At 46.0% G+C, this 545,000-nt stretch overlaps 23 protein-coding genes, 4 long non-coding RNA genes and 1 pseudogene across 56 annotated transcripts in view; 14 read left to right on the top strand and 14 right to left on the bottom strand.

Annotated features, from left to right (window-relative positions):
• Nucleotides 1-441: 441 nt before the first annotated feature.
• grm7 (glutamate metabotropic receptor 7) lies at nt 442-74,869 on the bottom strand. Of its 5 annotated transcripts, XM_029834052.1 has the most exons (11): nt 54,868-56,480; nt 34,197-34,413; nt 27,425-27,560; nt 26,858-27,012; nt 23,511-23,648; nt 21,857-22,057; nt 16,127-16,266; nt 11,110-12,045; nt 4,940-5,192; nt 4,651-4,711; nt 442-551 (listed from the first exon to the last, which is right to left on the bottom strand). In XM_029834052.1, exons 1-10 carry the CDS (start codon nt 55,369-55,371, stop codon nt 4,698-4,700), a joined length of 2,694 nt encoding a protein of 897 aa, XP_029689912.1. In that variant the 5' UTR covers nt 55,372-56,480; the 3' UTR covers nt 442-551; nt 4,651-4,697. The 5 variants fall into 5 exon arrangements, with proteins under 5 accessions (XP_029689912.1, XP_029689914.1, XP_029689913.1 ...); XM_029834054.1 differs by lacking the exons at nt 4,651-4,711; nt 54,868-56,480 and adding an exon at nt 74,735-74,869 and having other exon boundaries at nt 461-551; XM_029834053.1 differs by lacking the exons at nt 4,651-4,711; nt 54,868-56,480 and adding an exon at nt 74,186-74,311 and having other exon boundaries at nt 461-551.
• A 6,192-nt stretch (nt 74,870-81,061) lies between these two features.
• Nucleotides 81,062-82,441, top strand: LOC101073126 (amphoterin-induced protein 3-like). The gene has a single exon (XM_003963372.2). The coding sequence runs from the start codon at nt 81,062-81,064 to the stop codon at nt 82,439-82,441; it is 1,380 nt and encodes a 459-aa protein (XP_003963421.2).
• A 4,298-nt stretch (nt 82,442-86,739) lies between these two features.
• Nucleotides 86,740-96,856, bottom strand: tasorb (transcription activation suppressor b). Of its 3 annotated transcripts, XM_011602506.2 has the most exons (24): nt 96,444-96,856; nt 95,426-95,571; nt 95,252-95,344; nt 95,095-95,167; nt 94,876-94,967; nt 94,654-94,788; nt 94,433-94,557; nt 94,303-94,334; nt 93,964-94,069; nt 93,676-93,779; nt 93,476-93,585; nt 92,915-92,987; nt 92,726-92,800; nt 91,694-92,503; nt 91,207-91,499; nt 91,010-91,112; nt 90,058-90,914; nt 89,670-89,792; nt 89,402-89,561; nt 89,211-89,319; nt 88,945-89,123; nt 88,628-88,762; nt 88,164-88,439; nt 86,740-88,064 (listed from the first exon to the last, which is right to left on the bottom strand). In XM_011602506.2, the coding sequence occupies exons 1-24, from the start codon at nt 96,724-96,726 to the stop codon at nt 87,205-87,207; spliced, it is 5,352 nt and encodes a 1,783-aa protein (XP_011600808.2). In that variant the 5' UTR covers nt 96,727-96,856; the 3' UTR covers nt 86,740-87,204. The 3 variants fall into 3 exon arrangements, with proteins under 3 accessions (XP_011600808.2, XP_011600806.2, XP_011600807.2); XM_011602504.2 differs by having other exon boundaries at nt 86,740-88,439; nt 96,444-96,855; XM_011602505.2 differs by having other exon boundaries at nt 86,740-88,436; nt 96,444-96,855.
• Nucleotides 96,857-97,073: 217 nt separating this feature from the next.
• asb14b (ankyrin repeat and SOCS box containing 14b) lies at nt 97,074-100,155 on the bottom strand. The gene is made up of 10 exons (XM_011602545.2): nt 99,990-100,155; nt 99,646-99,770; nt 99,531-99,583; nt 99,327-99,458; nt 99,103-99,261; nt 98,790-99,035; nt 98,539-98,707; nt 97,910-98,444; nt 97,683-97,836; nt 97,074-97,601 (listed from the first exon to the last, which is right to left on the bottom strand). The coding sequence occupies exons 2-10, from the start codon at nt 99,768-99,770 to the stop codon at nt 97,435-97,437; spliced, it is 1,740 nt and encodes a 579-aa protein (XP_011600847.2). The 5' UTR covers nt 99,990-100,155; the 3' UTR covers nt 97,074-97,434.
• Nucleotides 100,156-100,315: 160 nt separating this feature from the next.
• dnah12 (dynein, axonemal, heavy chain 12) lies at nt 100,316-120,790 on the bottom strand. Its single transcript, XM_029833097.1, has 73 exons — nt 120,679-120,790; nt 120,508-120,595; nt 120,393-120,419; nt 120,118-120,307; nt 119,972-120,041; nt 119,607-119,765; nt 119,333-119,528; nt 119,054-119,242; nt 118,801-118,954; nt 118,627-118,718; nt 118,375-118,553; nt 118,140-118,275; nt 117,935-118,060; nt 117,643-117,777; nt 117,303-117,496; nt 116,981-117,224; nt 116,720-116,905; nt 116,443-116,643; nt 116,161-116,355; nt 115,954-116,075; nt 115,736-115,871; nt 115,503-115,649; nt 115,283-115,402; nt 114,919-115,075; nt 114,681-114,853; nt 114,441-114,593; nt 114,117-114,356; nt 113,731-113,976; nt 113,524-113,643; nt 113,320-113,429; nt 113,032-113,215; nt 112,793-112,933; nt 112,553-112,636; nt 112,002-112,190; nt 111,792-111,911; nt 111,494-111,682; nt 111,260-111,411; nt 111,012-111,150; nt 110,630-110,796; nt 110,281-110,536; nt 109,873-110,169; nt 109,593-109,771; nt 109,326-109,518; nt 109,069-109,230; nt 108,806-109,000; nt 108,292-108,425; nt 108,043-108,205; nt 107,871-107,951; nt 107,619-107,795; nt 107,386-107,517; nt 107,182-107,271; nt 106,908-107,048; nt 106,573-106,814; nt 106,352-106,499; nt 106,125-106,270; nt 105,823-106,037; nt 105,552-105,744; nt 105,264-105,456; nt 104,793-104,965; nt 104,314-104,454; nt 103,871-104,029; nt 103,469-103,764; nt 103,100-103,353; nt 102,861-103,001; nt 102,618-102,755; nt 102,240-102,473; nt 101,960-102,148; nt 101,758-101,861; nt 101,462-101,666; nt 101,085-101,222; nt 100,902-100,993; nt 100,746-100,813; nt 100,316-100,652 (listed from the first exon to the last, which is right to left on the bottom strand). Exons 1-73 carry the CDS (start codon nt 120,684-120,686, stop codon nt 100,459-100,461), a joined length of 11,721 nt encoding a protein of 3,906 aa, XP_029688957.1. The 5' UTR covers nt 120,687-120,790; the 3' UTR covers nt 100,316-100,458.
• Nucleotides 120,791-121,077: 287 nt separating this feature from the next.
• On the top strand, nt 121,078-123,876 carry LOC115249105 (WD repeat and SOCS box-containing protein 1 pseudogene; annotated as a pseudogene).
• Nucleotides 123,877-124,737: 861 nt separating this feature from the next.
• On the top strand, nt 124,738-126,887 carry LOC101065962 (glucose-induced degradation protein 8-A homolog). The gene is made up of 5 exons (XM_003963341.3): nt 124,738-124,839; nt 125,134-125,260; nt 125,334-125,530; nt 125,630-125,827; nt 125,936-126,887. Exons 2-5 carry the CDS (start codon nt 125,143-125,145, stop codon nt 126,107-126,109), a joined length of 687 nt encoding a protein of 228 aa, XP_003963390.1. The 5' UTR covers nt 124,738-124,839; nt 125,134-125,142; the 3' UTR covers nt 126,110-126,887.
• A 1,233-nt stretch (nt 126,888-128,120) lies between these two features.
• slc17a9b (solute carrier family 17 member 9b) lies at nt 128,121-135,212 on the top strand. The gene is made up of 13 exons (XM_003963340.3): nt 128,121-128,588; nt 129,006-129,203; nt 129,280-129,419; nt 129,925-130,024; nt 130,272-130,402; nt 130,708-130,804; nt 131,309-131,405; nt 132,143-132,230; nt 132,390-132,424; nt 132,529-132,644; nt 132,846-132,901; nt 132,979-133,008; nt 133,317-135,212. Exons 1-13 carry the CDS (start codon nt 128,455-128,457, stop codon nt 133,493-133,495), a joined length of 1,401 nt encoding a protein of 466 aa, XP_003963389.1. The 5' UTR covers nt 128,121-128,454; the 3' UTR covers nt 133,496-135,212.
• Nucleotides 135,213-154,454: 19,242 nt separating this feature from the next.
• Nucleotides 154,455-156,179, bottom strand: bhlhe23 (basic helix-loop-helix family, member e23). The gene has a single exon (XM_003963339.3). The coding sequence runs from the start codon at nt 156,054-156,056 to the stop codon at nt 155,145-155,147; it is 912 nt and encodes a 303-aa protein (XP_003963388.2). The 5' UTR covers nt 156,057-156,179; the 3' UTR covers nt 154,455-155,144.
• A 32,231-nt stretch (nt 156,180-188,410) lies between these two features.
• LOC115249041 (uncharacterized) lies at nt 188,411-193,204 on the top strand. Its single transcript, XR_003887746.1, has 2 exons — nt 188,411-189,190; nt 192,648-193,204. It is a non-coding gene; the product is annotated as an uncharacterized lncRNA (long non-coding RNA).
• A 552-nt stretch (nt 193,205-193,756) lies between these two features.
• On the bottom strand, nt 193,757-199,680 carry LOC101072019 (YTH domain-containing family protein 1-like). The gene is made up of 6 exons (XM_029833107.1): nt 199,267-199,680; nt 198,421-198,445; nt 198,097-198,176; nt 196,241-197,896; nt 196,100-196,144; nt 193,757-195,917 (listed from the first exon to the last, which is right to left on the bottom strand). Exons 1-6 carry the CDS (start codon nt 199,291-199,293, stop codon nt 195,891-195,893), a joined length of 1,860 nt encoding a protein of 619 aa, XP_029688967.1. The 5' UTR covers nt 199,294-199,680; the 3' UTR covers nt 193,757-195,890.
• A 55-nt stretch (nt 199,681-199,735) lies between these two features.
• birc7 (baculoviral IAP repeat containing 7) lies at nt 199,736-203,787 on the top strand. Its single transcript, XM_011602502.2, has 8 exons — nt 199,736-199,977; nt 200,704-201,436; nt 202,171-202,270; nt 202,349-202,430; nt 202,516-202,561; nt 203,028-203,237; nt 203,387-203,449; nt 203,536-203,787. The coding sequence occupies exons 2-8, from the start codon at nt 200,896-200,898 to the stop codon at nt 203,733-203,735; spliced, it is 1,242 nt and encodes a 413-aa protein (XP_011600804.2). The 5' UTR covers nt 199,736-199,977; nt 200,704-200,895; the 3' UTR covers nt 203,736-203,787.
• Nucleotides 203,788-203,829: 42 nt separating this feature from the next.
• On the bottom strand, nt 203,830-229,635 carry nkain4 (sodium/potassium transporting ATPase interacting 4). 2 transcript variants are annotated; one of them, XM_003963366.3, is made up of 7 exons: nt 229,346-229,635; nt 221,188-221,325; nt 220,217-220,297; nt 217,163-217,363; nt 210,819-210,879; nt 206,337-206,421; nt 203,830-205,690 (listed from the first exon to the last, which is right to left on the bottom strand). In XM_003963366.3, exons 1-7 carry the CDS (start codon nt 229,397-229,399, stop codon nt 205,681-205,683), a joined length of 630 nt encoding a protein of 209 aa, XP_003963415.2. In that variant the 5' UTR covers nt 229,400-229,635; the 3' UTR covers nt 203,830-205,680. The 2 variants fall into 2 exon arrangements, with proteins under 2 accessions (XP_003963415.2, XP_011600805.1); XM_011602503.2 differs by lacking the exon at nt 206,337-206,421 and having other exon boundaries at nt 229,346-229,634.
• Nucleotides 229,636-232,896: 3,261 nt separating this feature from the next.
• LOC101071340 (uncharacterized) lies at nt 232,897-260,115 on the top strand. 2 transcript variants are annotated; one of them, XM_011602499.2, is made up of 9 exons: nt 232,897-233,457; nt 248,816-249,026; nt 250,372-250,426; nt 250,970-251,057; nt 251,132-251,508; nt 252,125-252,274; nt 252,638-252,799; nt 254,595-254,729; nt 256,939-260,115. In XM_011602499.2, the coding sequence occupies exons 2-9, from the start codon at nt 248,896-248,898 to the stop codon at nt 257,437-257,439; spliced, it is 1,599 nt and encodes a 532-aa protein (XP_011600801.2). In that variant the 5' UTR covers nt 232,897-233,457; nt 248,816-248,895; the 3' UTR covers nt 257,440-260,115. The 2 variants fall into 2 exon arrangements, with proteins under 2 accessions (XP_011600801.2, XP_029689036.1); XM_029833176.1 differs by lacking the exon at nt 232,897-233,457 and adding an exon at nt 241,716-241,734.
• Nucleotides 260,116-260,883: 768 nt separating this feature from the next.
• slc2a4rg (SLC2A4 regulator) lies at nt 260,884-284,491 on the top strand. 2 transcript variants are annotated; one of them, XM_011602495.2, is made up of 9 exons: nt 260,884-261,361; nt 262,399-262,634; nt 273,526-273,626; nt 274,526-274,764; nt 276,436-276,536; nt 277,439-277,712; nt 278,787-278,897; nt 279,281-279,408; nt 279,659-284,491. In XM_011602495.2, exons 1-9 carry the CDS (start codon nt 261,101-261,103, stop codon nt 279,768-279,770), a joined length of 1,563 nt encoding a protein of 520 aa, XP_011600797.1. In that variant the 5' UTR covers nt 260,884-261,100; the 3' UTR covers nt 279,771-284,491. The 2 variants fall into 2 exon arrangements, with proteins under 2 accessions (XP_011600797.1, XP_029689037.1); XM_029833177.1 differs by having other exon boundaries at nt 261,224-261,365.
• A 134-nt stretch (nt 284,492-284,625) lies between these two features.
• Nucleotides 284,626-337,807, bottom strand: zbtb46 (zinc finger and BTB domain containing 46). Of its 5 annotated transcripts, none has more exons than XM_029833169.1 (8): nt 337,056-337,377; nt 320,004-320,224; nt 318,531-319,467; nt 299,537-299,818; nt 294,905-295,257; nt 293,051-293,090; nt 288,930-289,105; nt 284,626-288,803 (listed from the first exon to the last, which is right to left on the bottom strand). In XM_029833169.1, the coding sequence occupies exons 2-8, from the start codon at nt 320,187-320,189 to the stop codon at nt 288,393-288,395; spliced, it is 2,385 nt and encodes a 794-aa protein (XP_029689029.1). In that variant the 5' UTR covers nt 320,190-320,224; nt 337,056-337,377; the 3' UTR covers nt 284,626-288,392. The 5 variants fall into 5 exon arrangements, 4 of the variants coding, with proteins under 4 accessions (XP_029689029.1, XP_011600800.1, XP_029689027.1 ...); XR_003887753.1 differs by lacking the exons at nt 284,626-288,803; nt 288,930-289,105 and adding exons at nt 292,314-292,403; nt 294,313-294,523 and having other exon boundaries at nt 337,056-337,383; XM_029833167.1 differs by lacking the exons at nt 284,626-288,803; nt 288,930-289,105 and adding an exon at nt 289,113-292,403 and having other exon boundaries at nt 337,056-337,807.
• Nucleotides 337,808-346,114: 8,307 nt separating this feature from the next.
• Nucleotides 346,115-351,033, bottom strand: LOC105416270 (uncharacterized). The gene is made up of 3 exons (XR_003887760.1): nt 350,400-351,033; nt 350,099-350,324; nt 346,115-349,523 (listed from the first exon to the last, which is right to left on the bottom strand). It is a non-coding gene; the product is annotated as an uncharacterized lncRNA (long non-coding RNA).
• Nucleotides 351,034-351,127: 94 nt separating this feature from the next.
• Nucleotides 351,128-362,568, bottom strand: uckl1b (uridine-cytidine kinase 1-like 1b). Of its 3 annotated transcripts, none has more exons than XM_003963338.3 (15): nt 362,452-362,568; nt 358,155-358,345; nt 357,701-357,807; nt 356,751-356,921; nt 356,393-356,464; nt 356,016-356,205; nt 355,863-355,924; nt 355,291-355,307; nt 353,556-353,654; nt 353,376-353,469; nt 353,087-353,149; nt 352,880-353,002; nt 352,640-352,747; nt 352,403-352,559; nt 351,128-352,327 (listed from the first exon to the last, which is right to left on the bottom strand). In XM_003963338.3, exons 1-15 carry the CDS (start codon nt 362,523-362,525, stop codon nt 352,248-352,250), a joined length of 1,608 nt encoding a protein of 535 aa, XP_003963387.2. In that variant the 5' UTR covers nt 362,526-362,568; the 3' UTR covers nt 351,128-352,247. The 3 variants fall into 3 exon arrangements, with proteins under 3 accessions (XP_003963387.2, XP_011600795.1, XP_011600796.1); XM_011602493.2 differs by lacking the exon at nt 355,291-355,307 and adding an exon at nt 354,279-354,298; XM_011602494.2 differs by lacking the exons at nt 355,291-355,307; nt 362,452-362,568 and adding exons at nt 354,279-354,298; nt 360,081-361,698.
• Nucleotides 362,569-363,048: 480 nt separating this feature from the next.
• znf512b (zinc finger protein 512B) lies at nt 363,049-381,607 on the bottom strand. 6 transcript variants are annotated; one of them, XM_029833170.1, is made up of 18 exons: nt 381,470-381,607; nt 380,729-381,323; nt 379,317-379,441; nt 373,486-373,565; nt 373,226-373,354; nt 372,943-373,130; nt 372,575-372,873; nt 372,405-372,476; nt 371,637-371,738; nt 371,300-371,427; nt 370,314-370,406; nt 368,980-369,078; nt 368,189-368,431; nt 367,487-367,822; nt 367,289-367,390; nt 367,070-367,132; nt 366,827-366,925; nt 363,049-366,657 (listed from the first exon to the last, which is right to left on the bottom strand). In XM_029833170.1, exons 3-18 carry the CDS (start codon nt 379,438-379,440, stop codon nt 366,325-366,327), a joined length of 2,490 nt encoding a protein of 829 aa, XP_029689030.1. In that variant the 5' UTR covers nt 379,441; nt 380,729-381,323; nt 381,470-381,607; the 3' UTR covers nt 363,049-366,324. The 6 variants fall into 6 exon arrangements, with proteins under 6 accessions (XP_029689030.1, XP_029689032.1, XP_029689035.1 ...); XM_029833172.1 differs by having other exon boundaries at nt 371,646-371,738; XM_029833175.1 differs by having other exon boundaries at nt 372,575-372,849.
• Nucleotides 370,313-385,080, top strand: LOC115249046 (uncharacterized). 6 transcript variants are annotated; one of them, XR_003887756.1, is made up of 4 exons: nt 370,313-370,437; nt 378,179-378,242; nt 382,987-383,115; nt 384,943-385,080. It is a non-coding gene; the product is annotated as an uncharacterized lncRNA (long non-coding RNA). The 6 variants fall into 6 exon arrangements; XR_003887758.1 differs by lacking the exon at nt 370,313-370,437 and adding an exon at nt 377,953-378,051; XR_003887757.1 differs by lacking the exons at nt 370,313-370,437; nt 378,179-378,242 and adding exons at nt 381,667-381,884; nt 382,435-382,472.
• On the bottom strand, nt 384,221-414,174 carry samd10b (sterile alpha motif domain containing 10b). Of its 4 annotated transcripts, none has more exons than XM_029833180.1 (6): nt 413,940-414,171; nt 413,341-413,409; nt 399,488-399,672; nt 393,250-393,418; nt 389,276-389,416; nt 384,221-385,560 (listed from the first exon to the last, which is right to left on the bottom strand). In XM_029833180.1, exons 1-6 carry the CDS (start codon nt 413,950-413,952, stop codon nt 385,538-385,540), a joined length of 600 nt encoding a protein of 199 aa, XP_029689040.1. In that variant the 5' UTR covers nt 413,953-414,171; the 3' UTR covers nt 384,221-385,537. The 4 variants fall into 4 exon arrangements, with proteins under 4 accessions (XP_029689040.1, XP_029689038.1, XP_029689039.1 ...); XM_029833178.1 differs by lacking the exon at nt 384,221-385,560 and adding an exon at nt 386,732-389,030 and having other exon boundaries at nt 413,940-414,174; XM_029833179.1 differs by lacking the exons at nt 384,221-385,560; nt 413,341-413,409 and adding exons at nt 386,732-389,030; nt 403,611-403,731 and having other exon boundaries at nt 413,940-414,174.
• Nucleotides 414,175-421,118: 6,944 nt separating this feature from the next.
• prpf6 (PRP6 pre-mRNA processing factor 6 homolog (S. cerevisiae)) lies at nt 421,119-429,223 on the top strand. Its single transcript, XM_003963337.3, has 21 exons — nt 421,119-421,357; nt 421,609-421,771; nt 421,873-421,991; nt 422,098-422,176; nt 422,272-422,448; nt 422,791-422,919; nt 423,008-423,102; nt 423,198-423,354; nt 423,457-423,619; nt 424,678-424,796; nt 425,028-425,246; nt 425,628-425,750; nt 425,881-426,002; nt 426,116-426,254; nt 426,383-426,502; nt 427,542-427,718; nt 427,792-427,925; nt 428,104-428,195; nt 428,327-428,441; nt 428,541-428,667; nt 428,822-429,223. The coding sequence occupies exons 1-21, from the start codon at nt 421,170-421,172 to the stop codon at nt 428,972-428,974; spliced, it is 2,910 nt and encodes a 969-aa protein (XP_003963386.2). The 5' UTR covers nt 421,119-421,169; the 3' UTR covers nt 428,975-429,223.
• A 2,843-nt stretch (nt 429,224-432,066) lies between these two features.
• Nucleotides 432,067-434,163, top strand: aar2 (AAR2 splicing factor). The gene is made up of 3 exons (XM_003963336.3): nt 432,067-433,206; nt 433,304-433,533; nt 433,740-434,163. Exons 1-3 carry the CDS (start codon nt 432,438-432,440, stop codon nt 433,905-433,907), a joined length of 1,167 nt encoding a protein of 388 aa, XP_003963385.2. The 5' UTR covers nt 432,067-432,437; the 3' UTR covers nt 433,908-434,163.
• A 38,594-nt stretch (nt 434,164-472,757) lies between these two features.
• emilin3b (elastin microfibril interfacer 3b) lies at nt 472,758-485,956 on the top strand. Its single transcript, XM_003963360.3, has 6 exons — nt 472,758-473,451; nt 481,695-481,817; nt 482,629-482,927; nt 483,093-483,418; nt 483,502-483,852; nt 483,981-485,956. The coding sequence occupies exons 1-6, from the start codon at nt 473,267-473,269 to the stop codon at nt 485,106-485,108; spliced, it is 2,412 nt and encodes an 803-aa protein (XP_003963409.2). The 5' UTR covers nt 472,758-473,266; the 3' UTR covers nt 485,109-485,956.
• On the bottom strand, nt 479,461-483,201 carry LOC115249196 (uncharacterized). Its single transcript, XR_003887911.1, has 4 exons — nt 483,074-483,201; nt 482,740-482,924; nt 482,593-482,640; nt 479,461-480,612 (listed from the first exon to the last, which is right to left on the bottom strand). It is a non-coding gene; the product is annotated as an uncharacterized lncRNA (long non-coding RNA).
• A 3,809-nt stretch (nt 485,957-489,765) lies between the features above and the next one.
• On the bottom strand, nt 489,766-512,817 carry b4galt5 (UDP-Gal:betaGlcNAc beta 1,4- galactosyltransferase, polypeptide 5). Of its 2 annotated transcripts, none has more exons than XM_011602485.2 (9): nt 512,257-512,817; nt 497,241-497,336; nt 496,880-496,993; nt 496,283-496,410; nt 495,384-495,500; nt 495,053-495,240; nt 494,759-494,881; nt 494,115-494,216; nt 489,766-493,521 (listed from the first exon to the last, which is right to left on the bottom strand). In XM_011602485.2, exons 1-9 carry the CDS (start codon nt 512,363-512,365, stop codon nt 493,374-493,376), a joined length of 1,125 nt encoding a protein of 374 aa, XP_011600787.1. In that variant the 5' UTR covers nt 512,366-512,817; the 3' UTR covers nt 489,766-493,373. The 2 variants fall into 2 exon arrangements, with proteins under 2 accessions (XP_011600787.1, XP_003963384.2); XM_003963335.3 differs by having other exon boundaries at nt 497,217-497,336; nt 512,257-512,816.
• A 386-nt stretch (nt 512,818-513,203) lies between these two features.
• On the top strand, nt 513,204-523,485 carry slc9a8 (solute carrier family 9 member 8). Its single transcript, XM_003963334.3, has 16 exons — nt 513,204-513,575; nt 513,812-513,993; nt 514,877-514,957; nt 515,491-515,549; nt 519,314-519,397; nt 519,631-519,732; nt 519,840-519,874; nt 519,944-520,087; nt 521,074-521,215; nt 521,298-521,403; nt 521,484-521,600; nt 521,683-521,765; nt 521,844-521,955; nt 522,052-522,272; nt 522,568-522,714; nt 522,783-523,485. Exons 1-16 carry the CDS (start codon nt 513,283-513,285, stop codon nt 522,894-522,896), a joined length of 2,022 nt encoding a protein of 673 aa, XP_003963383.1. The 5' UTR covers nt 513,204-513,282; the 3' UTR covers nt 522,897-523,485.
• Nucleotides 523,486-543,039: 19,554 nt separating this feature from the next.
• The window catches only part of opn7b (opsin 7, group member b), a 24,259-nt gene continuing 22,298 nt past the window's right edge, over nt 543,040-545,000 (top strand). Inside the window, exon 1 of the mRNA XM_003963359.2 lies at nt 543,040-543,302. The gene's annotated coding sequence lies outside the window, so the exon portion shown is untranslated. The remainder of the gene's footprint in view (nt 543,303-545,000) is intronic.

The following is a 545,000-nucleotide window of genomic DNA, read 5'->3' as shown; positions in this document are numbered from 1 at the left end:
TCTGTGTGTGGCAGAGATCGAGTTAATTAAATCAACTGCGAGAAAAAGAGGCACAGAAGAAACTCACTTAAAAACAATACAGAAGAGAAACTCAGATGATGGAACCCCACGAGAATATGGCTTCAATGGCATTCAAATGGAAACATCGGAAAAGCACATCCGCTGTCCTCTGCTTTTTTAATTTTGTTTCTTTATTTTTTGCCGGACCTCCTCCTCCAGAGTGACCCCGTTGTCGTGAGGGGGGGGGGGGGGGGGCACGAGACGGGTTCAACACAAACCTCCAGTTTTGCCCATGATGCCGGAACAGCCGGGCTGGACTCTGTCGGGACTCGTGCCCGGATAATGGTCGCGGTCCCGGAGTGCATAGGAAACTGCAGGTGGTGCTGGGATGCTCACGACCCCCCCCCCCCCCCCCCCCCCCCCCCAACCCCCTCCCCCCCTCCCCACCATTTCCTTTTTCTTTTTTTTGCCCCAGCAAATCTCGACAGGCTTCCGAGAGGATCAGATCCTGAGGTTGTTGTAGCTCACGTATGTTTTCTTGGTTGCTTGACCTGAGCGGAGACAAAGCAGAGGAACGTTTAGGTTGCGAGGGAACAAAGCAGAGGGAGCATCTCTTATCCGCTCCCGTAAAAACAAACCAAAAAAAGCATCAAAAAAACAAAAACGGGCCTCCGACTGAGCTGTGGATTCTTATCACCAGCTGTGCGCAATCACTAGCAATACCCTCCCCTCTAATGTTTCATTTTGATTCTCAAAGCCCAAGTGGAAAGACTTGGTTCCTATTTTCAGATGCTAACTAGTGTTGGAGGAAAAACACACAAACACCATGCAAGTGAGCACTGAGCAAATGCTAGGGCACGCAATGTGATCCCAGTCTGGATTGCCATGGAAACATATCAGAATGTGGCTGAATGCCTAGGTGCCTCTGCGCGCGCGTGCGTGCGCACGCTGCCATATCTGTGTGCATCCTGCTATATCTGTTGTTAAAATAACTCATTTGAGAATCAGACCTGCTGACTGGAGGTGATCCGAGGTCTTCCCGGTTCAGGGCGAGACGGCTCAGCGGAATTAAATCCCGTGTTCGGGTAATTCCGCAGTAAAAGGTCAAAGGATTTTTGAAAGAATGTGTTTCCGATCGTCCTCCGAGTGGACGGAGTTTAGGGGGGAACCGGCAAACGGGGACGCATCCCTGGTTTCCTGTCTTTACACCGTTTTTATTTTTTTTTAACCGAAGAAATTCCTATAAATTCTAATTTTACTGCTTTAGCGTTGCCATGGAGACCAACTCCCATGGGTTACGCAATTAAAGTCGCACCATCTCTTTACAGCATTGTGTAGTCTTGGCCTGCCTGTGAGATGAATAAAACATTGGTAAATATTCAACAGATCCTTCCTGTAACCAGAAATAGATCCGTCTCGTTTTTTAGCGCGATGCCACGCGTGTATCTGTCACACGGAGACATCCACCTTGCTTCCCTAATTTCTCTTGTTTTGTTCTTCCCACCGTTTCTTCCCACGGCACTCGCTGTTCCTGACGGCATATTGAGCTGAAAAGCGCGATTTTAACTGCGCGGTGCGGTCGATCTGAATGGGAGACAAATAGGAAACAGAAGCATTTCAGCACCTCTGATTTGCAAGTGAAATGCTCCCGTCTCTTGGATGCAGAACCAGGAAGATTTTACATCCTATCAACACCCTGGTAAACGCGCAGGACTGCTAATGTTCTATAAATCACACCTCGCCATTTCATCCACAGCTGATGGGCCCTGAACTGGAAGTATTTGGCGCTCTGATGGTTACTGGAATTGATGGGCAGTCTCCAGGGACGGCTGAGGAACAGTTCAGGTTTTCGAGGTGGTCATGCACATAAAATCGCCATTAATAAATGTCACTTCTCCCGCTGCCGAAAAAAGAAGGGCAAGAGTGAGATGGGGTGTGCAGCGAGGGGTGGCGAGGCGAGGAGGCATCCGTGTAAGAGAGACAGAAGGTGAGAGATGCGGCGAGCAGATGACGCGGTGCACTTTTGGGAGGGCCTCGCGGACGCCACGTGGCTCGCTCGGGGACTTTTAAATGCGCTACCGTGACAGATGTTAAGGTTTCATCCCTCAGCGCGGCGCGCCTGCTCAATGAGCCACATGTGCGATTGGCAAGGATCCTGGCGTCCCAACTCCCGACACACTTACATCACCTCTCTTATTCAGAGGGACGTGATGTGCGCACGCAGTCGGATTCGCGCTCTCAAGGCAAGCGGGTGCGACGACAGTTTGGCGGTTTGGAGAAGTTCCCGGGAAAATCTCGCGGGCCTAATTCGGAGCGGGGCTGAAGGTCTGGGGCACCTGTGGCTGCTGTGTGATTAGAGGCGCTGCAGGAGACGAGGCCTTCGCAAGCCTGCGATGTGTGATTTGCATGCTCAGTCAATCATCTCCGTCTTCATCCCGACAAGCTAGGGAGGGGATTCCAGCTTCCATGACAACACGGATCTAAAAACACCCCTGGTGTCGGCGTTTCTCACCTCCAGCATGCACCAAGGCGCCTAGCTATACGTAGGCAGGCGTCCCTGCTTGGTATTATCTCTGCTAACAGGATCACGCTCACTGTTTGGGATGAAGGGTGGTATGAGTAATACCCAGCTGCAGAGACAGATTATCTCCTACCATTCCAATGACAAAGCTCTGCTTCAAATCTCCTCAATGAGGAAGACCCGCATTTTCCTCCGTGCTCTCTGCGGCGCTCCTGGGTTAAAGGTCCAACAATTTATCAGGGAACAAGATCCCCGGCTCCAGTTTATGGCACACTTTCTACTCAAAAAAGTCTTCCAATTAAACCGGCAGAACGGGCCTTTCTTGTTCGGGGAAAGAAAGGTGATGTAGGCGAGCAGAAAAACATCATTTTCGGGGGAGAGGTACGATTGAAACCAACAGAAGAAGCAGAAATGCACTGATTGTGTAACTCCAGTCTCGCCGCGGTCCTTACAACACAGGCTTGGCGCAGCTTTATTAAAAGGAGACTCCATTCACGCCATTACATTATCAGCCTCCACACACTAAAGTTCCCTCACAATGTGGTCATTAGCAGCGACCATGTCTCCGAGACTGCGGCCAGCTTCATTATCATTAAACCTTCATAGTTATATTGAGGTGGATGATATGAGCGCTCATGATTTGATAGTATCACATGGCCACAGAGCCACTTCTACACTAATGTTTGCAGCAGATGCTGTTGTCTTAGGAATTATTTCAACCCTGCAGCTAATTTTTTACCCATTTTTCTTTGTTGGCTAGCAGTAGCTGGTCTTTGTTACTGTTAATAGCGGTGATGTTGCTTACAGTGCAGTATTGTGGGAGAGGAGCCTTACGAAGGCATCAATTAATCCAGTACTTAGGAGCTGCGGTGCCAGTTGGAAAACTGGGAGGCAAAAGTTCATTTCACATTCAATATGTGTCCAAATCTACCTTTGCCGGGGGGCAGCAGCCGAGTCCTGCTGTGCAGGGGGCGTCCCTGTGCTCGTGGTGCGCAGCGGGACGTGCCTATCAGCCGCGCACAAGCCCGTTCATTAAATCACGGGTGTGCATTCTCTGGAACACGCAACGACCAATCAGAGTGCACTGTCATTACCTGTGAGGACAGGTGGGCCCACTTTACGCTACACTAATGGAAAACGCTCTGCATTTGTCCAACAATTACAGAAACATTGGGTGTGTTTCCACATCTGAGAGCGCCTCCTCTCCGATATGAATACAGCAAATAAGTAAATGATGGGTTTTAGACACGTAATCCAAAAGGGGAGGAAAGGAATTGTATCTGTATCTGTTCCCATGTCTAAAGTTGATTTACTTCTGATTAAAACATGTCCACAGGAGGTGTCAGTAATCGAATCGTTTTGTTCGAGGAAACAGCAAAAGGAAGCGCGCGCGTCTCAGCCACCAGCACCATGAGCAGGCTGGATTTGGGGCCGTGCTCAGATCAGGCCCAACTGCTCTGAGATGCAAATGGTTTTAACACCACTGCGCCGGGTACAGGATGCAGTGGCAAACCACCTGCTGTCACTCCGGGTCATCCCGCACGCACAGCACGTGCAGGCGGACTTGCTATCTTGCAGTCATGGCAACCGGGCTTCGCCACAGTATCACCATTCGAAAGGGCGACTGAAACATTTCAACCGCGTTCGTTGCTAAAGTGTATTTATATGTTGGCACTTCCAGTGAAACCTCGTCTCCCGGCGCAGCGGCTCACGGGAGCCGTTGCTCCGGGAGGACTGTAAATATTAAATGAGCGGCTCGTTTCTGAGGCAGCAGCGGTTGATCTGACCGCAGAAACGTGACGGACAGCCGGTCCGGCCACAGTTTTCAATCACAGCGGGGAAATCGCGCGGCAATCTGCCCTCGGGCGGCAGCGATGAGGAGAGCTTAGTTGCACCACAGCAGGTCTGGGAGCCTCCTGGTTGCTGAAGTTGCAGCAGTTTCATTAGAAATATTTGATATGCCAGTGTTCGTAAACGAACCGATGGGAGTTGCAGCTTAACGGCAGCAGCTGTTGCAGTTTTGTGTTTTTTCCCTCCTCGATGCGACTAACAAGCTCGCTGTCATCCCGTCCAAAAAATCAGCAGCAGGCAGCTAAAACAACCAAACTCATTCACGGGCGTCATCTCACCTTTATGTCGCCTTTATCACAGTCATCATTTTGACCCACTGTGGCCCTCAACTTGACTCAACTGCACACAGATGATTCATTTTAGCCATGAGTCACCAAGCAGACAGAGAATGGACTGTTTTACACATCGTTGTTGAATTGAGGGCTTTTACGCAGTAGCTTAAATGTCATCTATATGTTATCTATGGTATCTATAAAATGCGGTCCAGTCTTGTCAAATGAGCTAGGTTCATGAGTTCCTGATCCCATGTGACTCAGAGACTTGAGATTGTCCAGCGGGGGTACTTACTCATGGGGTCGGCAGCGGGGTTCTCACACAGCTCCGTCTTTGCCTCTCCGTTGGGCCGCTCGCTGGGCTTCTGGGACAGACGCGATGACATTGTGGCAGCCGTGACCACGGCCTTGAAGCTCCGCTTCCTCTTCTGCACGTTCATCTCCGGGTGGAAGATAATGATGTACACCTTCGGCATGTAGAGCATGCCAAGCGCGACCGAGGCACTGAGGTTCATGGAGATGGTCAGGGTGGTCGTCTGAATGTACATCTGGAAAAGAGGGAAGCAGCAAAGCGGCTGTTAGGAACGTGTGAAATAGCGGCAGAAGAATGTGACGCACGTTCCAGGAGATCTGAACTTTGCGAGGGTGAGACCAGCAGCAGCATTGGAACTCTTATCTGGAGGACGGAGGGATGCGGCGGCTTTGATGGTTAAACATCTGTGGCCAATTACAGAATCAGACTGAAGCCAGAGAAGAGGCTAAACCTAATAATAACCATCGGCTGATAACAAAAACTGAGCATTCAGCAGAAAAGTTCCTCGTCTGTCCCCTTTAATCCCGGATCTGTTCAGATTATGTTTGTTTCAAACACTAAAATAACCCCAAACCGCCTGATAACAATGCTCTAATGCTGTCAGATATGAAGCTATAGCTCGTACAGTATTTTTGCTGCTGTGGGGAAAGAGCAGCCATCCGCAGTAACACAATCTAGCAGCATTTATTAAAGCCTGACCTGCAGCTATTCAGTCAAGTAAGAGATGGCTGCAGCGTATTATTGACAGCAGCAGTTTTCTTCGTGACTCGTCCTCACGTGGCCTTCGTCGTACCGGTCCGTCTGCTCGGACCCTCAACTTGATTGATGTCAAAGTCAGGATCTGTGCACGACACGCCGCCCTCACACGCACTTTCTCTCAGTGCTCGGATCAGAATAAAGCCTGCGAAAACGCTGGTGAGCAAAGTAAAACAAAGCAGTGCACTGGCGGACACGTGCAGCTCTGCACACGCTGGGGTTCAGCCGCTTTAAGCCCCGTGTGCCCGGCTCCTTCATCAGATTGTCCTTTTTCGTTTCCCCCTTCAACATCGGCGCACTTCCTTAAGCACTTCCTCCACGATACTCCTTTGCAGCGGTTGCGTAACATGTTCTGTTATCAGAGCCATAATGAGCGCCTTGCATAACATCAGTATTTAGGTTGACATGAATGTTCTATTTGATGCAACTCCATTTAAAGGAGCAGGGTTCTCTAAAGGGTAGTCGGTAATAACACCCCTCTTGCTTCACTTGAAGATCGTAGTGCTAGGAGAGGTTTCAAGGGGAGAGCGGCAAAAGCCTCTTTGCTAATCCAGTGCGCAGCGCAACATCAGATGTCACAGGGACCCGGTGCAGTCAACCACTAGTGATGAAGATAGGGCAGGGATATGACTGTAAACATGGCAGCTACCAGGGTCTACGTACGAAGCAGAAACCTACTCTCTGATTTAGTCAGCCAGCAAATGTCACTATTTGCATATCTTTTGTGGGGTAAATAGCATAACTAATGCTAATGCCTTTAAACAATATTTTTCATATCATTCCCCTCGTGCTTTTTTCCCTCCAAGCCTCTCTTCACCAGCGATGCTTGATATTATGAACATGCCAACGCGCTCCTTTGGCTCTCTCCTCCCCCCTTGTTTCTCCATGGACCAGCATCACAGGAAGTGATCTAGCCGGTGCAGCATGCATTAATAAAGGTATAAATATCACAATGCTCTGTGTCACTCTGTGAAGCTGGGGGGGGAGTTGAGAGGGAAGGATGCAATTGTAGTCCTCCTGAGCCGTGCATTAGCAGCGCCGCTGATGAGACGCCAGTGCTGACCGATTAATGCATTTGTGCAGAGCAGACATGGCACCAGATATAATCACCAGAGAATCTCAGCTCAGCGCTGCGTTTCCATGTTTGCTGGTTGTCAACCCGTCTGGTATCCATAGCAACGGAAGAGAGTTTAGCGTGAGCAACTAAGCACGGTTGGAATAGGCTTTTAATGAGATTCTGATGCCATAGACGCTCCAATACTGACCCTATCACAACTGATTTATTGACCGTGCAGGAGAGTTGATTCAGGCGAACAATGAGGTGCTTACTCATACTCGTCTCACACACACACACACACACACACACACACACACACACACACACACACACACACACACACACACACACACACACACAGCCCAAAAAACTTCATGGACTCATGTTGACTTCAAGACATGCTAATATAGAGACGTGCACACACACACACACACACACAGACAGAGCACACACACATAGAACCCCCAAAACAAATCCTTTTCTGTCTCTGTCTAATCGGCAGAAACAGAGACACAAGCTTGACCCAAATTCGTGGCCCTTCTTACAACCGTTCGAACGTTTGTCTTGTCACAGAACATTCATAATTGATTTCTGTTGCTTTAATATAAATAAATACATGAAGTCATTTCCCCCAACTGCTTGGCAACTCTCTATTTATAGCCTCGAATATTTAATGATTTATTAACCTCCTCATCAGGAATCAAACGCTCACACTTGGATTCCACATCAGCGACGAGCCGAACGCCAACGTTCAGCCAGGACCAACAACAACATTTTACATTTAAGGCAGAAAATCTGTGGAGGGTAATTCTCATAATGATGCCGACTGTGGTGGTATACTTACCACGAGGGCATCATCGGTACGGGGAAGTTCTGAATGAGTGAACCCGAGCTGGTAAGTGACAAGTGCGATGCTCTCTGCTGTATAATACAAGGCCTTCAATAATGGATCCAGAGGCTTCGGTCTCCTCTAAACTACCTGGATGTCTTTCCTGTTTTGGGTGGCCTACTTTCTCGCCTCAGCCTGTGCCACGAATAACTCTGTCTGGCTTTGTGCTGCAAAGCTCGATTCCAATTCAGAGGCTTCATTCCCTTCCTTTCATTCCGACTTTGCACAGGAAATCCCCATTACTGGGCTTCGGGATTGGTTAGTGGCGAGGTTGTGACACACACCGCCGGCCCCAGCAAGGCATTTGGAGTTAATCTGATGGATCCGCCTTTGACGGTTCCTTGTTAAAATATAGAACATTAGTGTTTACGGCGACGTGTTTGTTGATCTAGCCGTGGCCCACATTTATCAACCAAACTGAAAACCAGCACAGACGTGGCGCGGGGATTCTAGGAATGACATATTTCCAAATTTAGCTCGCTAAAAGCGTATCGTCTGTCTCAACTCTAGAGGATTCGGAACCCCGTGAGGAGGAGCACTCAGGCAGAAAGTCATTTCTGTTATTTGTGGAAAAAAAAAAAAACTAAAGCAATCAAAAGCAAATATTTAGGGAGGAATAATAAAGTTTTGCTCTTCCTGAGGAAAGAAAACAACCTTAAACTCAGGTCCAGGTTGAGAGTGCAATAACACTTGTTCCAAACACAATTACGTCACCTCCTGACTGCTACTGGATATGTCAAGTTTATATTACAACATATCAACCCTGTTATTTATTCCAAATTGTAGGAGAACAAATGTGTTCATATTGCAGCTGCATGTCTGCCAGGATGAGGTGACATAACAAAAATCTATTTCCTCCCACATACAGGGACAGCACATATAAAGGATGTTCTCTGCAGAGGTAGCACCCTCACACAGGCTTTCTGCATCGTTACTGTGGCATGTTTTTAACGGAAAAAAGATGTTGAGATGGGAACGATGTGATCATGTCACTCAGATGAACCAAACGGCTGCTCTAATTTGCATACATGCTCAATTGAAGGTGAATTGCGGCTCCTGGCTGACTGTTGTTTGCTTGGAACAATGCAAATCACGTATTTGTACATAAAGGACGTCCTCCCTAATAGCTGCTTCTTTGGAGATTAGTTATCAAATCCAAATCAAAGCATTTTCTTTCGAAGCAGCCTATTAGGCCTTTAAAGACGTCTGCTACTGACGGGTGAGAGAATTTCTCAGATTAGGAGAAAAAAAAGAGGCATCTTTAAAGGTGTCGAGGTGGCGTCACGCTCCGGAGTTGTGCAGAATGACGGGAAGATTAGAAGTTGCAATTTCTGTTTTATCTAGCAAAAGCTGAGGCGGCAGTGTCGTTAGTGGATGTTAATAATAGTTGGCAGGGCCGTCGCTCTCCTCAGGAGGGCTCGTGGGTACAAGAGACATGTCACAAGAGCGTAAGTGGTTTGCAGACATGTTGTGACGAATGCTTGGTCTCACGACAGCAGAGGCTCTTTTAATAGGCGGCCGCTCCGCTTTATATCATCCTGTAAACACGCTTCCTGATCAGATTCTTCAGTGTCCGTATCTGATCACGCTCTGTTGTTTGTTTTTGCTGTGACTTGTCGACCCCGGGGTTTGTTTTAAAAGCCGAGCCCAGGGACGGATGAATTTCGATGCTGTTGACGCTCTCGGTAATTAACTGGAGAGTGCCGACTAGTTGACAGAGTACATACAGGTGCACGGGAGGCGAGGCGGCGCGCCGTGATCTTCTGTTCCCATTTTCGCATGGTTTCATCCAGCTTGAACGGGCAAACGGGGGGAGGGGGGAGAAGTCACAGGTGTGGAAAAACAAAGAGGCTTCGGTAGCATAAATGTTTCTGCATTATGACGATTCCACTCAGCTTCATCTTACCTTCCCGCTAATTCTGTGTCATCTCAAGGTTTCGTGGGCGCAGATGTGAATAATAGGAGCGGGTTAATAAAAACTAGCCTCAGAGGCAGCTCGGCAGCCGCTTTACTGAGACCGCAGCACGTGGAAATGAAGTATATCATATTGAAATCACAGGAACCTGCAATTATTTTGAAAAGGTTAAAATAGTTGTCACAACTGTGCTGTTGCGCAGGGATGGTAATTTACACATTGTAAATCACCGCAAAAACACATTGTCAGTCAAACGAAATGCTGGAAAAGGGCTCGTTTGGAGGACACGGAGAGATGCATATTGAATAAAGACCAACATTCTGAAAGGACAAGCTTCACCCCGCCTAAAACACAGCGCTGAAAGACAGCGTGGCATCAAAACACGGAAAAGCTCTTCTCACCGGATGGGAGTAACACCTCTGTAACCACAGACTCTTACACCGGGAGGCTGTGGTTTCCGCTTCAGGTGGCTGTTAGACGCCGGCTGCTGCCAGGAAAGTGTTAACTGCATAAAGGCGAAAGATAAACACATTACTGCCTCACTAGTCGCGGTGAGGAGCATAATGAACTCCTAATCACTGGTGAGGGTGTAATTCATCTATGAAATCAGCAGCAAATTGAGATGAGGGAAATCGGTTTCTGATCCATCTCACGCCGTAGCCGAGCAGGAAGGATATTGAACGGTGTGCCTCTCAAAAGGTTAGGAGTAACACTTTCCTGTCAGCATCGATATTGTGTCAGCGAAAAACTTCCCCTCCTCTTCGTCTCCAACACGCCGTCTGCCAAGCGGCGCGCGGGGGCTCATAAGTCGAACAGATGAACGCATCAGTATTCTGCCCAGCACCGGCTAGATAAGCAATGACTAGTATATCAGGTCAAAATGTCAGATTCTCAATCAACTCCAGTAGCGCCAGTGTCAAATGCTTTGTTGAGAAGAGTGCAGATGTCCACGGACGGAATGTGTTGAATCAAACTTCCATTTCCACCCCCGACGCTCCATACCGTTCCCTTCATTTCTCCCTCCGCCTTCTCTGGTCCCTCATCCTCGTCATTCTTAACCTACTACTTGTCTCTTGAGAATAATGCCGTATAGAATCTGTAGAGTGCAATGCTTAAGAGCTACACAATGGTAGCATCTGGAGCTTCTGGCATCCAGCATCCCTATCAGTCCACAAGCATTATAGACATTTTGGTGCTTAACATCAAACCTGCCTCTGCTTTCATGTGTCTGCTTCAGTCTTTCCTGTGCGAGGTGGTCCTGGTGTGGGTTTCCACGTATATATGTGTGGCTATGAATTCAGAAGAACCTGTACAGCTTTAGTGAGTTTGTTCGCGTGTGTGTTGACAGTGCGCCTCTTTTGTGCTGTTTGTGTTTTCATTTCCAGCTTCCACAAATATGCAAGTGCGCATGTGTTTGGACAAGATAAAAAGAGGGCAGAAAGACTGAAAGGGAAATGGGTGACAGGAGGGAGAGAGACACAAAGAGGCGAGTGGTGACACACAGAAAGAGGGGAAGAGGAAGAGGGACGGCTCACCTTCTCTGCCGACTGCGCCGTGCCAAAGAAAATGGGAATGAAGGCCAGCCAAACGATGCAAGTGGTGTACATGGTGAAGCCGATGGGCTTGGCCTCGTTGAAGTCTTCCGGCACGTCCCTCGTCTTGATGGCGTAGATGGTGCACGTCACCATCAACAGGATGCTGTAGCCCAGCGAGCAGATGATCTGCAGGTCTGTGATGTCGCACTTCAGCACGCCGCGGGCCAGCATGGGATTGATGGTTTTCTGCTCGTCATAGTCCACGATGGTGTTGGGAGGGTCCACGGCGAACCACACCAGCACGCCCAGCAGCTGCACGCAGATAAGACTGGAAGTGATGGCGATCTGGGAGGTGGGGCTGATGAAGCGCGGCGCCGTCACCGTCTGCTTGCCCTGCTCAAATATTCGATAGATGCGGTTGGTCTTGGTGAGCAGCGCGGCGTAGCTGATGCACATGCCCAGGCCCAGGAAGATCCGCCTGAAGGCGCACACGGCCACGTCGGGTTTGGCAATCATCAGGAAGGTAATGATGTAGCACAAAAAGATGCCGGTCAGCAGCACGTAGCTCAGCTCCCGGCCCGACGCCCGCACGATGGGCGTGTCGTTGTAGCGCACGAAGGTCGCCATGACGAAGATGGTGGCGATGATGCCGAGCATGGCCAGGAAGACGGGGATGATGGCCCAGGGGGAGTGCCACTCCAGTTTGACGATGGGGATGTGCTGGCAGGCGGTTCTGTTGGGGTTGGGCCTCATGTCGTAGGCACAGAGTCTGCAGGAGGTCTCGTCGTACTGGTACTGATAACCATCACAGAGCTCACAGTGCCAGCAGCAAGGCATGCCCTTCACCCTCTTCTTCCTCTCTCCTGTTTTGCAGGGCAGACTGCACACAGAGATCGGCACCTCCTGCTCCCCATTAGGCCACTGAAGCTCCTCCAGCTGGGGGAGAAATGACAAATGGCACAAGAGGAGAGACTGAATATGACAAATGTTCCAACACAATAATACGCTGAGGAAGAGCGTCCTCCGAGGCTACGGAGGCAGCCACCAGAGTCCAGCTTTGATCGCCTTTTTTCACCTTTTACAAAACTAAATCCGTCTTCGCCTTTCGCATCTTTAGCTACAAACTAACTTTAGTTGCTGGGATCCATACGCCGTTTTCAGGCTTGGTCAGTTCTCTTAGGCTTTCTTTTCTTTTTTTTTTTTTTTTAAGCAGCCAACAACTTTGAAAACAACAATTTCTTACATAAAAAAAAAATAAAACATCGGCCCAGTCCAGCTTTGCCCGCAGGCTCGTGCGTAGATCAAGTGATTCATGTTTCCCGAGTACAACAATCACCAGTCATTTATCCCGGCTGACATAAACTCACATTCTTCTCAAACGCAAAGTTCAGCGCAATAAGAGGTTAAAGCTATAAGAATAAATCTAATATAGCCCCCCATTCAACATATTTCTTTCCAATTTCTTGCAGGGATTACCTTCTTAATACACTTGAGAGTAATTGAAATCGCCATGGCAACAGAGTGTACCTTTGTTCAGCGAAAAAGAAAAAAAGTGAAATGCAAAAGACATTATGTTTTAATACAGGAGCCAGTGAGGTATGAAATAAGAAGGAATGGTAGTTGGGAGAGTAAAATTACCACTTTTAAAGTTGCAAAGCTGCTTCTATTTATGACCTTGTTATTGGAGCGAAGGCTTCCATATGCAGATGTGCTGCGGAACCAGGAAAAGACCAAACAGGATTGAACCCGGAGGCGTTTTTTGCGGTTGAAGCGCAAACTACGATCTAAGACATAAGTCAGCTTTGAATGGGCTGTGAAGAAATTGAATATTTTAACAGCCTTAGATATTTCGATAGGGCTTCAAAAAAGATGAGGCTAATATACTTGGAGCTGAACTTTTGATTTATTATGAACGCGCCCTGATCCGCAGCTGAGAAAACAGCAGCTACTTCAGATATGTCATGCTGTTGGCAGCGCGGCTGTGCGGCAACATCTGGAACAGTCGCCACAATACGTCAAAGAAAGAAACAAAGTGGGATTTCTCATTTCCTGAGACGGCAGCTTTAAAAGGCGATTTGAGGTGATGTATAGAGTCTGAGCTCCTCCATTAGCGTCTGAAAACCCAAATAAAGGACAAAGAGTCGATGCGCTGATATTTATACTTGTGCTTTATTCTTTGATCGCGCCGAGCTTCAAAGACCTCATTGAAGTCGTACATTTTTGAGGATGCTCGCCATTTTCCTACGTGACCTTGGCTGCACTTTCCTCTTGATTCCAAACGCAGCACCTGACTGAACTCCAGATACTTCCTTTGATGTGTGTCCATCAGAAGGACACTGAGGGAGTCCTCCTAAGAGTGCTGGAAGCTGGTGGAGGCAACACCGAAGGCTTCCTGTCAGAGCCTTTATTGTCTTAACGACCACGTCACATCGCCTTGGAAAGACCACATGAAACTGCAGCGCTGGTTGCCAGGTGATGTCACAGCCGTCGCCATGCTCCGCAGAACGGTTTGACTCATGTTTAAGTCTCACTTTTCGCACAGATTAAACAAAGCAGGATCGACGGCCGTAATTGCAGAGGAGTTTTGTTAGGCAAGCTGAGAGTTTTACGGCTGTTGCTCCATATTTGGCGCCCGGGTGTGAAAGCGGCGTTCATGTTTTCATCAGGGCCCCCAAAACGGCTGCTTCTCCCTTTAATTTCCGCGCTGCGAGATTTAATTTAAGATTCTATGGCAGCCAACATTAGCTGCGCGGAAATGCTTAAAGATGAAAACACTTCAGGCCGTTATGGCTCCCAGATATCAGCCAATGATCCGCAGCGATGCGCGTCCCTCCCAGAGCGCGCTGATGGTTAGGGAGCCTGACTGCACGCCGCAGTGACAATCATCTGAAGCACAACATCAGCGAAACCGAAAAAGGTCCGTTTCAGACATGGATGTCGCAGCGTGGAACAATCCTAAAGTGTGTATGTGTGACGTGTACGTGGTCAACACACTCCCGCTCTCAGTGGGAGTGTGTTGGTGCCGGGGATGCAGGATCTGACGCTGGCGTCTCTTCGGCCCGTCCTGATGTCGGAGCTGTAGCGAGCGAGGCCACCTGAGCACGCCGCGACCGTGGCAGCCGCGCCACGAGTGCGGCCGAAAGACCCAGAAAGCGGCGCTTCATCCAGATGTGACAACTGCTCATGTTCACAGACGCGGAGGTGTAGCTCTGCAGCGCTACGGTGCGTCTGAGGCGCGCGCACGCGTGTGTGCATGTGTGTGTGTGTGTGTGTGTGTGCGCACCTGTTTGACAAATGTGTTGTTTCTGCACTGTCTGGATATATTATCAGCTGCCATTTATCTGAGGGCATGAAGGTGCCATTTGTTATTTGAACAATGAACGGTGCTCTCTGGAAAACCTCCCGATTACAAACAGCCTGCAAACCGTAATGAGACCAACAGCTCTGTTGCCATGGAGATGGCAGGCAAGTTGATTTTTTTTTCTCTTCAAACAGCAGCGAATGCAATAGTTTTCATTTAAATTGTTTGCTTTTGTTGTTCTTTTTAAAATATATGATATATGTATATATTTTACAATTAATTTAAGCCTCTGTGAGCTGGAACGGCAACGCATCCAATTTCTTTATGATTACAAAGCGCTCTGGGACGAACATCCGAGGTTAACCTTCAAATTAAACTGCTCTTTATGCGTTACTGAGCAAATAGCTATTGCACTGGAACCTAATTGGACGGCCACAGCTTTTGGTTCGTAATCACAGTTACAGATAAACAACGGCGAGAGGCGAATCTCCACGCGTGGAGTCGATTGGAGGGGAGCCGTTATGCAAATGTCCACTCATCTGTATGGAAAAGTTATTGTTCCCTTTACGGAAACATATACGCACCTCGGCAACGGCCCCGTCCCATCATGTCGCACGAGCAATTTCAACTCACGTGTTGGCCCCCGGAAATTAAGTCACTTTCTTTATTGTCCGCATGAATCAAGCGAGCTCATTCTTGTGCTGTGACAGTGAGATCTATGGCTACAAACCAGCGCCCCCCCACCCCCCGAGTCCACCCCCCCAAAATAAAGCAGGCCAGCAGCTGACTCCATCTCGCTGAACTGTATTTATGGCGGCTGTGGTTGTTTAAAGCTTGTACCGTCTGAAATGAAAAATGTCTTATCAGCGTTGGACACAGAGGGTCTCCAGGAAACGTTGAAATAAATCACATTTTCCAACATTTTCCTCGTTGAATATTTTCTTTCCCGCGAAGAATCCAGAGCTCTCGTAGATATATCCTCACCCCCCCCCCCCACCTTTAACCGTATCTGACAAAGTGTGATAAATACATCAAGACTTGTATCATCTGCAGAAAATGAATCTGCAGGAAATCTTCAGGGCGCCGGAGCCGTGCACTTAGGTGTCAGTAGGCAACAACATTAGCATCAAGCGAAGCTTTCCACTCTAAAATACTGCAGCTTTGTGTCCTCCTTCCCACCGTCAGTGCATTAAGCTTTAATATTGTGCTATATCGGATGAATTCTGTGCTGTTTTTGCACCGATTTGGGGTCACGAAGGCGCCACTCGAGATTTCACTGTAATTTTCACATCTTCTGTCGTCAGTGGGAATTTCTTCTCATTCTTCGGTGTTACTTTTATCCTCTTTTCAAGTTTGTGTTTTGATGAATGGCTGAACCTTCCAAAGGATCCCTGCTGGCTCTGTCTGCGCAATTTATCTTAATAAATCCAGTTTTGAGCTTACTTCCTCCTGGACTCACATTAGGATGCAACGCGTCCACCGACTGCGCGCCAGCCATTTTCCCAACAATTTTAAACGTTTACTTTCCATGTGACTCTTCCTCCTGCTGCTCTGCAGATTTGTTTTTGCAACTTAAAAAACGGAGCGGTTGTTACGATAGTAAAACAAGTCAGCTCACTTTGCATTTGAAATCGAACGGATGCTTTTGTCCCAGTTTTTACCGGCGCGATACGACACATTTTGTTGCAGAGGAAAAACATTCTGCCGCCGTCGTACCTTAAGGTGGAGAGTCTCCACCCACTGTCCCACCACCTTATACTCCGGAGTGGAGGTGTTGGTCATCTGGAACTGGAACAGGTCGTAGCGTCCGGGAGCGTCGCCGTTTTTGTTGAACAGGACGGAGGTTCCGGCGCTGCCTGCAGGGGGGGGGAGAGGGAACATGGGGGGGAACGTGTGAGACACCAGCTTCACAAGGTTTGACATGATTCCTGACAGGGAAACATCACCCTTTAACCCCTTAGCCTCCAACTGCGCGGTGGCCTAAATGTGCCGCGGCGTAAAGCCGCCAAGCACGGTGACCTACATCTGACACCTTAATGGCACAGGAACAGGCTCCCCGCTGACCAACACGGCACCTCCACTGCATCAGTGGCGCTCCGCAAAGGCCACTCTGTCTGCAACGTCAGCCACGGCGACGCTATTAATGGTGATTTCAGACGTGTGCTCGGTTCCTAAATAAAGCGCGGCGGTCGCAGAGTTGACACCAACAGGGGAGAGGAGACGCGGGTCAGCCAAACGCATCATATGCCTCCCATCTGCTCTGGCTGTGCAGCAGCCTGACTGAAGCAGAGCCCCCCAAGATATCCCTAATTAAGTCAGAGAGGAGCACGGACACCTGAAACATTATGCAGGAAGGGAGCAGTTGTTGAAATATGCATTTGTGGGGGCTTTCAAGACTCCTTTGTGGATATATGTTATACACGTGCACTCAATTATGCAAACCTCAGAGCTGCAGGAGGGGGCGCACATGCACTCATACAGATGTCAGTCACAGGCAGGTCTCCATCGCCGCCGCGGCTGAAGAACAGAATTAATGAGAAAGGAATGTTTGCAGCCTCTCTTATAGATGATACCTGCATTGTTAACGAGGTAATTTATTTTCCCACCGACAGGCGAAAGTGACAAAGCTGCTGCATTTTACATGATTCTTCACCTTGGTGGTGAATAAAGTATAGCTGCACGAGCGGAGGTACCATTTTTGAATCGGGACGGGGGGGGCGGCTGATGACAGTTGGTGTGGGAACTCAGCACCTCGCCGACTTTGGCCATGGAAATCGAAGGGAAGGAGCGAGGAACACGTGTCCGAACCCGCTTTGAGGAACACGTCTGTTGTATGTGGCGCAGACAGGCGAGCCTTCTGAGGGGGAGGCCACCGCCCCCCCCTTTACGTTCCAGCAGAGGGAAACTCTGTTCTTCTTTCTTCCTCCCTAAGGATGCCCGCCAATGACGAACGTTCCCGAGCAGAAGAATCCTGTCGAAGGTGGAGGATTCCAGGGAGGGGAAAGAAAATACCCAGGACCGATTCTTTTCTCTCTTTTATTCCTCATTTGAAGAGGCTGTTTTTGGCTTCCACCGAACGAGAGCTAAAAACAACAGCGCCCGTAATCCACATACACGGTTGAGATCAAGAACGGGGCATCCGTGTTGCGAGGTAGCCGTGATGGAGCGGTAGGGGCGATCAGGGAAGCTAGCTTTAAAGCCAAATTACAACTGGGGGTCGGGAAGGGGGGGTCAGCCACCGCTCCATCACTTTGGCTTCAGCCAAACATCCTTGTTGATGTAGCTTATAAAGATGTACAGACGTTGACAGGGTAGCGACTTGTGTGAGCAGCAGCTGTGACGAGGTGGTGGTGTTGGTGTGTGTGTGTGTGTGTGTGTGTGTGTGTGGGGGGGGGGGCATGTCTGCACGCCTCAGTAAAAACATACACAAGTAAACAAACAGAGTTATTCCATCACGGTGCAATGAGTGATTACGCACTTCAGCGTTGGAGCAAATAATAAGGTGTCGTTTTCTTTGCCGGACTAATAAAAACATCAGGAATCTCATTTACGCCCCCCCCCCCCCCCCACCCACCCCTTCCCCCCAAAAAAGTCCAAGGGGATCTTTTGAAGGAAACAAAACGGCCGGTGTACGATCCTCAGCGGGAGCGATGTCGGCCATGAAAGATTCATGCCTTTGCATGTGGCTGCGAACATGACAAAAGTGCACGGCTGCCGTGCCGTGACGAGCGTCGTGGGCAGACTCGGGATCCACCGCTGCGTTCCTCTCGCATCATTATTCTCTCCCCTTTTTTCTCACATTTGTTTCTTTATTTCGGTCTCTCTCGGTCTCCAGCTCGGAGGCCGAGGCGCAGAGGGGAGCTCGACACTCCTTCCCTCTCAAACGAACATTAGCAGAGGCGCATACACAGGATCATGTTTTTTGGCTCCGGTGGAAATGCAATAAGGGGCAGCAGATATGCCGAACCACCCCACAACAACATTTGCCTGCCAGTAAAAAGACGTAGGAATATAAAAGCAAGAGTTAGAGGACATAAAGGCAGCAGGGATCTGATTTTTGGCTCAGGTGAAATTCGTCTCTTTCTTTACTAAATTACTAAAATATAAGACGGAGCTCAATCGGATTGAGATTGGACTGCGGGCTCCTGATATGGTGCCAGTCTGCACTTACGTAAAGGAATCAACGCTCAGACAAGTGTTTATAGTCTTTCCTTATTTTAAGCTGAATTCTGAGGGCCACACTGCATTGCAGGTGTAACAGAAACAGGTGTTTAGGATGCTAGTTTTGTCAAAATGGCATTTTTGAGGTTCCTTTTCCGTTAAAACCTTCATATCTAATATTTTCTGACATTAAAATAAAAGAGCTCCATAAAGGCGCACGCTCAGACACGTCCCCATTAAAGTGATAAAATCACGTCCTTGGTGGAAATGTCACAAGTGGTCGTCATTAGCCGCGTCTTTGATTTTCCTCACGGGTCAGACAAACGTCATCATCAAAGCAAAATAACAAAAATGAAAGAGCAACGTGGCTAATGAAGTCATGTGACCAGACACTTCACCTTCTCCTAATGGAGAAGCTTTTCAGAAACATTTCAACAACCAGTCGTTCAGAAGAGTCACACACTGAATCACACACTGAATCACACACACAACGAATCACACACTGAATCACACACTGAATCACACACAGACACACACATCCTTGTACTTCTATCCTTGTGAGGACACTATGCATTACCCAGTTCCTCTCTCTGCACTAACCATGAACTTAAAACCACATCATAAACCTCAAGCAGTCCTTTGAAGTTATTGGGACTAGTCAAAATGTCCCCCCAATGTCCCCAAAAACATGTCCTCAATTTACTGGAATGCTTATTTTGGTAGTCAATATGTAGCCAGTACCAGAAGGCACACACACACACACACACACACACACAGGCACACACTCACGTACGCACGCACGCACGCACGCACGCATGCACGATTGATATAATTTCTCTTTAAAAAATGAAACAAAAAAAATCTCATTTGGCTTTTCCGCTCTTACTTTCAACATTAAATGTAATAAGAATCTATCTTTACCTTGATCAAAGGATTTTACGACGTTCCTGTGAAAATTATGGGCTACGTTTGGAAAATTAAGGGCAAAATTAGGACGTGTATTTAACACCTGGAGCGTAATTTGTGACTGACCAATTAATCAACCAGCCAGCTAAAAAAATACAAAACGATGTAATTATTTTATTAGCAGCTGGTAGAAGCAGAGATACTGCCGATGTACCCTTGAGCAAGGTACTGACCCCTCAAATACTCATAGCACCTGTCTGGAGAAGCCTTCTCACTCTGTTTCATCGCCGTAATACACGACTTCATTTATTTGTTCAAAAAGCTTCGTGTTTTTTTTTATAAAAGAAAAAAGCAGCAGTTGTCTAAAAGAACTGAATTTGCCTTTGATGTAATAATGACATAAATCTCCCCCTTCTATAGATGATAAAGGAGGGTCAAATTTGCATATTTAAAGATCAGTTTGGAAAAAGAATGGAACTGACAGAAGTGATAACACAAAAAGTTCAACGACCCAGTGATTCTGTAGCTGGTTAAATTTGAGTTGAACAATGACCTTTAATGCACACAAAGCCCGATGATTAAAACCTTTTGTATCAAGAAAATTGGATACATAATTAATCGCTTGCATCTGGCAGGTCGGTGGTATCTGTCCCACAACATTTACCGGAACAGCTATGGGCAGTCAGACGAGTAAATGACGAGCAGCTATTCTTTAAGTGAATCTCGGTGTTTACATGAATAAATAAACACTCCGGTACATGCTTACGTGTTTTAAACAAAAGGGAGATTAAGTATTAATTGGTGAGGTTAAATGATGATCCAATTTTTTTTATGCTAGGCTAAGCTTATTATTTTTGCTGAATGCAGCTAGAAAATTAGCAAACATGCATGCAGTTGGTATTACCTATGATAAATATAAAGAGGACGTCATCATTCCCAACACCGCCTTTACATTAAGTCAGAAATGAAACAAGGATCTGTGTAGGAGCAGCTTTTGATAGATGGAGACGCTCTAAGTCCAGAAGAATTTGAAGATCCAACGCTGATGTTCCTAGTTTTCTCCTGGACGGTTACGTTTCAGCTAAGTTTGGGTAAATTGATCGTAATTAATATAGGCATGGACGTGTAATATATCCTCTACAGTGGAATAAAGTCATGCATGTTCATTCAGAGTTCACGAGTGCACATATAGGTGGTAATAAATTGTTTGAGAGAGAAAAGAAGCGACGACTCTTCATTGCAAACATTAGCGATGCATTATCAAAGCCCCTTCTCTGGCATAATGCTGTAGCGATGCTGTGGATACATTTCCAATATCCGCCCGGCCATTATGGCAATATGGAACCTAAGTGAGACAGTAAATCAGTCAAATGCAGATGTTCTTGCTCGATCCAGCATCCTAACTAGCAACCTCTACTGTGGGGGGAGGCGGAGGGACACAACACTCCACAATGTTTTGAATGGGATTGCAGTACCAGCTGTGGCCACATGTGCTGAGGAAACTCTGAGTGAAGAAATTAAATCCTCTAATAATGTCGAGGAAGGAAACATCTGGATCCAAACCGAGTTGCAGTGTCCTGAAATGATCAGTGATCGGGGCGGCTCTGATGGAGCCGTGGGGGCTTTTCCTCAGTTTGGGGACTGTAAACGCTCCGTCGCCTCCATCTTTGAAGCCCGGGCAAAAGAATTTCCAGAAGTAATTGCTTGGTTGACCTCGGTGCTCTGGCTGAGGCGTGACGTGGTTGAGGTTCTCACAGGTATGGCGGCGCCACGTCAAGGCTGAAACCAGATTTTCTTTTATCGGATCAGACGATGTGCCGCCGCCACTGTGGCTGCTGATGTGATTATTTATCAAGTCAAACAGAATTACAGTCACCTGAACAGGCAGGAACGACTCTGAGGCGGGAAAACCTTCAGCCAAATATGAAGTTCGAATAGATAAAAGCTAATTTTAACAACTGATCTGTTTATCCTAAAGTTTCTCACAACAGGATGGCAGTAAAAACCAGATCGATGGGACCATTATGGCCTTCCAAAAGGTCATTTTGTCTGGATAAAATGATGCCGCTCTCTGAGTTTATGCAGGTTCAGTAGATTTATCGGCATCAAATTTCGTAAATCTCATCAGATTCTGAATGGAGGTGAAGTTATTTTGATCTATGGGCGGATACATTGAAGACACGACTATTATTTCATCTGTTATTCTTTTGCGATGGTCTCTTGTTTCCACTCTATGGGGGAAAAAACACCATTTTTCAGTTGTTTTGACTTGACATTTTAAGACACTCTGAGCTACAATCGCGTTTTGGCCACCAAATCAACAACATAAAACATCTTAATGAACCGATCGACCAGATCAGGACGAGCAGTTTGGCTCACCGTTGAAGCTGGTGTTGCGGATGTACTTCAGCAGCGTCTTTCCCTCCGCGGACTCCATCCGTGGGCAAACGCCAGGATAATCGGGGCACAGGTCCTTGTGCATATTGTGCAAGGCATGGGCCATGGCGTACACCGCGTCAATCACAAACTGCACTTTCCCTTCCTGCTCGTACTTGGAGTCAATTCCGATGCGCTCCTGGCCTGAGGGAAGAAACGAGAAAAAAGGGGACTTGGAGCCAAACACATCATTACCCAGCAGAGATTACAGCATCTCGGAGCTGCCCGTTACCTCCAGCCTCCATTTTACTCAGCACATTTAGATTTTTCTGCAGGAACAGAGGTGAAAATGTGTATTCAAGCTGAGTTTATCACCAACGTAGCACATCAAGAACTTTAAAGAGGCATGAAACAGTCCACACCTGAAGCCCTCAAAGATCATCCGTATTATAGTGACATGCTCTTCAGGAGTATCCAGATGGAGCTCATTTATGTCCTCTCCACAGCGCGTTGCCCTTTAGCTACGACTAGCTCACGACACTGTCGCGCCCCTCGCATGCATAATGTCGCAGTTTTGTTTTTGGCTGCAAATCGAATCATCCGGCGAGTGAAACCCGCACCTCGAAGAATGAAAATTATAACAACGAAAATACCGGCGGTGTCGGAAATAACAATAATTATGAGCGTCATTCTCGTGATTATGATGTTAATGGGAAAAAAACCAACAAAAAACTCCCAGTAAACACTGAAGCGTCGCAAAGAAAGTAACAGGAAATATTGGAGAAGATTCCGAGAGGGAATGTTTGCGCTCGGCTGTTTGGGAGCAGCTGCTAACACGACACGTTCAGGGAGGCGGGAGACTTGTTCGACCTGAAGGAGGTCAAGCGCAGGCCTTGACTCTCCTGCCGCTACCGCACATTTCAGCCCACACGTAACCTTTCCCGAGCACAATGGAGATGCATGGAGCGCGAGACGCATGCAAGCTGCATTTATCCCTCATAAATATCAGCTCGGCCGGACATTGGATGAACGGGAGACGCGGAGACAGTTTCTCCGGCTCGCTCCGCTCCACGTCAGCGGGGACGCTCATCTTCGGTCTTCTGCCAACTCCAGATTGTAATGAAATCAAATCCTTCGGCTAACAGCAGTTTGCGTGGCGCCGCCATCGCTCTCATCGCACATGCGAGCGAGATTAATGCGGCCGCCCCGCATCGTGGGCGTCGCCCTCGTAGATAATAAATGCGGCGCGACGCTTGTCACCGTTGGCAGGGAGTTTAGGTAATAACAGCATGCATCACCGTTGGGAACGATACTGCCATTACTGCCACCACAGAGAATGAGCGCGTGAACGGTATTTATCCTGCCCACCCTCATTCCCCCCCATTATTTCTGCTCTGGGAGAAGGTTCCGCGCGCTTCGCTCAGACTGAGTCGGAGCTGTGTCGCGGTCACGCTGTGACTCGGGCAAGTCATGAAATAATAAACTTTCCCCGTCCTCCTCCCGCTGGTGGTAGCTGCCAGAGCCACGTCTCGCCAGAAGAGGACTCCGACCACAACGTGAGTAAAAGGTCAACCTCACGGAGGCTGATTAAATATGTGAATCTTCCATTCGTGTAATAGCCCCGAGCCTGAGCCTCCCTGGTGTCGGCCTGCTCTACCTGTGCACTTGCGGCTGGTGTCTTCTCTCTTGGAGGAGCTGAGAAGCCTGCAGTCGAAGTTTTCCTCCCAGAACTCGGCAAACCACACGTTCCTCCGATTGTTCTCCAGCGTGAGCCCGGTGAAGTATTCATCAAAGCCTGGGGAACAGAAGGGGAGAGGAAATGGGAGAGCGGCTCACTTCCGCACCAATTATCAACCTGGAGGAAATGAGGCAGAACTGGTGCATCGGGGGCAATGGTGGCGCCGGCACCAGCGCCGGCTGCTCGGCGAAAACACACCGGCAAGCACTATTTCCTCAAAAGTTGAGCAAAGTGGTTCTTCTTCCTCTCGTTCCCCATAGAACTTTAATCACTTCTTTCATCTAGGAAATTACATAAATTAAGAAACAGGATGTATAATAAATAACGTCAGGAGCGTAAGTGGTGCTGCCGCTGAGGCGCCTCAGGCTGCAGCAGCAGGTCAGAGAGGTGAAGCTAAAAAAGGCTCCTTCTGCCCTTCATCATCCATCGCAGTCCAGACAGAGCGACGGCTTCGGCAGAGCTTCCACACGACTCCGCTGCACTTGCTGCACTGATGCTAATTGGCTCTCTTGTTTGTGCAGCTTAACCACCTGCTGGGGATGAAAGAAACCGGCACATTCGCCCTCTTGCGATTGTTTCGGGCTTTTTTGGTTTGAGAAACGTGTTCTGTCTGGGGAATCATTTGGATTTTTCCCATCTCTCAGTCTCTGTCTGCGTCTCCGCACTCTCCTCGTAGTCGGTCGTGGGTAGGTGATGAAGTCTAATCAGAGCTGAATGATTCAGCCAATTTTACTTTCCCAGAGACGCTGGTGATTCATTGTGGATTAATACGCTCCTTGTTGTCTCCAGAGTATTCCGTTTTTCTTTGCTAAATGTTCCCTAATTAAAGGAACCTTCATAAACCTCAGACTTTCAAATTTCCTCAATTGTGATGATGAGTGGTTATTAGCATTACGACATTAGACGGCACATGCTGACAATATTCAATTTCTCTGGGGAATTTATAAATGCCATTCTGCTGAATGCCGTATAATTTCCTCATTCGCTTCCTTCCCCTGGCAGGAGGATTCATCTGAACCGAGGAGAGAGAAGGAAAAAAAAAAAAACTCAACACCTAGGCACTTAGCTGGTAATGACAACTGTTTGGTCGGTAACGTTGAAAAAAAAGAAATCGACAAATTATCAAAAGGAGAATAAAGCTCGGCGTGTGACGAAACTCTTACTAGCCGTTGTGAAGGCTGAGCTAAAATGGATGAAAATATGAAGCTGCGGTGACGGCGAGAGTTTGACGGTTTCCAGATGCTTCTGCGGGAGTCGGGCTTTCATCACGACGCGTTCAAGGTCAACCCTCCCCCCCCCCCCAACCAGGAGCAGCGTTGTAAGTCATCCAGCAAAATGAAGACCGCTCGAGTAGAAACAGATCAGGCAGATGAAAGTGGGGGGAGGAGCTACCTGGTATTCACAAAATATGACTTAATTGATCCAGGCTGACAGTCGGCTCATCAGGGGATGTGGAAAACGGTCAAGGCCGAGGCGTTTTCCAGGAAAGTCTGGCGTGCTGGGGCGTGCACGTTATGATTCAGGTTTAGTGAATCAGAGCAACAGGAGAGAAATGGCGGCGAAGAACGTGACCTGACCTATAAGCAGCTTTCATTGTTGCAGACAGTGGCAATGGCGGGAATGCACACGTTGGTTTATTAGCAATCACATATTCCAGAGGATGAACTCTTGGCCGGTGCCGGTACGACCTCAGACTGGGCCGCTATTTTAAATCTCTGCCTCGTGTCATTGACCTCATAATGTCGAGGCTCCCGTCTGTGCGAGGCTCCCATCTCCAACGTGGTCTTATTGCCTCCCCGTCTCCTCTCCCACTTCCAGACTATCTCTTCCCTCGCGCGAGCCGTCCGGCAATTTCTTGCGTGCGCCCTCATTTTTGCAAGACTTTTCCTTGCGTCAATTCAGTTTTGTATTAAAGCTCAGAATGTCCCCCCAGTGTCGGCTTCAACATTTGGGAGCAGTTCTGGAATATTATTCTTCAGCTAAAGGCCCATCCTCCCTTTATTGAATATCTTCAAATCACTCTCTTTAGTTACATTTTGTCTTAGCTATAATACTGTCCATAGTTTTATTTGAAAATTAAAACAGGGATATTCTGAATTAAGACTTGGGTGCCCCTTGGATACCGGGGTTGCTTTCAGACTGGGGAAAATGGTGATAGCCAAGTATTTTACACATTTACAATTTATAAGTAGTTGGAAAATGCCTCACCGCTAGTGAAGAACATTATGGTATTGGGGCCATCGAGGACAGACGCTACTAGGCCTGTTTTTCAAAGGGGCCACTTTGTGTTTTGAAGGAGATGTTTGGTGCAAAGTGCCATTTTTCAGGCAAAGACCACTTTCATGATGTGGCAGATGAAGCAGAATCCATTAAACCTCTGAGACATGGAAGCTACTGTATGTTAGCACCTTCCAAAATCTCCACCATAACTACAAACTACGCCAGGGAACATCCATTGAATGGTGACTATAATAGGATAGCTTTTCTCACTCTCTCTGCTTGAAGGATTGGTAGATAAAACCATCAGATGAAGAAGAAAGGCCATTCCGAGTCTAGGAGTGTTAAGCTACACATCAATGGAATGGCAGGGAATGTCAAAGCGTAGCTAATAGCTGCTAGCACTATTTAGCACTGATTTGGAGAGAGCCTGGAGATGAAGTGTGTGATGCTGTGACTAAACCGTAAGAGAGGAAATCGCAGCACCAAGATCTGGTAGGCAACAATCTTTTGCTGAGTACATCTGAGCACTGACACTTTTATTTAAAACACAATAGGATTTTTGCATCATTTTAGATGTGCCCTATGTAATAAAATCCCAGGTTTACAGTAAACATTTGCCGGTCCTCAGCCTTTGCGACTAATGTCTAAATGATGGACTCGCAGCTAATGTGTAAATGATGACCTCGTTAACGGCGCGCTGCATCAAAAGGGCCGTTGGATCCCTGGTTGCTACTGCACACATTAAAGCTGGAAAGGAGAGAAAAGACTCAAACAAAACACGGTTAAAAATTAATTAAAGTCATTTCTAGTAGAGCTAGCATCGGCTAAACTTTCAGTCAAAACCAGGATATCCGTTCAGTGACCCCCAGAAGTCATGTAGAATTCATGTTCAGTAGTCCGTAGAGGAAAGAAGGTATGCGAGTGTGACTGTGTGTGTGTGTGTGTGTGTGTGTGTGTGTGTGTGCACGACTGTGTGTGTGTGTGTGTGTGTGTGTGTGTGTGTGTGTGTGTGTGTGTGTGTGTGCACGACTGTGTGTGCAGCCTACCTTCGATGGAGGAGCGTTTGGGCAGTATAGTGATGGCTCCAACTGCTACGTCCTCGAACTGGTGGATGGCGCTGCTCTTGGCCCCCCAGCTGTCAGAACCAATCCACAGGAAATTGCCCACCTGATTGGCCCTTTTGGTAGCATTGAGAACTTCCCTGCAATGACAATTGTTGTCACGTTTTTTAAAAAGCGCCAGCGCTGCCATCGCATATCTAATAATGGAAAAAAGCAGAGGCAGCTTTATGGAAATGCTACGATGGAAAAAATCAATCGTCGCCATTATTGTGTGTTTAAAGGTTAAAAAGAGTTTCAGCAGAAAATTAAGCTCTTATTTACTCATTTGGATTTTACAGACCCCCCCATCAAAAATAAATAAAACAGCACCTCTGCTGCGCTGTTGTTATCCATATTCCCTCTCCTGCTTGGAGGTGTATTTATATTTGTTTTTGTCAGAGGTGTGTTTGTCTAGCATGCTTGGCGGATCTGTGCCTCAAGCATGACTCCAGGAGCCGCAGCTCCGTGATTAAAACCCCAAACGTGGCGCCCCATCAACGCCGCACCCCTCACCGTATGTCTTCCTCGTTGGCGAAGATGATGACTGCCCGCGAGTAGTGTGTTTCCAGCAGCTGTTGGATCGCTTTGTCGTAATCCTCCAGCTTGGGGTTGTGGGGAATTTTCAAAGACTGGGCGATGCAGATCCCACCTTTTTTTTTTAATAGGGAGAAAAGAAAGAAACGATCAGGCCTCTGGGACGACCGCAGCCTTTCACTCATTCCCACACAAACAAGCAGACAAACACAAAAGCCTCGGGTCAAAATAGCTGTTTCCCGCTCCCGCGAAGAGACGAGAACACCATCCCGAGACTTTGATGACGCTGTCACGTGTGCGCTACATACATTTACATGTCTGCGAAAATCTGCGCGCCCTCCGTCTGAGCCCCGGGATCGCTCCGCGGAGACATTGGGAACGCAATCCTGGAAATTCAATGATGCAATTTGACGCCAAGGGAGAGATTTCTACTTTATGGATCAGAGGGAAAATCTGACGGCTTGCCATCGACTTTTTACTTAAAGTCATCGGACGTGGAGGGAATCAGCTAGCAGAGGTGCTAATCGCAAACTGGCTGGATGTTATTACTCATAATGAATCACTCAGACAGATCGCCGCCGCTGCGTTCGTACAGAATGAGAGGCGCTGATTGCTCCTGCGCTTTGATTAATAGATATCTGGCATAGCGCGTTGCTACGGTTGGCGTCGAGATGCTGTTTTCTTTGGGATCGCGTTGAACAGCTCATTAGAGGGGAGAAAACTTCTATCGGCAGAGTTCGTCTTCACTGCCGCGCGGTGATTACGGGTCTGGGGGGGCGAGCTCACCTTTGAGTCAATCTGGATAAACACAGGAGATGATCACCTGTGTGATATAACGGCATAACGACCGCGGGCCCAGGCTGGGGGCAGCAACCGGCTTCTCCAGTCAACAGCAAAGCTTTACCCAACCCAATTAAAATTTCTCCCACTCAGGCAATTTAATAGCCTACCCAATAACCTTTCAGTTGTAGTTTCCCTGAGTAGATGGAGGAATGGAAAGAATCTCTCTAATTGCCATCCTCCTCAGGCTCATTACTTTGATAAAAACAGCTTTTAGCTAGCAGATCTTCTCCAGTCACAGATCGCTGTGGCGTTTGTGACGGCACAACAAGGCAAAATGACAACCCGAACATCCTCGTAACTGTAGGTTGTGCTTCAAACAGCAGCAGGAGGAATGAGGTTCTCTTTCCCCCTTTTTCTGAGCAAGAACATGTTTTGGGCGCGTAAGCAGAAGCCTGGGATGGCGGCTGTTGGCTCGTCCCTGGAAATGGACTGAACATAAAGCGCGGAAATCCCGGAAATGGCTGGAAATAGCACTCGTTAAACCCCTTCTGGTACCCTGTTAAAATGAAACATGCTTGCCCTCATTTGTGCATCGAGCAGCTCTCCAAATCACGGCGACCGCTTTCAACCAGAAGTCTGACACAGTTCCAGGTTTCTGTTTTAGAAACGCTCGCGCCAATATAATGTCGGATTCCACCTTATTAGGAGCAATTTCTGTTTTCATGCATTGCGCCAAGCATGATTACCGGCTGGAATAATAATAAAAAAAACAGGAGACAACAAGACAAAAGATGATTAAACTTTCATGAAACTGCATAATGAAAAAAAAAAACCCCGCAGGCTTGTATGAAGAGTTAAAGTGCTATAAGCCTTTTGAACAGTGATATATTATAGGTCAGAAGACTGGGTGATACAGACAGAGACCACAGGAGCCACTGATGAAGATAAGAAGCATTTGGAGCACATCCCCTCTTCAAAGAGGTAGAGAGAGAGAGCGAGTGAGAGAGAAAGAGAGAGAATGAGAGAGAGAGAGAGCAGCGGAGCCGAACATGCTGGGAGCTTAAGAACGCTCTGCAGGCCCAGGACTGACGGTTGAATTATTGAATGCCTGCAGAATGCCTCATCTGTCAGTCAGTCCACTGGTCAGATGGCAGGTATGATGGAAAGGTAAGCATCGTATCAGCACCGCGGTGCCGCGGGCCGGACCGCCTTCAGCTGTCACTGGAAGGCATTCGGAGAACTTAAAAGAGTCCTCGGCTCAAACAAGGGGTTTAAAGAACAACCACGTGTCTTGGCTCGAGACGTGTCCTGAGAGACAGATGAGCGTCGGTTTCTGGGGGGATGAGGTGTTTCATTCCAACGCGCTCCAGATATAGCCAGGAAATGGGATTGCATACTGATGCTGTCCTGGGTTAGGCTGCTCTAGAACTGCAGCCAGAAATGCCATCAGTTCTGCTTGTTACTGATATTTTCTGGAGCCAGCGAGCTAATATGAAGCAGGGTCGCACCTTCCAATGATCCAGCTACTAAATAACCTGCTGTGATTTCAGATGTGGGGAAAAGAGTGTGTATATTATCAATTTTTTGGTATATTTACGGTTGAATTCTTTAGCATTTCTTACATTTTTTGTTAATATCAGATGTGGCGAAGCGACACGCAGCATCTCGATTAGCTGACGATGTTCTAATGAAATGCATCCATCATGAAAGGAGGTTCAGGTAGAAATACTGTTTCAATTATACGGCATTCCCCATCAGATACACATTTTGCATCCTTTCATATATGGAATGTTGTGGGGGTTGTAATTATTTTTTGCCTGGAAGGATAATTGGTGTACTTTATTGCTGGTTTGGATCTGAAGCAGATGATGAAATCAGTTTGAAATTAGAATGCAAAACAAAATTAACAAAATTATCTCTGTGTTACACTTCAGTCGGCTGTTGTATCAACTAAACTTGTTTAAAATTCTTCAACACAGTTGCACTTTAGATGGAAAGGTGGCTGCTTAATTGTCCTCCCCTGTTTTGATATTATGATCAAACATAACGTATTTGCACTTCCTGATCCACTTACAGTAATGTAATATTTCTATGCTTAATGATGAGGTGGTGACCCCGAGAGTGTTCGTTCTCCTCCTTCACCTTTCACGCCTCTGCTCCGCTGTGATGAATATACCTGAGACTGTTTGAATGATCGCGATGGCCAAATTCATGCAGCTCTTGGAAGTTTTCTCCCCATCTGTCTGAGCTATAGGTCGTGTGATGCTTTAACTGCCTCAATTATTCATCCTCCCTGCCCTTGGTCTGGAAAATCCACTCCAGGCCTGGAACCCAGTGTTGCTTAGTGAAATACAAATTCCTTTAAATTACAGACTCTAGATGGATTCGACCTCTCCCCTCCCTTCACCCGGCAACGCAGCACTCCCCCATATCTGAACCTCCGGGGGATCCATAATGCTGCAATTACATTTATCACCTCGACATTCTCAATGCAGATGTGCTTCCTCCAGAGGCTGACACACGGGAGCCCATCAAAAGCGCCTGACATGCCGTTAACTTTGCTATTCTACCTCTGAGCGCCCTTCCGTATCCATTTCACTGCTGGTTGGGGACCTGGCAATGTCACTGGGACATGCAAAAGTGTGGCGGCCTACTTTAGCAAGTCTGCAGGTGCAGCAGGCTTTCTACCCAGTCCTCTCCCAGCCCTCTCCCCAGTCCTCTCCCAGTCCTCTCCCAGTCCTCTCCCCAGTCCTCTCCAAGTCCTCTCCTCAGTCCTCTCCCCAGTCCTCTCCCCAGTCCTCTCCCAGTCCTCTCCAAGTCCTCTCCCCAGTCCTCTCCCCAATCCTCTCCCCAGTCCTCTCCCAGTCCACTCCCCAGTCCTCTCCCCAGTCCTCTCCCCAGTCCTCTCCCAGTCCTCTCCCAGTCCTCTCCCAGTCCTCTCCCCAGTCCTCCCAGTCCTCCCAGTCCTCTCCCCAGTCCTCTCCCCAGTCCTCTCCCCAGTCCTCTCCCCAGTCCTCTCTCCAGTCCTCTCCCCAGTCCTCTCCCAGTCCTCTCTCCAGTCCTCTCCCCAGTCCTCTCCCAGTCCTCTCCCCAGTCCTCTCCCCAGTCCTCTCTCCAGTCCACTCCCCAGTCCTCTCCCCAGTCCACTCCCCAGTCCTCTCCCCAGTCCTCTCCCCAGTCCACTCCCCAGTCCTCTCTCCCAGTCCTCTCCCCAGTCCTCTCTCCAGTCCTCTCCCCAGTCCTCTCCCCAGTCCTCTACCCAGTCCTCTCTCCAGTCCTCTCCCCAGTCCTCTCCCAGTCCACTCCCCAGTCCTCTCTCCAGTCCTCTCTCCAGTCCTCTCCCCAGTCCACTCCCCAGTCCTCTCTCCAGTCCACTCCCCAATCCTCTCTCCAGTCCTCTCCCCAGTCCTCTCCCCAGTCCTCTCTCCAGTCCTCTCCCCAGTCCTCTCCCCAGTCCTCTCTCCAGTCCTCTACCCAGTCCTCTCTCCAGTCCTCTCCCCAGTCCTCTCCCAGTCCACTCCCCAGTCCTCTCTCCAGTCCTCTCTCCAGTCCTCTCCCCAGTCCACTCCCCAGTCCTCTCTCCAGTCCACTCCCCAGTCCTCTCTCCAGTCCTCTCCCCAGTCCTCTCCCCAGTCCTCTCTCCAGTCCTCTCCCATGCTAAACCAGTGCTACTGTATTCTCTTGCTAGCATCTCTCACTCTCACACAGCCAGACGGGATCTAAGAATACAGCGTGCTGGCAAGCTGCAGCAATCAATTCCACAATGATACATTGTGGGAGGTTTTCCTCAAATGCAAGTGTTTTTATTTCATCAAATGGGAAAGCTGAACTCCGCCGCGCTGGACCAGATCCAGACAGACAGAGAAACACAAACGAGATTAGTCTCTGCCAGTTCTACAGCAGCCAGGATGGAGGTGCACAACTGCAAGGTGCCTAAAACAGGGAGGAAGGGGGAAGGAGGGGGTGGGGGGGGGGGGGGACCACAGCAGCAGAAAAATAAAAAAAGGCAGAGATCAATACGGGCTGACCATCACTCCGGTTTCAGCTGGGAGTAATGGGCAGCCATATTGCATTAGTCCTGGATGGCTCTCCTTGAAGTGGTGAGGCCAGAATCCTTCTAATGCATTTGACATTTCAGTGCAACCAAACAGCAGCAGGAAACCAAAAAGTCTGGGGGCCTTGAGGATCTTTGCTGCTGCTGCTGCTGCAGTTAAGCAATTCCCTGAAAATGTGCTTTTATTTAATGTGCTCACGATTCACATGGAGGAGCTCCTTATACCGACAGGGATATTTCCATCTTATTCCATCCCAGCAGCTCCTGGAGCAGAAATGCTGCCTTTGAATGAAAGCTTTGATTATTGTTTAGCTATTACATAATTAATGTGTTTACTAAAGATAAGATGCTATTTGAATTCCCATGTGTATGGGAATACAAAACCTTCTAAAAGGGGGTTGCAGAGAGATGAGTCAACAACAGTCTCATAATTCCGGATCTCCAGTCTGGCTGGTCAAGAGGCGAAAGAGAATCAACATGTTTTTTCATGGTGTGGGATGATTTTTTCATTCCAAGAGCCTTAAAAAAACAACTCATGAAGATAATTATTCATGTATTTAATTTAGCTTTAATTAAAAAAGTTTTTGGAGAAATTAAAGAATAAATGAAGAAGCTTGTTTCTCACCTTTTGTTTTAACCAGATAAAAAAAGGAAAATTGAAAAGAAGCGCTTTTATTGTTACTATTATTGTTGCAATTGATCCTTTTCCTCCATTGTCGCTGAGAATCGTGGCTGCGTGACCACACTGGACGCAAATGAACACGGATGAAACATTCATGCCTTATTCTCGTCGGTGCCTGTGGGATATTATTAGCATTTCCTCATTTCCAAGGTTTTCACACATTATTCCACCACGAGGAACACAGATCGCTCCCTACAGGTTTACAGGAAACGGATCGGAATCCGAGTTTGGGTCAAAATGCCCGCCCCTGTGTTTCAGCTGTGGAATGGAGGACCGCGGGGGCTAGTCCAGGCTAATGCTTCTTCCAGCATAGGAAGGAAAAAATATGTGAAATTGATGGTCAAGGATTGGTCCAAAGCCACCGGCCTTTGTAGGAAATTGTCTTCGGCGGTGCAGGAGTGTGTTTCTACAAAACCAGCCTCTGAAAACTGCTCTCAAGCACTTTTCCACAGACGGGGCACGCTGACGGCCGCGGCCGTCGACCTGCCCGTGCTCGGCTGATTGCATCACAGCACAAGAAGCAAGTAAATGAAGAGCACGTCGCTCCCTCATGGGCAAATCACATTGTTTGATCCTCATTGTGACCCAACCCAAGCCTGAATGTGAGCTTCCCAGCGTGGCTCTTTGAGCTGAAGGCTTGATTGTGACTTCAAGCAACAAAAGGCGGATGTTACCTTAAAGGAACCAACAAATAACACTGATTTTTCAGACCGCGGGAGACCTTTACTCCCCCTCCAACTGCACCAAATATTTACAAACCCACTCCTGGTCTAGTGCTGGAATAACAAGCGCTCGGGTCTGAGCCGGCTGACCGCAGAGCTGACTGACTGGCTGTCCTTTTCACCAGCGCGAATGTGAAGGCCGACGTTGCCACAGAAGGCAGAAGGAACCAAGCGTGCGTCTGCGATCAGCAGGCCGCATGCAGCAAAAAAGAAGAGCTGATTACAATTTAACACAGTGACATCCCATAAATGCAAGCTGCACTCACTATTGTGAGGCACATCCTCCCTCTAAGCCATTTCCCAACATTTCTGGGATTCATAAACTCGCTAGGGGAGCAAGAAGTTGCTGAGCGGATCAATAATTCAGTCACCCGAAACAGGTTTCCAGGATGTACTGCAAATGCAAAAGCTGTCTCCCTCTAGTGAGGAGCGCAGCAGCAATCACACAGAGGGAGGCGAGGAAAATAAACGGGGACGCTTAAATTGCAACTCATTATTAATCCTTCTTACCTGCTTCTTTAGAGAGCTGCGTGAAGGCCTCCACTCCCTTCTCGCCATAGCTGCCCTCGGAGGCGATGGTGGAGACGTAAGTCCAGCCCAGGGCCCGGATGATGTCCACCATGGCCTGGGCCTGGAAGGAGTCAGGAGGAACCACCCGCGAGAAGAAATCGTAGCGCTGGTCGTCGCTCAGCTCCGGGGCTGTCGAGGCATAGCTGATCTGTGGAATCTTGGAGAGAAGAAGACAAGTTGGGGATTACCAGAGAGCCGGGATGCATTAACTCTGGAGTTGGTCTCATCTGTGCGCGGAATCGTAAGTGACGGCTCGTTCTGGGTACGCAGATCCGTCAGAAATCACTTCCTGTTAACGGCGGAGGACTGAGCTTCTGACCCGAGGCTGACACACACGGGTGACAGTATTGTTCAAAGCCTCCAGGCTTAAGGGGGGAAAAGTCATTCAGCAAATCTGTTTATTTACTTTCTCGCTCTAAAGTTAGCAACACTAATTTCTGCTGCTGGCAAAGACGTGGCTCATAACATGATGATTTTTTTATTTTTATTTTGTCCTTGCAAATTGTCAATTTTACACATGAATAAACAAGATGTGAAATCCACGTTTAGAGCGCTGTGCTCGGGAGGGGCCGCAGGCCCGTCTTTAACCTTTGACCTTTGACCTGGTCTGTCACATGTAGTATACTCCTGCTGGCTGGAAACTTAGAATGAACGCACTGACATGAGAGTGGTGTCGAGGTTTCAGCTCGCCACAGAAGCCTGAAGGCCAATAACCTTCCGTTGTGGACTAGTTTACTTTACAAATGTGTCCAGTGGAATTTGAGCAGATGTGAGTGAGATGAATGACAGACGTTCAACTCTCCAAATTCTGATCGTGAAGAGTTTAAGTGGTTTTAAAACCCCCGACGACCTTCCAGGGTTCCATTAAGCTGTCCTCAAGTGGCCAATTCAGATTTCTAATATTTGAGAACTATTTTAAAGACAGAAGAACTACATCTGCATAATTAGGTGACATAAGAATTAGCAAGGTTACTGTCCCAGTTTTCCAATGAATGAATGACCTGAATGACATTACTGGTGAAAAATGCGTCAACAGACACTTAAATAAGATAAAAAGCATCGTAACCACACTTAGCACTGCAAGTTAACGACCTGCCGCAGGTAAATGATCTTAACAACACCCCATTTTAATTGAACTCCTCAGGAAAATGCAAAGTGTTCACTCTTCCTGGTGTGGAGGAGGGTCCCTACTAGCTCACGGATGCTCTCCTTGCCCCCAAAGATGGGAAAGAGCTCCAGGTTACAGCCTCAATTTGCGCTCTGATAATGTAAACTGAACTTTTCTGCACCAGGAGGTGTGGATTTGGGATTTGGGAATCTATAAGTGGACAATTGTCACACAGGAATAGCCTCATTATTGCACCCCAGAACTGGACCGATTTTAAAGTTATTGGGAATTATCCCTGCCAGCCTCCGCTGGTGCATTACTTATAGGATTCAGGCTAAAATCATGTCAGAAAGTAAAAGGAATTGCAGAGTTTTGCATTATTGATGACACTGTGGCCTGACTAAAAGCTGTTATTACGCGTTTTCCACTCAGTTGTTGCTTTTACAGTCCTTTTATTTTATCAGTCATTGCAAACAAAAGAGGGTCGAAACATCTCGCTAACCAGGTGAACCGAGCCTGCAGTGGCGGTGGGGAGTTGTATGAACTTCCAACTTGACTCCACTTCAGTCACTGCTGTGCACGCCGGCTGCATTCTGAAGAGTTTTTCTTGGTTTTTGCACAAAAACAATCCGTTTTTCTCACGTCAGCCCTCCAGACCGGTGCTGGTTCACGAGACTATGAGCCAAGCTAAACTCCACGGTGCTGGACTGACCTTTGTCAAACTGGATCTGCAAGAATGCTACTTCTGTTAAAAACAAACAGACTGGCTCTTCCAGTCAGTCCTCCGGGAGGGAAAGGGTGGACACAGATTAATGCGGGCCAATGATCCTTCTGCACAACAGGTGAAATATGGGCGCAATAACCTCCCCGTTGACTCCTCGCTGACGATGCTGAATAAGAGTGAAGCAATGTTTCGGCTCGCATATGAAGATTCATCCTTCATCCTCGTGCGCGGCGCTGTTGCCTCCGCGGGTGAACAGACGTGGCAAATTTCAATAAACATTCACGCAGTATTCCCAAAACGATTTGGGGAAAACACGCCGACCAGGATGAAACTAATTAGCTCCAGCTGTGGCGGGAAATTCCCTGGAAAGGAGCGATCTTTATTCCCAGTTATTGTCTGCACCATTCCGAGCGCCGGTGCAAACGTTCCGCTGGTCAATCCCACACAGATGACGCAAACGCCGGCTCGCTGCTGAAATCAACCTGCTGCCAAACCAACATTTGTCAGGATGTCTCACAATTGATCAAAATCCCCCCAAAAAAACCTGAGTTTGAGCTCAACTTTATTATTTTTTTTCGCCGTCTAATCTGGAAGGTGTGTGACTGCCATCCATTCCTGTTAGAGAGTTGCAGAGGATCCAGACACGGGAATGAGGACACGTCGGCTGTGTGACGGGACCGCTCCGACTCACACGATGAGTTATGGCCATGACCCACAATTCAGAGGGAGTCGGCCGCACGGAGCTGCAAAACCGAGGAGCAGAGGAAGAGGAGGGCAGGCTGAAAGCCTCCCCTCGCGTTAAATACCTCTAGAAATACAAAATAAAAATGACATTAAACGATACAAATAAGCAGAAAATCTTTGGTGTGTATCCTCAGCCGAGCACGCTGTTACAATCTCGCAATTTCCATCAGCAGGCAGCTGCCTGAATGGAGTGTACTGGGTCAAAGAGGGAATAAAGCAGCGTAATGGAAAAAAGCAACCAAAATTGCATTTGAAAAGAGGCTCTTTTCCCCCAAAAAAGTGAAGCAGTTATGCTGAACATTTTACAGGCGACGCATCTCTGCAGAGCCGGAGTTGTGAAAATATGAAGTCAAAGGGTGCTACATTTGTCGGATCACGCGCCGCCGCCGTCCCAGCTGGGACGGTGAGCTGCCGGAATATTTCGTCTCTCTCGATCTCGACGCTTCGGGGAGAGATTGAAGATGTGATGTCGTGTAGCAGACGTTCACCCTGTTGGTACGATCCCCGCTCCCCTCGAGTCTGCACCTCATCACGGGTACAATCTCCAACGTCTTCAGCCGGGGCGGCTTTTAATTACCACTTTGACCTCGAGGAAAAAGGGGGGAGGGCTCCATCTTGATTGATAAAAATGCAAAGGTGTGGGAATGAAACCAGCTGACGTTCTGACAGGAGGAGCTGCTAAAATCGTCCGGATTACAACCCCACGCTCCGGTGGGTCCCCCTTGGGCGGCTAACGGGCTACGAGTGACATAAAAGGTGAGTGATTAAAGATCTTTCATAAAACCTTTGATGTTTTTTTCCTCACTAACTTATACAACTTCCGTCCTCCACTTGGGTCAAGTGATGCCCTTGATTCCCCAATTTTCCCACTAAACCATCGCAGAAAGTGTAGATTTATTTAGCAAAGCTGCTTGGAGAGCGTTATTTATGAGAAGATTCCAATCCTTTGAGAATGTTTACAGCGTATATTATTTCCCCACTGGGCAGGTGAAATCGCACCTCTCGCTCCATTGGTTGCGGGGGCAGTAACGCCCCGAATTGCCGCCGAGTACATCGACCATGAACCAATGAGGAGCTGCTCCCTTCAAGCCGAGGCAGCGATGTCCACGACGGCCCCGTCCAGTACCACAATTACACAACACTGATGTCTGGCACCTGTCAGCCGCCGTGTAGATCAAACTGGCGACCGCTGAGGGTAATCGCCCGGCCTGCGCTTGAATGTATCTGTGCTGACAGGATCGATGGAGGGAAAACACGGGGGTCTGTTATAGGGGACGCTGCTTTATTGATTAACCGCTGCCAAGTGCGGAGGTGGCCTTGAATAAAAATCTGTAGCCCGAAAAGGGTTTCAAAAAAATTTGGAGGAATTTGAGGGTTCGGGTGCTGTAGCTGGGGGAAGGAGGGAGTCTGCTTAATGATATTAAATGAGATTTTTCATCCCCGTTTTGGAAAAAAAAGAGGTTATGTAAAGGTTGGGCACATTCGCAGCAGGCTACCATGCTAGGTGAAGTTAATTAGCATGCTCTGGCCTTTCCATTGAATTTTATTTTTTTCCCCGTGCCGTGGCCAATGAGCACCTCAGACAGCTCTGGAGAAAGGTGAGAGACTGTGAGGTTTTTCCCCGTCAACCTCGGCTAATATAAGGGTGACACCTCAGAGTAGCTGGGGGCAACATTTGCAGATGCGCTGCTGTGCTCCTCCGATCTCTGTCTCCCAAAGGCTCCGAGCATAAAAGAAATATTAGCAGAAAAATAAGCAACATATGGCACAACATGACTCTCAGTCGGGCTAATAGCAGCCATCTTCCCCTGCAATCTGAAAAGGAGAAGGCGTGCATATAGGAAGCGGCTGGCTGCGTGCGCAGACTGCTGAGTGCGGCAGTCAGCGGGTTCCGGAACACAACAACAAACACAGCATTTTCCCCCACAAAGGCAGAGCTGAAACCATCAGCACCAATTAGACAAAGAGAACAAGAGAGCCGCGGGTTTGCTACATTAATCCAAGAGCAACGCCCGGGACCGTGGCGGCGGCCGAGAGCGCCAAGCGCTTCCCACGGACGTGTTGCTGTGGGCCGAGGGTGCCCGGGCCGCTCCGCTGCAGCAACCCCCAGCGCCTCTATTTGCTGCATGGTTGCCTTCTAAGTATAGCTTGACATCAGTCGGCTCCGCTCGGCACTCCGCAACAATTTCCAGCCGAAATGGCAGCGGGTTCTGACAGACCGCGGCTCCAGCCCCTCGCTGCTCGTGGCCGTCCGCCAGCGCGCCGGTTGCCAAGTGCAATGACGTGCACACGCACCAGAAAACTCACTCAAATGTAAGATCTCGCAAACCGGCCGGCGGGCCGCTCTGAAAGCGCCCCATCCGGGACGGAGTAAACATTTCCACATAAAAAAGATTTACGTGCGGCGCCGCCGTCTGGCATCGTAAAGCGGGAGGAGTCGATATTCTATAATCCAAATAATACACTTTGATACGAGGCCTGTAAAGACATTGAGGAGTTATCATGTCGTACATCTTCCTCATTAAATCAAGGCGCCGCGGCGCCGACGCCAGCGGTCGCCGCTCGCTGCCATTTGTTAGCAGGGCAGAAGTAACAACTGTGTCCATACACGCAACCCGGGGCCGGGCTTTAGCAATCTCCCCTCGCCAGAGCATGGCGGTGCCAGCACTGCCAAGCGGGCAGAGGGGAAGGGGGCGGGGGCGCGCGAGGAGCGGCGGTGGGGGGGAGAGTGACAGCTTTCCCTCCTTTTCTCTGTCGCTCTCTTCCCGGCCATCTGTGTCTCTCGCTCCCGCTCTTCTTTTGTGAACGCCATTTCCTCGCTATGCCCTCAGACAACCTGTGACTTTCATCCCAGCGTCCTCCTTCCCCGCCTCTCCGCGTGTTTGGGTCCCATCGGAGAGGCCGGCCAGTCTCATCTTCCTGTTTGCCTCTCCCCCCATCATTGTCATCCGTCTGTCGGCGGACACGCCCACCCAGATGATCAGCAGACACTTCCTGCCCACAGCGGTCCTCCGACTGCCAATTTCCTCCCAAGTAGAGACAATCTGCCCTCGGTCGCTTGCTCTCTTACTACCCAAATGTCCCCTGAGTTGTCCTGGCACTCTTATTTTTCTGCCCAGTTTAGCCCCCTCTTTATTATTTTTAGCGGTACATTACATATAACTCATTATCGGGCATTTCCAGCTGCCACAAATGTGCAAGATGCTCATAACCTTTATCTGCCGTGGTTGTAAAATTAAAGGCTAATTATGAACAGGGTTTTTCCTGAGGACAATAAGACAACAGCAGTCGACTATAAATACTGTAAATCTGTTTATCACGAGCGCTCCAGCAGCGCAGAAATGACGTTATTCTACTGTAGGTTTGACTCTGCTTTAAAGAAAAACTGAATTTGTTTGATTGATGTAGATTTTATTAGTAGGAAGGGGAGAAGCTGGGACGTTTCCCACTATGTCAGTGGTTCTAATGTTTATTTACATGTTTTTTTAGAGGTTTTTAAAAAAAAGTACAACTAACTAAAACATTTGACTATGACGGGTGGGCTCCATTCTGATATCAAAAGAAATTAAAACACTCTTTTTGGTAATAATATTGAAATTTTATTTCTGACAAGTGGCGTTAAAAAAACAAAAACTGATGTTTAGGAAACTTAAAGCAGCTTATTAGCAAACGTTGACGTGTGCAACAAACACCCCCCCACCTTTAGCTGGTCAGGAACAAATAGGTTGTATTTATTTTTTACTAAATTCAAGCCCTTGAATCTCAGATTTGTAAGAGAGTGCTGATTCACTCCTGTGGCTTTGAGGATCCTTAACAGGTCCACACTTCTCCTGCCTCTCACTAATCCCGTGTATTCCTCCCGCGGTTTGCGTTCTCCTTTAATTTCCAAGGTTTTCCTCTTACTTCTGGAACTCCGACACTTCCAGAGTTGCCCACACAGCCGAGCTAACCTTTGTGCAAAGTCGGGCTTTTATTATCCTTCATCTAACACGACCTTCCACCATCTCCTTTCCACCCACTTCTCTCCCTCCCAGCAGGTTCCCTGGCCCCCCTTCCGTCTCTCGTTCCCTCCACGCGTGTCCCCTGGGCCGCTCCGGCTCTCTGTGCCGGGTCTGAGCACTCGCATGGCCGCCCTGCCAGAGTGTATTTTAAGACAACCGACACATTCCTCCATGGCTACAGAAGCTCGCTATGAGTCACAAATCAGATATTTGACCAAGAGAGCCACACAGCAGAGTGGAGCCGGAGCGTGGGAGGAATGTGTGGATCGCTCACAAAAGGGAACCTGACCGACCCCCCCATCTTTCCATCTGGTAAACAGACTGCTATTTCATCTCCACCGCTATTTCAAAGAAATAATTGTTTCCTGACAACAAATATTATAGCTGTGGAGGACTCGTTGGATAAGTGACAGAGGAGAGGAGTAGGTTGCAAATGCTAAGCTAAGCTAAAACCCTTGATTTTAATCTGAGAGTCGGGCTTTAGCCCTGCTGCCAGAGATGGTTTTTGCAGATACAGTTTCTCTTTAAAGACAGTTTTTTTTGTCCCCCCCCCCACCCCTCCGGTTTCACACAAAGCGAGGTCAGGCGGAGAGCGCTGTAGCCTGGGTGCAGGAGAGCCTCCGTCACCGAGGCCGTGCCAGCGTGACGGAGACAAAAACAGGCGAATTAGGAGCAGAAACGCAGTCTGCAGGTTTATGACTAAGTGTTTTCAAATGAATTCCCTTTTATCCACATTGTCTCCCATCACAGATGGCCGCATCGATTCCTCCCCACTCTCAATCGGAGCGGACGCATCTCTGTTTTCCTCCCGTTCACCCCCCCCCCCCGCACGCTAACTTTGTTTCTTCGCCGAGAGGAATGCGAACTATCAATAAAACAGCCGGCGCTGGGCCCCGTTTTGCCCGGAGTCAGAGAAGAAACGAGAGCGTTCATTCATGAGAGACACCGACATAAACGCGCTCTGCTGCCGAGCCGTTGCCGTGCAGAACATCTCCTCGTCTCTCCGGCGTGTTCTTCACCAAAGAGTGACTTTCTCCTGACCTACACCTGCAGCGTTCAGGATCTGACACATGCAACGCTGGTTGCGCACCTGCAGAAGGCTGAGCTGCATGCCAATGATCCTCCGTGCTGTCCACATCCCTCCCGCCCCGGCGCTCCCTTCAGACTCAATAGAGCACCATCGCTGGGTCTATTTCTCCCCTAATGGCGCAGACAAAGCAGGCGAGCCCCCACAATCTTATCTATCTTCTGCCTCTGCTCCTCACAAAGAATTCTTTAGCAGGGCCACGTAATTAGGTGCTGATCACAGCGCTCCCAAATATCTCAGATATTCCTTCTGTGAGCTCCTGCCCGACGCCGCTGCGCTTGAAATATTGTGTATATGCTCAGAAGGGTTTTAAGAGGCAGTTTTCCGCTCGCCGGGTATTGCCTGTAGCGTCGCCTTGAACGTTTCCCGGAGTGGAGATCACGGTATGTTATCAGCAGCACCTGCATTCACACGCGGAATCTGGTGTCACGCATGGATTCGTCTGAGCCACAAACGAGCAGGAGTCGGCAGAATGTCGGCGTTCGTTCGCCGCCGCGCGTTTTGTTTGGCGTACTTTGATCCGAGCATCCGTGATTCAACGTGTTCCACTGCGGGCGTTTGGGAGTCGAAGCAGAGGGAAAGTGAGGAGTTATCGGCCCAAACTGCATCATTCGGAGACGGTCGTGCTCGCAAGCCAGGGCTTTCAAAACGTTGGCATGACAACAGAGATATTTTCTAATCAATTAAAAAGTCATAGAAAAGCAGAGGCATTCAGAGGAAACGTAATTAAAATGAAACAGGGGAGGGGGAAGCAAATGGCGGAGGGAATGCGCTCGCTAAAACACCGCTGTGATCAAACAGGGAACAATTTCTTTATAAGGCGAGGAGCTAATATGAGCGATCGGGTAGACAACATCAAACGGGTATCAGGCAAATAAAGGCCCCTTCAAGTCATGTTTTGTGGAAGCCTCATGCGGGGCCTCACATTCGCTGTCTAACCTGAAGCGTTTGATTAAAACTCATTTGTGGAAGTGCACAGTTAGTGTGGGAGCCTCGCTTCAGGGCAAACAAGCCCCCTCGGTCTCTGATGGGAACAACAGTCCTCCCTGGTCCAGACAGCTGAGCCTGAGCTGCCCTGTTTAAGATCGTCTAATTATATCTTTATTATTTTCTATGATTACCTATCATTACATGGCCCTGCCAGGGATTTATTTATTGACCTCCAACCCCAGATATTAATTAGGCTCTGATAACAATTAAGAGGGCTTGGATGTAGGGGGGGGGGGGGGGGGGGGGGGGGGGGAGGTGTTGATTGTAGTCAGCCATATTCTGACACTGATTATGATGATTATGATGCTTGAAGCCAGAACACAGAGCTTTCTATAAATATAGGAAGCAATTTGTTAGCTTGCTTTTTTCGTTTTCATGCTAGCATCATTTTCTTAAATTGTGACAATTGATAAAACACATAAAAGCAGGAAGAATCAACAAGCAGCTTCCAGGTATAATTCAGAGCCATCCTCCGATTAAACATTTATTACAATATCTGCAACGCTTTATAAATGACCTAATGGCTGGTTTGGTGCAGCTCTGCTGGGGGGGCTAATGCCCAGACCTGCTCATATCTGCCCATGTCACCGCGTGAGCGTTGCTGGTGTGTTGGTCGATGCTCAAATGGCTTCCGAGGCTTCATTTGAAGGCAGCGTTTGTCCCCTTCGCGTCAGCCTCTCGGCACATCTCATCTCAGCGAGCCGGGCCTCGTTGCTGCACATTTAAATAATATATTTTCATCTTTTATGAGTTGGGTAAATCTGTCACAGGGAGTGTGGAGGCTACACCACCTCCCGCTAAACTCCGCAAACAGCATGCTAGCAGAAAAATCCCGCACCGTGGAAACGTCTTTGTTTTACGGCAAACACGACAAGCGGATTTCCCCTAAACACCGAGCTCTCCTCTTCAGCTCTGTGTCTGTTCTCTCTGCACCCTTCCTCCGTCCCCCACTGCGATGAAAGATATCTCGTGTCCAGCCATAACCTTGACGCCCGTGGACTCTCTGTTCTGCTTGGCTGCTGCTACAGTGCAGCGCTGATTCCATCTGACCTGGCAGTCCTCTCAGCAGCACGCTGGCCGGAACAATGGACGATTGTCCAATGAGAAACCACAGGCCGCTTCCCAGTGACATCCCAAATAACCTGCCAAAGGCGGAAGAGCCGGACGCTCCTTCGGATAGAGCCCCGCACTCGCCTTCTCGCTAAGATCAGGATTCATCAGAGCAAACGTCTTGACTAATGGGCCGGGGAGATTTATGTGGAATGTGTTTTTGCGACAGGCGGGTTTCAACAAAGTGTCAGGAGGCGGCTCGCTGACACGCTTCTCAGAGCCCGACTCAGAGACACGCAGCAGACGACAGATCAGACAATTACGCCCCGACAAGAGAATCAGCCCAAACAAGCGCGGGGCCCACGTGAGAACAAGGGACGTGTCATCGGCTGCTGCCCAAAACGCACATCTTGATTTTCAATAAGACGGACGCCGCGCGCGGTTCTGTAAACAGAACGCTCGGCTCAAGGAAAGGCACCGAAATAGACGCGGAATTCTACGTAAGGCACAAACGCCAGACTGAGTAACCTTTAGGGTGGAAATAGGCAGCTAGAGAGGGAAGCTAACGTTACGGCAGCATTAGCGGAGCTAAAATGGAGAGTGAATATCGTCTAAGTAGCCAAAACGTTTAAATAACGGCTGCAGTGTTGAACGAAAACAGCCCTTACGGATCTGCAGGGGGCGCCGTCTCGTGCGACGATCCTTCATCTCCTGAGCGCTTAAATCCAACTTTAGCAAAGTTTTTGGTTCAGTTTCAGTATTCAGACGCCGCTTGTCTGAGACTGGTGGAACAGTCGCCGCTAATGAAACGATAATGGAATCTTAAGTGTGCTTTAAGGTCAGTCGGCTTTTCTCCGACCTGCTCGTCTCCAGCCATGTTTTCCTTCGCAACACATCATTTATCTTTGCTTTGTTTTGCTTTTTGGTGACGCTGTGTTGTTGTTGCCGTCTCCGCCTGTGCTGTCCTGACGTCTCCACTTGTCTCTGCCAACCACATTGACACAGACGTGCAGAGAAGAGCAGATTTTCAGTGTGGTTGTGGTTTTTATCAGGTGTTCCTCTTAACATATTAACACTAATTAGCGAATTCAACCCAAACAGAAGGGAAATAACTCTCAAAGGGTGTATTTGTGCGTTTCCTCCATAGATGTTCCACACAAATGCATAAAACCCTCAGATTGTTTTATTTCCGGAGCTCTTCAGCGTGAGCTTTTGGAATATTTACTGATGAATGCCACTTTTCTTATTGCCTCCAACCTCCGGACGACGCGCTCCTGACAGTTCCTGCATAATCTGCTGATAAACCACATGCTATTGATCCCACAGGCCGCCGTTCCAGCCACACGCCAGCGCCCTTATGCTGAGGGAGCGGCGTAGACGGTCAGAGATTGCTCTTTTGAAGCAGTCAATTGTATTTTAAGCAACCCCATTTAGAAGGAAAGAGCTCTCCCAACGTGCAAAATGCCAATAATGATTGAGGTCTCCCTTCAAATCGATGGGACCGACACACGCCGGCCGCTTAAACTCCCATAGAATTAGCATGTGGAAACAGTTCCCCCGCCCGCTGATGTTTTATGGCGCAGTCAGGTTTGAGAAGCGGGCAGAGCAGACCTGCCCCACAAACAAACAAACAAGCGCTCGTGTCCAAGCACAAACAAAATGGGAATTAATTTAATAAGAGGGAAAATGTGTTTGAGCAGAACGACCCAAGGCCTGTTGTGTTCTCTCATAATTATTCCTCCTGTAATGAGAGTGTGCTTATTGTTATTCTGCTCCACCAGCAAGCAGCTGCTTTATTAAGGAAGAAGCAACCGTGCGCACATACGTGATGTAACGCACATGCACAGAAGCATGTTTGAGTTCACGTGTGACGGGGGGGGGGGCTCATCTCTGTTTCTGATCGACTGCCAGGCAGAAACGACCCAGAAACACCACTAATTATCTGTTGTGCGTCTATTTCAAGGTGCCCACATGAAACGGCGTTTCTCCATCGTTAGCGCAGCACGTCCGGACACATTTGATATGTTAAGTAGGTAATTAAACGTCGAGGCTCGTTCTTTTGTTGCGGAACTACAAGGTTTTCGTTTTGTTGCTGATCTTTATCGTGGTGCTTCTGATGCACGTGGCCCCCTCGCCTCTGTCGCCGTGCAACGGCTTCCAATTCAATTTCGGCCTCCGCCCCAAACGATCAACGAGGGCGGCGCCACCAGGGGCGAGAAGATCGCCGCGCTGCAGAGGAGCGACCACTGCGCTTCCTCTCCTCCCGCTCGCGTCCCCGGTTGGCGTGTGGCGAGCCCGTTCCTGCAGCGCTTCGCTGGCGTGCCTGTCTGCATCATGCAGACGCCTCGTGCCACCGGCCTCCAGGGACGAGAAGGACGCCATGTGAGCTCGGCTCCTCCCCTTTAGCTCTGACAGCATGCCGTATAAAGGTGACTGTCGCCCACGCACGGCGGTTACCGCCCCAAACTGCGTGTGGCGGAGACGCTCAAATCGTGCACGTCCCCTTTAACTTGCACAAGAAGGTGTTGTTTATTAGTCCGTCGCTTTCGTGGCTCCGGGGACGGCCCGTGGCATCGTGTCAGACTGCCGCCACTTTCAAGGCAATGTGCAACGAAACGCGTTAGCAACAACAACAATAGGCTCATTCATCGCCGTCATTAATTGGTATTCATGTACGAAAATGCTCCGTGTAGCTCTTGGGGGGAAGATTTGATGAAATCTGAAACTTCCTCAGAAAGAGCGGTGGCGCTGATGATGGCGGAATACGTTGTCACCAGGGAAGCGTTGCCGGGAACATGCTAATATTCGGATGTGAACATTTAGCTCCGACTGCCGCCTCGGAGAACGACTGGAATCGCCGTTATGGTGATTGACACGCAGAGTGTATTGGCCACTGAGCTATGAGGGTTAATACAGCGACATCAGTTGACACATGGTGAGTGTTGCAACATCCCAGCCGCTCATACTGTCCACCTATGCTAGCTTTAGCATCACAGTTTGCAACAAGGCAGCGGGTTTTTGGACGATTCATTGAAATCCCCAGTTGTTACATGCTAGCAAAGCTGTGCTGGCAGCTTTGATAGAGATGATGAGAACAGCGGGCGTTTCAAGTCTTGGGTTTCAAATGTCTGCTGTCTGTAGTCAAAGATCTTTTGTGTCATTGAGAAAAGCGCGAGCATTTTCCCCCATTTTGTACGAGCTCCTGTCACACCTACGCAGCTATTCATGTGTGCAAAAGAAAAGGAAAATGCTGAACACGTGACCACTGAGTCAACATTCTAACCTCTCGGAGTTTTGAAGCTCGTAGTTGTATTTTGACCCCACTCATTCGTTTTAACGAATGAGTGGGGTCAAAGCAAGTCATGATATTTTTGTTTTTCAACATCTTTTTCTTGGAGTCGTTTCAGTCAAGGCCAGATAAGAGGGGGCTGTGCCGTCAGCCTTGTTCCTTAATCTCAGCTCAAGGTTTCTCCCTCAGTATTGAAATGAAACAGCTCCAGAACATGAGAGGATGGAAATGTGCACGTGGGATCCTAAAACGGTGGCCCTGAAACTGCCGCCTCCAGCACTGCAAGAGCTTAATGCTTCAACCTTTGTGAAGGGAGCGCTTCCTGGCGTCCTCCCTCAGCAGAACGGTGAGTTCTGGCTGTGATGCACAGACTTGGAGTTGACTAGAGATCCTCTTGAAGATGGATGAGTCCAACAAACCGGTGAATTTCGCCGGCACGAGCAAAAACTGAGCAGTGGATTACATCCTCCAAGACATGGAGTCAAGCTAACAAGGAGTCAAGCTAACAAGGAGTCAAGCTAACAAGAGCAACGAAATCACCTCATCTCAGGATTTCTTTAAATTCCACACATATGGCGCTGTCTAATTCAGCCTCCTCACTTAAGCATTGTCCTCGCTATTGTCCCGGAGTCTTATGTTCTGCTCAGTGCACAGGCTTATTTGCTGCTTTGCTATTTGCCTTATAGGCTTCCATGGAAGGCAGCGCGCTCCCACGGCACGACCACGCTGCCAAATATAACTTTAATCAAATCTGCAGCGCTGGAGACCCAACAGAAACAGGGATGTAATCCTAAAAACAATGGCGCGCCCACAGAAATATGATATTAATATGAAATGCGATGCGAAGCGGTAGAGGACGGCGACGCGGTGAGGTCGGCTGTTTAACCACGAGGACGTACAGTAATTGAATATGTCACATCCATTGAGACTCCAGGACCGTGTGCACCTGTGGGCACGACCAAACATTATTTCTGCATGAGTACAAGCTACCTGCACATCTATTGTTAGCGTTTAGCCTGAACACTGCCGTGCTGCTCTTTCAGAATGGCTGTTGACTGTCAGTTCCATCAGTTTCCCACAAGTCTTTTCTTTTTGTTCCTACAGTTCGGGGGTCGAGCTTCGGCGAAGTCCTGCCCGTGTCTTCATATGTGCTGCTTGGAAATCTCATTTTAGGAGACCTCAGAGGATGTTTGTGACATTATAAGTTGGTCGGCTCATCTCAATAGCCGGCATAGTCAAGTGTACCGTAACAAAGCCTCCGGTGCATCAACGCTGGGAAGGGAGGGCGGGAAAAAGGTATCCGTGATGCTAATGAGCAGGAAGAGGTGCCATCTTGTGGATTCTTTTGTGGTAATTATATATTTTGCTAGTCTGACAGCGATTAGCAGCCCTTCTGAATGTTTTTATGCATGTGCTGAGGGGATTTTTGAAAATGCAACACCTTTTATGTGGTGAGAGGGAATTGTCCCAGACGCCCGGATCCACCGGATTAGACTTAAGTGCTATATAATTTCAAGGGTGACGTGACATTTCATGGGGAGAAACAAACACGCCCAGCTGGAGAGGAACCACAACCCCGGCCCCTCCTGGAAGATCCAGACGCTTTCACAGCCTCGTAGCAACTCGCATAACTAATTTAGCAGGATTTGATGAGCTGGGAAGGAAGACGTCTGCGTGGTACAAAGGAATCCTTTTTAAAAGCGACGTTTTCTCGCCGAGTTTGAGAAAACAAGGGGCAACGTTAGCCGCAAAGTGACGACTTTTTTGCTTTTGTTATTTGGAGTCGCCGCGGTCGGTCCAGAACGTTGCGGGGATCAGCGGCCGCCCGAGCCAAACCACGCACAATGAGCCCGGCGATAATGCCCTCCGGCTCACGCCGGAGCAACGGAGACGTTTCCTTTTGGCGGGATGAGTGAGAGGCCGAGCAGCAGCCAGCCGAGACCTCCTCATGCCTCTCCACTCATCCCCGTAAGAGGATCGGACATAATGGGGTTTCCTCTGCTCGGGCCCCTTCTGCTCACAGATCTACAGGAGAACTTTCAGCAAAGTCTCTGAGTGCTGCTCTCGCCACATTATACAGTCACGTCCACCATCAGTGTTGAAAGAACCCCGGTGCGAGCTGGAAGTGAGCACAGCTAAGCATTTAAGCAGGTCCCCCCCACCCCCGTCTGGGATGTCAGGTCCAATCTTTAGCTTTGTGATTCCATCAGCGACGACGCCTCATTCCCAACTCTATCAGCTTTAAGAAATATGAGAAGGCCTGAGAGACCGCCGTCTTTCCATTGAAAAACTCTTCCTCCACACTGTGATGCTGCTGAATAATGAAGCCCCCCCCCACACTCCCCCACCACCCCACCACACATGGCCAGGACATTAATATTGCGCAAGAGTTTGAATATGGCCGCGACTGTGCAACCTTGTGTCAGCAGCCGTGACAACCCGTGAGAATTTTACCCTCCATATTAATATTTTTTTGGGGGGGGGGGTTATTCCTGCACCCTCGAGCGCCATGGCGCCACTTCCCTCGAGGACTTTAGATGTTAAAGCGCATTAAAAGCCTCTTCTGCTCTTTGTCTGCTGCCTGGAATGGAAGGTGTCACTCCAACGTTTGGAATGTTTACCTACGTAATGGCTGTTTTTTTTCCTAATAAAATCTGTTTAAAAACAACAACAATAAAATAACTTGTTAAAAACACATCATGTAAACTCGGCGACTGCATAAATATTCCCGTCTTTAGTGGCCGCCCTAATTTAAGAGAGGTCAAGCAAGACGGTGCGAGGACTCTTCCAATTAGTCAAATGGAGATTACGTGAGTTCAGTGAAGGCGTCACGGCTGTAGAGTTAAGACGGGTGTATGTAGAACTGCTTCATTAGGATGTCTTACAAAGCGGTTCTGAGCAAAGCTGGAGATGATAAAATATATATATAAATATATGTGCGGGTGGCTGAATATCTCCTGATGTTGGGTTATTTATGAGCCGGTAGGAATGTGTCAGATGTCTGCATGGGGAGCGCCGCTCCACAAACCCGGTGAAGGAGGACACGCGACGCCCCTGACTACTCTGTAGGTGTGAAACTCCTCAGCAGCTGAGATGAGACAGACTCTGTGGGCAGCTGCTGTCGCCCAGACACCAGAAATAGAGTGACAGCTGCCATTTAAGGCAGCTCACGCTCCTTCTCGTCTAAAGACATTTGGGAGACTCTTTCTTCAAATGGATTCATTTGGCTCTTCTTTATTTACTTTTACACAATCGAGTTCGGCCTCGAACACAAACGGGCCGGTGACGTGTCGACGTCGTGCAGTTTCAGGAGGGAGAAGAGGGAACAACTGCAGTGGCCAGATGTAGAGACGTGACTGAGACCTGTCTAATTAAACCCAGCGATGCCATTAAGTACTAAACTACATCTGCTCACATTGTTTCAAACGTTGATGTCGGCAATACTTCAAACTCTTTATTGCATTCAGACATTTTTCAAACAAGCATATTCTCTCTCTCTCTCTCTCTCTCTATATATATATATATCTATAGATATAGATATAAAGCAGATTGAATGGGGGCCGAGGGGATGATACTTTGCACAGGATCTGTATTTACTTTTGCAGTTATGAGTTTTCCTTTGTTCTAGTTCATATCTCATGATAGTTTGCTCTCCAACCCTGATCCCAGTTCAAATAAAAAAGCCATTTTTTATGCTTTCATCCAACCCTCCTGCACTCACCTGTCAGATTCATTTGGATGCATTTACCACCATCTGCACTGCTTATAAAGATTCTAATTCTTGATGGAACATATCAGCTTTAATGGCATTAACTGACCTCTCCTGGAGTGTTTATCGAACGTTAATAAATGTAAAAGAAGAGAGGCACAAGAGGAGCCCTGCAGAGTTAAAAAAGGCAGCGTAAAGTAACTCATATAGATGTAATATTCCCCGATCTATCAACTGCTATTCTTAGCCAGTTAGCCCCTTTAACACACAGTTACAGCTTGTAGCCATAGCAGCCTTTTCCTGTCCTACTTGCCTTCCTCTACAGCACGTGACTATATCTGTACATCTGGACAGATGAACCCTCTCTCCCTCCCTTTTATCAACTGATATCATCTAAAACGTGTCAACTTATCACCCTTTAATGTTTGAGGAATCAAGCTGCAGACGCAGATGAGGGAAAACAAAGCAAACCGCCGCCGCTGGTTAACTAGCGCGGCGTGCACGTAGCATCGGCCCGTCTTAAGAAGCAGCTGGAAGAGCACAAGATCCACTGACATGGAACTGCACAACCTTGGCTGAGCAAGACAGCGCAAACCCACCGGAACGCTGGTGAGGAGACGGGATTTATTTATTTAGGATGCGAGGGTTGTTTGTTTTATGCAACGGGTCGATTTCTTTGGTCCATAACTGTGAGAAAAGAGGAATACATTTAGATAAGAATCTACGTGACCCCCCTCAATCCTTTGTGCTGCCAGTAGTGAATGCTGCACTCGTGTGTGAGGAGAATCCGTGCACTAATGGAAGACGCGAGCGCTCTCCAAAAGAGAGCCGGAATGCTGCATTTGTCTGCTCTGAACACACCGTGTTGAAGACTGAACAATTCCAACCCAGGAAGGAAGTTTAGCCCGCATCAACACACGGCGCAAAGTCAGCGTTTCCATGCCGACTAGAAGCCTTTTCTTTGAAGATATTTTGCACATTTGTGCTCTGATTGACACCATATTAGCAGATTAGACACTGGAGATGACCCAGATTGATGTGATAACTATTAAGAGATCACTATTAGAACAACTGGTGACTCACATGGTCACCGGTCCAACCAGGCCCACGAGGGCTGTGATCCATCATGGGTCTCCATCATAGCGGGTGAAAACAGACGTCCTGGTAGGTCTGGATGGCACCCACACCCCCAACCCAAACCTAAAGATGGCGGCAGGCGGTCCATTTAAAGCTAAACATCCGTCGCCAGGACGCCTCTTGTGGCAGAAACAACCGACGTTCATCACTAATATTCTGCTCTGTAGCATGAGTAAGTTGAACTTGTTAATTGTCAGCAGCGGCGGAGGAAGTGGAATTTGTTTGTCATCCATATTTCAGATGATTGCTTTAAGTTATAATGTACTGAGGGGGGGTCTCTGTGTCACAGTCTGAATAAGAGCCAATTAGCAAATGATGGAGAGAAAATGTAGCAGCCAAAGGCACTGGAGTGGATCATAAAATATCAATGAGACACTGGCGTGTTCCCGTCTCCAACAATGGTAATAAGGCTCTGGTGCATACGCAGATGTTTACATCTATTCATATGTCCCACACTTGGCATGAATGCAGGCATGGGGTGTGACTAATTGACCTGTGCATCCACATTCATCAATGTACAAATGGCAGCCTTGGTTAGGAAAACATAATTAACCTCTGTCAGCTTGTGTCACTTTCACAGCTCACGCGGACGCACACGTGCACGCAAACACAGACAGCTCCTCGGCGCCCGTCCTCACCATCGCCCGGCCGTACCGATCGCACCGCGAGCCTTCAAATCAATCACGGTGATGATTCTGTGAGGGGGGAAAGAAAAAAAAGGGAAAAAAAGCAGAGATAAAAAAGCCAATGGGAGCCTGCGAGGGCTGGAAGAGCCGAGGACGTCAGTGCCTCACTCAGACGGGGAGTGTTTCCCCAGACAGCAGGACAAGATGGAGTTCACCATGCCGGAGTTTCAATCTTTGGGGAGAAAAAAACACATATGGCAGGTGGAACAGGGAGAATGCAGCCGTATTCTCTGATCTAAATGTCATCTTCTGAAGAATCAATTTCATGATTCATTTAAGAGGGCGAGACTCACAAGTGGGCAAAGTTGCTCAGTCCTGAAAATGACTTTGAGCCTGATCTGAGAGCGGGATCTCTTGGATCGTTCGGATCTTTTGGATCGTTTTCCCCCTCCCTGAAGGGTGTCAATGTCGTTGCTCTCCGTCAAATCTCAAAACCTTTGGCTAATTGATTATTTTTCCCCTCCGATGTCCTCGTTGCTTCTCATTTTCAACACAGCGTGAAAGGCAGTAAAATAAAAACATCTTAGCAGCAAATGGGCCTCGCCATGGCAACGGTATTGATCAACCCTCCCGAGGCCTCAGAAAAATCCATCCCTCATGTCAATTTCCCTGCATTAACAGTTCAGCAGCTCCTCGCGCCACGTATAGACAGCCGTGATATTTAGCATCTGGTGATCAAATCCACAATCACTATTTAGCTTCCCTGATGATCCATTTATCGCCGGGCGACCCGATGATATCGGCCGAGAACAGAGGCAAGAAGCGGGCCGGCGCCGGCAGAGGTCATCACCTGCAGCTTTAAACTGTGAAGATCTGCCTTCAAACGAGACGGCAAAATTGTTGGCGTTGCTTCCGGAGTGAGCGTGTGAGGCGGACGCGCTCTCAGGAATCATCGCTGATGGATAATAATTTAGGAAAACCGCTGCCAGTCCGTCTTTAGGCGCCGCAGAAGGTAATGAGTGTAAATGGGCCGGGCCCTCACTCCGAGCGTGTATTGATTATTCAGCATCAGGTGGTCTTACACTTAATTTATCTTTGTTTGTCAGAAGTGCTAAACTCACCGCGGGCGCCGAGGGAACGGCGTCGGACTTGATTTGTGGATTTGAACGCGATCGTTAGAATCCTCTATGCCGTTGAGCTGCTACCTGCTCCCAGGCTACCTGCGGCGTCCCCAACGCCGCCATCAGCGCGAAGGGAAAGAAATGTATGGGAATGGACGCGCTAAAGCGCCTATTTGGTATTCAGAGTAATTAGGTGTTTTGCTATGAAGATGTGTTTTAAATAATTAATCCGGCGTGTTGGTGCCCCCGCTGCGCTCCTCGTTCCACTGCAGCACAGAGTGGGTCAGCCCTCTCGTTTGACTCTGATGCAACAGGATCGGGAGACGAATTCCACCACAAACTCGCTCGGCTCGGAATTAACGACACGTTTTCTCTCCGTTTAGCCGCAGCCTTCGAGCTCAATTAGGGTGCCAAAGTTCTGCTTCCTGGCGCTGCAAGAAAACACGCCATCTTAAGCGTTAATCCGGCATTTTAAGGTTAGGGAGTGGGGGGGGGGGGGACCAATCCTTTCAATTGAAAATAAATAAATAATGGCAGCAGATGCCCACGGTCCTTTCCTACAAGAGGCTCATACAATCATGTGTAATCTCCTGGAGCCGGCCTGTTCATCTCAGGAGGAGGCTGCTGAGTTGGGGTGTGATTGTGTCAGGATGGCGGTGCCCACTCATCCTGGCCGGAGACAGGAACAGACGGGAGCTGTTCTCTCAGCACCACCGGGGACCAGCAACAGCACATTCGCTCTCTGAGAGGGTGTAATGGAACAGAACGCGCGCGCGGGGGGGCACGCACGGGGCGCGCGCGCACACACGCGCTACATCTAGCTGTTGACTGATTGACAGAATGAAATGAAGACATCAATGCACGATAAATCCCCGTGTTCTCCGGACTGTCCTTCAGAAGGGTTAAGTGGATGCGTTTTAGCGTGTGGGCAGAAGCGAAGTGCATGACTTGGACTTTGCATTTTACAAACACACGAAGGAGCTATTTTCAAACCACAAAACTGTTGCGCACGCTCAAAGACTTGCCTGGAAGAGGCGTAGGATGTTGGCAACCATGATCGATACTGAACTTGCCGAGGCTCCGATGACTCCCACCACTTTTTCGGGCTTGAGAAACACCGGTGGCTCCCCGTTCGTGCAGCGCACGTCGGAGGTGTCCTTCGTGATGAGGGCTTGCACGAACGTCAAAGACTGCTCCAGCGCGTAGGTATCCCTCGAACAAGTGTCCAACAGCCGGGCGCCCAACGTGATGTTGGGTAAGAGTTGCTCGTCCTGGTTTATCTGATCCAACGCGTACATCATGGCTTCAAGCCGCTGGATGCCGTTCTCCTTTTTAAGGTCCCCGCACGGTGCGCCGTCGGTGCCTCTGGAGTGCACCGGGAAAAGTCCACCGAGGGTCAAATGCCCCTCAGTCCGTATTGAATGAGGCGCATACGTCTCCTGAGGCAGCGCGAAATCTATCACAGTCCTCATGATCCAAAACATTCTCCATAAGCAGCTCAGCTTCACGCACGGACCGAGACGAGCCATGATTAACTTTTTTTTTTTGTATTATTATAAGGATGAAGAGTGTAATCCGGAAATAAACGCAAGCAGAAAGAGAGAGAAGTTTGTTAGAAAGAGCCCATTCTTCTCACCAGGCAGGATTCAACAAGCAGGGCTGGAGAAGCGAGACGCAGTCGATGGCTGAGGCGAGCTGCGCCCATCGCTCTGCTGCCGGGACCGAGTGCTGCAGCTTGTTGAATGGCGATTCGGTTCCCTCGCAACGGGAGGCTACATCCACAAGTTCCGAAATACGAGCAATAGAACCTCGACGCGCGTACATAAACTTGCCTAATTCGGTGCGGCAGGCTAAATCCAGAGCGCGAGTGCAAAGCCGATGAATCCGCTGTCGAGATCTGGCATATCTTCACAAACCCTGCGCCGCAATTGTGCCACATAAAACGTCACGATTTCAAAGAAGAAACGGACCCTCAAGATCAAGTGAATGTGTTAGAAACCCGCAGAAGTCGGGGGCATTCTTCTCGACCAGCCAAACTCCGAAGAGCGCAGCGATGGTTCGTTCGGATGTGGCGTCTGTCTCCCAAGGGTGCACATCTCACCAGTCCCCTGAAGAAAGAAAGGAGAAAGGGCGCAAACAAAACGACCAAGACGAGCTAAAAAAATGTGCGTCAGTCGGGCAGAGGACTGACGGGGGGGGGGGGTAAATGCAGCTAATTAAAGCTCCCGGTCTCTCCGAGGCTCCGCAACCGGTCGCATCATGCAAAATGAATGAGTCACAATGAGGGATTCGCTGCGCGCCGAGTTTTCAGCCCCCTTTTTCTTTGTGAGACGTCATTCAGCAGGCTTGGGTGTGAAAAAAAAGAGAGAGCCACCAGTTCACGGCGAGATTTTCAGGAAGTTGTCGTTCAGCAGCTTCAGACGGGAGGAGATGGACAGGTAAACATGACGAGCGGAAAGCGCGTCCGCGTTCTAATTGTTCCAGTGCTCCTCGGCGCATTCATAATCTCCGCCTCTCTCTGCCCCCCCTTCCTACTTTATCCCCCTCAAACCCGCTAAAGTGTCTCTTCTCCTTTGATGTTGACGGCGGCAGCCATGCAGCAGCGCAGATTCGTGACATGATGGAGAACACGCCAGAGCTGCGGGTGCGGGGAGCTTTGCCCGCCCGCCCGGCTGGAAAGTGTCTTTCCTGAAATACTTTTGGATGCATTAATGATGCGCCTTTAAAAAGGGAGGGGGGGGGGGGGGGGGGGGGGGGGTGAAGGGAAGAGCGGGGGGAGACACGTTTGGAGGGGTCCAGACTGGTCTCCCAGGCAACCCTTCTTCAGAAAAAGCGATACCGATTCCCCGTTACACACAAACCCACGCACGCACGCACTCCGCATGCTGGCGCGTCGTGCGCGCAGGGCAGAGATAGTGAGCATTAGCCACACCTTGCAGAAACAGCATCCCTCACGTGTTCCTAACAAAACACTGTCATCACCAAACTATGTAATTGCACAGATGGCGCTTTTGGAGAAGCGTCAAATTCTGATCATTAGCTTTGGTGGGAATCTTTGCATTAGCCAGGGACCTGCTAGGCAATTTGTGCCATTAATTAAAGATGTGACTTGTGGATGCGATTCACAAAATTACTTTACAAAAGCTCTCTGTGTTCTTGCTGTGGTTTACGACGTTTAAAAAAAGGTGCTAAGTGAGCACTCTGCAGAGATCTGTTGATACATAATTCATACCTATAAGCCACCATTTTCACGCTGACCACATCCGCACCTGCCAGCGCACATCCAGCGTCTCCTGAGGTGGCGCTTGTTGGTTGGAAAAAATAGATACGTACAGCAGCGCTTGGAAACAGCAATCAGATTAGGGGATAAATCAGTTAAGTTGCTCGATCACTGCGTGAAAATCAGCCTCTCGGAGTGGCTTTATCCCGCCAACGATTATGGTGCAGAGAGTCCCAGTTTATGAACATGTTCGTTCCGTTCGTTTCTGTTCAATTAAAAGATTAGAAAAGGCGATGTAGCTCTAATTGAAACATGTCCTATTGACATTATAGGCTTGGGTGGACAAATTTGTAATTAATTAAGTTGGATGGAGATTAATTCAAGCCTAATCCTGCCACGTAGTGTATTTATCTCCATTAGCTGCACTGAGCGTGCGCACACCCTCCAACGGGACGGACTTGTCCGTCTCCGTGGTGTAGAGGGGCCAGAATTCTTGAGATGCACCAGAAATACATTTAAGGACACAGTGTGGGAACTGGCGGGAGAGAACTGAAGAATGTGAGAGGGGAGGGAGGCAGATGGCGAGAACACGCAGCTCCCAGCAGGCAGGCCTGGAGGATGCGGCAACAGGGCCCACAAATGACACCCTGCGAGACCGGTGTCGTCGTGAACGACACTAATTCCAGCGCTCGGACTCTGCAGCGAGGGCCAGACTCCCACTTACACTGTCAAACCAAAAGGTTACTTTTGAAAAATGGGGCCCACATCGTGATTTAATTCACTGACTAACCCCAGGACGAGGGGCTTTCGCCCCCCTGGGAGAGGATGTGATTTAGACTGAGATTACACTTCAGTTCGGATCTTCCCTCTTTCCCCGTCCTCACTCTCACGCACGCGCGCGCCCACGCACTCGTGCACAGATCGGTTTCCTTCCTGATTCATCATTGGTTGATTTGGAAGGAGGCGGCGGAGGAAAGCGAGCGCGTCCCGAACACGACCGCTACAAACGCATACAGTAGCAGGACGGACTCCACATGCCAGAGGTGCGCCGCATTTCACTGCATCTAACTTGATAAATGGCGCGCTCCTCTGTGAGACCTATAGCTTTTGTTTCGGTCATCAATAACCTGTCTGCTCAATGCAGTCTCCTTTAAGTCAATTACAGCCGTGGCCCCGTGCACTCTTTTGGAGAATGACAAATCAAGGAACAATAAAAAGCCAACCTTTAGGACAAGAGGCAATGAGGTTTCCTCCCGGGACGACACTAAACACAATGGGATACGTCTGTCAAATTAATTAACCCGGAAACCTTTTTAATTCCAGCCATCGAATGGAAGGGACCGTCTGATCCACGGGAACGGAACAACTCGGGAGTGGGAGGTAATTGCACGTCGGGGTGATTTGTTGGACGGCGTGCAGGCCGCCAGTCTGTTTGGACTCGCAGATTTCTGCGAGGGGTGAGGTGTTAATGCCAGATCAATGCAGGTCCAGTGTTAGATTAGCAACACGAAGGTCACGGGCTGCAGCCCCCCCCCACTTCGCCTCATTCTGTGCCATCTGCTTTGGAATAATAAAATCTGATGATCTACACCTTTCCTCAACCCTGCGAGCAGAATCGTTGCCTCCGAGGAGGAGGGGGGGGGGCATATTGTTATTCTGCAAGCACACTGTAAAAGATGACAATTTCGTACTTCTTTTCGCTGTTTACGCCGAAGACAAAGCAGGTGCTCTGCTGCCAAGACGATAGACTCTCCACGCTCTCAATTATGATTGTAATCCATCTGTCATAGCTGCTCACTTCTAATTATGTTCCTGTAAAGACGCTGCTGTGAGCGCAGCATCCATGCACACTCTGAAATGCGACGGACAGATAATGCAGAGGTGACCACAGGAATACAAAACAGCAGTGAGCAGGCTTCTCTTTTTTAATCAAAGCTGGAGGTGGAGGGGAATTCGCTGCACGTTGTCGGGCCACAACATGTGCCTGCCACCATTGTTTCTCATTTTTAAAGTTGAGGCCAGAGCGCTCGGGCCTAATTCAGAGCAAGCCTGCAGGTGATAATGATCAGAGGAACCTTCCATGGCAGTAACAAGCTGACAGGTGCTGACCCGCCACCTGCACGGGGTCGGAAGCTTCCACAGACCCCATTAGAGGGTGGCGGCATCATTGTTTTGATGTCTAACCCCACAGTTCGCCAGACCTGTGATGCAGCTGCAGTGGTTAGCCTGGAGAACCGGCGCCCCAAATTTGATTGTGATAGCAAATGCCTCTCTAGCTAATTAGTCAAGCTTCTGTGCTGCGAGTATTTATCAGCCCAGAGAAGAAAGAAGCCGAGATTTAAATTTAAAAAAAAGCCTATCAGCAACCAGGATTAATTTTTCTATGGCAAAAATGGCTCAGCTGATAACGTGTCAACGTGAGTGGCTGCAGAGTGCGGCTGGGAAACAAAACAGAAATTAACAGCGTCGTAGCCGCCGCGTACTGAGCTAAAACATGCCGATTCATTGCTGCGCCATCCTGTGCGTCGGCGCGCTTGTACTCAAGGGCAGGGTCGACTGGGATGCTAGAACGGATTGCCAGACACACGTGTGGGGGTAATTAAGAAGCAGATGATAAATGGAAGAAGGTTTGCAATCTTTCATCTGTAATGGATAATGTCAGCAGTTACTGTATAAGATGAAGAGCCGACTGGTGACTTCACCGTGTCGCTAAACTTTCTGTCGTTACTCGCAGACATTAGGCATCAGTCAATATGACAACTCGTCCTTTGTTTGTTATTGTCTGCCTTTGCTTTCACGCATGCAAACATGCAGGTTTAGCATCCTCTAAACATGCGCGGCGCGCTGCTGTACGCTCCGGTAGCACTGCACAAATCCACTTTATTCCCAGCCTTCTCCATGCTTTGTTTAATTCATGAGTGTGACATCTGGCATGTCCCAGAACTGTAACAGAACCAGTGTTTGCAATCGCAACGGCAGCCATCTTTATTCGAGTGATTCCATCCTGTTGATAATGATCTTCTGCTGTTTTGGGGAATGAGAAATGGCGCTAACACAGCTACAAATTACACCGCGGGCCTCGTCGGGCTGCAGGCCCAGTGAAACGTGAACAGGCGCGGCGTTTTTGGGGTGGCCTCATCGGGTCTGGATTTCGAATCGTTTCGCGATCAATCGCTCAGGACGGAGGCTGAGAAACAGTTTCATTAGGGAGAGGAACGCCGTTTAGCTTGGTCGGATTTTAGCAGGGAATGCAAAACAAGAAGTACACAAGCTCAGCAAGGACACAGTTGGATATACCTCAATTATTTACATCGCATCTGGAGCTGCACATACCATAAAGTCGAAGAGAATTTTTCAAATGTATCCTTAACATATGTAATATAAAACGGTTCGAGGCAGAAATCTGCATCTGATTATTTGTTTGGCCTCCTGAAACGATCTCGTCCCTGCGAGGTTGCCAAGCAATTAGCTGAGACTCCTACGGTGCTCTGGCAGCTTTTTATTTTTTTAATTTTTTTTTTTATGAACAGTCCTTGATTTACTCAAAATTAGCTGCAGAGAAACATAAAACTGATAACTGCATTAGTCCCACATCTTCTGACTTCTGAACTTTTGTCTTGTGCTCTATAGAGAACTGGCGAGCATCATTCCCACAGAGCGACGGTGAAAGATTAAAAAATGTGCTGGAATTTCTGTGGATGCAGCTGTTTTGATCCCAGATTACCATTTTTATTCTACAGAGGCTTTTTTTCGAGGGGGGGGGGATTGATTTCTGTCTCAGTATAAAGCATTTGTGCTCAGGTAAGGCTGCGGTTTTACATTTATTACGGCTCCGCAGGCCTCACGAGGCTGCGATATTAAGCGTCAAACATCAGAATATTCCAGTGGACCTGTTTAAGGCAGATTAAGCCCGATAATGAGGAAGGCAACCCTGAGACTCGCGCCGTCTTAACCCCGTCGTCTCTGAGCCTGAATTTGCGCTCTGGCATTTGATCAGATGCCGCCGCTCTAACTTCCCCTCTGACACATGGTTGCACCGCACCAGCCGCCACGCCGCCCTCGTTTCACTGCGGCACAAATTAGCACGCTCATTTTTTCTTTCATTCATTCATTCATTTTTTTTTTTACCCACTTGAGCTAAAATATGGCGAGGAGGAAAGTGTGCGTCTGGATTACAGCTCCTTGAATTAAGTTCAGTGCTGTTTGTGTTGCAAATAACATATTTTCTTCATCTTATGCAGCTCATTACCATATGGAGCTGCTAACGGAGGACTGCAGTGGAGGGCAGGCCTATACTTATTTTAGATAAGAGCGGTCTTTAGCAGAGGTTGAAAAGCAGTTGGCAGTGCGCACTCACGCACGCACACACACGAACACACACCCAAACACACACACGCTCGCACGCGCGTGGATTTTCAACAAGAATTTCCTTAGCCTGACTGCTCGCTACAGTGCAAATCATCATCCACATGAGTTCATCTCACTCACTCATTAGGTAAATTAACCCCGTAACAAATTACAGCGCGTAGCTCTCACGTGGAAACGGAACAATAATTCACTACCTTTACTTAGAAAAGCCATCCACTCGAGTCGACACTTATTCCCCCTATACCGCTCGTCGCCTCCCGTAGCTGGAGGCTGTACTCCGTTAAAATCTGTTTGGGTTTAACTGCTCCCCGTTTTGCCGTGTGTGGAAGCATCCAGTCTGACAGTAATCCCCTGGGTTTATCTGTTCATGCCTCCGTGGTCCACCGTGGCCCTCCTGTCTCCCTTTGAACTCCCTGTGGCCCGGCGGTCCCACAAGAGCGCCGTGGCTGGAGCTGCAAGGCCAAAAACTGCTGCACCATCAGGGGCCTTTACCCACCCCCCGACCCCCTCCGACCCCACCGCAGCTGATCTCACTCGTGTTTAGCACGAGTTGAGGTGAGGAAATGCGTTCGTACACCTCGGGTTTGCAGCGGTCACGGCGCGTTTTGGACGCTCCGGTGGAACCAGCGTGCCCCGCGCCTCCTGCTGATGAGGAGAGAGCAACGGCGCTCACGTGTTGACGGAGTTTGGAGACAGGAGTGATGGCGCGCTGCCCCATTTAATGTGTGCCCAGCAGTGTCGAGGGACAGCGAGTCCTGCGGAAACAGGGCCGCCGCACAATCCAGCCCAGGCTGAATGGAACTCCTTATGGCTGCTCGGGGATTGAATAAAGCCCCGTTCATTTGCAACATATCACATTCTGTTACATGGTTTCCAGCAAGTCCTCGTTTTTCATCCATGGAGCTGGCAATGGGTGTTTTATACCGCTGCCATTTCCGCTCTCTTTAAGCTCCTCCATGGTGTGCGCCCCCCCCCCCCCCCCCCACCCCGTCCTCCTCCTCAGAATTTCTCCCTTTCCCCCTCTCAAGATGAAAATCAAATCTATGAATCAAAGGCAAAGGGAGAAAGACACGGGGAAGTGAAGGGCATTTAAATCCCTTCGCATTTCCCAAAGCTTCAGGAGTAAAATAAACGGGGAAATTAAAAGGTAGCTCAAAAATGGCTGCCTTTCCTCTTTTCTGGAGAACGGAGCCAGATGTGTTTGCCAGCACATCTGGGTGTTTTATAGCGCGCGCCGCTCCTTCTAAAGCGCTCCCTTCATTTCCCTTCATCATTGGAAAAGAAGGGAGGGAAGAGAAGTGGTCTGAGGAGATGACCCCCCCTCCACACACACACACACACACACACACACGCACACACACACAGGATTGTGCAGCATCACTGGCAGCTATATTGGGGTCAAACACATTGGACGATAATTGGATTGTTGCTATTAAAGTGTTTTGTTTTCCCCCCATAAATCGCCAACGTTATGCCTTCGTGTTTGAGCCGAATTAACGTGGTCGGGAGACAAAGAGAGGCACCTGATGACACCGGAGACGTGGTCGCGCCCCCCGCTTTCGCTCGGTGTGAACTCTCCACCGCGTGAAGAACCCCCCCCGAACACAACGGGAATCTTTCCAAACGCTGCCACACACTTATCAACGTCAGCTATACTGCGGAACGGCACAAACACGCCGGCGGAGGCTCAGCGCATAAACATAAATCCCGAGCTGTGGCGAACCATCTCTCCTAGAAAATGCTTTCTTTTCTTTAAAGAAAAGGGCTTTGATGGATATACTGTCTGCAGACCAACAGCGTGTGAAATTTCATTACGATCCGCACGGTCATTGAGAGATTTCGGCCTGGACCAAAGTTTTGCCGTGACAGACTGGCTGACTTATGCCGCCATCTCCAGAGGCCCAACTGGAAGTCCGGTTGCATTTCTATTAAAGATTCTGGATGCTGTGAGTCCAGACGGCTGTAACTTATTTCCTGTCACACAGGCAATTATTGCAGTGGACTGAGGAAAGTGGCTGAATGACACACTCACACCCCCACTTTTCAAATCATCTGGGCTTTGTCTTTAGTGGGGGACGGTACAGTGGCTATTCACGCCCCGGTCAAACAGCACAGCAGCAGCCACAGATTTTTAGCAGCCATTAGCCGGGACGTAAGCGCGACAGCTCGGTGGAACGCCGGATTTTTTCCCTTCAGTTGATTCTGCAGTTATGAAGTGCTGAAGAACAACAGGGCCTGTCTGATGCATCCGGAAACTGCTGAAAAACCACACGGCTGAGTTGGAGAGACTGAAAAACAGATTATTATTATCAATATGAAAGGCTTCCGGTGCAGAACCATCACTGGTGCTGCGAGCACAAAATCTAAAAGAAATCTTTTTTTGCCGTCTGGCACAGGAGGAAACATGAAAAAAGGCGACTCATTTGGCCGTCTTATGCCACGAGCGTTGGAAAAAAGGAATCCGATAAAATAAACGGCTCACTCTGGAGTTTACAGATAGCAACGACAGGCTAAACCTTTACACGTGTCGTACCTCTGGTGAATGAATTACATTGATGATATTGATCAACACCCTGCAGACCTATTGAAATACGTCTAAAGCGGCGCCGATATTGACCATTAATTTCAGACGTTTCTTAATTAAAGAGGAGCCGCAAAAGACAAATAGATTTACAGCGTGCCTCTCTTGGATCAATATTTTCCTTTATTGAGAGAGTTGATGTGTGAATAAGAAATCTGAAACTCAAACATAATCGCGCCGGAATGACTGTTGTCTGAAAAATGATACGCCCGCTTCTTTTCTTCAAGAGGCCTCGACGCAATAAATCGTACGCAGACTCAAACCGAAGCGATAAATCACGGCACTCTGAGGCGAAGGCAGCGGCGAAAGGCTTGCTTTCTTTTTAAGTGGAGGCTTACAATTGAACCTCCGGCGCTGGAGTCCATAAATCGCAGCATCAATTATTTACCTAAATCTGTTTTAATGTGCCAAAAGAAACCCCGGCGGACGGGCTAATGCAAAGAGCAGGAAATGAGGAGAGCGGCTAAAATGGCCAGTGTGGCCAGAGCTGGGTCCCTTTTATGTTGGAGCCAGTCTCCAGCACAGGAAGAGTCCAAGACGAGCCCATTCTGTCAGAGCGGAGCCATCAGCCACCACATTAGCAGCTAAATAATAGAGGCTTGCGTTCAGTTGAGGATGGGAATACGTGGCAGATTGAGCCTCGGAGACATAAGTGATGACGCCCAAATGGACGCAGCGGCGCACACAGGAGACTTCAGGGTCAGCCAAGCAACAGCAGCCTCTGTTTGCTCTCTCAGGATGCTTTTAGATTGCATGTGTGTCCAAGTTCAGCAGGTGATAGAAGCGATTGTGAAAGAGCGGCGGATGTAAACTGCAGACCATTAGAAGAAGACCTCGGCAATCACCACACGGCTGCAGGGCTGTGGGTATATCATGATCACAGGCTGAGAACAAAAGCAAATAGAAAATCGCTCCCTCCAGGGTCAGTCATTTTCTCCACAGTTCATTCCGCAGTAAATGTTCTTCGGTGTTTCATTAATGGGTTCACGACGCTGCCCCAGTTCGCACAATGCAAAACACCCCCCCCCCCCCCCCCGTCAGAGATGATGGCGGTTCTGAGCAGGAATCAGGTAAACACCATTATGTTAGTTCTGAAATCCATTTGCAGGCTACAGAAACACACAGCAGATTAAGGGGGGGAGGGGGGGGGGGAAGTTCCTGCAGGAAGTTAAACATACTTATCTCATTTTTCACTTCAGCAGAAGCTGAGCGGAAGTTGAGGGGTGATGAAATTTGCCTCGCTTACCCTATTTATTGTTCAATTATTCATCGTGTTTTCAGTGGGAAGAAAAGCTCGCCGATACCAGAGCGAGCCTTAATTTCCAAAAGGCGGCGGCTGCACCGCTCCCCATCTGTTTACATGATGTAAAACCAGCAACTGGTTATTGACTTTCACACATGAGGACGCTGATGGGGCAAAAACCCAGAGAGTCAGCCGGTTCACGCCGTCCCGGCTCGCTCACTCGGTGGGCTTTATTTCCAGACAGTGATCAGCTCGGAGATGCACTCAGATATCCGAGGCAGAAGAGGAGGGGAGGCAAACACCGAAGCCGTCTTATTAGTGCTTAACTCTCCTTCAGAAGGCTTCAGATTGACGGGGGGGGGGGGGGGGGGGGTGTCTCGGTGCAGGCTTTGCCATAAACAGTGGCAGTGATAAATATCTGCTGTCACTTCCAACATGACTCACTTGTCTGAGTCTCAGCTTTACTGCGCACAGAAGAGGCTGCAGCAGGGCAGCCACACACTGCCGCTAAATCTTTATCAGATTACAGATAATAGATGCACTCTGTAAAATAGCTCGTATTACCGGAGACCAACTGGAAGTGGAGCGCGGCCGGGTTCCAAACACTGAATAATGAGTGGAGGGTGTGTGTGTGTGCGTGTGTAGTGTAAAAGCACTGATACAGGTAAAAAGCCACATAAGCTCACATCATTCTTTGAATGAATGTCCCATTAATGTCATTTTATGCAGGCTTGAGTGCCCCCCCCACCCCCCCTTCCCCCACTTCTCATCTTCAAAGAGGCCACTCCAGACCAGCACCAGTCAGCTGGGTCCTCTGTGAGTCACAGGAGCCGTTCTCTCTCTTTTCACAAGGACGGAGGAGGACGGTGCGCCGCCGAGGGGCCCCAGTGATTCAAAAAAAGAGTTAGAATTTAATTTTTATTTTTAAAAAAAGGCGAATAATAATGAAGGTACGGCGACAAATGTACAAGGACTCGTGCTTGTAAGAGACAGATTGCCCCGGATTATGCTAATGTTACTATGTGTCTAAAAATCTGGGCTATTAGGGAATTATTAGCGCTGTCGGTCACGGCGGGCACGTCACGTCAGCATTACAGCGCCCAAACATGCGCGATCAGGCCCGTCAGCCTCCGCACGACAGCGTGACATCCGCGGCTAATTAGATTTCCTGAAATCCTGCGACACCAGGACCAGCCGGGCCGACGCCGGAACGCGAGTCAATCAGGAGATTGCGTAATTTCACGGTGACACCCTGATGTATCTCCCACCGGGTGGCGGCGGGGATTATCCGGCTACCTGTGCCGGCACCTGTCATCCCAGATGACTGCTCCCTCCCTTTCTCCCCAATTCTGGAGCCGATTTAACCACATTTAAGCGCTGCAGCAGTCGGTTCGGTGCGGCCCAGTATGCGGCCACGGCCACTATCCACCACCGCGGATCTGTTGCGTTGCACATGCGTGAAGCTTCCCTCCTCCTGTCACAACACTCAAACCAGAGGTATTTATGACTCTAAACACCCGTGGGGAAAATTGTGGGTTATTATGTGATTCTGTGATTGCTCAGTGAAAAACTGTCCAGGTTGTTTTTCTTTGTAGACACACACATACGTGGCTAAAGGCACAAATGAGAAGAGTTTTGTGAATAAAGTTTCTATTAATGCGGCAGAATAAACAACTTCTGCTGAGTTATCAGCTCAATAAATACAGAACGACTGCACATTTGCTTTGCACTGCTGCTTTGATCCGGAGTTTTATGACAAACAATTCACCATGACCGACCGTTTACGCTTGTTTCTAAAAATCCCAGCGATGTTTGGTAAAGGGGGGTAACAAATGGAAGAACACGGCACCGAGTTTGTAGCTTGGCTCCCTTTTAAATGAACTGGCACAACCCTCAGAGGGACAATTTACAATATACAGTATAATCCACAATTAACTCCAACCCCCTCAACAACAGTGTGGATGTAGCTACTTACAACAGCGGATATTTAACTGCTGCGTGACCTATAAAGCGAGGCACCTGTGGATGCGTTCAGTATTAATGACTCGTCCCCTTTTCAATTAATCATCAAGTCTGTGGATGGAGGATCTCTTCTAAAAGGTGAGGACAGATTAGAAAGAAAACCTGCCAGAAAGTCAAGCCATTGGCCTTTGTCTCAGAAACCCAGTTCCACACAAGATTACTTTCTCCTTTTTGGAAAACCTTTAATTAAAGTAATTAGACTCTAATTAAATCATGTTTACTTGCAGAAATAAGCATGATTAATCATACCCCTCCCCCCCTTCGCTGCTTGACAGCTAAAGTTTACCTGAGTAATCCGGCCTGACTCCTACACATGAATGTCAGACACATACAGTTGCAGCCTTTAAGAAATCCTCTGTGTGTGTGTGTGTGTGTGTGTGTGTGTGTGTGTGTGTTTTATACCCCCTACCTCTCTGCATGCCAACATTCACTCTTATGTTTACACTATTCACAAGAATCAAGTAGCAACCAAGTGTTATAGTCCAACATCTTTTTTTTTCTTATTAGCAAGTAAGCTAACGTGAGCACAATCGCATTAGCATTGTTGAAAACTCATTCAAAAAAAAGGGGGGGGGGGAAGCATCTGCTATTTCTGTAGTCTCAAGGGTCTAGTTAATTTTAGAAAGATAATCTGCTGCAATATGCTAAGGGATTAAGACATTAAAAGTCCAGGCAGGGGAAGATGATAAAGCTGCTAGTGGTACACAGCGAGGAGCATCCGCCGCTGCTCGGGAATAGAGGAGCGTGTTGCCTATCATGTTAATCAGCATGCAGATCGAGAAAAACAAACATCAGTCCTTCAATGGCATGCCTGTGTAATTTCCCGCTGCCCTTCTGCCTGTGAGTCACGACTGAAGATCGTGATGACGGCGGTTCATCGTTGGCCGTTAGCGCTGTCACCCATGGCGACGTTGCGATGCTCTCTCAAGAGATTACCTGCAGGAGAGGAGCGCCACACCGGAGCAAAAGGAAGCGCTTTCGCTGCTTTAATCAATCGCATTTGCATATGCAGGATGAAACTAATCCCCAATGGAGGGAGGTTCTCCACCTGAGCCCCCCCCCCCCCCCCCCTTTTTTTTGTGTCCTTTTCAAGCGAGCCCTCTTATTAAATGATCCCCTGAGGATGCTCACCTCAGCGGAGCGAACAAAGCATGCCGTCACACCGTGGGCAGAGGGAGGGGATCTGCGAGAAGGTCTGCACTCAGGATGACAGTGTTCAGAGAATAGAGACCAAGAATAGGCTGCGGTGAAGAGAGGGTGTGTGTGTGTGTGTGGGGGGGGGGGTTAAGTGCAGAGCAATGAAGCTACATTGCTTGTTTGCATCAGCAGCAGCAGGTTCTAGGTGAATAACAATGTGCACATTTGCAGCCATCAAGTTGAAAGTGTGCTGGAGCTCAGGAGGCCTGGCTTTGTGGGCCGAGGCCAAGGACTTTAAACACCCAGCTGGGGGTTCCTCCGCTCTTTCTGGGTTAGAACGCACCTCAAACCATGGAAGACACAAAGATACGACCGCTGTGCCGCACCCGAAGCAACCCACGGATGTTTGTGTCGCGTTAGAGGGATGCTGAGCAGGAAAAACAAAAGATCACTTCAGGCCACCTTGGTGGGAACAACCTCCCTCCCCCCAGATCTCCTTTTTGGAGCAAGAGTAGGGGTTTTACCCCCCATCCCCCTTGATTCTTCAAACATCTCTGCAAAGATCCTCCAACAGGGTGTGTTTTGACCAGCCGGCGGTGGCCCTCCGCCTCTCTGCACGCTTATTTCTTTATGATAATCCATACCTCAGGGTGCTGTTTGGCTGGCTTTCCTGGCCGTGGCGTTCAAAAATCTCCCCCAATTTACGGGCTGTCGAATGGATTACAGACTCATTATCAACAGCGCAGGGCGGCTACGGAGGCCCCCGTTTGACTGCACCACGTTTCCACTGTGTCAGCCGAACAACAAACCCTGTGGTGGACGCTGTGCGTGTAAGCCTTTCTGTGTGTGTGTGTGTGTGTGCGTGTGTGTGTGTGTAGTGCTGATCTGGTTTCGAACGGCACCATATTGCAAAAGTTGGAGCAAAATGATTAGCCACTGAGTTACACACAGGCTTAAACTGGAAGACCATGGCTGGAAGACCTCAAACACCCAGCAGCAGCGTATTTACCAGGCGTCTTGAAAAAAGCTACTTCTACTTTTCTACTTGTTTTTCTGCTCTATTTTGCTTCTTTTCCCAGCTCTGACTGAGATCCACCAAGGCTGCAGAGTGATTTTTCTGGTGTGTTTTTGGTGGAATAACACCCTGAAGTTCAGCTCTCAGATGGATCTTTTGCATAGCGGACTATTTACAATCCACAGGCATTAAAAATGTACCTGTAAAGGTGACAGAAGGGGGAAAAGCCCACAGTGTTATTCTGCTCCACAGCATCGGCCAGAGTCTGTCTGAATCTGATTGATGATCCATTTTCTGTGCCCCGGGGCCACAGTAATGGAGGGTCCTGGGATCTACACAGGCTGCACAGAGACAGATGGGACCTTGCCTGCTCTGACCTTGCTGAGCAGATATTTCTCACAGGCCTTGTCTCTGCCTCATCATTAAAGTTGCCACGGCTATTAACATTGAGGGGATACTTCAGAGGTGCTGTTTACTCAGACAGCGCGCAACTGGGCCGCCACCAACCGCCACGGAGGGCTAACGAGACAGGAAGGGATCAGGGAGAGCAGGAACTGTCACAGGTGAATGGGGCTCAAGAGGAACCTGAGGGAGGGAGGGATGGAGGAGGGAGGGAGGGAGGGATGCATGGATGGATGGATGGATGGATGGACGAGGGAGGGATGGATGGATGGATGGATGGATGAGGGAGGGAGGGATGGATGGATGAGGGAGGGAGGGAGGGGAGGAGGGAGGGAGGGATGCATGGATGGATGGATGGACGAGGGAGGGAGGGATGGATGGATGAATGGATGAGGGAGGGAGGGATAGGATGGATGAGGGAGGGAGGGAGGGAGGGAGGGATGCATGGATGGAGGGATGGATGGAAGGATGGATGGGGGGAGGGATGGATGGATGGATGGATGGATGGGGGAGGGAGGGAGGGATGGATGGATGGGGGATGATGGATGGATGGATGGATGGATAGATCAATGGATGGGGGAGGGATGGATGGATGGATGGATGGATGGATGGATGGATAGGGGGATGGATGGATGGATGGATGGATGGATAGGGGGGAGGGAGGGATGGATGGATGGATGGATGGATCAATGGATGGGGGAGGGATGGATGGATGGATAGGGGGGGAGGGAGGGATGGATGGATGGATAGATGGGGGGAGGGAGGGATGGATGGATGGATGGATAGGGAGGGATGGATGGATGGATAGGGAGGGAGGGATGGATGGATGGATGATCTTATTATTTTCTGGTTTGGTTTCTCCTTCCTGCCACGGCAACATTTACACTTCCTTGTTTTGTTCTCTCTTGTTTCATTAAATCACTATCTATCTATCTATCTATCTATCTATCTATCTATCTATCTATCTATCTATCTATCTATCTATCTATCTATCTATCTATCTATCCCTTTTCTTCCCTCTGGTTGCTCTTCCTCACATGATTGGACAGTGGTGGCGTCGGGTCGCTGGTGATTACTAAGAACCGGTTCTGTTCTGATTGCATGTTTGATTTGGGGCTCATCAGCGATACTGTAAACATCCGCTCCATTTTTGCATACCAACCAGTAAGTTAGTGCTTTTTAATAAAGAAACGATGAGTGAGGGACCACAGACACATTTAATAATAAGCTCTTTTTCCCTTTTCTATGAAGCACAGCGACTCACAGCTGAGCATTTGCTCCGCTGCTGCTATTTTACAGAGTTTTAAACGTGCTTTAATGGATTTATGTTCAGTCCAGATCAATCTGTAATGTAAAGACCACAGATGTGAACAGCAGCCTATTGTGATGTTCAGGGCTGTATATTGGGTCTCTGTCCTGACATTGAGGCAAACATATGCTGTATTGAGTTACAGCTGATATAAAATCAACCTTCTCTATTGATGTCGTGCTACTTTAAAAGCATTTGGATGTCATTATGAAGTAATTGCTAGAAATCTAATGGCTTTGTCATGAAAAATGCATCCCTGCAGTGAGACGACGCTCCTCTATGCACTTGTGAGAGGTTGTGAGTCTGAAATCCTGCAACGGTTGATGGAATATGGAATCTTTTAATAGCGTCACTGCTGGATTTTTCTATTCTAAAATGGAACTTTAAACTCAAGAGATCGTTTGACAGAATTTACACACTTTGTAATCAACTCAAAGAACACTAAAGACCTTAAATCAAGTCTAAAAAGTTAGGCACCCCATCACCAGGTCTCTATGGTAACCACAGCTGATACCTGCTGCCTAGTGTTTCCATGGTAACAATCAGTGACCAGTGGCATTAAAATGACAAAATAAGAGGAAGAGAGATGATTTCTGGTTGGTGGAGCCATGACTGATTCTCAACCTGTCCAGGAAAAAACTGATGCGTTTGTCAAATGTCAGATCAGCGAGACACAATTTTGTGCTTGACTGGCTCCAAAAAAACAGAAAAACTAATCACACAATTATCTTCATTAACAAAAGAATCACCAGCATTTCAACAGCAGCATCTTTGGTTCAGGTCCATGTTCTCGTGAGCTGTGATCCTGACAGTGTTTTACATTTCTGATCCGTCCCACGAGCTCGACCGGCTGCAACTAAAGTAGAACCTTCACCCATCCGGCATTTCATGTTCCATTAATTCCACTTAAGATAGCGAAGATCCCCCAACAGCTGGGTGGAACCAATAAACGGAGGCACAGACCCGAAGGCCAGAGGAACCAGCTCCAGACCTCCGGCGCTCTGTCACTTATGTGTGTTTTCCCAGCCCGCGTGGTCCCATTTAGCCACATTCATCACGGTTTGCCACTAATACGACAGTGCTACATCTTCAACCAGATGGTTTATCATGATTTCACGAGGCCAAGTCTGTGGTTTTGAGCCACAGGATATATCCGCTGACATTAGAAATGGATTGCAATATCAGAATCAGACCAGAAAATATGGTCTGAGAGGCAGGTCACCAACAGCCATCCAGCGAGATAGAGATAAGGAAATAATCAAAACGGAGCAGTGAAGGCCAACTTGAGCCGGAATGTTCTTGCAGACGGGCTCCCTCTTGCATTCCTTGGTTCTCCGCCTCTATTATTTTATCAAAACGAACCAAGAAGACGTCTCCCCAAGACGTCTTCATTTTTTATTAACTTCCTGCTACTTTACTGCTCACAAAATAAGGAGGCGGGGGGGGGGGGGGGGTTGGGGGGCTGCAAGCCTGAAAATCCTTATCTCCAGTTTGTTATCTCTCATTAACATCGACCTCTGATGATTGTTGGCACTTTGTGGGAGGGGGGCAGTGGGGGTGGCAGCCTATTGAAAGAGCAAGGTAATTTCGGTCTTGATAATCAAGAAAGGCTGTAAATCCCCCCAAGTGCCACGCGGTACGCACGTCGCAGCAGCACACAGGGGGTGGCTATCGCGATGTAATCAGTCAAACAGGCGCCCGCCCGCAGTCCCTCCCCAGGTAGCCCAGCCCCCCATATCTGACGGGCATGTCATCCGTTTTGGGACGCGAGCAATAAGAGGAGCCTCCTCGTAGCCACATGCAGGAAACGCGGTGCTGCGGCAGGTGCGGCAGAACCACACCCGCTGCATTCAATATCTGACAGCTGCAACCTTATTGAGCTGTTGATAATGATATTTGCCCAGCTTAATGTTTGCCCTCTGCAGGCTGCCATCAGTCTCCCTCAGTCCTGTCCCCGGCCTATCGTCCCTCGTCCCCGCCTTTCCTTCCCCGTCTGCATCTTCACTTCCAAACACAGACATGACCCACGGCTGCTTCGCTGCTCTCAGATCCAGAGCTGCCACATCTTTTATTCCCCCCTTTCTGGTGTTTTTAAGTAGCATTAGCATCTGCGTTAGTCAATAATCAATGAGGAGCTCAGCAGGTGGCGCTCCGCTCATAGACTTTTCCACTGTGGCTCCATTAGAGGGATTCGGCATCGCTTTCAAAGTCACTTCGCTAAAAGAATCCGCATGTGATGGAGACTCATCATCACAGAAACAATTTTCCTCGTCGCACCCCCCCCGTCGTTTATAGTAAAGTAGGATGTCAATACATGCTATATGTTCCCAGCGTCCCCTTAACATGAAGGTGTAATGAGCCAATTTGCCCACAGGGAACATGAAATATTCATCTAATGCGTTCTAATGGAGTTCTGCAGACTTCACAGAGAGACGGAGGCGCTGCAGCCGAAGCCCCATCTTCAGGAACAGCCGCCGCCGCCGCCGCCGCCTGCCGCTGCTCCTGCCGCGGCAGTCGGCTTTAACAGGAGACATTTTGTCAGTTCCTATCGAGGCAGGAAGAACTCTTCACCTGCACGTATTTTCAGCGGGATGCATCAGAGGTAATTGACAGGGCTAACTTATTGTGATTAATAATCAAGTTGAAGATCTGTTATTACGGCCCACATTCAGCTGCACTCATTAAACTGATTTTCATGAATGCAGCGACTCAGACTGCTAAGTAGGACAGTGGAAGGTCAACGTAATCATTATAGAATTTAGCAGGGGAATAATTATAAAATGGTCTAATAAGGCTGATTGCTGGTGATTGGTGTGACAGTGACACCTCCGCATCTCCGTGGAATTTCATTGTGAAAAGTCTGACGGAGCTTGAAAGCAACACGCGAATGGCTCTCACCCCTTTTTTTTTTACAGTTTTTAGCTCATTAAAGGACATTTTAGAGAGAAATAAAGGATTTTTGTTTTTACTTTAGTTATGTTATGGAAGAAATCAGCAAGCAGCATTTTTTAGTTAGCTAAAGCTGACTTTTCTCTGACTTTCTCACCTTTATCTTGAGGAATCTGTCCTGAGCAGATATTTGCAGCGCTCGCCCCGGTAGCTGAAGGATGGGAGGACGTCTTCCGCCTCTGCAGCTCGAAGCCAACCCGACACACATAAAACTCTTTAGACGCAGTTTCAAACCTTATTTGCATGTGTCGTACACAAAGAGTAAATCTAAAATAGCTTCATCAATTTAAAAAGAAACCGTTTCCCCCCCCAACGTCTTTGAAGAAGAGGACAAAGTTTGGAATGCTTCCAGGAGACCAACTCTCCATTTTGCGAGCTTCAGCACTCAATGGCTTCATGATTAAAGCCAGTCTATTTTATTGATTGAAAGGGAAGGGGAGAAACCCCAGAACCTTTCTCCTCTGCTCCTCCATCTGTGAAAGCAGTGGAAAAGCCTCCCTTGACCATGTCTAAGCAATTACGTGAGAGCGGGCCTCTCCTGTTGCACCCAGTAACTTCGGCCATGCTCCGGTACCTCATCTCATCAGCTGGGAAAGTATTTGTGCTTGTAGCCGCGGAGAAGGCGGCCGCGGCTAAATTGAGTTACCTGGTCAGAGATGGTTTTATTTTCCACCGATGGCCCCGGAGATGCTTGATGGAACTGCTAACTGCTCATCACACGTGGCGTCCCCCGAGTGTCTGTCTCAGCAGAGAGGACGGACGCAGAGAAAGCGATGTGGACGGCTGTCCGCGGGATCCATCACACCGTTTTAGACTGCGGGTGTCACAGAGACGCTGTAAACATTCCCTCAAAAATAAATAAATAAATACAAATTACCTTCGGTGACACCACATCGGCCATCTTTCTTCGCTTCAGTCCTTACAGCAGCCCAGCAAAGCACAAGGACAGGCACAAATATAATCAGGGATTCCTGATGATGTATGGACGACAGACACCCCAAGATATAAGAAAATGATTAATTTTATGGCTGTGATTTATTTAAAGGCCAGACGCTGTGAGCATCAGTCTTTATTTATAAGAACATAATGGATTTTATAAGATATGTCAATCCTGCACATGTGATCTGAAAGGGAGGGGAAAGTGTTAACTCTGCCTCTGTCTGTCTCTGCTGATAACCAGGGGGCATGACAGGAAATGTGAAGAGGTGTATAAAAGTGATGCGGGTAGATAAGGTTGGAGAGGATAAAGCAAAGTAAAGAAAGAAAGAGAGCGGGAGAGAATAGGAGCAGATGAGAGGGCTAAAAGGCATCGCAGAAATGGGGAAAAGAAGAAAGATAAAAGGGGAACACTTAAAGCAACAGACAGTCTGCCACCTCGCAGGCGCACAATTTACTGTGTTCTGGCCCATAATGTTTTATAGCACAATCAGTGATGGCACAGTAGTCAGTTGTGATCTCATTTCACAACTCATATCCCTCAGTAATGTGAACACAAAGGCAAAGGCAGAGCCATTAGCAGCGTCCAGCGCTCCTGCACCGCCACTCATGCATAATTGGCTTGCATGGAAGGAAGCGAGGGAGGGTAAACAGCCAGCAATCATATTAACTCCTGCAAGTCATAATTGAAATCCGTTAACAATCAACGGGCCGATGATCGAGGTGGTTCTGGAGAACCCGGGGAATGTTCATAACCTGAGCCGACTCTTGTGCGTGCGGCGCCGAGGCGCAGGTCTGCATTATGATCTGGGGGTTATGCTTGATTTCTGTCCTCACGCTCAAGCAGAGAAGCAGCGGCATATCGTCTGCCCCGAGCCGATGTTGTTTCCATCTAACAAGGAGCTTCAGTCCCAGCTAAGCACATTGGATCAGAATAATAGAAAGAGTTGACAGCACAAAGCCAAGGTTTTGTTGAACAGACAAAGAATAATTTTTAAAATCTGGACTATTAGAGAACATTTCGTATTTGGATGGAAGATTTTCATGAGTAATTAAATGAGAACCAAGTTTCCTGTCATAGAAAGAAATCAGAAAATAATAATAATAATAATAATAATAATAATAATAATACGATATATACGATAAGATTGTGTGTCACAATACTTGTGATTAATCACAATACTTGTGATTAATCTTGTTGTTTTTTATGCCCAATGACATTTGAGAACACATCATTTGCATCATCTGATTCATGTTTCCATCACCTGCAGGAGTCAGCAAAAGCTGTCATTCATTTATTTTTGACATCAGAATAAGCTTTTTTTAGTGCTTAGTCGATAGCGTCAAGGGAAATTTTGAAATGTGATGCTTTAGTCAGCAGTCTGTCTGTCTGTCTGTCTGTCTGTCAATAGATTATTTAATGCCAATATTACAATACAGAAAACACGTTGCCCACAGCACAGCTGGAGTCACTGAAAAAAGGCAGCGTTTTTTTTTTAAAGCTAATGCTAATTGGCGCCATCTAAAACATGTCATGGAACGATATTTAATTTAAAAATCACACGACAGGAATTTTCCCAGGTTTGTTCGACTCCACGTGGGATGATGAGGGAGATGTGAATCTCCAAAATCAGGGAACAATATAGTTCAGGCTGAGTTGAAGGTTCCAGTTGTGACGCGCGCAGCCACTAGATGGAGCTCTCGTCTCTCCACACCTGCAGCTCAGCAGATCCACCAGTGGTTTCATCAGAAGAAAAGATTTACATCATCAACATGTCAGGTTAAAACTTCTATTGCAACGGGGTCGGGACGGGTTAAATATGACATGCACTGTCATATTAAGAATACATAAGCACACCAAGCTGTCGAGGAGCACCTCGAGACGCGCCAACAACCTTCCTCTGTCGGGAGCTCCTTTTCAACAAAGAGCTCCACCAGACTGCAAATGCAGCAGATGCATCAGAATAAAGGAGGAAAACTGGACCCGCTGTCAGAATCTTTATTCAGGCCCAGACTTTTGAGGGCCTGGCTGTCAGCCATGCAAGCAAAAAGCCATTAAAAGGCAGAATAAACACCGGGTTGTGCTTAATTGTCAGCCTGAAGATATGGAATCCCTTCAGCTATTCAATTTCCCGCGCCGTTTTAATTAAATAATATGATTCATTTGGACGGCCTGTTTCTCTCCTGTCACTTTTGTCAAGTATTCAGTCATTAAAACAGTCGACATTGTTTATTTCCCCCATCAATCTACAGTAGCTTTCAAGTCGCATTATACGCTGTGTTATTAGAGGAGGATCTACTGGAGCAGGCTGTTATTAACCAAAAAGAGTTCAAGATTTAACCCCTCGCGGACCAGACATTGTTAAAAATGTCCTCTTTTTATTTTTTTCAGAGAATGAAAGTACTTTAGACGGAATCTTCACAGCTTAAAAGCTTCTCAAGGGCGAGATAAGAGGGAACGTCTCCCTGTATCCGTTTCCTTTGGGGCTTTTTCCTCCTTTCTCTCCTTTGCAGCAGATGGTAAACTGAAAATCTCTCTCTGCCAGAGGAGGCGTTTGCCAGGGTCGGGGTTTAAGCCCAGAGGTCCTCGCCGGACCTGGCTGATTTGACAGGACTGTTACACATGCACAAGACTAATCAAATACGCAGCAGAGATGGAGGGCTGGATTAGCAAAGCAGCTTGAAACAAAGAGACTGATGAGATCGGGGGTTTGACAGAGGAGCAGGACGAGCTGCCTGACAACAGAGATGCCGAGCCAGAGATAAAAAGGCAAAGGTGTTGATAATGACATTCCAGAGGACCACGTCTCGATGAACCTCGCGATTATCGTCATATAATGAGAGACGTTTGTCAGGAAAAGGCAACAATAATGGTGCGATGCTGAATGCCAGCAGGTCTGCAGGCACAAGTGAATTATTATTTTCGCCTTGTTTACCTGCTCATGTTCTGATTGAATCGGTGTCTCGGGATGACAAATGGTTGCACTTGAAAATGACGAGTCATCTACGGAAAGGTCAATACTGAAAAAGGTGGAAAGCACTGAAACGGGCAGGTCGAGGCAGCAACCAGGGAACGGATCCATTTGATTAACTAGAGGAAACATCTCTCATCTTACTTGCAGGCGTTTAGCTCTAAACAAAGGGGGCACTGGCATCATGTTGTTAAGATAACACGCCTTATTTAAATGTGCCATATGCTCCGAATCCTCCGATCGTACCAGGGAATCATTGCAGCTTATGCAGATGAGGATGATGCTTTATGGGGTTCCTGTGATCCATTTATAACTGTAAACGACGCACGTGACGGTAGCAAGCATTTGTTACATAACACCCTAAAACAATCTGTGCAACATAAATATGTCAAGATATTCTGGCAAACGTTTTTTTTCTTATTATTTTTCATGAGGGCAAGGGTTTAATATCCAAGAAAATTAGATCAATCACTCGGAGGCCATTGGAGCAAAGATGTAATTCAAGCTCTGTTTACAAGTAAGCGCCTGGTTAGAATTCTGTTCCTGACATATCTTAAACCAATATGTGGGTGTTTGTATCTTTCACATGATGAGTAGCCTCGGGATGAGATTGTGTGCCATGCCGCGGCGCCAAAGCATTTGCATGTTAACAAAAAGGCGTCCAAGAATCTTGTCTTCCTCTCGTTAAAATCCCCCAAACGCTGAAAGTGATCGCAGTTGAGCTGCGCACCTCACCGACCGCCTTCAGGTTTCTGCACCCTACAATGGAATTTGCACCTTTTTGAGAAGCGAAGCCGCCCAGCCAACGCGGACCCAGAATAGGCGTTGTGCTCTGCAGCGTCTGTGGAAGTCACTCAGAGCCCCCGCCACTCGTGGAGAGCGGTCTGATGGCTGGGGGCGTCGCCGTGTGGAGGCGGCTGCTGGCAGTTACGCCGACGTAATTCGCTGTGACAGAAATCTGAGCTGTCAGGACCAGCAAGACCAAACGGCGTGGACAGCACATATGCAGTCAAACGCACAGCCGAGGGGAAGGAGGGATGTCAGCGATGGCGAGGGGGGGGGGGGGGGGGGGGGGTGCGTCAGCATGCGCGGAGGGCACAGGGACAACAACATCTGTCCAGTCACAACAATGACCATTTAAGGCAGCTGTGCCAGCGAGACATCGAGAGGGAAATATTTCCATACTTGTGAAACCCGAGCTGCTCAATCAGCAGAAGGCTGCAGTCGCGCTGCACAATTGTCACAATCGTGAGACAATCTGACACAAACGTGAACACCGACTCCAGCGCAGAGCCACAGGAGCCAGGAAAGGAAGCTCGGAAATCGGGCTGCCGAAGACGGGCCGCCGGGTGCAAGGACGTCTCCACAAATTCACCATCTGGGACGGATGCAGAGGAGGAAGCAGCGGGGAAGAGGGCAGAGCCATTCAGACACAGGTGGAGGACATTGGACACAAACGCACAAGACAAAGCCCATTCAAAGGCCAGGTCAGGGTTCACCGACCTCCCTAAAGTGGGTGGAAATATGAAGTGGGGAGCATCCTGGAAAAGACTCATATCCCAAAAAGAGGCGACAGTATAAAAGCTCAAAAAGCTCCTTGAGATTCCAAAAGCTGGGTGATACCTGTTTTTCTTTATTTCCCAGAGAAATCCCAGCAGCTTCAAAAACGCCGCGAATCACAGGGGATTTGGAAGCTGCTTCAGTCGGTACAACACCGACTGAAGTGGGAGCAGGAAGAATGAAATAAACATTAAGGAATGAAATATGTAAACATATTGATAAGCACTAATGCATGATGCATGCAACATCAGATGGAGGAACGTACGCGTTCCACATTAACCGCCTGTCAGGAATGTTCCTGCGCGGGTCATGAAATGAACTACATTTAATGTGCTTGTTTCTCTTTTGAACCCTAATGTTTACCTATTTTAAGCTGCATAATGGAAGCCCAGAGTCTGACCCAGGGCCCAGCAACAGTGGCAGGAAACACTTCCCTTTAACAGGAAGAAACCTGGAGCAGGAAAAGAGACAGATGGAACACGAAACACACCAGGAGAACCTGAGCAAGGAGACAAACCCACCAAAAATAAAAAAATAAAGACAAAAAAACACAAGCTGCCTGGCTAAAAGGCACTTCTGGGATTATGGGGGAAAGGTTATCTGATAATACATGTAATATTGATGAGGACGTTTGTTTGGTAAGCAATATGGCTAAAGCTTTCATAGCATGTGATAATAATAGAATGCAGCGAGAAAACTGATACTGGGTATTGATGAAAGGGGGGGAAAGAAAGATGGGGAGCAGGAAGGGCACCCACCAGCATCATTACTTAATGATGAGGGAGGGAGACACGAGGCTGGTCTCTAAATGACACATCGGAGGAGGAGGGGATTGTGGGGGATTAAGGGAGCTCTGTGCCGTTTGTTATATGCTGCAAAGCACTGCAGGATGTTTGCTGAGTGACAGTCTCATTTGAGGAGAGGAGAAAGAGAGAGACCCAAACCTGGCTGGAGAGGAGACCTCCTGGGGCAGATCTCGGTGGAAGATAGGCATTAGTCTGAAGGGACGGAACTTTCAAGGTGGGGGAAAAAAAGGAAGAGGAAAGTTGGGAGCTTTGCGGAGACACTGAGAAATGAACTGTGGATTTGGGTTCTGGGAGCTCTTCTTCACTTATACGGGAGAACGGGATTAACCGAGTGAGGAGAATCAAGCGTCTTGGAGCGGCGGGATGTTTTCTCCCCCTTGAACCTCATCCAGGTTTAGCAACCAGCAGCAGGAAATCTGGAATCGATTTGTGACGGCTGTCACCAGCACACCAGGTACGGACCCTGACGGAATGACTTTTAAGGTGAATTATCTCTTTATTCATCTAAAGTTCCCTTTTTGGTGTCATTCGTCCTTTACATTTAAACTCAAATTAGAAAGTACAAATCAAGTGTCAAACGTAATTTAGCTTTCCTTTCTTCTTTTATTTGCTTTGATCTGTTGTTCTTGTCGTCTCCGGATTATCTGCCCAGGACAGCTGGACTGATTGGAAACCTTAAAGGATCTGACATCTGGAATCATGACCCGTGAGCGACATCTGAGCTCAGTCCTGGCGCTGCTCTGCCTCCTCCCGGGCACCGAGCTGACCTGTCCCTCCATGTGTCTGTGCGTGTCCGACGCCGTCAGCTGCAGCTCCAGCGGGCTGTCCAAGCCGCCGCGCCTCCTGCCCCCCTACTCCGTCACCCTTGACCTCAGCCACAACCAACTGTCCGGGCTGCGTCAGGGCAGCTTCGCCAAGCTTCCCAGGCTGGAAAACCTCAGGATGGCCCATAATATGCTCAGCTCTTTGGAATATGGGGTCTTTGACAACGTCTCCAGCATCCGGATTCTGGACTTGTCCTCGAACAAGCTCCAAGTGGTGGAGCAGCACTACTTCCAGGGGCTGTGGAGGCTGGAGGAACTGATCCTTTTCAACAATAAGATCACGCGGGTGGAGGCGGGCACCCTGATTGGCCTCAGCAGCTTGAAAAAGGCCTACTTCAGCCTCAACCAGCTCACACACTTCCCTTTCTTCTCCATCCAAGACCACAGCCATCCCTTTCTCACCATGCTGGACCTCTCATCCAACCGTATGACTCGGCTGCCGTGGGAGGACGTGAAGGCTTTGCCAGGTCTGGTGCAGCGGGGGCTCTTCCTCCACAACAATTCGCTCATCTGTGACTGCTCCATGTACAGCGTGTTCTGGCACTGGGGTCTGAGGGGTTACGACTCCCTGAAGGACTTTTCGGACGAGCACACCTGTAGCATCTCTGGGGAGCCTCGGTCGTCCATCCGCTTTCTGCGACAAAACCGCTTCTTTTCCAATTGCACGGTGGAAAAAGCGGTCTCAGAACCGGTGACCGTGCTCTTCTCAAACGTGCTGGTTCCAGAGGGGGAAACGGTGCGTCTCGACTGCCAAACGTCCTTGACTGGCAAAGACCTTTCGTTCACGTGGTTCTCGCCCGGCAGGGGGTACGTAACCCAGAGCATTTTAAATGACACGCTAATTAGCCTGTTTGCTAATGGGACTTTGGAGATTCTGGCAGCCAAGGTCAATGACACAGGTCCGTACGTGTGCACCGCTCTGGATATTAAACAAGGGCTGAATGCAACCCGCGAGGTGAATGTGACTGTGGTGCTGCCCACGGCGGAGTCCTTCAACACGGGCTACACCACGCTGCTCGGCTGCGTGGTGACCATGGTCGTCATCCTCGTGTACCTCTATCTGACCCCGTGCCGATGCAGCTGCTGCAAACAACCCAAACCGGTCATCCCCATCGTGACCTACGACCCCAGCACCCTCACCTCTGTTTTCTGCCCCTCCCCGAGAGACCCGCACAAACTCCATGTCGACAAACACGTGGCGTTCGTGGATCCGATGGCAAGCGAAGTTGGAACACAGTGGATCCCCGAGAGTTGACCGTGAATACTTTCCCTTATCGAGGAGCAGACAAAAGGCTCTCTGGGCAATGGAGACACCTCAGTCAGGAAATAGCAGGAATGGGGACATCTACGCAACAAAACAGAGCACCACGTCTCCCTCCAGCTGAAAGGCCTCTTCAACCTCACCGACATTCCCTTTTATGATTCCGTCCTCCATCTTAAGGTTTGCTAGCAATGAAATTTGGGGTTGGTTTGTAGACCTTGTGCTCTGGCATTTTTAAATAACAGCAGAGCAGGCATCAAAAGACACCACAAAAACCTGTCAGTTCTTTTAAGCTACCTTTTTAATTTGCTGTTTCCGTGGAAGAGCGAACTCTTCCCACATCGACAGACGGAGAAGAGCTTTCGATACAGAAAACCCTTCATGTGAGGTATTTAACGAGGATTAAAGGCACCGGAAAACTGCTGTATGTGACAAACCCTCAGGAAGAACCCCAGCATGCCTCCCATTTGAGTTTAGATGCGACATATTTAGCCCGACAGCCGCATCGCCGCACCAGCCCAAGATGAATTTAATATACGGCTCGTTACCGTAAATGTAGAGCAGATAAATCTCTATCCATCTACCGAAGCCTCAAAGATTCAGCCGCTTCAGACGCAGCGCTTGTGCTGCGGATACAGTTCAGAAAGCAATTCCAGCAAATCCGTTATGGTCACATGAAAAACAAGAGGGACTTAAGGTACAGTGGCCAGATCGATCGGCGCTTTTGTGTGGATCTCGCGGCTTTAGGCGAACGCTGGAAACTCTTATCTGACACGAAACAGAGGTGCATCCTGCAGTGATCCATCATACAAATACAAATCTCACCTACCTGTTGCATTAATCTGCCGCCCTGCAATAATGGCTCGTTATCTACGCTCCCGGTTATCGGGCAAAAAACTGAACTCCAGCCATGGGGAGTGTCAACACAGGGACCGGGAGGGAAAAAAGAAACGGCAAACAGTTGGACGACCCTTCAGCGGCGACATCCCTCGAATCAACCCGGCACTTTGAACGCCGCCACAACAAGAACCACAGCAGCAGAACGCTTCTGACACGAAGCCCGACACTTTGCAGAGGCTTGTTTTGTTGTTTTCTAATGTGTTTTTAGCCTAACGCGCCTCAAATGACAGAGTCACACACAGCCGGCACTCGCACGATAGATGTTGGATGGCGGTGGGCGCGGATCGCCCCGGGAAAAAGACAGAAAGGAAACAAGATGTCGATGGCGCCAAAGACTAAAGGCAGCACATGGGTGCTGGAGGATGAAGGGGTATTTAAAATGTGTTGAGTCAAGCAGAACCCTCAGAGGAAGCAAATCAATTCCTTTAAATCCGCGCATCCATAATGTTGCGAGACTGTAGTTTAATCTCAACACAAACACTTGGAGGGAACAAGGATTGCACTGATATCGACTGGGATTAGGTGTAATCCTGCGTATAATGTCAAAGAGAAGTTGTCAGTATAAGCGCGCATCTTACAAAGAACAGCATGTTGTTAGAGGAGGGAACTTTGATTACTTCCAAATCCTTAATTAAAATAATAAAAGAGCCCCCCCTCCCCAGGCCAGTGGTGCTGTCAATGTATAGGGCAAAAAGTAAAGGCGAAGAAATCTAAAATCAATCAGCAAAAAGGCTTGAAAGTGTTATAGAATCATCACTTCAAACTCTCGAGGATTAAGTTGAAAAAGAAAAGAAACGATCTCCCGACCGCGGGGGCGCTGCGCCGCCCCGTTCAATCACCACGCCGCCGAATCGTGACATTTAGCAAATTCAAAAGCACTTTCAAAATCCCGGACGCGGATTGCGTAACGAGCCCACATGGAACCCGCACGACTCCGAGTGCAGAACGCAGCGTGACGGGCCGAGGTCGGGTCGGAGCAGATTAGTTCTGGGATAAAAACCAGGTGCTTTGTCAATCCCAGTATTTTTTAATCCCTCTAATCTGGTTCTGCTCCCTGACACAGAGGCCACCGCTGGGTTAGGATTTATTGTTTCGGATATGATAAGCAGGCAGGTCGGAACAAAAGAGGACACGATGTGAGGGCTTTCTAATTTCACACAAGGTCCACAGGTGACCCCCTCCCTCCCATTATGCAAGCACACGCTGATTTTTCGGGAATAAAGCCGAGTGCAAGCGAAGCTGGAGAGAGTGGATTTAGTATCCCGGAGCCATTTGGGCACCTGGGATTTCATTTTAAACTTATGAGAGCAAATACTCCACTGGTAATGGAAGGGGGGCGTGCACACACACACACACACACACACACAGACACACACACACCATCAATGATGGTTTGCCAGAAACATTTCTGACAAATGGAAACACGTCTGTAATGCAATATATTAAATTAAACACGGACGCCTCCATACTCCATTTTGTAGCTTCATGTATTACCAGCTCCATAATTACAATTGAAACTAACATCTGAACCCGGGTGCAAATGATTCGTAGCTGCTCGCACAGATCACCCGCATTTAAAGAGAAGCCCCTGGGTGATTTTTAAGGCTCCGCCAGGCTGCAGTTGGAGCGTGCGCTTCCCTTTTCACGTGCATTGTTTTCCCCAGTTCAGCTCGTCTCTGAGGGATTCCAAATCATCTTATTCCAGAATGTAATTACAGCAAAAGGAGGCTTTTTCTGTCAACGCAGGTCATTACCGAACTGTCAAAGCGATCATCCGCCTGCAGACGAGGCGCCCAGCTGTGGCAGATGCATGCGCACCTCTCATAAGGCTGCAGCTCACAATCCCAGCCCAGTGTCGCCAAAGCCACAACAGCCCTTATTTCATTCTAATTTGACTCTCCACTGGGAATATCAGCGGCCGCTCCATCACCGAGTCTTGTTTTTTGCTTTCAGAGATAGGCTGGTCTCTCTCTCTCTCACACACACACACACACACACACACACAACTGAAATGAATGTGGACTGCAGCAACCAGACAACAGGCTGTTCATCATACCTGCACGTTGTAAATGAATCCAGGCTTTGTTGTCTGCTCACTGGATCCTGGCCCAATGGGCAACATTAACTGCTACACGTTAAAAACAGTATAAATCAAGTTTGATGTTTCCTTGTGCTATGATTTCTCTTCCCATGGCGACCTGTTGCCGTTTTGGTGTCCTCTTTGTTGATTTAATGTCATTTGTGTCCTCTTGAGCTGAACCCATCATGTCTCTGTTTCACCATTTGTCCATTAAAAGATGAACTCTGATGAAAAGCACGTCTGTGAATGGCAGCACACGGGCCTGAAACATCTCATCATGTCAGCGACGCGGCAGCCAGACCGAGCTAGTTCAGAGTGAAAATGCCCGCATGGCAACCATATCAATTATTCCTGGGTTATGAATTGTGAGTCGCTCCCTCGGCTTTTCCCTCTTAGCATCCCCATGAATCTCACACTGGTTGTTTGGACTGAGACGTTTCCAGTGATTACACACAGGCATGCGTGTTCTCATCAAGGCCAACCCCCCCCCCCCTCTTCAATTTGATTCAAGTGCCACACTCAGGACACAAACTCAATGCCTCCAATTCTATGGCTGATAACTGCAGTGACACCTCATTATTCAAAATCTCGCTCAAATAATAGCAGCAGTTAAATCTGCTTTGAGCATTAAAAATGAAAATGTTCATTCTCCAGGAAAATTGTTTCTCGACATATATTTTATGAGCTCATCTTATTCATTTACTTTCGACGTGTGGGTGGTCACGCTTCCGAAGATGATTGATGGAGCAGCAGATCGGAGTTCTCACCTAAATGACGGCCTCGTTTTTAATCGTTGTCCTACAATACTTTGGATAAAAAGTTCTGAGAGGGAATAGAGATTATGCATTTGGAAACATTAAAAAGCTTAATCTGAAATCTGAGATGTCATCAGGAAATATTTTTTATCAACAAAATATTTTTTAAATTTAGATGAATATTGTTGTTCGGATCATTCTGTACCACCTTAGATGCCACTAATTTAAGTCCCCAGTTGTACTGGAAATCTCCCAGTTTGTTTTAATGGAAACAGCGCCCTCTGGCGTTTCCCCAGGACAGAGCTGATGATGACTAAAACAGCCTCTTACCTTCTCCTTGTGATCAAGCGGTGCGATGGGTGGGTGGGTGGGTGGGTGGGGAGCTTGAGCGCCCAGCACGGGGCCTTTTCGTGTGACTGTTCACCCTGCTTCAACAGAATTTCTGTCAAAAAAGTAAAGAAAGGCAGAACTTTACATCTCAGGCTTGCTCCAAACATGACAGAAATTTGTTCTTGTGGGTCTTGAGTTAAAGGAAGGTAAACACATGGGTTTTGTTTTTAAAGCCTTTGTTTGACATGATCATCAAACTGAAATGTTTTATTTCAATAGAATTTAGGACAAATATGTAAAATAAAATAAAAAAAACACCAAAAGTGACATTTTCACTGATTTCTTAAAAAATACCAGCCTTTCCCCTTGTTCACAAACCATTTAATTCGTAGGCAAACAGAAGCAATTGTGATAGAATCCAAGAAAGTGAAGGCCATACACGTTTCCTGGCAAATATAAATATAGTGGTTTGAGAGGGGTCTCAAATAGCTCACATGTAAAGAGTGTACGTAACAGTTCACACGTCAGCAGGACACTCGGCACTGCCTTTATTAAGTACATTTTTATTCAATGTAGAAAACTCAGATCTGTATTTACTGATTTAGTTCAATGCTTTTGACAAACAAATATATACATTCTGCCAGCTCATTAAGTCTCTGGTGTATGGCATTGCGTTGCCCCACATCGATTGTCTATTCAGGAGCATAGTTGTGAGAATATGAATAGTAATTCTGCGGTTGGCCTCTGCCTCCTGGGTAACCCCAAGAACAGGGCCCGCTTCCGTTCCCTCCCCCCCGATCGTGTCCTCTTCCCGGCCGAGGCCAAATTCCTAACGGGAGGAGTCCCCTCCCTCGAAAGTTACCAGGACCCATGCCGCCACGCAGGGGACCGTGATTCATCTGTCCAGGGATGCCTCCTGTAGTGCTGAAACCCATGCCACTCATGGGATGTGGAGGCATTTTAGGTCTGACGAGTGAGCCCCCCCTGCTGGCCACTGCAGGGACTGCTACGGTAGCTCCAAGGGTGTCAGTGCAATCCATGTGAGTCCTCGCCACTTGACTAGATGGAGTGTTACCTCTAATGGGCTCTCCAGTTGTGGGGAGTGTATTTGGGTCAACTGGGCCAGATGCGACCACACCCTGGTTGCTGGCAGTCTCACAGGTAGTGGTCCCTGACGCCCCCCACGTACCCTCCCCAGGTCCACAGGGTGTCCTTTCCTGCTTTACGGGAAGTGCACTCACTTTTTTAATAATTCCAGCCTTAAAACCTGGCTGGGCTGAGTCATTCTGGTCTGCATAGGGCAGGGAAGCATTGTGAGGGGACGTCCCAGCAGCCCCGGCTCCTCCGGTGTCTGAGCCATAGACGTGACCCTGCAGCATGAGGTGAGGAGGAGGAGGCGGTTTGACCTCCAAGGGCAGGGAAGCCAGGTTGACTAGAGGTCCTGCTTTAGCTATCACAGATGCGGTTGGGACTGGGGCAGGTGCAGTGATTGGTCGGTGGTATTCCTGTTCATGTGAGCTGTTGCAGGGTGAGGAAGGGTATGCAGGAGAGGCTGGAAAGCCAGAAGAGCCAGTGTAAGATGACCACGAAGCTGAAGGATACAAGAAGCTTTGGTGGGGATTTACAGAAAAACCACCCGGCGATAAGCTACCGATGTCCGTAGAGCCAATTCCAAGCTGGTTGGTGGCTTTAAACTGGGAGATGGCCGTTTTGAGAGCGTTTAAATCAGACAGTGTTGGCGCCGTCTCGGGGGTGGTCTGCTTATCTGGGAGGGGAGGACGAAACTGGTCCACGTCCGGTGGAGGTGGCAGCGGAGACTTCCCCTCATCACCTTTCTCCTTCTGCTCCAAGGGGTCTGATTTGGTGGGCCCCTCGCCGTCATCAGAGTCTAATGACATGTCCTCTTCTACACACTCATCATTTACTACTGGGACAGCCAGACAAAGCAAAGGAGGAAAAGAGAGACACAAACGCAGTTTATCAAACAAATTGTGCAGTTCTGTGGGCTGTATTGAGATGTACCTGATGAGATAATAATGCAGAGCAGAAGAAAAATTGCATCAAATCTAATTGTTTTGCTGTTTTTCCCGTGTTCCTGCTGTGGACGTTACTCACCAGTAGAGGGCGGTGTGGGAAGCTCATTCTGATTGATGGACCCAATTAGACTGTGAAAGCCACTCATGACGTCATCAATGCTGCCGATCACAATTCCATTTCTGGAGTATTGAAGGAACATTTCAAACGGCCTCTCTAAGAAAAAAACATAAAAAAAACTCAGAACAAGGAAACATTTGGGGGAAAAGATTCAAAAGAACAATATCTGGACCCACGGTCTTGCCGTAGATTGTCACTGTTCTTTCATTTATGATGTAGTTTTAACATTTTTGCCTTTAGGGTTTTTTGGTCAAATCGGCAGGATTTAATGTCAGTACCTGTGAGGAAAATAAGGTGCCGCTGCTGCGTGTGCTGAGCCTGGAGCTTGATTAGGCATTCCAGATCTGGAGCCTGTCGCGATTGGGTGTCACATTCGTGATAAGGGAGGAACTCTACGAGGTGCTTCTTCTGGTAGGCTGTGAGGAGGTTGAGCAGTCCCATGGCGTTGGTGTTTAACCTTCAAGTGAATCGCAGAAAAGATGCGATTTAGTGTTGATGCGCAGATGATGATAATCAGGCCGAGTAAACCTTCCAAAGTTCTAACCTTCCCAATTCCTTCAGCTTCTTCTGGGACTTGCAGTGCACCTTCCAGTGCCAGGGGTGTTCAGGGGTGCTCTGCTCCTCCAGGAATTTCAGCAGCCCCTGCAAACGTTCTGGACAGAACAAGCGGCACAATTTGAGTATCAACGATTATATTTCCATAAAGGTGCCTCTTTTAAATGAGGTTCAACATACCCTGTGTTATGAGATCAGGATTCAGGACAAACTCATCCGACACGATGAAGCCTCCAGACACAAAAAGCTCGTTGTACGTGTGGTTTTTGACGTCGTCCAGACTGTCAACTCCAGCAAAGCTCACCGAAGGCAACTTCTTCAAAGACACCAGAGCTGGGATCTGCAGGATGACATTCCTTTTAGACGGAGAAATTTCTTATACAGGTTTTGTTGGATACTCCAGGGATCTGATGGTATAATTTAAGGGCAATAAAAAGGGTCCCATTACCTTGTGCACGTGCGCAGCGATGTCCTCATTCCTAATGATGATTAGAAGCTTGTCCAAACTGCTGCTGTTCTCTAGAAACGTCTGCGGGCTGCACTCACTGTTGCCAAGACTTTTCAAGTACTCCTTTGTGACAAACCGGAAAGAGGTAATTGTTAGCGACAGACAGCTGAGGGTGTCCTTTTGTCTCAGTGGCTCGCTGCTGACTGACGGATACAGAGATGAGGAATACATAATGACACAAAGAGTGTGTGCAGCTTTGCACATTCCCAGCGCAGAGCCACGTTTTTCCACTTGCGCCTGGACGCAAGTACAACTTCAGAAAACCTCTGGAGGGAGAATTTTTGCTCCTTAAATGTGAAATGAAAAGGAAGAACGTGGAGACTCTTACCTTGATATCCTTACAGACGTCGCTCTCCTCCCATTCGTCCCCAGAGTAGATGTAGAACTTGACTGTGTTCTTGGTTACATCCTTAAAGATCTCCACCAGGCTGCTGAAAACCTCAGGCTTCAACTGACCGATGAGGCTGCCGGCCAGCAGACCGGAGCCGCTTCCCGAAGCGCTACACGAGTTTTGGCTTTTGGATTCTGAAATGTCTGGATGGACTTGAGAGGGCGAGTAGATCTCTCCCCCCGACTCTGCTGGAGGGGCTTCAGTTTTAGCCTTTGTGGATTTGGTTTCTTTAACAGGAGCCATCTTCCCACTGTGAGAGCAGGAGGCGCTCTTTGATACCAGCAGCTCTGGTTTTGCTTTAGAAGACTGATTTGGAGTGGATGGCGGCGTTGCCAGACTAGACGCTGTCAGCGGAGGACCCGGGGAGGTGACGCCGCTGGAGGTCGACAAGGGCGGGATTAACCTGTCCATCTTCTCACAGAGTGTTTTGACGTGGCCGTGACAGGGAACGGGGGAGACGTACGGGACAACAAACCCGGAGAAGCAGCTGTTGGGCAACCAGCCGTGGCGGGGAGTCAATCGATGAGGGAGCTGCGATGCATAGCTAATGTGGTGAGTCTGCATGATGTTTTTGATATCAGAGGTAAGACTGTACACTTCCTGGTTGAGAATGGTGTCCAAACTGATGGAGGGCCTGGAGGGAACATCCTCTATGGTTGCTAATGTGGATGGGGCAGCCACCTTTTTCACTTCCACGCCTGCAGGCATTTTTGGCTCTGGGTGCCCGTCAGATGCTGTCAGGACCTCAGGCGCCGGCGCCGGTTCTGACTTTGACTCTAGCTCATGTGCTCTCTCTGTGTGTGAAAACACAAAGGAAAACTGTCACAGTAATATCAAGTACTAAAAGCAGACATCCATGTATAATCGTATGATGGATGGTTGTAAATACCTTCATTTGCGGGGGTCACCCGGGGTGGGTCTTTGGAAGCGTGCTCAGGATGCTGTGGGGAGCCTGGACTAAAAGGACTCCCAGGACTACAGTCCATGTCCTCCTAAAAGACAAGAACAGGGTTTAGTTTGCAGGTCTGCTAGACAGTTTCTATAATAGTAGAGCAGTAACCCTACGAGCACACAGGTTTATCTCACCTCAGTGTAGTTCGTTTGTGATACAAGCTCCTTTTGTTGCTTAAGATCTGGTTCAGAGTCCAACACCGAACCGGCTGAGGGCTTGTTCGTCTGGACAGGGAATGAGCCCTGAGAAACAGCTTTTTTCAGGGTGGTTAGGAGGATTTTGAGAAGGTGCTGAGTCTCGTTGACCGCTGTGGAGCCGTCGTTCCCGTGAGCCCTCAGGTCAGTGTCATAGATGCCCATGCTTTCCATCACAGCCGTCAGACTGTCCTTCTGTCCAACGTCCTCACCCAAATCATCTGCCTGTAGCCCTGGCAGGACACGCAAAGCCGATTAGACGCATCTACAACATTGGCAAATTAGCCAAAAAAGGCAAATACTACATTCATTTAAAGGAAAGAAAATTGTTGCTCTGGTATATAAGAATATACATATACAGCAATAAAGGTGGCGACAGAAGATGGATCGGATCATTGAGAAGCACAGCGTTAAGAGTTCTGCCCACCTCTACTGGATTCTCCGTTGCAAAGTGGATCTAGGCGTTTGTGTTTGTTGGCGCCGCCCTTCTCATCGCCTTCGTACTTCCTCTTTAGAATGTTTGTGTCCCAGGCTCCGTCCTCACCCCTGTCCTTCCCAGGGTCCTTCACGAGCGCTTTCTTATGTTGCTGGATCAACTTGAGCAACTGTTTCATCTTGTCTTTGTCGTACTCGTTCTGGGACAGACGCAGCTTGGGAGGGGGCTGAGGCTGGGACTCTGTTTGAAACTGGGCCCCGTTAGATTGAGGCAACCTGGGCCTTTGTTTGCTGTTGTCCGGGGGCGTCTTCTCCTGGGTCGGTTTTTCCTGCTGCGGCCTCTCCTGGAGGACCCTGTCTGGGAGTCTGTCTCCCCTGTCCGAGCCCCCCCAGTCAGAAACGGGGCTGTATTCCACCGGTGCTGGAGCAGGCGTCGGTGCAGGCACTGGGTTCCTTAGTCTCTCTATGTTCTCCTTGACCTTGTTCAGAGGTAAAATGTAACTGGCAGGGTTGTGGATGTAAGCACGCAACACGGAATCCATGTTGAACTTGGGCCTCGGAATCTGGAGCGGGGAGGTCCTGTCGTCCATGGTATATTTGTAGTCTGGAAGAATGAAAGGCCGCACTGTGCCGGAGTCCATACGAGTTAGGTAATCGGTGGACTGGCGTTCCACCCCAGAACTCAAGTCCTTCCCCGGGTTGGTACGCAACTTGAACAAGGCGTAGTGCAGAGCAGGGAAGAAGGGCTCCATGGAGGTCAGGACAGAAGGCTGGGGCTCCGCTGACTCACTCAGTCTTGATGCTACGACGCAGGACGTAAAGAAAAGAAAAGGAAGGTGTCATTTCAACAAAACGGCGCTTCTGTCCCCACAACAAAGACTTACTGTTATAACTAAATACATAATAATAGAAATCATGTCCCCGTACACTTTGCTTTTATAAGGAAACTGGAATGATTGGATCCAATCCCCAAACAGAGATGGAACCAGTCAGAAAGTGATGATGGACAGCGAATGATACTTACAGTACTTAACAACCATCCTTGACTCCTGGAAGATGAATAATGCTTGCAGGCTCTTCTCCAAACGCCCCCACCTCTCTACAAAACAAACAGCAACTTTTTTATATTTTACTTTCAAAAGGCTGAACTTCACCCAGGGGAGCGGGTAGGTGTTCAGCCGGCAAGAGAAAATTAGGAAAAGCTCTGCACTACCTTTGGATTCAACCATCTGAGTTGAGGACAGCAGGAAGAGAAAGCCTCTGTCGTACAGGGACTTCACGAGCACCTAAAGGAGGAGCAGGGGCTGAGGTTAGCAACGCCACAAAGCTGCGTCCAAAAACCCACTGCAGGACACGTCCATATTTATCAGCTGACAAGTCAGCTAATGCAATTTTATAGGTAGCGAGCTAAAACAGGAATAGATGAAGACAGACGTATATCTTTCTTCTACCTGCTTATAGAACTTCACTAATAATTGACTCAGTCGGGGATGTAGGTGAAAAGTCAATGCATATTTAACAGATAAAGCCGGATGCAAATCAAATACAATGAACAAGGGGACCGTTTTCAAATGTGAAAAAACAGAAATGAGATAACACAGCTCATGCCATTTTTGAAAAATGTGACAAGATGCCTCAAGTATCATTGAATATTAACAGAGCTGGATAGAACTCTACAGCTAATCCAGCTTCTGTCGGCGATTCATTAAAGCCTTGGCGTTCCATTGGTTTGCAGCTGGTATCTAAAAACAAAATCAGCTACATGATAGCTCACCATCCGATCCCTCTCCAGCTTGTTGACCAGCGCCGCCAGGCTGCCACTGGTCGGTTTGCCCTTCCCATCCACCACCTCAAACAGGCTGCAGGACATTCCGCATTTCATCACTGCAGCAGAACACAGCCAGGTTGGAATACAAATCAGTCGTAAAACAGCATTTTCAGGTGGAGCTGCTTCCAAAGCTGTTCCGGACCGACCTTCCCGTGATGCGCTGTATGTGTCCCAGGAAAAAAGCACCGAGGGGATCTTCCGCTTCACCTGCTCCAGCTGCATGCCCTGAGTCACCTCCAGCTTCTCAGGTCTGCCGGGAAGCACAAGGATGTTTAAGCACAGAATTCCACACACCTATTCTTCCTCTGACCCCAAAATGCTTCTCGTGGTGAACCTCGGCGTGTGTTGGCAACATCAGGCAGGGGGAAAGTGTAAAAGCGCGGAGGAAGTTTCCAGGTATCCAGATACAGACAAGAGAGAATGAGTTTACTCACAGTTTGAAAGGAAGGTAGGGGCGCGCGGAAGATCGTAAACAGATCGGGAACAACTCCTGGCCCTTGTTCACAAGTGGCCCGCTCCACACGGTGTAGCAGCTCTTCCCTGCAAATCCATCAACAGCTTCTTTCAAAGTCTGAGCCCAGCTGAGATCATGTGCAGTCTTGTGCAAGTAGCTACCAGCGAGTACGCTAATTAAAGTGCTGCCAATTGATTTTTGTTTTCACCTCCTGGGATAACGTGACCTTTACACATATTAGAGTTCTACAGACGGAGCATAAATCCTAATCAACACCCGTCCGCTATTGATCCAATATAGTGGAAAGTCTGTTCTTTACCTCTGCTTGCTTCAGAGGGAAGCGTGTTAAACCTGTTGGGGAAAAGAAAAAGAAAAAGCAACGCTGACACATCTGGCACACCTGCGAAGGACCCGTTGCTGAATGTCTGAACTCCGTGATGTGACTCTACCTGTGCGCCGTCATGGGAGCCGCTGCAGATTCCTTCCCCTTATACTGAAAGGAAACCACGGCGTAGGGACACAAGTGCCTCGGCCGGGCCTTGATCTCGTCAAAGGCAAACTCAAAAAAATATTGCTACGGAGACAGAGAGAGGACACATCCCGCCTGAGTAAACAACAACCAAACAGGAAGACTTTGATGACGGGGAAATGAGAGGGTGCCGGCGTCTACCTGCGTGAGCTCAAACGCTCTGTAGGACAGCGGAGAGGTGACCCTGTTGGCACTTTTGGACACGTGACTGTCAAACTTGGGTGAAGGTTCGATGGCGTTCTTAGGCATGTTCTCGTGGATGTGTTTGACGCGGCCCTGAGAAGCAGAAGAGCGATGAGCCGGATGCTCGAGGCGCGTTACTGTTCAGGCTGGATGACAAGCTAACACAGAACCTAGCCTCACCCTCATAACTTTAAAAACAATCATGTCTCCGTATGAGCCCACTTCAAAGGGATTGATTTGTAACAGATCGGAATATTTAGAGAGGTAAACACCTGCAAAAACAAAAAAAATAAAGTGAGCCAAAGACAAAGAACTTCATGGTTGGACTCCATCATTCCAGAAAGGTCCAAGAGTTCAGTCAGCGTTCACAGCAGACCCACCAAGCAGGTTTCAACTCACCCACTGACGGATTCCCTAATGTCGTTATCCTAGAATGTCCAACGGCCAGACCCTTTTCACAGATCCACTGGAGCTGCAGACGCCAGAGGAGAAACAAACCTTTAGAATCTCGCACGACAAAGCTGCAACAAATGGATCCCACAGTCTGGATCAGTACCTTGGATTTGTCAGGGTAGAGAAAGCAAAAGGACTCCGAGAGTTCTTGTTCGGTTCGCCCCTCCTGCTTCATCTCCCGTCGCTTCTCAATGAACTGACAGAGGAGTTCCACAGCAAGTGAGACACAACAATCAGGAGCTCGACAACACAAACAGCAGAACTCTGAGGACCCAACCTCCTTCTCCAGGAGCTCGTTGCGGATGAGCCTGGCCTTGCAGTAGGTGAAGGTCCCTCGTGACGATGAGTCCAAGTAGCACGAAGACACAATCTTCACCAGGTCCTCAAACTCCCGACTGTCAGGGGGCAAAAAGTTATACAGTCCTGGAAAGGAAACAGGGGAGGATCAGAAGCCGGTCTCCAGCAGAGGTCCGTGCCTTAAAAGCATCCCGCCACGAGGAAACTCAAGTCGCTGATAAATGTGTTTGGAATTTCACGACGAAAACTGAATGCATCACCAATGGGCTGCAGCTGTCTGGATTAGGTTTACATTAACGTCCATCCACACATCCAAAAGTTCCACCCTGCCTGCATCATCAGCCTCAATCTGCAGCGCTACCATTGACAAACATCCTCCAAAAGGAGGATGAAAGCATAACAATGCCCGCGGAGCAACGTTTCAACGGCTTAAGGTGCTGAAGCGGTCTTTAAAAAGTCCCACGAACTTCAGGAAACTTTACACAAGCTTTGGGAAACATGCTGAACAAGATCAGCAAGGGTGACGTGCAGGCAGAGCTACTCGGATTCTTTTAATGGGTGAAAACAGTGCAGGCAGGCAGACTGGAGGGGTGACACCTGCCCTTCATTGAGGTCAATCGGACCCCACAAGCCAGCAAACCAGTCATGACAGCAGCACCATTACATTACAATCTAACAGTGTTTCCACTGACAGGTGAAGAACCCCAAACACTGGAATTTAAAATGACCAGTGCACACAGGCTCCAGGCTCCAGGCACCTGGACTGGAGCTGTTAGCTGCCTCCCTACCAAACACTGGCTCACAGCCGGGCTGTGTGTCTGCTCCCTCCCGCAGAATCCAGCAGGACCACCGGGCTGCCAAAGAGCCTCATGTGTATCAATCTACACGTCCAATGTCAGGAAATCATCTGCTAAACTGGCGAGAAAACTCGGGAAACTAGCAGGCTAGCAAGATGCAGCAGCACAATTATAAAAGACAGGCAGGCGACATGGCAGGACCTTTCCGCTCCCTCGTCTTCCTCGGGATTTGAAAGCTCGGTCTCTGGCCTGGCAGGAGAGACCCACTAACAGTCCGGGGGTCCACCTGCACGCTCCGGCGCCGCTCAGTGCCTTCTTGTTCGGGCATTACACCGTCTCCACATCCAGGCTGATCGCCATTTTGGTTGGCTGTGGCTGAGGTGGCGATGAAATTCCTCGGAGGTTCGCCACCCTCCGGCTGGAGATCGTCCGTCTCTGTGCATTCCGAGTGCTTCTTCCCCACCGCGCTGGGATTGTGGGCCATTTTCGGACGCCGCGCACGTAGTACGGGTGATGTAGCTGGAACGATTACGGCGGCGCTTCACACACACACTCCACTCCTCACCCAGCCTCCGCCATTGTGAAAATGACGTACGCGTTCTTCTCCACTACTGCAAAACGCTGCCGTCACTATGTTTACATGCAAGAAAATCCGCGCCCCCTAACGGCCGATTGGGGCACTGCACACGCTCGCTTTCAGGCTGCTGTCAAACCTGATGAAACGTATTTAATCTGATCTAACAGATTTAATTTGTGTCGCTCAAACTATTTCGAAAGTTCTTTTGTAAAAAAAAAAAAAATTAAACAACTACTTCAGTCTGTGACGTCACACAATTTAATTTCATTGTCATCAAAGTATATCTCATTGTCCAAAATGTGAATGATCTATTTTTCATACATGCAAACGATGTGAATGTTTCAAAGGAAGCCAACATATCCCTTAAAAGCCCCATTTACAGTTTTTATAATAATAATGACGATGATACGGACACATAAATAGAGAACGCGAAAGACATTGTTTTCTTGAAATAACTAAATTAGCCACCAGATGGCGACAGAGTGACTGAGCTCAGGGATGGGATAATAGGATAATAAAGCAAAATCAAAATCAAAGGATTTAAATAGATAACAATCTTTTATTTAAATTGCCGCATTATCGGGAAAAAAAACAGCAAGTTTATCATCAACCTTTTCACATGCTGCCACGGCTGTAGATATCATACTCCTTGAAGCGTAGGTAATCTTTGAGACTGGCAGGTAGAGGAAGGAAGCTGATGAAAACTGGAGCTTTCAAGCGCAACTGACTGAGACGCTCCCTTATCCGCAGCCGACAAAGGTGTTTCAGGCTCCGTGCATTTCCTGGGGTTGAATAAGGTGCTGGTTTTGACATACAGAAGGGGATGACTGCAGTTTTCCCTGACTGTACAAAACATGACTTACTTTGAATTTCACAGATCTCCAGCCACTGTTTCTGGTCTTCCAAGGTCTCCTTGAGTTTTGTGCAAAAGCAGACGTGGTCGGTGTAGTCAAGCATGATGCGCACCACCTGTGCTGATAAATGTGTGAGCCAGGACACTGTTATCACCTCGCAGAACTAGGAGGAAATAAAGAATAAAATGTTAAAGGTTGGTAAGAGGTTTGTTCCACTCAGATTAGCTTGGACTCACCACCATGTCTTTTATAATGGAGGTCATCCAAGGAGCATAGTCATGGGAGTTGTTACCATATGGACAGTCAAAGCAACGCTTCACGTCATATCCGTGGTTAAGGATCATCCGTAACATGACCTCATCCTTTAAGGCGTACTGCAACGCTGAGGGGAAATGGGTGGCGTTGACCCGAGAGTAGTAGTTCACATTTGCACCAGACTTGAGCAGCGTGTTGATCAGTTCATAGTTGCCCTGTCTGAGAGCCACCTGCAAACAGTTGATGGGATCCTGGTTCACCATGGCTCCGGCCTCCAGCAGCAGGCGGCTGCACTGCAGGTCGTTGTTGGCCACGGCGAAAAAGAGCGCGGACCTGCGCTCGTCATCGTAGTTACGGCGCACCCTCTGGTGAAGCATGAAGTTTGGATCGTAGCCGGCTTTTAGCAGCGCCTCCACGCAATGGGCATGCCCTCCAGCGGCAGCAGAATGGAGCGGACTCATCCCACTTTCCTTGACAGCACTGAGCTGGGTGACTGGGATGAGCTGCTCCAAAGCCCTGTCAGAAAGAAATCCTCATTTACCAACACACCACCTTGCTTCCAGTCACACACACGTGTAGAGAAGGTTGAACTTCATGACATAGTTCTCACAGTATGTGGCCATGATAGGCCGCCCGGTGAATGGGCAGGTGCCCGCTGTAAATAGGGAGGTTGGGGTCTGCTCCATGGACCAGCAGCAGGGAGATTACATCCGGGTTTCCGGCTTCCGCTGCGTCAAACAAGACCGAGCCCGACTCCGACTCGGCCTCCACATGGGCCCCTTAAAATGAACAGATAACTTCCTGTGCAGTAGTGCTGGAGGCAGATATGTCTTGAATCCACACTGAACGTCTCTCTCGCACCTTTCTCTAGCAGGGCCTCCACTATGATCAGATGTCCGTTCTGTGCTGCCAGAGCCAGAGGAGTCTTCTTTTTGCTGTCACGTGCATTTGGGTCAGCGCCAGACTCCAAGAGCAAGTAGACGAAGTTCTCCAGGCCTAAAAATGCAGACTCGTGCAACGCTGTCCGGCTCAGTGGTCCTGTCTGGTTTACGTTGGCTCTATAGCGAAGCAACAGTGTGGCCAAGTCGTACTGATCATTCAGAATAGCTGCCAATAGAAACAAAGAATTTTAGATTGAGCGAGCTTCTCGGGGCGCAGTCAGGTGGGGCCGTACCTGCCACTAACGGCGAATCCTGCTCGTCATTCTGAAGATCTGGACTGGAGCCGTTCTGTAATAAAAACGTAGCGTTCTCTCGGAGCCCTCGAACCACAGCCAGAAAAAGGGGCGTCTCGCCGTTCAGAGTGCGACACTGGGCTGCACCTGGGGGTGAGGCTGCGAACCCAAGACAGATGTTAGGACCTTACGGGATCAGCCATGGCAGATGTGTTCCGAATAACCTGAGAAGATCATCTCGAGGATCTTTTTATCCTCTTGCACCGCAGCTTCGTGCAGCGGGATCCATCCGCGCTCATCCACTCTGGAATAGCTCTCTGGCTGCATCGCCAGTCTGTCCAGAGCCTTTTGATCACCTGAAAATCATGAAGATTATCTCGCACTGCAGGCGGTAACCTGCCGAACCTGATGAAGCTGTGTGAGTTTACCCTCTTGGATGGCTCTGAAAATCTCATCCGGGTCCTCGTTGGGCTTGAGATCACTGTTGATATTAGAATAGTTTATGAAATCAAAGGTTTGCACACCATTATTTAAAGTTTTTACCTTGGACTCAGTTTCTTGAGCTTTCTGTACTGGATTAGACTTTGTTCGATTATATACTGTGTAGCCTCATCTTCATCAAAGTCATCCTCTGAGTGACAATAGTCATCCTCGGCCTCGGCCTGCATCTGTAAGGTCAGTGGAGGTCAAATCAGGAGGGAATCTGGGAATTCAGTCATGGGGTAAACTAGACCGTTAAAATGTGGGACTCAGCAGTAGCGTGCACCACTAGCCTTGAATGGAAAGTGTAAACATGCAGTTATAGATGCCAAAATTAGGTTTCCAAATCAATGACAAACTTTTTTTTAAATAAGTGAAACGTTTTTTAACTGATATGGAAAACGTACCTAGCCGATCCTGTGAGCATGGATCTAGGAGGTAACTGAGGTTTCTTTCCCAACAATTCCCCTCCAGCTGCCGGTCTCTGAGGTGATTAGAGTTGTTGTTGATCTTCAGGACAAATGAAGTGCTTTCTACACTTTCTACAGCGGCAAATCCAGTAGGTTCCTCAGCACCAGCACATACTGCAGCTATTTATACCACTGAAACTATATTTACCAGGTCACGAGATCTCTGTAGCCAACAACTTGACCCACTGAGCACTGCAACATGTGTGTATTTGCATTTGAAATTACTCTGAAATTAATGTTTTTCGACTATATAATGCAGGGAGGCTGACAAAATGTTCAAATTTATTAATTAAACTCTACTCAGGAGAGGAGCAAGTCTGATACATAAAGTTTGGTAACACAAAGGTGAATACAAACTATAACACACAGGAAAGCAAAACATGTAAACAGTGAGATTTAAAGTGGATCAGTCATCAAGCTGACAGAGCAGGGCGACTCCACGCTTGATCCAGTGCTGAGGTCGCAACTTTGTGGGCAACATAATGGGAATGACAAAGTTGGTGGCGTGCCCCGTGGTGGACAAGGTCCCCTTTCTCTCACTGGTCTTATAGAGGGGACAGTTATAGAGTTTCTGAGATGGAACGATGTCCTTCTTTAGACCTGCAAGTAGAAAAATGAGCATAAAAACATTTAAAGAAGTGAAAGAGCTACATTTCTGATATGAAATATTACCAAAGCCTAAAACACACTTACTAGGTTTTATCCAGATGATAGGCACCACGTCAAAAAGGACCTTCGGCTGCTGCTCATTCAGCACACCACTGGCAGGGAGACAGGTAAAGGTTCTATAAAATCTTACTTTACGGAGAAGAATATCAAGAAATTATGTTTAAAAAGATCAACATCTACCCCTTTTTGTCCCATCTGGCTCCATCCAGAAACAATCCATAAACATAGACACCATCTTCAGGAGCTGTGTCTGATTTGAAAATGGGAAGAACCTAAAAGATAAGAGCATAAAACACACATTAGTAAACGTTTAGACTTGTGAGATGTCTGAGATGGATCCCAAAACTTTGCTTGTCTTTTGACCTCAAATTGAAAGCCTAGAGTGTCAATTGGGATCTGGTACTTCCTGGCATAGTTCTGCATGGCCCCAGTCAAGAAGGCTTGAGTGAAGAAGAAACCAGACATCCAGAACATGCTGGGTTTACTGGATTCATACCAGTCCTTTAGAAACAGATCAGAAAATGAATGAATATTTATTTATATATAGTATGCAATAAAGGGCAGTGCTAGACACAATGCAGTGACAAATTAACATATAACTTTTGTGAGATGCTATCTAGAAAGAGGCTAGCCACCCATCCGATGTCTACTGTACGTTTCAATTCAGTTTTAGCACACAATGTCTGGTCTACGCACTCTTTTTCAAATAGACACTCATAATCCTTATTTGGTAGTCTTACCTGTAAAAACCTGAGTCTTGCCAACAAGTCTGTGATATAGCTGCCCAAAGGTTTGAGGCTGGGATAAGAACATTTGGCCCATTTCTCTGGGATCTTCCCCACAGCCAAACTGCCTGCAACTGCCTCCAGTTCTGCATCCATGACTACCAAACCTTTGATGGCCTTCAGCAAGTTCAGTAGATTAACACGAATTGTGCCACACAGCCTGAGACGCAGCAAAAACGGTATTCAGCAGAGGAAGCGGGTGCTGGAAGGACACGTGTTTGAATGTTCTGAACTGTGTTGCTTCTCCCTACGTGTTGTAGCGTTGCATCTCCTGCACAAGGACGGTGTTCATGCTCTCTTCATAGCGAACCGGAAACTTCAGGAGAGCTGCTTCAGTGTCGAAATTAGGAGGAAGCTGTGGGGAAAATATCAACAAATACAATGTGTATACACCTCATAACGGAGTCAGGCAGAATATCTCTGGGAATAAAGGGCATTCTGATTAGTTCCTACCTTGGTTTTGATGTCGTTCGCTATGTCGTACAGTGTATTGTCACTGCCAGAGCTCGCCCCCCCTTTAGCGCCCCCGCCCTGGGTGAGCAACAATGAATCAAACAGCAGCTTTGTCTGTTGGAGATCTTTCGAAATGTCGACATTTTCATGCATCCCAAACACCTCTGGATGCTGGTCAACTGGAAGTTCCTAGAAAATAAAGCACATTTTCTCAAATGGAAGTCAATATTTCGAACAGGAAAAACACTTGTGGACAGTATTTATGCTTTAGATAATTTACCTTAATATATTCAATATAGTCCTCATAGCTGGATTTTGGTGGGGCACAGTATTTGCCACTGGGGGAAAAAGAGTAGTGCGGTATCTCAATGATCTCCTTATTGTAGAAATCAGCCAAGATGGTCAACAGGAGCCGCCTGTCCCAGTCGTCCGTCACACGGCCACCATAGTTACATTCTCCAGTTAGGTAAGTTATGGCCTCAAATGGAATTTCTTCATATTCATTTATGAATAACTAAAGAGGAAACCATTTTACATGCACTTCAGTTTCATGGAATATAGAAGCAAGTTGCGTTATCATGCACAAAATAATCCAAACTTGTGTGTCTGGGATTGTTTTTGCTCTTGTGTAAATGTAAAAATCTACTTTCATCCTTACCTGAAGTTGCCGGATGCTGATGTGTAGATCCGAATCATTGAAGCCATACGGGATATTCCAGCCCAGTGATCCATACTTCTTCCTCTCTTGGACAAGGGCATGGAAGAAGCATAGTCCAAACAGCAGCTTCTCCCAAATCTAGCAGAAAAATCCAGCAATCAGTCCGCATCTTTGACTTGACAGAAGTGGAAAGTACATTGTGAAAATTTCCACTGTAGAGTCTCTAGATTTCATAGCACGTACCAGCTCTTTACTGGGGCAATTATTGAAAAAGTCTAAATCCGACAAAGGATCAGACACATAAGACTGCAGCACATTGAGGCGGAGACCAGTTGGAGGTTCGTTTGTCATTTTTACTCCATTCTGAAGGATTGTAACAGGAAACTGATATGGGGGAAAAGAATTTAGTTAATTCATTGATATAACCAGGATAGTGGTCGATTGTCCATGCACACATGCGATGGACAGATTTGATGTTCTACCTTCGGAGACGGGTAACTTGTGAGCCAAAGGCGGAAGTCTGGGTGGCATGTCTCTGGACTGAGGTCCTCACAGATTTTTTCAAGGGTGGTCATCCAAGAAACAGCGAGGTGACAGTTCTGTAAACACACCCATGTCCCGTTCTGCATGGCTGCACATATCATTTTGAAAGCAATGGGTCCTTGACCCTGGCCCAGAGAAATGGACTGGAAACTGCCACTACTCATCTCTTTGTCACTGGCAAATTTAAGCAAACCTGTGGAGGAGCAAGAGTCTTGTTGCATTATCTTACATTAGCCATTTAGTTAGATTTTAAAGATTTATGTTTTAAAGCTTGGACATCCAATCGCCCCACACTGGAGGAGACTTACTAGCCATGGGATCGGCTCCGGGAGACAGCACAAAAACAAGTGGGATGGTGGAATTGGAGTCCATGTAGCTCTTATTCAGGTCAAAGGCAGGCGGCTGGACAAACTTCTTCCCCAGTTTGCTATTTACAAATTTAGCTACAGACGATTCCATTTTGTCTGGCCTGAGACAACGAAGAATGATCATCTTCTGCAGCTCACTGAGCTGTTCGCACCACGGACTGGGCAGTGGACAGTTGCTTGGATCTTTGCTCTCGAAAACTGCCTTAAAGTCTTTTGAGTTTTTTATGAAAGCTTCCCTGTGGAATAAATCACACTTGGATTCAGTTCCTTAAGTCAAAACGAAAATGTAACTCACGAAAAGGGAAAAGTGCTCATTGATCTATGGTTCCTAGTGATTCTTACTTTATTCCTCTCAAACCAGGCAGCCCACTTGCTCTACAGATCTCATCCCAGCTCTTGTCCTGCAGCCAACTGGGATGAGGGTTGGCAGTGGTGTTCTGCAGGCCCACTCCTCCAGTCAGTAAGAACATCAACTCACTGTATTCTATCTCCTTTTTTGCTCTGAATGGAAGAAGACCAAATTGGATTTACAATAAGACCTATGATGTGATTACGTAAAGAAATTATTAAATAGATTAGTAAAATAGTATTTTTATTGTGTACAACTGAGGAAATAACGTGAACAGAGTGTATATTTGCGCCATTGCTGTCTTAATTTATCAACCACTTAGAGGCTTCCTAATGTGCCATTTAGGTCAGATAAGCATAATTTCCATAGAGACCTCACACATTTCAAGCATTTGTATTGAAGAGACCCATTTAAAACTGCTCTTGTTTGTACTTACAGGAGTAAATTGCAGCTGAGCAGAAAGGAAAAGAGGAGTTTGTCCTTCTCAAAGAGCGATCGACAGATGTTACAGTACAGGTTGTAAGTGAAGCGATCAGTCAGGTATCGTAGTCTCCTCTCCAGAATCTTGGACTTCATACTAATGGAAAAAGACAACACATTATATATGAACATATGAATAAATATTATGAAAGTAAAATTCTTAAGAAAGTATAATCTGCATGGATGATACTCAGTTAACTCTGATATCAGGATAAAACAAACTTTCTAAACCAGTGGAGTTTGACAATAATCCTGCAACTTTAAAAATAAATGTAATCTATTGATGATGAATTCAGTCTAAATTTGATAATGACACATAAACCTGGTATGACATCAAAGCTTATGTTAGTGAAATATAATACCTGGTGAGGAATCAGTCATGACAGATTTTATCACCATATTTTTTATCTTTTTGAGTACATAACCCTGACTCACCTGTCTTGAATGGAGCTAATGTACAGGTTAACAAACCAGGCGAGAGAGTACTGGTACATGGGGTCTATGTTGGCCAGATCAGCGATGGTGAAGAACAGCGTAGCTGAGTGATTGGCAATAGGCCGGTAACCTTCTCTTGACTCTGCAATCTTGATCTCTGTGATCTCGGCAATCTGGAAAATAGACAGTAGGTTGGTAGATCACTCATTTATTCCATTAGAATTCAGATCTTGTTTTCTATAGTTGAATTATTAAAAATGCTTGGTATGGTGCCATTGCACATTCTTTGAATGTTTGTGGTTTAATTTCAATATTTAATGATTTCTTAAATTATTTAAAAGCATAAAAGTCTAAAAACAAAAAAAGGCTGTCATTGTTTTCAGGCAATGACTGAAGCACAAATAACAGTTGTGTCTTTAATGTCTGTAAATGTAAAATGCCCTCGAGAGGCATTTCTTTTTTTGCCCACACCTGCTGCTTCTTTGTGATATCAATCGACATGATCTTTGCAGAATCTAGAATCTGAACGGCACTCTCATCCTCAAGGATGTTTCCCTCTGATGACTGCAGGGTCTCCAAGATCTGGTCTTCGATTTCTTTAAGCTGCCTTTTATTGGCAGCTGACTGCAGGATTAAAGCGTTTCTCTCCTCCTCCAGTTCTGGCCTGTTGAGTAGAGACGTCAGACATGCTCATGATATTCAAAGATGTGAAGGCTTTCAATACTACTACTCTACCAATGTAAACATCATGTGTCCTACCTCTCTTTGGCAACTACGATCCCCAGCAGCTGATCCTCCAGGCCCTCTGGGGTGATCATGAAATTGAGCAGGGACACCTTGGTTGCCAGTTCTGGGAGGTAATGCGGGTTCCTCAGCTTCGTGGTAATGTAGAAACGGAAAAGGGCGGAGTACTCAATCACGCTCTCCCCTAGTCTGATGCAATCCATACCACCTAGGCCAAAACAATATATGAAATTACAATATTTCAAACAGACTCAACAGACTTTTAGTGGCCAGTTGATTACAGCACCTTGTTTGAAGACTTGCTTGAGCAGCAGAGGTTCCAGTGATGGGTCCAGTTCCTCCCCTACGTTTTCCAGAAGCAATGGTGTTCCAAACTGAATACAGTTTTCCAAAGTCCTCATGTAGTCTTTGTCAGATAGCTTGATCACACTCAGGTTGTTGTCTTTCTCTGAATTCTTCACCCACTTGTTGGCTTGACCCTGAGGGTCAATCATTAATGGCCTGTGAGATGCAGAAAGACATCAAATGAATTGAATGATGGCAGTTTTCTTGGCAATTAACAGAAATATCTGTTGAATGAAAACTCACCATCTGCGTGAATTACTGACGATCACAGCATTGTCGATGGAGAACGCATCGCTAGGAAGGCCCGCGATATTCCAAGCCCTAATCTTAATGGGGTCTCCCAAGGTTTTACTGAGCGAGAAGTCATCTGAAGATGGAATTTTCTTTGACTGTATAGAAAAATGAATCAACAACAGCTTTTTTTCTGTACATTCACAAACAGTTGCAATGTTAGAAATGAGGCCTGGTACCTGGCAGAGTGCAGTCCATGACTTGACACAGTCCTGTCTGAATCCTGCTGTGAAAGCCCCCAAGTAGGCAATGACGCCAGCGGAGATGAGGACATCTCCCGTCAAGTTGTCATATGTGCTCTGGAGATCTTCAGCCGCCTGAGCCCATCTAAATAACTCAATTTTTTTAGGACACCTGCATTCTCAGTTGTAGGAAATGTATTTGCCTGTCTGACACTGACCTGGTCTTTTCTCCACCAAGACCACCAATGAGCTTTTCGGCTCTTTCCAGCTTCTTAGCACACAGATCCACCTGGAATTCAAGCTGGGCCTTCTCAGCTGTTTTCTCCTGAAAGGTTTTCTCAAGTGCAGCCAACCGATCCTCAACCTCCTTTAGCTCAGCTCGCTTCTGTTCCAGCAAGGCCATGGTGGAAGCAAGAGACTCTTGGGCCTCAGCGAGGTTTGCTTTCTTAGGAGCTACAGCCTAAAGCCAGAAAGCGAGATTGGTATTTTAAAAAAATGCATCTCAGGTTAAAAAATGTAAAGAAATAATGGATAGATTGGATAAGCCCTGTACCTTTGCCACCCTGTCATAGACCTCCATGGCTTTGATCCACTTGCACAGTCCCTCTGCTGCAGAAGAGGCTTTAGCCACTTTATTTGGGTCAAAGTCAGCATTAGTTATATAAGTATCACGGATTTTTTGCATCACTGGAACCTGTGAAGTAGGATTAAATTTAGTCATTACTAAATGTAATTGAATGCACTAACACTCTTTGAAGTTGCCAACGTGCAAAATTTTAAGCGGCAATACATTGGGGGCCAGCCCAATATTTTCTTTAAAAACTCACAGGAATATTGTCCTTGTCATATTCCTTTAGGTCTTTTAGGAAGTTCATATCACCCAACAGTTTTTTGCTCGGTCCCCAATAATCCTGAACCTACATATGGAAAAAAGGAATTTTTGTTGAGGGCAATATACAATTTTTTTCTAAATGACCTTTGAAACAATTTCAATGGAATGAATAGAAACCGCAGATAATGGTCAGTCAAACCTTTTTTCCAGATCCACCCGGGTCTACCACCATATCTGGCTTTATCCCCTTCATCACACACACTGCTGACATTACCAGCTTGACCACCGAGGGAGGATTTTTCATTGACTTCACAATCGTGACATCAGAGGGCTGACATGAAACAGAAAAAGACAACCAAGTTTTATCTGATTTGGTCTGATGAGCAAATCCTGGCACATCGATGCACTTCAGTTGGCTGACATTTGTTTCACCTTCAGAGTGTTCAAAGCTGAGAGTGCCGCCTCCAGGGCGGGGATGGCTTCGGCCAGCTCACTTTCACACTCATCTTTTAGAGCCTGAGCTTCTGTGGCTTTTATAGTTGCTGCTTCCTCATCAACACGAACAACTTTACTTTTGGCTTCTACCTCCACAGACTCCACCTCAATCACCTGAACGGTGTCACATAAAACAAAAATAGTAGGTGATTAATGCTGCTGACTGTCGATCAAAGACATTATATTCACCTTCATCATGTTGGTGTTCTCTATTTTGGCCTGTTCAAGTTTGGGCTGCAGGTCTACGAGTTCCTTCTTCATCTCACCAACCTTTAAAGGACCATTGTAAAAACATTAGTGCATCACAGGAAAATTAAAGGTGGAATCCTCTTATGCCGACATTGTGCATTGTCGCAAGTACCTGAGCTTCAGCAAAGGCAAGTTTTTCCAGCCCACTGATATACCTCTGCTTTGCATTCATGACAGTATCTCGCTTTTGAGTCAATAAAAGACGGAACGCTGCAATTAACTCCAGATAAGATGTAGGTGTGACATAATTATGGCGCCCTAGCTCCGACAGGAATCTGCAGTTTAAAAAAGATTGAATAAAATCCAATGTTTGTTGTAAATGAGTAAGTTCAATTTCAGTGTAAATGTGAACCTATCCAACCTCTCTGAGAGGGTCTTTGCAGAGGTATGGAATAACTGGCAGATGGGTATAACCTCCTTCCTCTCATTTTCACTCATCTCCAGGGTCTCCAAGAAAGTCTCGGCTACTCGCTCAAGAGCCTCTTCTGGCCATGGCTGAAAGAAAGGGAGGAAAGATTCAATGAGACTGAGGTTAGACAAAAACCCTGTCCTTTAAGTGCTTTAGCAGGTGTATTCCAAAACAGGATCAGGAGACACTCCACAAGTGTTTGGTGACCAAGAAAATAGGTCTTCAGGAATTGTTCAGACTTTCCCGTGGTTTGAGCAGAAGATGAGGGAGGGTCAGAAACAGAAAAGATACTGAAGCAGGATGATAAAGCCCATTTTGGTGTAATCACAAAATTCCCAAACCCCAACAGATGTATCGAAGAAGTGTATTGATCATCCCTGGTTCTCCCTTTACCTTCATTAAATTTCATCTCTGGACGAGAGAGAAACACAGAGGATTTCAATATTCCGTATACACAAACACCTACCTGAAACCAATCAATGGTACAGCAGTTAATAAGAGATGGAAACTGGCGCAGGCGGTTTCGAAAGGCATCTCCAATAGGACTGAAGGCCACCACAATGTGAAGGTTCTCTCTGCAGCGTGTCACAAAGAATGCAAAGAGAGCCAAAGGACTCAACTCCAAATTCTTGTTTCCACCTTGGGCAATGGGACATATCGTCTGAGGGAGAGAGATATAAAGTAAATCAGTGTTCCACTCTGTTCATCATGCCAGATGCTGGGTTTTACCTCCATGATCTCTTGCTTCTCATCCATGGCAAACAGATTGGGCACCTCTCCTGTGTTCAGGATGCTGTCGACGTCTTCTAGAAAAGCTTCATCTTTGATCTGAGTATCAGTCAGCAGGAACACTGTCTTCTGACCTTTCACACCAGCATTTTTCAGAAGCATCTTTTGAGTTAAAAAAAAAAGAGCAAAAAAATTGTTACCGACATCGGCCATATGAAAACGATTCAAATGATTTTTTCCTAAATTTTGTTGGCGACCTTTAAGTCATCTCTCCACTCAGTCATGCCATAGCTCTTAGATATTTCAGGCTGGAACAGGGTCATGTGAGCCATGGATGTAGCCAGGCGGGTGATAGACTGACGTCCACTGCCGCCCACTCCTACCAACAGGGCACTGCCTCCAGGCTGCTTCAGGACACGACTGATGCGTGACAGATGCTCTAGGACATATCTGTGCGGTGCAATTTTTCAGACTTTACATATCAGAAAATAAAAGTTTTAGGATTTTGTGGTGAAGTTGTTTACCGGAAAATCACAAGGTTCATGTGATTCTTGTTCATCTGGTTGTATTCTACAAGACAATCCCTCACAACTTGAGAGAAGGTTTCCACTGAAGGAACCTCCGCGTATAAGCGCTCGTCATCCTCCAGATCAGGGGTCATATAGTCACCAAAGAGAAGACAGTTCAAGTCCTCCTCCACCAGCTGTAAAGTCATGACATGAAATAAAAGTTGTTGTTGTGTCCATGTTGTTGAGTGAAGCACACAGTAATGAGTGTTTCTTATTATGTATCACATTCACTTACTTTACTGCCTTTTTTCAGGTGATCAAATACTTTCTCAAAAGACTCTTTGAAGTGGGTTTTAAGGATGTCTTTCATGAGCTGGTAGAGCCACGCTCGATCTGTGTCATCTACAAGGCGATCGTAGTAGACACGGTAGACCTCGTGGACAAACAGGCGGATCATATTGTGTTTGTTCTGCACAGATTCCTTCTTCACCAGCAGGCAGCCCTGGATAACGCGTGAAAAGTCCCGCAGGTTGAAGGTGTAGTGGGACTTGGCCGGAGTTGGAAGCAGATTCAGCATGGCTTTCTTATACACCTTCAGGGAAACAAAGACTTCAATGATTAGTGAGGAAAATACAATATTTGACATTTGTGTGTATGAGACCAATCTGATCATGTGATAGCAATACTTTATTTAGTCACTTACTTCCATTGTTGCGGTCACAATTTGATTTCCAACATTGAAATATTCATTTGAGAATTCATTGTTTTTCAGGTAAAATGAAACTATGCTGGAGAAGATTCGAACCATGGTGTCATCACTGAAGGCATTAATGCTGAAAATGTTAAAGTGTCTCAGGAAACGGGATGTGACCGAATTCCTTCCTCCACCAGGGAGGCCCATAGCTGAGATGAGCTGGAGGTCAATGAGATGGATTGTGGTGGTGTCGATTAGGTCATACCTGAGAGAGCAGATGGAAAGTTAATGATAAAACACCTCAGATTCTCACTATTTGTGTGGAGTCCTTCTGGTATCTTTCACAGATGGATCATACCAGTTTCCATGATCCATATACTGTCTGAGGAGCTCCACGGGAGGCTGCGCCCCAAAAGTCTCCAGTGCAGGCATGTTCAAGTCATCTACAAAGATGACACACTTCTTTCCCATGGGAGGTCCAAACACCCCTTTCCTTCTCTTGTCTAATCTGGACATGATAATATTCTACGAAATCCAACAAACAGAAAAGAAGTTATTTCAAATCAAAATAAAACATATTTTGTGTCTTAGTCTTTTAGTCTGTCTTCTTAAATCTTTTTGCTTGGAGAAACGGGTGCAGCACAGTCACAGCATCATGTTGGACCAAAGACCAAATTTCAGTGGGGGTTGCAAAGATGCTTGAGAGCACATTAGTTCATGCAGACTACTCGTTTCCTGACCTGAGTCTGGTTAGCGCTGGTGCGGGCTGAAAAATTCATGAAGAATGGCAGATAGGAATTTTTGTCTAGATTATTCATCAACTTCTCCTTCACATAGACAGATTTTCCAGTCCCAGTGGGTCCAACAAACAGAAGAGGCCTGGGAAGAAAAATTATAAAACTATAAATTATAAATTATATAACTACTATATAATTATATAACTACAAAAGTATGAGGCTGTTAACTTCTGGAATTCTGGAATACTGACACTCCATTGTTGACGTGAATATCCATGAGGAAGTTGTAGCGGACTGTGTCTATGGTGGGTACAATGATGTCTTGAATTTTGGTGTTTTTGTCCCCCAGCACAACAGACTTGATGGACTCATTCCAATGAACCCAGCAGCCTTTTCCTTTAAACTGTGGAAAAGGAAACAGTAGGATTTGCTTAAAAGAAAAACTGACTTTTTCAAACTTTTTCAGTCTTAGAATCACACAATACCTGATAGTAATAGTCATACACCAGGCCTTCTTGGTTCATGGGGCAATCCCATGTCCCCACACTGGCAGGGATAGGATGCTCCTTTGATTTTCCTGAGACAGTCTCCCTGAAAAATTCGCTGAACTTTTCTCTGCTTTCTGAGTCACAGCTGCCCCCCGCAGACCACACCAAGGAGAAGGAAAACGCCGCCTGTGTAAAGTGCAGTTAAATGACCACGAGAGTGGGAAGATGAGAATCTTCTGTTGAAAATAAATGCTTAGTGTGTAATTTATAGTGATTAATGAAATAGTCCTTCTACCTTGATCCACGTGTGAAGGTTCTCATCAGCAGGATTTGTATTTAACTGTTCAGAAAGCAGCATTGAAAATAATCGGCACAACGACACCACATTGTTGCTGTTGCTTGTAGGAACAACCTCCTAGAAACAATGATCCAGAGTGACAAAAATATAAAGAATGTCTATTTTTTGCTTTTTTAAAGGGTTTGTTGTTGAACTGGGGTCACGTACTCTGCAATGTCTGCGCAGCGTTTTGAAAGCAGGTGGTATAAGCCAGTGGAAGAGTTCTAGTATCAGAGAGCTGTTTTCCTCACTCTGCAGAGTTTCAGGGAGAGTGTTTATCCAGGAGATTACTAATGGTTCCCACCCCAACTGAGACGGTTCCATGAAGATCATCCCACACCGACTGACTGTAGCAGGCTGCAGTTGGAGAAAGAGCAGGTTATTGAACAAAACAAGAGTATGTATTATCCCTCCAGTATTATCCCTCAGTGCCTGTATGCTGCTGCTGAAGCCTCCCGTAGCAGATTACGCAAGCGCAAACATCGAATCATGGGCTAAAATACAGACGTTGCACCTTCACGTTCACATAATTCGGAATAACCAACTGATCATTTCTTTGGTCTGTGAATCAAGAAATTTGCAAGGCGACTGTCTCGCCAAAGGTAAATGGCCTAAACTATTCACTGGTAAACTATATCAATTATCTGACATTTGGTAAATGATGATTCTGAGACAAGGTAATCAAATATGCAAAAAAAAACAATTGAATTCTTCCTCACAGAGGCCTGAGACAGATCCATTGCTTCAAAGATGAGACTCATCTGATTGGACATCTGGATGATTTCACCGCTCATCAAGCACAACTGTGAAAAGATTACAAAGAGGCTGAAAGCTTAAAGTTATCTTTTATAAATGCTGTTATCTCATTGGGAGGCAACATCATATTCTCACAAACACCACTCTCAATCAAAATATGTAGACATGTAATACGTTTGATTATCATTTGATATATTACTGACTTTTTTATTGTCATCCAACACAGTATTCATGCTTTCAATCCATAATGTATCAATGGGACCATCAAACACCACCCATTTTCGATCTGGAGTTTCAGCTGATGCAAACTCCCGAAACGTGTTTGCCACAATGCCGTCAGTCCACTAATGAAGAGTAAGGAAAGAAGAAAAGGGGCAACGTGAGGAGAAAGGAAAAGCCCATTCGATAATATCACAAACAATATGAACCCCGGCTCCTTTACCTTATGGGAAAATGGATCAAACTGGCCAAAGAGCTGTCCCATTGTAATAGACTTTGGGTTCAATGTCATGAAAATGACCTTCTCTTTGTCAGTGTGTCCTCTCTTATTCATGAGCGTCATTGTTTCAGCAAGAACATGTAGCACTTTTGTCTTCCCTGCAAAAGGCTCTCCTACCAGCATGAACCTGGTGCAGACAAAAGTACACCATAATGTTGAAAATGCTCATTCACTGAAACAGTTGTTTAAAAAATTGTCAACGTAATTAAAAAAAAAACTAAGGCAACATACCCATGCCTCACAATCATCATCTCGTATGTTTGGATCATTTTGTTTAAGAAAAACTCTGTTGGCTGAACATTGTGAATTTTGCAGCATTCGACAGCAGCTTCTAAAAACAACTGCAAAGGAAAAAACATGACAAGGTGTAAAACATACATATTTTATGTTTACCGAATCATTTAATAAATAATTCATTCTGTGGATATGTCTTACCACATAGTCGGCTTCAGGAAGGGAGACTCCTGGGAACAGATCACTGGTGATTCCATTGAACAGCGGAATGTCATGAGACAAAAACTTGGGTTCATTTACATCCTTTATAGAGCGCAATAGCTGGATAAAACAATATTTAACGTGAGACACTGCAATAAGATATATGGGCATAAGTATTCAGTTAGAATGTCATTTTAGCACACGTACCAATATGTCTTCATTCTCATCTGGAAACGTGAGCTTGAGATTTCCAGCAGCCACCAGTACGGCTTTGACAGCCCTCATGCCATAATCATAATGGAACTGGGACGAGAGCTGCTCAGAACACAGCCTGTAGGTCATCACAATCTTTACTGACAGCGGCTTGGCATTGAGGAAGCCAAAGGAGTACAAAGAAATCTCAGCAATCAGGGCGTAGTTAGGCACCATCATGGCGACTGTTCGAAACAACACCTGCGGCATGAAATGACAGAAAAGATCAGTGCAGATATTAAATAGGATAACACGACATCCTGTCACTTCTTGTGAGGTAAAGAAAAAAGATCTCGAAAGATTGTCAAAAGAATGAATTGTGCAAATCCTGACTAACACACCTTCAGGTTATCTGGAAGCTCTGATCGTCCTGCGTATCCGGGGTTCATCGTAATAGACACAAAGCAGTTGGGATTGAGTTTGAGCATCGTGCCTTCAAAATCAAAATACTCCATCTTCCGCTTGACGGCCGTCTGGATGCAGAGAACCTGCTGGGCCACTACAGACAACACCTCTAACTCGATGCGGTTGAACTCATCAAAACAGGCCCAAGCACCAGATGAAGCCAGACCTTTAAAAAACTGAGATATTTGAGCAAAGTATGTGTTAAAATGATATTATTACTCTACCCTTGGGAACAAAAAACCAAGAAATGTTGTTTTTACTTTGCCCATGGCAAGATAATCTAGTCCATCGGAGCAGTTGAAGACCACACACTGCACAGCCAGAGCCTTAGCGAGATCTTTGGTGGTTTCTGTCTTTCCTGTTCCAGCTGGACCCTCGGGTGCACCACCCAAACTCAGGAAGAAAGCTCCAATCTAAAACAGGCCGATATTTAGAATACATTCAACTGTTGTGCATACCAACAAAAAAGTGCAAATGTAATAAAGTTGGCATATTTGTACCAGAGTTCTGTAGCATCTGTCGGTCAGTGGTGTGATCACCAGGCGAGGTGAGTTCCCCAGGTACTCGTATGCATACTTGACATCACAGTTGATTATGCGAACGCGGACATTTTCGTTGGTCCAGTAGTACCGAAGCTGAGCTAGCCACTGAAAGTCCATTTCCTTTGACACACCTGTTACAGAGCTCACGTTAGACTACATGCTGTCTGTCATATCTGGAGTTCTAGCTTAGGCGCACCTTTGTCAATTAGCTCCATGACAACATCTCTGGCATGGACATCGATTGTGACCAGTGCTCCCAAAGAGATGCGAGTCTGTTTGGATAGTTTTCCTCTCACCATCTCCACTATATCATTGAGCTGTTCCTGTAGTTTCTGGTAGTAATTTTTTAAACCCTACAGAGAAATTTAGAGAAAGTTAGCTAAAGGAAAGGAGAAAATAATCATTTCACTATATCAGCAGTAAGAAATGCCAGGAAAATATCATAATATATTGATAAGCGCTATCAGAGTAGACCAAATAACCCTCTCAGGGTCAGAAAATTAACTCTATTATTTAGTTTAATCATCATAGTCTTTAAGAATATTTATAGATCATCATACTGGAGTCCCGTCTCTGATGGCTTCATGGACTTCCAAGGTCCAGAAAATCTGAGAGGAGCAAAGGACCACCTGTCCAGGCCACTCCTTCACCCACTGGTTCCTCTGTGTTTCACCATAGGCCTGCACACAGTATAATCACAATGTTCTGGAAGAGAATTCCCGAAAACCTTTATGGTATGTAAAACAAAAAGCCCAGCACTATAGGGAACAGTGCACTCACCACTGTGGAACGAGCAACTTCGTCTCTGACGCTACGAAGCATGATATCTTCCACCTGCAGCAGCCACTTCTCCACGGCTCCTTTGGCCTCAGATGTGGAGATGTTCTGGATCAACTGGACTCGCTCCCCCTCACTACTATACATGGCCTGCATAACAACAGTGAATGTTAATTTGGAGATGTTTTTTTGGCTGTGGCAGAATGTAAAAGTTATGACATTAGCTATAAACTTGCTTGGATATCCAAATTCGGTAGGAAGTCCAGCTTGGAAATACCCTCAAAACACTTTTTCAGGTGGGGCTGAACTCGCAGTGGGTCCTTGGTTTCAGAAAGAATCTCAAGCATTTCATCATTGGACAAGAAAAAGAACCTGGCGGGTGCAATCAAGGACAAGATGATATCAAAAACAAGTGATTATGCCGAAAGATGCATTCAGGAGCAGAAAATGTTACCGTGGAAAATAGAGACGTTTCTTTTCTAGATATTCATTCAATCCCTTCATGATGGTCTCTAAATGGTGGTTGGAATCTTGTAGCTTCGCGAGCAAACCGGGCAGAGAAGTGGCTTGCAGAATCTACAAGTTCAGCCAAAACCTGTAGTTAACATAAAATAATCCTCCAAATAATCGTTCATAATACTGTTCACCTCTGAATACATACCCGTGGGTCCTTGACACAGTGTCTCATGATCTCTTTCCAGTTTTTATCCACAATTTGAAAAAGGCGTCCTTCTTCTGGAATCTGTTTCATGATGTCTTCAGAAGAGAAGATGGGCTCCAGGTAAAGCCACTGTGACTGCACCATTTGCCATTCATCTATGGTTTCCTGAATGTGGAAAAGGCGCTCCTCCCAGTTCTGAAGTCACATGAAAAAAGCACATTTTATTTAAATAAAGGGGTGAAACACACCTTTGGTATTCAAACACTGAAATCTGAAGTAAACCTTGACGTCTGCTTCAAAGGGTTTGATTAACGGTGAACCCCTCATAGTTTGATTCTTTACAATCTGGTCATCCAGTAATGTCTGAATCTCATCCAAACCAAAAAGGATTGATACTCCTGAATCACCAATAGGCTGATGTTGGAAAGCGACATCATCCCAAACAAGTTTCATGGTTTGAAAAGCCTTCTCCAGGGAAAACTCCTGTTGTTACAAATAAAAGGCGCATTAGAGGTCAGGTTATGTATTAAAACGAAAGCTTTTTTTAACGATTACTTACTTTACTAGCAACAGAGCTGATTGAGTCAAACTGTTCAAGGTAGGGAGCCAGGTTTCGTTTGAGGACTTTACGTAACGTGGTGCTGGAGTCAGGTGTGAGGTCGAATCCTACTAGCTCAGACATCTGCTCCCAGTGTCGCGATCTGATTCCAGGATTACACAAGATGGAAACTAATGGGATGTGATCCTGTGGAGATAGACACATTCCGTTACATTCAATACATAATCAGATGCAAAACTAAATAACATCTTAAATACAGACCTTAAATTCTTTGACCCAGGCTATTACAGTGAGGCACAAGTGTATGGTGGGACTTTCTTGGGCCTTTGGATCAGCCTCAGTAGACTGTTGCTTTGCATCCTTGACTAATTTTTCCATTTCCAGTGCAGCTTTCTTTTCTCTCTGTTGGAAAAACTTCAGCATATTGAAGATCTCCCTCAAGAATTCATCGACTTTTACTCCCATGCTCTCGCCATCCAAATCCAGAAAGGAGCCATCCATCCACCTATTGACAGTGCATAGTAAAAGTTGTTATGGAAAAAGTGTGCACATTCACCCAGCAAGCATCGAACCGAAACCGCACCTGCTCTCTGTATGCTGCCAGTTTAGTATAAAAGCAAACAGTTTGTGGTAGATATCAGTGCTGTTTCTAATGACATTGACTTCCGGGTAAGCGGTTTGGTCCAGATTGTAGAAGTCCTCTTCTCTGTTAACAAAGACGATCTCTTGCTCACAATCCTGGAGAAGCTTCTGAACTGCCTTCACATCAGCTAAATACTGCCAGAAAATATTGAGAAATGTACAATTACAACCTTAGGTTGCAACAATATTCAAAATAAAACCTATGGACCTTAAAGGAGACGAGTAATTCTAATGACAACACAAGACCTCCAACGCATTTAAAAGAAGAAGCAAGGCCATACCTGCTGCACCATGTCCAGTTCAGAGAAAAACGGGAACTCTGTAATCCTGCGCAGCACCTTTTCCAGCTGCACCCTTAACCTTCCTCTTTTGGCTAGCAGCTCATCCATCTCTTTCTCCTTGGCTGTCTCAATAACCTGGTAAAAACACAGATGTTGGCAATCTTTTTTTCCCTTGGCAGCTATCTTCCCTTGTGGGGTCCCTGGGGATCCCAGCTGCATACCAGTGTACCCAGCCTGGCAGTCTGTATGGAATAAACAATAGAAAATGTTGCAGAGGGTTAGCGAGCTATACCTCATCGCAGAACTCAAAGACGCTGAGGATTTTCTCTGGCCATATAAAAACTTTTGCATTAAGCTCCATTTCATCCCTCTCAAAAGTGTGGACTTCACAGAGATAGAAGAGTCTACAGTAGACCTCCTGTCAAAACACAGAGTGGATGTGATGAACAATCAATCAGTGTAAGACAGAGCTGGAGACGCCGGTGTCATAGCGTTACCTGTATTTTTTCCTTCAGCTCTGGGATACCCTGTGTCTTTGTATAGTTAATGTAATCGATGAGCTCAATGATGTCATTTGTGTTTTCTAGGGGTTTTAGAGCAGTGTCCCTGATGGTTTCAAAATCGACGCAGATCCTTTTAAACGGCAGGAAAAAAAGATCACAGAAAATCGGTCAACTGTAGTTAGTTAAGGAAACAATTTCTTTTAGAAAATATTTCACAACTGTTACTAACTGTAAGGTTTGTTGTTGGTGGGAGGTGATCACCATCTCCAGAAGTTTTTCAGCATAGTTTTTGGCTTTCTTCGCCAGCCCCTGTTTCAGCTCTTCGCAGTCCAGATGGATCATTGTGAAATAGGCTTTTGCTGGGAGGCTGAGAATCTCCTTTGACAGAGCCTGGAACTCCTGCACTTTCTTAAAAATGCAATAATTGTGAGAATACACAGGCAGTCAACAGAAAACCGGGAGCATTAAGCACGTTTGTTACCTCAGTGTACTCTTCAAAAGAGTGCTCCTCGTTGATGAACAGTTCCACCTGAGCCTGTGCGGTTCCATCTACTAGCCAGGAATATTTGTCAACTGTAAAATAAACATAAAAGCAGAGCATGAATGGACTTTGGAGATTTGGGTGATAACTATTTATTGACTATTGAAAAATTACCATAGTTTTGGAAATGTTGTGCAGGTTCCTCCAAATTCTTGCACACTGTTCTTTTCACAATTTTGTGGGCCCACGCGAGCACATGATCAGCCAGCTTGACGTCCACATATGAGGGAGACTCTTGAGCCAGCCACGGGAAGACCACTTGTACTTTCTGACAATACATTCATCAAAATAATAGAGAAACTTAGGCCAAGACCTGACTTTTTGCATTCATCTTAGATAAACGTACAGTGCGTGTGAAATGTTTCACCTGCAGTGTGTTTGTCATGATAGCAAGAATCTCAATAACGGTTGCTTCCAGATCTTGTGTAGTGGGATATATTTCCATCTTTTCATCATCAAATGTTAAAGACATACGGAATATGGGCAAACGCTGGGAGTTGCTGGAGTCAAACAGGATTGCGAACTCCTCTACACTTCTCTGAAGCAGGAATTTCAACTTGGAAGAGAAGATAAAAGACCATTATCCCTTATCCCTGCTCAGCCGGATTATTTTGGAAATCCCCACATGTGGTCAGCATGATCTCACCTGATTGGAGATGAGCGTGGATGCACTTCTAAAGAAGGAGTCCAGCTTTTTCTCTTTAACCCTGCTCAGTGTCTCTTCACTTCTGAATAAGTGGATGATTTGGGGAAACCAGGTAGTCATGACATGATCTTCTGTCCTTTTACAGTCTGCAGCAATCTTTTCCTGTAGGCTCTTACAATCCACAGGTCCGGAGCTCCTTCACCACAACGTTTGAATCGTGCGTCACCATTTCACGCTCATCGCGTCGACATTCACAGTATTTTTTTCTACTTACCAACATACTGAAAGATCAGTCAGGAGTAGCGATGAAAAGGTCTGGTAGCCAAGATCCAAGACGATTTGCAGTGCTGGATCAAGCGGGTGCAAATTTGCTTTTATCATCTTGTGGTTTCTGGCAAAACTGTCACTCCAAATTTTGGGTGGATGAAGAAATCTGCCAAATATGTTAAAACAGTCCTCATGAATACATATTTACCCACCATTTCTTACTGCGTACTAAGTTGGTGAAGGTAAATATGAATTCTGATCATTTCGGGAGAGTTCTGTCACCTTACTCTAATACACCCTTTATTACCATCACAATGTAATAACACCCAAATCCCAGAGAACTCTGGCCTGGCCACTGAAGTGGATACTCACGTTGGTTCTGTAAGAATTTGTTTTTCAGAGACGTCTTTCTCATCCTCTGGATTTATTAGTTTTGTGTCAACTGTTCAGGAAATGACATAATGAGCTTCACTTGGAGGTTACATACGTGTAAGTCTAAAAACACACGTCCAAAATACCTGTGTGCTTCACAATGACCTCCTGGAATTCAGCGGCGACCTTTTCGTAGAGCTCCTGCAGTAACTGACTCGCATCAGAGCCCTTTTTCAGCTTAGCTGGGATGAGAGAGTCGATGGAGTCCAGCCACTGCTGCTGGATTGGAGCAGATGTGCGGTCTTCTACACACTGCTTCATGAACGCGTAGTTCATCTAAAAATGGCACCAAAATCAATCCGGGATGCCAAACCAGAAGGCATTTTGTTTTTGTTTTGTCACTAAAGGTCGGGACACTCACCTTGCGCTTCCGTCTCTCACTACACATCTGTAAAGTTAACACATGACAGATTGTGTATTTATTGTGCAATATTTGAACCTTAAACTATCCATGATTAGACACATAATTGTCCTACAGAAGATGGAAACGCTGGCTCTGGAGAGCGACGGTGTGATCGCATCATTTCTCTGCTCTGTCTTTCAGCCTCTGTTGCACTTGAAACCCTAAAAAAGAACAAATAACAGGCTGTGGTGTATTTATTTGCATCTACCAATAATGGAACTTAAAAACAAACCAGAAGACATACAGAGACATCTTGAGGTGCTGCCTTTGCGCATTTTTTCTCGAGTGATTCTGGAGCTTCTGATAAAGCTTTAGGTGCTTTTCTAGAACTTCTTTAGATGCAGATATTTCTTCCAGTTCAGCTTCCTCGCTTTTAATCGGAGGCAGGACGGGGAACCTCGAAATTCCCTGAGCATTTTTGGGGATTGCCATTTTTCCAATGTAGACCTGGAAAACAGGATTCAAGTTCAAACTTTTTAAGTCGAAATTAGTCGAAATTAACTCGTGTTTTTCGAAATCTTTTACCTGCTTCGTTTGTCGCTGTGGCCTCTCTCCTTTAGTTCGCTGCTGTTGGCCTGAAAATATACGTGTTGAATTACGCGAATTAGTGTCCGAAACCCTGAGCCGAAACTTTACTGTTACCATGGAAACAGTAAACAGGAAGAGAACGTCGGCACGTCCCAACTCTGGCCAATCCAATCCTACTGTGTCTTTTGTGGAAAAAGACACAGTAGACTCTGGGGGTATTAACTGAGTACTGAGAATATTTTTTAAAGACCAGAAACATCCCACAAACATCCCACAAACATCCCACAAACATCCCACAAACATCCCATAGACCCAATAACAAACCCACCCAGGTCGACCTGTCGACATGAGCAGTAAATATGTAGCGTTTTTTCACCGAGATGTCTGCACGTTAATCTGGCTTTAAAAAAAATCGTGATTTTATCTATACTTTTATTTTATTTTTTGTAAAATGGTGCATTGCTGTTCCCTTAATTTTTCGGTGTTATTTTCCTTGTTTTGTCTTCCCCCGCTGCTCGTACCTGCCTTTCGGGGACAAATGAGGTTGTTTTGAGTGAATTGAGATAAACTCCGCACGGCGAGTCTTTCTGCCTATAATTTACCTTGTGTTTTATTCCGAATCAGCGAACTGGGGGTGCTGTTACGTCGATACAAGTGCTATGAATGTCAGTTCTAAAAAACAATGTAACGTAATTGTAATAAATTGCTGTTTTCAATCAAAGCTCCTTTGATCTGTAATCACTGAAAGATTAATGGACAACAGATACTGCAGCTATTTACCACTGAAATGATACCAGGCATTTTGGAGTATACAATGCATACCTACATGAAAAGAACTATCTCATTGAGATTTTTGTGCGGTGCAGGAAGTAGGTGTTGGTGAAGAAAACAAACTACAGGAAGGAATTTAGAATTTATTCAGCGTGCATTTATTGAGAAGGGTAAAATGGACAAAATTCAAGATTGATTTAAAACTCAAACTTTTAGGAAAGGACAAAAACATTCAAACTGCGTTCTGTTATTGACAGGATCAAAGGAAATATTCAAGTAAAACATCCTTTTATATTATGCCCATAAAGATAACTAGATGTACTTTATTCTTTGGCCTCTTTATTGGTCCTTTGGTCATTTCTTTGCATTGCTTTAAAGTTTAGCCCATGGTTGTTACAGCTTGTAACCTTGGAGGGCTTGGCCTTCGATTGTTCGGTCCCTGAAAAAAAGAGCTGCTGCATTTGGAGTTTGGACAGGACCAGCTGGTGGTGGGGACCAGACTGAACATCAGGATCTGAGATGTTTACACTGGAACATTGTTGCTGAATCTGAGAGACCACCGAGGTCGTACGATATCAAACCTTTGCTGCAGATGGCAGCCTGATGCTGGTCTCTGCCTCCACCGATAAAAACCAGCACGTGTGGGACCACAAATATGGTAAAAGTAAGATGGTGAAACAGCTGCAGGGGCATTAGAACAAGGTCTCCAGCAGTGCCTTCTCCCCTGACTCCTCTGTTCTTTGCTCCGTCAGTGCCAGTAAAGCAGTCCTGCTCTGGAACATGGATAGGTACACGCTGATCCCAAAGCTGAAGGGGCACCACAACAACATGGTGTCCTGTGAGTTTTGACCAGACGGCGTGCTGTTGGCCACAGCCTCCTCTGATACCAGAATCATCGTATGGGACCACCAAAAGGGCAGAGTTGGTACACACTGCGGACACAAATCAAGACCCCAAAAGCAGACACACACAACTTGCTGAGTTAAACAACAAAGTGGCAAAGTATGAGACGTGGACGAGGCTTTTAAAACGGAAGGCAGGTGTGGGCGATTGGCTGGAGTTGAGTTCCAGGTGTGTGTAGATCATCCGAAGGGGGAGAGTCAGGAAGGAAGCCTAGAAATAAACAGACAGGGAAACACAGACAGGAAACAGACAGAGAGGGGGAGAGGCCGATGGCCACAAGACTGCTAGCATTGCTGATGACCACCTGGTTTGGTTCTGGAGCATCAAGAAACGGGCTCAGGCCATTGCCTCTCTGCCTAATGGCCTCTCTGTGCCTTCTCTACAGAAAATGTCCTTATGGCTGGGACTTGTGACGGTAGCGTGCACTTCTGGGAGTGTCCTCCTAGCATTGCCAGCTTACAGCACTTGTGCCGCCTGGCCCACTGCCGAATAAACACACAACAGGTGGAGGCTCTGCCCCTTCCCATGCTGCTGCTCGAATGTCTGACATAGGGTCATCTGAACCCACACAGGCACCACCCTCCGCTCAACAGCTGACCCACCATCACAGCAGAGTGCAGCCACACTAATGGATCCTGTGTTTGTTGTTTTTAATGGAAATTTTTCATTGACAAATATTGCCAGATAGGAGGAAAGGCTTCATCAGATTCCTATGTTCTGTCATTTTTCTGGGGTGCCTTGTTGTTTGTCTCAGACTCAAGTGTTCAGCTCCTTTGTCGGTTGCTCCGCCTCTGTCAGAAGCAGCAGAGCCTGACCTTCACGGAGGTCAGACTCCATGTCCTTCTTGAACTAACTGATGGTCTGCAGATTTGGTTTTATCTTTAGCCAAGATTGTTTGGATCCTCCAAAACCGGCGCAGCTCGGGTGTGTCCCACCTATGAGCTGAGCCAAAAACAAAGACAGAGTGTGGCTTCTCTTCCAGCTTGTCCACCACCTTCAATCCTTCATCTTTACCATTGACTTGCACTTCCTGCCAGGAGCTTAACTGTGGCATTTGTCGTCACTGCTGTTTTTTTTTAGCAGGTGATATAAAGGGAAGAGATGAAGGGGAGGTTCAGGGATTCAGATTTTTGAAGGTCAATATCTGAATCAATTACATACACAAATTTGATGTCATTTTCACAGTGAGCTAACATGTTAGCTAGCTGCAGCGGTGCAAAAGATCCTGAACCAATAAACGTGGCTGTTGATAATCTTCTGCTTATCAATTCTCCAAAATAAAAAAAAAGTTGTTTTTATGTGATGTTTCATAGGGATTTGTAAGGGATTGGTTCGTGGTTATGTGCTTACAGATGATGTCACACATAAGGACTGTCTTGGCAATACTATTGTCAAAATGTATTTTTGTTTTTTACTATTATCGATTGAAAAATACAGCACCAGATAGATGTTCACTTTAAGTCAGTCTGGCAGATCTGATACAGCACACCCAACTCGGGGCATTAATCTTCATCACCCTGCAGGCGTTCTATTTTAAAAATTATGACTTAGATTTTTTGATTTATGACCTGCTGTGAATTTAAATACATAATTTACCGAAAATTTGTGATATTTAACTGTCCTACAGAAAATAGAAACTGGCTCTGTAGGCTGGCTGTGTGGTGGTCTCTGCTCTTTCAAAGCCCTGAAAATTTTTAATTACATGGGCTGTGATTAATTTAGTTTATTGTTGAAAATCGGTGCTTGCCGTGGTTTACATGTACCTTATACAAATTATTTTATTAACTTTTTACAGTTATTTCTTTTAATGATCTTTTACCTTCTTTTGTAATCGAGACGTGCCATCTCTCTTTTTTAATTGGCTTAAATCATTAACATTAAATTACTTAAATTAGTGCCTGAAACCCCTGGACAAAACTAAACAGGAAGTGGAAGAAAGTGTCCCCTGACCAATCAAATTAAGATGTTTGTATTACAATTCTATACTTGCATTAATGAAGAATTGATTAAATGTATATTTTAAACATAACGTACAGCGACAATAACATGTCTACTTCTTAAATAAACTTGAAATATTTTTCATGTACACTAGGGGGCAGTAGTACTGTACTGGGTAGTTTACGGTACCGGAAATCAGCTCCAGTGTCGAAGAAAACTCCTAGCCGCTAGCTGCTAGCTTTGGCAGTAGCGACAAAATTTAAAGGTACTTTGCATTAAATAGTTTAAAAGAGTCACATAAAATCGTACTCGCATGTGGACAGAAGGCTTCTAATCATATTCGAAATTCATGTGTATGCGATAAGTGTGCAGAAAGGCTGCAGATGTCAATGTTTTTATTTCTATTGACCACAGTAAGGCTACAATGTTTTGGATTTCATTGAAGGCCTGAACGATTGCTAATCAGTGTCGTAAGAATAAACGTTGTCAACAGGATTTTAGCTTGCCTTTCTCTAAGTAGATCTGATTACTGACACGAAAATCATCCTCTGCTGCTTAGGTTATAATAATGAGTTATTCCGAGAAACCGGAGGACGTGACGAGAGAAGAATGGATGGACAAAGTCAACAATGTGCACATTCAGCGAGCTGATATGAACCGACTCATCATGAATTACCTCGTCACAGGTGATGTATCCGTTAATGCACCAATATCTGAAAGTGATCCGATCTTGATTGCGTGACACTGCTTGTGTAACAGAGGGCTTCAAAGAGGCAGCAGAGAAATTCAGGGTAGAGTCCGGAATCGAGCCTAGTGTGGACTTGGATTCCCTGGATGAAAGAATTAAGATCCGAGAGATGATCTTGAAAGGCCAGATTCAGGATGCCATTGCCCTGATCAACAGTCTGCACCCAGAACTGTTGGATACAAACCGCTACCTCTATTTCCACCTGCAGGTAAGAAGCCCTTAGTTTTCAGGTATCTGTAGTTTAAACGTCCGCTGGAAATATCACATGTGTTAAATTAGTTCCTTAATTTTGTATTTGCACTTGCAGCAGCAGCATCTCATTGAGCTGATTCGCTTGAGGGAGACAGAAGCTGCCCTTGAATTTGCACAGTCTCAGTTAGCAGAGCAAGGCGAGGAGAGCCGAGAATGTCTGACTGAAATGGAGAGGACCCTGGCCCTGCTGGCGTTTGACAATCCTGAAGAGTCGCCTTTCGGGGATCTGCTCAATATGATGCAGAGACAAAAGGTAGAGTCAACACATAATCAGTAAAACTTTTACAACCATCTGAAGTTTCATTTTCCATTCTAATAAATCATTTTCATGCACATGTTTGTTTGTCCCTCAATATTTCAGGTGTGGAGTGAAGTGAATCAGTGTGTACTAGACTATGAAAACAGAGAATCTACGCCTAAGCTGGCCAAACTCCTTAAACTGCTTCTGTGGGTTCAAAATGAACTGGACCAAAAGAAAGTGAAGTATCCCAAGATGACAGACCTCAGCAAAGGAACTATTGATGAGCCAAAATAAGGACCAGAGCGGGGGGAAAAACACCACTTCGTTATAAAACAGACACATTTCCTTTAGCTATTTATACAATGTATTTAGTTCTCTCTCTCTCTCTCTTTTTTTTAAAAAAAGGTTTATATTTCAATAATTTACTTTGCATAAACTGGATTCTGAACATGAACAACTATGGAAATGTTGCTGCATATATTAGCTTACCTTGTCATTTACATATTTGTTTATGTAAAACTGGTTATCTGATTTTCCTGTCTGTTGGCAGGGAAAGGTTTATGCACAGGAGACTGTGAATAAAGCCTAAATTAGGCTTCAGCATGTGAGAAAATTAGGGAAATAGGTTTAGTTGACATCCCTGTCTCAAATATACATATTTCATACATAAAAACACAAAGAAATGCTAGATTTTTTTGCCTAGTTTTCTGTGTAACGGGAGTAGTTTTTGGGATGTTCTTAACTGTGAGTAAGTTAAATGTACATTATTATTATTATTTCAAATAAGTTTATTTTTTAAATATTGCTAATATTTGAACTATAATACATCATAGGTAAATGAAGTGAAAGGCTCCTTAAATCCTAAAAACTGACTGCACGCTGAAAGACCTCAGTTTGATACAGCTATATAACATCACCATTTTATTAAAAAGATGTGAAAGAATATTTCTGTGTTTACTAGCGCTGTACACAGATGCATTTACAGATTTACATTATTCACCTGTAGGGCATCATTGACAAATTGGTGCTTTGTTGCTGAGATATACCAATAAAAGTGAGTTTTTAGAACGTGAAAATTGTAACAAAAGGCTTTGCTGATTTTTATTGATTATTGTTAAGGTAGAAAACCTGTCTAAATAGCAGTGGCACTATATTTTTCCTACCTCTCCTCGCTTGTAGCTGCACCACAGCTGTGCTTATCCTAGCGTGACAGGTTTCATGCTTCACCATCTTGATAAGTTTCCGCTAGTTTCTGGCTCTTTGGAGCAACAACAAAGAGTAAATAAACGGAGAGGTGCTGCTAGGAGACGGCACGCCATTCCTAGGTAGGACGAGTCAGTCGTGGGAGATTAGCATGGCCCCTGTGCAAGGAAAGGCCAAAGCGTTGAAAATGACTGTTGTCTGGGGAGATGATGAAAGAGATGTGAGCCATTTGTGATAAAAGGAGAATATTACAACGGTACTAGGGGGCCCAAAGTGTGCCAAGAAAATATCCCCCCAACACCATTATACCAGCAGCAGCCTGAACTGTTGACACAAGGCAGGATGGATCCAGGCTTTCATGGTCTTTATGCCAAATTCTGACGCGACCATCTGAATGCTGCAGCTTAAATCAAGACCAGGCAACACTATTCCAATCTTCTACTGTCCAATTTCGCGTGTGAGTTTCCTGTTCTTAGCCGACAGGAGTGACCCCCGGTGTGGCCTTCTGCTGCTCTAGATGGTATTGTGCATTCCTGGGGTGTATGGAGTGGCTTTTTGAGTTACGGTTTCCTTTCTCTCATCTTGAACCAGTCTGCCCATCTCACCTCCCACACCACATCACTTAACCCCCCCCCCCCCCCTCTTCCCCCATTCTGACGCCCAGTTTATAGGCGCCTAAATAAATTGAGCTGATAATTTGTGCCAACAAGCAATTGAACTGAACCAAAAAGTGATGTGTGTAGAACCCAACATCTGAGATATCCCAATTAAAATCATTAAAACGTTCATGCATCCAGGTTTAAAAAAAAATATTTGCTTCACGGAGAGTTAAGGTCACGGTGCTTACTTTAAATTGATAAAAACAATAAGATAAAATCCGAAGTGGGGGTTGCATCTGTCTGAAAGTGCGGCCCCCACCCAGGACAGCAGCTCCTGCGTCCACCTTCCCCCAGACACAAGGACAGGTGAGGAGACAAGTCCCCTGTGTTGGGGAGCAGCAGCGCGCCTATATTAGCCAGATGATCATATCTATACGATCGGACCCTGAAGGAAGGGAAAGGCTGCTGCGCTCACAAATCACTTCCTGATTAACCCTACCGATCACGCGCAGAACTGCGTCGTCGTCAGCAGGAGGAGACTGGAGGGGGGGAAAACTGACACGTGGATCCCTCCTCGGGCATCAGGAAAAACAAGCCCCAGCCTCGGTGCCTGGTCTCCGGCCGCACATCTCCTCAGCCCCGCGTTACAGGACATGACTCTCGTCGGGACCCCCCTCGTAAGCTGAGCCCGCAGCCACTTTAGGAGGGTCGAGGCGTTTTTGGACCGCCCGGGTTTTTACTTTTGGAACTGATCGCCCAGAAAAAGAATAAAAAGAGAGAGAAAACGAAAGTCAGCGATCCGATTGAGGGGAGGAGGCTGCTGTTAGCTCGCGTTGAATGGCAGTCACTCAAAAATATGGCAAGATCCATAGTCCAGATTTGGTCTGTCACAAGGAAATCCATCCGTCGGACAAGATCGCGGCCGCGGGATCCTACAAGAAGCGGGCTGAAAGCAGCGCCTACTGGTCCAGGTAAGGGTCTTGGTCGGGTCGGCGGGGATGCAAATGCCCCCGGGATGTCTGTGGAGGTCGGAAAGTGTGTCCACTTTTAAAAAGCGATGGCGTCTAAGCCTATTCTTAAACAGGATGTCCTTTTTGGCAGCATACGGATCTTATCTGATGCTAAAACGAGAGTGTGCCGTGGTGTGTCAAGAGAAAACCAACTTTTAAAACCGCCTGACTCATGCGTGAGAATGTCAGCTGTGGCATAATTCATCGGCTATTGCAGGATATTTTATTTATTTATGGGTTTTTTCTAAATTTCTTATATCACCCAAAAGCCCCCACAGCCGTCCCATTGGTGGAGTCAGCCTCCCTCCCAGTCCAAAGTTCAGACACTTTTTTTTCAAACGTTGCTAAAGTTAAGTCCACTGCTCTTTGCCTCCACAGGCCACTGGCAAGGGTGTGGACGGTGGTGCTCTTGCTGGGGACATGCCTCCTCTATTGTGCACGTGTGGCGATGCCCATCTGTGCCGTCAGCCTGGCGGAAAAGTTCAGTTGGAGCAAGAAAGAGTCTGGAATGGTGCTGGGCAGCTTCTTCTGGGGCTACTGCTTCACCCAAGTGTTCGGGGGCTACGTCAGCGACAGGTAAGAAACAAAAGAGCCACTGTTACTTCACGTAATGCTTGCCAGTCATTCAAATGAGAGGTTTGTGGACCCACAGGGTTGGAGGCGAGAAGGTCCTCCTGCTTTCTGCCGCCGCCTGGGGCTCCCTGACGGCCTTCACCCCCATCCTGGCCCACATCTGCTCCCAGCCGATCTTCTCAATGACCCTTTCCCGCTTCCTCATGGGCTTGTTGCAAGGTGAATGAATGTGCCCGCGTTAGAGAAGGTCGGGAAATCAGGAAGTGGACAGGTTTTTCTACTGGATAATGTTAAGCAGATACAGTCGGTAAACATGGGCCTATAAAAAAAAGTCAAACGTATTAAAGGTATGAGGAAGTTCAGCAGCATTCTACCCTGAAGAAATAATAGACGTGGTCTTCAGGGTAGAATGCTGAGCAGCATCGATACCTTCTGCATTCGGTACAAATATTTTCTTCTTCCTCTTCCACCTCGAAGCTTTACCACAGCTGTCCTTATTCTAGCCGTGACCCTTTGCCATCTCAATCAGGGGCCGCTGGTGTCTGGACTGCTCAGTAAAAAACCCCATAATAGTGACGTCATTGTGGCGTAGGTGCTTGTAGTCACCTGGTTTCCTCTTCTTGCACTGTACTGTTTTTTCCTGTTCTCCACACGAATCACGCTCCTATTCTCTGTTATTTCTTCGGAAACATCAGCTGATTACTCCTAATGTCCTGATTTTTAGGAGTCCATTACCCCTCGCTGGCGAGTCTGTGCTCTCAGAAGGTGGTGGAAAGTGAGCGAGGCTTCCTCATGAGCACCGTGAGTAGTGGCTCCTACCTGGGGTGAGTCCGTTGTTCAATAAATGGCCATTTGTGGGAACGGGCTAAGTGCTTGTTGTAGAAAATGACCGTCGTCTGGAGCATAAGAGAGATGTGCTTACCGTCTTCCGTGAATCATTTGGGATTCTCAGTGATGATAAATGCAGATGTATGGGCCATTTTCCTTACATTTGCTTGATATTTGATTGCTTTCTGGTGGTAAATCAGGCCATTTCTCTATTGTTTTGACCGCAATGGCAATATTTTTCAGCACTCTGGTCATCGGGGGCGCTGGATCCCTCATGCTGGAGCTGTACGGCTGGGAGAGCGTCTTCTACATATCAGGAATCCTGGCAGTACTTTGGGCCTACTGCATGTGGAAATGCATGCTCAAGGGACAGGGTAATTGTAGCAACATGACTGTCAGGCTGGTAGAACTTGTCTGGGCTTGTGCATCATTTTGACACCTTGCGAAGGTTTGATTGTTCCACTGGGAACAACATCGTTTGCTTGATGGCTGAACATCTGTCAGAACTCAGGTCTAGTATCTGCCCTCACCTGTGCACCACCTAGCATTTAATACGCACACCTATTTTGTGGGAGGCAAAGTCAGCCCTGTCTGTGCACGCTCTTATCTTCCAGCTGCTTTCCTGTACGGTTAGTCGCCACCCTCGTATGCCCACGTCTTTGTTAATCTCTGTTTTCAGGGCCGATCATCACACTGGAGTCACTGGGAAGCGGAGGATCCCAATCCAAACTGTCCAAAAGGCACTGGTTGCGTCTCCTTAAACAGCCTGCTGTCTGGTGAGATCACCTTATTGAAAGTTGCTTATGGGCAAAATGGTTTGTTTGTTCTTATATTCCCCCTCCAGGTTACAGCTTTTCCTAACTGTACTTCTGGATTCTTAGTTTTATGAGGTTGTTTTATAACCAGGGTAATGCCATTCAGGGATAGCTAATAACCTAGCCCTCTGAGATTTCTAAAAGTGGAACAAATTGGACATTTATGGAGAATAAATTCCAGATAGACACAAGTGAGTTCTGTCCTTAAGGCAGAATAAAAGCTGTGTTTACCTGTTTACACAGCAGCAGCGCTAGTAACCGTTTTCACAACTGAAAACAGGAATATTGCCAGTAGCGATGGGTAGGATAATGTAAGCGAAAACATGCTAATTCTCAGTACAAATAGGATCCACATAAGTGCACGTATCCCAGCATTTTCTACCAGCTCATGTGTTAATAATCATACGCGACGGTGTGCTTTGTTAAACTGTGTTTTTGTTGGTTTGTTTCCTTGTCCATCTTCAGTGCTGTGATTATTACACATCTTTGCTCAGCGAGCACCTTCTTCACTCTATTGTCATGGCTGCCGACATTCTTTAGGGACACATTCCCAGACTCCAAGGTAACCAGACGTCTCTGTTCACCCTGCATTTATGTCATCCATTAGATGTGTCATCAACATAAAATGTATTAAAGATATCAGATAAATCTTGGTAATGTGCACGTGCATAGTGCTGTGTGAACATTGACGAGGAGCTGACAGGTTTGTACTTTTTGGCATGTCGACCCTCTGTTGTGACCCACTTCTCTGTACTTATTCTTTGCACCACCTACATTAAACTGAACAAGTATGAGGGCGATGCAGTGAATCAGACATTCCACTGCACTGTGGATCCCTAAACCCCCCCAAACTGAAATGACACCACCTGGGATGTATGGAAGCACGCACGGGCTTGAAAATAGGGTTAGTCAAAATTAGGCAGCGCTTTGTAACAGTCCAAACACCACAACAGGGAGGGTTCAGTCATTTTAGACGCAATAGAAATGCTTTTTATATTTACCATCTTTGTCATTTTAAATTCCCACTTGTTTGCTTTTTAACTTTTGGGTGTGCCCTCTAGTGAGCTCATGTTTAACTTTTCAGTGCTCTCCAACATTCTGAACTGACAACAGTTGCTGAAATGAGGATAAAACAGCTCTATGCTCAAAATGCTGCCGTTAACATGCTAGCTACTCATCCACTCTAGCTGAAATAGTCTAACAGAAGTAGAAAGGCCACCTGTTGAGCGAGACATGACCCGACTGTTTCTGCTCGCTGTTATTCACAGCCTGCTCAGTGATGTTGTGTTCTCCCTCCAGGGTTGGATATTCAATGTGATCCCCTGGTTGGTGGCCATACCTTCGTCCCTCTTCAGTGGGTGTCTATCGGACCACCTCATCAGCCAAGGTTGGTTACCCAAGGAGGGATGAGCAAAACACATTTGTTTCCCTTCAGTTTCACCTTAAGAGCACAAAAAAAGAATCGAAAGCTGACCCAAAATTGCGAGAGCCTCTTGGGATTGAGTCTATCTTGTATTGAAAGCTACATATTCTCTGGTCTCCACAGGCTACGACACCACGTCCGTGAGGAAGTTAATGCAGGTAATGAGTTTGATGAGCTAATATAGACCGAGTCGTCTCCCGTCTCATTATGCCCACTTTGCATGTCTGCATCCAATCTGATTGTCGTTTTATGTGTGTGCTAGTTTTTCTCCATGGGTGTGTGCAGTGTGTTCACCCTCCTGCTCTGTGGTCAAACCACCTTCCCCTGGGCTGTTGCGTTTGTGTCCTCCACCATGGGCCTCGCCACCTTCAGTCACAGGTACTGGCACAGAGTAGAGACGTCTTTATCAAGGTCTTTTCCCCCCATCTGATCCGATTTACTGTCTGAAGCGAAAACTAGTGCTCGTATCATGTGATTTTTTTTTTTTACACCTCGCCAACCACATTCTCTTTCATTAATAATAGGTCCGTATGAATCGTTGTTTAATTAATTGATTTCTCCGTTCATTTTTTTCCACAGTGGGGTGTCTGTTAATGTTCAGGATCTGGCTCCCTCGTGCGCTGGAGCTTTATTTGGTGAGCTAAATCAAACGTGGGTAATTTTCATTGGCTTGAACCGTCTGTTTTTACATCTGTCTGCATTTCTCTGGCAGGCATCATGAACACTTGTGGAGCGTTCTCAGGTGAGCCCCTCGTCTGTATAATTTCACTCCAAACTGTTTTGCCAATCCGCGATCTTGTTCTCCAAATTCAGGCTGCTTAGCGTGAGTATTTCCTGTCAGTCAGGCTCAGCTTTGCTCCACATTTTACATCAAGGGAGCGTAACCGAGCTGAACTGGTGTCAGACAAAAACGCAGAGGGAAAGATGATTGATGTTCCCGGGAGGAGCGCCCTGTCTCCGTAGAAACAAATATTTCATAGCAGATCCTGGGTCTCGCTTTGTTGCGAACGCTAGCAAAACGCATCACAGCCACTTTGTCTCCCTCTGCAGGGGTCCTCATGGTGTATTTCTCGGGGTATCTCATCGAGACCACAGGCTCGTGGGCGACTGTGTTTGCCCTCATCACAACGGTCAACCTGCTGGGCCTCTGCACCTTCCTGGCCTTTGCTGAGGCCCGCCGGGTCGACATTGACACGAGTAAAGACCGCCACCCCAACATCCACATCTAAGCCGTCGCTTTTGCAAAACTGGAGCACAACTTCCAAGGAAGACATGACCCCCCCCCCCCCCCCACACACACACACACACACACACACACACACACACCCGGACTACTGGTATTTTGGAGAACATCAGCGTAAAAGACTCGGGTTTGCTTGCACGGAGGAAGCCCTTGAGCGGTTGTAAATAACGGCAACGGGGGGAAAAAGCAGGAGTCAGAGTGTTGGCTCGCGCGAGGAGCGATTCATGAGAATTTTCATCCCGGGCGTCAGCAGACGTGTGTAGGAGCCTCGTGTCAGACTTGACGCCTGCGGAAATGCAGGAGGTGGCGCGAGAACGTGGCGGGTGTCACGGACGGAGTCCAGCCTGGCGCATCTGCAGCCTTTCATTAGCGCTCCCCACTCACCCACCATCCACTGAGTGACACCTCATTAGTGAACTATTAATTGCCTGGCGAGTACTCTAACTTTGTGAATGATTACCTGATGTACTGTAGTCCTCCCCTCCGCCGATACGGGCTCACTTCTTTGTTACTGAGAGTTTTCTACCTGGAGCACAAGGCTTCGCTGGATGTTGTTTTTGTCCACAGAACAAGTTGCTTTGCACAGACAGACCAAAACTGAGTTTTCTTTCTGTGTGATGACATGGAAAAGAAATACCTCTGTTAATTATTCTAATCATGTATATTTATTTGGCTTTTGTAAAAGAACCTCTGTGTATGAATTAGTTGGAATTAAATGTGTGTGTACACACACACGCGCGTATATTTTAGATTCAATGATCACAGCTATGATCCCAAGACTTCAGTCCTCTCGGAGCACTTTCCTGCCGGTAGGGAGGGGTTAGATGAGCGGAACGCCACGCTGTTGCCTTACTGTAAACAAGACGAGCTGATTTTCCAGCTTTTCAGAGTGACTGTTGACTCCGTGATATTTAAGAAACTGTCTAATGGTGCTCGAGTGGCATTGAGACGCGCACAGCATGAGGTTGCTGAGCGATTCTGTAGCATTCATTAGTTTTCTGGACTGACTGATCATTCTAGTCTATGCATTTAGTTTGTGCCTGATGAAGCGGCAGGAGGACCCCAAAATGCTCACTGTGACCCCACCGTGTTATTTATTTATCATTGTCCAGTCGTCCTTTTAGGCTTCTCTGACAGCTTTGTGTCTTCTCTGTCATTCAGTGATATTTCAGGAAGACGTGGGGGGTCTATTAGAAATGTGTTGTTAACGCTCTACTTTTGGTTGAGGGGTGTCTGCGTATAGAAAGTGATATATATGAAATGATTGATGGAGTGTTCAGTGTTTCAAAAATACAGGCTTAAGAAGGTAAGAACTTGGCTCTTGTGTTTAAAGAGAGAGCTATATTTTTCCCCACATTGGTTTGTTCTTTGAAATTCCACGTCAGCTGAAATCAATGTAAAGAGTATTCTATGGTGTATCTGTCAGTTGGATTTGGAAACCACCTGTATGTTTTGTTTCATAAAAATGCATTTGCACACCCGTCTTTGCAGATGTGTCATTTGCAGCTGCCTTCATCACATCTGTTTTACACGCTATCAAAGCAATTACCATTTATTTTTTTAACCATTTATCACAGTCTCCGGAAAACTGTTGATAACGTAAACATATGACAAACATGTAGCGCTGCCACACCCTTAAGATCCGGTACTTTGTATTTACATACATATATTAATCTGGAATAAAACTATATTTTTCCCTCATATTGCATGTATTTTCTCTTTAGTGCCACAGAGAGGCAGCACAGTATCACTATTGGAGCCCACACATGGCTCCTAGACCACAACTGAGGTGAAAGTTTTACTGCCATTCCTTTGTTCTTATTGTTGATATTATCCATCATCAAGCTAGTCCAGACAGATGTGTGAGCCACCTAAAGATCCAATCTATGCTCCCCTAAAACCAGCTTCTTCATAAATCTAAAAAGCCAAGCTAATCCAGAAATTCAGTTTATAGTGAACTTTTCTGCTGGCTTTTGTCAGCTGGTCTGCAGGAAGTTGGAAACAAAAGAATCCACATCTTTTATTCTGACAAGGTCTCATCGAGCAAACTCTGCCACGTGAGGCTGAAAATGTTTGTCCTTGTAAGAAAAACCTTGCGTCATTTTAAAAACAACACCAAATGTGGTTGAAGGTCCCAGCTAGTCGACGGGCCCGCATTTATCTGTAGGTGGTGTGATTTACATCACAGGAAACAAACAGGTGTGTGAGTAGAGAAACTAGTGCTCACATTTCACGGCTGTCACGTCTGACTCTAACAGCTCACGGATCAAATGGGTCCCGGTGTTGATATGTCCCGTTCGGACCAGCAGCTCACATCAGGGCCTGGTTCTTGAGCCTGGGCCTGCAAGGACGTATGCGATGGCACCATATGGCAGAATGCTGTGTGCCATGTTGGTGTGCTGGCACTGCCCACGTGCTAGCGTCCAGACGCTAGTCAACTCAGCCCACTCCCTTTCTCATGGGACCGAGTGGCTCGGGTTGCCATGGAGATTTGTGGCTGCTGTGTGCCGATGAAAAGAAAGGAGGGGGGGGGGGTCACAGGCAATTGAAAGTAACAAGTCTGATAGAAGTCAGCAGAGTTGGCAGTAAATTTGGTTTTTGATGTGCAGTTCATATCAGGCAGTCGAAAGGTGGTCGGTCACTTATTGGAGTGCTCTCGCTGTCTCAAAATGGTGTTGTAAAAAGCAGACATAATCATGATGAGTGGCCCACTATTTAATTAGCAGAGATGAAACATTGCAAGGGGTGTGTGTGTGTGCGGAGGAAAATGGGAGATAGACCCTCCCCCAACTTGTAGACTAGTCAGAATAACCCAGTAAAGGCAGGCCCCACCAGTGAGCCAGAGATACATGTAAATGGAATAGCCCCATTAATTAGTAATTAACATCAAGTTAATGACATTTCACTGTGTCGCCATCTCATCCCATGTCCTTCCTCTGTGGTGGAGGGGGCCTGTCTCCCTAGTTCTTCATCTGAATGCTAATTAGCGCTAAGCAAAACTTCCATATATGATACAGAGGCCTAGTTTTAAGAACGGTCATTGTGTAGCGAGGATTAATCACATTGTAGTAGTAGATCAGGAGGCTTTAAAAGTCTGTCGCTCCTCAGAGGGCTGTGATAGCCGGGGCCATTGACAGGTTTTATGTGCTAATTGCATTGCGCCTGTTAGCCTAATGTTGGGTTATCCCTCGTGACTTGAAACTACTTTTAAACATTCTTTTTTTAAAAACTACATGCAAGAAGTGTTTCAGCAGCCCTAGTTCTTATTTTCAGCATCAATTAACGAGGGAAATGGTCTAAACCAGGTGATTTTTTTCACCATAGCAGCTGTGCTGTGATTGTTATGTTGTTTGAGACTCCAAGAGAACATGGCAGCATTACTGGATTGAAGGACAGCCCTCAAATTAAGGGAATCCTTTACACTGTTGGTTATTGCCGTCCTTACCTCTTCCTCTCTCGTCTCTGGTTTTTGATGTATTCTTGTCCTTTATTTCCCAGCTCATTGTTTCGACGCTCTTCCGATACATCTGATCCCTTGAACGGGATCCCCCACTTCCCAAGCGTGTCCCGCATCAGCACAGCCGCACACATGCAAACCCAAATATGTTGATTTCTGTCAATTAATCCCCATCAGCTGTTTTTCCTGACAGACATATGGCCTGTGCTTCAGCTAAAGAGCAAATGAAGCTACCACCATTTTAATGGAACCCTGAGGGACGAGACCCACACCTGCACAATAATACAAATACATAACATTAAACCATGCTCAGTCCACTGGCCAGATGAGGACTCCTGTGTGTGTGTGTGTGTGTGTGTGTGTGTGTGTGTGTGTGTGTGTGTGTGTGTGTGTGTGTGTGTGTGTGTGTGTGTGTGTGAGTGTGAGTGTGAGTGTGAGTGTGAGTGAGAGAAATCAGTCAAGTTTAAGTTGTGTAGAATATTTCTCTGCAGTGTTTGTTTATGGGGGGGCTAGTTTGTGTTTTTGTGTGTGTTTAAGGCAGAAAAACACAGATCCAAATGTGCTCCATCATTTCACGCCATCTCTAGCCTGCAGTCAGGCTGGGAGTGCAGAGCTTCCTTCTCGCGTTTCTTCCAAACCAACGGTTACGAAGTTCACAGATCCTTCAACACAAATAGTCTCCAATAACAAATGTTTAGAAAAGTATTTTTAGAAGACAATATGGTGCTCCGCCTTCAGCAATGAGCATCGAATTATTTCCATGACTGGAAAGTGAAAGAAAATCATCATCATTTGTGCACAATTTCTTTTTTTTCCCATTTTGGGTCAAATGTAAGTCACACAAACGTGAAGCATTAAATGAGAATATGAACAGAAATGCATCATTCTGAGGTGGGGTTGTTTAAAAACTATAAAGAAATTCAGTTCATGCACGAAACTGCATCCACCCGTGCTGTCCAGAGTCATGAACCAGCCTCACACACACACACACACACACACACACACGAAAAAAGGAATAATCGTACAACCTGCAATAATAATAATAATACCCATACTGCCGTGGTTGGAGAGAGATAAATGGTTAAGTACTTCATAATAATTAGTTAATATATGTCTGCAGCATTCTGTTTGTGCATGCACACAATGAGGTTAAATACCCCCACCCCCACCTCTCACAGTACCCCCTCCACTCATCTGCTCCTGCCTCCCCCTAGCTTCACGCCGCTTTACATCTCTAACGCCACTAGATCTCCCCTTTTTTCCCCGGCTTGCTCTTTACTAAAGTTTGGCTGTCAATCAGTAGTGGCCTCGGGCAACAGGCACTGATGAAAAGACCCCTGAGACAAGGAGACCCAAATTAGATTTCAATAAGGATGTTGAATATTCATATCAGGGAAACATCTAAAGGTAAACGCTTTTTGATCTCCGTGCACAAATATCACTTGTGTGCATTCCCAGGTCCTGGCACTGCTGTTTCTGCAGTGTTTTCTCCCCCAGCCTGGTCCAGCCTCGGCCTCAGCTCTGCCTCACTCCTCGGGGGCTGCAATGGAATAATAATGATGGCATCTACAAAGGAGAGACAGAGCCATAATGAATGTTTATACTAAAGGGACTCAATAGAAAGGGCATCCGTACTAAGTATTCAGTAATTAGTATTTAGCAGAGGTTGATCGCTGAGTGCACACATTTAAACACATACAGACGTGCACGTATCCAGGGCAGAGTCGCTGAGGCGGAACCATCTACTGTGTAAAGTTTAGAGGGGGGAAGCTCCCTTGACAGTAGCAGTCAAAACACACTTTCGCTGCCCCTGTCAACATGTTCCCTTTATTTTTATAATTGACCACACACATTTTTCAACAAAATGCCGATTGATTGCGCCGCGTTGATTTTTCATATTTAAACATGTTTATCTTGCGCTGCTCATCACCTCTGCATTATCAAAACTTGCGCTGCACTTCTCCTAACCTCGCAATTAAAAATGTCCTTTTCTCTCTTACCTTGACGTGCTTTTGCTTTTGACTCTTTTTTTTCTTTAAAGGACTACAATCCTCTCAGCAGCCAGAGGAAATAGCTATCACTTCCATCTAAGTGGCAATGGAAATGTGCAGGGATGACAATGGGAAAGCTTTGGTTTGAAGGGTGGGACTGCCCGAGGCGCTTTTCCCTTCGAGATTTGCTTATACTTCACTCATGAACGCTGCGTAGAACGAAGCAGGTCCTAGAATGAGACCGAAGGACGGGCACACCATCCACCCTTGACGCTAGAAGAGACCATCCAGCTAATAACCCTCATCAGCTTCGATCATGCGTCAAGAGTGTCCGGAATTGTCCCGATCAAGCGACTCTTGTGCGTGATGCGGGGAGACAAGCCAACGACATCCTTCCACCAATCAAAAGAAGGAGATTCTTATCTTACATTACACTTTTCTCTCTCTCTCTCTCTCTCTCTCTCCATTTCTCTCACTTTGTGTTCCTCTCATCCCACCACCACCGCCGCCGCCACCCCTTCCTTACAACATGATGGTCAATCTATTGCCAGGCAATCTGCTCTGTGATGTTGTTCACACCTCCGTCAAGCCAAAAAGGAAAAAAAAGAAAATCTTAGACATGATATGATGACTTACCCAGGTGGTATGTTTCACTGCTCTCTTGGTCTTATGGGTGAGGGCAGCCAACCAAGTGTGTGTGTGTGTGTGTGGGTGTGTCTGCCTCCAGTATATGAGAGTGTGTTCACCCCAGGCCCTGTTCCACAGTGCTGTGATGCCGAGTGTCACCCTGCTCTGGTCTGAGCCCTGCAGCCAGAGAAACCAGCTGTGAAACTGACAGGTTTGTCTTCCGCACTCACCTACACACTCTCCTCCCTTGCAGACACACACACACAAACAAACGCATGCAAACGCACACACATAATGAGATACGCACGCAGACGCACGGTTTCATGGCCTGAGGTTTAAGTACACATGAACACACAACCTACCCCCCCCCCCCCCCCCCCACCCGGCTCCAACATCCACACATATCCAGAGACCATCACACAAGCTGCAGGCAGTCTCGCTCATGCCAGCAACAAACAGTGCAAAAAAGGAATACACTTACAGAGCCCCCATACAGGATGGCTGCTCATAACAGGAACACATTTTTACAATTTGAAAAAAAAAGTCCCTTTTTTGTAAAAATGTTCCTCTTAATTTAAGCAGCAGATAGAACCAGCCTGCTTTCAAACAATGATCTCTTACTGTAGGTAAATACAATTATTGTTATAAAAAGAATGCGCAAATCTCGCAGTTTACGTGCGCAGGTTTACACGCGCATGTGCGTGTGCATGTAGGTCAGTAAGGACGCGGAACAATGCCGCAAGCAGCTGAACTTGGTCAATCCAGGAAAAGCTGATGAGGTACCCTCAGGAGCCTTTTATGTCATCTTCCCCCACACCTAACGGACACCTAGGAAACACACAAACCCTCTCTGCCCCCCCCCCCCCCCCCCCCCCCCCCCCACACACACACACACACGTGGACTTTGACTCGCAGTAGTGAAGGATGCCATGTGTATCCAGGTGTCTGGCTTCGCCGCAGCACCCTTCAGATGTCACAACCGCGGAAATCAATGTTCCAAGTAGAAAGTCTGCGGGCAGCATGTGTGTCTTAATCACGCCACATTTGTGCACGTGTGTGTATGTGCACGCGGGTGTTCCGGCGCATCTGTGCACACGTGTGCATGTGCATCGCTTATTCCTAGAGGGTGGGGGTGAGAGGAAAAAAAAGTGAGAAAACAGCAAAACAAGTTAAGAGACAATGAAGAAAGCAACACTGGCACCTGTTTCCACTGGTGTGGCGGACAAAATAAATCCCTGCTCAGATGCTGCACCGCCGTGCACAGTATTTCAGGGTAAAGGCGCACGCGCTATCACCTTTATCTCCGCTTCTAACCTTCCATACACACACTTTCTTCCAAACACGTATGAGCCGGTTTTTTGGGCTCAGTTATGTGGCCAGATGTCCAAGTTGACATAGCGCTTTAGGCGTTTGACTGGATGAAACAGTGCATTGGCTGCTGGTAAAGAGGGATTAAAACAGGGCCTGCGGCACTTGTGTTATATTGAAAACATCCAGGCCTGCTTTGTATGAAGATTTGCATACATTGCGGTCCGTGCGGTGATGGCCCATCTGCCAAAGTGTATTGTCCCCCGGACAACAAAGTGCATTAAATATTTCACATCTCCATCTACTGGGACATAGGTACACCAAAATGAGTGGCGAGCGAGACTAGCAGAGGGCCATGGAGGAAAAGGGATGGGCAAAAAGAAAGGAAAAAAGACCAAAAAGGAACGAGGAGATTGGCATGGCTGTGAGTTTGAACTGCTCCCAAATGCGCCTCAGTTAGAGCCACAGTAAATAACACTATTGTGGGCCAGGATCCGGGAAAAAAGAGCAGAATCTAAATATAATATGTTATAAATCTGAACCAGGGTTGGGAACGGGCAGGTTAAATGTCCGATAAGTTTGCATTTAATCACAGTTAACTTTCAAGATGTTCACCTCTGTTTTCAAAAAAATGCATATATTCTGAACTGGAGATACTTTGTCACCCAGGAAACGATTTATTCCATCGTGTGGCGTCAAATCGACTCGGAAAGCTCTTGTGAAACTCTGCAGTCGGCAGCGGCGTTATAGACCGTCCAGCAGGAGTTATCACCCCTCTGGCCTAAACTCTCTTTATTGTATTAATGTCATAACTCAGGCTTTCTGTGACGTTTAATGGCACTGTAAAATTAGATAATTACTGTAATATATATGTGTACTCATGCCCATCTCCGAGGTCAGAAACATAAAAATTAATAAGGACCAAGTACGAACAGGGGGGCAGTGTGAGGAGATTAAATGGAAGCGCGTGTGCGTGAGTGAGTCTGAAGTGACAAAGATGGCCAAAGTTAGTCTTACTAAAACAAAGCGACCACAGTCCAGCTTTCCTTTACCCGTCCAACATTCGTTCGTTTCCTCTCAAAAGTCATGCACCTTTTCTTTTCTTTCTCTCTCTCTCTTTTTTTTACTTTTCCCTCCCACCTCGTCTTTCATTTCTACCAAAACACACGTCAAAGAGAAACACGCTCAGGGCAGTGGATGGTGGATGCAACAGTAAGGTGATTTAACGTCGGGACGGTTTGTGTGTAGGCTGGACAGCCTGGTGCAGCCTCCGTCTTCACAACCCGCATACACCGAGCCATGCACACATTTACGCATACGCACAGGCGGGCACACACACACACACACACACACACATTGACACCAAATATCTGAAAAAACAGCCAAGATGGACGTGAGGAACATGTTGCCTGCACGGGGGAGGATTTTGGAAAGAAGAATGTGGTCAATCTGTTTGTTTCGCTGTCACATCCAAGAAGAGTGATAATTTCATTTTCTTTCATTATCTTCTCTCTTTTATTGTACCCCTAATGTCAGATTCTGAAAGCTGCTGAGGTTGATGTTTAGGGGAAAGAGCACACCGGACGTTCCATTTTTATTTATATGCAACAAAATGTCAATTGTTTGGTTTCTTGCTTCCACATGGCGACACATTAAGATGGCAAACAAAGATATATGGACCGATATTACCCACAATTATGCAACCTCTTAACTCATAGAAGGTTACAGTTGACAAGCCCATGAAAAAAAAAAAAACAGCAACCACTAAACGGTAAAACAGACACACATTAACCCCCATTTAATCAGGATTACAGGGAACAACCGAGTATTATTTAACACACATCTCAGTGCCTGACAGCAGTGGGGAAATATGGGACACAAAAACACAAATCCAGCACAATCAATCTAATGGTGTGCATTAGTTAACTGCCAAATGTTGGGCTTTTTATGGCGGGATCACCCGTCCCTTGAAAAGATAAATACGGTGCGCAGATCCCAGTAATTACAGCAATCCCCTTACAGCGCACGGAGACCGTCCTCAGTCATCCGTCTCCCTGGAGTACCGACGCCCCGTAGATTAAGTCATTTAGGACAGTTTTAGGGCATCGGGGTGATGACGGGGGCACTCGGTGATACTGAGACGAGGCGACAAAACACCAGCGTTTTGTCTTCTGTAGTTATTTGGGGTCCATTTTGTGTTTTTTAGGCCTCATTCACAAGTGCTGTCTTTAAAAGGCACAATAGAAACAACCCAACCCCTCACTCTAACCCGACCCCCCCGTCACCGTGTTTCTATATCACTGTACCGAAGCGTGAGTGTTTAAGAGGGAACCGTGGGGATCTCAGCGAGGAATTCAGGGCGATTGATGTCCAGAGGGTGGCTGAGGAGCACTAACTCCCTCTGCCCTCTGACTGCCTTTAAAACTCTCATTACTTTAAGTGTGCAAAAGTTTCGGCTCTCCTCACCCTTCGAGCCACCCGGAGAGGCAAACAGCCAACCCCCCCCCTCCCCCCCAACCCCCAGTTACCTTTCACAGGGAAACCGTGCAAGGAGGTAGATCTGCATGTCTGCGAGTAAAAATACACTTTGACATGTTGGTTTTTTTTGCACACATTAGTCTTTCTTCTTTACTCTGTTTTCCTTGCAGGCTGCAGGGCTGAGTGAGGTCTGAAATATGAGCAGTAAACATTTGTGCGGACAGATGTGGATTAATGTTCATCTTTTCTTCAAGCCACTGATTAAATCAGATTTACTGCCGACATTTTTTTTTTCTCCCATTAGATTACAGACTCATAGAAATAAAGGCAGATATATAAAGGAAACCCAAAGGGGAAAAGGAACAAAGGAAGGAGCGGACTGGTTATGTTTGTTATGAAGAACCTGCCAGAAGAACCAGACAGCGAAGTGGAAGCAAGCAGAAAAAAAGAGAAAAGCGTTGGATGGAAAGGGAATTGTCAGATGCTCCTCATTCCTGTTGTGGGTTGGTGAAGTGAAGGAGAAATTTGAGTCACGGAGTCGGATTCAGAAATGTCAACAGATTGAGTCAGAGCAGAGCTGGGACCGTCTGGAAGGAGAGAGTATCAACACTGACGGAGGGCCATGCAGGATTTTGGGACCGTTGCTGGGCTAATGGCAAAATTACTGGACATTTTGCGTGTGTGTGTGGATGTGTGTGTGTGTGTGTGTGCGTGCGTGTGTGTGTGTACATGTTGCATGGGGGAGGATGTAGGATTGGCTTAGTCTGTTGTCTATAATGAGTGGTTAATGTTAGTGAGGGAAAAAAATGAATACGGTCACCATCTGCTCAATCTAAGTGTGTGTACAGTACGTGCGCACGGATAACAATCACACACACGCACACACACACGCACACAGACACACACGCGGTGTGCTCTTAGAGGGGGATTTGGAAATATGGAGTGCAAGAAGAGGGAAGAAAAAGTGAGTGAAGACGGGTAAGAAAAGTATTACAAAATCTGAAATTGTAGAAGAAAAAAACAGGATACACACTGACATTTAATAGATGTTTTTAGAATGGATGCAGCAGAGAGAATTAGATGGTAAAAATATATCAGGTTTGGCACCATTGTAAGTCAACATTAGCAAGCAAGTTTGTCCAGTATTAAAATAGCGCTGATCACATCTTTTTAAAACAATTAGTCATTCCATGACTATGTTGTATATTTAATAACCAAGGAGCTTTTAAAGGGTTGGAAAAGCTGACACGATGTTCTAGATAGGACATTATCATTTACTGTTGCTGTCACAACCCAAACCTCTGTGCTGATGTCTATAGATTACAATTTAAATACACAATTACAGTATTTGAAGCTTCATGTGGGATTACAAGTGTTGCAGGCACAGAATCATCCTGGCTGTGCTCAGGCAGGAGTGTTTCCACCTCTCCTCAGTGACGACATGCAACAAATGCATGTGTGCGTCTGTGAATACATACAATTTGTAAATACACACATAGTTTTTGTCCATCTTGGGACGACAGCGACGCGAAGCACTAATAAAGCATTTGTGCTACATCTCTGAACACTGGCTTGATAAGTAAATACAGCCTACATCTGTAATCCTCATGTCTTTATGCACTCTGTAGCTCTCTCTCTCTCACACACACACACACATACACATACACACACGCCCGCACACACTCACACACACATGCACACACAGCCAGGTTGTGATTAAATTCTATGATCCGTCTCTAAATCTTTGCAATTTTCATTTTATGCAGCTTTAATATGGATCATAGTTGCTCTCAGAGAGCCCCCCCCCCACCCCATCTCCTAATCTGGAGCAATCTGAGCTGAGCCGGGCTGGGCCAACATCTGACACTAAGCCAACCTGTCACACTTACCCAGCCAACAATTCAGCTTCAAAGCGTGCGTGAAGCTGCGCAGCCCCCACAAAGTCATGAAATCCAGCACCTGCACTTTCAACTGGGAAGTTTGTCAAATAAAAAGGGGACCGGGGGCGGGGGTGGGGTATTTGGGGGGCACTGTGGCAGTAAATACTGCATGTGTAAATATATCTGCATCTGATCATGATCTGATGGGCCTGGATGAGTGTTAAAGGACCCGCAGGGAGGGGCTGAAGCTGTATATCACACGCTGTGGTCACAGAGCTGCAGTGTATTTGGGGGGGGCATATCAGACACACACACATGCACATACAGCAGATTTTCACATGATTCATGACATGACCCTGTTTTTAGAGGGGTCCCCTAAGAGGATTAAGTAATTAAGTGTACACTGTAAAAAGAAAAAATGTTTCTTTATGTTATAGTATTTACAGATCCAGGAAAATCCCAACCACAGTTCATATCAGACAGGAAAATATATATACAAATTTTCTTATTTTCTATGGGTTCCTATATGCAGACAAGAACAGAGAGGTGAATTCGCACACTGGTGTCTGCTTTCCCCTCAAACTGTCACCTTACGATGCATTAATGAGTAATCAGATAAAGTGCTGGGTCAAGAGCGGGCACCCTGCTGGGACTCATGTAAATAACACTGCTGCTAATGGAGGACAGCCACACATACTAATGCTCTCTCTCTCTCTCTCTCTCTCTCTCTCTCTGTCTGCCGCTCTTTCTTTACAGAAATATAAATAAACTAAGCTCTGATGGATATTTGATCGGGTGACTGAGATTGTTCTCTCGTGCCATGTGTGAACATTTTTGAGTGAGAGTGAGAATCAGAAGGGAAAGTCGCCCCCACCTCCTCGGCTTTAATCCTCCCAAAGGCAGACGGCGCAACCAGTAAGATGTTAGAAAGCCCTCGTGCGCAGATTTACAGGCCGTGCTTTCCCCGCTGACACATCAGAGATCATTTGAATAAACAGAATTATTGTTTTCTTCAGTAAATGACACGTTTTCTTCAAACACGGCCATTATATTATTGTGTTCAGTCTATGATACTTGGACAGCTAATCAGATGCAGAAAACAGGCTTTTGAACCATTTGACGCGCATGTGCCACTTAGAATTAAACAAAGCTTGTTAAATATTTCTGTCACTGATAGAATATGGAACACCAGAGGTTACTGACTAAACTCAACATCTTTTTTTATTATTGACCCTATGTTGAATTAATGGTAGTGACGAGAATCTTATGAAATGACCATTACATTTTCATTGATCATAAACGTCTCCCTGGTGCTGCTGATGTGGTCAACAGGTTCTGAGCTGTTGGGAAGTGGACGAGTGCAGGTCCACCTCAGTGAACAGCATTCAATCACACAATAACCTCCCTCTTTTAAAATCCTCTTAAGCAGGCTGTATTACATATCTGTCAAACAAAGAAAACTCAATCAGAACAATCAAGCGAGCCAGGCCGAGCCCGCCCCACCAGCTTGTCTGATCCCATTGACGTGATTAAAATGAAAATGGAGCCAGGACATTACCAGAAATCCCATGTTTGCCTTATAAGGAAGATCAGAAGCCTCTGACTGCGTGTCTGTGTGTGTGTGTGTGTGTGTGTGTGTGTGTGTGTGTGTGTGTGTGTGTGTGTGTGTGTGTGTGTGTGAAGGAGGGAGGGGTTAATATAAATGTGTTCCATGTAATTCCCTGGCTTGTGTAACAAAACACTGTGTTTTCTATTGTTTGAAATATTAATAGAAGAGAGATTATGATAGACGAGATGGGATTGGGTATTATTGTAATAATAATAATGATAATGATAATGATAATGATAATGATAATGATAATGATAATAATAATAATAATAATAATGACAATAATAATAATAATAATAATAATAATAATAATAATAATAATAATAATAATATGGTCATTGTTGTTATTATTATCATCATTCAGGATTTTAATTCCTCCAAAATTAATAAATTAATTAGTTTATGAAACCCACGTTCATGTTTTGTCTTGTTTTTACACAGAACAGAACCACCATCATGTCGTAGTAAAACTTTTAAACTGGAGCACATGTTTAATTTGGCAGTTAATTATACCTGGAATTATCTTTGTATTTAATTTCATACAATACACTTTTTGACACTTATTTTTTCACATTTTGTGCATAAACAGGATTTCATAATTCACCCACTCCGCCCACTGCGCAACAAAAACTCTCAGGCCTCAGAGTCCATCATATAGCTGTTTTAGGAGTAATTGACGACCCTGTGTGTGTGTGTGTGTGTGTGTGTGTGTGTGTGTGTGTGTGTGTGTGTGTGTGTGTGTGTGTGTGTGTGTGTGTGCGTCTCCTGGGCGGATAAGAGGCAAGCTTCACATTATTGTTGCTCCAGTTCACTTCCTGGGATAATCCTTAACACAACAGAGAGGACGGCAGGTGCCCAGGACCAACAGGGGTACAGTATGGGACTCCATTAACAAACATACACATCACACACACACAAAATCACCCATTCATAAATAATATCAGCGTGACCCTCTCTTCACCCTTCTCCCTGCCTCATCTCCACTCTTCTGTCGTTCTTTCCTGTCTTTACCTCCCCTACCCGGCTCTTAGAGAAACATATTGCGTCCCTGCTGCCTGAGCTGATGAGGGTGTCATCCATCTGTGGCCACCAAAGTCATCAGCCACCTTAACGGCGCTGTCTAATTAAACTGGAAAATGACAAACATGTAGACGCAAACATGGGCCGGGGGGACGCTAATGGGCCGCTGTAGCAGGAGACTGATGGACGGCCGTCCTCTGTCCATCCTCTCAGTTGATCAACCTTGACATTGGACCTGGGGGGGACACCTTTTGGACCCCTGAGATAACACCGGAAGGTCAACAGAAATAACAGAGGGCGTGCGTCCGATAACCTGCTGCTTAATTGATTCATTAATTAAGAACAATATTGCCTTTTTAATGAGGTGATGTTTTCATTATGAAGTCGGTTCTTTCCAGATTTTCTGAGTCGTCAAATGAAAACAACAGGAAACAAACAAGAGGTGTTTTTTTTTCTCTGTCCAAAAACAATTGGACAACAATAACCGTCTCTGGGGATCATATTGGGGGTCATTATCCTCTTACTTGCATTATATGAAAAGGAATAACAAGGTAAAGCTGTAGCTTAGCTTAAACAGTGCGACATTAACTATAGTGATGCAGCTCTTTGTTGCTGCATTAAAAAGGATGAGAGAAGGACGCACAGATTTGCTGCACAGCGTTTCGGCAGGAAATCATCCGCTCGTCCATCACGTTGTCCTGAAGGAACCTCCCGCTGTACAAAAAAAGAAGAGAAAGAGGCTCAAATCCATTTCTATATTAGTCTGGAAATGTTAGGATATTTCAGAGGAATTATCCCCCCACACACAACAGAATAAAACCCCTCTTATTCCCACTAATCCTTCAAAGACTGCGATATTACCTGATAGGATGTTGTACAGTGTGAATACTATCAACAAAACATGCCGGAAATAATGTAAGCAGGTCCCCACTGTGCAGATTAGAGCGAGCGCGCCTCTCTCCTAAATTTATCTCTCTCCTGGAATGTAACGCCTCGGTTCTTTTTTCGACTCCATTTCTCTCGTTGGTTTTCCAATCCTGTGGTTCCAGTGTGAATTGTCAGCTAAAAGCCGCTCCGCAGAGACTAAACAAACTACGCAGGACCGTTGTTAATAAATAGAAATAGAAATATAGATTAACATGTAGTCTTTTACCTACACTGTGAGAGTCGCGACACTGTTGCACAGGTAATTCAAGGTATATAGGTAAGTATAAACCCCTTCTAAACTACTGCAGTCTGGCACACAAACATACACAACTGGTTTGGTTTTGGCTTCTTTGGGTTTGTTGTACTGTTATGAAAAAGAAACATGGCTGTACATTACTCCAGCAATCACTGGAAACTGAGAATCAGAATTAAAAGATTCCAAACAAACCCCAATTTGCTGACTTCTTCGGCCGAGGAGGCAAACACCATAGTGGGCGATGATATTCTTTCTCCCAAAACTATAATGGAAGTGGAATCTTGCTCTGAAACATGCGCAGGTGGGGCTTTGTGGATTGCCATAGGGCACTTCTAGTTGACAGCAGGATCACGCAGACACCTCCGGTAAACTTCTGAGCCGCACTATTGTGGAATATTCACATTCGGTATTCAAAATTAGTGCTGAGCTGCTATTAAAAATGTGGTATTGATTAAAAGGCTGAGGTAAATGTTTATAAAGAACACACACACACACACACACACACACACACACACACACACACACACACACAGGGCTGAAAAACAACAATAAAAAAACTCAACAGTACAATCACAATGCAACAAAGCCTCATTCCACGCAATGCTCTGTGCTCAGACTGTCTGTGTTAGTAATTGGGTCCATGAGAGAGGAAAATCCTGCAGACTCAAAGCCCCTCAAGTCCGGCTCTTTCCTGAACTCTACATATTGAACAGTGGAGTCAGGGGGCTAAAGAGATTATCACAATGGGATAAAGAAGATGTAAGAGCCTTTGTAGCCTCGGCGTGATGTGGTGCACGGCGAAAGTTGTCAACGACCGTCTCCCAAGCTCTTAAACTGCTTGAGGATAAAAGCTCTGTTTACAAGCACTGGAGAAAAAAAAGATGTGAAATGAGAAGGAACAAAACAACTCAATCAAATGACAAATACAGATGCTTGAAGCTCTGTAGGTTAACACACTTGGAGGACATAAATAAAAGGTTAGGAACTCTTTGTTGCACCTTGGTCATTTAGCGTTGAATCACTCTGTGTGTGTGTGTGTGTGTGTGTGTGTGTGTGTGTGTGTGTGTGTGTGTGTGTGTGTGTGTGTGTGTGTGTGTGTGCTGACTGAGGCAGCGAAATGACATGAAGAGTTATTTAGGCTGTAATGAAGCTGCTTAATGAAATCAGTGCCCTTGAAAGTTCTTCATCAATTTTTGCTCCCCTGCTCACTTGCTAGCGCTCGCACCGTTCCTGACTGTCAGCTAATCCACGTGCACGGCACAATATTAATTAAACACAACGTTTCCTGGAGTACTTAAGTGAAGCGCTATCATTGATAATGAGCAGGTTTAAAGGAGTCACATCCCTCCAAAATTACTTTTTAAACCGGCCTTATTAAGCAGAAAATGAGGCCCAAATCAGCCTACAAGCTCCTCATTAAAAGCCACTGATCCTTGGCAAAGCGCATGTTCCAGTGGTTTTAATTAGGCAGGAGCGAGATCGCCGGTGACAGGAAGTGCCATTAATCTTGTCTTTTTTTCTTACAGAGGCGATTGCAGATTGTTGCAACCTCAAATTCCACAACAGAATTTTAGAAAACTCAAAATTGTTGTCGCCACCTGCAGAAATCCTGTCACAGCTGGTTGCTAAATGCCTCCTCCTCGCGCACTAAGAAAAATAAAAAATTACAAGTGACTTCATTTTGTCTGTGTGTTTATGAGTTGTCCCTCGCCACAGAGGATGGTCCCAGCCCTGCCTGTCACACCTTCTTTGCTTGGAGGATTATGGATGGCCAATTACATCGCTTTTGTCATTAATTAATGAGGATAACGAGCTCCCCCTGCTCCCCATGAAACCATGGTGCTCCACAGCAACTCAGCTGGTACTGAGGAGAGATAGAGGGGTGCCTGTTTCTGTGTGTGTATGTGTGTGTGTGTAGAATGGAGATACAGATACACAGAATGAGGGAAAGAGGTTATGGTGTTTACAAAAGCCTGGACACGAGGGTGATGGTTGAACCCCGGGGCTTTGTATGTACAATTGTTTATTGAGTTGTGTTTGTGTGTCTGTGTGTGTGTGTGTATGTGTATGTGTTGCTCACCACCAGTTCTGTATCTGTTGGGCCATTACAGAGATTAGGCTGAGGATCAGTAACGGATGCCCCCGAATGTCAGCTCGCGTCCTCTGTCAAGAGGAAAAGAGTGATGAGAAAGTGTTGCAGGAAAGAAGGAGGGAGGAAGAAGATCTGTGGATGAAGGAGTGAGGAAGAAACACCCAGGCCTCACTCAATGGAATTTTCATTTTGAACCATGTTAATGACCATCAACTCCAAAACAGATGAGACCACTGATTCAGACCAAAATAAACTATCACCTTTCAATGTTTTGACCTCTGACCTCTTGACTGGCGACATGGCAACCAGGTCACGTGACAACTAAACTGCAACGTAACTTTAGGTGTGGTCTTCACCAAACGTTATCACATTTAATTTGGCCTCTCACATCTCCTTACATGCACCTACTAAACAATTATGGCTGCATTCATCAGCCCACCAGAGGAGGAAAGCTCCAGCTGCCAGCCAGGGGAGCGACTGCTCCCGAGTCCAGGTGGATTTTTGGCAACATTTTAACGGTGAGGAAGGAGAGTTTTGACACAAGACGCCTCTACGTGACCCCTACGATGACCCCTACGGCATCAGGGTCAACAGTAGCTCAGGCTGTCTCTGTCCACTGCTGCCTGTCCCTCCTCTGTCTCCGCCCCCTCCCGCCGGGCTCAGTCTGGCCACGCCCAGTGTCAGGTGCCTCGTGGCAATAGGCAAAACGCTTTGCCCCTCCGCCATGTTTCGAGGGATTGTGGCCACGCGCGGACGCAAACGGGGAGACGCATAAACACAGACGTCCCCTCCGCACCTCCTTTAGACGTCTGATTAGCAAACGAGGGACCAAAGCCCGTCCTGCTGCACTTGCAGCGATGTCGCCCCGAATCACATGGCTCCTCAGAACCAACTGACTCACCCGCTCATCGCTTCCGACAAGGTGGGGCTGGGAGGGACAACAGAGTGTGATGTCATGGAGCAGGGAGCCTGCGTGTGTGTGTGTGTGTGTGCGTGTGTGTGTGTGTGACAGTGTGCCTGGTTCAAAACTACAGACACCTGCACCTCCCTCTACATCTTAAGCTCTCTTTCTGATCCAACGGACTTGAATTTATGGCGCGTGTCGCATCATAATCACCCATTTGACTTCCCCAAACTGCCTCAACAGCATCTGGGAGCAAATTTCTAAACACAAGTCTAAAAACACACATTCACAAACCAGCCTTTGGTCCCCCGAAGAAGCATAATTAGTGTTGAAGTGTGTTCATTTTCCTTCAAGGCCCTGGTTGTGAGCACAGTCTGTATGTGTGTGTGCATGTGTGTGTGTTTGAGAGAGAGAAAGAGAGAGAGAGATGAAGTGCCACAATGCGCATCAGACACATGAACTAGCACATAGAAAGAACTTAATTAGAGAAAACAGCGCTGTCAGAAGCATTAGGCTGAGGAACGCACTTAAGGGCATATGGTTTTAGTACTATACCATCGGGTTGGAGAAAAGCACACAAACATACCTCAAAGCTGCGAGCCATGCTAATGAAATCATTCCCCTCCGATCCCGCTGAGAGCAAACACAAATGTTTGCAGACATCACACAGTCTGTCCGCACTCCTGCGCCACATCGTGCTGCCGTGCGAGCGGCCGCGCGCCGACCGTAGGGCCCTTTGTGCGAGTACAGGCAATGTCAACAAAGATGGACCGCAGCGCTGGTATGAAGAGCATTAAAAGATAAAATAGATCCTCTGTGAAATGAGCGACGCTCCACCTTTGTTCCCGGCAAAAACACACTTTAGTTGAACCGAAGCCGGCGTATGTCCATAACAACACGGGAGTGGTTGGCGTTAAAAGCTGCCTTTTCTTTTAATTTGCCGGACATTCTTGAAACAGCCAGGTGAATATTTAATGATTTTGGATGCCTGAAGCACAGACTCTACTCAGGGGGGATTAGGAACTGAGCTGTGGCGTCTGGAAAATGAACAATTGTGTCACGTTTTCATTTCTTCATTTGTTTCTTCCCAAATAAAATTCAGGTTGTTTTTTTTTTTTGCTGGGCATCACAAACAAAACAAACCCAGACTGTAAACCAGCCAAAACACGAATGCAGCTACGTAGAATTTGTGCATCCAGGTTATTCTTCCCCTCTTCCAGCAGGTCAAACGTCTCTGTTGGGCCACTGTGGCGTGTTGCACATCCCAAACTGACAGAAAGATCCACTGTGAAGACGACCGGTCATCTTCGTTGGTACCAGCTGTGGAGTAAAAGATCAGGAAACACATCCAATTAAATCAAAACTCACTCTTAATGCATAGCTGACACGCCAAAAGCACTCGGAGGCCATTAAGATAATAAGGTGACACAACAAATGCAGACCAGAGCAGGTCGACATCAAAAGCCCGTAAGGAAGGAAAGTGACCACCCAAGTGTCCCTGCAAAAAGACGGGCTTCTCATTTGAGACAATTAGGCGGTGTGAGGCTGATGGAGCGCAGGGGCCGCGCTCCTCACATCAGCCACGTTTGTCACATTTCATCCCAGCCGCTCCGGATGTCTCTTGGGGTCTCTGACGAGACGCGTGTCATCAGAGGGCCAATTTAAGATGCCACGGGTGGCCCGTTGTTGTGACACGCAGTTAAATAGGAACACACAGGCTGGTTCAGTCTGAATGAGACTGGAGCTGAGTGGCTGCTCTCATGTGTGCCTCCATTCCTGATCACCGCAGGTCTGGGGGAAAAAACAACATTTTTTGGGTGATTGTTGGGGAATAATAATCAAATCCACCACTTATGGGTTCATTTATAGTTTCACTTTACACCTGGAAAATTAAAAGTAATTGTCATTAATCTACATTTGACAGTACAGATGAAGTGTTGCAGGTAAGAGGATCACAAATGTGAAATTACAGGTAGCATCCACGTAAATGAATGTCTCACTTGTTTTATAATATGAAAATGTTTTTTTCCCCCCTTTTTCATCCAGTCACATTTAAAAAAAAATAAAAATAAAAACTGCCGCTGCAACGTTCAGGGGGTGAAGTCGAGCATGGAGACAGGAGTTGGAATCGTGTTAATAGCTGTCCAGAGTGGAAGAGGCCACCAAGAAAGGCTGCAATCACCCAAATACCCCCGGACAGGTCCTGGATGCCCCGGGCGGATCTCGCGTCCTTCCCCTGAGCGCCGTCGACCCCGCTGCGCGCCGCACAGGCCCCACCAGCCCCCCGTGAGTCCGTTTCACTCCAAACCCACGGACCTGTGAGGGCTTATTACAGAATTATTTAGTAAATAACACATTTTGGATTAAAACAAATGACATGAAGCAGGCCGTTTCCAAGCATAGATATGTGTTTTAATTATAAAGACATATAAACAATATATGAAATCCATGTTGCAACACAACCAAAACGCTTGCTCACGCGGATATAAGCATTTGCAGAACGGCGTAGGATGATTTCCTCTCTCTGTGTCTCTTTTTTTTTTTAACCACAATTGTACAATACAATCATGTCAGCATGTGCAAAAACTCTACAAGTTAATGCAAAAACACAAACTTGGCGACCCGCTCAGTCATCGCTCCCCGACAGCGCGTCAGTGCGAGGAAATCCTTTCAGAAATATTGAATTGATTTAATTAAAAAGAAGATGCAGAAGAAGAAGAAGAAGACGTGTCAGGGCGCTTTTCTTGGTATTTCCACCTTTCGTTTTGTCCAATGTTGCATAGATTACAAACATGAATTAAACGGTAAAATGTGCCCAAATTAAAAATAAAAATAAAAACCCAGAATTAAACGTGACAAAGTGATCTTAAAGGCCTAAACACTTTCTTTTCTATGTAGCGTTGCTTAAATCTTAATGAAACATTGCAATATAATGACTTAACCTTACTTTAAGAGTTTATGCAGCAGACTAGACTCGTTTTAATTTTCCACGGATTGATTTAAAAAATATCTAGAGTGGGAGAGAGACCGACGGAGGCGCAGAGATACGAGATAAAAGTTCAGGAGAGAACGGAGGTGGAACAGAATCAAGGCTTGTCGTTGCAGTGTTTGAAGAGGGTCGACGGTGTCCCGGAATAAGTCGTGCACTTCTCGGCGCAGGTGGAAAGTGCGGAGCCCGAGAACGGGTAGACGGCGGCTTGTCCAAAGGGCGCCAGGGCGGTGGGGATGGGTGAGGTTATGTTCTGTCCCTGGTTCAGATACGCCACCAGCCGCCTCATCTCTTCCAGGGCTTGAGCCTGCATGAGGATGTAGTTCTTGGCCAGGAGGAGAGTGGCGATTTTGGAGAGTTTTCTCACCGAGGGGCTGTGGGCATATGGGATAACTGCGCGCAGGCCGTCCAGCGCGTCGTTCAGGTCGTGCATCCTCCTCCTCTCCCGGGCATTGATGCTGAGCCGCAGGGAGCGCTGCTCCTTGGACTTCTTGGCGAGTCCCCCTCCGGGCTTGTCGTCCCCAAACGAGGAGCCTCGCTTCCTGGAGTCCAGCGAGTCGAAGCCGTCCTCGTCGTCGCTGGTGTGTTCCCCGCCGCTCTCGTTGGACTTTGCGGTCTGTCCGGAGTGAAAGTCGGTGGCCGGCGTGAGCGGGAAGCGGCCGGGGCTTCCGGTCCCATGGCCAGGGCCGAAGCCGAAGGCTGATTGGCCGTAGCGCTGCGTCAGGTCGAGGAGCGTGTCGTTGCTGATGGACTTGAGCAGGTTCTCTTCGCTGGCGTTCATCTTTCTCTTCCAGAGCAGATTCCGTCCAGGAACACTTTCCTTTCTTCCCACTATCGTGTCTCTTCTTGGGGGCAACTGTATTCTGTACTCACGCAGTCCTCTCAATGACTTTTCTTGCACTTTCTCTCTTCCCTCGCTGCGTTTCCTCTGAGGCTGAGAGTCTGTGGCTGAGCTCCTACATGCGTTCAGCAGCTCTGTGCTCTGCGCGCGCCCCCTCGCCGCGCGCATGTAGCCCACGTTCAGCAACACTTGTCTAATTGTGAGATCGGAGCTCGTGGCGATCGCTCCCCTCGCGAGCGTTCCTCGTGCCCTCCCTCGCCTTGGGCAGATTTGGACGAGCGCTCAGCCCCGCGCGCGAGTTAGTATGGGGGCACGAGGCCCGCGGGGATTACCCGGGCGTCCAATCAGGGAGGCGCTTTCATTAAACCAGGAAGGGAGAGTGTCCGCCCCGGGTTCCAAACGCGGCCGGATAATTGCGGCTCCGGTGGACGCGCAGCCGTTACGACCACTTTAAACCGTTTAAACGAAATAAAGGACAATAACGTGATTTTTGTGGTCCAGCGCAAATGTCTCAGGGAATAACGAAAAACCACTGGTGTGACCAAAGGGTTGGAGAAAACGAGCGTTCACCTGCGTGTGTAGGGGTCAGTCAAACAACAGAAGAGACGTGGACATGAGATATGAAGTTTCTTCTTTGTTGTCATGATTTATTTGTATTCCAAATTTAAAAACAAACAAACAAACCCAACAATCAAACAGTATTCACACTATGTGTGCTATTCACAATTCAGGGTGCATCTAAGTGACCTGACAGAATCGGTCCCAGTTTGAAACCCAAACATTTGGTGTCCTTGAGCGGGTTGATTCGCCAGTAGAGTGCTCACTGAATTATAAAGAGGTGCAATAAAATTGAGATTGTACTTCTTTCTTTAATTAAGATCCACCGATAGATATAGCACGTTTGATTGAATAAAAAAAAGCAAAAATCCAGTAAATAGTCTTCATGATTAAATAAAACATGAAATCTAACGTCAGCAGAAATGAATCAAGCATCAGTTAAACGGTCCCCTGATTCATTAAAACGCGTATCCAGAATGTCTAAATCCAGACTGGAGGCAGGGCTGCCTCCCAGTGGTTAGAATGGGACATTGCAGCCGGGAGAGCCCTCGGGTGACCCCACAACAACTTCCGGTGCGAGCGTAGGCGCTACTGCCCTCTTGTGGCCAGTCTCGATATTTTTCTTTTATCGTCTAAACGTAACTGCAGTTTAATATTTGTTTATTTTTTTCCCCCAGTATTTCATTCATATAGCAAATTTTAGGTCAGTGATTAATTCTGTACATATATAAATGATTCAAATGTCTATAAGCGTGTGAAACAAATGTTTTACTGTTTTGCATAATTCATATTTGTGCTCATCGCAAGATGAATTTTAAAAAGTATTTAAATATAATAAATAGAAGTGAATAAATACTAAGGTACAATGAAGTTTACGATTAATAGCAGTGACGTTAACATTTTATTTTGAAAGTATGGTGCAATTAAATTTTATAGACAAACTGTGGGATCGCGGGGAAGAACCGGACCCACACCAGGAAGCAGAGGTTCCTGGGTGGTACCTGGACAAAATTGTGTTTGTGTACGTGAGCCTTGCACGGTAATTGCACTTTTATTGTTACCTGGATTCCTTTTGATTATTTACAATGTTTAAGAGTGTTTTATTTACAATGTTTGAGGTCTCTTCTACCAGCGTAGTTGCAAACTTGGATTTAATTATGGATTTTGAGTGTCCACTATATTTGCAAAGGTCCAGAATCCATTCACATGAATAACATCTTAGCAAGTTTGATTCTACACGGTTATTTAATCTGATTTTTTTTTTTTTGGGGGGGGGGGGGGGGCACCTTTATTTATATGAACTCGAATGCTAAATAAAGTTGAAATGACTGCAGATGTCTGACACGATAACGTCCCCAACACAAGTGCCTAACTATTGATTGAATTAGTAATTTAACAGCTTCCCCATAGTCTGACGTCCACCAGTAGTTAGTTCACAATCTGACCACCAGGTGGCAGAAAAGACCAACTAACAAACACCGCGCAATGGAAAGAACTGCATGTGCAAAAGGCAGCCGATGAAATCGCTTTTTACCTTAAATGCTCGTACACCAGGTCAATTTCAGTCATTTGCAAACTTTTAAAACAAGTTGTGATTAATAAAAAACAATACAAGAGAAAAACCTCGTTATCTGCACAATTTCTACAAGCTGATTCCTTGTTCGAATGTGGATGCAACGTTGGCTTTTATTTCCGTCCTCTCAGAGACGATAAAATCCCCTAGTGGTCACTCTGAGGCGTTGCACAGAGCCGTCTCCTCTTCCTCAGCAGCGACGAAGGCGTCTGATTCACAGTGAAAGGAAGAAAAACACCGAAGTGTCAACACATCAACTAATTATATATTATGCTTTTAAAGCCAGTGCTGCAGCTCCACGTCGCCATGGCAACTGCAGACTTAGCTGCCATACAATGGTGGAACACCACATTTGGCTCCAGCTCCGCGTGTGTTTGCAGTGACAGATGAGGACCACCGCGGGGCAGGAAAGTATTTTCATTTTGCAGTGAACATGGTGGTTTATTGTCACATATGAAAGGAGCAACATAAATATGCACAACTGTGCGTGTGCAGGCAGCCGTCATGTGTGTGCTGCATCAAACGCGTTCCCCCTGCCGTTTGATTTGTCCTCCATGCAGGAGAATAAGTGTGTTTTTGTGAGTGCGACGTAAATGATTCGTTGTTGACTTGTGTTGATCTTTAAAGTTGTGATTTACTGCTGGTGTGGTGCACATCGAAACCCAGCAGGTTCCTCACATGAGGGTTTTCTCTCCAGGCAGGCTGCCTCTCATCTCCTAATTTTCACTGTCTGACTTTGAGCTCCTTTTCTCACACAGATTCTCTCTCTCTCTCTCTCTCTCTCTCTCTCTCTCTCTCTCTCTCTCTCTCTCTCTCTCTCTCTCTCTCTCTCTCTCTCTCTCTCTCTCTCTCCTCTCTCTCTCTCTCTCTCTCTCTCTCTCTCTCTCTCTCTCCTCTCTCTCTCTCTCTCTCTCTCTCTCTCTCTCTCTCTCTCCCTCCCTCTCACACACACACACACACACATGCGCCAACATCAAAGTGGTGCTCTGAGTAAAGATGGAACAGGCTCCTTTGATCTCTCCCTGCCGGCTCTGATTAATGTGTGGATTTACAGTGCAGACCTACAGGGACCTGGCAGCCATGACACCCTTCTGCTGCACCGGAATCTAGTTTTCTTCCCCACCAATCACGGCTTTTTGATTTCACATCGCTCCAATCACGGCGCCTTAATCGTCGGCGCTCGGCAAAGGAGAAAACAAATCCGCGCGAGTCTCCAGAATTCCAAAGCGTGTTCCGTATCTTCTGAGCAGAGGCGGAAAGATGCAGATGGGAGCGATAGATGTATAATTGGCAGCCATTTGCACGGGTGGGCGCAGTGTTGGTGTTCGGTTGGAGGCTCGCTGGTGACAGCAGAGCAAGTGTTGGAGAAATGTAGACTCCACCATCGCAGGAAGTGTTCGCCAGCGTTGCAGCAGCTACATTGTGCATTGCTGACTGCATCCACACTTCATCCCCGGCCCAGCCAATAATACGCAAACAAGGGCCCCAGAATCCCCTCTGCCTTTGCTCTTTTTACCCCAAACGTCCTCCTCCCTGCGCAGCTCTTACCCTCCGTTCTGCCTCCCCGCGCTGCGGCGTGTTGCGGATTTTTCGCAGGGCGGAGGTACGGTGGAGGAGGGCGGGGTACCATGAATAATTGGTAAAGATATTTTTACTCTGACCCACTTTGGAGTCCCTTTCGCGCCCCTCTTAAAGGTGCTGCAGAGCTGCACAGTTTCAAATCAACAGAACCGGTTTTAAAAAAAGAGTTCTAACTGAAAACCCGGGTCAGGGAGCGGCCGCCATGTGGTGTGTCCAGTTGTTTGAGAAAATCTTTGACGGGGCTCGTGAGCGTTGGGAGCGTTGGGAGCGTTCACCTTCTGAACCCTCACACAGGACGGGTGCGAGAGCGTGAGGAGAATGGTGTTACTTAAAGGCTCTTGTGCCTCCATTTTGATTAGCACAGTTAGCTTAGCAACATCACAGCCGAGGTCAAAAGAGAAATTGGCCCAAAATGGACGCTGGTTAATTTCGCCCACGAACTAATTTCTTCATCATTTCCCCCCCGGACTAATACACAGCAGGTAAATTAGTGCCCGCACTGTGTGTTTATGATGGGTTTCAGCGCATCTCCATTAGGTTGATTTACACTTTCTGGGGGTTTTGGTGGACACGCTGAACTCAAAGCTGAAGGAAATCCTTCACACTTCAGCGCCAGGTGAGATGGGTTTCATTCCCGCTTTAGCAACTCATTACTAGTCCAGGGGAAATGGATGAAACTCACGTGCACGGGCGTTAGCTCGCCTTTCTGTGAGCAGAAACGACCCCACAGACGACCCCCAATGCTCCATCCTCCGGCATCTCTGGTTGCGCGAAAGTTTTCTTCAGCGTGGCCGCTCGTCTAAATATAAGTCAACAGGAGTTAGCGGCGCAGCTCCTCCACACTCTCCATCACACACTCATTGATTTCCTCCTGCATCGTATCGTTGCTTCTTCACTCCTCTATAAGTGTGGGCGGGAAAATCGGAGCCATTGAAAAGACCCTTTCCTGCCTCCGGACACCACCACGGTATCCCGTCCCGCTCTTTAGCCGAAAAGGAGTCGTGACCTTGAGACAATCACAATAAATCACAGCAGGTTTGATCTCAGATGGCTTCAGACGCCCCTAAAGGACTCCCCCCCCCCCCCCCCCCCCCCCCCCCCCCCCCCCCCCCTTATGGGAAGAATGGAGGAAGTGGAACTCTCTGTTGTTGTTTACGTAAATAAGACTTGGCTAATTATTCCTGTGAAGTCCGCGCCGTGCATTTATTCACAAGCATGTGGAATTTTCAGCGAAAGGAACGCTGTCATGTGGGATCCATTATGGATCTGTGACTCACTGAGCATCTCCGGGCTCGGATTTGATGCATTCTCTTTGAGCGGCGCTCTCATCGAAGGCAGCCGCACTGAAAAAGGTTTTATTTTTAATGCAACAACTCGCCGAAGTCGGGCAGCCGCCTCTGCCCCCGAAGGGTTTTTAAAAATACAGAGGACGCTATAAGACAATTTAAAAATTTCATGCAAATTAAAATTTCCGAGAGACGGTGGGAAGACGCCACGGAGACGAGCTCCTTTCAGCGGCTCCGTCTTACTTTCTCCTCTTCTGAGTTGTCTCCTCTGCCTTTGTAATGATTTCCTGACATTTTTTGTGTGTGTGCGTGTGTGTTTCGGGGGCTTTAAATATAGATAACACAATGCCAAAAACACAAAAGAAAAGGCTTTGAATGCTGTGCGCTCTGCTACAAATTAAGAGAGATCTGAAAGGTCCAATTTCCAGCCCACTGCTTCTGTTATCTTGCTTTGCTTATCCTTTTCTCTTCCACAGCTCTGCTGTATTTCTGCCGGCTTTTGTGTCTTTGTGCAATAATTTCTCCCTCTGCCTCCATTTTCCATGCTTCACCCCCCACCCCCCCCACCACCAGCACCCACCCCCACCCCCACCTCCACGCTCCTGCCCATATATCACAATGTGAGAAGTCACCCGTTTTTGCTTCTTTTTTTCTTTTCCTTCCTTCCAGGGTTTTTACAGACAGGAAGTCCATATTTAATGAAGTGACTCTCTTGTTAAAATGCTTTTAAGTGCTCCTGTTCAAGGCTCCGGGCTGGAGCGAGCAGGTGGGGGGGGGGACTCGCTCTTTTATTTATTCATTGGGCGGTTCAGTGCCTCTTCCTCACTCAGGCTTCTGTGAGGAAGAGGGAGAGGATTAGAGCGATGAATCCCCCCCCACCCCCCCTCCCCAGCGCACGCACATGCACCCCCCCGCCACTCTTCTCGCTCGCTGGCCGTGTTCCCTCCCTCAGGGGACACCCCTGCGTCAGTCCACATTAACATCCATCAGAGTGTGGTGCTCTATGGGGACGGGCCCCCGTCCCACTGAGGGGAACACGCATGGACACGTGCACGCACACGTAAACCCAACTGTCCTGAGTCGCGTCGGTACTTTTCCACGGAGCGAGTCCGAACCGCGCGGGGCGGCCCCCCCCCGTGACTCCAAATGCACGGCTGCACACGCGTCTGCACGGAGTGCGTAAATAAGAAGTAATGATCATTTGGGAAAATCCGGGGCAGAACTTCCCGTTTCGAAAGGGGTCGTGACCCTGCCAACGCCTCCGGGACACCGGAACGCCACCGCGCCCCCACCTCAGCCGCACGAGGGCCCTTTTCATCTCCCGCACGTGTCACACCCGCTCCCCTCATTTTAAACGCCGGCAAGTTGTCAGACCTGAAATCATCCGTCAGCCTGGTGTTCCTGTCACCGCCTCAGACTCGGCTTTGTTTAGACACCGTATTCACATTAAACTCCTTTCCGGAAAACCCGCCGTCATCCTAGTCGCACGCGTGTCAATCGGCCCCACTTGATCAGCGGGCGAAGTTGGAAAAGGCATCTGAAGGCTGCCGGGAAACAGACGAGGGGGAAAGTTTTCTCGGCGTGGAGGCTGAGCCGGTGCGCCGCGCCGATTTCCCTTTTTCTCTTTGTGTGAAGTTTTTTCCGGGTTGTCTGCTCCCTCGTTATCGCTCTTTGCTGGCAGGATGGGAGGGGATGAGGATGAGAGAGGCATATCATTAACCAAGAGTGTTTCTACAACAAAGCACAGACTCTATCAAATCCCACTCGTTCCCACACAGCAGTGTCAGACTAATCATTCTCCTGCTTTGTGAAAAAAGGGCCTCATTTGTTGAAGGCACACATCTTCTTTTCCGTCTCCAGCGGACTTAACACACGCGCACACACACACGCACACACACAGGGATGTTCTTTTCATATTTGCCTGCCTCACATCTCTGACAGATTTGAGATTCTGACGCTAAATTTGGATCACGGGCTGTTTGCAATGACATGGCGGTGCGTTCGTGTGCAGGAGGAGGGCCTCCCTCAAATCAGGAGGACTGCAGATTCTTCAAAAAAAAAAATCTCCCTGCTCCAGATTCCAAGTTAGAAATCTGCTAATCTGTTAGCTTGTGTCAGCACAAGCACTTGCATGACAGACAACCCCCCCCCTCTACCTGTAAGCCTTCAGAAGATCCTTAACCTCAACTCCTTCCACGTGCGCACGTCCTTCGTTTCCCCGCGTCAGAGCTTTCCCTCCTTCTCTCATCTCGGAGTCTAGCATCAATCCCAAAAAGGCAAATCCATTTTTCCGGACCCGCTCGGCTCGCACAAACTTATAATTGGATTCTACCCATTATTATAAAAGCTTCCTTCATCTTCATCATTCGATCTCGTATTACTGGCTACACACAAACTGACCCCATTTCACGTTGGGTAAAATAAAAAAGACGGAGACGCAGAGAGGACAGTCGTCCCATTAGCACCAGCGTGGAAAAGTGTTTTATTGTAACGGAGATGAAGGTTGCGCCTTTAACGAGTTGGGAATTAATTAGCGCTGTAATGAAAGTGTGCACATGTGGCTGGTAAGTGTGCGGTCAGTGACTTTCCTCCTCAATGCTTTCCACTCGGTTGCCTTTATTCTCCTTTCTTTTGCCCCCCATTTACCCTCCCACCAGCTGCTGCATTCAGGTTACCCTCGTTTAAGTTGGTCTTGGATGGAAATGACGGTTTTGACCCTGTTTGCACGTATGCTTAAATACGCTTCCCCTGCCAAAAGCCATGGAGTAATTGCTGAAGATCGCCGGAGAACCAACCAGGAGTGGTGAGGATCGGGACTCTGATCATGTGACCCTCATCTTCTTGACCAAGTTTGTACCAAACTACATATTAGTGTGTGAATCAGTCCACAAGCCCAAAAATGGAAAAGAAAATTGATTTAGCAAGGTTGAATGTTTTGATGGAAAGTGCAGGAAAGAGTGCGGCTTCGCTCTGCGATGTGGGCTAACTTGCATTTGCATGCTGGGGGACAAACAGATTGATGCCAAATGATGACAGAACGCGGGAGAAAAAGAAAGGAACGAGCAGAAAATCAATCTACAACAGCGGAGAAGGAGACAGACGGCGAGAGCGAGAGCACCAGATGCTGCGTGGGAGGGTTATTTAATTGATGATATCACACCTCTCTTTCCCTTTTCTCTCCCTCTCCTTCTCCTTTCTTCCTGTCCCTCTAACGAGCGCGCACGTTAGCACTTGTGCGCAAACCATATTTGCCCTGTCACCTCCTTCCCCTTGCACGACAAGCCCGCCCAGGCCTCCCTGTGCTCCCCCAGGAGGCCTCGTTCTCGTGTGCACCAACGCGGCCCGGCTCCCAACGCGGCCCGGCTCCCAACGCGGCCCGGCTCCCAAACAGTGCGAGGTCGTGCACCTACGATTACGGGCACGTTTGCAAATGAACGCAGCAACGCTGCAACAGAGGAAATGAGCTTTTCTCCGCTCGTGCGGGTCCAGCAACATCGATTCCTAAAGGGCAAACCCCTCCGCGGCTCCCTGTTACACACGTCCTCGTTTGGCTTCCGTCGTGCACGCGGGGGTAGAAATTGTTCCACGAGCTTCCTGCGACAGCCCCAGAAAATAAGTCCCATTAATTAGTGTCTCATTTGTAAATGCAAATGAGCTTAATTAAAAAATAGACTCTCCTTTTGTGGGCTTCAAAGGGAGACAGTGAGCCCTAATCAGGAGGTTTGTTCAGCTGTGCCACTAATGAGACATATTTGGCCTAACGAGGGAGTGATGCCCTAATTTGTTTATGGTAATGATATGAAACAGCACTCGTCCTTTCGGTGCATCTCGAGAAGGGATCAGTCACGCACACCTCCGTGTGATGCACCTTCAGGGTTCTGAGGAGGTGGTGCGGCCAATCGCTCCGCTAGCTTAATCTCCAAAAGGATCTGAAAGAGGAAATCGGGGTGACGGTTGAGTGTCGGGACATTTTGGGGCGCCTTTGGTCCCTCGTAAAGGTTGACATTTGGACAAATAAGCAGAGTTGATGAGACAGAAGCAGTTTAGCACGCGTGCAGACCTCGTTGTACCTTCTGATTGCTTTTTCAGATCACAGGAAGTTATGTTGTTGTTGTTTGCTCTATTTTTTTTTTTTTTTTTTAATCCAGAATGTGCAAACAGAGAGGTGACAGACAATCAAACTACAGAGATGTGCGTCAAACCAGTTTCATCAATGATGATCAGGGTGAAATTACAGGACAACACGTCAGATTTCGGGCAGAACATAATGGAACGCAACCACCGGGTCTGGATGACGGATGAGTGTTTTCACAGCGTCTGCCTCTCGTGGTGCATCTCCCACACACGATGGAAAGAGGTTATGTAGGTGTGGACGTGCAGCCTGGAGTCGGACCCGTGCTGGACCGGTTTAGAGACAGCTCCGACGGGCTCCAGCGTCCACTGGGACAACTGGCGGATTAATGGCACGATACAGAGGTGAGCCTGGAATGATGGTGCTTTTCGGCGCTCCCTTTAAAATGATGATGCTGCTCTGATCCGCTGTGAACTCAGAAGCTTTTTCAAGCAACCGCTGTATCTTCCGGAGGCTAGAAACAAGTCCTTTTATTTGACGAACCATTATCTGGCCTTTTAAGCCTGCTGTACACGTCTTAAAGGCCTTTGAGTATCCAGTGGACCAGCCAGCACCCAAAAAGCTCTCAGGGACTTTTTAAGCGGTGCTGGGGTAGCAAATGTGGACTGTCTGTCTGGTCGCTCCAGTTTCTGCTGTATGTCTGTAGTCAGGGGCGCTAAAAACATCAGGTTAATGAAGCTTCTATCTTTCTCAGGTTTTGTCTCTTCCTCACAAAGTGATCAAGGTCAACATCAGTTACTGTATGCCGAGATGAGGATTACAACACCATGGCAACTGTTGCTATAACAGCATCAACACGATGGCCCTCGCCCTCCGTATCACCGCCTAATGGATGAAATGAACCCAGCCAAGTGTCGCACCACACTCCGCCTGCTCCGATGGCTATTTCCACCTGCTGATGTGGGAGGAAATGTGCGCAGCTGCAACACGTAGCTAAAGCCGCCTTCTTGAGACGTGAAGGGGGGGGGGGGGGGGGGCTACAGCCGGAGATAATGTGGAAACGACGCCTTTATTTCACTTGAAAAGAAACGTACAGCAGGACACAGAGATGGCGCGACCATGAAGTGAAAGAGTCTGCTGTGGACCCGGCAGGGTCTCGCCCCGTGGCGCAGGGGCACCAAACTGTGGTTGTAGGTGTGGGGGGAGACTTCCCGACGTTTCCCGTGTATATTTCCTTTTGAAAAAAACACCTGACAGCAGTAGCTGGCTCACCATTAGCAAATGCCTCCAACATCAGGTATGTTTGTCTGACCTTCCAAAGGCTCCGTCTGGCATTCCGAAAACTACAGAAGGAAAACTTTCCTCTCTTAGGAGAGAGGCCACCTTTACCTCAGCATAAAAACTCAGGATGGGGCCAATCCAAAACAGTATCTTCATGGGCGTCTGCAGACAGATATCCGCGTCCGATCCCATTAATCATAATAATTTGAAACAAAAACACGCAGTCAGGTGGAAGAAAGACAACTTCAGGTGTTGGGATCAGGTCAGAAGTGAAGGAAGCGTTAGGAAACACCCTCCACAGACGAAGCCACCAGTTCCAGAGGTAAACAGAAGCCAAAAACCTCATTAGGCTTCAGTCTCCTGCTGCTTCCTCACCAGGGTTTCTGGGAAAATATATCCATAATCTCCTCCTAATATTGCTGTCCACCTGTTTATTTTCCAGCAGTACAGCGCTGGTGTGTGTGACGAACTGCATTCAAAGCTGTGCGCTCTGCTCTCCGAAACACCTCCGATCGGGGGCCCGTGCACGCGCCTTCCAGTGTGTTCTGTTCACCGTTGACTGAGTCTGAAGCCCAGATGAGATGGCAGCACGGCTGGCCCTCACTGATAACTCAGCGCAGGCAGAACTCCCCGCTTCTGTTGAGCGCCCGCACGTGCACGCGCATACATGTTAATTAATCCCAAATTGGAGGGGAAATTGAAAGAAAACCCCGTTTCTACTTTTAATTGGACTGACTGCTGTCCAACCTTAAAGAGAAAACAAGCTCAATCATTCTCCTCCATCTTGTTGGCTGTTGAATTATTGATAGTTGGAGTAAATTGCTCTAGAAAATGTAATGGGGGGGGGGGCTGGAGGGTGTTTGAATGTTGGGGATAAACTTTGATTCTTCCTCTGTGTGAACGCTGTGTGTGGATTCTTGTCACAAAGTGAGGAGGCGGTTTGAGTTACTCCGTGGTGACTGTAGAGGATCTGGATGTGCCAGACTGGCCAGCTGGTAGCTTGTTGTCCAAGTACACAATGATCATGGCAAAAAAGAAGCGAGGTATACAAAACAAATGACACTGATGCTTCAGCCGCATCGTTCCGGTTACTCCTAATGTTCTAAACTTCTCTTTCTTTCACTGAAAGCACTGCTGAGATCGAAATTGCAGCTTTATTTGACGTTTGTCCCTTTTCCACCAACATTCCCAGGACTTTATTTGATTCAAAGCTTCTCTGGGGGGACGAGGCAGCCGACGGGCCTGGTGGGCCTCCTCATTCTTAAATGTTCCTTAAGTTTCTGTGACGTTTCGTGGATTTCTTTTGGGTTTGTGTTTATTTATTGCCACCACCTGTTCTCCCATAGACGCGCTTGTTTCGTGGCACCGTCTCGCTGTCCTGCTGAATGTCAAATACCATCGACATGGACGTCCTTTTCCGTCCTCTCCTGTGGCTTCTCTTCCACAAGGAATCAAGCTTGTGGTTCACTTTTTTACTGGACAAGAAGTTAATGGAAAGTCAGTTTTGCCTCATCAGGGGGGAAGTTCCTAAAAGGCGTTGCTTGCATGGGCAGCGTGGAAACCAGCTAAACCGGGCTAAACTGGGAGACCTTGAAATATTCCCCCCATCAATTAATCTCCATTCAGTGACACGCTGCTGCTTTACATGGCCAGCCATTCAGCCTCCTCTGGCTGCCGTAATTGTTCCAGTTAATTGCTTCTCAAGTCTCTTTGATTACAAGGTCAGCTCTGAATGGCTGGTGTACATGTTTCAAAGTTCATTCTCCCTCCCAGAACCCCCCCCCCCCCCATCACTCCCCAACCCTAAAACACTGGTCACTAGTCACAGCAGATCTCCGTATACTTTTTCGCTCCCTGATCTTGCATCCAAGGTCAGCCGCTGAAAAAGTGTTTTCATCATGGTCTATTCATCACCCAGACACATGTATAGAATGAACTATTCATTTATGAGCATTATACATTTTAAGTGAATGCGTCTGTACGTAACCTGTTAAGAAAAAAAGCAAATAAATGAATCCGGAGAATTATAGACCGTTATTTCTGCACATGATTATTTTTCAGATGTTATTATAGGATGAACACGAATGTGAAGAACGTTCTAACACTCTCAGTTAGATATCATTTATAACATTAAATCCAAATACACAACAAAACGGAGACTTAATATGTATTGCCAATCTAGACAAAACTATTTTAGGGTCAACTGATTTAGTTATGAGGTTAATAATTAATCAGGGGGGCTAAATAAATAATTAAACACATAAATATTTTAGCCTTAGCGAGCCTGCTATTGCTGACGGTGAAGAAAAGCTGCTCCGTAGAAAGCAGGACCAAGTAGAAATAATAATAACAAAAATAGTGTGTGTTTGTGTGTGTGTGTGTGTGTGTGTGTGTGTGTGCCACTTTCTACTCTCCCTCCGCAGCTCACATGGAGGCGACAGAGTCCCTCTCATTACTAAGCAGCACAGCCCCCCAAACAAAGGCTAAGGGCTGACAGCCGCGCGTGTTCAGTCCCGATAACTAGCGTGGTCTCCCTTCTGAATTAGCAGGCAAGATGGGCCTTGACGGGCACAATCGCGGAACAGGTACACGGAAAGGCATTCAAACCTAAACATGAAACATTTATCCTCCGCCCACACAAGCTCAGAACGGAACTGGCAGCGATCGTGAGAGATTACCGTGCTGGGCGCATCGTCTGCACCGGCTCCTCCTCACCGGAGGAGAGCAGGAGCAGCTAAATGCTAACGGTGGTTGAAGCGGCACCGAATGGGCAGAGCGGCATTATTTCTGCTCTACTTGAACGTTGCATTTTCTCTCCTCTGGACTTCCTCCTGTTTCACACCTGGCTGGTTAAATGTGCCACTGGGGCTGAGGATGTCTGCTGAGGAGGGGGTTGGGGGCAGTGGCGAGGTATAGCGCACGCGTACGCACCCTGCAGTGTACCGCCTGACCCTTCTTTCATCTTCAACATTGTATTTATATGGAAAACCCCTGCGACTTCTGGCTCTATTCCATTATGGTATATTTAAGATGAGTAGTCAGTAGCTACTCATCACTATAACTAAATTGCTGTGGTAAAAACCAGCCCTAAGAAACGCTCCCTCCTGCGGTGACTAATGGTGACAATCTTCCCGTCTCTCAGTCACACACTGTCGCAACGCCTTGTTTGTCTCGCCGCCGCATTTCTTCGATGGTACATCGCTTTGCGCTGTGATTGGGTTCATGTTTAGATTGATGCCACAGCAGCAGGGAGTAAAATGAGGGTTTTCACCCCCCCACACACACACACACAATCCATGATAGTTGACTCCAGATGTGTGTGTGGTTAACATGGAAGAATTTGCCCCTTTTTGCTTGAATTCAAAAGGCACACGGACACAGGTGGCGTGACCTGGTTTATTAAATCGCCCCAGGTTTGGGGGGGGGGGGGGGGGGGGGGGGGGTTACACGTGTTATACTAATTATGAGGCAGGAGGGAAACCAGGGGAAGAAAATATGAAAGAGGCAGCGCGGAGGAGAAACGTTAGGAGAGGCAGAGTGCAGGAACGCCTAAATCTGCACGTTATCATGGATGACTGATGGCACTCTCGCTCTGAAAGTCGGGCCTCTAATTGAGCTGAACTGCCAATCACCACTTGGCAGTTCAGTTCAGCAGGCACACGTGCGCCCATGCATGTGTTTGTTTGCAGAGTTCACATTCCCCGGGTAAATAAACACACACACAGGCGCCTCTGCCTTTGACGATCCGATTCAGATCATTATTTTCTTGTTCTACAGTAATTAGCCTGGTGTTGAAATTGAGAACAGGATCAATTAACAAAGCCAACGGGTCACCGATGAACTAACTATCAATAGTCTCCAGGAAAAACATGTTGTTATTGTGGGTTCTGAACGGTATTTTCCTGTCTTTCGGGGTATTATTAGAATGTTCCTCTAAATGCCAGCTCTCTCCTGCTTTTTCCAAAAGTGGAAACTTCACACTGATTCAATACGGGTCAAAACTGATATCATAAAACTCAGAGACAGTAAAAATCTGGGTCCGGGACAGAATTACATGTTGTGTTCTAGTTTAGCCTACCCATAATGCCCTCGACCTCCGTGCATCGGGGATATTTCCAGTTGACTATCTTGGTGCACATGCAGAGATTTTTAACCTGTACCACCTCCCTCTATCGGGCCAGACTCAGCACTCATACTTGAGTAATATCAGTGACTCCCACCTCCCCATCATCCTTTATTACCCCCCCTTCCCCCCCTTTCCCCTCTCTCATGAATAAACATCTCTTACATTCACTCAGTGCTGGCATGAAATGGCCACACAGCCCCTGGCACACGCAGGAGTGATGCCGCAATCATTATTCCACTGCAGTGGTCCCACACAAGCATATTTCACCAATCATGTGGTTCTCTCTCCTGGCTTTTGTTTGGGTGACTTAAACAAATGATGTGGCAGCCAGGAGGGCTGCTGTACCACGGCTCCCTCTGTTAACACAGCAACCGTTGACATGGACACAGCACAATTTGCATAGGAGCTCGATTGAGTGGTGCAGGCAATTCCGAAAGGGTTCGGAATATTTCCCCTCTCTGTCGGATGAGTGGGGGTGCGTCCTATTTTCCTAATTCCCTTTATCCTCTTCTCCAATCTGTCTGCCAGCTCATCTTCATCTTCCCTCTGGAGTGCAGCAGTGAATCCAAAGTGAAGAAAGACGCACATATGCTAGTAGCGCTGAGCAACAGAGATAAAGGAGATCCACCAAGACGGCAGCGGCGACCGGTGACCAGCAGTTTTAGATGACTGTGACGTATCGTGCGCACCAAAAGAAGAACGTTGACTCAAATTTAATCCATTCAATATCATATTCTTATGTCTTCCATTGCAAAACGCCCAAATGTTAGCATATAGCTGCGAAAAACCTTGCTCCCGGAGACGTCGCTTTGAGCCAGACCGAGTCCAGATGAGACGCTTCGGTTAGAGGGGTTCGGTTTCTGTGCGGTTCTGGGCGAACCCTCCAAGTCGCAGGCTGCTAGCTCGTGTCCACCGCTCTCCTGCCTCTTTATCGTGAGGCTAATGTGTGTTTTTAGATGAACCTGTCAACCTATCGTTCCTGCGGAATGTGAAATGTGGAAGGAAAAAGCTCTGAACTCGGAGCTCTCGCTTCGTGCACACCCTCCACTGAGGGTCAAATAAGCTGTCAGGGAAGTATTGTGCATGCATGACTAGGATGTTATAATAGTCTTTAATTAAATACATAACTAGATTGATGACTGTTTCGAAACGATTCCAGCAGCAATTATTGGTGCATTTCAGAATAATGGCCTTTCTAGGAACGCTGGCAGTGATGAGCGTGAATAAAATGAGCGGGGCGTTTAATAAAGTCTGACATTTTAAGAAGAGAAGATGGAAAATGTTGTCCCGATCAGGGCAATAATACATTCAACAAGGATGGTCGAGGAAGAGGAGAACGCTCATGATAACGCTCCTGCCTGTTGCCCCCCCCCCCCTTTGCTGCTGTTAATTTCTGAAAATAGAACGTGGAGAGAAGTTAATCAAGAGCCAGGAAGACCGCTGCTCACTTCTTTTATGTGCCTATCTTCCTCCACATTTCTACGCTCTCTATCTGTTTCATTTGCCTTATCGCACCCGTCTTTAATCGCTGCACATCAATGTTCCCGATGCATCTGAGAGATCTATTTGTGCTCCTCGCCGCTACATGAAAAAGTTTGAAAGCCTAAAATTACTTCTGGCCGACTTTCAGCCATCTTGTTTGTGAGAAAGCAGCTTTTGGGAGCACAAAACAGCCCCATTCACTGTATCCCAAATTTCTTTTCTTTTTTTTTTTGCGTTCTGACTCTGGCCCCCATGTCGAGTGGGGCACGCGACTCCTCAACGGTCGCCTCCATTGTGAGGGGGCGCAGGGGTCGTCTCCATGACGACGGATCAGTGGGGATTTTTGGTGGCCAAGGTCGCGAAGCAAGGACAAGGCGTGAGTGATTGCAGCCACCCAGACAGGAAATCGAAGAGGACTACTATGATGGGGGATGGGGGGGGGGGGCAATTTTCAGAAGCCAAATTACTTCTGGGATGGAGGGGAGAAAAATATCACAGTAATAACAGCACCAGGGAAGAGCGGCGCGAAGGAGCAGGAGGTGATGGAGAAGCAGTGGGGATGCACCGAGGACGTCTCGCAAAAAAAAAAAAAAAAGCCAGTCAGCAAATCCGTCAGACTCCAAACCGTTTCTGGATCCACGTTCAGAGAATCAGACTCCTTATTACAGCTAATTTTAAAATCTGCAGCATCCCCCAGAGTCTGGCTGTGAAATTCTAAGTGGTTTGTCAAGCTTGGTTTATTCCTGACACCAGTGCCGGCTGTGGCTAGAAAATATTGATTGGATTGTGCAACATGTTCCGCTGCAGCCCACTGATTTCTGTTTCTCTCCTCGAGCCGCTGCTCCTCCTGTGTTCTCCGGCTGTGCCGCAGCGTCGGTGTGTGGAGCTGCAACAAATCAGTAATATTTAATAAGAAAAGACAAGTCAAATACATCAGGACAAATTAAAGCCTGCTGCCCCGTCCCCAGCCTGCTCAGGGCTTCCCCGGTGCATCTTTTCCCCACCCAGCCTACTTTCTGTGTGTGTGTGTGTGTGTGTGGGTGTGTGTGTGTGTGTGTGTGTGTGCAGACTGAGAGCACTGAATCATTCAGTCCACTGTGCCACCGTGTCCACTGCCTCATTGCACCTAATTAAGCCCTCTTTTGTTTCCCAACAATTAACATTGTAATTAAAACTACCAATTCTTCTTTTTCGCCTGGATGTGACAATTCAATGAAAATAACATGACTGGAAAAAAGAGTGTGCAGGAATTCAGGTAACCAATGGCTACATTACTCACCCACAGACAGGTGGTAAATATGGATTTTTACTGTCCATATAATAAAATAAACCCCTAATTTCTCATGTATGCACAGACTTGCTAACGCAGCTCTTCTCCTGGTCTGAATGGCGTGCATGTTCTTTCTGTGTGGGCATGCGTGCTAACGTGCGCGGTATTTGTAAGCCACCGTTGAGTCGTTAACAGAAGCAGGCAGGGATTCACCCGCTGATAATCCCACGCTAATCGTCTAATCCTCCATCGCTCAGGTGAACAGACGAGAAAAGAGCGCACAACATAAAGCCAGACAGCGTATAACAAGGCACACACACACACACACACACACACAGGCAGTGTGTAGTTATGTATATACTTCCGTACAGATGATTAAGTGAAACAGTCACTCCTCTCTACCTTTGCCAGACTCTCGCCTCTCATCAGGCCAATGTACATTCACCAAAAATATACACCCTATCCTCTTGTTTCCATGGCAACTGGCCATAGAGCTGGATATATGAGGCAGCAGGCAAAGTCACTGGAGTGAGAGGCGGAATGGTCTGTCACCTCAGTCTCCCCGGGGAAACAACGCATAATACTGTACTACTACACTCTGGTTCTCCTTCGCGTGCGACATTCAGATTTATGAAGATTTCTGAGTCTCTCTCTCTTTCCTACACACACACACACACACACACTGGAGCTGGAGCTCCGCTCAGACAGGCCCCAGAAACTCGCTGCCCCTGCTCGCTGCTGCTTCTGCTGCTGACACAGGCCGAGCCGTCCTTGGGCGCAGCGAAGGATTAGAGCAGCAAACGCACCACGACCTGAATATTAATCCACCCCAACCGTTCTGCTGCTTCCGACTAGTTACTTAACGTGTGTTAGCGTTTGTAAATGTTTTAAGTGTGCGTGTGTGTGTGTATCGGGGGGGTTATAGGGGCTGATTGTGTGAAGAAGCAGCAGCCACCCTGGCACGTGTCGCACAGTCTGATGACCTCATTCATCCCCAGCAACCCCAAAATCCCTCTGCCGCCTCCCTGCACCAACAAACAGACCTCCACCCCCCCCCCACCCTCCCCACACACACTCCCACCGCCTTCCTGAAGCTCAGCTGGTTGCCCGAGGGGGAGGGGTTAACGGGGAGGATGGATGGATGGATGGGGGATGGATGGCAGCAGATCCAGAAATTAGCTCTACAGTACATGCTAACTCTAAGACTCTCTACGACTCGGATTGCTCAGACCTTTAAGCGTAGCTCAGATTTGGAACTGGCTACAGTACATACTTGAATTCAGACTATCCACACATCCGCACGCACCTTTCACATAGTCAAATATTGTCTGCCAATGGGAAAAATGCTCCTTTTACAAAAAATACCCACGCGTTGATTTAAATTTCCCCTCAGTTGGAGCAGCTGAGAACTAAAACCAAAAGTGGCTGGTGGAGGATGCAGAGGCCTCTGTGTGAAGGCTGTGCTCGTGTGTGTGTGTGTGTGTGTGTGTGTGGGTGGGGGTGCTTGAAGCGTGTGCCTTCGTGGCTGTTAGATATGGTAATAGTGAGCATCGGTTTAAACATGCGCCTCGCGTCAGGGGAGACGTCCCGGCTGTTACATCAGCTCGCGCCCGCCAGATAAGGCCCCCAAATCTTTTGTGTCTCTGGTGTCTGTGATTCAGCAGACGCGGCACCTTGCTTCGTAACCCCCCCATGTTGTTGGCGACCTTTCACCTTAACCAAACCTTGACCCCAGCATAAGGCAACTGATTTATACAACAAAGACAGACGACGCAGCGGAGCCTGAAGCTAGCGTTAAACTCTGACCTCTGACCCCCCCCACCGGTCCCGACGCAAACTCTATCTGAAGCCACACACGCGTGCACATTCAATCAGCAGCGAAGCAGGAGGAACGCTATGCTCATCCATCAAAGCAACAGAAAGCCAATATCATCAGGGACCATGCATATGCAGCCAGAGCAGTTATTATGATGTCTATTGTTATGCTTAATGTCGACCGGTTTCATTTGCACACGGTAAATGGGCTGAAATAATGCACTTAAAATGTGATGTGCAGCTTTTTTCAAAACATCTATGTTGGGTTAAGACGGTTTTTGTTCACATAATTTGGCAAATGTTAAGTTGATTATAAGGAATTGTGTGAAAATGATCAATTCAGAGCCACGGTTTTCAGTGCAGCTTTGGAAAAGTCCCGATTTATGTCGGAAAATGCAGTTAAACCAAATAACAAAAGCAAAATTTATATGGCTTAAATAAACACACATTCTTTTTGGTTTTCTGATGAACCCACGGCCAAAAATAAACATTTTAGGTGCCTTTGGACGGTAATACGGATGTAGCTGCACCGACAATGGTTTTTAAGCATTAATCATTAACAATTTACAAAACTTTAAGGGTAATTTTGCCCCGTCATGGCTGTTGAGTGCATATGCTGTGTGGGTGTGTTTCTTTCTCTGAGTCACGAGAAGTAAACGTGTCACCCTTGCACCACCCCAGATGGCATGGTCTCCTCTGTGAGAGTGTGTGTGTGTGTGTGTGTGTGTGTGTGTGTGTGTGTGTGTGTGTGTGTGCGTGTGTGTGAGAGAGCGAGAGAGAGAGAGAGAGAGAAACACCTCCTTTCTCTGTGGTGCATTGTGTCAGCTGCAACCAAACGCTGCCTGCCTGCCTATTGTGTTATTTTATTCTTCGGTGTTAAGTTTTTTGCCTTTGAAGGTAGCGGCAGGAAGGACACGCAGGCAGCCTGTAAATCATCCATCATGTGTAATTCAGGGTCTGAGCGATAACAGAAAACGACCCACTCGGGGAGCTGCTGCAGCTTCATGTGCATCAACTGCGCTGATGTTGTCTGATCCTTTTGTTGCACTTGATATTTATTAGGCTCTCCTATCTGGGCTTGTAGGACTGACTTCACAAGAGGGTTGACATTTTCAGATCATCTTTCAATGAGGCGAGAGGGAGACGGAGGCAGATGGAGCATGGCCGGGATGTGAACCACCTCCTCTATGGCCAAATGACAACATTTCTGTAATGTGGGAGTCTTTCTATGACTCTGTCTTCTAGAATTCACGAGGACCCGTTCTATGATTTACATGTTTAAGCCCCCCCCGCCCCCGTGACACAGAGCTCTGCAGAACTCTTCGGTACCACCGAGGGCTGACGACAAACGGCTGAGAAATACTGATTTGACACATGTCACCGGTGTTTTGTAAATACGCCGAGTATTTTCCTCCCACAGTATCGGAAAATAGCTGCCTCCTGTCGCAGTGCCGCCACCGTGACAAATTCTTCAAAGTGTCTCCTCCTCGCCGGGAGAGTCGGAAATACTTTCAGACTTGATCAATTCTGTAATGTTGATGAGCGAATCGTTGTTTTACCAAATGAGTGGCGGTGGTTAGATGAGCAGGCGCCTGACCGTTCCCGCCCTTTTCCGCATGCAGTCTCCGGCTCTGGATTCCTCATGCCGTGCTGTTCCCGCTGCTGCTCGGGGAGGCAGAGGTGAGCCTGAGGTGGGGGTAGCGGGGTGGGTGACAGGGCAGCACCCGTGCCCAGACAGACACGGCCTCTCTGGGGCAGAAGCTAAGAAGGGTGCCTGTTGTGTGCTCTTGTAATAAACAACTTGGCAATCGAACTGTTTTTTTCCTCTTAATTTTCTATGTTTTTTCCTCCTTATTAGCCAAACCTTTACAATATAATCCCATCCGCTTCACTGTTACTTCTTTTAGAGCTGTGAACACCACAACTCCACGCGGCTACATTAACCATATATCATTAGCAAGTAGCTTCGTTACAATTAGCAGCTCAAGAAGTAGGATTAGGATTGCCCTCTGGTGGGGGGTTGTTGTAAAGCAGTAAGCTCCGCCCAGATACATTTGACTGTGTTTGCTTTTCAGTTCATATCAAATGAGTTATCTGTTCCGTGAATGCAGGGCCAAACGTAACGCCTGATGGCTCTGATGTGGGTATGAAACCATCTGTGTACACGGTGTATCCACTGCACACACTCAACAAAAGGTCACAGGGCAAAATAAGGCGGTAAGTGACTGCTGGAGATGTTTGCGCAGAGGGTAAGATGAGGTGTCGGCAGTCAGCTGCAAACGAGACACTTTCGAGGAAAGAAGAGATGGATGGAGCGCTGCGGGGTCCTGGCATCGCCTCCCTGTAATGATATTACTGTAGGAAGAACAAGTGACAATGAGCGACACCATCATTAACCTCTGACTGAGCTATAAATCAACAGCCGTTCACAGGAATTAGACCAGTTCCCCTCAGTCCACTTCCAAAGGCCTTTTCTTGGACTGTGCACTGTTAAAAATTAGGCCCCCTCGCAGAGATATACATACATTTCTTTATGCTTTACAGGCAGTTACCTAGGTTAAAGAGTGATATTTCTCAGATTTGCCCTCTGTGTTTCATACATTTTTCCATCGCGGTGACTCATTACAGAGAGCGTTTGATTCCAGGCGCCCAAGGAAATTAATGTTAATGTTGAAGGGATGAAAAAAAGATGACTCGGGTTGTACATTTTCATTCCAAACCACAGCAACCCCTGAGAATAATTTGATGTCAGTCTGAAAGCACAGACCAACACCTTTTCCTTAGTGGCCAGCAAAAAGTGACTTTAACCAGAAATAACACCGAGCGGAATGCTTGACTTTAGCCCAAATATGATGGATTCTCTTCCCGATATGATCCCTGCCCTCGTGTGAACACGCGCCGGCAATATTTAGTCATTTAATCTCCCATTATCATTGAAGCATTGTTATTATTGTGAAAGTGGGCTGTTCTTGTTGGGCGGGTGCAGGGGAGGGAAGGGGGGGTGGCGGCAGAGGGAGAGGGAGAGGGGTGGACAGCTGCTGGCTCTCCGCGGTCATCTGCAGGAAAGGGTACATATTGCACGTCACCGGGATAGGTAACAGATATGGCAGTATGTCCCTGCCATCTGTCACCAGAGCTTCACACTTCCACAAAGACAAAAGGAGAGCAGGGCGACCAGCCTGCCATTGTCCTGAAGGCTTCTGGGTAAATGTATGTCCTCTTATCATCGTGCGGCACGGTTAGCAGCGGCATTGTTCGCAGCGGACCCACAGGCGCATCCAAAAATTTACATTTTAGCATCGAGCTAAACAATAACCGTTCCATTCTCTCCGAAAATCCAGTTTTATGCACGCGCACACAATAGTGCAAAATGTCAGGTTGATTCCTTGTTCTCGTTCGCCGGCTTCCATCCGTCTGGGGCGGCGTCCTGCGAGCTTAACGGACGAATTTCGATTTTCCATTATGGAATTTTTATAACAAAGATTATCTGTCCCAGCAATCCAAACATCATTTAACATCATTTTAAAGCAGAGCCAGAACCTCTGTTTTCATTCAGAAATCACCCTCCCATCTGCCACAATAATCATCCCTAATCCTCCAAAGCACTGCAGACCCTCGAAGAATGCAATCTATTCCTTTATCTCTCCCTCTTTCAAGACAAAGAAGGTCAATGATCTGTCGAACGCAGATAAAGAAGGATGGGCATGTCTTGAAACATTTCACCTACAGTGAGCAGTTTATTACACAAACAGGCTTTATTTTTTTATTTTTTTAAATGTATATGTGCATCGCGGCCCGGTGTTAAGCATATTCCAGTGTGTGTCTGTTTTATAGACAAGGGGACTGCACCTTGTTCCTTTTTTGGACATCATCACAGAGCAGCATATGAGATTATTCCAGCTAATCCCTGTGTAATCTCTGTGTTCGCTGTGGGAGCTTCCTTCAGCACTAATGTCCAGTCAGCTCTTAATGCTGTAATACAGAGCGGAGAGAAGCAAAAAGGATGGATGTAAGCGGGATTTGGGACAAAATGACTGTGGGATTTTGTGATTTGACGTTTAGAACTCTTGAACTCTTCACTCTTATAAAACTCTCGGCAACTTTCAGAGAATCAGCTCGACTTGATTTGATTGTCTGAACCAGAGCAACTACAGGTCGACATTAATAATAAGATGATGTATGAATATATTTTAAATCAGATTAATAAAACCCCATATTATCTCATATGTGTTCAACACGTCATATGAGATATTCCAATTAAAAGACTGCGCAGACATGATTTGATCCACTCACATGACTTTCCAAACATGTTAATCCATTACTGTAGGTCACCACTAGAGGGAGTTTGGGGGATTTGGCTTCACTTTCAGGCAGCTACATTCCAAATGCTTTTCAAAATGACTCTTTTATGCTCATCGGGGACCAACAAGGCATTTTGGATTCCAAGAACCTGAAGAGTGAAGCTGAGCAGCGCTGCCTGGACAAAACATTGTGAAGGTCACAGTGAGGATCTGAAATGCCCACCTGCAGTGTCCATTCCTCCATGTTTCCAACTTTCTAATCAGACATATTGGTGCTCACACCCCATTTGACACGAAGACCCGAGCGTAGCTCCAAACTGCCAACTGGCAGCCTCTCAGAAAACCTATTTTAATTACCATAAGTACCTTGGCGTATTTCTCCTCATCCAATTCTTTAATGGATAATGCATGTTCCATCTCACAGCGAGGCCTCTCCTCTTTAGTGCTGTTGTTTTAGAGGGTTTACTTGGTGTGTGTTCTGAGTCCTTGCATGTGTGGCAGTGCCTGCACCACTTTGTCTTGGTGTATGTGATTCGCTGTAAAAGACACCAGTAATTATCCCTGATGCATCTCTGACCCGGTGGCTGCACTGTTTTGGGAACGTCGATGGAGACGGAGTTCAAAGCACGGCCAGTAATTGTCGAGGCGGTCTGTGCTGACATTACATGAATGGGAGCGTTATCGATAAACCGCCCCGAAACGTACAATCAAAGCTGGAGATCGGGCCCGAGTCAGGTCTGACTTTATTCTGAAGCAGAAGGGAAGAGACCTCAGGTGAAGGAGAGTGGTGAGAGAGAAGAAGAGCGAGCGAGGGCAGCGCAAAATCGCTAAAAAAAGGCAAAGTGGTGCACGAAGTCGGACTTTAACTGATGATTCTGAGTGCTTCTCTCTGTGCACGTATGTTGGGCGGACAGATATTTTTAAACAAATACAGGATCACGCTGGGCAAGCCATTCACTGCCACCTCTCTTTTAACCAGACTGCCTCCGGAACAGGCAGCAAAAACAAAAAAAACCTTCATTTCTGCTGCAGGACAAAAAGGTTATCTGGGTCGGGATGAAGGAAATAAGTGAAACGCTCACGCTTTGTGAGACACACATGACAGACGGTTCAAGTGGTTACGAAGCACCACCACACAATGGACGCGATTTGACTTGTCAAAGCACTTAAAGCAATATTGAAACGGTTAACGGTGCTACTCGGGGTCCCTGGAGTAGCCGAGCAGCCAGAGACGCCAGCAGGCACAAAATCCAGGTTGGGAATATGAACCAAGATGAACGAAATAGAAAGATGAAAAGTAAATGTGGCAGCTCTACCAGGACATTCCTCATCTCGGAGTTTCTCTCTGCAGCGGCTGCCCATCTAACCTCTGATCGGGTGTGTGTAAACATGCTAAATCCAACCACAGAAATCATGATGCACCGCTTTGTAGCATGCTACTGCCCCACAAAGACAATACATGAGTAATTTAAAGTAATCTAATTTCCATGTCGTCCCCACCATAAATTCTGTAGGACAGTTCTATTATTGAAGAATGAATACATTTTTTATGGCTTCCTAATTTATCACTTTTCTTGTAAGTAGTGTAGGTCTCACTTACTGACATTAATTAGCAAGACGGGCTAAATTCGCCATTTAAAGCACGTCATTCTTAATTATTATTTCCGGGAATGTTTGAAATGTATGGAGCACATGACAACAAGAATAATTCAATTGAAGATAAAACACTTGCAAGGAATGAGCTGCGGGATTACTGGTGCGCTTTGGACTGCAGTAAAAGTATATTAGAGAAATTCCAAAGCGTACACAGCCTGTTTATAAACTGGCTGTATGTGTATGGATGTGAGGATGTCCAGTGTCTCTGATTAGTATGCATGGACCATGAGGCTACACTGACAGTGGGGCCTCTGAGAGCAGCAGCACCATGAATTCTTTAGCAAGAGTGTGCATGTACCCTTGCTCTCATCACGCTTGAGAGGGCGAGTCCAGTCAAAAAGAGACAAGGAGACACACACACATACACACGCACACACACACACAAACTCTAACTCTAGCCTGAACTTATGTTTACTTCCTGGAACCCTTCCGGACCATCACTGCTCAGCACATGATTTGTTCCCATCCTCATGACCCCTCGTGCCATTTCGAATTTCCAATCGCTAATTTTAACGGGTTGACGCGCGGATCAGTACCCCTCCGTGCACGCGCGGCACAATATTGACGTGAACACGCGTCACCGCTCATACAGAACTGTTTTACAGCCATAACCTACAGCGTAATTCATGTTCACATCTTTATTTATAGATAAGGTGGTGGGGTCCCGCTAAGTGTGTCAGACCCAACATTTGCAGAAATAGAAAACACACACACGCAGACACACACACAAACCCACACACCAAACACACACACATGCTCAAACCCCTGTCCCCCTGTTCTACATGCAGTCCCAGCCTGTATTTAACCTTCTTATCAGCATGCTACGTGCACGCCACACATTTACTTCTGAGTTACAGACGAGGAGTCAAACATTGCCTCTGCTGTATCTGCATGAAACACGCGCGCACACGCACACACACACACACCACATTCACACACGGTAATACAGACAAGCACAAAAAAATCTGAGGGAATTTTCAATCTCTTCTTCTCCTTTTCTCTCTCTGTCTGCCTGTGGAGAACACTGGCAGGAATCAGGGAGAAGAGAAGGGTTGCTAGGCGACGGGTTGTGGTTGCCATGGTAAATTTAAGTGGAACAGCTGGTCCAATCAGCATAAAGTGCGGGCAGGCGGGGGCAGAGTTAAGGAGGCTCATGCCAACACAGACAGATAGGAAGGAGAGGCTGCTGAGGCATGCAGGATGGGAGGATGGAGAGGAGAGAGGGAGAGAAGGAGAGAGGGAGAGGAGAGAGGGAGGAGAGGACAGAGAGAGGGGAAAGAGGAGGGATAGAGAAGAGGAGGGTGGAGGGCAGGTAAAGAGACATAAACGTGAGAGGAGGACACAAGAAAAGGTCATAAAGGCACAAAATTACCGGACTGTCAGATAAACAGAATCAAAGCAAAACGGTGACATTGATGATCCGTGAGTTCAGCAGGAATTATGAGCACTCAATGAAAAGCAAGTGTGTGAAGCTCTGCATCTGTCCACCTGCAGAGCCCTCCCAGATATACCTGAAGGAAGGGCATCTTCTGCACGCTGCCGCCCTGTCATGCAGCCTCAGCCTGGAACTCCACAACAACAATGCAGACACGATGTCAGCTAGATGCAGCTAATGACAGCGCGGTGATAAGATGGTGATAATGATAATGGGCTGGGAGAACGTGTGAGGTTGGGGATTTTGCAGCCCCATCATCAGTCGGGTTTAATGGGGCATTTAAATGTCTCAGATGTGTTGTTTTGTTTCTTTTTTTCGGGGGGGGGGGGGGCGTTGAGTGTTAAAGTTTCACTCAAGTAAAATCAACAGCTTTGAGGAATTGTAGGGTGATGACAAGAGGCGTAACATTTTTGACCCAATGCATCTATTATTATTATTGTTGTTGTTATTAATAACAATACCATGGTTGTTATTATCTTTATTGTTATTATTGCTGTACGGCACGGTCAGTTGTGGGGCCCACTTTGCTGCCAGCGTGAGTAGGTTGGTGCTCTTCTAAATGTGAGGACACACGTTCTTCTGTGTATATATGATAATCCCATAATGAAGTTACACCAGCGATGCAAAAACACACTGTCTCATAACTCATTTATAGTTTGTACAGATCTAAAGACTTCAACACACACACACACACACAGACACACACACACACTGAGGGACGTATGCGTCTTCTTCAAGGTGGACACGCTCCTGGGGCGTCTCGCATGATCAAGCACAAGGGGAGTGAAATGGACTCAGGCTGCTACTGCTGTAACCAGTAATGGCAGCCATGCATCAAGCACGACATTATGTTTTTGGTCTAGTCCTCTTTCCTCCGTACGAATGTGCTGATTTACTTAATTCAAAGAATTTAAAGTCAGCTGGCATGAAGAAGAAGAAGAAGAAGAAGAAGAAGAAGAAGAAGAATCTCTATTTGCTGTGTTACAGGCAGGCACCAGGGATGCACAGAGCTCGTCAGGCTCACAAGAAGTCCATTCACACAAAGCTCTTTGAGTCACACCTTCCTCCTGTCACTCACACAAAGCATGCTGGGAGGCATGGTTTCCAGGGCAACCAAGAGGCACCTTTCCTTGACAACGGTTCAAGATGCAGAGATGGAGGACATTAGCTTGCACCTCAGGTGTGGCAATAATGGTGCCTATAGCGCTGCGGCAGAACGAAGCAGCCAAGGGGGGAAAAATAAAGAATTTTCTAAAAGGCGCAACATTTTTTTATTTTCAAAAGTGCTCAAATGTGAAACTAACCCTCCGGTTTGATGGAGGCTCTACTGAGGGTTAAAACAGCGCCGTGGGCATTAAAGTGATAAATGGACTAAGCTGCTTCACACTTATAGTGTGAATTGAAATTTCACACAGATATCCTCTCAAAAGACCCCCCCACACTGTACTAAATATGCTATAACACACTCCTGAATCCCCCCCCAGTCTCCCAAGTAAATCTTCAAAAGGAGCCCTCAATCTGCTCAACACAGTTTGCAGACTGTGTGCACGCACACATGTGGTCACGGCGGCGGTGCACGTGCGCAAAGACCCTCGGCACACAGATCAGTGCCAGGAAAGCTTTGACTTTGTGCCGCTGTGATATTTCCAGTGAAGGCCGGAACCATGAAATTCCTGTAAAAGGACGCGGAGGAAGCGATGGAAGCGGCGCGCACGAGGAAAAGGCGCTGGATGCACGGAACAGGACACAGTGGCTCTGACGATTCGAGGGGGGAAACACGCACAGGTGAAGAGAAAAGAAGTGAGACCGAGAAAGAAACCGTGTGTGTGTGTGTGTGTGTGTGTGTGTGTGTGTGTGTGTGTGTGTGTGTGTGTGTGTGTGTGTGTGTGTGTGTGTGTGTGTGTGTGTGTGTGGGTGTTAGCTAGGATAAGGAGATAGTGCCTGGAGAATTGAGTGCAGTTAGTAATGTTTCCCCTTCGGCTGAGGCATTAACAAGCCTATAATGGACCCTCTTAAACTCCCGACTAGGATCTCCTCCAAAACTAACTGATTTAGAGTGGCCAGGGCCCCTGTGGGCAGTGGCCAAGTCCCCCTCCGTCCCTCCCCAGCAAAGCCACAGCCAGCCCCGGTGGCAGGCAGCACAGACACACATTGTGTTTGCCCACTGAACCACAAGCGATAGCCGTTTATAACACAATAAAACACCATGAGGAGGCATTAATTGGATATAATAGCCAGGGAATGATTTAGATGATTTAACACCTTTTTTCTGAGATGAGTATATAAAAGAGTGGGAAAAGGAAGAGGGGAATAAAAGGAACTTCCACGACATTTCCAAATGTTAGCTTGATGTTCACAGTGGATGTAAACACACACACACACACACACACACACACACACACACACACACACACACTGCATGTTGCAATCCACCTTAGAATGGATCAAATATCTGACGTCTCATCCATTTTTAGCGCATCTCCAGTTTTAAATTTCAAAACTGTCTTACATTCTGTCTTTCTGAAGCTAATTCTTCAGCAGGATTCAGTCAAGGCGAAACCCAATAATCACTTTATTTGCTGCATAACCAGTTCTCAGGTTAGGTCCGTCTTTCTTGTTATTTAGGGCCGATAACAAACCGCAACTGATGCTGATACAAATAGGAAGTGACAGGCTAGCTGGAGAAAAAAGAACACACCCGCATAGCATGTTTATCGCCCCATCAAAGTTTAGCTGGCGGTTCTTTATTGACAACAAGATGACCCGGAAATAACTCCTGATACTCGGGGTAAATAATTTTCCAGGATCCGCATGCTCACACTTCAAGGTATTCTGTCGCCTTATCTTCCTTCCTGTCTCTCTCGCCTCTCTTGTCTCTCCGCCGGGCGCTGAGCTGGAAGGGAGCAGGGCCCTGCACATATGTGCATAATTGGCACTTTACTGTCATATCAAATTCATATCAGCGCAGGGTCTCGGGCAGCAAAGAACAATGAGGGCCAGACAAAAGCGTGGCTCCGTGATAACCACGGCACAAGCCGGTCAATAAAACCAATCATCTCTAATCTTCTTATGGGGTCTAAACAGTTCCCTCACATCCTACACACACGCCGCCTGCACCAGTAGGTCCCATTTAACAGCGGGAAGGAAAATGGCGTCTCCAGCCTGAGCGACCTGCACGAGCTCGCCGACCTCGTCAGCTGTGTGGTTGTTTCTGTTGGACGCGAACCAACATCTTGAAGGAAAGCCTGTTTCTAGAAGCTGTTTAATAAATACCAGTCTCAAACCAGCCTCGCGTCGGTGGAAATTTTAACATCCTTAGTTTTTAAAATCCACTCACACCTTTTCTATAGGCTGCCTGCTCGCCGTGGTTAAATAAAATAAAAGCTTTAACGCTCTGGGATCAAAGCTGCAGACACGCAGACGTGTAGAACCAGACACCGAAGGTTAGTTCTTTTACCTTCCACTAAGAACCATTTTTATTTGAATCAGTTCGTCTCGAACGTAGATTAAAAACCCGCAGACAGAAACACTCTGAGCAGCCCGTCCTCGCCGCCATCAGCCCGTCAGAGGGGTCTCTCCAGCTGTATGCAAAACCTGTCTGACGCTCCAACGCCCAAAACCTCTCGATGGGGTCCACCCAACCAGGGGGGGGGGGGAATGGGGGAGGGAGGTGGTAAAGGTCACAGAGGTGAGGCTACATACATACGGAACAGGGACGTTCAAACCTCACAATCCATTAATATGAAAATGTACTAAACATTTTGTCTGAGGGGGGAGGGCACCCGGTTGGATAAATACCATGAATGAAAACTCAATGTAAAGTAGACAATGCTAACGTGGCGTATCTGTACGCGGAAATGTCAACATTTCACAAATAACGACTCCTGATTCTTTCTCCGTCTCTCAAAACTGTGTGTGTGTGTGTGTGTGTGTGTGTGTGTGTGTGTGTGTGTGCACCTTTGTTGAAGTTACAAGGTGCCTTCAGTTGAGCATGAACCCTCAGCGATACTGATCAGAGGTCAAACATGCACCACGGGCGACATGTCTAAAATTCACCTCTGCCGCAGTGTCACCTCTACTCTCTGTCCTGGTGTAATTAAAAAACGGAACTTGCCGGGTGTTACACTCATTAGGATGTGACCGGCTATTACAACAGTGGTTGGCGATGACTGCCTGTGCTGCAGGAGCACTTTCAGGTTAATGGTTGCGCGCAGGAATGAGAACCAGCACAGAAGCGTCCGACTCAGTGTTTCACGTCAGTCTGGGCAGCTCGGCCACAAACCGAACGTTATCGGTAGCAACATGCTAATCCGAGGCTTCGCACAGAAGACGAGCACATGCAGGAACGATCTGTGTTTGGTCTGATCTGTGTTCCTGCCAGCGGTGTCGCAATCAGATCAATGCAAACAGCTCATGACATTTATCAGACGAGAGCGGAGGACCTGCACATTAGCACCGAGGCTGGTCAAGCCGCTCCGACTTATTGATACAGAGTCCTCAAAGAAAAGGACGAACATAATTCACTCATCTATAAAACGTCCAAATGAGGACTTGCTGTGCGTGTGTGCGCGCGTGCATGTACATGTGTGTGTTTTGGTGCAGAAGTCATTGTTCTGAGACATTATAAGAGTTCTCCCCTCAACAAGTCTGCACCATAGTTTTTTCTGGTTGTGGGATGATCAACGCTGACATCCTCGATTTTAGGTCATTTGGCTTTTGTGCGGTCAAACTGCGGCTGACAGCGTCGCCCTCGGCGCACGCCAACGATTCCTGGACATGTTAAACCTCCGCTGCATTGCATTTATGTGTCGGTGATCATATATTTCGAAATGATCAGCACGGATCATCGAAGGTTGCTTGTTGAATATTTAACCCCTGAAATAATCAAAACATGACTGATGCAACACTAAAATACATGTATATAGATTTTTCTTTTTAAATAAAATTAATGGCATTTTTATTCATAAAAACACAATTTGCTGTTATTTTTAAAAATTCACAAAAACATCAAGGCCTATTTATCAAGGTAATAAATAGGTTAGAAGGTGGGGATTTTTCAGTGATTTTGTATATTTATTAATATTTATTGTGAAACCTCAGAATATGGTCTGAGTGTCCAAAGTAAAGTTCTTCTCTCTGCCTCGCTGTGTGTGAGCAGCTCCTGCTTTATCTGTGCTACTGTTTGTTATATCTGGCCATATATTACCATTTCTCCTTGGAGGGGCCCCTTGCATTCAAATCAGTGACCGGCTGCCTGATCGTGGAGGACAGCTTACTAGGCCCCTTGAATTGTTCACTGGGAACAATGGATTCCTTTGTCAATGTGTTTCTCTTTCTCTCTGCTGACAATACTGGAGGGTCCTTCTGGCTCTTTGCACTTAAGAAATGTTTGCAAAATTACACCTCTTAATATGCTTCTCACAACAAGTATAAAAGTGTGGGTTGTTTTATTTCAAAAACCGGTTCATGTAAGGAAGAAGGACGTTGTGGAGTATATATGCTGTACTATATGTAGGTCTGCATCTATATTTATATATATATGCCATTATAATTTGTAATTTTGTTTTATTATCTGCATAACGGGTTTATGGTGCGGAGCTGCCTACTGGGCCACAGCGCTGACCTCTTGCCTCCTCCTGATGAATGCAGATGCCCAGCTGTGCCTGTTCGGGCCTTCAACAACATTTCAGAAATCTGTATGATTTCCCTGGGAAAGTTAACAGTCTGCACTGGAGCAGGTCCCCATTATTACTATTATTATTATTATTATTATTATTATTATTATTTTATTATTATTTTATTATTATAATAGGTGTTGTTGTTATTATTATTATTATTATTATTATTTTCTGGGGTAGGCATTGCATGTTCTGCCCAACCTTTTGCCCAAGAAAATAAAAAGTTTAACACAAATTTCCTCCACTGTATTTTTATAAATATTAAAAAGATTTATATACTAACCTCTATATTTATTTTAAGTTGACAATTTCATTCAAACACTTTAAAATAATTGATTTTTCAGCATTAAGTCCGCGCCATCTCGTAACCTGGATTTCATTTATTTTGATTTTTTTTATTTCAATTTAATAAAACCAAATAACATCTAAGGTCTGAGGTCCGACTCAAGGGGAAGGAACCGAGACGGGACGTTTTAAGACTTTATTTCCAGTATTTCTGCAAACTTCCCTTATTCGCTGAAGTCACAGCTGCAGCATTTTTCCTGGCGGAAAGAGTCAGCAGCTCCACCAAAGTTCACCTGCTGCTAAGAGCCCACATGAGCAGGCGGAGAGAAAATAGAACAGCACATCTGTTCCAAGCCGCGTCTGTCTTCCACCGTGGCACCGTGGCACCGTGGCACGCTCCTTAACGTAATTCAAATGCGCAAGAATAGTTTCCCAGCGTACCTCAAAAGTCCAGGGGCCGCAGCTCGCACAACTGGGGCCGACTCTCCTCTCTCTTTTGTTGGGGCTATTGTGGGGGCCTACATGTTGGGATTGGGGGTGTAATGAGGGGGCTGCGACCCCCCGATGGGGGTGCATTTGCCGTCCAAAGACCGTTAGACACTGGCTGAATGAATGGGGGCCTGGATGTCATTGTAATGCACAGGGACAACTCCCCCTTCATTCAGCCTCAGATGTGGAGGCCGCTCAGCTCTGCACGCCGAGAGACGAGGAGAAAAGACGACTGCAATTCACTCCACAATCCGGCTCCTTCTTCCTGCTCCGGGGACGGATATGGAGGCTATTTTCGTCAGTGTTTGCAGCACACGCGCCGTGTGAAGGCCTGCGCGGCCACAAAATGGAGAGGAGACGCAGCCGGAGCCGCGCTGCGGCGCATAAGTGGAGAGGATACCGGCAACTGTGAGAGTAAGGCACTGAACAAAGGACGCAGAGTTCATGCGAGCGTGGATTTGTCGATGTAGGCTGCACTGGAGGACGCTTCTCCTGTAGGCTAGCAGGTGGCCGCTGTGCGGGCTGGGTTATTGCATTTCTCTCGTTTTGGGGCAACGGGGAACCAGCGCGCCTAACAAATGGCTCGCTATTAGGCAATTGGCTTGCATTCATGTAAATGCGGGCAGGTCGTTTTGAGATGTAGATTGAAGCGGAGGTAGGGGCGCGACAATGGGCATGTCTGTTAAAACAGTTAATAATTGCATTTGTGTGAAATAAAGGGCGCATTTGCGAATGTAAAGGCGCAGTTATGGAGAGCAAAGAGAGGCATCATAAACTGCGGTGACGGTCCCTCCTCTTCATCTCTTTGTTCAGCCAACAGGCAAACACGAGATTCAGGAGGCAGAAACGTTTGAGGAATTCAGGACTCTCTTGTTCCGGGACAGTGATCAACGTGTTCCTTCTGTAATTCCCGATCTCTTCTGTCATGCGTTTTAGATGCATTTGGCACATCTGGTTATACAGTAGTTTCATTTAGAAAAGACAGGCTTCAAACCGGAGGCCCATATTTGGGTTTTGTTGCATTTAAGAGGATATTTGGACGTTAGAATAATGTATTTTGTCATGCACCATTTTTCTAAGACTCAGTGCCATTTGAGCCGCGGCGGTGGAAGCCATGAGGGGGAAACATGGCAGTTTCATAAGAACGTTTGCACAGTTTCACAGGAGGAGCATGCAGGTCAGGACACGAATGCAGAGTCGACAAACATCCCATAGAGACACGGAGGCCACATCACACTCGCATAATACAGGAGGTACAATTCACAAGCGTGAGTGAACAAACGTGCACACGAGCCCAAACGTGGGCCTGACCTTCTGTGCAATTTCTCTCAGGCGCTGCATGAGATATATGCCGACACGTGTAATGATACCGGAAGAGTGCTGTGGTTTTATTGCAGGCACGGAATCACAGGTCAGAGACGAATAAAAACGTTTGTGTGCAGCAGAGAGTGGTGCAGAGATTTGGATGCTGGACTCACAGGAAAATTCAATAAACGGGATTTATTGGGCTTATTAGCTGATAACAGCAACAAAAACAGCCATCAACCTGGAAAGGGTGCGACCGTCTTGGCCTGTAAGCTGTTTCTAAATTTGAAAATCTCCTGGCGACACATGGAAACAGTGTGTGTGTGTGTGTGTGTGTGTGTGTGTGCGTGTGTGTGTGTGCGCGTGTGTGTGTGACCTGGAAGTGCGTTTCTGCCCATCCACCTCTTAATGACAGCGGTCGGGCTATGCACCTGCTGAAACGGAGCCTTCAAGGTGTTGGTGCTCTCAAGCCCCCGCGCCGCGGCCATGTTACCCAGACTGCCGCGTGCAGGCTGCGGGCCTGCCGCCGTAATCGTCTCCAACCGCTCTCTGTAAACATAAAGAGAAGTCTGGCCCGGTGCACGCACGCATGACACGCTGCACAAAGTCAGGCCGGTGGTTTCAAGGACATTCGGGGCTGATGAGGATTTGGTTTTAATGGGGGAGGTGAGGGGAGGGGAGGGGGGCGGCGGCTTGGGCCTCGGGCCATGACGTCATTGCGCGCCCATGTAATCCTCTTGCGCTGAAGCCCAATCAGCAGAGACTCGCAATTGTCTAGGATGGGAAGAGAGGGGCGCTCTAATCCGGGAGACAGTGGCTCACACAGCCCGAAGAGAGAGAGGGAGAAGGAGAGGGAGAGGGGGGGGGGGCGTGTATCCAGGACCGGACAGTGCCTGAAATGGGTCAGATTAAAAGACGTGAGTCAAAAAGGACCGGCTGACTCTTGGCGCTGAGAGGACCTTTTTCTGAAGACGGCGAAAACCAGCTCGAACCCCCCCAGAAACGGCAGCCACCCCCCCCCCCCCCCCCCTCCCGCAGCAGGAGCTGCGGGGAAGCGCCAAAGCTGCGGCGCGTAAAGAGCGACCATTTTCCCAGATAGACTGTAGCCTCGTGTAAAAGTAGAAAAAAAAACAGCACGAGAGGGAGAGTGGACGCACAGCGCGTTTTTTTTTTAATATCCCGGTTTCGCTGATCGTGGACCAGTCGGGGAAACTGCATTCAAGCCAAGTTGAATGGAGAATACCGCGCACTCGCAGTGGGATATACGACTCCGAACAGCCCTGTGACCAGCTGCCCTCGCCGAATTCTCCTGGTTTCCCACTTTTGTCTTTGTGCTTTTTGGGGTCAGACTCGGGTAAATCGAGCGAAGGACAAAGCGAGAGCCAGAGCCGCCTCAGCTGTCATTGTGTGCGAGGTAACGTGCCAGGGGATGCGCACACACCGCAAGCGCACCGATATTTTAAACGCTGCCTTCCACTAACGCGCTCTTAATTTTTGCCTCACATCCTTCGGTAGCGCGCTGCTTGTTGGTGAGTTTTAACGCGTCGCTGTGCTGCAGTCATATCAATATTGGCGTGGAAGAACGTGGCCGCGCGTATTATTGCTGCTGTAGCCATAAATCGGCTTTGAGTCCTTGTGCGTGCGTGCGTGCACGCCAGTGTGAGGCGGTGGGGTGGGGGTGGGGGGGGGGGGGGGGGGATCCGCTTTACATTTGTGCGTGTGTGTGCCTGAGAGAGAGAGGTTGTGTGCGTGAGCGCGCGCACGGAAACGGGAGTTGCTCTGAAATCGCGGTCATGCGGCGCCGCGTCCTCTCCGGCGGCGGCAGATGCTGGCGGGGGGGACTGGAGGCTGAGGAGGCGACTTCTTCATGGGTTGTCACTCTGCGTGTTCACAGCGGACCTTGATTTAATGTCCATACAATTAAGGCACGCGGTGAATGCCAAGAGAGGAATCTGCGCACCACCGTCAGTCCACCTCCTCACCAGGCCGCGGACGCTCGCCCAGTTTGACCTTTCCTGTTCCAGATACGGGCCCCGGCAGCAGGATGGAGCTGCCTCGCCGCTGCTGTCGCGCCACGGGCGAAGGAGTTTTGGGAGTGCGCACGCGCGGGGACAGAAACGCACGCCTGCGTGCGCGAGAGGTTCGACCAGGTGGGCGCAATGCGCACTTCGGCAGATTTCTGGCACTTGAAATAAGGCGAAGGCCTCCGGAAGATCACGCGTATGTGGTTCGATTCAGCATTTGTCCAAAAATGGCCGACAACGGAGCAAACAGGATCAACGGCCTACTTTTAGATTCAGGAATCAAAATGATCGCGAGCACATATATATTTAGAGTCTACATAAACCCCTTAGATTTTAAACCTTGACTCGGCAACAGTGGGGTTGTTTTAAGCAGCGTTGACCCGATTTACCACCACGAACCAGACGTGAAATATCGCCAATTAATGTCGATTTTCTTTCTTTATCTTTTATTTTTGTTTTGCTTCCAGTGCAGGTACAATAAACAATGAACGGTCGATCACCTGGGCGCTAAACATCGCGCTGGTCTACATCTTTTTCTTTAGGAACGCGGAATTTATCACTGGATGAACCGATTCACTCCCCTTCGGGTCGCTCGATTGCGAATTGCGTTGCAAGAAAAAGTAGGACCAGAAAGTGCGGAGCACCACACCTTCAGTGTGTGGCTGAGTGCTGAGGCCTGCAGCGGAGGAGGCTGCGGGGTTTGGAGAGAATGGCTCAACGTATAGACATGTAAGTGATCAGATGCCACCTACAGGCGCCCATCTGGCAGCGCACGGTGGAACAGAGCCACAGCACAGAAGGCTGGATTAAATAATCCCAACGTTCAGACAACACAGGTGTTCCTCCTCCATCAGGTGACAACGTCGTGGCTAATAACCTAAAGCCAGCCGAGGTGAGGTATGAATGACAGGTGAGCCTGGATCACACCTTTAGCTGGAGCTAAACTGTGTTTGCTGACACGGGCGATGCGAGCGGGACACCTGGGTTCATTACATTTATGTGATGTTTTATCGGGTCTTCTGGGACGATTTTGTGTATTTTATGCTCCATTTGTGACTGCATGCTCTGTAATGTGACAATAAAAGCGGCACTGTGCACATTTCTGCTCCTCTGACTGTGATTATTCTGAACATTTCACCATGAAAAAGCTGCAGAACTGCCTGATAAGTGTGACTGAAGCAGCAGGCCGGCACCTTTGGGACTACATCAAATCAGCTTTTGTTCACCAGGGTTAAAGGCGTTATTTTGCTGCCAGTTGTCACGTAAAGAGCAGCGACTTGACATATTTTTAGATGAGACGGAGGAGAAATCAGCACCATGGAGAGCTCCTTTCCAGAAACCAATCGAACAGTCCTGACGTGTGGAACAAATTCTAAAGGAAACAAAACAGCATCTAACGGAGCGTAAAGTGGAAAATCCCGGATTATCAAAAGAAAATGAAGGAAATCTTCAAATATGTCACTGTCGGGTTAGTCCGACTTCACGTTGGGAGCTCAAATTTCAGCTTTTAAAGCAAAAAATCAAATCCTCCAAGTCGCTCTAATTCAGGAATTTTAAAGAAAGCCAGGGAAGGGGAAACCAATCACGGAGCTCAGAAGGCCGACAGACGACTGTTGCTGACAGAGAACACAAGAGATGATGACAAACGCCGTTTCTGAATGGACAGTTTATTAAGGCTTGATTTCTTCAATAAAGAAAAACCAAGATAACTTTTTTTCTTCTTAAACAATTTCGCCCACGTCTAGATCAATATTTAATATACCGTTCATACTTTTGAAGTGGATACACAGAATTTAATGGCTAACCTGACATCCCTCTGCTGCCACACACACACACCTGACGGTTGTCGGCGACGTGCACGTGAGCCCGATTCACCCTCTCTGAGGCTGCGAGTCCAGTCCACAGCAGCTTTTCTGAGCCCTCACGCTCCCCCTGACTCTGCTCTGGTTGGATGTGGCGCTGCTGGAGGCTAACATGAGAAGGCAGTATTGCTAAGCTAAAGCTAAAGCTGGCTACTGATCGGTGCAGGTTGAGGAGATGGGGAAAAAGGATGATGTCAAAGGTCAACTCTCTTGAATACATGGAATTACACTCGTGCTTTCATCAAACGCTAATAAACGAGATCATTTTGTGTCAAATATCAGAGCCAATAATAAAAGAAAGCTTGAGAACTCGGGTCTGAAGGTTTGAGTGACTTTGACAGACAACAATGAGTCAGCGTTCCGTCCTGCATCGCAGCAACGCAACAAAACATCGATGACACGTTCCAATAACTCACACGCACTCACTGAGCCAGCAGGGGGACGCCGCCGTTTAACGGACTGTTACCGTCACTCCCGCCCTGGCTAACGGTCGCTCCTCTCAGGAGACCGCCGTGAGCTTTCCATGCACGGCTGCGTGAGATTTATCATTTAAAACCGATATTTTCCCACCACTTTCACCGCGTTCGAAAGAACGTTACTGTCCCACGGTCGACGGCTAGAACAAACTAACTCTGCAACAACCAAAAAAACAGACAGAAACCACGTTTCATTCTCATTTTTTCTTACGTGATAGTAAATCAGTTACATTAATTTTTTTAGGTTATACATTTGTTTTTGTTTTTTTTAGGCTTTCTCCATGAATATATAGGCTCCTACGTTAAAGCTTAGCATTATGACAAATATGATAGACTCAGCGAAACCAATTTTAAGGAGGAAAAAATAGCACATGATTAAGACGGAATTATGGTGGACGCGTGTGAATCCGCCCCAGCGTGTGGGACGGAAATGCAAAAGCAACGACTCAATTCTTGTGGTGGTTACATTGTTATAAAACAATTTAAAACGGTGGATGTGACAGTTCTCTCAGACTGGGTTGTGGACACGAGCAGAATCTCCTGATGACACATACAAAAGACTCCTTGGAGACGAATAATAAAGGAAACGAGGCAGAGGGGTGTGCAGGATGTCAATAGTACAATTTCTGACTTAGCAGTGAGTGTTCTGGTTGTAGAGGAAATGTTTTTTGTTTTCTTTCCCAGAGGCCTTTGCTATTCCTCCTCAGAAATGTCGAGCACTGTGTGACTTCACACGATTCCCTGAATTCGCCAGCAGTATCACTGTTTGAGCAGTCACTGATAATTAGAAAAAAAACAAAACATTAAGGCTCCAGAAAACAGGATTCTGAAATGAAAATTGTCAGTAGTAAGCCAAAAAATAGAGATTTCGTCGATCTGAATGAAAAATAGATAAACCATTGAAGTTTTCTTATCGCACAGTCCCGTTGCCTTTGGGATCATCCAACCCTGTTGGCACAGTTTCACCTCTGACGCGTGGCAAGGTCGCCCCCTACAGGACAAACAGGGGCAGGACACAGCCGGTCCTGATTGTACTGGAATATAAAGTGGCAGATTTTCTTTTTTTAAACAACATGGTGCAGTCAAACCCTGATTTAATTGGAGGGGGGTGGGGGGGGGGGCTGAGGGCGGGAGAGATAAATCAGTCTGGTGAGAGAAGAGTATGAAATGGAAGGAGAAGGGGGGGAAACATAATCTAAAAATATGAACTAAATAGTGAGGTGGCGGTCACACGTTACATCTTGATATCCCTGCACGGAAAAGGTGGGCGGTACATGTTGGTGGGGGGGGGGGGCGAAAAAATGCAGTTTCAAAAATGGCAGAGATTCTCCGAGATTAAATAGGGGGGGAAAAAAATTGAAGGGGCTTTGTTGCATTTTCTTAATCTTCTGTCTCTTAAATCAAAAGTCCTAGTGTAACTGTTGATCAAGCCGCGGATAGACGTCTTCTACTGTTTATTCCTGGTTTGGCGCTCCTGTTTGGAAGAAGAAGAAGAACGTGAGGTATCCAATAAATCAATGTGACACATCTATTACATCCATCTATGCTCAAATAAATGCTATTTTGGTGCACGTTTGCAGCCCGTCGATCAGCAGATTGATTGTGAGTGAAGAAGAAGAAAAAGAAGAAGAAGAAGTAAACATCGGAGGTCTTTACCTGATCCAACCGAGAGCGGTTCTGTATCTGAGCAGGTTCAAATGTCTGTCAGAGGGCAGAAAAAGGAGACAGAAACCATCACTCTTACAAACAGGCTGAGCAGTAAGGTCACATGGTGTGTGTGTGGGGGGGGGGGCGTACCTTGCGCACCTCCTCCTCCTCCTCCTGCCTCTTCTCGTAATGGGAGAAGTCGTCAAAGATGGAGGTGGTGTGTTTGTAGGTGGCGATGATCTTCAGCACCTGCTTGGCCTTCTCCAGGGGGACCTCCTGGGTGTCGCGGGAGTTGGTCACCGGCTTGTTGTCGTTGTTCTCCAGGCGGATGTGGCGCAGCTGGCTGTTGGGCACGTCCTTGACGAACAACCAGTCCACGTCGAACTTGCCCTTCCACTTGTCCTGCGCCCACACGCCGGCGCTGGTGCCGTAGTCCACCGGCGAGCGCATCTCGGCCACGCCGCAGAAGTGGCCGCTGCCGTTGACGCTGAACAGCAGGTAGACGGGGCCTTTGGCGTTCATGGCCCGGTAGGCCGAGTCCAGCCGCTTGTTGCCGTGCTCCGTGCTGCACCAGATGGAGTACTTGATGGAGCGGTGGATGTCGTCCTCCGAGTAGCTCTTGATGATGAAGACGCGGCCGTTCTTCAGGTTCCAGTCGAAGTCCTTGGGGTTGTAGCTGTGGGAGGCACGCAGCTTGTCCAGGACCGGGTGGGACTCCGCCCCCGGGCCCTGGCTGATGGAGCTCGGGGGGCCGCCGTTGCCGCTGATCAGACCCATGGTGCAGTTGCAGTCCTGGCCGGGGCCGCCCTGCCCGTAGCCCTGGTTGCGGTTGCGTGGCGCGATCCAGCGTGTCTGGGGCTGCGGGGGCTGGCCGTGGTTCTGGTAGGGCTGAGGCGGTGGCTGATGGTGCTGGTGGTGCTGGTGGTGGGGGGGCTGTAAGGCCATGGGTTGCATTTGGGGCTGGACCAGAGACTGCGGAGGCGGGGGCTGCATGTGTCCCTGCTGCATGGGACCCTGAGGCGGCAATCCGTGGGGCAGGCCGAGCGGCGGCGGCTGCTGCTGCAGGGGGGACGGCGCCACCTTCGTGACCGGGCCCTTGTCCCAGGTACCAATGTTCATGTTGTGTTTGATGGGGGGCGGGGGCAGCGCGCCGCCCAGACTCCCGGGCATTCCCGGTTTCACCTTGGTTTTCAGCTGCTGGGGCTTCGCCGGCTTACTGGCGATGGCGGCCCAGGAGGTGGGTTTTGGGGGGGGCATCCCGATGGGCGTGGCTCCATTTCCCGCGGTCGGTACCGCCGGTCCGCCGATCACCGAGCCCACGGCCTTCACGCCCGACCCCTGGCCGGCGACGTCCCCTCCGATCTTTAACCCCACCATGCCCTGCTCCAGGCTGTTCATGCCGGGGGCCTTATTGAGGGTCTCGCTGTGGAAACCCGTCTGACCATCAGGCACCAGGGTGCCCCCCAGGGAGCTGGGGGGGTAGCTGTAGCTGCCGCCGTAGGCTGAACTCTGAGTCTGCTGGCCCTGGGAGCCGCTCGTGCCCCAAGCGGAGAAGGCAGGGTTTTCAGGGAAAAAGTTAAACCTGTGGGGGTAGATGCTGCTCCCCAGCCCCCCCGGCTGGCCAAACACAGTGTCTGGCATAAAGTGATGGTCACCGTTACTCAAGGGTCCGTAGGGCGTCAAGTAGGGGATGGGTGGGTCGCCGCCTGTGGACCAGGGAGCTTCACTGAGGGGGTACGGGAATCCAATAGAGGGGGCGTAGTAGCTGGACAGGTAGGGGTCGGTGATGGACTGGTAACTGTTGTTCTGGACGAGAGGCAACAGCCACAATGTTAGAACTCAACTTTAAACTCAAATGGCCTCAAATTTAGATGTCACGGCCGCGGTCCGGAGCAGCGCGGCGGCGGGTTTCAGGGGCCAAGAGCGCGGCTCGATCGGCTAAACCCCCGCCCCCCCCAAAAGGCAACAAAGAAAAGCACAACAGTCCGAAGGGTTGTGGTCTGTACCTGAGTTGATTGACCACTGAGGTATGGCTCGAAGTCGCTGTCGTGGACCGTCTCCTTCTGATGTAGCGAACCATTTTGCACTGCAACACACCAGAACCATGACAATGTGGGTCCGATAACGGTTAGAAATGACCTCACAAACCTGACCGCCCCGTCAACAAACAACACAAACGCGTGTCCGTGCGCGGGGGGGGGGGGGGGGGGGGGGGGGGGGGGCTTTAATATGAAAAAAGATGGGATTTATTTGCAAAAGATAAGCACAGAAAGAAATAGATCTGCAAACAGATAGTGGCGATTATGTGGGGCGGTGGTGCAACAGCTCACCTTTAGATGCTTGTCCCTTTGATCGCTGCATGGATGGATGGTCATGGGAAGGGGGGAAACACACGATTATTTAGGCAGAACCAAGATGAGATTGCACACACACACACACACTTTTTCCCAAACTGTATCAGCAGCCTCTGATGTCACCAGAGTGTTGCACAAAAGCTGAAGCTTCAGTCTACTTCCTGAAGCCAGACAATGCAAACCTTCATCTTTCCCTATAAATGAGGCTGTTTACAGCTGCAGGAACACGCCGATTTCGGTTCATTTGATACCGGGCGCGTTGGTGTGTAACTTGAGGTGGATGGAAACACTTCACCCTCCTTACAAAATCACGCACAACTTGGTTAGCCAAACACAAAACCTCCCTTACAGGAGCTGTAAAAATGCAGGATTGTTTAGCCTGTTTGAAATCTTAACATAGTTGGCAGCAAGGAGCAGACCATAATGGTACAAGTACAGACACTCTGGCGACATCTGTAACACCTTAAGTTCAGATTTATCGACTAAGTTGCGTTAGCTCGAACCGTTTAGCTTCAGGCTGCGTTTACAATCTATGATTTTTTGCTGCTACGCTGCTTTTACCCAGACGTGGCCGCAATGTACATTTGTACATTTGCGTCTGACAACACGATCCTAACAGTCAAGCAGACATTTTAATCGCAGCTTTGACGCTCAGCAACAATAATGTACAGCTTAACGGAGCGAAGCTAACCAGCTAACTACACGTCTCGTCCACTGGTAGCTGACTGGTTAGCTAGCAGCTCCGAGGAATAGCCGTAGCCCCCTTCCATCGTTAGTTAGCAGGCAGCTAGCTCGCAGGCGAGGAACATCGGGCTGTCCTACCTGAGGTTCAATGCTTGTGGCAGACATAATTCATTAAGCAAGTCCCTGGATTCTCACAGAGCCTGAGCTTGTTGCTGGATTTCAAGCCCCGTGATTTGGAGAGCAATGCGGCTCAGTTACAGTTAGCTAATTGGCTAGTGGTTCCACTGAGCGTGTTGCAGCGCAGGCTCAGCTGTGTATTTTCCGCTGTGTGCACGTCTCCCAACTTCCACACTTCAAGTCTGTCGCCTCGGATATTACGCCCGAAGAAGCTTCACGTCCCGGCAGAGGTTCGCGACGTGCGTTACAAGTCTCAGACCTTGTGAATCTTAAATATGCTAAGCCCCCGCTGCCTCTGAGGTTTGCTTTTTTTAATTCCAGGGAGAGAGCGCTCCTCTGATACGTTAAAGCCCAGAACACTTCCCCAATGGCTGCTCCATCCGGGCTTTGACACGCCGCTGCACTTCCCGTCGCTGCCCTCCGGGTGGCTGCAGTTGGCCGCTAATTGGTGAAGAACTTTACGCCGACGTTTCGGGTTTAATTGCGAAGCTCTTCGCGAGGGTCGACGCGACACTTCCAGCTTTAAAAAGGCGACTCACGTGGATCTACGATGGGGGTGAATCCCGACCAGAATCTGCCCTTACGTGGTTGTTAATGGTGCCATTCTCTGCCCTCTGCGGGGGTAAACAACACCGGGAGGGGGGGCAATCAGCAGACCTTTCGTGTGTGTAGGTGTGTTTAAGTATTATTTTTCTTTATAGTCCGTGAGGGAGGGTAGTAAAAATCAATATTGTTGGTATTGGGCTGCCGTCTGTGTTGATCCAGACTTCTGCAAATGTCATTTCTGACAGCTGCGTGTGGTCTTGTGTGACCTCCAAACCCGCACAGTCTTGATATTTGGTCCCATTTCACCAAATTATACTGGACTGGTTGGATTCTGAGGTTGTAGTTACACTGGTTCACCGCGGGGGGCGCAGTCGCCGTCTGAATGGAACAGAACATATAATGTTGATTTAATAACCTTAATTATATTACAATAATAATTGTGCACGGTAGCAATTCATGTTGAACAAAAACAAGGATTTTGAAATAGCCCTTTAAAATGGTGAAATGCAGAAGATCGATTAAAGTTAAGGAGGAAAATGTACAGTTAAAATTGCTAAATGTAAAGTAAAGTGGGAAAATATTCTTACTTTTAGAGTTGACAGTCACAACTACCCCATGTATGGAGCCTTTTTTATGTTTTAAAAACTGTCAAAACAAACACGTCAGACTAATGTGTTCAGTTAAATGCTAAATTTCAGACTTCTGTTCCCTAAATATCTGTTGGAATTCATCAAGTCTACCAGGCAAACAACCATAGAGGTCTTATTTTAAACTTATTTATTCTCTAAACTCATTAATAGGTGTGTCAGTGAACCCATCTCGCAAGCTTAACTAACTTTCTTTTTACTCAAGAGGTGGAGCAACACAGACATTCAGGCTTTCATTCATGCAAGGATCAATGAGCAAACATTCTGGCATTTGGTGGCTTTTCTGGAAAGCCGTCTCCTCTAGGCCGCTGCACAGGCCCCCGCACCTGATCACATTATTTCAGCGGGTGTGCTGCGCTCACCTTTAGTGCGCTCTCCACTATGGACCGCGAAAGGGATGAGTGCCACAGGACGAGAAGAGCGAGGGAAGCCCACGTGCCGCAGAATGACGGATGAGGAGAGCGCAGTGCTTTACATGCTCGAGGAGCCTCGGATGAGGAGGGAAGGAGACAGAATCCGAACGTTCCAGGAATGGCCGGCAGATGCTGCGGTGGCGCCTGCAGACCTGGCCAGAGCCGGCTTCTTCTTCCTGGGCCCCGGGGATGCTGTGCAGTGTTTCTGCTGTGGGGGGATTTTAAGGTGCTGGATGCAGGGGGACACCCCGGGGGACGAGCACAGGAGGCATTTCCCCACATGCTGCTTTGTTCTCGGCAAAGCCGTGGGAAATATTCCACTCCAGGCCGGGTTCTCGGACTCCGTGGACGGCCAGTTGTTGAGTCAGCTCCAGAGGATGACCATGGATGACCAGGGCACGGTAGGACAGGCGGTCTACCCAGAGATGGAGGCCGAGGATTCCCGGCTCACCACTTTCCACAACTGGCCCACAGAGGCCTCGGTCCAGCCCGACGTTCTAGCGAGGGCAGGATTTTTCTACACAGGTGCTGGTTGTTCCTCTCTAAAGGCTGAAAACACGTCTTCTAACAGTCCATGAAATGGATTTGTGTGGGTGTATTTGGGTGACATGTTGAGCTCTGACCCAGTGACAGCCAGAGGGACCCTCTTTGTCAGAGAAGGTTTGCGCTACAATCGTTCTGCTGATTCATGACATTGTGGCAGAATCACCTGGACAAAGCTGGGGCTGCTAGAGAAGAAGCTCAGGCTCAGGCAACACCGAGCATGAGCCTTTTTATTAGTTCCATTACATCATTTTCTGATCGTCCGTCAGAAAACGCTGCAAATAAACACAACAATGGTAAAATGAGTAGCTCTGACACTAAAGTCCAGCCTTTGAGGTCAAAATAAGGATTTCTCGCCATTACCGGGGACGGGAAAGTGAAATAAAACCTAAAAACCTAAAAAGAATGAACCTGAAAATCCGTTGTTCGTTAAATTTTCATTTTGGGGTTTAAAATCTGACATCAAAGAGGAAAAAAAACTGGCGGGAGAACAATGTGACATATAAAGATACGGTCTTTAGAGCTTTCACCTGTCTTTATTTGACTGCCAATAAAAATATATTTGCTTAAAAGCGGCTCTGATGCATAAATTTTGAGGGGGAAAATTGCGGTGTTGGGCTAAAAGGTGGTGGAGAAAATAAAAATACTCAACACTTGAGATGCACCTGATCAATCTGGATTAAAGCTCCTTTCATTCTGTTGCTGCGTCCCCGCAGGTCACGGCGACAACGTCAAATGCTACTACTGCGACGGGGGGCTGAGGAACTGGGAGCCGGGAGACGACCCCTGGCAGGAGCACGCCAAGTGGTTTCCAAGGTAGCAGACGGGTGCCCGTCAGCACGTTTTGCATGGACGTGTCAGAAGGTCACACAAAGGCGTGTTTCTCATTTTCAGATGTGAGTTTTTAATCCAGACGCGGGGGCAGGAGTATATCAGCAACATCCAGGACACTCATTTCCATCTGGGCGACACAGTGGTGAGAGGTTTTATCCCCCTGATCCACGGAGAAAAAGGGAAATCTGTCTGGAAAGGCCAGACTAATGATGTCACTGCTTTTCTAGGGTGGATCACAGAGCTCCTCCAGCAGAGATATTGGACCCAGAAATGGTAAATCGGGCAGCAAACCTTCCAAACAGCCCTGCATCCCAAGATAACACCGTTATCTTCCTGTGTGCTTGTTCACACAGAGAGTTGGAGGAGAACACCTTGTCACTGCAGATTGTACAGAGAAAAGTGGCCGCAAGCAGCTGACTAAATTATTTTTAGCTCGACAGACATCAAACGCTCGTCTCTGGGAGAATTTTTTAAAATTAAACAGCTCCCTGTGTAATTACCTGAGCTAATGTTTGCTCCAGGTACGGCAATGAGAGAGGAAAGCTGTCAAAAGTTTCAGGGCAGCTGTGAGAGAGGAAATTAGAACGCGATTGTAACAAAATCACACCAGCAGATATGCAGAAGTGGCCGAGGTTAAAGTGGCAAATGAAGGCAGGCTGTGTTTAATCCCCCCACTTATCAGAGGGAAAATTACCCACACAAGTCAGCTCTTCTTTTCTTCCTGCCTCTCACCTGCCAGATATGGTCAGAGGTCTGGCGGCTTCCTCAGCCATGCTCTCCCCTGTGGTGCAGACCGTGCTGCAGATGGGCTTCGAAGCCGGGCTGGTGGAAAGTTTGGTCCAGACCAAATACCTGCTGACGGGCCGACAGTACACTTCAGTGTCCGACCTGGTCAGTGATGTCCTGCAGGCGGAGCAGGAGGACAGAGCGAGGGCGCCACGGAGCACAGGTAGCAGCCAGTGGGGGGATGTTATGATCTATCATCCATGTTCTCCTAACTGCTGCTCATTTTATGTCTTGGAAAGGAAGTTTGGGTCGGTTTTGGGACGATGGTGGTCATATTCAGGTTGCAGTGGTGTTTTTGTTTGTTCCCTCCAGATCCAGAGGTGAGGCAGAGCTCCAGCACTGCTAGAGTGAGAACACACGCGGCCACCGGAGAAGGTCAGAGGTCAACGTCCGTATGGAATGATCACTCGTTTGTCATTTTTTTAGGTGAGCATCAGCCCATTTCTCCCCTCCCCCCACAGTGAATGAGCCCAGCCCAGAGGAGCTGCTGAGGCAGCTGCAGGAGGAGAGGACCTGTAAGGTGTGCATGGACAAGCTGGTGTCCATCGTCTTCATCCCCTGCGGTCACCTGGTGGTGTGTAGCGACTGCGCCGCCAGCCTGCGTCACTGCCCCATCTGCAGGGCCGTCATCCGGGGCAGCGTCCGTGCCTTCATGTCCTGAGGCTGAAGACAAAAACTAGTGCAATAAAACACTTTCTACTGGTGTTTGTGCGGTGTCCCATATTTTCCAAGAGTCCAAATTCTAAAACATGAGATGACGAAGGAGCACGTTCTTTTATTAACAAACATTTATTTACATGATCACACGACACAGCTCTGGATAAATAGAAATACACAAAGAAGTCACAACTGACAGTTCAAATTAAAAGACAAAAAATAAGCATTTTTCACTTTCTTTACACTGAGAAAAAAAAAAGTATCTACAAACAGCTGGAGACTAACAAATACGTCTGGTTTTAACTAATTCCAGTTACAGGGATTACAGGAGGGACTGTATTGCACTGAGAGGAAGACTAGTTTTAACTGAACTATTTTAGTAGCTTTTAATGCTGATTGTTTTAACCGACTCACACAAAACTTGTAGTAAAAGTAAAAAGACAGTAAGGTCAGTAATGGTTGTAAACTCAAACAGACCATTTAAATGATGAGCTCTAACGTGAGGCAGAGTCATTACACGTGGCTTCTTGCACTGGGAAAAAAAAATATCTGACACCACAGAGGAATCTGGGATATTATAGCTGCTGAACGACAAATCACAGACTTAAGAACAACTTGAGTTTTTTGATCGCAGTTTCACACTCAGCACCAAGAAATACTGCAATAAAACACTGTCATGGTAGTGAAATTATACACAGTAGTGAACGTATGCACAGTTGCAGGCGGGGTACTTACTTTTAAAAAAAATGTCAATGGTTGCTAAACGATGACAACTCAACACAATAATCTATTCGCAAGTTTTCGGTAACTGGAGACAAAAACAGTCGAAGCAGGAGCTGGAACAGTTCTGCAGCGTTCAGAGTTGCACTTACAATGTTCGAACAGCCGGGGGCAGTAGTGATCCGCACAGACAGTAACAGCGACCTTCAAACTGACTCAGAAGAAAAGGTTCTAACGTTTGCAATAAAAAGGCTACCAGTCGGATTATAAAACAAGGTGTCAAAATGAGTCAAAGAAAAAAACAAGTTAACAAAGGATTTCTGTTTAAACTGATCGGATATGGCAAGTTGTTATGATTTCAGTCATTATAATCTAAACAACCCTTTAAAAACATGTTACGCAACACCCAAATCAGGAACTCTAAATGACAGGTGACTGGTATAGCCTGTGACGGGTGTATGTGATATGAACGTTTTCCTTATAGTAAAAATGAGCTTTCAGCTAACAAAACCCTCTTCTCACTTCTGAGATAATCCCTTGGATGTTGGCGAAAACAAGTGATAATACTCTAAGACTCCAGAAATTAAAGTGAGACTCACATTCCCTTCCCACGTGTTGGGAAAACCTCTTAAAGGCCTATTCTCTTTTGCAATCCCAATACATCGGCGCCCAATCCCCACTTTTACATTTTACAAGCTCTGTGAGCGATGCCCCCGTAGGATTGGTGCTTTTGTTCCCTCCCTTCCTGCTTTGCTTGTGTATTTATGCACACAGATCCTGGCCTAAAGTAAACAGGGAGAGCACAATAGCTCATTCCACAAGCTCCACTGTAATTCGGCCTTGCGGCCCAGAGCCAAACCAGCAATAACACGCTAAATCACTCTAAGACAGAGTCTCTCCGCAGACTGGGAATGCTGGACACTCCCTCATTACATGTACATTATATGTTCTTGGGAAGTATTAAACTATTATTGACATTGATGCGGGGCTTTGCGATGCTGTAATTTCCTCTTTTCCTTGAAGCCCTCATCACTCACAGGAAAACAATAAACCCCAAAGTGAAAAAGTGTTGGTTTTTCTGGGAAGTGCACCAGTAAATGACATGGTTAAAGTACTGAAATTACGAACAGGAGGAATGTGTGGTACATCCCCATGCAGACATGTTTGTGGCAAAATATCCATGTTGTCACCGTGGGAACATGCCGTGCCACTGTTGGATTCCTGCTTATTTATGTAGACCTGTGATGGAGGGGGACAAAGAACAACAAAGAATTAGCAATGATTGGGCAATCCAATGTTACGTTTATACCGGTGTACACCCGAGAGATTCTGGGTGAATCTCTCTTGGACACAACTCCAGCTGTATCAGGGAGACCGAAACGTCCTTCCCATTAGAGACGGAGCTGATTAAACTGTCAAGGAGCTAATAAAATATTCATTTCACATTGGCAGAGAGTTATTACATGACTTTCTGGGCACGTTGTTATTAAGTTCTCTGCACAACATAATAGATTAATCTAATTGGAGGCAGATATTTTTTTATATTTTTTTCTCAGTGTATTTCAATCAGTAATTGCCTGCAGAGTGGGAACACCCACAAAGAGTCGCCTTCATTTTCCATTATAGCTTTTCAAATTCCAACACAGGATATTTATGAAGGAAAATATGGCACAAATAGAATCCGAAGGAAAACTCACTATTAGTGATGAGTTATATGCCCATCTTTCTAGAACATTTATTCATCATATTCTCATTTTAAAAAGTACTTTGATGGTTTTATAGTACAGGACAAAGGATGTATGGATGTCAACATGTGCTCGCTGCTACATGTGGACCACAGAGGGGCGTTTACACATGCGTGGCACGGGGACACATTTGTACTTACGGGTACATGGGCTTTAGGAGGAGATCGGATGATTTCTCATTGATATGGTAGAGTGGGAATGGGTCAAATCCACCAATAAAATCAACTGAAATCAAAGGATTGAACACATGAATTATGGAGCAAATTAAAAGGACAAAAACAGAAAAAAAGAGGATGCAAATGAAGACATTTAAAAGAATGACTGTGAAAAATGGAATGAGAACAAAACAAAGGGGAAGGAAATGAGGGCTTGACAGGACTTTTTATCCTTTATTGGTTCAATTTTAGCACCATAAATGATCAGCAAAAGCTGATAGCTATGAATACAGCACTACTGTATATGCATATTAGGGTGCTTCAGACTGTTCATGTGTTATTTCAGTCACAAGCTTTATAGAAAGTGTTTTTCCATCTGTGCATCTGCCCGTGGTGAGAGGGAAAGTGCGGGAACAGGTGAAGGCAGGCCAGCTGTCAAAATAGCCTGTTTTTATCACACAGAAACAGAGATGACCTTCAGCCGCTGACACCAAAGGCTGAATGCCTCCGTGTTTTTCATATTAGGGCCACTGAGCATGAGACAAGAACACGCCGGTGACCAAAGAGGTTCGGAGTAGGGACACAAAGGAGCGAATGAGTGATAATGAATAAAACGCATGTTAAAGGATGTGTGTGTGTTAACTTCAGATTGTCCCTAGAATAAAAGGATAAATAAGGTCTGTTTCTTTCTAGGAATCGACAGCTGTGGGTGGAAAATAAGAACAGAGACAATCCAGGCAGGGAAACTACAGTAAGGTCAAAACGGCCCCATCCTGATAAGAGAAGACAGAGGGGGTCTGTTGAACACTGATAGGGGGACAGGATGAGCGGAGAGAGCCACAGGGGGGTCGAGTCCTTTTCCTCTGACCCTGCCCTCCCTTCCTGGGTTTGCACATTTCTATCTTTGCCAGATGGACTCTGCTCCGCTCTTCCCAGATCAGTTCTGTCCTGGTGATTTTGTCATTATGAGCACCCCCCCCCCCCCCCCTCCAGCCACAACAAACACTGCAGCAAAATCCAGTTAGATGAAAATGATTGCTGCCGTTTTTAGACGCGCAGGCAGCTGTAGCGATGACAGCATCGGCCCGCACGTCAGTCTCAGGCAAAATGAAATATCACGACAGATGCCTGATGATTTAATTCTTTTAGCCATTTCTACCAACTTTGGGGATGGTTTGACTCCTGGGAAGGTCAAATAGACTACTGAGGATTTCACAAATGCAATCTTGTGCAACATAGATTGGAAATCAATCATTTTAATATTAGCATCAGAGTCAAGAACATTCGGTACCCACAGTCAGCAAAGTGTTACTCTTTGCAGGTCAAAAAGCCTTTTATTTTACAGCTTTCAGACAAGTAATCCCTAAATCTTCAATCCCAAATTCCCATATATTTATTTCTGTGCAGAGGTAAAACATGAAAAAAAAGATGATCAGAATCTTCTATGAACAAAAAGTTTTTATCAGAGTGCTGTGTTGGAATAATATGAATGTGATTCTGCTCATTTGTTGTCCAGAGAGCATTTTGGTATGCAGGTCAGTGGATGAGGCCCGAATACAGAGCTGACAAAAGGCAATTGTGTTCTGAATCAAATGGAAATGGTTGTGTGTGTGTGTGTGTGTGTGTGTATGGGGGGGGGGACATCTAGCGAACCAAGCCACATCCAGAGACTGGTTTCAGAGCTTCAGCACTTTCCGCCCAGAGAGGACAGAGAGGTCTAACTGTGAAATACTGCCCAGATAAAAGGGGAAATCAGGATCTGAGTGAGAGAATAAAGCAGCGCGAAGGAGTTGAAGAGCAAACAGACAGAACCGGAGACAGACAGAGAGAGTTCAAGCTCTCGGAGCATGTCCGCTGTGAGCCAACGGCTGCACCACTGTGTCCCTTTACTGCTTATGAGGCGTGAAATGAGGAATCGTCAACGATACTATGTGACAAAGCTTGTTCATTTAAACATCTCACCAAACTTTTAAATGATTTTACAAGCAATTACATGAAATAACAACATTTTCTGGAAGAACTATATTGAAAACAGGCCAAATTTAACTCAAGGGCAAATAATTTTTTTTATTAGAATATCCATCCATCCATCCATCCATCCATCCATCCATCCATCCATCCATCCATCCATCCGATTTCCTGAAGATGTGACTCAGCACAGAGGGTGGCCGCATAATTAGCAGACATGCTCGAGCATCTTTATCCGGACACTAGGCGTCTAACTCCATGACCTACTTTACAAAGAGGATTTTCCTCACCCCCCCGCTCCCTCAGCTTGTCTGCGCCGCACTGATAAATGTGTAATAAATTCACACGGAAACACATAAAACACAGTTGTGTGAAGGGTGCAGGCACTTTCTAAGACCCTGGACACACTCGTCCATCCCAAATAAGAGAAGAGAGGAAGTTGCATCAGGAGGAGACCACTTAAATAGAAACGCACACGCTCTCAGTAATAAAGGCTGAAAGCCATGTCAAACCATGAGCTGATGCTGTACGGAGCTTGTTATTCTATCCACTGTGTCTTATTGGGCTTCTTATGAGTGTGTGTTAGTGCACACGGGGCGTGTGTGCATTTTATTTTGTTACTCTTTACGCAAGCGTGAGCACTCAGACCTGCCCATCTCCCTCGAGAGCGAGGATGCGTTCAGCATGAGAGGAACTCCTGTCTTATCTCCTTAGTTGTGAGAAGCTCCTCTTGGCTCATGCTCTTCCCGACTCCATTTTTTCATTCCACCTCCTCCTCGAACACACCTTCCTCTGCTCCTTCCTGTCTTACATTCTCTCTGGCTTCCACTCCTCTGATTCTTCTTGACCATTCAAGTTAATGAGCAGCAAAATCAATCAGGTTGGTGATATCTCAGACATTTTGTCACAAGAATTGTCTGACAGAGCTTGAAAATCCATGCACGGGCAGAGATTTTACCTTCACACATTCTGAAATATGATTTGGATTCACGGTTTTCGGAAAATAAAGTTTGACATGAAGAGATACGTGAAGAGAGATGCTTTAGGGGGTTCGGTGCAGACATCCACCTTAATCTCCACATCAAATGGGAAGGGGAGGGGGGGGGGCGCTTGTTTCGGTGCATAAGTGAGTGCGTGCACCTGTGTCTCCGTGGAAAAGAGACATCTGCATGTATATGCATACGTGCAGGCTAAGGGCTGATTACAATAACAAAGGGGCTGAAGCTGGGAGTGAGACGGCATGATTTTAACCTTGATCAGAAATAAACTGTCAGATAATCACAGTAAACGCTCACACGCATGTTTAACACCCGGTTACTGAAATCACTTGCCCAGATTTCTCTTGCAATGCAAATTGCATGATGTTATTAAAAAAAAAACCTGTAAAACAATACACATTGAATTAAATATGCTTAGAACATGTATTAGAATGTGGCTCATTTGTCCTTGTTTAACTACTTTTATGGACTAACGAGGCCATGCCGACCTGTGCTGGAATGGTAATGCCCTCCAAGGATTACTTAGGGTTGACTGGTGATTGAATGGTACCGGGTCAGGTGGTACTGTAAACCACTTACAACCAGTGACTATCTGGTATGTGACAGTTAAAGAACCACTTGGACTTCTTATATTTGTGGTCCCTGGGACCACACGCCGCAGCCCTGTCGTGGTTCAAAAGTGGTCTAAATACAAGGGGGGTCGTCGATTTAGCTTCCGTTAATCCTCACATGAGGTTTGGTTTCAAAGCGGCATCTAGAACTTACACGGTTAAAGCCTGCATTTTCACGCAGGGAGACATAATACGTCCTGGAAGGTTCCTGTGGAGCAGGCAGATATTTATGAGGGTTGCTGACCCCGTTTATCACTCTCCCCCAACACACTTTCTGACTGGATAACTCCATCATGACCTCTGACCTGTTACCTGAGGTCACACCTGTGGAGTTTATGGTTTCTCCCTCTTTTCTTGTGCTTGTCAACACACTGTTCATTTCTGTTCTATGGACGCTAATCAAAGGATTTGCTGCTACAGGCTTCATATAGGGCAACATCAAGCACAAGGAGAAGATCAGAGGATCTGTGGACATGTTGATGAACGGCCAGGCTCGCGGATGGAAGGACAGCAAACATGGCAGTGGGGGAGGGGCAATTCTGCAGCCTTCAAATACACGACGCAACCAGCCAGGCTGGAGCTGCTACCAGGGGAGGGGTCATGGAGGGAAGAAAGTGAGAAAAGTGAAAAGAAAAATGTTTTTGAGGACCACACAGACTGATGAAGAACAGGAAAAAAGGCAGAGTAGAAGCGGCAAGGGTGGAGAGGGAGCTGGAGGATGTGGGGAGAGGAAGCACGTGGTTCTTTTGAAAGTTCTGCAGTGTGGTGGGGAAATATGGGGGTTGAGAGGGGGGTGAGACTGTGGGAGGGGAGCGATGAAGCTGGCCCAGATCTCTCCAGGTCCAGTATGTTGTGTGTGTGTGTGTTTGTGTGTGTGTAAAGCCACTCACAGCTGTCCTCCTCCTCCGTGATGGCGCTGACAACATAGCAGGCGTACACGAACCCCAGGAGCTGCAGCGAACAAGCAAACAAGAGAGGTTAGACGACTCTGACGTGTGTGGATTGATAAACAGCCGCGTGCTTGCTTTGATAATCTGAAAGGAAAAAAAAGAAAAAACAGACTGAACATCTGGAAGGAGAGCATCTTTCTGCTGGGACGCTGCTTTGACTCAAGGGGAGGCAGCTGTGGCGGGCAGATGATGCAACGCTAACCTGGCCACCATTTATGGGATACGAAAATGCCAAGAGTTGTTGCAACACACATCTCAAGGTTTTGATAAAGGAAACATTTATATTCTGATGAACACATTAGGGCACTGGTGATTTAATCAGGGGAGCACTTTGTGGTCCAGTCTCACCACTGTCATCCGCATAAAACATCCAGCTAAAGTCCCTTTATGCTGCCTTCCCAGTGCCACACAGTTGGTTATCATGTGACTAAAATGGAGCGTTTAACTGGCATACGAATGCAGCAATGAGGGAGAATGTGCATCTTATCTGCAAAATAGGTGATGCAGAGATGAACAAAGCTGTGTGATTGTCTATTTCCTGTTCCCAATTGCCGGAACTGCCGCCTGACTTCAGCTGTTGATTGTGCGACTACATAGGCCAACCGGAGAGGGGGCAGTATTAACGCATCGAAACGATGCACATCGCCTCCTAATGTTTAGTGCATTAGGATTTTGACGGGAACTGGGATGTCCAACGAGAAGGCAAAGTCAATCCTGAGTATAGCTCCTTTAAGCGGTGCATGTAAACACACTCAGGATGATCGTTGCAGTTTTGGTGTGAAATCCATGCTGGTACGGTTTACAGGGTGTGTGGGGGGGTCTGCATTGTGGCTCATGTGAGCAGACAGGGACACCACCAGAACACAGCGCTGAGAATAGCCTCTGGAAACGGCAGATGGCTGTCATCAACTCCAAAGCAGAGCCTGAAAAAGTCCCTCTCCACCCAGCCAGACAGCCATCATTTGGCACACTGCCATGCCAATTAAAACCAATGTTGGGGCCCACTGCCTTGCCCCCCCTCCACACACACACACACACACACACACACACACACACACACACACACACACACAGCATGGAAAGACTGCATGCAATATTTCTTATTTATCAATTAATCCTCATCAAGTTAACCTGTGACTTTAACGTGTCCTGTTATGTTGTTGTATGTTATTTCAGACTGGTACTGACGCGCATGTGATGCGACTCATCATCATGCGCGGAAGAGAAGTAACTTCAGCCTTCCACGTTTCTGGAGGAGCACATAGAATGACAGGTCCGTTTCTCAGTAAAAGGAACAATCCATCTTGGGTTTTCTAATTGCTCAATTCTCCATTACAGAGGCAGCGAAATGGATGTAAATTAGCATATAAATAAAGCTTTTGTCAAAGTAAAGCTGGGTGTTAAGAGCTGTGCTCAGAAGCTTTAACTGCACTGCGAGTGTGTAAGTGTGTGCCATTTGTGCACAATGTGCGCTCGTGTTAGATAATATCTCCACACAACCGCAGGTCCGGATCTCTTGGACGGATCAACGCAACTCAGCCAAAAAAATTCCGTTGGTCAATTGGTTGCTGGGCTTCACTCGAGTGAACCATTAAGACCAAAGACCCGTATACTGTATGGATAATCACAGTATATGATCAGACTTAAACAATATCCCAGTAAAGTTAAAAGAGTGTGCAGGACTCTGACTGGAGTGTTCTCCGTCTCCCCCAATAACAGCCCGGTGGGAACAAAGCAAGATGTGCCCTCTGCCTAGAGCAACTTAAATTGCCAGCGACACGTCGGGGCTAATTTTAACTTCACTGCACATTTCTATTTTTCGTTCACCTGTGAACAGACTAATCCGACTCAGCGGAAAAATGAAGAAATTGGTCGTCACTTTCATCAGGAAGAAACGCCTCCGTCACCGAGAAGCCGCCCCTCAGTTTCCACTTGTCAGTTTTTACTGGCGACAGCAAAATCCGGGTGTGTATTTCACTGTGCCTACTTTACATTTTAATAGTTTGTCTTTTTTATGGATTTAATACCTTTGTTGTGATGTTCGGGGAACTAATGAGACCTTTGAAGAGCTTCTTTCGCTTTTATTGCTGGAAGCCAACATAGGTCAGTAACTTAATAAAAAGCGAAAATTCCGCTTGCATATTAAAGGACCATAAATCACTCTCCTGCTCTCTCCGAGTTAAAAGGTTATTTTACAGGCTTGTGTCAAGTTAATTAAGATTAAGAAGCCCTCACCTGTCACCCAAGGGTTAATAAGGCTGTCTGTGATGCCATGCTCCACCAAAGTCAACTTATCAAGCTGTCAACACTTCCTTTTTTAACATTTTGTTCTATTTTAGTCTCTTTTTCAGATGTGTCTCATCAAAGTCAATCAAGATTGTCCTCTATTGTCTGTGCTCTCCCCCTGAAAGCAGGTACCGCCACCTTCCCTGCAGGTGGTGGAGGAGTTAACTGTGGAAAAAGGAAGCGCGGAGGCAGGAAAAGTGAAAAGTGCGCGCGGAAAGTCGATCGTTCGATGTGGGAAAACTTCAAAAGCAACAATTCCCTCCGGTGGGTCTTCATTTACAATTTATTTTGACATGGAGGACACTGAAGGCAGTGTTTGTGATGGCTCAGCATTATCCGTTTCCTCTCTCCCAGATAATGAGCGGGGAAAGTTTAAAGCCAAAAGCATTTAGGGAGTGTGTTTGGGGAGGGGGGGTAATGAAGGTCAGGGTGATGGCGTGCCCCAATCCCACTGGAAAATATGCACTTTCTCCAAAACCTGCCCCCCACCAATTGGACAATCTTTTCACCATCAGAACTTTGAAGTGTTCATTATATCCAGCAAACTTGGGAGTCATTACACCTTTTCTGTCATAATAATAGAAAAACTGTCCGAGGCTGAATCGGCTCTAACGGCCCACTGATTTCCCCAAAGTGACGCGAGATTCTTCATTAGGCGTGCAAAACAAAATGAATTCATAGGGAAAAAAATGTATTGACGCAGAGGATAAGTGGACCATAAAGAGAGAGGGAGGGGGGGCGGCACAGATGTCTTCTGCAGGTTAATTGCGCTGGACTCTGCCTGACGATCAGCAGGGACGACTGCAGCCGAAAATAAGGCACAAGTGTGTTTTTCTCTCTCGGCAGCTGCATGTTTAATGACAAAAACAGGAGGAGACGGTGACTAGAGAGGCTACACCCACCTGCTCTGATCTACCACACTCCCTCTCGAAGGACACCAACCCACGCAGAGGTGTACGCCATGAAATGGGTTGTTAAGTGTGTGCTGATTTGCATCTTCCACATCAAATATGTGGAAATCAGATGCTGCCATCCCAAAACATTACTGCACACACACACCCACACACACACACACACACACACACACACACACACACACACACACACACAGTAAGCTACCTTGGCCAATAAAAATGGAAGATGATGAGTTTTCCATTTAGAAACGAGCAGGAACTAAGAGAACAAATGAGTGTGTGAAACAGAAATACTGCTGTACAAGGTTTACTTCTTTAATGCTGCTTGGTTTTAGTTGTGCTCCGTTTCCCCTTTGCCTACTCGCTAAAGTCCACGTATTAGTGCCAACTTAATCTGAGAAAATCCATTTCTGTAAACAGATTAACAATTACAGCTCTCGGCGCAGGCGGCCTTTGAAGTGTGATGGCGGCCAGTCGTGGGTTTGTGATGTACGGAGTGTAGCCCGACGCAAAATGCTGCGGACTAATTCCCTCTTACGGCTTTGGGGTCTCTCCTCTCCATCGTCAGCCAGCAGACCTAAAAAGCATCCCGCTCCTGCGTCATAATCCCAACATCTTCAAAAGAAACGTGCTGCATTGGTGCAGTGGAAGAGCTGATGTACTGCAGTGGTGCTGTTTTCAGCCAGACTAGGTTACGTTATGCTTGGACTTCATAAAGCACGTTTAATACAAACATATGTGTGTGTGTGTGTGTGTGGGGGGGGGGGGGTTGGCTTTCATCACGGCGAACCGAGCAAACCTCAGTGACCACAAAACACACAGAACGAACCCTGAAGGGAGACGGAGCCCCGGGCTCTAATCACCCAACACAAGGACTCTGATAAATCAGAGGCTTTTATTTACCCCCCCCCCCCATGTTAGCCTGGCCCCTGGCATTAAACAAGCCCCCTTTCAGAGTCAGCAGTGACCCGATTTTAGTCTCTAAGCAAAAAGCAGAAATGCAGGCAGGAAACTGGGCAATGCTGCTGGATGGGCAGGAGGGTCAAAGCTGGTGACAGGAAACAGCAAATGGATGGAAAAAAAGGGGGAAACGGGCAATCGAAGGAGAGAATGACGCAGACTTCCATTCTTCCCTTCATCAACTTCCACCCAATCCTTCCCTTCAATCCCCTATTCCCAGAGACTGGAGGCAACAGGCAGCAATAAAGCAGCGAACGCTACATCTGTGTGTGTGTGTGTGTGTGTGTGTGTGTGAGAGAGAGCGAGGGAGACAGGTTACTACCATATAAGTTCACAAAGAAAACTTTAACGTCTTGTTTAGCGAGCGAGCAGTGTTGACAGATGTAAACCAAATTTAAAATCTTGCAAAAATCTCCCTTCGCTTGTCTCATCTGCCCCCCCCCCTCCCGGCTTCACCGCCTCCCCCTCATCTCACCGGACAGCTTTTCTCAGACTGTTTTATTTAACAGTGAAAGCAGTGCACGGGAGGAAGGGGGGAGAGAGAGAAAAAGCAGACAGCACATGGAGAAGAGAAGAGCGAAATGGGAAAAACTTCGGGTGGGTTTTCTGCTGACTACGCTGGAAATTGTTTGTTATTCTAATCGCTGCACTTTTAAACAGCAACTTTCGCTGTGGATGCATGTGCGCGCTGCGTGCACGCTACCAGGGGCAACAAAGTATTACAAGAAAGGTGAACAATATCTCCCTTCTTGACGAATCAATAAATAATAGATTATCCCTCTTTAGGAAGGCTAGCTCATCTTTTAAAAGTGTAAAGTGGCTCTTGGGCAGTGGCAGCATTATAGGGCCGACCAACGACGGCTTATTTCTCACCTGTGTTGAATCCAGACGGATGAGGGCGACGGCAGCCTTGCTGGACAACGTACTTGCATTTTTCATCTTAATGAAACGTACCGCTCGGAGTGCAGACTAAATATTTAATGGCCTCATACAGCAACCTTGAAGCCCCCCCAACAAAGACAAAAGAGGACGCTCACTGTCGTCCTATTGTGTTTCATCCATTGCTTCCACTTTCCGTTTGGCCCTCGTGTCCACTGAAGGGGCAAGCATCATCCAGAGTGGACCTCTCGGAGGGTCTGCGCTGCTCTGCTTTTAGCCTGAGAGGAGGCAAGGATGCACGGAAAATGATGCCGTTCACGAGGCTGGGATTTCAGCCGTGATTTCCCCGTGGGATTGCTGCTGAATGCTTGGTTGGTTCGTACCATGTAAGGGTGTGGGTGAAAAAAATAACTTTCCATCTATCAAGTGCACGCAGAGGAAAGGAATGAATGTGGTTAATGGGCTTCTGTAAGAAAGCGAGCCACTGCTATAATGCGAGGTCGGACGTTTTATTACCTTTCCGAGTGTGGAAGATGTGTGGAATGGTACGACTCAAAAACTACACTGCACTTATTTGATCTACAAGAGAGGACAGGTTTTCGTCCGTGTCGGACAGCAGAGGCAACACTGCCTTCCAACCAGTCGATTAATGCCTCACCGTTCCCAAACTGCTAGTTGAAAGGAGGAATTTCAACCAATAACGATCACAGTTTTGAGAGTTACTCTAATCATTTTCTAAAAAGCTGTGCGAGTCACTCTGCGTTCTCTGTGCGCAGCTGAATACCGCTGAGTGCTAATGTGTGTAGCGCTCATGTCTGAGCTCAAGTGCCCGCTGAGCTGGAGAGAGGGTCCTGGCCCTCGTCCAACAGCGGGAGGGTCGGTCCTACACGAGCGTGTGCAAATGTACATGCTGGCAGGATCTGAGTTTCTGGTGTACTCAAACAGAGCTGCACAAAAGGGAACAATAACAGCCCTGCCTGTGTTTGAGTAACCTGTTAGCAGCTGGAGGGGCTCACTCGCAGCCAGACCAAATAACGGATCAATTTCCCCATTCAATATTGGAGGCGGAGGAGAGACTCCGACAGACGAAATAATGGTTGTGGTGGCCTTAATGTGGAGAAAAGAGGGAAATCTTCCACAGGGATTGAATACCACAGCCAGTGGTTTCTGAGGTTACGTGTGTAAGGTGATGAGTTCCTGCTGCGTGTTCATACATGTGTGTTTGCATTTTTCACATGTACTCACGGCCACGAGGATCTGGGCTCCGCTGTGTGCAACCTCGATGTACTGGTAGCCCAGGAGGCAGCCCATGACGGTGATGTAGGACTGGCTGTCTGTGGTGCGGACGCCTGGAGCCTGATGCATCTCTCTCCTCACACAGCCCGGCCCGTGTTCACCCCACCAGGAGTGATGGGCGGAGATGTTGAAGGTCAAAAGGTCACTGTCCTGGAAGGTACAAGTAGACCCAACGTAAATCACTTTTTTGGCCCCAGATTTTAAATGCGAGAGGAAAATGTGGTGGTAGAGGAGGATGTCGATGCACCTCTGGACACTTGTGGATTTCACACACATGCGAAAAAGTAATAAAATTAATCAAGAGCATATTGAAATAAGAAATGCGGAGGCGTCTCCTGCTGTTAAGAACGCTATGGTCAAGATGAATCAAGATTTCTCAGAATTATAAAACCCTTTAGCCTGGAGGTTGTTATTGGTAATCACTAACTATTCTGGGGCTCTTAAAACATGTAACGACTTTCACAAGAATCAATCACTTGAAAAAGTTTCACAAAAGCGCTGCAGCAAAAGTAAGCAAGTCATTAAACTTTGACTGGGTTCAGCTGAAATATGTTAGTCTGGATCAATGTCACCTGATGGATGGATCCATCCCGAGCTATGCAGAGTTGTGTTGCTAGTTTGATTTTTTTTGAGTTTCTTCCCTCATCTACATTTTCAAGGACCGAAAACAAATTTAAAAATGTAATGACTAAAGGTTGAGCCACTGAGGTTAGTGAGCAGCAAAAATAATATAAAGACCTAAAAGTTTGAAAGGAGAGACAGAGAGATGTGATCTCACTTAGGAACGATTCTCTTCCACCCTTCAGAGATGATCAATAGAAAGTTTCTCAGCTGCGAGACTAAGAACATTTTACATGTAGCTCATGCACGTGGAGGCCATTTGCGCAACCCTATGAGCCCCCACATACAGACGTAGAGAAGCTCCCACTAATCAATACCCTAATACAGCAATCTAACCCCACATCTGGCCCTCGGTGACAAGACATGCATTATTAACAGAGCTGACCGCTGTCAGGAAATATCTCCGGTTCCAATCCACCCCCGCTCACGTCAGCATCATCGCCTGGGTTCATACCGGCACACGTGTCCAGTCAGCTGGAAAAACGGCAGCAACACACAGACCCCCCCCTCCCCGTTTTTCTCCTCGGTCACCCCGCAGTCGCAAAAACAAGGGCGTCTGAAGGTCAGTGTAAAAGGCTAATGACCGAGGCCGCGGGCTATGGAAACCATCTCCAGTCAAGCACCTCAGGAAATCAATATTCAAGAGGCTTTTTGCAACTTGCTCCAGGAGTGTTGTTGTTGCTCAACAGTGCATATCAAAGGAAAATATCAAACCTGTAGCGTCATACATTTAAGGCTATGCTGCTCACAGTCTGATCTTTTGGTGTTTTCTAAAGTCAAATCAACCGTAAAGATGACTCATTAGAGAAATACAGACATTTCTGGTGATGGAAATGTTTTAAAATAACCAGACAGCTGCTTTATATTAAATTAGGAGGTAGAGAGTGCATGGGCCTGCCTGCAATCCAGTCTAAAAATAAGTTTGAGGTCATTCTCTGCAGATGTTAAAAGATGAAGATGCTTCTGTTATTACATTTGTGCTCATTATCATTGCTTATTTGTTTCTAATTAGGAATTTAAATTGCCTAAATTTGCCATTGAGCCATGTTAGCAAACATGCAAGCCCCCGAATGCAAACGCTGGGATTTTATAACACATATATGGAGCTTTTATCTTATGTTACACTGCCTTTGAAAATAACTCAATTCCAAACCATCCGATTTAAATTATTCAGGTTTTGGGGGGAAAAAGGGGCTGTGGATTCCATGCTGAGATCAGTGGGATCAGACAGTTTGAGATTCTCTACATTCTCCATCATATTTTGCAAACAGAGACAACAAAGTGGGGCTAAAGTTGGAGGGCTGTGTGCAAACGAGCAGGGCTCCCTCTGTCACTTGGTCTTGCACCACGAGGGGGAGGGGATAAAGGATCAATAGGAGGTGACGGAGCATGTGGGGTATGAGTCGAACACACAGCCCCCTCATTTCTAGGGCTTCGACACTGGTTACTGAATGATCACACACCCGTGCAGACGAAAAGAAGCTCTCTAAAATCAGCAATATCAAGCCACAACAGAGCCATAATAGAAACCTGTGTGATAAGTTCTGTCTTGGTGTGTGTGTGTGTGTGTGGGTCGGGGGGGGGGGGGGTCTCTGTGTGTATTACATTAGCCAGCTTTTCTCCTGGCCACCATATGCAGAGCTGGGAGCCCAGGCTGTCTCCATCTGTCGGGTTAATGCCCGGCCCCGGCCCCAACCCCAGCAGCTGCCCCCATACAAGCCTCATTATTCGGGGAGAAATCGTGCAGGAACACACACACACAGCCGACACACACCAACATATGTAGTGATGGGCTGTCACACTCGAGAGAGGCGAGGTGTGTCACACATTGGCAAAGTCATCAGAGCTTGGGAAGATATTTCGGATATTTGTCACGCCTGAGCTGGTACAAGACGAATGCTGGCTGCACGAATTCATTTGTCTTAATGTTCAACGGAACAACTTGAAGATTTCCATCAGCAGTGAGGTGGAGTGAAGCGAGGACAGGAGAGAAGGCCACAGAAGTTCAGCATATTAGATTCAAGACAAAATACCAATATGTATTTTCCACAATACCAACCTTAGCATTCATGTTAGCGTAATTAGTCGACTAGCAGTTAGCCACAATATTTAAAAAAAAGTCTTCTTGAAACTGATCTTTAAAATCCAATACAGACATTGACACATTTGCTCCACAACGTCCAACTATGTAGGTGTTCTCCCTGTATGACCTGAAGCTATTATCACTAAATTGCTTGGGCACAGCTGTCATCAACACCTGGACAGATAAGGGCGGATGTGTGCTATCGCTCTGTCATTGCTTTTCTTCTCCACCAGCCTGCGACCAAGAAATTCAACAGTCTACAGCTGGAACCAGACAAGATAGACATTTGAAAGTCTCACCTTGGACAGGCCTCCTACATCCAGGTAGAAACAGATGATGAAGACGTTCCAGGCCACCCATAGCGCCGCCCATACTGTATACTAGAAGGTGGAGACAAGCACAGAAAAAAGGGGAAAAAAAGGATGAATTAATGAGATTCTGAAGGTGACGGCGTCCTCTCCTGCATTCACAAACAATCAACCTCATCTCAGAGATGTTGCGTGTTTAACGTGCTGGAGAACAGCCAGTCCGTCTGAGCCTCGGGGGGGGGGTGGTGAATTAAGTTCACAACTCCAACCATTTATGAAGTCCCGCGGCCAGACGGCCCACTGTTGACAGGAACGCAGCCATTCGCTGACAGAGGGGGCCGTCGTGGTGAAGGTTGTGAAATCTTCTGCCTCGCGATGAATCGAGCGTTTAAAATGTCAGAGGCATCAGATGAAGAGCAGACGGGAAAAAACAGAGCGCCGAGACTCCTATTTTCCACTTGACATGAGGCAACATCTTCACTTCCTGCCTCTCCCCACCACGTCTGTTTGTGCAGCTTCTGACGTACCGCCAGCCTGCGTCTATACATCTATATCTGCTATCAGATGTGCCTGGCATTAACAAGCATGACTGAGGAATGCTTTAAAATAACAACTCCAATCCATCTAAAGTGGGTAAATTCATCAGTATTTCAACACCAAACAGATCTGGAAGCACAAATTGTACAAGAATGACCTTCTCTGTCCAGAAACTCAATACTAAGTACAAGACAAGCTCCTTATCCCCCCCCCCCCCCTTTAATTATCCCAAATTACCCTGGGATTAATGTGATCCGAGGCTGTCGGACGGTAAACAAGAAAGTGCCGAGCACATGAAAATTAGCAAAGGCACCAACATGTCTGATCAGATGCACACGCAGAAGCTAATAAAGCGATGTCACACCTTTTGAACAAAAGCGTGAGGGCGCAGAAATATGTGGAAAGAAGCTTTGTAATTCACTTACCACCACGATGTAACGCGGCCGATACTGGATCGTTCCAAAGAGACCCAGGATGACGATGATGATGTGGAAGAAGTTGGCAAGGATGGGGGCCCATTGGTAGCCCAGAAAGTCAAAGACTTGTCTTTCTAAAGCCAACACCTAAAAAAGAAGAACATTTTGAACCTTTCACGGAGAAAACTGGAATACAAAACAGAAAATCTAGATTAAAGAAATAAAGGACCCGGCAGAAGCCTGTCTTTCTGTATCCATCAGCATCAGACTGAAAGTCAATATCAATATTGGATTAGAACCCATAGACGGAGCACAAACAGCCCTAGACAACTGGCAGCATAATAATTCTCACACACTTTAACAGCAATCAGATACCAACCCGACACCAGCGAGCCAACAGGAGCAGCTTGAGCGTTCCCTCTCCAACTGTGGAAGTGCTCAGAGGTGAAGACTGGAACTTTCATAAAAATAAACAACCGCAGATTTATCGAAGCCGGTCGAGTTCAGGAAGAGCTCCACGTTGGGAACCTTTTCCGCCAACAGCCTCCAGGAACTCCAGGAACTCCAGCGCTCTGGGAAGTTCAGAGGAGACACGGCCTGCATTGAGCCTGGCCCTTTATTAAAATATGCCCTCATGAACAGAGCAAGCACACTTAAATTTAAATCCTCGGTGATGGAAGTCTGAGTTCCTCGGTTTTCTCCCAGACAGGCCGACCTTTTGCACTCGCTACATTTACAGTTAAACTTTATCTGGTGTGAAGTGATTAATTGGCTACCAATATTGCTTCACTTTGACTGCTTTCCTTCTGAAACCCTTTGAAAAGCCCACAGCTCACCAATTCCATTAACTCAATTAGCATGTCATTTAGGTTGATATACACAGATGGCTGCAGCATGCTAACCTTTTAATTAGCATCCTGCTGCACAAATCCATTCCATCCCAGCAGAACGGGCGTCTCAGACAAATGGTGTTATCTGTCCCGTGTTGACATGCCATTTCCAGCCGAGCCAAAGAAGATGTATGACGGATGGAGGAACGCCTCGCCAAGCACACGCCCGCGCAAACCCATGACAAGCAAGGGTGGGAGATGATCAAAAACAGGGATAATTAAAAACAAACAGCCGTTTGCATCGGTAGCCGGGGAGACGACCCCACCATCTGAGGGGTGTTTATGAGTAATGAATGATAGACGCCAAGTTGGATTAAAATTTTAAAAATGAAAACCGTCAAAGCCTGTAGGATGACGGGGAGCTTCCTTCCCTCTAAATGGCTGCCATCTGTCTTCTGGATAGAAGGACTGATAGAGAAGGAATACGGTCAGAAAAGTCATACATCTTGTCGTCGGATCACGGCCAACACATACGAGCGGATCCCAGGAGACCTGCAGTTCACGTGACTCCAGAGCTTCCTGAACATTTTCAGCTTCCATCTCAAGAAGACTCAGTAGAAATGTCTAACCCATTGTTCAAAGCTGGCTCCCACACATACACTAAATATTCCCCTTAAATAATTCCCCCCAGGTGTTGGAGCTTTTAAAAGTATGTATATGAATGAGGGGCCTGTATATGGGTGGTGTGTGCGGGTGTGTATTCTCGTCTGTGAGCTGCTGTTGTCAGCCATATCACGTTTACTGTTAACTCAATAATGCACCAAGATGACAATCAATCAAGAATGGAAGGTCTCTGCCCACCCTCACACACACACACACACACACACACACACACACACAGGAAGCAGCGGATGGCAGAGTGGAGGAGAATTTGATCAAAAGATTCCAATGCTTTTCCAGGAACAGTGAGCCGTCTTCATAACGGCCCATAAAAGCCTCCCGCTGACCTCCCGCAAGCACAAATGACTCCCAATAGAGTGACGGAATCTCTTAAGTGCGTGTTTCGGCTTTGGGCGTGTACACGAGGAGAGGCGTTAGCCGCACAACCCACCCCTCCCACCATAAAGCCGTTTATGGGATGGTGTGAAAGCAGGACGCAACAAGCCCTTCGCTCACCTCCACCATAACCACTCATCTCACACCTTTATTTTCCCCATCTGTAAGGTAGAATCATGAAACTTTGCCTGAGCAGGTGGAAAACATCCTCACCAACACTGATGTGTGTAAGAATTCTGCTCTGCCGTGTTTCTACAGCGGCCTTGAGCAGACAAACCTGTTCCAAACATCAGAATTTTTTCGATTTTATTTAGCTCGTCAGTAAAAATGTGACTGAGGTGCCTCCAGTAGTCGGTGTCACGCAGGAACAGATCATACTTGGAGAAGAAAAGAGGAAATCCTGAGAACACTCTCCCCCCCCAGCATGAGACAGCAAAGGTGGCTGGTGAGCATCCCATTTTATCTTAGCCTCCAGACACTACAAATCCCATCAGCACGTCCCTTTCCCGTCCTCTGATAACACGTTACGGAACATGTCATCAGCATCTGTGGCTTTGAAATCAGGTTTTCTTGGTGGGGGAGGGTGACAAGCACGAACGATCCTCTCTGACCCCAGGCTGCATGACTCAACGCTGGGGCTCAGAACTCCGACTCATTCCGAGTCAGACAGGAGCAGGACTTGGTGGTAGTAGATGTGCAGGAGGAAGTAAAGCGCACGAGTGGAACTAGTTGGATGCTAGTTGGATCACTAGTTTCACATTTATCATAAACAATATGGGACCATACGACCATCAGACTACCCGGCGGACTGCTTTTCCTTTCTTTCTGCATATACTTTTCCAGGAGAATATCTCCTGTTTTATGTGCTTATGAAACACTATTTATACCAATTTATAACCAACAAACTGGGCAGTGAATCCGAGCCTGGCAGGCGTTCTGCCTTGGTTTGTCTTATAATGCAACTCCCTGCAGGCTCAAATCATTAAAAAATAATACTTTCTCTGATCCAGTTCTCAGCCTGCTCCGCTAAAGTCATTAGATTGTGGATTCTGCCAGGTTCTTGGGTATCCAACGGTGCTAATCTCAGTTCGTGGGTGCATGTTTTAGTGTATGTGGAGAGCGGCTACTGACAGCTAGCCACTGGTGGCGACTGGTCCAGCAGCGCTGCGACTGGGATTAAGTGGCGGGACGGCTTTGTAAACCATTCTTCTTCGTCGTTTGAAATGAGTTCTGCGTGGCGAATCAGCAGCAGCACCAGCCCTTTTGGACTTCATCGGGACTTGTTAGAGGTAACGCTGCTGAGCAGAAACAATGACACCGCAGATCCTTAAAGCCGGAAAATCCAGTCACGATTAGAGCTGCTGACTTCAAGAGAAACCGGCAATCTAACCTTCAGCTGCATGAGTTGCATTTCTAAGGATAGGATTTATATTCCATGTTTTCACCGCATCCAGCCTCTTTTTTTCCTTTTCTTTGCTGCCTGTATCTGGAACCGCATGGAAACGACAAGACTTAAGGAGTTAAGCACCAAAAGGCTGACTTGATGGTGAGGAGAGCTTCCCAGAGATACGGCCCAAATTCTGATGCAGTGTAAGCGAGCATCCCTCCTCACGTGGCTGATATCTCGTTTCATAAGCTTATCTTGCCCCCACCCCTCCTCATCTCTCCTCCTTCGCTTTGCCGTCAGCCAACATTTCTTCAGAAGAGGTGCCGTCAGTGTTGGGATTATCAGAGGGCAATTTGGGCTTGGCTGCCTTAACTTTGAATGGGAATGCAGCATGATGGTTCACAGGGATCAGCATCACCCCCTTGGGGGGGGGGGGGGGGGGGGGGTAAGAGGAATGAAATGAGACAACAGACTTCAACAAACAGAGAAGCTCTCATTTCTCTGAGGAGCTGACAGGAGAGAGGCGGGACGGGGACACGGCGCTGGACTAGATCCAAACAGACAAACAAAGGATGGGCTGAGGAGGAAACTGGAGAAAGAGCTCAGCCAATCCCATCCATTTTCCTGCCTGTCGGTGTCCCAGATCCAACAAAACTAGTTAGGATCTGCCCCCAATTAACAAGTAGCTCATTTAGCCGGTGATAGGAAATCCTCATGAAGTTTAAGCGGTGCAGAACGGCAACTGTCAGGGGTTTGTCTCCTCCAGCTCTGTTTTCCATAATTGAGTCGGTACTGTTGTCCTTTTCATCATGACACCGTTGTTGCTAATCTCCCATCCACCAGGAGAAGAACATCAGATGTGTGCGTCCGCGCCGTCTGGCCGTCTGTGGAGCGCGCCACACAATTAGAGCACGAACATCTGGGAAGCCATCAGCGGCTTGTACAACGAAAGCAGGGGAAAAAAAATACAGGCAGCAGGTCGGTCGTCAGGACGATCGTGATCCGCTAAGATATTCATTCCAGCTGCGACACCCCCGGGGGAATTTACCCGCCGCCGCCTTACAGCCAGTGGCACCACTGGAACGGCTGGAATGGAAGGAGAACAATGGGGCCACAAACAGTTCTGGTGTTGTCGCCATTATGGCCCAATGGGGAAGTTTCGCTGATGTGGATCACACACCATCCTCTCTCTCTCTCTCTCTCTCTCTCTCTCTCTCTCTCTCTCTCTCTCTCTCTCTCTCTCTCTCTCTCTCTCTCTCTCTCTCTCTCTCTCTCCTCTCTCTCTCTCTCTCTCTCTCTCTCTCTCTCTCTCTCTCTCTCTCTCTCTCTCTCTCTCTCTCTCTCTCTCTCTCTCTCTCTCTCTCTCTCTCTCTCTCTCTCTCTCTCTCTCTCTCTCTCTCTCTCTCTCTCTCTCTCTCTCTCTCACACACACACACACACACACACACACACACACACACAAGTCCACTTTTTTTCCCTGACCGTGGCCACATAATGAGCTGTTAAATTGAAGACATTATAATGTGAGCAGTTGTTTCGGGGACCAGGCAGGACAAGAGGAGCCTTCGTACGGACGGGGCGGTGACGTCAAACCCCGAGGAAGGTGAAGCCTCAGCAGGAAGTTGAGCAGCCGCTCTCAGTCAGTGAGGCTGAGTTTCTGTCCCAAGTAGAGGCCGTACACCCACTGACCACCCCCCCCCCCCCCCCAGCACTGGGTCTCCTTTGACAGCTTTATTTTCTGCACAGCTTTATGATTTTGTGTTATAAATGTTTCTATGTTAACAAAACCCACAGAGGGAGTGTGAGTGTGTGTACCCATGGGGGGTGGGGGGTGGGTTCAAAGAGGTAAATGAGGAGATCGAAGATCTACCCATAATTGCCCCAGAGTGTGAGAGGTCGATTGCACCCATCCCCCCTTTCTCTCCCCTCCATTTCCCACCACCTGTCTACCAAATCTCTGCTGCTCCGGCCCCTCCGATAAATCAGACAGCAATCAATAATTCAAACATTATTCTCAGTAACGGTGTGGGGATGGGGGGGGGCGCTGTGTTTTAACAAAGGAGACACGTTATGGGTGGAGAACAAGTGTACACCCCATTCAAGCGGCGCGCCCCGATTTCCTGTTTGCATAACGCTCCGAGTGGAAGCTCCACAAGTCTGAGGCGTGAAGGTGAATTCATCAAGCGTCCCCCTCGTCTTTTTGACCTTCACACAAACGCTCTCTCTCTCTCTCTAACACACACACACACACACACACACACACACACACACACACACACACACACTTAGGATGTGTAAGAGCTCACCCATCTGTGGGGGATGTACTGACAAAGCAATCAACATCAACATTCAAGAGGACACAATCAGCCCAGAACAGCGAGGGGTCCGTTTAAGGAGACCACGCCCACATCAGCTCCAGCACATGATATATGTTCTATAAATGATGAAGACCTACATTAAGCTCGAATTGTAAGCTCTTTTTAAAGATAAACTACACATAATGACACTTGAGGACACTGCAGCGTGGATCTATTTAACACCAAAGCACATTGTGGTATAAAAAAATAACTATTTCCCCAGGAAAAAAAGGAATTCTATGAAAAATTAAAGACATTTATTACTGTTATCTTTGGCCAGAGAGAGTTTAACACCATAATTCACAACCACAAAAGACATTAGTGTGTGTGAGCCAACACAAATACAAGGACGGACTGTGTTTCCCTCTCGGAGTCGAGGAAATAAATAGTCCTAAACAGATGTTCAAAAGCATCGGCAGCTGATAAAACTGAGGTCGGGGCTGCTGAGATGTGAATTAAGCTCCAAAAACAGTGACAACTGCCACGCAAAGCCGTAAACCACAAACCTAGAGTGGCTGATCCGAATCTCAACACCAGACCGTGATACGGGTCCGTTATCGCGCGCGTCTGCGTGTGGGCGGTCACATACGCACAAAATCAACGGCCGGTTTTAAGCTCGGGAATATTCAAACATTAATGCCTCTGTGAGGCAAAGCAACGACAAAAAAGCAGCCTAAATCGCTTTGATGTGTGGGGGGAGATGCGACGTCCTCAGGAGGAGCCGCCACTTCAGGAAAACTTTTCTTGAAAGTACTTTGGTTGAACCCCAACTTCTGAAGCATTTGCTACAAAGTCCCTGTATTCTTCAGCTCCGGCATCTAACGAGCAGGGGAGGAATGGCACACAGGCGCCTCCAAACAGTTCTCGACTGTTTAGCGCGGAGATTTCCGTCCCCTTGCTTCGCCGAGGCCCCAAAAGACACCAGTCGCCTTGACAGCAGAGATATTTCTGTCTAGACTGCATTCAAAAGGAAACCAACCCCCAGTTTTGCTAAGCTACGCGCTCTCTGTACCAAGGCTGTACTGGCAAACCTACAGCCTAACTCGCCATGCGCCTGCGTCAGATTGCTTCCGGGCAGACAGGCATTTTTTCATTTTCCATGCTGGGTCGAAGGGCCCGACGTCAGTGACGGGCTCTCTGGCAGAACTCCCGCTCTCTCGGGGCGTTTGGGGGGGTCTGACAATGAGCCCTGTTCGTGCCCGGGGTTGTTAGGGCTGCAGGGAGAAGAGGGGAGGTGGACACTCTGATCAATAAGGACTCGTTATTCGGCGGTCCAATTAGACGAGGCTCTGGCCGCTGAAAGAGGCTTGATGAAAGCGCCGTGCTCGGATAATTAGCACACAGGCAGGTTCACGGGGGGTATTTATATGTCTGAGAGGGATGATTAACGCTGGTTTTACCCTGTAATGGACTGGGTCTAAACCAGCTCATTTTCAATGCATAGGATTCAGCCAGGGGAGGTGTGAAGAGTGTGTGTGTGTGCACGCGCATTTTTAAACACGTGTATTCATGCAGACACGCACATGCATTCACACTCGCAGCACGACAACCTTTCCTCCAAAGGTCAGAGGGTTAATGCAGCGGCCTCTCATTGCAGGTTAAGCTCATCAGTAATGCAAGTGTGTGTGTGTGTGTGTGTGTGTGTGTGTGTGTGTGTGTGTGTGTGTGTGTGTGTGTGTGTGTGAGAGAGAGAGAGACAGGTTTAATAGGAATTGTCATTGCGTGCAGAAACTGCACCAGAGGGAAATATAGCCCTTTCCAGAAGTCTTTTGGGACTTCTTAGGCCGTCTGTTGACAATTTTATATACCTCTTAACAAATAGGAAACCTCCTCCTCTCTAATGAGGGGGGAAAGTCCGGGGGGGCACAGGTACCAGCTCAGGAGTCTGTGTTCCTGCATCAAAGTTCCACAAAGGAGCAAACAAAACCCAGAAGAAGCGCTCCTATTTGAAAACAAAAGCCCAACCAGCTCCGTGGGCTTTACCATTATGGAAATAGGACGTTATTAAATTTAGGTTTTTAAATCTGGCTGCTCATAACCAAGGCTAGATCGGCTCCCCTCCTGGATGACGTCAACTGAACTTTACGGTATGTAGATTAGGTTTTATGGCTCCCCCCCGCTGTTGAAACAACACTTACTGGGGGGCAGTGTGAGCAAGCTTGGTTTTAGCAGCACAATACATTTTTACTGCCACACACCGCCAGGTCTGAACTCCAGCCTGTGTTGAGAAGATGGACCTGAAGGGCCCCAAAAGAGATTTTAGACAAACTTTAAGCGACGCGTCCACTCAACACCCCCGCAAACACGATGTTTGGTTTTTTAAAGTGACAATAAATTAACTAAATTGAACCCAAATCAACTCGAAGCTTTCTCAACACTCGCCGACCTATTACGCACAGAGAGAGAGCACGTCCAGCCTGCGCCTGCAGCCCTCCAAAACTTTTACGATGATACTCTAGAGCTCCAAACGCTCCAACTAAGTTCGCCTTCAGCACAAACAAATGCCAGCAGAGCAAAAGCGAGAGGAGACAACTGACCAGCTGTAAAGTGCAGATGAAGATGAGGGTGCACCGTCCGCTGCAGCAGCCCATTGTGTCCGCGCTCAAGATAAAGGTGCGACTCTGGAAGAACCTGCAAACGCCTCTGACTCAGTCCTACTGCCAGCACCGCAGACCCATTCTCCTCCCGTGCCTCCCCCCGGTTCCTCTGCGCCGCTCTGGGCTCTCAACGCTCCGGGTTCTCGGCCTGGCTGCTGCGGCGCGGTCGCTTGTTTGCTTCAGCCGCGCATGAGGTGACTGACTGGGGGGCTGTGAGCCGGTGTTAAAGGAGGAGGAGGAGGAGGAGGAGGAGGTGGGGGGACTGGGTTTGCGGTTTCCGGAAGCTGTGCGGCGCTCGTGAAAGGACGCGCTTGTTCACTTTTTTTAAATTGTCATGATGACCGAATATTTATCACAATTATAGAGAATTAAACATGTTTTTGATTTATTTTAGAGAGGTCCGCTTTGCCAGAATTAAAGCTTCTTTTTTTGTCACTCATGTGCTGAGGAGAAGCGTCCAAGGGTACTAATGTGCAGTCAGGGGGCAACTTATTTGAAGGTGGAAACATAGCGCCATCTTGTGTCAATACGGGGGAACAAGCGATCCTTAAATACCGTCGGCTCAGCAGTAAAATGGTTGAATCTTAGCTCAGGAGGAGGTTTAGTGGTGCTCTGTATTATAAAAAGGTGTTTTTCTTTCGACTGTGGTGCATCTGTTTCTTAATGATTGAGACATTTAAAGATGCCCCATTTAATGCTGATTATTTTAGTCACTATATCACCAAGCTAGATGAATAGAACTGGGTCTTGACCCGATAAATGCTCTGGACCGAACTGAAGAGCCCACACCAGCTCTTCCTCCTCCCCCTCCCCTGTAAAGCTGATCTTTTCACGGGCCCATGTCACACTTTAAATGCCCCTTATTTCTCATGTCCTATCTTGTTTTGTCTGCTCAACTCTTATCTCTCATCATCACCCCTGAATTTCCTCTCCAAACCGGCTCCTTTGTTAAAAAGGCTTTGGTGGAGTGTGCTGATAGTATTTATAATAGAGAAGCTCCTAAAAGGGGCTTTCTGTCGCCTCCCTCTCCTCACCTTTCTCCTCTGCTCTTGCTTCACTTCTCTCAGCTGCCCTCTCTCGCCCTCGATGAATCTTTTACACATGTGCCAGCTGAGTGAGGGAACACTTCACATCTCATTTCATCACACGATCCTCTGCCTCCTCTGTTGCTCCTTCAAACTCCTCTCCTCTCCTCTCCTCTCCTCTCCTCTCCTCTCCTCTCCTCTCCTCTCCTCTCCTCTTCCTACTCCCCCCCCCCCCCCCTCTCCTCTCCACTCCTCTCCTCTCCTCTCCTCTCCTCTCCTCTCCTCTCCTCTCCTCTCCTCTCCTCTCCTCTCCTCTCCTCTCCTCTCCTCTCCTCTCCTCTCCTCTCCCCTCTCCTCTCCTCTCCTCTCCTCTCCTCTCCTCTCCTCTCCTCTCCTCTCCTCTCCTCTCCTCTCCTCTCCTCTCCTCTCCTCTCCTCTCCACCATCCTACACCATCCTGCCCACCAGCATCTGGCTGGAACCAAAAACAGAGCCCCTCCTTCATCACTAAAAATAACCTTGGGGTATTTATGGAAGCTAACACAGGAGGGTGTTTTTACTAAAATAAATGGATGAATAAATAAAACAAATACCAAGGTGTGCCGATATTTTTTTACACAAAATTACGGCCGGTGGGTAATTAGAAGCAAGGCATCTTCCAAAGTTTTGGTTTCTGGGATGTGAAGTCCAGAACGCGATAGATCTCAGTCTGCAAGCTTTTACAGCTTTTTCTGAACATTTAAAGAGAGAACTTTCATAACCTTGAGCTCGAGCAAAGCCCAAGAGAGAGGGCTAATTAGATAACACCTTTTGAACTGTCCCTGGTGGTGATACTGGAGCATGATACTCGTGTCAAAAAATCAAATTAGAGTAAAATTTGAATTGTTTCTGCCTCCCTTTATAGACGACCCCATTTTAAGAGACATTCCCAATGTGTTCTTATTATTCCAATAAAAGAGGCTGAAAAGTGATTAAACGTGAAACCAGATTTTGGTTTTATAGTGGGAAATTTCACAATTTCAGACAGACAATTCTTATCTCTGCAACATTTATACGCCAACACACCACCGGTAAAGTCATGCAGTTTGGCTTAGCGTGCATGCACGTGTGCGTGTAGCTCATTCATTCATAAGTGCATTTCTTATGAGAACATGTTCTCCAAACGTGTGCCATAAAAATGTCAGCGTGCATGTGTGGCTGAGGCTGGGAGAGGCTAAAACAAGGTCACTCTTATTTCTATTACATGTTGTGATGAAGGTGCTCCACATGTTTCCATTTTGCACAACACTTCCATTTGTGTGTGTGTTTGTGTGTGTGTTTATGTGTGTGTGTCCACAGCACTTCTTTCATAACAAGTGTGTGCAAGCCTCAGGGGCTGCAGTTCTCAAAAAAGATACTAATTTGAAGTGACAGGACAGCCGCTTGGAGCGGACCTTCATTGTGAAGGAGACCCCAGAGTCTGGCTCACAGTGGACAACAATGGAAGCGAGGAATTCAAAAGGGTGATGCTTTTGTCGGTGAGTCTGTCTCGGGTGTCGCTTCTAGTTCGCACTCCCCTTTTTTTTCCTGGACATTTGTCACAGTGCTCTCAGTTTCTCCTGTAGCGTGTTTGGCACCTCTGTAAGTACTGGTGCTGACTGTCTGTTTGAGTGCTACATTTTTCCTCTGTCTTTGTGTTTGTTGGACAGAAACAAACAAACAAACAAGCAAGATTAAATAGGGGCTCCTGTAGTGCTGATTATGGAGACAGAAAAGTTAAGGTTTTGGGTTTTTTTTTCCACAAAAGGGCCATACGTTTGAAAAATAATAATGCAAATTCTGGTGTGTCAATAATTTATGGTGGAGTTATGCTGTGGTGAAGGGAAAAATGGCCTCAAGAATCTTTTTTTGGATCAGCTCTTGTTCCAACAATGACCGCTCGGGGGCGCCCTGCCCAGACGCTCGCAATTACGTCAAGTCGAAAGTAAAACCAAGAAACGACAGGAAACTAGATTTTTTCTTTCAAAATTAAAGCAGACCATCACTGGGTTTTGCAAAAATTCAGGGAAATCGTGTGATTGGATTAGTAGAAGATTGCCCATTAAATTGACTTATTAACCTCAATTATGAGATTGAACGAAGGACTCTGGTTTGCATAAATGTCATGCTCGTCAAATTAAAATGAATACAATTTACATTAAAAAAAACCCCCAACAGGTAGTTGTCTTTCTCTAAGTTTAATCATAATAAGGAAGTACCTTTTATTTTATTTTGCCTACAACTGGCTATCCTAATCTCTATCTGGAAATCTGAAGCTGTTACATGTAAAATAACCACATTTTATCTGTTCTTTATAAAACAAAGTTACATTTCCTATCAAAACATGACAACAAAGATATAGAAAACAGACAAAAATAACAGAGAAGAATATAGAAATGCTCTACATTTACATTAGTTGATCTAGAACACCCAGGGGTTAGCAGAAGCACTCTTGTCAATATGACTCAGTCTAAATGCATTAAATATAGTGGACTATGGACCAAATTAGGACTGAAGCACCTCCCGATTGGGGTGACTGAACTGCGTTATTTACGCTTTAATATCTTACGCTGAATCTATACTGCGTATTCTGAAAGTTATGACCGGAAGCGAACTCTCGGTGTTTTCCGTCTTGACGGCGGTTTCAGTCACATGGTGCCGCCTCACCGTGAGCTGATGGAGCCAGATGAGAAAGGCAGGAGGCGAGCCCCTCTGGTTGCGCGTCAGCATCCCCTCAAATAGGAAACCGCTGCTGTCACTTCTGCTCCACATACACAGAGGCGGACAACCGGGGCCCATTCGCCATCACATCACTGCAAGGCGAATTCATTTCGGTCCGCACCTGCATTCTCTTCCTGTGAAATGTCCAAGAAGAAGAGTAAGGTGAGGCTGTGAGGAGGTCGGAGCTTCTCGAAGAATGATAGTGACGACCAAGGCGCGCTGTCCCGGGAGAACTCATCTGAAGATCTGGCCCCGAGAGACCGGGATGCTCTGAAGCACCAAGGGCCCAGTGAGTACCACGCACCCGAGCTCTTCTACTTAATTCGGTGCGAGTTTGGTGACATCTGGACGGCTGATCGCGCCCGCTGTGGCACCAGCGATCGATTCCATATTCGATCCCACCTGTCTGATCAATTATTCACGGGCTCCTCGAGTAAAGTGCATCGTCCACCGATTGGTCAGCGATGTGTGAAAGTTGCCTCGGAAATGCCTCCAACATCGCACACTCTCGTGCGCTCACGCACGCGCGCACACATCCGTGAATGGATGCATGCACGCAAGGAGGTTTGGCATCCTGCGGTGCATTACAGCGGGCGATCGGGGGGAGGTCGACCGTCTCCCTTTAAAGTTTTGATTAGAGCGAACATGTGCTGCACGCTGAGGCCACAGCTTCGGTGCAGTGCTAATTAATAATGCCTTTGTGATGGGCTCTCCTATCACTGGTAGTCATCACTAATCCGCTGATGGCCCGGAGGGCGTGGGTTGCTGCGTGTGCTAGGAGTAAAAGCACCGGTCCTACTTAGCCAGAAAGGTAGATTAATTCATCAGAGCTGATGAGCTCACGCTTTTATGTGCACCAGAGGAGACACGTGAACAGATCAGTTGCTTCTAAGGCTGAGCTTTCACCACTGATTGGGTTTTCAGAGCGTCGCCTCCGTCTTGCAGCGTGAAATACACCCATCAGCCGAGGCTGGCCATCGAAATGTGGCTGCAAGGATGTTATCACCTGTAGTGAAATGTGAAGGGCTGGGTGCGAGTAACTTCTGCAGCCGGCTCGTGCATGCCAATGAAGGTAATCCACTTTCTATGCAAGGGTTTTCCACAACCTCTGTGTGTGTGTGTGTGTGTGTGTGTGTGTGTGTGTGTGTGTGTGTGTGTGTGTGTGTGTTCTCCATCTCTGCTTGGGCCTAAACTGGAGGGTCACCTCTGAAGCACATCACCAAGGGGTTGCAAAGAACAAATGTTTCTGCTCTTTGTCTTGTATTAAACATCTCTCTCTCTCTCTCTCTCACTCACACACACACACACACACACACACACACACACACACTGCTAAAGTGAGCTCAAGTGCTCACTTAACTCAAGTACGGGGTATTTCCGAAGCTCAGCCTCTGATTAAAATTGTGGGCGATAATGTTTGAACGCTGTACAGGAACTCCTCTCTTCCTGGTTGTTCTACAAACTAACAAAAAGAAGCCCCCGCTCCCCTGCAGCCTGTGTTCTTCCTTCCCCCTGTGGCGTTCTAGACACTTTCCCCCATGTGTTTCTCTCCCTATGTATTAAACATCAAGCACGTTGAACTGCGTGGGGCCGAGCACTTTCAGGCAGACTCAGCCTTGTGAGGAGGGTGACAGAACAGTCAGATGGGCCCCACAAGGCAGAGGACAATTCTTACTGCTGATGCACCCAAGGCGACAGGACAAGAGCAGCCCTCCTCCTTCCAACCCCCCCATTATCACTGTTTCCTACCACCAACCTGCAGAAACGTACATACGTCTTCATCTAGATACCTTTAGCACCACATTCTGGCTTCTCACACACCTTCAACATCTTCAAGATTACCTGCAGTGCAATATTTTCTTTTCACACACTCAGCACCTGTTTAAACCAGTGCTTCCAAGTACTTATATTAGTAGTTATAGTTGCAGGGATTTCAAATTTAGTATTAATAAAAGTTAATTATGCCAGATAATAGGTGATATTATTCATGTGTTCAATTATTTTTGTCCCTTCGGGGCTTCCATAGAAGCACAAGAGCAGCTTTCTGGCATCCAACTCATTTTATATTGAAATCTGACTTCAAAGCAAAAGAAAATAGTTATTAAATGCTATATATGCTAACAGTAATGCAGTTTTATTCAGATATCTGTCAGAGATGTAAAAAAAACCCTCAAAGTGTCAATCAAAAGATGCAATTTTGACCCTTGAGAATTTTTAGCCTTTTAATCTTGAAAGTCAAGTAACATTTTCAAAATAATCACTTTTAAAGGTCGTTCAGAAGCGAATATATCTGTAAAGACATCAAAACTAATATCAAGCACCACCGTCTTTAATGGTTTCTTATCTTCTTGTAACAGCTTGTCCTCGCACGTCATCTTACTCAACACTTTCTTTCTCCTTTAGCTACTTTTTAAACTTAAAGCAACTGAAGACAACACAATCACAACACAATTTAAAATAACCCCGAAGAATCATCACTAACTTGTCCAACGTCTGCCAGCACCAAACTGTTAGCTTGGAGGTTCTTCTTCTCCCCTCTCAAGTTCAAATGCTGTCCTTCCCGCCGTCTTATAGCTTCTCACACGCGTAATTATGGCGTTCGTCACATGCTGACACCTTCACATAAAAACATTATTTTCCCTCCCACACACAGTAATGCAATTACCTCTCACGCGCCGCGGCTGCCACTCGATCCGGAGTGTGTAATGTGTCTCTGAGTGACAATTACGGCCTTCATTAGACGCCTTGGAAGCGCCTGGGACGTCACTCCAGCGGCGGCCTCCGGTCGTCTGAAGAGGTGGGAACATTGGGACGCGGGCGTGTGCGTAGCTGGCGTGTGTAACCAGGGAGCTGCGGGTTGTGGCCAGCCAGCCAGCCAGACGCGCCCAGGCCTGTGCTCGTGCACGTGCAGGCCCTCGATCCGGCCTGCCAACAAGCATTAGCGCCATGGATCCATGACCAAAGAGCTCAGGGCACCAAAACTGGCTGTCTGCAGAAAATGCTCTCAATTATTAATCATGTGTATCAGGCAATAAAAAGGCTCCAGACGGACCCAGAGAGGAACACGGAAACGGGCAGCGTAGAGTGACAACGGCTCGCCTCCTCCGAAATACACTGTTGTCTTTGCGCACGCTTGACCTGGAAATGAACGGAACCTTTCCCCTTCGTCCTAAATACTGTTACTGTTCCAGTGGAGTCCAACAGTAATTCAGAATTATTGATTCATGCTCAGCGGCGTCGCTGCATCAACGTCCTGGAGTAGCACGTGATGAACAAGGGAACCGGGAAAGAAAACGTGTTTTACTTCCATTCTCACATGTTTTATTGAAGGAGACGTGTTCCACCTCTTGAGAGTCTTGGAAGAACTTTCAAGGACCTGCACCCGAGCATAGATTAACATCAGTTCGTGGAGACGTTCTAACGTGTATGAGAGTTAGATCGAGATCAACGATCAGCGGCTGGCACGTCATCAGGTTTGAACACAGGAAGTGCCCCTTTCCGCTGTTTGATCGGCTGCTTTATTGGTTCAATCGTGTCACCAGAAAGGTTCTAGTTGGTAAAAATGCTCTTTCATAAGTATCTTTTTCTGGTGCTAACGCTCCAGCGGTCCATTCATAGTGAGGCTTCCCAGAAGGTTTCTTTTGTGCCTTCGGCTGGTCCAAGATTAAGCAGCGGTGCCGAAAGCATGCCTCCCATGTGACCAAATGTGACTTTTGGGGAGGAATTGGACTTGTAACTGGGACGGGTCACCGGCTGGGCTGAGCAAGGCACTCCTGGTGATCTACTATCGCTGACTGGGTTCTTCTTCTTCCCAGTAGCAGAGCAACCTGTCCGTCAGGCAGCCAGGAGGGGCTGTTTTCCTGTTGGCAGTTAAAAGACTCTGGGAATATAAAGAATCGTGAGTTTATTACTGTCATTTTACTCTCCTCGGAAACTGCTGTATAAAGGCAAAAGCTCGCTCAACACACTCATCGTTATTTCGCCCTGCGCTGACAGCCACACAGCCCCGACTATTGAGATGATTCGTTTTTTTCGAGCAGCAGCTCATTTTTTTCCTCTTTTTTCCCCCTGTGATTGGATCACAGTTGCAGCTCTAAACTTGCCGAATACCCAAGCAGGATTGACTTGTAGCACCCTGATTACATAACTCCTAACTTAGCCGTGGAGATCGTTCCCCTCAAACGCCCCCCCTTTCTCGCCCTCACGCTCGGAAAATTGTTTAACCAATAATTTCAGCCGCACAAACGAGGAAAAATCACCCTTTTCTCATTAGCAGAGGTGGAAATCTCCTTTTTAAATTCTGCTTACTGGTGCCGTTTCAATGCTGTGAGCTCAGATTACATAATATATACGCTGCCTTTGCTTCAGGGAAGCAGGCTGGGGTGGGTGTGTGTGTGTGTGTGGGGGGGGGGGGTAATCACTTTTGAAATGACTGTGTATGTTTTCTATATTGTGCTGTGAGCCCATTGTCTTAATGTGATTAGGAGTCACTCTGCCGTAAATGTTTCCTCCTGCGCGAGGCGCAGATCGAGGGCCTGGCGAGCACGTTCACCTTCGCTACATTAGCTCGCCATTGATTTGCTTGCCAGTCACACAGGTGTCGGCGCCAGAGGATCGGCGAGGACCGCCCAGCCTTTATTTGTGCATTAACGGGCCATTTGCCCCTCAGCCCCTCCTGTTTGCGCCCGTTTCCCCTCCTCAGGTCAGAAATCACGCTTGCGCTCACGGTCAGACCTGCGCCAGCAGCATCCACCTCATGCCCGAGCATGAATGGGAAGGGGGGGGGGGCATGACAAGGAGGGGGCGAGGCGGCGCACTGGACTCCCAGGAGGGCGGAAAGTCAGTTCCTATATTGATTGTTTTAGAAAGAGAATCCTCCAGCTTTTAGCGGCGCAGCTTAACAAGAGCGGCTGCTGCAAAGGGAGCGATGGCATCAGCAGGCCCCCACAAGGCCCCCGCTGGAAGGTTCCTGGCATTGCAGAGAATTCAGAAGATAGATCTGAATGCCAGGATTAAGCGTTGAAAACGTCGTAATCTGATGGCTGAATGAACGAGAAAGATCTGCACCTTTCACGTGAACACACAACCACCGTGCTGAGAACCAACCTCCAGCTGTTGCAGGTCGTTCTTTGACGCGTACGTTGTGGGTTGCCTGCGTTTTTTGCCTCCACGTAGGCTGGGAGCGTATCCGCCCGTCTTGGTGGCGGCGTGTGAACGGCCCGGCTTCAGAGGAACGCCAGCTATTTTGGGAGGCAGCAGATTGCGTTAAGTGAAGTGACACAACTGGGGGTTGAGATTTCTTTGTGTCTGAAAACCTTGAAAATGTCTTTATTTAGTTCTCCCCTCCCGAGACACCCAGATAGCACCTAGCTACCATCAGATAACACGTAGCTGCAGGAGAGGATCAAAGCCTGAAAAGCGCCACCACGTCTTCCATTTATAGTCAAATGACATTTTTAATCAGCGCTGTTGTTTTTTTCCCCCCCCTTTGTCTTTAAATTCTTGTGCAACTGGTGTAAAACAGGATATTTTTGTCGTAGATTTGACGTTTGAAGGGTGTTACCAAGAAGCAGCTTTGAAGAACATGGGACGTCTGATTCTTTAAGAGATGAATTTGTGCTATTTTGGGCTGTTTTTTGATGATCCCATTTCAATATCTACGTATATTCACCTTCATATGAAAGAGAGGTGCACGTGCGCGCTCACCATGTACATCCTCGCCATTGTTCTCAGCTCATATTTTACTTTCATTCGATTATTCGGCGGCTTTCACGCGCGTCCGTCCTCCCCCCTCTGCCACGATCGAGCCGATACGTCGAGGTCCGGCGTAATCCGACACGCGCGTGCATGTCTGCTAGCATGTGCTGACATTTGTTAAACGCAGCGCCTGCTGTGTCGGTCCCCTCCGTTCACCCATCCGATCGATAGCGAGCTGGGTCTGTCAGTGCTGGAATCTCTGCTAACCCAATTAACTTAGCCGTGTGCTAACCTAATTAGCAGATCCCAGCACCATATTAACACAGTTCCCACTGACACACGCGCACGCTCGCTGGTATCAGACATGTGAGGTCAGCAGGTCGACCCCAGCAGTGAAACCCTGACCGATGCGATTTGCCCGTCTCCGACCGAGCAGCGTTTTTAAAAATCCCCCTTTTAAACGTACCTTCTCGAAATATAAACAACCCGCATTTCTTGCTCGAGCACTCGAAAGAATTGTGAAGCGACGGTTGGCTGCACTGTTGAGAGCACTCGTTCTTTTCTCAAGATGATGAAAGAAAAGTACCAGCAGCACCTCGAATGCTCGCTCTGATGACAGGATGGTTTATAACCTTTGGTATAATATCAGTTAAAATCTCTGAAAATATTACAGCAATCAAGTATTAGAATATCTTAGTAATATATTGCCCCCCCCCCCCCCCTCCCCCCCCACACGCACACCTTTTCCCTACTATATTGGGTCTGTTCACTTCCCCACCCTGGACCTTGTGCAGGTTTTGACCTTTTCTTGGCAACGCTTCTGTTGCTCCTGCGTTTTCTCCCTCTTAGTGTCGGTTTTACGACTCTAAGTTTCAGTCATTTACACAATGCGTGGACTGTTTTTCTCCCCCTCTTCAGCTCTGACGGGAACGCCGAGGAGCGTGCTGCATGAGCAGGCGTGGTGTCTCGTGTCTTAGCTGCACTGGAGAGGAGGTGTAAGGTAGGTGGCCTTGGACAAGGAGAGTAGAGAAAGGCAGCATGACTCACCAATAAAGACGCCTGTGTGCTCCATTGGGAAGCAACCCACAGCAACCCTGTGCCCGCGTCTCCTCTCCATCTGTGGAAGACAGTCGGAGGCAGGCAGAACAAGCGTGTATGTAGGTTAACGTTTCGCAATCCAGCAGGGGTAATGGTTTTTCCACAGGCCTCCATTGTTGAGGCCGAACCAGCTTTTAAGACTGAATCAAATCGATGGCTCCTGTGTCTGAGGGCGGGAGGAGCGGGGCAGCTACGCTCTGTCTGCTCAGCCACGATAGCGCTGCTCGAAAGGTAAAAGACACTTTTTAATATCAAACAAGCATGAAACAACTGGCAAAGCCGCGAGTGGGCGGCTGCTTGGGTGACTGGGTGCGAGACCTTGAGGTTCACGGGCTTTCTTCGAGCTTCTCCCGAGTCGGAACTTGCTAGCAAATGCTGCAGAACGCGCTGAGAGGTTGAAGACTGGCTGCAACCTTGCAAGTGCACATCGTGACTCACTCAAAACCACGGGGGCGTGCGCCGTTGTAGACAGCATCGCAGCTTACAGTCATCCGAGTGTCTTCTCTCCATATATCTTCTCTGGTTTCATCAGCTTGCGTGGAGACACACACACACACACACACACAAAATTGAAGCTTACGAGCTGAAGCCTTGCAAACGCCTGACAGAGGAAGCGAAGACTGGGCCTGGATTGAGACCTGCCTCCGTCCCTGGAAACCTCAGGAGAGCAGTTTACAAGAGATCACTAATAGATCCATCTGGCCTTAAAGTTACAATGAGAGTGTAAAAGGAGAGGCACAAAAGGCTCTGTAAGTTTTGGATGTGGCGTGCGGCCTGTGCACACGTCCATTGTGTCTGTGTGAAACTGGTGAACAGAGCCGCGGTGGGTGGGGGGTGGGGGGGGTGGTAAGTGGTTGCGTTGAAGTGTCGACGTGCGTAACTGCCACAATTGCTCGGCTCCTTGGAGTTGTCTTCAGGGAAATAAGGGCAGCGGCCCAGGCGGGGAGAGGCTGCCAGGGAGAGTGAGTGGCGCGCCCGTCGCCCGTGCATGTTTCCCCCACTCGGTTTAATTGAAAGATTGACATCAGGATCTGGCACTTGACGCAAAAATGTGCCGAATAGTGTCGATTTGTTTATAGGGAAGGACAGAGCGCTCATTGGGGCGAACAGGACTGGATTGTCAACCATGTAATTGCCAAATTAGAGGGCGTGTTTACAGGCTGTTCGGACTCTGGGGTGATGAATGTGCTCTAGGCGCAGCGCTCAGCTGCTGGTGCATTCTTCTGACTAGAGTCTGTGCTGGGGCAGGTGCATAGAAACAACTCCAGCGCATGTCATATCATCCAGTCACACCCAGTTCTCCATCCTGTCTGTTTCGTGCTCTGTGTCTTCTCTTTCTTTGTTGTTGACGCATTGATTTGTGGGAAAGGTCACTCGTAGCGTGTGATGTGTGCGTAGAGTCAGTAGCTGTGCTAAATAACAGACTCAAGATGTTTTACTTTCGGAGCGAAGGGCAGCAAGGTGCATAAAAGGCCCGTTTGCAGAGGTTAAACGCCGCAGTTCCTGGCTTTCGGTTCTGTTTTTAGTCAGAAAGGTTTCTTTTTTTAAACTTTGTAGCCCTTCTCTGAACTAAGGATCTCTGGAATGTGCAGATTTGGCTTAGAGGGAAGGTAAGTGAAGTAATTCCTCCCGTCTCCTAGCGCTTATGTTTCCCACGATTATGACAGCTTCCTTACCTCCTTTTTTTCATGACCTCTTGTGTGGCGTGACGCGGCGGCGGTTCATCTTCCGCCAGAGGTCCACACGTGCACCAAGCTGCTCCCTCATAGAGGTAAAGTGAGTGCAGCAGCTTCTGTGATGAATAATTGAGTTTGCTAGCTCCGCTCAGAAATAGCAATCTCCGTGCATGAGTGTGAAAACATCACTCCCCACCCGAGACTTAGGTACTGGTGCTGCCATGTAGGTCTACAAGTGTGTGTGTGTGTGTGTGTGTGTGTGTGTGTGTGTGTGTGTGTGTGTTTCAGTCAGCGTGTTTCCATCATGCTCGCCTGACCTTTGTGTTCTGACGTATGTGCAATCCTCAAAGTTTACTGAGTCTAAACTGTGAGAACCTTTAGCTAACAAGGACACGATAGCTTCACCCACTGAGTTTGCATTGTGGAATTAGCATGTTGCAGCAGATTACCCCGTTAAACCCTCTAACTGGTATTATTCCGACAGCCCAAGTGTTCTGTCTGTGTTAGTGAAGGCCTGATATTGACCAGCCACGAGGTCGGGCAAATACCATCAGCGCCGGTGACGTGAAAGAGCGGCGCGCAGAATTCCAGCAAACTGACAAATAAGGCCAAATCTGACAGGCGAATCCTCAGAGCAGCTCCTCGTTTGACAGATCCTGCAGCAGTGTGAGCCAACGCCCTCCGCAGCAGCGCCGCTATTAACACTATTTCGTAACACTACCGTAGGAACCGTCAGGGGGCGAGACTGCGCCAAATAAGTATGCAAATGATGTGTCACACAGATATTACTATGCTGTAGCTGGCTAAATGTGGAAATAAAGAGCGAGGTTAGCATCCGCTGCTAAACCTGCTGCTGGTCGACCATGTGGAGGCAGCTAAAAGCTGAGGGGTCTGCTGTGGGGAGATGGTGGCAGATTAAATCCTGGTCCAGCACACATAACCAAGCTCCACACACACTTTCCCCTTCACACACACACACACACACACACACACACACACACACACACACATCCGTCATGACGCAAAGGTGCCGCTATAACATCGGCCAGACTGTGATATTAAAGAGGGATCTGGTGTGGCAGCAGGCTGCTGTATGTGGGCAACAAACTCTTGATGAGACCAAAGGTGAGCGTGTGGGCCAGGTGGCCCCTGACACTACTGAGCAAGGCCGTGGGCTCCTTGTCAGGTTTAGAACATCTCAGGAATCTGTTTGCGCAATCTAAAAACATTTTCCACATTGACCTTTTAATGCCACTGATTACACAATATAGTCTACAGTATATCAAACTCTGTATTTACACAATATATATAACAGATTCTGACTTGAATTCAAGGCTCTTTGCGTTGAAATGAAGTCATAAAACAATCTTTTTCTGCATTAAAAATTCTGCAGTGTGGCCTTTCCTCTAAGTAAACAGTCAAGTCGGAAATTCAATAATCATTTGATTGCGCGCAATGAAATTAGGGCCTTGAGAGCATGGAGGTTTGATGACGGTGCCGCTCCGCCTCTTTCTGTAAAGCTGCTCGTTCCTACAGAAGAGCCATTTGGGTCGTTAAACTGAACTTTCCGTGGCCTATTTGCAGCGGTGCCCCGACTCTACTGTATATTGTGCAAATGAGCGAATGTGTCATCGAGATGCTCAAAAGTAATGACAGAATCTCATGAATCACTAATGCAGATACAGTATCTGTGTCTGAGCACCGGCCCTGAAACAGCGGCTCGTGAGCCTGGGCTCCACTCCCGGCCCGTGGTCTCTGCTCCCTCAGTGTTATTGATAGATTTAAGAGTCTTTAGCGCAGGAATCGCCCTTAATCTGCGCGCGACGAGCCGGGCAGGGCCGGGAATATCAAAACATATAGGGAGAAGTCTCCTCGGATCATTTGAAATCCGGCTTGGATGTTTCCCTCTGCTGCAGCCCGGCGACTGATTCCCACTTTTCTGTGTCTGTCTCACTTGTTCTTTTGTTCTGGTGTTTTCCCCTCCCGCTCTCCTCTTATTTTTTTTGGGGGGGGGGCTGGCTGGGAGATTGGGAGGGTTCCTCCAAATTGGCACACAGATGAATAATGCATCTAAAGCATGAGAGAGCAGGGAGCTGAGGTTGGATGTATCTGTCTGTCACACCCCCCCTGTATTACTCTCATGTAGGGACAAGGCTGTTACCTCAGAGGAGAAAACCATGTCGCTCTTTTCCCCGTGTGCAGTTCTCTCTTTTGATTAACTCTCATTTGTTGCAGATTCAGTGGTCACCGTGCACTGCGGGTGGCACGCAGCTTCTGATTCCGGATTCTTTGTGGCTGATTTTTATTTTTTTTCCTTACACAGCAGAGGCACATATACATCGAATTTGTGCCATTTGATTTAACTCTGTCAGAAGTGTTTGTTTGCACATTCGTGCATTTCCTGTTACTCCAAAAGGCAGCCTGCACTCACGAGCATGAGCTCAGAGTCGCACCATCATTAAAGAAATGAGGAGGAAGTTAGTGCTGAATTTAACCACAAACAGTGAGAGAGAGAGCAAGGAAAGAAAGGGAGGGAGAGAGAGAGATCTCCAATCCCTTAAGAATAAATCTTAAATCCTGAATGCTGCTTCTGACTCATTCTGGTTAATTAAGTTGAGTCAAGTGAGAGGAAAATGGGGTCTTGCCTGGCACGAGTCTGTAGGATCAGCACTATATTGTATCTGCAGCTTATGAAGTCTCTCGCTGGAACTGTCCTCTGTGCTCACAGAGCAAAGGTAGAACAGACTGTATCCTGTCTGTCCCTGCCACTTTTATTACCTTGACCTGCACACTTTAATCGTTTAATCCCCCATTTAAGGGCTGTTTTGCTCTTTCACACCCCTGCACGCATGCACGCACGCGCGTGCACACACTCGTCTGCGCACGGAATTGCAGAGACACACAGGAATCTGTTGAGCAACCTTTGGGATTTTCTTTGTTGGTTTTCGGAGGGAAGATTTTGGCGGCGCGGGATGAGGCAAACGAGTGAAATGTCAGAAATCCTGGGCCTGACTAAAAATATAACAACACAATGGTTTGCCATTTGAGGGGATCATAGGCGCACAATTGGGTGTGGAACAGATAAAACAAACAGCGCTTCGTACCCAACAGCAACCAGAGCAGAGCTGCCAAATGTCCTCTGCTGAGAATAGAGCAGAGTGGGTTTTTACAAACGATCTGTGTATTCAGCCATGTTAGCTTGGTTATCGGTTCTCCGATTTGAGTACGTATCTCGGAAAAAAAAAAAAAAACAACATTGAATATCTAAAACACAAAAAGCGCTGCCCTCATTAGAAATACTGCTACATCCTGTTTACCGTCCTATCAGCCCTCCGGTTTCATGTTTTTAATGTAAACATGCAGATCTCCTGTTAGCATGCGTGCTAGCGGCTATTCTGTTCTGGCCACGAACAGAATTTGTCTTGCAGAATCATCCCAGTGTCAGAACTTGCAGGGGTCAGTTGAGATATGTGAGAAAGGAGGCACCGCTTCAAACTTAGCAGAGGGAAGCAAAAGTGGCGGTTCGTGTTTTCTGATGTTGTTTTATGAACCGCTGGAGGTAAAATGCAGATGTGCTGCCTTCAGTGAGCGAGTAAATATATGACATTGGAATATAGTTGTAAATTGAATGAACACCAGTCGAGTGAATTGCTGCCGTTGGCGATCAAACGTCAGAGTTGCGCTTCACCCGCCCCTTTCCTCTCACTGCTGCCTCCCTTCGTCATCTGTTTTTTCCTTCTGGCCCCTCAGTGGTGTGCACGGTGACGTGGCGTCCCTCAGGGCCGGAGATTGCCATGGACATGATGCTAGTCCTCAGCTCCTCTCATACAAAGCCAGGCCCGACGATAATCCTGCTTCGCAGTTGTTTTATTTTTCTTTCTGTCGTCATCGTTTATTTCTGTCCATCGCAGATTAATCCTGCATCCTCGCCTGATCCTCACAACCCGATGAATTGATTTTCAAGGAGGGGCTGTGAGGAGACGCGCCGACAGATCGGTGTCAGGTTAAAAATTGATCAGGGGGTGGTCATAATCGTGTTTTTTGTTATGTTAATCTTATTCATCAGCTGTTAAATGGTGCCTCGTGCTCCCTCAGAAACACTCCCAAATCTGTGTAGTTGATGTTATTGTTGTTTTTCCTGATGTGATGACAGAGCCTGAACGCAGCGCTGAGGAACATGATGGGAGTTTATCATATCACATATTGCAAGACAACCTGAATCCATCTCATAATGTAACTTGGGTATAAAAATAGACAGAAACATTGATGTGACTAAATCAACCACAATAAATGTAATAACTTCGACACAGCGAAATGAAAGATTAATTCATCCCTATGATATTGACTTGTCTCAACCACGTCAGTGCCGTTCTATAGGATCTTCTGACTTCTCCAGCTTATTTTGACTCTATTTTGACTCCTCTGATTCCCTGATACTCTAATTATGTTTCCCTTCCTGCCAGTCAGGCATCAGAGTGATTGCAGTTTGTTTGAAGACAGGAAAACTTCCCTCCACTGTGAGAACGGCTGCCGCGCCTGCTGCCGGCTTCCTTTTATTTTCCGGCGCTATAGGGAACCGCTTAGGAAATGCTAAGTTTAAACTTAATATACTTATATAAACACTCCCAAAATCTGCCCGCAGTTCATTCTGCTGAACAAACATTAATAATTAGCAAGAGAGATGATGTAATGTGTTGCGTTATTGTTATTATGAAACAGTTATAAAACTAAAATTGTCATATAAGAGATGCAAATGTCAAATGTGCTGCTCTGAAATGGAAGTGAAAGATTTTGCCTGTGTATTTTAGCGTAGCCGCCTCATGCTATTATGGTCATTTGAATCATGTTGGAAAGGGAGAATGTCCGTCCTAAGAGCTGATGGGATGACGCAGACCTAAACAGAGGGACAAAGCAATCAATTTCAAAGGGGGATGTTTAAGCTGTGACCGGGGGAATTGCAGATTTAAGGTTTGGGGCCACATTAAAACGAGGTTTTATTTTCCAAGCGTCTATTTTAAGCAGAACTTGCAGGAGAAGCTACAGTTGTTAAGCAGATGTTGCATAATGAAAAAGCTGCAGCGGCGGTTCTTTTGAGGGATGAACGGTGTAATGGAATAGCTGACTGCGTTGCCCCCCCTCGAGGTTGCACATTTCAAACACCAACAAGTGTTTTCTGGCGACGTCCTCTGCTCCGCGCATGCGTGCGTGCGTGCGGGTGATCTCAGAGGAAACCTTCCACCCTGTGGTCGTGCTACCCTGCTGCATCCTGCTCTGCATCTGCAACCCCCCCGACGCATCTGCACCACTGTCGTTTTAGACCCGATTATCTGCATCGTTATCGGGGGTATTAGCGGTCGCGCCTCATTGACGACGCCACGGGCGCCGTGATCGTGATCCCCCGCCGACGGCGAGGGCGCCGCTCGCAGGCTGCCGTCTCCCTTGCCCTAATCAATTCGCTCCTAAAGTTCTGAAAGGAAGGCAGACGCAGAAATAGAGGTTTGAGGCGGCCCGCCGACATCGCGCCGCTCCTCTCGTTCGTCGTTCAGCTTCACACGCTGTTTCCCCTGCTGTGATACACCCTCTTTTTTTTTTGCTGATATCTCACAAACACACCGCTTCTGTATCTTTCTCCTCTGCATATTTCAGAAGGGGGGCTGACAAAACGCAGTCAGAAACAGACCGCTGATGACCTCTTTCCCATCGCCCCCCCCCCCTCTGTTCCCCACTCCCCGCGCTCATTGCACATTCTCCCAGGCTTCCCCGTTATTTCTCTCACTGTCTTCATCTTCCTCTGTGTCTCATCACTCCCTTTTTTCTCCCCCCTCCTCGTCTGTTTACGGTACCCACCCCTCCTTGTTCCTCCAGCACTGCTCCCCTCTTTTTCCCTGCTTCCCTCTGGCTTCTTGCATCTTCTCCCACCTGTCTGTCCTTTCATCCCACTCATTTGCTCCTGCGCCTCACCGCCCTTCCCTTACCCTTTCCTTTCATTCACTCCCTCCCTCTCCACGCTGTGCTACCCTGCCTGTCTGCCTGCCTGCCTGTCGGTATCTCCCCATAAAGGGCTGTCTGAGGCCTCCTCTCTGCTAATTCATTCGCTGTGCATCGCCTCACATATCTGCAGGGTCAGGCAGATGGGGAGAGAGAGAGAGGAGGAGGAGATGTGTTGGAAGCGAGAGGAAGGAGGACCCAGAAAAGAGGACATGAAGGGGAAAAAAAGATGCAGTTTTATCTCCAAGAAACAGAAAGCTGTGCTGGTGTATTCCACTAGCTTGCCGTGACCTCCTTCTGCTCTCTTTGACGCTCGCGATTCATGACGTTCAGCTTTCTCTGTAATCTATACTCACATTGCTGCACATTGTCTTTAAAGGCGCGCACGTGTGCGTTGGGCATGTTTTCATTGCTCAGACTCAAAGGTTTCACGCAAATCTTATTCCACGCCTTCGTTCAAATACTGTTTATAACTGTGTGTGTGTGTGTGTGGGTGTGCTTGTGTGTGCGCACAGTACAATCAGTACAATTAATCAGGGTAATCACACTTGAAATGGTGGGACATACAAAGATGGTTTCGTTTTTTTCTGGCTAATGTCAAATCATTTTTTATTGTCTTCAATGAGTCTGTCATAGAGCATAAATATAACATAATCATGTTTGTAATACAGCACTTACTTACAAAATGTTCTCCTCGCGCTACTGTTGACAGGACAGAAAAAAAAAAGTTGGAACTGTTCTGCTAGGAAACAATGTGTAGCCGCTTTGGATCAGATCTTCTGTCAAAGAGACGCTACTCTGGGGAGCTCAGTAGGTTTTTCCTGTTCAGCTAATGCAAGATGTTCTCTGGCTAGTCAGATGATTCTCACAGCACCATTTTGATCTTTTTATATTAACAGAAAACAAAAGAAAGTCTCCTTTTTTTGAGCCAAGCTCAGGTTGTCTTGTATGGTGCTCCATTTTCTTTGCATTTCTCTGCTTGGGAGTCAAAAATAGAACCTGATATGTCAAAAAGAGACGGTGACAAAAAGCCGGAGGAACACACACACACACACACACACACACACACACACACACACAAATCTGCACGCGTTCTCACCTTGCTTGCAGCAACACATCTTCCAAATGTTCCTAATTCATTTCTCCATTCCTCTTTATTCCTCGCCTTTCTTCTCTGTTCCTCCGCAGGTTTTCCTGAGCAGACACCTCGTGTAGCTGAGCTTTCGCTGGAGTGACGTGAACAAGCGAGCAGGAGGCAGCGCGGTGTGATGGATCCGACTAAGGGGTCAAATGGCGTCAACGAGGCCTACCAGAACCTGCTGCTCCTGGGAGCCATCGCAGCAGCGTCCGCCTTCGTGGTCACCATCCTGATTGTTCTGATCTGCGTCGGCTGCCAGAGGTAAAAGAGCGCCGTCACGCGACCCAAATTGTTGGGAAAATCCTCAGTTGGCGAATCTGTTTGGGAAAAGGAGGACACGATAGTGCCGTTTCGGCGTCAGGAAGTGGAGGCTAAACCAAAGTTCTATCAACTTGGCTGATGCCCTCTTAGATTACGCTCATCATCCCCTGTGTCTTTTATGTGCCTGCGTTTCTTAAGAACTCTTCCCCTCCCATCTTTCCCCACCACCTCTGTCTTTTATCCCCCGCTCCGCGCCGAGTGGCGGCGATGAATGTTAATGGCTGCTGGTGTCAGATCAGATGAAGCGATGTTTACGGGACACAGAGGAGACGAGCTGGAGTCACTCCTCTTTCAGTCGGACTCCTTCCTTGGAAGACAAATGTGACCGAGCTCCTCAGATCAGAGTGTGATCCAGGCAACAGCCTGGGACTTCGTTTTTTTCTTTTTTTTTCTCCATGTAGCCCCCAGGGACCAATCAGAGGCTCCGATGTGGCTTTGTTGCCATGGGAAACATGATAGGGATGTGAAGAAATGTCAGACCAGTTAAGGCCATAGAAGTAAAACACACAATTGTTTTGATCTGAGGAATAAAAAGTGCCCTCATCTGCGTGAGTGTAGCTGATAAATACTTAATCATAGCCCCTCCCTCTCTTTGTTGTACATCCCCTTACTCTTATGTGTTGTTTAAAAATAGCTTTTTTGCTATTTTAGGATAAAACGATAATAATAACAATACTACAACTACTATTACTACTACTGCTACTACTACTAATAATAATAATAATAATAATAACAATGATAATAATAATAATAATAATAATAATAATAATAATAATAATAATAATAATAATAAAAGAAGAAGAAGAAGAGGCAAAAGTTGACATTTATGTAATGGAGTTATGTGACTTTTGACCGTTATGACATCATCTATGATGGGAAAAGAGATGTTTATCGGCAGTTCTGCAGACCCGACTGTTATCTCCATCATAATATCCCTGAGTTGAAGGAGACCTGCAGGTAGATGGAACACATTGGCATCTTCAGCCAGTAACTTTTGCCTTCATTCTTCATCTATTTTCACTTCTATCAGCCTTTTCCTGTAGCTATAAACACCTGTGGTGGAGACATTTGTTACTCACCATCACCACCAGAGTCTATCAAACAGAAGGGAAACATGAAAGGAAATTACAGAATAACTACAGATAAATTCATTTTCCTGCTTGTTTATGGCGAAAGGACTTTTGTAGCCCAGCCAAGGTTGGCTGCTGATAACGTCTCTCTGTTCTGTGTGTCTCTCTGTGTCCATCGGCTCCCGTTGACCTTCCTACATTCTGCGCCGTGTCAGAAAAAGCAAGAGCAAACACCCCCCAGCTGGAGAGAAAGGGACGTCTGTAAATATGGTGAGACGTGCTCACATTCAGCTCTGGCTGCACTCCATCTCCTCCTGCTCCTCCTTTCTTTAGTTGATTACGTACACAAATGCACCAGGGGCAAAAAGAAAGAAACTTCAACAGATTTCTCTGAATATTCATCTCCAGTTCATTTCTTATTTTGATAAAATCTAGATTTTGACCTTGTTTGTCCAAATTGTACTTCGGTGTACTATGGTATAGACCATGAAACAGCCCAGAGTGAAACTTACTGTCAAGTTGCTGCATCTAATTGCTATTTAAACACGCCTGGATGCAAACCTCCAGTCTGAACACTGGGCTTTGTCCAGTCTGGTAACGAAGGCTGTTTTAAAAAAGGAGGTAAAGCTCCTAATGCAGAAGAAGGACTATTCTAGGTCTTTGCATGCTAACTAATGAAAACAGTGTGTGAGAGAATCTTATTTACGTTCTCTCACACGCTCACTATTTTTCCGATTTCTACTAAAAATGATTTAAATCAAGTCTGTGCACATTGTGCTGACCCGTCCGTCCGTCTTTACTCTGTGTCAACAGGGCACGCTCCGAAATCCAAAACTCAACTCTATGAGCAAATCTGACACCAGGTTGCACGAGATCCATCGCTTTCCCTGCAATGGAAACTGTAAGTGATGCGTCAGTGATGTCGGCGTGCGACCAACGTGCAGCCGTCTCATTCCCTCCCTCCTGTCTGCGCAGCTGTGAGTAAAAGCCGCCCGGCCAGCATGGATCTCCTGCTGCTCCACAGTCGATGCTCTCAGACGGACCTGAGGCCCTCCGACGGACGCCAGCTTCCCCAGATCCCCACCAGTCCCCATGGGCCCTGCCAGGGGGCAGGAGGGGAGCTGGGAGCAGACGTTGTTGGGGGAGAAGCCAGAGACCACACCTACACAGAGGTGGGGATAAGAAACAACCCGACGCCCACCCACTGCCTGGAGGACGGTCTGTATGAGACCGTTGGGGTCCGGGAGGGCGAGGTGGTGGTGAAGGCGCCCTGTGCTCCGCCGTCCACATCAGCCAGCACGCCGGCTTCAGTCAGAGCTGCACAGAGTCCCTCAGCTCAGGCCAACGGGAACGTGAGTTCATATGCACAGCATCAACGCTTGACGATGCCATAATCCCTCAGCTTCATCCTCACGATCGACCGAACTGATATTACGGAGACCAAGTCTCAAAACGTCAATGAAAATGCATTTAAAAGGAATTCTCCATGTAGCCGTCCCCATTGTGATGTGTTCAGGGATTTCCAGTTAAAAAAGCGGAAACGAATCTGCAGATTTGAGCAGTGAGAATGATCAGAGACAGTGTTTTAATTGATAAATGTGTTTTTTAATCAGCTTTCTCCCTGCGTATTTACGTGAAAATGGAGGATCGCACAGTTTGAGATTATTGATCAGTCCACTTGATGGGCTTGGAGCAAGGACACAGAGTCACAGCACATAGCTGCCCACACGGAGATCGACCCTTCAGGCGCGCGTTGTGGAAACAGAGATGCTGGTTTCCCCCCCTGAGAAAGGCTGACGTGATAGATGAGCTTTGACACTTGTCTCCTCCAAACTCATCCAAACAGCAGAACAGCAGGAGCAAGAAAGGAGAAAGAATAGAAGAACAGAGAAGCTACTTTCATCAGCAACAGCAGGAAAGAATACGTAGGATTTAACTGCTTTAGAAACGCGTTTGCTTTCCATCCAGGGTGGCCGTGGCAACGGCAGAGGCAACGACACCATAAACAGAGGAGCAGGGAGGGGAAACGGCGGCACTGGGGTCCACAAGTCCGTCAACTCTTTGTCCATTCAAGAAACAAGTGTAGCGGAGTATACAGCCATCCGCAAGTTCAGAAAGGTAAATCCCACCTTAATGGCTTAGATAGGCGGATGAATAATATATTTGATATTGCATAAATACAGTATATGCATACATTGCTCTGAAATAAAAAGCAATATCTGATGTTAAGTGTCAAATACTGGTACATTCCCAAGAGATTTAAAATGACAGGAGAAGCTCTTTTGTTGTAGTGTGAAAACGTGAATGACGATTTTCAAAAAATCGAATTGGACTGGCAGCCAGTGGGGGAGAGAAAGAAACCTGACCATAACCCAGTTTGCCATACTGTTTTTTCTGGTTGAATATTTGGAAAAGTGAAACATTCTCCTGTCTCCTTTCACAAAATTATTTAATATCATGGCTTTATTTTAATACCTGAAGGCCGACAAGACAAACAGGAAGGAAAACAACGGTGCTGACAGCCAGTCTGACAGCCAGTCGAGTGTGAGCGATTCACCATCTGCAGCTCCTCCTCCCTTCCATCGCAGCCAGGAGTTTCCACGCAGACCACTGGAGCCATTTCACCTGCAATCCTTCCCAAAGGTACAGAAAGAACCACCAGATCTATTTTTATCCCAACACTCAGCCATCTACTAAAAAGGCACATATTATCTTGCTGTAAAAATGAAAGGAACCCTTTAAGAGGTGCACTGCTGAAGACCTTTAGCACATTTGTTAATATGGTGCACAATGAAATGTCAAATCAAGGAAAAATAGACCAGTAAATGGAATGTAATTAAGGCAGAAATGTGGAATTTTACACATGTTGCACTTTTACACACGCCATTAGAATTCATCAATCTATTCCTCAAAATAGAACTAAATGAAATACACACTATTATATAAGCTTTATTTATACAGGAAGTGCTAATAAGGATTAGGTGCGTAACAATGCACGTCTCTCTCTGCGCCAGCGGGGGGCGCTGTCCTACAAGTAAGTTCTTTTTTCCTCGTTTAAATTGTGCAACGTGTTCTGCTTTTTCTTTAGTGTGACATTTTAAATGTTTGATGGACGTATATTATTGGCAAGAACAGACCTTTGCTGTTTCATTTTGAATAGAATAGTGTGTGCCAGCGGCGGCGTGTTTGCAAACAGCCAAGGCAAAAAGGAAGCAGAGGGACAATGATCGGATGGTGATCAGCCTTTCTGCGCACATGCTGGCAAACACGCCTCCATTACCTATGAAGGCCTGCGTGTGCATGATTGAAGCTATGTTGGATTAGTTATGATTATTAAGGTTAGGTACATAATGAATTAATGAATGGATGTTAGGTTGATTTCCAAAGAAGGACAGAGATTATGCGCTTGTGTTTGGGGTGGGGGGTTCCTTTGCCCCTGCGCACTGTTCAGCGCTGTTTTGAAAAGAGTAGAGATCGATTATGTAAGATCTTGGCTGCCTGCCAAGCTTCCTCTCTCTCTCTTTCTGTGTGTATGAGTGTGTGTCTGTGTTTTCCTGTTGAATGTATCAGCAAGTTGATCTAGAAACGGCCAACAGTAAGCAGTGCGGGGATGAATGATGTTTACATACTGAAGCCATCTCTCTGTCCTACCTTCTATTACTCACTCTCAGTGCACACAAGGAGCACATAAAAGCTTAATCATGTTGGGTTTCATGTGCACACAGCACTGGATTGAGGCTAATTGCTTTCTTTCTGGTTTAGGTCATCAGGAAATGTTGGATTTCGGTTTTAGGCCTCCTAACGCTCACCTGTAATGTTTGTATACCATACCGTCTGTTCAGCAACTCTGCGTTCAAGCAGATTGTTATTGAATATATTTGCATAAAACTTTGTGGAAACACTGACCACAGGATGAGAAGTGACTGATTAAGTAGTTGTTTTTGAAAGGATACAGAGTCTGGGATCATTTCCAATGCAAACTGGCTCTTTGACAGTGCCACTTGCTGTTTTGTTTTGTTTCATCTGGACCTTAAAACTGGAGAGCACGATTATAAAGCCTAGACTTCCTACAAAAGGTGATGCTTTCCTTTAAAAAAAAATAGCGCTTGTTTGTTTACCCATTATGCTCAATCTGTAATTGAACACTTTATAGACCTGACAGCACGAGGGGTGCGAGATGTGTGGTATAAAATTCTAAAGTGAACACTTGCACATTTCTCCGACAGGATGAAACCTGTTCATTGTGTTTTTCTGAAAACTAAAAGTGCAGGTCAATAGTTTTATATCCAACCCCTCCACACTCATGCCCACAACTCCTCCACAGTGTGACACAACCTCTCACACACACGAGAACATGTCGAAAAATGAGGGTTGTTGACCTCAAATCACATTTGTTTACCATGCTTGGCTGAGCCCCTCAATTGATTTTATTCACTAGGAGCCGATGTTCATGGGCAACGGAGAGCAGTACATCTGGAAGCCTCCCGAAGAAGATGACATCATTACTCTGCACCCACCTCCGCTCCGTGGTGAAAATGGACAGGGGCACCCATCGCCTCCATCAGCAAAGGAGGTAGTACACAGAAACTGTGTGTGTGTGTGTGTGTGTGTCTGCAGATAGGCCTCTGATTTGTGACTGCTGTGTTTATTTACGGGGGCGCCCATTTGATTGGCTGAGCTGTCATAATACGGCTGCACTGTGACCCGCCCGTCATACAGGGTTTCTGCTCGCAGCGGAGGTTGCATTACAGAGTAACAGCACCCCCAACCCCCTGTCTGACCCCTGACCCTAATCCCCCTGCCCCCAAGTTGTCCCCAACGTACAATTCCCTGCATGGACCTCCATATTCGACATCCCCCGTTGCTATTTAATGCAGCTGAACCTTGTCTGTGCATGCAGAATGCATCAGCTGGGATGCGGGCTGCCAAAAAAACCTACAGATGCACTACGGTATGTGTGCACACGTGCCTGCAAAGCCATGACTCCCCCTCACCCCTCCGCTCTAAATCCCTCGGCCAGGGCAGAGCCAAAGAGTTGGGACGCCGCGTGCGGAGATTAAGGGGTTAAATCTCGGCTCGCGGGTTATAAGCTCCGCCTCTGATTGGCACACAGCAGCTTTCTGCTGTTCTCCTTTCCCCCCCTCTGTAAGCTTTCCTGTTCAGATACTTCTTTATCAATCACCCTCTGCCTTATTTGCGCGGGTGGGTGTGGCGACGTTGCACCGACATGCCCGAAAACCAACATGAACTTTTTCAGGTGAAGCACTGGAATAAGCTGCTTTCTGCCTTCTCTCAGGAACTCTCTCCAACTTCTCCACTCCCTGAGGAGGCGCTGCCTTACCCAGCCAATCACGTTGCACGAATCACCTCTCAACAGATGATTATCAGCTGCAGACAGCACATCAGGAGGCACGCAATATTTGCCGCTAATAAAGTTGATCATATGCAGAGACGGGGGATGGTAGATCCATCCATAAAGGCTGCACGCTCAAATTAAATCTAACCTCTGAGGAGCGAGCTGAAGGAGTATCAGAGACATGACAGGAGCGTAGGCAGCAGGGAGGAGACGAGAACACATACAATGTGCAGGCTTCCTCAACAGCTGCAGCTCAGTTTTGAAATCCCCCATCATCTTGTGACTTCCTTCCTCTGTTGCACAGCGCCACAGATGCCGCGCACACGCGTACACACTTGCGAGCGTACACACGCTGCACATTGTGTGCGCACACTTGCAGCATACGCCAGTGTCTTTGTTTATCCAAAAAGGTCACTCCGGAGGCTTGTGGGGGCAGGGATCGTGCGTTGCAGGGAGGGACGGGCGAGTTTTCCTCCTTGAGCTTATTTGTTGTCGACGTACCGTGAAAGTGAAGCGCATACATGGAAAACAGAGTGCTGCCCATTGTCTCTGCGGTCTCAAGTTTCTTTTTTTTTTGGAGTGAAACAAAACAAGGCCAAACTTTTCTTTCCTTTTTTTCCTCTCTGGGGGGGGGCAGTGTTTCTCAGGGCCACTAGAGCAGATCTGATGGTCCGGGTGTGAGCATGAAAGGTAAACATTGCCGTGTCCCACAATCCTCCGCTCTTGCGCTTCCCTTGTGGAATTTTGCCACGCAAATGGCAAAGGTCAGAGCGGTACGACGCGGACGTGTTTTAGGCCTCGCATTCTTCGCTCGGTTCCAAGTTGTGCAGACACTCAACTCATGGACACAAACGTACAGCGGAACATACCTGGCTTTAACGTGAATGGGAGCAAAATCCTCTCAGGAGCACTACTCAACCAGCTTTTTGTCGAGTTGGCAGTTATCCAGGTTTTTCACGCAATAGCCTGCGCCAAAGTAGTTCTGGTGAAATTTTAACAGGTCCGTCCACTGCACAGCTAACACTGCCTCTTTGCATAGAATTCAACTGACTGATAACATAGTTTACTCTGTCTTAACCGAGCCCATAAAAATAGGTCAGGTTACAGCACAGTGAGCGAGCTCTGTCAACACATGTGCAAACTACCGCGCACACACCCACACAGGCCCCAGTCCCGACACACAAACACACACACACACACACACACACACACACACACACACACACACACTGCATCTGCTCATACTGAGTTAGCGCCGTTAAAACTGAAAACTGGGTGGATGATTCTGCACCGGGTGGGTCCCTTATGTTGACGTTACGAGTGTAAAATAATGTTGCTTCTATTTCAGGAGCTGTCACCTACAGACCTGTGCAGCACTTTGCTGTCATTAACTGACACCAAACCCTCCTGCTGTGTGTGTTCTCAGATTGCAGAGACCTACTCTATCGTGTGCAAAACCCAGAAGAAAAAAAACATGGAAAATAACGGCTCAAAGACCCTGCCCCGCTCCTTTGGCGGAGACAGAAATGCTTCCAGGGGTAAAGGTCGAGGGGTCCAGGGCCAAGCGCGTTCCCAGGAGGAGCCCTGCTACGAGCCGGTAGGAGATAGGTCCTGGTCCACGTGTCCGATGGTTGATCCCGACCCTGCGTATGCCACAATCGATGCCCACCGGAAACGTGAGCAAATGGGGGCCAATAACAGCACAGCGGCGGGTAGCACCACTCTGAAGAGGAAGAAACAAGTGGCCCAGCAGCAACAGGTGACAGCGGCACCACCGCAGGGGTCAGACCCCCCCGCCATGCCTGCCAGAGGTGGGGAAAACTTCTATGAGACCATTAGTGATGTGAAACCGGGGGCGAGCAGCTCCGGCACCACCACCATCTTCACCTTCAATGATGGGATGGAGATGTATGTCACTGGCCTGTAGCGAAAAGGGGGCTTTGGACCCACGGGAACAGAATCATGAAGGGACCCTCCTGTTCACTGTCCAACTGATTGCTGTACATAGATTCAAGTCCCTCTACCATCAACAGGAGGATTCATTTTGCCATCGCATCAGGTACAATCAGGGTCTTAATTCAGGTTCAGATTTCCTACGAGGTTCTGTGTTTCAAACCCACTTACCTGATTAAAATCAAAATATATATTTAAAGAGTAGTAGCAAGGAACAAAACACACTGTCAACAATCGGCACATGTACACACATCAGACCAACCCTATATCGTGGGGACTTATGTAATATAATCAGATGGAGATTTGTGGTGCTTAGCTTTCATACAGAAATAGTATATGAAACCGGTTGTTTGTTGTTGTCCTGTTAGCTGACAGACATAACTCTGAGGCTTTGCTGAAACACGTGCCTAGAATTCATCGGCACACGTGACTTCATAGGCCCGCGTTCGAGCATGGATGAAGGACCCATTTTATCATCGACGTGCCCCAAATGAATTAGCAGTCATAGTTTTAACCAGTACCAGGTTTTAAAAAAAAGGTAAAAAACAACTGTAAACAGGGGTATGCACACACCCACACACACACACACACACACACACGCACACGCACGCACACTTGCAGTCACCTAGGGTGAAACATTCAAGTCAGGGACAGAGGGTTGTGTAAGAGTTTCCCCAATGTGATATGGATGATAGATTTCACAACACCTAAACTGCAATACCCAAAATAACTGCAATCAATGAGAGGAGATGCAAAAATTGGGAAGTGAAAGTCTATCCAAAATAATACAGGAAGTTTCATCCTGTGCAGCTAATAATGTTTATGTAAACATATTTCTGTGCCCATTGTAATTTTGCACTAAAGTGTGCATTGACACATCAGTGGTTTTGTGTGCACATTGGAAGCTCCTCCATGGCGCACCAGATTTAAGCCTGGTGGTTGAAATGTCAACAGAGGACTTGGAGTCAAAAGGCAAACGGGGAGTTTGGGATAAAATTTTCTAACAAGTGTCCTTGGGAAGGTTGCCACGCAGCCTTTCCCCCAACATCGTCTTCAGCTCCTGCACCGAGTTCTGTCTGTTGCATTACAAACACCGTCTCACCCATGTAGCTTTGGGGAATCTCAAAGAGGAAGATGACAGGTGTAATAAATGGACATTAGAGGGTATGAAAGGTTCACAGGCTGAGGGATGAAGGGTGCATTAAAATAGCTGTCTGAGCGCGAGAGAAATATGCAAAGGACGAGAGGCGACAATTTGCCGATTTTGATTCTGTGTTTGAAAGCTAAAAACATGATGTACTTTGTATTTAAATGCACTCTTTATTTTTCTTGACATTATCATCGGTTCAATAGCTCATGCCACTGCCATGAAAATAATATGTTTATCTTGGTGCAATTTTTTTCTGCTTGATCAAAAGTTGCATGCTTTGGTATATGGAGATTTAAAAAAAAAAAAACAGATATTGTGGTACTTATTTGAACTCTTGTTTGTTAATATTTTCTGTTGTACTTTTATCCATGTGATGCAACGCAGCAGTCAGTTTTAACCCTCAAATTCACAGTTAGGCGGAGGAGAAAATCGAGACTGAGGCCACGAAGTGTAAGCGCTGTCCACCCTCTGCTCTGAAAGAGAAAACCGAATAAAGAGGAAGGTGATGAAGAACAGCTCGCATGAACTGGAAAACAGATCACTGTGAATGAACACAGGCCCGAAAGAATCAAGTGTAGGCGCACACGCACGATCTGCAGTGCTGAGCCATGCGTATGTAGGATAGGAGACATGCTTTTCTTCAGCATGGTCAAGCCTGGCACGTACTCCCTTCTACAGCTGTGTTCATCCACTAATAACAGACACAGACTTCTCTTTTTATGCTATTCATCTCTGCAGGGGAGGGGCCTTCAATGGCCAGTTCTGGAGTGGTGGAACGGTTTGAACATACTGGTGGGGGTGGGAGGCAGAGGCTCAGGGTCAGGCCAACCCCAGTTTGATATCAACAATGCACTAACGGCTCAACTGCCTGATATGAGAAATGACTAACAGCTGAGATGCTTAGCAAGCTCTATCGGGGCTTCCCTTAGACAATGCTGGCTGGAAATCACGGTCACACCTAATCCGTCTTTTCTGGGTGCCACTTTGGCATCACATTTCCTCTATCCCAAAAGAAAGAAGAAGAAAAAAGCACTGATCTATTTTGTCAAACACTGTCACACACCGATCCAGGCAGATGTTCTTGCACAAACAAATGCGGTATATTGTAAATGTGTAAAATACTCAGTTGCTGTTTTGAAGTCGTTCCAATGTAACATACAGTATACAGTATATTTGTTTTTTTTTCTTTTAAAGATAGTTATCACAAACACATTGTACTTTGTGGATGCAACTTCTTTTCATGCTTTCCATGATACAGATGCTGTTGGGTAATTGTCTTGAGATATAATTATGGGTCAAAAACTGCTGTGACAGCTGTAGCCAATGTTATATGTTCTCAAAGCACAGGAGTTAGTTTGAAATAATGAATATCAAGAAAAAAATATAGTGTGACATTGCAGATATGCAAAAGATTGTAATGTTTTATATTAACCTTCATAAAATATTAAAGTGAGTTTTTACTTTTCTAATAAAGTGGCACATTATAAAGTCTTGGATGCATTTTGCCTGTTGTCTCATTACTTTTTACACGTCAGGAAAAATGAAAATCAATCACCCAGAGGTTTATAGGTATCTTTAGAGGTAAGAATCACTTAAATAAAGAGATATTCAGATTGTAATACGACTGCTTCCACCACCACTACTAAATACATTTATTGTATAGTCTTACTTTAGTAAATAGAATATTTAACATCCACAATAAATCTTGACAATAGGGTTCAATCAAGGATTGGTTTAATACGGTCATGAAATTAAACTCCGCCGTGCTGCACAATGCATTTTTATATCCTGATACCATCTATTTTTAAACTGGCAGCATGTTTACTGTTTGCAATGCTATGATCTGGCCATCAAAATAAGGTTTATAGATGCTGTAATCGAGACTGGCGGTGCATACAACCTAGAGACTATTGTGTTTGATTCCCAAAAAAATAAAATAAATGCGCAGTTTACAGAATGCAGACATCCCCCCGCACACACGCGCGCGCGCACTTTTTTTTATTTTCCTTCCGCGAGACTGCCAGGCAGGGCAGCGTCGACAGACACCCAGACACCGGCCGGTAAACTCTGGGACACGCCCACTCGCGCCTTCCTCCAGCCATATTGCTTCATTTAGCACGAATATGTGACTGGCAGGGTGCAAACCGACCAATCAGGAGCGGCCTCGCCGTGGACGCGTGCCAGAGTGCAATGTTTATGTGCGCAACGGACCAATAGGAGCGAAGCGGAGGGGGCGTGGCGTTCTATTGGAGGAAAGAGGCAAAACAATCTTTTATCCTCCTCCTGACCGGGCGGCTTTTTGGATCGCCTGGGCAGCGGTGGCGGCGGTAACGGCGAAAAACTTTACATGTAGGTTAGAATAGCAGTTAAGACACGTACAACACGCAACAACTCTCGACAATCCTGATAAATGTATCCAGCAATTTGCACTAAAACCTTTAGAAAGCTGGTTATCTTTCTTTAGTCTCCACTCGCCGGGTTAAATATGGATTCCAAATTCATTCTGGAGAAGTCGACGACTGTCGGAGGTGCGGATTTTAACTGCCGGCCAGGGCGCTCCGTGCACTGCGACGCCCGGGTCCCTATCTTGGAGAGGAATGGCCCCATGCCGGCGTACACAAACGGGCCCGTCCCCTACAAATGTTCGCCAGACGGTGGCTCCCCGGTAGAGGTGAAAAGCCCGAGAACATGTTTTAAAGGGAACGGAATTTCTCCGGGTGGCCGAATATCACTCGACATGGAAAAAGTAAGTGTGTTTAGCGGTTCTGCTGTGTGCGTAGGACACCACAAGCCGGTGAAATCCACCCCAAAGTTAGGCGAGTATAGACAGCGTAGGGTTTTACGGCGACGTGTTTGAGTAGCTGTCACATACCGTTATTGTGTGTTTACGGGCTAAATATGCGAATTGGGAGCCCACAGGGGACCTATAGGAGTGTAGCTTGTGCATTGGTCGCCTCCATTGCGCCCCTGAAACGGACATTTAGCCCTGAAAGTGTCACCGTGTTTCAAAAACGAGCTGTCAACGTTCGCCCGCAAGTAATTGCGTAGTATTAAAACCGCTTTAAATGGCGGCTCGTTTTGTGTGCAAAGTTTACAGAAAAGTGGGGCAGGGACTCCTAACTAGTACCCCTCCCCCATGGCTTCAGGGTGGAGCCACGGCGAGGTCTTCCTGGCTGCGCCCGAGCTGCACGGCCTGCTGGCGGCTGCACACTGTCGGACAGCTACCACTACTTGTGGACATTTTGCTGTTTTTGATGTTGTTTTTATCCGCAGCGTGTGTTGTTGTTTGCATTTGCTAGCCTCGGTGCTGTTGCATTGTTGTCATGTTGTTACAGCGTTCAAGCAAATGCTGCATAGTCAAGTTTTGAGGGATTTTTGATACACTTCTCTGTGGTTCGTTTATAATAAATAAGACTTGGCATTGAATTTGTCGTCCTGTTTAATTGTTGGCATTTGATCAGGTGGTGGAAGGTGGTAGCTAGAGCCTGAAACTCACACTCATAAGGGGGGTTTTGCTGCTGTTCTGACTGTTCTTCTGTCGGAGTTGGTAAATGAAGTTCTGTGCTGTTCTAAACAATAATCGGCAGGTGTCAGAGGGGAGGACGAGGCCTAAACCACTGGAGGGATGTTGTGCATCGTGTCCTTTTTTCTTTAGACACAGTCTTGCTTTAGCTTTAGTGGCTGTATTAAAGCTTTCTGCAGGATCATTCATCACATACTTGCATTTATAATTCAATGCTAATTGTTGGATACTCAATGATCTACGATTTCTTAATTTACTAGAATGTTCTGGGGGACCAAAAGGACACCGGTTCCTCGGGGATCCTGAAGAGGGCCAGTCCAACTTGCTGCCCAGGCATGAATGGACAGTTGACGGCTTGCTTCATGCAGTTGGAGACCAAGAACCCAGTTAAACAGGGAGAACTGGCCCTCAGCCTCAAGGCAGCACAGGGGCGGAATGTACCACAGGCAGAAAGACAACCCTTCCTCTCCTCCCACATCCCTGTCCCCAGAAACAGGTACACACTCTCAAACCAGAGACATACAACTGTGCACTTCTCTCATATCTTCATAGTGCTGTGAACAGATGAAAAGGTTCACAGCTCTCATAAAAATAAAGCCGCGGGAGCTAGATTGATTGGGATTTTGCAGTGATTAAAGTAAACTGCAGTTTCATATCTGTCCTACAAAAGTCTTGACTCGACGTGGAATTCGTCCACTGGCTACAAATTTACAGTGGGTTTGGCATGAATGTTGCGGGGGCGTGCTGGTAAACTGACCACATGTTTGGTGTTTCATCAAGAGCAGTTTTGAAATCTGCCTTAACAGAGCCAGAGTGGGAGATGATCTCTGGATTGCTCAAACAGGAAAGAAAGAAAGAAAAAAAGGATATTCTTTGGATCAATATACGCTCTCACAAAGGTGTTTTGTCTTTTGGTAAACACATTTACACCAACATGTTTCAGAGCGAAAGCTGCAAATGTCACTGGGGAAAAGCTTAGTCTGTGGATATGATTATGTAACAGCAAGCAGGCCTTGGAGAGGTTGTGCGCTGTCTTTCCTGTAGGTTAGACAGCCATTGGCTACTGTGTTTGTCCAGATAATGTGCCAATACAATAAAAATGTTCAGCTTTTTATACCCCATATGATTAGATGGCGATAATTTCAAACTCTTTAGGGAACAATATTACCATTTAAACAATTGCAGATTTTCCAAATGATTTGTGTTGCCACTGTTTTTGTCTAGGTGTGTCACAAGAGGTTTATTTATCTTTTCTTTCATTATCCTGTGAAGTTCACCTGCTGCAGCTCCTGGATGATATGATTTAACTGTCTCTGCAGGAGTGGGACAGCAAGGTTTAGGTTTACGTGGCCATACAGGCTTGTTTCAGTCTCTTGACCTCTTCCTTCTCTTTGTTTCTTTGAGCGTTGACCGCTGTCCATCGGCGCTCTTACTTTACTGACTGCACCACGCTGCTGCTGTTGAAAAGGATTGCATAACATTATATAACTGTGTGGCGGTGGTCATATTAGGCAGGCCTCGTTGTTGTTTTATTGACCTTTCATATTAACGCTGTGCCATTGCCCTTCTTAAATCTTTCCGTCCTGACTGCCCAGGAAAAAGCATCTTTAAAAGCCAATAGTCACATCACCTGAATAAATTAGTTTTATTTACTTATTTTTCCACCAACTTTATTAATACGGCCATTGTGTCACAGGATTAAACATAATGAAGCGGTCGGTCGCCCTTGCGTGTTGTATATTAACCACCATATCAGTGTTTCTCACAGGGAGCACACTGCTGCGCTTTAATACTTTGACTTTCCAGTTTGCAACTGTTGCAGAGTCGGCCAAAACTCTTCAGACAAGTCTGGGCAATGATCTTAAATACTGTGGAGGAGGGGCCAGTGCATTCACTGCCTTGATGATCTACACATTCATGAGTTGTGCATATAAACACTCCTAGTCAGATTTTCAAACTCGCCTGCATGTGCGTGCACGCGCACGTTTTTTGCTTCTGCCTCTGATTAAGTTACACGCAGGCTAAAGCGGAGCTTGTTCTACCTGTCAATACTCATCAGTGTGGGATCTGCTACACTGATAACTGAACAAAGAGCATATTGACTGGAGTAAAAACAATAAGAATGACAAAATGAGAGCGGAATGGGTAATTTTATTAAGCCTTTTTACTTATCTCTCCTTGGTCACTTACATGTCACAAAAACAGGAAGTTACCACGTCTAGGGAGTACAGATTCTGCAAAAAAGAAATCACCACTGTATTTAACTGGAATGTTTGTGCAGAGGGGTTTTCCTCTTTTCAAATAAACCTCTGGATCCAGATCCTGTGGTGTACTGTGTGCTCCATACAGGGATACCTCGAGCTCAGGGATACCTTGGCCCTCAAAGCAGCTATTGGATCTTTTGGCAGTGTGGGCAGGTGCTAGAAAAGAGAATCCACATCTCCATAATACTGGTCAGCAAAAGGAAGCATGATGTGCTCAAAAATCTCCTGGAAGACAGCTGCGCTGACCTTGGGCCTGATAAAACATAGTGTATCAACACCAGTAGATAATATGTTTCCCCAAACCCTCAGTGACAGTAGAAACCTCACAATGGACCTCCGGCAGCTTAAATTCTGTGTATCCGGGGCCTTGATTTCTGAATGAAAGGCAAAACTTACTTTTAGCTGAAGAGGACTTTGATCCACTGAGCAACAGACCAGTCCTTTTTGTCGTTTTTGTCCTCAGCCCAGCCCGTGCCTCTGATATTGTCTCACATGGACTCTGTCCTGGACCACCCCCCATGTTCTTTGACAGGCTTGGTTTTACAATCCTCACAAGTGCGCAGTTTTTCCTGTTGCTTGTGCTCCATTTTAAAAAAAGGCATAAAATCCGGCAGCCGCCTCCTTTAGCAACGACCTTTTGTGTCTTAACCTCCCTCTGAATGGTGACAGCGATTGTAACAAATCTATATAATATATGAGTTGCACTTTTTGAATGGAATTGCTGGAATAAATCTAACCTCTAATGCTCTTTCTCTAAAAAATGCAGCTGGTTATGGAAGGTCACAGCGACAGGACCAGTAACCCACCCCCACTCTAGTCTGGGTTTACTGCTGATGCATGCCAAGTCGAAGTGCATTTTCCTTTATTTCTTTATAGCCTATATCTGTCTTGACAATGCTGTTTAGTGTAAAAAGAAAAATCTGTCTTTTTTTTCCTGTAAAAGACAATACGAGGGTAAAGTTCTTGCAGCAAAACCGGCCGGGGTGAAAGGTCGTTACCCAGTGACAGGAATCATGTGAGAGTGGAAGGTCAGACCAGAATGCGAGCAGACATCTGGGCTGTCCCCCAGGTCAGTCTCAGGATGTGAACGATGTGCTGCACTTTTTCTGGTTCTTTATTAAGTTGATTATCTAGGACACGTCAGAATAAGGCTACTGTGAAGTGAGATTGGATGCTTTTAGACTAACCAGCGCACCATTTGCGTTACTGGTAAGTCACTCTTTAACCGTCACTACAGACGCTTGAGCCAGCGGTTGCAATATATAGCTGCGTGTCCACTATGTGGACCAGTTAAGTATGTTAAGTGCGTGGCGTCTGGGCCAGAAAGCCATTGCTGCTTCATCTCAGTAATTAGGGCGACATCATGCCAGTGTGGAAGGTTGCTCCTCCGATAATTCAGTGGGGAAGAGTGAGGACAATAAACACCTGACACTTAAGTCAAAAGATTTGCAATTCGCACCAAAGCTTCACAAACAGCAATTCAAAAGAGCATAAAGTCAATGGGCTGCTGCTATGCAAATGCAGATGTGTGTACAGTGTCCTCACAAGATGTTAATCAGCTTGGGTTTTCTACTGAAGCCTCGAGGAGCAAACAATTTTATAAGTAAGGAGGAGAGTAAGAGGCATGAAGGAATGTTCTCACTCTCTTCTCTGCAGACAACTCCAAAAGATTTATATTTCCAAACTTCAAATACTTTTGCGTGTGCTTCTAATTTTTTTTTAATCTTTCAGTTATATGACGTGCATCTGTCCAGCAGAAGGGCCCTTTAAGGGCAAGCAAACACAAAGAATTATCAAAAGGGAAGGAAACTTGTGTGCAGCTGCATAAACTGATAGAGATTTAAGGCCTCCTGTTCTAGGCAGCTTGTATTTAGAGACGCCTCAGGAAAATCAGCTAAATTCTCCTAAACTCCTGACATGAAACTATTGTTAAAAGTGCATCTGAACACCTGAAAAATGTGCTAAATTAATTTGAGGGAGATAAAAAAGATTGAAATGCTGCTTTAGCCTGCCGTGTCTAACTCCTCTTCACTCAGAATTGCACAATACACAAGTCCAAACTATTTTCCTGATTAGAATATGGACTTGGCACAACTCATGCGGCTCTCTTTAACAAGAATAATCTTGTTTGGTTTTGTGGCATTTGACTTTGACAGATTAAAGACTAAAACACAGTTGGAAAGCTAACCTATAGTACTCGTAAAGCTCCAATAAACATGCAAATAATCTCCTGACTTCATATCTGGTGGGGGAGACAATGCTTTTAAGGCTCAGATTATAATATTTTTAAATGTTCTTATCGCAATCTCGCCAACATAAATACCTTTGTATTAAAAATGTAAGTGCATCCATGATTGCGTTTTGCTGCAGTGATTTGGTGGTGTGCTTTTTCTTGGTTGCTGCTCATTTTGTACCTGCATTTTCTCTCTGTCGCCAGGGGAAAAAAATGGTAATAACACACCTTTATTGTCTCTGTATATCTGAAAATTCCCCCTGCTTCACTCTCCCATTGTCTCAGCTATTTTCATTTTAATTAGCTGCGGGTGTTATAAATCCAAGATGTAGAGGCCAAAGCTAGCATAATTCATTTTGGGTTATTTTCAGACACCTTCCCGTTTCCTCAACAGTAGATGCTGCTCTTGTTATGGCCCGATCCCAAAACACCGTCGGTATTTTCCAAAGATTACACTCGCCGTCGTGAACTGTCAACCTACCCGCGCTATCGTATTATCCAGTTTATACCCTCAGCTCAAGATGGGATCTCTAGACACCAAAGACTGCACGCTGCTCTTTAGGCAGAAGTCAGATTATGTCGATCTCTATGAGAATCGGGACACCCTGCACTTGTGTATGAACGTGGGGGCAAGGGGGGTTAAACAGGAGAATACAAGCAGAGTGACGCGTGCCATTATCAGCAGGCTTAATTTTACTAGCATCGGGGAAAAGAATTAATTACCTCTAATCCCAATAAAGTGCATGAACACTTTGTGGACGAGAGAGTCAACGTTTAAAAACTCATTCTCGAGCCTTTTAAAATGCCAGGATCTGCCCAGAGTCGCACAATGTAAGGCATGAAAATTGCTGCTTATTTATATAAGCCACATTCACTGGACTAAAACCAGTGGACCCAGTTCCTTGTAACCTCCATTTAACCTAATTTAAGGTGGCGTGACGTTTCTGTCATGCAGGAGAACATTCGACAGTTGTTCTGTTCCCATTCACTTTCAAACATCCTCCCACTTTCTTTCCGAGCACATGAGGTTGGTGTCTCGATACAAACGGATCAGAAAGCCTTTTTCCGAGCTTCCGTCTACCACGGCAGTCACGTGTTCCATGTATTCCTTTGATTTTTTTTTGATTTTTTTTTTTAATTTGTGGAAAGGAAATGTTGAGTTTGCCAGCCTTGGGGAGTTAGAAAGTATCCCCTCTTAATCCTGGTGTTGGTGGTTTCCAGCACCAACATGCCACCACACAAAGCCCCGAGTGTATGAGGCAGCCCGGTCAGGTGCGTAACGGAGCCGCTGATCGCTGCACAGATCACATCAGGAGGCCAGAACATGGAACGCTGAGACAGTTTCGCAATATGGTGGTTGTCAGGCTTCCCGTGTCTGCATTTCCTCCCACACTTGTTTTTCCAAAGACTGAAATATGCTCATTATTTTTGTTGTTCCTCGGTTTATGTAATTTCTTCAGGCCTCGCATATTTCGTGCGGTTTGGTCGTGAGTTATACACAGTGCACGGCAGATCTCCAGCCCGTTTTAGAACTCCCATCCGCCTGCCTGTGCTGGCCTAAACCGGTTTAAACGCAAGCATCAACACAGTGGTCACTGTATATTTACCAGCTTGTTTCGAATTGTGTTTCACACCATAATTATACCAGAATTGTAACAGTCATCCTCAAATTCATAGAACTAATGAGGTCTTGCTGACTCTGCTATCAGTTTAGTCATAAACCCACACCTGTGAAAATTTACTTTACTTTACACCCACAAGGAGACGTACACTAAATCGTTACTGTGTCTGTCACATAATCGTTGGGAGGACATTTCTGAAGTGTTGGAGATAATTGATTGAGATTAAAACATGCTGGTTTTAGAAATATTTGAGAACTGATGACATTTTTTGTGTGCGCACGCATGACCGCTCCAAACAGCATTTTACTATCACTTTTACATTGATATACACACTTAACACGTTGACAACCGTGTGCATATAGCGCCGGTATATGTGTGAGGGTTTTAGTTAATCCAAGACAAAGATAATACAGACACGCAGGCTTTGTCAGGTTTAGCCACACTACCCCTGTTTGAGAGATCATTCTGATGTTGTTGCAGGATGTGACACGTTGCTTTTGTTTGTTTATTACAAACGCTATCTGGTATTGCTGAAGAAGGAATAACTTCATATTTTTACCATTTTTACTGTAAGCGGTGTTTAATTGTTGTAGCAGCGTCACAGGAGATAAATGTTCCTCCAGTGGTTTTGATCATTTTCATCTTTAGTAAGTGGAGTATATTGCCTTTTATCGTTTAAATAAAGCTGATTAAATATGATCTAGGGCAATGCAAACACTGATCAAACAATCCAACACTATCCCAGAGGTTTTAACATTGAATCACATGTCAGTACTGTACATGTGTTCTGATTCTTTTCACGGGCTGTTTTTATGGAAGCGATGGGTACTTTTGGTGACACTTGGCACAGTGAGATGTTGCCTGATCAGTGCAGGAAATTGGTGTCAGGGGTTTTTCTGATGGCCCGGCGAATGTAATCTCATACATTCAGCTGTGAGTCACCAGAAATCTGCTGTACAATAGATCTTAATTTAATCTTAATCTTAACAATCTTAATTTATACAGCAAATGTGGCTGTTGACAGGTGAAAATTTTCTTCCAACCTTATTAATTAATGCTTTCTGTTGGCAAAACCCCACATTGTCTTTCTAGTAAGGTAAAGAAATGATCAGTAAGACATCAGTTAGACTGTCAGTGTGATGCTGCCGTGGAGATTAGGTTTCATGGAAACGGGCTGAATGGGGCCGGGGCTTGCTCCGGCTTGTGATGGCAGTGGGACAGATTCAAGAGTGAGTGGGAAGTAAAGAATGAAGAGGAGCCGCTGACTGCAACAGAAACAACTGCGCTGTTCATAAATGCTTCCTGAATTCTTCCCAACTATTTATTACTTCTTAAAAATCAGCATAACAGCCCGTTTGTTTACATTGACCCTTTTCTGCTACTACAGCGTGAAGCTCCGTTCTGTGCGCTGCTAAGGAAGTAAGAAGTAATGTTTTTGCTTTTTACCCTCCAAACATGTAAGAAAATAACTCGCTTACCTCGACTGATAATAAGAATCTCATTTGTTCTAACGTAGAGGCCTCTACTTGGAAGAGACTCCTCCAAGTTCCCTTAGCAACAACATTGTTATTGGAGGGGGATTTACAAAAGTTGTAAAAAAAAAAAAAGTTGCTATAGTTACAGGTTAATCTTCTTTTGCAGTTCAGGGTAATAAAGCACCATAGCACTAGTTAGCCAGTTTTCAGGAACATTGCAGGTGTTGTATATAAGCTCTTTGTGTAATCAGAAAGCCAGTCGACCATTCATGGGTTTTCCATGACTCATTGGCATTTTCTTTTTTGATTTATATGCTATACTTTATTTTAAAGATTTATTGTGTTAAAAACACATAGTCAAAGAATACATCTTGTTAAAAACTGCCCCAGAATTGTTTTGAAATGCAACCAAACATGTTTAGCTCGGGTTCCTCATTTGACCATGACTGGCCTGAGACTTTCTAGCTGTTTTTTTTTTTTTTTTACAGACTTTAAAACAAGTGAGTTTCTGCTCGGGCTCGAGGGTTTATCTCTTTCACCGACAGGTAACCTGTGTGCTAAAGCAAAATATGCGTAAATAATCCTGCAGGTTTATTGCGTAGCGCGGGCACAGTGGGTCGGACGCACCATGCCATTCGCGTTCTGTCTATGCGCTATTATTTTGCCAGGACAAAGCTATCCGTTGTGTGTGCTCAGCCCCAGGCTACAAATTGCATTTGAGGGTGAAGAGACAGAGAAGGCTTTTTGTTCTGGAAGTGAATAGACATTACATGCAAGCCCACATTAAAGAGACATGTCTCCTGTCTAACAGCCTCGTCCTCTTCAGGGGGTCCGGTGCCTCACATAGACGCTAACATACTGTACCGAGACGCTGGATTGCATTCCGTTCATTAGAAAGCCATTCATATTTGAATTTGTTAAGTACATGTTGTAAATATGAAGGTTTCCTCTGAAACAAGGGCAGAGAGTGAGGACTCGAACCCTTTGCTGGGCGGTGGGTGGAGGCACGGGGGAGCTGCTGAGCACCGGTTAACAGCCGTCTGATGAGGAAGCGTTGAAGCCAGAGAGGGCCAAAGGATCTTACGTAATCCAGCGAGGACGAGACGACATAATGGAGGAGGGGGATTACTAAAGGATGGAGTGCAGTGGGTGGTTTATTTTTAGCTGGCGTGGATGGGGCAGCTGTCAGGCTACACAACGGGCACTTTAAATAGCACCAGTTGTCACAACGCTACCTCATTATACTGGATTTGCCATTTTCCCGACATCTCACCCTTCCTTATACTGTTGCATCCATGCGATACCTGCAGAACGTGCAACGTGTGTTGTGCAGTGCATGTAGGTTCTGTTGTGCTGGGTGGCCACTTATTTAGTGGGTTGATTATTTGTCCATCTTCCCGGGTTGGCTCAGTGTCCAGTATCTCCTTTGAACCTGGCAGATCCCTGGAATTTCTGCCATGCTGGTAACTCAAGTATACATGGTGTATTAAATATAGAGGAAGGTCTGGTTTGCTCCCCAACAACACCCAACAGCTGATGAAGGTGGATGGGGGTGTTAAATAGAGGTTGGCAAACAGCACCACGAGCGCTTCATATCAGAGGTCTGTTGTGTTTTTATAGTGCAGTGGCTGTTGAGGAGGGCTGCTTTCTCCTGTCAAGCCAAAGCTTCATACCACAAACCATCATCCCCAGTGTGAGCTCGTTATTGCACTTCGAATAACAAAACGTCCTCCTGACAGAGACGATCCAGGCCTTGAACACCAGTGAGGGGAGTCTCTGTGTCTGTCGGTCTGTCGGTCTGTCGGTCTGTCGGTCTGTCGCTCCTGTGTTTTTCTGTGTGCCTGGGCCTGGTTTGTTGACTTTAACTGGCCCATGTGTTGTGCTGCTGCCAAAGGGAACGGTTCCTGGCTCAGCCATTGCCAGTAACAGTTGAGGAGGGGAGTGGAATAAAGGGCGTGCTGTGTGTGGGTGTGAAAAGATTCATTTTAAAAGTTTTATTTTTTTTAACCACTTTATCTTCGAGCATAACCTCCAATGTGCCATGCAGAGGCATCAGCAAATACACACAGTGCACGCTTGTGCCAGCAGAACTAGTGAACGGGGTGATTGCTCTTCCCTTTTTTGTCTTTCAAATCGTCAGTATAATACTCCAAATCAAGCCCTTCCTCTTGCAACTATGCAACTACTTTTTCCTGCAGATTTTAAAGTGGAAACCTTTTTAAAAGCGCTGGCAGATCAGTGACAGCAAAAAAAAGTCTCTTACATCATACTGGTCTGAACATTGTGTTCAAACTAGAAGAGAAATGGATGTTAAAGTTTGGTAGGAAGGAATATGATACGACTCTGATCAGAGCTTAAAGTGGACGCCGGCGATCTCCCAGACATTCTGTCTGTTCCCGCGTGGTGTGAATATAATTAAGATGCTGTGCTGCTGATGACCACATCTGATTAGATATCCAACCATAAAATATGTCTCGATGCCACGCGGGAAGGCGATCTGGCACACTCGATTGGCAGTTAACGAGAGCTCAAACATGCACAGTATCAAGAAGCGCTGTTTACACAATGCAACAAACACTTCCACGAGATGTGATTAAACTGCGGTTGAGGGTCGTGGTCGTGCCAGGAAGAGAAAGCTTGGTGTCACACTGTACGGCAATGTGTTCGTATTCCCCGTGAGCATGCCTGTTTGAGGAGACCGAAAGAGTGTGTTGGCATTCATCCAGTTCAGAGTGGAGTCTGATCATTTATCAGAATGTTTTGGGCTGTGTTGTTGGTGTTTGTTCTCTTCGGACTTCCCCACGTATTATATAGTCTGTGTGAATGAGATATGAATGTGTGCTAGCTGATTTTCTGCATGCTTGTGTGTGTGTGTGTGTGTGTGTGCGTGTGTGCGTGTGTGTGTGGACCTCTGCCAGGTCTCAGGGCTTGGCTGAGAGAACATCTCAAACCAGTTCACTCTGGTTGCAAAGGCTGGGGTGGGACAAGGACCTTAAAGCTGCAGCTCTCCGTCCCTCTGTGCAAATGGATGTTTCCTTTGAGTCTGCAAGCCTTTTTTTTTTGGGGAGTGCTGTTTTGGATTTGTTTGGTACAGTGGAGAGATATGATCACTTAACCTTCTAAGGCTTACTTTTGTAGCCTATTGGTAAAAACATAATCAGTTTATGAGTAAGTATATTCAGGAATGAGCGTGTTTTTTTTGCTCTTTGCTTGGTCTGAAAGTATTTTTTTTTCTAAGTTAACACAGTTAAAGATCTAGTAGAAGGACACAATGCCAATAACTGTTAATGTCAGAATTAAAACTATACCTATAGTTTGATTAGAAGATTTGAAACATGCTCTTCCGGTTCTTTCTGACAGGCAGTGTCAACTTAAGCTGAGGCTAAAGATCGCCCGAACTGGGCAGGAAGGAAAACAAGCATCTCTCCCTGTTTGCACAAGCTGTGCCGAAGCACACCACAAAAACCATCCACTTGGGAGGATTTCTATTTTGATGATGTCCTCGTCCTTATTTAGACACATGCAAATTTGCACCCCTAACATACACAAAGATTCAGCTAAACATGTCAGGCTGCTCCTGGCTGCTCATCAGGGACAAGATGATGGATCTTTATCCAAAATAACTTTCCATTTGCTCAGCTAAAATAAAGCATTTTTAATACATGGTGCAGCCGAAGTTTGGTTTGTTCAAATATATCCTGGGTCTTGTAAGCAAAAGTAGCAGCGGGACCACAGTTGATCAGATGTAACCCGTTTTTTTCATCAGTGGATAAACCGTATTTATTTTTTCCAGGAGGCCCTCGGGTCATGCTGATAAGGAGGTGATGGCTGCCACCGTCCTGACCTCACTGTCTACGTCCCCTTTGGTGCTCTGCCCTTCAGCCGCCCCAACAGGTAACACGAACAGCCCACCAGTGTGGAGCTACCATTTGTGTTGTGCTAATGGGACATTCAACATCAAGCTACACTCATTTTTAAGATCAGCCTCAACACAAATCCAAACTGACTAATTTTATAAAGTGTAAAATGGGAAGGACCAAACACGAGATTAGCCAAAGCGCATCGATTTCTGTTTTTTTTTGGTTTATTTATTTAACAGAAAACATCCTGATTATTTGCACATTTCCTAATTTTACCTTTTAGCCTGACATGGAGCAGCTGCCAACTGTATGACCTCTGCTGCCACAGCCCTGTTTTACTGTTCCCAGTGTTGTGTAGTCTGCGGCTGCCGTTGCCATTGCGACTATGCCAGACGTTTAAAGTCCTCTTGGCTGTTTGCACTTTTTACCTTCCCTTTATTTTTCTTGTTGACAGTTACTCAAATCCCTTTGCACGACTGTTTGCAATGTCTGTTACTGTGATGATTTTCTATTGGAAAACATCTCAGCGTCATCTAAAAGAAGAAATGTGGCACAATTCACTTCAGCAGCCCACTAATTGATCCATTTTTTATAATTTAATCAGATGAAGTATCTCGGTATGTTGGCGTTGGATATAAATAATCCACAGTGTGCTTTTAAATCTACCTTGTGAGATTTAGATTTATCGTTATGGCATTATACTTTATAACGGATTGGTATACAAACCCAAATTTTATTTGATTTAAGTTGAATTTAAATTCCTACTTAAAAATACTTAATACACCTTGAAAATTTGGGGGAAAAACTTGCAAATTCAAGTTTTTAGGTCTCATTTCGGTGCTTTTTCCACTTGGTACCTAAAATGAAAATTGAACCCTGAAACTGTCTCTGAAGCGGAAGCTGAATTAAGTGTAAATGTTGTTGAAACCACAGTCCCGGAGCCAGCTAACAGGGTCTGGAAAGAGGTGCTGTCGGCCAGCTACAGCAGTTCAACGAGCGGCAACTGGAGTTGGGATGCCAGCGACCAATCGGTGCCCTCCACACCGTCCCCCCCTCTGTCCAACGACACCAACAAGAACTTCCTGCTCTTGTCCCAGGGTGATGATGTCAGCGAGGATGTCACTGAGAGCACGCATTTCATGTTTGAGGACCCCATACCTCGGAAGCGAAAGGTAAACATCCTGTAACAACACAGCGCTGGAGCTGATGTCGATATTCAATTCACACATTAAACCACATGTAACTGTTCTGCACCAGCGAGAAAACTCACTCCAAAGTTCTACACACTGAAAATAAAACAGGCCGACAGGCTGTGTGGTAGAAAATATAAGCTAACTGTGTTAGTTTGATTTGTGCATTGATACAGTGGCGTCACCGCAACACAAAACTCGTGTGTAAGCTGCCGCTGGGATTGTGCTCAGTTGTGTTTTTCAGCAGTCAGCAAGTTAAGAGGATTATTTAACATGTCATTCAGCAGCTGTAATGTAAGTGTTAAGTGATTTGTGATTGTGGGATTTAAAGCCCCCCCCCCCCCCCCATGCTGCCTTTTCGGTTAATAATTCTTTTAAACTATGTAGTTGGGCATGTAAAGCAAGCTTCTCTCAAGTTGGAAGAGGGTCAATAATAGGACACTTAAAGTAGCTATAACAGTAGAGATAACAGTAATTAAACTTTTCTTGTTCAGCTTTTTATTGCTTCCGTCTTTTCTTCTCCCCTATTTTAGCAGTTAGCTAAAAACAGCATTAGCCAACTGTCACACGTTTGCAGTGGTGCGAGTCTCTGCCTGCTCCACAGACAGCTGCCAGCAATGATGTATGAAAAAAAAAAAAACAAGTAATCTCCTCCGCAGTGCGTTTATGAACCCGCAGGACTGATCCAGAACTAATGTAAAAATGAGATCCAAAGAGAATTGGAGATTACAAACAGTTCTAAATACTTCTTTAGAACACCAGAGGTTAAAAAGAGGTCTCTGTGGCATTTGTGGGTTTTGCCCGTGTCTCAGAGATTTAGTCTGGAATTTAGTTGTAAGGCAAATGTAGTGGTTAGAATTGTCCAGGACGGAAGGCGAGGGAAGGCCACACATCACATCCTCCAGGCATTAACCCATTTTACTCGTGCCATCTTCCTTGTGTAGGTTCTGTCCCAGTCTTTCCCTTTGACTGCGTGTCTGTTTAAATTCTTTTCATACAGGGTTTATATTATTACTCTGCTGCTGCTTGAATGTCTCTCCAATGAAACGTTGTTGAGGTTGTCACTGAGATTTAGCCATACGAAAGGCTCAGGTCAGGTGGAAACTGTTGAACATGTTCAGGTCTCTCCAGACCTATTTGATTGAGTTCAGGTCAGAACTCTGGCTCCAGGTGGGCCTCTCAGCGCTCACTGCTGTGCTGTGCTGAGGCTCGTTATCTTGTCAGGAGGTGAACCTTCAGCCTAGTCCCAGATTGGTGGAGAGCTGCACTGATGGTTCACCTTTTGGAGAAGAGGAGTCCCAGATGTATCTTGTCACAACCCTGCTGATCTGATCTGCTGATCTGACCGCATGGTTTGGTTCTTACTGGTGTGCATCAGTTGGGAGACCTTAGACACACAAATCAAGTCCCATCAGTGAACTACAAGAGGTGGACTCTAATCAAAGTTAGAAACACCTGAAGACTGAGCAAAGGGAGGGATGACCCCCCCCCCCCCCGGGAATGTTTGGTTGTCGTCATTCTGGAACATTGAATGATTGATGAGACATTATCTGATGCTTTTTGTAGCGTCGGGCCTTTCTGTGAAAGCTTCTGTTGACCATCAGTGATCACTCGGTTCCTCTGAGACGTGTTTTCTCTCAACGTTTCCTGTAGAACTCCATGAAGGTGATGTTCAAATGCTTGTGGAAGAACTGTGAAAAGGTCCTCAGCACCTCCTCAGGGATCCAGCGACACATCCGCACGGTCCACCTGGGGTTAGTCACAGCAAATACACACACACACACACACACACACACACGCCCGTGCACAAGCACAGCATGCTAAGATAAACGTTAGACTCATTTCTTAGGTAGTGAATAATAATTCATCCTTGGATTGGATTTAAAATTTAGATACCATTTTTTTAAAATCTGTAATCTCATTGTAAAATGCCGGTCGGTTTTTCAATTTGGGGGTGGGGGAGGTGTGGGTGGTCGTGTACAATTTAAATACAAAAATTCAGCAAGTTCTTCTAGTTCCTCCATGGAGTTTCTGTAGACACACTTAAATTATGCGCAGCTAAAAAAGAAAATCACACACACACTCGCATCCGTCACAGCTGAAATGCTTTTCATGTGTCCACCCTCTCCGACGAAGATTTAACCTGTTCTTAGCTGCATATTTTTATTCAGTAACCAAGAAAATATTTACGTTCGGCTTGCCATGGAGTTGTATATGTTTGTATCCCACTGCCAGATGTTGCATTTGTGACATGTCATGTGACCATCTCACATGTATTATCTGAATTTATCATCCAGGAGCATCTTTCTGAACGTCCCCACCTCCTGTATGTTGATATTACGTCATCAGTCAGAGGAACTTTACAGCTTGCTGGTTTTTACTGCCCCCTGTTGTTTGAAAGAGTAACTACTCCCTTCACCATTTTAGGGCCCCAACCCGGAAAAGCCCACTATCAGCTCCGAATACTGAGCAAGATTAGGGAATACTTAAAAAAAGAGGAAGTATCATAACATTGAACTTATAAACATGCTTAAATAACAACGAATGAACCTTTGATATTCAGATATTCAAGCATTAGCTGCAAATGTACCAAGCTGCATGATTCATAGCATTAGCTTGTGAAATCCAAGCAAATCAACCTCTTTCTCTCTCACAGCCGGAACAGTGACTCGGACTACAGCGACGGAGAGGAAGACTTTTACTACTCAGAGATCGAGGTCAACATGGACAGCCTCACAGAGGGTTTGTCCAACCTCGCGCCCACCTCCCCAACCACAGTCGGCCCTCCGCCCGCCTTCCCACCGCTGCTCACCGACGCCTCTCATTCTGAAAACATCGGCTTGAATGGTTTCCAGAACCACGCCCCAACACTGCTCAGCCAGTCGGCGCCATCTGCACTCTGCCACATCCGCACCGACCACGCCTACCAGGTGCTCGCACACGCAACCCCGACACGAAACCGCAGATAGCCGTTGACGGAGCTTCAGCGCTGCCGCACAGATGTTCTGGTTTCTGCCATACGAGATCCGCAGAGGCTGAAAAAGCTCCGAGGGCAGTTTGAATCGCTTCCCTCCTACATCAGTGTAGGAGCAAGTGTCAGGGGAGGGAAGGAGGGAAAAAAAAGGCTGTTTTGGCAAACATCAACCTCAGGTCACGTCAGAATTGAAGTTTAAATATTGTTTAGTGTAAAAAGTTTCCATCGCTTACTTAAGAAGTAAACTTATTTACACTTATTTTATGGAACAGTCAAGGAAATCTTTTATTATCGGCTGACTGAGTCGATAAGCTTCGTTCTCCATAAGCTGCCTCATGGACGTGTGTAACAATGTAACGTTTTAGACAATAAAATGTTGTTATTGGCACACGTCATAGAGGTCGTGCAACTATTAAGGCCGGTTGAATTGAAACATCAAGGAGGTGGTGATGCTACTATAGTCAACATCTCCACATCAGCTTGAATGTCCTTGGAGTTACAGAAGTGCTTTCAGTCAGAAGAATACGTTTAATTCAAGCATACATCTCGCATATTGGATCCCGCCTTGCGTGGCGGTTCAAGGCTGTATTGATTTTAAACTTTGTGTTGCGGCCCTAATGAGATGTTATGCACGCACAACAAAAGCACATCACCTCTCCTCGTTTTATTTTCTTTGTGATGAACTGCACCCACCTTTTTCTCTTCTGTACCGCCAACTTCTATTGTGCTTTACGTTGTCTTGGAAACTGACTTGTACCACAGTCATGGCCACAAGTGCCTCGGAGTGTTGCCTTGTAATTGTTTTTGTCATAAGACAATATATTTATGGGATAAATATTGTATACAGTTGCTTTTGACAGTAATTGTGGCGTCATTAGTAAATATCTAATTCAAGGTTGCGTGGGCTGACATTTTCAAATGATTGAGTTAGATATATTTTTACCCCAGATGCTTTCTGTTCTGCTTTTATAACAGTCTTTTGTGTTCTCTCTCTCCTCCCCTTTGGGGTTGGCCACCATCCGTATTCCAGGCCACGGCTCCAGTGAGTATCCCTGTGTGTCCTGAGCTGGCTGAGTTAGGCAGCGACAACGGCATCAGCGTGTCATGGCAGTCACCTCCTGTCATTTTCAAAGGCGCCTCGGTGAGTGACGCTGTCCTCCACAGCTTTTTCTGCTGATTCCTCAACAACCTCCCACCACACGACGTGCTTGTGAATCCTAATTCTATTTTATGAAGCAGAGGATTAGGATTAAGTGTTTTCTATGGTAACGGGAACTCTGGTGGGTCTCAGCCCATCATCTTGAATTAGAGCTCATCCAGGGATGCTCGGAGGACCTGAGGGAAGCAGCCGACACACCTTTTACTTTAAAAGCAGGACCGGTCAATGAAAAGATCAACAGAAAAAGCAGAATTTGAGCACTTCTGTTGGTAAAAACAGATTGGCTCGGTCCAGCTGTATGTCTTTAGTCCTGTGAAGCTGGACTGCGACATTGATCGGTGGACGTCTGTCCTCTGTCTTTCCAGGGGCCCGTGAATCAGGTCCGGACGGTCAGCATTGGTGAAAAGCGTCAGCCGGCGACCAGCACACACACCACTGTTAACAAGAGTCACGCTTTGATAACGCAGGCAACTAAATCCACGCCAGGAAGCAGGTACGCTGCATAATCCAGAGCTGCAAGTCTCGGAAACAAAATATTAAATATGTTTGAGCCCACAACTGTATTAAAGCACATTTATGACATGAGCATCATTTCTGTGAGCGTTTATCTGTCTGTGTTTACCGTTGGGCAGTAGTAGAGGTGTGTCGAACCTCTTTGACACCCCAATTGCACACGTTGAGTGTTTTAATGGCGTAGATCCCTGCGCACCTGACCTTATGCTGTCATATCTGTTGTTACCAAGGAAACCCCGCGGCGAGGCAAAGAAGTGCCGAAAGGTATACGGCATGGAGAAGAGAGACATGTGGTGCACAGCCTGTCGCTGGAAAAAAGCCTGTCAAAGATTCACCGACTAATCCGGCCCATTTCCTGTATCCCTCGCCAGTTACAAGAAGATGGATCGAGGGGGCGGAGTCACGGCTTTGCGTGGCTTCCTCCGGCCCGCTCGCTCTTCTCTCATTTCCAAATACAAAGACTATTTAAATCTGGTGAGTTTAAAAAAAGAAAAGAAGAAACTTCTGCAAGTCCCGCGACTTTTTTCTAAGACTGAAACGTTTTTACTCTGAGCAAACCAACGCATTTGAACCCGCCGACTCGATATTTTTGGCTTTCATCTGTCGTTTTTCAAAGCTTTGACTCAAGACAATGATTCTAAACTACAGATAAGCTCTTTGGTATACTCTGTTGTTCATTAGAGGATCATCATGTACTCTACTGTCTTTGACTCTGTTTCTTTGATGTTCAAGGGTCACCACCAGATTTAAGACCTCTGTAGCAAACATATATTTGCTGTGTCACTGATTGACGGACAGACAGACCGCCGCCCTTCATACAGCCGTCCTGGACATCAGCTGTCTGTTTATGGAAACCATCCTTTCATTTTATACAGCCTGCAAATTGAGCACAGCCAGCTGGTACAAAAGTGGTACAAAAGGTTTCCCTTGAGTTTCAAAAAAAGCCCAAAACACTTTTTAAGTGACGTACGCGATATATGAAAGATATTTGCCTCTCTTATTCTGTGTTCCTGTTCCCAAGAGATATGCACCTTGAAGAAATGAGTCTTTTTGTTTGGAGTATCACTGTAATGGCAGTATATGTCTGAGAGAGTGGACGTCTTTTTCCTCCCCGGAGTTTATTCTCAGCAGGGTCTCGCTGAGGCAACTTGCAGTTGCACTGTGCAATCAGCAGAATTTCTGGGTTTGTAGTTCTGTCATTAAGTTGAGAGGGAGAGGCTCCGTTTCTTTATTATTTTTTTTTTTTACTTTGACGGCTGTTGTTCGCCACCACGTTGGACGATAACTGCCCTTTGGGGAGAGCAAGATGTTGTCAGTTGTGATGTAAGATAATCGGGGAGCCCGAATCGCCATTTCAGGCTGTCTGATGTCATTCCAGTCAGAGTTCAAACAGGCTTTACTGTCTGGAATAGTCGTAGCGAATCGGCTGCATTTATAGACACCCAGCCTGAATTTGAAAGAACTCCGCACTTCCATCTCTGTTTTTTTCTCTTTTAATCTCGATGTGTTTATGCTCTTTTATCCAACATTTGAAAGTGAAAAGCAAAGATCAAACCAGTGGACGCACGGTCGGTGACACGGAAAAAAGACTTCCAGAAATGGGATCGGAATAAGCCTGTAACACATGAAAATGGCCACATTTTTCACTTTTTATTGGAAAATGTAAAAGCGATGGATTGATTTGAATGACAAAATGATTGAAAAGGAAAGTCCCTAATTACCACTCGTAGGGAAAACAAATCTATGCGCCCGCAGTTTCCCCGTAAGAGATTTTTAGCGCTTTCATGACTAAAACATCTCGTTTGATTTGTTTCCCCTGAAGAAAAGACAAATGGTTCCTCCTAAACATAATCACACATTTGCTGTGTGAGGCTTCAAAAGTTTCCTTGGAATTTCTGTTCACATGAAAATGGATCAGATCTCAATCGGCAGCGAAGAGATTCGCACTCGCCCAGGCTGCCAGCAGCTCGTTCTAAAGTAGATTAGCCAGTGAATTCTCTGAGCCGCTCCGGTTCGACCAGTTCGCCGCCACAGCTTATCACGCGCGCGCACACTTGCAGTGCCTTTCCTCTCCCGTGCAAGCATTTTCCTGCCAAGATTTCCCGGTTCAGGCAATTTCATACCTGTTCCGCAGAAACATACGCCTTTAAACCGGCGCGTTGAACTCCTTGGGCGGATATATGAGGTGTAAATTTGCTTACCAGTTCCTGTTGAGCCGCCATTTTGGTCGGGAATGGCCGTGCTTATTTGATCTGGGCGGCGTCACGGATAAGCTACACAGGTCTCTGTCTCTACAGTTGGTCTCTGGTCAAAAACTTCACAAAGTGCCAATGAAAAGAACATAAAAGGAAAACTGACCTGATGAAATTGCACTACTCTGCACTGTGCAAAGACATGTTTTTGTACATGGCCATTTTTTTAAAACTTTTATTTTGAAGTAAAAGGACTCTTGTTGCAGTGGGGGTGGGGAGGGAGGGGGTGTCGTCACTGCTCAGTGGATTCAGCGGGGCATCAGGGATAGGGGTTTTGTCCCATTCTTAGTGGTCTTGACTGGTAAGGTCAGGAGTTATTAATAACCAGTGGTGCTGACCATGTGGTACTGGGATGTCCGCAGTGGTACTGAGGTAGTTTTATTGCCTTTCCCTGGAGGAGTACCAAGGGTAGCACCTGCCTCGGCCTCAGTCTCAAGTTCTGGCCTTGAGAACAGATACTTTTATGGCCTGTAGTGTTTTTAGATTTCCACAAGGTCTATAAATTCTGGGAAGAATTCACCGTTGAGCTTCCTTTACCGGGTGCCAGGGACACAGCAACGCGACGAAGGCGGACTGAACCAGTTCAGCTGGCTTCAGTCAGAGCTGTTGATTGACAGGTATTAAAGGGCAGCAGTTCAGGACGCGACAGCGCATCGGATGAGTTCATCAGAGTGTCTGCTTGGTGTGTCCCGACCACACGTTTGACCCAGCTTCAATTGTTAGGTAGGTAAAACCCGTCTCCGCATCTTGAGTGGGAGCACTGTCCAGCAGTAGAATCGGTGCTTTTATTTTCAGCTGGTAGCTAACTGGTGTCTGGACGTGCACACTGCTCTGGCAGCTCTGCACGAACCAGGCCACCGACGCTCGAGGGCCGGTAGGAACTTGGCCCGGTGGCGCGTTCTTGTTGTGAGGAAGGATTGTGGGTCCGCGTGTGTGCAGATCTTGGATTGTATCTGTGGTTACTTTTGTTGAAAGTGCGTCGCCAGTTCCAAAATCCACCTCTCAGGGGAGGTTGGGATAGAAGTTGACTGGTCATTCATTGATTGACAGGTAAATCTTTTTTTACATTAGATGAATTCCAAAAAAGAAGAAGAAGACAGGCAGTGACGATATAGAGGGATTCACACTTTCAGGGCTTTCTTGTATATATGCAACATAAAGAGAACCGAGAGGCTTTTTTCATATATTATGGTTTCATTTGTCGTATCTTGCATTGAAAAATGTTGCTTTTTTTACATATAGTTGCTCAGAATATTTTCTTTCTTTTTTTTTTTTAAAGTCAATTGAGAAGCTATAGTGGACATGACACATAAAAATTCAATGTATGTTGTAGCTTAGAGGCAAGGGTGAAAAATACAGAACATGTTGAATGTAAAACCTACAAACGTGAGTCTTTTTTTGTTATAATTGCTGACTAGTTTGTACTGCTTGTAGTGAACCTGTAGCATGTCTCCAGAATCGGTATCCAGGTCTTTATTACAGCTTCGTCACATCCGTTTAGCTCCACCTGTCAATCATATCAGATAACACAACCATGCAGTATTGCTTTACTCCCTTACTTTGTGCAATGAGACGCTTTATAACAAACTAAATCAAGTTTTCTGTGACATCTGGGCTTCTCGCTCACATTCACTTGTTCCTCATCTCTCTCTCTCTCTCTCTCTCTCTCTCTCCCTGCCAAATAGTAATCGTTTTTTAACGTAAGGATGTATCATCTTGGACGTTGTCCGTGTTTGTGATGTCACGTTAACATTAGGCAGGATAACCTGTGACCACGATGAACGCTTTCAGGTTTTTCGGAGGGAATCTTTTATCCTGCCGGGCACATTCCAACAGACGGCGTGCTTTTAGGGTCGTAGTGGGTTCCACCTGTTGCTGTAGAGACGTATCCGTTCCCGTTTCCTGTCATTTCCTGCTCTCTGCTCTCCAGCTTCACTGTGGTTCCACCCATGCCTTTACCCAGTATATTAAGCTAAAGTAAACCCTTGAAATGTGCATCAAAAGCCTCCTCCGTCTCCCACATCAGTATGTTTGTGCTGCTTTATTGAATGTCAGTTTTCATTTGTGTGTAAACCAGCAGCAGCAGCAAAGCCAATAGATCTCCTTCCAAATCAAATGTAATGTAAAGCATTGCAAGGCAGCTCCTCAATCTCCAGCTTCTTTGAACTCCTCTCCTGTATCTCTCAGCCTTCTGTCCTCTGTTTGGTAGATTTGTCCTTTAAGCACTATTTTTATTTCTCCTATTGCGTTTTTACTGAGCCCCACTGGCTTGAACGGACTCTTGCCCCCCCTCCCCCCCTACTCATTGATTGATTGACTGATTGATTGTCTGGTTGAGCTTGTTTTGCATGTCTGCCATCTTGGTTTTCTGCCATTTTCTTTCTTATTTTTCTTTTGTTTGTTAGGAGATACAACACTGAAGGTTTATGTGTTTGATTTCCACTTTCTGTAAACGATAACCCAAGGCTGATGGAGCTGGTTTTCCTCCAAGTGTTAAAAAGGCGCGCTCTCTCTCTTTCTCTCACACACATACACACACTCTCGCATAGCGTTTCGAAGGAAACATCAGCCTTGGGTCTTCACTGGAGGGCAAGATTTCTCTTGCATGTGGCCTCGGCCTCTGGTCTTCATCAGCAGTCCCATGCACATTGAGGAGGCACTTTCTGAGGAGTGGTGCACTCAAGGAATATTTGTGTGAATGTCACGCCTATGATTAGTGCTTGTAAAGATGGATGACCGTGTAAGATGCTGATAATGTGATCTGTGTGATGTAGTGTCATGGAGAGAAAATAAAGCTGAATGGAAGACGTCTGCCGCTGGAGTCTTTATTTCTGACTGCGATTCCTGCTGTTCTGTCCTCCTCTCGTCGATACCGCCCCCTCGTGGACAGCGAGGGGCCATGACGCTCCCAGTCGGGCCAGGAAGAAAACGACAGCACACGCTGGTCATTTTTTTACAGCAGCAATTTCAAAATTTATTGAGATTGATTGGTTTTTGCAAATAATAGTCAAGCTAATTCTTCCACTAAACACTGAAACCAAAAGAGGCCGACCAGATTGGCCCCAACACCAAAACAGGAGGCTCATGGCTGTAAAAATGTGTCGTGATCAGTACTATCAACCGAAAAAAGAAAAAAGAAAAAATCTGCACAAGAGCACTTAAAATCTGCCCGGAACAAAACAGCTGTAAAAACAGGACAGTTTTTTTTTTTTCCTTTTTGATTATTTAACACATTTTGTTACAAACAGGTTCATGATAATCATTGATATAAAGTCAGTATATTGAACAATATTCCCAATGAAAATAAACAAGCCTCAAGTGCGACTTTTTACAAATCAAAGACCCTCTGAAACTTGAGAGAGAAAATAAATAATATATAATAGTAATATAAATTCATATATATGAAGGTATACACGCGTCACTCTTAGTAGAACAAAATCCAAAGTAAAAAGCGCCAATTTTTGAAATATAATATCGATATACCCATTTCTATGGCTTCATGGTTTGCACATGTGAATCAAGCTATACAGGCTAAATGAGGATTTCAATTTGTACACGTGTAAGAATACCCATAATAATCTGCGGTAGAGCAACAGTTCCAGTTTTGCATTGTGTGAATGAGACAGTCGTGCGCAGATTCCCGAAGACATTTGCTTTGGTATGACAACATGAGCACAGGCATGCAGTTAAGACCACAGGATCAGGGCACCAAAGGTCACCAACACACGCGCACACACACACGCGCGCACACACACACACGGTGGGAAGGAGATACTAGACGCCCTGCGTGATTTGTCTCGGAAACAACAAGAAAAAAAATCACTTTGCATCTCGAAATCAGACCGGCAGCGTGTTTTTCATCTCTGTCCATCCACGCAAAACACGCACTGCAGCTGTGGGACAACGTGCACGCTCGCAAGTGCGCGGGTGAAATGTCATTGAGGCACATATCGAGGGGGTTGATGGCGGACGTTTTCCTGAAGTACAACCCGGTACGAGGAAGGAGACGTACAGTACAGAGGAGTGAGGGGACGGTGTGTGGGGGGACGGCAGAGGGGACGGGGGACGGGGGACGGGGGGGTGGCGTCACTCATTAACATCCAGATGTCTCTCAGGGGCCACAAGGGCTCCATAGAGCAGATTTGTCATCAAATCGTCAGGCTCCTTCCTCACCCACCGTTGACATTCATTAAAATATTTCATTGTCTGTTTTACCAAAGAAATATTTGATACATTAGTCAAATCAAAGTTAAAATCATAATTTAAAAAAAAAACCACAAACAAAGTAGCCAGACAAGAAAACACACGCCACAGATTGCATTGCACTGTGAAACTCAGCGTGGGGGGTAATAGTCCAACGCACCTGCAGCAGAGAGGCCTGATATGTGCAACCTGCACTGGCCACAAGTGTCTCCCAGAGTTACGGCTCCAGTGCTCACCTTCCCTTTTCCAAACGGGCGAAGCTGAAAGAAACGCCGGCGCGCAGGATCCGTCGGGCCCGCACGCCGGGTTCCCTCCTGATTGTGATTAAAAACAAAACGACAACGACGACGACAACAACACGGGAATGACAAAATCAAAGTGTTCTAAGATCTAGCTGGTCTTTTCACGCAGCCCTTCACAATAAAACACCAGAATATGTGCACTTTTCTTTTTTCGAGTGACATTTTAAACAAAGTGAAAGCAACAACGAAACTGTTAATCACAACTGTAAATCCAGAAGCACCTGCACACACAGACTGTGAAACAAAAGCACTTCATAAGGTACTACATTTTTTTCTTCTTTTTTTTTTCTTTTTTTGGTTCAATATTAAGCCATTAGTGTACATTAGTGATGCAAAACAAAGCATGTGCAGATTATATGGTTTCAATCAATATTTAAAGTAGACAGTGACTTTGTTCCCCCCCTAAAAAGCAAATACGACATAAAAAGCTTAAACTGGCACAAGGAAAGGTTGATAAAAGCCCCATGGCTTGCTGTCCACAACAAGGCAAAGTATAAAAGCATTTTTTTCTCTTATACAAGATATAAAATATTTTAAAAAAGAAAATAAATCACACGCACACAATAAAGCTTAGCATCCAGCACTTAATAATAATAATAATAATAATAATAATAATAAGAGTAACATCAACAACAGTGATCATAGTTCTGATAATCATAAGACACATTTGCCTCTCTTGAATTGTCAATAAGATGTAAATTATTTTAATAATAATTAAAAAAAACCAATATAGACTTTTTCAGACATTGGACACTCAAACATTCTTGCATACAGACACCCGTCCTGTTCTACCCTACAGAGAGAGACAGAGGGGGCGACTTCTTAAAAAAGTCCACAAAGTTGTTTGTTTTTTTTCTCCTCTCAATAAATAACTGTCAAAACAAAGTAATATTACACTCTACAAATATCAAACTCGGAACTTCAAGCACGGTTTCTCTTCTTACGACCTCACAAAGCCGGAGAAAAACAAAGTGAAGAGTTGATTCTGGAAAGATGTCTGCATATTGTGAGGAATTACGAGACAGAAAAAGAAAGGGATGAGCTGTTCAGGGATGAGAGAGAGACAGAGAGAAAGAGAGAGAGAGAGGGGAAAGAGAGATGGGGGGCTGAAGCTCTCAGGTCCAGAGACAGAAACAGAGAATGTTGGAGCTCGTGTGGATCCCTTGTGTAAATCTTCCAGGTGGGGAAGCTGACAGTAGTGTCCAGTTAGTGTATAAAAGGACCAAAACCTTGAATACACTGTAAAAAAGAAAAGAAAAAGGAAAGTCTTCTTATCTCCCTCCATCTCACACACACTCTCCCTTTAAAACTCCAACCAAAAAAACCCAAAACTGTACATGTGTCAAACCTCCGGCGTTTGTTGGAATGGACCGACAGAAACCGTTCTGATAAACTCAGGCCCAAAAAAAAAAGGGACTCGGGACGAGGCAAAGGCTATATCGACAGCGATCTGCGCAAAGATTCAGTGATTTCTACGTCGCCGTAACAGTCAGGAGGACATGGGGCATGTCCTTAAAGGTAGGTGCGGTCGCCGAGCGGTTCGGGTCAGCAAAGGTCAGGTCAAAAATGTAAACCTCGGGGCTCAGGGCTCTGATAGGAGTCAGATAAAGTGCAAGTCTGCGGCAGTCAGGCTCTGCGTCAACAATGTGCCGTCGCGCTCCTGCGGTCCGTGTTTTCCTTCAGACGCTTTCCCCAGAAACATTCCAGCCAAAGTGCCGACCAAAGATCTCCCCGTGATTTCAGCGATCCTTGGTTTCCATGGTGATTGTGATGGCAAACGCACAAAGTGGCAGTCTAGCGCCGGCCGTGTCCTCGGCAGCGTCCTAGTTGATTGGCGTCGCCACCGAGCGGGAACCTACCAGACTGTCTGACCTGAACCCTCGAGAAAACGAACAGGACAGAGAGCGAAAGGAAAAGACTGCATCAGAATAAAGGAGGTAAGCGGGAGAAGCTTTGCACTCGTCTCTTCGCCGTCACGTCGTGGCTGAGGATAGAAGTGTGTCTGCGTGTGCGTGAGTATGTTTACTCCGGTTTGTTTTTTTTAAAAGTTCTAAGATCATCTTTGCGCGTCTCCTCGAAGCGCGTCCCTTCAAAAGAAGGCCCGCCGACAGAGGGACCGGTGGGTAAAGAGAGCAGGTGATCCTGACCGCCAGGGATCTCCAAAGATCGCTCCAGGAGCTGGAAAAAAAGGGGAACCCTGTCCAGGTCTAGGAGATCCACCCAAAGTCCTTCTCGCTCCCGTTCTGCTGCTCCCCCTCCTGCGCCGAAGAGTCGCTCTCCTCCTTCTCATTGTCCAGCGCTCCGTGTGCCTCGGCGGCCATTCCCGAGTCCTTCCACTTCACCCCTTCCTCCTCGGCTTCCCCCATCATTTCCTCCTCGCCGTCGCCGTCGCACTCCGCCTGGTCGTCGTGGAAGCGGTCGCCGGGATACAGCTCCTCCTCCGGAGAGATGTCTCCCGCCGCCTCGCCGTTGTGGTCCAGCAGGGCGGCCATGCCCCGGCCCGAGCAGTCGGCACAGACGCCGTGGCGCCGCGAGCCGTGCTTGATGCCAACGCTGGCCGCTGACATGAACACCCGGCTGCACACTTTGCACACGTACTTCTTGTCTTTGCTGTGAACCTGTTGGACAGAAGCAGATCACCATTGTTGGTCCTTTATTTGTACCATTTTAACGCCTGCATCCATCTTCCATGACTGTCAGCGCGGGTCTGGGGTGCGGGGGGGTTGTGGGGGTTCTGCTCTCACCAGTGTGTGCCTCTTCATGTGCTCTCTCCTGGTGAACTTCTTGCCGCAGATTTCGCAGGGGTAAGGCCGCTCGCCGGTGTGGGAGCGCATGTGCCTCTTCAGGATGCACTGGTGCATGGCCGAGAAGCTGCAGTAGGGGCACTTGAACTTTTTACGGATCACCGTGAAGTCGTTCACTGCAGAGAGAGAAGCAGAAGAGGGGACGGAGGGATGGGGAACGGGAAAAAGAAAAGAAAACATTAGCATCTGGTGATATTTGTTCGGATAAGCTGAGACGTCACGTTTCCTTTTCTTATAACTAGCAGCGCAGTCAGGAAATGTACCATCAACTCCCATGGCCACCCAGATCCCAGTCAAAGCTACAGTTGCCCTGGCAACTGCTCTTCCTCTATACTAAAGCAATAAAAGCAAAAAGATACTATAAACATGACACAACAGTCGGTCTGCCTCGGCTGCTCTACAAGGTCTGAGCTGTGGACAGACAGAAAGCCAAACAAAGACAGTGACAGTGGGGCTGACGGTTGGGAATAACACGCACACGCACACGCACGCACGCACACAAAACGACAAACACAATAGATCAATTTAATACCACATCTCAACTTAGTGTTGAAGTTCAACCCAGTTATCTAATTCTGAATTCAGTGGAACCAAAGTCAATAATCAGCATCCAAGGGAACATACAATATGGAGGGTGCACGTGTGTGTGCGCGCATGTGTGTGTGATTATGTGTATAATCACACTCCATGCTCACAAAAAAGCAGGATTGGAGTTTTAGGGTAGATGAGCACAACAGCTACTCAGGAAGAGGAAGGGGGCTTTAGGTGACACAGTATAATTACCTCCATCTTCAAACCGACTTCAGGCCTGATTAAACACTCGACAGCAATAAAAATAATAATAAAACAACGATAACATGCAAGTCCGGATCCAGCATAAGAGAATCTCAGCATCATCTTTACGGTTTCAGTTTTCACAAGATTATGTGGAAAATGCAAAAGTGAAGAGAGAATTCCTGCAAATGTGCACACAACTTGGGAATACTCCAGGTTTTCCCAAAGACAGTGAATATGAGCACAGGGAAGTTTCTGTTCCATTTTAGGAGTGTGTTTGTGTGCGTATAAGAGTGTGTGTGTGTGTGTGTGTGTGAGTGAGTGTGTGTGTGTGTGTGTGTGCAGCAAATATTCCCAAAAGACACCAGCTATTTTTACAGCAACGTCGACGGAGAAAACATGGAAAACAGTCCGGACACGTTAAACGTCCTTCGTCCCACACCGCAGTCACCACCGCGCCGCCATTAAACGATGGCGTCGGTGACATCACTATCTGGTCTAAAGGGCATCTGCCGCTCCATCCCCACTTCCTCTTCAGATGAAGGGTCAGGGGTTAAGGAGTGCCGGAGCCGTGAAGGACCAATTACTGTCCGGCCCCGGCTCGCTCAGCTGCCAGAAAACCTACTGATCATGGCCACAGAGTAAATGACACCACCCAACCCCCCCATCTGAGTGGTCCATTGTTTTTCTCTGTTTTTTTGCTGCCTTTGTCTCGTTCGGCACATCCCCTCCATCTGCACTGATCCCGCAGCATTGATTGGAGGTAATCACGTCGGCCCGATGATTGAAGACAAGCTTCTACTTGTCCTGTGGACGTGGAGCTCCAATAGAACCGACTTGTGTTGTTCTCGTTTCTAAACAAAAAAGCGCCACAGATTGACAGGGACTTCTAATTTTCCCAACAATGATTCAGCGGTGAGGATGTATGATTTCATTTAAACATAAATCTTGGCTTTGTTTAAAGCGATTAGCTGGGCTATTTTTTTCTGGACTGTTGCTCCTCTGTGAGTACATTTCTTTGGATTTTGGTCAAAAAACACATTTGTCGAGATTACACTCACACACACACAGTTTGTGATAGTTTTGACCTTGCATCAATTTTTATAATTATTTTCTATGCTAAAATATGCCAGCGTTTAATCAATAATCAAGCAGGGTCACACTAAACATAATTTTTAGCTGCGCCACTGTTGAAAACACTTACATCAGAGATTCAGGCTGATATATTTTGTGAAAACGAATGAACTATTATTTAAGTATGAATTAGTTGAATTCTGATGCTGCTTTCCTGTTGCAGTTCCACGATGTGCCTGTAGGTGGTGTAGTTGTGTGTGTTGTGCGGGGACGCGACGGTCATGAACTGTTTCTGGGAGTCTTTGTGGCGGTAATGTAGAAGTACACACACGCGCACGCACACGCACACAACCACACACAGAGAGATAAAGATCTCACTGCCTAAAAAGGAGAGAAGAGTTTAGTCAGACTGGTGACTGGCGACACCGAGCAAGACAAGTGGTTTAAGTCTGAGTGGCGTAAACATGCCCCCATCTCTTCATCACAATTGAAGGTTCTTCACCTGAGCATGGCTTCAACCGCTACACACACACTCCAGTGAACCCGCAGATTGTGACATACTCCCTAAAGAACACAGCAGTGTTGCATGGCCGGAAAGTTTAAAGATGCACATCGAGTTGTTTATTGATGTTTGAAACACCGTTAAAATATTACAATGACATAAAGCCAACTATGTTAAACTCATTCTTCCTAGCTGAACGGACATTTCCCCATTGTAGCGCGATGTTAACCCTTTTGCCGAGGATGCACCACAGCTAGTCCGCATGATTCAAGACCCTTTTTCACTTTTCCACAGTGGTACTGAGATTTCATCTTTCAGCTCTTGAGAAAATTGCCACAGTGAGTTGATAACCCCTGCCTGGGTCACGTCCAGCCCAGTGGTGCCTCCCAGTATGGTGCCTGGCACCGACCCCACCTGGCAGCACACCTTAATGTGTGTGGCCAGGTTTTTCTGGGTGCTGAAAGCCTTGGCACAGGCCGGACACGTGTGTCCTCTTTCTTTGGAGTGCACAGAGGACAGGTGTCTCTGTAGGTCTGTCCGGTCGCGGAAGTGTTTCAGGCAGTAAACGCACTGCATCAACTTCTTCTTGAAATGGATGGTTTTCTCGTGGCGATCTGCGTTGGATTTGAGGGTGAAGCTGGCGGGGCACTGGGAGCAGTGGTAACGTGCCGGCAGCGGCTCGGCAACCGCGGGGTTGTAGAGGGACTGGTGGAATGGAAGCGGCTGGGACTGGGGCAGGTAGTGCAGCTGGTTAGGTTGGCGATGCATTCCCTGCACGCCCGGCCAATCCAGGGACAACGCCATCAGTGACAGGGTGTGGTGGTACTCATGTTCCCTGAGATCTTCCAAGCTGCTGAACAGCAGTTTACATGGGGAGCAGGAGAACCCCTGCGGGTGCCAGGAGTCGGCGTCTGGCAACAATCTTTTCCCTGACTCAACCTCTTTGTTCAGCGCTCTTGGCTTTTTAGTTTCTCTGCCAGACTCAGACACCGAGGCGAACACAGTCAAGCCATCAGCATAGCGCTCTTCGCCCATCTGATCCCTCTTGACCGGAGACTGGTTACCTTCCAGGATTAAAATAGGGAGAGAAAAAAAAGAGGAGTGAGTGTAAACATGAAGCAAAGATACGGAACAAACTCTCTCGAGGGTTCGCATGTGGACAGGAGGAACACGGGCCTAACAGTATTTACAAAACTAGACAATGAAGCACGTTTTAACCCTTTATAGGTCACTCGTGAAATACTTGTGAAATGTGATATTTCACCAATTTTCCAAAGTTTGTGTGACTCTCGGCTACTGCTGATTGGTTATTCTTGATTGTGTGACTATCGGGGACGTGGCCTGATGTCCTGTGAATGGCTGAGAGGAAGCTTGGTGGGGGAGCCTCATTGTGGACACGTGTGAAATCCACCATTTTTGTTTCATACATCTGAGGGCATCAAAGGGCGTCTCTGCACTGGGCCTAGCTTTTGATTATTCTGTGAATAATTTACTAATTAATAAACACAGGTTGCAAACAATGAAGTCGTAAGGCTTAGCAATAGCATCACTGCTTAGAACTAGAGAAGATCTGGGGGCGGAGCAAGTTTTCTGATTGCATATCTGGTTTTTATCAGAGGATTACACATATTTTTGCTTGGATTGTCCCGACTCGCCAAACCCACACCCTTGCTCTCTTAAGCTCAGCCGGAAGTGACGCTCTGAATCATACCTGTGTCGTCCTTCCTGACATCTTTGTCCATTTTGCCGTCCTGTAGGCAGAAAATCACCCGTTAGATCACACACATCTATAAGGCTTGTATGGAATTGTGTCCGCGCATGCAGGAGGCAGACAGGTGAGACAAACTGCGAAGAGACTTTTTTTTTATATGGGAAATGCCAAAAGAAAGAAAAAAAACAGCACATTAAGAGTTAAAAAAGGGAGAAAGGATATTAACATACCAAAATGATTTGGATGCACATAACAGTTGCGAGCAAAGACATACAAATAATAAAAAAAAACACATCCTGAAAATAGCTGAGGGATCTGGATGCTCCAGCTGTCCTATGAGACACTGAACGAGCAGTTTGGTTGATCTACACTCTTCATATCATTCGCCTGGTACTCGTACACTTAACTCCCCCTCCCCTTTGTGATAGCAAGGTGCACCAAACACCTGTCCTCTATCTTCTCTCTCATCTAAATCCCATCTGAACTCATCCTTCCATCTAGTCTCCATCACGCCCTTGCCGTCGCTTCGCCTCTCCCCTGTTTTTTTTCTTTCGCGGCCCTCCTCCCCCTCTCTAAGAACAGAACACCATGCACTGGGCAAACAGATGGCTTGTCCGTAGAGATAGAGAGGCTCGTTGGGAGGCAGGTCCACTGAAATCAAATGCTGCTCCCAAACACCCAACAGGCACACACATACGCACACACGCGCTCACAGGCTGGCATGGAACTCAAACATACACACATGCTCATACAGCCATGCTTTCTCGCTCTCTCACTCACACACAAACACACACACACGCCCACACTTATACAGGCACACCAAACAGAACAAACAATTTCCTGGGCTGCAGGCGCAAACCTCTCATTGTCTACTTGTATTGATTCTGCTCGGTCTCCTCTCACTACCTGGCCCGTTATCTGCCATCTCCAAACCCGTAGTGCCATTGTGGCTCGGTGTGTCGTCTCTAAATGCGGCCGATACAAACTACTTTGCTACTAATGCCACGCGGGGATTCCTGGATTTTGATGGAAGATTTGGGTCTACAAATATTAAAAAAGATACGAAATGAAAGGAGGAGGGAGAGCAGCGGCGAGTTGGAACTCTGAAAGGAGAAAAAAACAAGCAAACAAAAGCTGGACAAGGAAATAGAAACACGGCAGCGCGGAGTCGAAAGGAAAACATGTAAAAATCGTCCCACACAGTCATGCAGAGAAGGTTTAAGAGATGACGGTGAGTTAAAAAAAAAAAGAACTCCATTAACCTCCATTTCTCCTCATAAACTCTTGCAGCCCCACCCTCCCGTCATGACATCAGGTGACTTTCTCGTCTCCATCATCTCAACAACCTTCTCAAGGGGCTTTCAGACAGGACGCAACTACTGCCGGTTCAGCGGTGGCAGCACAGCAAGCGTGGCGCCGCCTGAGTGCGTCCTCTTGTACTTTAGCTCTGCGTGCTGCGAAGAATATCTGAATCTTAAACACAGAAACAACGCAGAGAGCAAATCACTGACTGCAGCCAGAACCAGCGCTGTACGTGCAGGAGTTTACAGTAATGTTGAGGCGGAGTTCGGTGCCCTGTTGTTGGCACAGGACGTATGCATTTTTACTGGCCTAAACAAAACGCCCAAAGGATCATCATCTCACTAGAACGTTGAAAAATTGGCTCCGTCTCCTACATTTACCCAGCGAGGGCTGGGCGCCATGTGTGAAAGCCCCTTCAGTGTGTTTGTAGCAGCAGGGTGAAGCTGCTCCCTGGGCCTCCACTCTTTCTTCTGCAAACTTTCATCCGTGTGGAGGAGAAGCACCCTGAGAGCAGCCTCTGCCCTGGAGATGAGCCAGGCTCCGTGAACTTACCTCAGGCAGGGTGGAGGGCTCCTGGCCCCCAGGGGTGTCTTCAAATTCCATGTCCAAACCTTCCGTGTGCAGCAGGGGTGCCCCAGCCTGCAGACCGGAGGACGCCAGGGGCAGAGGCTCAGAGGGGTTCAGTGGCGTGGGCGGAGCGGGTGGGCAGTATGCTGATGATGCTGCTGCTGCTGTGGATGATGATGATGATGGTGGTGGTGGCAGGAGTGGTGGTGATGATAGAAGATGAGGAGGAAGAAGAGGAAGAAAGGGAGGAGGAGAGGAGCCAGCCCCCTGTTTGTTATGAATAGTGGCCCCCGTGGCCCCTGGCCGAAGCGTGCTGCAGTAGTTGCTGGAGCGGAGCCCTGAGGAGCACAGGAAACGAGTCTCACCCACCCACTCACGTACAACTGCAACTCTGCTAGCAGCTGGCCACCAGTACACAACGGGAGAGAGTGGGCAGGGGGGCACACAGAGGCTGCCAGTGCTACACTATCAAACACAGTGGAGAGGGGGAGGAAGAAAAACTCTGAAGTTTCACTTTCCACCAGCCGAGGGGAAAGGGTGAGGGCTTCTCTTCTCTCCTCTCTCTTTTTCTTTCACTCCTCTGCTCTCCTTCTCCTTCCACCCACATGTGTGCGCAGAGGATGGCAACATGTGTGTGTTTTCAAGAAAAGCGTGCATGTGCTACGCGAGCGAGTAAAATGCATATAAGGAGAGGGCTCGAGGATCCTCTGCAGCGTGGAGGGAGACAGTTTTGGAGCAGAGCCATCTTGTAACTCAGCCGAAGACTTTGTGTGCGTTCAGGGTAAAGGACACCTACATCAGCCCCCGAAAGATGTTCACCAGCAACAAGTTATGGCATCTTGAATTGAGGATTTCAAAAAGTATTGCGCTCTTTAACTGCTCTATGCTACATTAGCAGCTCCTTTCCTTGATACTGAGAATGGATGTTATTTTTCTAACAAATTACCATATTTTGTGTGTGTGTTTGTATGTGTGCGTGTGTGTGTGGGCCGTGTTTTGGGGAATGTCTCCAGAGTTATGTGGCGGGTTAGCTATTCATCGCCCTCCTCTGCAAAATGGACAGAATCACACAACCATGAGGCACGGCCGTGGATGGATTCCTGGAATGTTAAAGTACCGCGCCCGCCACTCCCCACTCCCACTTACTGAGAACACAAATGCTCGCCTCCCCTCTTCCCCTCGTCCTCGGCCCGGACAGTGGCGGAGGGAGCAACAACTGAGAGGGAAGGGGAGAACGAGGGAAGGGGATGAGCTACAGGTGGTGGCGGGGGAGCGGCTCATGGACAGATGGCTTTCTGCAGTGGACGCTACTCGGGGAGGGACTTCAGGCAGCCAGCCACAAGTTCTACATAAGTGTAATTTTAGATCTAGGTTTCAGTTATGAAAAACAGAAAACTGAGTATGAACAATATTACTTGGAAATCGGCATATTGTCTGATATGGCGGATGTTAGATATTTGAATATTCATGTACCACAAGTGAATGATGTGATTAGATGTAACTAAGAGAAAAGTAAAAATAACACTGCATTAGAAGTAAAAGTATCTATGGACTAGCCTTAAGTATGTTGCCACTATTAGTGCAGGGTTATTATTCTATACTTAGCATACGAAAACGACCTAATTGGAGATAGCTAATGAACTAAGTCGATAGGTCTGAAATAGCCATCTATGCCTGTAACAGTAACTTTACACAACTCTTAGGTAAGACATGTCCTGAAATGCACTGATATATTTTCTAAAGTTTTGATGTTCTATGTGGCTTTGAATGAAGATTCTTGCAAAGACTCAGAAATGCTTTCAAGGTCCTTCACAATGACCCATTCTTCCCATCATCCAAGTCCAGACTTTAAAAAGCCAAAAATGTTACCTGCTGGTTTTGGATGGAACGGCAACAGTATGGACAAGAGTCATGCAATTTTGCGGTTTCCTTTTACAAAAGATGTCTCTCACCTCGTTTTCTTAACCGCTTTACCACGTTCAGGCTCACCGGGAGGGTACGCGAAACAGGTCGATTCCCAATAATTCTTAGTTACACTGAGGAGCCTGATTGACAAACAGGCTACTAACCCACCAGGATATGCACAGGTTGTCAAGGTTGATTCAATGTTAGCTTTATTTATATTAAAAATGTATGCATGTAAAATGTAAAATTGTCAGTGTATTATGTATAATTTCACTTTTGATACTGCATCTGCTGCATAGATTTACATCAGTCATACAGCTGTGTCTCCACCTCCACCCTGTCATTTCATTTAGATCTTATTGAACTTACACTTTCTCTACATGAATTATTCAGTATTTTCTTTGCATCTTTAATTTTTACCGGTCAATACCTTTGATTTTAATTTTTTTATCTATAAAAACATACATGAGCAACTATGACTACAAGGTGCCTAAATGTTAGCGCTGGCAGCGACAGGCTCCCCCTCAAAGAGGAAGTCGTGATGTGACGCTCGTCACTTTGCAGCATAAATGCAGATTTAATTGTGTGCGATTTTCATTCCTGCTGGAAAACCTGGAAAGAGCTTAAGGAGGAGGGGGGGGGGGGGGGGTGGGGGGGGGTGGCATGATGGGTGAGGAGGGGGGACAGAAGCACTTCTGCTGCTGCCCAGTGGGCTCTCCTGACTTGGACCAGGTGGCCTTGCTCTGCCTCCTTCTGCCTGGATCTAAAATTTCTGGAGTTTCAAACTGGCACACTTTGATGCTCCTCAGCTCAAAAGAGGGGGGAGAGAAAAGAGAGAGACAAATAAGGAGAAGCTGTGGTGGCCGGCGAAAAAGGGGTGGGAGCGGGGGGCTAGAGAATGTGAGGGATGAGTGTGAAGGAGGGGTGAAGGAGGAATAGATGGAGAGAAGGAGCGGGGGGGGGGGGGCAGGAAGGATGTCAGGCAGGGGTGAAGGAGAAGTAGGCAGGAGGGGGAAACGGGGTGGGAGTCAGGGAGCAGCGATCTGTCAAACCGTGCAGACTGATCCTCCGCCCAGTAATCTGAGGTACACTGTTTATTTTCTATCCCCTTTTAGACACAGGGACAAACTCAAGGAGGGAGGGAACGGTGTTGGCCAACTTCTCAGGCCTGTTTCCCCAACCCCTATTGTGCAGGGAATTTAAAATAAGGCTCGGCTAACCGAAAACACCACCTTTCTTTACCCAGAGCAGAAATATAGTTATAAAACTCATTCAAGGCGTAGGGAGCAAATGATTAACATTCTCTGAATTCTCTAAATTTCCTATTCACATAGTCAAGGCTGGGTATATTTGTGAGGAGCGTGCATGAATAAAAGCCCCTTCTTTTTCCTCCAGTTTGCCAGGCTGTCTGTCTGTCTGTGCCGTGACAGCATCTGATTCTCCTCTTTAAGCCAACAGAAACATCTCAATCCCACACACTTAACACTTGCACAAAAAGGGGTGATGTGATGTGACGCGCCTTCGCGAGGATGAATGCGCAACTGCAAAAGCGTGTTTTCGGTCTATTCAGTCTGGGCTCGTCTTTTTATTCCGTAGGTGACTGGGGCTCACGTTAAAAGGCGTGACTGCGCTCAGAGTTGTACCCTTCCGCAGCTTTTCTTCCACACAAAGGCGGCACAAACTCGGGACAAAAGATCCAATTACTAGCTAGTGAAAGCAAAGAAACACAAACACACAAGTTTTTTCTTTTTTCCTTCTTTTTCCCTGCGCACACAATTGTGCCCACGCGGACACGGACTCAACCAAATGATGCTGGCACACACACGTGGACACACACTCTGAGAGTTTAACACCCTCACTGGAGCGAAGCTGAAGAAATCTCTTTGGATACGGGCAAATTAAACTCATTACAGTGTTTAACAGTACCGATTTTCTTTGTTAAAAAAATGGCTTTAGGTGGTAGATTTCAGAGGTGTACATGGCTGAATAAAGCTTTTAATTTCCTGGTTTTCATTGATGAATAAACACCCTGTATTCCACATCCTCGGAGGCTTGCGCTCGCAGGGATGTGCACCGTCGTGACTGCTGCTGAAGTACAGCAACCTAAAGAAGACGTGAACAGTCGCTGCCGTCCTGTCGTTTCACAGCCGCGGACACACTGATGCTCACAACGACACTGTCGCATAAAACCAAACATTTTTTTCCCCTCCTTGCAACGACGAGAGCGATCCCAGCAAAATGTTCTCTCACTGAGTCACAGCCGACAAGTCATCACCCCCCCCCCCCCCCCCCCACACACACACACACACACAGAAATGTCCCCGTTCGCTTTATATGAGAGGAAAACACAAGCAGGTAATTCAATAGTTCCGCAATAATGCATTCAAATAAAAGCATGAAAATGTGCTTAAACAGAACTTTGGCTGGAGATTCATGAAAAGTGCTGCAACATTACAGCGAATCTTTGAATCCTTTTCTTCCAGCAGGCTCCGTTCAGGTACCTGCTGGGAGGACCAAGGAGGCCCGCCGGCACACATTTTAACAGTTCAAGCACAAATTGTTTCACATAATATCCAAACTCCTCGAGGTGAACATACCAACAGGTACTCGGGAACACTTGAGCAGAGAGGAAGCAGTTTGTGGGAAGTCATAATAACACATGTGTCTGGCTGAGTGAGTGTGTGAGCGCACTGTTAGTAAATAGTGACTTACAGGACAGGGAGTGTCCTCCTTTGGGCAGGTACTCATACAGCAAGGGGTTATCATCTCCCATCATGTCGGACCGCATCGACAGCAGGCTGTTCTTACTCATCAGCGCCGCTTTCAGATTGGCCACGGATGAGATGGTTCCCCTGCCGGCTCCTCCTCCGGCCTCCTCTGATTCGCTGGGGCCCAGGTAGCTGGCCTCTGTGGTCAGAGCCTCTTCCTGTTTGAGGAAGAAGTCGAGCCGCTCGCCGCGGCTGTCTGAGCTGTTGGGTTCAGTCACGTCTGCCCCTGCGTAGACACAACAGACTGGTCAGATATGCCTGACCTAACATTAAAATGTTATTTTGGAAAAAAAAAAAAAAAGGACCAAACAGTCATTCAAACGGGAGGCGAGGGACGACGCTTGAAAAACATTTGACACAGCTCCATTTTAACCTAATTTGTGGGATTACATGCTTCTCTCGTCCTGGATTAGTCAAAGAGGATAAAAACAGATGGCAGCCAGAGTGAAATTACCCCAACATTACACTCGGGGAGCCGCTTTTGTCAATTTAAAGATTTCACCTGACAGTGATAGTAGCTTGCACAAAAGAAAACAACGTGATATTAAACCAATTTTTTTTTTCTTTTTTTTTTATTCCACTCAGGCGAGACATTGCTTACAGCCGGCGTTGTCGTGAGCAACTACCAGAATGTCACCGCTCTGAATCATCTCTCTCTCTCTCCTTCGGCTCCCTAATGTACCTCATCATCGGCATTCAACAATAATACAGGGAGATCATAAGGAGACAGTAAGAGAACAGACCAACACAGCCTGTGTGTGTGTGAGTGAGTGTGTGTGTGTGTGTGCACGAGTGTGTTTGGTGCTGTCAGGGCTACTGAGAGCCAAGAGTGTGTGTAGAGAAGCTGTCAGCAGTAGACATGTCGCTGGAGGTTGTGCCGCAGATCTACAAGACTGTCAGACCACACTGACAACAGTTCTGCGCACACACACAGACACACACACACACACACACACACATACACACACACATGCAGACACACACACAAGCACACTGTCATCAAAACAGCTTTCCTGGGTTCCTAATTGACATTTAGGTAACAGCAAGTTACTATTGTTTAACACGACAGACATGAACATTACATGTCGAGCTACTTTCAAAGAACACCACCTTGTTACGGTTAGAACAAAAGCTGACAGATCGAGTGAAAGTAAATAATCAGGAGCAGGGTCTTTCTGACAAGAAGCCTGGAGACTTTCAAAAGTGTGGACAGACGTGAAGAGTGAGGCTGATGAAACGTTCCGCAAAATAATAACAGTATTTTTAGGATTCAGTTTGCTCCCTTTAACCTCCGTTAGCCCGGGCCTTTACATCCCAACATAACCAGTACGAACACTGTGTGTCAGTCAGGTTCCTGCAGCACCTTGGTCTCACCCTAACCTGCCAATTTAATCTCACTGTCCCCAGCATTTAAGCTCCCTGTCTCTCCTACTTGAATTCACATTTTAAATTAAGAAATGATAATTAGCCAATTAACAATGTGAAGATGGGGGAGGGCTGCAGAGGACGGCGGGGCAACCAGACTGGAAACAGAACCTTGACAAAATAGCTGTGTTGCCCATTTTAACTACAGTCAGGTGCTAAGTGCTAATAAGTGTTTCCTGTGCAGCCTGGTGCTCATCTGCTGCAGGGGGAGTCAAGGTGACAGAGACCGTAGTTTGCCTTATGTCTGGAATACCGATTGGGGTGTGCGCCCTCCTCACAGCCGACTGGGTCAATGGTGAATATCCTCGCTCTCTCTCTCTCTCTCTCTCTCGCACACACACACACACACACGCACACACACACGCACCTACCGCAACTGTCAGTCATATTTCATGCTCAGTATAGATAAATGGTCACAGATGAGAAGAATGGATACGTGGCCCAGGCACACCGTTGAATATAGAGCTAAAAGGTGTCCGGATGCTGAGATATTGGGGATGGGGACAGGAAAGCAAAAAGATGATGGTTAAGAGATGGGAAGAGATAAGAGTGACATAAATATGAAGGAATCAGTGGCCATCAAACTACCAGAGGAAGATATAAAAAGTGGAGATAAAGTAGGAGGAATGAAGAAAGAAGAAATGCAGGGGAGTGTAGAAGCGGGGGTGTTGAGATGCTGAGAAAGATATACACAAGCACACACACACACACAACACACACAAACATACACACAAAGTTAATTAAGGAGGGGGTGTAGGGGTTGGCGCAAGGGGCATGAGGTGCAGGAATTCATTAGAGCTCTGCCCCCTCCTTCAGTGGGCAGCCCAGCAGCCACAGGAGTCAATCAATAACATAGATCTGCTCTGGGCCAATAACAAACAAACACACACACACACACGCACACACATGTGTGGAGAAAGGAGAAGCAGAAAAATGGAAGGAGAGAAAGCAGAGGAGAGCAAGAAAGAGGGTCACCTCTGACCTCCATCTCCTTCCACTCATCTGTTCATTGGACGAGTGAATAACCCCTGCCACCATTCCCAGCATCCGCGGACACACGTGCGCGCGTGTGTGTGTGTGTGCAGATGGAACATCTCTCCCCTCCTCGCCTTCACAGTAACAATTCTTCAGTCACACGTTAAACGACAGAGTCCCAGAGAAGTGAAACGCTGGGTAAAATGAATATCACGCCACTCAACGCGCTGCATCCGCCTCCCTGAGGACCAGCTCTAGCAACATTTTGGAGGCTGCACAAGAGATATTAAAAATTAATACCGGGCTGACCACAAACATGTCTCCACGCGGGATAATCGGAATACGCTGCATAATTCCCCTGCACGAAAGCTTGAACGGGCTCCGTGTAGCTGGTGTCTTACTTAAACCTCATCTTGTTCCAGCAGATAGAATCATTTTCCACACCAGAAACAGTTGCATCTAATCCCAGGCGCCCGGTTTATGGATTTCATCATACTTTACATGTGCTGGGGATTTGTTGACACTCGTATTATGGCCCCTTTCAAAGGCAATAGGTTTAAATGCTGGTTTATAAGCACCGCGGTTACATCATTCCATTGTGCCTCTACTGTATGCTGAGCGCTAACGTCCTGGTGTAACACCAGACAGCCACGGATTTTCGATGTCGTGGCTTTGAACCTCATGGTCAGGTAAAAGGAACAACAGCGTTTTCCTCTTCTTTTTGTCTTCTCTTTCCTAACACTACATTTACTGTGCAGCAGGGGCTGAAATTGAAAGGAATTTTCATTCTCCCCTCTGTAAAAGAGTCCGAATAATTTAGATTTCTGCTTTCTGAAGAGATCCTCCGTTTAATTTGGTTGCCATGGTAGCCGGGCACCCTTGGCTTCAACATTTATGCTAAATAAAACCCCCTTTAAAAAGGAGAGACAAATATGTGGAAATGGTGGTTCTCTTTGTTTGTGCATGTGTGCGTGTGTGTGTGTGTGTGCGTGTGTGCATGTGTGTATGAGCGATGCTGCGAGCGATGTGGGGGCTTGAGTGGGAAAAAAAAAAAGCAAAGGCGGAATAAGACTTCCTGTGGAATAAAAGATGTACGTGTTGAACTGTGCTTCAAATGTGTCACGAAGTAAAGAAATTCACCGTGCAATGTGAGTTCTAACTAATGTCTGTAGGTTAGGGTTCTATCTACTGTGATTGGAAGCTGTAATGTAAATTTGTGTGATGTCCATGTGTGTTGGGGGAGCTATGTTATTACAGGGCGTACAGTGAAGAGGAGGAGGAAAAGGCCTGAAAAGGGAGGGAAGGGTCAGAGGACCCAGTTTGACCTCCGATCTTCTGTTCTGAGTGTGCTCTAGGGGTGTGTGTGTGTGTGTATGTGTGTGTGTGTGTGTGTGTGTGTGTGTGTGTGTGTGTGTGTGTGTGCCTCTACCCCTCTATATAAAGCAAGAAGCCCTTATTTCAGGAAAATTGTTTTTGCTAAAAAATGATTTGGATGAATAAGCAGATGAAGAAACATAAGTTCCTGTAGATTTTCTGTAAGCTCACAATTATTGAGGTTTATTGTGTTGTTCAACCTGTTTGTTTATGAATCTGGGTACATTTGTGCAGTAATATATGTACCAGGGGCCTGGTTAACATTAACCTGCCCAGGAACTAGCCTAGGGCAAAATGGACACACAACACATTTACATTTTAGATAAATGAATAAATAACTGCCACAAAATGTGCATATAAAGATTTTTTCTCCCCAATTCTGTATACCTCATATCATATATCAATATGTGTAATTGCGATGAGAGGCACAAAAGAACATATATACGTTGACAGAAATTGAACAGAAATGCATGCTGGTTGACAGACAAGAAATCAGGCTGGTTGTGCAACTAGTTCACAAAAGTGAACAAAAGAGTACAATTTTTTCTAACTGTGGTATCTTTGTGTAGACGTGCGTGCAGACTGGATTCGAGTGGGGTTGGTTAATGGCTCGGACGGCCCGGGGCATGACAAGAGCTGGGTTGTCACAAGACTGTCTACACAACATCTAAACAAGAAAGCACCCCCCCCCCCCCCCCCCACTCCCTCCCGAAGCGCGCACACACACACACACACACACACCACAGCTATTCATTCGTTTTGATTAACGTTCGTGTTTGTCCACGGGTGGACGAAGAGGGGAGTGAAAGGTGGAACTTGCTTCCTCAGCACGCCAAAGTTTGAGAGGGTAAAAAAGTAATTTTAGCCGAGAAGGGGGAGTGAGGCACGGAAACAGTTCAAGAATTCGGAGGCAATTTAAAAAGCAGTGTGGGAGAGGGGAATGAAAAAAATGCTGGGTTAAAACGGAGGGAGGATAAAAACTTGGAGTGATTGTTATTCTCGCTCTCACTTTTACTGTCTTCCTCTCTCTCTCTTCTGTTGTTTTTAGGGACCAAGCGGGCTGCATCCTCCAAGAGAGATGGGAAAGGGTGGGTGGATGGCGGGGTGTGCACGGATAGGGAGGGCAAAGCATAAATCAAGCAGGGCCTGGAGGCTCAGACGAGGGAGGGATAGAGGCAAGAGAGTGGGAAAAGACAGGGGAGTGTGAGAGAGGAAGAGTGGGAGAGAGACGTCGGTGCTGGTGGTGATGGTGGTACTGCTGGGGGCTCGGAGGAAAAGAGCGAGTGTGGGTGGAGGGGAGGAGAGGAGCGCAACGGTTGCGAGAGTGGTGGGGTGAGAGGTGGATGGAGGGGTGATGGAGTGTGGGTGTGTGGGTGGGTGAGTGAAGGGGGAGCGAGGAGAGGTGAGGGGGAGGTTACAGAGGCTGTGGGAGGGAGGGAGGTTGGCTCGTGATGGTGGGGGTGAGTAAATGAGTGCGTATAAATGGGTGCACAATACAGCACGATATGAAAATAGGCCCTTTTTTTTAAAAGAAAATCAGCTTCAGCACACCGTCGACATGCTGTTTCTGACTGGTCAGAAACCTTTTAGCTGTTTTGTACAGAAGCCATTTTGCTGAGAAACTGCGATTAGGGGATGTGCCACAACTTCATGGAGCTGTTCTCTATCCCGGTCAGTGAGCCCTGGAACTACGGGGGCGAGCGGCTCTTATTGACCCGCTTATGGTTTGTCAAAGGGAATTAGCAACTATCTGTCTGTAATATCGACATCCAGAAAGATGGCTGTCATGTCCCCACTTCAACCCTGAAACCCGGGATGTGGTTTTTGGCGTGTTGTGCCGGTGATGTCATTCTCAGCCCGAGTCTGCGCAGTAGCGACCGACGGGCAAAGCGATAAGAAAGTATCCCTGCCCTTCAGACACAGCTGTCATTCATGATGCCTATTAGCGAGCTGCTAATTCCTGTCAAAGTTGAAAAACAACAATTGGAAGTGTTAAAAAAGACAAACATGAACACTGTTCAATGGTGTTTGAGTGAAACAGAGAAAATGGCAGCTGTGGGGGTCACGGTGCTACATCAAAGTGCATTTTCCAAATTAGCCACTGTGTCCAGGATGTAGTCTGAGCGAGCAAGTGAATGAGTGAAGAAGGGAGGAAAAGAGGGAGCGGTGGACGTGTGGGGGATGGAGGATTGCAGGGCTCAAGGTAATCTGGGGAGTTAATGCAGCTTAGAGGGACTGAGAAGAGTGGGAGGTAAAAGAGAGAGAGAACCTGCGAGAGAGAGATGACAAAGAGAGGGAGAAGGAATATAAAAAATAATAGGGTCAGCAGGGAAAGAGAGGGAGCAAGAAATAAATGAAGATGTATCAGAAACAAAAGCCAGAGCTACTGAAGGGAGAGAACGCGAGAACCGAGGAGAGAGAGAGAGAGAGACGGAGTGAGGGAGAGGAGAGACAAAAAGAGGAGAGAGTTTTTAAAAGCCAGTGAGATAGGAGAGTGGAGGGGGGAGAGAGAGTGAGCCGAGTGAGTGTGTGAGATAAAGAGTGGGCTAATGAAAGGTAGGGTGAGGCTGAGCGAGGTGGAGGGTAGGAGGGAAGTCGACAGAGAGCGCGGAGAGAGAGAGCGAGCGAGCGAGCGCGGGGGAGAGGTCTGCATGGGGAAAGAATGCTGGGTGGGGAAGGCAGGCAGGCACGCAGAGCTTTGTGCTAAAAGCAAGGAAATTGAGAGATTGGGAGTGACAGAGAAGTTATGGCTTACATTCATATCCTGGGGAGGAAACTGGTGAACGGGCACGTGCCCAAAGGCCCCCCCTTCCAGCCTAGGCCAGGGTCACATTTGAGGGGGATACAAAGTGGGGGAGAGAAACAGGCGCAGAGGGTGGATAGCAAAGAGTCTTTAGGGGGTCGTCCATGTAAGTCCTTCTTTGCTGCTCCTGAGTGATGCCGACAGGAGATGTGTTAGAATGTGGGGAGGCTGTAGGACAGAGCGAGGGGGCGACGGTGGCCGAGCAGGTGGACCACAGGACAGGACCAGGATATGGGTGGATAAACACAAACACGTCTGAGCACACGGACCCAATAATGGCTGCACAGAGCAGCGACCTTTGTTCAAATACTCCTAGTCTGCAATTTTGCAGCGGTTTTTCGGTCGTCACACGTTCTCAACCTCTCCCGTCATGTCGCTGTTATATCGGCCCGTTGAAGGCAAAAACAGACTGACTCAGTTTATAGCGCTCATATAAAAGCAATAAAACGTGTACAGAATACGACCAGAATACAAGTGTGACTTCTATACGGATTTTATTTACTTGGGTATTTCCTGGTAATCTGTGTGGTTTGCATTTCCACCGCACCTCAAAGTTCTGGAAAATGGAATCAGATCAGGCTGACGAATGGGGGAGTAGCAAAAGATCTTATAACCTTGGAGAAGCTTCTTCAACTTATCTCATATTTATGAAACGAGGCCAGAGCCATCGTCAACTTTTTGTAGCTTGTCTCTTTTTGAGTCTTAAGATTGGGGGTTAAAGGGAAAGGATTTTTCTGGGTAATTTATTTGAAACACTGGGCAAATAATACAAATAAAACATTCCCGTGGTGGAGAAGAGATACTATTTTGACTATATGTTGCCTACAGGGGTTAAAGCAGTCATAGGATCAAGGTTATATTCATAAATCCTAGATTCTCTAGGCTGATATGTGTTCCACACACATGCAGAGCCCAACACCTGGGATTGTCCTGCCTAATCGCCATGTGTTTTTCTCTTACACATTCCGCATTTGAGTTAAAACAGAAGAAGAGAAGCCGCCGTCGGTACAGATGCACACGTGAAGAGATGGGAGTGAGAGATTGGTGACACTCGACGAGCTGCAGTGTTGTGAAACTTTTCTTAGCTCCAAGGAGGTTTCGCTCGCCATTGTTTACAAGGACGGGAACAAGAACAGGAAGGAGGAAGCGGCTCACTGCAGTGGTACAGACATCCCCTGCATCCACGGCAGCATATTAATTACAGAGTGGCCCCGACACATCAGCACAAAAGTAGAAAATGATTGCAACAGCGCAGGTCTGGTGCGTAGGCTATGGGGAGCTAAAGTCGAACCATAAAGCAGCTCTCAATGCGATGAGTGTTATCTTCCTGTTTTTCATTCTGAGTTTTCCATTTGAAGATTGAGGAGAATGCTTGTGTCACATTTATGAACAGGTCCTGTGTCTAGAAAACTGCCTGGATCTTAAAATTCAAAAATGAAGACAGAATTAGGTTCATGAAAATGACACAAACAGAAACATAAAGACGATCTCTAAGACTCCTTCCCTTCCTTTCTAGTTGTGACTATTCCATTTTTAAAACTTTTGTTGGGTCACGTTAGAAATATTATTTCTATGGAGGCTACCATGCTTTCAATGTCCAAAAAAACAGACCTGCAGTGTTGGAGTTAAATCCAAACTATGGATCCCTTAATAATATTGCACCACACAGTGGCAAAACATTGATTACGGGGCTATCGGGTCGTTATCCTGCGGCGCCATGCCGATTCAGGTTTAACGTAAGCCCCGCGTTCAAGGCTGACAAATGCACAACAGCACAAAAGACGAAGACCACACTAGAAACATGTGCATGCGGAGACAGCCCATCATAGATCTCTGCACAAAGAATCAGTGTGAGCAGACCCGATCCACTATGGGCACCCTCCATGTGGCCAGCAGCAGGGGATGTTTTGTGTTCTCTGTGCTGCACAAGGGTGTTGTCTGGCTGCCCACTGACCAGATCCTACCAGAGCTACTGCCCCTCTCCCCTCTCTCCACACATCTCTTCCATCTTATAACATTAAGAGTCTGACTCTGTGCTTGTATCCTTGGCAACCTGCCTCCAACAATGGAGAGAGCTCTGGCCTCGGAATGGGAGGAGAACAGTGCCTTGAAGAGACAAAGCAAGGGTGAGTGAAACAGAGGCAAATGGAAACATGGCATAGAAGCTGAGCAGCAAAGGGAAAAGAAGGGAAGAGCCACGACATTTGTCGCGCACAGACGCGCAGGTCAGAATTAGGTAATGGAGGAAAGAGGGGTGGAGGCGAGACAGATGAGATGCGGATCACAGAGCCAAACCTGCACAAGCTGTGAGCTTAGCATTAGCAGATCAGTGAAGATCTGTGTCAGTCTTGAGCAGATAAAAGTTGGACACAACTCAGCCGGGCACCCCACACAGCTCTGAGCGGTCTGTGACGATGCCAGGGAAAATGACGATGACCCGGTTTGACCAAATCTAATTCCATGAGCAGAACTTCAGCCAAAATTAAGCTTTTCGATCATAACTATGGTGATTTTGTGAGCTTTTATTTTAATTTTGCCATTTCTTCTAGACTTTAGCCATCATCTGACAATGTCTCAAATCTATTTATATCCATCCACAAATAAACTGCCTGAAAAAAAGGTTTCCACCTGGATAATAAGTGCCTGGGTGATTATCATTCAGCTGGTAACAAGTTATTTACCCCAACTGATGCAATCGCTTCTCATTTCTTAAACAACCATGTTGAAAGACTCATCCTGTGGTCATGGAAAGACGTTAGTCTGTTTGAAAAGGGGCAAAACTTTGGCATGACCAAGCAGACAAAACAGCTATGATTTCAGAAGGAACTAAAACTGGGCTAAGAACTGTCCAACGCTTAATTCACAACTGGAAGCACAGGGAGGGACCTTCGTCTTCAAGGAAGTAATGTGTTCCGAAAACAATCGTGATCGTGGCCGACAGTCACCTAAACCACAGTAGAACTCAGGGCTATGTTTAATAGTGAAGGTATGAGCATGTCCACACACAATGTGAAAGCACAACAAGAGACTGGAACTGAACAGCTGTGTAGCCTGAAGAAAACCACTAATCAGTGAGGCTAAATGGAAAAAAGGGTTCAGTTGGCTAGGGTGCGTTAAGATTGGAGCCCAGATTTACCCTGTTCCTGAGAGATGGGGCATCAGGATCAGAAGCGATGCCCCCATCATGCCTAGTGCGTATTGTACAAGCCAGTGCTCTGCTCTAGGGTTGCTTCAGTTGGTTGTGTCCAGGGAGTCCAGACTGTAAACCCATGGAGAATCTTTGGGATGTGCAGGAAAAGGCTTTGCACAGTGGTCCAACTCTCCCGTCATCAAAACAAGATCTTGGAGAAAAATTAACACACAGGATGGAAAAAATCTTGACATTAGCGAAGCCAATGCTCCACTGAATGCATGTGTAAAGCTAATCCCTATAAACATCCCATAATGTACATTCATAGGTTCCTGTTAAGGATGCAGACAGGAAGTCATAATAAGTTACATAGCAAATGAAGAGATAGCGCCCCCTATTATAATCCAGCCAAATAGCATTACAGCCTCACCACCAGAGCCTGGGTTCATTGATAAAAAGCAGCTGGACTGTGCATTTCCTGAGCCTAACCTGCTCTGTCTGACTTACCCTGTTCAGTATGAGGGTCATGCACGATTTCTTCTCTTCCCCCGGTGCTGCCAAAGTGAGCCATTGAGATTAATTGCTTATGATCAAATCAGCAGAAGCAGCACAAAGACTGGGCCCCACTCACCCCCACCTCCTCCCTCACCTTCACATCACCACCCCGGACCCAACAGACAGCGCATGTGACGAGCTCCGCTGCTGATCCGGGGGCACAAATGTCTCACTTTCTCTTCCCCTAGAGAGGTATGCGGACCTCGGAGAGGGCCTGAAATGGAGCAAGGGGTCGGTCGCATAGTGCAAGTGCCTGTTACACACATACATACACACACACCCAAACACGCACAACAGAGAGAAAGTTAATGCCTTAAGCAACAGTGCTGCTACTTCACCCATTCTGAAGAATCCTTCTCCCCCTCTGACTCTTATTTAGAATCTGCTCTAAAGCAAATTCAGTGTGGGTAGTCCACACAGTGGAAAAATAAATAGAAATGTAGAAAGAAGAATCAATGACAATAGATGAAAGGTAAGATGGGGGAGAGGTTGAGTGTACCTTGAAGCGTTAATCAGTATCTCCGTCAATATTGTAAACAAATACCAGCATTGCCATCGAAATTTCTGGATGTCTTCAAAGAAATGACACAAAATATGTTTTGCACAATTTACACTGCAATAAGGTGACATTATGTCAGCGTCCCAGCAGATTGTTTTCACTAACGGAACATTTTACGACTGGATGATGATTGGTGTTGCTTGCTGACACGACAGACAGAGGTGTGTGTCAGTGAGTCAGAGCTGAGCAGAGGTAGAGAGGCGTATGATAAGCACGCTGAGCCTTTGGAAGAAGGGGATAATTTGGGAGTGGAGGGCAAGACGACTGGGCTGCTTCCTAGTCGGACGCAGGAATGTAGGAGCGGGCGGATCCCGGTGCGCGTGTTTGAATGTGCATGTGTGTATTCGTTCCAGACAGGAATCCTTAACCCCCACGGACTCTGGCTCCACTTATCAAGGCCTGAACAAAGAGGGAGAGGGTGGAGAGGGGTCTGGGTATCCTGCGCTATCACATCCACCTCTTTCCCCCATCACCCCTTCTCTAGAGCTCTCACACATTCACACAGGGAGAGACGAACACTAGACCTTGACGCTGCATATCTCTGAGGTTAGAAGAACTATGGAAGGCCAAACAGGCTAACCGTGTAGAAAAATGCCAGGGTCACAGACAATGGCAGCATATAGCCATGCACGATCACACCAACTCCGCCACTATTTACTGGATCTTGCATGCTTTCCCACACTGTCTTACTTACAAAGTCTGGGTTTTGTCTCACTGACTCAAAATTCACACAGGAACTTGGGGATGGTTATCGTCATGTTATTAAAACCGGGACAAGCCAGTAAACGGATTTAGATTCAAAATTAATGAATGAGGAGGAGGATGTAGGAGGAGGAAGATAAATGGAAACATGATTTTTTTTTAAAAGGTGTACAGGAAATGTGTGAGGATGTCAGATACTAACACAGGGGTGAAAGACAGTGGAAACATTGATTTAGTGCCGTAATACACTGCTGCTACCTGCTAAATATTAGCTGTGGTTATGGAAAGCTGATATCCAGACTAGAAACCTACACTTTCTACTTATACAGAGTTAAGTGTTGATTTCAGAAATATTCTTGGCTTAAGCTCATTCACAGTCAAAGATGGCTGCACCTTATGATGTTCATTAGATAGTCAGTCTTGTTATTGTGTGATCCAATCAGCCCTGCCAACAGTATTTGGCAGCCAATCCTAAATTGGGCTATTATCACCTACAGCCAACAATGCCAATAACAACCTTGAGTCACCCGTCCGTCGTGGTTGCTGAAATGTAACTGGAATGCGGTCAACCTGATAAAAACATGACCTTTTTAGCTGCCTTTTTAGCACAAACGATAAAAACAATTTTGCGACAGATGTTTGCAAGTTCCACGGGGCAAAAGGAACCGCAGAAGCTGCGAATCAGTTAGGAGAAACTGTGCATTTGGGTTTTATATGAGCAAAGTACACAGAAGCTCGCAGTGGTGAGGAAGTAAATCCCACATACGTCCAGCCCACTGTGAAACCACGTAAACACACACACACACACACACACACGCACACACACACACACACACACACACACACACAGAGTACTCAAATGGCATCCGTATAGCTCCAGTAAATGAGATGAGCTAAAGCCGGGGTGACACTGCGAACTGACGTGATGGAAAGGAAGCTCCAAACAGACAGAGGGAAGGAGGGATAGAGGAGAGGAGGAGGGGACTAAAACATGTGAAGGGCAGATAGCAGCTTCCAGGACTGTCTTCAACACCTCTAACTACCAAACCCAAAAAAGAACTGCACACACACACACACACACACACACACATACACACACAGGCCAGCCATAATTGCCCCCTGTGGTGATTTTGGCCTTTCCTCCCGATTTCTCATTGCTGTTGGCCAACTTCTCCGTATCTTTAACACTTTCTTTTCTCCTTCCTTTCAAAAGGGGGAGGCGCAGTGTCTGACAGGAGGAAGAAATGAGGGATGAAGGAGAAAAGAGAGGTCTAATGGAAGGAAAGGGGGGATGACAGCACGGATGGAAAAAGAGAGAGAACAAATGTGTAGGAGGAAGGGAGACTTTGCCCTCCAGCGGGAACACTCCCACAATTGTGTACTGTATGTGTGTGTACTGTATGTGCGTGTGTGTGAGTGTGCTTGCTGCGCCTCAGCCAAACCGACACACCCACAGGCTGTAGACCTCCATATCCTGTTCGGGTTGTCCGTTTGTCCAAACATTGTGCACCCCACCTCGCCTCCTGCTAACCCCCCCCACCCCACCTCCCCCAGCCCTTGCTCTCATTTTCCGACTGGTCTGCCGGGGGCAGAGGCCAGCCGCGGGACTGGGTACAGTCAACAGAACAAAAGCCACTTCTCTAAAACAAACAAAGCACCACAGAGAGTTTAATGGCTGCCCAAAAATGACGTAGAATCAGACGTGAAGTTACTGTCGATTAAAAAAAAAAGCCTTAAGTTTACCGCTTGTTGTGGCGTCTTGTGCTGTTTCCAGGGAATGCTGGGTAGCGTATGACATAAACCACAGAGAAGAGTGCTACCGGGTCCATTACTGGCTATCAGATGAGTGGAGGAGCAAAGAATCCCAACTTATAATACATCTCAATGTGTTTCCAAAACAGAGGCCTTCTGAAGGAGGACAGAGGAGGCCTCCAGACTATAATCTATAATCTATAATAATAACTATAATAATCGTGTTTTTGAGATATTCTATGAAAATTAGTTGATTACCTGAAAGAAGCACAGCAGATCTTAAATAAAAGAGCCTCTCAACCCATTCTAATTCACACACCCTAAAAAGGGTTTAACAAAACAACATATTAGTAATTGTTCAGCAAATAAGGGGAAGTGAGTTGGATTTCTGCCGTTCCTTCTTGTATAAAGAAAAGTAAAAAGAAGTGTGCTTTGGAAGTGAGTGGGGAAGGGAAGCGATCTAAAACCTCCCGTGTTTCTTTAAAACTGAAATGAAAAGTGGAATAACTGACTGATTGGTGTTAAAGTTGAGTGTGTTCTCCTGCCCTACAGGTTTGTGAACTACCAAGAACCTCAAATGTGTAGACATGTGGCGCAGGTGACGATTTGCAATGTGTGTTGATGCCGTGGGGTACGGCTGTGAATATCCAACCACAGAAACCTCCTGACCCACCCACCCCTGCGCTGCGCCAACAGGACATCCTGTCATGATGCATTCTGGGTAGTCTGTAATCCTCAGACACTAGCGATTAATGTCGAGAGATGTGTGAAGCCGGAGTTTCTATGCTGTTGTTGCAACAGACACATGGGTCCGGCAAGGTACACACACACACACACACACACACACACTCTTTTTCTCCACCCTACAATTCTTGTTTGGCCTGCTCTGGGGGCAGGAGGTTGCGACGTGGGGGTTGTTGACGTTCTGGAAAAAAGCCACTGTCAGGGGTGGGGAAGGAACTTCCTCTCCAAAATGGCTTCTTTAAAGCCAATGAATTATAAATAGAGCAGGTGTCCATATTGAAAGCTGAAAGTGTGCACATGCGTGTGTGTGTGTGTGTGTGTGTGTGTGTGTGTGTGTGTGTGCGTGCGGGCACGTGTCTCTTCAATGAGATTAAAAAAAGAAGTGTGAAAAATTATGCAAATGTATGTTTGGTGCGATGCAGAGTGGAAGAAGGAGCTTTTAGCAGGTGGACTACCCACAAGGCTCCGCAGGATGTGAGGTCATATGACAGAGATGGTGGGTCGTGGGTGGCGGAAAATAATTGGCCATGTCTATGATAATGAATTCGTGTTTTGTTTTCTTCATATATGGACCAAACGTAACCAAACCAGGTGGGTGGTGAGACATGTCAAGAAGGAGGATAACTGCATTGTAGCCTTAAGTCAAACTATATTCAGAATCACACACAAGTGAGGGTAGAAATGGGGGGGTGGGGGTTGTTGGGGACAAAGTAAGCAGGCCACAAAAGTCAACAGGGTGGGAGGAAAGAGCTCATCTGTGCAGTTCGAGGACAAAGAGGCAGAGCAAATAGGGGGTGGGGGACGGGGTGAGACACAAAGACAGCCCTGATAATAGACTAAACGTGGAAAAAGTCAGAAGCAGCGGCATCGACAGGAGACGCGGGCCGCGACAACTCCTCTGACTCCTTCAGCGTGACCACGGAGAAAAAGGGTTAAAAATTCCATCATCTGAAATATTAAATCTATTTGGGTTTTTAATGAAGCAGGAGTGAATTAGGGAGGAAATATGAGAGTGGATTAAAGGACAAAAAAATCTTAGAGCTGGAAGAGGAGAAAGAGGTGGGGGGGGGGAGGCTGTTCAGGTGTTTTAAATATTAAACCTATTTCAAGTTTAATGAAGTGCAAATACTACAGGGACAGTCTTAGCTGGAATACAGAAAGGATGGGAGCAAAAGGGGGATCCGATTCATTATTTCAACTGTTCACCTTTAGACTGCCGAGACTCTGGGAGACCGGCGCGTGGAGACAGAGGGAGAAAGTTAATGTGGGAGTGCAGGAACGAGACGGCCGTCCTGAGGTTCCCCAGCTGAGTCTGAAAGGTGACGAGCTCCGGAGATGAAGGCCCCAAGTGAAGCAAGCCAAAACATGCAGCGCCAAGTGTGTGTGTGTGTGTTTGTGTGTGTGTGTAATAGAGAGAAGAGGAGGAGAGTGACATAAAGATGCCGAATTTTTTAAAAAAGATTCTCGATGAAATCAACATGCAAAAGCTGGAGGAAAATGGAAAGAACAGCCCACATGCAAACTGTTCACTGTGCACGTGTGTGTGTGTGTGTGTGTGTGTGTGTGTGTGTGTGTGTTTAATAGCAATTATGCCTGATAAAGATCAACTTTGTCCCACGTATAAAGAAAGTAGGCCAGAAATCAATGGTTGACTCATGTTCTCTCAGTCTGGTTTCTGCTCCGGAACAGCGTTTTTTTGGGGTTTTTATTGGTGACAGTAATGTTGCTGAAGGAAAAGTAAAGCCCTAATGTTGAAAAAGGTCTTTGCGGGTGGATACATTTACGAACGGAACCATCTGCATTTCAGAAATTATCAGTGTGACCTTCATGTGATTGCCCGACATTTTTCCCTCTTAAAAAAAGAGCAGGCGAACGCAGCGAATGTTTCTTTGAATCTGATGAAATTTTCCTAACCTCAATAAACCGTATTCACACTTGTTAACTAATTTACTGTTGCCAATCTTATTAGATTTAACAGTTCATCACATGCGTTCCAAAAGAGAGGCAGATGCAAAGTATTAAAGAGGAAGACACTGACTTAAACAAGTGCTCAATGCTTGATTTTGAAAACAAACCAGCCTTTGATTCACAGTTTGAGCGATGCGGCGGAGACAAAACTAAAAATAATTTCTGATTATTATTATTATTGTTGTTTTAAGAGAGTTTAAAGCGGGAGAAATAGGAGCGTATTTAAAACCTCTCCTTGAAAGGTGTCACCTCTAATATAAAATGGGTACACAAAGACGATGAGGTCTCCGCAGTGCAGGTGGGTGTGACTGCTCTTCCCCCTTTAACTCAAGATTTTAAATATCTGGAAGAACTGTGAGTGGAAGGTTGTGTAACGGAGCAAGATTGAACAGGAAGTGGAGCTCCTGGTGGCTACAGGAATGACAGTCAACGCAGCAGATGCTCGCAGACAGGCGGGGCAGCCCTTCGTTAACATACAGTCATGGAGAACTGAATAATCCAGATTACATTCTGGGTCCAACAGCTCCAATATGTAAGATAATAGTAAAGCAGGACCGCAAAATGTGTGTGTGTCGGTGTGTGTGTGAGGCAGAGGGGACACTCCTTATTAATAAAGAATGACGCAATTAAGCAAATCTCAGACTGAAGGTGCCCTTTTCCCCCTTTATAACTGCTGTCTTCCAGACATCACAGAGCAATTGTGAAAAAAAAAAAAAAGTTAACATGTTTCTTCCCCCGTATACAATTTATTTCAGATATAATCTTTGGTCGCTCAAACATGAATGACACCCTTCCTACCGTCGGAGCTCGCCGTTTTGGCGTTAACTCCGCCCATGTGCTCCCCGCCATCAGAATAGCCGCTGCAAAAATTTGGATTTGGCAGAAAGTCACTAATAATCAGGAATTGGTAAAGAAATCAAATGATAGCTTAAGTTCCACGTGACAACTCTCCACCTGCTCTGTAGATCGGGCGGTGTTGTAACAAGAGACTATAAATAGAACTGTACGCCACTTTTTAATACCTTAACACTTCCATATGCCTGTAAATCTGATTCAACTGTAGGTGACAAAATCCGGATTTAAAGAGACTTAAGACGTAAGCGTTCGATAATCCAATAAAAGTTCCTGTGTATTTTTGACCCTGGCTGGGTGCGTTCCTTTCTTTGAAACAAACAAATCAAAAGCACAAGATGATCCGAGCTAGGAGGCCACGCCCACAACGCAAACCGGGCTCCCCCCCCACCCCCACCCCAGCTGATTGAACCTGTTCAGCGATGCTCCAAGTAGGACACAGGAGCCACCTCCTGATGAGCTTTAATGACTTTGGGCCTGCCCCCCCCTCCCCCCAGTCCCCATTTTTATCTGTAACTTTCCTCCATTGTGAGTCCGGGATTGAAGCCGGGTGACGGCGTTCCTACAGTTCCTCCAACCTTTAGGTGAGAGAATTCCTCTCTTGATCATGGCAGCCTCACCACAACCTTTACCACAGCCCAGAATTGTATTTCGCAGTTTAGGAGTATGTGCGGACGACCAAATGTGTGGAACTCTGAGCCTTGAAGACAAAATGTACTCAGGCGCCGTAATAAGTGCCGACTTAAGGTCACTAAATCTGGAAGTTATGACGCTGGGAACCGAGAAGAAAAATCCTCATAAGCCCGTGCGGATGTTCCGTCTCACTATTTCTTCATTCCTACATGTTACCCCACGTCTCCCATCTCTCTTTTCCCTCGTCTTGCCCTTTCCAGAAGGTCCTTCCCTAAACCCCAGAGAGAGTGGGAGGAGCCAGGGATGGCGAGGATGTGCTGGTAATCCGCGCAGTGACCCAGGTCAATTCAATTATCCTGTTTTCTTTCGCTGCACGACGCGTGTGCCCATTTCACAGCCAACTCCCTTAATGCGCCCAGGATTAGCTTCTCTTACTTTTAATGATCTACCTATCGACGCCTTGGGCCCGCCACACACAGGCACACAAACACACATCTTTTTTTTTTTTTTAATCTGTTAGTTTTAGAAAAGGAATTCACTAAGTAGTTCCCGCAACGCTGGGGATCAAAAGCCACCAGATGAAAATATGGATACGCCGGAGTTTTGCTTGGACTATATTTTCGTTTGCTTGTTCAAACTGTGTGTTGCATAAACCGAGGTGAGAAGGGATTATATTATCCGTGTGTATTTACGCAGGCTTCACCTCACGCCTCCAAGATTTGAGATAATCATCTTAGGCCCAACACGTTAATGTAGAAGCTCCTTAATCTCAACCCGGAGGAGGAAAAGAGGTCATTTTAAACTGGTTAACAGTGCAGAGGCTCTAAAACATCTTTTTTTAGTGTGTGTGTGTGTGTGTGTGTGGGGGGGGGGGGGGCGGTTTGAAAGCTCACACACGACTGATGCCATGCTGGTTAAACACGCAAGAGAGGTGGAATAAAATTCCAGCTTTAAAACATTAAAACACCAATTAAGTGACCTAGTCTGATTATCTCAGCAGTCACTAATTAGGCCTCCATGACTGAAAACTAGCTAAACGCGTGACGACGTATAGAATTACCACAGCTCGCGGAAGCTCTAAAACCTCATTGAATCAGCACAGTCAGATGAAATAGTGTCTGCAAGAATGACAAGAACGTGCCCAAAGCCATAGAGCATGAAAGGTAAAGGCCATCCATATAAGTCTATAAATCTTGAAATTAATTTCTGTGATATAAAAAAGCTTATTTTACACGTAGAACAGAATATATAAATACATTTATTTAAATGTATTAACACCATGTTATCAAGACCATTATATATTAGTATATCACTTTTGTGAGTAAATTAATTGTATCCACATGTAAGAAAAGTGAAAGATTTTCCAACAAGTTTCCAAGAAGAAATCCTAGTGAAGTCAGAATTTTTACTTCTTTTGGTGGAGATAAAGTCTTTTCAAAGCAAATGTGTCGGTGTGTCAGCCTTACCTGGGATTTCCTGTCCATTGTAGCTCCACCCAGCCACTGCCAGCATGGAGGGTAGAGGAGATCCAGGCCTACTGTCCTTTTCTCGCTCCCTGTCCCGCTCTCTGTCCCAGTTCCTCTCAGCCTGCTGGGTAATATGTCTGACCGTATCCTTGTTCTTGCGGTTTTTCCTCCGCCCCGACCCTGACATGGGTTGCCATGGCCCCTCTGTACCTCCTCCTCCAGGCCCTCCAGCTCCTTGCTCCCCCTGATTCTGAGATATCCCCCTCGGAGTGTCCCGGGGGTGGGAAGAAGATGCGGGGGACACCTGCTCTTCTTTGACAGTAACAGGCCTGTAGTCGTGTGGCCAGGCAGGCTGGGAATCGTGGCAGGCTTCCTCTTGGCTCTCGTGGCTCTTTGGGGGTTCTTGGTCCTCCTTGCCGTACGTGCTGCCTCCCTCGTGGCAGCTGGCAATGGCCGAGTCCCCGGAGGAGTTGGCAGGACTGGTGCGGCGCACCAACCAAGGGGAGGTGCTGCGACCAGACATGATGGAGGCCAGGGCTTCAGAAGCCATGCCCACTATGCCTCCTCCTCCTCCTCCTCCTAATCCAGCTCCCACAACACCTCCTCCTCCTCCTGGTATACCCACTCCACCCGCACCTCCCGCGCCCCCGCCAATGCCAGCGGCAGCAACAGCCCCCATCTCAAAGTCGGCCAGCTCATCGGCCATCTCGGAGCGGATGCTGATGTCCAGCGCCGCCTTGATGAAGCTGTGGCAGGCCTGGACGATGTCGGTCATTTGCAGGTAACTGGCAGCTGACATGACCTCGATCACATTCTTACTGGTGAGAGCCAGATGTGCAGAGTACATGAAGTCCAGGATGGCTTTGAAGCCTGTCGCCGTGACAATGTCCAGGTGAGTGACGGTGGTCTGGTGGTGAGGCTCTGCACCTTTTTTGACCTGCAGAGAGGCAGAGTTCATGTATTAATTCATTTATATGGTTCTCGTGCATTCAGCCTCCTGCTGCAGCTAAAGAGAAAACCTTCCTTTCACTAGCTTTGTCACATTTTAGCCTCCTGGCAACAATGTCGCCGGTGTATGAGATAAGTGCCCATGCCCCAGAAAAGACCACGCATTGTCCAGCCCCTTCACAGCTCCACTCCCTTCATCCCCTCATTCTGTTATTAGTGTTTAGGCTGCTGCAGCAACAAAGCCCATCTGACCTTGTACCAGACTAGGATATTACCTGGTTAGCAAGCACTATTTCCATGGCAACTTGCACCCATTGTTGTTACAAACCATGTAATAGATTGCTGTTTTGAATCTGCTCTGCCTGGATGAAAAGCGTAAGTTAATTAGAAATGTTTCAGATTAGAAGAGTGTTTAGAGCGATTAGCACTAGCCTGTGCTAACAGGTAAACACGTAAATAAATGCTGAACCGAGCGACACACAAGTACCCAACGGACCAATTCTCCCAAGCGGTGGAGTCCCTCACCTGGCAGTAAAGAGTTTTGAAGTAGCGTGAGGAGCCCAGGAGGATGTTCTTATGGGCCTTGAAGATCTTTCCATCCACAATGACACAGGCGTCGCAGAGGATACCATGCTGCCTCTGCTCGTTGAGCTCTCTGAGGAGCTGACGGTAGTGAGAGGAGATCTCCATGTCCTCCTTTCTGTTGTTCATCTGTGTTGCTGAACGAAAGCCTCTCCTCCAAACATCTGCAAACGAAAACAAAACCAAAAAGTCCAAGAGGAAGGTCAAGATATGTCACAAATGGGTGTAATTGCAGGTTGCACGGATGTAATCTCTGCGGCAACACACAAACCTACTATTTCCTTCTTATAGTCCACCTATACGGTGCTGGGCTATTGTGTTGATTGCCTCCTTTGCCGAGAATACATTTTCATGCAAGATGAGGGAAACTAAAGCCCACCGAACCACTCCTTAAAGACGAGCCAAGGTAAGGACATCTCGGTAATGATTGTGACATTAAAACAATGAGATCAATGGAAACCACATCGCAACCGCCGTAGTTTGATGTCTAAAAACAGACTGCCGACAAATACTCCAAGATCTCTGAGCTTCAACCATGTCTGACAGAGAGAGAGAGAGAGCTCATTATAAATGTCAGTTTAAAAAGTGTGGAGTTGAGGAGAAAAACACCTCATTTAGCAGAGACCACTTTATCAATAAACAGCCACGGTTTGTCTCCGTCATTCAACGGGGAACGTTCCATCCACTGTCTAGTTGAGAAGAAAAGTCGCACCTGACCCTCACCTCAGCGTTTCTGATCTTGCTCAGTTCCATCTGGGTTGTGAACACAAAGTTCTTTCTTGTTTCTCCCCCACTGAAACGTGTCAGTGAATGAAAATCCATTTTTACGAGGATTAATTGAAAAGATCCGTGACAGAATCACGCTGTACCGGCAGAAAGGAGCTTCAAAATTTCTGATTCTCTTCGCTCACGGGTGGATGGTGGGGGGGGAGAGACCTTTTTGGTGTTGAGGTTAGAATTATTGATTGGAAAAACTGAGGATGGATAACAGAGTCACACTTTTTAGGTGAATAATTGTGACCTGCAAGCTTCCTGAGGAGCTGCGAGTGAGGAGCAAAGAGAAGCGCATCAGGAAACAAAGAGAGACGGGAGCGCTCAGCGAGGTGGGGGGAAAACAAAGAGAACCTGCGTAAGTAAACACACACAGAGTAACACAACACACATACGCTCAGAAGTGTATTAGCCGCAGCATTCCGGCACTCGATTTTTTGGTGTGGGGCCTAAATCGCAGGGACGCACGGCGTTACCGAACGCAGCGCTGATTTGTTTTGGGAACGCCACGGCTGTCAGATCCCATGAGCTGCTCCGAGAGTTGACAGCCCGGGCCGGCCAAGGTGACAGCAGCGTTTGCTCGGGGGCCGGCACACTTCAGGTCATGTTTAGCAAAGCTCTGCTCAACCTGATGGCTTGTAAGATCACATAAATCCACAACGTCTTCCGCGCCCGTTCGGACACACACACTCCCTGGGAACGGCGGCAGGCGAGCAGATGGAGTGACACTGACAACTATTGAAATCAATTCATGGTTAGTTCTCCAACTTTCACGGTGACTGGTGGTTTCTGGAAATCACAAAAGTAGATGTGGAGGGGGATGATTGAGTGACTGCAGAAAGGAAATGTCACTGAAAAGACAGATTTTTGACAAAACTGTTTTTCTTTGTCCTTCAGCATTTACTGAAAGAAAAAAAAACCTTGTTCTCCCCTTTGAATAGTCCTCACCTTGTGATATTAATTTACTTCTGTATTTCCCTGATGGAGGTATTGAGACTATTCACCCCTCACCTCTAGAGACAAACTTCTCTATCACTCTCAGGGCCACTGGCACATCCGTTTGTATAGTCCAATCTATAAGCCTGAGCACCACACACACCACACAGAAGAAGTCATTTATTTGCTTTGAAATACTTCAGCACTTCTGCTGCTTCTCTTTTTCCCCCAGCCATTGTAGAGGGTGAAATACAGGGTCGCTCCAGGCAAACACTGGTCAGCCTCATTTCAAACTTGTACTGTATCTATTAACGTTGCAACCAGAGAAAGAGGGCCCCATCAACAGTTGACCGCCACCGCCGAGGCCAGGTCAGGGCCGTGCGGCTCTTCATTTACATCTTTTCTAAAAATCCAGCATGAAAGATAGAAAAAAAAAAAACCCCAAACCTATTACATTTTAAAAATGGATGAAGTTTTCACCAGCTACTAATAAAATAGTAATTGAGAGTGTTTAGTGTACAGCCCACGTTCGGGACGCGCTGTAAAACAGATTACATTCCACTTGGAAACATTTAAAACTGATGTTTCAAAATGTAGAGAAAAAAGTACTTGTGGCCAAGTGTGACGCGGCGACGATATGGAGCCAAACGAGAAGCCTGACATGTTTTGACTTATCTTTCAGGAGCCAAACATGTACAAACAGCCCGAGAACACGCGTGAAAAGATGCATTTATAGTCCAGACTGCGCAGGAAAACGCACAAAAGATGCTCTCGCAAATGAGGCCAGGATTCTTAGTTATCAAGTAAACAAGCTTGACTTTACGTCCCCGTGGTACGAATTCAGACTGTTATGGCACCCAAAGACGTGCGTAACGGTGTCTTGAATTCAGCGAAAATCAGCGGAGGTCAAAGAGTGGGGAGCAGTCTAATCAGATTTACTGCCTCGACAGACAAACCGAGTCAGTAGTTAGGCAGCGAAGAACTTTAATAGAGCACGTTTTGACCTCCTAACTCTTTGCTTGGCTAATTGGCTTGTTTAATTTCAGCATGTCCAATTCCCTCCAGTCAAAGACCCCCTTTTCCAGAAGACTTAATCCCAGTGCTTTTCCCTGCGATGAGCACACACCAAACCCTCTCCAGCTACTTTGTCTTTCCCACCAACAGGACAAAAAAAACAAGAAAATCCATGTTTTTTGACTGCATAAGTACAGCCTTGATTTTTAGAACACATTTTTTTCCAAATATACACTTGAGACAAGATGGGAGTGAGATTAAATTAACCTGTCAGAGAATCAAATGAAAGGAAAGAGACTTTAGTGTCTCATCCAAAGCATTAGCAGCTTCACCAAGGCTACAGAAACTAAAGCTTTCAGGATGTCACAGAGCAGTAAAGGAAGAAAAAAAAGGCTTTTCATTCCTGTATTAAATTGCACTACAAAAAAAAAAAATCAAGGAAAAAGTCAGCGAGGGAGAGGCTGACAGTTTGTGGGCATTTATTTGGGGTCCGAGTCGATACTTTTTGTAAAGCACGTCACCAGAGCTCCCCGTCACCCTTCTGAGGGCAAATGAATAATGAGGGCACACCAACACACACAAACACACACACAACACATACACACACACATAACACATACACAAACACATACATTCAAAGACTAAAGCGCGCGTTTCCATGCTTAGCACAGCCGTCACGGCATCACAGCCGGTTTGTCCTGGTCACATCACAGCAAAGTCACTTTAGGCCTCAGCCAGACGAGTAAAGGGATGAGACGTTTGATGGAGGGAGAGAATGGGGCTCTCCTTCCTCTGTTTCTTTTAATCCAGCCTGTCCCTCCGAGCCAATTCTCCGCCTCCTTGGCTGTCCAGGACTGTGGGGGACACGGCGCAAGGTCCTTGTGGATCGAGGGCACTGTGGCAGTGTTTGGTATTTTGCTCAGATATCCCAGTCGATGAAGTCGTCACTTACTGGAGGCACATTATTGCTTCGTTAGAATACACACTTGTTAGCTACAGAGTCTGTGTTTGTGTGTGTGTGTGTGTGTGTGTGTGTGTGTGTGTGTGTGTGTGTGTGTGTGTGTGTGTGTGTGTGTGTGTGTGGACCCAAAGCAGTTTCCTACACTTGCAGTTATATTTATTTTGAATTAAGGGATTCCAGTCGGTCAGGGAAAATTATCGTTTGGAGTGTGCTGCCTGCAAAATTGCCACCCTCAGCTAATCACACTGCTTTCAAATTGCGGCCCTCGGCTCAACAAATGTAGCAGTTGGCCTCATTATTTGATGAAATGACTTTGGCCGGACGAGCTTGTCACACTGATTGAACACAGAGTTCAGAGAGCTTGTCGCACAAAATATATAATAAATTCAATACAGAGACACACACCTCAAAATTGTGACAATTCCTGCTTTTAGCTAACAAGCTTACCTTAAAAGGTGTAATAAATATATATGGTTGCAACATTCTGTCAGCAATAGTAACAGGATAGGTTTCAAATGGCAGGCAAAGCAGGTAGAGGAGGACAAAAAGACAGCTAATGGAAACAAATATGAATGAATGTTAAAAGATCACAGCTTTTGCTGTATAAGCAATTGAATTTACCCTAATATCGCTTCAGCACAGACATCACACTTGTTAAACTCATCAGAGCAGTAATGAATTCATCATTTCTGGTCAATTTCTACTTTATAGAATCGCCTGTTAGGAGTAAATAATTATTTTGGTCTTGGCTCTTTCAAGGAAGTGAATGGATGTGAGGAGGAATGCGTGTGATGTGTGATATTAAGACTGGATTCAATAGCCAAGATCCTCCATCCATGTTGTCAACTATCCCAGCTTCATCCCTCAGTTACAAAATTTTAGCAGCTTTTTCTCACTTTTTTCCCTGTAATGGCCAGCATCGCTGTGTGATAACAAGCATTTTGCACCAGAAAATGGACAAAAATGGGGGCTGGGCGTGGAATGATTTATTCTGTATATTATGTAAAGGTTTCAAAACAAAGTAGAATAAACGATGTTGGCCTCATGAAAAAGACATTATCTCTCTGACATGTGCTAATATCTATGAAAAATTAAAAAGGTGCTGCAAGAAATAATCTGCCCGCCTGTAAGTGGACTGCACCAATATAATGATGGTTCAGGGGGAACTAAAGCATACAAAGGGGGACTTAAAATGACAACAATGGAGATTAAGGATATCAATTCTTCCACATCTAAAAAGTGTTAGATTTAATATTTTCTACATCATTTGGAAAACAATATAAAAAAATGAGGGCGCAATTTCCCTAATCTGCAAACAAGAGGCCTGGAAAAGGTCATTCTGAACCGGGAGAGAGGTTGCATGTTGCAGAGCACTGGAGGAGAAGGGAAAAAAAAGAAAGTGATGGATGAAGAGAGCTGAAAAAAGAGAGCACAGCTTAAAAAGATAGAGACAGAAGATAGAAAGAGGAGGAGACAGGAAGAGCGGGGAGAGTGATTCAGGCAGCCAATATTTTTTAAACAGCTTTGCTTCCACTCAACTGGGCATCAAGGCCATTATCCTGGGGTTAATCCCCAATCCGACGGAGCTGGCAGCCTTCCGGGACAAGCCAGGGTGGCAGCCCATCAACAGGGTAGGCACGGATGAAAATAACATGCATATGAAAGATTTGCTGGACACAAACGGATTTTTTTTAAAAAAAAAAGCTGCAGTTACAAATATTAATACAAACCCTTTAAAAGTGTCATTCGTGACTGCTTTATCTGCCTTTTAATCCGGCGATCTCATCATTACGTTACATTTATATATCGCTCTGCACGGCTCCGCGTTGCCATTTTCCTCATTTCTTTTATCACAAACCTTCCATCTGTCCACCTTCCCCACCAACTCTAATCATACCACATTATGCCTCTAACTCCGGCTCCTGCGCCCCCTCGGCTCTCTGCTTCTTTGGCCGGCGTCCAGCAGGCCAAGGTGGAGGAAGAGATTGACTCAAAGCGGGATAGCCATGTCATGTGGAGAGGAACCAAAGAGGATCCACGAGGCTTAGAAGGACTTAGTGCAACTTGCTCCATCCCTCAGACAACTGTCTCCACCGTCACTCTCGGACACCATCCAAAAACAATACCATACCTGCGCCCTGCCGTAAAGCCCGCGCTGGCTCGCCATGCCTCTCTCAGGCCGTGGCTGCTTAATGCCAGTCAGAGAGATCAAATCTTCTGTCCTCGCACCTTCACCAGGATCTAAAGTCCCGAGCGACTGTATGGAAATCGAGCAGGAGTAAAGACTGACTGGGATCATCCCAGAAATAAAGTGGCCGTCAACTTTCCCCCCAAATGATACACCAAGCATCCATAGAGGGGTGAGAACTGCCATATCATTCTAACCGTATTCTTCCTCTGCACTATTTGGGAGTACTTTCAGGGCTATCTATCTTTTCTAGGCCCCTAAGCCTGCCATGTCTCCCATGGTAACTCCCTGACTGACGACCCGGGGCTTAGCCTAAATTCTCTCTCTATTAAAAGCTGTGAAATGCAAATAATGAAACATCTCATTACCACTGTTGGAGGACCCAAAACGAGAGGAGGGGGAGGGCTGGAGAGGTGGGTGGACGAGGAGGACAGCCAGATAACGACGCCGGAGAAAGGCGACGGCAGGGGGAGCGAAGTGAAGGATGGGAGGAGAAAAGGAAGGGAGGACACGAAAGGCAGGAGAGGAGAGGAGAGGAGAGGAGAGGAGAGGAGAGGAGAGGAGAGGAGAGGAGAGGAAAAGTCTCACAATGAGCCCTTTGTTTCATTTGGTGGTGTTGGTCGCCCACCTCTGCAAACCGAGGCGCTGTCCGAGGTGCTGTCCCGATCATCTGACTCAGGAGATGTCCATCAAAAGTGAAACCACCATGAAGTCAGGTTCCCATTTTTAAATTCCCGAAGAGTCATGAGGCATTTGTCATGAGGTATAAAGGGACCCCATAGGTGTTTTCCTTTCTCTGATTCGGTCAGGTTTAGTCCTACATTTGCAAATGTGAGCCTCAGCTGCACGGCTCTGCTGTGCCGCTCCGTTATCGCTGTACAATCACAAGATAATCATGTGCATGTTCAGTATCGTATCAGCCCACTTCATCCAGTCATACAGTAAAGACATCTTAAATAAGGTTCGAGTTTGATAAGTCAGGATTTCCCGGTGCCTGGGGTCACATGACCACAGTGAGGTCACCTAACACCTCAAGAGCGCAGCAATGCTTCGGAGACTCCTCCGCTGAAATCATTTGCAGGGGGCAAGGTGTGACGTCTCGGGGGAGGCCGAGCTGTGGACGTCTGGGAACTCTGATGTGTTGTGTGAGGCTCATTACCGCTCACAGATGAATCATATTTGTTCTAAACAGTTATACAAATACTGTTTCTATGCGTTGTAAAATAAAGTCCAAACAGGGGGGTGTCCATGAGAAGAAAATGGAGACCATGTGACCTTCTGAAAGCTCCCCTTTCTGATACGGGACACAAAAAGTCCTCCACGGTTGATTTAACACCTCTTCTCTCTTTCCTGTCACAACATTCAGCAGACCTGAGTTCTGTTTTTAATGACTCAAGGAAATATGACAATGCGAGGACATGGAGTGACTCAAGCCTAACATTTAAACACCCACCCCAATGTCCGTCTGGGTGCGTGTGTGTGGCCATCCGGACACTTCCACGGATCCTAGCAGGGATCCTGATACAGGATTCGGCGGCCTGGGGCGACTCGCGTAGACGCCGCTGTAGCTGCCTGTAACTGCAGCTGGAGTCGCAGACATATATGATGAAAAATGAACATTCTGAGAGCGAACACCTGAAGCCCGAAACGCCGTTTGTTATAAAAGCGTGCGGCTGAATGCACAAGTGAATGACTCACTGCTGTTTGCTAGTCGCTATCTGGTGCCGAGGCGGGTGTCCAGAGAGTGTGTTTGTGTGTGTGAGGGTAACTTGGTGTGACTGTCACTCTGTCAGACGGCAAACAGAGGCATCTTTCTCAAATCCACGCTGGGCTACGGCTTATGAAGAGCTCATGCAAAGACAGAAGTGGGGGGGGGGGGGGGGGGGGGGGGGGGGGGATCTACAGCTTAAGTGTGTACTCACAAGGACAACAGGCACACCCTCCATCTCCCCCTGAGCAAATATTAAAAGAGATTTCACTCCCAGCTAATCTAATTCACAAACACTTTAGAGCAAACAAGAAAAACGTGTAATTGTGCTATATTAACTAGAAATATGCAACATACAGTAATAACTTCCTAATGTTCCCGCAGCCGGCAGGAGAACAGCATAGCACGGTGATTTACATATAGATAAAGTGTTGATAAAAACACACTTGTACAGGAGCCCGAGGCGTTGTTGTCACTCATCACGCTGATCAAAAAGCACCAACGTGGCAACATTGATGAATCTCCGAGCAGGCTTTGCTCAACTGTCCTTTAAAAGTACCGGGAAGAAAAAGCCGAGATGATAAAGGGAGAGAGGTGGAGGGGAGTGGAGAGCATCTAAATATAGAGAGATGTTTTGGAGTCGGAGAAGAGACAATGAAGAGTAAGAAAGAGGGAGGGAGAGGGGAGATTCGAAAAGTGAAGCGCGTTAGGGAGGAAATACGGAAGAAAAGTAGAGTCGGGGTTGAGGGAGAGAAAGCGGAGCGCCGGTGTGGCCGCTGATCTGTGCTGCACTGCCAGGGTGGGTTTTTCTTCTCCCGCTGGAGGGGTTTGCTTAGCAGACAGATCTGGACGCGGAACACACTCGATTCTGTCTTTGAGGCTGGAGAGCTTGGTACAGCGCGCGGCGCATCACCACAGACGTGTGAGGATGTGCTCTTTTCTGCTCAGAACCTTCTGACAGGGACCGGTTAAGATGCTGAACCAGTCGTCTTGAGAAGAACTGTTGCCGAAACTAGCAAAAGCCACTGACGGCATGAGTCGCAACAATATTTATCTATGAGGTTACAAGCAAGGACAAAGAGATTAACTATTTATTTATCTGTTGTTTGACCCAGAGGCTGAACCACATGTAATCAACAGTGGCAGGAAAAACTCCCTTCTAACAGGGCGAAACCTTGATCAGGTCCAGGCTCATCCGCTGGAGACAGAAAAAGAAGAGCACATGCATGAATCTTACATGAAAATATTTTACCACAGCGTCATTGGCAATCGCTCACTGCAGCTTTTAAACGTTAGCTCCCCTGGATATCTTTAATTGTAAAATAGCTGAACACACTGCACACCGGTGAGCTGTAACTTCACAGTAACTCAGCCAGACGTGCAGATGGCAAAATGGCAAAAAGAGGAAGTTCTAATTAGATGCAATGATGCATCAGGGTGGTAAAAGTTTCAATTTTACTTCTATTTTCTGGAATAAATCTCACAGGTCTCACACGGGTCTCAGTGCCCAGGGCTAACCTGTCCACCACGATCCTGCCAGTCCTGTCCACCGGTCCTCTGCCATCTTAACTTTCCTCTACATCCATCTCTTCACTCAGAAAAGTGGACTACAACGCGCTCTGACGGTTGCTTCCCCCCCCCCGGACAAAAGTGACACACCCTGAGATAAGACGCAGAGACGAAAGGGACGCCGCTCTCGTCGTCACACACGCTCAGGACGACGCCCACCTCCAAAAAGAAAAAAAGAAAGCTAATTTTGACCAAGTTACACATTCCCACATGGTGCGACAGTATCAGGTGTCCGTCCAAGTCACAAATCAGCCACCACCTCCTCTGTGTGACACATCGGCGCGCACACCACAACAACCCGGGGGAGGGGAGGGGGGTGGTGAGACAGAGGACAGCAGAGAGGGATGGGTGCGTGGGAGAGGAACCTGCCCAAAACAAAGACAACAGAGGAGATGATTACCCCCCCACAAAGCAACCTGCCACCAGGGGGCGAACCACACGCTCCATTATTTAGCATCTGTGGTCTGAGAGTTGTTGTTTTTGGTTCAGCCTTTAGATGGGAAGTCCCCCCCGCCCACCCCCCACCACTGAAAAAGAGATGTGAACCTCCTCGCTTCTGTTTGCCTGTGAATTAGCGTAACCTTCATAAAAGGAAGCAGGCTGATAAAGAAAAGCTCGCGACAATGTCTGGCAGCAGCGACGGAACACTTTCATCACCCATTTATAAGGGTCGCGAAAATAATACACAAGGATATTTGATTAGCAACGTTTTGAACCTAAAGAAAGTAGAAGTTATTCCGATTCTGAAGGCTCACCTTGGCAGAATAATAAATGATTAATTTCAGAGAATGTTGGAGTTCATCGGTGCCAACTGTTGCATTAAAGGGATGTATAAATACGAGCCGAGGTCAGGGGGAAGGATAAAAATGAGAAAGAGAACACGGAGAGGGTAAGAATGAGAAAGGGAGGAGAGGAAGGGTAAAAATGAGAAATGGAGTAGGGGAGGCCACAGGAGGCACCTGGCCCACTTACTGCAGGAGGAGGAGGAGGAGCAGGAGGAGAGGTGGGAGATTAGGGAGTAGGAGGGAAAGAGGAAAAGAGAAGGTGAAGGAGAAAAAGAAGGGAGGGAGGAGGAAAACCTGGAGAGACAAAATGAAGAGCAGCAGGGACTGTTGGAGGAGTTGGTGTGTTTGTGTTTTAAATGAAGCAGGAGAGAATGTTGCTGATGATGATGATGATGATGATGATGAGGAGGAGGAGGAGGAGGAGGAGGAGGATGATTACAACAGGGAAACTGATAAACTGCAAACAATTATGAGCTAATTCTTTTTCCTGGTTTGTTATATACATTTTTTTTTAAAACTACAAATAGACAAATTAAAAATAAACACTGAAACATCCACACGTGTCTGTGGGTAACAGGAACCGACGGGCCTTTGTACAGATAACTGACTGAGTGTCCAAAATTAAATCTTTATTTTATTGAGTTCCGGGGTGATTAGTATTGTTCTTTCTACAGGAAGTTAGCAGAGAAAGTGTTTTGTCATTGGGGGATTTACTGGAGGGCTTTTGTCTCAAGCTTTAAAAAGTCTAATTTGATTGATACTTCTTCCCCCCCCCCCCCCCTCTGGACTCGTCATTATCTTTTGCCGCAGAGAAAGCTTTTGTTGTGGAGGGTCAACACTTTAGTCACTTCGCCTCTACCTTGAAATGGAGGCTGAGCACAAAGAGCGAACGAGCAAAGCCAAGAAATGTTCAACTAAGCAGAGCAAAAAAAAACAAAAAACAACAACAGCAGCTAACCGCTGAAAATGTAATTTGATTCGTATCTTAATGAGCATTTTTATTTTGGTTAGGCGTTTAATCATAAATGAAACGGGAACAGAATTTAGATTGTGGGTTGTCTTTGCACTTTTTGTCCAAAATTGGATCGGGCGAACTAGAAAACTCAGCAATTAGCATTCTTTCGATATTGTTTACCAATGAAGACACAACACCACTGCTTAATCATTCATCCAGACACGTGCCGCACCCCCCCTCGCCATCATCTCTGAGGTTTTTTTATTGAAAGAACCACCAGGCAGGCTCAAACAAGGTCGTCTTTCAAGTTAACAATCCTATTTCTGAAGACAGCTACAGGAAATGGACATGGGAATACATTTGGGAACGCAAAGAAATATATCAGATTGGAAGGAATTAGCTCGCGAACGTGGACGTCACGGGGTTAGGCGCACACGCACCAGGTGAAGGAGATGATGGGGTGGGGGGGTGGCGGGTGTTGAGATGGAGAAAAGGTGGACAGGAAATAAAAGGGAGGTGAGACCTGGGGGAAAAGAGCAGTTGGGATAATGGGGAGGGGAAGAAGAGAGGCTGAGAGAGAAGGGGGGTGGTGGTGTGTGTGTGTGTGGGGGGGGGTGGTGGAGAGGCAGAGGTGGCCTTGTGCTGCTGAGAATGGAGGAGGTGTGTTTGTGCGCCGGATGAATGCATGTACATCTCCCTTTGTGCACGTGTGGGTGTCTAAAATTATGATGAAAAACTAACACCTCACCCAAAACATGAATAACCGACCACAACAGGCCAGCGTGAGTTCAGTCTCTCCCCCCACCGGCACACTGGAGGAGCCGGCCTGTATCGCTAATATCCCACTAATACCACCCACAGTCCACGCTTCACCTCACACCAATGAATATTTCATGTCCTGATGGCACTTTTAAAGCAAAAACTAATTAGCAAATCCAAGTTGATCTGGCATTAGTCATATCAGGCCAATTAAAAGCCCAGTCCTACTGTACATGTTAATGGTAGCGAAGTGGAATAATTGTATGTAGAGCAGGAGAGAGAATGTTAAACAGACCTTGTTAGCAGCACTTTAGCACTTTAGCCGGGGTCCACGGCTGGATTACAAAACTCTACAAAAGCTGGATAACGCTCGGCAGACACACACACGCACACACACACCCACGCGCGCACACACACGCTGAAATGAGAACTCCATCCATTAATTAAAGTGTCACCATCAATTCTCATACTTATAGAAATATTTCCTGGGGGTAAAAAAGTGATGGTTTTATGCTTCGGTAATAATATTAAACAGGGATCCGAGTGTTGGCAGAGGTCACGGATCATATGTTAGTCGGGATGAGAAGGAGGAAACCATTTTCTGATCCATGTGGGCGACAGAAGGTTATAGAAAAAGCATCTATTCGTGTCCTTCCACCATTCTTTCTGTGGGTCTTTTTTTTAATGCCGGCGCTCAGATGGAGACAGACGCTCCGAGGCCCCGACTAAACTGCGCCGCCAGAGAGACAAGTGAAAAACAAGAGCTACAACTCTTTCAGAGAGGATGTTGCCGCGCCTCCCCGTCTTCTTCCTTTCTTCCCCATTCTCTCTCCTTCACGGCCCCTTTTTTTTCTCAGCCCTCTCTCTGCCTGCCACTTCTCCCGTCTCTCACCTGAGCTTTGATATGGAAATCTCTCACCAGCCACAGCCCAAGGCTAGGTGGCTCGTTCCGAAGATGTATTTGCTCAAAGCCGCTCAATTTCTCATCAAATGCTCACGCTGGGTGGATAAAAGACGAGTTCTTTGACGGAAGAAACAACAACTAAGAGCCACAGAGACAGCTTCTACAGTTCTGCAAATCCCAGAATTCAATAAAGGAACAGAAACCATTAGGTTTTTAATAGCTTATGTAAAGATGTGCGATATTTCTGCAAATTAGCGCGGAGCTGGCTTTCCTAGAGGTTTCCTAGTTTGAGCTTCCGTCTTCCTCTTTCATTTTAAATGGAAAGGGGTGGAAAAGTGATGGTTTTATGCTTCAGCATTTATTGGAAGGTTTTAATTTTGAATTAGAACCTTCCAATAAAAGCTGAATTAAAAATGAAAAAAGTCAATACAAAGTGGAATGGGTGTAGTTTTACATGTGCGGCAAAAGTCACCACAGGAGTCACCTGCAGTGACATCATTTCTTTCTCCATTTTAAAGCGACAAAATGCATTTTCTCCGTTAATCCCAAAGAAATAGAAAGGCTTTATGTAGTCTGTCAACATGATTCATAAAAATCAATGACTGTAAACTGGGAGTTTGCATAATTATAACTTCTCTAAAAGGCGGTGTCGCAAACTGTTCCAGAGAAATCTTAGCGGAATGCAGAAAGGTTACATGTAATTAGAAGAGCGAATATTTCCCTCCCTTCATCTGCGCTTGCATTCAAAGGATGATATTTGCACATTATCTGTCAGGTGTGCACTGGCTGACGCGCCAAACGGCTGCACTTCACTTGTTGCAAGACGTGTTCAAACGGCATCTAAACCAGCAAAAGCAACGAGATGGAGGGACGGCGGTTTAAAGTTAGCCCCCCCTCCAAATAATGAGATCAGCAGAGCCTATTGCTTCCTTTGTCATCCTATCGTGCACCTATACAAACACAGCTATAAAATATTAACACCCATTTAGGAGAGGAGTGTGTGTGTTTGAGTGTGTGTGTGTGCGTGTGTGTGTGTGCGTGTGTGTGTGTGCGTTGGAGAGCTAACACTCACCTGTTCTCTCTGTTGGTTGGGTGAGGGTGAGCATGTCAGGTGTATAGGAAAGACAGCTGTTACACACACACGCACACACACACACACCCACAAACACACACACTCACTGACTCGCTCATGCACATCCCCCACACCGTGTAACCCCGGGAGGATTAGGAACACCTGTATTCAGCTGTGCACAATGAGCTATAGAGGCAGTTAAGCTAAAAAGCCTATGGGAGTTATCGGGGGATGGGGGATGGAGGCGGCGCGGCGGAGGAGGTTAATGCACACAACACCACCCCGTCAGATGCGAGAATGATAAAATTCGCGACGTTTCAGAGACGTCGGGAAACTCTGCAGAGAAATGTCGGGCGGGGTGTTCACGTCCGAGCGTAAGTGGCCTGTTAGTCAGGTAGGAGTTCCCATTAACAAGAGAACACCTGGGTGGGTGGGGTGTCACGCGTACCAAAACAAAAACAACAACAAAAAAAACATGGCGATCAAGCCATGAATGAAGCGCACGGTTGCTAACAGGAAATAGATACCCTGACGGGAGCCGTGAGGTAAGGCTCCCACACATTTTTGCGGTGCTGTGCGCCTGAACACAAACACCGGGTTGTGAGGGTTTGCGCGCACCGTCCCCAGGGTCTCTGTGCAGCTGAAGCCGACTAACCTGCTACCACACAGTTCAGCCCACAACATGCAGGGCAGAGTTTGAGCACCACCTACATACCAGCAGGCTAGTGCGCAAACAAAAGAAGCAAGTGTCACAGGAGGCCAACTGCACTTTTACACTCCAGCCAAATATAGATCTCATTTTCTCCCCCATTAACACGTGTGCCAGTGCGGGGTTGGGGATGGGGTGGAGGGGGGTGGGGGGGGGGGGGGGGCATCCGCCACCACCTTAGAGGTAAAAGCAAATCGCTTTCATTTAATCAACCCTAAATGGTTCGCGAGCGAGCGATAAAGACGAGCGGAACAGAGATTCGGATCTTCTTTTGGAACGTTGTTTTCGTCTTTCGGCCCACTTCGCCTACGCTCTTTCACTCATCCTTGCAACTATTGTCTTAGAATTTCCCCAAAGAACACACAGATGGAGGACACGCACACACGCGCGCACACCACACATTAATATCCACTGACACGATGTAGGGTTAGGTAAAGCAACAGGCACAAAGCATCCTGGGAAATAGTCCCCGTCCTGCTGCTGAGGTGTGGCCGGCCAGCTGATTTGTTTTAATGTCACAATAGGACGGATAAGCTCTCCTCGGCTCATGAAGACTCAACGTGCACAGATGGGTACGCACGCAAACACACACACACACGTCCATGTGGGCACATACTCCCACATACAAGCCTACACGCTAATTGAATTACTGAATAAAAGAGGGTTTGGAGGATTTGTCATATCAAGCGCCAATCCTTAACTCTGTGGTAAGAAGGGCAAAACAAGCAGACAAATCCAGCGAGGCCTTTAAGACAATTTGGAAAAACTCACTAGATGGTCTGTTAATCCCAAAGATCCAGTTAGTCGCTGTCAAACAGGAGCGTGCTTAGATGGAAGGGGCTGATGCGCAGCAGGCGCAACCTAAGAGGCTTCGGGCAGGTCTGGCTGTCCGTCATTCATCAAAAGGTTCATCGTTCAGGTAATGAACAGATGAAGGAAATGCAGATGTTTTAATAGCACCCACAAAAAGGAAACGCCCACCGTTTCATTCTAAATAATATACAACAACACACACACAGAAAAAATCCCTGTTGTGATCTATGCCCCCATTAAAGGTTTGGAACCCCCCCCCCCCCCCCCCCCGCCGCCCACATCTGATGAGCTCCATCATGTGTAGCACTTGACAAACCCTGTTGACACACACAAATGTCACATTTGACTTTAAACTCACCCCAGGAGTATAGATGTTTTAAACTGGCCCAACCTTAAATATGGCTTACATGTTTCTGTGACATCACCTCTATAAATATAGTCTGTTTTTTTTAGTAAAAATGTTTCATTTAAGAAAAAGGTTTTTAAAAATAATTAACATGGCTTGAAGCTTTCCGACATTATTAAATGCAACACGGACCTTTTCATTTGCTATGCGGTCTGGAAAGTTTGGGAATCCCTTTTCGATCTGTCGATGGGGGCTCACCTGGCTGCGAGCGCGCGCGCGCACGCAAACACACGCAGCGTGCGTGCGTGCGTGCGTGAGAGAGGGGTTGCTCCCCTTCTCACATGGCAGAAAATGGAGGAAGACGGAACTGACCGGTTTAAGAGGGTAGAGGGAGGCAGACGGAGACACAGAGAGGCGCCTCCGGCACTCAGCCGCAGATAAACCCGAGGAAACACTTGACGTCGCACTTCTCAACTCTCCGATGGATCAGGAGATGATCAGCAACTCCAAACGCAAATCACCCGAGAGCAACATCTGCAAACAAATCCCCACCCTTCCACCCCCAACCCCAGACTGTCTGGTCCTTGAGGGTTGGGTGTTGACGCAGCAAAAAATTTCCAGGAGGAGAAAATCCCCCTATTGCATGGTAGGGTATAACCTCCCTTTAACCCCCCTCCCCTTCCTCCATCCTTTCCTATTATTTCGGGCAGCCCGACGCCGCTCGACCCTTCACCCGCGGTCTGTGTGGCACCGCATCGGTGCGCGAAACCTTCGTGAACGTCGCTGCGATTGTTGTCACGCAGTTTAAAAACTTTACGCCTTTCACCGGGATGGTGGAAGTGGGATGAACCCAGGCAGAGGGTCGCTTAAAGATACCTGCCAGGGTCACATTTACGTAACGCGCTCAGGTGGAGGAACACCCATTCAGAATGACACACAAAAGTACAAACGGCACAACATCTGGTTAGGGTTAGGGTTAAAAGCGCTTCGGCGACGCACGAGTGGACCTTAATTGGGTTCTATTTCTTCTTAGACGCCGATTAGGCTCCAAATGTGCCGCGAGTGCACCGGCTGACAGCTTCCCCCGATCGAACAAGCGCAACAGACAGCTGGCTGTCACGTACCGAACAGGTAGGCGGACTTTCAGACTCGATCGGGTATTCAGCTGTCAAAACGCGCTCATGCGGCGGTTAACGTGGTGCCGACGGACTGGAATTAAGAGAAAGCGACGGAAAGAAGTGACGGGCCTCCATACAGCAGCTTTCCCCCCGCAGACGGCCAACTAAAATAACGCCACGCAGAGTTGCGTATTGTTTCACGTCTCCAACCTGCGCGCCCACCAACTATCAGTCGGCTCCTAGAGGCAGAAAAGTAATTTTTATCACGCACAAAGGCACTGAAAACCCTGCCGCTTCTGAATGAAACCTGAAACCTGTTAGCAGGGGATCGACGCTGGACCTGCACAAGAAAGGGGGCTCCGGGAAATAAAAGGAAGTCCGACATACCTGTTACCCCATGGGGGTCTGGGGTGGACGCGGTGTCGGTCCTTCGGTGTACGATCTGCTGTGACAGCCTGGGAGAAGAAAGAAGGGGATGTCCACCGCTCCGTGCCGTCCTCCTCTCTTCTGCGTTCTCTCTAAGTGTTATTCCCCCTGTTTTCTCCCACTCCCCGCTCTTCCTCCTCCACCAGCCCCTTTTTTCTTTCTCTCCTTTCCTCCCCTGCTTTTCCGTGTCTTGGTATCAGGAGCCTCCCCCTCCTTCTTCTCCTCCTCCTCCTCCTCTCTGCATGTCGGTGTCTCTCTATCTCGCTCTCCCCCTACGCTCACTATCTCTCTCTCTCCCCGTGTCCCCATATCTCCTCTCTCTCTCTCTGTCTCTCTCTCTCCGGGCAGAGTCAGGAAATGAGACAATGTGAGCGCACACGCAGCGTGTCCATCTGATCTACCCTTATCACACGCAGCCAAATTAGTAATAACACCCCTATTTTACCTTTCTGCAAAAATAATATTTCAATAATAATGAAGGTTATTCCGCATTGTGGGGTAAGGGGGAGAATTTCCATTATCCTAAGGTGGTTCGGGGGCATCTGGTGTGTGCGTCTGGTTGCCATAGGGCTCAGGAAGGACCAGAGGTTTGCTGTAACTTACCCCCTCTTGTGGCTACAGACAGAAAACAGCCTGTAGCTGCTGTTTCATAGAAAAAGAGAAGCGACCTTTATGGTATGTCGCTTTTTTAGTTGGAAAACACCTAAGAGTCTTGTGATGCGCTGCAGTCAGGCCGCATTTTCTCACTAAACTATCCGGGGTAATTCCACTGATGCCTGAAGTCTTCCACGAACATTTGCTGGATTTTTCCCTTTGTCTTATAGGTGTGGAATCATTGTGAGCCAGCGAGAGGGAGGGATGGCAGGAAGTGCTGACCATCAAGATTCAGTCATAATTACGGGAGCAGTGGAATTCTCATGAGCAGGATATCAGCTGGTTCTCAGACCCTGGAGGCCAAATGTCACAGATAATCAATTAAACGTGCTCAGTCCCTGGGCTGGTGATTGGCTCCTCTGCAGATTTCAGATAATTTGGTGATTTTTCTTTAAAAGAAGTAAATAAATAAAAATAAATAATATTTAAGGACTAAAGGAATCAGGAAAATTTGGGGGGGAATTTGGATTTACTCAAAGCCATCTGGAGAATTCTTAACATCTCCAGCACTTCTGTCTGCTCCTGTTTAAAAAGTAGGCACGTAACTTTTCTTGGATGATTCGGCGGTGCCGTAACTCTGTGTGACTCCTTGTTGCATCAATGAGTGTAAAAATGAGGAACTCCTTTCTATGGAAACAAGCGTAGAAGTAGTGAGCAGGAATCGTTACGGGTTTGAGGAAGTGGGAAAAGTTTAAGAGGAAGAGAGACGACGCTGCAGCAGAGCATGCACTTGTGCTCTTCCTCTCTCTCGCGTCCTCTCTCTCTCTTTCTGGGGGGGGGGGTGTCTAGGAAGAGATGCTCTTTGGCATGATACAACGTTGGTGAGGGGGTTAGAGCCAGGACTCCATCAGTCTGGGCAGTGCTGGGCACTGGATAAAGGAGAATGTCAGGCCATGTGGATTAAGGATGTAGGTCTGTAATGCCCAAGATTCCCCCCCCCCCCCCCCCCCCCCTCTCCAATTCATAGTCTCTCTCTCTGAGTCGGATCTGCAATCCCGGCCTGAAAGAAGCTGCTTTACACAAATCTGTGCTTCCTCACGCCAACGTGGACTTTCTTTCAGCCCGACACGACAATCATGACCCTTGCCTAACCCCCCTACACTCAAATCCACTCCCCCCTCCCTTCCTCCATCCCTCTCTGCCCATGGATGGGTTTAGCCATCATTAGGCCACTTACATGTGTATTCATTCCATGGAACGCTCATCAAAAAGGTCCACTCAGGATAGAGAGTCACAGGGAAGTGAAAATCCTGCATAGTGTGTGTGTGTGTGCGCGCGCACGTGCATGCGCAAGCAGTATTTATGTTCACAACATGCCAAGACAAGGCGGTGGGTGTGTTGTGTGTTCATATGGAGGGTCGTAGGAGGGAGTCGCCGTGTCAGGAAGAATTTCTGCTTATTCGCCTTTTCAAACATTTATTCAAATATTTTTCAAGCCATCCTTATATCTCCTACACCTAGTTCTCACCGGCTCACCTCCAACAGCTGACTCCGCCTCAGAATTGCAGTGTTTTGTCTTCTATTCAGGCAGATGCTCTTCTAAATGCATAGCTCATTGTAGAGCTCTTTACATATCTGCAACACTGAGCTCGTTTACGTGACCAACAGCATCTGCTGAGTCAGAGTAATCAAATAGTTGTTACAAAGAAATGCACGTCAGTAATGTAATCATCCATTTGCAGTTCTTTTAAGGTACATATGTGTGATGTGAGACTTGGTGAAGAATCGACCTCTCACCGCTCCACGCCAGTTTTGTTGTCATTCGACTTAACATCGCTCCGTCGACGTGACATGCATTAATCCGACGTCTCCATTCCATGGCCACTATTAATAATCTGATAGCTCCAGAATTGATAAAATAATCTTATTTTTATGGTAATGCGAACGGGCCCAGCAAAGCTCTGAGCTGAGGTCCTCAATCGTTGCAGTCTGCGTTCTCACCATTAGGGGCTGCTAAATCTCACACACACACACACACACACAGGACACTTTGAGCCAATCAATTCAGCCTAGAGCGTTCCGCTTCATATAAAAGTGAAATATTTTATATTTTCAAATGTTCTCCCCACAATCGCCACCACACATTTGCCCATTCTGAGAGTGAAATTCAGGTCAACTGCCAATCAGCGCACCTAAAATAAACACATGAGCACGGGCGCGTTGTTTTTGTCCTTTAAAGTTTGTCACTGAGGTAAAGGAGACAGCCTGAAATACAAACGGCGGGGAGCGAGAGAGACGCGGATGTAGCGGGTGGGGCCACGCGTGACAGCTCGCGTTTGAACAAAGAGACGAGGTATGTAAACTCACTTTAGGAAAACTTTTTGAAGTCGAGCATTAATTTGCCTTCCCAGAGTGGCCCCCCTGCTGGGAAGAGCTTGTCGTAATTGCTCGCATCGAATTAAACGGTGGCAAAAATAACATTGCGGGAGAAAGAAGAAGAAGAAGGAAAAAAAAAGAATCCGACAAACTGTCGCAAAAATAGCACGGGGTACTTTCAAAGGCCCATCTACTATCCTTCACTATCAATTTACCAGCTGTGTGCCGCCCGTGCCATCCGAGCACGGCTTGTATGGAAAGCAAAGGCTGCCTGAAGCTGAAAGAACACTATCTCAGGTGCAGGCAGGGGTTGGGGGAAGGCTTCACAAAAGAATATTTGGCACGAGGTGCGAGGCAACAATACGTGTGAAGGTGCAGCTCGGCGATACTCGAATCAGGACGGGCAAAGGACGAGGCTCTCATAAAGAGTCCTCCTTCGGAGAGAAGGAGCAAATTAAGGGCGCGGGAGCCGAGCACGGATGGAGAGGATTGGGGGGCAAGAGGAAAAGCAGGGAACCATCTCGCAAAGACAGCGCAAAGAAATGAATCCCAATGAAGAATGACACCAGAAGGTAGCGTAAATGAATCGAGGTTATTGGATTTAAAGAGTGTATAATCATCCGGCGGGTACGCAGGGACGTGTTTGTGCTCGCTGCCCACACGCTCGGTTCACGTGTGAAGGCAATGCGTGGGGGGGGGGGGGGGGGGGGGGGGGGGGGGAGAGGTGGAGTTGGGGAGGGGGGTGCAATGAGGGGGGTCTTCGCACCGCCGCCTGTCACTGTGTCACCCACAGGAATTCCCGTCCTCCCAGCAGCGACAGGCCTTTGTATCTATTGTATGTATATGAAAGAAAGGTGCCGCTGGACACGGACGGAGATAGCGCGCTATAATCCCGGGTGTCGCTGCCTCGTTTGATAAGGATGACTGTCGGCCGACCCCGTCCGAGAGTATGCATATGTTCCCCGGGATAGGGCAGGAATAATCTCACTCCTAAATACAGTAAAAGAGAGGTCAGAATCACATCCAGGATTCTTGGGCTCTTCCGCCCTCTCGGCTACTTCAGGGGAATTTGGGTATTTTCCTGTTTATCACATCTCAGCTGTCCCACTTTAAACTGCCCTCTCTGCCTCTCCCTGCATCTCCCCGGCCCCGGCTCTTTCAGCATGTCTACCCTCTTCATCCTTTCCTTCCCTACCATAACCCCATTGGAAGTAGTACAGGAAGGGAAATAAAAGGAACAGAAAGAAAGAGAATGCAAGAAGAACAAATCAAGCCCCTCTTCCCTGAAGCAAGAACATCTTCTCATTGTGGAGGTCACTGTCTCGGTGAAGCCCCACGCTCTGAACACTCCTCTGCTTGTTTTAATGATGCACGGATCGGATGGGAAGAGGAGAGAGTGACTAACAGAGATGGACAGGGAGAGAAAGTGTGGAAGTAGCTGGCTATTTTTTTCCTGCTGGCCCCTCTCTTACATTTTCTTCCCCTTTCTTTTGCTCACCTCTCCTTCCACATCCATCTTAAAAGGTTCTTCTGAGCTGTCTAACCTCTCAGCAGTATTATATATTATTGCTCGCCTCAACCCACACTGAAACCTGGTTGCTATGCTACAATAATATGACCTCTCATCTCTTCTCAACTATATTTCCTTTCTCCTCTGGTTCTGCAGGGAGGCAGGGGAAAGGGTTAACAGTGGTCCTTCCCCCTTCACTCCCCACCACATCACTCCTCCCTGTCTCTTTAATGGCCTTCCAGGCTCAGTGCCACCATTCGTTTTGACCCTGCTGACCGTGCAGGGTCATGACCCCGTCCTACATTACAACAAATTATCTTTGACCCCTTTCGAAGAGCTGCAACCGTATTGGTGCTTTTGAAATTATCTATCTATCTATCTATCTATCTATCTATCTATCTATCTATCTATCTATCTATCTATCTATCTATCTATCTATCTATCTATCTATCTATCTATCTATCTATCTATCTATCTATTTATCTATCTATCTATCTATCTATCTATCATCATCCATCCATCCATCCATCCATCCATCCATCCATCCATCCATCCATCCATCCATCCATCCATCCATCCATCCATCCATCCATCCATCCATCCATCCATCCATCCATCCATCCATCCATCCATCCATCCAGTCCTTCAGCATCACTGTTCATTGTGAGAATGTGAGTTTTATTAATGGATTAACTGGAACTTTACTCATAGCGCGTCTCAGTTAGCCACTATAGGCCCACATTAGCATTGTGTCGCCACTAAGCGTATCCCTTCAACTGTCTCTATGTTAAAAATTTACCCCAGAAGGGAGCACAGTGTACTGCTTGTGTGTCATTGTGCCCCTGCAGCTATTTCTGGGGTATAAATGTTAATCACTAACTTTCGTGGTTGGGAACACACACACACACACACACACACACACACACACACACACACACACACACACACACACACACAACCTGCACTTAAACGCTACAGTTACTTCTTTATTTTGAACGTATCTGGACATTGTTCCTGGGACATCAGATACGTTTCAGCCAAGCAACAACTACTAGTAGCCTGAAACACCTGTAGACACCCCAAATCAGGTGCTGCGATGTTACATATTTTAAATGTAAATGAGACACAAGAAGTACGTTTTTGTAATTATTCTCCACTTTTTTTCATTACAGTATTTGAAAATGGCGGAAAGACAATATAGGTACAGTTTGGTAGAAAGTGCAGAAACTCTTATCCCATACCATAAGACGCAGCCAAAATTCCCTGTTACATCATCCATCTCCAATCCCTTCCTCCCCCTCCTCCTCCTCCTCATTCGCTCCCTCTGCCATCCTCGTCTTTCTTTCTTATCTCTCCTGGCCCCGTCTCTTGGGGGTCGTTCGTTTTTGTCATAATCACCTTGGAGATTGGGGACCGGTGCCCACGGCGGAGCTAAGCCGAGAGAGAGAGGGGAGGAAAAGAGGATGAGAGAGGACCAGTGTGTGTGCTGACTCTGTGTGTGTGTTAAGATGAGCAGTGGAGGACTGTCTTGCAGGGGGGGGTGGCTCGTCTGGCTCAGCCCTGGCTAATGTGAGGGGACAGCCTTGGCTTTTCCTTAACCACACTCGCACCGCCATCGCCGGTCGGCGCGGCGTGGAGAGAATAGACGGATGAAACGCTCTCCATTTCAGCGCTGCCTTCTCCCACCTGCACTCACTGCATTTGGAGGCGCGTGGGGCCCCAATGTCACACCCTGTAGGTGTTTAAGCTGCTTACTTGCACCAGGAAGGGAAAAAAAGATGAGGCAGCTGAGGAGAGGTAGACTGAGGGGAAGGAGAAGAGAGAGGTAGACTGGGAGAGGATGGGAGCGCAGGTCACAGTGGTGGGAGGCTGTAATGTGTGAGGCTCTCACTTTCTCTTGTCTTGAGTGTGTGTGTGTGTGTGTTTGCACGCACACCCGTGTGTCATAAATATCTGAGCACGATGATAATATACAAACAGGAAGCAGAATCATTGGGATAATAATGTGATTTCCCTCCAGACGCTGACTGTTTGTCCATCTAAGCTAATCTTTTTTTTTTTTAACACCCTGAGGAGGAGACTGACTGGGAAGGTGTGGGATGCAGCAGTGTCCGGGGGGGGGGGACATGTTGCACGACTTTGAGAAATATTTTGCTATCGGACGTGCGTGCGATGGAGCAGTTTAACTCCCAGAAGAGTCAGCAATGACGGAATGTGACAAAATACATTTACTGTGTGACCCAGAGGCTTAAACAAACATTATGCTTTCTTGTTTCCACTGAAATTACCCTGGGCCAAATGTTCCCTAAAAAGTACCCAGTCGGGGTTCCTGATGGGCGGGAGATCACCGATTCACCGGAACACACTTGCACACTTGTTTCATTGTTACCGATATGTTGACTCTTAACTCTGGTCTGTCCAGGTGTGGTAGCACGCCAGGGGCTAATATAGTGACAAGAGTTGACAAGAAAAGCTTCTGTTCATTTTGGGCTACTTTGTACAAACAGACACTCGCACACCAGGGAGCAGTCAGAGCAGGTCAGCTGGACAAAGGCGGCTCCCACGTGCACACGCGCTGGACATTGTGTCCTGGCTGGCGTCCCCTTTGAGTGGCCCTCAGTGTTTTCACTCTCATTTCTGTCCTCTCAGCAGCCTCCCTGTTGATGCACGCCGGGTAGGTTTTTCTCAAGCACTCCCTCCTCAGGTCACTGGCTCCGTTTGTCCTATCATCCTTTCCTCCTCCCCTCGGCTCCCTCCCTCCCCCAAACTTCTCTCTACTCCTCTGCTCCTCGCTTGACCAATTCCTCTAATTTGCTTTCTCATTTTTTCCCTCTACCTCATCTCCTCTCCCTTCAGCTATGTGGGGGTGAACAGCAACCCCTCCCAATGGCTGTGTGTGTGTGTGTGTGTGTGTGTGTGTGTGTGAGAGAGAGAGAGAGAGAGAGAGAGGGAGAGCCATAAACTGGATAAAGATAAAGATGAACGACGTAGGAGGTCAATAAAAGAGGCCAAAGTGTCTTACTTGCATCTGGAGCATTATACAGCACAGGAACAGCAAATTCTTTTATTTAGGCCTCCAGTCAGAGGGTCGAGACCAAAAGTTCTCCCATAAATTTCTCCTGAAAAGGTAGGTTCCCTTTTATTTTACTGATCCGTTCATGTTTAATGAATTGGAGCCAGGAGGAGGATAAACCATCCTGATTGGCAGCTGAACTTTGCCTGTGATTGGGCAGAGGGGCCTCTGGGCAGAAGCTCGGAGCTGCGGCTCCACTTCCTGGTTGCTATTAAACAAGACGCTGATTCCAAATGGCACGACCCAACTGGACGGAGGCAAAGGAGGCATTTGTCTCAGGAACTCTTCCTGGTCAGCGTGGTGATTAACGTGCGCGGCTCTGAGCGGAGACACATGAACAGGAACGTGTTGATCAGGTCGGGACGCAGTTCTGTTTGAGAGCTGTGGCGTCCTCATCTTCATCATCTTCATCATCGCCGCCAGATTTTGTTCTGTTTAAACCTCGATCTGATGGTGTGTCAGGCGTGTTGCGCAACTCCAGCGCCACAATGCATTCTGGGAGAGTTTCTAGGACTTCTGCTCTGTATTCTGCTCTAGTCAGTTCAACAAGAACTTAGACAGGAGATGAAATATTTCTGATATTTAAGTGTGTTTTATGGGAGAACTGAAAGAGACTTTTATTAAGTTATTAAATAACTATTATTCATCACAGCTCTTTTTTTAGGATGCTTTTGGAAAGGAAACAACAGTTTTGCAACTCTGCAACAATAAAAACCTTGCCTTTTTTTCTTGTTTGTTTTAGCTTCTACAAAATTGGATCCTCAAAATAATATAGTTGTAGCTGTCATACCTGCGAGGTTAAATATTGGTTCTCACGATTTTGTTCTTCACTAGCAGCCAGGTCGGTCACATCAGAGCTCCCAGGAACTGGAGATGAAAGCAGACAGGCAGATGCAAACACGCAGATTAAAGAGGCTGGAGTATTACAGGCCACCGGGGGAGGGACGAAACCCAGCGATGGAGGAAAGGAGAGAGAGAGAGAGGTAGAGAGAGGTAGAGAGAGAGGTAGAGAGAGAAGAATGAGAGTGAACAGAAAACAAAATCAATAACTGAGAAAAGAGAAAAACTGAATGGAAGCAGAGATGACGAGGGTGGCGGAGAAGGATGGACTGAGCTGGGGGAGGAGGGGAGGTGACGGGGGCCACTGAACCCACCCCACCCCAGGCACCCCCCCACTCCCACCCCAGGCACCCACCACCACAAGCTAGGAGGGGGAACTGAGACTCTTATGTAAAAGGAAGGGATGGGAGGCAAAGAGTCGGGGGAGGACTGGAGAGGGAGGAGGAGATATTGCGTTTAGTGAGGGAGGGTGGCGGTTGGTGTGTGTGTGTGTGTGTGTGTGTGTGTGTGTGTGTGTGGGTGGGGGATTGTTAAGGGTCATGCGGAGGTGGTGGTGTCAAGCAGTCATCCAAAGACAGGAAACGTTTTAGCATCTGATGAAATATACAAAGTACACGACAGTAACGAAGGAAGCCGCATAAATGTCATTTTATTATAAAATAAAGACTCAAGCGTCTGGAACGGTCAGCGGGAGGGAGCCGATTGTACCCGGGTAATCCTCCCAATGCTCAATGGCCTGCTGGTGTTGCCTGAGCTACGCAGCTTCTTCATCCATCGGCAGTGGAGCGCCCCCGTGCGACCGCCACGCTCTCGCGTTGGGTGAATGTTGGGAGTCGAATGGGTGCGAAAATGGTGCATTCTTTCCCTCCCTGTCGGTCCCAATGTGTGTAAACAGTGTAAACGTGGGGGGTGAACATACAGAATATTCTTGGTCATTGTGTTTCCTGTCAGCCTCTTCACTCTATCAGCTCTGATCGATTGGCTGATTCCAGGATTCTTCTAATGGTGACGGAGGGAGAACAACATTCCTCCTCTGCTGTCCTCCAATACCTCCATCCTTTTCTCCCACACCATCAATTTCAGCTCTGCCTCCCTCGTTCCTCCCCTTCTCTCATCCCCACTCCTTCCTTTTGCTTTGCTTGCTTGCAACACACACACACACGCACAGACACGCTCTCCCTTTCTTCAGCCTCCTCACAGTCCAGATGGCCCAGCTGCCCCCACACTCACTCCTCCACATACACTCACTCCACCCCACTCCTCCTCTCTCCCCTACGGGAACAGCACTCCTTTTAGAGGAGTGGACCTCACACCCCACCCCCGAACATCACCACTACCGCACTCGCGCACACACACGTACACATTCCCTCATCTTCTTCAGATTCGGATTCTGTTATCTTTTAATTGTCGGTCTGGATCTCACACTGAACAGTGTCATCATGTAAAATCTGCAGTGTGTAGGTGTGTGTGTGTGTGTGTGTGAGAGAGAGAGACCTGGAGGATGGACGGTGCTGGCTGCGGAGCGGCGCCTCCAGGCGCCTGCAGACCACGGTCCATTCTGCGCTGAATCGTGGGTGTTGCTCTTCCATTTTTCCTCCAACATCTGGGGAATATTTTCTCTGCCTGACCTTCTAGCCGTGACAATCGCAGGACATCGGTCGCAATAAAACCAAAATAAGCTCTTTGAAATCATCTGAAAACCAAAAAAAAAAAACAGTGAAAAACAAAAGAGTAGGAGCAATGTGTGTCCTTGGAAAGGATTCTTTATTTTCTAGCGTCAACATCTGCTCTATGGGGTTCATATCTATAAATCTGAAACACATCATTATTTTCAGGAAGCGATGCCTCTCCTCAGCCGTTACAGGTGAATCAGGCTCATCTTCATCCACCAGCGTTCAGCAACAGTTGTGTGTGTGTGTGTGTGTGTGTGTGTGGATGAGGTTTACCGAGGCTTGGTGTGGTGGAGTAGGAGGGGGAGGAGGGGTGTAGGCCAGGGGAGGAGGGTGGGGTTAACGATTGAAGTGTTCTCAGGAAGTCACCAGGCAGGAAAAGGGGAAGTGAACCACCCCCACGCTGGTCCAAGGTCGCCGCGGCGCTCTCCCGCTCTCCTTGGCACTGGAGCTCTTTGCTTTTTAACCCGCGGACTGACTCACTAGCTCTCTCTCCCTCTCTCTCTCTCTCTCTCTCTCTCTCTCACACACACACACACACACACAAACACGATACATCAAACAATCGATTGACTAACACCAAAGCGGGAGGCGAGTCAGCATCGACGGATTAAAATGAAAATGTCTCCTAATGACATAATGCAAGGCCCCCGCATCTGAAGGCGTGACCTCCTGCATGCAATGTTACCGTGGCAACCAGGTTTAAGCTGTCCACAGAGAGCCGGGTCCTAATGTGACCTTTCACCTCCGATGAAAGAAAGGTCTCGGGGGTCACACACTCCTCAGGTCCGTTTTCGCCCCGACCATTTCGCCTTCAGAGTTTATTTCGTGGAAAAAGATTTTTCCTTCGCAGTGGAAACGAACGCCGACTGTGTTTTACTCTCGATTTACTGGCGACACAATTACTGGAAACTGGACGTGACGAGGCGGCGGCAGCGAGGAAACAAATGTAATTTATATCACAACATTTAGTCCTGTGAATACTTGTGATGTCCCGTGTTTGTTTGTTTGGGGCTTTTTTTATAACCGCTTTTCCGAATCCAAAAGCTTTTAAGGGTGCAAAAAAAGAGCTTTAATCAGAAAATATTGGACCTGGCAGCACGTTGAGGCGAACACACACTCGTTTAGCTCAAAAGCTACACAATATCCTTTACGTGTTCTCTAAAAAAATGGGTTCAGAAGCTAAATTCAGACGCTACATTATTTCATTTATCTTTTCTCATATAGCTGTTATTTTTTTGTTGTCTCTTTTTAAATGTGGACTCAAATATCCAAAGACCTTGAAGCAGTCTTGAATATGCTCTGGTGTGAAACCTTCACAGGAAAAACGTGTTAAAGATCAGAAGTAAAGATAATTCTATTTCTTTTTTTCTTTTTTTGTTGAATAGCTTTTCAGTTTGCAGATACCACCAACAATTTCATTTTTTTCCCAGAGCAACAGTTAAAAAAGTTTAAAAAAATGTGTGTCCTTCCTGCAGCAAAATACCATTTCCCCCCCCACAGAACTTTTGATCTGAATAATCTCTTCAGAAAGCACAAAGAGAGAGGAAAGTTGAGATGAAAAGCACTCCCGTGCCGACAGGCGGAACGATCCGAAAAGGCCAAAGGTTTGCCAGTAAATTAAAATGAAGCAAAGTGTTAAATCTCTAAAAGATTAGAACAGCTGAAAATATCCCCCCGCCCCATCTCAAGACCATTTTAAGAAAGAAAAATGGGTGTACTTTCTGAAATATCTGTCCCTGAGAGTCCCCCTTGTGCTGATTGAAAGTGTGAGTTTTTATTTAAAACCATTGAATTGGTTTGATTCAAATCACATATTTATTTCAAAACATTTTTCCTTTCAGGCTGCTCAGGTTTTAAACACCACCCATGTATAACCGTAACATCCAGAATCTGAGCAGGGCTTCAGTCTCATGGTTCAGTTACCAAAATAGTGTCATTTGCCTTAATTGGTTTGTTTAAAATAGGTTTTCCATCTAAAGCTGCCAAACTGTAACTCCATTCAAAGAAACAGGATGATATAGCAAAGCAATTCTGGCATTTGTACGCGATAATTAAATCAAATCAATGGAATATTTTACAGCCTCTGCTCACCGTTATGGGTGCAGGGCTCCCTCTGCTGGCAGACATGTGCAATTATGTTGTAAAGAAGGTTTTTTATATATATATTTTTTTTTAAACTAAACGGTGCATCACAGTATAGTTTTGTTTGAGCCCCCTTGAGTTTTCTTCTCTAAGGCGAGTAATTGTTAGTGTTTCATGGGCTGACGAACCTGAGATTGAGCCCAAAATCAACATTCTCAGGTTGGACAGTCCTAGAAAGAACCACAGAAGACTTTGACAGTGTTGGTGAGGCCGAAGTTGAACTGTGATCGGAAAACAGAAAGAAGGAGAAGAAAATGTCCACTTTTAAATTTCAGAAACATAAGCGGTGCATGTTTATGTTACAATATGTGCATATATATAGGCTATAATGCGTACATGTACTACAGACAATATATGTGTGCATTTCAGGTCTGTGTACACATTTATATGCATCCAAATGTGTGTATGTGTAGACACAATGTTTTCAAGAGGAACTATTAGAAACAAATCAAATCCTACTTTGTTTATGTCCATTTAACCTAAATGAAATATGTGCGCGCACGTGCTAGTCAACACCGCTCCATCTCCATCTTACACGAAAAATATATATATATATATATATATATATATATATATATATATATATCAAATATGTCTAATTTCCACTAAAACAAACATGATTACATTGAGTTGAGTGAGAAATCTTTTTAGTTTAAATTTAAAAAACAACCAAAAAACAAAACTGGCAGCTAACAAATACCTAGCAGGCTCTCAGTGTGCATAAATAACCCATTTTCAGCTTCATATGGATGGAGCCGTGCAGAGAGAAGAAGAACAGCACGTGTGCCTTGCTCACCTGCACCTGAAGCACGAGGAGCAATGGAACCCTCGGCCTCCCGGGCCCTGCAGCTCAGAATGGACCCGACAATCACCGAATCTGCATCACCGAGGCCTGAATCGTGAGAACGCCTCAGAGACGGTCCAGTCAGAACCAGTGAAGTCAAAGTGAGAGAGTCAAATGAAAGAGGGAGAACTGGCTTGGTCCAGAGCAACCTGAACCCCCTGGATTCTTCAGCGCTTCACTGCGGGAACAATTTGTTCTCAACATGAATTAATTCACCACAAACACGAACCCTCAACACTCCCCGTGTTCTTACCCTCGTGGCTCCTGGCGGCTCCTCAACCTCTCACACGTCCTCGCTGAGCCAAAATCGGGGGCCAAATGGTGTCACAGCCACAAAAAGTTCCTGTAGTGACAAACGAAACCTCACCAATTCTTCAGAAAGGCCACTCCTGCTGCCTTTACAGAGCTGAAAACATCACGCTCTGGGGATGCAACGTACACACACACGTACACACACCTAGACACACTATCTTCCTGTTTGTCAGCGCTGATGGTAAATTTTCCACTCGAGGGACCAGCGGAAGGTTTTCACACCACCCGAGTGAGACACAAACGCGCATGTTGGTGCTGCCTTCAGTACAAATCTTGGATTTAAAGTTGTTTGAAGGCAGTTTGGGGGGAAAAGAGAGAAAGAAAAAGCTGCTCCTGAGCTTCCTGACATTCTGCCCATCCCCACACACACTCTGCAGAAGGTGATGCTCTTGGGGAGTGTGTGGATGGGGTGGGGGGGTCTGCACCCGTCTCACCGGTCGCTGAGATGGCGCCACGGTCCCATCACGCTTCTGCGCAGCTGGCGTCAAGACGCCGGCCGCCGTGGCAATTATGGAAAATGATGAAAGATATCGAGGTTCCTTTCCACGAGAAGAGGACGACCACAACATCCTTCCTGCCTGCCTTCAAAGTGGAGCCGTGGCGTGAAAAAGGCCGATTAAGCCGCGTTACCTCTCGGAAAATATCGAGAGAAAAAAGAAACGGACACTTTTGGAGCTCTATTGCACTTTTTTATTACATAAAAATAAAAACATGCTGCAGAAGTGGTCAACACCAAAGTCAGACACGATGGGGTGCAGATATCGGCGGTCGGGGCTGAACGAAGAGCGTCAGAAGCGCCGCAGAGCTGCGACTGCTTCCAGTAAAAACGCATAGAAGCAAAACCACTAGAACTGGGAAGTCGCACATTGACTGGAGGAAAACGAGCATCGGGCGAGGATCTCCACCCTAACATCTGCTTGGACTTTATACAGTCAAAGGCACAGTTCTTTTCTAGAAATCGGCGATGATCGGGCGCCGACAGCGGATGTTCACCCGCGCCCTCAACATCCCTTTAAGGAAATATGAGGCTCGGCGTACAATCAAAAATGACCAGGGATGAGAGAGAGAGCACAGGAGAGGTGTTTGATGACCGCAGAAACCGTGTAAAATAAACACAGGAAAGGAACGGTGGCGCGGGGACGCTAGCCGAGTGCTTTTGAGAACCAGATCTGAGCGAGGTGGGTCAGCGGCTATGGAGAAAGGAAACAACGGGTGAACCAGAGAGCTTAAAAAAAGAAAAAAAGATACACCTACGCATTTTCCGATTCAATGGTCCTCCAGAAAGTGCTTATGGCAACAGAAGTTGAGCAACACGGGTTCATGTTCTGGTTTAACTTTTTGCAAAATCTGCGTGGAAGGTATATGAAAAAAAACAACAACAGAAATTCAACCATAAAAGTTCTTTTTTTCTACATGTGCAAGTTTACATTCAGATTCGTCTTCCACAGTTCAGCACTTGAGGCCAGAATTTTTTTTTTTTTAAACTTTTCTCTTAAACCATCCTGCAAACTTTAGTACAAAGATTGTCACAATAGATTCACTCAAATAAAACATTTGGCTTACAGCAGCAGACGCACATATAAAAACATATTACGGAGGCCATGACAGTCTCAAACACTGCTTGAAACAGATTAAATAATTTAAAATCGCAACAAGGTGACGGTAAATTCTGTCCTCTCGTCGGCTCTTCCAGAGCGGAAAAAACGTCTGTAACTGTCTTCAGAGAGGCACAAACGCTGCTTCAAACCAGTCAGTGCACGCTGGACAATCGTCCCCGTCCACAACGGGGTCAATAACTGGGCTCGTCCATGTCTTCGTCGCTCCAGTCGGGGGGCGCGTCTGTTCCGAAGTAGCGATCCCCAAAGTTTCCTAGCATGGCAGACATGTGTCCGTTAAAAGGCGGCGTCGCTCGTGCGCGTGCGCTCTCGTCTTTCTGCTGCTCACCTATGCCCGGGATGATGTGGAAGAGATGGTTGACCTTCTTGTCCACAGCCGTGGTGATGATTTTGACCTGTGGGAACGCGTAGGCCACCGAGTGGACGCCCATCTCTGCCATCAGCAGAGACACCAGCAGGATCTTGTCCTCCTGAACGTCGTGGTCCTGAACACGAACCATGGGCATTAAAACCCCGGACAAAAAGAGACCTTTTATGGATTTCTGAGCAACGAGGCCCTCCCTACCAGCAGAACGCGGACGGCCATCATGGCGGCGGCGCCGGTGGACACGGTGCAGTCCATGAGAATCACGTGATCTTCGCTGATGTCTTTCGGTAGACGGAGGTAATGGAGCTGAAAGTGGTCGCAGACGTTAAATCAGCAGAAATAAAGGACCCCGATGTGACACATTAGAGAAAAGGGTTGGAACAAGAACAAGCTGCCATATTTAGCCGATCGTTTCAACAGGACAGACGGATTCTGCACCTCTGGCTCTCCCGTGTCCTGGTTGGTCTGGATGAGGATCTTGCCGATGCGGACATCTTTGCAGACGGCCCTCAGAGCCGGCTCCATGGTCTCCCCGGCGCGGAGGATGGACACACCAGTGATCTTAGAGACGGAACAGCTCCGTAAGATAAAAATGGAAATATTCAAAATGAAAATGACTCCTGGACGGAAGCGGCGCGTCCTTACCCTCTTCCCATGAAAGGCCCTGCCTTCATAATCCTCCCCCTGAGGGGTCTGGACCACGTGCACCTATTGAGAGACGTGAGCATTAAACAGAGTAAGAGCAGCCAGGTCAGCCCAGACTGTGAATTAAAAATTAAAGCGACCCTAAATCTTTGTGTTCTCTAGTTTACAACCCTCCAACAGGACAAGTGAAGTAACCAGTAACTAGTAACCAGTAGCTAGTAACTAATGTTCCTGAGTCCTGGAATCGAAGCGTGCAAAACAAACTGACAGCGTGTGACATGTCAGGCACCTGCGAGGGGAGGAAGGACAGCGCTCTCTCGATCAGCAGACGCATCAGCCTCTTGGAGTAGAAGATGAACTCATCGCGACTCGTTTCCTTGTTTCTAAACACGGTCGAAGAGAGAAAAACGGCATTTTGAAAAAGGCTCTTAGCTGAACGCAGCTGCAGCCGTCGCCTCTCTGCCTTTACCTGATGATGGTGTGCATGCCCCTGACCTGGGGCGTGCTCTCGAGAACGCTGAGGGTCTGGGGGAGGGGCTGTGCCTGGTGTGCAGAGGCCAGGGCTGCCCTGTCGCCACGGCAACAAGCAAAACAGCAGAGGTGATTCGAGGCAACAGGGGGGGAAGACGGAAAGAAACGTACAGAATTACGAGCGACTTCTTTTTTGGTTTTTTTTTTGTTTTTGCATGTAGGTGGACACACTTGCGAGCACATTCCCCAAAAACACACACTCAGAGTGAGAACATGCAGAAACAAAAAGGTCAAATGAGATTTTCACAGAGGTTAAGAGCACCTGATACTGGCTGAATGGCAGAGATTTTGGGGAGAGGTGGCACACAAAACCGAAAAGCACAAAATTGCCAGTGTTGAGGGCTTTTTTTAGAGGGAAATTACACCAGCAGAGACCGTGATGGGGATGAGGGTGATGGGAAAAACATTAGGCTGTTTTCTTTCAAGCAGACGTGGCCAATTAAAGATTCGTTTCATATGCAGAGCAAATTAAAATTCACAGGACTGTCAGAACAAATGCACGACGGTCTCTATGACTCCAAATAATTCCAGCCGGTCCATCCGGGGAGTTGAGACACTCTTAAAAATACTCAGTGATGCAGTTGTTACTCTATCCGTCACTCAGATACAGTACAACTAAGCCAGATGCAAAGAAAAGAGAAATCATAGCAAATCTGCTCACATATCCCAGCGAAGTTTCCTCTATGGGGGACAGACAAACAATCACAACAGAAGGGGACACACGGACACGACAAACAGAAGAGGAGGAAAACAATGAGACTCGATGAAGGAATGGTGACACACGGTGAAAGGTGTGACAGCTGAGGGCTTAAAATGTCAGAAATAAATATACTGATAAGGCAAAAATCTCATTTCATGTTTAACAATGTGTCCGTCTGTGTTGTACGGATACACTGGGATCAGCGGCGCGTGCTTTAAACTTCGAAAAAGACTTGAAAACAGGAGAACGCAGATTCTGTCATCTATACAAATGCATCAATGGTTGCGTGGGTGGTGTGCAAGTGATCGTGTGGCTGTCACTCTTTCACTGTGCTGAGCGGCAAAGGTTGGTATTTCAGCTCACAGGCCCCGACACATCCTGTGTCTAAAGACAGACACCAAGCTCACTTCCTCTCTCTTTCTCTCTCTCTCTGAATGTGGCCAACAGGCAATGGAAAAACTCAGCGCTCTGTAGTATTGGAAACTTTCTCTGTGGCGAGGCAAAAGTCGACAATAATGCTAGCTTCCTCGCTCTCTTTCTGCTGTAGTCTCTCCCTCATTCTTGTCGCTGCCGGAAAGCAGGGGTCAGTGACTCGACTCACTGGTGTATTTTTTGACACAGAACATAGAAAGAGGATGAATTGTCATTTTACTAGAAACAGAGAGAAAGAAAACCAACATCTTTGCTTTCATTGCTGGCTCAGACTTTCCAAAGACTGACTGCACAGTCCGGTGCGAGAAGTCTTCACAGCCTGATCATTTAACAGGGGATCTACTCTCTGCTGAAGCAACAGTGCCGCCTGGTGGCGAGTTACAGCAGCTAGCCAGATCAGAGGAAGGGTAGAAAGGTAGTGGGGGTTTTTGTGTTTTTTCTTGCTGGCCTCCTTTCCTCTCTCTCCCAGTAAGATGGAGCAGTTGAGGGAATTGGACAGATGGTGAGGAGAGAATGATAGAGAGTATAAAGGCCACTCTACCTGACGCTGAGCTCGCGCTGTGAGCCACGGAGGGATTTGGTGGTGGAGGGAAGTTGGGGGGGGAGAGAGTGACAGAGCAGTCCATCAGCAGCTGTGTTACTGTGTGTGTGTGTGTGTGTGTGTGCGCGCTGAGAATAGAACAAAAGTAAAATGGATTGTTGCACAATGTGCTATCTATCAGCAAACATGTGCCTTTGGTGAGGTAATGCGAACACAACTACAGTGGACTAGTTCACATAGAAACCATGGAAACGTTTTTTTTTGTTTGTTTGTTTGGGTTTTTTTTAAATCTGGGCTGGATAATTAAAAGCACTGCAACTGCACAAAAATGTGGTCAGATGAGAATTTCAGTTATGCTGTCCAGATATTTAGGTTCGCAAAATGGATGTAGTACACTTTTATCACACTAGAGGGAGCGATGGAGCACGTAGTCGCCACTAATACACTAAGCATTAAAAATAAAATGTTAAAGAAACAAAACATACATGATTCTTAATGTATTTAAAAGGGTTTTTTTGGTGCGCGGATGTGTGAAGGAATGTGATCAGGTCTGTAGGTGTGAACGTTCTTACCTCTTCTAACTGACTGTGGACGTGCTGAACAATCAAATCAATGGCCACCATGTTGCCGCCGCCTGATCGGATGGAAGGCAGGAAAACACAGTAATTTATTTAGCTATAAAGTGGGAAAATAACACAACAACTTGTCTGTGTGTATGTTCGTACCACGTGGAACCACAATGTCAGCCAAGCGCATGGTAGGTTCAATGTACTGCTCGAAAGCTGGCTTGACAAACTTGTTGTATTGCTTGATGACGCCATCAATGTCTCTCCCCCTCTCTGTAATATCCCTCCTCAGCCTGCGGACCAGCCGGATGTCGGAGTCTGTGTCCACAAATATCTTCATATCCAGCAACTGATGGGAGAACACGAGGCTCAAACTCATCAAAACTGCACATTATTATCATTACAACTGGTTAAAAAACAAGTGTGTGTCTATGAATCTAGTAGGGATGCAAAGTTTGGCTAGAATAGTTTAAAACAATCTGCCGTTTGTATGGAATCATCTGAAACTAACTTAAGAGACAATGCCTCTGACATACCTGTAGGAGCTTTTTATCTGTGAAGGCCATGATTCCCTCAAAGATGATAACACTGGCTCCATATACAGTTTTCTGTGGTGGACACACATCAGCGCAACAGTAAAGCACACTCACACAGGCAGCTATACAGGGAATACATGCCTACATTACATAATTTGCCATGGAATTGCACATTAAAATATAAAACCAGTCATAGTCATCATAGTAATGGTTTGTTTGGGACCATCTGGAGGAGCAGATTTGAAACATGACTCCAAAGCTTCCAGTGAAAGAGATTAAAAACCTCTCAGTTAATCAGAGAGGAGATCGTATTCCAGAATTCAAAGACCACCGAACACATGCGTGCATCTGTCCTCACCCACTCCTTCTGCCTGCCGTGAGTCGTGAAGTCGTACACGGGAATTTTCACACTCTTCCCCTGTTTGAGCTTGCGCAGGGTGTCCGTCAGCAGGTCGAAGTCAAAGGCGTCAGGGTGGTCAAAGTTGTAGTCGTTGCTGGCAGCTCGGATCTGCTCTTCAGCAGACAGGACCTGAAGATGGCGACGGGGAACAGCTTTTGAGTGGGAGGAAATGGATTTTCCTATGCAACATTAATTCAAATTTCAATGGGTTTTGTTTGGACAGTGTGCATCCCATAAAATGATCTACATTAGGCTGGGAATAAACACTGGGCACTGGTTGGTGTTCGAGAGGAGGTGAAGTCTGAGGGCCTAAATTTAGGATGCCATCATGCGCCAGTGTGACGTCTGCAGCAAGTCATATGTGTGTGTGTGTGTGTGTGTGTGTGTGTGTGCCTTTGGGGTGGCTGTGCCTCACAACAGCAGATCAGGTATTTCACACAATACCAGAGAAGAAGCTGCTGATTCACAAAGTAACACCAAAACACACAAATGATGAATGAAGCAAAACAGCACAGAGATGAATGAGGGCCAGAAAAATGGTTTGTGTTAGTAGCAGCGTGCTGAGGGTCAGCGTCTTAAATCCCTCCGCCGCTGCACGGTCTGACCCGCTGCTGTCAGACTGTCACAGTGTTACATAACAAGAGTGGGTGGAGGAGCGGCGCAAAGGAATACTGCTCTCTCGATCTCCTCAGCTTCTTTTCTTACTCGTCCTTCTTAGTGGGGTTTTTTTGTGTGTCCTTGGTCAACCTACCACTCCCACTGATTTTCTCTCTCCCGTGTCGAGACATGCGCAAACATTTCAGGAAACAGAACCTTCTACATGGACTAGGTAAAGACGTATCTGGGTACCAAACTTAAATAACACCAGTAAACTGAGCTAGAAGCACATGGATGCTGCAAATATGCACCTTGTAAAAAGAGTCCATGGACAGCAGGACGACCCAGGGGACATCCAGAGCTTCGATTATTTTCCTGGCCACAGTCGTCTTCCCTGAAGCGCTGCCGCCACATAAGCCTGAGAAGAGGATGGATATGAAGCAATGGTTGAGTGCAGAGCAATTAGAAAATGCCTTTGAAGTGAGCGTTCTCCAGCACGCCTGCTCGACTTGCTTTAGGGCATCGCTCGCCTACAGTCACGATGACATGCAGAGACCAGCGCTGCATCCTTGGAATTCTTTTAAATTGTACAAAGATTTGCTTCCAACTGAAGCCTGGTTTAGGCTTCCCCATCTGTGTGGGCATTGCTTCCGCTGCGAGAAGACGCCTCCCAAAAGTCTCACTCCTGGTGTGTTTTCTGACTGTTTTTTCTTCGAGTAATGTGCTGTTTGCGAACCAAATGGCAGATTTCCCCATCAGTCTCACCAATAGCAAAGGCCTCCTTGGACTGAGTTCCATGCTCGTTGTACCAAGGGGGCCGGCCGGCGGTGTAGATGGTCCGTTTGGACGTGCGCAGGAGGGGCGGCTCCGACTTGCACTGGCTGGTGGTCCTCTTCCTGGGCGAGAGGCCTGTGCTGACAGGCTGGAGGAGCCGGTCCAGAGATCCATCCCCACTGCTGCTCAGGAGAAACACGACACATGCGATCAAGCAGGGTAAATAAAGCGAGAAAAACAATGTTCCCTGTGCCGCCTCTGGTAAAACGGAGTCAGAATGAAATACTAGCTCATGTCAGCTGGCTGAGCAGCGCTACATGGTCCAAAACAAATCGCATGATTGATTTTGTGATCTCTATCCTGGTTAAAAAAAGATTTGGTTTCCTGGATAAAACCCGTTTGGTGGATACCATTAAAATAATCACGATAATCAGTCCAGAGATTCTCTGTTAATTTTTTAATTTGCCAGAAATATTTGGATAAAATATGACCGATCTGATCAGCTTCATGATTAAAGTAGGTAGGTAAAAAAGAAAAAGGATGGAGCTTCTGCCGTGTACAGGAGTTAATATTTAGTTTCTACATTATCTAATCTGCTGAAAAATGTGGTGCAGGTGACAAAGGTCATAGTACAGCAGGTTATGACTCCCTCACCTTCATGGGAACATTCCTGTGATGTTTGCATTTGTAAAGACAAAATAACAATAGAGCAAGAAGTTGTTTCCGGGAATAACACTGGTCGGCAGCCGATGTGTCATTTGTATTTCACAAGTGTTGGTCAACAGTGGCAGCAGTTTAGTCCGTGTTACCAACGTTTAGTCTGAAACAGGCTGAGAACCACCTCCACTAAACAGGAAATGGTTTCAAAAACGTACTGCAAAAGCGGTGAAATCCGCACTTCTCCTAGAGAGGTCTGTAAAAATCTAGATGCCATAAATGTGCCGTAGCGGACGGGACGGCGTAGAACAACAATCCCGGCTCTTGGATCTACTTCTCTATCACTCTCTGGTCTCCACATCTTAATATGCGCCATAAACCCGACCAGGTGGAGCGTCCATAGGTCAGGGGTGATCAAACAGGGAGGATAAAACTTTATGTTGCAACGCTGAACTCATCTCATGAAGTTAGGGAGCAGAGTATGACTGAGAGAGGCATGGAAAAGGCTGAGCAGACGTTAAACTGGGTTATCAGTTCCATCCATACCAGGGTGCCACGCAAGATTAGACCAAATTCAATTTGCTGAATCAGACCATTATAGGCCCAAAGCGGCCACACGTCTAATGTAATGTCCTGCGTCTCTCCATTTGTCATCATAAACAATGTCAACGTTACAGAACATTCGCATAGCCCAACCAAAAAAAAGAGTTCCAGTTTTTCCTGCTTATCCACTTCTGGAAGGAGCAGCACTGAAGGCAATTAAGACATGTCAGGGCACTCGGGGATGTGTTCCACAGGCCTGCTGCTGCACTATTATGCACCAATTCACCATCTCTGGAAAAGAACTGCCGCTTATATGTGTTATTTTGAAAAGGTGTGTCAGCACGGAGGCTGTCCCACCTTCGTTCACCTGAAAGGTGCGGCCGCAGTACCACAACTTCAAACCCAGTACAAAACAACAGTAAATACAGTGGGACACAGTAGTAGTGGGATTCTGTTGACAGACTACAGCGTTGAAACTTAAAAAAGCCTTAAAAACAAATAAAATGTGTGCAAACATGCAACTATTAATACAGAATAAATGTTATGTATATCTTCAACCGCCTTTAATATGCTGTGAATTAATTAAAATGTGATAAACTGTAATGTAATTATTTACATCCCTTCATTTAATCGTCCACCAGCTAAGAATATGAACTATTACCATAAATAAACAAATATGTATATGAAATAATCAAGCAAAATGAAAATGTCACTTACCTGCCATCAGTTCTGAAAGTCCAACAGCCTGATATTCTAGCTCCCGAGTACGGTGGTAGTGAGTTCATAATCGAAGAAAAACAAAGTACGCACTCCGCACGACGTTCTCAAGCTTTACTGCTGGCAGGTATAGCCAGTATTTATAGAGGTGTGTGCTTTAATTACAATTAACAACACTGCTCTCCGGTCCAAAGCACAGACAGATGTTGGGCAACATAGAGGAGAGTTAGATTAGATGAGAAAAGGAAACTGCTCTTTAGCTTTCTGTTTCTTGTACTGAGAAGAGAAAAAGCCAGAGAAGGGGCAGGCACGGCAGCTCGGTGGAGCACTCCAGGGCACAACCACGGCACAGCATTTCCCTCCTCTTTCGCTTGTTCACTCCTCCCCACAGCCTCCCAGCCAACAAATGTAAGCGGATAACCTAGCCTAGCCTCCAGATTATGTTCATTAGTTGGTATTAATAGCAGCAGGTTAGAACGGCGACCTTCCCACTCACACACAAACACTCATGCCATGCTTGGGTCATCTGTCTTTGACAGCCAGTGTCGCAATATGTGGCTGGAGGTAAAAGCAGGACCGGAAAAGAGCTTTAGAAAGAAGGGGGAAACAGATAAAGCTAATGCAGCTGACTGCTTTCACATCAGAGAGGCTCGGGGCTCCGTTACAGAGCTGAAGAACACAGCAGAGGAGATGAGCAAAGGTGGTTTTACTCTGTAGGGAATTGTTGCGTCGCTGTGCGCCTCAGAGTACGGAGACATCAGGAAAACACACGCGGCGAGCAATCCGACCTCTCCAAGTTCATTAATACGAGAGTACGAGGGGGAAAAAACAGCACCGTGAAACCAAACACTACCTTTCCTTCTCTGTCAGCTGACAATTTGAAGACCAGCCCTGGGCAATGCAAACACCCAGCATGAAAAACACAGAACTACCCACACACGGAACGCCACTCCTCCCAGGTCACATCCGTATAGACAAAGTAACTCATTATTTCAAAGGATCCGATGCAGCGACTCCTGTCTAAGGAAGCTTTTAGGTGGCTTCAAAGTTGTTCATTGTAATTTTTAAACCGGTATGATACTGGTTCAAGCTGCACTGTAACATTTTTTTATGTTCTTGTGAAAACCAAGACACAAGTTCTGCATTTTTCTGCAAGTCATTGTAGTTTAGGTCTGCTGCTGTTGCTTTAAAGTCATAGCAGAAGACAGCTGCATAGCAGAAAGCTCCGTTGCAACAAGAAGCCTAAAGTGGTTGCTATGCCAAACATTCAGCCAACTCTCTATGACTACAACCGTCACACACACTCGGGCTCCAAACACGTGTTGTCTTTTAGAATTCATTTCAAATCCACACACTTTTGTGAATAAGGAAATACCTCAAATTAAAAAGAAACAAAAACCTGGCAACAAGAAACACCCAAGCATAAACAAACTAGGTCAGGCTTAAACACTGAAATTTACATAGGAGAGGGGAAATAATTGAATTATCTCCCAAGGTACTTGTTACCGAGTCTCATGAATGTAAAGAAAATGTCTCCAAAGACTGTATAGGGAAATTTTACTTAGCATGACTACTTATATAACTGCTTGCACAATAAATCAGAGTTTTCTCCTCCTTTAAAATATTATGAGTATGAGTAAATATATGAGTTTCACGTCAGCTTTGTCACGTGATAAACAACCTCAGTCCCTCACAACACGCCCCGCTGAAATAGGGCAGGGCTGTAGCGCCCTCTGGTGGACCAAAAGGACTCTCCAACCGGATGTTTCTTCAAGCTTGGGTGATTAGAGGAACTGGCAAAAGAGGTCAATATGACAAGTGAAATGAATATGTATTGGAACAGTAAATGGTTCCGCTTTAGGGTCGGCGTGGGTCTGTCACGAATATCATTTTACAGCACCAGAGGTGCCTTTAGAAAACAGATACCACGCTTCACTCTTTCGTTGAAAGCTTATTATTTTATCATAGCCTCGGTAAATACACGTCTCGACTGCATTTGTAAAGAAAATACAAGTTTCCATAATCAGACTGTGATTAGATGGGGTGTTTTTGGAAGGGGAACCGTTTATGTCGAAAGCTGCTGTCAACGAGCGAAAGCTGATAAAGATATCTTAGATATATAGGCACCAACCACTAAACACATGTATTGGTTGTTTCGTATGTTATTTAATTGCTTAAGAACTATTGACTACCGCTACATTAAATTGTGAGTTTTAAATACAGTTTAACTACACAGTAACATGGACTACACCAACACGTCACGTTTCCTGGAGAAAATCAACGACTTGTTGTGTATATAATATATTCCATCCTTCAAAACGTAAGTCGTGTTGTGACTGTAGTGCCTACCACATGGCTGTCAGGTTTTTACCTGTTGGTCAAAGTAGTAGTTTTTTCTTCGTTCTCCATCTTTGCAAACCTTGCTTCCACGCTAACGGCAGACATGACTGCTACTCTGTTGACAACCAGGTGGAGAACGCAGTTAGCACCAAGGCATCCTGGGATTTGTAGGCGTATTGCGCGTCATGTGGCACAAGATCAATGCTCATTGCCTTTGGTGGACTACAAGGCCCAGCATGCAATACCACAGCAGCTCTCAGAACGGTTTTAAGTAAAGCTTGCAAGTGATGAGGCGTAGAAGGCCACGTGTGATAAAAGATAAAATAACTGTTATACTATCGAATTTAATTTTAAATATTCCGTTTTGTTTGTCCCGTCTCGTCTTCTTAACAGTTTTATTCATTTCGGGGGTCACGGGAAGGGTACACCTTGTTTCTAATAGAAACTTGTTTCTTGTTTATTATAGAATACACGAGTGCTAAAAACAAAAAAAATCCGCATTATAAATATACTTAAACAAGATTAGTCACTACACGGCACTGCAGTGCAGCTTAAAAATGTCCTTAACAATGAAGCAACTACCTCTGCTTAAGTATAAAACCTCCAAAGGATGACAGTTACACAAATGTTTGTCAACAAACTTTTATTAATTCATTAAGGGATACTAATGTACAGGTAATACAACAATTTTGGGAGAAAAATTGTAATATTTAAGAGTCAAAGGAGGCATTGGTGGCTCCTATGATAAGCTCTATACAGCTTACATTTCAGAAAGGGAAATCTTCAATATGTCATTAGTCTCCATTCACCTTTTTCTAATATAATATAACCAGTTGTGAGCTACAACATAACATCTTTTAAAACTCTCATAAAAAGAAAAAAATAATCATCACAATGGCCCCCAGAGGCAGGTAAGTCCTTTCTCGCTTTTGAAGAATAGGTAGAATTTAAAAAAATGACCCACTGGTGGCCAACCAAAATAAGTAGAATTCTCAGAATATCTAAGGTGAAATCTAAGGATTAACCTCGGTTTTTGGAAATAACATTGCTGACAAAGGGAAGACACTCGGGCCTGCTCTTTCCCCAGGTACAAAAGTCACACCACACACAGTAAGGGTAAATAGAAAGCTCCAACAACACTCATGTTCAAGCCTACTTCATGGTATAGTAAGTGCACTAAATACAAAAAACAAACACGGAAACATAGGCCTTATCGTCGTAATATAAAGGACTTCCTCGATGTGTTTTGTCACTGTATACTGAAAAGAAATCTCAAATTATGTGCACCGTCGAAATAGATGAAATAACATCGTGCGCCAACGCGCGGGCCTACGTTGTCCTCTATGGTGAGCGATTCTCTTTCTCGTAGGAAAAAAGCAAATGAATGTATCGTGGGGGAGGAAAGCCATTTTAAAAGGAACCATCAATTGAAAAAGAACCAGCAAGCCAACAAAACCAGCTAAATATGGTGTATTGCTGTACTCTCTAAACATGTTGCAGGCAGCTCACACTGCGGGATAGATATGTGTTTTCCACACTATAGGAAGACAGAGAGTAAAGGGTGATAAAATACAAAATACCCACTGTTCAAAGCAGTGCTCAACTATCATATTGCAACACCGAAGCTCATCAGGTAAACGCGGTCAGTGTGACGCCATCAATGATACGAGTAACAAACAGCTGAGGAGCCAAATGAAGAGCATCACCCTCTGAAAGGTGCTAAACGTTTGTACACGCACGTGCGCTCCGATGAGCTTGTGTAGGAAAGGACCCGAGACCAGCCAGGGCTCGTCTAACTCAGGACACATGCATAATCATCCCCGCGTGAATGGACGCCATCGGCTGATTAACTCGGCTCTGATCTCGAGGACACATACTTCAGATTTCTCCGAAGCGTCCAGCTGACATCAGTGCTTTTAAAACATCAACGTTTGTCTCTATAAAAGTCAGAGGGGAAAAGGGCAGGGCGGACTCGTGGACGTTGATGATCGATCTGGTCCTTAAGGTACAGTGGTGAGTCAAGCACCCATTTAATCTCACCAGATTATCTTCACAACACTTTCAAAGCTATCAGATCTAGGCAATGCACACACATGAATATAAATAGATATGTGATCTGTATAATTAAGCGAGCTAGTTGTCGTTTCATCCGCGTGAACTGCAAACATACAGTATACCCAATATTCTGTTTTCAATTTGCTCGATATAACTGTGGATTCAAGTATCTACGTTAAATTTGTTAAAATATTCTCTGATTGCACATATTACATTTAAAAAAGGATTCAAATAATATTGGATTATGATAATATCGTCTTTTAAAAAAAAAAATTTTAAGCTGAAGCTACGGTACTCTAATATTTGAACAGACTTAAACTTCAACAAGGTCAAGATGGCTTTACACATTGTAAGTCAAATTTATGTGGCAGTGCCAACAACGAGTGAGTAGAGTGTCATTTCCCATCTGGACCTGATAAATCTTGGTATTTTACATCTTATGTCCTGCATCACACAACCCTATGAGGCTGATATGTATTGTCATCGCTACCTATCCTGTCCATGTAAATGCATCAGAGTTTGGTTCAAATATACAGATAAAATGTGTTGGGTAAAACACCAAGATTTTAGTCCTGTTTTTATATGGTTTCATAATCAGAATAAAATATTCCTGTTCCCGCTGCCTGACAGTCTTTCGATCATATTTGTTGAGTATCCCAGGAGTGCAAAAATACAAGGAGGGGAACAAGAGAGGGGTTAAAGTGCAAGGCTATTACTCAGAGCATCCAGGAATGAATTCATATACATCATGACGTGACTCTTCATTTTTGTCCTATTAATAAAAGGATTTTTTCCTGAACCTCTCTATAAAAGATATATTTTATTCTCTCTGCAGCGCTTCAATTTAGGCAAAAGCAGTAGCCGAAACATGGCCCATACTTGTACTTTGTATCGCACCATTTGATTGTGCAGCAATGATGCGACAAAATTCATCATCTGTCCTATTTTCTTCAAGTTTTTTTTTTTTTTTTTTTTTTTTTAAATTTTAAACAAAAAAAAAAGCTATCAATTTGTGATTATGTGAACAAACATATCTTTGAAACTTTGGGGGTACACTGCTATTCAACTGTGACGACAACCAATTCATAGGTAATTTCTGTTGTCCAATGTTGCGCCTTTTAGCCTGTTGTGATTTAAATAAAGATATGATAACTGCAGGACAGCTGTTGGTAAATCTGTGACATAAGTTGAACCATTGAACATTTCTAGCTTATCTGATATTCGCTTAGCTACAACTTGAAAAGTAGTAAATAAAGTCAAAATTTGAAAAAGCAATCTCAAAACAACATTGCACCACAGCACACACTACAAAAGTCTGACCTGCTCAGGATTCAACCGAGCAGTTCAGACGTGGCGGATGGCGTCACAGCTTGGAGTATATATTGCAGGTATATCGATATATGTATTATTTATGTACAAAGAAGAGGAGATCTGTTTAAAAAAATGTGAAAATGCTAGCTAATATTAAATGATGTCACCATGCGAATAGAATATAATTTTAAAATTATCCTGCGCTTGTTTGAAATGCGAATTAATTTTTACACAAACAAAATAACAAACCAAAGCTTAGCATCGACGCCTCTGCTGCGAGCACAGAAACTGAAACATGTGCCTTAAAATGAGACCTGGATGTGGAATGGAAAACAACAATCTTCTGAGTATTGATGTGAACAACAGACTTCACTGGTGGAGCTCTCAAAACCAAGGTTAGTCCCTGTAATAAAGGTGTCATCTGGCGATGGTTGAGTAAACTTTCCTTTTCCAGGGTCCTTGTGTGGAGTCAGAAAGGTTGTTTAGCTTCCTGGAACAATCTTAAGGATGAGCATCTCTTCCTGCTCCGGGGGAGACACTACTCAGAAAAAGACTGCCTCTTGGGTTTACTTCCTCTGGCACTGAAAAGTGTGGGTTGTCTATTTTGGCCCGAACTGTCCGTGGGATCGATAATCTCTTCGGAGGCATGCGATGAGCTGGAGGAAGTGCTTATGGCTGGGCTTGAGCTTTGACGAGGAGCTTCGGTTTCAGTTTGAAGCGCTACGGCAACAGGGGGATGCTCTTTAGGCTTGCGACCCCTCTTCTTACCAGAGGTGGCGCCGTTTCTGACCTCAGCGGTCATCCCATGGTTCTCCATCACTTTAGTCTTGCTGCTGGGGGCTACCTGTGTTGCTGCTGCACGAAACCAATTCTAAAATAATGAGATTTTTTGTCCAATCAGATAAATTCTTGAATGCATGTCTACTACTACTGTAAATTTTATTGTTGCTTTTCAGTTTTTATTTTTCTCTATATTATCAGACCTAAATAAACACAATTTACAACAATACTGAGGTTTATAAAGTCTGAAAGAGACCTACCTGTGAGTGTGTTTTGCTAATGTGGTACTTCACGCCGCTCTCTGAGCTAAACTCCTTCTGGCAGATCAGACATGTGTACTTCCCCAGTTCTCCACCGCCCTACCACACACACACACACACGCACGCATAAACAGAAATCCATAAAGGTATATTCATGGTATTGAGCCTCCAAAGTCTTCTGTTGTGTCGCTTCACAAAGGGAAATGCAACCAGGTAAGCTTGTTTGCAGATAGGTGTTTTTACCTGACTGCAGTTGGCAAGGTGAGCTTTCAGTCCTGACACACTAGAATAGACAGCTTCACAATTCTAGAAAAGAAAAACTTCCAGTGAAATCTACAGCCGTATTTAAAAAAAAAGTCCAGAGTTCACTGCAACTGCCAAGTTTTAGGTCAATATTTCTTTTCAAAAAGACAGCATTGAAAGCCATTTTGTATATATGGTGACACACGCAATCATCTTTACTTCATTGGTGCAACAGATGAAGCCCTTCTCTTTGACTTGGTTCTTCCAGGACTCTAGCAGCTCTGGGCTAAAGTTAGGGAGACCAGGGCGAGTGTAATTTAACTGTATAAAGGAAAAGATGACAATCCGTGATGGAGACAATGCTCAATAAACTACAGTATCCTATTATTTTAGTATTGTTTGTGAACATTTCCTCACCCTCTTGCTATCAGGTACCAGGTCATCTTTGATGCGGCGTTTGGTGCCCCAGTCTTTGGCCAGCTCATCCTCCGCTATCTCCTGCAGGTGGAACACTGCCACCTGGGCCGACCGACGCCTCACTCTGCCACTAGGAGTCCTTTCCAGGTCATCCCAGGGGCTCTCACTCTGTGCCACCCTGTTTGGCTCCCTGTCCTTTCCTTTCTCCCGCTCCTCGTTTCGCAGTTCTCGTTCTTTCTCTGTGGGACGGTTGAATGATGCTGTCTCATGGTAGTCCTTTTTCTCAGACTGGCTTTGCTCCTTCTTGCCCACTGAAGATAATTCTGCAGTGACCACCTGAAGGATGAAACTTATATGAGTACAAATATTGGTAAACCTTTCCCCCTAAATACACTAAAGTCTCAATGGAAAATGCCTGATTACTATAACTCGAGACACATTTTAAAGCATTTGGCATTATAAGAAATTATAATTTCATGGGAGAAAAAACTTTCCAGCCAAACTCTCAATTATAATAGAAATCTTGTCATGTTTTTAAAGGGTTGTCTGGCATTCAAGGCGTCTTGTGACTTTGTATTACTTTGGTAACTAAAGTGCCTTAGCTCTGTTTTCATGCAGCACATCAGGAAACATCAGGGAGCAGACCCTAAAAAAACCCAGTGGGACTAATGATGTACAGATCAGGCTTTCCGTTGATCATACCCTTTCTTTGCCAGTGTTGTTATTGGTGTCAGGGATGTTGTCCTTTTTGGTCGATTCCATGGTGATGTTGTTAGATGGAGAATGTTCTGTACGCACATGGTAGTCTCTGCCGGTCTTGGAACGATAGGATTTTCCACAGTGCTGACAAAGAAATAAGGACTTCTCATCATCAGATAAGTCTCCTCCGCAGCGTTTCTGATGGTACTGGTAGCCCATCAGGCTGGAAAAGTGGGATGAACAGCCCTGTAAACAGTATATAACATTTCTGAAATTACTTGAAGGTGACAACAGATGAGATAATGAAATCAGCACAAAAGGAAAAAGGCTATGCAGTCATCCTGTTAACCCCCTGCCAAATTCATTGATGCACCACAGCATGCCACCCATCAGTGTCACCACTAAGTACATGATCCCCTAAATGACTTCCATTTCCTTTGGTGTGAAGTAATGGGGATATAGCAGGAATTGGCTTTTATTAAAGAGACAGAGGAAAAAGGATTAGATTGCCTAATTTTTCAGTCTGGGGACATTTTAGGTTCTTTCTGTTTTTGCACTGCATCGTGAGTAACGTGGAATATCCATTTGGTTCTGGCCAACTTGTCAGGAACAACCCTCAGGAAAAGAAGGACTGAGATAGGTGAAAGGAGAAACAAATCCTGAACTGGCACATGACGAGAAAGGAAAAAGTACTTTAAAAGCTGGAAAAATTAATCTGAAAGACATAACAGAGCAAAGAGGAGGGAAAGAATGAGAGAGAGAGAGAGCGAGAGAGAGAAAGAAGTAATGCATACCTCACTAGGACACTTGATTCGCCCCATCTGTTTAAGAACTAGACGCAGCCTTTCTCTCTCTTTGTGAATGTCGTCCGTCTGGCCTTCACTTCCCGAGGGCTGAGTAGGGAACAAACACGACGTCACATTAGCGCCTTCCACCGAAACCCCCCTTCAAATGGTGATGAAAATGTGTTTTCCATCACGAGTGTTCACACTGTGCCAGGATCATTAAATGGTTTCATAGTGAGACCGTTACTCAAGGCATGTTTATGACAACTGTCATGCTTGTGTTTCCACTCAAATGTGGGCCAGTGCCAAACCACAGCCAGGACCAGAACAACAGATGGTAGAGCTGCCAGGGAGGGAAAGAATAGAAGTCTATTGCAGAGAGTAAAACTTCAGGAAAACTCCCTGTGAACCACAGTTTGGTTGTCTTTAATGAGACCAAACCCTCAACTTTCTGTAAAAAGTAAGAAGATGCTAAAGTATTGAAAAAGAAGACAAAGAAGAAGATACTGTAAATCTACATTATCCCCGTCCCTCAAATCTCAGCCTGCCAAAATGCATTACTCCTGGACCATTTGACAGCAATGGTCCTGGAGTAACTACAGATGCAGACAGATTTCATGGAATATTAACAGAGATTTTTCACAGACATCCACACAGTTATGGCTGATCCACAGATAATAGTAGTAAAATATATAAAAGGAGATTTCTTATTGCGGTTACCTGTAGTCTCTCTGGCTATCAAGATCAGAACACAAGAGGTAGAGTTTAACAGCATGACCATTAAATATAAAACTGTCAATCTTACACACTCAAACCTCCTCCTATAGCTTAGCACAACCTTCCATATTGGGACAAAAGAAGATAGAAGAATGCTGGTACATGTATCTTTGTCAATCTTTCATGGTAATTTTTGAAACAACTTGTGCTGAATTACTCATTGAATGTCATGGCTGTAGCCCTGGTTCAATGCAGGAGTGTCGAGATAATATCTTGATAAAGCTTGTGTTTTTAGCATTAACAAGGCTGCAGAGAGAGATATGGGTAAGAACATGTTGTTATTTCACTTGTTTCTATGGGCTGCACACCCCTCACCAAACACCGTCAAACCCGTCTCTGCGTATGTCAACTATGACTGTGCACAAGACCAGAAGCACAGCTCTCTGGATGGCCTTGCTCTGACTAACGCAGGCAGTGGGTCAGTGTGACAGTGAAGATATATGAGCGCTCATTCTCATTTAAGTGATGGACTTGGGGGCAAAGGTTGGTCAAAAATAAATATGGAAGCAACTGCCAGTAAAGAAAACCTGACAGGCACCTTAATGTTTGCGTGCTGTGTACGGTACCTTGATTGTGTGTTCAGCCATGGTGTGGTAGTTGAGGCCGGCCTTGGACCGGAACTGTTTTTGGCACTGTTGGCACTTCAGGGCGTCCTGGAGCTGAAAGGTATACGACCAAAGAAAGGATCAGGTAACTGGAATCTAACAGCCGAATCCACGTTTCTGGCTATATTCTTTACTGAATCAGCTCTGTCAATGTTTCATCTGTACCACAATAAAATGTGCAATTTGGGGTCAATGTTTGGGACAAAGCAAGTACAACAGCCAATTTAACACAGTGTTCTCTCACTTTGGTATATATTTTTTTTCTCCTTGTCACAGTATTGATTTGATTTGGTGAGTGACCCAGTGATAATCTGTTGATTCTATCATTGCTTAATGGTTAACTGCCACTTTAATAGAGTCACACGAGCCACTGCACCAGAGAGCCATTAAAGAGGCTGTAGGAACACATCTCCGGGGCCCTGGAGGCTTCCGCACCCCTGAAGTCAGGGGTGGTCAGGAAAAGCACTTTAGGTCACATTATTACTACTGTCCATGATTAAGAGCAAGATAAACAAATCCCACCTGTGTAAAATGTTCATCTCTTTGATCCATTTTAAGTGACAAGTTACTTTGTAAGTAATAGTATATTATATACTATAAGGAAAGTGAGGGAAATTCCTGGACCGGGAATGTTTGTTTTCTGTCTTCAGATCAATAGAATTGCTGTAAAGGCACCTGACAGTTTACAATGGGCTCCTGTGAGAGTGGTATCTAATAGCACCGCTGTCAGTACCATAAAGCATCATGGAAATTTCAGCTCTGTGCTGACAGAGTTTTATGTTGTACTCACTTTGATAAGATATGCTAGTTATATACTGCCTATATGTAAACTGGTTTTAAATAACAGCTTAATATTAATGTAGACATACACAGAATAAAGGACATTAATCTCTGAGAACAAAGTAATTTTAGGGTTTTGTTGCACCCATTCAAGAACACCCACAAACCTTCTGGCAAATCTCCATGTGCTTCTTGAGGCCATGGACTGTTTTCCTTGTGACAATGGAACAGGTGGGACATACCACCTCCCCTCTCTCTGAGATTGCACGGTGCCACTGTGCATCAGGAATAGTGCCTTTGAAGGAAAGTATTAATTGTAATGATTATATTATATTATTATATTTCTGAAATACATGCTTATGCTTCTTTGCTTTACAGCTTCATTTTAATGCTATAAGAGCACCATAGCACAGAAGTAATTTAGGTGAAATCATGCTTAATGATTCAAGTCAGAAACTGATATTCACTAAAACGTTGTTAGGGTTAGATCTTTTTTAGGATGACCTGGAGTACCAGCATGTTTTTTCTGATGCTCCTCACTGAACCCACTACCCTCTGGTCTCTTGACACGTCCCGCTTTCAGCTTCTCCTCCACTTTAGTCATACCTAAAGTCACAAATGGAGGACAGTTCTGAACAACAGAAGATCTATAGCACGAGGATGATCCTGGAGGCAAAGTATCAAAAGAAATGGTATTATAATCAGGTATTATAATGAAAGACCTACAATCTGTGGACTTGTTTTATTGTAGCTCTGGTGTATCAGTCTTTCAAGAAGGCAACAGTAACCATGATGACATCAATCACTTTTTGTAAAAGAGCACTACACACAGTGTCTACTTGCTTATTAAGGCTGAAAACATAAGATGATTAGGAGTTTTCAGTTTACATTTTGTGTTTCAAGCCAGCATGTGCCTGTAGTTTTATTCCAGTGTTTCTTTGCACCGTAGCAGCCAGGCTTCTGATCACAGACACCACAATCTCTCAATGTCTCTACAATTTCATCTCGGAAGTTGTCATCAAAGTGCTGCTCTTATGTAATTCTGCATACCTCCTTAATTAATCAATAAGGTCAATTTCATAGTGCTAATGACCCAAGTGACATTTGAGAAGGAGCACAATTTCGATCCCTATTTCACTTGAAAGAGGTGCAGGTCACCTCTGCATTTAAACCATTCCGATTTCAATATTCAGCACATCATCTTGAAGAAGTTGACCTGAATTAAATCACAATTAAATGGCAACGTGAATGAATGCATCTGTTGAATTTTACCTTTAAGTCCAAACGTTCCAGATATAGATGGTTGTTCTCCAGTGAATTTCTTAGGTGTTTTCTGCTTCCGTCCTGGATCAAGAGAAAAGCAAAACAGAGGTTCAACCCATACAAAGGAAACACAGCATGAGAATATGTAATCTGTTCCAAAAGATACACTGTAGGCTCACTGTGTCGCATTCGCTCTGGGTCTTCATCGGGGAAAGAAGGGGGGAGGCTGCCACCCTCGCTTTCACTGCCACCCGCATCGGACGACGTGCTCTGAGAGTGTGACTGCTGGGACAGAGCCTGGACTAGCTGTGACTGCTGTGTTTGCTGGCTGTGGCTGTGCTGTTTCCTCTCACTCCTCTGGTGGGCCAGCTCTCCATTCAGAGAGGGAACGGACACCTCGTGGGTCTTTTTTACCTTGAAGAAGACTGGAGAGGGAGGACTGTTCTCCATGGGCCTGAATTCACAGAGAGCACGAGGACTATTCTAATCAGTCAGCCATATGACTATAACAAGTGTGTTACTGTATGTGGATTCGAGCCGCAGCCACCTTTTCTTTGTGTTGAACTTGACTGGGTTCTTTTGAAGCTTGGTCTCCTCATCTCTGGGCTCCACACTGACCCTGTCTGGGTGGTTCCAAAGCTTGTGCTTCTGCAGGCGAACCTTTGTTGCAAACACCGCCTCGCAGTATGGACAGCTGTGACTCAGCTTCTCACCTACTGTGGCCTGATGTACACACTGACATGAGGAACTAAAATGATACTGGAGAGGGTTTTTTTGGTCTTACTAATACTCAGCTGCAGAGCAGGAAAGAACAAAGGGTGGTGACTCACCCCTTGGCAGCGTTGATAGTGGTACTTGACTCCATAGATGCTTGGAAATTCTAACCAGCAGCCTGAACATGGACACTTAACCCTGGAGTGGCGTCGAAACTCTTCCTTCCATTGTACTATCAAATGGGCCTGCTCAAAAGTGAGGAAAAGAGGGTTTCGTGTAAGAAAAGATGACTGCTGTCACGCATATTTTCCATATTTAGTAGAAGCTGCCTACAGACAAAAACTTCAAGCAGCTCTCAGCTTAAAGAGAGACTCACGGGGATGTTTCTCAGTTCCTGCACATCTGCTTTAGGACGACCTTTCCTCTTCCCCTCTGCTGGCTCATCACACAGTGGACCTGGTGAAGTCAGAAAGCAAAATTACCTCTGAGTATGTAAGGAATCCTGGGACTGCTTCACATAGGATGAAGAAAAAAGTAATGTTTTATTCTTCGAGGTCATTTAGGGCTAGGGATTTGACAGAAGCAGGTTAATCTTAGATCTAAATTTGTAGTACCTGTGTGGCACTCTTACACAGCCCACCCCATGCTCTTTTTTTCTCTGTATTACTCACTGCTTCCATCATTCATACTGCAGCTTGTCTATTTTCTCACCCCATGTGCACTGTAGTTTTCTCACTTCCTTCCTGTTCTCTCCCCCTCCGACAGAAAATTTTTCTCCATGGGAACTTTGGAGAGTACGTTCAATTACTTTTCTCTGCTCGGCTACAATTAGACCGCTTGCACAGTGCTGAGGAGGGAGAGGAGGAGAAGAAGGAAGAGCTGAGGTCGGGTTTATGCACGTGGATGAAGAGAGGGGGAGGAGGGAGTGGCAAAGAGGATGCTGGGGTTGAGAGAATTGCAGAGGCTGATGACTTCTTGCTCTTAAGCAGAATGACAGCACTGCTGATAATAGCTGAGAATGTTCTTTGCTCTTTAGGACATAGCTTTACATGTCTTCTCTGTTAATTTAGCAAGCCAACATGGGGCGTGGGCCATTTAGTTTAATCAGATCTGGAAAATGTGAAATGTATGCTAACTGAAGATGAGAATGTGAAAATGGGATGCGAGCTGGTATTTACAGAATATCTTTTGGATCTGCTTTCACTTCCTAGACTGAGGGGCATGACATTATTTGTGCCAGCTGCTTTCTTCGCCTGGCCATTTGCTAAAAAGCAACGACAGTATGTGCACATGTTTGGCCCAGCCATACTGTAGTCAGTAAGCCGACAAACATTGAAAATGCTAGAAGGGTTTCAGCTAATAATTTACAACTGTTACTGACTTTCTGCCATCGGTACTTACGTATAAAACAGGTCATATTGCCAGAACAAACCTTAAAAAATGTCCCAGAGAATCTGTGCATAAAAATACAGTGTAGTCCTTCATTAGCATGAGCTCAACCTCGCCTTTACCTCAGTTTTATTACAGGGTGTTCTGTTTCCCATTTTGCATCATCGGTCCCCCTGACTCATTTGTAAACTCAAACACACGTTGAGGGATTACATGTAATCTTTTACTTCAGACTCATGAAATGAGTTACAAAATAACATATGGTGAGGCTGAAAAATACGTTTGTGAATAGTTTCTGACACGACCGGTAAACGCACGCAGAAATGTGCCAATTGACACAAGTACACAACACCATTACGTGTATGTCCACAGAGGGGTATATTAATATTCTCCAGGCTACACAACATTTCTCTATTAGCTGTCTGGGTAGCAGCTGGAGAGATGTTGCAGTCAGCAGCACAGGTCTTGTGCCGAGGAGGAGGAAATTGAGCATGCATTTTAATTCCTGTCTTTGAAAATAAAGGTCTTGTAAAAGAAAGGCCATAATTACTGAATTGGGCTCCTGGGAGAGATATGTTATTGTTACTATGGGAATAAGGGCTTTTGCCTTTGTTACCTTTATCAGAGTCCTAATTTCAACAAGGAGAGGAATTAGGACCGCCTGTAAAAAGCAAATCTAAAGCTCACTTTCTCACACAGAGCAAGAGGATAAAACAGCTGTTCAGCTAATAGCAGGGACTGATTCGCTCCCAGCTGTCTGCAACTGTTGCTCCATGCCAGTTAATCCTGACAGAGAAGAGAGGACGAGGGGAACGGGTCTATAGTAAAGTCAGGAACCCTGTTTGCAGGCAGCTGCTTAATGATCTCAGATAACCTCTGAGTCGTCCTAGCTACGCCTGCAACTGCTCCTTGAGTCCAAGGGTGCGCACAATGCACACACACATGCTCACACGTATGCACACACAACAGTCGCTTGTGTTCTTTGACAAAGCACACACACAAGAGCCTTTGTCTGCGTCCACATAGTGTGGTTGAGAGTGAAATTTGGAGACAGCACATACAAACACACCACCATTCACGACATTTCTGAATAGACACACAATAACAGTTTAACCATGTCTCGAATGTGTAAGCTGGTATTGCATCTGTGGAGATGATTTGCTGCCTCTAGGTCAGGCCAGGGTCCAAACAGTTTTTCTTTTCCTAAGCATAATGTAATCCAGTAAGATCTGGATGGAGAAAAGAAAATGGGAATGTTAAAAAAAATGTATATTTTTCTGCAGGTTTTTTACTTGCTATCTCTCCATTCGCTGCTGTGGTGTTTGTGGCAGGCTGCCAGTTTGGTAGCATTGCTAAATCAAACTCTAAACAGTGAAATCCAAGGGAAAGTCTCAGATGTGGTGATCTGGTGAGTCACAGAGAGCCGGCAGCCTCTTCAGATCAGCATTGATTTTACTTGCGCTGCTGGTTTTATATTATTAGAGACCTAATCTATTGTCTGCTGTCAGTTTGGCACAGGGCCAGTTGTGCTTTCACGTCCAGTTACAATCCAAAACCTAATCTCAAACAGGACCAGTAGGATCTATACACAAAGTTGCAAGTGAAAAAGTTGACTGGGAACAGAATCGTTTAAAGGAAACGTGTAAAAGTTGTTTTTAACTTGCCATTTCTGCACTGCAGCATGCTGTACTACATAAGCAAAGCACCATCAAGAGCCACATGTTGATGCACAATATAGTATCCCAGCCAGACAGACAACATCTCCTCTAGACTGTTTGTAGAGGACTCCTTATGGACAATGACTCACCAACTCTCCCATTTCCCTGTACACGTCCTCAAGCCTGACAAATAAAAGGGTGACAAAGACGACAAAGGACTCAACAAATGGAGACGCAGCACCCGGCTATAAAAAGCCCCAGAATTCAGTTTTATCCCAAAACCAACATTCTCAGATTTCTATAGGTTCTTATTGATTGCAGCTGCTGGTGTAAGGTGACAAAGCTTCAGCAGTCAAACAACTGGAAAGTACAGAAAATAAAACTGATGTGGAGGAGGTGAATGGCTAACGGTGACAGTGTGTGTGTGAAGAGGGGGAGCGGACTCTTACAGTTTATTATATCAAACATGGGACTTAACTTGCAGGATTAACCTTTACATTTTCCAGTTCAAACTCCCATTTTGTGATTGAGAAATGCTGAGATTGCTTTGTTTTCTTTAACTGTGGTGTTTGATGGAAAGGAGTCCTCAAACTCCCGCTGGCTTGGACTGTATCAGGGCTGGAGAGACCACTTGGCCAAGAGTCAAAATTAAGCTGACCGAGTCATTTTACTTAACCAAAACGGTTATTTGTCCAAGCACTAATAATGCTACTAATAATGCTGCCTACAAAACAAGAAACTGAATCCCCTGGCTTTGCTTGGGGGTCCGGTTATGAACAAAGTGTGAATAATAATCAATATGAAAACATAGGAGACAGGATTTCTTCACTGTTACATCATGCAAATATTCTGACCAGAAAGTTTCGCATGGGAACTGATAATATGAGGTGCACCAGGCAGACATTTCCGCCAGAACAAAGAAAAAGAAGGAGAAACGAGAGATCCCCACTGTGAGGATGGCAGAACATGTGAACCTGTGTGGTAACACTGGGTACACTGTGTGTAATGGGCACAGTCGGGACACTGAGAAGCTCCACGGGGAGCCTTGGAAATTGATGCCTTTGTTTGCCCAAACGGAGGCTCACAGCCCCCCTGAGATGGACCAACCAGAGCCGTGCTCATTACTATTGGCAGAGCGGCTGTATCGCCATTAGCTGGAAAATAAACAAAATTATTTTGAAAGTATTGTAACAAATGAAATATTTTCCAACAGCAGCTGCTAATCTAATAATGGCAGAAGGAAGGGCTGTGCAAATAAGCCCAGGTTTCAGGTCATTTTCAGCTCTTTTTCCCATTATTCTGTTTTAATCAATCCATTTCTATTTCACAAATAATCGCCGCTGTCAAAAAATGTAAGATTTCCACATGTGAACTGATGGATACATTCATATTCCCAGAAAGCCCCCAGTCGGCCACAAATAGAAAAATGCAAATCACCTCATAAATGTTCATTCAGACAAATACAATTTGATCGATGAGGGCATCATAGCAATAAATGAAGGAGACGGGTTTTTCTGACAAAATAATCATAGTTTTTCTGGGAGAGATGAATATTAAAAACCCGTCGTTAGGTTTTCCATTCACGTCATCTACCAGTAAAAACAAATCTTGCTTCTGCAGCACCATTCTGCTGCTCTCCAGTTTGTACCACAGCAATCAAGCATTCAAACCGATGTGTGCGTGAAGCGGGGGGGGGGAGACATGCTCAAAACTATCCCCTGAACTCGCTCTGATGAACTCAACCTTTTATTGAGGGGTGTGACTGTTTGTGCAGACACAGACGGGCACATGGTGCACAGGGGTAATTTGGTAAAAACAGGCACAGCCTGGCAGCCTGGCAGGGAGGAGAAGACTCGCTGCCACCGGTGCTTCACTGAGATTACCATCACTGGGATGTAACGTATATTCCTATTAACAGTATCTTTATAGCAACGGCATTGTTTTACGTTCAGCTTCTAAACTTAAAAGGTAAATCTGTGTGTCGAGGATCAAACACTGACAAGTGTTTTGTGTTCTTCCCAGACAAAGACCTCAGAGGAACTGCCACATCTCACCCGAGGGCTGACGGGGCAACGCAGAAACAAAGGTAACTCTAATCTGTGAAAGCTTGAATCTGGTTGTCAGCAGTGAGCGTCTGTTGGTTATCTTGCAGCCCAGCACTCAGCTAGTCAATCGCTACGATTTCATCTTTTGAGGAGATTTTAAATGTATTTGCTGTACAGCTGAATACTGACAGATTATCTTGCTGCAGGTGTGCAGAGTCGGACACCTAAGGAACACTTTATACCGAGGAAAATACACGCGCTCTCGTTCATCATCGCTCCAGCTGCACACAAAAGCACATCTGGCACACTGTATTCATTGGGAGAAAATGAACATGTGCATCAGAGGATCAGGCAAATGGAGAGAAAAAAAAAAAATCACATAACTTTAGTGGGAATAAAATACCCAGTGCTTTCCCATTCTCTCTGAGCTGAAGCCTTGTATTAAACATACGCAGACACATGCACTCCACCACCCCGCCATGCAAATCCAGGCTTCGGGGCTACATATTAACATGGAAACAATATAAACTGGAGTGGCTCCTCCAACACAGGTGTTCTGCATTTCTGAGAAAACTGTTCTGCAGGGCCCGAATATACCAGGTCGTCCAATCTGCAAAATAACGACACTCGGCTGTGTTGTTGGTTTGAAGCAAATTCCCTTGTCCGGCTCTCCCTTTCCTAATTCTTCCACTGCCATCCAGATGGCTCGGGATATCAGTCATGTCAATGTTTGGCACTGCATGTTTGTTTAATTTTCACTGTAAGTCGGTCAGAGGGGAAAAAAAAAATCTTGTAGATTCCAGGCCCTTCTGTGGTTAGAAGGGTTAGATTACATTGACGGCAGTGGACCATTGATTCTTAGCAAAATACACCAATTTCAAACGCAGCAGGAAAAGAGAGGTGTGTATTATGTTCACCAAATCCTCAGACATGGCAGTGTGAGAGCTGCTAAGAGGAAACTCACTGTAATGTCCTGAAATGCATGTGTTGCATCGTTTGCTTAGAGGAAATTAGCTCTCTCTCACACACACACACACACACACACACACACACACACGGTCTTATTTTCCTTCCCACAAAGGTTTAATGTCAGACAGTTGCGGCGCCACACTCACTGTGTCTGTTGTTGTCGGGGTGTGTTGTGGTTCTAACGTGCTCCTGGCTGTGCTTGGGGGTCCGGGTCCTTGGCAGCACCGACGAGGACAGCTTCCCGAACCTTGGACCACTCGGGCTCTCCATCCTGGAATGACAGTTTCGGGATTACAAACACGTGTAAGTGACGTGTGAAAGGCCGAGGCGATGTATGATGTTTTTGAGCATCGTTAGCCCTCTTCCATTGGCTGTCAAAACATTATTATTAGCAGTGATGATACTGCCTCCTTGTTCTGCAATGCACTTTCATCATGTCGGCCATTTGTGTAATTCCACTGAAGGTTATCGGGATGGAGGCACACACATCATCTGTGGTGGTAATGAGGGTGCGACCTTCTATGTTTCATTACAAAATCAATATACTCACTTACACACTAACTCTATGCTCTGCCCATTAAACAGAAGGTGAGTCCAAGAGGGAGAGAAGGGGACACAAACTTTCTTCCAGACCCGCCATGCGTTGTTTAATTGTCAAGGAAACAAAGGAACACTTTAGCTGTCCGAGTCATGTTTTTACTTTTTTTTTTAGCCTTCAAAAAATATTAAATTATCATCAAGCCACACTATGGGGTGCAATAAAGGTGCCCCATTTCAGTCCTCTGTGTATTAAAACTGAAACCAGAACATTACCACGGAAAGTTAAGTTAAATATTTCAATCAGAATTCCAAATGAGCATTTTGGAATGAGTAGTAAAACAGGGTGTGCAGAAGAAACAGCATCAGAGCGAGGAACTAGCTAGCCTCTTAAATTTCCACTGACATTAGCTAACTCACATTTAGCATATCGGATTTAGCCCTTCTCCACACACACTGTCACGACAGCAGCACACACACACACACACACACACACACACAGGTCACTCGGAGATGTTGGGACAGGCTGTGCGTGGCTCCAAATGTACCATTAAAATGCACGGTGACCCCCACTGCATGGTGCAGAAATACCGCACGCACAGAAGCACCTTCCTGTTCCTGCTGAATGTGTGAAGAGCATTTGACCTAAAATAAACCGAGGCGAAGGGACAGGAAGACAGGCGGCAATGATGTTTCTTTAAAAAGACTTTAAAAACTTTTTAGTTGCGTTCTCTCTTCCCCTGCATATATATATGGAGAAAGAACATGTATAGCTAGATTTCATGTTAATATGAAAGATGGATTCAGCCTCAGTACCGGCGCAGGTTTATGTCGCTAGACATAACAACAAATCCTGGTGACACCCACCCCAAGAAAAAAGTACTCTTGGTCCATCACTGCCATTGTGTGTGTGCGTGCGTGCGTGTGTGTGCTACAAGGACACACAGACGCCTGTCTAAGAGCTACAGACACACCACAGCGCTACATTTCTAGCTACTTACTCCGGCACGGCCACACCTACCTGGACTGTCCTGCAGGTCAGCCAGCACTGGGGGGCCACGGGTGGCCCCGGGTCACCCCCGTGAGGGCGGAGGGGAGGTGGGTGAGGAGGTCAGGAGACAAGTACCTAAAGTGGGCGTTTTTCCACCGATCTTATGTTACATGGCAAACACACCTGCTGTGCGACGAAGCCCGGTCAGACCGCGTTCGAGGGGGCCTAAGTGGAAGCGGACAGGCGTCACGGTCTGCCCCCCACCCCCCTCCCCAACTCACACGAAGAGAAGAGGAGGTGGTAGGGAAAACAAATACGGCGGAATTATAAACTGCTCCGTTCCTGGATATTCCTGGAGACTTTCATCTTATTCCTAGTTTCCAGTCGCCGTGCCCCCCCTCCGTCCCCGCATTAACATGGACACCACGAGGCACTTCTTCTTTAACGCCTCCCCGAAAACGTACACGTTCAAAAATAATCCATCAAAATATAGGTAGATCCCGACGCCTTGAGGGGGGGGGGGGGGGGGGATACAAGAATACGGGATGGTTTTTATAGGCAGTGAAGCAAAATGGCGACTTTATAGGAGGAGTAAAAAAAAAAAAAATCCTTGCGCTGGCTGGAGCTGAAGGGAGACACAAAAATATGTTTAGTGCAATAATTTCGACGACAGCGACACAGTTGGTTAGAATAAAAGAAGACGAAGCGAAGGAAAATGAGCAGAAAACGCCGCGACGGTCGCCGGTGTGGCTGCCCTCCTCGGTTCCTTACCTCGGGATTATTTCGGGTTTTTTAAACGGACATTATCTCGGCGGCCGTGTACAGTGTTACAGTAATGTGTGTCGGGTCATGCGCGCGGCTCCCGCTCCACCTTTGACAGTTGCCAACAGTCTGGAGGCAACTTGCGAACTCTCGCGTTATTATTATCATCGATATCGAGCGGATTAATATTTGGGGGGGGGGGGGGGGGGGGGGGGGGGGGTGTTCTAATAAAAGTCGCGGCGCTGCCGGTCCGTGGCGTGCTGCTCCTCCGACGTAACGGCGCTCGTTGCTGGCGGAAAAAAAGGGTCAGACCGTTCACTCCTTAAATCAAACCCCCGTCGAGGATTATTGAGGATCATGCATCTAATGATTTCTCCAGTGTCCTTTCAAAACCGCGGGGCGGCTTCCACTGAATCGGGCGACGGTAATGAAATAGTGCAGGTTTCCTAGTCGTTGCTTTGGTGTAGGGCAGAGCTTATGGCAACTATTATATCAATGGAATAACGAAATACAACCCAAATTTAGTCCGGCAGATGAGTTAGGAGTAAAAATCACTTGGTTAAAGATCCTAAAACGAGGGGCCAAAATTTGGATGTAAGACCATTGTATTCATCATATTTCCTGCAGCTAGTAACCAACTTCTTGTGTCTTGCATACTTAAATGGGTATTAAATACTGAACATATGGTGCCAAGCCACGTTGCCTGGTACCAGGGCTCATGAGATGAATCATTAATGGCATCATTGCCACCTCGGTAAAATAATACCAGAGCGCCTCTTATGGCTCCTCGGTTGGTGCCAGCCATCATGACCTAATATCTCTCATTAGTGAAAGTCATTAAGAAGCCATGATGTCATGGAGGTGTAGAAAACAGCGTTTCCAGTAGAGGGCAGCAGAGCTTCGTTTATGTACAAGGGTTGCTGTGACATGACACGTTTAAATAAATAAAATTGTGATTTGTTTCACAACTCCAGCCTCTGCATCTGAGATGACCTTGTGTGGCAATAACAAGGTATACATATATGATACAGACATTAAAGATATAGTGTAGACAATTACTTTATTGTGAAGTTGATCCATCAAGAGTTGACTCTACAAACATTCCACTAGGGGGCAGTAATGCTACATAAATAGGAGCAGCTATATTTTAAAAACATGGGCACTTGTAGCATCTTTGCCACCGTTCAAATAATCTTACAATATACGTTAAGCCTACGTCTTGGCACTATTTGTAGATGATTGTGGTGATTCAAGACAAAGAAAAGCCGATTACACTGAATAAAACCGGCTGTGGGGGGGGGGGGGGGGGGGGGGGGGGGGGGGGGGGGGGGGGGGGGGGGGGGGGGAAAGCTCCTCTCTTCTATGCAGCAGCGTGTTTTACCTGCGATTAATATTTTATTTTGGGTGTCGATTTATGTTCTCTCTCTTCCTCTGCTGACTGAGCATATGGCTACTCAAGTTGCAAGATGGCATGGCTCTTAATGTGGAGTTCAGATTTTGCATTTTTTATCTTTTGACCTCTTCAGCAGAAGCTGAGTGAGAACACGCGGACGAGATGGGGGCCACACCAAAAAAGATCATCCTCAACTGTTTACGCCACTGAGAGACTCTATTGGAGCAGCTGCTTCTCGGCTCCCTGCGACAGAAGCTGATGGGTGAGGACGAAGCGATTCTATTTCAGTGCCGTCAGAGGCCGAGATCCAGCTGATCAAAGTCAGATACACCATAAACATCCTGAATGGACCCTCAGCAGAGGATAAGGATGAAAGACAAGCTTTCAGGAGAAGAAGAGACCCTTAATGATAAACAGTAACCAATTAACTGCATCATTCAACCATCTGCTCCATGTATTTATTCAAGGATGCAAAGGCTACTGTTCACTGAATCTGTTTATCATACATGTGCCTTATTATCAACTGGTGAGATGCTCCATGCTTCACAGTAATTGGACTCCTGTGTGTGTGTGTGTGTGTGTGTGTGTGTGTGTGTGTGTGTGTGTGTGTGTGTGTGTGTGTGTGTGTGTGTGTGTGTGCAGTAGTGTTTTCCTGGATGCCGAGCGAGAAATCAGAGCAAAAGCAAAGATTTAAAACTCCATTTTGCTCCGGATGAAATGCGCAGCGGCGATCCGTCAATTTGTGTTCACACATCCCGTTAAAGTCGTTTACGAGCAAATGAAAGTCACGTCATGGCACGAGCAACAGCGTGAGGAATGAGTGACAGTTTGGCAGCGAGACAAATAAGTCCGGCATTTCTAAATTACGGCCAGAAGAGAATAAGCTGTCATTTATGTCAATGCCTCTTATGCGGTGTGAATGGAGCAGCTGTGTTTACACATGGTCCTACATCTGACAGCATGTGTGCTGAGACTATATATATGTTGTGTGTGTTTGTGTGTGTATATATATATATATATATATGGTGTATATGTGTGTGTTTGTATATATATATGTATATATATGGTGCATGTGTGTGTGTGTGTGTGTGTGTGTATGTATGTATGTATGTATGTATGTATGTATGTATGTATGTATGTATGTATGTATGTATAAAGGCTAAACATCCAATATTTTAAAGGCCTCAGTTTTACATTAAAAGCACATTTCTTCTGCCTAACCTAAATGTCAAGAGGTCAAATACTTCTAAAGTTCTTTTGTAACAAATGCAAATATATATATATATATATATATATATATATATATATATATATATATATATATATATATATTATTCTAAGTCATTAATGACAAATGAAAACCTGGATGAGGCTTCAAATTAGTTTATTCTAAAAACACACTTTCATCACATTCTGCGCCACATGTCTGCGTGTCTGTAAAGCAGATAAATGCGGCTCGTTTTCCATTAATTGCATTTCAAACAGTCCATCCATCATCCGTCAGCGTAAAACAAACGTGTCGATACTTACAGGACATTGGCGAATCCAAAAATAACAGCACATTTTCTCTCTTTAAACAGTCAATTTCATCACATTACGAGACAATTCATCCGGTGGGGCGGGAGGACCGATTGTTTTATTGGGTTTAAAACGAGAAAGCAAAAAAAATAAATAATAAAATAAGATCAGTCGCCCGCTTCAGACACGCTGGGACCAGGGCAGGTAGGCAGCCGTCACGGTGCCTCCAGTTCTGAGCTCTCTGCCAGGCGACGTGGCGGACGGTGGGCGGAATACAACACACCTCCTGCGCATTTGTGTAATGAGAGATGATGCATAGCAGCTAACATGACAGATGAGCAACGAGGCTGCTGCGAAACAACATTAACATTTCCCTTCTGAAGACACGTGCGTGCGTCTCTATTAGACTCTATTAGAAAAATTCTCAGTATTTACTGCTTAATCTTAGCCGGTGATTGTGATCTACAGTGCCCCCACTAAGTTACTGTTAGAGTATATTCAGATTTACAGTTGTTCTACAATATCCATGTTGTATATACATTTAAAGTTTGATTTCTCCAACATTCTGCAGTGTGTGATACAGGAAGAACGCCTGGGTTGATGGTCGCGACTCCAAAAGTCCTGAGAGGAAACCACACAGCGGCATGGAGGTGATTTGGACAGGGCTACATTTTCCAGAACACGCTCGGTGTTGCAGTTTTAGATGGATGCCTTCTTTCTGGTCGGAGAATGTTGGGAATCTACATCTGTGCTATGGGCTTTCTCCAGATGTTAAGGTGACCTGCGATGGTGCCTGCCAGCTGTTCACCCAATGACCAGCGGACCGACAAAATAATGCATACTTAAAAAGATGCCACGGTTTCAGGTTCTGATAAAGAATACGTCTGAAGCACGTACAACGTGGAATCAAAAGAACGTTTCCTGTCATGTGTAGTCCCCTAAATCGCGCCTCTTATCGACGCGCCACAGCCACGTCTGGAATGACGTTTTGTCTCTAAACCAGATTGGCTGTGTTAAATGAGGCTCCTGTCGACTGGCAGGCATGTAGTCCAAAACTTCATCCTGTTTTTGTCCTCCTCTTCACTCATGTATTCAAAGACAGCAGCTCCTGGACACGTGACAGCGGATGGCGAGGGGACGGGCTGTCGCAGGGATCTGGGGATAAGCTAGGAGAAGTTTCCAAAAGAGGCTGCAGGGGGAAAAGAGAGCAACAGGGGTAAAAAGCATGAGCAGGATTCACATAAAGTGGAAGCTGCAATCGTCTGCACTCTGCAGCATATCTGCCCCCACCCAACCTCTTATGTCATTAATTTAAAAACCTCTCTGCAACAAGCAATGATTCTGAATAAATATGGAAGGATGACAGGCGATAACCTGCTGCGCGTGCGGCGGACACAATATCACAGTGAAGAGGCAGAAGGGTTTGGTCTTTTATAGAATGACGAAAAGGCTATAACCAACTATTTTCCTAGGAAATTGTCACATGTTCTTTTAAAACAAGGAGTAAGAGCAGGTGCTTTCCCCCCAGCGACAACCGAGTCTGTTCCAAAATGAAATGGCAGCAGGTGTCGACGGGAAGGTAGAATCTTCTTTCTTGGACTGCTGGCATTTTCAGATTCCCTATTCTCCAGACAGCGAAGGACGCCAACTGTGTCTGTACAGAGGCAACGTTGCAGTGGAGCGTATCTGCACTGAAAACACACATTCTAGCCACCCCCTCTGAAAGAAATCCTTCTAAATGAGCCCCCGGTGGAGTTATCAGAGCCTCGCTGAACCAAAGCAGGAGGAGAGGAAGACATGGGAGGTTATGGGAGCTGTTCAAGGCAGCTGGCTCAAATCTGATCTGAGGAAATCTGACGCGTCCCTTCTAGTCCTCCGTCTGCTCGGAGTTTCCTTTAAATTCGAAACTAGACCGCGGTTCAACCGACGGATGCCGCGGGGAGGCCCGAGGACAACTCTACGACCTCGCAGGTGTGTTTCAAGGTTAGAGAGAGAGGTCACATAGATTAGCCTGAGGAAATTTACAAAATGCGATCTTGTTTCAGCCAGTTGCCATTAAAACCCCAAGACATAGTCGGCTTTAATGGAAATATGATGTGTGAAAGGGAAAAAGGTACTAAAGTTTGGAACCAGATAATAAGAGGAAGGAGAGCAGATCCCGCAGTGGTTTATGATCAGGACTCTCCCTTCAAAAGCTTTCCAGATGTTCCAACAAGAGAACCTGTTCTACGCAACAAGCATGTTGCCTGACTGACTGAAGCAGGAAACAGTGTCAGCTGGAAAGATACCAACACCAGGCTGTGTGGAGGAGAAATGGTTAAGGAAACCCGTTAAAATAAAAATTCATCTTGACACAATGCTTGAATTCCCATAATGCATCAATTTATAGCTTTATTGTTTAAAATACAGGCCAGCATTCAGACGTGTCAGTTATTGAAAACTCTTCAACTGCTAAAAGTGCGACATGTAAACTACAACCAGACTCTAAAGCTGTATCTGAGTGGAGTGGAAGCCCGCACGGCCGACCTAATACGGACGATTTATAGCCCGGAATCAGGGAAGTTCCTGTTCTGCGAACAATTTATCCTAAATTATTTTGCACCTTGTTTGCACGGGGAAGGATGATTTCAACGCTCTGAATGTAAAATGCTGTTCCGATGAGTTCAAGGAGGAAGCTGCTGAAGACAGATGGGACAGAGACAGAGCGACAGCACAGGAAGGCTGTGCGGAACATGTTCATATTCATAGCTACGGGTGGTGTTACGGGGTTACAATCATGTTGGAATATGACTTATAAATAAGTTTTGCATATCAAGAAATGAATGTTGAACTCTGTTTGGCCTCGGATAAACCAAATTTGTAAAGTTAGTGGCCTAATTCATCTCATTCTTGAATGATTTTCAGCATTTTTCCACCTCTTTTTCGCAGTTATTGGGAGATCAATAGTTCATTTGGTAACTATTGGAGGTGGGTCTCAAACAGTCTGGTTTTTGAGCCATCATGCAATCAGGCAGCCCTCCAGCACATTTACACCTGGTGGCTGTAAGGCAGCGATTGAAATGATTCCTGGCTGTTTTCTGACTCTTACTGCTCTTTGTCTCTCCAGCTCTCCTCTTCTCATCCTCCTTTGCTTTGCTCCTCGGCGCATTTCGCCTACAATATGTCAGCGCATCAAAGAAAGGTTTTACAGCCAGGCTCATCGCTCCATCAGGGCGCTTCCGGTAACAGCAGTAATTTTGAATTTAAATATCTTCAGACCAACATCAGAACCCGTAATCTTACTGATACGTTGTAGATAAGGCCTTTTAGCTTGTGGGGAATATTAAGCGTGCCCTGGATTTCATGGTGCTCTGTGAGTTACTCTAATGCATCAGTATAAAAGAAAAATCAATACGGTTCATTCCCAGGGGATCATGATGGTCTGTGCCGAATTAACATAACAATTCAAGAGGTTTTACCTGCTGCAGGTGTTGCAGAAATCTTTTCTGGGAAAAGTGGAAAACTAAGAGGGTCTGTCAGGGGATCGTAACAGCCGTCGTCCACGTACCAAGAGCACTTGTAAGAAACGTCACATCAGTTCAGTTCCTGAGAGACGTGCAGAATAGGAACAACCACGTCAGCGGTGTGGGACGAGTCTTCAGTGACGGTTCCAAAACGTACTGATCTGTGATTATTCTCACTGACATTACTGGGTTACAACTTGTGATGTATTGTGTAAACATCTCTAATTTTGTTGTCAAGAAATTATACCGAATCTGAATCTGAATTCAGGTCAGATCTATTTATATATTAGGATGTAGCAACAGTGGAATTAAGAAATAAACCGTAAAAACGAAGTATGTAATAGTATAAAGCAACATAAACCAGCTAAACGGAAGCATTAAAGTGAAAAGACCTCCCGAGCGCTACTGTGATTTGATGGCTCTACTTTTATCTAACTTTTTCTGCTGCTTTCATGAATTTGCCCAAATGTCGCTTCTACTCTAAATAATGACTCAAATTTTACGCTGCGCTGTTGAAACCTTCTTCACCTCTGCCTCCACGGACCATCTCACCACACTCCACATTTAATTTGCAGCTCTGCAACAGCCCATTATTGCTCCTGTCAGATGGGTCCCAAAACCTTCCTACCTTTACCAGGTTCGTGGGGTCCGATCCCCTCCAACCCCGTGAACCTGAAGTGTTTTCTGAGACCATCAAATTAGCGTGCCCTTTCAGCTCGGAGACAGAGCCTGCTGAACTGCTAAATTACCTCCATGGCGTTTTATTAATAAATGTCAAACAATTTCCATTCCACCGTTAAATTTAGGATTATTTTTAAAGCTCTGGATTTAAATCCTGAGGATGATGCTCCTGCATTCGGAGACTTATTCATTATTATTAGGTAGACTATGTCTGAACACAGATAAATCTATACAAAAAAGTTGCAAATTTGGTGGAAGATTTTGCTGTGCAAGAAAAGAAGCACATTTGCACATTTAAAATGCTGAGAGGAGGAAATGTGTAAGGTTTTGCACGGTTGCCTCTTTGCTGCCATGCTGAAAATGGGAAAAAAGGACCACTTTTCCCAATCAATAAGAGGCTGAATTGGTTTGTAGTCAGAAATTCCACATCCAGCTGTTGATTCCAGATCAGGGGTGTCCAAGTGTTTCTTGTTGGCTGGATAATAAAAAGGCAGCAAATAAAGCAGTTCCATCACAGTCAGAACCCCATAATGACCCCAAACTGCAGCAATTCAACGGCGTGTCGCTCAAACCGTTTGCCATAAGAGGTGCAGGCCCATAAGAGGGGCAGACCCGTTTACAACCCAACTAAACTTGTCCTGACTTTTCCACTCCCACATCTAAGCCGTGTGTCAGAACAAGCGCACGTTTGCCGTGCGCACGCGTCACTCTGTCACTTACTCCTGCTGAGGAGCTGCAGGTTGCGGACTTCTTCTCTGACCTGCAGCTGGAGGACCTGTTGGAGGACCTCCTGCCTCAACGTCTCCTGGACGATTCCCATCCTCTCCAGCTTCTCGCCATTCAAGCGCAGCAAAGCCCGCCCTGATCGCATCATAAAAGACACCATTAATGATATACCACATAATTTGCAAACATATAGCCGCCATGACCTTTGGGGTCGTGTTGGCTTCTTTGGCTACACACATCTTTCTCACTGTTACCTTCAAATTTGTTCTCTCTCCAGTGATGTATTTACATTTATATTCATGGACTTAAAAATTCATTATGTTATGTGAACAATGACATGGTTAGGTGCATTTACTACATGTTAAAGAGAATAAAACACACCTTTTACCATGGATATATAAAGTAAACTGTTCTTAGTTGGAAAAGTTTTCCCTGTGGGTACTCTGGTGATGCACAGATACTGTACAAACCAAGAGAAAGATTGAGATACGCAGGCCAGATGGATACTCAGCGGAAGGAAATGGACGTGAATGGAGCGAAATGGGAAGAGACATGATATGAGTAATGAGAATAATTATGATTTGGGCATTTTACAGAGCTGCTGCAGGTATGATTGATTTCCCTTCTGTCTGCATCATAGAAGGACAAACCGTGTGTATGTGTGTGTGTGTGTGTGTGTGTGTGTGGGTGTGTGCCCATGTGTTTCACTTTTTGTTTCATGTTTTTCTGAATTTCCTGAAGGCGCTGCTATGCAAATATGTGTTGTTTACTTTCATATATAATATTAAAAAAATAATAACAGTAAAGGCACCAGCATGGACTCAGGCTATCAAATACCAGGACAAACAGATTTTTCATTCTATTAATTTGTGTAGGATATAATCATCTAATTTTATTGTGGTTGTGATTCCAGGTCTGCGGTTAGCCAACTCGGTATCCACATGGGATCAGGAAAAGTTTGATTTATTCCTGATGAACAATGCAAAAACAACTTTTTAATAAAGACACTCAACTACTGAGTAACATCATCTTTTGAATATATAATCATAGATAAAAGGAAGAGCCCATTCAGGACGCCTCCTCATTCACAATGCTAATTAACACTTAGTTGAGACACTGCAGACAGACCACTAATCACCCTCCTGTTTCCCATAGCAACACTAAAATTACACACTGATATAATAATATCACACACTTATTGTTATGATATGTACCTCTCACAGGAGCAATGGAGAGCCAAATGAGGACAGAACTGGCAGCCAGTTCCTGATTTACTGGGGTGGGGGGGCTGAAACATAACAGACAGCTCTACTCGATGCTCCTGTGAGACACACACCAGTTAGCTTTCATCATGGTTTAATGGATTTGCGTATGTGCGTAAACGTGGTTTAAAAGCACATTATTGACTTTTCCTCCGAGTACAGACACACACACACACACACACACACACACACACACACACACACACACACGCACACACACATTTACTGTTATACCAGCAACCTAGTTTGTGTGAGCTCTGGTGTCTGGGGGAATACAACAACATTATATTCTCTCTCTGTCTCTCGCTATCTCTTCAACGCGCACACACACACACGCGCGCGCACACACACACACCCTTGATTCCTTCTTCTCTGCTCTTGTATGTTAATGTTAGTACCATGGGTGTCCTACAGAAAAAAACACTGTCCTTGGTCTGTGCCCCTGTGGGTGTGTGTGTGCGTGTGTGTGTGTGTACATGCACGCATGTGTGTGTCTATACAAATGAGACAAAGCGGAGGGAACAGAGCTCAAATCAATCCCCCTCTGTCAGACTTAATACAGCTCCTAATAATTGCCTTACTCCTAAAAAAAAAAAAAGCGGCGCCGCTGTCACAGGGAGAAAAGAGACAAAACCAAAGTTGTTTCAATTGGGGATCACTTTTTTCGATTTGATCTCTAAATAAATTGCTTATTAAAGCAGACTGTGGAGAAATGAAAGGGTACTTTGCATCAACCTGGAAAATAATGACCCTCAAAACTCTATTTAGTATCACATTTGTGTAATCTCATCTATCCAGTGACAGGTCTTCAGTCTCACGGGCACATTTTTTTTTAAGCTCTACTCTGCGCACCTCCATCCTATCTGCCTCCTCCGCAGGTCAAACCTGACAGGAACATCTGAAGATGTGTATTCTTGATAAAGGCACAGACTGTGAGGTAACCCAGCCACAAGCACCTGGAGACGGTAACTTTCTTTTTCTTGACAGCAGGTAAGTTAATGGCTACAAAATGCAACAACAGCTTTTCTCCACAAATCTTCTGTCACATGTGGACAGAATTTAGGGCAGAAGCAGGCCACGATGTTCTCAAACCAGCCAGAGATTGTTTTGTTTGTATTTAAATGTGAGTAAAAGCTCACTGAAGATGTGGTCTCTCTAAAACACAGCAGATCCTCGGTTTTTAACCCGTTTTCTTACACATTTCCTTTCATTTGCCTCTTGCTGTGGGAAATGGATCAACCTGACAGCTGATCTTTAAAGGAAACAAGCTCATAACTGATCACTTGTGCCCATGGTAGAAGATGCAAAATCTCTGCCTGCGTCCATGTCAGTTCACCAAGTTGACTTCAAAGCAAAACTGCATCGTCTCATGGCGCTAACATGAATTATCTCTGAATCATTTCTGCACAAGTCTCTTTTACAATCTCTTGGTGCCTCGTAAACATTAACAATACCAAGAAGCCAGTTTGTAGGCTACTAATCTAATAATTCTTATAATCTCTTATTTCATTGCTGGCTTCATAATGCTAAAGTAACAACGTACCTTTAACAATTATTTGCACTATTATTATACACTGGTTTTGTTTGCTCCTGAGCAATTCGGCATAAATTACCGTGGTGGGTGACAACTGTAATCAGAGGGGACGTCTAATCTGTCAGCCACGCTCAGGCTGTTTGTGTTTTGGATCAGCGCTGACCTGTATCACCTAAATTGTCCTAACAAATATTGCTATAAAAAAACAATAGAACAGAAAACAAAACAATAACAGAAAAATGGAACAACGTTGATGGAAAATGACATTGAAGAAGCTGCACAGATCTCCCGAGGCGGCTTGCTCCGCTGCGCTGGAGCTTTTTCCTGAGTGACTGTTACTTCTGGGTCGCTGAACTGAGATGATATAGACCCATTTTTCAGCGATTGATGTCAACCGCGAGTCTCTTCTTTTGCCGACAGACACGCATTGAATTTGTGTGTACGCAGCAGTTAATAGGGAACACTAAAAACCTAGATATTTCCAGGCAATCCGGTTATTGGGGCCGAATCTCTCTCGTCTATCTCTTTACATAAAACCCATCAGAGCAATGGAGCTATGGTGGCAGAGGAACTGTTATCCCTGAAGCATGGCCACCATGCACGTGTTTGTGTGCGTGTGTGCGTGTGTGTGTGGGCAATGACCCTACAGCAAATAACCCCAATCTGTTCTCTGAGAGATGGTAAAAATAATACTGCTCTGTCTGCTCCGTCACGCCATGGTTACATCTATGTTTGTGAACGCACGTGGGCTTCGACTGTGTACGCGCACGCAGGAGAAGGAACTCGCAGGTGGTTGTTGAAACTGAAACCTACCATTTCCAATTTTTTTTTGCAGAGCCTTCCTTTTTTTCTTTTGTGCAAAAATAGGCTCCTTTCCCTCCATCACACGAACGCCCATTAAATCTTCTTTGGAGAGATTTGGGTGTAAACCTGTTTCTGGTTGAAAAGCCTAAGCTTTGGAGCCACAGACCTTAAAATAAAACTTGTGCGACATTTGCTAAGCCCTTGATGGCTTTTCGGTTTCCCCATGCCTTCGCTGAGGTCATTGAAAGCAGCAGAGGTCAATGATTGAGATCTAATAGTGGTGCCATCATGGGGCAACATCTGCACTATCAGCAACTGCCCACCAATATAGAAAATTAACATATTTTAAAGATATAAATCTGCCCTACCTGTGATTGCGTGATGGGAGAAGGCCTCTACATAGGTCAGGTAGTTGTGAGGACAGTGCTTCTTAAGCCACTTGCAAACGTCCTGCTGGGTCCACAGCACCACTGGTTTGGACAGACTGGACAGAGTAGGACTGGTGTGGTAGACTGTCAAGGCTTCCCCTGGATGCAACTGAAACAAATAAAATGGACAAACTCACGTTAGCCACGGCCAGGGAGTGTGAGAAAGACAGTTGCAGTGTTATTGACTCTGGTGATTATTTCTCCAGGTAAAACATTACAATGGAAGGTAGAACGTTCGTGGCTTTATTGCTTTTTTCCTGCCAGTAATCACTCAAATATACGGACACGCTATATTTTGTCATCATGGTGTTTAGGGAATAAAACTGAGTAATAGAAAGCAGCTTATTTAGGCTCTAGCCTCTGGCATCAACTCATTCATCTGAGGGAGAAATGGACATGCTACAATCAACGGCCAAAAAAGTGTAATTCACACAATGAGCGGGAACACAGCTCAGATTAGCGGCCAGCACGAGTTTAGAGAGCTCACAGGCGTAGCGGAGAAAACAGATGCCGCACTCCTGATTAAAGATCTCATTCTCCAGCTTAACATGGAAAGACTGATGCAAAGATGCTTCAAATGCCTCTCCATATTTTCCTTACGTCTGGAACGTTATCACTGTGTCAAATCCGTCACATCCTGCTAGGACGATGACTCCATCTGTAGAACAACATTAATGGGTGGATTCTCATGTTTAGGGTCCATTTCACCTTGCTGTTACCCTGGTAGAATTCCTTTTTATATTTGAGGAATTAACTCAGCCATTAATGAAGTTGAAAGTGGCATATTTAGCCTGAAAGGACGGCCGTTCCTTGTCCCCTCAGCTCTGTTCCTGTGGGATTTACTCTCTTCTGAGTCCATTCATTCATGCTCCAACTGGGCCAACAACACAACAAAAGGCTTTGGCTAATTTTCAACAGAAAAACACACAACTGCTGCCAAATGTTCCGCTCCATAACTGACTGTATTTAATGAGATTATGCAGGCTGGAGTGTCATAGACTTCCACACACTCTTTTTATCAATATCCAATGTTCTCCCTGTTAATGACCCTAAATGTAGTCCCCAGAACTCTCTCTCTTCTCAACGGCCAACACACACTCCTGCTGTTTAGATTATTGTCTGCTACTGTAATGAGATCTTCTCCTGTCAGTTTTGACACCAATAAACGGATCGATGTGTGGCTGGCCAACCGTTCCACTCGTCTTGATTAAAACAGCAGCGATTCTTTGCAACAATCTTTGTTTGTTTCAGAAGAGACTGAGTTAATTACCTAAATGGTCCTCCCATTCCTGATGCCTGACTTGAATTAAGAGAGATGGAGAATATTCCTCCAGGAGTCTGGAAGTGTTTAGGTAAGTAAAAGCTATTGAGACTAACAGAGCATTGTCTCGCGCATCCAAAAATAAATGGAAATATATGATCTGAGGAGGAAAAGGAAACCTGAAACTTGCCCTTATCGAAACCAGACAGGAAGTCCACTATATTTGTCAGGAGCACAAGGTCAGTTTGGTTAGTTATGCTATGCTGACTGGCTGCTAGTTGGGGTTTATAGCAGCCACATCACCCCCTTGCCCAGACTAGTCCTTTAAATTACTGCATGTCTTTATACAGGAAAAACTTTGTGTCACAACAAACTGCGAGACAAAAGAATGAAGGAAAGAAAGAATAATGGCCTTCATCATCCAAAGGGCCAGACAGACGGGAAATGGAATGATGACTCTCCATCATCCCTCCTTCTCTCTCACTCTGCCGTCTCTGTTACTGCACCGTGCTTTGGTTATCCATCAGACTGTATCTCCTCTGGCCAGATCTCCGCCTTCACTCTTCACCCTTTACTGCCTCCCCCACATCTCTAGAGACCTACTTCTGTCCAATGACAGGGGCTCCTTCATTTGTTAGAGGAGAGGGGACAGGAGCTGGAGCTGCTGGGGAAGGAAAGGCGCATGTATGTTGGCAAAGCGGGCAAACAAAGTAAAACCCAAAGCAAAAGTATACTTATTCATATTTGAACACCCTTAAGACAGTAAGATAGAATTGTTAAAAGTTGTTTATTCGGTGTGTCTAAAGAACGCACAAAACTGCTAGAATATATGGCTATGATAAGTCATTAAAGAAAGAAATAGCTGATCATCTGCTGTGCGTTGCAAAGGAAGTGTGATGCTGGAGGGAGTGACATGCCCAATTGCACCAAGTTCATGGCGTAAAATATTTATCCTTCATGAAGTGCATGATTTATAACGGTTGGACTTAATCAGTTTATTAAGCACGGGAGTCTCTGGGGTGTGACACACTATCCCCCTTTGCCTTCATCAAGCAGGTGAGCCGTGTCTTCGGTGCACATGCACACATGTGCTGCAAGGTTTGCAGGGCAGCCAGAGACACCAAGGGCCCAGAACAGATGGGCTCATGCATGACGTTAAAGCAGGCGAGCATATTATTTATGTAACAGACAGGATATCAGTCAGAAAACATTTTCGCTTTTATGTTCGGCAGATTTGTGCCCTCCCGCGCGTCCCTGGCATGTGTCAAGCAGATGCTGCGCCTGCATATGTATGCTGACATACATTAAAATGCTCATCTTTTGACTCCATGCTCACTTTATAATATTAATGTATAAGTAAGAGGAAAAAATGACTGAGTGTGGCCAAAAAGAACAGTGTTTTGCTATTCTCTTGTCTTTCATTTTTTGGGGCAGTATGATAATTTGGCTATTAACTTCATATTTGCATTCAGAAATGAAAGTGGACTAAATCTTACACACCCCTAACAGTTATTTAATCACAGCTAAAACTCAGATAATGAGTCAAACTTTAGCGCCTTCCGACTGATTTCCACTTCTGAGGAGCCTTAATCTTCTCTGTACTCCACCGACTCCTCTGCACTCCTTTATTGATCCTCCTATTTATATCCTTCAACAACCTAATTTGTCCTTCTCCGCTTGCTTTGTTCTTCTCTGCCAACCCAACCAGCTCCTCATGAATTTTCCTCTGCCTTCCTCCCTCCTGCTTTCTCCTTTCAATCTTTCATTTGCCCACACTCCTCTGCACCAAGCTGCTTCTCCATTAAGTGTGTGCATCTGTGTGTATCTGTGCACGTGCTTCCTCTCATTGTATCTAAATCAGGGATTAGGAGAAAGTCGAGGGCGCATGGGGGAATCCTTCAAATTCACCCTCTGCCAAGATAAGGCCTCTCCTCTGACGCCTGCCTCTGTCTGCTCTTCCACACCCGTCTGAGATTGATCAATGATTTTACCAATTAGATGAGAATGGGAAAAGGCATGTCTGGGCTGTATTGTGTGGGTGTACCTGTCTTCTATAATCTCCCATCCAGCGGCTCGCACCTGCCTTTCCCTCTCTGCATCTCCTCCTGCTGTCACTTTATTTCTCCGCAGGATAGTGAAACGCTCCTTCGCTGTCTTCTCTGCATGCTTTGATGTCTAACCTAAGATTTTCCATCTCCGGATGCTCCGATACAGGATTGAGATTTTAATCTGACCGCTGACCCGTACGGATCCTGACACGCGATCTGTCAGCACCCCGTCGCTTCATATTCCTCTCCAGTAAATAGACCAAATGTCAGCAGGCGCTATCGTGAATGCCTCCCATCGCCGTGGATCAGTCACACTCGCGTACATAAACACCACAATATGTCACTTGTTTGCCTTCCATGTTTTTAAGATGATCCAAAATTGCATTGATACAGCTGTAAGAACCTCTGGAGGAACTGCTTTTCATTGCAAATGGTCATACATCATAAATATTCTGGGGGAAACAGCTTGACTGCAGTGGCACTGACTGGAGGACTAGCAACATTGCTGCTGGATTTGCATAATCTTAGTATCAGAGGGCTGGGGGGGGGGGGGGGGGGGGGGCTTTAAGCTTGGGAAAATCCAGAACCAAAAGTATTTACACATCAGGCCCAGTAGCCATGAAGTCAAGCTTGTGAGTTGGATGCTGTGACATTTGTCTGTAATGTCTGACTTTACTGGAGTTGTCGGGTCTCATTTTGCTTAAATAAACCAGCCTATTGAAAACTTCCTGCCTTACTTCCAAAAGGCCACATTCAAGACAAAAAGGTGACACAAAACTCAATATCCCATTTTCTCCTTTCTGTCAAGATCATTCTATTTTGTGATTCTGAAAATGCCAAAATTTGAATGTTTCAGAGGTCAGCTTCCCCATGCAAGAATGTATATGAGGTTGTGTGTATTTTAGCCCTGTGCAATTTATTCTCAGAACTCGGGTCACATTGTTGGTAAAAGCATTATATTTGTGCACTGGCGTGCAGGTTTTTATTAAAAGGACAAAAGGACGGACGGGATCCTCAAACGCTCTCTCGTCCAAATAAACTCGGACAGAACCGACTGAACCTGCGTCAGCAGTTCTTAAATAACAGCAACAGTCTGAAACCAGAATTTTGGAGGTGGTTTCTGAACACTCAGCGCTGTGTTTGGATGTACAGAGATGCACTTCATTGAACAAAAGCATGATTCATATCTCATTGTACCGCTAGTTTTTGCGAAACATGATGAAACTGAGATTCGTCAGAGCTGAGGCTCCAAAGCGTTTCAGAGCAGCGAAGGCAATTACTGTTTGCAACTCAGGACCCTAAAGAAATGTCTATTTTCCACCCTTCCAGGATGGAAAATTGCAGGCTTGATTTTGATACGAGGGACAAATTCACCGTGGCTGTTGTTGCCTCCAAAATCGCGTCTCTGTTATTTATGGCTTTGCGGGAGGCTGCAAAATGAACCAACCACAAACATCCACCACGAATCAGCCGCCAACTTTGGTACTAAATATACAACACTTGAGGTCCACAAGGACTTCATGGATGGCTTCATGCGAGGTGCATCGATGACCATACTGATGTCATTTATGTGTCAGTGTGTGTCCTCTTGGTTTGACTGACGTCTGCATAAAATTTTAGCTTGGCTTCAGCTCCCCGGGAGGGATCAACACCCCAGCTCCTGCCTCATATGCAGGAGCCGAGCCGGACTTCACTTACGCAACACGACTCACATTAGCTGTAATTACCCAGTTTATTGAGGTAAATCCTCCTCCTCCTCCTCCTCCTTCTCCTTCTCCTCCTCCTCCTCACCCCCCCCCCCCCGCTCCCCACATGCAGAGAGATGAACGCAGAATCTGGAAATTACAAATGCACCAATGGGCACTGAAAAATTATCTTAACGCAGAGATTCACACACTTACACAGACCAGAGAGTGCAGGGCTGTTCTCCCAGTTGTTGAATAATGTATGGAGAGGCTTGTTGGAAGGAAATGAAAAGCCTTACTTCTCGTTATATAGAGGAGGTTTAATTATCTAGTCTGTGTGTAATCACATGGAAACAGCTTCCCACTCTCCTTTTATTAAGCCTTTTATAGCTTTTATAGCTAAAGGGGCATTCTTTTCTGAATTATTGAACAATCTGGTAGTTCATATGTGCATCTCCCAGCGTGGCGATGGCCCTTAAAGGCTGCGTGAAAAACAAAACAAATGACCTCCAGTGGGCTGTCTGCCTCCTTGCTAAGTCAGGACTCGGAACCACGACAGAAGCTGTTGTGACATTTGCCGTTTTAGGTCAACGCAGAGGGAATGCCTTAAAATAGGCTGTTTTTCTCTTTGTTTTTTCCTCTTTGGTGCAACACAGATGGGATTCACTTTTGCACGGGAGCAACATGTGAATATAAACAATCCTCTGAGTGATTATGTGCTGCTAACATATTAAAACATTACAGGCCAGATGCTATTAATTCTAGATGACTGAGGGTCTTTTCCGATCCTGCTTGTTCTCCTTTGTTCCAGTTACATCACAAGTAGTGACATAATAGGTCTTCTACCGCTCTTTCATTACATAACTACTGTTTCTCTGGTTATATTCAGCGTGAAACAGGCTGAGGTGAGCGCAGCCATTTTTACGAACACGATAAAACAATTAGACTTCCTGTTACCGCGGAGACGGCGTAAGCCATGCTGATGCATCAAAGGTCCCCCTGGTCTCTCTGATTAGAACAGAAGGATTTGAAACAGAAAACACTTCCTACCCAAGTCTGTGCAGCTTCCACGCACCACACTCTCTACTTTCCCTGGATGATTAATTTTTCCCACTTAAAACACATTTGAAAGTTGGATGCATCACGCCACCGCTCCACGCCGCTCAGGCTCCTTGTCCATATACCTGGATCCCTTCCGTGCCAGGCTGCTGCAGCAGTTTGACCGTCCGCGTGTGCGCTGTTTTCTGACCTCGGCCGTCGTGCCAGGTCAAGTTGCTGCCTCCGGCGCGACGCGGCAGCTGGTAGCTCAGCTCCTCAGCAGACACCGTGTGCTCCAGGGAGGCACGGCAAAAACTGAAGCTGGACGCCGCTGTGAGAGAACAGAGAGGAGGGGGTGGGGGCAGACAAAGAGGGGGAGATGAATAAAGAGATAAGCATTCACTTTGTATTGTTTTTGAGATTGTCTGTCATGCAGATCGTCTGTGAACTGAGCGACTGGGACAAAATGAAAAACATAAATAAATAATTGATAATCCTCCAGGAGCTTAACGGGCTGCATTCATTCCAGATTCCATCCTCCGTGCACGGACTCTGGTGCAGCTGCAAACAGATGGCTGGATCGGTGATGGCAGTAAGCAGCGATGCTACTGAGTGCACATTCAACGCATTCACCGAGGGCACATAATTTTTGGAACTGTGGCTCTCTTCTTAGATTAGCGTTTGATTATTTAAATCCTGCATCATGAATATTTGATATTTCTTTTCTTCCCTCTATGTCTGTTCTTCCCTTCCAGCCGTCCCAAGAGCGTTTGCTGTTAGACAGTGAAGTCGGACAAGTTGTCAATCTGGGGTCAGAGGTCATTTTCTGCCATTCACGTCAAGCTGACAAGGCTACCAAATGGTGGGTTTTGTTTTTTTGTTAACAGTAGTGGTTTTAATTCTAAAACGTTATTTCACTGCTACTTGCTATAGATTATCTCGCGGCATTTAGGCATGTTGAGCGTTAAAATTAATCAATCACTCAATCTTTATTTATATAGCGTCTGTTACAATCAAAATTGTTTCCAGGTGCTTTACAGAATCCCAGGGCCTGACCCCCAACAACCAACAATGGCAAGGAAAAACTCCCCTTTAACAGGAAGAAACCTTGAGTAGGACCAGACTCGTATAGGGGGACCCTCCCGCTGATGGTTTAAAGAGTTGCCACCTGTCAGAAGTCGCGCCTTGCTGTGTTCACTGACACCTGTCTGTGTCACCGCTCATCAATTATTGATTTATGACATCTGTCTTTAGTTTAGTTCAGCTGAGGATTTAAGGAAAAACTGAAACAGATGAGAGACGATAAAACCATCTGACAGAGTTCTGAGCGCTGCCACACACAGCACACTGTGGGTCAGTTACATAACAGTTGTGCCAACGACAGGAAGATGCCATGTTTAACGTCTTTCCCACTTCAATGACTCAGTCCCACCATAATTGGTCCATTTATCCTCTCTGTCCCACTATAAGCAGTTAAATTACCCTCTCAGCCCCACTAACAGCCATCCATTTCAGCATCACTGTCCCACTACCAGTGCATTTATCCCTCTGTCCCAATATAACCAGTCCATTTGTCCTCTCTGTCCCATTATAACCAGTCAATTTGTCCTCTCTGTCCCACTATAACCAGTCAATTTGTCCTCTCTGTCCCACTATAACCAGTCCATGTATCCCCTTTGTCCCACTATAACCAGTCCATGTATCCCCTTGGTCCCAATATAACCAGTCCATTTATCCTCTCTGTCCCATTATAACCAGACCTTTTATCCCCTCTGTCCCACTATAACCAGTCTATTTATCCCCTCTGTCCCACTATAACCGGTCCATTCGTCCTCTTTGTCCCACTATAACAAGCAATCTATGAAACTAGTTGTTGAAATAAAAATAATCCACCAGTCAATTTATTTATATTTTCCCATTCACCACAGATTTCATTCTTGTTCCCTGCATTAAATGACATCATCTCTACAGTTTTGTGTGTGCAAATAAACACAGTCAGACCACAAAAGCAAGAATTAGGAGTTAAAGCGGAACAAGGTATTAATTAAAGTTAGCTCCAGTGCTCCAAACACGAAAACGCTGTTTTCTTGAAGAAGCACCTCATCTAAGCTGCATAAAATGACTCGCATTTCTCTTCCTCACGCCTCCTCGGGGACCAGATTGCATAAAAGGCAAAGGAATGTATTCAATCTTGGCATCCTTTCTTACACAAGGTCTTTATAAAGAGTTCATCTAGTATACCTCTTTATTGTCTTGCTTTCATTTGGTTTTTTTTTGGTTGCAGACGTGTCCTTAGAAAAATACAAGGGGGGCTGCATGTCGAAGAAGACCAAATAAAACGAGGCCTGTCAGAAATCACCGCCGTGACCTTTTGCGCCCGTCTCGCCGTGCTGCTTTCTTAATATGCGCCGCATCTTCTGCATCTTCAGAACTGTCTACAGCATAACCCTCTCTTTCTTTTATCATCTCTCACTTTTTCTCCGTTTGTCAGGGGTCGTGGAGGCAAACCAAAGCCCGGCCCTGGTGTAATTACTGCCAGTCAGGCTGAGTGGGAGGAGACAGCGGGAGGGGAAAATGGAAGCCGAACGCCTTGCAAGGCCAAAGACCTGCCAGTCTCAGAGAGAGACACAAAGACAGAGGGGGCGAGCGGGGAAGACGTGTAAACAGACCACAAAAGCAACACAAAGTGACAGATGGAGACCACCTTGAACTTAACAAGCATCGCTATGGCAATGAAATCCATCCCCGTGAGCTTCCATCTGCAATCCCTGACCTTTGGCCCTCTGTTATCCATTAAACAAAGACCATTTTCAGAATCTTTGATGTCCTCCATGTTGGACTGATGAGCTGGCACGTTACACTTCCACTTCTGAAGCAGCAGAGTTATTTTCTGACGTTTATAGACCGAGCATCAAATTTGATAACGAGTTTAATAGGAGATTAATACACACTTCTACAGGAACAACAGATGTTGTCTGTGTCATTTAATTTTGGATCAATTATTCTTGAGCGTCTCTCTGCTCCAGCCTTTGGTCACCACTGCCAAACATCCTCCATCCCACTTGACCTCAGCTCAGAGGGGGAAAAAGATGCAGCGAAGTGAAGATGGTAGGAGGCGGCAGGCAAAAGAGAAAAGCCTGATACATTACAGCCTGCAAATGAGAATCGAGACTTAACAAGACAGGTTGTAGCTCAGGAATCAGCGACTTAATTCCACCTCTGCTACACAGAAATCAAAGGGGGATGGGAGAAACGTGGCCTGGTGAAGTGTCAGACAGGTGTTAGCGCGTGCGCAGAGGTGAGACGGGTCAGAGCGCCTTGGCTCAGTGGAGTGGAACCTCGTATCGCCGCCTTCGGCTGAGCAGCTTATCTGCCGTGCTGCGTGACTGCTAAATCTCTGAGGTATTCCCCTATTTGGGCGGTAATTAAGCTTCGGCTGCGGCATCCTGGAAGGTCGTTCCAAGTCAAATCACACAGTAGATTAACACGGCATCGCTGGACATTACTCATTAGACTCCAAAAGTGAGCGTCTAAATGAGCCCACGTGGACTATTTTGCTGTGTTGGCTTTTCAAAGAAGTTGGAGTTTTGCATAACCTTGGCATCAAGTTCAAGGTAGGTGTGTGTGTGTGTGTGTGTGTGTGTGTGCGTGTGTGTGTGTGTGTGTGTGTGTGTGTGTTGCCTCTTTCTTTAAAGTGGACCAGCTAATCCATTTTATTTCTGGAGTCATACAGAGAGGCTACCACAGTGCAGTTCACTAGCATGATATTGGCATCCACCACCTCCCTGCTGAGAACCTCTTATTCAACTCAAAGATAAACATTTCTCTTCACAATCCAAGTTCTTATATAAAATAGGAGATAGATTAAGGGGAAGAGAAACTCTCATCCCCATTCCAGTGTAATCTGCAATAGGGTAAAACTTCATGTTGGGCTGATTTCACGCCTATAAGACCTGAAGACCTAAATATAGCATCAAACAGACCGATGCTGCCAACTCCCACTATGTTGAGCGTATTTTCCGATGATGCGCATTTGGTGGTCCTTTTCCGAGTTGGGGTAAAGCGAGGGGTTATTTCCAGTCCTGCAGACCTTGTGTTAACCCCAGGAATGAGCCATGAAATTACTCCATCTTGAATTTTTTTTTAAAAAGCAAGGAGAGGAATTATGGTCAAAGCTTTGAAAATAAATAACCCCCGGGGGCTAGTCCCATAATGCACTGTCATTTATTACCCACTCCGATGTGAGGCGGCCTGAGGTCTGACACTCACCAACGCCCAAAATCATGGCGCCGCGGCAGATATGGGAGCAGGTAATGGACAACCACCATGCAGGGGAACCAAAGATGACAACACCTCCACTCAAGGCTGCTGGCCATTGGGTCCACAGTTGCTGAAAGGAGCCGACAGCATGTGCCAATCAAGATGAGGAAAATGGAGAATAACGCAGTTGCAAAAGCAGGATCCGCAATATGGCCTTTTAAACTCCTGTACTGGCGTCTCTTCATTGGCTGCCTGTTAAATTTAGAATAATTTTTAAAACCCTTTAAAACCCTACAAGGTCCTCAGAGGCCTAGCTCCATCCTACCTGGAGGAGCTAGTGACACCTTACCAGCCCAATAGACCGCTCAGCTCTCAGAATGCTGGGTAGAATGGGGGGCCGAGCATTTAGCTATCAGGCCCCCCTGCTATGGAACCAGCTCCCGGGGAAACATGATCACCTGACAGGCCTCTGTCACCCCACTGGGTCATGGTTTCCTTTCCTCTCCTCTCCTCTCCTCTCCTCTCCTCTCCTCTCCTCTCCTCTCCTCTCCTCTCCTCTCCTCTCCTCTCCTCTCCTCTCCTCTCCTCTCCTCTCCTCTCCTCTCCTCTCCTCTCCTCTCCTCTCCCCTGTTGCCACTGTTGCTTGTCTGGGGTTAGGCCCTGGGATTCTGGAAAGCGCCTTGAAACAATTTTGATTGTAAAAGACGCTATATATCGATCGATAGATCGATAGATCGATCGATAGATCGATAGATAGATAGATAGATAGATAGATAGATAGATAGATAGATAGATAGATAGATAGATAGATTAAGAGGGCAAAGGAGTCCAGAAAGTGCTCAAGCGGAAAGACGCAGCAAAATGACAATTTGCAGAGAAGAAACTAGAAGGAAATTAAGCCCGAGAGAGGGCATTAATATTAATCACAGAAGGAAATGAAGAAGAAGGAGTGAAATGATAAGATGAGACCACATGATGCCACAGTTTCTCGAGAAATCTTGACCTTTCACCTCATTTTGATTGCATCATTAGCTAATTAAAATAAATTGATCCCTGCACATTAATCACTGGCACATTCAGTGTGATGAAAACTAACACAAATGCAAAATAGTGGTGCCTCTCAGCCAGTGAGCACTGGAATAGACTCAAGCGTCACTCATTAGAAATGAACAGCAGTTGAAAGAAAATGGATGGATTTTATTAAATGGACAAGAGACGCGTAAAAGTTGCACAAAAAGGTCAAACACATCAGTGTCCACAAATACTGAATTATATCCAGTTTGATTGATTTGCTGATCTCATATTGTGAAACTTTATCTGACGTTATCGGATTAAAACCACAAACCTGCTGATTCACGAATCAAATTGTTTTACAGCGGCAGACAGGACGTCAACATGGTGCTGTGGCTGCAAAACATTCCTGATCATCTGCATTATTCAACACATACGCTCTTGTAAAAATGTCTTAAAATGTCAGCGTTTGTCTCATGAAGCATCACTGTCAGTTCCAGGGCCCAAAAACAACGAGGAGGAGATTAAACCGAGCAAAGATGACTTCTAAAACATTTATTGTCTCCTTACAGACGTTCCCTGGACTGGCTCAAAGATTAAGTCACTGAATTACCAAAATCTCCGAAGGGATAAAACATTAAAAGCTTCTTCATTTTCACTCATCCCCACATTTATAAAAGCAACATGGCTAATTAACAGCATGAAAACAGCAATTTAGAGCAAAAGTGCCTGAAAATGCAGAAATATCTATTTTAAACCAGCTAATGTTAGCACGCTACTTAAAATCACATCACGATACCTTTGGAGACGGACCAAAAGGCCGTCCAGCAGGGATCCACTTCTCTCTGTCTGCCCATCATCAGTCCAAATAGGCTGCCAACACCAGTCTACAGAGGAACTGCCACCATTTACAGACTTGTAGATGAGAATTGAGTAAAGCTCAGAGTCTCGCTCACACACTCCTATAATGACTATGGACTATAGTTCATTGTGACTGTCACACACGGCCTGTAAATCAATGCTGTGCACTCACGCTGTGGCCTGGTAAAAGAGAACAGGATGTGGAGGAGCTGAGCACTCAATACTTTATCGAGTGTCTTTAAGTGGCGGTTGTCACGCACGTACCCTACTTTCTTATGTGCATGTGTGTCAGTGCTCAAAAATGGATGGGAGGTGTGACGGGGGATATCAGCGGGATCTCGAAGTATGGCACAGAAAATATAGGAAACTCTATCATACTTCTACAGCACCCATCTGCGAAGGTGCACCCTGGTGAGAGCACGGTGCAATCTAAGGGCGTTTGTGCACACAAATATTGTGTGCACATGAAGAGGCAAGGAAGGGGGATAAAAGAAAATGCACAGCGATGGGACGCAAAAGTGTAGGCCTAAGAAATGAGTGCCGGTGGAGGGAGGGTGCAGAAGTTAACGCTCCGCGGAATCTGAGACAAACAGAGAGAGCGTGGAAGACTGCTGGGATGAAACAAAGGAAATATATGAATGAAGAGGAGGCTGAGACGGACAGGACGTTCCCCTCGCAGACCCGTGTGAGGAAATGGCAACGGGGCGAGCCAGCCGAAACATTTCCCTTTGTAGCTTTTAAAAATGGGGTTCCGCTCCGGCGTGATGCGCTTCGCGAGGCTGCCTCTAATCTTCCCAAGAGGATGCGAAAGGTGGCAGCGGAGCTTTATAGAGACGGGCAGGTGAGCAAAAGGTTGCAGGAAAATAAGGTTCCACAGAAACACCCGGCGCAGGGATTTGCCTGCTCTGCATAAAGAAAAAGGTAAAGTTCAGACTTTACACAGCGCTCTGCCTCTTCTTTAAAACCTACAGTCGAGTCTGAATCCCAGCAGCAGCGCGAACCGTCTGCACTTACAGTCGGACATGTTTAGTCAAGCCATTCACAGCTTCCTTGTTGTCAGTTTAAAGCAGGCACAAATTAGCTCACACCTGGGGCCTATCCAGCCTGCTGTTCCCATTAAGGCGCCGTCTCGCACAGCTTAATAGCATTGTTATCAGCCCCACTCCACTTCACCCAAGCAGGCCTTTCAGTCACACGGCCACGCCAATTACTCCTCCTCTCCTGCTCATTTGTTTTTCCACACTTTGCAGACACTGTACTGTCAGGCGGTGGAGCAGACAGCAGCTGGTAGAAAGACGGCAGTTTGGAATGAAACAGGGAATCAAATCAAAGCCTCTGAAGCCTTAATACCCGGTCAGAGAACTACACACACCAGGAAATTGAATGTCCCAGCAGGACCTTCTTGTCCAGGTTAAGAGATCCCTCTCATGCTGCTTTCACTTCTTTATTACTCATATTCCCTCCATTCATTGGCCAGAAAACCTGTTGCAAACTATCAGCCTGTGAGGACAATGTGAACAGAAAAAAATGGCCGTTTTAATTGGCGCTGCTCCGATCGACATGCACCCTCGGGTGCAGACCAGGGTCTTCAACTTCCCTGTCACCCCACCCACCGCGTGAAGGCTAGAGGCCAGGGGGAGCGACCAGAGGTTCCATGGTGTGTGCTGAGGAGTACTGCAAGCCAGTGAAGGTGAATGAGAGTTGGGATCTTGCCCTGTCACACGTGCGCTCCTCATTGAATTTCAAAGCCATTCTCAACATGTCTAACGTCTCCAGGGCTAGGCTAGAAGTCTCATTCAGTTCGGACACTTTCACAAATGGGCTTTTTCATGCTAGGCTAACTGTTTTACACCATAGTGAAGCTGCTGTCTATTGATAACTCACCTCACGTCAACTCCTAATGATGCCAGATGTTTTGCGGAGAGCTCAGTGGAGTAAAAGGTTGCTCCGGGCTGCTTTTATCAGACTCCCCAATAAATCAAACTCAGTCTGTACACACCCACTTCAACCCGTGCGACTGCTGCCTTGTTAGCGCCAACGCGGCCGTTTCTCACTGCGCGCGTCACAGCAGGTCGCTTCCAAACACCACCCCTGTCTTTCCGTGCCACTGAACCGGTTTCCTTATTACCGTCTGACTCTAGACGCTCGCATGTCACAGACTTTTACACCAAGGCGTGCATTTTTTTTTTTTTTCATCAGACATGTCCTGCTAACAGTTAGACACTAATGGCATGTGTGGGTGACCTCAGGTTCACATTTGGCCTTTGGCCTCCTATGTCAGACATGTCACATGGCACAAATTTGTTTTCCATTACATCTACGGGCATCATTGTGGTGGCTGAGCCATTTCACTTGTGATAAGAGAAGAATATAGAGAGGAGCTTTAGTAGCCAACCATTAATTATTTCACTTTCATCCACATTCAGGGAGCCTGGAGCCCATTCTTCCACAGAAACTGCACTTTCCTCGGCTGTCGGCAATTACCAGCCTGGGTATCTTAATTACTTTAAAAGTTTGAAAAGACATGGCTTATCTCAAGCAGCCCATTCTGCAAAGCTCTCAGCGCATACAAAGAAAGTGCAGGGAAGTCTTCCACTTCTGTCAGTTTTTATTTCTGTGTGAAAATCATCTTTTTTGTGTGTGACACCAGTGTAAACTGGATGAACTGTGCAGAGGTGCTGTACGCGTCTCTCCTTGCGTGTGCTTACTACTGCCAAGATGCAGAGCCCGCAGAACACCACCGGGATGAAATGTAGGGCAAGACTGCAACTCCGGGATGACGGCTCAAACCCGCGCAGGCTAACTCTGACCGACAGTCCTGTAACCTCAGCTGCCCGCTGCAACAATAGCCGGTCCCGCTAAGACTTTAACATCTGTTGTTCCAGGCTCGACATGATCATTTCCGCATAAAGCTACCGTGCATGATAGATGTTTATCCCTTTAAGCGATTGTCAAGATCCGTAAAAGTCTGACATTGACCGAGGTCCCTGAAGTGGGATCATACGTGATGGTTTATGCTTTCCAAAATTATGCATTGTCTCAGAGTCTAATGGTAGCATTTAGGACATCCTGCAGCCACCATCTCCCACGTTCACAGAATAAATCCATTCTAATCTACAGATAAGATACAAGAGCCACATGTCTGATCGGATTAAATGGAAAAAAATAAAAGAAAAAAAATCAGGTCACAATTATGTGCATACTGAAAAGAGCATTACTGTGCAGGAAAGAGCCAACATTGTTAGTCTCTTCAACAACATTTTGTGCGCTATTGATATTTATACATTATTATACATATTTATACAAAATTAAACAAATTGATATTTATACAGCTTATTTTCTATTGAAAAATGCTTGAGTTTGCAGGAATACTTTATCAGTTTATTTACAATTCTTCCTCCAAAATTCAAAGAAAAGTAGAAAAGTTAAAACTGCCTATAAAAGCACGAAACGTGCGACCTGTACCTGTACTGCAGTTAGAACAGTCATATATCACAATTTATCTTTATCTCCTTATCAGTCTTGATGTTGCTGTATGAACAAGTCTGACCCCAGAGAGTTTACAGGATGTCAAGCAGAACACAAGGTCCTGGATTACATTTAGGTCTCTTCTGCCGGGCCCGTAGGACACTTTAACGAACCCGTGACCTTAAGAAAATCAGTGTTCGAGTCAGGGTTACTTGTGGCTTTAAGGCAGAAAAGCTGTGCAGCTGTATACACGCAAAGAGGAACCTGCACGCCACGATAGACCACACGCAGACATTCATACAGTCTGGGCATATCATAAACCACAGCAGTTTGTATTCTCTGTGGGCATGAGGCTTTTTTATAGGGCCAAACGGCTGTTGTGTAGCAGAGAGCCTCCCCTGGGGTCAGTTTTCTGGAGGAAAAATGGAAAGGTTTTTGAAGTGAGAATGTAAAATTTTTAATGAGCGCATGAAGGCTTGCCAGGCTGGAGAACGCTTATTTTATTTAAAGAGGTATATGGAGAAAGTCTGGAAAGAGTTGAGAGAGGGAGGATGTCATCAAATGTGGATGAGAAACACAGGGACGAGCCAGGGAAAATGCGCCAAACAAACCGAAGAGAGTCACGGAGACCCAAGTCACATTCAAACGACTCTTCCCCTCCTCACCTTCGACTCCGGGGCGACACGCCGACACTCGGCTGTCTGTTGACGTTGTAAATTGTGAGAAACCTGGAGCTGGCTCATCCCGACAGAGCAGCACATTCACAGGACTGTCTGGGACCTCACATCAGGTGACGCAGAGGGGGGAACTGTGCCGGCACGTTATTTGATTTTGTGTGAAATCTAGGCTGGGGCCGGCAAGAAGAGATGCAGAGAAAGAGTGAGGAGGCAAGAGAATACAGAAAATCGATTTCTATTCCAAGAAATGATGAGTAGAATGAGCCCAAAACATGATTTTGCATGTATATTCATATAAACTTAAAGCGCTGATCACACGACTAGATTGCAGGCAGCAAAAAATAATTGGTTTTGCGGTGGATGAACGTGACTCGCGTTACCGAGTGCGCAAACACGTCTGCCTTGTTATGGCCTATAGCTGGGGGGCATTAACCATTTGGTATAATAGGCAATCTGAAGCGTACGCCTTGACTGACCCCAGCACATGGTAGGTGGATCAGGCCAACTTATTAACAACAAGGAAAAGCTCTCAAATGCTGTGCTTAATTACCCTGTTTGTTTAGCTGACCCAAATGGGAAGCAAGTGAGGGTGGGTCAAGAGCTCTCATTGGGCTGTAGGGTAAAAGACATCTGGTCAAGGATGAGATAAAAGACAGTGTGATTTTAATGGATGTTTTAAGCCAGAATACTGCATCTGCGGTGCGTGAGGGATCCAACCCATTGGAAATGATACATAATTAGTGCAATCTTACAGAAAAATTACATCTTTCTGTGTCATTCACATTGGGCTAATTAAAGAAGAAAAATTGGATATGGGCCCCTGCACACTCTAATTCAGGGAAAAGAAAAGAGGTAGGGGCGGCAGTGGTCGGACCTGGGACAAGTACACCCCGATTGTACAGCTGAGACAAATCAACAGGATGCTGTGGATTGCCATTTGGACAGACTGAATGAGAGAGTGGACGTGTGGACGCCCGAGGACAGAATCTTAAAGCCACCACAGTCTGGCTAATCCACTCCTGATCCAGGGGACACTCATCTTTTACCACTCCAATAATCTCTGAAAGGACCTGGAGAGCCACGGTGTGAATGTTGAACGATCCTCTGACTGTCCTACCAACACAAAAGGGTCAGAGGTCAAAAGAGTCCACTTGATAAATCCATTAAATCAACAGCTCAAAGTACTCCGTCAATGAAACCACCTCTTGTGTTCAGCCTGACTGTATATCCAACATTACACATGGAAATCTCAATTGATTTCTATCATTTTTAAATTTTTTATGGGCAAAGATTTGGAAAGAGAGAAATAAAAATAAGAGACTTAAATCCAGGCATCACGTCAATGACTAATGCACTCAGGTCTCATAAAGCTACATAAAAATGTTCTGAAATCATAACCTGAAAACTAATTACTACACATCATACTCACAGGACTGATCTCCAAAGTCTGGCTTCGACCTACAGAATTTACACCTGGAGTCTGACACCTTTTATAAAAAATGACTGTCCGCTACTATCAACATTTAGCTAAACAAGGTCACATAATGCAGATGAGGTGGATCAGTGCCAGACACAAATTCCTCTCTGTTTTGCAGTGGGGGGGCTTTTAAGCCGGTCTATGACATCATTCCTTAAGTCAGCCGTGGGGTTGTTATATTAGAGGATCGGCCATACCATAAAGAGTAGAAAGAGGGCAGTCACAGATAGACTGATTGTTTTGTTTACCACTTGTAATAAGAAGAATGTATCTATTAAAACACCACAGGGATTTTGTCGAGACATTTATGCTTTAAGAGCAGATTTACGGAGTCAAGTCTCTCCTGTTCCTCTTTCCATCAGGTCAAGAATAGCTGTAAAACCCACAAAACAACTGTATTCTGTGTCAATTCCAAACTGTCATGAAGAACATTGGATTTTCCTCAATTAAACAAGTTAAGTTGTAAACAAGCGAGCAAATAAGTGGCTAACAAGTGGCTAAGTAAGGCAAGTAATTAACCAACAAAAAAGGTGAAAGAAAGGCAAGTTACTTCTGCACCCGCTAATAAATATCGGCCATCAGCCGGTAGAGCTCAGGCCAAGCTGAAAACAAATCATTTCAGAAAGTCAGAGTGTAAATCTTCCTGATCGCTTAGTGCAGCCTGATCACTCCGAGGACCAAGCCAGCCAAAAAAGTGGCACCAATCAGATGCGGGCTTTACGCCTGGAAAGGCTGGAACGAGATAAACAGCAGTGAAATCTCATGCGCTGCTGTAACTGGGAGGGGTTTTATCATCACACTTACTTCACGGCAGAGTCCAAAACAAAAACAAACAAAAATAAAAACCACATTTGGCTCTGACACTAAAATGCACCAAATGGAGGCCGTCTCCAGCAGGCAACACATGCCAGGACTACAACAAAGGGTGTGTTTTGTCTCCACACCCACACCTCCCCCCTCATCATCTTTCCCACCGAGGTGCTGGTTCCCCTTCTGCTGCATCTGCATCTGCATATTCACACACACACACACACACACACACACACACACACACACACACACACACACACACACACAAACATAACCACGCACACACAGGCCAAAACACACACTTGTACAGATCGAAACGCTGTAGCAAAGCTGGGAAGGGGCAACTATTTCACAAGTGACTGAGCACACAGCAGTGTGACCCCATCAGAAAAGTGGGAGTGTGTGTTACAGCAAAAGAGAAATATCGTATTCAAACGTATTAATAACAACAAGAAAAACCAACGTTATGCTGAATGTCAGTAACACGTTTGTCGGAAAAGGTTAAAGAAAATCTCCCATGTGCACATTTCTTCAAAAAAAGCTTCTGCCTTCCTGCTCACATGTAGATTGAAAATCCACACGCTGACCCTCCCAGGCCGACTGTCCAGCCACACGGCGAGAGAGCCAAGAGGATGAGCGCCTGGAATAGGGTGTTTTTGGATTCAGATCCGGCTGTGCTCTTGTCTCCTTGTCATTTTCATTTTGAAAGGCTGCGTCCAGATACTGGACGGCCACCCTGGAATTCTGCGCAACGGTCCAAATGTTTGAACGATGCACACACACGCATGCACGAACACACGCACGCACGCGTGTCCGTGCGCGCACACATGTGCATGCACGCACTTGGCTTGCTCTTCTTCCTATTCTTAATGCAAAGGATGCTGTTTTCACTCTGCCTGGACAATGAGTGGCCCTATAGCATCATTTCTATAGCTGCTTATCTCATATATGACAATACAACCAGATGTCCTGGCCAATCAGAGTCAATTCCATCCGCTCTGAGTACTCAAATGTAAAGGCTGTAATTATACAGCCTGATTTTTGCATCAGGCAGCCGGCAGGCAAATGGAATTTCCTCAACAGTTTACTTGAAGATCTCCAATACAGCATTTAAAATGGATGCGGGTTCGTGTAAATTATGATATTCTGGCATTTTACTGCAAACACTCCATTTGTAACATTGTAACTCAGGTTAGGATAAAACTCTGAGGGTTAATGCATCTATGAATGAGGACAGTTAAATTCAATCTTAAATCTTTTTACGTGGAAAACAGCTGAAGACTGTTTGAAATTTGGAACAAATGTTTCTAAAGTGTAAGAATCACGACACACCGCTACAAGCACTGTGTTAATTAACAATGCTTAAGTAAACTGTGGATTAATGAGAGAAAATGAAGTCTGTAACTGGAAACGTGCATATTTATCAGCGTCTCACCTGCAGCCATGTTAACGAAAACCAAAGTAGAGAGGCGGCTGGACGGCTGCAAAACACTCTCAGACTGTTCTAAAGCAGACAAGAAGTTTACATCACAGCCCAAATTGTCCATTTGGAAACTTTTCAAGCAATATTTTGTGGTTTGGCCACAAAAATAATAAAAAATGTATTGTATTTGATTGCAACTTTTAGATGGGCTGAAGGTGCAAGTTGATCCAGCAGTATTTCTTGTTTCAGAGCAATTACCTTTTTCCTCTCCTCTATCTCCTCTCCTGTGCTCCTATTTTGCTCTGGTGGGGAAAATTCCCAAGTTTCCGCTATCAAATGAATACTCGGGCTGCTTCATTCCAATAAACCCGAGATTAAGCACTTTGCGACAGCTAAAATCACATTAAATAATAAAATGACAATAAAACTTACAATATTTCCAAAGACAATTTCAAAAAAGTCTCATAGTATATTTGCTGTAATTCAGGTGACCCATAACCCCTCCGTGGATGCGTGTTTGTGGAATAAAGCGTGCGTGTGTGAGCGTTGCGCGCTGGAGTGACACAGAAAGTGCGTGCGTGATGTGGGGTCGTTCTGCTCTGCGCTCTTACCGTCCACAGCCATGGCCGGTCTCAGCGTGTATCTCTCCGTGGTGTCAGCAGTGTTGCTCCATTCTTGCGCCGGCTGGATCAGATTAAAGCACCGATGGGGCGGACGCGCGACGATCAGCGAGCATGGACGAGCTTCTCTTTACAGTCTCACAGACGCACGACCGGAACCGGGATCACACGCTCTCTCCCTCCCTGACGCGTCACGGCCGTTTGTCGTCTGGGACGCCGGGACGCGTCCGATGGAAGCGGCTCCTGCTGAATCTCCGCCCCCCCTCCCCGCACCTGACCGCCAGGAGACAAAAGGTCATAACGCCCTGGATGTTTCTGGATCTAGAGTGGATGATAAAGGCAATTGCTTGAAAAAGAAAGAGGCTTTTCTTACTATAAGGAAACAAATAGTCAGCAGTTGATTCTAATTACACCCTTTTGCTAATAATCTAAATAATCTACATTTTTAAGCCCTAAACTAAGCAATCAGCGCCAGCATCACTGGAGCAGCTTCCATTTTCAGTAGTCTCTGGATTTATTGATGTGTTTATGGTCAGATCAGTGTGCAAGCATTTCTAATCTTATAATTGGACTTTTTGTGATAAATATGTGCTCTTGGAACATTTCCTGATGTAATCTCACATCCCATCCTCACTGTGTGACGCTAAATTGAAATTAATTCAAAGCAGCAATGCTGTGTGTGAACATAAAAACCCCATTAATGTTAAATACATTCCAAGTTTACTTTCATTTACCTTAGGAGACTTTACACTATATACATTCTATGAATTCTATTCTATGTAATGGGAATGGTACATAAATCAACTTTAAATGTGGGCTCCCCGCTTTGTTACCAGATCTTTGCATAAACCAAAAAGATAAAATGAGAAAGAGGACTGAGGGGAGCTGGAAAAGCCATTAGCTTTCTGCTGTTGATGCTCACGTCTGCTGCTGTTTGTCCATCAAAGCCGAGTTTGACTTCAAAGTGCAGAATTTGGGGGTCTGATGCGAGCACATCTTTCCTGATGTAATCTCACAGCATACCCAGCTAATTGATTCTGCCAGCGCCCAGATGCATGCTGACTGCTCTTTTCAGAGCGGTGCTTAGATGTCTAGAAGACGGTCTGTCAGGGTGTTTAAGAGAAAGAGGTCCCTCAATGTAGCCCAGGCGGTGGATGATCAAAAGCCAAACAGAGAAACAAAGGACTCGCTGGTCAAGCCGCACCAGGAAATGCTGACTGAAAATGTTCCTCACTGAGCCTCACAAACGCTCCCTTTCATGCAGATTTATACCTCTGGACCCACAGTCTCCCTCCTCTTCATTAAAAAGATGCTCACAGAATCATTACTTTTACCCACTAGCTGATTTTCTTGCATCTTAATTTGTTCACCTGTGTTTCAGTGAAGACATTTTTGTGGTGAAGAACTGAGCAGATGCTGTGTGTCTTTAATTTGGAGGGTTGGTCCATGCATTGAATAATGAATAGACTGGAACCCAGGGGCAGGTGTGCTGAGAGCTTAAAAAATCAACTTTGTGCACTTTTGTGTCGGCACAGCACAGATAAATGTGGGAAGGTGTTGATCTTTTATAAGACCTTCTTTCTAGGTAGATGTGTTCTTATGTTTGGTTGTGAGGAATATTTTGGTTTAAAGAATGGACATGGAGGTGGTAAACGTTGTGGTAAAGAAACATGTTATACACTGTTGTACATAAGTGTTGGCACATTCATGTGTCTATTTCCACTGTTTTGTGTGTAGGACAACCATCCATCCACTAATCTTCTACAGTTTCATCCTCAATAGGGCCACAGGGAGGACTGGGGCCTATCCCAGCTGCCTCCGGGTGAGATGTGGAGTGCACCCTGGACTCCTTACACCAATTTGAAGCAGCCCATTCACCTATAACTCACCGGCATATTGTTGGACTGGGAGAGGAAGCCAGAGTAGAGAGAGAACTCATCGCACACACAGAGAACAACATGCAAACTCCACGCAGAATATTCAAACCTGGGACCTTCTTGCTCTGAGGTGATGGTGTTCACAGGTGCGCCACTGTGCCACCTATGTGGGAAAACCAGTGCAATTCCAAACCCTCACTCACTTTCTACCGCTTGTTCCTCCACTGAGGGTCGCGGGGGGACTGGAGCCTATCCCAGCACAATGGGCGGAGGCAGGGTACACCCTGGACTGGACGCCAGTCAATCGCAGCAATTCCAAACCCCCATAGAAAAATATGAACAGTAGCAAAGAGAAAATGCCGCTACGTTCCAAGGCATATGATTCAATAAAGAGAGTACAGGTCACACACACTTTTAGTCCAAATTCTCAGCATCAGTTCAAAGTTTAATTCTGTGTCCTCTTTCTTTGTAGTCATGTTCTCTGATTTTCCAATCTGTAGAGCTCTCTCAGCTCCCGTTAGACCAGAAAATAATAATTAAAACAACAACCCCAAAACATTATTTTTGCATGAGGTACAAGCAGATTGTAGCTGGTAACATGATGGAGAAGCATCATTTTGTTTTCGGTGTCCCCTGTGCTCTCTCTCCTCTCTCTCTCTCTCTCTCTCTCTCTCTCTTCCTCTCTCTCTCTCTCTCTCTCTCTCTCTCTCAATCATCTTCAGCAGAGACAGAGGAGCTATTGATGCTGAAGTGTGGCATCACCCCTGCCAAGCTGGTATCATGGTGAAAGGCTGCCCCTGATTTGGCAGTTAAGAATAATGGCACCAACTAGGAAAGAAAAATGGAGAGAAAGGAGCATTGCAGGGAACAACCAAACAGCTTTTGGTGCATCTCAAAGCTTTCAGCAGTGTTTATTCTGCTTGTTCTTAATCTGATGTGAATTAGACCCCTCTTTCAGGTGCGAGTGAAAGCAACCTAATGAATTCCCACAGGAAGCTATTTTCTCCACTCAGATGAGTGCGGATGGGAGGAATCTTCTTTATCGTGGTGGTTTCTGGCCCGGAGCTGTTCCCCTAATCATGAGACCTTGGGGAATTTTTTTTCTCTTTAAATCCCAGCATATTATAATGACCACTTTACTGAAGTGTTTTCAGGCTGAAATAGGATTGAGTCGTCTTGACCAGCCTGATTGGTGTTGGTTCCAAGCGCATCTACTCTGCAAATCTCTTCTCCTGCTCTGCTTTAAAGCCGCTAACTTAGGCATCTTGTTTTTTTCTTTTACATGTGCTACAACACCCACACTTCATGACTGGAAGTACAGCACCTTGTATATTTGTGTGAGAGTTTCAACAGAGTATCAAAAATCGTGCAAGAGACAGCGAGAGCCAACACTGGCTGCCAAAGTCTGGTTCCAGAATCTGGTTCTGAGTCTGTTGATTGAAATGACAAAAGCTATTAGAATGATGTGTATCTCCGCACCGCACCCCGGTCATCACCTCTCCGCCCTCCAAACTGTGTGTGTGTATGTGTGTGTGGGGGGAGCAGATGATTGTCATTCCTGTCACTCACTGGTGGTGACCTCACAACTATGCAAATGACCACCATCACACAGTATCAGGCTGAGCTGAACAAACACAAATAACTCTATCTCACACACATACACACACACACACACACATATACAGCACGATCCAGCCCATCTTCATATGAATTCTGTCACTCTCTGCAAAAGGTAAGACAGGGTGGATGTCAGTTGTCCTGCAGCCAGTTTGTCCTTCCAAATTGTGGCACAGAATCAGATACTCTGGATTTATGTGTGTGTTAATGCAGGGAAAAGTTCTCTGTTCAAATGAGGACAGATTAAACAGACAACAACGATCCAGATGCTTCCATAAAGGTTTACTGCATCACACAGATCAGACGAGGGTCATTTACTGGGCTGTGAATGGCCCCAGCCACCTCAACGTGCTTGTTTCTGATCTTTTGATGATGAGAGGTAATACGTCTTACTCAATAAATCAAGGCTCATTCAGTCTGTGCATATATAGCTCAGCATATTCTACCACTCTTGAATAGAACATTAACAAAAGCCTGAGCTGATTTTAGGGTTGCGGAAAAATAATAGCCCATTCTCTATGTTCCGTTTCACTTTAGTCTTGGTAATGTCTGATATTATCTTTACAAGCGAGCAATTTTTCTGAATGCAGAGCTCTCAGAGTGTGTATGAGATCAAAAATACACATTGTTTTTTGCTGAATCAAGATGACACAAAGGCAAAAAAAAGTCAGTGTATTAAAGTCTCTGACGTGGATTGTGACTGCAGATTTACTCAGACAGAATTCTTCTGGTTCTTTTAATATCTCTCTATCTCTGTGTCTTCTCTTGCTTCAACATTTTAACTGAGAAATTTCAGCTAATTCCCTCTTCATCAGTCCGTCGTCCTGCCTAACTGGAGTTGTTTTCATTTGCCACTGACAATTATTCTGTCCCGGTAGCTCCATTCCTCACTGCCTTTCAGATTATCAGTTAGACCTCTGAACCTTGACATAAACAGGGAGCGTACCCACCTGATCATGACCTGCACAAATAAATATCAGTGTCATTCAATTAAAGTTGATTTTTACCCCCTTAAAACACGTCAGAATGTCTCTATCCTCAATGTCAATTTAACTGAAAGGCGATCCATTTCTGATCGTGCTGCATGTTTAAAATCACTTGTACTTGTTGAGTAACATAACATGCAGTGCAGAATACATTTGGGTGTCTGTAAATCTCAGACAGATGACATCATGCAGCGTCATTACAATACAAAAAGACTGTGGACAAAAGTCCCTCCCTCAGATGATTTAAGGATTTTGCCAATCAATATAAAGCTTAGAACCTTGATATTAATCACTCTGCACTACATTAATTATTATATATCTGTCCCACATTTTTTAGTTTCTGCATTTGACAACACATTCAGATTCAAAACACAAAATCAGTCATATTTTCCCACCATTTACATTATTTCAGATACTGGCCAGGCTTACGGTAATTACACATCCGTCCTCTGTTACAGCTTTGCTGGACTTTGCTTGGGAGATCAATGGGTCCATTTGAGCATCTCTAATAGCAGTTTACTGTTGTTCTTTTCCAAGGACACTACTCTTTATTTCAGAATGCACTGCTGGTAATCATCACTAAAATAACTAAAAGACTTTGGTTTAAAATGTCGAACTCTGTGCCTGTGCGCTGTTTCAGATGAAAGACAATGAATTGGGGACGTGAGTCTAATAGTGAAAAATGATGTCCTTGTCCCGTATTGTGTTCTTTCTTTCCCTCAACCCACATTGTGCTGTTGAATATAATCAGCCAAGATTAACTGTCTGTGCTGTGCAGGCAGTGGAAATGATGTCAGGGCCTTTAGTATGTGGAGGTGTGCTTTTGTAAGGTAATGCACAAAAGTAAATCTGTAATAGTTGCACATATTCTCCATTGAATTTCTGTCTGTCTGTGGATGGGAAATAGGATATTTGTAGTAAAAAGTCTTTAGATCTTTGGTGACATGTAATGGAAAACACAAGGATTGGTAACGCCGACTAGAAATATCGCTATATTGCTGCTCTTATACAGCGAGCATGAGTCTTCTGCAGTGCATGAATAAACCACAATTTTCCTATTTCTGTTCGGTGTTTTCATTCGACACCCTGTTTTTTGCTCCCAGGGGTTTCTGCAAGGGACACTGCCTAATATGGTATCAAAAGGAATGATTATGGTGGCAAGACATCAGGCTGGCATGAACCACAAGCTATCGACACATTTGAATGGGCCGCCTTTGTGAGGCTTCCTGCTGAATATGTTTACACTGATTAACACACACAATTGGTGCTGACTAAATGTAGGATGATGTGGGACTTGTGTTTATTTTTGTCACCAAAAAGATAAATGAACACACATTCGTGAGAATTAAGCAGGGATTTGATGAACATGAGTGACTCGGCTGGGTACTGACCCGGTGTTTCTGTGAATTCAAGCCCACTTCTGCAAAAAGAGGCTACAAGGCCTTAATTATGCTTCATGCTTAAATAGCTGCTTGGCTGTGGGATCTATACATATATCTGCTAATGAATTTGACAGTCCATTTTTATCATAACACGCTTCTTCCAGAAGTGAATCTATATACGGTATGCCCTCAAGGCAACGTGAAAGAAGAAAAATGTAAAGGCCTGAGCAGAAGCTCAAAGTGAGGGTAGACTTAAACCTCACTGAAACTAACTGATGTATGACTTCACTGTATCTCAGGAAACTAAACCCAGAAAAGAACTGTTCAAATGTAATTAATTTTATTTCTGACTGTTTTTATTTAACAGCCCCCCTCCAAATGTGTGACTTCGGTACAAACAGTACAGTAATATGAATGTTAATATCCTCTCCCGCTCAGTCACATGGTTCCATAATGTTGCATATTCTCTGAGAAAAGACCAGCATTTTAAAATGTAACGTTAATGCTGGTCTTTTCTCACTCCAGTCAATATGCAATACATTTGAGTAACACCACATTCTGCTTTTTGGAAATGTAGATTTCTTGTTTGACCCACCTAAAATGATGAAAATATATGATGAGAGGACATTTAAACTGGGCAACAGTAATCCTTTGACATTGTTTTTCTTGTTAGATTGTCTTGGACACAGCAATTACCAATGCTTCGCAGGATTTAATTCAAGTCCCAGCTGTGCTTCATTTTGTGACAGTTAAAGTCTTATGAAATACAAAAGGCCTATCCTGCTGAATATGATTTTGAAAATAATTTAATTACCATGCATAAGATAGGGATATTGTATCGCATTAAATACATATACATAAACAAATTCATTTTTGTAAAGGTAAACTCACATTACCATGTTATAAAGACTGTTATGAAGGTCAGTTCAAATAAAACATTATTATTGTTGTTGTTATGGCTATTATTATTATTATTATTGTTGTTGCTGTTGCTGTTACTATTATTATTGTCAATAGTATTTTAAAACAGAAACATTCTTGGTTAACAAGGTTAAGTGTTTGAGTATGGCGCCAACTCGTGGCTGTAGTGGATCATTGGATTTCCAGTGGAAATAGATAAATGATACAAAGACATGGTTTAAATAGCACACTGGAAACAGGAACGTATAATCTCGTATATTCCGGAATCAGATAATTAACTAACTCAGAGGGACACAAAAGGAATGGGAGGGAAACCAAATGTGCGACATTACTCCTCCTGACCTGTGGGGGCGCTGTAACAAAACCCAGTAGGTAAAGCAGCCATCGGAAGTGCTGCTGTTATTTATCCGACTCTTAGGCGTCCGCGTAGAATCAACGATGGCGAGCGCTGCAGGGAAGCAAGCGTCCAAAATTGTTTCTAAAACAACGTCGGGAGGCACCGCGGCGGCGGGGGCCACTGGCGCCCCCCCGGTTATGCCTCTAGCCTCCCCGCTTATGGGGAAAAAGAAGAAACCTTTCCTGGGGATGCCTGCACCACTTGGTTATGTCCCCGGTTTGGGACGAGGGTGAGCTAACTTAAGCTAGGCTAACTACTTATAACACGATGGTTACTAACAGAAACCCTCTAATGTTACATCCATTTATAAAAAACACACATTTTACAAAAATCACACCTTGTTTGGAGTTGAAATAACTAAATTCTATCGACATATTTAATGAAAATTTGAGTATAGATGTAAGAAATGATCAAATGAAGTTTTCTTATTGTTGAATTGAATTTTACATTGGTGTTTCTATGACTTTTGTCGCCTTTTAGAGCAACTGGTTTTACTACCCGATCTGATATTGGCCCTGCCCGAGATGCCAATGATCCAGTGGATGATCGACATGCACCCCCAGGGAAGAGGACCGTTGGGGATCAAATGAAAAAGAGCCAGGATGATGATGATGAAGATCTGAATGACACAAATTATGATGAGGTGTCTATAATTGTGCTTCCAAACTAAGTTTGACTAAATTGTGTCAGCACTTATAAGTCTATGCTACATCCTCACCTTGTCTTGTATTATTTCTCTTGTAGTTTAATGGATATGCTGGTAGTTTGTTTTCAAGTGGGCCATATGAGAAAGATGACGAGGAGGCAGATGCTATATATGCAGCACTGGACAAGAGGATGGATGAGAGACGCAAAGAGCGAAGGTTATTAAAGATAGCCCTGTTCCTCCTCCATAGCAGGGACCAGTGACACTGCAGGATTTAAATCATATACGAATGTTTACCTTTTATGTGCTGTGTGTATTCACAGAGAGCTGAGAGAAAAAGAAGAAATCGAGAAATATCGTATGGAACGACCCAAAATCCAGCAGCAGTTCTCAGATCTAAAGGTACAGTGACAGGAATTGTTTAACTTAAGGACATTCATCCTCATTGCTTTATCTGTCGTGAATTACGCTTTACAGAAAATCTGATCTTATTACAGAGAAAGTTGTCAGAGGTATCAGAGGAGGAATGGCTGAGTATTCCTGAGGTTGGAGATGCCAGGAATAAACGCCAAAGAAATCCCCGCTATGAGAAACTCACCCCTGTGCCTGACAGCTTCTTCTCCAAACACCTGCAGTCTGGAGAAAACCACACGACCGTTGACCCTCTGCAGGGGGTCAGTATAGTAGTGAACAAATGTGTTTATTCTGAACACAGACTTATTGAAAATCTCTTTTTTTGCTCAAGACTCATGATGTAATTCCATTCTTTGCCAGTGGGAGTCAGGATTTCACCATGTGATCGACTTTAGCCATTAACAGACCTAATTAACCTAAATTATGTTCTGTAATGATAAATATAGAAGCCATGTGTTATATACACATATAAATACATTTAAGAATAATAAAAATGTTACATTTCTTGATTACAGTAAATGGAATGGAATTACGGGTTGTACCTGTGATATTAAACAACAGCATGATCCTACTCTCCTCAACCATTTGTTGTTTTTCCCCAGCTGGGAGGTCTGAACACTCCTTATCCAGGAAGCATGACCCCAGGATTGATGACACCTGGGACAGGTGACCTGGACATGAGAAAAATTGGCCAGGCGAGGAACACACTGATGGACATGAGGCTCAGTCAGGTAGTTATCTGTATTTTGCCCTCTACCAGTGTTTATGCTACTATTACTCTCTGATGTTGAAGTTATTATGTTTTTCATCCTTCTTTAGGTGTCTGACTCGGTGAGCGGACAGACGGTGGTGGATCCCAAAGGTTATTTGACAGATCTCAACTCCATGATCCCCACACATGGAGGTGACATCAGGTGCGCCCACTGGTGACACACTTATTCAATATACTCTGCTTTGGTGTATTCAGTGTGTGATTTCTATTTATTTGATAATATTTTTGCTTGTGAAGTGACATCAAGAAGGCTCGACTTCTTCTGAAATCAGTGAGGGAGACCAACCCTCATCACCCCCCTGCCTGGATAGCATCAGCCAGGCTGGAGGAGGTGACTGGTAAAATACAGGTGGCCAGGAACCTCATCATGAAAGGCACAGAGATGTGTCCTAAGGTAATAGCCCAAGGGCTCAATAAAGTCTAGTCTTAAATGTTGATGCTTGTTCATCAGCAAGAGTTGCAGATTGCGAAACTTGTATTTCTCTGTGACTACTAGAGTGAAGACGTGTGGTTGGAGGCTGCCAGGCTGCAACCAGGTGATACAGCCAAAGCTGTTGTTGCCCAGGCTGTCCGCCACCTACCTCAGTCTGTCCGCATCTACATCAGAGCAGCTGAGCTGGAGACTGATGTCAGAGCCAAGAAAAGAGTCCTCAGGAGGGGTATACACCATCCTTTTTTCCTTAGACATTTCTAAGTATTTGCAAAATATTACAAAGGATTGTGTTGCACATCCAAGCGTAGAGATCAAAACCAGTCTCCATTTGTCTAATCTCTTAACAAAGGCCCCTACAAATATGCCCTCCCACATATGCACAGAGTTGCATCCACACAGAGTTCCATCTGGCAGCTGTGGTTTTGGCCTCTTTTCAAGGCCGGGCACTCTGAGCCATAGTGTCATTGCCCTAACACGCACACACATAGACACATGCAGGAGTACTTCCCAGCAGCATACTCCACTGACAGAGATGGATGAGGTTTTTTTCTGCGCCGGGCCATATTCGCCTCTACTTGTTCTGTTGCCTCAGCTTTCTTTGGCTCCACTACATACACAAGTTCAACTTTATCACGTCGGGCAGGATATGCTGTTTAGTGATTTGGTTTGCTGGATTGTGTAGCTGCCCCTTTTCCCCTTTTCCATTGTACATAGTATTGAAAAAATATGGCTGGAAAATATGCCATGCAGCACATCTTTAATCGGAATTTTGGTTTATGATTTTGAGTATTTTACTGTGTCATCAAGTAAATTGATATGTCAAGTTATTTATTGTAATTATTACAAAATCCAGTCTTTCTCTAAAAAAATTAGTCCATTTAGATATAGTCAGATTAATAACGTTTGGGTAGTCTTTTATAATTTCCCAGGTCTTTTGCTGCTACAAGTGACTGAACAGTTGTATTTTTAATTTTTAATTATTTTTTTTTATATCCACAAGGCTATTTTCTTGTGAAGCACCTTACATTAGAGCTGGAAATCTTTCAATGTTTTGTTTTAAATCCACTGTATATCTATATATAAGTGGTGAAATGTATGGCCATATTAATCAGGCACAATCCTGACTTTAAATGTAGTCATTGTTTTCCTGAATATCAGGCTAGTTAAACTGAGAGCCTTCAACACATTTTTTGACACCAGAAAGGTCTTTTCTTTGATTATTCAGTTCAAACAATGCTCGCGTATTATACTGAATTAACAAAGCTAGCTTTGTGCCATTTGCAGCCCTGGAGAATGTCTCCAAATCGGTACGGCTGTGGAAGACGGCAGTGGAGCTGGAGGAGCCAGAGGATGCCAGGATTATGCTCAGCAGAGCTGTGGAGTGTTGTCCTACTAGTGTTGAGGTATGTTTCTTATCCTACACATATTATAACCTCCTATTTTTCTAGTCTTGCTGTAAATTCTAATCTTATCTGTATTTATTTATTTTTTATTTTTTATTTTTATTTTATTTTTTTTTATTTTTTTCTGTCTCTTTACTCTGCATACGCTGCTACTATAATTCAATTTCCCCACGGGGATGAATAAAGTTCATCTTAATCTTAATCTTAAACCCTGCGATCTGTCCTTTTTAGCTCTGGTTAGCTTTGGCCCGGTTAGAGACGTATGAGAACGCCCGTCGGGTCCTGAACAAAGCCAGAGAGAACATTCCCACCGATCGGCACATCTGGATCACGGCTGCCAAACTTGAAGAAGCCAATGGCAACACTCAGATGGTGGAGAAGATCATAGACAGAGCCATAACCTCTCTCCGTGCAAATGGTGTGGAGATCAACAGAGAGCAGTGGATACAGGTGTGCTCCTAATGGAGAAATACAGTTTTCATTGTTGCACATTCATCGCTCTAAATGGGCATAATCAAGTGTCAGGAGCCAAGAGTGTTTCAGTATACTTTGGCAAAGCTCTGCTGTTTGATTTGGGTGTAGTGTGATTCGAGGCAACACCTACAAAGATTTCCTGCTCTTAAGTTGTTTTTGCAATCTGAAAGAGTTATACAACCTCTGGCCTCTGGCCTAGTCTGTTTATGCATTCATCCGTGCTTCATTGGCCTGATTTTATGCATTTGTGATCAAAAGATCTTTCGTTTTTATATTTCTCCCTCTATAAATCACACAAATGTAGTGTCCCAGCATTTTGTGCCAAAAGAAATCCTACTTTCTGTTTCTTCCTCCTAGGATGCGGAGGAGTGTGACAAAGCGGGCAGTGTTGCTACCTGTCAAGCGGTAATAAGGGCTGTCATTGGGATTGGCATTGAGGAGGAGGATCGCAAACATACCTGGATGGAGGATGCAGAGAGTGTGAGTGTGTGACTGATTGATTGCACACATGCCTTTCTTATCATCAGATGGTTGGAGGGGTACTTTTCTAAATGCCTGCCATTGAGACCAGGACATACCTAAAAGGGCTGTGTCTGATTTAATGTTTCAGTGCGTGGCCCATGGAGCTCTGGAGTGTGCCAGGGCCATCTATGCTCATGCACTGCAGGTGTTTCCCAGTAAAAAGAGTGTCTGGCTGAGGGCTGCTTACTTTGAGAAGAATCACGGCACTAGGTGACAAGAGAAAATTGTTTTTATTAACCCATTCTGATGAAATCATGTCTTTTTAGCTTCAAGTTTTTTGTTGATGACAAGTTCTGTTTTCCTGTCAAATATTTGGTTTTAAGGGAGTCTTTGGAGGCTTTGCTCCAAAGAGCTGTGGCTCACTGTCCCAAAGCAGAGGTCCTGTGGTTGATGGGAGCCAAGTCCAAGTGGCTGGCTGAGGATGTGCCTGCAGCCAGAAGCATCCTTGCTCTGGCCTTTCAGGTGGGATTCTGCAAATATTTGTCAAGTGTGCATGTTTTCGCCTAATGATTTCCTCTTTCCTGTCTGTTCCACATCCTTTTACATCTCATTCCATAGCAGTCGGTTTTGTTTCCCTGTTTGCTCCCTAGGCAAACCCAAACAGCGAAGAAATTTGGCTGGCTGCCGTCAAGCTCGAGTCGGAGAATAACGAGTACGAAAGGGCCCGGCGGCTGCTGGCCAAGGCCCGCAGCAGCGCACCGACAGCCAGGGTAAGAAGCAGAAACGGTAGGAAAGGTGGACGACTTCAAACTGTCGGCTGTGGCGTTAAGTGGCTTTATTGCACTCTTGGTGTATTTTAACATTGTGTTCGCTCTTTATTTTTTGGGATGTGATCAGATACTTGTTGGATTGTGGTGTTGGCAGAAATGATTGATGGCTTAAGTGCTGAAAACGTTTGGATTGTTGCTCTTACTCCTGTGTTTGGGGTTTCCTTGGTTTATTTATTGTGCCCCTTTGGTTTAAAACCAGTGTTCGCAGAGTCTCAGTGATTCCCTCTTGAATTCCTTGACAAAAAGGCTGTGTCATCAGCTTGAGATCTCGCAGGCTGCTTACCGGAAAACAGTCAACTGTGTTGGGGTTGAGAGGTGCTGTCAGTAGAGCTTTTTAAGCCTTCACACTTCCTGTAATCTGAGATACTGTATTTGCGGTATTTGCTCACTGAAAGAGCCTTTTTTGTGTTGGCTGAGATAAGATGCCAGATAAGCAGCTGACAGATACGCTTGCTAAATGATGCGGTTCATTATTTTAGGGTCTTTTTTGGGAAAGCTGTGTTTGAAGAGTTTGAAAAGAAACATTGCAGAACGTTCAGGAGGAAGTGTTGCATTGATATTAAGATTAAGATTAAGATGAACTTTATTCATCCCCGTGGGGAAATTGAATTATAGTAGCAGCGTATGCAGAGTAAAGGGACAGAAAAAATAAATACAGATAAGATTAGAATGTTATAAGCATATATACAGCATATATTATAAGCATATATATAATATATACATAATATAATATATACATATTATAAGCATTATAAGCATATATACATAAATATAGAATAAATTAGAAATAAAATTACAACATGAACATTACACAGTTGTTGTTATTTGGATGAGTTATAGAGTCTGATGGCGGACGGCAGGAATGACTTCCTGTACCGTTCCTTCGAGCAACGAGGCTGCAGGAGTCTGCTGCTGAAGCTGCTTCTCAGTTTGTATATATAAATGCATTGCAAGTATTTGTGTTTAATGTTTTGTGCAGGTTTTTATGAAGTCTGTGAAGTTGGAGTGGGTGTTGGGGAACATAGAGGCTGCTCAAGAGCTGTGCACAGAAGCCCTGAAGCATTATGAGGACTTCCCCAAGCTTTGGATGATGAGAGGCCAGATTGAAGAGCAATGTGAGAACACGGATAAGGCCAGAGAGGCCTACAGCCAAGGGGTGAGGCAGAGGAAATGAAAAGTTTCAAAGCACGGTTATAGCAGCAGTATAGTGAGTGTGCTTGTTTCTGTAGTTGAAAAAGTGCCCCCACTCGGTGGCCCTGTGGTTGCTGATGTCCCATCTTGAGGAGAGAGTGGGACAGCTGACCAGAGCCAGAGCAATCCTGGAGAAGGCCCGGCTGAAGAATCCACAGAGCCCAGAGCTATGGTGACACATTCTGCTCTTATTTGTGTCATGTAACCATTTTACTTTTACAGAAATGTACAATCGTTTAAATGAAAGATGATTTACCTACCGGTAAATCCAACATGGAATCCAGTTAATATGAGCTAATATTGTAAAACAGTCACAAGTTAAAACGTCTGCTGGTCATCATGCGAAACAGGTTGGAGTCGGTCAGATTAGAGTTCCGGGCTGGACTGAAGAACATCGCCAGCACTCTGATGGCCAAAGCCCTGCAGGAGTGCCCCAATTCAGGTGAGTGGTTTGTATTCTGGCCCGAGCAGCCTGTTTTAATTGTCATTAAAACACAAAATTGGCTTTTTGTTCTGCAGTCAGTGTTCTGCAGCAGACTCATTGCCATTCTGCTCCTGTGTCTGTCCTCTAAGGTATTCTGTGGGCAGAGGCCGTGTTCCTGGAGGCCAGACCACAAAGGAAGACGAAAAGTGTCGATGCTTTGAAGAAGTGTGAACATGATCCCCACGTGCTGCTCGCTGTGGCTAAGTACGACTCCAGTCTTCCCTCTGTTATTTGTCCTTCCTCTGAACTCTGTAGTCATTGACCTGCTTGAATTTATACTGATTTTCTGCCGCTTCCTGTTAGGTTGTTCTGGAGTGAGCGCAAAATCACCAAAGCCAGAGAGTGGTTCCTGAGGACAGTGAAGATTGAACCAGACCTGGGAGATGCTTGGGCCTTCTTCTACAAGTTTGAGCTGCAGCACGGCACAGAAGTAAGTCATCTTATATCCTTCTATGCAGGGTTTAAAACAGCCGCAATAAAAAAAAATGTAATTTGGCTTTCAAAAATGACATTGCGGTTATAAAACACAAGATAAGCTTACAAGCGTGTCGAATTCACCTTTTGCAACCTCGCTCATCCAACAGGAACAGCAGGAAGAAGTGCGAAAGCGCTGTGAGAATGCAGAGCCACGACACGGTGAGCTGTGGTGCGCCGAGTCCAAACACGTCCTGAACTGGCAAAAGAAAACTGGTGAAATTTTAGCGGAGGCAGCCAAGAAGATCAAGAACGCGTTCTGAGACTGGAGATTTTGGACTAACACCGGGAGGACTCTTCTTATCCCCAATTTTGCAACAAATACCTATGAACATGCATCATTGTGACTTAAATATTAGGATAAACCATTTATTCTTTACAAAACAATATCTCCTGTCAGGAAAGTATGTTAATTTGATGTGAATGTGAAGTTTGTGTTTTTTTTTTTACTGTATCTGTGGCCCAAAAGAAATATCATCCATTGAATAAACATGTCCTAGCGAGATGAGTGATTGAATCTGGTCATTGTGCTTTATTCTCCTCTTTGCATCCAAGCAGGACTCCTCAGTGGGTGCAACACATTTCTTGTTTTTTCAGTCTTTTTGGTGTTTCAGTTAAATATAAATCCAAAACGGATTTTACAGCAAATACAACAGCAATTAAAATGTGTTGTGAAATAAAAGTTACCAACTTCGTGACAAATGCGCTTTGTTTCTATTGGCCATTTTCCCCAAACATTTATTTCCCACGGATGCGCCCACGTCAAATTCTCCGCATTTTTGGCCGTTCCGGGCCGAAGTTGTAGACAGATCCACTCGTAACACTTCGGATCCACCTTTAATAACACATTTACGTCCGCTTTCCTTATTTAGGGTTGCCACTGCACTTCCTCTCAGCTCCAACCGCTCTCTCTCTCTCCGGAGTTCGCTCCAGGTGGTGTCTTCCCGTCGAAATCTAAAGGATGGTAGCTGGTGATTGATCACACACGTCTTCCTCGACATGATCTGGCTGGAATTTGGTGTAACACTACGCTCGACGTCAACAGTCCGTGAAGAGATCGGAAATCTTAGCAAATGACCTGGAGATGTTAGAGACCCACCGTGGGGCACCATATCGGAAATCTACCCAAGAACGCGTTAACCTATCTTCCAGATAATGTGTAAAACCGCTTCTTGGGAAAAGGGGGGTTGGCGATAATGAGCGCGGTCAGGTAAAGAGTAACACGGGTCCCAGTAGAGGTGGCTTTACTCGCGTGAGGATCCTACGGTAGAACATGATAAATGGTACGTGAGATTTTCGCATCTTGTGCGTAATTACGCAGCGCATTTGTTAAAAGAAAGCCCGTAATAATTGTGCAGCTAGAGCAAAAGTGCATCGGTGACTTTTAAAGGACACTGTAGGTTTCTAACGTTGTTATAATTTTTTTCTTTTTTATAGTGTCTGACCGGAACTTTGCTCCGCACTGTCCTGTTGGTTCTGTTGGTGTCCAAGACCGATGGTAAACACAGATGTAACTATAAAGAAATCCTGGGCTCCTACACTGGGGTGATCTTCGTCGAGCTTCAGAATCTGGTATAAAAATAACTTCTTAAGTATAATTGATAGATATTTTCCCCATCAGTTTATTGGCACGTGCCCCGTGAAACGCTGCAGGTTTCGAACGATATAACAAGGGAAGCGTTTTAACTAGATTTATTTATTTATTTATTTATTTATTTATTTATTTATTTATATTTATTTGTGGGGAATCATCTTGGGTAATCAACTTGGACTTTGTTGTGCAGAATTTGACTGACACCTATAATACTTCTAGAGAAAGAGACCTGTGCCCTTCAAAGAAGGTAATTCAGCTTTTTGTTTTCAGCAAAATGGAAAAGGTTGTGATATAAATAGTAATAATCTCCATGGGCAATAGAGTGAGTATAGTGAGTATATTTTGGATATTTAAAAAGCCATTTCCTCTGATTTTGTTGCGTTTCACTGTACGGCAGGTGCATAGGATCCTTCTTTCCATCTTTGACATGGCTCACAAGACACGGTGTCAGACGACTGGCAAACAGCAGCTAAATCTGGCAAAGCCTCTGCACAACATGGAGCGTCTTATCATTCAAAACTGCAACCCTAAATTCCTGGTGAGAAGACCCTCTTTAGACACTGCCTTGAATCTGTTCAAATGATGCCTTTTTTTGTCCAGTACTCCAGAACAAATAATAGGAAATATTTTACAGATGTAGGTGTTTTATTGTGGTGCATTGCAGCACATCACTTTACTGCTCTTTGTGTTCCCCCCCCAGAGGACAAAAGCCCCCTGTTCATCAATCAAAAGGATCCAACGGGAAAATAGAAAAAAGAGGAAGTTAATCAGAATCACCACGGCACTCATCACTTGTTGGCAGAAACTTCAGACTTTGTTTACGGGCTACAAATAACAAATGTGCGTCAAGTGACTTTGCAGCACACCACATCATACGAGTGTGTTAGATATATTTAGATGGCTGCTTTTTGGTGAGATGGTTAATGAACCTAGTGAATTTCCAGCAGGTTTGTGTAATAAAAGCTATAACTTTCATATTAGCATTGCATATTATCAGTTACAGCAACCAAACATAAGCTAAAATAATTCTAATAATTTCAGATTATGCACACAGTCTTGTTGGAACAAATTAGACAGTAATCTTTATGTTATACACGTGACAATTTCTCTGTTGAAGTGTGTCAAATACAGTATAATAAAACAATTTAAATGTATTTATTCATGTTGGGGAGTCTACAGAGGTCAAATTACATCATTTCAACTAGAAAAGGATTCTGAGGGTGCAGGCCTCTGCGCATCATTTCCATGCATATTGTTGCTATTTCCATCCCTTACATTGAGGTTGGGGAAATGAGTCGTTTGGCCTCTATCCTTGGAAGATCAAGAGTCAAAGGCCTGCAGATCCTCATTCAACATATTTGCTGTTTGATCTTATTTCTGCATGACCTTGGAAATTCCTGGATCCAGATTATCACCAAAACTTGTCCTATTATCAACATATTCTGAAAATTTTATTAACCTCACTTTATTATATTTTGAGTTGTTTTGCTAATAAACAGATAAATATCACATAACCTCATTGGTGGAAGTAAAAAAATGTATCCTGCGATACTTTGTATAATTTTGACTCTGATACTACTACTACTACTACTACTACTACTACTACTACTACTACCATCAACAACAACACCACCACCAACAACAACAACAATAATAATAATAATAATAATAGCCGTGTTGATAGTCAGATACAGCATTTAAAAGCGACGTACTCTCTGAACTGGGAGCCGGGCGGAACCTTTGCGATGCATCATTTTCGTCAGGAGTAAAAATCATGTTACACACTTTGGACTAAAACGCTTTACTGACGCTCTAAAGTCAAGATACGCCGCGGTCTGGACTAACAAAGGGCCCGTTTGTGATTTGAAATACTGTATCATCATATATATCGCATGTGTAGTTACTGACGTGGCTAAATGATGTGACCTACCTGTATGCACTCTTTAACTTGAGATATTCTAGTAAGATTCTCTAGATAGCGTGATAACTCTCACTCTGAACGCATCGCATTTTGGTTACGCTAAGCTGAGTGTTTTGAAAATGAAAAACTTAGTTTGATTCTAGAGTTGTTGGGTGTTTCTTTTGTTTGCTTATTATTTTTGACATTTAAGTTAGCCTTGCCAGACAAGCTAATGGCTGACAGCAGAAGTGTAGTCGACATGGATCCAGATGTTGCTCGCAGGCTGTTCGAAGAGGGAGCGTTTCTGGTTCTGCTTGGTGTTCCTAAGGGTACACTGCTGGGAATTGACTGCAAGAGTTGGCAAGTTGGCCCTCGCTTCAAGGGTGTGAAGATGATCCCGCCGGGTCTGCATTTCCTTCATTATTGTTCTGCCAACCCTCCAAGCCATGGAGGAGAACTCGGCCCAAAGACTGGTCTCTTCCTCTCTCTCAAACCTAGAGAGATCGTGTTAGCCAATTGGGATCCCAAGATTGAAGATCTTGATTTCTCAGCCTCTCAGAATGAAGAAGAGCTTAACCGGATCAGGTCCAACTTGAAAGACCTGGATCCTTTCTTGGGGCCATACCCGTATGAGGTGATGAGGAAATGGGTGTCCCTCACTGACCATCTCAGGTGTGAGCTGGCCAATAACTTGCAGCCACTTTCAGGTCGAGTGTGTGCATTCAGTGATGTCATTCCCGAGCTCCAGCTCACACACACTGAAGATAGGGCAGAGCAGCCGAGGAACGACCAGGCTTGTCAAAGCATGAAAGAGGGGCTGGATAGGCTCCCCAAGATGAAACAGAGGGAAGGAACAGAGCTGCGCTTCTCTGTTATCCCCGAGAAAACGTACCCTCCAGGAGCATCACCTGCTGAGATCACCAAGTGCAGTATGGACTTTAGCTATGCCTTGGAAACAGTACTGGAGAAGAACTACTCACTGCAGCCTCTCAACCTGCTGGGTATGTGACAGTAGGTCAATGTATGAACCTTGTCATGCCACACTATTACATTATCCTCATGTAGAAAACTAATGACATTTGATCCTTGTCCTCTCAGGTGAGCTACAGTTTGCCTTTGTGTGTTTCCTGCTTGGAAACGTATATGAAGGCTTTGAACACTGGAAGCATCTCCTCGGTCTGCTGTGCCGGTCAGAGGAATCGATACAAAAGCGTAAAGAGCTCTTCCTGGGACTCATCTCTGTGCTTTACCACCAGCTTGGAGAAATCCCACCTGACTTCTTTGTAGATATCGTATCTCAGAACAACTTCCTCACCTCTACACTGCAGGTAAAAGCACATCCATTACAATTTTATCAATATTGATATAAACAAATTCCCAAACTTCAGTCAGAATGAATGGCTACTTCTGGACGTGTTTGGAATGTCACACATATTTTAAATGGTGTCGTTGTAGTTTGATTTTAACTGTTGTGCCTCCAGTTCACATGCATAGTGAAAAGAAAAGAAAAACAGAACTGTCTGGATTCTTGCAGGACTTTTTCCAGTTTGCATCTGGTCCTGGGGTAGATGGAACCCTCCGGAAGAGAGCGGAGAAGTTCAAAGCTCACCTGACCAAAAAGTTTAACTGGGACTTTGAAGCAGACCTGGATGACTGTGCCCCTGTTGTGGTGGAGCTACCAGAGGGTTTTACAGTCAACTAAGACTTTATTCTGGTTAGAAGACCACGAAGGAAGCACTTAAAGTTAAATAAGTCTTTAGAAAGCAGTTACGGAATGGAAGAGATGTATGGGTCAACGTCAATGATCCCCTTTAGTGGTGATATTGATGTTCAGCTGTCTGCTACAATAAAAATTTCATAGTGTTTATTATTGTTATTATTATATAGAATTTTTTGTACCTATGTAAAACTGTTAACAGTAAAATCATTACAATGTAAAAGAATATTTCAAAACCTTTTCACAGTGCAAGAGTTTATCCTTTTTTGTACAGCCTTTAAGTCATTGTTTCAGGAACCATTTATGGTTCTGCAGGTCAAATTACAATTCATAATCCAGTTTTTATGTGCCTAACTGTAACAAAGTACAAAGACAGAATTGAACAATCAAAGAAAGTTAATGTTTTTCCTTTTTTACAAGTACAATCCTGGTAGTATATCAAAACTTCAAAGAGTGGTGGAGGCTGTGCTGAAGTTCGATCTGAAAGTCCGAAAAACATTTCCTTGTTTGGTGAAGTTTCCCCGATCTGCATTTTTTTTTTTTTTACAAAGCAGACTTCAGAGCAAAAATAAACATTTGTAGCTTAGTGCCAAGTTTATTTTTTTGCTCGATACATGAACCATGACAACTTTACAGGGTGTGTTCTTTTGTAACCATAATTAAAAATATTTAAAAAATGTTGTAAACTTAAGCCTGTAAACTCCAGCCTGAAGCTCTTTGAATTTAAATCCCATCCGGTTTTATAATGCAGAATTTAGTTTAATGCTTACAATCATGTTTTACTAGAAACACTGGAATTCTTTATTTTATCCATTACAATCACATAACAACATACAGCACATACAGACAGAAACGCAGCCAGGAACTGCAGCATAACTAGGACAGTAGCTAAAGGTTATGTGACCCTGTCAGAGCAAAATATCACTAAACATGTCTGTGGGGTCTGAGGAAAATGGCGGCTTAAATTTTGTCAGCGCAGAATAATCCATGACAGCAAAGGGATTCTAGGGCTCATTGGAACCTTGAGATGTTCAGGTTTGATTCTAGAAATCGGATGCTTAGGTGTGCGAATAAAATCAAAACATTTATTATTACTTTAGACAGAACGTTTTAATATAGGCCAGTAGGGGGCGATATGCACCAGCAACCAGAACTGACAATTCTGCCCAGGTCCAAATGAAACGTAACCAGGGTTCCAGGGTTCCACGTTGGTTAAATTAATATATCGGAGCTTGCAGCCGCTCCCTCTGTCCCTCGGGAAATTTGATAGTTAATCTGACTGGAAGGGGTTCATTCATTCATTCATACGAGCACACGCCTCTCCCTGCAGACGGCACAGTGAGAGAGCATAACAAATCTAAGCATTTACTCTCACATAACCGAATAATGGCGATTTGTACAAAAAGGCTCATATTTCTAAATAGAAGCAACAAATGAAAGTTCAGCCCTTTTCTGTTTTTTTGCCAGAAAAAAAGAAAAAAAGAAAATTCATCGCGGTTTATTTGTGGAATTTAAAACAGTTCCCCCTTTGGTCGCTAGATGGCAGTCACGGACTGGTCCGCAGCTGCTGTTCCGTACAGTTTATAGGAATTCCACAGAATGAAGAATCATTTTAAGTTGGTTTCAGTGATGAGAACAGCCTGTCGCTGCTAACTTCTCAGACTGTAGCAGTTAATAGAACCTTATCTTTCCCTCTTCATCTCAATAAAGATGATTTGTGGGAATAACAGCTGGGGATTTAGTGCTGGGGCGCCCAGACAGTAACTCGACTAACTGCTTAATGTATAATTACATGCAATGTATCAGTTGTATAAGTGTGGCTGCACATGTGTCTCTCCTGTAACACTTATTGTGTTTTTGTGTTGGTCCATCCGTCTACTTTCCCTCCTGCCCTGCTTGAACAAGTCCCACCCGTCCCAACCCCCACCCCCTGCAGCTGGGCATCTCTGCTTTGCAAATTCCCAGCTTCACGAACCCACATTCAACTATAAATCAATTATAATGAGGGAATAATGCCAGCTAATGAAATTATGTGAATCAATGGAATTTGAGTCTGCTGATGGGCCCTGAATGCCAATGTGGGAAAAAAAAAATCTCTTCCCAGACAGCAGATGGTATTGTGAAGTGGATTGTATTGCTAGGATTTATGATACAACCCCTCCCTTTTGAAAAATTAAACACGTCTTAAAATATCGGCTCTGTAATCGTGGTTTGCTCTCAGACCGCTGGGCCCCCGGCACTGTTGTTAATGCTCCTTTTGAATGCAGTTAGACGAGGAGAATGGTTTGGAACGGCTGCTGGAAACGTACACCACCGCCACCACCACTACATGGAAACAAATGTATACAGATTATTTGTAGATTTGTGTTCCACCCTGACAACACTGAACATTGTGGTTAGGATGGCGGCAGGAAGATCGTCTGTCTGCCAGCCGTTTCATCAGTGTTGGAAAAAGGATGCAACAAAGTCAGGGAAAAATTGGACTCCTCTGCAGGGCTTCACATCCGCAATGAGAAGAACCCCCAAAATTTCTCAGTGCCCCAAATACAGTGTCAAATACAGTTCTTAGCATCCCCCAATACGGCTCATGGTTCCCTCCTGTTAAAAACGAGTTGTTCCTGCCACTGTTGCTTGTTCGGGATCAGGCTCTGGGCTCTGTAAAGTGTTCTGAGACATTGTTGAACGTAACACCATTCAGGTCGAGAAGAAGTGCGTTGAGTAGAGTTGAAGCGCTCTGATAAATGCTCTGCTCTGAATAGAACTTCATTTTAAACGCCGCGTGGAGGAGTGAGGCATGCTGGGAAACAGGCTGCGCCAATTGTGAAGGACGCCGAAGACAAGCAGGTCCTGTCAGTCACGGCGGAGATCTTACTGCATTAGATGAGAGCTGACCATTTCAGGGGGACCCATGAGCTGCTGGTCCTGCCAGGATAAACACAGGCCCCTCTGTTCCCTCTCCCAGTCCCCCAAACCCACCCCTGAACTTATGGCAGCACAGAGAAGGAATTAATATTTGACCGAACACTCACTTTGAATTTAATATTAATCAATGCTGACAGAGTAAATCAAGTGTTTGATCATTTGTATATTGAATTCCTGAATTATTAAAAGACCCAGAGGGTCTTTGATCAGATAAGCATAAATAAATAATAGCTGTCCACTATAATTTAAAGGCATCATGTGTTTCAGTGGTCCTGTGCATCAATTAATGAGATGTTTGCCTGTCGTCTCCATGTCTGAACAGCTAAATCTGAACTTTGCTGTATGCATATTTGAAGTTGTTAGACTTGTTAGACCCTCTTCTGTTTTTAATTTCACCCTTTTTTCTTTCCCCTCGATATGCAGGACTGAATGCACAGAAAGGTTTCGGACTGTTGTCATCCAAAAGGAGCATCGTTTGCAGCACCTTCATCACCTTTTCCCCCAATTCTAATATTCTTGTTATGCAGTTAAAATGTCAAGAACCGCAACGTATATGGATGAGGAAGGATTATTTGGTGTGAGCTTGTGCAGACGATTCACATGTATTCTTCCCTGTGCTGCGGCGGCAGAGAAGTTTCACATATCCCACGCACATGACCCGAACGTGAAGCAGGCACGTGTACATTTTCCCAGGATGCCTATATGAGCGTGCAGAGTGCAGTGCATTGTGTGCGTGCGCGTGTGTGCGTGCATTCACTTTGTGAGCTCTGGTGCCCAGACATCTGGGCAGTGAGCAAGAGGTGTAGTAAAAGTGTGGACGGACTGAGTTAGAAAACCTCTTCTGGAAAATTCATATAGGGAGAAAGAAAGAGGGGGGATGGAGAGAGAGGGAGAGAGAGAGAGGGGGGAGGGAGGGAGAGAGCGTGTGAACAATATGCTCTGTTATGGTGGGTCTGCTGAAGTGATTAAAGGCAGGAGCTAAAAACAAGGCGGAGGACCTTTGGGGTCTGGTCAGCAGGCGAGCTCATCTGTCAGCGTGTGATCGTGTACAGCACGAGGACACAACAGCTGGACCATAAAGGCCCCCCCCCCCCAGCAGCACTGGAGTGATGCGTACAGACACACAGCAGCCCAGCACGACCTGACGTCTCCTCCGCTGTCATGTCTGCCTCTCCACACGGCCTTCATAAAAGTGTCTATGTTTGTGCTGCGCATCATCTGTGAGAGTTGAGCTCAGCGCCGGACTGACCACAACGCCGCTTCTCTTCCCCTCCACGCTCCCACCATCCATCAGTTGTCTTTCACTCGCCCCCACCTGCCCATCGGATAACTGATCTCTGGATTCCATTTATAGTGTGTGTGTTGTCTTTGGCTGTGCCACTCGGCGCACATGAACCCTGGCAGACCTTGTCGCAGCAGAGGTTTGAATACTTCCCAACCCCCCCACCGTTTATACATTTCTTTATTGCTCACTATCTCTTCCTTCTCTCGCTTCTCCCGTACAGTCCTGTGATTACAGGGAGAGGGGATGCAGGCGCCCTGCTGGTCGCCCCCCCAGAACCTGGCTGGGCTACAGGATGGAGAGTCGCATTCGGATGGAAACACTCACCGCTCACTGTGTCCTTCTCTTCACCGTTCTGCTTGTTTCTCTAACTCTTCGAACTCTCCAGCGTTTGAATAATTTAAAAAAATTCTGATGCATTATTCAAACGTCTGCCCCCCCCCCCCCCCCACACACACACACAAACATGCAGCGTCTATTCTCAAAAGAATTGTTTCTACATTATTAGAAAGCTGGAAAAAGCAAACGCTGGTAATGCAAGGCACAGAAATGCACTCAAGAGTTTCTCACATGTCCTGAATGTGGTGTCAATGAGGGGCAAGGCTCTCTGAAATTCCCCCGGTTTATTAAAATATACAGAAAATCAAGGGAAAATGAAAGGAATAGTTACTTAAGACAGTTCACTGCTGGGAAAGGAGAGGTTCTTTTTTTATCTGTCAACCATGAAACAGTGATCGATTCCAGCTGAATGTGTTTCAGTCTAAAGGCCAGAATCTCTCTGATCCATTGGAATGAATCAGTAATTATCTGTCTCTCTGTAACAAATTCACTGTTCTTCTCCCACATTCAAAGTTAAGGATTCATCAGGAAAACATTGAAATGGTCTCATATGTTGAATTACATTGGGAAAAAATCCAAAGCAAAGGGATGTAAACGCCACACAGGAAGGTCTGGCAGGGGAGTTGTGGCAAAGAGTTCCCCATTTATGGTGAATCTTCTGAACTTCTGCACACGACTACCTCAAAACTCACCGACTGTCCAAGTCAGCTGCTGTTTAACAACACGACGACAGCTTCTCAAACTGCTTCCATTGGGCTCGTCTATGATGTAATAGAGTCGGGTCAAGGGAAGCCATTTCAAACACAAACCCTCCCTCTGTTTTCTGTTCAGCTCCTCATCGCCATTGTTGATTTTATTGTCTTTACTGTTTTTCTTCCCACTTCTTTATCACTTCCCTCCTCTCCCACAGTAACGCATTCTCCCTGATGAGTTGCGCTGTAGCTCAGTCCCAAAGGTTGCAGGATTTGTCACATGATGCAGAAAGCTCATTAAATCCTCCAGCTCCTCTGTTTTTAGTCTCATATCTCTTTAGCGCCGCAGTAAATCTCCACGCTACCATCGTTTCCCCTCATCCCTCTCTTTCCTCCTGCACTCCACTGGCTCCATTCTTCACCCAGAATCTAATCTGCTGTCAGGGTTTTCTAGTCCACATCTCCTCCATTCGATACTCACATAACGTAAACTTGACAACTCATTCTTAATGTTCTACAGATCGCAGACTAACATAAATTCTCATCAGAGCATTTTTTAATTCTTTTTTTTTTATCATGGATATCAAGTAATCCTTCCTCATCCTTTCCCTCCTCCATTCCAGACCTGAATCTCTGTGTCGCTGGCCAAAATTGTCTATTTAATCTCAGAAGGCCTATCCTGTTGCTGTCATCACTGCAATTAAATCTGTAATAGGACAGGCTCCTGTCAGAGTGTGTGTGTGTGTGTGTGTGTGTGTGTGTGTCTGCACCTACCGTATGTTGTGGTCAGGCTGAATGGAACCAGGTGGCCACGTGTTTGGCCCAGAGGAGACCGTATCCCCATTTATGTTAAACCCTGGTGGTATGCACCGCCATGTGATGCACGCGCACATTGAGTTTGATATTAGAGACCTGACAGCAGACGCGATGCATTCAATGGCGCAGAGTGGGACACGTTTACTGCAGGTCTGAAGTTTGGCTGAAGCTGATGGGACCACTGGGCCTGTTCCAACATGTCAGTGGAAGTGCGGGGAGAGGCGATGGCCCCTAAATCCAAGATATGAGCAAGATAAGCAGTTGAGAATTTGGCCTGTCCCTGAAGAATGGGTTTGGTCTTGGAGCCGACATCAAAGCGGCTCAGACACTTTGGAGTCATGAAGGACATTAGTGCGAAACAGACCGATGACTGAAAGGGTTCCAACTGCGCCCGTGCTCGTGGAGCAGGGATTACAACGTGTAACATTCTTCCGCTAGCCCTCCGAGGCATAGCGGAATGACCAGCGGCGTCGCAGCAGCCCGAGGAGGCGGTGACATCATTACCATGGGTGATGTCACCGCCACTCGCCGAATGTGCAGAGGGGAAAGTTGATGCAGTAGCAACCAGAGGGCGAAGGGCAATTGTGGCCAATATGGCCAGCAACTCAAACAAGAGGTTATCGCTCAGAAATGAGGCTTTAGATCAGCTTCAGTAAAGGTCTGCTGTGCACCCGTTACAAAATGCAACATAATGTGTTTTAGCAACAAGTTATGATGTGGGCGGGGCTACATTCTTGCAAACACAGGAGAGCAATTAGCACACATTGAGTCCAATCGAAGGCGTTATAGAACTGAGGTTCGTCAGCCTGAGACAATTACAGGCTGAAGTCGTTCCAAGCCATTCACTAACAACTCGCAGGACCTGCTCATGCGCTGCGATGCACGGCGCTGCGGCAGTTCGTTTGTACAATAAACATTTGAGCAAACAGCCCTCTCTGTTAAGTATCACTTAGATGTTTCCCCAAACACTCTTCACAGTTTGCCTTCTCCTCACGTCACCCTGCGTGTGATACGTCTTCGCCGGGAGCTGACTGATATGTTTATGTCTCTGACCCATGGTGTCTGGCCGGTAAACAGACACTGGCCTCGGCCCTGGTTCTGGAACGGCTCCATATTTCTGCTCTGGGCCTTCTCCATACTTGCTTTGCCGCTGAACCACAGCTGGCTAATGAAAGGCAGGCTGCGGACGCCCTCAGCACACTTGCACACAAACCTCGGAGTGTCCTGTGACAAATTAGAGGTCTACTAATGAGGACATGGCAGCAATTAGGGAGGTCACCGTCGTAAAACTAAGGTTGGATGGAAAGTTTTATCATTAGGACATAAATAATAGCAATATAGCATTTGTACACATGGGGGAGTAAATCCTCTTCTGACATCCTGTTTTGATACAAAATAGTATCAGTGCTCAGTGGCGTCTTACTGCTCGGCTTCCTTTCTGTTCTACACCGCCTTTAGCAATGTGCACGTGTGCGTGCTCCTGGGACACGCACTTATGCCATTTCCTCTGTTTTGCCAGGTGGGTCAGAACTTGACAGCGTTATCCAACACTCAGCTCAGATTCAGGGTGTCTTGTTCTTGTAGTTTCCTTGAGGAAGACATCCAGTCCAAAAGCAACATCTGAGCCAGTGGCCGGCTGGCTCGTATGAACGGGCCTCACAACAACGATGGCTTCTGCTTCATGGCCGAGCCTGTTCTGCTACTACGGCTTCTTCTCTGCATCCCTTCCTGAGCTCCGTTCGCTAAAGGCCAGCCCAGATTCATGGGTGGAAATGTAAAGACTGTGTTGGGATGGAATCACGTGCAGCTGTCTGGTCACAGACGTGGGAAAGGATTGTTTTTATTCTGATGATTAGTGCTGGCAGAAAGCCGATCTGATACGAGTGTTCATATATTCAAACCTAAATGAATATTATGGCCTTTTCAGCATGAGACAGATTCGCCACTCTTCACTGACCACTGATTTATAGTCACCGCGTGACTAAAATGATTCTGCTGCTTTTTGACCAGTTTCTTCTTGCGATAACCTTTCAGTCTAAACAGTCTTTAATGGGGTCTGAAAATACATTGTCAACATAATAATCTCCCTCTGTAAATCTCTGCATACTTCAATTACGTAAACACGTTTCTCCCAGTTGTAGAAGTGCCTGTGTGTGGTATTCATCTGAGATTGATGGAGAGATTATATCCTGGAGCGTCTGAGAGAGTCTGCAAGAGAACGCCTGCATACGTCTGAGAATGCGTGCGCTGCAGAAAATGTCCAGAAATCCCCTCAGAATGTTGAAAACATGGCAGAGGAGTAACCGAGTTAAACTTCAAAGGGGTCCGCCGCGGTCTGCAGCAGGAGCTGGTGTCGGTTGTGTTGACCTTTGCAGTTTGTTGGTTCCGTTGTTTTTGTGTGACGGGGCACAATAAGCGTTAAGGCCTTCGCGGCTTCTATAATGAAACACAAACGCGTCCTGCTGTGCAGACCTTCTTCATCTGTTACACTTGGAAAGTTTTAAAGAATCAGCGCAAATTTAAAGAACTGGCAATTCACCCAAGCTCTCTCTTTTTCTAACAAAGGCCTTTCTTCTTCCTCCCCTCCCCTCGGTTTTGTTTTTACCTTTGTGTGAAGGCATTTGTTTCTGTTTCCGCGGGGTTTAAACTGAAGGCAGCTTTGCATTCTTTTTCTTTTGGCCGCGCCGTCGGCCCCATAAAAGCGGCGGGATGATTGGCCGTCACACCCAACCAATTTAGGGTCCAGCTTTTCACACACTCATTTTGCACGCCCAGGAAAGACCCCCTCGCTCCTGCGAGGACATGGGAGCGTATTATAGATGTGTTTGTTTGGGCTTAAAGACGATGAAGAAACACTGGAGTCAAAGGCTTGGTTTCTAAGACAACAGCAGTGTTAGGCTGTATATCAAGCATACAGCTACATAACATACAAACCCATATAACCTACAGGATGCGACCATGACGCCTACTTGCTTTAGCGGGATTGGGCCTAATCTAGCAAGATTCCTGACTGATCCAGTTGGGAGTCTCTTCGCTCCACATCCTTCCTCTGTTCCACCAGTAGTGCTGTGGCACTAATAGATATCAGAGTTCACCAACACAGATTCTATCCTTAACGGCAAATATTCTCTGAAAGCCAAAGACAGGAGACGAGGAGCTCCATCCATATGATCGAGGTCCAGTCAAGCAAATTAACCTCCCACAAAGCCGCTGGTGATCCAGCTACGCTTGAATTAAGAGACTTGTTCTCTGTGGAATCACTGCAAACATGAATATGCCAAAGAATGAACAGCAGGGGAGCTCTGCTCCTTCCCACTTGAAAGCACAAATTACTTATTCTCGTACCGGGACCTTCTAGACCTCTGGTACCTGCCAGGTTTGGCATTTTGGGCATTTGAAATCTTATATTGAAGTAGAACAATGAGATGGAAATAACTGACAGCAAACAGGGTCTGGGTTTGATTCAAAATGATGATCTCTCTGTGGGGAGTTTTCATGGCCTCAACATTTGCCTGGGTTCCGTCCATTTCCTCCCGGTGTCACGTACGTCAGCACGACTGGAGACATTGCATTCCCCCTGTGAGTAGACGGTAGTAGTGGGATCTTTAAGTCACGTGTGTGGCTGCAACATGGATGGAACCTACCAAGACACACCTGATGGAATCTACCATGACACACTGAGATTAGAAACTGGATCTCTGTTTTATTGATTAAGATGTTGGAGTGACATAAAGGAGGGAAGATCAGCCCCTCGTATTCGTATTAAATCTCCAAACTATGGCTATGCATTGGTGGTACTTTCATACCCAATCAGGGCCTGGTCCTCCTGCAGTCCGGAGAAGAATTCCAGTCTTTATTAAAATGTGACATTTGCCTGGAAAGCACCTTGTCATATGAGGGATTACAACTTCCAGACAAGTAAAGTCTGTTTAAACCTCCCAGGGCCTACTGTAGCTTCCATTTAACCCAACATATCCCAGCTTCCAAACTTAAACCCTACACCTCCTTATAGATTTATTGACATTGATGCACCTTTCAAGGCCCATTACATTCCAGACTGTTTTGGAAACAGCCCTTTCACACTTGATCAGAGTTCAGTGTGAGACTTGGAACCTGCCCTCAAAGTAATGTAGGCTGCTCTTGCATGCTTTGGATTTTTCTTTTGCATTTTGAAGTCTACATAAAACATAAAGTAGAATCGCTCGCAACAGCTGTTTGATATATATTTGTGATTTACAGTGTCAGATCAACCTTATAATTCATCGACTCTACATGATGTACAACACAAAGAATCTGAGTCACCCTCTGGTGCTTCACTACAGTCAGGGGCTTTGCTATGACCTCCCCACCCCCATTTTTCTTTTATTTTATATGGGAATTGGGCCAAGCTGAAAACTCAAACTTGGCGCCGTGGCCCAAATCAAACCCTGGACTCTGCCGCCGGGACAAGATGGCAGCACTGGTGTACATTCTGTGGTTTGTAACTGAGAGGCTCTGGTGCGTGATCCATCTTTGTCAACTGTATAAAGTCACCGACCTCTAACGTAGCCAGCTATCTTTGGGTCGCTAGTTGGGAAGCTTCTGTTAGCAGCCTTTTGTTATTCAGAGGACACAGAGGACGAGGCTGTGCTGCCATTAGCCATTAGCCATGACATGATGTCATTATGGCTGATGGTAAAAAGCACAATTTTGCACAATTCTTCAACAAGACGGGTTGGACGATCACTGGAGGAGAAGACGGGCAGTGAAGAGGACTGTTGGACATTTGCTTTGACGGTAATGGTAATATGTGTTCCCAGCAGAGCTCCAGAAGTCTCCCAACTGGAGACGGACCTGAGAACGTGTGTTCACGCATAAATACTGCTGCAATGAACTTTTACTCTGAAGGACTCTTTCAACCTCTATCATCAGCATCTGGAACATTGTAGGAAATATGCACACTGACATCAAGCTTGATATTAGCTGCAGGCCTTTTCGAATTTTCACTCCATCAGATGTCACATCTCTTACTTTCCATCTCTGTGTTTTAAGGAATTTGCCGCACTGACAGTGAACCATGGCATTTGGAAGGAGATAGGAACTTTCACTATTTTTAGCAAAGGAAAGACCTCCCACACACCCATACCAGCATGTGACTGGACCGAACCGCCTGTGCTTCCCTTCAGTTCTGACCTCGTGTCAGAGGCAGCACAAAGAGATTATTATGTGTGAAATGAGGAGAGCTCGCACTCCTTCATATCGCCCAGACTGGTCAAATCTGGGCTAGGCAGACAATAGATGGTGCCAGGAGATAGTTCACGGGACCCTTTTCCAGTTAGACACAGGGATGAAGTCTGGACCGTTCTCATAAATGATGCCAGGCTGAACAAACATCAGCCTGGCCGTGAAATGCTGGTTCACCTCTTAACCTGTGATTTCTCTTCCCCGCAGCCCTCTGCAACATCTGTCTGACAGCTCCGGTGGCATTCCCTGCATACCTGTGCTCTCAAGTGACTGCCACACAAATGCAGCTCACAGGTCCCCGGCAGGGTCCAGATATGCACATTAACTCAAATCTCCAATGGCCACCGACGTTCAAGTCATCGCGGATCAATCTTTTGCTGGAAAGCAGGCTAAGCAGTAAACTGAGAGCAAAGTGGGGGTAAGGGTGAGGGGACCGTAACAAGAACTTTCAAACCTACTTCTTAAAGCGGACCTGAGGTGTGCTCAGCAGAGGCCAACCTACCCCCGAAAGGGTAATTAGTGTGAACAGTAACGCACAATTGGTTACAGTTGGATTAGCTTGAACTAATCTAATAAGGCATTCAATGCACCGAGTGGCTGTACGGGAAGAGACGCACGCTCTTTGATGTTTTTAATGAAAGGCATCTGCCTCGTCTCAGTTCACTGGCGGCTGATCACCGTCAGCCCTGTGGATAATGAGGATTGTGCAGGGAATGGCCAGCTATGCTGTATTTACACATGCATGTGACATTTGTTTACACTGGTAAATCACTGACAAATTCCAAAGAAGCTTTTTGATTTAGTTTTAAACACTGTGCAGCCTAATTCTGTTTCCCTTCTGCAGCACAGAAAGTTAAAAGCTCGTCTTCAGCTTTTCCATCTGTAAGCCTTAACTGTCATGCCTGTCACATGGCGCCGCGGCACCAGACCAGCTTTTCACTGTCAGTCCTCGCCAAAATAATCCATTCAAGACCGCTCGCGCTACAGAGAGCCGAGCGAACGAGTCACGCCCCTATGGATGCGACTGTTTGTCACGATTGAATGATGTTTTTGAGGAAATTAAGACAGAAATGTAAATCTTTTGGCTTGGAAGAGATCAGGTTATTTCAGGTCAAAAGGCACCCGTCCAAGTGGAGTCATGGGTCATTAATGTCAAAAGTCACGTGTGAGCCCAAGTCATGTGACATCCACATGTTAGTCATGTATGAGCCTAATTTACTATTAACTGACAATCATTGACAGTAAAAGAGAGCCCAGTCCATTTCTGCAAACAGCTGCAACAATTAGCGTAGTGTTTAAAAAAACACCTGAACAATGTCAGGCTGAGGGACAAAAAAAAAATGTGTGTGTGTGTAAGTGTGTGAATGTGCATGTCTCCAACTTTCAAGTCTTTTGAAGTTGTCAGAATAATTAATGACTAATAGTTTCCTCGGAGTATCTCCACATCTCCACATGTTAGTGGCACTCTTATTCTCTGCATCACACCGTACAATGATGCCTGTGATCGTTATGCAAACCAGTCCTGAAGTGGTGGCAACTTTGCAGAACTGGATACTGGAACTGGATAACCAACCTCCAACGGGCTTGGGGATGGGGGGTCAAATACATCTCTACGCCCCCTCATACTGGGACATGGGATGGGAAAGCTAAAGATTAAATATCCAGTGAAATTTTTGGGATTAGATAGTCCTTGTGACAGTGTTTGCAAGCTTTTAAAAATTGGAATTGTCAATGAAAACAGTTCCGGAGCCCTGCAAATGCTCTAAAGAATGTACAGAAAATCCCTCCCTGACTGGAGGGGAGCCTTCATTTATACTCTCTATGCATCTTACCTATGCTAACCTTCTGTGGCTAGCATGTGTGTTTTGCTTTATTCATTTTTCCTTTCATGTAACATTTAAAACTGGCTCAGGGGCTTCCCTGGACCTGCCAAGTCCAGGTTCGTAACCATGCGCATCGTAAAATAGGACAACTTCTGAATTGCAGCCTTCTGAGGATGCCGCTTTCAGACCCAATCATGGTTGTTACCACTTTAGCTGTTTGTGAAGTGTTCCAGATGCGTGTGTTTAAAGCAGGGCATGTTTACTGCCTCAAATACCCCTTCATGCTCAAATGTTTCAGCGATTCAGTCAGGAGAAGCTTAAAGCTACAGTATGCATAAATATACAAATATTTCCTATCGTGTGTAGTTGTGAACAACATGAAGGTGTTTGTCCCCTCAAATGTCCCCGGGGGCAGTTTGGGAGGGGGTTGTAAATATGAACGATCCCCTGATGGGTCTGTGCAGTGTTGATGAGCTAAAAACTAAATCAGCCATCCAAACCTGTAAGAGCTAGAATCAGTTCCAGATCTCCTCATATCTACAACTGTCCAAAAAACAACAAGGCACCAGATTCAAATAACCTTTGCGCTATCATGCCGATCACAGGGATCTGCGCTGGTGCCGCCCTTTGACCGGAGCGACATTTTCTGAGCTTCAACTTCAACTGAGAGCTCAGAGTGCCATGATGTTGGTACTCACCCCCCATCAAGCACACAGGCTTGATGGGGGGTGAGTACCAAAGAAGCAATGCCCTCGTCTGAACCCGCGTCTCTGCTGCGCTGGGCAGTGATAGTCCCACAGCACACACCAGAAACCACAGTGGAATAGACTGGGATGGAATAATTTACTCCTTTAGGAGAGGGGGGGGGGGGGGGGGGGGGGGGGGGGTTATAAAATCCCTGCAAAGCCCTTTGGAGCTTCTTTTGCAAATCATTTCAGATTAAACAGCAGCATATTTTATACTGACAGTCCTACAGTTCTATAGGACCGAAGGTTCTTTGCTATGTCACAGTGTACCACTCCCCAGATTGTCCTGAGGAGCTTCCCCATTGTTTACAGTTGTGGAGTTGATTCCAGGATTTTTACCAGGCCCAAGTGGATTCCAGATAAATGCAAAGACTCTGTGGTGATGGAACTCTGATTGAACGCCAAATAAACTGTGGCGTCTCTCTCTCCTCATCGAGGAGCATCATCACCACGAGCACGTGTGGACCTCTCGCACGTGTTCTCTCCTTAAAATCCCGCTCCAGCCGCACATTTTACATGATGTCAAAGTCAAGAATTCCTCACCTACAGCAGGATTAACGAGCCAAGACTTTATGATGTACACGGTGCACAGCATTACGAGGGTGTCGGGGGGGAGCCTTTATTACCTCTGATTGGTAGGGTTGAAATCATTTCCATTCTTCTTCCATCAATTAGGCTCACTGTTAGAGGACGCATCTGTTTGTAGTTGCATTTCCTGGCTCCGATTTCCATTTTCCCCTCCACTATCCTTTTATTTTAATGCTGGACAGGTTTAGTTATGATCAGAGAAATTCTCAAGGCAATATTTTGGATTCGAAAATGCCATTCATTGACGTTTCTGTGTGTGTGTGTGTGTGTGTGTGTGTGTGTGTGTGTGTGTGTGTGTGTGTGACTTTAACCGAGAGTAGACCTTCATCCATCTGGCAGTTGCAAAGGAAAATTGTCAAACAGCACCACATGAGATTTCAGCAGTGATTATACTGTTTTCTGAGCTTGACGTTGCTTCTGGTAAGAGGAGATTTCAGATCAGCTGTTGGGGACGATCCTCCGTGAAGTCAGTTCTTGGTTTTAATGCGTAAACAGAGGGTGTAGAATTGTTGTTTGGATGTGCTTGACTGGCCAGACGAACACAAACCAGCATGTTTATTATTATAAACTATAACGTTGAACAGACGTCCTGAACAGTGGGAGCATCACTGAACTGGTTACCAGTTAAGTAGAGCCGGGTCACATCAGTGTCAAATACGGTCACTATAGCAACTTGCAATGCTGAAAAGTTGCAGAAATGGAGGCACCTGAACAATTTGTTTTGTGTTCTTGCGTTCCATCCACTATTTTTGGTTATACAAGGGTCACTGGAGTCAGTTGCACGGTGACACCAGGGTCGGACGTTAGGATGATGAACCTTTCATAGAAAAAGAGATAGAGCTCATCCCCCGGCCTTGGTGTAACTGGAGAAGGTTTGGAATTCAAGGCTGTCCTCCAGAGGTGGCTTTCATTTCCAGGAGCAGACTCATGTGACTGTTACATGGAATCAGATTGCCCACAGGGCCGCAGACTTTTAATTTGAGTGGCATCTAAAAGCTGAAAAGGAGAATTTCAACAAGTCTCATCGTTGTCGTGAGACCGTGTGAGTGGTCGCGGCACGCTTCCGTTCACAGCGACACAAGCAGAGCAGCTCCTCACAAGCTCGGAGCGAGCGGCGTTTTTCAATTCGGCACCCGTTTTGCGGCTTCTTCCCTCTGTCACGTGACTGGATGGAGGGGAGGGCGATAACGGCACGGAGCTGCTGTTGATGTGCTTGGCCTGCAGCTTGTGGTTGGAGCAGCTGTGCAGTTCTGTACAAATGACCAGAGAAGTTTTTACTATTTTTTTTTCATTTACAGTCTGGCTTTTTAGTGTGGCTCCAAAGTGTTACGCAACACCCTGGCCCGCGGCTGTTGTTATATCAGAAGCAACAGGACAACAATGTCCTTGGAGTGGAGAGTGAAGATGAGGTCACCCCTATATACACATGTTGGTGCACCACAGAAGCTGAATGGTGCTTAACTGCTGTGGGGCCCCTCAGTACGAGGCGACTGCTTTCTTGTTTTTTTAAAATTAGCATCCAAATCCAACACGAAGAACACCCAAAATGGTGGAATCTGTCCTTCAATGGACTGGATGCAGCACTGTGGTGGGAAGTCAAAGGGTTTCTCGGAATACTTGGCACCGTGCGCCACCAGCGAGGTTATTAAATTAGGCGAGAATTAATCTGGGAAACAGGATAGAAATGTGCTTTTGGTTTGATCATCTGGCCACATCCTGCAGCGCAAACCGAGCATCGCTGCTTTATTCTGCATTACACCATTGCCATAAGCACTCAGCTGCCAAAATGCCTTTTTTTTCTCCATCGAATTTATGGCAACGATAAAACAAAGGCCAAAACAGCATTTTGCCTCACCATCATATCTGCTGCCCACATTTGAATTTAGCTTGACTTCTGAGCAGCATTTTGAAAGAATTTTCAGATTTTAAGACCTTTCCATGTTCTCATCAGTTATTGGCCATGAACCTGTCTCGTCCTTGTTCTCACTTGATTTCTCACACTATAAAAGTATTATATACATACCTGAAGACAGTAAGAAGCTTTGATCTTCCAGGTGAAGAACCGAGCAGTAACTGATTCCACCTGTTGTCGCTGCACCTGGCAGGTCCATTTTTGTGAACAAAACTGCTTTTAGATGAGGCATATTTCATTTAACTTTGGCTTATCGATGTCCAACAGTGGGGCTGAAAAAGGTTATTTACTGACTGTACACCAAAATATATCTCACTCTCCCATATATCACAAGATTTAATAGGTGTGTGCCGAGGATCTCGACCTCAGCTTGAATCATTAGGATTTTCACTCAAAAAATACTGACTTGAGAACACACGTTTATATTTTAGGGTTCCCAGCAAATGTTTTTCAAACCTTTATCGATGGATAATTAAAGTAAAAACTGACTCAGCTACACCTGCAGTCCGTCACGGTGACCGTAGAGAAATAAACAAATGCTCTATGAATTATATTTGTAATATTCTACTTGGAATCAATCTGGACAGAACCATCATTTCTATCCTGCCCGTTCTGTCCCGAGGAAACAGCAGTTTGTAGACCGCGAGAGACAAATGGAAGCCATAATGTTAACAGGGTTATTGCAACAGATGGTTCTTATAAAAACAGTGGAGAAAAGGAAAACAGCCTGCAAGATATACAGTAAATATAAAATAAATAACGAAATGGTAACAGGCTAGTAGGTCAACTTGTGGGTCAGAGGTCGGCCAGGATTATCTGCAGAGTCAGCGCTGTTGGGAACAAGAACTTGTCAAATTACAGAACGCACTGCTGGCTATGATGATGAAGAAAAGATCGTCTGGCAAGTGGAAAACAAAATAAAATCCTCGCAGCGCGGGTCACGAGATGTTTGCGCGTCAGTGAGCTGAGTGACAGTGAGTCTAACAGCCTCACGGCAGGACAGGACTCCACCTGTGACTTTGATATCAGAGCAGCACTGAATGGGCCGCTTCCAAAAGACCTCTGACCCGTGTGGCACGGAGGGAAAGGCAAGTAGGAAAAACAGCGAAGTGAACAGAGATAACCTGTTTCCTGTAAAGATAGAAATCGATCCCGGAATTCCAGGTTTACCACGTTTCCCTCAGCTCCCTCCACACAAACCAGAGTCAGATCGGCTTGAAGTGACAGGACGGAGCAAAGTGGACTTCCTGAGAGGAAGTGCATCTGCCTGGAGGAAGGTGGGTGTGATTTGTTTAGTAATTTAAGAATTTGTTTTTTCCCTGCACAGAGATGATCAAGAACCCACACAGAACTCCTTCCTCTCTTTGTAGTCAGACTCAATAAGGCTTTTTCCACATTTTACAGAGGGTAACAACCACAATCCCGTCTCAATACAATGTTCATGCTCCCAGCCATCCAAATCATTCTTATTCTTGCTTCCAATCATACACTGTGTTCTTAATAATCACATTTGCAGGAGAACAAGGATGGATTCCAGCACCTATTTCTAAATATGCCTACAGCAACAAACCTCTGGTAACTCTTGTCCATGTGGTGGGTTTGAGAGAAATATCCATTTGTTCCAAAACAGCCACTGCAGGCTCTCCAACATAGGAAGGGACGGCTTGAACCAGGGCGGTCAATTCTTACAATCTGGATTCTCACCACGAGATTCCACCAGATATTACAGACAAAGCCTCTTTGTTGTGTCATTAAACTGGCCCGTGCAATAATAACTGTGGTATTTTATTCTTCCCTTCAGATTCTGATCATGTCTGGTGAAGACAGCAGTAGCGGAAGGATCCAATTTCTACAGATTTAGCGTTGTTGTTTATCACACTTCGCTTTAAAAGTTGTCACTGGCAGAAGAGTGGACTCGATAAGGAGCCTGAAACCAGAGGGTGGGAAGGTTCACCTTAAAGGAAGTATTCAAACTTAAAATCCAGGAAACCGCTTCTTTAGTGGCCATGAAGGACATGTGGTGGTGCACAGTGCAGCTGCCCTGCAGATACCGGAGCACCAGTCAGTCTGCTGCTTAATTTTATACAAAACAGATTAGTCCAGCATATGGAGATGGTATGTGAATATATAGGTCATTGCATGGTTAGCAGGACATGACATGAAGGAGGAATGCAACCTGATTCACCCATCCAGCCGTACATCCACGGGCTTTATGGTACCTAATGGATGACCCCGTCAGACACCTCTGAAGGTTTAGGGAGGTGTGATCTTCCAAGTCCTTGTTAAAAAAATGCATGAAAAAAGAAGGAAATCAAGAATCTTCCCTCTTTTTTCTTACCATGACACATGCTAGTTTGGTATTCTGGAGCTCTTATTTTAAATCCTGACCACTGAATCAAAGAGGGACCGGTTGATCTGGCAGCATCATGACCCCCCCATGATAAAACCATCCACCCTCGTGAATCAAAATTTCCCACACCTGGTTTAACCTGCGCACAGATGTTGACCTCGTTTGGATGAAGCACCCGGGTGGAGCTGCCCAGAAGTGATGGATGCATGATGGTATATTGTAGGGTGAGCCATCGAACTCTTGTTTGATCTTGAAAGTTTCAAGATTTTATAGGAAGCTTCGGTGCTTCGACAGGCTGCCCTGAAAGATGACCAGCGTTAGACAAGCGTGGCGATCTCTGTGGCTCTGACTCTGAAACGGTGGCGGCACGTCACCGTCCTTTAACCTGTCTCAACTCGCTGCAGAGTTGTGCTGTGCAAACTTCTTATGGCAAATCTGATTTTGCCGTAGCTTTCAAGCTTTGAATTATTTGGTTTGGCCATAGTTTATTGGTGAATTCTGATTTCTATATTGATGCATCTGGACGTGGGCGTCCACATATTGCCAGACAACCCAAGAGTGACCTAAACAGATTATTTTTAAAAGATTCCTTGTGCCTGAAGCAGGAAAATGGCCTGTGTCTATAGGATTGAAGTCCTCTACATTCCTCCTCCAAACAAAAGCAATATCCACCAACCCAGACAGACTTCCAGAACTTATCCCCACATTTCAGCCGGTCACAGGAAAAACTTAAGACGGGCTTTGATGTGCCACTGTGCGAGTAATGGTGTTTTTCTTTGGCGATCCCCTTAAAGCCCACCACAATGCGGTGCCCCTCCGACAGCCTTTTTCAAACATAGAGTCCCGATGAGACCAGCCCAGCAATGTAAACTTCAGAAAGATCTACAGCTGTTGACCTGAAATACAAAAATGACAACGTTCAGCAGATTAGAAACACTTTTCCGGAGGTACGTGCTGACCGGATCAGGGTCCCCCTCTGAGACGAGGGTTTGTTGGAGTCAGGACTCTTGTTTTATTCTGTGTTACAACTCGTGTAAACATATAAGTATATTTAGGCTTGCTGCATTACAGTAAATTAAAGAGGAAGGGGTCCAGGGTGTCTTTGGACCTGAACCCATTCTCAAAGTTTGTTTATGATCCCCAAAGACATCAAAGACATGCAACTGAAGCTTACATTGAATAAAACAACGACATTCAATAGCACCTGTCATTCCGACCTTGCTGCCGTTCCTCTGTGGGGACGGTGGCGATCCTTAGGCCTCGGGACAGGTCTCACATCCAATATTCTCCCACTAGATCTGCTGATCTTCTGGGCTTTGATCTGTTCCAGCTGCTCTCCTTTCTCCTCACTCATGGGTCCAATGCATCCCAGATGTATCAGGCTGAATGGCTGGATAGACTCACATCTGGCAAAGAGGCTGAGAAAAAGCAATAGTGAGATGCGAGAAAAAAGAAAAGTCAAACTGAGGTTAAAAAAAACAACAAAATGCGAGGGTGTCACCAAACCTGGATGCACTCTGCTTTTCTGTCACTGTCGTAGTTTCTAAATAAGCTTATTTACAAAACAACAGGGAGATCACTGAAGTTATTCTCCCAGTGTTGTCATAGTCATAGATAGACCGAATCAATAAGAGAATAAGTTATAGAATTAGTAATAGAATTAGTTTATTCCTCCTGTGGCCATGAGTGGTATTGCAGATAACATGAAAGAGGGTCTCGGTGGTTCCTGTTTTGAAAATAGGATTAATAAAATTTTATGTTTGTCTTGATTTCTCAGTCTAAAGCAATACAGAAAGATCTGCTTGTAATTGTGGCCTAAAAAAATACAAGGCCGGAGGGATTGTGGGGGTGAGGCCTGTGGTGCATAGTCAGTGAACCTCGTCAGGAAGTAAGTGCGGAAGTTGGGCTCACACGTGCGCTAGGAGAAAGAAAGAAGAAAACTGACAGTAAATATCACACAAATACTCTCGACACGTGCTGCACCTGAACACTTTGAGCTTGTTCCTGATGCATTTAATGTTTGTGACGGTGTTGTTGCTTTAATCTTTTGTTTCCATCAAAGACGGCAGCTGTGTGGAAGAAACAAGCATCCAGAACTGAATGCGGAGTGAAACAAATGCATTTTTTGGGTTTTTTTCTAAAATAAAGCATCTGTGCTCACTTCACAGAGAGCAAATAATTCACACTGGACTCTGTGCTCCAGATGGAGGCCATGAAAACAAAATATACTTTATTCTGAAAGTTCTCATTTTTTCCCCCTCTTTCTCCCCACCGATGAAACCGAGAGAAAGGGCGAGCGGCGAACCCTTTCGGGGCTTCTTCAGGCTTTGATCCGACCTTGCTTAAAAGGTCCCGCAGTTACTCACACGTATGGGCTTTAAAGGTTCCTCTGAGGCTTTCTGATCACCAGCGTTTTACAGCGATGCATGCTTCGCTCACTGAATCATGCGTTTGGGCTTGGAGTCGGCGCTGGTATGCCTGTGAATGTGGCCGTGTTGGTCCTCTCCAGGATCTCCTGTGGTATTTTAACAGGAGACATTTGATGTCCGTCAGCCCAGATGGCCCCTCCATTACTTTTCCTGCTCCAGCTTTGGGACCAGCGATGGCAGCAAATGGGAGCCACTAATCACGTGTTGACATGAAAGTCTGATCTCTGCTATTTCGCGTATCGAGCAGATTTGTTTAGGGACACATTCTTAAGCATGTCAAGAACCTCCTGACATGTGTAAACCAAATGCAGCAGGTCACGTTTAACGCACGTTTAGCTATTTAAGACCATGTAGAAGGGAATGTAACTTTTGCATTTCTTCGAATGTTGTTAATTAAGTCAATGCTTTAAAGCTGTCCTATCAATCATCTACATTCTTCCGTGGGGGGTGGGGGGGTGGCAGTTCAGTCTGCTGTTGAAGCCCATCATGGCCCAATCAGAGCTTGGCAGGTTGGACGGGATGTGAACTGTGCTGTGTCTTTTGAGGGTGGCGTCCCGATACTAACAAGAGGGATGACACACTTTCTCCCTCCCACCATGAAACCGTGAAGCCAGAACATCCCAGATATGATTGCCATCTCGCTCTGGTGACGTCATTGGACTGTCATGGCCGAGCGGTACGTACGCCCTTTGGACTCAGATGGGAGCGGTGCTCAGCTGTGGATAATGAATGCACCCGCCCTTCTGATAGTATCAGATGACTAATTAAAATCAAACTTGTCCGGCCGAGTAACATGTGAACATTAATCATCAGCATTTTTAATGTTGAAGAGGAGTGACAGCAATCCTCTCATCACAACCCAGTGCTTCGCTCTTTGAGGTCAAAGGAACGCTGCTCTGACACTTATGGCAGGCCTAAACATTAGTGCAGCCCGGCTACATTCCTTCACGGCAACTCTGCTCCCTTCGGCAGGATCCCCCGCAGGATAATGTGCCTGTTGGACCGCACTGCTGAAGAGTAACTGAAGGAAGTGGCCAAGGACGTGCCCTGACCTTTAACCTGCATGGAACTGAAGCATCACTCGAGTGTGTGCGTGTGTCACAGTACTAGAAATATGGTTGTTGATGGGTTCACATCTGCAAGACACATATGGATGGTGAAAGTAGAGGGGTTTAGAACTGATGATTGTTGTGATGGGTGTGCTTTTACTGTATACAATGGCTCCTATTTTTATTTCCAACCCTCATTCCGTTTCTCTTCAACGTGCCCAAAGAGCCTGCCACCCACGTTTGAGCAGCTTGTTGCAGCGATGACATCAAAGTCCACCATCCAATGACAGCTTACGTATTTCCCCAACACATGGGTTTACAGTATAAATGGAGATTAATTGTGCTATGTTATAAGGATGTTTCCAAAGTTGAAGCTAACATGTACTGCCACCAGGGGGCGCCTGTCGCAATCTCGAGCCGTGGCGTTCTGCTTTTAGCATTATATATATATATATAGATATGCAAATGCACCATGCTCAATTCTGTATATCAGTATAGATTTTGACATTGATGTGACATTACCAAGTTCATCGGTTTATAAATGTTCACGACTGTTTCGCAACATAGTTTCAAATTTTAGCCAACTACCTGTGTATAAGTCCCACAGAGGCAGGGAAACACTGTCTGTAGCCATTTAGCAGGAAGAAAAACATGACAATTGACACTGATAGATCCTATCATCACTTCAGTGGCCTTATCGGTCGAAGCAAGGGAGGGAAAGACAAACAGCCAGGAGAGGGGAGGTAAAGCGCAGAAGAATGTTTTTGTGATGTACAGATTCCTGAGATCACATGTAGTTGTAAGCAAAGGCTGCATGTGTGAAAGAGCCCTTTGTCTGCGCACCAGATTCTTGGGTTTAGCTAATCAAATGGATTAGAAACGGCTTTGAAAGTCCCTCGGAGGAACTGGCCATCCACACAAAAAACAAACAAACTGCCGTGGCAGCATCATCCACTTTCCCCGAGGTGCAGGTTTGCATTTACACGAGTGTGCGTGTGAATACCAGAAAAGCATTCCAAAAAGCAAATCCTGTTCAAGAGCTAATTAGAAGCAGTTTTTAGTTTCCGTGCAGTGATAGTTTTCAAATGCCGTTTCAAGAAAACTCCATTGTTGCGTCCATGTCAGTGACGTCGAAGAGCAAGGATAAGTGCTGGTAGATGAGGCCGATTAAAGGATGCTAGAGTGCTTTTAGAAAAGACTGTTTTAGGTAATGACTCAAAAAAACAAAAAAAACCAAGTTTCATAAAATCTGGAAACAGCCCCGACTTTCTGTGAAGCAACGGGTCAGAACATCGTAGGAGGGTTTATCAGCGGAGATGCATACTTGTAACACCTTCTTCCTCAATCACTTTTGATTACTCAACATCCCATAAACGTTAACCTCAGGTTCCTGTGCATAACTGTGTGTTTGTTCCAACTGATGTGGGGAGTTTTTGCTCGTGAGAATAAAGATCAGAATGTGCAGGATCCACTCAGTCCACTGAGATTCATACAGAACACACACAGACACACACACAGACACACACAGACAGACACACACACACACAGACAGACAGACACACACACAGACACACACAGACAAACAGACACACACACATCCTTTTACTTCAATCCTTGTGAGGATTAGACAAAATAATTTCCCCAATCCTTACCCAAACCACCCCAACTGACCCCTTGACCCTGACCCTAAACCCAATTCTAACCTCAACCTTAGAACAATGTCTCAACCGTCAAACGGTCCTTTGAAGTTGTGAAGACCACTTTAAATGTCCTCACTCTCCAAAAATGTCCTTGCTTTACTCGTAGAAGGAGTAGTTTGGTACTTGAGATGTAGCAAGAACAAGAACACAAACACACACATGCACCAGATGTCTGCTTAAATGGAGTTCTCTGACAAAAAATGTTCCTGAAATTGGTTTTATGGCACATTAGCACTAATCCTTTAATGTAGATCACAGAGAGATCCGGTTCCTGTGGGAAGTTTCGGGTTATTAACCGATTATCAAATTAAATAAAAATAAACTTTCAAAAATCACATTTTCTGCTGGTTTTCACATTAGGAAATGGTGACCATCACCAGAACGTCTGTAATTACGGTACTTGTTTTGATCTCTGGTCAGCAGATGTTAAATTTCTCTTGGAGAGACATATTTAACTTTCTTCTCTCTGACAACCTGACACAGCGCAGAGAACAAATGCAGGACTACTGGATCCACGATGATGGCGTTGGCTTTGTGTCCACCTGCGACCACAATGACCTTGTCAACCCTCTTGGATGAAGACTGCAATGAATTATGATCACATGAAAATGTATTCTTTTTTTAAAAAAATAACTGCTGCATAGAGAGTCCATGACCTAATTCAGAAAACCTTGAAAAATTGAAAAGAAAATTAAGATTTAACAACCAGTGTTTCCTGAACGGGCACTTCGAGGCATTATTGGTCAAGTCTCTGGGCTCCTTCTTTTTTTTTTGGCACATCAGAATAAGCTGAGATCATTTGACTCTAATAGACACATTTAGTAATTGCCTTTTGGGTTTACCAGATGGGACAATGCGCACTAATTGAGGTAATCTCTTTTGAGAGACAGTGATTCACTGTGGGGCAATGGAGGCACGCTCAAGCTGCCAGTGTTCACTTGCTCTTCCTCCAATCCTTCTCTTGATACTCTTCATCTCACAGAACATTGTCTCTTTGTTTTTCCTCCATGTGCCAAAGCGGTGCCAAAATCTTCAGTTACCAAGGGCTTTGTTCTCAGCTGAGGCCTTCAAAGACGTGGCTAATCCAGAGGATATTCCGAAGTATGCCTCTTCTGCAACAAATTCAACCAATTATGCAGTGAATTCTGTCCCATCCCCCCCTGGCTCGCGTCCCTGTGGTCCCAGCGGCTCGCAGGGCCTTGTTGCATTCAGCTGGCGTGGTTTCGGCAACCGGGACAGCTGGGATCTTTGGCCACCCGGATTACAACACCACTCTCACCATCGTCAACAGCCCATCAAGACAAGGAGTTTTCCACTTCAAACCCAGTGGAAATCTCTCCAAATTCCCAGTCATCACTTCAATAGTTGTTTCATACTTGGATATAAAACAGAGCTTTCCACGAATCCTTGACTCTCCATACGTACTTCCTCCAGTCCGGGACTGGTTTGGCTAGATGAGAGCATGCTACAGTTTGTACCTGGCTACCGAGACGTCCTCCTGGATATCTGATATTAGACTGTTTAAGGCTAATTTGAGCCAGCAAACCAGGTACAGTATTGGTTTCATTGGCTGTGCGATACGGTCGCCTTATGGATGTGACCCCGTGACTCAACCATCAGGAAATGGCTATCAGCAGTTTCAGCACCGGTCCAAATCTGAAATCCATACTGCTATTAAAAAAAGTCATCTAGCAACAAGATTCTTGTCTTTAGCTGGGATGGAGTACTCCCCAGGTAACCTTATAAATGTGTATAGAGGCAGCTAGAACACGACAGAATAGTATAGAAATGAAAGACATATATTCTGGGAGATCGGTAGAGGTATGAAAACAGACCTGTAGAGGTCACATGTCACTGAGGTTAACTATAAGTATGAAAAATCGATTTTCATGCCTTTCACTGTGGCTATTTTTACCAAAACATCATCCAAACTGTAACTAAGTACTAACTGTAACTCAGGCTAAGTAATTTACCCTGAGTGTGAAATTAAAGGATTATTGATTATGAAATAAAGGAATTTGATTCACACATACTTAAATATAGCATGTCACAAGCTGTGTGGCTGTGAAGTTTCAACCTTAAAGTCATTTGTAGGAATGATAAATCAACACTTTTATTCTGTAGCTTTGCTCTTTGCTAATCTTTAGCTAATATTATGGATACTGTTATATACAGTACATTGCTAGGGCTTTCATTTAAAAAGTAATGAAAAGCTCCTGGGACATTTCCAAAATAGCTTTGATTTAGGGTCCACTTGCACAAAAGAGACAGTTGAAACAGACTAATAAATCTTCCATGCTTTCCCATCCAGCTACAGCTGAATGAACACAACTTGAATGAGCGCTGCAGACGGAGAACGTTCCCATCGTGCAGAGTGTTGCCGCCCTGAGGCCTGGGGTGGCCTTCCCGTGCAGACTAGCAGGCTCCTGTCTGTGCTGAGTAATGCCGCGGTTTCACGACAGCCAGGGTCTGAATGTTGACCCTACACACTAACGGCAAATGCCAAGCAAACAACACGAAAAGCAAGTGGAGGCTTAATAAAGTATTTCCCTAATGAGCTCCTCTCCGTCTTTGTTCATCACGCCAACTCCCCGCATCCCCTTGAAAGCCTCAGCTGTTACTGTGCTAATACAACACAGGAACAGGAGGTGGGAGACTAGCACCAGCAGCCAGGGGCCGCTCACATGCCTGAAACCTAATTCAGTTATGTTTATATTTTCATTCAGGATCACTTGGCTCAAAAACGCTGGATTCTCTTCCCCAGGTTGGATTTTGTTCTCCCTTCATTTACAATATTTCTGAGTGGTTTGGGAATTTCTGCACGGATCTGTGCACGGCGGCTCTCGGAGAGTTTGGACCTCCGCTGGATTCCCAGGAACACGCTTATAAAACATACCAGAAACACAATCAATCACAATCACGCAGTGCATCAACACAGCTGTGATGGTGCTGAATAGCGCACGTTTTGTCGTGGATCTGTGCCTCACACACACACACACATACACACGCACACACACACACACACACACACACTCGTATTGCTACATTTCGTAAGCTCAGCTGCTGACCCTGAGCCTAACTATCCCAACTAACCTCCTAACCCTAAAACTAACTTCAAATTCATTTTAACCACAACCTTTCAACCATGTATTAACCCCCAAACTGTCCTTTTTAGTTGTTGGGAACAGCAAAAAGGGCTCCACTTTGTGTGGGTCCCACACACTGACCCTCACAAACACACACGTGGAGATTTATCTGGTACCTCCATAACCAAACTGGAAAATGGGAATCTAGTATCTGGACTCCATTAGTTTTACACTGAAAACTTGTCTAATTCCAAGAGTGCTGACTGGATTTGCACCGACCGACAACAGTAACCACACACCCACGTTTGACTGTAATAGAATCTAATCCTGTAATCCCTGATAGATTTTATCAATTTGCTCTGCAAACCAAACTACACTTAATGAACCAGACGGGTCTGATCCATGAACCCTCTGGGCTACTGTACAAACATGGACAGGGTCCCATATCAATATTATTATGAATATCATAATCCCGAGTGAAGGAAACCGCAGAAATTAATATTCTCGAGTTATAACACTCCATGAAAAACATGATTAAACCTAAAACTTGCAAGTTCAGATGAAGCCAGGCCGTTTTACCAGGACATCTGAATAATTCTGTGTGATGATCCCCGTCTCTGCTCGTTGCTGTCATCCATTTAGAATCTTCTTCTCCCCAGCGCTTTCCATCAGATGACTCCGCCTGCTGATTTTGTTCTGCTTTTTATTTGTTTTATGAGGCCAACTGTAAATTCCTGCGTGCTGTGCCTCTTGGTGCACCCGCTCCAGCTTCTTCTTTTTAAAAAAAAAATCTTTTCAATCTGCTCCCCTAAAACTGACTGCCTGGCAAGTGCCGGCCCTGGCACGCCTTTTACGCCCTGCTCGTGAAAACCTGCACAACTAATTATGAGGTGATAATTACTGGTCGCAGCTGATGGCTGTTTTGGCCCTGGCTCAGAAAGCACAGCTTCCTCTCTGTCCATTCCTCTTGAAAAAAGAAAAAAAATCTGTGGCTTAAAGAACTCCTAAAACCTCGATATGTTTCACTCACCATGGAAAGGCAATAAAAACACTTAGCAACAGGACAACGGTGTGATTTCTAAACGTATTTGTTTATTTTAAAGAAATTATGTCGCTAAGGTTTCAAAATGTGCCGAATGAAATGAGCTGCAGTGTAGTTTTATGCTGTTTTTGGAACCGTGAGGCATGAATTTGGGTTTTATGGACCTTTTTCTCTATTATATTTGCATTTGTTGCCAAAGATAGAACCGAGGAAATGCAGACCAACAGTGCCAGACGGGCGACGGAGAAAACGCAGCGGGTTAAAGAGTGTGTATCTGCGAGCACGCCGGCCAGAGGAGGCTGCGTTGACATGTGTTAATGATTTGTTGGGGACAGAGGAGGGTGACTTTCACTGTAATAACAGAAGCTGCATTGTGCTGTATCCACTTTAGATGTATTTTTTTCTCTTTATTCCACCCAGGAGCTCCAGGTTTTGGCCGCATGTGCTCACCAAATGTTTACCGGCGTGCAAACTCACATGCCAGTATGCTAACGTAAGCCTGCGCGGTGGGATGCATGTGTGCAGAAGTGCGCTTTCTATACACACCGACTCGCACAAACAAAAGCCAATATGGCAATTCCACCACTGTCTCGGGAATATCCTTTAACTCTTTGAACTTGTTGCCACTGCTTCTGTCTAAAAGAAACAGGTCAAAGGTCAGCGCTAAGATCTCTTAACAAGAGGATGTGGCATCTGAACTTGCAGCATGGAGGGAAGAGAAGCTATTTGGCTCTTTGTTTGTTCTGGCATTAGCATGGGGCAGCTGCCTCAATCAATCCATAAGCTCCTCCCACATGAGCTGAATTCATGTTTTACATTGTCAGCATGCACATGTGGTGTTTATCTGCACTATGAGGCATGTCGTGACTGAAATAAGTGGTCAGCATCATGCTTTAAGGACTTTAAGGATGCCAACTTGTCTTTTCATTTGATCCATAGAGTTATTTATTTCATTTTCCACCATGTGAGGTACCATATTAAGCACAGCCCTTGTATCCCATAATTGCATTGGGGAAAGTAGCGTACAGCCGTTTGCCCCCAATCAAGCAATATGTCTTATCATTCTTTGGGGATGCACATGATATTAATAACTAGTTTCTAAGGACTAAAACAAATGAGTGTATAGTATTTATTAATCAGTAAAACAAATTAGATTACAGATTACATGACCGACATCAGGAAAGTATTCATCACATGATGCTATGATGCCATTTATAGCACAACAGCGCAGTGTCTGGAAGTAGGTTATCAGTTTATCTGTGAGTGCGCTAATTAGTCCACTGAACCCTGCTCCCTATATAGTGGGTAGGAAGCAGTTAACAAGTGAGTGACCCACATGTCAATAATTTATATAAAAGGCGATTAAAAACAAACCAGCAGGTCTGATTGAAAATGGAGCTGTCTCTGTTCTCCTGTCAGCATCATCTTAATTATCTTCCTGTTTCTTCTTAGACTCATTACTACAACATTAATACACGCAAAACTATAGTATCTCTGTTATTTAGTGTTTAAGATGGAAGCCAATCCTGGTTTGATGTGTTTGAGCTGGCCGTCGGTGCAGAAACAGGCGGAGATCCTCAGGCAGGCTGCCGACAGTTGATCTCAGTGGTGAAGCGTGGAAACACAATATGGGCTTGTTAACAAGGTCAAAGTCCTGATTTCCTTGAGAGGAAGACTTGGAGGAGGCTGTGATTGAGAAAATGACCACACCAATGAAAGAAGTATAGAAAGAGTTGGTGGAAGGAGAAAGAATGTCGCAGAGATTGGTCGGTGGGAGGGAACGCCACTGACGGGTTGACAGGCTGGGGCCTACGGTCGGACGTGCATCGCTGATCCCTGTCCACTTTCAGTCCAAACACACTTGCCCCTCTATTCGAACTCCACCATTCACACACACTTTCCCACCGGGGAGGGTCGACGCCACAATGAGAGGCCATTTTGTCACTGTTTTTGTGCTCATTATGCAGATCGTAAGTGAAAAGGGCTGAGCGGTAGAAAGAATCTGCTTCTGCACCCTCTTTTCAAGCTCTTTATCCATCTGTTTAACCAAAGTGAATCTCAATATGTGTATATGTGTGTGTGTGTGTGTGTGTGTGTGTGCGCACGTGCATGTGCACATGGGCTGCCATGTTTGTACTTTTGCCGTTCTTTTAATGTTTATTGGCACAGGTGCATTCAGCAGCTCTGACCACCGCTTTGATGATGCCAGATCAGGAAGTTGGGCGAAATGAGAGGGGACCTGATGAAAGGAGAGCGGAGGAGCCAGGAAAGGTGATTGTTTTACTTCCACCATATGGAGCCACTGAACGACCCACGGTCGGGTCTCGGGCCTCACCTGTAAAGCTTCTCTATCAGTTCTGCAGATGTGACTTCCGCCGAACACGAGGGGCCTCGGTTAAGGTCTCCGTTTGGGTGGCAGCTCAGACCTCCGTGTGTGAAGACTCCCGACGGCGGTTCGGTTTTAAGGCGACATTCGCGGTTGAACATGGCTGACCTGCTCTGTCAGGAAAGCCATCAAGCACAGCTGTAATGGAAGCCAGATTACAGCCCACGTTGTTCTCCCAGCCTGCCTGTAATTACAGTACACAAGCTTTTTCTCCTCCGCCTAATGTTGAAATACAGCATCATTCGACAGTAAGCTGTAGCGTTCGGCACCAATCGAGTGCAACGCAGGAAGCCCTATTCTAGTTCCCATTTGAGGCTTTTTTGTGCTGTTGAGAATGAATGAGAGGACACTGATACTGAGCATCCACTGCCAAGACCAGAGAGTCAGAGAGTCCTGTAGAATGACACCAGGCTGCCTCACAATCACAGTTTTCAAGAGCATTTCCAACAGAATATTAATGGAAAAGGACAGAAAATCCATTATTTATGCATGAGGAGTTTATAATGTATGCTTTCTCTTTTTAAAATTGTAGATAAACACCCTCAGACTACAAGGAGTGCGGCAAGAACATTGAATTCCGAGTTATACACAGCTCTTAGTCTGTGACCAAAACAAGATCGTGGTAGCTTAAGCCCCAGAATTCTCTGGAAAACGGTGATGTCATTTCCCAGATCCAGTCATTTTTCAGTTTCACTTGCACCAAAACCAGAGTCTCTGGATTGCGGTCTGATTGCGGTGAGGAGTAACAAAGTCGCGGCCACTGGCACTGCTAAATTGGAGCCTTTGCTGGTTTTCCAGGTTTTCTTTTTTACCTAATTGCTCACCACATATGAGACAGATGATGCCAAATACCACAATGGAGGGAAATCTGCACTTCTGGGATTTATTGGCTGCAGTGAAGCGCTTGGTCTTATTTATAGAAAACATTTAAACATTTTTAGGAGGCCTGGCCACAGAGAATGGCGGCCAAGTTTTCCCAAGCAGTCCGGAGCACGTAGGACAAGCTAATTATAGCGGGATAACTCAGTCAGGTGTGTGACACTGCAGGTTGACTGCTTGTGTTTGTGTGAGTGCAAAAGGAGAACAGCAGCGTCGGCAGCAGCACAGTTTTACAGTTTAAACCCTTTAAAAAACAACACAGAATGTTTTCATTAACTCCAGAACTCCAAAAATCAAGAAACTCCACTACACTTCATTTGAAATTACGATTTCTGCACGATTTCAAAGAAAATACTCAGATTAAACACAGGCGCAACTCGCACAATGGATCTTTTTTCTACGCAGCCTATGTGGATGATGCAGCATTAGCATTAGTAGGAGCAATCAACAGTTGGATGTCTCTCAGCAGCATCAGGTCTGGAGTTCTGGTTCTACCCGAGGCTGCCGAGGAGCCCTTCAGTCACTCAGCTGTTCAGCTCCAGGGCAACGTGTTGGATGCGTCTTCTGCTCTATCCTGTCTCAGCTCCCCGCGGTATGCATGCCAGGGGTTCTTGGCCTCCACAGCTGGGGAATGCGGCCCAGATGAGTCCTGCTTTACAGCAGGTCTGCTGCGCTGCGCTCACAGGAAATTACAGGAGGAGCGCGAGGCCTACACCGAGGGACACGATGCGGATGTTTAATTTGAAGTTCACAGGACATCACTCAGACGAATCGGCTGTCTGCGTTTCCTCTCAATGCTGAGGAAGTTCTGCATTAGTGTCACTGACACCGGGCTTCTCCGCTTTGCTGCCAACTGCTTGAATTTGTTCTGGAAGTTCTGCGCTGATGGCCAGAAAGAAGAAGCACATTATTTCCAACAGTAATGCTAATTGTGCCAGAGCGATTAAAGTCTTGATCTCAGAGTTAGATCATGGCGCTGTAAATCTCTCATCTGAGCCAGCAGCTCCAGCCAGTTTGTCTCTTCTTCTTCATCAGCGCTCTTCGATCCTAAACTCACAGAAGTGCTGCGTTATGAGCAGCCAAACCAAAGAAAATAGAGGATCATAAAGTCCAGTAATCCCTCGAACAAGCAACAGTGGCAGAAAAAAACCCTCCATTTTAAAATGAAGAAGCCTTGAGCAGGACCCGGGGGGTCGGGGTTCTCCTCCTATTGGGTAAAAGAACTGAAGAAGGGGGGGGGAAGGGCAGTTTCATCCTGTTGCTGTTCTGAAGCTTTGCAATCAAACATCTGACGTCCAATCACTGACAAATGGTAAAACGTCCTTCCTGAATCTGAAACAGCAGTTTAAATAAATCCTGCATGTTAAACTGTACCTCGTTGTTGTTATTCTTCTTCTTGTTGTCACCGGAAAGGTGCATCTGAAGTCTTTTTTTGCTCCCTAACCTGACAAAAAAGGCTCTGGAGTTTGGATTATTATAATTTCTGACTGATCCTCCTCAAGGTTTTTTACTCCAACCCCCCCTTTTTTTTTTTACACAGACGAGTGAGAAGAGACAAGCGCTGCTGCTGAATATTCCCGAGAATCGTGACAACGCTGCCGTGCTGTGAATGCAGGTGGAAAGAGGCCGCTAGCTGATATTTGAGGGAGCCGCGGAGGAAAATCAACCGTTGTCTGTTGTGACTTTACGGCCCCTTTCGAATGTTGACCCTGTGTGAACCATTAACAGCAACCCAGTGTGTGTGTGGGAAAAACACACGCACACTCCACTGGACGTGCACACGTCTTCACAGAGCGTCCTTCTGCCTCCTTCTGCTGCACAGGAAGGAGAACTAACACAAGAATGCGAGGCCTCTGCAGATAAGCGAAGGTAATGCCAGCACTTATCAAACACCAACAACCAAAGCCCATTTATTGGGCTGATTTATTTCCCTCCCAGTGTGTTAACACACTCTGGAGTGATAGGAGAGCCTTGAAGAACACAACAGCGATGAGTTGTTCCTTCAGGCACTAACTGTATGGAGATAAAGAGAGAACAAGAGAAACAGATGGAACCACGGCAAAAACTCTCAACCTGGGCAACCTGGTTTCAAGTCTTTCCAAATGGTAATCATCCTTCTTCATACGTGTCTATCTTGAGATGGTTTACAGAGAGTAAAGGCCATGTTTTAGACACATGGAGAATGTTAGGACTTCAGCCTGGCTGTGTCTCTGAGGGGAAAAAGAAAAGAAGCAGCCTTTACCGTGCACACCTCTCTGATCTGTGAACGCTGGCCGACTGAGAACTGATAATATTTGTCCTCATAATATTCTGAAACGCGCAGATTTGCTTTTGTTCCGAGCAGAGAGCAACACTTTCAGCATATCGAGGCGAAGCAGTGCAACCTCAAGTTTAATCAATAAACTTTGGGCCTTAGCGAAAAGATGAAAGGAAAATAGATTTTAAAAAATGAAATCCTGACTTAAATCGTCAGAACGTCGCCAGTCAAATGCTTCATTTCCTCTACACTCTATAGCAGTGCAGGGTGGGTGTAGGCCGAACGCATCGGGTCAGGTACCGTGACAACATGGCAGCAGCAACGCAGCTTCGGTCCAAGAACAAGAACCAGGCATGAGGGTGCGTGGAAAGGCACTCAGTTTGTAGCAGTTCATGCAGATTTCTCTGCAGGTTTGAGCGCTAACAGCTGGCAAAACCATTGGAAGGAGCCTGTAACGGGGGCACGATGGGGTCTGCGTTCAATAATCCTCCGCACATTAAAGTCATTGTGGTAAAGTTGTGTCATTAATCTGCATTTATTGTTTTTAAATGCTCAGTAAGGCCCGCGCAGGGAGCACCCACGGCTGAAGTCACGAGGATCGTTAGCCTTCTGCTACCTCTTGCCAGACTTAAACAATGCGTGCATGTTTGTGAATGTATGCACCCCCCCACCGACACACATCGCCAATTTAAACTGCGCACGTGCACATGCGCCTGTGTTTGCTCTTGCCCATCACTCAGACCTCAGCTGGGCAAACCTGAGGGATTGCGTCACAGTCAGAGGAAAGAACAGTCCCGGCCTGTGTACTTGTCTTTAATTGCTTCGCAACTGAGAACAGATTGCCGTGGAAACAAGGGGCTCATTGTGCGCGCGCGTCCGTCTCCACGCACCTCATATTTTCTGTGGGCCGCCGACCCCCACCCGCCACAGCGCTTAAGAATTCACAATAAAGCACAAAGCCAGCAATTAAAGCGCTAAGTGTTTGCATGCACGCTCACATGCAGATGTGCGCGGCCTCCAGAGATGCTGTGGGGAGTGATGGAGGGTCGCTCTCCTGCCGCAGGATCAGGTACACCATCGCGCTTCTGTGTCTCACTTTGGGAAGGCGAGGAGGCGCTAACGTTGAGTGACAGTGAAAAATGCACGTGTGCGTCAGCGTGTGTGTCGGATGATAGATCTGTGCTGGATGGTGGTGCTAGGCCCATGATGCAAACCAGATGTGCAGGGGAGGGAGACTATTGTACCAACCGGAGCGAGAATGAACACAGCGGCATGTCCGCATGCCGCTGTGTTCAGCGCTGACTGCGAATCTGGTGTAATTTCACTTCGGACCGACCACATTTGGCCGAGCGTGAACATTATTTTGGCTTTAATGAGCTCATGCTTCATATGGCTCCATAAATCATGCGGTCTGCATGCAGCCAGTGCTGTCACAGGACTCAGCAGTAGGAGAAATGATATTATTATGGCTCTTGAAACGGAGATGTTGGGTCATCATTTCATTATGTGGCGATTCACTTTAACTGGTCAAACACACACTTATTAGTTGCGAGTTAAAGGAACTAGCAGTTGATTCCTTTGTAAAGTTAGCGAGGAAATGCTAAGTTACTGTTGATTACACGCAACCATGCCACCTGTTGCATTCCCTCTGCTGGCCGTCCAAGACAGGATACGAGGCCGCCACGCCCTCCATCACTCAGTGAGATAACTCCAGATGAGTTTGACGCAGGTACAAGGTTAGCGCAGCTAGAACGGAGGCTAATGGGACAGAATAGAAGGAAGGCATCTGTCCAGAGGACGCCAAACACTGTAGAATTCCAAAGAGATCACGTTGCAATAAAAGAATTAGCTGAAGAGGCCACACACATGCACACACACGCACACACACACACACACACACACACACACACACAAACACATTCCGATCGGTTTGACCCAAACGTGTAAATATTAGCATTTATACTTCACTTCCTCAGCAACCGCTTGAAACTCCCAACAACACATCTTCAGGCACCTGTCAAACAATGTGCATAAGGAATGAAAAAAAAAGGGGGGGGGGGTCATTTGTAACAGGGAAACAGGAGGAATTAAAAATGATTTATAGTTCTGGCTCGGATCAGTGCATTGTTTTCCGTTTCAACCTCTGTAAACATCCACTATTACAACTGGAGCCAGTCTGACAGGGAGGGAGCCATAAAACACATGAACAAAAGGCCTTATCGGACTTTACCATGCACACAAACACCTTCTAAGCAGCGGGAACAGGCCCTGGATGGCACACGAGGAAACCCCTTTCACCTTAAAAAGAAAAAAAAAAGACTTTTGTTTTAACTGCTAATTATTACAACACAACATTTTACTGATTTTTCTCTTCACTCTTGTCAGTAAAGGTGCTTTCGTTTGACGTAAGGACTCTTGGGAGCTAGCCACCTGACGACTAACTAACCGTAATTAAGGTTTATGATAAAGAAGCTTGGACTTTCACCCATACCTAGGGGGGCTTGTTTTCAGATTTCATTGAGCCGCTTTGCCATTTTATGCCCAATTTTCACCTCAACTCAAAAGCCTTTTAAAAGCTGTGTTTAATATTAAGAGCCCAGCCTGAGTTCCTGCTGTGATGGGGAGGCTGTGGGGTGATCGTTCCAATACAAAGGCCTTTATCCGACCCCTGGACTCTTTTTTTAGCAGCTGTTGCTACAGTCTCAGGGCCAAGATGCCCACGAGTCCACAGACTGAAGGATGGCGGTCACTCTGTCTCTGTTACACGTTCATCCCTTTCTGAAGCTACTGAAAATACCTGCACAGATAATAAACGCCATCGTGCACGTCGCATGGAGGGCTTGTTTAGTTACAAAAAATAAGAGGAAAAAGTGAGTCAGTGAGTGTGTTTGGACTGTGAAATGCCATTCTGTTCTCACACCGGCATCTTTACAAGTCTACATTCTCCTGGAGCTACAGTGGAAGAAAAGTCCATCATATGAAGACCCCTCTGACCCCTGTGAAATTCCTGTGTTTGCCCCCCCTCCCCCCCACCCAACGGATGTGTTCGCATTGGCTGCAGCCTTTTGAGTTATCTTTGCAGCTTCCTCACCATTCAGATGTTATTTGTTTCCAACTGCTTTGAAGGGGAAAAAAAGTGAGAATAAATCATGTTTTCAAAGACAAAATCTTGCAGAAACTCCGTGTTTGTGTCAGATTTTATTGCTGAAACTACAAGCTAATTAGGAAAATGTGTTTTTGGGGCTTTTAAGTTAAAATCAAGTGAACTGTGAACTTCATCTGTTTGGGCTTCTTTTTTTTTTCTCGGTGAAATCGACGCCATGGAAAACTTCCTTTCCCCTCTTTGGTGAAACCACCTGTGGGGCTTTAAATGCCCCCTCAGCGGGGGGAGAGGGTAATTTATCACCATCTACTGTATCTCGTAGATGCGGGCTTGATTTTACTGCCCAAGCCACGTGACAACGAGCAGATTTTTTGGGGCGATGAAGGGTCAAATTGCCCAGAAAAAAAACAAACACCATCTGGCTTCAAGTGCAGGTTCATTTCTGCTTGTGGATGTTTGTTCCTGAGCAAAGCTGACTAAATCAAGAGGTCTCAGCCTCTAACTCTGGCACCTCTTCGACACCCAAAGGGATTTTTTTTCCCCTTTTTTGACACGTGCAGCAAATTTGTCTCTTTCGCCATGGGAATCGGGAAATAAATGACAGCTGTTCCCCTTGTCTTTATGAAGATTGGATTTCCTCCCAGGTCACCAAGAGAAAGGATCGAGTGTCTTTCTTATTGCTAAGTAGCTGATGTCACTAAACTGGAATCCACCCACTTTCTCTAGTTTTGTGCCCCTGACTCTAAATCTAATAAGTGTGTCCTGTCAAAAAAAGTCCTGGATTCATCAACATTGTCTCTCATCACTGCTGGATTGGACCAGGAGGCTGTACGGAGTCACATCTCCCACTGGGAAGGTGAAATACTGAACACAGGTTGCACGTCGCTGAGAGAAACCAGAGTAGATTTCTCGCTCACTGGCGTGTATTCCATAAAAAGACCAAATTACGATATTAACTTAAGCTCTGGGGGCTGCACACATGTTTAAATGTTGCACGAATCTCATTTCAGACGTTTATTCGGAGTATGGAATCCGTAGAGAATCACCAGATATGGAGACTTATCTGAAAATATTCACAGATGTAGTGAAAATAAAAGTCCAACTGGTAAAATGATCACTAGTTCCTCTGTATTCTAACAATCATTCAGGAGTGACCTGCCACACATCTCCACACACACCTGCCACCCATGAAGTCAACATCCAGGAGGAGAAGATGAGGCCAGACTGGACGTCTGGATTTGTCCTCTTCATTGGCTGTTGGTATTCTGGTGACCCATCAGTGGGGGCATCCAGCCCAGGGTTTGTGGATCTTTATATAGTTTGGAGCGGCGTGTTAATCTTTCACACCAGCCTGTAAATGAAGGGTAAACAGAGGAGGGTAAACGCTACCCCGTCCACACAGAGGTGAGAAGGACGCTGCAGACCAGCCGTCCAAACAGAGGTGGCTCCTTCAAACACTGGCCTCTTCTTTCGGACCTCTCTCACCATCAGGTGCTGATTTTGATTTTGCTTAAACAGAACAAAACGATGATCCCGGCGTTGTTTTCCCACCACTGTCCGTTTTGCAAAAGTGCTTTTCCTGATGATTAAAATGGAGAAAGACGCGCGCGGCCCGGGAAAGTCTGCCGTTCCCAGGAATTTTAATTTAGGTTAGTTGGGTTTTGTGCCGTGAATGACCCGGGAGGCGATTGTGTATGGATTCCTGTTGCATTTGGAGCGGCGCGCCCGGCTGGGGTGCGTATCGCAGCTGAAGCTGTTGCTGAGATGTTTAATGACTGACCGCGGTGAGGCAGGTAGGAGGTCCATTGTGTCCGGACCCTCGACGTTTCAGCCAGCTGCAACCGCCACGCACATGCCAGTGCACGCTGGGGCAGCGCTTTGTTGTACGGCTGCCCCCGAAGCGGATGGTGACAGGGGAAAAGAGAGCAAAGAAATTAAGGGATTACAGGGGGGAGTGCATGTTTGAAGGAGGATGATGGGGGACTCTGATTTCGATCGGTGGGCACTTACACGTCTGCGAAAGTGGAAAAGAAATATAAAATGGAAAGAGTTACCATGTCACCCCCCCCCCCCCCCCCCCCCCCCCCCCCCCCTCTTGTGGGGAGCCGCCAGCTTGGAGCTGGGGTGGGACATGCAAATGCAGCCCATCTGTCCGCCTGCCCCTTCAGAGGCTGCAGGACTGCGCGCTGCCTCTTGCACACACCCCCCTCACTTGTGCGGGGAAACTTGAAGGCTTGAGCCTTGTCAGCAGGTCTCACACATGTTTACGTGTGTGCGCCTCTAACGGGCGCACGCCTGCACCGCAACCCTTCCTAGAGGCGCACTCAGGCTCTCCTTCCCTCCTTCCGTCTGTCCTCCTCTCTCCTTTCCCCTCCTCCAGCACACCTTTGTGTTGTTTTCCTTGCCCCCTCTTCCTCCTCCCCTCCCTTTTTTCAGCCACAATTTTTCCTGCCCGCTCTGTCCTGCGTGCTCAGACTGTGGCTGGTGTGCGAGCTGAGAGCGTGCTGAGGGAGATGCTGCTGATGCTACAGCTGTTGGGGCTCCATGTCTCCTTCTGGGCCCACTGAGGAGGACAAGACTGCACGTGAGCTGGGGAGTTTAGGCGCCGAGCTCTGAGAAAACGACAACTCTCGCAGTTCTCACGAGGCCAGCTCAGCTTTCCAGACGGTGGAATTAACTGAGTTTTTGAAAGATTGAGAGAGGCGGGGAAAGAAATAACAATGAGGACCAATTTTTGTGAACTGGCCGCACAGTTTTTTCTCCTCGGAGCGCTGCTGTCTGCAGTGGACAGCAAAGGAACTTTCTACGGAGGTCATGTCAACCCTTTCTATGGGAGCAGATACAACTTGTACAAGGCTGGACTCAATCCTCACCATTCACCTAACAAGCCCATGACCCGTCACAAGTAAGTGCTTTGGACATGTCACAGGCACCGGGGCAACTTTAACTTCCCTCCCTTGCTGCCGATTAGTGAATTCAGAAATCATAAATCCCAAGTGGCTCAACGGCTTGGAAACTGGGCCCACCTCGTATACAGTAAACATGTGTCACCGCGCAGCAGAAATGTGGTTGTAGTTTAGCCGCTGGCTTGGGAATCGGCTCTGAGTTGCATCTCTCCATCAGTTCCATTTTCTGGGGTTCACACCTAAAACCATCTGTGGCTGAGGATGAATAACAAGGCAACGGTCATATCAAAACAAAGCTGCCATTATTGTGCTTATGATAGCGGGAGGGGGATGCTGAGTAACTCTGTGTGTGTGTGTGTGCGTGTGTGTGTGTGTGTGTGTGTGTGTGTGTTTGGAGTCTACCGCCTGAAACACTGTTATGGAAGTGCAATATTTTATGCAGATGGCATCTGTCCTGCGCTGCCCTTTTAGCTCGGCTTCCCATCTGAGTCGTTATGTCTTTGGACGCCTCCACAGTTACCTGCTGTGTCACACCAGCGGCCTCAGTGCGCTGCCACCGGCCCAGCTTCACCTCCACACACATGCACCCTCATCTCTGATGGGACCGGACCGTATGTGATGCACACTGAGAGTGAAGCACATACAAACCTCCTCCTCCTGCTCCTCCACCTCCTCATATAACAGGATATTTATGTAAACCTTTCCAGTACGTACAATAATTGACCTCAGTATAGTAACTATGTGTGTGTTAACCATGACCTTTATCTGTCCCTTCCCACTCAGCGTATGTCCTCGTGTGCTCAGCCTTTTACTCCCAAACGCTTTCGCTTTCTCTAAACTGTGTGCGTTGGCACAGATCTCACAAAGCCCCCATGTGTTTATCCAAACTGCTCGCAGATGCCCGCGAAGCTCCGGGGTCCCCGCACCGACCCCCCGCAGAGAGAAACGTGCACTTTATACTCACCACATACCATCTACAGGCTGTTCACTAGCTGCTGTTTTCAACTTTCGCTGCATGCATGCAGTAATTCTCCATAGATCAAACCTTGTCGCCATGGTTTCCTGCACATAATGCGCGTTATATTTAACTGCCCTTCCTGCGCGCTGGCAGCCACATGACACGGAGGATTTTTAACAAAGGTTATTTATATTCGTCAGGGCCAATTTTAGGTCACAGTCAGGCTGAACGCCGACGGGAAAAGAGGAAGTAAGCACTAAATAGATCTTATTGTGCGACACATCTGACACTGATGGACGGATCTGTGTCATCGCGTTAGTGTGAGACCTGCAGTCCCGCCTGGCTCACAACAGCCCCGTAGACACGACGCTGTCAAGTCTGCACAGATACATGAGCTCAGTTGTTGTCGGCTGGCCAGTGGGAACAGAGGCTTAAAAATAACTCCTGCAGTTGCAAGCATGCCTGTTTGTTTATGTGTATTTTGTTCCGGGGGTTGTAAATACCAATTGCTGCTCCTGACCGCGCAGCCGTTTTAAAATAACACATCTGCTTTCGGGGAGATATTGAAGAATTCCACTGTCTCGGTGCACTGTCCATCTTAGCGTTGGCTTATTAAAGGTGCTTTGGCAATAAAAGGAAATTTTACAATCCTTGACTCAACCACTGCAGTAAAAAAAAAAAAAAAAAGAGCGCTGTAATCACAGGCTGGCATCTTAGAGAGTACAATACTGTACCTATCACAGCTTTAATATGGGGTTGGACCAGGCTCAAATCCAACAATGGTGGCAGTTTTCCCAAATGCTTTGGCAACATCACCAATATAATTTCAAAGAAAATCCCAGGTAGTGTTCATGTTTGGTTAATCGGTGAGGTGACATTCCGAACGGGCCCGTTTGTACAGTACAAGTCAGAGAGAGCGCAAACTAGCAGGGAAACTTTTCAAATTCCTTCAAAACACCACATGTCCAAACTGATCCGTTTAGATCCCAGGGATTTCTGCATGATATGCGGGACAGAGATCAGGCAGGGAAAGGTCAGAGGGGTGGCAAAGGTTAGAGGTTGTGCGTTGCAGTTGTAAGTTTGTGTTGCATGTGCACTGGACACGAATGGAGCCAACCTCCTGCTAAGGGTCAAAGAGGCTGGTCAGTGAATTCCCAAGGTCCACATTAACCCACATTAATCAAAAGTAACTGCTTTCACCAACCTTCCTGCTGAAACATTTGCTATTTTCCTGTCAAATGGATGGACGCAAGTTTCCCAAAGTCACAGATGAATGGATCGATGGATGGATGCTGTGACCCAGCACCTATTTTCTTTGATGATTGACGTTCTCTTGACAAATGGTAGGCCGTGTTTCTGCCCGACCCAGCTCAAATTCAATCAGACAGCTTGGGTTGTAACTTGTGATATAATCTTGCATCAATCATGCTCCCTGCCGCTAGTCAGTAGCACAGATATAAAGGTTCGGGTTCCTGGCAAAGCCTCACTCCAGGCACCATCTCCGTTGGTACAGGGGCTTCCCGTGAGACTCTCCTCCACCATGAACTTTTAGAATTAAAAAAATGGTCTCTGTATGAAAACTTTTTCCGTTTGTGACACTTTCCTGCCTCTGTTCTTTCACTGACAACCAGGAAGTACGGCCCTGCTTCGTATTAGCCTGGAAAATGCTGCCCTTTTGTGTCGCGCATGGCCATTTATTGTTTTGTAATCTCGAAATTTAGTTTTAGCTGCTCGGCCTTCCCATCTCTCAGCATCAAGCTCGCTCTGGATTCACCTCCCAAGCGTAAACAGCACAGCTCGCCTATGTCTAGGAGTTCATCAAGAATCCTTTAGGAACACAGAAAGCTATTCTTACGTAAAGAAGATTATGTGCTTTAGGACGTGCCTGAAGATATGTTTGCTGTTGTGTGTTTTATGGCCCTCAATCCTCTTATTGTATTTCAACAGAGGAATCAAACAGCACATAACCAAACTGGTGCACAAAGCAACATATCCGTAGTGTTAGCGGTTAAAATAACATAAATTAAACTTTCCACTTCTCTGTGTTATTAATGCAATGATTGAATGTGTGAAACAAATGTTGGGCTTTAATCTCTAAAAACCAGAGCCATCTTTAGCGGCTTTGCCGAGCTCACATCATCTCTAAAATCCAAACCAGTAGCCACAAATTCAGATCAACCCACACCAATTTTGTTGAACGCATATAATTAAGAAGCTGGCTCCCGAGGAGGACAGCTGACCCGAAGACACGGCTCTTTAAGATGCTGTTAAAGATTAGCAAGGTTTTTCTATTGGGCCCGCTCCAGCCATAAATCTATCAGACACAACAGCAGTGGCTCGGGTTCAAACAGTCAGGAACCCTGCAGGTGAGAGAGCGCTCAGTAATGGGGAAGGTGAAACCTTTGGCACTGCGGCGTCAAAACATCTGAGGTAATGGATGGGAAAATCTAGAGGGCCCAGTTTGCTGGGGTCACTACGCGTGAGGCAACACTGAGGACATTCAAGGTGGAAAAGATATGAGGAAAAACTGAATTAGGAGGCAAGAGTGCGTCCCCGGGTAAGCAAACAGAGTTTACCTGCAGTTTGCAGATCCAGCAAAAGAACGGAAAAGGAGCATTATGGGAAAACATAGACACTGAAAGGTGAGTTGTTTTGGAGCCAGCAGAGGGTGGAGGTCTGGCAGCAATAATATTTGCTAAAAATGCTCCACATGAGAATCTGAGATGGGAATTCTGCTTTACCCCTGGGAGGTTGGGAGGCGATTTGGAACTGTAATGCTATACTGGAAATATTTACAGTGGGACCAGTCAAGCAGTCAGTGGATGGGGGGGGGGGGGGGATCTGGAAGCTGCAAGGACAAAAAAAAAGACAATGTATTGGCTTCTAATGTAAATGTGATTAATGCTGGAGAGAAAGGGAGTAGGTGAGGCAGGAATATTATCCAGTGTATTGTTCTCTTAATGAGGTGAGAGATCAGGTGACAGAGGAGGCGCTCTAAAGACTTTAATACTCAATCAATTGGAGCTGTATGTAAGAAATTTATTTACGGTAATCATGTTAATTTCAAATAGTTTTAACAGTGACAACAGTAGTCCAGCCAGAATATTCTCATTTCATAAGAAAAACATCAGCCCATAAATAGCGCTGATGTTTAAAGGTGGTTGCAGTACCAGTTCTGGCCACAGGTGTACCTTTAGCTCCTTTAAATGTTGTGACATGAACCACCCACAGTAGCTGCACAGCCACATACAAATAGCACCACCTCCCCCATTAAGATAATTGTACCCTGCCAGACCACAAATACCACTGGAGAACATGACAGAGAGCTGAGGGCTCCGACCTGGCCTCTGGCATCTATGGATCTCAGACGTTCATGGGATGGAATGGAGAACCCAACGATCAAGCCGACAAAGATCCACTGAGATTGTCCCTGTGCCAGATCCAGAACCACAAGAGACCTCCAGAGGTCCCATGGCAACGTGCCTACAGGTTTTGGGGACATATATGGATCTAATTTAAAATCAGTGGGTGGCTGTGTACAACAAAGACTTTAAATGAAGTAAAGCTTGGATCATGAGATTTGTCTTATGTTCAGACACCACTAATGATGCATATTTCATGTGTAGCCGTAGCAATGCCCTCATTCTCTAGTCTTCATTTGGGCCAAATTTGGAGAAATTCCTCAACACATTCCTGAGATATCGGATTCACAAGAATGTGGGGCACGGACAACTTGAAAACAGACATCATATGTTGTTCCTGGCCATGGCCGTCAGTCTGCGCAGAGGAATTAGGATTAGACGGCAGCAGCTTTACAAGAGTTCAGATTGTAGATGGAGTTTGTTTAACATTGCATATTAGATGAGTGGAATCTCATGATGCAGGGGAGAAGGTGTCAACTCCACAGAGTCTCGAGCCCCAAGACTTCTAATCCAGGACCTTGTTCGGTCTTCTTCAAAGGAGAGAAGAAGTCACAACAATGGCGTGACTTCACACACACACACAGTGGATGGATGATGAGTGAGGCCATTTACGCTAATCTAACCGCAAAAAGACATTTCAGAGCCAGGTGTAATCAGGATCTTCTGGAGTCACCGTGTGCAGCCAGTCATTCCCAGCTGTCACCAGCGAGCAGCTTGCTAACACCCGTCTCTAGGTGTCACGTTGGCCCAGGAATGACACGTGAAAATAGCTCAGCCCAGCATCCCTCTCATGTCTCAGTCTTTCCCCTCCGTATTCCCCTGACCTCCAGGTTTTCAGCTTGAATCCTTCCACATTGCCCAGATGCAATAATGGGCAGTTAAGATGCTTCAAAACGACCATTGATGTGGTTTTACGGTGACTATTTGGTTTGTGTGAAAGTTTGCACCTTGTGAGTCAAAACGGTCAGTTTTTCCGCAGCAGAGGAAGCGACCCGCGGTTGGCAGAGGAGGTGACCCGTGTTTGGCCCGACCTACGGCGAGCCGCTGAGGGACGCCAGTTATCCAAACACTCCGTTGCGATTCTCCCAGATCCTGATCTCCTCCGTGTCTGGAAGACGGTGAACATAGAATATCGCTCGTGGCCACAGCAGACGCTGTCACATCTACGCAAACTTGCAATAAAACAGACGGCGGAACGCAGATGCCAAAACAGAAACAAAGAAACTGTTTTTTCTCTTTCTTTCTTCCTTTCCACCCTCAGCACATCTGGATATTTGCACCTTTTCAGTCATTGTGCTCGAGTGTGAAGGTCATTGGCTCCATCAGATGTAAAACCCGACAAACAAATCAGTGAACATGGACACTTTTGACTTCACGGCATGTAACGTGGGAGGGGTGGGATGGGGGGGGGGGCTTGCTAACTGTGCTGTATAAACAGACACTGCCCTCACACAGCTGTCAGGAATCCCTGTATAACTGTACAAGCTTTTAGTATTCCTCAAATACACCGAAACACAAGGTCGAAAAGCTTGTTTCAGACAATAAAACTGTCATTTCTGAGGAGGAAATATACCTATTTTAAATAAAAGTTTTACAATTATACTCCCCCCCCCCCCATCCCTCCGGTACTCTGGACAGTATTATCATATTTTCTGCACTAATAGGAATCTCCATTACCGCCACCATGTGAATTTGATCTTGCGCAGACATTTTTTAACCAGAGGAAAATAAAGGGGAGGAAAAAAAAGTAATTTATTTTGGCACTGAGCATTTTCAGCGAGCCACGGATGAGAGCAGAAGGGAGTGACCAGCATTTAAACCCTCCCACAGGAATCGCAAACAAAAGTGCCTGCAGGTGGGGGGTATGGTGGGGGGTGTATGAAAGCGCACTGTTAGCAGCGGTGTAACATCAGCAGAGCGAAGACGGGAACCGTCTGTGGATGCAGACATGATGGAGCAGCTCATGGTGATGGTCAAAGACGTTTTCCAAAAGTATTGAAAGTACTTCTGGGAGTTGGGGGGTGGGCATGTTGTCCCAACGGCAACCGCCTTCGGTTCCTTAAACGGGAGGTTGCTGACAGGTATTTCTTCTTTGTGGGCTCTTTTCCCAAACCAAGACGCTGCCAAATCTCACACCCTGAACCTTCTGAAGATCTTTATGACTTTTTGAACTTCCTTTGAAAGGCGCGTTCAAGCTTTACCTGCCACTTTCTCAGCACCCAGCCTGCCAGTGGATTGGCAGCTTGGTATGAAAGGGGCCCTTTCCTTCCACGACTATTAGCACGCGTCAACACGGGCTAGCATGTACCATGACCACATGCTGTCAACACAGTGATCTGCACGAATGGTGGTTTTGACAGCTTCTGACGGGTCAGCTCGCCTATTAGCCATCTGACCTCGTCCGCATCTCGGCCCCGCTCCTCAAAACACTTCTGTTCGCTCCGAAACAGCTGCGGAGGAACGCTCAGTGCCGCATGTGTTTCTACGCTCCCCGCTGAACGCAAGAAATACTTTACACGTGAGTCCGCAGAGCAAAGATCAACGTTTCCTGTGTTGCACAAGAGCCGTGGAAACGTTCAGGAGTTATTGAAGCTGCGCTGGCAACCGAGCAGAAGGAAGGTCCAGTTCCAGCGTGACGCAACGACGGATTTGTGTGTTGAAGTGAAGCTGTCATGCGTTTAATTCAGGACATAGCAGGTTCCGAACAGTCCGGCTGATATCTTTGGGGTTTTCATGCGTTGGTGATTTCGGCTCAGGGTTGCTCACTGTAAATCGATGACCTATGAAGGAGGAAACGTGTTTTGAGTTAGAGGGGAAGTTGCTGAATTCCCATTTTTAACAAATAGGAAATAAGAGGCAGACGCAGCATCCTTTCCCATCATTTGTCTCATAGCAGAAGTATCTATAAGTGTGTGTCTATTATTATGAGCCAGAAAAACATTGCTAAATATATATAACAACCCCTTCAGTAACATATAAAGAAGCTCCTTCACATAATAACTTGAGATACGCCTGATCTGACGTCTTATTGCACTGCAATAACAGACCTATTGGGTACATTCAAACAGTAATGGCAGGCACACGATAACATCACGACATCCCCGTGTAATTAAACGAACGGCAAAGTGAAGGTTTTCGCACAGACTGAACCCGCCTGAATCCTGTTTGCTGGACAGATATAATAACAACCAGCTGAAGTTGGAGGGGAAACGATTGTTCGAAGGCAAATATCTGTGAATGCAATCAAAGGCAGTTGGGGAAGCTGTTTGTGTCAGAGCAGTCGATTAAAGTCGATCTGGGGGATGCAATTACTGTGGTCTTCTTTCCTTAATCTATTATTATTTAGGATTTGGTGACAGTAAAGAGGGCCCCTTTGGGTTCGATTTGAATGGGAAATGGGCTCTAGGCTCATCCAGTCACACTTAGATTCACCTGCTGGTGGCAGCGACGACCTCCTGCACGGGGAAATAACTAATCGTGCTCATTAATACAGTCAAGCTGAAGAAAGTTGCTAGTTTGAGAGAGAGGCCGCGGGGGTCAGGGAATTGAACTTATGTTCTTAAGGTTGCTTAGAGTGGCCAATGTACACATGGCTTAGTGTGGCGTTCATACTGTAGTTTCATGTTTGTAAAAGACAATATCTCTTGTTTTTCTTTCATTACCGGTGAGATATTGATGTCAAGCGTCCTGTTACTGTTGGACATTTCAGGGCTGACTCAATCACTGGCAGCCGTGGAGATTCCGCAGAGGTTGTACAGTCAAACTCTAAAGTTATGAGGAGCAATTCAAGTGTCAGTGTATGGTGCAGATCAGTGTTTTAATTTGCCATTTTAATGTCATTGAAACTTTTCTGTATCTGCAGGAATCATTGTGCATACGTGGTCCAGAAGAACATTACATGCACCATGCAGGACGGAGTGTCCACCTACGTGAAGGCGGAATACACCACCAAGTGCATATGGGGCCAAAAGTGCCCTGTTGTCATGTGAGTATTTCACAATAAACAACAAAATCCGAACGTTTCGCTTCACTTTTTTTCGAAATGAATTTGCTTGCACATCAAACGGAGGCGAGAAGATCGCGGACTATAATCTTTGTCAATGCTGCCCTCTAGTGTTTGGGTGGTGTTATGCCCGCTATTAAGCGGATTCTCGGGGAGGAAAAACTGGTTCTTCCAGCCAGTTTTAACGAAAAGATTGTGATTGTCAAATTCAAACTGCTATAAATTTAATTTAATTTCTTTAACCTGTAAAGATCCCCCCCCCCCCCCCCCCCCCCCCCCCACACACACACACCTTCCCGTGCGTGTGTGTATGCTTCAGCCGTTTTTACAGAATTGCCCATTTAAATAAACATTCTTCTGACAATTGACACAATTCCCCACCCTGTAAACATCATCAGGCAAGATCGCAGAGATCGGTTGTCAACTCTAAGGAAAGGGCTTGGCTTGAGTCGCAGAGGGAACCGTTGGAACAAGTAGACAAGTTCTCAGGCAATACACTGACACGATGCCAGAAATACAACCGTGTTCATAAAACCAAAAATGGTTTATTATAATAGCGCGCGCGCGCGTGTGTGTGTGCGAGGGTGGAATAAAAAAAGTTCATTTCAACAGGGTTACTAAGATATTTTTGATCGATTTAATGTTAATCTCCTTATCCCCCTGTAATCCTTTTATCTTTGCTCTGATTATCCCTCTAACATTGTCTGTCTTGGTTTTCTCTTCTTCTGATAAGACAGCTGGGAATTATGCCCCTTACCTCTGATAACCACGGTTCTGGTTATCTGACCCGCAGGTACAGGACGATCTACAAACCAAAATACAAGGTTGGTTATAAAACTGTGACTGAACTGGAGTGGAGATGTTGTCCTGGGTACTCTGGAGAAAACTGCTACGATGGACCCACCTCACTGCCGGATGTCGTGGTGCCGCCATTCAAAGGTTCAGGTTTGCCCCATCGCCCAGGGGTGAAAGGTTACCCCTTTGGCCCTAGACCCCCCATTGACCACCTGCCGGGTGGAGGCCAGCTGGAGCCAGGCCGACCTTACCCTGGTGGGCCTGATCATAGACCAGGACCCTCAGGGCAGCTGCCTGGTGAGAGGGGAAAACACAACTGTGGTTAAATAACATTTGTGTGCTTTTGCGTGTGTGTGTTTCTGCATGAGAGAGAGAGAGAGAGAGAGATATCAAGCAGATTTCTATTTCGCTAAAAGACTAAGTTTTTCTGTTTTCTAACTTACTCTTTCATCCTCCATCCAGGAGTGACCGGGGAACGTTTGGACCGTATGGAGGAAGACATGCGCCGCCTCACCAAGGGTTTGGACACTCTTAATGGGATGGTGGTGAACCTGGAGGAGCAGCTGCGCACATCTCTTCGAGAAGACACAAAAAGAATCCTGGTATCTCTCCTCCCGAACCCTCCTCCTCTGCCTGACGCCACAGTGGAATTTGGGACGATCCCGGATGGCATTCCTGATGGACTGGAAGGAGGCGAAAGCTTCCCAAGTTATGGAGACTTAGCGGGGAGGGTGATCGAAGTGAGAGACGAATTGCGAGCCAAGACCCTCATCCTAGAGGAGATTCAGGTGCCTCACTATGCTGATTGTATTTATGTCTCAGCTTCCTGTTATTTCTCATCTTCCTCTGAGTAATCCCATCTTCTCCACAGGGCATGGTCTTGGGTCATGATGGGCAGCTGAAGAAGATTATGGAAGGAGTAAGGGGAAGGCCCATCCCCGGTTCGAGCTCCAGTATTCCTCTAGACAAGATCCTCGACATCAAGTTGGCAGGAGTGAGAGCGGAGATCCTGGATGGCTTCGAGCGCCGTCTGACCAATCTGGAGAATCACTGTGACACAAAGATTGGTGAGGTGCAGCAGCAATGCCATCGGGATCACCTGGATGGTCAGGAGCAGATGCAGCAGTCTCTGGATGGAAGGGAGACCGGAATCAGGGAGAAGCTGGGCTCCTTGCAGGCTCAGATCCAGGGCCTGACTCTGACTGAGAGCTGTTGTGGGCAGGTATGGGCCATGTTACAACACTGATGCTCCATGGTGATGATGATGATGATGATGATGATGATGATGATGATGATGATGATGATGATGACCTAATGACCTGTTTATGACTGGGTTCTTCATTGCTGCAGGTTAGCAGTCTGTCCCACCGTGTGTTGCTGCTGGAAGAATCCGTCAAAGGTTTGACAGAATCTCAGAGACAGCTTCAGAACGCCCTCGCCGACCAGAACATACACGTGGAGACGCTGATCGAGACCCGTCTGGTAGACTTAGAGAGCCGCCTCAATGCCACAGACGTGGGCATTGTTGGAGTGACAAGCCTCCCTGAGGGTCTAGATGGTTTCAAAACCATGTTGGAGGATAAGCTGAAGACCCTGGAGGAGCGAGTGTTTGTGGCTGTTGAGGAGCTGAGTAACGCCACTGCGCCGGCGCTGCTAGAGGGTCAGGTGGTCCCAGCACTGGAGACAGAGATCGAATCTGTACGGAGGAGAGTGGAAGGAGACCTGGATGGCTTCCAGAAGCAGCTAGTAGATCTGGAGCTCCTCTGCACCTCCTCTTGCTCGCCCTCCACCCCTCCAGCAGGGGGTATCAGCATCACCACAGTTGAGGAAGAGTGTGACGGGATGGAGAAGAAAATGACTGAGCGCCTGGACACCCATTCCAACCAGCTGGACCGCCTGAACAACACCCTCCAGAACCTGCTCTTCCATATCGCCCAAGTGGGTAATGAGGACAACGTCCACGGTGAGATCACTCTGCTGAAGGTCAACATAAACTCAGTGAACCGCACGCTGAAGGGATTAAAGGACTCCATCACCTTCCTCGCCCACGAAGTGGGCCGCACCAATGACACCTGGGAGCACAGAGAGCACCAGCTGGTCAATCAGGTCCATGGCATCACCCGGCTGGTAGGCCACCAAGCCTCGCTGCTGGGCGCCGGGGAGAGGCGTCTAGCCCAGATCAAAGGAGAGCTAGTGGCTTTGAAGAGGCGGTTGTCAGGGGAGCTCCAGGGTTGCCGGAGTACAGCAATAGAAGTACAGAGGGAGGTGAAGGATGTGGATAGCAGGGTGAGCAAGGTGGAGGGCCAGTGCAGCACCCTGGGAGAGCTCGCAGAGCATCTGGAGAGAATCAGAGCAGAGCTCGAGAGACACTCAGACTCCTACCTGGCCAAGGTGAACACCACTCTGGCCGACCATTCAGAACAGTTGGCTGAGCTGAAGGGGGAGGTCAAAAACTGCAACCAACAAGGAGACCAGTAGCAACTGAGCTACAGAACCGTGCTGACCAGACAGACTTGTGTGTACCCGTTACCAAGCTCAAGTGACTCCCTCTGATTAGCCACCTCTCTGAACTCCGATCTGTACATATGAAAATTAGCCAAACCCTCGACAATAACGTTTCATGAACTCGCTCTTCCAGATATTCTGGTATTTTAGTTTGACGAAGTGGGCGAGTCGCAGAGCACAAAGACACAACCTGTTGTTGCATAGATGGGCAGTATTCCCTGGGAGAATCTAATGTAGGGCATTTTGTTTCTGTGCTTCTTACGTTTCTCGTTTTCACATTTTACTTTTTATCTAATTTATATGAAGTGACGAATTTATGACGATGTTAAACTGTTTGTATTAGAGAATCGGTAATAAAGAAAAGTGGATATGGGACGCAAACGCTGCTACGGGTTTCTGTTGACAAGCTAACGCCACATCCACCGTGTGAACACTTGTCCGGCCTCTTAAATGCCAACTGTGTCCTCTTGGTGCTATTTACGCATTAGTAACTGTCTGTTCTACACGTGATTGAGAACATGTATTTCTGGCGTGGCAGTTATTTTGCTTTCCCAGCGTTCCAGATGTTGCTATGAGGAGACACTCACAGCCTATTACACGATGAGAAATAAAATCTCAGGCTCTTGGGATGCGGGAAATGTTTTTTTTTTAGACACAATTCTGGCAAATAAAGCTTCATAGACATTCAGTTCTCTAAAGAGAGCTCTCGCCCTGGTTTTCAAAGGCTTTCTGTTTTTCTGCCAAATCAGATACTGCAAGTTTGTAGTTGATACTATCAAATTGGTGTTTTTTAAAGATTAAAAGTAGGAACTGTGTGTAGCAGCTAACAATGTTCTTTATTTTGGGTGCACTTTCTCTAAAGGGTTACCTCACATCATTTTGAAACTAAATCAAGGACATTTGGGGAAGAACAAAACCAGTTTATCGCAGCATCAAAATTGGGAAGTGAAACATTAGAGGGAATTATTGTCATTTCAAAAGCTGGTGAAAGTGAAACAGTGCCGGTGTTGATGTGGGACAGTGGTGATACTATCGAGGGCAGAGGTGAACCTGGCAGTGCCGCTGCGTTTACAGCCGTGATCAGGCGTGTTGTGTTGAGTAAAACAGGTAAAATACCACCTTAAACTCTGAGCAAACACACATCATGAATGACGCCAGTCGGCCATTATTTGATAACAGGTTTTAACAGAATAAGAGTCATCCTGGAAACCTTGACTCAGCAGCCAGTGTGAAACCCAACATATAAATGTACTTTAACATCTGGGTACACGTGTAAGCCAGCTGTGCGACCATCATCTAGCAACGTTGAGGGGGGAAAAAAACACACAAAAATGAGTAAATATATAAAAAAGGTTGGTTTCTTCAGTGTTTCAAAGTAAAGAAAAAAGTACACTTGCAGCAGGATTTGCCACATTGTTCAAAACCCCCAGAAAGAGTAACATAAACACCACCGCCGCAGGTTATACGAGCAGTTTTGCCCAAGTTGGAGCAGTTGAATGGTCCAACTACACATCAAATTGTGGGTTTAGCAGTCTAAGATACAAAGAACGGACTTCCGCATTTCCTTCAAGGTTTCAAATGATGACTACGCCTGCAGTCTGGCCGCACCATCGGCATGTTTCACTCAACATCAGCAAATACTTTCAGACAGCAACATCTCTCACCAATTAACTGTCTCTCAGCGTGTAATGAAGACCAGAAAGGCACCACGTGCTCCGCAGCCTGTTGGCTGAACTCTGAGGCGTGACTCGATCGCAGTAATTCGATTTCATTGAAAACCGCCAGATATGAAGACAGAGATGCATCAACAGGAAATGAGTGGGAATGAGTAAGCATGAGTTCGCCTCCCTGACACACCACCTCATAAGACTGTGGTCACATGAAGCAGTCAGCTCATGAGACACGGGGTCACTGGGGTGGAACAAAGTACTGTAAGCAGCAGAAAGTTGTTGGTTATACGGCAGATAGCACAGTCAGAACAATTGAACTGATAAAATCCAGAAGCCGGAAGCCAAGCACAGAAGGGAGGATGTCGGAAAAGGAGGATCTGAATCAAGGACGTTGTCGTGGAGCCATTCGTGAGAATAAATGTTTGGGGAGGGTTCATTCAGAGGCCTCTGACAGCCCAAGTGGAAGAGAAGTTGTACTCCACTCCCACTATGTAATTTTGGAAGTGGCATTATAAATTCATGCATGCCTCTTGTTTTTGTGCATTCACAGGACCATTCTGGTGCACAGTGCATGGAATACCCCCCCGGAGAGTCATAAAATCCTAAAAAAAGGCATGTGGGATGTGAAAGGGCACATCGTTCTGGTCTTTTCTCAGAGTTGGATGTGTGTGAGCATAGAGTGAATGTGGCCAACGCGAAGGGAGAGATGAAGATGAAAGGGGGCGGCAGGATGGAGGGGAAGCTCTCCGAGGCCCACCCCCGAGGGGCAGGGTTTACACAGACTGGCACTATTCACCCCCAGCCATTTTATTTTTATCCACACATGCATCCATTTTATCCGTGTCCTGCTGGCTTCCCTCGTACGCAGACAGGGGAGCGTGGCCGTGACAGTGAGCGTGAGAACGTGAGCCTGGCTGGCTGACGAACGGCGATGTGACGGGCAGGGCAGCCAGGAGAGCAAAGGAATAGGCGTGGAGGCGAGAGAGGTGTCAAAAGGCAGGGAAGCAGATGTGTCTGCTGCCACCCCGTCACTCCGTCAGCCGACAGGGGTCACAACACCAGCAGGAGGACATCGGCCCCACGCTCAGGTGTGCAGCCACAACAGGCCGGCAGCGGCGGATCCAGGCCCCTCCCCAATCCTCCAGCGGCTGCTTATCAGAAGACCACCGCGGCGATGATGCAGCGAAGAGAACCACGGGAATCAAGTTACTGTAACGAGATATAATCCTCACTTGAGACCCGTGACGGTTACGCAACACCAAAGGCTCATTATAAATTCATGCTTCTTGTTTTTACGTGCACGCACGGCTCAGCCACGAGGCACTGTTGTCCTCCATTACACAGATGCCTGATTTAACCAGATACGATGGCACAGGCTGTTGAATGCATGATTTTAACAAGTAAGGGCCATGAAAACATGGGCGGGGGGGGGGGGGGGTCAAAGGCCACAATTCTGACATCTTGCATCTCGCGCATGCGAGTGGGAGTCACTCACGTATATAAAAACACAGCGCTGCAGCGTGGATAATGGGTGTGAACACGTTTAGCTAATGTATTTCCTTTGTGCAACTCGCCTTTAAACGTCAAAGCGGATCCACACATGCAAACGGCGTACAACGGCAACGGCGGCGTCAATGACTTCAAAACCTCGGCGTGGCACGGCACGATGTGGCTGAATTAATAAGGGATGCGTACAGCTGGAGGACGTTGTATACACACGCCAACACAAATAGCTTGAGATCTGAAGAGGGTGGCTGGCAGCTAAGGGACACTGATGTTAGCATACCGGGCCTTGTGTTTCCCAGAGTCCATTAAGATGTGTCGTTGCCGGCCACCCTCAGCCACTCTGCCAAGGCTCTGACACACACTGCAACTATTGTTAAACGGTATGATGGAGCGGGCTCGATTTCAAGGTCTTAATAACAGAACAAGCAACAGAGCAACATATTAATTTTGCTTGTGGCGCGGCCATTTTGTCCATTATGTTTTGGAGAGTAAAAGTGTTGGAAACGATGAACTAACTTGGATCCCTGTGCAGATATCTCCTCCCTGCCACTTGGCATTTCCCCCGCTAAGAGCATAATTAAATTATCAGCTGTCACTTCTGTTAACTAGCGCAGATGCACAGCTAATGTGCTAAATGCCACAGGGCGGGAGCTGCTCCGATTCCATGAATCCTAGCTGACCTCTCTCGAAACGCATCTCATTCAGTTCTCAGTTGTTCCTCTGTGGGTGGCAGGCTGAGCCTTCACAACAAGTGTCATCTTTGTGGCTTTCCTTCCGTGCACGTGCACGCACAATCAGCTTGGTACTTATGGTCCCCATTTTCTACAAAAGTGGGACTATAAGAGGAATCAGGCCCCCAGATTTAGAACTTCATTGAGCGACTGTGGAGCGCAAGAGAACGCACAATAAAGCACTGTTCAGGAAGAGATTTCACTCGACATCTGTGCAAATCATGCGGTTTTCAGTCATTTTCTCAGTTCCCTCCCTCAGGATTTAATGAGGCTGGCAGCAATCTCTGACTTCCAGAGAGTCCCAAAAATATTCTCGATACCGCCTCCATCCTCCTCCCGAGCTTTACACTGGAAACGTATAAAAAGATTTTTGTGGAAACCATCATTTTAAGAGTAGATGTGTGTGTGTGGGGTTTAGGCTTCACGCTGCTATGAAGTTTGACAAAGTGTCCTCTTCTTTCTTGCTATATTGATACAATAAATTTGCAAGGCCAAAAAGGCTCCAAGAAAGGGACAATAATTCAGTGGTGATAACATTTGTCATGGGGGAGGTCACTGTGTTTTACATTTTATATAGGTGGCTCGCGTGCCTCCGTCGGATCCAGCAGTAATTCTCAATAGAACGACGGACCACGTGTGTGCTCGGCAGAGGAAATGGTCCCTGGCAACGATCCCCCTCCCCACCAAGAGTCGCTGAGAGTGGAAAGACAGGCGGAGTCTGCGTCCTCTGCGTCGACAGGTTTCTTTTATTGGTGTATTTTGACAATAACATTGATGGTATAAAAGAAAGTCTCCATTATACAAATTTCAATAATCAAAAAGATAATATGCCAATACACAAACAGATCCACATAAGGCTGACATCAAGATTTGACGAGTGGCTTTGAATGGCTTCAATTTAAGGAGAACAACTCCTTAGAATCAAAAAAGATATACCTTCAGTATAATAATCTATAATCTTCTTTTTTTTTATTATTTTAAGTGTCGCTTCCATACAAAAAATTAAATAAAATAATAATAAAAAAAAAAAAACTGCTTCCGGTTCAGACTGGATGTCGTCGCTGGTTTGGGTGGCTGTGAACACAAAACGCTTTGGCGGCTCTTCCCTACATTTTCGTCAGCCGTTGCCGCCAAAGAATTGAGAACTTTGTCGAAGTTTGTCACTTTGCAGCATCTTGGGAGATGCAAGGTTCTCTCGGGAATACAGGACACCTCACAGCCTATTGGATAAATCTAAGATTCGTGGGGATATTTAATAATAAAAAAAAGGGGGGGGGGGGGGGGCTGTGGTGCACTGATGTAAAAAGTTTCACTGTAGCTTCACTAAAATGGCACCAGATCCAACCCCAGCCACAAGTCTTAAGTCTAGCATCTGTAGTGATTTGAGATCTTATAATTGCTAAAACACTACACACAATATTTACAATGATCATTTTCTTGATATACATTTTTAGCCTAATTTAAATATTTTTGCTTATAAAAAATAAAAACTTGAGTGAACAAAAAAAAAAAAGAACACTGCAATAAATTAAAGCGCTTTAAGGCTGCCAGTCTTGTCAGGGGCCACCAAACAGGTCGGCCCCATCATTTAAACTGGTGCAAAATGGATCAGAGATTATGATAAAATGGAGCGATTGGAGTGAGCAGCAAACTTGGATGGATCGGTGGACATGAACCAGCAACAGAACTGGTCTCCAGTTTGATTTGGCCCAGTTAGCGCGATAGGTAAACAAAGCCTGTTGTTTGTGGTGTGGATGCTCATTCCCCATTGTGGAATAAAGAATCTAATGCTCCAAATACGTCTGTAGGAACCCATTAACACCAGACGCACACGAACAAACTGAAAAACATTCGGCTTTTGCTAAACGTCCTTGTGGCTACTGATTTAACGGCGAAAACACAGTGTAACATGTCAGGAACTGGAAAAGTACCTGTACAGGTTTCATTTTTCATAACCAGGACACAATAAATCATCAATATCAGTGCTGCAAAACCAAATCTGTGCGAAATGGAGGACAGTGAATCCTCTGAAATGTTTTTTTTTTCTAATATAATTTGACCATTTCAATCGAACACACAGGGGAGAAGAACCCTGATGCGCTACACTCCGCGGCTTCTGCCAGGCGCCTCCCGAGTTACTGGCTAGGAGGTAAACAAGCATTTTGCTGAGACAGGACCAGTGAACAAAGGAAGTGGCTTCACATAAAGTGGAGGGATCCACAGGTTGATGAACGAGAGAAGGAGGGATGCTTTGAGAGTGTCCCTCAAAGGAAGCTGCAAAAGGTCAGCACCATTAATCATCGACGGGGAGGTGCTCAGGCAGAGCCAGGGACTGCAGGCATTTGTTTGCTTTTTTAAACAGAGGCGTCTTCATCCTCCTGTGGTTGTCACACAAAATGGCCTCCTCCAACACATCTGTTCATTAGCTTAAATACACACCAGGGGGGGTCAAGTCCCATTTCATCAAAATCCTGTAAGTTGGCTGCAAATGAAATGGAACGGCTCCCCAGTCTACACAGACCTGAACCTCAGAGTCCCACACGAACACACTAGACTACAATTTTCAGTGCATCTAACACAGTCTGCCACATTTATACACCCATGAAATCATCACATCAACCCAGAGGTGGGGGGGCAACCCAAAAAATTACCCAAGTAAGAGCAAATAAATTAAAGGAGGACCGGCCTCTGGCTGTACGGCGGGAGCACACTTCCTCAAACATCCACATCCCCCCCATCCCTACAGGATCCGTGAGGAGAAATGTGTACAAGGCGAGAAATAAAGTGTGTCTGACCGAAGGAGAGGCGAAGAGGAGGAAGCGTCTGCACGTCACCGTCATACGAGGCAAATCAAAGAAACAACTGTTAGCCACTCCCGTCTGTGTCAGTGTGAATTAGGCTGAACAAACCTTTACTTGTGGTTCGCTCAGAGGTGCTTGTGGGCCAAAGACCAGCCTGAAGATAGCGAAGAGAACCTTTAACACATGGCCTGATGTCACCTGACGTGTATTTAGACCTTCTCTTTCTTGCAGTAGTGTCAGTGGAAGAGTTAACTACAGGGACGAGGATTTCACAGCACAGCAGAGGCTGAGGATGGTACCAGTGTCAAAAACAAACAAAGAAATAATGCAGAAAGAGCTTCTGTAAACACCAGATACAGCAATGTTCTCTGTCTCTAGTAAAAAAATATTGGAATTAAAAAAAAAAAAGAAAAGAAAAAAGGAGAGGCGAGTAAACATTTAGCAGGTAATGTCTGGTGATAAAATCATGAGCAGTTCACCTCCGTGGCCTGGACTTCAACCAAAAATGTCCGTCCCCACAAAGTCACCTTCACAACCTTGTCACTGACAGCAAGACAGGCCCTTTTGCATAGCTCCAACTTAAATGCACGCACGCACACACACACAAATATATAATCTGGAGATGGTGGTGTGTTTGGTTAGGCAAAGGTGTCGGATGTAGAGTTTGCATATGCACTCGATCCTTCTCTGTGGTCCAGTGCCGGTATGCTAGCACCCATGCTATTGCATCTGTATAGCGAGGAAGTCAGGTCTAAGTTCTGCTGTCCGATACCACAGCTTATTGCTAACAGGTTGAGCGTGACTCTCCGACATACAGCCTCACACGGGTGACCAGAATGTACATGAAACGTGACTATATGTTCACAAGACAAAAAAAAAAAAAAGAGTGCTGAAAGAAATGACTGAAGTTTCTAAATTAGGAATAACGCCTTTTCCCCCCCACAGTTCACGTGACAGAAAACACGTATGCTCCAGTTAGAATTTTCTCTTGCTCTCCTCACTTGTAGATTTGGCATACCTTGTGCAGAACCAGCTGCGGGAGTTCACACGGTCAAAGTTACTGTATGGCTGTGCGTGCATGCAAATATTTTCGCAGGCTAACTTTTAGAAGAGCAAGAGCGACGTCTGATACAGTGTCTCAGGAATGAACGTGTGCATCGTGACCTTTCGACAGACGGTACTATCAGTAGTTCTGGGCTAAGCTAATCATCGATGAACGAGCGAAGAGATGTTGAAAGGCCAAAATGGTGTGAAAGGCATGTGGAGACGGATAAGCCCATATGAGTGGAGTGATGGACTGTGGCACAAGCGAGTGCAGCAATTATCTATTTTTCCTCATTTCTTTTTATATGATTTCACTAACAACTTATTTGAGCTGCCTTTTTTTGCTGAAAGACAAAAGAAAACAAAGCCACGTGTCGATCAATTTTAAAAGAAAAGAAAGCGGTAAGCAGTGCTTCAACTGGTGAGATATGGCTAATCCCAGAGGACTTTGATTCCCGGGTACTTTGCAGTCCAGCTCTACCGATGTCAGTAGTTGGCTATGGGTGCGAGCTTTCTGCTCAAGGTGACTGTGATGTTGGTGTAGAGAGGCCTCCTGGACACTAGGGGGGAGTAGTTCAAATTGTTGAGACCGTCCACTCGCTGCCTCTCCCTTGAGTGGCGTAGAAGCCGATACCTGCGAGGACAGAGAATCTGTCAAACAATGAAGGACATCCCATCTGGTTAGACGGGTCTGACGAATTTCTAAAAGACAATGTGCATGAGAAAGGCTTTCATTCCTTTGACACACTTTAAATGGAGAAAGAATATCTGCTGCCTAACCCTAACCCTAACCCTAACCCTAACCCTAACCCTTAAATACAGAGACAGGGTTGTATGTTTATCTCAGGCTCAGAGGAAACCATCGCCTTAATGTCCAGAACTATTCTATTACTTTTATGGATCCCAGAGACAAGAGTATTATTGTATTTTCCCTTGTGTCATCACCCCGCTTGGTTCTGCTGTTTGTGAGTGAATCCTTCAACTGCTGTGGTTGTTTCATAAAAACTGTTTGAACAGAGCGAGCGTGTTTGGAATTCCACCCCGAAGGACACAAGCACATCACATGCAAAGTCTTTAAAAGAGTTGAATTTCACTCAAAGTCACTGTGCTGGCTGCTCATGTGACAGGCTTAAACCACATGAGCCTAAGCTGCCACTTTTAACCAAAGTAAGTGTGTGTGTGTGTGTGTGTTTGAGAGTGAGCTGTGCAGCATGTGCTGGTGCTAACCTTCCCAGGAACTGGGCTTCCCCGCGATGATGATGTGGAATTGACTTGTAGCGCCCCAGCTCTCCCCTCGGTCTGCTCACGTTGTGATTGGCGTACTGCAGCCTGTGCAAACATCCGATGGTCAGGACATCATACAATACGGGGCGAGAGCAGGATGGCACACGCAGGATTGACAGTGTGGGGAACATGATACGCACAAAAAGTCAACTCAACAATAATTAGCATTATGTACAGAATCACAACACAACTACCCCATTTAATCAGTTTCTATGTTAGAATTGGAGTGTGCGCGGCTGCCCGAGCTATTAAATAAAGAAAAGAGCCATTACAAAAGCCTGTGCACTCGGTGGATTGAGTAATGAGAACCTAGTGTAAATGATACTGTCACTCTACGCCCTGAACCGTTTGCAAAACTCTCCGAGAGCACCGCATTGTTGCAACCCAGTCTGGAGAACTCCCACTGTCTAAACGACTGTGAACACTTTTGTCTTTGCCCGCCCGCTCGCTGAGGTAATCTCTGATCTGACTGGGTGCAACACACCAGCTTGATCCCTGACGCCGGTGACAGAATCAACAACCCTGTCTGAGAGGATTACTGCTGGTGTGTCTGTGTGTGTGTATTTGAGAGTGTATGTTCCCCATACCTGTTCCACAGGTCATCGTCCTCTCCTCCCCAGCCCCAGAATGCATTAGGAAAACCATTAACCTGCTTGAACTGCTTCACCGTCAGGCCACTGACACCGCCGAAGAACTCATAATACGGGAGCCTTTGAGAGACAATTACACGCGTTACAAGTCCTTTTTAAACCGGTGATAGGAGATATTTTATACTCTACAGAGCAAGCAATAACACGGCCTCTACAAATACAGGTCATTGTGTCTAATATGACAGATTTGACTTGTTTTTCTATATAAAGAGTGTTGGTGCTACGACTCACATATAGTAGTATTTGTCTAATTTGACAGCAAAGTGGCGGGGCATGTCTGTGCAACCGTAGTAGTTCCTGTCGTTCTCCACGAGGTGGTCCACGTCATGGAAGATCAGACAGTCCCAGTCCAAGTCTTTCATGGCCTCCTTGTAGCCCACGTTGAACAACATCGCGCGGTTAAATGGTTCCGTCCCGCCCTGGAACAAACAGAGAGATAAAGCCGTTATTTTCTTTACGTTACTGTGACCACATAATGAAAAGTGAAGCACACAAACAGGATGAGAATCACTTCCTGTAGATGACAGAACCTGCAGGTGAGAATGAGTGGGTGTGCCCAAACCTGCTCTATGAGGTAAAAGGCAAACTGCAATCTCTGCTTCTGTAATACTGGAACCAGGTGTCTCAGGAGAATGGGCAGGTGCTCGTGACGGTTCCGGAACGGGACCAGTATTGCCACCTGGGGAGGGCATAAAATGCTCTGAATTACTAAAGCCAGGAAGTAGACCTGCCCGAGAAGTCGAGGAACTGACGCGACATGTTTTTGAGACAATGTTGGCAGAAGCTGCGCTACGGAAAGTTACCCAACGTGACTCGTGGGAAAAAGTATGAGTTGAGATGAAAAGTCATCCAGAAGACATCAGTCAGAGTAGGGAGGGAGAGGGAGATAGAGAGAGAGAAAGATAGAGAGAGGGAGAGAGAAAATTGGTTGTTAGAGCAAACAAAGTCCCTCTGGGTAAACTATTGGGAGGGACAAAAAGACACACACACACACACACACACACACACACAGATAGCAGATGGATCACTGTGTTACTGATTGACTGATAAGAAAAAGAGTCACACATGAGAAAATATCCAAGCCCATAAATCACTCACTGTTGTTGCACATGACTGTCATGAGTGAATGATTTAACGTAACCAGCTGCTGTAAATGAGTTAATAGGAGACATTCCCACCATCACCAGCTCTATTCACCTTTCAGAGTGAGACTGAAGGAAGCCCTCATGCAAAAATGTACAGAATTCATTATCTGGACCGATTAACTACATGGATATAGATGGTAGTTTTCATTTTTGAATCACACATGTTGAATATTAACCGGAGATCTATTTTTGTGGGACACAGAAAACCCATTATTATTAATGCATCAACTTCCCCCTTTAAACACATTTACTTTGATTCGGGTAGAAAATGTAAGCGTTGTTTCATTAAATATAGTGACGTGTCAGTTGTGTGTACCTTCCAGCGAGGTAAACAGTCTTTGGGTTTCCAGTAGCCTCCTGGGGTCACAGTCGGGTCTTTCTCCAGCAACGATCTCTCCACCTCCTCCAAAGACACCTCAGTCATGTTCACCTCCAACCGGCCCTCTGCACCAGGCAGGAAAGGGAAGAAGACAAAGCAAGGAAAGAACGTGAACAGGGAGGGGAGAGGGTTGTGCAGGATGCAGGGAAGGGTGAGGGACGAGGGGAAAATTATTCAGGAATAACACGAAGAAAATATCTTAATGTCGGGGTAGGAAACAGGGTAGAAGCACAGCAATCTGGGCTTTCACTCCCTGGGCTGAGCTATTCTTGGCGAGCACAACATATTTTCATGCATCATTGATTAAAATCTTGTAAAACACAAACATTGAACATTCCTCAACTCGTTATTAGAAAGAAATACGTGCAGAGGCCTGCTGTCAGATATAAAAGGAAACGTTACAAGGCTTATAAAATCTGGATAAATACTATTAGGTAAACTAAAGTGACTAAGTGATTTATTTTTTTTACCCCCCACTTTGCACTCGGAGATGTTACGTAACCAGGCCAGATTTAAGACAAGCTCGGCACTTACTCATGGAGGGCAGCCTCTCGGGGCAAACCTGAGATGGGAGGTAGGTGAAGCCCTCTGGAAGGTATGTGGTGGGAGGCCCGTCGCTCTCACTCATGTTGAAGTCATATGAGTAATCTAGAGTCACACACACACACACACACACACAGAGACACACACAGACACATAGAAATAAGTCGTTATCAGCATGACGTCAGAGTATCGACCTCTTTCTTTGGCAACATGCAATATATCTGGGTTACTAATTAGACTGGGACATCTACAGCCTTGATTCCATTGTTTGAGCCGGGGTTAAAACATTCCCCAGACTTTCTGTGATCGGGCGGTGCGGCTTGCTTACCTGTGCCATTGAGGCTGTACGCACCTCTGACCACCTGCTCCAGAACCTGAGCACCGATGTTCCTCATGTTCTCTCTGATCTGGATGCCTCTGGCTTGAACCATGAACACATACTCGTTCACTGCAGACAGAGAAAAGACACAGAAGATACGATAACATTATGCAGCATGATGCTAACGGTATACTGATGTACTATTATATCTCACAAACTGTCATTCCTGACAGGCGGAGATTTTACATACATAATAATTAAATAATAATAAATCAGGCATCGTCATATTTGCATAAATAGTGCATTTCATTCCTTTTATTTATTTATTTTTAAGTTCTCCCCGTTGGCCACTCTTGTGCACCGACATGCAAAAGCAGAAAGGGGGACTATTTCCACTAAACCAATGCGGGTGGGATTCTTCTCTTCTCTCTCCCAAAATTATGCGGATGTGACAAACACGTGCCTTCATGTAAAAGCATTCCGACGCCCTCCAGCTCCGACATGTCCGGCAACTATCGGAAATATCAGTGGGATCAAGTGTGAAAGCAGACGTCTCCTCTTTCAAAACCTGCTGAGTGGAATTGTGGTTCTGACATTTAGTAGGAACTTGCACTGTGGGTTGACCTAAATGCAACACAACAGTGGCCCACCTGCCTTGGAGGATGTGGTGGAGCTGCAAGGCCCCTCAAGACCACACGGCACGCCAGTCCTGCAGCAACTCCTCGACCATACCAAGCGTACAGAAAGACAGAAACTTCTGGTGGGTTTCTGATGTGGAGCAGAAGGTATCATTTCCACTCAAGCACAAATGGAAAGCCTGTTTTCTGTAACACCAGGAACACAGGTTAGGCTTTTATTTCAAAGCAACCTGCGCCCATACAACTCCAAAGTGATGGATCCGTTGGTAAAGCACCCTCCGACTGCAGCTGTCTATGGCTGTTTAATCCAATCAGTGTTTATCCCGGTATGATCCACACCCCTCTGCGGCTACACACCAGTGTAGATGTTGTTGTGTGCGCTAAGCTACAAATCTATCGCACGTGTTGTTAGGAAGCGCATTATTGCTTCCATCACATTTGTCTCCTTTTATACCGTCTGCCAGGCGTGCAGGATCGGAGACCTGTGCCGGAAATCAATGCGCTTATTTCACTTTTCTCAACTCTGAAGCAGCAGGTGAAACAAGTCTGCAAAGGGTTAACAATATCGCCGAAATAAGCACTCTCTCTGGCCACAGACATATCCCTTGTGCACAAATCCATGCACATGCACACTGGCTTTATTTATACAGCAAATTAGCACAAGACATTGTTTTAAATGATAGCCTGAGCACACAGACAACAATGGCAGCCAATAAAAAAATTATAATACAATAACGATAACGCATTGTATAAAAATATGAATACTATGTAGTGTGAGAAGTTTTAGTTCATGTAGTTTATTTGTGAAACGCAGGGTAAGAAACAGTCCATAAAGAGGCCTCATTCTTATTTGAGAGGACAACACGCTGAGTCGCATGCTTCATTAATACCCCGCTGAGGCACCGTATGATGGAAAAATGCTAAGAGGCTTCTGGACTGTGATCCAGTCCTGCAGGCACCAACATATTTTGACATGTTCTGGTGCCCCCTCAGCAGCCATCCTCAGCAGATCCAGATTTATTATCTATTTGGATCACTGTGTTGACAAATCCTGACCACAAGTATAATATCATACTGAGCTGTTTTGGTACCAGTGCTGCGAAGAAAACCAGAGTCCGGTCACTATAAACATACCTTCCCCCAAAAGGCCACACTGTTGGGTTCTTTCAAGTCTCCGTGCGCCGGGATGAAGAACGAGCACACTTAATCGACAGTATACAAAGCGGTAGACAAGCAGTTGTAAGTCTCTCTCTCGCTCTCTCTAAACATGCACTCTAGAGCTTGGAGTAATGGTTATTCCTCTGGTATTCAAGGCTACGAAGTGTGACAAATGCAATTTAACATGAGACCTGGAGTTTAGAGCAAGCTAGAGTGCTAGCCTACAATACAAGGCCATTAGCAGCAGACAAATAAGTAAGTGTGTGCAATATGTTCACATGTGTTCAGGCATCAATTCCCCGCAGAACTAAAAGATCGAACTGGAGACCAAGCCCACCATTATGGTTAGAGCCCTGCTTGCCCCCCCCCCCCACACACACACACACGCACGCACACCTGATTGTAGCCCATCAAGCATAACGGGGGACCTTGAGCGACCTTCTCCAGTACAAGTCCCGTTGAACAGGCTTTAATGGAAAGTCCCGCCCACCGCTTTGTGGCTGCAATCATCTATTTCCTTTTCCCCCCTTTCCTCTCTTACGTCTGTGTAATGCGGTCGATATCAGTTTGTCATGCCCATTTGTTCACATTGTTTAAATAAATAAGAAAAGCATGAGAATGATGGATTTGCAGCGTAGATGTTGCAGCGTGCTGTAATTTAGCGTATAGAAAATGAAAAAGGTTGCAGCCAGCACCCTGTTTTTCCCCCCCTGTGGAAGGCAATTAACCTCACATTGATAGCTCAGCAGTGGGAGCTGACCATTCCTCTTCTGGTAGCTCCCAGATAATACCCTGAAAGTTGTTTCCCCCCCAGCAGAAACGGTTTCAGCTTTAACACACACGTGCTCGCACGCGTGCACACCGAGCTTTCAGTCATTGCTTCAAGCATTTAAGCGGCCGCTTGCATAAAAGGTCATTTTTACTGCCACCGCCTATCGGTGACACCCACAGACCTGCACATGCATGGCGCCATCCAGGAAGTGGGACACTATATGTGCAAATAAATCATCTGTCAATGCTGCCTGTGCAGACAGAGTGAACTACTGATACCATTGGTGGTTCGTTTGATTAAACTGGTCGATCTCACCAGACAGGATAAGTAACAAACGGTCTTTTTTTTTCTCTCCAAATAATTGCCGCTACATTTCTAACAATCAACCAGTACAAAAACAAAACTCAAGTTTGATGGTGTTGATTAATCAGTGGCATGATTGAGAATTTGGATTTCTGGTAAGATGCAGTCTGATTTTTTTTAGTGCACAAATATTGAATCTCACCTTAAGGGATTAGAGTGTTATTATACCCAGGTTGCTGTGGATCGATACCATCATGTATTGCAGTCAACACACACACACACACACACACACACACACCCACACACACACACACACACACACACACACACACACAGAGAGCCTTACCACATCAGGAAGGAAGTTAACATTTTTTTTCTACTTAACCATCTGAAACTTTGGAAAAAAAACCAACTCAAATAGAGGAGACCATTTATTTTCCTCGCTGCTGATGATCATTTTCTCTGTTTTATTAATCACATTCATGTTCTTTAGATGAGTTTTCCTCAAGGAAATGCTGTGTTTTTCACCAAACTGAAATTTAAAGAACTGAAAAAACAGGAAAATCAGTGTGGGACTAAACCACCGACAGTCTCACTTTAATAATACACCCTTGTGCACCGCGAGACACACGCAAGAATCAAAAATTGAATGGATTTGATTAGTTAAACAAGAATAAATCAACTAACTAAACTTTTATGATAAATCCATCACTATTTCCTCTCATGTAGGCAAAAATCACAAAGGCCCACGAAGCACCTGGGCTTTATTAATATTTGCCATGTAAACATTTGGCCTGCTGATTAGATGATGTCCGTCCTAAACAGGCCAACAGATATGACCCTCTGCCATTTTTCAAAATGACAAACAGGAAGTGATTAATCTATGCCTGGAGTTCTGTTCAAACCAGCTCATCATTTCACTTCTCTTTTCACCTCTATCTTGTGCTTTCTCAAAAAATGTGTGATTTAAAATTTTGTGGTTTGAGTTTACAGGAAGGCTCAACTGTTTGGGATATGGGCGGGTTCTCAAAGGAAAGCCACAAACTGTTGAAGAACAACGGCAAAGATCCTCAGCGACTGCAAAAATTAAAAAAAAAAGCCTAATAGAAAAACTTTGCAAAATCACTTTTAGCACAGAAAAGAAAGGCGAGCGCATGCATTTGCAGCTGATGATGAGGACAATAACAGCCAATCCTTGCTATGTCACATGGTGATTGGTCATAAGTGGATCACAAGACCCTCTAAAAAGCAAACAACTGGTCTATTTAAGTGCAATGCACTTAAATACACAGGCACACGCAGTTCTTTCACACCACCCTAGAGTATATTTGTGTGGAAACACAGTGACAGGAAAACCCTTCGTCACAGAAACCTCGTCACTTGCTTGAACTTAAAGATAAATAGAGAAATAAAATCTGCAAGTGCTCCGATAACATAAACAGGCTGGTGGGCAGAGGGACAGGAAAGACAAGCAAGAGCCAGTGACTCACAGAGATAAAAGAAACATGAGATTTTCCTGAGCAAATGCAGAGAGATCATCATCTCAATTGAAGAGAAATGACATCAGTCTCTGGAATCTGTCCCACCTCCTCAGAGCATCTAAAACACAAGCGAGCCTTTCTGCTCCTCTCCGCTTCCTCCCTCCTCTTTAATTTGATTTACTCCACTGCCTCTTGCCTCCTCCCTGCTCTGTACCAAGGTTAAACAAGAGTGCTCACGACCCCGGACAATTCCACAATTTATCAATTTTAGTTTTTCCTCTTTTGCTTGATGCAACAGACGGGGAAACCACCGGCATCCTGCAACTGCAACTTTCACAGTGGTGTTTCGTGGTACCTTGTGGAATCGCCACGCTGCAGCAGTAACAGCAAAGCCACATTTTCTAAAGCCCCGAATGTCAACGGAGACATTGAGTTATTGGGCAGGTTAAGCTAAGCAACAGTAGTTTTCCATATGGGTGAATTTGGCAATCACCTTAGGGTGGCATAGCTTTCAAGCTTTATGGATCCTGCACAGGGCAAATCACCAGGACATTTCACCACCAAGTCAAGAAAAATATCATCCAGCAGACAAACAGCACAGGGACTCGAGACAACATAAACCCAACCACAGACGCACATGGAACATATTAAATGCCCGTGAAAGTCATGTAAAACAGGTCTAGTGCTGTCTCTTCACGTTGGACATGACATCATTTGTTTAAAGGATGGTATAATGGAGGGAAGAGAACAATGGTTAAAGTCCCTGTTGATCGTAACAGCACATCAGGAGGGAAGCACTGTTAGTCTTTGTCAATACTCGGTATTGTCTCTGTTGCCAGCTTCCTCTTACCCAATGGAGGAATATAGACAAATATGCAAATGAGTTCAACAACTAACTGTGAGGAGCTAAACACTGAAGTCGAATACACACACTTATCTGTGGCATTGTTTGGAATGCACCATTGCTCTGGCCTTACATGATACCTGTGTGTCCTTGATCTATGTCCATCTGATACAGTTTAAAGCCTTCCAGTTTATCATGTGACACCGATATCCTGTCAGACAACCATGCAGAGTAAACTGCTATGCTGGTATAGGTGATTGCACTTTAGACAAGCAGTCAACTCATCCAGTTTGTTTACGAAGGAGTGTATCTTCCCCATAATGAGGTTTGGATCCACACCGTCTATTTCTGACCTGGATAACACTTTTGCTTCCTCTCTTCCTGGTTCTTATCTGGAGTTTAGTTCATGAAGATTCGTAATCAAAAACCCCAGGATGTGAGATATAATTAGAGACACGCGTCTGAGGCCCTTTCCAGCTAAAGGTAATGACAGGTAATGACTCCTGACTTTGTGATTGCACAGCGTCCCAGACAATTAATATCCAGAGCAGCAGAATACAGACAAGTGCATGATTGCAAAAGCCATAATCATGTTGTCAAGAATTGATCCCACAGTACTAGAATCCATAAAACATTTAGAAATTTATTAATACTTAAAACATTAATTGCAATGATGCATAGGTGATAGAGTCTCCAAGGGGTGGTGCCTCCTTTTGAAACAAAAAAGGTAAACCTATTGAGAAACTCTCACTCCCACCATCCAAGTGTTCATTCACATTTCAGGTCCAAATTAGCTTATAAATTGGAAATACTGGTAAACGGTTGAACTGCATCAGTGCAAAACTGAAGCCAATGGAATCATTTTAATGAGTCAAATGTGAACTTTACATTCAAAGCCAGGCATCATATCAGGGAAACAAAGGGAAAGTAAATAGGAATGGATGACAACGACAGGAATATATATATATATATATATATATTAAACATGAAGTTATTTGCTGTAGGTGCAGATGCTTCAGCTTATGTGAAAGAGAGGAAAGCCCGACCACACTTCCTGTTTTCACACTTTACAGTCAAACTCAGGTTTCCTACATTTCCCTGGGTTTTTTATTATTGAGCCCTGCAGCGATTAACCCTCAGGCGGGGAGGAGGAAGCACTCCCGCCCGGTGACAGTGTTTAGCTTTCCAAACTCACGAATACCAAAGATGGAAGAAATGGAGTGCAGATGATCTGCATCAGAAGAAATCACTTCTCGACTAACCTGAGTCACAAATTAATGTTGTACAACCCTATCGTTGAAAGAATCTCAGTCACACTACAACATTCTTACTGTTGGTGAATCTAAAAATTTCAGTTCAATTCGTAGCCAAATGGGTGCACGTGTTTGTGTGAGTGTGTGTGTGTGTGTGTGTGTGTGTGTGTGTGCTGGGGAAGGGGTTCACATGTTTCTCCGTAAATGACTGACAGAGTCTGAAGCAGCTTTTTCCACCAATGTGCTGGTTTGAACACAATGAAAAAGATAGTAGCCATAAAGAGGCTGTGGCCTTCGCACTTATGACTCAAGTTATGGCTACAAGCTACATATTTGATATAGCCTATTCTCAGCACTCACACATGCTCACACAAACAGGACAGGCTCTTGTTTTTACTTTATTTTTGGCCTCACACTAGTCGCTTTGCCCCTCCGTCTGCTCTGTCATCCCAAATATGCGTGTGTGCATGCCTAACGGACTGTACATATACATGTGTGGATGACCCCCCCCCCCCCCGAGTCACCGCGTCTGCTGAAGCACAACACGAGCGAGAAACACGGCTACCGGACCCAGCCGGAGGGATTACATAAACAACACAATGTTGCCACAGCCGAGACCTCTCTTTGATTCCATGGAAGGGAGGGAGAGAGGGAAAGTGTGATCACATAAACTGAAGACAGATTGGGCACATGCATGTGTGAGAGGAGCCACTCCGGAAGGTGGAAACATTGCCACATGGTGATTGTGTACGTGTTGCGCAGAAACAGATTTTAGTGAGAAAAAAATCCCCCTGCTGTTTGTGCCCCAACTGGCCCTTGTGCTTTTGCTTCTCACTGGCCCGGAAAATGGGAAAGACGTCAGAATGTGAGCAACAAGAGGACTACTGAGAAAACCCCGGCATTCCTCAATTTCCCCGCGAATTAAAGCACGAGTATAACTGAAAATCCCGTACAGATGTGGTCTTTCCTCTGCTGTTCCTTCTTATTAAGCTCCTGAACGGTCACCTGCGTCTAAAAACTAACTTAACGGCAGCGTAAAACACAACTTTTGTGTTTTCTGACTTTTACGGCGATGACGCACGAGGTAAACTAAATAAGTCATGGTGAAGGCAGACCCATTTCTGCCCTTTTTGGTACTTGGCAGCCACCCAAGATATTCTTGTATTATTGCAGCGGTTGTTTTCAGTGACCCTACCCACACATGCAAACACACACACGCAAATGTGATGCGATCTATGCCCATCCGCTCACAGCCGCTGTACCGTCCCGCCTTTATGCGTTTTCTCTTGGCTGCTCTATATTCCTATACCCTCAAATCCCCCACAGCACTGGGATGAGGCCTCCGCACAGCTGGAAGTTACTCCCGTTGACCGAACAAATGGGCCAAAGCTGGCAGGCATCATGAAAAAAAAAGACAAAAAAAACAAATACCATGTGTTCACAGAAGCTGCATGGGTGCGGATAAAAAAACCCCCATAAACATCCTGTTGTTTTGAGCACACACCTAAAATGACTGGGTAACATAGTGTAATCGCAAAGTTATTAGTTCCCTGATGAATATCTAAGGTATTTCCCACAGTGGAAATAGGCCCATAAACATGCATTTAGACTCCAGATTTAAATGTCTCTGATAGGGACTCTAAACCACGAATACCCTAATTTGAGTCAAAACCCAGAAGAATATAATGGCCACTGCAAGCTTTCAGTGAACTGAAGCTATTGTTTTACAGTGTATGTAAATCAGCCATGGCCACCGCTGCGCTTTGTTAATTAACTAAGCTTCCCCCCTGGGGTTTAATTATAAAAGCCTCATAACAGAGCTCCTACGTAGGTTCTGTGTTGCTTGTTTTATGTGCTGCCATGGACGACCAAAGGGTAAATGCGAATGGGAACCCGCAAAGCTCTTTCTGAGCAGGGTAAAAAGAGAACCAGTCTGGGGAATACTTCAGCTGGATCACATAAGGGGAGGCTGAAGGGAGCTGGCCGTGCAGGTGTAGCTACCACTGCCTGACAGTGAGCCGGGCTGCTGTGATTACGCTGCTAAACCTACAACCGTCAGGGAGATGGCGGCAGCTGTGTCCTCTGCCTGACAGACATTTAACCTACAGTTTAGAGCCATAGAAACTGGGAATTCATCACCCTGGAGTTAATGCAGTAACACATCGGAACTTTTTCAACAATTTTCGGTTGGCACACATGCTGTAGGAAAACTCTACTTTTATGTTTTGTACATCTCTGATACATGCTTTTAGCCAAACATGAAGCAGCAGTAGAAGTCTAAGTGTCTGATCATTCTTGGCTCTCCTAAAATGGACAGGAGACTTTGGAATCATGGATGCTAATTATTTCTGGGACAGTACGCTGAACAGATGTGAGCAGAGGGCCTCCACTGAGCTGTTTTGAGGAAAGCAGGTGCCGCCACACCGCACGTGACCCCTACAATCAGAAAGCACACTCATTATGGAGAATATGGCTCATTTCCTTAATCACAAGTTACAGATCGCCTGCTCTCAAACACGTGACAGAGGAAACCATGGCAACAATCTCAACAGAAAAATAAAAGAGCTCAGGCCTTCTGTGCTTCTCCTCGGGATGCTTAGGTTACAGAAATGATTCGAGACCACCGGCCTACCTCTGTTTGTTCATCTAATGTGCGTAAGTGCTGAGCGTGTCCTTTCAGCTTCACCATCTGTTGCCGGTCAAATGACCAGACCAGTCTTAACATGAGTCATCTTACAGCAAATAATGTGAGGGACTAGAGTTACAGTGGATGTTCACGACAGGCTTGAAGTTGCCATGACATTTACCAGGTAGGCTAAACAGACCTTAAGGCTCTTGCATGTATAATGCAAGGATGGAAATGAAACTTCAGTTCGTCATTGATTGAGGTTTTGTTTTTAGTGAGGGTGCATATGAAATGTGTGATAATGTCAATATGAGTCACCATGTGTGCAGGGGGTGGTGCAATCTGTCTGCATTAAAGCTACGCAGAGCCATATCTTCCATATATTAGCATTTCCTACTCTTTTGTTATGGTAATGTGATGGCGACATGATATTTGCAAAACCCCCACACACGCAGTGCATCCATGCCATATAATGCAGTAATTGTTGCATGTTTGGACATCAAGAGCATAATATTTGTAACATCAGGTGCAGCCATTGTTAGTAGAACTTCCCCTCAGGAAAAACTAAAGTGCTGCTTATGGATTGTGGTTAAAGCACACACACACACACACACACACACACACACACACACACACACACACACACACACACACACACACACACACACACACACACAACACACACACACACACACACACAGACACACACACACACACAGACCTGTATGACCATGCCCTTTTTGTGCAAAGGGAAGCTTAATTTGAGTCCTTTATGACTATGGCAAGCAGTCCTACAGCACAAAGAGCCTACTCGGTAAACAGACCAAATCCATTCTCAGCGAGTGGGAGATCCTGGCAGTGTGTGCTTCTTCATAGACAAATATTACACTGTCAACAACAGATTCGGCTGCTCAAACTTGACATTCAGCATTTCTGTGTACATAATGTCGTCTGACTATCTGTCAAATTAATCAAGTTTTATGCGATCTGTAATGGAAGAATCAACAAATATGCACACATGGGTGGAGAGCAGAGAAAAATCTGCATTAAGACTAGAAAAACAGAACTATATGCTAAACAGAACCTATTAAAGGAAGTATAGCTTTAACAGTGTCATAAGTAAACCAGAAACTGGGCTCATGTTTATTCAGAATTGCATCGATTCTGCTTATCTTTGTGAGGCATATTTTTTAAGTGGGATGGTGGGTGTGGTAGAGGATAGTGGATAACTTATCACAAGGACAATAAAAAGTGTTTTCTCAGGCCTCTGATGAGGGTCATTCTATTGATGTTTAACTAAATTCCCTTGTTAATGGAGTTGGAAGACTTTGGACCAGCAAAAGAGTTAAAACGCATGCAAAAGCAAAGGCCTATATGGAGTATTCAGTAACTGATTTGTTGTTTACTTTAAGGAATGTGCTGATCTTTCATGAACAAAGTGCTGAAGTATTTTATACTCATTGCTAGGACACAATGCTCCTCTTAAGGAGTACAGATGTCCCAGACAGGGACACTCCATGGCTGTGACAGTAATGACCTGTCCTTTGGGGGTCTGCTGTCAACCCAATCGTCAGGGAAACAAGGATGGGCTGTTTCTGTGGTCGCCCTGACAATTAAATTTAAGAAAGGGGAGGTGGTGCTGGACAGGAACAAACCCTTGGGACCTTTAGGAGACCATGGCAACTGCAGTGAAAATGTCAAATGTCCTCCAGCTCTTCAAGTCAAATGAGTTCAGTGATCCACCTGCTGAGAAGAGTCATTTGGATTTCACACTCCTTTTTGGTTGATTTTATTTTCAGAGCCCTTTGGTTCCTTGCATATTCAATAAATAAGATGCATCATTTAACTCCGCCATCTAATTTATTCACAATGGCATCTGTCTAAAGCAGCTTGGCACCGAGGTAATATTTCACCCCTGGCCTCTGAAAATCCCACTTAAAAAAGGTTGGCACGATTGAACTAAATGGATGGATCAATTAAGCAGCAGAAGGACGGAGGATGGGGAGATGTGTGGGTGTAGCATTACAGCAGGCCTTGAGAACAAGCTGATGGATAACTTAAAGATGGCCAGAGAAACCATTCAGCACATATACAAATGAAGAGTCAACGAGGCATCACACTTACACGCAGGTGGAAATTTACCTGCCCTGTGGGTTTCACAGATAAGACACACCCATAAAGTCAAGCAAAAGTACCGACCAGCACCACTGAGAAGATGCTGATATGCTTCATGTCCCATTAGTGGTTTAGTAATAGAGATTAAGGGTTGCTTATCACACACTCCAGCTTCAGCCAATAAGAGGAAAAAGATGAAGGAGGGTTCCATGCATGAAGTTAGTGTGAACCCCCCCCCCGAACAGGAAGGATCCAAAAACACAAGCAAAGTGCTAATTGTAAAATCAAAACATGGACCTTTGGTTGTGATCAGAAAACACAGACGTTAAAACAAAGGCTTGATTTTGCAAGCGCCGGTTTTTATACAAATCTGAATTCAAATGTGAAACCGAATGCATTATTCTTTGGTAAAGATTTGTCAACACAAACTTTGATGATTGAATACTGGACATCTGCACTATTGAGGAAATGCTTAAAAACACATAATGAGAAACCAGCTGCCCTCACACTCCTTTCATGCCTGCATTGAGCCGGGAGTGTCACCATTTGGTCTGAGAGTGCACAGAAGTGCTCTGAGATATCAATAAAAGTGATGACAGGATGCCAGGCGGGTAGAGATGAACAGCAGAATCTTGCTGCAAAGGCCTCTGCAAACAAACCCCTGAAGGCAAAACTTTTAAGATCTCGTTCCTGGGCTACACTATTGTGGACTCAACGCATTGCATCGCTGACAAAGCAATAGGCCATGAAAACCAACTATAGGGCACCGGGATGTAAAACCGGACGTAAAACCACACAGTGCAAACACAGCAGACCTTATGTTTGAAAAGGTGTTCAGAAATCAGAGCATCAAAAGGAGTGATTCTCTGGGTTTCCTGTGAATTAATGACAGGAGTTAACTAAACATTTCCACCACACACACCATCAGTGAAGAGGAGTTCTTCACCACCACGAGTTAATAGCTGACTGACCCGACTGGACCGTGGCAGCTTGGAAATTACTACTTTGCCGCTAGAGCAGGTGGAGTCTGCAGGTCCGGACTATGATTTTTCTGCTCAGCTGTGTGTTTACATGCAGACTGAATGCTCCAAACAATGACGGAAATAAAAGGCAATGAAAGCACTTTATGACAGCGTCCGATCAGAAGCCTGGCCTCACCAGGCACATGTAAACAGTACCAGCTTTGCTACCATCAGCAGATGTTTTGACTGCGGTTGAAACTGATTACATCATTTCATTGTTCGACTAAATCTGAATGTTGCACTCAGGTTTCCGCACGTTAGAGCCTGGGGTCTCTTTTTGGGTTACACGGGGAAGCAACCTGAAAGTGGCCGCTGGCATCTGCACACCAGGAAAAATACCCACAATACTGCTGACAGATACATGACATTTACACCTTGGCACACAAACACATGCTGTATTCATTTGGGAAGAGGACAATGGTCTCTAAAGACAAAGGGGAGGATCTGTGCGCCTCCCTCAGTGGGAGTATGTGTGTGTTCAACAACCCTATAAATAGAGCCTGCGTCTTGCTACACTGGGATCCTCTCATGTTTTTATTAAATAAACTGCTGCCGTCGGGCCCAGCTGTGCCCTGCATTCCCAGCCTGCATCAGTCTGCACTCGTGGGCAACATCCACCCTGGGATGTCAGTGCATATGAGTGTATAGATGACAGGGAGGGGAGGGAGGCAGCCGTGAAATCATTCTGCACCGATGCCACCTGGGTCTTAGGAAGCCCCTGCTCAGGTGTTCTGCATGGCTTCCCCCACTCTGTGCGAACCAGCAGAATGCATCTATGCGATGATTCCCCTTCTCCCTCTTATTGTTTTCCAGCACATTTAAGTTCATGTAATTGGAATTAAGTCCCCCCCCCCCCCGTGAACAGCAGCCGTTAATGCGCTTGCAGCAGGAAGTCGGCTGACATGGATGGATTTGCCTGATAAATGCACACAGGAAGACAATAATGCCACCAAGTAATCTGTTATATCAAAACCACGTGGAAGAGGACATAACATTTCACACACACACACACACACACACACACACACACACACACACACACACACACACACACACACACACACACACAGTTGTTACTGTAGTGGAATTAAACACTTCTTGTTAACTGGAGACGCGTGCTTGCTGATGGGCTGCAGCCTACCTGCATTTCTCTACCACGTGCTCACAGGCCTCGACTGACACGCACCAATCACCATCTTTACCAGCAAGAAAACTCACGCCAGCTCATGGCAAAAAAAATCCTTTTGGGCGCCACCTTCTGAAGCTCCACCTGACTCTCCTCTGTGCAGCTAGTGCTGCAGCTCTGCAAGACACTCCCAGTGTAAAAAATAAAAGGACTAAACTGCAGCTTTTAGGAACGGCAGCACAGGTCGCGTGCTCCCTGCGTCCCTCCATTATTAATGAACTGGTGCTGCTGGTCCTTGTTGTTTCAGAACTAACCCCCAGTTAACCACATGGCCATTAAGGCCTTACAACGCTCAACACGATGGAGGGCTGAAACACCAAAGTGCTGCTTTCTGACGCCGTCATCATCAATATTTGAGCATTAAATATTGAACAATGAAGAGTTATTTATAACATATTTGATTTATTCCTTAATTAGCTTCACATTTAGGGGAATCATGGCTCTTTTTAGGAAACTGAGACTGGCTGTTCCTGTCTATAATGTGTCTCCATATAGAAATCGATCTGATTATTGATCAACTTGGCCACTACAGGTAAAAAGCGAGAATGGATCAATAGCCATTTGATGACTAAGAAGCTCTCTGATTTTGGAAAGGCTTCGCTTCATGTGACACGAACTCCGTTTCATGCCAGACTCAAAGAATGATGCACAGAAAAAAATTGGTAGATATTGATTTTTAACTTGTTTATAGTGTTTGTTAACTACTTTCTGTACACTGTATAATTGATTTACCGCCCACTCTTAGAAATTCAGCACAGATCCCCTCTATGGCTTCAAGGAAGTCCAAAAAAGTGCAAGTCCAAGGGGAATATTCATTTAAGGTGGCGAAAGGAGTAAATATGAATCGGTCCCTCTGATCAACCTTTGAAGGCTTTGTCTTTTCTCAAGTATTTCTTGCTAATGTTTTATGAGAATAGAACAGCTGTTTTCACAGCTTTTCTTAAGCACTTGCAGGGGATTTTTATTTAGCACTGACACAGAGTCCAAAGGCATCTAATATTTGAATAAGTTCTGGGCATACAGATAAACTCTGACTAATAAAAGGTGTTTGGCCTCCAGAGACAGCAGATGAGCCTACATAGTTTCAGGGAGGGTGAGAAATACGAAGGAGGGGGTATAAGGAACGGTGATGAGATGAATAATATACCGGTAAGTAATGGACAGAGAGATTTGGGATCTCACGTGATCACACTGGAATTACTGGTATCTAACAGATTAGCATGTTTCCTGAAACAAGAAATAAAATATTAATAACGGCCGAATCAATGACTCACAGCTTGACCTTTGCCCACCCCATAAAACAAAAACCGCACCTTCTGTCATTTTCCTACTTCGATCATCACGCCAAACATCCTTTCTTCATCAAAGCATCACATTCCGCCGTCAGTCACCATGAAACCGAATACAGACACGGGCCTTTAATATCAGCCGTGATTGCACTATTATTATCGTCTTCAGGTGCATGGTTATTATGGGATTGGCTGCTGTAACGCCGTGCTGAGATCATCGGCTATTGGGTAAGGTATGAGGCTCATGAGAGACTCCGCTCACAATATCGAGCCGGACTGTCACACATGACCAAGCAGCTCCCATCTCTACATGTGTGCGCTTAAATTAAATTAAATTAAAAGCGTCTTTTGATTTCACTTACCGATTCCTGGGGCGGAGTAGATGAAATACAATGCGGAGGTGGATAGAGAAAACAGGAATATAAGCCCAAGGAATGACCTTCTCCGAAAGCGTAAATGTGTCGGCATCATCCAGGCAGCAGAAGCACACACGCAAGGGCACGTTTACGCGTTATTAGCGACGATGGAGCAGTCCCGACGTGTTCCGACGTTAGTGGCAGCCGTCCGGGAAGGCAGAGGGTTAAATGAGCCGAGTAGGTACCCGGGTCTGCGGCAGAGGTGCAGAGCGAGGCGAATCGGAAGTCGTTCTGTGTCGAGGTGATCCTAATCAAGGAATTCAAATCCCATTCCTGTGGTGATGATTTCGGCTTCGGTGGCAACAGCGACGAGCGACGACGAGCGGGCGCAGCCTAACGTGGCGCGGCTATTTTAATTGATAGTCCATAAGTTGCCTCTCACTATGACGTTGACTGAGTTTGGCCGCTCCTGCGCTTCGCCTGCTTTGCCCGATGAATGGGGAAGCCCCTCTGCAAAATGAGCAACACCAAAGTGGGCGTTCACGGGCGCCGAGAAACAGACGCGCGCTGCCGACGCCGGCCAACGTCACCTGCCGTTCGGCAAACATCGCGCGACTTCCTGCCCGAGTCGGGAAATATGTCGCGAGCTGCTAAAGCGAACTCTTGGTGTGCAATACAAATATGTCCGGTTTCCGTCGTTAACCTAAATCGGTGCGTTTCGTATTCACACGTGAATGTGAAATAAACTCTCAATAAAGCAAAGAGCATCGCATTGGCTGACGGGAAACGAAGAAAAACCCCCCCAAAAGGCTCATTATTTATATTAATGATGTAACTGAAACAACATTACTTACTAGTAGTGGTTCATTTTTGGGTTTGTTATGTTTCTGTTATTTGTAGATACAAAAAGAGCCCGCTTCTGTTTTTTGACTTCCGCTGAGAATATAAACACTACAATTCCCAAGAAGCCCTAACAAGGAAGTGGTGTAGTCATGTCACCTAGTGTATGCAGACGAATACGTGGAACTTAGAATGTTTTTATTGAAAAATGTCGCTTACAAGTTTAGACCGTCGTGTCTAAGAATGTCGTGCAGCAGTCGTGCATTTTTGCTGTTGTTCCTTTTAGCCTTAGTCGTTTTTCCGTGCGCGCCAGAGCGAGTTAAGAGGCAAAAGGAAGTGGTAGTTCGTCAGAGAGATGACGGAGAGGCTATCACCTATAATGTTGATACTCAAGGTGGACAACAGCAAGGTCTAACAAAGTCGAATAATGGTGACGGACTTGTCACAGAGGAGGAAACAAAAGGGAACGAGCCGCTGTCTTCCAGGTCTGAGCTCACAAACACTTATTCCATCGCTCCACTGTAGCTTGGCTAACTAGCAGTAGATTCTATAGCGAGCAATCCTGTCGTTTATGCTTCATAAGTACGGTAAAGTCATTTACAGTTTCCACCTTAAGGAAATGTTAAGTTCTATGTATGTTATGAATGTAATGTTTTGTGTGTTGGCTGGTTATTCTACTTAATTTACAACACATATTTCTATTTTCTATTCATCCTAACAGCAAGTCCAATGACACAGAGACCTACAATAATGAGACCCTCCTCTCCACAACACCAACTGTCAAGCCAACGACCCCTGCACTACCTACTCCCAAACCCATTCTTCCTGTACAAACTGGGGTCAAGGCTCAGGAAGAGGAGCAGTCCAGCGGATTGACCATATTCTTCAGTTTGCTGGTTATTGGTTGGTGCTATTTTTGTTCCTGAGGTCTTATATTTGTGTCTTTATCAGTATTCTCCCAGTTAGTCCACCATAAACATGCATCAGCATAAATCCCAGGTCAAATATTTATTCATCTTTGTCTAGTAATTTAGGATGAAGGAAGTGGATAAAGAAGATGGTATGGTTAAATATATTTACCACTTTATTTCAATACAGTTATCCTATTGAGCTCCAGTTCACATCAGGTTGAGTCACATTAGAAATGGCATCAACCATGTATAAGAGAATCAACACAATTGCTCATTTGCAGACAGATCATCTTTATCAGACATGTTAACATTCATGTCCCAAGTATTTAATAATGAATATATTGTACTATATATACACATGCAGTCATGCAGCGTGAACAATTGCAAATCAAAATTTATTCATTTATTAACTGCTTTTGTTGCCAAGTTTTACCAACGCGCCAATATTTCTTTGCACTCTCAGCAAATTTATGGTGTTTTAAAATCATGTTCTATTTGGGGAAATGAAGTGTTTTGGTGTAGAGAGTTTCGATTAACGAAATCACATTTAAGGAACCAGTTGTTTTTGGTTGAGAGGGAAAATGGGTTCTCTTTGCTTTCACTAGTCCAGTTGACTCTTCGCTAGACCTTCATGGATATTTCCATGGCATGCATTTAATAACTTACCTAAGGTAACCAAAGGCCGACTAGTGTGGCAGCTGTTTCTATGGTAACTCTGGTCATCATTTGCTCATCATGTGTGGAAAAGTCATTCGTGCAAAAAATCTAAGCACTACGACAATGTGAGGGTTATTTTTGGGCTGATCTGAGTCGGTATGACACGTTAGTTAGGACGTGGATGTATTTGTCCTGAATATTCATTCTACTCTCCCCAGGTATCTGCATCATATTGGTGCACCTGCTCATTAAGTTCAAGCTGCATTTTCTTCCAGAGAGCGTGGCTGTTGTATCTCTGGGTAAGTTATTTTTCTTCAGCAAAGCTTGAAATTGCATTTTCTTTATACAGTTAGTACATTTTTGCTTTCACACTCACTCCATCTGGGTAACACACATCTTTCCTGCCCCTTCTCCTATTCCTGCTGACGCATGATAACACACTTTTTCTGTCACTCTGCTTACTAACTGGAAAGCATTGTTCCTTCCTCATCACTTCCATTCCCTCATTGGTTCATTTTCTGTCTTCTGAAAGCCCTCATCTCTGAGAGAAAGCCTGGGTCTTATTCAGACCATTGTAGATCATTAATGTCGTCATTAATTCTCGTCTTATCTATCTTTCTTTCTCTGCCCTTTATGCTGATTTATGTTTTACTCATCCTGTTAATTAATGTCCTTCAGCGCCGTGCGAGAGGAGAGCTGAGGCTCCAAAGGGAACTCGTGAAAGAAAAAAACTAACACAACTGCTTATGAAACCTCCTTGTATCTAATTATTTTTAAGTACAGCATCCATTTACAGGACTACTTTCTGGGTTGAACTGTTTTTCTTTTCCAGGGATTCTAATGGGGGGATTCATTAAGATCATTGAGTTCCAGGAACTGGCCAACTGGAAGGTAACAAACCTCAATGTACACATTGTAAAACTGCACATGATCCATCCATTTATCCATGTAATTATTGAATCCCTTTGGAATACATGACATATTTGTTTGAGAACCATAAATAATTGTGTTTGAGAAGGGTGCAGCAAGCGTAGAGATTAAATCACAATTTATTATGCTGTGCTTCACCTTTCATTCCCTGCCTGCGTTTTCTTGTTCAGTGACATACTGCTCGTGTTTTCGTCCTCACAAATATCTCTCGAGCTCTGTTCTGAGGCCTTTTCATAGTAGTGCACATTCATTTTTGCCAGATATCATTTCCTTTGTACCTCTATGAAGTCTCATATTTTCCCCTCTGGTTCTCACAGCCTTTCATTAACATTCCTTCGTCTCTGCCAGTGAATGAAAGAACAAATCAAAGAGGTGGAGAGAGCTGTAGAGAGGGGGAGGAGGACAGGTTGGGTCTTGTACACTGGTGGCATTGTTTTTTGGAATGAGAACCCCCTGATGATACCGAGCCATTGGCCCCGGTAACAGGAGCCCCATCTCCCCCAAAAGGGCCTATGTGAACCTCTACTCCGCTAACTGTGTTCAGTCTACCGCTCACCTGTCCAGTTACAGTGTGTTTGTGGTATGACAAGCCCTGTAATCACAATAGTAAATATGCAATGCGATGTGCTGCAGGGGTTTTGTGTGGGGCTGCAGAAAAACAGGCAAAAATAAAAATGTGCCTGAAAATTATTCCTTTAACCATTCTTGCCCCAGACACTCACCACCTTCATTAGAATGTCAATATATTGACTTAGCTGGTATGTTGGCACAACAATGTGCACCAGTACTACCAGTGTAAAGTTCAGAAGACTCTTTCCCCCGATGACAGGGGGTTGGTAAAAGCTGCATCAATAAACAATAGACAAGGAAAGTCCTCCCCCGATGATGGCCCTCCCCCACCATCTTTCCACCATCTCTTCCTGTGGGAAGTTTACCCACAGGAAGCACAATCAATGATCTGCAGCCCTCAGAGGGTCTGTCTTTATCCCGCTGACACCAGCTCGTTCAGCAGGCTTAAACTGGATGCGGTTACCTCTGAGGCCGCCCTCTGTCCTGCTCCCAACACTGGCCCACTTGGCTAATCAAAGCAGCCTCTGGGAGCGCTGATGCTGCGCAAGCCCTTCTGGCAATGACATCCTGTCATCGCTGGCTTTGTCTCCCATCTTTTATCTCTTACATAAATTTCTATTCGCTACCACCCTCGCCTTATCTCCAATCTTTTCGCTGCAATCCAGCACTTCAAAAGCCCTTTCTGCTACCACAGACCTCTTTCTTTTCCCTCTCATCTGCCCATCTCTCCCCTGTGCTCTGACACAGATCGGAGAAGGAATTGTGTGCCAGTAGGAAGTAAAAAGAGAGTTCTGCAGTGTGTTTCAGCCAGCACAGAGAACAACACACCCCTCTCTGTATGGCTTGTAATATCTGGCAGTAGCACTTCTCTTTAGTGGTTCCTGTTATGAGTTTGAAGCCCCAAAGGGCAGCAGACAATTTTAACAGATCCCTCTCGCACCACATAGAGAGCAATGCAGAGACCTAAGTTTTCATTTTTTTCTCCTTGTGATAATGTCATTGTGTGCAGACCCTCCAGGGATAGTTTTCTAGTGTTCCGCTGACCTTTTGACTGTGCTTTCACCTTTCCACAAGAATTTCTGACTTTTAATTATTATTAATTTGTTGTTTAATCAATATAAAGCTTTATTAGTAATCGTTCTTGGGAGGGAAAAAAAACTGATTGATACTTCCCAGTATGACCATCTTTCCTGTTCTGGTGTCACTACTTTACCTGCTCCCTCTATCAGGTAATGCATGAACCCTTTCAGGAGGAAAGGAACGTTTCAGGCCGGCTTGGACAGTAACTGAAGGCCATAAAAGTCCATGTCACAGTGTGAGGCAACCCCATAATAAAACTGCACATGTCTGTGCCTCTTCAGTCGCTCCTGGAGACCTTCCTGCGTGTAGCTGTTACAGCTGTAGCTGTCAGATTGCGGTGCATGCATGGCGTCCCTTTGTACCGCTCACGTTAATATTCATTCTTGACCTTTCACTCGCAGTAACGGGGACACAACTGCTGGCTATGAACGTTGTGCAGAAGTGGTGCTTCCGCAGCATTCTTTCTCTGGCCTACTTCGGCTGCTAATTGAATGAATAATAAGACACAGTGTGCAGGGCCAGACTGTGGCGTGGCCTTTTTCTCCAGCCTGTATCCTTTATAGGCAGTGGTCTATGCCTGACCTGTCCTTGAAGAGGTTTGAGCTGGAATGTAAGTGTTAGTTATTGATAATTACCTTTAAGAAAAGCATCTCTGTTGTGCAGAGACTGACTGTAAATGTTTATTATCACCACCTCCTCACTAAATGCCTCTTAGAATTGTGTTGTTAGCACTGTTCTTGAGCAGGAAACTTCACCAGACACACTAGGTAGACCCTGACCCTTGGGTCATTTTAGCCTGTACATTTTCTTCCATCTCTGCACTTCCAGCGCGGCGTGTCGGGCCCGGTCTCGCTCTAGACCCCCGTCAGCTGTCAAAAAGCAGCCTTCGAGAATACAGTGAGAGATATTGTGAGCTGGAACTCAAGGGCAGAACTCAAGTTCTGCCCTTTCTTCTTGATTCTGGCATGACCGCCAACTAGGAAACTAAAATGGATCTTCAGTCATTTCCTGTGCATTCTTCACACCCTCACACACACACACACACACACATCCACACACACCACACCCCCCCCCCCCCCCCCCACACACACACACACCCACACACCCTCACACCCACACACACACACACACACAGACACACACACCCCACACACACACACACACCACACACCACACACACCCCCCCCCCACACACACACACACACACACACATACACACACACACCACACACACACACACACACACACACCCTCACACCCACACACACACACCACACACACACACACACCCACACACACACCACACACACACACACACACACATCCACACACACCACACACCCCCCCCCCACACACACACACCCACACACTCTCACACCCACACACACACACACACACCACACACACACACGCCCACACACACACACACACACATACACACACACACACACACACACACACTCATGTGGAAACATGTGGCGCATCACGCACAGACACACTAGGCAGCCTGAGCGTAATGCAGCACGGGCACATGATGGCTGATCGGGGAGGCCGGCCTGTTAAGAAGCAACAATTATTTCATTATATTGCCAGAATAATCAGAGTGAAGGCCACTGGATCTCGTTCATGAGAGAGAGAGCGAGCGAGCAAGAGAGAGAAGTGACTAAATGAATGTGGTTAATTAAGAAATACCCCTCACGTGTGTGGCCGTCACGTGTCAAAGTTTGACACATTGCTATCAAAACAAAACACATCTAATTTGGACATATTATGCACTAATTCTAATCAACATTAGATTAATATGTTGGTATGCCAAATAATTCAGCATTGTTGTTTTTAATCAGCCCGCAAGTGTGTGTACACTGCAGCCGACAAATCAATCATTTAGGCAGGACCTAATTTATCCACTTAAATGTTTCCCTTCACTGCGTTTTCTAATTGATTATGTTGGAAAAGGTTTTGTGAATGCCTGTGCTGACAGAGACTGCAGATGATTGCACTTAACCTGGTTTAACCTATATTAGGTTCAGGTTTCTGTGGCCTGTAATGAATATTTGTACGTCTTCCTTTTAAAGGAGGAGGAAATGTTTCGGCCCAATATGTTCTTCCTCCTACTCCTCCCACCCATCATCTTTGAGTCTGGATACTCGCTCCACAAGGTACGGCAGATTTATTATCTGGATCAGGGTGAGGATCCTGATAATAGGATAAATGTCAGTTTTTTGCATATGTCATTCAAACCTTTAACCCTGTTGATGATGCACAGTGATGTACCTGCACTCTGCTCCTATTTTCAGTGGCTGCATGTTATGTAACAGTGTGTAACTTAAAATACCAGCGACCAACTCTGAATAGTCGAGCTGAGTGAATGTGTGTGTGTTTGAATATCCAGGGAAACTTCTTCCAGAACATTGGCTCCATTACGCTCTTTGCCGTGATCGGCACGGCCATCTCTGCCTTCATAGTTGGAGGAGGCATCTATTTTCTGGGACAGGTGAGGATTGATGTATCTTCCAACAGCTCAGAATCAAACATTTTTGGAACATTTTCATCTATTTGCAGTGCTAAAAGCTTTCTCTCTGCCCCCTTTTTTCCCCCAAGGCTGATGTCATCTATAAGATGACCATGACCGACAGGTGAGTACGAGTATTGCATACAGCTCAGCAGGAGTCCGTTACACATAATTATTCACTGTCTTGCTGTAGTTTTGCCTTTGGCTCGCTGATCTCTGCCGTGGATCCTGTAGCCACCATCGCCATCTTCAACGCCCTGAACGTGGACCCCGTCCTCAACATGCTGGTGTTCGGGGAGAGCATCCTCAACGACGCCGTCTCCATCGTACTCACAAAGTAATAGTCTCTGCTGTTAACCCTCCTGCTGCTGCTTTATTCAGGTGCTTCAAACTTTACCCACCCACCCTTATTTTAGCATCACAAAGGGAAGAATGACTCCTCCTTTGTTGACTGAATGACGACATATACCCCCTTTCTGGTATTTCAACTGCTAAACTGGCCAGTGTTGCTGCCATTGATTGACATTTCCCCCCTCTGCTGTCTAACATCACCCCCAGATCATAGATGACAGTTTTGATTTGGACTTCTATCATGTATTGTCTGGGTGAATATGCCGTTAGCCATTTGCAGAGAGACACACAGAAGCCGACGGACAAGTTTGACAGAAACCGTCAAAACTGTCAGGACGCTCGTCTTTGCATATCTGTCATTCACGCTGCCGTCTCGCCGCTCTAAGGATCTTATCTTCTCTAGTTGAAGGCTGCTAAGTGCGCAAAGTGATCTCAAGAGCCCGCATGCTTCCATAGAGTAAATGAGTCATTAAATATAGATAGGCTTAACAGGTTTGTGCTGTTAGCGCCTTACAGAGCCACTTCTTCGAAAGCTCCTGTTTCTAACATCAGCGCAGTCGATTGTCCTGAATGCCAGAGTGTAAACAAGGCATTAAATAGGTTGATAATCACTTTGTTTGTTGTCAGACTCTTTGGCTGGATAGTTAATATTTTGAGTTAGATTTAGTTCACACATTCATTAACACAACATAATGAAGCAGAGAAATCTCCTGAAGAATTTGCAAAATTATAAAATGACTTGGTACTAGTCTTCAGTGTGTTTAAAAACAGTAAAACCAAAAATGGAATCAATTAATCAATCTATTTATACAGCGTCTGTTACAATCAAAATTGTTTCTAGGAATCTATCTATGACATTTGTGACTGACTGACGTTTTCCAACTAAGGTTTAAATGGTGGGTGTGTTCTGCCCTCTAGCGCTCGATAATAGTAGTGCAAGTGTTTATTTGCCACTTTGATTCTGTCTTACAGCACAGCAGAGGGATTCTTTTCCCGCTCTGACAACGCCACCATTACAGGCTGGGAGACTTTTCTGCAAGCACTGAATTATTTCCTCCAGATGTTTTTTGGTTCTGCTGCCCTGGGAACCCTGACTGGACTCATCTCTGCTCTTGTATCCTGACTCCTACAGTACGCTCTCTCTCTCTCCCTCTCTCTATTATTATCAGTAATTTATTCCCTAACTCACAGATTAGTTTCTGAAACACTTTGACCTGAGGAAGACTCCTTCGCTGGAGTTTGGCATGATGATAATCTTTGCGTACCTCCCCTACGGTTTGGCCGAAGGCATCAAACTGTCTGGTGGGTGCAGGCAAAATCTTTCCGGTTTGAGTTTAAATGTTGACTTTTGTCTTCAATTGAAGGTTCGCTCTCACCTACAGGAATAATGTCCATCCTGTTTGCGGGAATTGTGATGTCCCACTACACCCATCACAACCTCTCGCCTGTCACCCAGATCCTCATGCAGCAGACGTTGCGCACGGTCGCCTTCATGTGCGGTCAGTGAGCTCCTCATTTTCTCCTGCACGCTTCCCTTTATTCACCTGCATCAATTCCACTTTTGTTTGATTTCTTTTCCAGAGACCTGCGTCTTTGCTTTCCTCGGCCTCTCCATCTTCAGCTTCCCTCATAAGTTTGAGATCTCTTTTGTCATCTGGTGCATCGTAAGAGCTCCGTCTATTTTTAGAAAAGGCCGCTTGATCACGAAACCAGCCGCCCCACGATCACGTCTCTGTCCGCAGGTTCTGGTTCTTGTGGGACGAGCGGTGAACATCTTCCCTTTGTCCTTCCTGCTGAATTTCTTCAGAGATCACAAGATCACCCCGAAAATGATGTTCATCATGTGGTTTAGTGGTGAGAGGATCCAGGCTGATCCTGTTCGGCAAATGACATCATTTCGCGGTGGATCAGCTTCGTTTGATTACTTCTCCCCCTCTCCTCCTCTGCCAGGTTTGCGTGGTGCCATCCCCTACGCCCTGAGCCTCCATCTGGGCCTGGAGCCCATCGAGAAGCGGCAGCTGATCGGCACCACCACCATCATCATCGTGCTCTTCACCATCCTCCTGCTCGGGGGCGGGACCATGCCGCTGATCCGCATCATGGACATCGAGGAAAGCCAGTCGCGGCGTAAAAACATGAAAGACATCAACCTCAGCAAGACGGAGAAGATGGTAATGAATGACACGCTCAGATTTTCAGGCACCCAAGTGGGAGCACCAGCAGGCAGACCCCCCCCCCCCACACACACACACGCACACACACACACACACACACACACACACATCTCCCTCGTGTTCCGTCTTTGATGTAATTCCCTCCCTTTCCTCCATCATCTCGCCTTCCGCGCGTCCCCGCCCCCCACCACCCCGGCCTCACCTTCATCTTCTCCATTTCACCCCCATTTGATTAGTTGGCCTTTCAGCCCCCCCCCCCCCCATTTATCCGACTGCTTGTCTTTGTCTCCAGGGTCACACCATCGAGTCGGGGCATCTGTCAGAACTGACAGAGGAGGAATACGAGGCTCAGATCTTCCATCGACAAGATCTGAAGGGCTTTATGTGGCTTGATGCTAAATACCTCAACCCCTTCTTCACCCGCCGACTCACCCAGGAGGTAAAAGGAAATTCTCCCCCTCCTCTGGGCTCTGCTTCTGTGTCCTTATTTATTTTTCTGCCTCTCAGGACCTTTTGCGCGGTCGAATCCAGATGAAGTCTCTGACCAACAAGTGGTACGAGGAGGTCCGCCAGGGGCCGTCGGGCTCCGAGGACGACGAGGATGAAATAGACCATCTGTGAACACTTTCAGTTCTCATGAAAGTGGAGATCTCGTGTGGATCTTTGGATTCAGCCACATAAGAGACCCCAGTCGGATCACACAGGAAATCTCTGCTGTGTGTGTCTAAAACACGTCGTCCCGGTTAAACTGGAGGTGATGGTTGGAACGATAAAGAAACGACCTTAATTACTTGTTTTTCCCTTTATTTCTGGGTTTCTTTATGACAACGTTTCAACTTTAGTCGAATGTTTCACTTTCTGTCAGGACGTCTCAGAATTTTATTTCAGAAAATGGATTTTTTTTTTTGCGGATATTGTCAAAGCAACTGTTTCACATTTTTAGGCATAATTATAATCCATCATAATTATAATCTAGTCTGATTCACCTCAATGACACAAATATCAGGATGATTTCTCACTCGTCTCAATAGCGCTTTGTGTTCTCTGTGTCACTGATGTTGAATACTGTTTGAAGAGAGGCAGAATGAATGTGGTTAAATGGGAATGTTTTCCATGTGAATTTATATTTTTATTATTTATGTATTTATGTGGGAAGGGAACTTTTTACTGGCTAATTCTGCACTGTTAAATAAAAGAAATCTATACTTTGCATGTGATCTTTTTTTGTGCTGATATGTCATATCTGTTATTTGGGTGACTTTAAGGTTAAACTTTTAATCAGGGTCCAGAGATGGCATGTTGTAAATAGTTTACAGATTAAATAAGTTTAACGTTAATACTTGTCAGGCGGAGACAGACGGCCAGAACAACTGCTCTGCTAATTTGAATACGTGAAAAGGTTCAAACTTGTTCACACCAGAGATTTAACACAGAGCCTACTGGCAGACATCATGTGGACAATCCCGAGGAACACCACAATGACACATCCTTGAAATGTCTCCTTGAAGCTAAGCATACTGATGAGGATACTTCAGAGCGTGGCGTGTTTCAGGCCAGTGGTGGACCAGAGGAGAACATCTGGACACGAGTAATAATGCATGCTGATTCTTAATGCCAATATCAGATAATCTGGAAAGACACTACTAAGGCCACTTCTGCCTGCTGCTCGCAGTCACCCCTTAAATGTCTTTGACAACACATTAATCTGACATCCGCACGTTCGGTCCTAATTTTAGTGTTGTAATGCAACCAAGCGGCCAGTAGGGGGATTCAAATCCACGGTGCAGCGCGATGAAAAATGAATCCCACGTAATGGACTGGAAGACAGCTCATTGGCTATTTAACTATTTATTACCCATGTAATTACTCCTGTGTGTACTCTTTACACATCAGTACTGTGCTGGTACTCTAAAATGTTGCCCCAGTAGAAATTTGAAACCTTGAAATAGATGGATGGGTAAAGATATCCATAATGTCTTTCTATAATCTGAGCTGATCTGGACCGATTTAACGTGGCTCCAGAACCGCATTCAGAAATTTGAATTTTAAGGTCTTAGCAAATCTCTTAAAATATACGTGCGAAAGAGCTCCAAATACTCTTCAAATGATTGTTTTATTTAAATTTACCCACAATGCATCCGGGGTAAATTAAAATCTAAAAGTTGCAGCTCGTTAAAACAAACCATCATTTTATGAAGGACTTCTTAGGCATTAATGTGTTTTATTTTGTTATTTGCTTAATTACCCAGGTGCTTTATCTTATATTTATTCGCTTTTGATTGCACAAATAAAAGTAACTTTGCATTTGTGTCATTAGAGTATGAGCCAAATAAAAGCGTGATCGACCCTGCAATTGTGCAGTGAATGTTGTCAGAGGCAACTGGAAAATGTGACTTAGCATCGAATTAATTAATGTACATAAAACATTATTATGCTGTAGGTGCTAAAATGGATATTCAATCAGGTGCCGCCTGAGGGTCCAACACCCCGTCCTGAAATTCAGCCAACATTTACCAAGTGTGGGTGTAATGAGAGATGTAACTCAGCTTAACGAGCCACCAGGAGACAGTGAAAAGTAATCCTCCGGGGTTCTTCTCGCATATCTGATGAATTGCGGTTCTCTGCAAACTTCCAACCAATCAGAGGATTGTGCACTCTCATCGTGGGAGACGTGCAACGCCATTTTGACAGCTGACAACTCCAAAAAACAAGCCTAAGACTGAAAAATCCCGATGACGACGCCCACATACCAGGAGAGCGGCGCATCCATGTGACAGCAGGAGGTTGCAGTCATCTTCCCCAGTTCACTTCATGGTGGGAACAGCCACCGTGCTCGTTGTTCTGCTCTTGTTAATCAGCTGTCCACTGGAGCGGCATCACTGATCAGTCAGCAGAAACAGACGAGTCAGGGAAGAAACCAATAATATGAAGACAGCCCGTGGACGTCAACAAGACCGAAGGGTTAAGATTGGATTGTCGAGCGCTGCTGTGCATCGTCCACCATGAAAATCTTTAGATAATATTGGATAATGTTGGGTTGCCATGAATGTCTGTAAGTGATGTGGGTTGAATATATTTCAGCGGCCATTTCATTTACATAAAGATCAAACCGAGGCGCCGCCATCAGCAGCAACGGGACTCTTTCTGCCATGTAAACTGGAAAAATACAAGCAAAGAGAAGGCGTTTTACACCTTTAGGTCACGGCTCCATCATTATCCTGTCCAGGCAAACAGAAGAGTGGGCGGTTTCTGCATGTAATTCGCTTTGAATGGTGGCCGTTAGATGGTCCCGGAGGGAAGACGGCGCAATTAATAAGTATCAAAAGATGCAGATTCCTTTTCTTGCTGCTGTGATCACACAGTAAAAGCAATAGAGGAAGATTAATCACGCTAATTCTGTTTGACTGAACCCTCCCCCCAGATTGAGCAATACTCCCATAATAATCCTAAAAACCAAGGATGAAGGTTGGTTGTCAACTTTCCAGAAACACCCAAGTAGATAGGGACACTGATATCATCAAGAAAAGTAAGGAAGCTTTTAGTTCTGCAGTGCTCCAGCTTCCTCCTCCAGTTTTGTTGTCGCCATGTGGGTTCAGAGATGGACTTTGACAAAGACACTTTTCAGTAGTTTGTTGGTGTGTCGATCTGACTCATTTCTGCGTGGGCAGAATGTCGGCCAGACATTGACAAAGGCTGAGAGGAGTCCTTGGAAATGCTCGTTGGTTCGATGGGGAAGTGGCCGTCGGGGATATTCTCCGCCAGGTAAAGAGAGGGTTTAAACGTGGTGATGATAGCGAATAATTATGAGGACAAGTATGCTAACCTGCTGCTAGCAGACTGTTTATTGAAGTGAAATGAATGGATGGTTAATCCACTCATTTATGGCATAACACGGATTATAAAAACTAACTTTAGACCTGTGACGCTGGAGGAAAAAAAAAACAACTCTTCCCATCGCTGACCTCCTCCGTGTTGGGGATTTAGTTCCTTCCTGCTGTCAAAGACTTTCTTGTTTGCAGTCTGACATTGTCCTCTATGACAAGCCCGTCTCAGAAGGCAGATAATCTTCACAACCGAGCAAGAGCCACCAGATCAAGATGGGCGATAGTGGTAAATGAGGCTGGGGTGAGAGCATCTGTTGGCTCTCACTAAAGTCTCATTCCAAAAGTTGCCTCCATGCTAATTCCCCTCTGGTGATCTGACCTCACATGCTATGGAGAGCAGGGACATTTCCCCTCTACTTTGTGCAAGTTGTAGATGCCATTAATTCATCACGATGATCCCTGAATCTGTTAATGCTCAGGTTGTGGGAGAGCTGGACTCCCCTGTCACCCTTAATCAGGTCGTACAGTCCGTGGGATCAGTGCAAAGCAGAGTTTGGTCAAAACATTTTTATCCCTAACTTACCCTCCGTCATTAACTTTGTATAATAAGCATAATTAATGACTTGAAAATCACTCAGGTTTAGTAGCAGCTCAGCCTCACTTTTACCAGAAATCATGTCTGAGTAAGAGAGCGGAGTTCATTCTCTCAGGTACGGGATGAGGAATGTCTGTCATTACATCATCCTGAGCTATACGATTAGCCTGTTATTACTACGTTATCAGCAGGCTACTTTTGGCTGCTTCATCACCTCTTTCTCTCCCTCCATCTCTGCTCTACCATCATCACACCATCAACACTAAGCAGTCAGTATTCATCCAGCTTGTTGTTAGGAAGGCGGTTGGACCCGGTTCCTGTTCTGCTCTTACATAATCTGGGTTTGGGGAGAGATTCTGCTCTGGACACCTTTCCTGAAGCCAGCACATCAATGACACCTGGTCTTACCTGCTTTGGAGCTGGCTATTAAACCTATTTCACACATCCAGCTCCTCGTGGGAGAAGGTGCCTTTCTGCGGATGATATACTGCTGTATCTCCCGAATCCCGCTGCCTCTTCAGCTGGTGCCGTTTTAATGTTATGAGAGCTGAATCTGCAACCAAAGTGACTGTTGTTCGATAAAATCCTTCAGGGTTTTAAGATGAACCGTTCAGCCTCCTTTAAATGATGTCGCTCTGCTTTTAAGGTGTGAAGGTAACGCGTTCCCTCCCGGCTTTGTTCGTTGCCAACCTTCCTCCTCTCGGCTCCAGTGAAGTCTGACTCAGAGTGATTTGCCATTTGGCAGAAGGAATGCTGTTAAATAAAAAGACGTTCAGCAGGAACTCAAACCTGCGCGTGTCTTTTTTCAATGTCTTGTTTTTGAAACTTCTTGGATTCTTGGTTCTTTTTACTCCAGTCCCGTCTGTGTGGGTGCTTTCAGGGTGGCCATTTTATCCCCTCTTTTTCCAACTGTCCTCTTCCCCTCCAAGTCATCCCGGGATAATCTATCAAAGGTCCTGTCCTGTCGGAGATTACGCTCGTTTGCACTTTTGCAGATCAGGATTATTCTGAAGAAAGAAGCTCTCTCATTTGTTCTCAGACTCAACCTTCAGTCAGAAACATGCGAGACCAACACACCGATCAGGTCATGTTGGATATTTTAAAACCTGTTACTCTCGTGACTCTCACACCCGCTGTAATTTCTTTTTCATGACCTTCTGAGCATCTGGGCATCGATCAGCTGCTCGTTTTATTCTCAACTGGCGTGCGCGGTCACTCCAAAGGTCGGCGGCCCCCATTTCCCACTGTAAGCCACGCAGTTTACTTATGTAAATAAAGCAGCTTTGGACATTTCCATAACTCAATTTTGATTTAGGGATACAGTTTAACAATGGCGAGGATACGCTCCTGGGCTTTAAAATGCAACGTAAAGAAATGTTCAGCCAGCCTTTGGCCCAGGACAGCGTCATATTTGAATGTTCTCCAAGCACCGGGGGGGTGGGGTAACCTTGGAAATTGCATCATCATCAAATTAGCCTTAGCTAACCTGATGACGGTGCGAGCAGGCAGAGGAGAGGCGGCGGGGGAGGGAACTAGAAAGGGACAACTACAAGAAGGAAAACTGAAAATCTGTGTGTGTGTGTGTGTGTGTGTGTGTGTCCTTTTATTAGCTGCATATTGAGTACCAAAACACTTGTTCTACTTGCAGGTGATGAAGCCCATTTGGATGGTTCCCACAACTTCAAAGGACTGTTTGAGGGTGAAGACAAGGTTTTCATCGTGAGGACAGAATTGGGATTAAGGTTAACCTTAAACCTTGTATTATGTATTATGTCTATCGGAGTCCCACGAAGCTAGAAAAATGGTGGCGTGTGTGAGGGAGACTCCTCTTCCTCCTGTGGACCCTGATCCAGAATGAGAAGTTCGAATGAAAAGAGTTCTGCCAGGATGAAATACAGCTGCTCTACAAATCAAAGCTCAATCTGGAAAGCAACAGCGCTGAACTACGAATTTGTAATTTGTCAAAAAATAAAAAACTATTAAAAAAAGTTGCTGCTGAGGTCACCGGCTCCTTCCGTCAATTGTGTAAATCTGTTTGACGGGACAGGACGCGGGCGGGAGCGGCGACGGCCGATGATGTATTTGTGACAGTCTGAGGTCAAAACAAATGCTCTTTTGGGTATCGACATGTTTTTCATGGGAACGACAAAGTCCAACAAGGACTCCTTTGATCTGGTTAATCCACAATGCATGATGGGAAAAAACCCCCCTCCTTTAGTCTGGTTCGCAAACAATTTTTGCCTGCAAACACAGACCTGAAGAAAAAGGAGAATTGTTGCTGATAATTGTTGAATCACGTGTTGAGAATCTTTTTAATGGGGAACAGCGGCAGCTTTGCATGAGTTTAAATCATGCTGACGGTACCGTTAGCATTGTTTATTACCGTTAGTATTGTTTATTACCGTTAGTATTGTTTATGTAATATCGAGAAAAGAAAATCTGAATTGGATCGAGTGAATTGACCCAGAAAACGTCTCCGCACATCAGAGGGAGAAAAACCCTCCTTCAAAGACGCGACCGATGACGTCATCATTAGCGGTGTGATGACAGCAGGGGCAAAAGGTCAACGGCGCATTTGTTGTCGACATGACACCGTTTATTAGAAAAAGACGTCTTATTAGAGGCCGTTTATGCAGAGAGAGTACCCCCGCTGCTCACGCAGACCAAATTTATGTCAGCGCCTCCATGAGAAACAGGAATTAAGTGACACCGGCGCTCCTGGGAAAAGTCAACATTTGTCTCCTTAATGCAAGTCTCTAATTACAGAAGTTGAATTTAGAGCCGTTAGCTGTTTGGGCTCTTTAATCAGAGGCTCTTTCTCCCTCTGAAAATGAATGAGCTTTTCTATGTTGTGTTGACAAGTTTACAAAAAAAAAAAAACCCATCAGAGGATATGAATCCCCAACGCTTTTGTGGATTCGCATTTTCCTTTTTGCGTGACTCCCTCAGAACCGAATCCGAGTCGATGGATTAACGTGCACAGAAGCTCTTTTCTGGAGTCAAAGCTGTCTGCTGTGAGAGTTCCCATCCGCCTGACGTAGCTTTGCATCAGCACAAACAACAGATCCCCGAATAAAAATATACCATTGTTTAAGTCTCTGATCTCACCTGGGGAACACGTCCCCAGATCATAATGGTGCCAGTATACGCTCCTCCGCTGGGCAACAGCCCCCAGATTAGGCTGTGAATCATATATAATACCCTGACTCGTTGGGAGAAGTCTGTTCACGTCAAACCGCTGCACATCTCAAATGCTTATATCCACATTTGGAGCGTTTGGAGACACATGTCAGAGGGAGACAGCAGAAAGCAGCAGCTATGGTGCTTGTTTGGTTTTTTTGGGATTTGGAGAGAGTGTTTTCCCCCAATCCCCCTGGAATTAGATGGAACGGTTTTGATCAATGCGTGGATTTAGGCTGGCTCAACGTTTAAAAGTGTACGTTTTCAGAGATGAATCGGCCCGGCTGTTTATGTTCTCTGTCCTGAATCGATGAGGAGGGAGGAGGCGTGATGCAGGGTGGAGGTGGATGGGCGTATATTGATCTTGCCCTTGAGGAACTCTCATATTCTTCTCTAACAGCATCCATAGAAAAGAGAGGTCTTGACACGTGTAGGGTCCGTCCTTGGAAAAGCACAAGCTGACTTAATGAGCCCAGTGTTGTTTTAGTTTTGTGTTTGGTTGTGTTATTTCCCATTTTTCACTGACAGTTGCGCCCTCCTTCTGCTTTGCATTTCAGTTTAATCCCCTCATGTGTGCAATTTCCTCCTCCTCTTCCTCACATTTATGCCCTTGCACTCACTTTCCTCCTGTCTGTGACTCTGTGACCAGGGCCAGCGGTAGCTCAGTCTGTAGGGGTCTGGGGTGACAAGCAGACGTTTTGAATTCTGACCCACTTTCCAGAAGAAATGCAGCTTGACAGTGGAGGAATGGCTGTACTTGGTATTGGTCCGAGTCCTGGAACACGCTTCAGTACCCGAGAATGGGCAATATCTGCAGCAAGCAGCAAATTATTCAGCACGGTGATGTCATTTTTACTGAAACACAATAAAAAACAAGTGAATCATGTGAGAGGAGAATTTAAATAAAGAGAAAACATGTAATTTATGGTAAACAGGAACTTCTGCAGGCTGATGTTTGCCAGCAGCTCCCAGCCGCTGGTCCTCTGGTCCCCACCATGAGTGGGTGCCAGTTCTGTGAGCATGCACAGTGGTGCACGGCCTTCTGCTAACAGCAGGGACAATGCTCACATCTGCTCCCTTCAGCTGAGACGTGCAGATGCACAGTCCAGTGCCTGGCCTGGACCCAGGGTCCCTCAGGGCTGGACAAACAAGTGTCCACCTAAAGATCGATATAAATGGCACAACTGTTGTGACTGTAGATTCTCAACACGTTAAGAAGGCACGAGTCTTTCAGTTAAGTCGAATCCTCTAATGGCTCTGTCTCCAGGATCCAGCGGAGCCACGTTTCAGCCTCCCAGTCCTTTCATTGCCCCAAAGCCAGTGCAGCCGCTCAGCTGTGAACAGTCGCCTCTCAACTCGAGACGCTAATGAACTCCACTGCCGGCCTGAACAGTGAACCGAGCAACACATGTAGTTCACTCATCTTAACCATCATCCCTCAAAACGAAACCTGCTTATCGGTCTTCTGCTAATCCTGTAAAAACCTTTCCTCCTTCGCAATTACACCAGGATCCACCTTCCACTTTTAGATTTACATTTATATGAGATTTAGATTTATAGAGCCCAGCTGCATCACGCGGTCCAGACTGACATGTTTATAGACTCGGCTTCAACCAACAGTTGATCCAAAGCATGTCTGTAAATCCTAAATCACATCAGGCACGCCAGCAGATCGACACCGCAAGCGTTCCGCAAAAAGATCACAATTATCTCGTCCACAATGCCGGGGGACGTTCCCACACATCGGCTTCATAATCGCACCCAAGTCACACGCTCACCACCCCCTGAAAGCATCACCAACAGGAGCAATGCTTGTGTTCACATTAGTGCCAGAAGTGTTATCTGGGGTTGTGGTTCTGGAGGTCCCACGCCGGGCTTTCACTGAACTCCTCTTGTCTGCATTTCAGTCAGAAATAAAGGAGGTCGCATCCTAATGCATCACTGCTGAAAGGGTAAGACAGCAAATTAATCAACCTGAGCATTTTGGTCAGTACTCCAACACACACCTTTGTGCGTGTGTGTGTGTGTGTGTGTGTGAAAGAGACACGGGCTGATAAGAGTTTCTCAGACATGTGTCCTCTTGATGTCAATATACCCTGAGGGAAAAGGTGCCACAGTGGAGGATATCAGGCAGGACGAGGAGCGTTCCGCTCTGCTCTGCGATTCCTCTCCACTGTCTTCGCAGTCCCCCTCCCACAAACACACACACACACACACACACACACACACACACACACGTGTCCTCCTTCCCTCTCCTCTCTACCTCCCATGCTGGAATAATCCATTTGCTCCAGTAACATTTGGTTTATTTTACCTCAGCGGTGAATCATTTTCATTCACGTGGTGTGTGTGTGTGTGTGTGTGTGTGCCCCCGGTGTGTGTGCCTGCCCCTCGCTTAGCGGCGGCTGGCCTGCTGCTGGCACAGACTCCAGCCCCCCCCCCCCACTGATTGGGAAGACGGGGCACGAAATTGTTGGGCTGATTGTGGTCAGACATTATTCTCACCTCATCCCTGGAGCTGTGCCAAAAGGGCTGTTACAGCTTTAGTCGCTAATAAAATAACTGCACCAACCATTTAGAAGATCAATGGGGATGGTTGGATGAAAAAATATTCCCTTATTTTTAAAATTCGAGAACTCATCCAACCACTGCCGCTGCAAATGATCAGCCTCCGTCCACACAGCGATGGGCTGGACAAAGAACCGGGAGGCTATTTTCAGTGAACGTTAGAAGGTCGGACCCGAGAAGAGAACAATCCTCATCTGACGACTTCTGTAATCCTTTTATCCCTTCCCCTGATTTCCCTCCGTTGGGGTTTTGGTTATGTAACTCTGTTTACAAGAACACAGAGATGTGACTCTCAGTGACACACATGCATGCGTGCACACACAAAGGCACAGGCAGTGTGTTCTGTAGATATACACACCGACAACAGCACGTCCTCTCAAAAGACCTTCCATCCTTCAGCACATATGAATATATATGATGATATATAGTAATAATTCAGGTTTCTGTCTCTTCAAGTTGTGCTGAGATCATGTGACAAGAATATGGTGCTCAGTGCTTAAACAAGGGTTATCAACCCAAGCTATCAGGGTATCTTCTTAAATGGAGCCAATACGGGCGGGACAGTTATCTTCCTTTTGGCGTCTTGAAGGCGTCTTCCCGCCATCATCACGTGGCCCCTCACATCCACTAATAACATAGGCTTTCTTAAATTCAAGAGATAAATGAGCATCACATATGAAGCTATGTCCCCCCCCTGGGCAGCGCGGAGTCAGCGTCTGAGTGACAAATCAGCACAGAAATCAGCATCGCACTCGTCCTCTCGACAAAAATGTCTGGAGCACATCAGACCTCCTGTCCATTAAACAGGGCGGACAGTTATGGCGCTCTTCAATGATAGCATCCTCCTTAAGTGGCTGAAGCAGTCTTCATCAGCTGTCGCCCCGCAGTGGGACTGCAACGCCAGGATCGGAGGGTGTGTGTGTTCTCGAGTGACAACATTTCGATTTCAAACGTTTAAAAAAAGAGACAGGAAGGAGCGAGAATGATTTGGGAGTTGCAGGCGATGGTGCAAGAAGAGGGAGTGACGGAATTGAGATGAATGGAGCGATCCATGCTCTGATAAACAGGCCTCGGCTGCAGCTCACCAGGGTTTCACCTCCCAAAACAGGAACCAGCACACAGCCAAAATAGAAAACACCCTGCAAACACAATTGAGCAACGAATGTTTTTTTTTTTTTTTGACGAACAACTTTCTTTCTGGCATGCTCAAACACACACACACACACACACACGAAACCGCAGACGCACACACGTTTGGCACATCTCCCCTGACCCCATCATCCATGCAGCCAGTGCATCCAGCCTGGGATGCATCGCATCCAGTTTAGTGGAAATATGATAAATGACCCCCCCGCAGGCAACATGTGACCATCCATCTATCCATCATCCCATCCATCTGTCCATCCATCCAACCATCCAGCCATATATCCATCATCCATCTATCCCTCCATCCTCTGTTCTCCCAGATCAGGGTTGCAGGGCTGAATAATTCAACCCCAGCATTCACCAGGAGAGAGTCGCGCCCTCACCCCCACTGCACCCCGGCCCCTCCTTGCAACAAGATCGGCGCTGAAAAGTTTGAGCAACTTAGCTTCTTAGACAGACTCCTATTTTTCCTCTTGGCCACTTTCACACAGCATGCAACCTCTGAGGAACCTCGTCCCCAAGAGAAGCACGCCACATTCCCATGGATGCTTTAAACACGATTACTTAGCCCAGAGACAGCAGAGGCCATTATGTATTCATGTGACACCAGTAATTAAATTGGCAGCCATTATTGCTTTACCATCAGAAGGTAAATCAGCTGCCTATTTAATGTTTAATGTGGAGCTGAGAGAAATAACCTCAGGGCTGAAGTCCAAATACACACATGGAGAATGTGTTTATTCGACCAATCAACTGCTATTTTTCTAATCCGACAGAGCTTCATTACTCTTTTTATTAGTGTTAATAATATTATCATCTATCGGTGCCCAGCAGTGCACAAGTGTCTGTTTTCTGTAAGAAAAGAGATGTATCACACATTCAACCTCTGCAGCACTGGAATATGCACATTCATTCAATGCAAGCACAGACAATGAGCATAATTGCACTCGCCACACAATGAGAAAACGCTCCTAAAGTATAGGAAATACCGTGGCTTACATCTGTGGGAGGCAAGTGCCAACCATCTTCACAGCTGATATACTTGAGCTTCATTTCTATCACATGAGAAGAGGTTTACCCCCAACTTAAGACCTTATATTTGGCTTCCTCGGTAACAATGAAATATTGGTTGTGATCAGGCATTTCTGGGGCCTGAGATAAATTACCTGCTGGTATTATGTGAGTGTGTGTGCATTGAGTGTATGCATAGCAGATAGACTGATCATTTATTAGCATCGCCTATGCCGAAGGTAATTTCCCAGACTAACCTGCTCCATCCATCCATCTACCAATAAGCTTTATCTTGCAAATCATTTGTTTTTATTAATAAATATTAAATGCGACATCCGTTGGGAAATGCGGGAGGATTAATGCAGCTGTAATAATGTCACCTCTTAGCATGCACATACTGTAAATCCTGAACAGTCAAATCTGTCTAACTTTGCATAAAAGTCAGGTTTAGCGTGACTGTCAGAAAGGATGAAAGCAGCTAGAAATTAATTTCCTGGGCATAAAAACAATTTAATATTGGATGATTAAAAACGCTGTATCACGCTGCACAGCTGTAGAGCCCCATTATGCTGCCCTAAAATAATGTCTGCAGGACACACTATGAATGCTGGGAAAAAAATCTAATAAAGTTGCCTGTTTTGAGGTCGGTTTGTAGACCGGCCCCCACCTTGCCAGCCTTTTCCAGCCTCCGTGTAACTGACAAATGACAGAATACAAAAGATGGCCACCTGATCTTGGTAGATTTTTTATTGGTATTGACAGTCGCGGGAGTCACGTGCTGTGCGGAGCTGTGGCATGGAGCTTCACCCAAGGATTAAGGGATCAACAACACTCACAAATAAATGACACCGCAATATTTGGCTGGTGAATAAAATCTGGATGAAAAACGTGAGTGTTGGACATCTGTCGGGAATCAGTCACTCAAAGTCAGGAGAAGAAGCACCCAAAGCCCCAGGAAACTATAGCCAAGGCGGGTCCGGGAGCATGGCTTATATAGAGGAGGGACTGAGGGGGGCAACGAGGCACAGGTGTAACACATCAGGACAGAAAGGAGAAAAAAACACACTGTTTTCCAATCTCTAAATGCACTGAGGGCTATTTAAAAATGTGGTGCTATTTAATTGTTCAATATTGTTCGACTTGTCTAGTGATTGGGATACCTGCCGCCTGTGTGATATCACATATTTTCTCTTTTCCTGCTCTTGAAATCAGACGGTATTTCAAATGTCGCAACCGCCACTGTTTTCAGACAAAGACGAGCACAGCAGTCAAAGGTGAAAGAACAAAAACATCATTCATTTTCACAGCCCTCAGTTCAGACGTTTGAGCTGACCGAGCCAAGAGCAAGAGACCAACAACCATCCGAGAGGCTTTTACAGGCTGCCTGGACCAGGTGAAAAGCCTTTCACTGATGACGCTTCGTCCTAATCCTTTAATGTTGGTTACAGAAGCCCGGTGCTTCAAAAGCAGTTTTTGAACATTCCAATGTTATGCAACGAGGCAGTGATCACGTTAATGGGGGAAATGGTGCGCACGATAAATTAGCTGCAGACGCCTTCGATTTTCAGGTTAGTGGTGCTCTGCCGGTGAAAAGGCAGACAAATAATCTCTGTAGCTCAATCAGAATCATTGAAGGGAAAAGACATAAGAGATCAGGAGCTGAACAGAACAGAACATCTTACAATACCAGGCAATGAAAGAGGCTGGCTTTTGAGAAATGGAGGACAAATGTCTTTTTTTTAGTCAACTTGAAGTTTGTCCTTGAATCAGATGTAATATGTTACCCTGTAATCCAGGATAAAACATCATCCATGGGATTCTATTCATATCCTCTCTGGAATTCCATCCCTCAGATGATTCAGTGAACCTTTTGATGAATCTCTCTACTTTAATAACAAAATTATGGTGATTTATAACAGAGAAGAAAAGCTATAGTTTCATCACCTGTTTACCAAGTTTCCATAATACTGAAACAGTGAATATCTGTGTTCCTGGAATGGAACCCTGTGATGCACCTACATTTAGATGTCACAAATAAATGAACAATGTAGACTGTAAAACAGACAAAGCAGTCTGTGATAATTAGGGTGACAGGGGTGTTGTGGTGTCTGTCTGCAGCCACAGGGGTCACCAGTCCATCACAGGACACACACCATCCATGCATCTGCCCATTTATCTGTAGCCAGCTGAGGGTCATGCCCCTCCAGGGCGACTTTCTTATCAATAAATGAATGGGTCAGTCCTCTCAAAGGCGTCATGTGACAGTTGCGCTTTCAAAGTCACATTCACACAAACTCACATGAAGTGCTTTTAGGGTCCACTCTCACCAAGGACACGTTGTGAAGCTCGCAGCAGGAGTCAAATCCTGTGATTGCAGGACAATCAAACCCCCGATCGTCCTCAGGACAGGACACTCCCTGTGCGAGCGTGTGTCGGAGTGGTGCTGACGTTGCTGCAGAGCTTCATCATAGAATGTCAAATTGAGCCTCCTCTCAAAAGTGTCCTCGATCACTGTGAAGAACGTGGAGAATGTGGTACAATTTGGAGTTAAGTCATTTTCTTCCGCCTTTTCAGTCCATTCACACCAGAGTGGACGGTGGAATCGAATGTGGGCACACTGTCGCTGCGTGATTTTGCTCTTGTTGGTACCTGAATGAAAAACAACTCTTACATCAGTCGTGTCTGCGGCCACAATTTTTCTTTTTGTTGTTTTTATTTAAAAGTGCACGACAAAAGTCACCCAGTGGCCCACCGTTGACTGTGTGATCAGTTAATTTGCATGTAGCTGCATTAATTGGCTGCTTGTTTACAGCAGCCCAAGGTCACTGTGATCACCCAGCTAGACATTAATCATTTTGCATTGTTCAGCCATGATAAGCTGTTCTTACTTATCGCCACCATCATTAAAGTCTGCAACACACTAAAGGATTTTACTCCACTTTTTGAGTGAAGGGTTCTTTCCTATGATGTGCACGAATGAGCGAAACTCTGCGATCTGGAACATAATCTGTATATTTTCTGTGTACCTGGCCCGGGGCTGTAATTGGACTTCCTGCAAGCAAAACTGATTCATCCTCCCTCAGTGTAAGGAACTCGTGGTCTGTATAATCATCAAGGACATGCTGAGGGCATGCACAATGCTATTAACATGCTCTCCTCACACTCCAGTACTGTTTTCACACTGAAATTTGAGGGATTTTCAAGTGCGGATTGACCCGCGCTTGTTGGCATTGTGGCCAACTTCACATTGTAGCAGCTGGGGGTCTGATGTTCTACTGAGAGGGGCTGGCAGTTTTTTCCTGTCTCTCATTAAACACTTCTGCACACTGCCACACTGCGAGGTAAACGGGGTGAGGTGTTCTTCTGCACGTTACAATTTTGTTCCTGAAGCAACGTGTACACACTCGGCACTGATTGACCGAAATCGAGGTCTAATGCTGAGATCAAGGACACAATGGAGGACGCTGACGAAGAGCAGCAGAAAACACATTTTCAAGATTTGAAACACAAAAAAATGTTGTGATTCCCAAGAAGTAACTTCCGAGGAAGCTTTGTGCTCATAATAACTTGATGTTTGACAAAGTGTAAATGAACTTAGACCAGAGGAGGGCAGAGGGCACCGGTGGTGCAGCTACCTGACAGCGGGAGGTACTTGGGGGAGGGAGGGGGGGGGTTGCTGAATATCTCTAAGTACTAAGCACTCTGTTGCACATGTACAGTTTTAAATTCTTCTTCCTCAATACTCATAAGGCTTTTTATGGGTGTAATTATGCCTGAAAATAATGTTCCCCAAAGTGTTAACATGGAACAGTTAATAATCATAGAATTGTATATTTAATAACAGTCTAATGACCACTTTATAAGAAATACCCTTGAAAAGCTAAGAGATAAAATTCAAATTCAATATTATTTCAACTGGGGATAATAAGGAAGAGAGGGAATAGGAAGAAGCGTAGCCATTCACTCCCTCCTGCAGTCTCCATGAGAGTCTCTTCTGATTTCACCACATTGTGACTGAAACAAACCAAAATCTGATCTCACGGAGCGGGTCAAGTTGTTGGTTCTGCTGAGTGGTGTGAAGACTGAAAAAGACAGTGTTGCCCTCTTAAAGTAGACATTATTCCTCTTCCTTACTTTTGCAACTTAATCCATTCCAGGACTTTCTTTTCAGCTCAAAGCATAAGCACGAAATGATTCAGCGTGACCGTAAAACAAGACACTACTCACCACTCTGTGCTGATCAATGACGTCATCTTCATGAACTCTGACCTCCCAGTAAAGAAATGAAATGTATTTGTCTGTATGTAGTTGTAAAATGTATAAAATGTCACACAAAAGAAATACACAAGAGAGGAGGAGGAGAGGAGAGGAGAGAGAGAAGGAGAGGGAGAGGAGAGGAGAGAAAGAAGGAGAGGGAGAGGGAGAGGGAGAGGGAGAGGAGAGGAGAGGAGAGGAGAGGAGAGGAGAGGAGAGGAGAGGAGAGGAGAGGAGAGGAGAGGAGAGGAGAGGAGAAATTTGAAATTCTAAAATGGAAAACTCAACTTTCTAAGTCCCCCCTCCACTAAAAAAGTGTTGCCAAACCTTTTTTTTGGGCTGTAAACAGCGAATCTCTTGGTGACAGGAAGCGGCTGAAATCTTTAAAAATGAAACGTGTCCAGGAGATGATTCACCTTCGGTTAGGGTTGCCATGGTGGTAGAAAATATGGAATTTTCCCATATTTCGAAACTAAGAGATGAACAAACATCTTTGTTCTGTGTGTTTGAATATCCATGTTATTATAAATCGGGGCAGTTGCGATACCAATGAGACGCCGCCGTGTTTCTCTGTCACTGTTGCTACCAGAAGGCAGATCTCTCAGCCAATAGAAAGTGAGCTCAGTGTTGCTAAGATACGCCTGCGACGCTACCCAGACAAGTGTGGTGGAATCACTGAGGTTAAATAGTCTCAGGAGACAGGAGGCAACCACAGAGGAAGGAGATGCTTCAGAGGAGTCAGGGAGGACTTTCAAAGGTTAGTATTCCTCCGGGAATCTCCAGGGGAGCAGTGACAGGTAAAGGAATGGAAATGTGAAAGCATAGCTATTATTAATCACATGCACTTCACTACTTTCCCATTCATAAAATGATTGTCTGGAGGCTACTAAAAACGTTCACTTTTATTTAGAGCTATGACAAAACCATGTTTGTTTGTTTTTTAAATTGATGCTGTATATCCATAAAATGCCCCCATCTGTTGCACTTTCGACATGATTAAAACCGTTCGCCTTGATGTTTGTAGGCTTGGTTAGTAGCAGCTAGCATTAGCACAAACAGCAAGTTTATGGTCCTCTTAAAGCAGACGTGACTCATCTCCTTCACTTTTGACTTCACTTTAGTCAACCCACTTCTTTTTTGTGTGTTTGTTTTCTTAGCTCAAGCAAAATGAACTGAACTCAGCGCAAAAACAAGACACTAAACATCATCATGAACTCTGACCTTTCAGTAATGAAGGTGACAGTAGTATTAAAACAAAAATTAACACACATTATTTATTTCTTGAATACATAGTTTTATAATCTCTCTGCCTTTGAAATGATCAAATGGAAAATTCACCTTGACAAATTCCTCCTAGGTCCAAACACGAGCCAAAACCATCATAAATCACCGAAATTGAAATTAAACCACAAAGTCAACATTTACAAGACAGAAAACAAACACTGATTTCACTACTGAAAAAAGAGAAGAGAAGACTTGCTCTTTTTCGTTCAGTAGTTTCCCACCCGAGGCGCGTCGATCTGATGTTTGATCTGATGACCTGCTCTCAACAACGGATTTTATTGTCAACCTAAGTCACGAGTGTGTGGAGCAGCTGTTGGAACAATGTTAGCTTCAAAGTGTAAAACCAAAAAAAAGCAAAATGCAATCAGCAACATCAGTAACTAACATTGGCAACAGTCATAAAATGACCACCGTATACAGCAGCGCGACCAAAGGTGATGCTCAGGACCACAGACCTCAACTGAGGAGCAGAGAGGGAGGACAGAAGGTTGTTTTTCCACATGTTATGTGAAATATACACTTACATACTATCACAAATGGACTCCAGTCTGGTGCAGCAACGAGGAGCTAAGTGAATAGAATTAACAGTTTGCTAAGTGAATATCCAGCATAAGAGGAAGGATCCAGCAAACTGATAATTCTGATTTCATCTTTTGTTAAAGAGCACAAAGAAAGACCTTAATGACACATTTACGGATTGATTAACATTTCCTGTAGTGCAAAAGATAAAACACGTGATGGCTTGAGCACTGATTGGCTTTGTACCCTGGTCTTCCTTTCGTTCCCATTAATTTATATTTCTACACCGAACAAAGAGAAAAATTTGTATTCTCTCCAAGGTAGTTTTCTCTGTCAACTGGACTGCGTTTCTTCTCTTTGAAGATGTTTCGCCCTCTATCCAGAAGGCTTCTTCAGTTCTGAACTCGCTGGGGACCGAGCTTGAAAATACAGCCCCTGTGGCCCATTGGCATGGTAATTATCTGAGTGGTCACCTGAGAGTCGTCGGCAGGGTCGTTCACCTAGCTTCGGTTGAGGTGTTTCCCCTTTATCTGCTGGCTCACGCGGTGGTGAGTCACCAGGTCTCCTTCAAAGATGGATGATTGAGAATCTACACAGACATTTGCATTCTAGTGCAAACCTGAATAGGTGTCATTATAAACAACACTTGGTTTGAAATGTTTCAAGGTCTCCCTCACCTCTCTTTCCCTTTGGAAGTAGTAGACCAACATGTGCCTGTCTGTTTTCTTGACTAGCCTACAGTGGATCTTCCAGTCTGTTGGGAAATTGTATTCATTCACTATACTTGTCTTTGCTGGTGGCAAAAGAAGCACTCGCTAGCAAAGATTAGCCATTACATTTTGCTTTCATTTACACTTCAAAGCCGAATGCCAAGGCTGCTCTTAACCCCACCCTACAGGACTTTCACACCCAGATATCAATTATGTGTCTTTGCATCCCCTTTGTCTTGATCTTTTTCTGTTTTTCTGTTCTTTCACTCCATTGACGTAATACACTTAAGGCTAGCACGGTGCGGCATGAGGGGCAGCAGGAATGAGAATCCAAATGAAATGCAGTTTTTCACTAGGAGAAATTGTTCTGGGAGGATGTAAAAGCGACACGGAGGGTAACTCGCCACTCTCAAGTCCGTGTCTGCAGGACAATCGATGAGGATTTAAGGTGGAAAGAGTCGGCAAATGCATCAATTCGCAATGGATAGTTTTAGGTCTACCGAGAGGAACCTATCATTTTCTGAGGATATTATTGTCTACCCAGCTCATGAATGGTGCAGGAGATCATGCATCACCTTCACAAAGAAATGTGGGGCATCTTTAACCTCTTCCTCTCACAGGTTAAGTAAAATGTATGAGTATAAGACATTTACAACAAGTTTCAATACAATAAGATTCAGCCAGAACAGCACAGGGAACATCCGGGGACAATGACACTGACAAAAAGACAATAAAACATTCCAAGGAGGAAGAGACCTCATCCAAAAATCACATGCAGTTAGCTTAGCGTAAGCTACCAAAAGCGAGCCCGAAACAGGTGTGACTTAAAGATTTAAAACCAGCCACAGATGTTTCGGATTTCAATTCATTTGGTAAACAGGTCTGCCGCCTTGGAGCAAACACACAAAAAGCAGAGTCCCCTTCCTGTACCAGACAAGACTGGAACGTCAAGAACTGTTCTGAGCTGGGAAAAGCTACCACAGCTTTACCACACCGTTTATCTGCTTGTCAAAATTTAGCATGGCGTCAAACAAAAGTCCAAGGAGTAACCTCAGTTTTGCCCTTCTTTAATGAAGCTGTGCGTCATCCTGCAGTCACTGAGCACGGTTCTAGAGTACTGACTACCAAGGGATAGAGCAATATACATTTGCAGATCATCGGCATAGCGAAGAAATTAGATATACTTTTGAATAATAGAACCAATAAGGAAAGTCGTTGAGCGATGTCCGGGTGATTCCAACAGAGACACGGAAGGATTTCAACAGCATCACAACTCAAACAATTCTTTCTCACAGATGCGACCTTTCACAACAGAGAACAATTCTGGTGTTGTTGCTTCTTACTTTTGGGACTTTGTTAGCCTGCAAGCACACGTGGGATAAGTCACATGGTGAATTATGCTTCCACGTAAAAAACTCGTGAGTTTATTTTTTTTAAAAAGGCTTCAACACTGAGTTTACCTGGAGATGGGTTTCACTCTGTACTTGTTATCATGGTGATATAGATGCTGTGGGTGCTGGGAGCTACAGCCAGCACGGGTGTGCACGAGCGAGCCCGTGTGAAAGAGAGTAAGTGGGGGCTGAGGGGGGTGGGTGCTGTTGTGTGTAGAATGTGTGTAGAAGACAGGGATTTAAGCAGAGAGGCAGAGCGGCGGAGAAGGCACTGTGGGGGGAGAGCGCGTGAGCTGCAGACTGTCAGAGAAGAGGAGCAGAGACCAGCGGCACGTCTGAATCCATCGGTTCCCTCTCGGATCTCCCGGAGCACAGCTGTTCAGCCGCCGCCTCCACTGGTGGCGCCACGTGCCAGGGTCCCAGGGGCGTGCACAAGCCCGTTTTCACCTGCTCCTGGTGCTGCTGTGAAGATTTGGCCACTTTCGCTCTGGATTTGACAAGACACCCATGATCCCCAGCCAACTCTGGCATACCTTCTCATTACGGTAAGCAGGGAAGAGCAGGGAAGAGATGATCATAGCTCCAGCCTGTGGTTCTGGGACTCCTGTGGGCACTGGAGGAGGACTAAGTGTGCGTTTCCCAGCCTCGTTACTGGTTTTGTCTGTTGCTGGCACTTGCATCCATGTGACTGTCTTATCTTTGCTTTGTGACACATCCTTGACCTTCTTGCCTGACATTAGAGGGACATTAAGTGTCCATTCGTTTACAAGCTTTTTTTGTTTGGAAAAATAACTCTATGCTGGTCAGGTGACTCTCCTCAGCAGTGCATAATAATTGTACCATTAATTCTACACTTCACCACCCTCGTGGTCAATGTGGCTCTCTGTGTTACCTTGGGAAGCTCACACTCACTGAGCTGAAAGTCATAAAACACGTTATGTCATTGACTTTCCTCAATATTTGCTCAACACCCAAATGTGAACTCATGCGTCTCCTGCTGCATTTATTTTTTTTGAAATTTGTGCCGGACGTAGCCGCATTAACATTAAAGCCAAAAGAGACGAGGTCATCGGTCCCGTCCTCGTTATTTCTTAGGGTCACTTGACTTAAGCTTTTTTACGCTTTCCATGAGTGAAAAATGTGAGCTGCAAAAGCTGCACGTTGAGTCATAAAAGTGATCGTCGTTTATCGAGACATGTTAAGTCGCGTTGTGCCGCTGACACAATAATCAGACAATCAACATAAGAAGTAACAGAGCCTCTGCCACGTGCTGTCGACGGCATCGCCGTGGAAAGTTGCTTACCCCAGATGCTAATTTCTCCGTCATTCACGCGGCGCTCACGAAGCAAAAAAAGCAATCGCTAATTCAGCACAGTTGGGAATTACGCAACACTGTGACCCATGCAGAGCTGAGGTGGTCGCAAGTCACTGTTAGTTAATCAAGCGTTTCATTTCTGCAAAATGAAAAAAAATATGCCTTTTTCTTGTGTGTAGCAGGTTTGATGTCCCATTATGAGCTGACTGGTTTTGAGAAATAACCGTGATGAAACACGGAGTCATCAGATGAGGTTCTGACTGGTGAGAGTAAATAGAGAATCCTTTAACATCACGTCCTGCAGCCTGAGGGTGCGGTACTTTTGAAGCACGCCGCCTCCCTTTTATTTATCCTTTCACTTTTTGATGAGGGTGACAGACCGAGCCCTAAATTAATTACAATAATGGAGGAGATGAGAGGAGAAATTTTGATGACTCTTCCCATCCGGAAGGTGATGTTTTATTGGGACGACAGTGTTCATGCTCAAGGTTGGATCGTGCACCTCATGTGCTGTTTCCTGATGGCGCCTTGTGTGTTTTCTTTGTTCCTGGTGTTTAAGGGAGGTGGTGGAAGGGTAAAGAATGAGTTGTATGGATTCATTTACAAATGACTATGAAGGACGTTACAACAGTGCAACCGCGATCAATGATCACGGACAGGGATTAACGGACAGCGGGTGTTCATGCCGCCAAATACGTGCACCCATTCACTCTTGCACATCCACACATCTATCTTAGTAGACATTCCCCAGCTCCCTCTAACTCTATTCATCCCAACTAACTCCCACACCCTGACCCCGACCTATAAGCCCAATTCTAACCTCAACCTTCAAACCTTGTCTTAACCTTCAACCAGTCCTTTGAAGTCTTGGTACCAAGCAAACATGGTCTTATTTTGCTAGTAGAACGAGGACAGACACACACATACA

The sequence above is a fragment of the Takifugu rubripes genome, chromosome 3, assembly GCF_901000725.2.
Source record: "Takifugu rubripes chromosome 3, fTakRub1.2, whole genome shotgun sequence".
NCBI classification, from domain to species: domain Eukaryota; kingdom Metazoa; phylum Chordata; class Actinopteri; order Tetraodontiformes; family Tetraodontidae; genus Takifugu; species Takifugu rubripes.
Note: the sequence above shows the minus strand (reverse complement) of the source record. Positions and strands in the feature narration are given on the sequence as shown.

Excerpts from the sequence above, each read along its gene's own strand:
- grm7 (XM_029834051.1), bottom strand. The coding sequence starts at position 55,371 with ATGGCTCGTCTCGGTCCGTGCGTGAAGCTGAGCTGCTTATGGAGAATG. Across the intron at positions 22,058-23,510 it reads CACCAGCCGCAAGTGCACAG|GCCAGGAGCGCATCGGAATT; the intron begins GTAGAGCAGGCC and ends TTCTTCCCTCAG. Across the intron at positions 16,267-21,856 it reads CCGCAACACCAGCTTCAACG|GCAGCGCCGGAACCTCCGTC; the intron begins GTGAGCCAAACT and ends CCCCCCCTGCAG.
- LOC101073126 (XM_003963372.2), top strand. The coding sequence starts at position 81,062 with ATGACCCGTGAGCGACATCTGAGCTCAGTCCTGGCGCTGCTCTGCCTC.
- tasorb (XM_011602504.2), bottom strand. The coding sequence starts at position 96,726 with ATGGCCCACAATCCCAGCGCGGTGGGGAAGAAGCACTCGGAATGCACA. Across the intron at positions 95,345-95,425 it reads ACGAGCTCCTGGAGAAGGAG|TTCATTGAGAAGCGACGGGA; the intron begins GTTGGGTCCTCA and ends CTCCTCTGTCAG. Across the intron at positions 92,988-93,475 it reads AGCTGGAGAGGGATCGGATG|GTGCTCGTGAAGTCCCTGTA; the intron begins GTGAGCTATCAT and ends CTCCTCCTTTAG.
- asb14b (XM_011602545.2), bottom strand. The coding sequence starts at position 99,770 with ATGCAGGCCGAGGCCGAGGATGACTATTGTCACTCAGAGGATGACTTT. Across the intron at positions 97,837-97,909 it reads CCATTATAAAAGACATGGTG|TTCTGCGAGGTGATAACAGT; the intron begins GTGAGTCCAAGC and ends ATTTCCTCCTAG. Across the intron at positions 97,602-97,682 it reads GGAGATCTGTGAAATTCAAA|GAAATGCACGGAGCCTGAAA; the intron begins GTAAGTCATGTT and ends ATTCAACCCCAG.
- dnah12 (XM_029833097.1), bottom strand. Across the intron at positions 115,076-115,282 it reads CCATCAGAGACGGGACTCCA|GGTTTAAAAAATTACTACCA; the intron begins GTATGATGATCT and ends ATTTCTCTGTAG. Across the intron at positions 109,519-109,592 it reads ATGAACCTTGTGATTTTCCG|ATATGTCCTAGAGCATCTGT; the intron begins GTAAACAACTTC and ends TGCACCGCACAG.
- LOC101065962 (XM_003963341.3), top strand. The coding sequence starts at position 125,143 with ATGAGTTATTCCGAGAAACCGGAGGACGTGACGAGAGAAGAATGGATG. Across the intron at positions 125,261-125,333 it reads CATGAATTACCTCGTCACAG|AGGGCTTCAAAGAGGCAGCA; the intron begins GTGATGTATCCG and ends CTTGTGTAACAG. Across the intron at positions 125,531-125,629 it reads ACCTCTATTTCCACCTGCAG|CAGCAGCATCTCATTGAGCT; the intron begins GTAAGAAGCCCT and ends TTGCACTTGCAG.
- slc17a9b (XM_003963340.3), top strand. The coding sequence starts at position 128,455 with ATGGCAGTCACTCAAAAATATGGCAAGATCCATAGTCCAGATTTGGTC. Across the intron at positions 132,231-132,389 it reads GGACCACCTCATCAGCCAAG|GCTACGACACCACGTCCGTG; the intron begins GTTGGTTACCCA and ends TGGTCTCCACAG. Across the intron at positions 132,425-132,528 it reads CCGTGAGGAAGTTAATGCAG|TTTTTCTCCATGGGTGTGTG; the intron begins GTAATGAGTTTG and ends TGTGTGTGCTAG.
- bhlhe23 (XM_003963339.3), bottom strand. The coding sequence starts at position 156,056 with ATGCGCGCGGCGAGGGGGCGCGCGCAGAGCACAGAGCTGCTGAACGCA.
- LOC101072019 (XM_029833107.1), bottom strand. The coding sequence starts at position 199,293 with ATGTCTGCCACAAGCATTGAACCTCAG. Across the intron at positions 198,446-199,266 it reads CCACAAGCATTGAACCTCAG|CGATCAAAGGGACAAGCATC; the intron begins GTAGGACAGCCC and ends CCATCCATGCAG. Across the intron at positions 197,897-198,096 it reads TCAGTGGTCAATCAACTCAG|AACAACAGTTACCAGTCCAT; the intron begins GTACAGACCACA and ends CCTCTCGTCCAG.
- birc7 (XM_011602502.2), top strand. The coding sequence starts at position 200,896 with ATGAGTGCCACAGGACGAGAAGAGCGAGGGAAGCCCACGTGCCGCAGA. Across the intron at positions 201,437-202,170 it reads GGCAGGATTTTTCTACACAG|GTCACGGCGACAACGTCAAA; the intron begins GTGCTGGTTGTT and ends GCGTCCCCGCAG. Across the intron at positions 203,450-203,535 it reads ACACGCGGCCACCGGAGAAG|TGAATGAGCCCAGCCCAGAG; the intron begins GTCAGAGGTCAA and ends CTCCCCCCACAG.
- nkain4 (XM_003963366.3), bottom strand. The coding sequence starts at position 229,399 with ATGGGCTGCTGCAGCGGACGGTGCACCCTCATCTTCATCTGCACTTTA. Across the intron at positions 217,364-220,216 it reads ATGTAGGAGGCCTGTCCAAG|GACAGTGACCTTTTGACCTT; the intron begins GTGAGACTTTCA and ends TGTACCTTCCAG. Across the intron at positions 206,422-210,818 it reads CACGGAGGAGGAGGACAGCT|TTGATTTTATTGGTGGATTT; the intron begins GTGAGTGGCTTT and ends CTTTGATTTCAG.
- LOC101071340 (XM_011602499.2), top strand. The coding sequence starts at position 248,896 with ATGGATCCGACTAAGGGGTCAAATGGCGTCAACGAGGCCTACCAGAAC. Across the intron at positions 249,027-250,371 it reads ATCTGCGTCGGCTGCCAGAG|AAAAAGCAAGAGCAAACACC; the intron begins GTAAAAGAGCGC and ends GCGCCGTGTCAG. Across the intron at positions 252,275-252,637 it reads CCATCCGCAAGTTCAGAAAG|GCCGACAAGACAAACAGGAA; the intron begins GTAAATCCCACC and ends TAATACCTGAAG.
- slc2a4rg (XM_011602495.2), top strand. The coding sequence starts at position 261,101 with ATGGATTCCAAATTCATTCTGGAGAAGTCGACGACTGTCGGAGGTGCG. Across the intron at positions 262,635-273,525 it reads ATCCCTGTCCCCAGAAACAG|GAGGCCCTCGGGTCATGCTG; the intron begins GTACACACTCTC and ends TATTTTTTCCAG. Across the intron at positions 278,898-279,280 it reads TCATTTTCAAAGGCGCCTCG|GGGCCCGTGAATCAGGTCCG; the intron begins GTGAGTGACGCT and ends CTGTCTTTCCAG.
- zbtb46 (XM_029833167.1), bottom strand. The coding sequence starts at position 320,189 with ATGAACAACAGAAAGGAGGACATGGAGATCTCCTCTCACTACCGTCAG. Across the intron at positions 319,468-320,003 it reads TCAAAACTCTTTACTGCCAG|GTCAAAAAAGGTGCAGAGCC; the intron begins GTGAGGGACTCC and ends GCCTCTCTGCAG. Across the intron at positions 293,091-294,904 it reads AGCCCTCCACCCTGCCTGAG|GACGGCAAAATGGACAAAGA; the intron begins GTAAGTTCACGG and ends TTCTGCCTACAG.
- uckl1b (XM_011602493.2), bottom strand. The coding sequence starts at position 362,525 with ATGTCTGCCGTTAGCGTGGAAGCAAGGTTTGCAAAGATGGAGAACGAA. Across the intron at positions 356,922-357,700 it reads CCATGGACTCTTTTTACAAG|GTCCTGTCTGCTGAAGAGCA; the intron begins GTGCATATTTGC and ends CGCCATCTTCAG. Across the intron at positions 355,925-356,015 it reads TGACATTGTGGTTCCACGTG|GCGGCGGCAACATGGTGGCC; the intron begins GTACGAACATAC and ends CCATCCGATCAG.
- znf512b (XM_029833170.1), bottom strand. The coding sequence starts at position 379,440 with ATGGAGAGCCCGAGTGGTCCAAGGTTCGGGAAGCTGTCCTCGTCGGTG. Across the intron at positions 373,355-373,485 it reads AGGAACTGAGAAACATCCCC|GCCCATTTGATAGTACAATG; the intron begins GTGAGTCTCTCT and ends ACTTTTGAGCAG. Across the intron at positions 370,407-371,299 it reads ACATGGAGATTTGCCAGAAG|CTCCAGGACGCCCTGAAGTG; the intron begins GTTTGTGGGTGT and ends TATACCTTTCAG.
- samd10b (XM_029833178.1), bottom strand. Across the intron at positions 393,419-399,487 it reads CTGGCACGGAAGGGATCCAG|TTGCATCCAGGGGAAGCCTT; the intron begins GTATATGGACAA and ends TATTTGTTTCAG. Across the intron at positions 389,031-389,275 it reads CCTGCAGCTCCTCAGCAGGA|CCAACAAGAAACACTTGGAC; the intron begins GTAAGTGACAGA and ends TTTATTATCCAG.
- prpf6 (XM_003963337.3), top strand. The coding sequence starts at position 421,170 with ATGGCGAGCGCTGCAGGGAAGCAAGCGTCCAAAATTGTTTCTAAAACA. Across the intron at positions 423,355-423,456 it reads GCACAGAGATGTGTCCTAAG|AGTGAAGACGTGTGGTTGGA; the intron begins GTAATAGCCCAA and ends TGTGACTACTAG. Across the intron at positions 426,503-427,541 it reads GCAGCGCACCGACAGCCAGG|GTTTTTATGAAGTCTGTGAA; the intron begins GTAAGAAGCAGA and ends TGTTTTGTGCAG.
- aar2 (XM_003963336.3), top strand. The coding sequence starts at position 432,438 with ATGGCTGACAGCAGAAGTGTAGTCGACATGGATCCAGATGTTGCTCGC. Across the intron at positions 433,207-433,303 it reads GCAGCCTCTCAACCTGCTGG|GTGAGCTACAGTTTGCCTTT; the intron begins GTATGTGACAGT and ends TTGTCCTCTCAG. Across the intron at positions 433,534-433,739 it reads TCCTCACCTCTACACTGCAG|GACTTTTTCCAGTTTGCATC; the intron begins GTAAAAGCACAT and ends GGATTCTTGCAG.
- emilin3b (XM_003963360.3), top strand. The coding sequence starts at position 473,267 with ATGAGGACCAATTTTTGTGAACTGGCCGCACAGTTTTTTCTCCTCGGA. Across the intron at positions 481,818-482,628 it reads CAAAAGTGCCCTGTTGTCAT|GTACAGGACGATCTACAAAC; the intron begins GTGAGTATTTCA and ends TCTGACCCGCAG. Across the intron at positions 482,928-483,092 it reads ACCCTCAGGGCAGCTGCCTG|GAGTGACCGGGGAACGTTTG; the intron begins GTGAGAGGGGAA and ends TCCTCCATCCAG.
- b4galt5 (XM_003963335.3), bottom strand. The coding sequence starts at position 512,365 with ATGATGCCGACACATTTACGCTTTCGGAGAAGGTCATTCCTTGGGCTT. Across the intron at positions 496,411-496,879 it reads CGAGAGGCTGCCCTCCATGA|AGGGCCGGTTGGAGGTGAAC; the intron begins GTAAGTGCCGAG and ends TGCCTGGTGCAG. Across the intron at positions 495,241-495,383 it reads CCTTTTACCTCATAGAGCAG|GGCGGGACGGAACCATTTAA; the intron begins GTTTGGGCACAC and ends TGTTTGTTCCAG.
- slc9a8 (XM_003963334.3), top strand. The coding sequence starts at position 513,283 with ATGTTTTTATTGAAAAATGTCGCTTACAAGTTTAGACCGTCGTGTCTA. Across the intron at positions 513,576-513,811 it reads AACGAGCCGCTGTCTTCCAG|CAAGTCCAATGACACAGAGA; the intron begins GTCTGAGCTCAC and ends TCATCCTAACAG. Across the intron at positions 521,216-521,297 it reads CTGGACTCATCTCTGCTCTT|TTTCTGAAACACTTTGACCT; the intron begins GTATCCTGACTC and ends CTCACAGATTAG.